Source organism: Saimiri boliviensis, chromosome 2, assembly GCF_048565385.1.
Source record: "Saimiri boliviensis isolate mSaiBol1 chromosome 2, mSaiBol1.pri, whole genome shotgun sequence".
Taxonomy (NCBI): Eukaryota; Metazoa; Chordata; class Mammalia; order Primates; family Cebidae; genus Saimiri; species Saimiri boliviensis.
Window position 1 is genome coordinate 65,628,559 of NC_133450.1, and position 576,716 is coordinate 66,205,274.

Here is a 576,716-nt window from a genome sequence, read left to right on the forward strand (position 1 = left end):
CATTTTGCTATGTCAAATAGTTCAATAGCCTCAACTGATACTGAAATAAAAAGACTCAGTGGGAGAGAAAGAAATCCTTTGGGGTTTGTGGTTTGGTATGACACTATCACCGGGAGCGGCACCATTTAATAATCAAGAACCATCCTTGAAACCATGTGGCAAGTGTTGGGTACCAGGTACAAGAACAAAACAAAATCTTTCACTGCTGGATGCAACATCCCCTTCGCCCCAGCATGTGGCCCATCAGTGCCCACTGTCTGTGCCTTTCCTGGGGACTCACAAAGCCTCTCCTGAGGCTCATCTCATTTGAGCCTCTCCACAGCTTTGCAAGGTAGCCAGTGTTGTTACCATTTCCACATGGGGCACAAAGAGATCAACACACTTGCCCAACTTCTCCCACATTGGAACTATCAGGGCTGGTGTTCAAACCCAAGTGTTTTGACACCAAGAACTGTTCTTCACCATGTGGTTGGCCAGACCTCAGAAGCCACGTTTTCTTGGGTATTTTGTTATTTGGATGTTGTTGCCCCAAATGTGGGATGGGTACCAATGATTTGGGTAGAACATGAGATGATTTTAGGGGCCCTCAGGTGTGAAATTAATGAATCACACAGGAAGTTATTGCTTTTCCAAGACTCTTCCAGTCCTTTTGGTTACATCACAGAGAAAATCCCTGCTTGATGCTAGCGTGTCTTTAACACCTTCTTATACTAAACAACTCGCTTATACTTCCTGGGAAGCTGAGGTGACCATCTTTCCTCATCATATCTTGAAACAGAGTCTCGCTCTGTTGCCCAGACTGGAGTGCAGTGGTGTGATCTCGGCTCACTTCAGCCTTCACCTTCCAGGTTCAAGTGATTCTCCTGTCTTAGCCTCCTGAGTAGCTGGGATTACAGGCACGTGCCACCATACCTGGCTAATTTCTGTATTTTTAGTAGAGACAGGGTTTCACCATGTTGGCCAGGCTGATCTCGAACTCCTGACCTCAGGTGATCCACCTGCCTCGGCCTCCCAAAGTGCTGGGATTAAAGGTGTGAGCCACTGTACCCAGCCTTTCCTCATGATTTCTGAAAGCACTGTGTGTGCACCACTCTTATCTTAGAAAAACAACAGCTAGCATTTTTGAACACTGCTGTCATCCCCCCAAATGCATCTATGTATATGAAGGCCAACATGTTTTGTTCCTACTGTGGATGATTTATTTACTTGGAAGGTTATAAAACTAGACTTGTTACAGTCTCAGAAGGCACAAAGGAAAAGCATCAAAGCCAAAAAAAAAAAAAAAAAAAAAAAAGCCAGATTTCATTATCTGGCCTAGAATGTTTCTCCAGTCAAGACACCAAGATGATGCTCATCTCCATGTAGGTCAAGTTCCCATTTCCTTTTTCTCTGAGTCCAGTAAATGCCTGTTTAATTAGGTGTTTGTCCTCTACTGGCCACAATGAGCACTCATGGAATCTTAGTTAATAAAATGAGCCTTTATTAAATTTTCAGTTTTAATAAATAGTCATCATCTTTGCATTGGGCCCCCAAGCCCTGGTAAAAATGAAATGGTCTACATGACCATTCAAAGGGGAAATGTTAAGCTATGCTCTTGAGTTAACAAAAGTGAGTCTCTCCCCCTCCCACACCCCTACGCCACCATCTGGCTGCAGTTTAAAGGCCTGAAGCTGAATTTAGTTTTCTTATTACATTGAGGTCCCACAGATGCCACAGTCAGGCATTAAAGCCTTAAAAATAAAAAGAAGGAGAAAACAAAAGACAGAAGCAGGTGTAAAGAGTAGAACAGATATTTTCCCTATGCAGACACCCCTGGCAGGTCTGCTCTGAAGGAAGCCTGGCAAAGAGAAAGCCCTGACGGATCCCCACACGTTCTCCCCGCTTTTTTGAATTCATCCATTCAGAGTTCTAGGGAAAAATGAGTCTTCAGAATTTTCATTCCCAAATAAAGACCAGAGAGAGCTTCAGGAAATCAAGGCTTAAGTAAAACCAGTCTCCCCGGGCAGCTAACACTCTGAAACAAGATGAAAGAAACAATGCCATGTCTAATCCTGCTTTTGTGATTCATTTTGAAAAGAGTGAATTCAGACTTAAAGAATAAGGATCAGGAGACAAGCACTGAGGCTTCAGACCCCCCCATCCCTGGAAGGTGGCCGTTGGCTGGAGCCGAGATCAGATTTCTAAAGATGGGTGTGCGGAGGCTCCCAGGAACAGCTCCCAGAAGGAACAGAGCCAAGGTGCAGGGCTGAGCTCCGCCCCTGGGTGGCAGCCATCTTCCACTCTCCCCTGGCCTCCTGCCCAGCTTCCACTCCTGGCTTCTACCTGTCCCCGCTAGTCTCTGCCAACCTGTTGTTCATAATTGCGAAGGCTCCCACCCCCGCTGAGAATTCATCGTCCCGGGCCAGCGTGCCGGTCTGGTGGGGGCAGCCGTTGGCCATCTCAGACAGCTGCTTCTGCAGGATGGCCAGCGAGGCCTTGTTGGCTGCCAGCAAGTCCTTCATGGAGATCATCTCCCCCGAGAGCCGGCGCCCATCCGTGTCGCTCTCTGCCACCCCGTCTGTCTCTATGGAGATGTTGCAGCGGTTCCGGACGCTGCCTGGCATCACCACGTTCCTGCGTGATCGCAAGAGTCCTCTCCGGCATTGCGGGCAGCACCCGCTGTCCATTTTCCTCAGAATCCAGTTCAAGAACTGTTTGATGAGGATGGAGATGACATTGAACAAGGAGTAGATGCAGCAGACGCCCATGAGGATGAAGACGAAGTTGGCGAAGCGGTAGAGGCCTTGGCTCTCATACTGGGCGTTTTGGCTGCTGACCAGGTCTCCAAAGCCAATGGTGCTGAAAGCCACAAAACAGAAGTAGAGTGAGTCAAAGTAGCTCCAGCCTTCAATGGGGGTGTACATGGCCGAGGCACAGCAGGAGATGAGGACAGAGGCTGTGCACAGGATCAGCATGACATAGTACACGGAGGGCTTCCAGCCGGCCAGGCTGTCCACCTCGCACTGCCCTGCGTCCTTCAGGCTCTCCTGGGGCAGAGCCCCTCGTCTCCGGAGCTGCCGCTGGTGGCACGACTTCATGATGTAGGCAATGACAGTGATCAGGCGCTCCAGGAAGAGGTTGAAGAACAAGATGGTGCTGGAACACCCAATGAGGCCATAAAAGATCAGAAAGATTTTTCCTCCTACGGTCGCCGGAGTTGTCATCCCAAATCCTGCAGGAGACAAAAATGAGAGAAGAGTACCAGAAATCTTTCTGTGAATGGGGTCTGGGTCTTGGCTTTGATGGCTGGCAAAGGACCTAAAGAGAGAGTTTCATAAAATCACTCGGCCCTAGTCTTTCTAGGAATGAGCAGAATTCTCTTTTGAAGACACGAAGTGTTGCTCAGAGTTAGGCTACTGAAACCCTGTATGGTGCTATTGTGCAAATCAGGAGAATAGCACCTCATGCTCATGATGGACATAGCCAGCAAAAAATGGCTTGGTGATGAGAATGCAGGCTGGATTTCAGCCTCCCTTCCCACCTCTGATAGATGTCCTTGTACAGTCCACAACCTGAACACCCTTACTCAACAGACTACGTTTAGAGAGAGAAGCAAAGGCTCATACAAAAAAAAAAAGGCTTATACAGACTTGCAGGAACTCATTTATTCTACAAGCATTTATTGACCTGGGGATAGAACTGCGGAAAAGACAGATCTGGTCCCTGCCCTCATAGAGCCCTAGTCCAGTGAGATGATTATATTGTGTGATAATTATGGTGCCGAGGGAGTACAGGGTTCTATGGAGCTGCTAAGAGGGGAATCCATCTCAAACATGGGGTTTAGGAAAGATGAGGCAGGGAGACCCAAAAGCTAAGGAGGCGTTAGGCAGGCAAGAAGGCTGTATGTGTGTGGTGGTGCTGGGATGGGGAAGTGGGGATGTTCCAGGCAGAGAAACGGCAGATGCTAGCATATATAGAAATGAGAAATTTGCTCAAGATCTACCCATCTTTTAAATGATATTCTTCAAATACACACTTCATGCTTTTGGAGTGACAACAGAAGTATTGGTTGTTATACTTCAATAAACTGTAAAACATCTGTTTTGCCTTTGCCTCTAACTGTTCACAATTTCCACCCTCCTGACCTTTCTACCTGTGCACAAAGGCATCCTGGTAAGAATGCATATTATAGAACAATGCATTTTACTAAGAAAAACAGAAATAGAAAAGAGAGCAGCAATACACTCAAGATAGCTCATGAAAGGGCAATGAGGGTCAGCCCACTTTCACTGGAGGGGTGAGGAGTCTTTCCAAGCAAATGATTCCGTAAACATGAGGTGGCTGATGGGTTGTAGGGGGTTGGCATCAGAGTCACTCTGACTGCAAACACCATTAAAAAATAAAAAGAGCTGGGTGTGGTGGCTCATGCTTATAATCTCAGCACGTTTGGAGGCTGAGGCAGGTGGATCACAAGGTCAGGAGTTTGAGACCAGCCTGACCAACATAGTGAAATTCAGTCCCTACTAAAAAAAAAATACAAAAATTAGCCAGCTATGGTGGCATGCACCTATAATCCCAGCTATTCAGGAGGCTGAGGCAAGAGAATTGCTTGAACCTGGGAGGCGGAGGTTGCAGTGAGCCAAGATTGTGCCACTGCACTACAGCCTAGGCGACAGAGCCAGATTCCGTCTTGAAAATAAAAAAAATAAATAAAATAAAAAGAATACAGAACATGTCTCCCTGAGTCAATTTCTTATTAAAATCAAACCATCAAATCTCTTTCTCTCTCTCTCTTATTTTTTTTTAAAGAGATGGGACTTGCTGTGTCCCACAGGCTGGAGTGCCATGGTGCGATCATACCTTACCGCAGAGTCGAACTACCAGGCTCAAGTGATCTTCCTGCCTCAGCCTCCCAAGCAGCTGGGACTTCAGCTGTGCACACCATGCCTGGCTAATTTTTAAATTTTTGTAGAGCTGAGGGTCTTGTCTTGTTGCCAGGGCTGGCCTTGAACTCCAGGTCTTAAGTGATCCACCTGCCTCAGCCTCCCAAAGCATTGGGATTATGGGCATGAGCCACTATACTCAGCCCATTTTTTCCTTATTTTCAAGTTCAGATTTCTAACTCGGGTCCCATCATTTGGATCACAGGAGCTCTCTCATGATCCTCCCTCCTGATAATACCCCACCCGTCACCAAGCTAATACAGTTCCTTGTTGCCACAGCTCAGCCAACAACTGAGTGCCAGTGCATCCTGGCAAGTGTTCAGGCCAGACCTTGAAATGTGTGGGCTTTGGGGGTTATGACCTCCTGGTCTACTTAAGTCAAGCCAAGGGGCCGCCTTTCCCAGACACCCAGGTGTGCATACTGTATTGCCATTTAAAACTAAATACAATTTTCCTTTCTCGGCACACAAGGAGCTGCATTTAGGGAAGAAATTAACAGCATGTAACCAAGAAACTAAAGGAAGATACCAAGTGTAGCTTTTGAGCGCGATGGGATGGAGTGGAATTGCCAGGATGATTTGGGAAGGGAGGATCAAGGGACAGGGAATAGTTTCATTGAGAATTACTTAGGGCCCTTCATGGTAGAGAGAAAATCGGACCATTGTCTCTTCTCTGGGAACTCTTCAAAATCAAAGTCCCTCAGCAATTCTTGGCAGTGGAGGCTACAATGTAGACCCCAAAGCTGCAAAACCAGAGGGTACTGCTGCTGTAGTTACTAAACACAGGGAACAGAACACGGTGAACGTGCAGAAAAAGGGGAAACATTTATCTGGGGCCATTTATTCTAGAAACTGGATGAAGTCAATGAAAACAGGGAAGGCATAGAAACAGTAAGAGAGGTGTATGGGCTGGGGGAGGGTCCTTTCAGGCAATTAGAGGAGAACATTCTCAGGTGATCCTTGCCTGTTTTTGAGGTGATTTCGTCATTCTACTCTCAGAAAGCTGAGCAACAGGTGTTGCTATGGATTTGCTGCCAGCCACAGCGATAGCAATAATTTACTGAGCACCTGTTAAGTTCAAGGCCCTGCACTACATGTCTGGGCCTCTGCCATGGTCTGAGTGTTTATGTGCCCACCAAATTCATATGTTGATATCCATCACCCATAAGGTGATGATATTAGGAGGTGAGTATGTCATGAGGGTGGTGCTCTCATGAATGGGATTAGTGCTCTTATAGAAGAGGTGACTCATTCATTCCTTCCTCTGTGGGAGGACACAAGAAGTTGCCATATATAAGGAAGCAGGGCTCTCGCAAGATTCTCAACCTGCTGATTCCTTGGTCTTGGACTTCCAGTCTGTAGAATCATGAGAAATAAACCTCAACTGTTGATAAGCCTCCCAGCCTTTGGTATTCTGTCATAGCAGCCTATGCGGACCAAGACAGCCAAACAAGATGACATGGACATAGTCCTTGACCCCAGCATCCAAGGCTGAGACCAACTATCTACAAACAAGCCACAGTGAGTCAAGGGCCAACACGGAAGCACCATGGAGTTATCTGGGTTTCAGGGTCCGGAATACAGCCTCACGTGGGCAGACAGTGAAGTGCTGAAGCCAGCAGACACACTTGACAAGCTGACTTTTCCAGTGAATGAGGTTTCTAGTGATTCTGTGACATGTTCCAGAGATTTAACATTTCTAGATTCCATCTTATTTATTTGGTTTTAGCATACTCAATTTTGTTAAAGGAGGGATAATCGTGACTTTTGGTTATCTACTGTTTGATGGATGACTGCAATCTCTTCAATCGGCAAAAATAACAGAAAATGGCACACATGTGCTACTCATGGAAGCAATGGGAGACAGCTTCTTCACGTCTGCAGTTAGAGGTGTGAGAGGTGGTTTTACTATCCTCAGTGCTGTGAGTGTGGAAATAAGCTAATAATGCAGGCGTTTCCACAGAAAGCCTCCCCTTTTTTGAGTCCCATAATGCTGAGAGTTGAGGATGGCTTAGATGGTGAATACTAACTCTCAGGGTCCTGTCTGATGGAGGAAAAGGGCTCAGGGATTATTCTAAAAGGCCTTTCCTCTGCCAGCCTGTGTGCTTGTCAGCAACTCCTCACACCCACACTGGGGAGCTGGGTATTATTAGTCTACTAGTGGCATTTGACAAAAGAGAAAAAGACTACAGAAGCTGATTGGTTTGTCTAAAGTCATAAAACCGAATCAGAACCTAGATTATCTCGTCTCCCAGGCCTGTGCTTTTTTCCACCTGACTATGCTAACTTAGTGCAGGTCTCTGTTGTCACTGTCAAGGGTACAAGCCACGGGCAGAATGGAGGGAAGGAAATTAACCAAGCGTCCATAGTTCTATGCTTTATACAGACACCTAGACTGCAGTGGCTGCCAAACCTGGTAGCAAAACCAGGGGCGTTTTGGCTGGCACCAGAAGCTAAAACTTTACCATTTCACTTACTAAAGCATATATTTCTGAATGTATGTAAGTCTCTTCTAACAAATGATATAATTACATCAGTTTAAAAACCTGTTATGCCCCATGCATTTCAGTCTCCCCATATTTTGTAGGCATACAAATGAAACTGACAGTCGCAGGCGGTACTTTTCAATACGTAATATATTCCCTGTGCTTCAAGCCTGACGTCATCGATTTGTGTTCAGCCCCTGAATCTGGGAGCGATCGAAAACCAAGGGCTCATGAGGTTGGCTTGGAGGCCAGTGAAACTCACAGCTGATTTGGTCTAGTTCCCTTAAATCATTTCAGACCTATGTTAATGTGCTTGCAATTTCTAGTGCAGATTCTGGGATCAGTCCAGGCTGTCCCTGGGGCTAGGAATAAAGCTACCAGGGACTGCTAAGGTCCCAGTCAACCCCCATGGAACACTTCACTGAGCCCATGGAGAGCAACCCCAAAGTCTTCCAGCCTTTTATGTATACACTGTCAACTACATATACTTTTTCAAAATTCAATTAAGGTAAAACATGTAAAACCTTTGTATTATGATATTTTTCAAACAGGCAAAAAGTATAATAATCTCTTATTTTCCAAATTATCAACATTCTGCCAACCATGCTTCTCCCATCTCACCCCACCCCAACCGCTTTATTTGCCAGAGTATTGTAAAGTTAATCCCAGACAGCATACCATTTCATTGATTAATAAAGACACATACTTAACGCTAAGGGCTTTATTTTTCCAACATAACCACTGTGCCATTACCATACCTAATAACATAAATACGCATCACATAATACCCAGTACATATTCAGGTTTCTCAAAATTATCTTTTTACAGATGATTTGTATGAATCAGGATCCTAACAGGGTGCGCCCAGATTGACTCTCCAGTCTCGTTCCTTCAGTAACAATCTCCCCGCTCATTTTGTATGCCCTTGATTTGTTGTGTCCTGTAGACTTTAATCAGATTTTTTTTCTGGAAATAATTGAGGGTGGAAAAAACCGTTGTGTATTTCAGGAGGCAACTCTCAAATGCTACACGGGGACATAAAAATTGGTACAAACTGGAAAGCAATTTGGGAATATGTGTCAGACACTTTTTTTTCTGTTTTTATTTATATATTTATATTTATTTTTCATTTTCATGGGTACAGAGTAGGTGTATCATGAGATATTTTGAGACAGGCACATAATGCATAATAACCACAGCAGGGCATCCTTTTTTTCTTTTCTTTTTTTTTTTGTGAATATATTTTATTTCTCCAATTATGACTAATGTGATTAATTTTGCACTTGGATGTTCACCACGTCTTTACTTTTAATAATGAAAGTCCTCAGCAACTTAAGTATCAGATAATGGGGAAATGACTAAATAAAGTAGCCATTAAAATTGCATATCTAAAGAGTTCTCAATGACTGGTGAAAATGTTAAGTGGAAAAAAGCAAAGCCAAAGTGTGTCTGCAGCATGAGTCATGCCTGACATATGGGGCATCCTCATTAAATATTTGTTGGATGAAAGAATAAACTTGGTAAAATATATTTACGTAGCTATATACTGCAGCAATTAAAATGCTTTTGGCTGCCAGGAGCAGCAAATCATAAATAGAGGTGGCTGTAACATGCAGGGGCTAGCTCCTGGAACATGAAATTGAGAGAGAGGCCAGCTCCAGGGATGGTTAATTTGGTGGCTTTAGAATATGATGCCTGAATCAAGACCAACTCCTTTTCCCAGCTCTGGCCCCACCAAGTCAGCTGGCTCCCTTCATGCCAACAGCTCCAGGAATCACTCCTTCACACACCAGTGTTCAGAGTCAGAAAAATGGTTTCCTACTTTGTGTATCCTTTCCAGAAATCCTCAGGCAAAATTGCCATTACATACCACTGATCAGCCCAAGTTGCATGTCCACTCCTAAAACCAACGATCTATAAGAGGAAGGATTCCTCTGGTCATGATTCATCAGATCCCCTTGGGGGAAGAGATGGACCCCAGAACTGACAATGTCTGCCACAAACATACACAGAAAAGGGGGAAAAGGGGGAAATACACAAAATTATCAATCGGGTTATTTTGACATCATTATAACACAAGCGATTTAATTATTTTCTAATGTTTTATCTTTCATTACTTTTTTTTTAAAGACTAGCTAAGTGCAGTAGTGAAAAGGGGGAAGGAGAAGAAGAGTGCTGTCTGTAACTGTGAACAATCAATTGAAATAATTTACAACCTTCAGATCAGCCTCTTTCATTACTGCTTTTTTTTTTTTTTTTTTTTTGAGAGACACTCTTACTCTGCCGCTCAGGCTGGAGTGCAGTTTCATGATCTCAGCTCATGGCAACCTCCACCTCCTAGGTTCAAGTGATTCTCCTGCCACAGCCTCCCAAGTAGCTGGGATTACAGCTGGATTACCGGAGGATGAAGCGGGCAGATCACTTGAGGCTAATTTTTGTATTTTTGTTAGAGACAGGGTTTCACCATGTTGGCCAGGCTGGTCTCAAACTCCAGACCTCAGGTGATCTGCCCGCCTCAGCCTCCCAAAGTGCTGGGATTACAGGTGTAAGCCATTGAGCTGGGTCTCTTTCATTATTTTTAAACTGAGAAAAATGTTTCTCAGTAGGTTTTCTCAAGTTGCAGTCAAACACCTGCCCAGACACCTGCAGCATACCTCTGGATTCATTCTTCTCAATACTCTGAGGAACCAAAGCCTGACTTGTATATATTTTCCCACAACCTTTTTGATGCTAACATGTTAAGCCTCCTCATGTAGGGTGAAATGACATAAGAATTGGCAGACTATTTTTTTTTTTTTTTTGTAAAAAGCCCCTCCAAGGCTATGCACAATGGCTCATGCCTATAATTCCAGCACTTTGGGAGGCCAAGGAGGGGCAGATCATGGATCATGAGGTCAAGGGACTGAGACCATCCTGGCCAACATGGTGAAACCTCGTCTCTACTAAAAATACAAAAATTAGCCAGGCATGGTGGCACGTGCTCATAGTCCCACCTACTAGGGAGCCTGAGCCAGGAGAATCGCTTGAACCTGGGAGGCAGAGGTTGCAGTGAGCCGATATCGTGCCACTGCACTTCAGCTTGGTGACAGAGCGAGACTCTGTCTCAAAAAGCCCCTCCAATTTCAACTGGGATGAAGAAAGGAGGTAAGAACAGACTCCTGTGAATTATTCTTGAAGGGTGAGGTGGGGGATGGGAAGTGGGTTCAACGATGGAAGACTTAGAGGATCAGCAGGAGGCCCTGAGTCTTCACTGGGCCTACTGTATTTAGGTGAATTATGAAACCACAACTCTCAAAGTTGGACGGACTTCAGACTTCATGGCCTTCTAGTCCAAGCTTTTCAAGTTACTGGTGAGGAAACTGAGGCATCAATAAGCCAGGTAATCTCCACAAGTTGTGTTGGCTTGGCCTCCCCTCTTGTTGCCTGTGATACAGTTTCCAAAGATGATTTCCAACAAATTGCTCCCATCCTTGTAAACCCTTGCTGTTCCTCCTATTCAGAAGATGAAGCCTATTTCCTCTCTCCTTGAAGCTTGGATGACCCTGAGACTTGCTCTCACCAGTAGAATATGGTGGGAGTGATGCTATACTAGTTACAGGCTTAGGCTGTCAGAAACTTAGGAACTTCAGCTTCCTCCCTCTGGACTCCTGGACACCACGTAAGAAGGATGACGGCTCAGCTGGAGAGAGAGGTCCAGCCATTCCCAAATGAATTGCCAGGTACCGAGTAAAGGCCAAAGCTACAGCTGGATTCAGTCACAGGAGTCAGCAGTTGACACTGAGTGGAGCCACAGAACTGCCAGCTGAGCCCAAGAAATTCACGGAGCTGTGAGAAACATCCATGGTTGGTTAAACCACTCCTCTGGGGAGGTTTGCTACTTCGCCATGGATAATGAAATATCTTCTGTCTGGGACTTTCAGTTTTTTCAACAGGCACATCTTTCCCTCTATCTTTCTCTTTTCCTTCAGCTCCCTGCTCCATTCTCCACTGAAAATTCGGTGCGAGGGACTTAAAGGAGCTTCAAGAGGAGGCCTGCAAGGGATGTGGAATTTAACGGAAGTTCAACCTGTAAATCAAGCAGGCTGCTGAACCTGTTTGCTTTTAATAAACAGCCTCCACCTGAGGGCAGGGATAGGCGGAAGACGCATTCTACTGTTGATAAATATTTGGCTGCTTCCTAAATAGTGTTTCCACAAACTTTTTATACGTGCTTTTTTTTCCGATGAAGCAGGGACCCCTCTTAGGAGCCTGCCGACCCACTCCTAAAGCCACAAGCATGAAAATAAAAGAAAATCTTGAGTTCCTTCAGGGGAAATTCCAGGTACCTAGGTACCCTTGAGAAGTAAATGAGCAACTTGATAACCAGGAAGGTCGTAGTAGCTTAAAACCATAGCTAAGGAAGCTAAAGTCACAGGACGTTTGAAATTAAAGATAACGTCTTAATATAGGTCCTGAGTTGTTTTTCAGAAACCTGGACCCTCCCAAATGGATCCAGGGGCATGTAGATCTCAGATAAGGGGGAACTGAGGCTCAACTCTGACTGCTCTCCTTTGTTCTAAAGTTCTTCCCGAGCAGACTGGAGGGGACCATTCCCATTAGCAAGAACTAACATTCTTTTCTGCTGACCCCAAATTTTTATTTTATTTTATTTATTATTTATTTTCTTCTTTTGAGTCAGAGTCTTGCTCTGTTGACCAGCCTGGAGTACAGTGGCATGACCACAGCTCACTGCAGCCTTGACCTGCTAGGCTCAAGCAATCCTCCTGCCTCAGCCTCCTCTGTAGCTGGGACTATAGGTGGACAATACCAAACAAAACTAATTTTTTTTTTTTTTTTTTTTTTTTTTTTTTTTTTTTTTGTAGAGACGCAGTCTCACTATGTTGCTCAGACTGGTCTCGAAATTCTGGGCTCAAGCAATCTGCCTGTCTCAGCCTCCCAAACTGCTGGGATTACAGGTGTGAGCCACCACGCCCAGCCTGACCCCCAATTTTTAAACAAAGCTTCTTTTTGTTAACTGATTGCAAATCAGAAAATCTTTGAATCTACCTGATATGGTTTGGCTCTGTGTCCCCATCCAAATCTCACCTCGTATTGTAATACCCAAGGAAGGGAACTAGTGGGAGGTGGCTGGATCATGGGGGCACTTTCCCTCATGCTGTTCTCATGGTAGTGAAGAGTTCTCATGAGAGCCGATGGATTTGTAAGGGGCTCTTCCCCCTTTGTGTTTTCTCTTGCCTGCTGCCATGTAAGATGTGCCTGCTTCCCCTTCTGCCATAATTATAAGTTCCCTGAGGCCTCCTCAGCCATACAGAACTGTGAGTAATTTAAACCTCTTTTCTTTATAAATTACCCAGTTTCAGGTTTTTCTTTATAGCAGTAGGAAAACGGACTAATACACTACCTATGATCTGCAAGCCCCTGCTTCAGGAGATCCTGCCCTTTTAGGCCAAACCAATGTATAATCTTCATGTATTGACTTATACTTCTGCTTGTTACCTCTACTTTCCTGAAATTTTCCCTTGCTTGCAAGCCATTGGGAAGTTCCAGTCTTAAGCATGAGCTGCCTGATTCTCCTCGTTTAGCGCCCTGCCAATAAACACCCTCCTTTCTCCCCTTTTCAAACCTTGCTGTGGATGTGTGGCCTTACTGCACCAGGCAAGCGGACCTCAGTTCAGTTCAATAACATTTTGGTGACCATACATCCATATCTCTCTTGGATACATATGAATGAAATTGATGACTCATATCATATGATTATGTTCAGCAAAGTGGATGTACAGATTTACCCTTCCATCATCAATGTTTGAGCTGCAGTTCATATTCTTCGTATTCTTTTTGAATTTTTAGAGGTAGGGTCTCACTCCATACCCAGGCTGGACTGTAGTGGTGCAATCATAGCTCACTGCAGCCTCCAATTCCTGGGCTCAGGCGATCCTACTGCCTCAGCCTCCCAAGTAGCTGGGACTACAGGCATGAGCAACCACACCCGGTATATTCTTCATATTCTTGCTGGTATTCATTGTAACCATTCTGGTGGATACCTAGTGGTTTTCATTCACATTTCCTTGATGTCTAATCAAGTTGAACATCAGGCTTCATAGTCATTTGGATATTCTCTTTAGCACCTGCTCACTTATTTTGGCCATTTCTCTTTTTTATTATTGATTTCTAGGTGACATAGAAACGATGAAGCTCTAGGCTTTGAGTGAGGCTTGGAAGGGGGCAGGTTTGCTGGGTGAATTTACTGCCTCATTTCATTCATGCAAGGGCAGTGGTTTTCACACAATCTGCTTGGCACAATCTTCACACGATTTTGTCTCTTTTGAAACACTCATTTCTCTGATTGAAAATTATTCCTAGGCCGGGCGCGGTGGCTCAAGCCTGTAATCTCAGCACTTTGGGAGGCCGAGGCGGGTGGATCACAAGGTCAAGAGATCGAGACCATCCTGGTCAACATGGTGAAACCCCGTCTCTACTAAAAATACAAAAAAGTAGCTGGGCATGGTGGCGCGTGCCTGTAATCCCAGCTACTCGGGAGGCTGAGGCAGGAGAATTGCCTGAACCCAGGAGGCGGAGGTTGAGGTGAGCCGAGATCGTGCCATTGTACTCCAGCCTGGGTAACAAGAGCGGAACTCCATCTCAAAAAAAAAAAAAAAAAAAAAAAAGAAAAAAAAAAAAGAAAACTATTCCTAGTAATTTTAACCCTAACACTAGCCAATTCACTCTGTGGTGTAGATTCTGATTACAATGTTGATCGTGCTTAATAGTAACCTCTTTAGAATGGATTTCAGTATAGACACTTAAATGGCCAAATGCCTCTCAGGTGTAAATTGCAGTGAACTTATGCAAACCCACACACACTTATAACACTTTATGCTGAAGTGTTTTATGGTAAGTGACAACTCAGATAATATAATAACACCAGAAAAATACAATAAAACCAGTATAACACATTATACTGAAGTGTTTTATGGTTAAGTTACCACTCAGACAATACAATAACATCAGAACATGCTCATGTTAACACTGTAGGATTTAAATTTACAAGCCACGGTTTGAATCCTATAATTGGAGACTATAGTTGTTCACCAAAGGCTTACATGCTTTGCAGGAAATTAACAATTTCCAGTCACCTCACACTCAAAGGAACCCCTGTACACCTATAAATCTAAGGCAAGGGTACAAGCTGGTGACTCAAAATCCTTTTCCAAGCTCTTCTATAACTTTTTTTTTAAAGACAGAGCCTGGCTCCATCACCCAGGATAGAGTGCAGAGGCTCACTGCAACCTCTACCTTCCAGGTTCAAGTGATTCTCCTGCCTCGGCCTCTTGTGTAGCTGGGATTACAGGCACCTGCCAACACACCTGGCTATTTTTTGTATTTTTAGTACAGACAGGGTTTCGTTATGTTGGCCAGGCTGGTCTGTAACTCCTGATCTCAGGTGATCTGTCCTCCTCGGCCTTCCAAAATGGTGGGATTACACCTGTGAGCCACTGCCCCTTTTATAACTTTTAAAAGTCAATGTTTTTCCATCAAGAGCACTGCCCACTGAGTTCTGCAAGATAGAATGATGCCAGCAGACAGAACTTAGCTTTGTCTCTGTAAAACTTCACATTGCTCCATGCTGGCATTCATCGCCATGTGAAAGGAAAATAAATCTTGGGTCTCCCAAATCACTAAGCTAAAGGGAAAAGTCAAGCTGAGAACTACTTAGGGCAAACCTGCCTCATTCTGTTAAAAGTCACGCCTCTGCTCACTGACATAGATGCATATCTGATTGCTTCCTTTGGAGGACAGGCTAATCAGAAACTCAAAAGAGCCGGGCCGGCGTGGTGGCTCACGCCTGTAATCTCAGCAATTTGGGAGGCCAAGGCAGGCGGATCACCTGAGGTTAGGAGTTCAAGACCAGCCTGGCCAACATGGTGAAACCCTGACTTTAAAAAAAATAAAAAATAAAAATAAATAAATAAATAAAAGAAACTCAAAAGAATGCAACCACTTGTCTCTCACCCATCTGTGACCTGGAAGCCCCCTCCCACTTATTCTTCCTGCCTTTGCTTAAGTTGTCCTGCCTTTCCAGAACAAACCAATGTTCTTCTTACATATATTAATTGATGTCTCCGTGTCTCCCTAAAATGTGTAAAACTAAGTTGTTCCCCAACCATCTCAGGCACATGTTGCCAGGACTTCCTGAGGCTGCGTCACCGGCACGTGTCCTCAACCTTTGCGAAATAAACTTTATAAATTAACTGAGACATGTCTCAGATTTTCGGGGTTCACAATCATAATTTGCCTTATACAAATCAAAAAAGCAGTGTTTATGAATTATGAAAATCTAGGTAAGGATGTCTCTCCTCTGGCATCGTTTTTTCTTCACAAACACCACTGGAAACTTACCAATAAGGAGCAATAGGACGTGAAACTGGCCTTCCCTGGCCTCTATGAGTTTTCCTTCGCAGTCTACCCACGTGCCTTGTGGCTCCTGCATGCAGAATACATCTGGGTGGCTTAGCACAGCCTCAGCCCTACAGAGAAGAGCTGCCCCAAGGAGGGGCTCAGCGGCCCTGTCCCCTCCCTCACCTACCTGGAAATGAGCTGGAGGGATTGGTGACATGATTAGGCAAGTGAACCGGTATTTTCCAGGAGATCATGTGAAAGGAAATTAAAGTTTGGGACCCCAAACTCATTTAGCCAAAGGGAAAAGTCAAGCTGGGCACTGGGTCAGGCAAACCTGACTCCCCCTTTTGGTTCCTAAATAAGACAGCTACAAGATGAAAAGCTACAGGCCTCTCCCATATTCTGCCCACAAGGAAATTCCTAGTGAGCTGTTAAAATGTCATCATGGCAATGCAAATTGATAGCTTATCTTTACAGGTGCAGTCAATCCCATCTACAAGATACAAATGCATATCTGATTGTTCCCCTGCACCATTTTGTCTGTTGTCTTATATAAAATGCAGATTCCCTGCATTTTTCCTTGGCCCCATTTGTTTATGTCATCTTAAGTAAAACATGCAGATTCACCGAGCCAGACAAGGGCATGAATGTCTATTTTTCCCTACCCCCTCTTACATGAAAATTGTATACTTTTCAATATACAATTTCCCCTTTAGATTTGGAGCCCTTGAAATCATCTTCAGAGAAAGGCATAGACCTGTCCCCTGGCATGCGCCCTTAAGTTTGGCAAATAAATCTCCTGAAATGATTGAGGCCAGGCGTGGTGGCGACTGCCTGTAATCCCAGCACTTTGGGAGGCTGAGGCAGGTGGATTATTCGAAGTAAGGAGTTGGAGACCAGCCTGGCAAACATGAAGAAACCCCATCTTTACTAAAAATAGAAAAATTAGCCGGGCATGGTGGTGACTGCCTATAATCTCAGCTTCTTCAGAGGCTGAGGCAGGAGAGTCGCTTGAACCTGGGAGGTGAAGGCTACAGTGAGCCAGGATTGCGCCACTGCAATCTGGCCTGGGCAACAGAGTGGGACTCTGTCTCTAAATAAATAAATAAATAAATAAATAGGATGGTGCAGTGGCTCATGCCTATAACCCCAGCACTTTGGGAGGCCAAGGCGACAAGGTAAACAGATGAAGGCCATCCTGGCCAACATGCTGAAACCCGTCTCTACTAAAAATACAAAAGTTAGCTGGGCATGTTGGCTCATGCCTGTAGTACCATGTACTAGGCAGGCTGAGGCAAGAGAATTGCTTGAACCCAGGAGGTGGAGGTTGCAGTGAGCTGAAACTGTGCCACTGCACTCCAGCCTGGCAACAAAGCAAGACTCCTTCTCAAAATCAATCAATCAATCAATAATATAAAATATAAAATGATTGAGACTTGTCTCGTCATTTTTCTTGATTGACAATCATATGGGTAAAACCTTCTCTTAGTTAAATGCTTGTATGATAGGATGCTGCTCCCAGCAGAGAAAGAAACTACAGAGTATTAGAAATTTAAAAAAAACCTAATTTTTGGGAGTGCCAGAGTGGTGATGAGAGTCCCTTAAAGAAACTTAAGGTAAGGAGAGACTGGGACAAGTAAGTACGTTGGGATATGTGTGCTAGGAGCTGTGTGGAGAGGGAGGAGGCACATGGAGAGATCCAGAGGGCATCTGTACTTCACAGGTTACCGGGAGCCCATCTGCAGATAAAGTTCTATGAGTCACTGAAAGAAAATGCTTACAGATAAAAGTTTACCATACAAGGGACAGGGGTCCCCCATCAAAGCTCACTTCCTTCTGGGAAATCCTCGGTTCTCACGTGGAGAGAGGCATGGAAGGCCTGCCATGACAGTCAAATAAGGCAGCATTGAGTATTCCTTAGGTTTCAAACACTGTGTTGAGAGCAAGGAAAGGAGGTAGTGGTGAAAAGATAGTTTCTGCCCTCCAGGAGTTTCAAATCTGATCCAGAAAATAAAGTATTAGAAATAACACACAAGAAGGCGACCTGCACAAGGCAGTGTACGAAATCAAGTCAACTCCTTTTCAGAGTCACCTGCAGATGACATCAAAGACATCTGCCCAACCTAAAATTTCTTAAAACTTTCTAAGGCCGGGCTTGGTGGCTCACACCTGTAATTCCAGCACTTTGGGAGGTTGAGGAGGATGGATCACCTGAGGTCGGGAGTTTGAGATCAACCTGACCAATATGGAGAAACTCCATCTCTACTAAAAATACAAAATTAGCCAGGCATGGTGGCGTATGCCTGTAATCCCAGCTACTCAGGAGGCTGAGGCAGGAGAATTGCTTGAACCCAGGAGGCGGATGTTGCTGTGAGCCAAGGTCACGCCATTGCACTCCAGCCTGGGCAACAAGAGCAAAACTCCATCTCAAAAAAACAGACAAACAAACAAACAAAAACTTCCTAAAAATTTCCGCCAAGCTTCAGAGAGGATGGAAGGTCTAATTACACCTTTATTTGTGGTATTTACAAATTAACTTTTTAATTTATAAAAATTAAATTTTATACTGTAAATAAAAGGTGAATGTAGTAGTCTGTTCTCATGCTGCTAACAAACACATACCTGAGACTGGGTAATTTATAAATGAAAGAAATTTAATTGACTCACAGTTCCACATGGCTGGGGAAGCCTCACAATCATGGTGGTAGGGGAATGAGGAACAAAGTCACATCTTACATGGTGGCAGACAAGAGAGCTTGTGCAGGGGAAATGCCCTTTATAAAACCATCAGATCTCATGAGACTTCTTCACTACTGTGAGAACAGTATGGGGGAAACCACCCTCATGATTCAATTATCTCCACCTGGCCCCACCCTTAACATGTGGGGATTATTACAATTCAAGGTGAGATTTGGGTGGGGACACAGCCAAACCATGTCAGTGAATAAGGTAGAAGAAAACTTAGATCACCTGGGACAAAGGTCCTAAACTTTACTATGGCAAGAAATCCCCTGAGGGGCTTGTTAAAGACCAGGATTACTAGGCCTTATCACCAGATACTCTGATTCAGAGGCTCAGTGAGACCAGAAAACCTGCATTTTAAACCAGTGCCTAATACTGATTCTGATGCAAGGGCCACAGACCCTGCTCAGGGAAACACCCACGAGTTAGGGTCACAGCACTGGGGTAGACAGGGTTGGTCTGTGGAAGGCAACAAACAAAACCCAGTGAAGGAAACCATTATCTCTGGGGTCCTGGAAGCAAAAACAACCCCCCCCCTCCTTTTTTTTGAGACAGGGTCTTATTCTGTCATCCAGGCTGGAGAGTAGTGTTGTGATCTTGGCTCACTGCAGCCTCAATCTCCTGGGCACAGCAATCCTCCCACCTCAGCCTCCTCAGTAGCTGAGACCACAGGCACACAGCACCATGCCTGGCTAATTTTTGTATCTTTTGTAGAGATGGGGTCTTGCCATGTTGCCCAGGCTGGCCTCAACCTCCTGGCTTCAAGCAATCTGCCTGCCTCAGACTCCCAAAGTTCTGGGATTACAGATGTGAGCCACCACACTAGGCCCCTCACTTCTTTTGTATGTTAGTATGTGAAGTACACAGAGGTTAAGTAACTTGCTCAAAGTAATGCAGCCAGCTAATTAGGGCCTGGGTGCAGACCCAGTTAATATTCTGTGTCATGCCCACAACTTTTCTGGTTGTCCCTTTAGTAAAATGAGGGTAGGGTGTCTTGAGCTCTAAGAACCTTCCAAGGCCAATATTCTGTGACTTGGGTGTGCAGGGCATGAATTGGAGTTCATTCTGCTCATGCCATCATTCCAGGATTCTGGGGAGGACTCACGCTGCCTCTGCAGCTCTCCTCCCATAGGCCAGGCAGGTAGATCCACAGTCTACCCAAAGAAAATTTCTTCTTCTTCTTCTTATTATTTTTTTTTGAGATGAAATCTTTCTCTGTTGCCCAGACTGGAGTGCAGTGGTACGATCTTGGCTCACTGCAACATTCAGCTCCTGGGTTCAAGTGATTCTCCTGTCTCAGCCTCCGAAGTAGCTGGGATTACAGGTGCCTGCCAACACACTTGGCTAATTTTTGTATTTTTAGTACAGACAGGGTTTCTTCATGTTGGCCAGGCTGGTCTTGAACTCCTGACCTCAGGTGATCCACCCACCTTAGCACCCTAAAGTGCTGGGGATTGTAGGTATGAGCCACTGCACCTGGCAACCCAGAGAAAATTTCTATCTGTAACACTTCTCAACTAAAAAATACATTACAGCCTGATTTAAAGCATATTAAAAGTTGCCAGGTAAGCCAAAGGGAGCGTATTTCCACTCTATGCCTGAGCTATCATTTTGCAGCAGTTACTGCTATCAGTACAGAGATTACCAGTTCTTCCCAAAGTTAAGGATATTTTTGGAATTTGATATTTTTAGGATGATGACTCCTCTCTCATTTCCATAACAGTAAGCATCTTTGAATAAAGATTATGAGTGTAGCACAGATTAAACTGTTTTCCAAGTAACTTCTGAACTATGGAGATGTTTCTAGACTCTTCAGCAACAAGTCGTTTATAAGTGAAAAATAAATTACAGCTATGGTAACTGCATAAGTTGAAAACTAGGGTACGACAAATGGAGATTCTTTAAGTCATCTGAATTACTACAAATCACAGTAGTTCCTGCACTCAGAAGTAACAAAAATCAGCTGCATGGGAATCAGAGTGCATCAGCTCCCGAAGAGGAGTTTAAAGCATTTCATTTCCCTGAGAGAGTTACTGCATCATGTGGGCATTTAGTGCTGTGTTTTCTGCTTTCACAAGCTTTCCCTCCTCACAGTCAGCCATGATGATGGTTGGAATGAATGCTAGAAACAGTAAATGCTGCCATTATTTCTGATTTTACCCTCATTTAAGGTGAAAAACAACGTGATTTACTCATCTCAAGGAGGTGTCCCAATTCGAGCGCTTCTTAACTTCTAAAATTGTGAAACTACTCCTTAAAAGCAAGCAGATATAATTATGTTCTCTCTTGAACTAAATTGCCCTCCCTCAGACTGAGAAGAAATGGTTCAGTTAAGTAGAATGTTACCAACGCAGGGCATGTAACCGATGAAAGGTGCCTTTACAACTTTTCTTTAACATGAGTGAGAAATCTGGCTCTAAGACATTTTGAGGGACACTGACAATGATATCTTTATTTTGATGGACTTCTAGGTCAGGTATAAGCGAATCTGCCTGCCTTTTCGAATTTCTTGCTGCCGAGAAGAGGTATGCAAGGCACCTCTGGAGAGGTGGCAATTGGTGTAAAAAGTAGAAGAGGATGAACTATTCTTCTTGGCCTAGGGTGGGTCCCAGCCCCACCCTGATCAGCACCCTCCATCTCTCCATGGCAGCTTCTTGGGCCCTGATAAGGTTTGGCTGTTTCCCCACCTACATCTCATCTTGAATTCCCATGTCTTGTGGGAAGGACCCAGTGGTAGTTAATTTAATCATGGGAGTGGGTCCTTCCTGTGCTGTTCTCATGATACTGAATAAGTCCCATGAGATCTGATGGTTTTAAAAATGGGAGTTTCCCTGCACAAGCTCTCTCTTTGCCTGCTGCCATCCATGTAGGATGTGACTTGCTCCTCCTTGCCTTCCACCATGATTGTGAAGCTTCCCCAGCCACGGGGAACTATAAGTCCATTAAACCCTTTTTTATGTACAAATTACCCATGGGTAATGGGCATGTGAAATGAACAGTGTGAAATGAACTAATACACTGTGAACTGAACAAGCAGCGTGAAAACAAACTAATACAGGCCTCTTTGTGGGACTCTCAAGCTTCCAGAAACCCCATTTGAAAGTCAAAGACCTACAAAGATTAGTGGCACTCTCACCTTTCATGGTTTTACTTAAGTGTCAAGAATAAAGCATGGCCCAAGGATACAAAATGACAGAATCATAAAGACTTGAAATAAATGTGTTATTTACAATATGTGTTCTTTCAGTCTGTAGCTCTTTCCTACAAAGTCATGAAATTTCCTATGGTACTACTGTATCACTAGGTATATTGCATTACCTACAATTTCCAAGAAATGTTTGGCAAACACCTCACATTTGCTATGACAGTAGCTCTAGGGAACCAACCTCAGCAGAAAATGTAGTTTTTCTTCTTTCTTCTCCATTCTCTCTTTTTCTTGTCTTTCTTCCCTTCCTCCTTCCTTCCATTTCTTTAAGAGTCTTTAAAGAGATACAACTAAACCCTTATTCTTTTTGGAGGCACCTTTTGGGCATAGCTAAATGAATCACTGTTCTGTAAGAAACAGTTCTGGTTGGGGGGGGTTCTTTTGAGGCCTTTCTTTAAAGATGTTTAATTTTAGTATTGTTAGTGTCAGAAAGAAGTTGTAACTTTCCTTTGCCCAAACCCAGTATAGATCCATTCTTTAAAGCATTGTGACATTTGTGGCACACATGGGATTGGTATAATAACTGAACTGCCAGAGGATAAGTTCAAAGTATTGTAATGCAATGGCATTTTAGCTAGTCATGGGGAAAGAATGGGCTGATTCATTAGGATCTTTTTTTCCACAAAGGGAACAGAGACTGAAGACAGATACCTCCCTTGAACTCTAGGCTGCTACCCCAAATGCCGGGGTCTTTGGTAAGTAATTTTTAAAAGTAGAAATGTGGGCTGAGCACAGTGGCTCATGCCAGTAATCCCAGCACTTTGGGAGGCTGAGGCAGGAGGATTGCTTGAGGTCGGGAGTTTGAGACCACCCTGGCCAACGTGGTGAAACCCCATCTCTATTAAAAAAAATACAAATATTAGCTGGGCTTGGTGGCAACTGTCTGTACTCCCAGCTGCTTAGGAGGCTGTGGCAGGAGAATCACTTGAACTCAGGAAGCGGAGGCTGCAGTGAGCCGATATTGCACTACTGAACTCTGGCCTGTGCTACAGAGCCAGAGCGAGATTCCATCTAAAAAAAAAAAAAAAAAAAGTAGAAATGTGAAGTTAGATGGAACTGCCAACTCAGTTAGCAAGTGTGAAGCATCCAGCACACACCACAAAGTTCATCCTGCCCCCAATGCGCTTTGTGTCATACCGTTACACTCAGTGAGGTCTAACTGGGTGGCTCAAGCTTGTGGCTAGGAAAGGGCAAAGTCATTGCTCTCCACTGGGCAAAAGAAAGAGGAATGAGCAGCTGCAGATGCAGACAGAAGGCACTGAAGAGAACGATTTAAACCCTGAACCATATCTCAGAGGCTCTCCTGTCTGACTGTCTTTTCACAGGAGGCTTCTGGGAGTTGAGACAAAGGAGTTTTCTTCTGATGACATAATTTCTAGTTTTACTGAGTTCACCTAACTTGCGTTTTTCTTCCTTAATAATTGTTTTGTGCCTCTACTTTTCTCTCCTAGCTGCATCTAAAATTTTCCTTCTCTTTGACAAGCCATTTGTGTTCTTCATTTCTATTCATTCATTCAACAAACGTTAGTAAAGCATCTAGTACATGCCAGATGCAGAGTTCATTGTTATCAGCAAATAAAACATCACCTCTCAGCTTCCTTAAACTATATTTCTTCCAGAATTTGCACATTCTTTCTCCAGCAGTTTCTGCGTCTTTGCCTATATTTTTCACATGTCTTCTGGCTTTGTATTTCTTCTTCTGTGAATTGCCTACTTGTTTTTAGCCCAGTTTCCTATTAGGGTATTTATGATTTTTCTTATTGGTTGGTAAGAGCTCTTTACATATTTTTAAGAAAATTAACTCTTTGTCTTCTATATATGTTGCCAATATTTTCCCCAATTTGTGTTTGTCTTTTATTTGTGTATAACTGTTTTGTTGCTATGCTAAAGTTTAATTTTCATTTAGGCAAATAAATTTCTTTTATTGTGGCTCTTGGCTTTTGGGGTCACAGAAACTGAAGTCCGTCCTTCCTTATTCTAGGAATATGGCAGTACTCACTTATGGCTGTACTTTTCAAAAACAATGTAATATTTGATTCCTTGTTAATTGCAGGCATCTAACATTTAAAAAATAGTCTATTTTTCTTATCACTATGTTAAGTTGAAATTTCTACTGAGATAATTGCAGACTGACAAGCAGTTGTAAGAAATAATACAGAAAGACTCTGTATATAGTTTACCCAGTTTTCCCTAACGGGAATGTTTTGCAAAACTACAGCATGATATCACTACCAGGATATCGACATTGATAGAATCCAATTATCCTTTTCCTTTTCCCCTGGTTGACTTGTGCTAATGTGTGTGTGTGTCTTTAATTTTCTATAATTTTGCCACATGTGTAGGCTCTTCAGCACCATTTTTGAATAGTCCATTCTTTCTCTACTCTCCTAAAATGTCACTTATCAGAGAAAAAATTCTTATATCTGTTTCTGGATTTTTTTTTTTTTTTTTTTTGAGACGGAGTTTTGCTCTTGTTACCCAGGCTGGAGTACAATGACGCGATCTTGGCTCACCGCAACCTCCGCCTCCTGAGTTCAGGCAATTCTCCTGCCTCAGCTTCCTTAGTAGCTGGGATTACAGGCATGCGCCACCATGCCCAGCTAATTTTTTGTATTTTTAGTAGAGACGGGGTTTCACCGTGTTGACCAGGATGGTCTCGATCTCTTGACCTCGTGATCCACCCGCCACGGCCTCCCAAAGTGCAGGAATTACAGGCTTGAGCCACCGTGCCCGGCCCTGGATTTTATATTTTGTTTCATTGATCCATTGTCTGTCCTGCGGCTGGTACCAAAATCAGACTGTTTTCTTTTTCTTTTCTTTTTCTGAGTCAGGGTCTCACTCTGTTGTCCAGGGTGGAATGCAGTGGTAAAATTACAGCTCACTGCAGCTTCACCCTCCCAGGCTCATGTGATTCTCCCACCTTAGCCTCCCAAGTAGCTGGCACCGCCACCACCAAGCCTGGCTATGTTTTTTGATGTTGTGTAGAGATGGGGTCCTGTTATATTGCCCAGGCTGGTCTTGAACTCCTGGGCTCACATGATCCTCCTTCCTGGGCCTCTTGTAGTGTTGAGATTCCCGGTGTGAGTCACCAGGTCCAGTCAAGTTCTCCTTTTCTTAATGTTTGTGAAGGCTCTTCCCTCACCCCTCTTCTTTTCCTCCCCTTTTCCCTTTTTTTTTTTTTAAAGCTGCCCTTGCTTATTTCATGTTAAATTTTCTTGATGAGCTTTGGAATCATTTGGTTAAGTTCCAGAAAAAGATATTTGGATTGTGATTGGGGTTGCCTTATATTTAGAGATTCATTTGTGGAGAAATGACATCCTTACCACACTGAGTTTTTCCACCAGGAACACAGTCTCTCTCTCTCTCTCTCTCTCTCTCTGTCTCTCTCTGTCTCTCTCTCTCTCTCTCTCTCTGTCTCTCTCTGTCTCTCTCTCTCTCTCTCTCTCTCTCTCTCTCTCTTTCCCTCCCCATTTATAGAAACCTTTTAAACATGAGCCTTAGTAGAATCTTCTAATTATTTCATATGAATTCTGCACAAATCTTGTCACACTGATTCCTATTTCATAGCTTTTGTAGCTACGGCGGATGGAATCTTTTCTCCCACCATACATATTTTTTGGTTGTTTGTTTTCTTATTATTTTTAGTGTGGTAAAATATACATAAAATTTACCATTTTCACAATTTTAAAGTGTACAGTTCAGTAGCAGTAAGTACATGCACAATATGTACAATCACCGCCAGCCAGCTCCAGAACTTTCTCATTATCCCAAAGAGAGTCTCTGTGCCTATAAACAACAACTCCCTGTTCCCTCACCTCCACCCCCGGCAGCCTCTATTCTACTGTCTGTCTATACATTTGCTTATTTTGTGTACCTCATATAAGTGGGCTCATGTAATGTCGGTCCTCGTGTGTCTGGGTTCTTCCATTTAGCATGATGTTTTTAGGGTTGATCCATGTTATAGTATGGATCAGAATTTCAGTCCTTTTACGGCTGAATAACATCTACCTTATGTATAGACCACATTTTGTTTATCCATTTATCCATCCGTGGACACTTGGGTTCTTTCCTCCTTTTGGCTATTGTGAATATTAGGAACATGGGTGTGAAAATACCTGTTTGAGTCTCTGCTTTTAATTCTTTTGGGTACATATTTAAAAAGAATATTTAATATTTTTTCACAACTGATTATTAGTGGCATGGGGGAAAGGTATTAAATTTCTTTTTTTCTTTTCTTTCCTTTTTTTTTTTTTTTTGAAACAGAGTTTCATTCTTGTTGCCCAGGCTGGAGTGCAGTGGTGCAATCTTAGTGCACTGCAACATGCACCTCCCAGGTTCAAGCAATTCTCCTGCCTCAGCCTTCCGTGTAGCTGGGATTACAGGCACCCACCACCACGCATGGCTAATTTTTGTATTTTTAGTAGAGATGGGATTTCACCATATTAACCAGGCTGATCTTGAACTCCTGACCTCAGGTGATCTGCCTGCCTTGGCCTCCCAAAGTGCTGGCATTACAGGCATGGGTATCACATTTCTAATTAGAAAAAAATATTAACATTTCCATCTACCCAAACACAAAAATAAAAAGTCACCCGAAATACATGTACTCATCTTTCAAGGCCCTTGCTACATGCCCTTTCTGCTTCCACAGGCCCTGACCTCACAGGGACAGTCATTCACGAACTCTTAGCTGTGAGCTCAGCACATACCAGATACCCCAAATTATTACATGTAATTGTTCATGAAAAGTTGGTTCTCACTTTGTGCTTTTGGGTCTTCTAGACGAGTTTATTCACAAAGGCAAAAGGGAATTAGGGCAGGTGCAACAGAAAGACTCCATTAACTTTGCAGAAGTGGTTTTGAGGACACAAAAGCCGGTGAATTTATCTAAAGTACCAGGTTGTTCCATCAACGTCTAGTTATTTACCGTAGACTGGTAATACACTTGAATGCATCTCTCTTCCACTTTCCTCACAAGAAAAGTAATTTCTCTTTCTAAATTGGGTACATTTTTATTTTGCTGTAGCCTGAAGGCCTGAATTGAGTTCCTCATCAGTAAATCTTTGTATTTTCTGTTAAGTTTTAAGCTCCTCAAAAGCAGAGGCTTGACCCACGGCCCCCTCCAAATGCACACGCACACACGCACACAAGCACACGCACATGCATACCTCTACACACAATTATCAAGAATACCAAGTCTGGAGTCAGGTTATCTGGGTTCAGATCTCAGCCCCATCACTCACCCGAGGACACCCATCTGAAAGGGATACAGGGGGAATTTAAACCCCAGCAGTTTGGGGTCATTATTCTAACCTTAAGCAAATTATTTAACCTCTTCTGTCTCTCAATTTCTTCATCTATAAAATATGATACTAACAGTAACACCCTCATAGGACTTTTGTGAGAAATAAATAACCTAATATAGATAAAGCACTAGACATGTGCCTTAGAGTTTTAAGAGTTTGCCCTTCTGAGGGGAGGCTGTGATTGACAGTTTGCTGAGTATCACTTTCTGTGAATTGGGTCTTCCATTGTGCACCTTGGGAGATTCCTTATCTAATCACACCTTTGCCCTCCTACAGCTGGAATCGCATTTCCAGCTGACAAGAACTAGTTATCAAGAACAGACAGACTCAGGCCATCTGCCTGATCGGTTGTGCTTATGGCCCCGAGGGCAGCAGACTCCTGGAAAGAAAGGACAGGCAGGCCCTGAGTCCTGGCTCATTTCTGATGTCTAATCAGGGCAGAAAGGTCATAGCTATTGTCATGGTTTGAATAGGTTCCTGGAAAAACATGTGTTGGAAACTTAGTCCCCAATGCACCAGTGTTGGGAGGTAGAGCCGAATGGGAAGTGTTTAGGTCATCAGGGCTCCACTTTCAGTGGATTAATGCTGATTATAAAAGAGCCTGAGGTTGTGAGTTTGATCTCTTGCTCTCTGTCACCCTGCCTTTGCTCTTCCATCATGGGATAACACAACAAGAAGGCTTTTGCCAGATGCCAGCCACACAACCTTGGACTTTCCAGCTCCAGAACCGCAAGCCAACCCATTTCTGTTCATTATAAACTTCCCAGTCTAGGGCATTCTGTTAAAGCAACACAAATGGACTAAGACAGTGTGCTGGTTGAGGTTCTGGAGCTCTCAAGTGTGGACTCTTCCAACTGGGGGCCCACAGACTCCCAGGAGCAGGGCCGATCAACTCTACTCAACTCTGATCCAGTTGAGTATATTGCCCAGGCTGGTCTCGAACTTCTAGACTCAAGCAATTCTCCTACCTTGGCCTTCCAAAGTGCTGGGATTACAGGTGTGGGCCACCAAACCTGGCTTGGCATTCACTTTTTCTTTTTTTTTTCCTACTCAACTCTGATCCAGTTCTAAGAAGGTCTTCCTCTTACAGCCTTGTCCCAGGCTGTGGCTGCATGGCTTGTCACATTGTTTGCATGTCTCCCTCAATGGTACATACAGCATGAGGGCGGAGACCTTGACTTGAGGGCAACGTTTGTCAAATATTTGGGAAGAAGGAAGGCAGGCAAGCAGGAAGAGAGGAAGAGCACCATCTCCCTCTTCTACCCCACCTACTCACTTCTCAAACACTGCACTCCAGGAGGCCTTCTTTGCCATATATTTTTTTCTCCAGTTTTTGGGAGCCAAGAGAAGGAAACATGAAAACAAGGCTGTAAACTATTCAAAAGTAGGACTGTGCCCATCCTGGTGTTTTTCCCCTTCCCTTCTGACCCTCAATGCTTAGCCAAGAGCTGGCCACATTTATAGGTCAAGGCCTGGGTCAAGTCATGAATGCTTCCTTTTAGGAACTTTGACTTAGCCCACGTTGTTTTCTCTCTCTTATCAGAGACAGATAACAAATGAATAATATTTGTTCTCCCACCTCGTTTCCTGACGGACACCAGCTGGGAGGGCATCTGCGTGTGGGCATTTCCCGAAGTCTAACTGTGGTCCCTGGGGCCATGTCTTGTCAGCGCAGATGGAACACTTCAGGCCAGCCCTGGTATCTTCACCAGCTTCTCACAGGAGGCCCTGGTGCTCTGGGCAACCATGGCTCTGGGTCACTGGTAGGTCTGTTTCTGTTGTGGTCACCTCCCTTCTGACCTGCAATCAGCCTCAAGGTTTGTTCAGCTCAGTCCAGGGCATGGGACCAAGCACCACCAGCAGGAGTTCCCAAGGTCGGGGGCTCACTGCCACTGCCATCTGATACTTCAAAAAAACAAATGCTACCCGGGCACAGTGGCTCATGCCTATAATCCCAGCGCTTTGGGAAGCTGAGGTGGGTGGATCACTTGAGGTCAGGAGTTAGAGACCAGCCTGGTCAACATGGCGAAACCCTGTCTCTACTAAAAATGCAAAAATTAGCTGGGCGTGGTGGCACGGGCCTGTAATCCCAGCTGCTTGGGAGGCTGAGGCAGGAGAATGACTGGAACCTGGGAGGCAGAGATTGCAGTGAGCTGAGATCGTGCCATTGCACTCCAGCCTAGGCAACAGAGCAAGACTTTGTCTAAAAAAAAAAAAAAAGAAAAGAAAAGAAAAGAAAAAAAATCAATGCCAAGCCAAGTATGGTGGCCTACGCCTATAATCCCAGCACTTTGGGAGGCCAAGATAGGAGGATCGCTTAAGTCTAGGAGTCTGAGACCAGCTTGGGCAACATATCAAGACCTTGTCTCTACAAAAAAATTTTTAAAAAATTAGCTGGGTGTGGTGCCACATGCCTGTAGTCTCAGCTACTCAGGAGGCTGAAGTGAGAGGATTGCTTGAGCCCAGGAGTTCAAGGCTGCAGTGAGCTATGACTGTACCACTGAACTCCAGCCTGGGTGACACAGCGAGACTCCATCTCTAAAAAACTAGAAGTTACATAAATGCCGACACTTTTTTTTTCTTGGTTACAATGTGCTTGACTACTAAGACTGGATGACTTTAATGGGATGGAAAGGGCCTGCACAAGTATGGTGGATTGTTTATCCAGAATGTTTTGGTTCAATTAAAACTCTGGTTAACTGAGGATTACAATAGATAGTAGATACAAATGTGCAATTATCAGTGCATCAGAATGTGCTCGTCACACAAATTCTACCAGATTTTATTTAAAACTCTCTTTGATGGTCCAGATGGCATTTCAGATTCTTGCAGTACATCAGAATTATCAAAATAAGCACAAATTATTTTGAAATAGCACTGATGGGAGTGTCTGATTATATGAGATTCCTTGCTGGCACTTTCTACATTGATTTGTACATAGAATAAACTCTGGTTTATCCAGAATCTGAACCTATGCATTTACGCAACATGAGGAAGTATGCCACTGCACTGGACCCCAATACAGCGAACTGGAAAGATACCCTCAAGACAGACATTGTCAGGGCTGGAAAGCTCCAGCTTGGAGAAAGGAGCAGGTGGCTCCTGCATGTGAAGCAGGAGACCACCAAGAGCATGGACTCACATCCTGCTTTTGCCACTCATGCACCTTGGATGTGGTATTTAACCTCCCCTGTGCCTTATCTGTGAAATGGGATGATTGTAATACCCCACAGGAGCATGGGTCAGATTCAGTGAAATGAAGTATCTAACGTGGCTGCTGCTCCTCCTTGTTTCTACCCTCCTTCCTTGAATATTTCGGTCCCTGGCTCAGAGTTGTCCTTCTCATCAACACTATTCCTGTCACAATTCTGTGCGGCTTCAGTATTCACAGAGAATCAATTGCTCCTTGCAAAACCCTGGCCTGGCCTCTCAATTCTCGGGCCTTCTCCTTTGGCATGCTAAATTACTTCTCCCATTTGGTTTCCAAGACACAAATCTCTGGTTTTCTTCCTAACTCGCTGCCTTCTCCTTCTTAGTCTTCTTTGCTAGCTCATCTTCATCTTTCTAAGTATTGGGGTGCCCCATCGCTCAGTCCTGGGGCTTCTTCTCCACTCTCTTTCTTCATTCCCTTGATGACATCATGTGGTGTCATGATTTTAAATAGAATCTCTATGCTGATGTCTTTTAGGTTTTTTTTTTTTTTTTTTTTTTTTTTTTTTTTTTTTTTACAGACTCTTACTTTGTCACCTAGGCTGGAATGCAGTGCCACAAAAGTGGCTCACTGCAGCCTCGACCTTCCAGGCTCAAGTGATCCTCCCACCTCAAGCTCTCCAAGTAGCTGGGATTACAAGTGCATGCTACCATGCCTGGCTAATATTCATATCTTTTTGGTAGAGATGGCCATGCTGCCCAGGCTTGTCTCCAACTCCTGACCTCAAGTGATCTGTCCACCTCAGCCTCCCACAATACTGAGATTATAAGCGTGAGCCACCATGTCTGGCCTGTCTTCCAGTTTTTATATCTAGTTTGAACTCATTCCGCTGAACTCCATCCTCGTGTATCCAGCTGACTGCTTTACTTTTCCACTTGGCTATGTAATAGTGATTCTCAAATTAACAGGTCCAAAATGGAATTCCTTTCTTTCCCCTCCAATCTGATCCACCCACAGTCTTTCCTTTTTTGGTAAATAGCAACTTTCCCCGTCCAGTTGTTGAGGCCTAAAACAGTCATCTTGTACTCCTCTTTTTCTCTGACACATCCAATCCATCAAGCAATCCTGTTTGTTCTACCTACCAAAATATATTCAGAACTCAACCACTTCTCATCACCTTTCCTGCCACCTCCACGGTCCAAAACATTCTGTCTTCCCTGAATCGTCCCCCTGCAGCCATCCTCCCCAGCCTGCAGCAGCCAGAGCCATCCCTCAGAAACAAGTCAGATCATGCACCCTGCAGCCCCAAACTCTCCACTGGCCCCCATTCACCTGGTGTAAAAACCAAAGTCTTCACAAGAGACTACAGAGCTGCCGCAATCTTCTCCCCAATTCTACCTCTAACTTCTTCTCCAGTCCCTCCACTGTTCACTAAGTCTCTTTGGCTACGTGGGCTCCTTGCTGTTCCTCCTCCATCCCAGGCACCCTCTGCACCTCTTGCTTTCTCTGCATTTCCCCCAGATAGCTACAAGGCTCATCCTTTCACCTCTTCATGTGTTTGCTCAAATGCCACCTTCTCAGTGAAGCCTTCCCCAACCACCCTAAAGAAAACTGGAGGGGCCGGGCGCAGCGGCTCATGCCTGTAATCCCAGCACTTTGGGAGGCTGAGGCAGGCAGATCACCTGAGATCAGGAGTTTGAGACCAGCTGACCAACATGAAGAAACCCTGTCTCTACTAAAAACACAAAATTAGCCGGGCGTGGTGGCACATGCCTGTAATCCCAGCTACTCAGGAGGCTGAGGTAGGAGAATCGCTTGAACCCAGGAGGCAGAGGTTGCAGTGAGTGGAGGTCACGCCATTGCACTCCAGCCTGGGCAACAAGAGCGAAACTCCATCTTGGGGAAGGGGAGATGGTGGGAAGAAAGAAAAAAAAGAAAACTGAACTCCCGTCCCTCTTTTCTGCTTTATTGTAAATTTTTTTCTTACACATATCACCAGTATGATACACCGTATATTTTAGATATTTACATGTTTCTTGTCTCTCCTATTACAGTGTATGTTTCACTAGGACAGAGATTCACTGCTGTACCGTCAGAGCCTTGGATGATGCCTGAAACAGAATAAGGGCTCAACAAATATTATTTTCACTTGTACATAGTCGGATTAACTTCCCCTCTTCCTCTACAGCTTTTGCAATCATTCCCACCTAAGTTTTCCAATGCAATATCTCATACGGGAAGTGCTAGCTAATTAAATTAATAAAATTAATAGAATAAGCAAGTATTCAAGGGAAAATTATAAAATTACCTAGAGAATAAGTGATTTACAAATGTCCTTAACCCAGAAGCAACCATTTATGTGAACAAATTGATTAGTTTTTTATAACCCATTATGGATACCTCTGGTAGTTCTGTGTATGTCTGAATGGTCCTGTTTATTCTCTCTTGTTATTGTAACCAGTCACACAGTGGCAGCTGGACAGGGCTGACCAGGAAATAGACTGCAGGATGGGCGAGGCTAGTAGAATACATGCTTGGTAGAGAGCATGGCATTGTGGGTAAGAGAGTAGGCACTGTGGGTAGGAGAGCAGGCATTGTGGGTAGGAGAGCATGGCATTGTGGGCAGAAGAACAGGCATTGTGGGTAGGAGAGCAGGCATTGTGGGTAAGAGAGCATGGCATTGTGGGTAGTAGAAGTGGTGCTGTGGTAGGAAAGCCCACATTCAGTGTTGGTAGAGATCATTCAGGATTGTTGGCAAGGGCAGAACATTCTCATGGTTTCAGAGCAAACCAAATAGAACACATGCTGCCTAATTAGGGTCAGGCAGAAGCAAAGGATAAAATCCTGACTGAAGTCAGAGGATAGATGCAGACCAGATAAGAGCCTGGGGCCAAATGAAACTAACCACATCAGGTGGCAAGATCCATGCCAAGACCCACCCACCACCACCTGGTGACCCCAGGACAGAGGTTGGGTGGCCCACTCTAAGCACATTCTTTGGTGGGCAGACGAGGGCTGCCAGGTGTCACTGCTCTTGGGAGAAAGGCTGGACACACAGGGCATGGAAATGTGGCTTCCACACCTGAAGACAGCTCCCTGTCTCTAAGTTGAGGCAGATCTAAGCTCATCTTCACAGCTCAGTGGCCTTCAGACTCCAGCCCATGTTTCTTCTCATGATTCCCCTTTCAATACTCCTGATGACATCAGATGGAGGGCTTTCCATAAACAGAAACTTTATTCATACCACAATATTCACTGCATGCCCAGTACATGCCAGGTTATGTGCTATGTACTTAGATCATGACAAAAAAGTAAACATAGTTCCTGTCTGCAAGTGCAATAGTGAAAATAGACTCACAAACAAGGATAAGTAAACTACGGTGATGATAATAACAGCAACAGTTAGTATTTATCCAGGACTTACAAAGTTCCAGGCTCTGTGCTATAAACTTTACATGGATCATTTTATTCAGGAGCCTGTGATTTAGGTAATACTGGTATTAAGTTTCTATTTTACAGAGACTTATAGAGGTCAAAGAAATTGCCCATGGTCACACAGCTAGAAAGAAGCAGAGCCAGTATGAGAATTACAGTCTTTCTGACTCCAAAGCCAGTGCCTTAGTCACTAAGCCCTACTGATTCTTGGGGCTTTATGGAGTACAGTGGCAGGGACACCTAATTTTGACTGGGGTCTGGCAAGGCCAGGGGAAGGAGGGTCAGATAACTCAGAGAAGGTTTCCCCTCGGAGGTGGGCGATGTCTGAGCTGAGGCCAGAAGAATCATGTGGTCTAGGTAAAGTAGCAGGAGAAACGCTGCAGGTTCAGGAACTTCTAGTGCACAGGAAGAGCACAGTGTGCTCAGGCAAGTACCAGCAGGGTAGTAATGGGGATGAGCAGAGTTGGGTTTCAGAGAGGGAAAGCTGGGGAGATGTCAAGGCCCAGACCAGGCCCTTACTACAATGCAGTCCAGCATGACCCGGTGCTACATATCTCCTAGGCCTCAGAAACCCATGGAATAAAACCTCCTTGAACAGGGAGACTGTATGTCAATTAAAATAGGTTACTTATGAAACAATCCTAAAATTCATATGGAATAACAAAAGACTCCAAATAGTCAAAGCAATCTTGAGCAAAAAGAATAAACCTGGAGGCATCATGCTACCTGATTTCAAAATAGACTATGAAGGTACTGTATTAGACCATTCTCACGCTGCTAATGACATAACGGAGACTGGTTAATTTATAAAGAAAAAGAGGTTTAATGGACTCATAGCTCCACATGGCTGGAGAGACCTCACAGTCATGGTGGAAGGCAAAGGAAGAACAAAGGCATGTCTTACATGGTGGCAGACAAGAGAATGTGTGCAGGGTAACTGCCTTTTATAAAGCCACCAGATCTTGTGAGATTCACTATCATGAGAACAGCATGGGAAAATCTGCCCCCATGATTCAATTACCTCCCATTTGGTCCCTCCCACAACATGTGAGGATTGTGGGAGCTACAATTCAAGACGAAATTTGGTTGGGGACACAGCCAAACCATGTCAGCTACTGTAACCAAAACAGCACAGTATTGACGTAAAAACAGATACATAGGCCAATGGAATAAAATAGAGCCGAGAAACAAATCCACACATTTGCAGTCAATTGATCTTTGACAAAAGTTCCAAGAATGCACAATGGGAAAAGGACAGTCTCTTTGATAAACGATATTGGGAAAACTGGATATCCATATGCAGAAGAATGAAACTAAACCCTTATCTCATACCGTATACAAACATCAATGCAAAATGGGTTAAAGACTTAAACATAAGACCTGAAACTGTTAAACTACTAGAAGAAAACATAGAAGGGGGTCGTGACATGGATGTTGGCAATGACATTTTGCATTTGACCCCAAAAGCACAGGTAACAGAAAGCAAAAATAAACAAATGGGGTTGCATCAAACTAAAAGCTTCTGCACAGCAAAGAAAACAATCAGAGTGAAAAGATAACCTATAGAATGAGAGAAAATATTTCTATCCCACACATCTGATATAGGGCCAATACCCAAAATATATAAGGAACTCAAACAAGTCAACAGTAAGAAAACAGATAATTTAATAATGGTCAAAGGACCTGAACAGACATTTCTCAAAAGAAGACATAGAAATGGCCAAAAGTTACATGAAAAAATGTTCAACATCACTAATCATCAGGGAAATGCCAATTAAAACAACAGTGAGATATACCTCACACCTGTTAGGATGTCTATCCCCGCCAAAAAGGTTAAGTGTTGTTGATGATGTGGTAAAAGAGAATCCTTGTACACTGTTGGTGGGAATGTAAAAAAATAAAATAGGTTACTTTTAAGGCTCTGTGTATTAGGCTGTTCTTGCATTGCTAGAAAGAAGTACCTGAGACTGGGTAATTTATAAAGAAAAGAGGTTTAATTGGTTCATGGTTCCACAGCTGTACAGGAAGTAGGGAGGCATTTGTTCAGCTTCTGGGGAGGCCTCAGGAAACTTACAATCATGGTGGAAGGTGAAGGGGAAGCAGGCACATCTTTTTTTTTTTTTTTTTTTTTTTTTTTTTGAGACGGAGTTTCACTCTTGTTATTCAGGCTGGAGTGCAATGGCGCAATCTCGGCTCACCGCAACCTCCGCCTCCTGGGTTCAAGCAATTCTCCTGCCTCAGCCTCCTGAGTAGCTGAGATTACAGGCATGTGCCACCATGCCCAGCTAATTTTTTATATTTTTAGTAGAGATGGGGTTTCACCATGTTGACCAGGATGGTCTTGATCTCCTGACCTTGTGATCCACCCGCCTCAGCCTCCCAAAGTGCTGGGATTACAGGCTTGAGCCACTGCGCCCGGCCTGGGAAGCAGGCACATCTTAAAGTGTGAGCAGAAGGAAGAATGGAGGAGGTGCCACACACTTTTAATTTTTTCTTTTTGAAACAAGGTCTTGCTCTATCACCCAGGCTGGAGTAGAGTGGCATGATCTTGGCTCACTGCAACCTCTGCCTCTGGGGCTGAAGTGATCCTCCCATGTCAGCCTCCCCAGTAGCTGGAACTACAGGCAGGCACCACCACATCTGGCTCATGCCACACACTTTTAAGCAACCAGGTCTCATGAGAACTCTGTCATAAGAACAGCATCAAAGGGGGAAATCTGCTCCCATGATCCAGTCACCTCCCACCAGGCCCCACCTCCAACACTGGGGCTTATAATTTGGCATGAGATTTGGGCAGAGACACAAATTCAAACCCTATCACTCTACTAACCATGGGCTTCGTTGAAGAAGTTCCACTTGAAACTGGAAACCTGCCTTCCTGTCCATCAGACAGACCTTCTCTGATGTGGCTGGTTCTGGATTTTGTAGGTTGGAGGGTCTCATTCATGAAGACCTTTGAGAGATGGATTGAAAATCTTACCTTTATTGCATTTATTATTTTTATTTCTTGTATAGACAGGGTCTCGCTATGGTGCCTAGGCTTGTCTTGAACTCCTGGCCTCAAACATTCCTTTGTCCTTAGTCTCCCAAAATGTGCGGATTACAGGGGTGAGCCAGTACACCTGGCCCAGATCTTACCTTTAACAGGAGAGCATAGCAGTTAAGTACCTGGGCTGTATAACCGGACCTCCCAGGTTCAAAACCAGCCATACTGAACTATCATCCCCAAACAAGTCACGTTCCTTCCAGCTTCTGTGCCTCAGCCTGGGACCCTGTTTCACTTTTCCACTCCCTTCTTTGGCTAGGGAATTTTGACAGTGTATTTCAAGTCGGTTTAAACATTACAATTCCATGAAATCTCTGAAGACTAGGTTATGGGTCCCTCTTGTGAGCTCTTATATATCTTTATGTGAGCAATGTGTACATATCCCTCTGGTAGCCATAGCTCTGTATTGTAATTGCTGGTTTACTTGTCTGTCTCACCTACCAGATGCTAAACAGTTGGAGGGTTGTGGATTACTTGATTGCTGTTATGTCTTCAGTGCCTAGCACAAAGCCTGGACATAATAAGTGCTCTATTTGCATTTGTGGAATCCAGTTAGAAACTGCAATCATCTTTTGCCCTCTCCCATGTCTATGAATTCAGTCTGTACTCAAGTTCCTTCTCAAAAATGCCTCCTGAATTTTTCTCTCCATCACCATGACCCAAGCACCTTGGTGTAAGCCTTCTTCACATCTCACCATGCCTATGATGATCTCATTGCTTATCCCCAGCCACAGCAATAGGCAAACCCTGTGATACTGTTTGGCTGTGTCCCCACCCAAATCTCATTTTAAATTGTAGCTCCTATAATCCCCATATGTCGTGGGAGGGACCTGGTGGGAGGTAATTGAATCATGGGGGCAGGTTTTTTCCATGCTGTTCTTGTGACAGTGAATCTCATGAGATCTGATGGTTTTATAAGGGGCAGTTTCCCTGCACACACTCTCTTGCCTGCAGCCATGTGCCTTTGCTCCTCCTTTGCCTTCTGCCATGATTGTGAGCCCTCCCCAGCTGCATGGAACTGTGACTCCATTAAACCTCTTTTTCTTTATAAATTTTCTTTATAAAATACCCAGGCTTGGGTATTTTTTCATAGCAGTATGAAAATGGACTAATACACCATGCAATATATAAACCTTTCCTGACCTTATTCATCTCTCAGGGAGGCACAACTGGATTTTACCACCAAAATAGCACTTTTACAGCATCTTTCCAGTTCAGCGCAAAATGTTGACCTCCTGTATTTGACTGGGAGCTGCTGGATAGCAAGGATGGTGTGTTGTTATTCATTCTGTCCAGCATCTTACAAGTTGAGTGATGATTACTAGAGTGAATCTCATTTATTACCTTCTTTCCTAAAGTTCTCTATTAGCACTCTGTTGCTCATAGGATAAAATAGGTGTTCCTTAGCAGGGTCCTATAATCAGGAACAAGTGTAGGATATCCACTCTCACCATTTTTATTCAACATTGTGCTGGAGGTTTTAGTGCAATCAGGCAAGCAAAAGAGATAAAAAGCAGATTGTAGAGAAAGTAAAACAGAGGCCAGACATGGTGGTTCAAGTCTGTAATCCCAGCACTCTGTGAGGCTGAGGTGGGTGGATCACTTGAGGTCAAGAGTGAAACCAACTGGCCAATATGGAGAAATCCCATCTCTGCTAAAAATACAAAAATTAGCAGGGTATAGTGGCAGACTACTCATGAGGCTTGAACCCAGGTGGCGGAGATTGCAATGAGCCGAGATCACCCCACTACACTCCAGCCTGGGTGATAGAGTGAGACTCTGCCTCAAAAAAAGGAAGTAAAACAGTCTCATTCACAGTAGACATAATTGTCTATGTAGACAATCCAGTGGAATCTAGCAGAGAATCAAGACTAATATGTAAGTTTGGCAAAGTTGCAGGAGACAAAATATAACAATTCTATTTCTATATACTAGTGATGGACAATAAAAAATGGAACTAAGATATGTGCAATAGCATCAAAAATATAAAATACTTAGGGAAATTTGACAAAAGATGTACAAGATCTGTACACTAAAAACTACAAAAGATTACTGAGAGAAACTTAAAAAAGACCTAAATAAGTAGAGATAGATGTCATGTTTATGGATCAGAATACAATATTTTGTTAGAATGTCAGTTCTCCCAGATTGATCCAATACAACTCTAATCAAAATTCCAGCAGCATTTTTATAGCAACTGACCAGTTAACTTTGAAATGCACATGGAAATACAAGGAACCTGGAATGCCAAAGCAACTTTGAAAGTGAACAACGTTAGAGACTGTTTAATGAAATTTGGGCTTTAGAGGCCTCCGTCCAAGTCCTACATAATGAACTGCAACCTAACTTAGTACATACACCATTTGAAAAGCAAATAGGAATTTGCCTTTGCTGAGTCTCAGTCTGGTATCAGTTGCCAGCAGCCAACTGTTCAAATCGTGTTCAGTAAGGCAAATGCTATGCTGGAGCCAATTGGGCTCTTTTTCTCTGCCTCACTTCTGTTTTCTGTACCTCTCTTCCATTTTTCTGTTTAAAATGTTAACAATGCACATAGTAGTCCCAAAGTCTCACTGAATTTGCCCTGGTTCTAGGATCTGCCTGATTCGTGAATTGTTCTTTGCTCAATTAACGCTACTAAATTTAATTTGCCTAAAGTTTTTCTTTTAACAAGACTTACACTACTTGATTTCAAGTCCTCTTATAAAGGTGCAATAATCTAGATAATGTGATTGTGTAAAGACAGAGACGTACATCAGTGGAACGCAAAAGAGTCTAGAAATAAACCCACACATACATGATCAACTTATTTTTTTACAAAGGTGCTGAAGGATAGCAGAATATGCCACCTTAAATGTGCTGCTTTTGTATAAGGATTATTCTGAGCTGAAGGCAATTGAGAAGAAGCAGATATTTAAAAAGCTGTGAATCCCAGCACTTTGGGAGGCTGATGTGAGCCCAGGAGGCAGAGGTTGCAGTCAGCCAAGATCACACCATTGCATTACAGCCCTAGAGACAGAGAGAGACCCTGTCGAGAGAGAGGTAGAGAGAAAGAGAGAGAGAGAGAGAGAGAGAGAGAGAGAGAGAAACAAAGAAGTTTCTGCTCTTTTAATAAAATAGGGAAATAAATTTGTAAAAATGTCCCCACCTTTTTTTCTTTACTAGGAAGGACAGACATTAATCTCAGGAGACAACTCTAGATCTTTATCAACCCAGCAAATTCGCCCGGAGGAATCTATGTAACAAACCTTGTTAACTAGCCCTTATCTTCCACTAGTTCCCCCATACAGTTACCTTCCCATAATTTGTTCCCCTAGAAACTTGTAGCCGTTTTCCTTTGTCTTGTCACTTCTTTAAAAATATATTGTTCTTTTGTTAAGGTGCTATGTAAGCCCAGTTCCTAACCAACCTTGTTGTTACTCATGTAAGCACATGTTAATTGAAGAGGGAGACTTAAGCATCTCAGACCACCTTCCCCTGACTTTCACATTTCATTTCAATAGAAGTAAAGGCTGGCAGACCGGAACCACCTTAATCGCCCTCTTGTAGGTCATAGGCATGGTATGGAGGAATCTTTCCAGAAGGCATTGTTTTTACTTAAACAGGATCAAACCCCTACCTCATGCCTACTCCATGGACCAAGACCCTTTCACATGTAATTTCTAAAGTTATAAACCCAAGACCCTTTCAGGCGTGATCTTTAGAGTTGTAAGCCTTTATAAGGGCAGGGTCTTTCTTTGTTGGATGAGCTTGGCTGCTAGGCAGCTATGATGCCTTGCTCCTGGCTGAATAAATCACCCCTTCCTTCCCAGTTCGGTGTTTGAGAGATTTGTTTCTTGGCCGTTCCAGCTTTATTTGGTTCCCTGACATGTTAATAACCCTGTTTGTTTAATCTGTCTTTCATCAGCTTAATTTACAAGGCCAACTTAAGAACCTAGGAGGGTACAGGAAAAATGTATTTTTCCTCCCTTACAGTGCCAAGGCAATACACTTGGAAATGAAACATGTTTTTAACAAATGACGCTTAAAAAATTGGACAGCCAAAGCAAGAAAACAAATTATTGATGCATGTAACAATATAAATAAATCTCAAAATGATTATGCTGAGTGAAAGAAGCCAATCAAAAAAGAACATATATTGTGCAATTCCAATTCTGTATAATTCCAGAAAATGCAAGGTAAGTCTCAGTGACAGAGAGCAGATTTCTAGTTACCTGGGAATGGGGAAGGGAGAGCTGAGTTACAAGAGGGCATAAGGCCAGACGTGGTGGCTCACACCTGTAATCCCAGCACTTTGGGAGGTAAGGCTGGTGGATCACTTGAGGTCAGGAGTTTGAGACCAGCCTGACCAACATGGTGAAACCCTGTCTCTACTAAAAATACCAAAATTAGACAGACATGGTGGCACACACCTGTAATCCCAGCTGCTTGGGAGGCTGAGGCAGGAGAATTGCTTGAACCCAGGAGGCTGAGGTTGCAGTAAGCCAAGATTTCGCCATTGCACTGCAGCCTGGGCAACGAGAGCAAAACTCCATCTCGAAAACAAAACAAAACAAAACAAAACAAGAGGGCATAAGGATGCTTGGGCATGATGCATCTGTTCCTTACCTAAATCGCATAGGTGGTTTCAGGAGTGCATGTATGCGTATGCATTTGTGTATTCATTAAATTGTCAAATACGTGCAGACTACCGTATGTCAATTATAGTTCAATAAAGCTGCAAGAAATAAAAGCTCTGGTTTGAAACAAATCGCTCTGGTTATACTATGAAGCTTAAGTGTGACGCCACTTTCTTGTGTGTGTTTGCATTGAAGAAAAACCCTCCTGAGAATGCAGTCAACTTTAGAGTCACTTCCTGGGGGATGGACAAGGAAAGGAGGAGGAGGGGCTGCTGGCAGGGTCTCCTGGTTTTGACCTGGAGAAGCTAGAGTGTCCAGGAGGACCCCTATTTCCAGGGGATGGGGTGGCAGGTGGTGGAGTGATGCCCTTCCTTCTCATTCGCTATGGGTAGGAGCTTAAATTGGTCAGTTGAGAAATAACACGCCTTCCTCTACTGTGAGAGCTGGGTGGCTGAGAGCTGCGGGAGGCTCAAGACCCCTCTACCACACATTGTCTCAAAGTTGCCGTCATTTACTTACTTACTCTGAACTCTGCCAAAAGTAGCCAGAGGAATGATCATTAAAACATCCACTGCCCCAGGGAGAGAATGACCTTTGCTGATTTATTTCTCATCACGGAACTTAAAACGTACAGAAGTCACAAGCACATTTATCCTGTTCCCAACCAAATCCTTAACCCACAAACTCTACCGGGCATGATTAATCTTCCTCAGATAATTCAGAGGGTACAGCAGGATTTTAGAGGGAATCCTGTGGGATTTTCAAGGGCGCGACATTAAAATGAAATGAGCTTCAATTTATTTCTGTGCTTCTCCAGTTTTAGTACCAGATTTCTCTCTTTAGAGAGAGGGACTCATCTGGGAGGGATGACAACTTACAGTCCCCAGCCCTGCACCAATGTTTAACAGTTAATGGCACCCCTCCTTTGTTCCCTCTTCCCCCAATATCTAAATTCCTGCTTTGCAGTATGGTGCGTTGCTTCTCAATGGGCCTTCAAGGACTAGAATCTGCTTGATGGGTAGTAGGACTTCAAGAACCAGAAGAAAGGAACAAGTCTCTTAAGTCTTTTACTCTATAGGTGAGGACAGGCACTGAGGGAATCTACTTCTTGAATTTAAGGAGCCTTGCATGATGGCTCAGAGGCTCTGAGGTGTGGGTTTTCTCTTTGTTCTTATAACCACCCTCCAACCTCAAACCCCAAAGTCAAGGGGCCTGTTTTAACCCTTATTTCTCCAGTCTCTTTCATGATAATTTGCCTGCTTCCCCAGAGACGGTGAATCCTGCATCCCAACACCTCAACTCTGACTATCCGCCATCTGCACGGTCACCCCACAGTCAAAGATCACACTGCTGGGCTGGACCACTTCGCATGTTTCTAGTGGTTTTTTGTGTTTCTTTTTTTGAGATGTAGTCTTGCTCTGTCACCCAGGCTGGAGGGCAGAGGTGTGACTGAACTCCCAGGTTCCGGCGATCCTCGTGCTTCAGCCTCCCAAGCAGGTGCGACTACAGGCATGTGCCATCACGCCCAGCTAATTTTTGTATTCTTAGCGGAGATGGGGTTTCGCCATGTTGCGCAAGCTGGTCTTGAACTCCTGGGCTCAAGTGATCCACCTGCCTCGGCTCCCCAAAGTGCTGCAATTACAGGCGTGAGCCACCGCCCCAGCCCCTAGCGGGCCTTTCTGCTTCTTTTCTTGCCACGTACAACACTGTTTCCTCTCAGCTTCGGAATAAATCGTTAATGTTTTATTATGAGCGTGATCATTAAAAAATATAAACTGTATCTCATCATCCCTTGCTTAGAATCCTTCAATGACACTGCGCTATACAAAAGGAAAGAACTCCAGCTCCTCGCTGCCTTACAGGGCCCTGCATGCTTGAACTCTTGCCTCATCTCGTCACGCTCTCCCCCTCGCTCACTGTGCCTCAGCTACACTGGCCCACCGCAGGGCCTTGGCACCTGCTCTTCCCTCTGCCTGGAATGCTCTTTCCCAGGTCCTCATTCACACTGCTGGTTGCAGGTCTCAGCTTCAATATCATTTCCCCAGACCCTTGGCCACCTAAAGAGCAGCCTGCCCCGCTCCCCAGCCGCATTCGCTCATCACAGTCTGGTTTTGTTTGTTTTGACAGTGCTTGCCTCACCTTAAGTTACTTCTCATGTATTTATGCACTTCTTACGAGAAAGCGGAAGCTCTGTGAGAGGACGGACCTCACCTGCCTCTGCTACATGTCCAGTGCCAACTGGACGCCTGAACCACACTGGTCCCATGTGATTCTATCCTTCCAGAGCCTTCTTGGCTCCACTGTGCCTGATTAATGGAAGCAAACCCTCTGTGCCTTGCTGACTTCCCTGGAGCCCCACCGTTGCCTTCTAGACACTGCCTGGGTTTCTTTCTGGCCTTACTCTTCCCCTGGCTGTTTCTTCTGGGCCATAAAACAGAAAATTAAGCTGTTGTTGTTGTTGTGAGACAGAGTCTCGCACTGTGGTCCAGGCTGGAGTGCAATGGCTCACCGCAATCTCCGCCTCCTGGGTTCAAGCAATTCTCCTGCCTCAGCCTCCCAAGTAGCTGGGACTACAGGCATGCGCCACCATACCCAGCTAATTTTTTTGTATTTTTAGCAGAGATGGGGTTTCACCATGTTGGCCCAGCTGGTCTTATCTCCTGACCTCGTGATCTGCCTGCCTTGGCCTCCCAAAGTGCTGGAATTACAGGCGTGAGCCACTGTGCCGGCCTAGAAAATTAAGCCCATTTTTAAATGAGCACAGAAGCAACCTCTTACTAGTAGTCAAAGAGATGTCACTAGCGAAAATAGCACCAATCTGTGCAAATTAGAAAGAGACTCCCCTCTGAGAAATAAAGCCCCCATGGGTGCAGGCTATGGAGTGCATGCAGGGCGGATTTACCCCTCAGCTGGGGGCCTTTGTGCAGTGTGCTCATCACACAGCTGTACATGGCATCTTTGAGATCTCAGCGATTCCATGTCAAGTACACACTGTCATATTTTATCAACCATATGACATCAGCACATTGGGAAAAAGAAACGTTACAGAATTCCATAAATAATATGATCCCATGTGGAAATCAAAATGGTAACATATGTTTCAGTCATGGACAGAAAGAGCTGTATGGATAGAGGGAAAACTCCTAATAGTAGTTATTTTGGGGGAGTCAATAGGACTTTATACTTGAGACATTTCTGAATTGTGTGTGTATATATATATATATATGTGTGTGTGTGTGTGTGTGTGTGTGTGTGTGTGTGTGTATTTTTCTTTTTTTGAGAGAGGGTCTGGCTCTGTCACCCCGGCTGGAGTGCAGTGGTGCAGTCTTGGCTCACTGCAACCTCTTCCTCCTGGGTTCAAGCAATTCTCCTGCCTCAGCCTCCTGAGTAGATGGGATTACAGGCACGCACCATCACACTGGCTGATGTTTGTATTTTTAGTAGAGACAGGGTTTCACTATGTTGGTCAGGCTGGTCTTCAACACCTGACCTTGTGATCCACCTCCCTTGGCCTCCCAAAGTGCCGGGATTACAGGTGTGAGCCACTGCACCTGGCTCTGTGTGTGTGTGTGTGTGTATACATATACATATATATATATACACATATATATATTTACAATGAGCACATATTACTTCAACAAACAAAATAATAATAAAGCTATTTACGTTTTGAAAAAAATAGCATGAAATAAAAAGCTGTAAGTAAAAAGTCAAATTAATTGCTTTGAATTTCTTAGCTTCTTCGACCCTACATTTTTTTTCTCTGCTATGGGTACTGATAAGCAGGGGAATGATCAACATGCCTCAAGTCAGAGGAGGAGATATTGCCAATGGTTGGATAATCAGCCCTAGAAAATCTCCCTACTCCACCACAGATGACAGCAACTCCTCAGAGAACCAATCCTGTCTTCACACTAAAAGCTGGCCCACTTGCCAGCCTAACAGTGGAATCAATCTCTAATTATAAGAAGCCACAGCTTCTTAAACACACAATTGTGTGTATAAGACTTATTACCACTGTGTCAAACCACTGAGTGGGAAAATATATTCTGACACTGGCAGTTCTAATGTAATAAACACACAGCTGGGAGTCAATTACACTGTTCACAATTTTACAACTCATTTATTTCCTCCATTTTTAGAAATAACTTTACAACTAAGAGCCTTCTTTCATTTGTTCTCAGCGTATCATTTAAAAAAAAAAGAAGGGCCAGGCACAGTGACTCACGCCTGTAATCCTAGCATGTTGGGATGCTGAGACAGGTGTATCACCTGAGGTCAGGAGTTCGAGACCAGCCTGGCCAACATGGTGAAACCACTTTTCTATGAAAAATATAAAAATTAGCCATCCATGGTGGCATGCACCTGTAATCCCAGCTACTTGGGAGGCTGAAGAAGGAGAATCACTTGAATCCAGGAGGTAGAAGTAGAAGTGAGCCGAGATCATGTCACTGCACTCCAGCCAGGACGACAAAACGAGACTCCATCTCAAAAATAAATAAATAAAATAAAATAAAACAAGAGTGGAAACATTGGCTAAAGACAGAAAAGTTGAAAAAAGAAAAAGGCTGCCAAGTTCATTGGGTACCTTGTTACGAGCAGGAAACGCAGCGGGGTGCAGTAGGCAGAGGCCCCTGCCATGGTTGGGAGAAAGGAAACTGAAGGCCATGAAGGCAGAAGCTTTACTACTTTTCTGTGTGGACTTTGGCTCTTTTTAAATGAGCACAAACATGAAAAGAAGAAACATGAATCAGAACAACTTGGTGAACTGCTCCATGACCTGTGGGTAATTCCTTCTAGAAACTACACTTTCACTGCCTGTTTTGTGATTTAGTGACCCTTGCTTTGTTCTTCCTTCCATTTCTTTCATTATCTATCTTGGCCAGAGAAATACACATGAAGATGCTAATGAGCATCCCCTTGAAACTTTAAAGACCTTTGTGGGGGTAGCCTTTCACCATCCAAAGTGCTATTTTCTTCAACAATTTTTTTCTTTTTGAGATGGAATCTCACTTTGTCACCCAGGCTGGAATGCAGAGGTACGATCTTGGCTCACTGCAACCTCCGCCTCCCAGGTTCATGCGATTCTCCTGTCTCAGCCTCCCAAGTAGCTGCGACTACAAGCACCAGCCATCACTTCTGCCCACCTTTTTTGTATTTGTAGTAGAGACAGAGTTTCGCTGTGTTAGCCAGGATGGTCTCGATCTCCTGACCTTGTGATCTGCCGCCTTGGCCTCCCAAAGTGCTGGGATTATAGGCATGAGCCACCATGTTCGGCCCCAAAGTGCCATTGTCAAATACTGGGTCTGTAGATTCCTCCCAGTTCAGCCTGGAATGAGGGGTGGGAGGAATGCAGTTCCTTCCCTCTTTTGCCAGGCTTTCTCCATTCAGTGTGTCCTGGGGCTTCATTTAATGTCTATTCCAGCCAGACAACAAGACACAGATGAAGGATTACTTGCTCTCAAACAGCTCAAAATTCAGTTGGCAAGAAAGCCAGTCAATAACTATTTTACTACACAATGCTGTGTGCTGTCTGTGTGATAATAACTATCAAGGGTATTGATTATTTTGCTTTCAATAAAATCTTAGGCAGTTCAGGTTTTGCTAAGATTTTTTTAAAAATTTTCTCCTCCTTAAATCAATTCACTTGTATCCCTACTCTGAGGCAGAGACTTCTGATCTGCCTTCCTTGGGGTCCTTATTAAAGGAGTCTCTTTTCTCACCTGGACTTAAGATTTATTTGCCAAGAGTCTCCAGATTCCTCATCCACGGGCACCTGAACTCGATCAGCAGCCACCTGTTCCCGTCTGCCTGTTCCCATTTAGAAGTGACCAGGATCAAACATGGAGACCTGCAAAACAGATCGGGGACCATCTACTCCATCCATTTCATCTACAGGAAATGTGGAAACAGCAGGCCAGAGGTGTGAAATGTGAGCTCAATGTGCATAAACTTCCTCCATGTTCAACCTTCTGCTTGTCCCTTCTGATGTCATCCACATTCTGGCTACTTTTCATGACCCGCAGACCAACCTCCCTCCTGGTGGCATGTTTCTATTTCTGGATGCCATCCCCCAGTCTGTCCACCACATTGCTTCCCAGGCCAGGTGTGTGTGTCTTGCAGATGTTGTGTTGTGACGCGGGGTGTCCGCTGGTGCTCCCAGCACCCGTGAAGTGGGTTTCCTTTATGCCTGAGAAGTGATGACAGCTGAATGCATGTTCTCATCTGTTCGGGGGAAGAAAAAGCAGCTAACAGACATCCCAGCTGTCACCACGAAGGTGGACTCTTCTGATAGATCCCCTTTGGAAAGCTTCTTTAATACTCTACAAACAATGCCCGATCCCTATGCTCAACCAGAAATGAAAACTTAAACACAGAGCGAAAAAGATTTCTTTTCTTGAAGAGGGGACCAGCATGACTTAAAGTTTGAAAGCAAGAAAAAGGCCTTCCAACCTCCCTCCAACAAGGCCAGACCCTTCTCATGCTGAACCCTGACATGGGAGCCACATCCTATCCGTGACATTTCAGGCCATCTTCTCTCTAACGCCTGTCCACAGGCCTGTGAAAATCATCTGCCATATGGTGAGGAAGGCAGAAAAGCTCCTTTCGAGACCCAGCACTGGGCAGTGGCCGCCAAATAGAAAACAATGGAACCTCAGCGTCTTGATGTTTTAGAAATCTGAAAAATCACTTAGGCAGCATCCTTTATCAGCCTTGAAACAGTTTGAGATGTCGGTGAACCTCAGCACCTCCCTTCCCTTGGTCCTCAGTGAGATCAATGTTGACCTCATGCCATGGCGGGCGGGCTGGGTCCCGATGTGGCCCAAGGAGACGCCTGACGGCAACACACTTCCCCTTTCCTCTGCCAAGAAATCATCAAGCACATAAAGAGGTTTCTTTCATGAAACCTACTTCATCCTTATCTCTGTTTTCTTTTCGAATGAGTCTCAGTTGCAGGATTCAGTAGAGATGTGAATGTTTTTATTAGAAGACCTGGGTCAGCGGTGTGGAGGTGTGAGTTCCCCGAGTGAGCCACTAGGCCCCATTCTCTGCAACTTAACAACGTGCAGTGTATCTCTTGATAATTTTGAAAGTAAGATGAATTTAGTAAACCTTGGAGGCAGGGTAAAACTCTCAAATCAGTCACGTCTATGATGAGTAGGCTACTGTGAGCTCCACAATTCCCAATTCAGGGCAGCCTTATCGTCAAGGAAAGTGTTTTCTTCCCAGCAGTTCCTGTTTCTTATGGTTTGTTTTTAATAATGTTTGATTATAATAACATTCTGTATTTGTTATTCACAATAATATATCTTCATTATAGGAAATTCAGAAAATGCGAAACACTATTCATAATCCTGCTGTTCAGAAAAGGGATCAAACACGTCTCTCTGCAGTTCAGTTTCTCTGTCAGTAAAGAGGGAGGTGGAGAATAGCATAATAGTATGAGGACTAAATGAGACTATAACGTAATCTATTATGCTATTATCCTAGACTAACGTAAAACACTTAGCACATAAGCGTTCAATAATGTGAACTGCTGTTACTGTGAACACCTTGATGTATTCCCATTCAGTCTTTGTGTGTGTGTGTGTGTGTGTGTGTGTGTGTGTGTGTGTGTCTACAAACATCAACATTTCATAAGCGCTGGATCTTTCTTATGGAGAGTTAATTTTTCTGAAAATTCCTACCTATGTCCAATTTCAGCTCAGTTCTGACTAATCATCTGAGGCCTAAATTTCATAAACTACAATGAGAAGAAAGACAGTAAAAAACAAGAAAAGTTAAGAAGTGTTACCTCTATGTACAAGGAAGTAGTGTTTATTTCTCCCACTTGGACATGAACTTGCAGATGTTTTTCTAGAGGCAGCAATGCATTTCCCTCAAATTATATACATGCTGACTTAGTCTCCCATCTTATCAACTGCACAGGCTTTACAAGATGGAGACGGGGTCTCACTCTGTTGCCCAAGCTGCAGTGCAGTGGCACAGTCACAGCCCACTGCAGCCTCGAACTCCTGGGCCCAAGAGATCCTCCTATCTCAGCCTCCTGAGAAGCTGGGACCACAAGCAGGAGTCTTCTTTGACTCTGGTGCCAAAGGATGCTTTGTAGAAGGGTCTGGCCTATGTCCCATGGTTTCAGTCACATTGCTGGGACTTGATACATGTAATTGGTGCCAACACGAGGTAGGCTCTGAGAATGTAGATGGGAAGCACCCATGGAGTTATATCAAGAAAGCAAATGGGTAGGCTGCCTCACAGTGCACTGTGAAAAGCTCTCTAGAGCAGCTGCTTTTTGGACAGCGTGGCCTCAGGAGAGGGATCATCGGGGAAGCTGCCTGGAAATCAGAGAAGTCTTGCAGAAGAGTAGAGCTGGGCAGTGTCTCAAAGGCGCAGGAAGAGTTTCTCAGGCAGACAAAGGGAAGAGGGAAAGCCAGAAGTGTGGATTCGGGACTCAACTTGTCTGGTTCAAATCCGAGCCCTGTTACTTGGTAGCTCTGCAACACTGGGCAATTTCTTAACTGTTTTTTGCCTGTTTTATTTTTGTTCTAAATAAGATTTGAAACCCCAGATTTATTGAGATACAATCCGCACCATACAGTTTATGTATTTAAAGTACACATTTCAATGTCTTCAGATATTCACAGAGCTGTGCAACCATCTCTACAGCCTCCACAGTGAACGTTGGCATCACCCCCAAAAGAAACCTCATTCTCACTAGCAGTCACTCCCCGCTTCCACTTAAACTCTCATCCTGTAGGCAACCACTAATCTACTTTCCGTCTCTAGAGATTTACCTGTTGTGGCCATTTCATATAGATGGGATCACACAGTATATGGTCTTTTGCAACTGGTTTCTTCCACTCAGCATGTTTTTGAGGTCTGTGTCTGATTTGTCATGTATTAAATGAGACTAATAATTGAATCTACCTCAGAGATAGATTAGTTTGGTGAAGTTTAAATATCATCAAGCTTTTCAAGTGTCTGGCCCATAGCAAGTTCTCAATAATGTAAACTTTCTTCCTGCTGACGTTTCTTCACAGTGTCAAGGAAGAGAACAGGTCACATGTCTCCTGTCTATAACGATCCTGTCGTCCATACGTTAAATGAGCCATGGAGCTGTGACTCAAGCACACAGCTGTTCTAGCATGAAAATGGTGTACAGTGAGAAAGGCAGAACACATACAAATGCCAGCGAGGAAGGCAGGATCCTCCTCTGGTAGGAGGATCACCTGAGGTCAGGAGTTCAAGATCAGTCTGGCCAACATGGTGAAACCCCATTTCTACTAAAAATGAGGATCACCGAAGTAGTGTTTCTTGGGGTGTTACGAGAATTAGACATGGAACAGGGCTTTGTAAACAGTAAACTGATGTACAAATGGTAATAATAATTATTCTTTTTGTTTTTATTGTTGTAAAATACACGTAACATGAAACTACTTTTAATGGACAGTTCAGTGGCATTAAGTAAATCCACATTGTACAACCACCACCACCATCTGCAGAGCTCATTTCATCTTGCAAGATGGAAACTAGAGGCTCACTAAACAATAATTCCCTATTCCCTCCTCCTCTCAATCCCAGGCAAACTCCATTCTACTTTCTTTTTTGCTTTGTTTTGTTTTTTTTTTTTTGCAACAGAGTCTCACTCTGTCGACCAGGATGGAGTGCAGAGGCATAATCTTGGCTCACTGCAACCTCCACCTCCCAGGTTCAAGTAATTCTCCTGCCTCAGCTTCCCTAGTAGCTGGGATTACAGGTGCATGCCATTATGCCCACCTAATTTTTGGTATTTTTAGTAGAGATGAGGTTTTGCCATGTTGGCCAGGCTGGTCTCAAACTCCTGACCTCGGGTGATCCACCCACATCAGCCTCCCAAAGTGCTGGGATTACAGGCATGACCAGCATGCCTGGCCTCCATTCTACTTTCTGTCTCTGGATTTGACTTTCTGTCCTCTACGGTCTAGCATATCAGTGGAATTATACACTCTGTTCTTTCGTGACTGGCTTATTTCACATAGCATAATGTCCTCAAAGTTCATTCTTGTTAGCATGTGCCTGAGTTTCTTTTCTTTTTTTTTTTAAGGCCAAATGATATTCCATTGTATGTATAGACCACATTTTGTTTTCCATTCACCCATCACCAGACAGTTGGGTTGCTTCCACCTCTTGGCCACTGTGAATAATGCTGCTGTGAACATGGATGCATAAATATCTCTTCAAGATCCTACTTTCAATTCTTTTGGGTATATTCAGAAGTGGGATTGCTGGACCATATGGTAATTTTGTTTAATTTTTTGGGGACCCACCATTTGACATTCCCACTAGCAATGCACAAGGGTTCCAGTTTCTCTACCTCCTCACCAACAACATTTGCTATTTTCCTTTTTGTTGTTGTCGTTGTTGTTTTTAATAAGTAGAAGTGAGATATCCTCAGCCTGGGCAACATGATGAAACCCCACTTCTACAAAATCTGCAAAAAATTAGCACGGTACAATGGCTTATGACTATAGTCTTAGCTACTTGGGAGTCTGAGGTGGGAGGATCACCTGAGCTCAGGAGGTCAAGGCTGCAGTGAGCCACGATCATGCCACTGCACTCCTGCCTGGATGACAGAGTGAGACTCTGTCTCAAAAAAATAAATAATAACAGGCATCCTAATGGGTATGAAGCAGAATAGTCCTTGTTCTTATACAACCTGTTTGAGTGGAAAAAGAGGAGGCATGACATGTACTTAGTGCCCTACTGTGTGCCGGGCCCTTTCCGTAGGTTCTTTCGTGGAAACTCAACAGCCCAGTGAGGCACACAGGAGTAATCCAAATTCACAGATGAAGAAACTGAAGCTAAGGAGAGACCAGGCAACTTGTGCCTGTTCACATACTTGGGCTTTTCTAGAGGAGCTGGGATTCAAACTTGGGTCTGTCTGGCTGATGAAAGCTGACATGCTTCCCATCATGCTCGACTTTGCTACCACATGAGCCAACAAATTGTACCATTTCCTGCATAAAGAAATCTGCATTCCTATTTGTCGATTTATTTATTTTTTGCGATAGAGTTTCACTCTTGTTGCCCAGGCTGGAGTGCAGTCGCACAATCTCGGCTCACTGCAACCTCTGCTTTCCTTGTTTAAGTGATTCTCCTGCCTCAGCCTTGCGAGTAGCTGGGATCATAGGCACCTGCCACCACACTCAGCTAATTTTTTGTATTTTGAGTAGAGATGGGGTTTCGTCATGTTGGCCAGGCTGGTCTCGAACTCCTGACCTCAGATGATCTGCCTGCTTTGGCCTCCCAAAGTGCTGGGATTACAGGTGTGAGCCACTGCGCACACCTAAACTCCTATTTATTTAAATGTCCTTCTCTGGCTGGACGCAGTGGCTCATGCCTGTAATTCCAGCACTTTGGGAGGCTGAGGCAGGCAGATCATTTGAGGTCAGGAGTTCAAGACCAGCCTGACCATCTTGGCAAAACCCCATCTCTACTAAAAATACAAAAATTAGCCAGGTGTGGTGTTGCACACCTGTAATTCCAGCTAGTTGGAAGGCCGAGGCAGGAGAATTGCTTGAGCCTGGGAGGTGGAGGTTGTCGTGAACCGAGATGGCGCCATTGCACTCCAGCCTGGGCGAGAGAGCGAGACCTGTCTGATAAAAATAAAAATAAATGTTCTTCTCAATCTTCTTCCAGTTCTGGCATGTGATAAATCAATCTAGGATCATCTTATCTGTCACAAGCAATTTCAATCCCATCTCCTCTGAGTATTCATCTTTTCAAAAATGAAGTGCCTTTTGATTAAACAACATTATATTCCAATGAAAGAATAGACAAAAACAGCTTCATTGATGGTCTCAGCTACCATGTTAGGAACCACCTCTGGTTTTCTAATGACTATCTAAAATGGACCTAAATGACACCATTGGGCTATCCCTGACTCTGCTAAAAGATAATGTGTTAAAGTTATATTAATTGTTACATTGTTTACTTTCCTTGGAAAACCTGTTAGAGCCCATTCTTCTCTTGTTAAGCCCAAGGAAGAACACGCCCAAATGATGTGAAGTCCTCTATCTTCTTTAAATAAAATGTCAAACATACTTGCTTCAGTATCTAAGTTTCAGTCACACTGAATACAGAGAAAGGGGATGAATAACATTAAGGGTTGGTAAAAATGTGGTCAGTGGAACTTTTTGTACTGTCATAGGAAAATAAAATGTCACAGGGGCATCGTAAAACAATTGGGCATTATTTTCTAACGTGGAGCGAGCACACACCCTGCAGCCCAGCCATTCTACTCCTAGATATTTACTCTAGACCATGGTTCCCAAAGTGGAGCCTGGAGCAGCAGCTTCAACGTCACCTGGAAACTTATGCGAAATGCAACATCTCTGGCCTCACCCTAGGCCCTCTGAATCAGACGTTCTGGGGAGGGGGCCCAGCAATATGTGTTCCCTCCAAGCAATTCTGATGCCACCTCACACTTGAGAGCGATTGCACTGGAGATGCCCACACATGTGCCTCCAGCAGACATCTGCCAAGAATGGCCATTATGGCATTGACCACAATGGCAAAAACCCAGAAAAAAGCCCCAATGCTCCAAACCAGGAGAATGAATGAGTAAACCGTGGAATATTCATATGATAGCATATTATATAGAAGCAAAAATAAATAGGTTCTAGTCTAGACACAATGTAGATGAATCTTGGAAACCTAAGATTGAGACTGAAAAGAAAGCTGCAGTTGACTACAGTGGTATGCTGTTTCTTTTGTCATCTCAAAGTCAAAGTGAAGCAATATATTGCTTAGAGTGACCTACTTATGTGATACAAGCATAAATTTTGAAAAAACAAAAGAATGATAATTACACAGTTTAGGATAGCGGTCTCTCGGGGGCGGGGGGTGGTGAGGAAGATGCAGCACGGGATAGTATTGAGAATGCTTCCGTCCTCGGGTCAGGGGCTGGGGTTCAAGGTGTCCATGTTATTAGCAGGAGGCATACCTTACATTTATGTTACACATATTCTTCTGGAGGTATCAAGTATCAAGTTTAAAAAAGGGGAATGGGGATGAATTCTGCCAAGTATCACACTATTTCTTGCTCACTTCGGCGAATGATGCTCAGAAAAAGCATCCAGTGAGAGACAGAATGTTCGAGAAAATTCTCCAGAGGGGAGCCAGCTTGGAAGGGTTTGTGGCCTCAGAGGAAAAGGTGAGCGATGAAGGCCGAAACGCACAGAGGATTCCTCGTCTCACCTCCGTGTCCGCCTCCATCTCCAGGAGGGTACCGCGCTGAGGGCCGGCCCTTTGTTTCTGCCACCGGCTTGTTTGGGATGTGCATTCACCCAGCACCCGAGAGCCCGCACGCTGCACAGTGAGAGGTCAGCGCAGGGAATGAGCTGAAGCGAAGGGAGGAGAGCAACGAAAGGGAGCCCCTGGCCGAGGGGATCCCCAGGCCTGGATAGAGGCCCCTGAAAAACGCCTAACAGCTCTTCTACAGGAGGCCTACGCGCCGTGGCTTTCGCTGCCGCCATGTCCCTAGGGGTCCCTGGAAAGTTCCAGCATATTTTGCGAGTACTCAACACCGACATCGGTGGGCGGCGGCGAACAGCCTTTGCCGTCACCGCCGTTAAGGGTGTGGTGTTGAGGAAAGCAGACACTGACCTCATCAAGAAGGAGGGAGAACTCGCTGAGCACGAGGTGGAACGTGTGGTCACCATTATGCAGAAGCCACGCCAGTACAGGATCCCAGGCTGGTTCTTGAACAGTCGTAAGGATGTAAAGATTGGCAGACATAGCCAGGTTCCAGAATGGTCTGGACAATAAGCTCCATGAAGACCTGGAGCGACTGAAGAAGATTCGGGCTCACAGAGGGGCTGAGCCACTTCTGGGGCCTTCGTGTCACAGGCCAGCACACCAAGACCACTGGCCACCCTGGCCACACCATGGATGTGTCCAAGAAGAAATAAGTCTGTAGGCCTTGTCTGTTAATAGTTTATATACCAAAAAAAAAAAAAAAAAAAAAAAAAAAAAAAAAAAAAAAAAAAAAAAAAAAAGAAAACACCACCTAAATACATACAGGCGTTTTTACTACTCAAACATTTTGATTGGTTTGTTTTCACTACCCACTGAACCCTCCCTGGGACTGGAAGTAAATTGCTGCTTAGAAAATTGTAAATCTTTCCCAGAACGAAAGAATACGTTTCAATTGAAGACGGAGTACATACCTGCTACACAAAGTACTTAAATGTTTGCACCATCAATCTATTTAAGACAAGATACACGATTCCTGCCTTCCTCCATAGGCTAGAGGGTCCATATTTTTTCTTTCCATGTGCAGACTGATTTAAAATTGCCTCCAAATCCAGCCATACAGATCTAACTGCTGTATGTGTAAGACACCACCTGTAGGGGCGGGAAGGTATCAGTGCTTCTCATACCGTAAAGCATTGGACTAGGAAGGCAAACAGTTGTCTTTTTGAAGGATTTTTTTTTCTGCTGGTTCTTTGGGTTTTGATTTGATATTTTTATGCTCCCTGGTTTCGTGTGTTGTCTTCATTTTTGAGATCTACTGTATATGTTGAATAACAAGCTATTTTCGTTGTACTGTGCATTTTCTCATTAAATCGTTTGCTTTTAATATTTAAAAAAATCACCTCTGATCCTATTATGGAAAGCTATTCTAAATGGTAGTATTTAACACAGGGACAAGAATTGGATTCCCATAGGTCTGGGGTCAAGCCAGGTCTGCCTTCAACCTGGGCAACTACCAAATCTCCATCTGTTTTCTACAATAAATATTTTTATTTCCCAAAAGTATACTCAGAATGGTCACAGAATGTACCCTGTTAGATGAAACATACTCTTGGAACATTAAATAGCTTTTTAAAAAAAATTTTAGATAGCATCTTTCTTGCTTTGTCTACCAGGCTGGAATGCAGTGGCACAATCATGGCTCACTGCAGCCTCAAACTCCTGGGCTCAAGGGATCCTCCCACCTCAGCCTTATGAGTAGTTGGGATTACAGGTGCACATTACTGCCCCCTGCTAATTTTTTTTTAAGAGTTGGGGGTCTTGAGATGTTGTCCAGGCTGATCTCGAACTCCTAGATTCAAGCAATCCTCCTGCCTCAGCCTCCCAAAGTATGGGGATTAGAGGCATGAGCCACCACATCTGGCCATGAATAGGTCTAATATGCTATGATGAGTGAGCTGTATGTGAGGCAGAGAAACTAGTGTATAAAAAAAATAATTATGGTGAGCACTTTTACCTTTAAATTACCCAAAGAACACATTTCCTGTCTCCAAAATAGGACAAAAACCGGCTAGCCCAGATCCATACATATGTTTTATTCCCTTCAGAAAATGCAGAAAGGCTGTTCCTATGCTACAGACCATATAGGGTGCCAGGCATGGAAGAAACATTTTAAGGTGCATCAATTTTTTTTTCATTTTTCAAAAATAAACTTTTTTTTGAATAATTTGAGATTCATAGAAAAGTTGTGACGATAATACAGAGCTCCCATATCATACCCTGCATTCAGTTTCCCCTGTTACTAACATCTTCCATGAATATGGTACATGCATTGCAATGATCAACATTGATCTATTACTAATTAAATTCCATACTTTATTCAGACTTCCTTTATTTTTCCAGAATGTCTTTTTTTCTGTTCTAGGATCTTACCCAGGATACTACAGTACATTTACCAGTCATGTCTCCTTAGGCTCTGCTGGTCTGACACTTTCTTAGACTTTCCTTGTTTTTGACAACCTTGACAGTCTTGAGGTACACGGGTTAGGTATTTCGTAGAATGTCCCTTAATTGGAATTTGTCTGATGTTTTTTCATGGTTACACTGGAGGCAGAGTGCAGTGGCTCACACCTGTAATCCTAGCACTTTGGGAGGCTGAGATGGGCGGATCACTTGAGGTCAGGAATTTGAGACCCGCCAGCCTAGCAAACATGGCGAAACCCAGTCTCTACTAAAAGTACAAAAATTAGCTGGGGATGGTGGCATGTGCCTGTAGTCCTAGCTACTTTGGAGGCTGAGGCAGGAGAATAGCTTGAACCTGGGAAGTGGAGGTTGTGGTGAACAGAGATTGGGCCAGTACACTCCAGCCTGGGTGACAGAGTGAGACTCCATCTCAGGAAAAAAAACAAACAAAAAAACTGGAGTCATGGGTTTTGGAGAAGAAGACCAGAGAGGCGAAGTGATATTCTCATCGCATCACATCCAGGAGATTCACTATCAGCATAACTTACCACTAATGATGCTAAAACCTTGAGCTCTAGCTGAGGCCGTGTTTGGCAGGTTTTTCCACTGCAAAGTTAGACATTCCTTGGCCCATCCTATTTCCATACTGTGCTTTTTGGAAAGAAGTCACTATGCATAGCCCACACTTAGGAGTGGGGAATTCATGGCCCATTTCTGTGAGGGTGAAATCATTTATTAAAAATTATATTAAATTTTTCTTCAGAGGATATTTGCTTCTGTTCCACCATTTATTCATTGAATCATTTGCTTATATCAGTGTGGACTTAGGGATATTTGCTTTATATTTAAGTTATTATCCAATTCCAATTCTACCTTTTTTGAAATAGGGTCTCACTGTGTTGCCCAGGCTAGAGTGCAGGGGCATAGCTCACTGCAACCTCAACCCGGGCTCAGATAATCCTCCCACCTCAGCCTCCCGAGTAGCTGGGACTATAGGTGCATGCTGCCGTGCCTAGCTAATTTTTGTATTTTTCTGTAGAGATGAGGTTTCACCATGTTGCCTAGGATGGTTTCAAACTACTGAGCACAAGCCATCTACCTGCCTCGACCTCCCAAAGTGCTGGGATTACAGGTGTGAGTCCCTGTGTCTGGCCCAACTTTACTAATTTTGTTGTTCAAATCCTTCCAGCTTTGGTCACTGAGAGTGCTTTCACTTGACTCCTGTGTCTCTTTGACATACTCCATCATTGCGTGTGTGTGTGTGCGTGTGTGTGTGTGTGTGTTTGTGTGCTTAAGCACTTCCTTACTTGGTACATATGATTTTACCATGAGCTTTCATATTAAAATTAAGTAGATCTAGGTGCTGGGGAAGGATAAGAACTCCTTTGAAGTCTGAGGAGCTGTTATTACTATTATTTTGACATAAGCCTATCCTTCCTAAATGATCATTTCTTTCTACATTTGAATGACAAAAACATCCCCTTTCCTTCAATCTACAGTAAAAGATTCCTCATTCTCCTTTTAGCTGGAACTTCCATCAGAAAGCGTGGAACTTGGACCTAACACCCAGGGACCCTCTATTCAATAACTTCTTCAGCCTAAGACTTGAGTTACTTGTTTCTCCTTTTACACATTTTGCAAATGTGAGTTGCTAAGCTCCATGACAACAGGGAGATTGTCTTCTTACTGGATTTTTTCAGAGTTTAGCCGCATTCATTTTCTCTTGCTGCTGTAACAAGTGACCACAATTTCAGTGGCTTAAAACCACATACATTTATAATCTCACACTCCTGCAGGTCAGAAGTCTGACCTGGGTCTAAGCAGGCTAAAATCAAGCTGTCTGGAGGGGTGCATTCTTACTGGAGACCTTAGGCGAGAATCATTTCCTTGCTCATTCATGTTGCCCACAGAATTGAGTTCCTTGTGGTTGCAGGACTGAGGTCTCCGTTTCCTTGCAGGCTCTCAGCTGAAGGCTGTTGCCAGCTTCAGTTCCTGGCTTATTGAGGCTGCCCACATGCCCTGGCTGGGGATCCCCTTTCTCCATCTAATATGGTGGGTGTGATCCATTTAATGTTTTGAATCTCTTCTGCTGTTCTTACTTTTCTCTGACCTCTGCTGGGAAAGAGCCTCTGCTTTTAAGACCTCATGTGATTAAACTGGGCATATCTGGAGAATCCAGGATAATTTCCCTATTCGCAGGTTCCAGGAAATGGAACCTATCTTGGGGCTGGGGTCATGATTTGGTCAATTCCATCAGCGTAGTGTCTACATATCACAGGCATTCAACAAATGAGGAACAACTTTAATGAATGAAAGAGCTAAAGAACACTGCGAGCTGAGTACACATCAACTGGATGATGCACAATTCTGCTGCTGTGCTAATATTTTGCTGATTAAAAAGTATCCTATCTATGAAAAACTAATTGTTTGCTGGGCAGAAAGCATGACAGTGTAGGATAATGAAAGCAGCTCAGGTTCCTCTTTGGCATTTCAGTGAAACAAGGTTCTTGGTCCTGGGTACACATTAGTATCACCAAGGGACTTTTACAAAATATCTATGTCAAGGCCCCTCAGAGACCAATTAAGTCAGCATCTCTGGAGGCATTGCTATCTGTTAAAAACTCCCCAAGTGATTTAAAAGTGCAGGTGGGGTTGACTCACTGGCTTAGAATTAGCCATACCTCAGCCTGGACAACATAGTGAGACCCCATCTCTCAGTAATTTCTTTTAATTAGCCAGGTGTGGTGTTGCATGGTATAGTCCCAGCTACATAGGAGGCCGAGTCAGGAGGAACACTTGAGCTTGGGAGTTTGAGGCTGCAGTGAGCCATGATCACACCACTGCACTCCAGGCTGAGCAACAGAGACCCTGTCTCAAAATAATAAATAATAATAATAATAATGGCCATATCTCATAACTGAGGACTTGCAACTTTTCTCATTCTATTGCCTTTTCTTATGGACTGAATTGTGTCCACCCCAAATTCCTGTGTCAAAGTCCTAACCTGTCAGTACCTCAGAATGTGACTGTATTTGGAGACAGGGTCTTTAAGGAGGCTCTTAAATGAAAACAAGATCCTTAGCATGGGCCCTAATCCAATCTGGCTGCTGTCCTTATAGGAAAAGGAGATCAGGACCCAGACCCACAAGGAGAGGAAGACCGTGTGGAGACACAGGCAGTAGGCAGTCATCTGCAAGCCAAGGAGAGAGGTCTCAGAAGAGACCAATCCTGCTGATGCCTTGATTTCAAACGTCCAGCCTTCAGAATTGTGAGAAAATACACTTCTGTTGTTAAAGCACTTAGTGGCTTGGTTATGGCTGCCCTAGCAGACTGATACAGATTTGAAGTGCTGGGTGCCTTTGAGCTTCCTCAGTAAGTACAAGTTTCTGGGTGTGGGACTTGCTTTCTCCCCTGATGCTTATCAGGCTGTTTGAGTATAGCTGTAGTTGATTAAAGCAGCTGTGCCCCTGGGTTTATGTCCCAGCTCCACCACTAATTAGCCATGTGATCTTGGCTAAGTTAACAAGATTCAGAGTCTTCATCTGAAAAACGCCACTCGATGAGAGTGCTGAGACAGTATGTGATGGAACTGTGCTGGGAAATCTTACCGAGATCTTTCCACAGTCTGCCTGATTTTGATTTGGATAAAGGCTTATTATGCATGTTTCGAATGAATGAACAGTGTTGCAGAGCAAACCATGCAAACTTTTTCTTCTATCAGCTCAGCTATATTTTAAAAATTAGTTTTATAATACCTTTGGTCTCCTCCAAGTTACAGTTCCACCCTTTTTTTTTTATGTTGAGTTTCTTGGGCCAGTTTGTGAGTATCATGTTGCAAACAAAACCCAAGAATTTCACACTCAATCCTTAAACAATAAGTGAGTACAACCCTTTTCCAAAGCAATGTCAAATTATGGGTGAACTGAGGTCAGCAGTTTGAGGCCACCCTAGCCAACATAGTGAAACCCCATCTCTACTAAAAATACAAAAAAAATTTAGCCAGGTGTGGTGGTGGGCACCTATAGTCCCAGCTTCTTGGGAGGCTGAGGCTGAGGCAGGAGAATTGCTTGAACCCAGGAGGTGGAGGTTGCAGTGAGCTGAGATCGCACCACTACACTCCAGCCTGGGTGACAGAGTAAGACTCTGTCTCAAAAAAAAAAATTATGGATGAAAAGTCTTTAAAATATTCATACCTTATTTTTCAGAAATTTCACTTCTGTTACTCACTTCTGAGGAAAAGATGCTAAATACAGAAATGGCTTTATTCATAAGTAGATTATTTATAGCATTATATGTAACTGAAAAATCAGTGAAAATCTAAATGTCCAGTAAGAGAGGATAAATATAGTACATGTCCATCATAGACTATAATGAAGCTATTAAAATTATGGAAAATGTTTATATAATGGCAGTTCCTTAAGAAAAAAAATATATATAGGTTAAAAATGCATATGCTGGACATGATGGCTCACACCTGTAATCTCAGCACTTTGGGAGGCTGAAGTCAGCAGATCACTTGAGGTCAGGGGTTTTGAGGCCTGGCCTGGTCTGGCCAACATGGTGAAACTCCATTTCTACTAAAAATACAAAAATTAGCCAGGCATGGTGGTACATGCCGGTAATCCCAGCTACTTGGGAGGCTGAGGCAGGAGAATCGCTTGAATCTGTGAGGCAGAGGTTGCAGCAAACTGAGATTGCACCACGGCACTCCAGCCTGGGCAACAGAGCGAGACTCCTCAAAAACTAAAAAAGGCATAAAGGTAAGGCTAAAAGGCAATCCAACAAGGTACTAATAAAGTGGGTGCCTTAACAGTGGCCTTGAGTTATCTCCCTCCTGACATTTGCTGCTCTGAGCTGATTTTTTCTATAATGAGCATACACTACATTTATCATGGGAAAAAACAGAATTAATATAAAACAGCCAACAAAAAAGAACAGAAATAGGACCCAGGAGACACATTTTGCTTAGGAATTCAGCTGTCCCATTACAATGCATGGGAATAATCAAACACCATTTAGCTAATGACATGGCGGTGGCATTGTGGCATAACGACAGCCCTCCCCAGAAGGTTTTCCTGATGTGGGTGTAAAACACATCCTAAGGAAGCCACGGTGCTTACAGAGGGGCAAAGGACAGGGGCTGCCAAGTGCTGCTTCAGCAGCTTCTCTCCTATCCCTTTTACAAACACTCTCTTTAATTAATTTAACAGAAACCTGTCAATGAAAGTCAATATTTACATAAACGGGCAATTCTGATAAGGCACATATATTATTCTTACTCTTTGCAGCATGCTCTTCATAGAGGTTCCTACCTTGGTAGTGAGCCAGAAATCTAGACATCAGCTGGTTGCCTCCCTTACCCTCATTGTCACATCCAGTCCTTCAAGTCCTAGTGACGAGGGACTCCAAGCCACCCTCCAGTCAGTCCATTTCTCCTATGGCCAATGCCATCTCCATCTCTCCCTCAACAATTGCAATAACCTCTCAAGCCACAGACTGGAATGAGTGTATTTACCCAATGTCTGTATCCCCATTGTATCTAGGAAGTGCCTAACTTGCTTTTGATTGTACAGGCTCCTAGGCTGAAGGGACTTGCCTTGTCTCAGATAAGTCTCTGGACTTGGACTTTTGGGTTAATGCTGGAATGAGTTAAGACTTTCAGGAACTGTTTGAAGGGCATGATTGTGTTTTAAATGTGAGGACATGAAATTGGGGAGGAGCCAGGGATGGAATGATGTGATTTGGCTTTGTATCCCCACCCAAATCTCATCTTGAATTTTAATCCCATAATCCCACAGATCGTGGGAGGGATCAATTGGGATGTAACTGAATCATGGTAGGGGGGAGTTTGCCCCATGCTGTTCTCATGATAGTGAGTTCTCATGAGATCTGATGGTTTTATAAGTGTCTAACATTTTCCCTGCTGGCACTCACTTCTCTGTCCTACCGCCATGTGAAGAAGGATGTGTTTGCTTCCCCTTCTACCATGATTGTAAGTTTCCTGAGGCATCCCTAGTCATGCAGAACTGTGAGTCAGTTACACTTCTTTCCTTTACAAATTACCCAATCTTGGGCAGTTCTTTATAGCCGCATGAGAACGGACTAATACAGTAGATCTAACTCAAAGTAAACTCTTGTGGGGTGACTTGGTCATCCTCACTGGAAGAGTGCACAGACACACACATCACACACCATAAAATACCATGCAGACATAAAAAGAATAAGATCATGTCTTTTGTGGGAACATAGATGGCGTGGGAGGCCTATCCTTAGTAAACTAATGCAGCAACAGAAAACCAAATACTGCATGTTCCCAGCATTTTGGGATATCAAGGTGGGCAGATCACTTGAGGTCAGGAGTTCGAGACCAGTGTGGCCAACATGGTGAAATCTTGTCTCTACTAAAAATACAGATATCAGCTGGGCGTGGTGGTGGGCACCTGTAATCCCAGCTACTCAGAAGGCTAAGGCAGGAGAATTGCTTACACTCAGAAGGCAGAGCTTACAGTGAGCTGAGATCGTGCCACTGCACACCAGCCTGGGCAAGAGTGAGACTTGGTCTCAAAAAAAAATAAGAATAAAGAGAAAATGACAGCCATTCTAGTGGATATGAACTGGTATATCTCTGTGGTTTTAATTTACATTTTTCTAGTAACTAGTTCTGTTTATTGATTTCCATATGCTGAACCAACCTTGCAACGTGGAAATGAAGCCTACTTGATCATGGTGGATTCGTTTTTGAGATACCGCTGGATTCAGTTTACAGGTATTTTATTAAGGATTTTTGCATCAATGTTAATAAAGGATATTAACCTGAAGTTTTCTCTCTCTTTTTTTTTTTTGTTGCATCTCTACCAGGTTTTGGTAACAGAATGATGCTGGCCTCATAGAATGAGTTGGGGAGGAGTCCCTCCTCCTCCATTTTTTGGAACAGTTTCACAGGGAATGTTACCAGCTCTTCTTTGTACATCTGGTAGAATTCAGCTGTGAATCCATCTGGTCCTGGGCTTTTTTTTTTTTTTTTCTTTTTTTCCTGTTGGTAGGCTATTTATCATGGATTCAGTTTTGGAGCTTGTTATTAGTCTGTACAGGGAATCCGTTTCTTCCTGGTTCAGTCTTGGGAGGGTGTATGTGTCCAGGAAATTATCCATCTCCTTTAGGTTTCCTAGTTTGTGTGCATACAGGTGTTCAAAGCAGTTTCTGAGGGTTATTTTTATTTCTGTGGGGTCAGTGGATGTTCTCTTTTCTTCTTTATTAGTCTAGCTAGTGGACTATCTATCTTAGTAAGTTTTTCAAAAAACCAACACTTGGATTTGTGGATCTTTCAAATTGTTTCTCACGTCTTGATTTCCTTCAGTAGAGCTCTGATTTTGGTTATTTTTAAAAATGAAAATAACAAGTGTTGGCCGGGATGCAGGGAACCTGGAGCGAGCTCTTGTGCATTCCAGTGGGGATGTAAGATGTTGCAGTTGTTGTGGACAACAGCATGGCAGTGCCTCAAAAAGTTACACAGGATGATCATCTAACCCAGCAATTCTACTCTTAAATAGCCAAACACATTGAAAACAAGTACTCAAACAAATACGTGTATACGAATGTCCATAGCAGCACTATTCATAATAGCCAAAATGTGGAAACCCACATGTCCATAAATTATAAAGCACTGGATCATGCTACAATGTGGATAAACCTTGAAAACATTAAGCTAAGTGAAAGTGTAACCCAGGATCCTGGAATTTGGTGTATGCGCTGGGAAAAAGCACCCACTTGTAACTGTTGCATCTTAAGTTCTTGATGTTTCAAAAAAGTTCCAGGAAGAAACTCAGCCCTAGGAAACAAAAACTGAGTTGGATCTAGAGATGCCTGAGTTGGTAAGGAACTTTGCCCAACTCACCTCATGATCATACTAAACTCTCCTCCCAGGGAGGAGCTTGCTTATTCACCATTTCCTACACACATAGGCAGAAGCATGATCAGTGGCTGTGCCTTCACTACATTTACTTTTAGATACAATGGCTCAGATACCAGCCCAATAAAAGCCCTGTTTTCACCATTACTTGTGGAGGCACTGCTTTGGGAACTATCCTGGTGTTCTCCTTACTTTCTGCAAGTAATAAAGTCTCTTCGTTAAGTCCTCCTTGGTTATAGTCATTGAACTGTCACTAGCCAAGCAATCGAGCCCACCTGTTGTGTGGGTAAGAAAAGAAGCCAGACACAAAAGGTCACATGTTGAAGGACTCCATTTTGTAAGAACTGTCTAGGATAGGTAAATCCAGACAGAAAGAAAACAAGTTGGTGGTTGCCGGGGGCTGAAGGAAAGAGCAAATGAGGAGTAACCATTCACATGGGGTCCTGGGCTATTTTCTCTAAAGAGGGGAATTACTGTATTTTGACAGGGTTAATTTATGTGTATGCATTTCACCTCAATTTAAAAAATAAGAGTAATAAAAAAAAAAAATAAGAGTACTATCTCCCAGTGGAAGAAAAGGTGTGCACATTTGCTTACAACCCCTTATAAGACTGGGGATTCCCTGAGCAGTTGTGACACAGACCCTTGAGGTACGCAGCATTGCCCTGGTTTGCTGTGTGTGGCCTCCGTGGGAATTGTGGGGCAAGGGGAACTTTCGCAAACCTGAAGTTCATGCTGCCTGCTGTGTGGGTAATGAGCAGTCTAAATCCACTGGAGCTTTCTTCCTTTCCCAAAGCCTCCATGGAGGTTTAGGAGCTGACCTAGCTGGGCGGGGCCTGCTGCTTAGAGGCTGCTTGCTGCTTGACAGGCCTCGTTGTCCCCTGAAGTACATGGGCCCACAAGACACACAGAGCTTCCTGCCTTAGCAACTGAAAATGGCTGTAACTGTGCAATAGTTTATAACTAAACTGTGCAACAGAAAATCTCAACCACAGCCATGCTTGGTTTTGCCCCCATAATGCCAAGAATATTTATGGGCAAATTGCCAAATACTTGGTGACTCAGTGACATCCATTCAGAGAGAAGACAGATTTAAAGGCAGGTTGCAGACATCTTCAGGAGACTACTGCCTGGGAAGAGAGAAAAGGACTCCTTTGAGTGTTCTTATGTTTCGATCTGTGTGACTACATGGCTATGATATATGTGAAGAAGACTGCAAACAATAAATGTAAAAATTCATCAAGCTGTACACTTAGGATTTATACCCTTGACTGTATATGGGTCAAATCTCAATAAATTTTTTTTTGGCAGGCAGGCCTAGAACAATATGCTTCAAATCATTCCATTTAATGAGAACAAAGCAAGCAAACAAACATACAAAGAAACACAGAACCTTCTGGAGCAGTTTAAATGCTGCATAAGAGCAAGAGGCTGCTCTTGAGAATGAGCAGTGCAATGGCCATGCATCGCAGCCGTGGCTCTTAATCCTGGCTGATTCAGAAATCACCTGAAGAATTTTTAATGAATACCAATGCTTGGACACCACCCACAGAGATTCTTATTTAATTGGCCTGGGCATAGCAGAACACTTTATAGCTCCCCAGGTGGTTTTATCAGGGTGGACAAACTATGGCCCACAATCTTGATTGGCCCATTTCCTGTTTTTTGTTTTTTTGTTTGTTGTTGTTGTTGTTGTTTTAAAAGAACATGTTATTGGAACCCAGCCATGCATATTCATTGATGTAAACTTATGGCTGCTTTCTGGCTACAGCTGAAAAGTTGAGCAGTTGCAACAGAGACCATATAGTCTTCAAAAGCCTAAAATATTTGCTGGCTGGCCCTTTACAGAAAGGGCCCCTGGGGCAGACATCTGAATTGACTGTGGAGTTTATAAAACACACAAATAAATGTTTAGCACCACCTGAAACCTTCTGATTCCAAATCTCCAGAATGAGGCTTGGGTATGACTTGTCAATTTCACAGGAGATTCTTTTCTTGAGGATCTCCTGGTTCTGAATCAGGGCCCTTGGTGCTTTGCGGTGATGCAGTTCCCAGTGGAGCCCAGTGACCAGCAGCAGCGGGCTGGCTCTTCCAGAATCATCAGAGGAACGTTTAAAACTCAGATCCCCAGTAATTACCCTTCAGAGATTCACACTCAGTCGTTCTCGGGTAGGGCCTATCTACTGCTGTTGTAAACAAAAAAACCATCAAAACCCCAAAACAATGTAACCCCAAAACTCCTTTCTGTTTGGAACCATTTATATCAGAAGCTGAAATGAGACCAGGTCCCAGTACCCAAATTTTGAAGGTGCAATTCCTTCTGGATGCCAGAATCTGCATTGGATTGGTAGAAGTCAAGTGATTTGGATCAGACTTTGGATTTAAGTGCAAACAAGAGAGTCGGTTCGGCCCAGGCCACACTTGGAGGGCACTCCAAAGTCTCTGCTCTGCAAAAGAAGTGAGGTGAACCTGCACCTGCAGGCAGAAAGCAGGGTTACCTAGCAGAATGGGAAACCCGCACTGCAATGCTGCTACCTGGTGAGCACCGCTGATGCTCAACTAGCAGTGAAATCCCTCAGGACAGCCACTGCCGTCTGTTTTCAGGAGAGAAACTAACAATTTAGGTCTCACTCTCAAGGATGATGCACGGGAACACCCCGAGGACCAGGAGTGCGCATCTCCTGGTGGTGGACACCCAAAGATGCATGGAACAAAATCCCTGCCCAGAGGCTGTAATTAGCATACATGAAAAACCAGTGGGAGCAATACACATGTGCAGGCATCTACCTTAGAACGCAGGTGACCTCCATGTTCCTGAGAATGAGGAAGGTCTGGCTTTTCCAGGACTAACAGAAGTTCTAGTTAGGTTGACACCATTTTCTCAAACGTGGCTGCCCCTTAGAATCACCTGGGGAGATTTTTAAAATCCCAAAGCCCAGGTCATGCCCCAGACCACTTAAATCAGAATGTCCACGGGCAGCAACCAGATGTCAGTAGTTGTTAAAGCTCTTCAGGTGATTCCAATGTGCAGCCAAGTTTGAGTGCCCTGGTCTACACTCAGGGAAGTCCAAGGGGGTCTGGGTGCGGGGAGAACAGGAAACTGTCTGGAGCCTGAGGATGGATACGTGGTGAGAGGCTGGTGGCTGGAAGTACACACAAGTCCACAAAGGATGGTGAAGGGAAGGGTGGCAACAACGATGATGCTCTAGCTAGAAATTGGAAATAAATTGGCACAGCCAAGGGCAGCCACTGGAAGTGAGCCAAGGTACTCAAGGAAGAGCTGCAGTGAAAATTTGCATCTGCTTTTTTCTTTGGTCTAGGGCATTTTGACTCCACTGTATTTTGGGGAATAATTTTAGACTTACAGAAAAGTTGCAAAGATAATACAGAAAGTCCTTCCATCCTTCCTTCCTTCCTTCCCTCCCTCCCTCCCTCCCCCTCCCTCCCTCCCTTCTTTCCTTCCTTCCTTCCTTCCTTCCTCCCTTCCTGCCTCCCTCCCTCCCTTCCTTCCTTCCTTCCTTCCTTCCTTCCGAGATGGAGTCTCACTCTGTTGCCCAGGCTGGTGTGCAGTGGTGTGATCTTGGCTCACTGCAATCTCTGCCTTCTGGGTTCAAGCAATTCTTCTGCCTCAGCCTCACAAGTAGCTAGGTTTACAGGCACATGCCACCACACCTGGCTGATTTTTGTATTTTTAGTAGAGACGGGGTTTCACCATGTTGTTCAGGCTGGTCTCAAATACCTAACCTCAGGTGACCAGCCCACCTTGTCCTTCCAAAGTGCTGGGATTACAGGTGTGAGCCACCACGGATGGCCCCTCTTGGTTTCTTCTAATGTTAAGGTCTTACATTACCACAGCACATGGGTCAAAACTCAGAACACCACCATTAGTACATTACCACCCAATGAACTCCTGACTTCATTTGGATTTCACCAATTGTTTCATCAGCATCTTTTTTCTGCTCCAGGATCCAGTCAAAGATGGTGTATTGATTTAGTCATCAGAGTTCATTTGTATCCCACCATGTTCAAACACCCTATTTGATTCAGTTGGTGCTTTAAACTTAAAAACATTTTTGTTTTGTCTTTATGAATATGAGTATGTATTTTTGTTTAAATTTTACCACTGAAGAATTTTTGAGACAGTATTTTCCTCAGTGAATTCCATTACAAGCCACTTTAATTCTTTGAATGTTTTTTCCATGTAAGTAAGCCAGTATCATGTTTTTCCATTAAAAAACAAACAAAAAACCAAAAACCTTTTCAACCAGGTGCAGTAGCTCACACCTGTAATCCTAGCACTTTGGGAGGCTGAGGAGCGAAGATTGCTTGAGCTCGAGAGTTCAAGACTAGCCTAGCCTACAAAAAATACAAAAAATTAGCAGAGCATGGTGGCATACATCTGTGGTGCCAGCTACTTGGGAGGCTGGGGTGAAAGGATTGCTTGAGCTAGAAGGATGAAGCTGCAATGAGCTGTGTGTGATAGCACAACTGCCCTCTACCTTGGGCAACAGAGCAAAAATAAAACAAATCTTTTCAACAGAATTTTTTTTTACAGTAAATTTTACCAAAAATATTTTGTTCATCAATTACGTTTTGTCTATATGAATGCTGTCCATCGCGGTGTTTGACAATCTGAGTTTCCTTTGATGATCACATTTCACCAAGATCAATTTTCCTGAGTTAAATTCTGCATATCCGGATTTTGCCAAGATCTGATTCTTCTATTGATTTAAAAAAATCAGTTTTACCATGTTCATTTTTCCTTCCGTGGCTTTTATTTCATCTGATTTTTCTGACACATTTAATTTTTCGCAGTTCAATTGCTGCGCTTTTCAACTTTCCCAGTTTACTTTCTGTAGTGTCTCCTTTGCAACAAATTTATCACTTGCAATTTTAACTTTTGTGTTTCCTTTTGCGTTATTTCTGCCAATAATATTTGCAGTGACGACTACAAGATTGATGATTTGCATTGTTTTTAGTTGAGCCATGGAGAACTGAATGGCTCTTCTCAGATACTCTAGAGATGCTCTACTGGCCGGGATGAATTGACTGCATTGCTCATCCAGTTCTTCTGGATGTTTGTGTTCACAAATGAACCAGCAGAGCAAGAATAGATGATGAGTCAAGTGAGTGAAATGATCTGTTTCATTAAAAAAAAAAAAAAAAAAAAAAACTTTTTAAAAGCTTCGCTTGGTGGGTGGTAGTCCCCACGTGTCAGTAGCACTGCCTTACCCACAGAACACAACGTAAATGACATCCCCAGAGATATGCAGGACAGTGCAGGAATGTGAGCCAGAGGGAAGAAGGGCCAAGGAGAACAAGCGGAACAGGATGTCTGGCTGAATTCCAAGCAAAGACACGGGACCAGACATGGCGCTGAGGCAGAGGCTTGGTCTAAGAGAAGATGTACTAGCTCCCAGAACTGGGATCTAAGGTCAGGGTGGGGCCAGCCCCAAGGCTGATTTTCTGCTGAACCACTAGCCTAGGATCCTTAGACTCCCCAGGAGGAGTGTACTCTCTCTTGTCAGTTGCTGCTAAATCCCCATTATCTTATTTTCCAGCTGTGAGGGATGTGTGGAAGGATTGAGGCCAGAAAATTACCAGAGAAGATGATTCACCTGAAGAAATGGGCCACCTTATGTATTTAGGTAAAAAATAGTCACAAGAGAATGTTGAGCTGTAATACTTTATGGTAAGCAACTGCCTGCACAGAGGGCAAGAAGTTTTATTGTTGTGGCCAAGCCATCTGGGGCAGTGATGCCACAAGGGACATCCTGCATCCAGAGACGGAAGGGCTCAGCCCCTTCTCCAGATGCCCCAGATAACCTTCTCCAAAGAAGTGCAGGTCAACATCTCTCTGCTTGGTCTCAAGACAACAAAAGGAAACATTTCACCATCTTCCCTGCCGTCCTCTCTCACTGCCAGACTAGAATCAATGAAATTCACAGAAAAAGGGCACAGCTGGGAAATAAGATAATGGGGACTCAGCAGCAACTAACAATTCCCCTCATTCTTTCCCTGAGCTAATCAACACATCTCCTAAAGCTAGTAAGGAGAGGTCCCCTTCTCTGTGTATATGTGAAATGTAGCATACATTTGGGAAAAAGTGAATAATGTATAAATGGCTTGAGCACCTTTGTAACCAATACCCAGTCAAGAAATAGAAAATTTCCAGAACCTCAGTGGGTAGCCAACACTCCAACCTCTATCTGACACCCCAGGACAGTTTCTCGACTGGCACAGAATCTGAGATTCGGATGGAGAACGAGCTTTGTCTTGTAAAAATCCACAGGATCTAGAGATGTCTACAAATTTCATAATAGTATCATATATTTTTTTGAGACAGAGTCTGGCTAATTTTTGTATTTTTAGTAGAGACAGGTTTCTACTAAAGGTCACAGGAGTAACTCGAATTCCTGATCTCAGGTGATCCACCCACCTCAGCCTGCCAAAGTGCTGGGATTATAAGTGTGAGCCACTGAACCTGACTAGGGATGTGCATTTTTGACAAGCACCCCAGGAGATTCAATAGTATGTGGCTCTCAAAGACACCCAACTTTCAAAACACATGCCCTGAATCCACAGACGCTTAGCTCAGGAGGCGCTATGTGACTTATGTCCTTGCTACTCAAAGTGTGGCCCCAGACCAGCAGCAGTGGCATCACCTGGAATGCAAAATCCTGGGTCCCACTCCAGAGCAGGCGGAGGTTGCAATGAGCTGAGATCATGCCACTAGTGTCAGAAGAAGCAGACACCCAAGAATTCAGACCCAACCAGGACTTGGCCTCCTGCCACCAGCACTGCCGGCTTAGCCTGCCTGGGTCTCTGCAGATCTCCTTGGCTCCATAGAAAACCTCCTTCTGGCTGGGTGTGGTGGCTGTAATCCCAGCACTTTGGGAGGCCAAGGTGGGTGGATAACAAGGTCAGGAGTTCGAGACCAGCCTGGCCAACATAGTGAAACCCTGTCTCTGCTAAATATACAAAAAGATTAGCTGGACGTGATGGCAGACACCTGTAATCTCAGCTACTTGAGAGGCTAAGGCAGGATAATCACTTGAACCTGGGAGGCAGAGGTTGCAGTGAGCTGAGATTGTGCCATTGCACTCCAGCTGGGGTGACAATGCAAGACTCAATCTCAAAAAAAAAAAAAAAGAAAAGAAAATAAAGTAGCTGATCCCCACGTTCAAGACAATAACACCTCACAAGGAAAGGGACTTCCTGAGACTCTTCCACCTTCCTTGCCCAACCTGGGTAGGGTGGCATCTACTTTAGGCTTAATCTCACCATCCCTGGAGGACATGTGGCCCAGGATAGAAACAGAATGTACATCACCCTTGTGAGACAATTCTGGCAGGATCAAGTGATCACAAAGGCTTCAAAGACATAAAAAAGATACTATTATCAAGCAAATTCCAAGAGTCCCCAAAGATAGGAATGCATGTGTAGCAGGGACAGGGTGTCTTATTGCCATCTGGGTGCTGCCATGCCAAGAAAGAAAACCATCTCTAGAGGCTGTGTGTTTTCAGTGAAGTTTCCAGAAACTCACCAGAGTGGCCTATATGATCACAGATTTCAGAGAGTCTCTGTGAAAATAATAAATGTGACTGTTTTAAGCGGAGAGAAAGGGTCTGAAGAGAAAGCCCAGAAATCACTCAGTTCCTGACACCCAGCAAGAATGCAGAGAGGGGCCCAAAGGCCTGCACAGAAGGAAGAGGCATTCAGGGCCATGCCAGGCTTTTATTCCAAAGTGTCCCTGAGGAAGAACAAGATGAGCAGCTTGGCTGAGAAGAGAAAAATTCAGGTCAAAGGAAAATTGGGTGGAGGAGTGAGATGAGTGAGTTGTCAGAAAAGGGGAAAGATTGGGAGAGAAAAAGAGACAAGAGAGGCTGACTCCTGCCCGACAGGAATGTGAAGAGGCAAAGATGGGGTCTTCAGGAATCTAGAGGCTGAGCTTACACATCGGGGTATGGCCTGTGCTTCACTGAGCTGCTGAGAGTGAAAGAAAAGGCAAAGTCTTTAGAGGCAGGAGAGGCACTTAGAGATCTCTCTGGTCCATGAAGGAGAGAAAAAAGAACCTGTCTGGGTCTGGTGTAGTGACTCATGCCTATAATCCCAGCACTTTGGGAGGCTGAGGCGGGCAGATCATTTGAGATCAGGGGTTCAAGACCAGCCTGTTCAACATAGTGAAATCTGTCTCTACTACAAATATAAAAATTAGCCAGCATGATAGTGGGAGCCTATAATCCCAGCTACTCGGGAGGCTGAGGCAGGAGAATCGCTTGAACTTGGGAGGTGAAGGTTGTAGTGAGCCAAGATCACGCCACTGCATTCCAGCCTGGGGAACAAGAGCGAAACTCTATCCCTCAAGGAAAAAAAAACCTGTCTGTCTCTCTGGGGTGGACAGGATGCTCTAGTTTTCATGTGTGTTTCAATCTCCAAAAATACCTGCATTATTTTTCATGGGAAAAGGTCCTGGATAAAATAACTCAGATTGCCCTTAAAATCCCCCAGAGGCTGGCAAGGCTGCAGAGAAAAGGGAACACTTCTACGCTGTTGGTGGGAATGTAAATTAGATCAGCCACCATGGAAAGCAGTGTGGAGATTCCTCAAAGAACTTAGAGTTACCATTCCACCCAGCAATCCTATTTCTAGGTATATACCCAAAGGAAAACAGATCATTTTCCAAAGAGATACATGCACTTGTATGTTCCTCAACTTGTCAGTCATAACAACAAAGACATGGGATCAATCTAGGTGCTCATCAACAGTGATCGGATAAAGAAAATGTGGCATCATACATATACACCATGGAATACTACACAGCCTTAAAAAAGGACAAAATCATGTTGTTTGCAGCAATGTGAATGGAAGTATATAGACTACACACAGGAAAACCAAATACTGCATGTTCTCACTTATAAGTGGGAGCTAAACATTGAGCACCCACAGACATAAACATGGGAATAACAGATAAAATAGTCTGCAGTATCTATTATTCCCATGTTTATGTCTGTTATTAGAGTGGGAGGGAGGCATGGGTTGAAAAACTACCTATTAGGTACCACGCTTACTACCTGAGTACAATATACCCATGTAACAAACCTGCACATGCACCTCCTGTATCTAAAATAAAAGTTGGGAGAAAAAAATCCCAGAATGTTAACAGAACTAAAATTCCCCCAAATCTAATGTCTAACACCTTAGATGAAATGTTGGCAACTCAACTGAAAGACAGCAACCACCCAGGGAGATAGAAAGTCAGTGTTGGCTGGGTGCAGTGGTTCATGCCTGTAATCTCAGCACTTTGGAAGGCCAAGGCAGGCAGATCACAACGTCAGGAGATCAAGACCATCCTGGCTAACATAGTGAAACCCTGTCTCAATTAAAGATACAAAAAATTGGGCTGGGAGCGGTGGCTCAAGCCTGTAATCCCAGCACTTTGGGAAGCTGAGGCAGGTGGATCACAAGGTTAAGAGATCGAGACCATCCTGGTCAACATGGTGAAACCCCGTCTCTACTAAAAACACAAAAAATTAGCTGGGCATGGTGGTGCGTGCCTGTAATCCCAGCTACTCAGGAGGCTGAGGCAGGAGAATTGCCTGAACCCAAGAGGCGGAGGTTGCAGTGAGCCAAGATCACGCCATTGCACTCCAGCCTGGGTAACAAGAGCAAAACTCCGTCTCAAAAAAAAAAAAGGGGGGGATACAAAAAATTAGCCGAGTGTGGTGGCACACACCTGTAGTCTCAGCTACCCAGGAGGCTGAGGCAGGAGAATCGCTTGAACCCAATCTCTTGAGGTTGCAGTGAGCTGAGATCACACCACTGCACTCCCACCCAGGCAACAGGGCAAGACTCCATCTCAAAAAAAAAAAAAAAAAAAAAAAAAAGAACGAAAGTCAGTGTTAATGTCTAAAACAGAACAGCCACACTGATTGAGAAGCTCTGTGGAAAAGCACCACTTCCAAAGGCTATGAGGAATAACGGGAGGAATTTCATAGGGGGTCATGGGAGAGACTCTACTGTCCATGTCATTGACTCCCAATAACCAGGAAGGGGACAGGAGAGAAGACAACATTCTGAAAGTGGCTGTATAGGGTAGGGATGGAGATGATGGGTTCTGGAGTCCTATCGTCCAGGATCGAATCCTGCCTTTGCCACCTGGCATCGCAGCACAGGCAAGATTCTTACTTGAGTCTTCTAAGCTTCCATTTTACATCAATTAATGAAGATGCTCTAGTTGATGGGAGAGTTATGAGCTGAGCCTGCAGCCGCTGAGCTTTCTGTATGCTGGCTGGTGGTGTTATCAGCTCTATATCACAGCTGTACGTTCTGCCTTAAAGGAAATTCCTGGAGCCCCTATAGATCTGGAGGAGTCCATTTCAATGGGGGGGACTTCTTTTTAAAAATTTTTTATTTCCATAGATTTTCAGGGGAACAGGTAGTATTGGTCACACGAGAACGTTCTTTAGTGGTGACTTGCGAGGTTGTTTTTTGTTTTGTTTTGTTTTGGAGAAGGAGTCTTGCTTTCTCCCCCAGGCTGGACTGCAGTGGCACGATCTTGGCTCACTGCAACCTCTGCCTCCCAGGTTCAAATGGTTCTCCTGCCTCAACCTCCTGAGTAGCTAGGATTATAGGTGCCTGCCACCATGCCTGGTTATTATTATTATTATTATTAATATTATTATTCATTTTAGAAGAGATGGGGTTTCACCATGTTGCCTAGGGTGGTTTCAAACTCCTAAGCTCAGGCAATCCATCTGCCTCAGCCTTGCAAAGTGCTGGGATTACAGATGTGAGCCACCATGCCCAGACAGCTTGTGAGAGTTTGGTGCACCCATTACCAGAGCAGTATACACTGAACCCAACCTGCAGTCTTGTATGCCTCTCCAGTGTCTCACCCAGTAGGAGAATTTCTGAATGTGATGCCCCTCATCTAAGTATTGGTTTTGCCATACAAGGACAACACACTGGTCTGGGACAGGGTATAAGAGTGGAGACGTACTGGGACTTCAGATCAAGATTTCAGAGAATCAAATCTCCTGTCCATTTGTTGTTGGAAGCAATTTGAGAGGGGCAAAAATGTATTTCGTGCCCACTGTGAGGCAGACATGGTTCCAAACACCTGCCTATGTCACCTGCTCCACTCCTCAGAACAACTCTGTGAGGTGTGATTATCACCCCATATCATAGACGGAGAAACTGAACAGGGGATTAAAGCACATCAAATGACGGAATTCTGTTATAGACTGCAGCCTCCTTAGTTGTAAAGAATGCGGAAGCATGTGCTTGACTCAAATATCTAGTGCTGGCCAGGCACAGTGGCTCGCCTTCTAATCCCAGCACTTTGGGAGGCTGAGGTGGGAGAATTACTTGAGCCTAAGAGCTCAAGACCAGCCTGGGCAACATAGTGAAACCCTGCCTCTACAAAAAAATAAAACAATTGGCCAGGCATGGTGGCACATACCTGTGGTCTCAGCTGCTCAAGAAGCTGAGGCGGGAGGATCATTGAACCCAAGAGTTCGAGGCTGCAGTAAGATGTCACCATGCCCCTGAACTCCAGCCCGGGTGACAAAGCAAGGCCCTGTCTCAAAAAACAAAAACAAAAACAAAAAAACACAAACGAACCTAGGGCTGAAATGCAAATACAATTTTAAAATTGGCAGCTCTTCAGACTATTTTAAAAAATCATTCCACTGTTTTATGTGGACAAATCAAAGCTATAAACATAACCACTACTAATCTGATGAAATTACTGTTTTCCTTTGTTCAATTCACTGCTTCACACCTAACATCCTTGGGACTGATTAGGCCTTCCTCTGCTATTAGGTAGGCAATGTTCTCTCCAGCAAACAGAAGAAGGCCTTATGTCCCTGAGGTCACTAGTACCAGCCAGAAAGTGGTTTGTTGAATATAATTTCATGCAGAATCAGCTTCTAGTTTAGATTTCATTAGGGCCAACGTTGCTGAGGTTTGAGAATTGGCCAGTGATAAACAAGTCACTAAAATGCAGCCACGGTACCTACTACGGAGTTTCTTGGGTGGAAACAGGGACTCGATTGTTTACATCAAGGTTCCTAAATGAAGATATTTTTAGTTTCATTTATTTATATTTTACTGTGGCCAAACCTAATCACCCAAGTGTAGATTATCTATGCTATTAACTCCAAAGTGGGATGGACTCCAAAAAGCCTTTATTCTGGCCCCAGGTACTTCCTAACACAGAACATGCAATTAATTTTAATATTGGCTTGTGAAGGGAAGGTCAGGAACAAGCTGAGCCTTAGGTCATGTGCAAATAGAACAGCAGCTTGAGAAGAAGCCAGAGCTGTGTGGTTAGCCGCGTTCTTAGTCTCCATCAGGAAAGATGTGAGTCTTGTGTGTATGTCAAAGTCAAATATGCACAACTTTGAAACTGTCTGTACTGCTTGCTCTGGAAGAAAAAATCATGTTAGTTTGGTATGAGAAAGGATGTGGCTTTGGGACCCTCCCCCTCAAGCAGAGTTCCCAGATCCCTGTGAAGAATTCTGTGAACATCTCAACCACTGATTGTCTATTTCTCTGCTGTGTGGTTAAGGTGGTTGCTGCTGGCTTGCTACTTCAATTATGCAGGGTTTTACTTTGCTGTGGAATAGCAATGACTTTCATCTAGAGCCCTCGACATTTGTCTAAATAATCAACAATTTTCTCCTTAGTTGTCCCAAATGGGAAACTTGATGCTATAGATACAGCCAATTGTTGAGCCAGAAATACCTTTCTAATAACTCAATCTAGGGACAAATCAACCCTCAGTCTCCTGGCACCAAATCCACTAACATTCTATTTTTCTTGGAATTTTCATATACTCAACTTGCAGATCAAAGAGGCCATTAACAAGAAACAAGATGCAGCAGAGTTGATTTAGGACATTTACAAAGCCACCAAGGGGTATCTTGAATAAGGGTGAAGAGGTCCATGACTGATAGCCTCTACACCTGCAGCTGCTCATGAACAATGTCAGAGGCAACACACAATCCTGAACATCCCTCATGTGAAAATTCAACTGCACTGAGAAGACACAACTTACTGAGAAAGTAGAGTGGACTAACAGATTTAAAAATGTCTCATCTCAGCTGTATTAACAACCAAACACACAGTGTATGGGAAGAATCACACAAAAACATAAGTGGTTACTCTAACAGGTGATTTTGTTTTTTAATTTCAAAGGTAAATACAAAATTATTTTCTAAAGATTTGGAGTAGAGTCCTAGTACTCCTTGGGAATGAGAGAGAAAGCAATAAAGGGGGACAATTCCATCCCAAATGCAATACAGATGGAGTTTTCTTTTCTTTTTTCTTGTTGAGATGGAGTCTCACTCTGTGGCCCAGGATAGAGTGCAATGGCGCAATCTTGGCTCATTGCAACGTCCGTCTCCCGAGTTCAAGCAATTCTCCTGCCTCAGCCTCCCAAGTAGCTGGGATTACAGGTGCCTGCCACCAAGCCCAGCTAATTTTTGTATTCTTAGTAGAGATGGGGTTTCACCATGTTGGCTAAGCTGGTTTTGGACTCCTGACCTCAGATGATCCACCTGCCTTGGCCTCCCAGGTGTGAGCCACCACACCCAGCTATAGATGGGGTTTTCACAGTCTCCAGAAGGGCTTTCTCTGTGATGTAGCCACACAGATCTTCAGCATGGGTGGTCATGTGCTTAATATTGTTAGATAAATTACAGCACTTCAAAACTTTAACTTAACTTCACCCTAAGCAATGAGAGTCAAGAAATCAGAGTATTTTTGTGCGCCGTTTAAATAAATAAAACTTGAAATAAATAATGCCCATGAAATAGCCATTAAGACAATAACACTGCCTTCTATGTGTTATCTAAAATGACGATGGCCATACTGCCCAAAGTAATTTACAGATTCAACGCTATTCCCATCAAGCTACCAATGACCTTCTTCACAGAACTGGAAAAAAACACCTTAAACTTCATATGGAACCAAAAGAGAGCCCGCATAGCCAAGTCAACTCTAAGCAAAAAGAACAAAGCAGGAGGCATCACACTACCAGACTTCAAACTATACTACAAGGCTACAGTAATCAAAACAGCATGGTACTGGTACCGAAACAGAGATATAGACCAATGGAACAGAACAGAGGCCTCACAGGAAAAACAACATACCCACAACCATCTGATCTTTGACAAACCTGACAAAAACAAGCAATGGGGAAAGGACTCCCTGTTTAATAAATGGTGTTGGGAAAACTGGCTAGCCATGTGCAGAAAGCAGAAACAGGACCCCTTCCTGACACCTTACACCAAAATTAACTCCAGATGGATTAAAGACTTAAACATCAGACCTAACACCATAAAAACCTTAGAGGAAAATCTAGGCAAAACCATTCAGGACATAGGTGTAGGCAAGGACTTCATGACCAAAACGCCAAAAGCAATGGCAACAAAAGCTAAAATGACGTGTGACCCCAGTGGTATGTGGTAACATCCAGGTTTTCTGAATTCGCATTTTAAAGTCTATGAGGAACCCATAGATGAGTGTGTGGCCCATGGAGCACAGAGAGAAACACGTGAGGCAGATGCCTGAGATGCAGGCCCAGAGAGAGGCACACAGAGTCATCCCCTCCCCAGAAGGGAAGTTCCTGCCCTGGAACACTGAGAGACAGAGAGAGAGCGGGGCCCTTGTGATGAATTCTTGTTTGCTTATGTTAGTTTGAGTAGGTCTGGATTTAAAGAGCCCCATTTCCTCTTCCTCTGCCCCTCATTATATGCTCATTACTAATAGCTAATAACTAGATGAGAGATGCACGGGGGTTTCTCTACCCCATTTCTTTTTCTAAAGAGGAAAGGTTTTGTGCGACTGTCTTGGTTTTTTTCCAGTATTATATACTGGACGTGTTGTGCATGGTCTAATCTGATTGCTTAGTCCACAAACGGCAGCTGGTGGGCATTCACATCTGGGGAACATGGGCCTCTCCGTGCTGCTCAACAGGACTTTGACTGTTCTCCCATAAGGGATGGGGAATACGGTTTGTGGCAGTCAATGAGATGGCTGCTGCTATTGTTTGGCTATGGTTTGAGTATGTTCCCACCAAAATCCATGCTGAAATTTGATCCCCAGTGTGGTAGTGGTAGAAGGCAGGGCCTAGAGGGAGGCGTCTGGGTCATGGGGGCAGATCCCTCGTGAATGGCCTGGTGCCATTCCTGTGGCATTGAGTTCTCGCTTTGGTGAGACTGGACTAGTTTCCATGGGAAAGGATTAGTTCCCTTGACAGTGGGTTGTTATAAAGCCAGAATGCTCCTGGGGTTCATGCCTGTCTGCTTCCCCTTTTGACCTTCTCCACCATGTTAAGATGCAGCACTGAAGCCCTTGCCAGAAGCCAGGGTCATGCCCTTGAACTTCCAGCCCGCAGATCTATGAACTAAAGAAACCTCTTTCCTTTATCAATTACCCAGTCTCAGGTATTCTGTTATAGCAACACAAGATGAACTAACAAGATAAACCAAGACAGCTGGTTTTACTGGGCAGAGGCATCTCTGGGTGTATGGGAAGGAGGGTTAATGCTAGGAGGTAGAATAAAATATCCCCCACTCCCTTTCCCTGAGTACTTTGTGGGGCAGCCATGTTTGTGCTGCTGGATCCAAGCCCCCAAGATTCACCTGACTGGACAAGGGATAGACACCTGACCCCCACATTGAGCCAATCAGATTCTCTGGGGAATGCAACTTGGGATTAAGAAACAGTGGGCAGTCATCGTTAGTTGTTTCAACTGACGGAACAAAAACTCAGGGGCTGAGGGGTGGCCATGAGCAGCCAAGAAAGGGGAGAAGCAGAAAGCCTAAGTCAAAAGCTAAAGGAAGCAGCAAAGGCAAGAGCCCAAAAAAATGGCTGCCAATTCCTTCTGATTTTCTACTTTCTGGTTTAGAACTCTTGTGAATTTCAAATTTGCTTCCTGCCCTGCAGTTCCATGAACTACCGGAGTATGTACCCTGATAATACAATCTACAGTTTGTCTTGACCTAATTCAAGTGAGTTCCTGAAATTTGCAAGCAAAGGGCTATGACTAAGATCATACAGAAAACATGGTCATACATACTGCTAATAAAATTGTTCCTAGTTTTTACAAGAGAATAATTTGTCATGTTTCACTGTATTTTGCAAGGAGGACTAAGAATTCAGGCATCTCACCAAATGTATTATAAAACACATATTTGGCCTTTGGTTCCTGATTTATAACTCCTAAAATCTGTAGAATCTCTAATGTGATGTCTTTTTGATGTTAGAGTTGACTGTTGACTGGTAGCCCCTATTTAGTTTCAGAATGGGGCTGGTCACTAGAAAGACCAAGGCAGGACTACAGAGTTGGGACTTATAGTCCCATACCTCAACCTCCAGGGAGGGGAAAGGGGCTGAAGGCTGAGTTGCTCACCAATGGCCAACGGTTTAATCAGTCATGTCTGTATAATAAAGTCTCCATAAAAATCCAAAAGGACACGGTTTGGAGAGCTTCCAGATAGCTGAACGCATATACATTCCTGGAGGGTGGCTCACCCCGGAAAGGGTTTGGAAGCTCCACACCTCTTCCTAGAGGTGTTATCCTATGCATCTTTTCATCTGTATCCTTTGTAATATCCTTCACAGTAAATCGGTAAACCCAAGTGTTTCCCTGAGTTCTGTGAGGCACTCTAGCAAAGTAATCAAACCCAAGGAGGCATCCAATTTATAGCTAGTCAGTCAGAAGCACGGGTCAAACACGGAGCTTGCAATTGGCACTTGAAGGTGGGGGCGCAGGTTAGGGACTGAGCCCTTGACCTGTGAGATCTGACACTATCTCCAGATAGATGGTGTCAGAACTGAACTGAACTGGAAGACATCCAGCTGGTGTCTGCTGCAGAGGACACCAGCTCGCTTGGTATGTGGGATAACACCCTCACACATCTGGTCACAGAAACCTTCTGTGTTGATTGTTGTAGAGTGAGAGAATAGAAAAAAATCCAGCTTTAGTTTTTCTACTTTTAGACCATCTGAACAAGTTTGAGAATAACTGCTCTAACTTACTAGGAATAAAAGAGGCCCTTCTTGGGTTTTCACCCAAATATCTGAAAAAATAAAATAAAATAAAATAAAATAGCTGATTAGAAGAAGCAGAAGATATGTTGACTATAACACTGACTCCCAAGGAAGAGCAAACATCAGGATCACATCAGGAAATTTTGGTGTTTGTTTCAAATGGCGCTACCGAGGCTCTACCTCAGATCTACTGAATAAAAAGCTCAGTCAAGTAGTTGAGGCACTTATACATTTTTTTAGTTTCCTAGATCTTGCTGTGCACCCCTGTTAGAAAGAGCCCCTTGATCTCAGCACAAAGGGACATCTGAGAAAAGAAAGGACTCTGGATATCACAGATTCATATAGGGACAAATAAAGCTAGCCACAGTGGTTCCTTGATGCTGTTGCCTTTTTGATAGAAACACTGTGATTCTCTGCCCACAAAGATGAACCTCAAACATCCAAAAGGGCTTAAATTCTATTTGGCACACATTTTTTTGAAGAGGTGGGGTAACACGTCATCCATTTATTTTAAATGCTTTCACCAAAATGGTTAAGTTAAAAACAAAGTGGGATAAACACAATCCTAGACAAAACTTTAATTCTTAGAAAAGTCCCTGATAATGAAGCCCATCATCCCCCAGCAGCCAAATAAACCTAGTGGTGCTGTGCTGCCCTGAAGTGTGAGCTGAGTCTTGCTTCCTTTGAGTTGACTTGAGCTAGGACTTGGTCTGGCTTAGACACAAGATGAGGAAGCAAGTTCAGCAAGCATTCCATACTCTGATGTTGACTCATAGCTTATAAGAAATAGAATCAGTTTTACGAAATTCAAGCCCTTTGTACTTGCCTTACTGGTGAAAAATCAATTGCACAATAACTAGACAAGTGTTATGACTAGCTCATAGTACTCTCTGGCTGTCAGAAGAAACAATTATTTTGGGAGGTCATGTGAATACCTGGTTCTCATTCAGTGTAGACAAAGAAAGGGCCCGGGGACATTATAGACAAAGCATATGGGATGTAGTTTCCATTGACTCATCCACTCTGGAAACATTTACTGGAGGCCTAAGGCATGCCAGCCCTGTGCAAGGTGCAAACACACGCAAGTGAATGAGATAGAGACAGACAAGGAGCTCCTGGTTCCATGCAGACAGCGTGACCTCAGAGAGGTCTGGGAGATTCCTCACCCTTCTCCATGGAGTGAAAGCTCAAGCAGAAGTTAAGAGATCTGATGTCATGAGAGAAAGAGGCCAGAGGTGGAAAATGACACCCTCCAAATCCCATTAAAACAAATCCCAATACAGCAAGTCAATTATATAATAAATCAGTATTACCAAATGCCAAGCACTTATTCAGTTACAGAATAAGTATATTCAAGGCAATCCAAGTATCAAGAAAGACTTAGGACTGTATCCCAGAGTTCCAGGCACGAGGATTTGATGTAAATCTCCACCCATAAACAAGGAAACTTTAGAACGCTGTGAGAGGAGGGCTGGGAGGGATCTCGCCTGATAGAACTGAGACAGCCCATAATGTTCTCTGCAAGTGAATGGGAGACAGAGAATATCCACAGGAAACCTCAAATAACCCCAGCTACCATCTGCTCTCCATGGGGACCCCTTTAGCCCTTTTGCAACAATTCCACTTCATCTAATTTAGGCTGGGCACACTGGGGAGGACCAGGGGTGCCTCGGAATATAGCATCAAAAGCATCCATCCTGCTTCCTGACTTGCCCTAGATTTGTTTAAAATGTAGAGGTGGCAAAGAGAAATCAGGGCAATAGTAACAGGCTTTTATTCAGAAAACTATCAAGGAAGGATAAAATCAAGTGGAAATGGAACTGACTCCATCTTCAATTGATACTGTTGAGAGTTAATTTTCTTCATCAGTGCTAGGAGGACAATAGCAATTCCATACCATGTGTCCCAGGAACATTCTGCTCAACTAGTTAATTAGTTCACAATACAATCTGAGGCTTTGAGGGTGATAGAAACATCTAGAAGAAGTGGGGGCCCTGGAGCCAGGTGGACCTGCCTCTCTTTCTGCTGGCTGTGCAGTAAGGAGCAAATTTCTTGTCTCGGTTTCCTCATCTTGCCTGGAGTGTTGTTGTGAGGATCCAATGAGACGATGCAGATACATTAACACTTAGTGTAGTGCCTGGCTCAACACATTTAATTACTGGAATTGGGGCCCCTAATTGGAGTGTCTGCCCCATACCCAGAGGAAGCTTAGCATCCAGCACAAATTAGGGGTCTAATAAATGGTGGGTGTTTAGTCTCCCTTGTCTGTTTCTGAGTATCATGATGTGCTTTTTTTTTTTTTTTTTTTTTTTTTTTTTTTTTTTTTTTTTTTAAGACGGGGTTTCACCAAGATGGCCAGGCTGGTCTTGAACTCCTGACCTCAGGTGATCCACCCACCTCAGCCTCCCAAAGTGCTAGGATTATAGGTGTGAGCCACTGTGCCCAGCGCTTTTTTTTTTTTTTTTTTTTTTTTTGAGACAGGGTCTCACTCTGTCACCCAGGCTGGAGTGCAGTAGCACAATCATGGCTCACTGCAGCCTTGACCTCCTGGGCTCAGGCAAACCTCCCACTTCAGCCTCCTGAGTAGCTGGGACTACAGGCATGCACTATCATACCCAGCTAATTTTTTAATTTTTTGCAGAGATAGGGGTCTCGCTATGTTGTCCAGGCGGGTTTCCTCCCACCTCAGCCTCCTAAAGTGTTGGGATTACAGGCATGAGCTATCAACCCTGGCCTTGCGATGCTTCTTTAAAAGCCGAGAAATGAAAACACTCAATTCTGAAAAGCTGGTCTTCTGTATCTTTTGATCCCACCCATCCTCTTAATCACTAGAGGGTTTTCCTGCTCCTCCAAAATGCACCCTTTGACCTCTGTTCTCCATGTTCCCTTATCTCTTGTCTGCAAGCTCAGTATTGTTCCTTCTTTTAACTGTGCCCTTACTGCATCTGTGTTTAATAAACTACATTTACCCCATGACAAACCCTCTTCTCCTTTCATTCAGTATCCATTATTAGAAAGAAAAACCTGCATGGAAGAATGCGGTTTAGCAGTGGGTTTCTCTCTCCCTCCCAAACAACATGGAATTGTTCACAGAGGAGTCACTAAAAATGTCTTGCCAGGGTAATGTTTGCAAAGAGTGTCTTTAAAAATGGAGCCCCCTTTCTCAAAATGAAATTGATAATTCATAAATAACAGCATTCTTGCCAACGTTTAGATAAATACATAATAATGCAATTCTTAACATACCGACCACTGCTTTTCGGATGGTCTTCTCCTTCTCCCCTGGCAGCACTGGTATCTCCAGGGCTCTCCCCACAGACTCTTGTTTCAAACTGCACATTCCTAAATCAACTGCAGGAGCACTCTAACCCACCGAAAAGAGGGTACTGAAATGTCTTATACCCTCCGTGCATCACTATCTGCATGGAACTCATAAATAATGAGGCATCTGGCATGTCCAGTGTTCTGCATTCCAGGTTTAAGAGCAGTCTTTCTCCCAGAAACAGACATTTGGGCGTTATCCAAAATCAACATGGACGGTATCCAACAAGACCTTAGAGATGCTATTTTTCTTTGACTGTGCTACGTCAACTGCTTACTGTATAGGACTTGATACATTTTTAATGACTATACTGAGTTTCCTCTGAACTTGTCACTTTTCACCATTTCCAGTTAGTGGGTCTTAATTTCCCATAGGAAAACCTTTAGCTAGCCACAGAGTTCATTCTTTACCAGTTCCATCCTCATTAATTAAATATCCTAAGTGGAAAAGCTCTTGCGCCTACTGATTTGGGACACCCAGAGGGAAATCAACAAGAATGGAATAGAATCTCCATGTACCCCATCAGGAAAACCATGACTGCCCCATGATCAAACTGGAAGCAATTAAAAAATACATATTATGTGGGGCCATCTGACTCTTGAGTTTCTGATAAAAAATCTAGGTGATAAGATCACTTGGTTTTTACATCTCAGAGACAAGGGGAATCTCAGCACTTAAGCCAAGGGACAGGAAGAGATCAAACACAGAGATGAATGGCAGATAACACTGAGCTTAGGTGGGTGGGACCAAAGTAAGCACAGAGCTCCCCATATTAGTCTGTTTTCATGGTGCTGATAAAGACATATTTGAGACTCGGAAAAAAAAAAAAAAAAAGAGGTTTAATAGACTTACAGTTCCACATGGCTGGGGAGGCCTCACAATCACGGAAGAAGGCAAGGAGAAGCAAGTCACACCTTACATGGATAGTGGCAGGCAAAGAGAGCTTGTGCAGGGAAACTCCTGTTTCTCATGAGACTCATTCACTATCAGAAAAACAGCATGGAAAAACCCACCCCCATGATTCAATTACCTCCCACTGCATTCCTCCCATGACACATGGGAACTGTGGGAGTTACAATTCAAGATGAGATCTGAGTGAGGACCCAGAGCCAAACCATACCATTCTGCTCTGGCCCCTCCCAAATGTCATATCCTCACATTTCAAAACCAATCATGCCTTCCCAACAGTCCCCCCAAATCTTAACTCATTCCAACATTAACTCAAAAGTCCACAGTCCAATGTCTCATCTGAGACAAGGCAAGTCCCTTCTGCCTATAAGCCTGTAAAATCAAAAGCAAGTTAGTTCTTCCTAAATACAGTGTAGGTTCAGGCATGCATATACCCACTCCAAATGGGAGAAATTGGCCAAAACAAAGGTGTTACAGGCCCCATGCCAAGTCTGACAGCCTGCAGGGCAATCAAGTCTTAGATAGAGCTCCAAAATGATCTCCTGTGACTCCAGGTCTCGCATCCAGGTCATGCTGATGCAAGAGGTGGGTTCCCATGGTCTTGGGAAGCTCCGCCTCTGCGGCTTTGCAGGACACAGCCTCCTTCCTGGCTACTTTCATGGATGGCATTGAGTGTCTGTGACTTTTCCAGGTAGATGGTACAAGCTGTCAGTGGATTGACCATTCTGGGGTCTGGAGGACAGCAGCTTCCTTCTCACAGCTCCATTAGGTGGTGCCTGAATACGGACTCTGTATGGAGGCTCCAACCCCACATTTCCCTTCTGTATTGCCCTAGCAGAGGTTCTGCATGAGAGCCCTTCCCTTACAGCAGACTTCTGCCTCGACATCCAGGCATTGCCATACATCCTCTGAAATCTAGGCAGAGGTTCCCAAACTTCAATTCTTGACCTCTGTGCACTTGAAGTCTCAACACCACATGGAAACTGCCAAGGCTTGAAGCTTGTACCCTCTGAAGCCATGGCCTAAGCTGTACCTTGGCCCCTTTTAGTCATGGCTGGATTGGCTGGGAAGCAGGAAAACAAATCTCTGGACTGCGCACAGCACAGGGACCTTGGGCCTGGCCCATAAAACCATTATTTTTCTAGGCCTCAAGGCCTGTGATGGGAGGGGCTGCTGTGAGGACCTCTGACATGCCCTGTAGACATTTTCCCCATTGTCTTGGGGATTAATATAGAGCTCCTTGTTACTTATACAAATTTCTGCAGTCAGCTTGAATTTCTCCTCAGAAGATGGGATTTTCTTTTCTATCAAATTGTCAGGCTGCAAATTTTCCAAACTTTTATGCTCTGTTTCCCTTATAAAACTGAATGCCTTTAACACCACCTAAGTCAACTCCTGAATGCCTCGCTGCTTAGAGATTTCTTTGGTCAAATACCCTAAATAGTCTCTCTCACGTTCAAAGTTCCACAAATCTCTAGGGCAGGGGCAAAGTGCCTTGAGTCTCTTTGCCTAAACATAAGAAGAGTCACCCTTGCTCCAGTTCCCAAGTCCCTCATCTCTATCTGAGACCACCTCAGCCTGGACCTTATTGCTCATATCACCATCAGCATTTTTGGCAAACCCATTTAACAAGTCTCTAAGAAGTTCCAAACTTTCCCACATTTTCCTGTCTTTTTTCTGATCCCTCCAAACTGTTCTAACCTTTGCCTGTTACCCAGTTTCAAGGTTGTTTCCACATTTTCAAGTATCTTTTCAGCAATGTCCCACTCTACTGGTATCAATTTACTCTATTAATCTGCTTTCACACTGCTGATAAAGACATACCCAAGACTGGGAAGAAAAAGAGGCTTAATGGACTTGCAGTTCCACATAGCTGAAGAGGCCTTACAATCATGGCAGAAGGCAAGGAGGAGCAAGTCGTATCTTACATGGATGGAAGCAGGCAAAGAGAGTGTGTGCAGGGAAACTCCTGTTTTTAAAACTATCGGATCTCATGAGACTCATTCTCTATCACAAGAACAGCACAGGAAAGACTCAACCCCATAATTAAATCATCTCCCACCAGGTTCTTCCCATGATGCTTGAGAATTGTGGGAGTTACAGTTAAAGATAAGATTTGGGCAGGGACACAAGCAAACCATATCCCTCCTCAAAGGGATCATCGTATCTCCTCTTCAGTGAATGGCTGGCATGGAGGAATGTGGGCCTAACACTGCCAAATTTTCCATTTTCCCAAGAGAAATCAGGAATCTAGATTTTGACTGGGAAATCTGACATTTAAAAGTTTACAATGGGGCTGGGCACGGTGGCTCATGGCTGTAATCCCAGCACTTTGGGAGGCCAAGGCAGGCAGATCACGAGGTCAAGAAATCGACAACATCTTGGCCAACTCGGTGAAACTAAAAATACAAAAACACATGGGTGTGGTGGCACATGCCTCTAGTCCCAGCTACTTGGGAGGCTGAAGCAGGAGAATCCCTTGAACCCTGGAGGCGGAGGTTGCAGTGAGCTGAGATCGCGTCACTGCACTCCAGCCTGGAGACAGAGTAAAACTCTTTCTCAAAAAAAAAAAAAAAAAAAAAGTTGACAATGAATTCATATTTTCTCAAGCACTCTGAGGTTCACAGCAGTGAGCTGGAGCTGGCTGGGAAAGTCCCTTGAGAGCTGACTGTGCACATCTCTATTCTGCCTTCTGCCTTTAGCGACTTCACTTTTGTGGATGAAATCAGTCAGTGTGGGAATATTTACACCACAGAAATAGGAAAATGCTATGAATCAGAGCTTGCTTTCCTTTTTTTTTTTTTTTTTAAGCTTGTCGTTAAACATCTACCAACTCATCAACATCTGTGGACCTAATAAAACATGTTGCCTTTGGTCCAAGGCCAATGGCAATTTCTAATTTAAACTTAAGCAAGAAGCCGGCATAGGCAACATGGTGAAACCCCATCTCTACTAAAAATACAAAAATTAGCCAGGCATGGTGGCACACACTTGTAATCCCATTTATTCAGGAGGCTGAGGTGAGAATCACTTGAACCCAGGAGGTAGAGATTGTAGTGAGCTGAGATTGCACCACTGCGCTCCAGCCTGGGTGATAGAGTAAGACTCTGTCTCAAAAAATTTAAAAATAAAAATAAATAAACTTAAGCAAGAAGTAGCATTAAATCACCATGAAGTAATATTATATATTCAAAAATCGGCATTTACAGCCAAGTGTTCATGGCATGCTGAAACCACAGGGTAGATGGTGAGCTAAGAGCCAGAAGGACGTCATCGCTAGCTGAGAAGGACATCATCACTAGCTGAGAAGGCAGAGACAAGGGAGCAGCATGGGAACTTTGAACAAAGTCCCCTACACTATACAAAGGGTACTCTATAAATAGGACATTTCCATATGCTCGTGTCTTCCCCCACTGCTCTAAGGAACTATGGTAAATCATGCTGCTAATCATGACCCTCAGCACCTGGCAACATCCTGAAACAGCTTCTGAATCATCGCAAAGAGCTGAGATTACGCATAGTGATTGAGCAATGATGTGTTTCAAGTCTGTTTTTGAAACAACCACAAGTGGATGAATGCCCTATCAAGAGAAAGAGGGATGGAGGCAGTGGCAGGTTCCCTTTTTCACTTCAAAACCAGCCTAACTTTGGTCTGGTTCTCAATTCCTGTTTTCTGCTACGTGGAGCCTTCAGCAGTCTGGGAAAGCGTATTGGTCCCTTCTTAGAATAATTTATTTTTCATGAATGAAATAAAATACATAAAATTACAAAAGCAGCCGTATTAAAACACAGTTACTAAACAATGAAACAAATGTGTGACACATTAAATGTGCTTTATTATTAAATCATGAAATAACAGCCTGGGTGAGGTGGCTTATGGCTGTAATCCCAGTGCTTTGGGAGGCCAAGGCAGGCAGATTGTTTGAGTGCAGGAGTTTGAAACCAGCCTGGGCAACATAGTGAGACCCCATCTCAAGTTAAAAAATATCTATGTATTTATACACAGATATGTTTATAAAACAAAATAACAAGATTAGGGCTAATCAACACCATGATTTGAAGGTAGTGGTCACGGTGAAGGATAAGGTATCTGCTGTGACTGTCAAGTGGAGACAGTGGATGTGTGATTTCACTGGTGCCAAAGCTACAAGCCCTGCTCATCCTGTGTCGGAATTCATTCATCATTCATCGTTGGAGGACATGCTCAAGGTCAGTCAGTCAGGGGTTAGTTGGACGCTAGTAATATAAAGATGATGCCATCCACATTTACAGATGCTCTGAATTCTATACATGGGCCCAGCTTAAGAACTCCTGTAGTCAGGTTGGGCCAATAGTAAGAACTCCATACATTCTGACTGAACCAAACTGAACTTTACATTTGATACGGGATGAGTGCTTGGTATGGTTCTAAGGAGATAAGAAGGGAGGAAACACACCGTTCAAACCTAGCATGGGACACCCAGACATCTTCCTTAGTATATAACCTGGCAGCCCCATGTCTTCAGAACAATAGCCTGCAACATATATTCATCAGTAACATCAAATAAAACACAGAAACATCCACTGATGGCAAAAAGAAATACTGAACCAGATATAGACCAATGGAACAGAACAGAGGCCTCGGAAGTAATGCCACACACCTACAACCATCTGATCTTTGACAAACCTGACAAAAACAAGCAATGGGGAAAAGATTCCCTGTTTAATAAACGCTGTTGGGAAAACTGGCTAACCATGTGCAGAAAGCTGAAATTGGATCGCTTCCTTACACCTTATATAAAAATTAACTCCAAATGGATTAAGATTTAAATATAAAGATCTAACACCATAAAAACTCTAGAAGAAAACATAGGCAATATCACTCAGGACATAGGCATTGGCAAAGACTTCATATCTAAAACACCAAAGACAATGGCAACAAAAGCCAAAATAGACAAATGGGATCTAATTAAACTTAAGAACTTCTGAACAGCAAAAGAAACAATCATTAGAGTGAACCGGCAACCAACAGAACGGGAAAATTTTTGCAAGCTACCCATTTGACAAAGGGCTAATATCCAGAATCTACAAAGAACTAAACCAAATTTACCAGAAAAAAACAACCCCATCAAAAAGTGGGCAAAAGATATGAAGAGACACTTTTCAAAAAAGGACATTTGTGCAGCCAACAAAACATATGAAAAAATGCTTATCATCACTGGTAATTAGAGAAATGCAAACCAAAACCACACTGAGATACCATCTCATGCCAGTTAGAATGGTGATCATTAAAAAATCTGGAGACAACAGGTACTGGAGAGAATGGGGAGAAATAGGAACGCTTTTACACTGTTGGTGGGAGTGTAAATTAGTTCAACCATTGTGGAAGACAGTGTGGTGATTCCTCAAGGATCTAGAAATAGAAATACAATTTGACCTCGCAATCCCATTACTGGGTATATACTCAAAGGATTATAAATCATTCTATTATAAAGACACATGCACGTGTATGCTCATTGCGGCACTGTTTACAATAGCAAAGACTTGGAACCAGCCCAAATGCCCATCAAGGATTGACTGGATAAAGAAAATGTGGCACATATACACCATGGAATACTATGCAACCATAAAAAAGGATGAGTTCATGTCCTTTGCAGGGACATAGATGAATCTGGAAACCATCATTCTCAGCAAACTGACACAAGAAGAGAAAATCAAACACCACATGTTCTCACTCATAGGTGGGTGTTGAACAATGAGAACACATGAACACAGGGAGGGGAATATCACGCACTGGGGCCTGTTGCAGGGTGGGGAGGCTAGTGGAGAGAGAGCAGTGGGTGGGGAGGTTGGGGAGGGATAGCATTAGGAGAAATACCTAATGTAGGTGGTGGGGGGATGGAGTCAGCAAACCACCATGGCATGTGTATACCTGTGTAACAATCCTGCAAGATCTGCACATGTACCCCAGAACTTAGAATATAATTTAAAAAAAAAAGAAAAGAAAAGAAATACTGAACTGGGGCCATAAGTTTTATTTCAGTTTTCACTAGAATTTTGACCATCTTGGAGGATACCCAGCACTTCTCCCAATTTAAATCATGGCTGAACAAAGTCTAAATCAAATTTTACCACCCACTAGCCGTGTGACTTTGGGCAAGCTATGTAACTTCTGTGCTTCAGTTTTCTCACCTATAGAATGGGGGAAAATAATAACAAATGTGTGACACATTAAATGTGCTTTATTATTAAACATGAAATAACAGCCTGGGCAAGGTGTTTGAGACCAGCCTGGGCAGCACAGTGAGACCTCGCCTCAATTTAAAATATATAAATACATATATATATTTATAAAATGAAATAACAACCTCACAGGATGAAAGCTTATGTAGAGCTCTTAGTGTAGTATCACAGGAGAGAAAAAATATAATATATGTTAGCTGTGAGAATAAGGTTCTAGCAAATTAACTAATGATATTTAAATTTAAAAATTCTCCAAAACTTGGCAGTACCTATACATATTTACAATTTAAATATTACAATGAAAATATGGTTTATAAAGCAGTTGTGCTAGAAAATAATGAGAAACAACCTATGTCTTACAATAGGAGGAATGGTTAAATTGATGAACATCCATACCATGCCTATGTACCCTGGGCAACCTCAGAAAGATACAAGAAGTATGAATGAACATGTTCCAACTAATTCTACAGATCTATAGTATTATCTTGATATCAAAACAAGACAAAGGGCACAAAAAAAGAAAAAAGGTAGATGAATATACATATATATACACACATACGTATATATACACATACATATATACATACATATATGTATGTACATTAAAATATTGTTTAATGTGTGTGTATATATATATATACTTATATATACACATACACACACACGATTTTTTTTTCCAGACAGAGTCTCACTCTGTCACCCAGGCTGGAGTACAATGGTGCAATCTCCACTCACTGCAACCTCCACGTTCCGGGTTCCAGAGATTCTTCTGCCTCAGCCTCCTGAGTAGCTGGGAGTATAGGCACATGCCACCATGCCTGGCTAATTTTTGCATTTTTAGTAGAGATGGTGTTTTGCCATGTGGGCCAGGGTGGTCTCGAACTCCTGGCCTCAGGAAACCCACCTGCCTCGGCCTCCCAAAGTGCTAGGATAACAGGAGTAAGCCACTGTGCCTGGTCTACTTCTTCTGAACGCTGACGCAATCCTAAACAAATCCTAAACAAAATACTAGTAAACCAAATACAACAACATATTAAAAAATTATACACCGCCGGGCGTGTTGGCTCACACCTGTAATCCCAGCACTTTGGGAGGCCGAGGCGGGTGGATCACGAGGTCAAGAGATCGAGACCATCCTGGTCAACATGGTGAAACCCCGTCTCTACTAAAAAATACAAAAAATTAGCTGGGCATGGTGGTGCGTGCCTGTAATCCCAGCTACTCAGGAGGCTGAGGCAGGAGAATTGCCTGAATCCAGGAGACGGAGGTTGCGGTGAGCTGAGATAGTGCCATTGCACTCCAGCCTGGGTAACAAGAGCAAAACTCCGTCTCAAAAAAAAAAAATATATATATATATATATATATATATATATATATATATATATATATACACACACACACACACACACACCATAATCATGTAGGATTTATTCCAGACGTTTGAGATTGATTTAATATCTAAAAATCAGGCTGGGCACAGTGGTTCACACCTGTAATCCCAGCACTTTGGGAGGCTGAGATGGTTGGATCGCCTGAGGCCAGGGGTTTGAGACCAGCCTGCCCAACATGGCGAAACTCTGTCTCTACTAAAAATAGAAAAAATGAGCTGGGTGTGGTGCAACATGCCTGTAATCCTGGCTACTCTGGAGGCTGAGGAAAAAGAATCACTTGAACCTGGGAGGGAGAAGTTGCAGTGAGCCAAGATTGCACCACTGCACTCCAGCCTGGGATACACAGTGAAACTCCGTCTCAGAATAAATAAGTAAACAAAAATCAATTAACGCAAAACATTATATAAATAGTATACAAAAATAAAACCACATGATCATCTCAATGGATGCGGAAAAAGAATTTGGCAAAAATCTAACAGCTCTTTGTGATAAAAACATTCAACAATCTAGAAACAGAAGGGATCTTTCTTGACCTGATAAAGGCCATCTACAAAACCAATTTCATACTCAATAGTGAAAGTCTGAAACTTTCCTCAAGATCCGGGATAAGATAAGGAGGTCCACTCTTATCCTCTCTTTTCAACATTGCAGTGGAGGTTCTAGTCAAGCATGAAATAAAGGAAATAAAAGAAATCCAGATTGGAAAGAAGGAATTAAAACTCTCTATTCATAGATGACATATCCATATATATAGAAACTCCTAAGGAATTGACTGAAAATTATTAGAACTAATACATTAGTGTAGCAAGGCCACAGAATACAAGATCAACATGCAAAAATTAATTCCATTTCTACACACTTGCAATAAACAGTTCAAAATAAAATTAAGAAAACCATTTCATTTGCAACAGCACTAAAATAATGAATTACTTAAGAAATTTTTTTAGAAGTCAAAACTTATGCTCCAAAAAACTGTAAAACATTGTTTAAAGAAGTTGAAGAATCAAATTAAATGGAAAGACATCTCATGTTCATAGACTGGAACACTTAATGTTGTTAAGATGGCAAAATTCCCCAAATTGATTCAATGTAAGTCTTCTTTGTAGTAATTGATAAACTGATGTTAAAAGTCACATAAAGCCCAAGGGACTCAGAATAGCCAAAACAATCTTGAGGGAAAACAACAACAACATTGGAGGACTCACATTTCCTGATTTCAAAATTTTCTACAAAGCCACAGTAATCAAGGTACCAGAATAAGGATAGACAGGGCAATGGAATAGAATTGAGAGTCCAGAAATCAATTTCATGTTTATGGTTAATTGACTTTTGTCAAGTGTGCTAAAGCATAGTCTTTTCGACAAATGATCCTGGAACAATTGGATATTCATATACAAAAGAATTAAGTTGGATCCTGTCTTAGCCCATTCTGTGGTGTTATAACAAGATACTACAGACTGGGTAATTTGCAAAGAAGAAAAACTTATTCCTTAGAATTTTGAGGCTTGGTAGTCTAAAATCAAGATACTGACAGCTTGAAAGGGCCTTCTTGCTTTTGTCACATGAGGGAATACATCACATCGTGGAAGGGCAAGGAGAGAGAGGAGGAGGGAAAACGTGCCCTTTTATAACACAATTAATCCCATCCATGTGGACAGAGCCCTCATCACCTAATCACTTCTTTTATTTATTTATTTATTTTTTTTTTTGAGACAGAGTTTTGCTCTTATTACCCAGGCTGGAGTGCAATGGTGCGATCTCGGCTCACCGCAACCTCCACCTCCTGGGTTCAAGCAATTCTCCTGCCTCAGCCTCCTGTGTAGCTGGGACTACCGACTTGTGCCACCATGTCCAGTTAATTCTTGTATTTTTAGTAGAGGTGGGGTTTCACCATGTTGACCAGGATGGTCATGATCTCTTGACCTGGTGATCCACCCGCCTTGGCCTCCCAAAGTGCTGGGATTATAGGCGTGAGCCACCTCACCTGGCCCACCTAATCACCTCTTAAAGATGCCACTTCTTTATATTGCTACAATTGCAATTAAATTTCCATGTGAGTTTTGGAAGAAACAAACACTGAAACCACAGCAGACTCATATTTCACACCATGTATAAACATTAACTCAAAATGGATCAATAACTTGAATGTAAGAGCAAAACCATAAAACTCTTAGAAGAAAACATAAGTATAAATCTTTGTGATCTTGGATTAGGTAATGGTTTCTTATAATATGACACTAAAAGCATAAGCAACAAAAGAGAAAATAGAACTTTATCTAATAAATTGGACTTCATCAACATTTAAAACTTTGGTGCTTCAATGAATATCAAAAAGATAGTGAAAAGACAACCCACAGGAGGGGGGAAATATTGGCAAATCATGTATCTGTTAATGGACCTGAGTCTAGAATACATAAAGCACTTTTATAACTCAGTAATAAAAGGACAAATAACCCAATTAAAAGATGGGCAAAGAATCTGAACAGCCCTTTCTTTAAAGATAGTATACAAATGGCCAGTAAACACACAAAAAGATGCTCAATATCATTTGTTATTACAGAAATGCAAATCGAAGCCACAATATGATACTATTTCACATCCAAAGACAGATAGTAAAAGTGTTGGAGAGGGTGTGGAGAAACTGGAACCCTTGCACCCTGTTAGTGGGAACATAAAATGTTATAGCCATTTTGGAAGTTAATACATGCTACAACATGGCTCAATCGAAAATATGCTAAGTGAAAAAAGTCACAAAAGACCACATGTTGTATGATTCCATTTATATGAAATGTCCAGAAAAGACAGATCTATAGAAACAGAAAGTAGAATAGTGGATGCCTAAGGCTGGAGGGGATAGAGAGTGTCTTAGTTCATTTTGTGTTGCTATAACACAATACCTGAGACCAGATAATTAACAATGAAAGGAGGGGGCCAGGCATGCTGGCTCATGCCTATAATCCCAGCACTTTGGGAGGCCGACACAGGCAGATCATCTCAGGAGTTTGAGACCAGCCTGGCCAACATGACAAAACTCTCTCTCTCAAAAAAAAAAAAAAATTAGCTGGGCATGGTGGCACATGTCTATAGTGCTAGCTTCTGGGGAGGCTGAGGCAGGAAAATCACTTAAACTCAGGAGACAGAGGTTGCAGTGAGCTGAGATCATGCTACTGCACTCCAGCCCAGGCAACAAAGCAAGACTCTGTCTTGAAAAAGAAAACAGGTTTTACAGGCTGAGAAGTTCAAGATTGAGCAACTGAATCTAGTGGCTTCCGGTGAGAGCTTCACGCTGCATCAAAATATGGTGGAGAAATGGAAAGCGAACCAGGAAAATATGAGAGGCAACCTCCCTTTACAACAATCCACTCTCACTGGAAGGAATCCATTCCTGAGAGAACTAACTCAGTCTAGAGAGAAAGACATTAATCCATCTTAACGACCTAATCATCCCTTCAAGGTGCCCCTGGCCCCCAACACTGCCAAGCTCAACAGGCTTATAGTGGGGACAAATCATATTAAACCATAACTGGGCAAATGCTAAAGGGTCTGAGGGTTTTTTTTTTTTGGAACTTGAAATTCCTAAAATTGATGGTAGTGATGGCTGCAAAACTCTAAATATACTTTAAAAACCCACTGAATTGTACACCTTAAATAGATGAATTTTATGGTATATGAATTATACATTGATAAAGCTATTAAAAAAGAGCCATCAGTAGGTATAAACAATGAATTTGTTAAAAAAAAATACATGAAGAAGCCCATATATGTGTGAAGGAACTCATGTGTGTATGCTTGAACTTACGTGTCTGTAGATGAAAAAACAATTCTGGAAGGATCCACAGCCAACTCTTGAAGTTAGTTATTTCTGGAGAGGATGGGGGAGCGAAAGGAGACTGGTTTTTTACTTTCAGTACTTTGAAATGATTTGAAAATGCATCCAAATGCCTACATATTAAGGACTTTTTAATGGAAAACATATTTTTAAAAAGAAAAATCCACCTTGCAGTTAATAATTCAAATTAAAGTTTGGGGAGAGAGGACCACACACTCAAAATCCTGTGTTTCAAAATTTTGCCTAGAACTTCTCAACTAATGAAAATCACTACATACTTTCACTTTCTGAAACCTGGACTTGGCTCATTCCTCTCTTTGGTCTTGAAGCCTGAAAGGTTTGTCAGAAAAAAGAGAACCAAAAAGACTCTTTCCTCCGGCAGATTCTCGTCCTTGTGTTCCCTTTAGGGCTGTCATTCTCCCCCAGGGGGCATGTGGAGAGAGTTTTGGTTGAAACAAGTAGGGGCACACTACAACACTGGCAGGGATGGTGCTAAACACCCAGTACAGCACTGCCCCACCACAGAGGAGGCTCTGGTCCAAAATGCCAGTTGTGTTGAAGTGGAGAAACCTGGCTCCAGGGTCACAGATTGTTTTAAAGTTAGTGGACATGGGCGGTTTAGTTACTCAGGGTTTCTCTTAGCCCTGGGGAATCCAAAGCAGGTGATCCCAGGCACTCTGGGTGAGGAGTATCCTAACGGGAAACCCTGGGGCTGAGGATACAAAGAAAGAGAAAAACCAATGCTGAGTTTTATTACTGTTGCTGTTGTTAAAAGGATGATGGCTGCAAATATCAAAGCAAGTCTGAGAACCTGTTATTCCTGATTCCACCCTCCTAACATATTACCAATCAAAACAATTTCTTGACATCTGGAACCTCCAGTCCTAACATCTCTCCTGAGCTTCAGACTCTTTTCTCCCTAGGGGTTGGTTGGTTGGTTTGTTTGAAATGGAGCCTCACTCTGCCACCCAGTCTGGAGTGCAATGGTGCGATCTCAGCTCACTGCAACCTCCATCTCCAGGGTTCAGGCAATTCTCCTGCCTCAGCCACCCAAGTAGCTGGGATGACAGGCACCCACCACTATGCCAGTCTAATTTTTTAAAAATATTTTAATAGAAATGCGTTTTCACCATTTTGGCCAGGCTGGTCTTGAACCCCTGACCTCAGGTGATCCTCCCTCCTCAGCGTCCCAAAGTGCTGAGATTACAGGTGTGAGCCACCACACCTGGCCTCCAGTTGTTTATGGAATGTCTCCATTCCAAGGTCCTAAAGGCTCCTTAAATTCAGTACCTTCAAAACTCAACTCGGGATCCCTCCAGCCATGCTTACTTTGGTATCCCATTTTGACGACAGGAGCACTGTCCAGCAGGTGACCCTCACTAGTGTGTGTCCAGGAACAACCCTTCCTCCTCTCTCTCATCTACGAAGAGTCTTCTGCTTTGAAACCTGTTTCGTTCTCTACCTTCTGTTGTGTTCCTCCCAACACACCCGCTCCCTGCTCACACCAGAGGTGGACATTGACCTTGATCTCACTCGTTAAGAGTTTGTCATGAAAACGTGACTTAGGCAGGGCCTGCAGAGCTCTTCTCAGGGGCTTCAGGAGCCAGGATCTTTTTCTTTCTGAGTTCCCAGGTGCTGTCTTCTGACACATTACTGGCTGGAATAAAGACTTCATTTCTTAGCCATTCTTGCAGCCATGTGACAAAGTTCTGATCAATGAAATGTAAGGGGAAGTAACTGGAATTTCCAAGTCCCTTACACACCGTGCCCCATCCAGATTCCTCTAAGCCCCTCCAGCCTTGGGAGTCCAGCTCCCAGCTGTTGCAGGCTCTGCTGCTAATGGCTTACACCTGTGACTGCACACAGCCAAGACCTGGTGGTGTAGCCCCATCAACCCCACCAACCACAGCCAATGGTTGGCTAGTGTGGGAGTATAAAAACACAGTTCTGGCCAGGCGTGGTAGCTCATGCGCTTTGGGAAGCCGAGGCGGACAGATCATGAGGTCAGGAGTTCGAGACCAGCTGGCCATTTTTACTGAAAATACAAAAGTAGCCAGGTGTGGTGTTGGGCGCCTGTAATCCCGGAGGCTGAGGAAGGAAAATCGCTAGAACCAGGGAGGCAGAGGTTGCAGTGAGCCGAGACCAAGGCATTGCACTCCAGCCTGGGTGACAGACTAAGAATCCATCTCAAAAATGAATAAACAAATAAACCCAGTTCCTTTGCCTCAAGGAGGGCCAAATTCTAAGGTGTCATTTATGCTCCATAAAATAACCGCGTGTTTGGCTTTTCCCATTTCTCATCAATCTCACATTCCTGCTAGTGTTTTCTGGGAGCACTTCCTTGGTAAATCATTTCCTACCAAATCCTTAGCCCAGAGTCTGTTTTCTTAGAGAAACTGACCAAAGACAGTGCCTCAAAAGGAAAGGGACACCCCCTCCCTCTCCCTTTCCTCCATCCTACTACCTAGCACGTGGATGTGACAGCCAGCACACCAGCACCACGCTGAACCTGAGAATAGGGCTACACCACTGAGCTGAAGAGGCCTGGCTCCCAGCTGCCTCTATGCAGCCCCCACAGCAACCCTGAATTGCCTCCATGCAGCGCGTGCAGGGCAGACCTCTTCTATAAGATAGAGTAAAACCTTGCGTGCTTTCCCTACTTTTCAGGGCTTTGTAACATTGAAGGCCAACAAAATTCCCGATTAACACGCTTCCTTAACAGCTGTGAGGACTTGGGAACGTTACCTATTCTTTTTGGCCTTGCTTTCTGTAACTCATAGGACTGTTGAGAGAATGAGCAGGTCATCATCTCTTTCCAAACAGCACCCCCCCACCACCATTTCCTCCAGGAAAAATTTTCTTTCTTAATTGAAAAAGGAGTGATGATTGTTACTTTATCAGCTTTGGGAGCTCAGTCTTCATCCATCAGCCTGTGAAATCGACTCAGCCTTTGCTGAGTACTTACCACAACTACATGCCTATGTGTTCAAAACATGCCTTTTATGCATTTTTCTTTTTTTTTGAGATGAAGTCTTGCTCTGTCACCCAGGCTAGAGTGCAGTGGCATGGCCTTGGTTCACCGAAACCTCCGCCTCCCGGTGGCATGACCTTGGCCCACTGAAACCTCTGCCTCCTGTGTTCAAGCGATTCTCCTGCCTCAGCCTCCCGAGTATCTGGGATTACAGGTGCTCACCGCCATGCCCGGCTAATTTTTGTATGTTTAGTGGAGATGGGGTTTTGCCATGCTGGCCAGGCTGGTCTCGAACTCCTGACCTTAGGTAACCCACCTATCTAGGCCTCCCAAAGTGCTGGGATTACAGGCTTGAGCCACTGTGCCCAGCCCTTTTATACATTTTTTTATACAGCTGCAGTTACTGGGTCACAGTCTGTTAAGGAAACTCAGTCCTCTCAAAATATGATCAGTTGAGAAAAAGTATAGCATGTCTCTATTCCAAATATCAAATATATAACATCTGGAGCCAAAAGGATCAGCAGCTATAAGGAATAAGACAGGCCTTACTGAGGAAAATTATAAATGTAGCCTAAGTTCAGTTTTTAGATTTCGAGCCCTGAAGAAAGGTTTCATGATTCTGTTGGGAATGCGAGTGGCTTACACTAAACAGGCAGAGAATGAAAAGGGGAGGAACCCCAGAAGTGAGCAAGATTTCATGAGGAAAATCCATGTTCAGAGAGAAGAGAGAGAGAACAATAAGGAACTATGAGGAACTATCACATGATAATAAAAAGGATGGCAGCAGGAGAGCAGCAAGAGGAGCTCCAGGCCGGAGCCGGACACACAGCGGGCTGCTGAAATAACATCCGCTAAAAGCACTGTCAGCGGACAGCCAGCAGACAAGGGAGAAGAGTCAGTGAGCTGGGAGATACATGGAGAATCAAACCCACAATATCAAAGCAAGCAAGTATATGAAAACAAAGCAGAAGTACCTAGTAGACTTTAAACAACATGAATACCCAACTTGAGAATAGTTAAGTGTGACAAGATAAAAATGCAGGGATTCTCTGAACTATCATTAAGGAAGTATTTGAAGAAAACTTTCCAGGATTGGCTGGGCATGGTGGCTCACACCTGTAATCCCAGCACTTTGGGAGACCGAAGCAGGCAGATCACCTGAGGCCAGGAGTTCGAGATCAGCCTGGCCAACATGGTGAAACCCAGTCTCTACTAAAAATACAAAAAATTAGCCAGGCACAGTAGTGGGTACCTGTAATCCCAGCTACTCAGGAGACTGAGGCAGGAGAATTGCTTGAATCCAGGAGGTGGAGGCTGCAGTGAGCCAAGATGGCGCCACTGCACTTCAGCCTGGACAAGGAGAGAAATGTCGTCTCCAAAAAAAAAAAAAAAAAAAAATTCCCAGGATTGGAAAACAATTGATCAAGACATTAACTGCTCACAGAGTACTTTCCAAAACAATTCCAGAAAGATTCTCAGACAAGATTTTCTTCTTCCAGGAGGTGTACTGTTAGTTGCCTACACAATACTGTTGCTACACAATATTGACTTCCCTTCTGCCTCAATAAATAAATCCTAGCTGCTTTGAGATAGCAATGAGCTCACTTGCAGATAGGGGGTTGGGGGACAATCTGACATGGTTTGCACCAATGAGTTGGAATTTTCCCAGAAAGTTCTTTTCAGCTGGCACATACCTTTTGCCTCTTTCCTTCCCTCTTCCTGTCTTGATAGTGATTACAATTTCTGTTTTATGAGCAAAAGAGAGACAGAGCTACCATCTAAGCCTGGCAGAACAGAAAGACGAAGGTTCTGGGACTTTGGTGGCCTTGTGGGACTATTATATCAGCCCTGGACCACAGACCTCTGAATTTCTTAGCATGAGAAAAATAAATTTCTATGTGTTTAAATCATTGGTGTTGGTATTTCATGCAGGCCAATACAACCTGCAGTCGATATGCTTGTCATTTTGAAGAAGCACTACTACAGGCAACAAAAAGGAACAGTGCTACCTTGAGACCTAAGTACCAATAAAAGTGGCTGCCGGGTTAGAGTAAGAAAAGCACCAGACAGAAAGCACAAAAGAAACAGGTAACAAATGTGGTTATTTCCTCTTTCCTCCAACTCCGCAAGTGTTAAATGGGGTACCATTTTCAGACCACATAGGAAAAGTCATTCTCTCAAAGGTTAATTCTTTGGCCTTTACTTTTTGCCTGAAGGCACAAGCAAAGCTTGAGAATATCCAATGAGGTTTAAGAGAATGCTCAGCCAAAGCATAAAGGTCCAGAGGCATGAGAAGAATGAAACTAGAAAGAAAGATGCGAGATCAAAAAAGAGAAGTCCAGGCTGGATGTGGTGGCTCATGCCTGTAGTCTCATCATTTTGGGAGGCCGAAGTGGGTAGATCACCTAACATCAGGAGTTCAAGACCAGCCTGGTCAACATGGGGAAACTCTATCTCTACTAAAAAACTAAACAAAACAAAACAAAAATTAGCCAGGCATGGTGGTACGTACCTGTAATCCCAGCTATTCGGGAGGCTGAGGCAGGAGAATCACCTCTGGGAGGCAGAGGCTGCAGTGAGCAGATATTATGCCACTGCACTCCAGCCTGGGCGACACAGCAAGTATCCATCCCCCCCAAAAATAATAATAAAAATAAGAAAGTAAAGTCCAAGGCCGGGCACGGTAGCTCAAGCCTGTTATCCCAGCACTTTGGGAGGCTGAGGCAGGTGGATCACGAGGTTAAGAGATCGAGACCATCCTGGTCAACATGGTGAAACCCCGTCTCTACTAAAAATACAAAAAAATTAGCTGGGCATGGTGGCGCGTGCCTGTAATCCCAGCTACTCAGGAGGCTGAGGCAGGAGAATTGCCTGAACCCGGGAGGCGGAGGTTGTGGTGAGCCGAGATTGTGCCATTGCAGTCCAGCCTGGGTAACAAGAGTGAAACTCTGTATCAAAAAAAAAAAAAAAAAAAAGAAGAAAGTAAAGTCCATAAACCACTAGAGAGGTTAAAGAGGCAATGGGCTCTCAGTTAAAAGATGTGATGATACAAGGTAGATTCCAAGATGTAAAAATGTCATTTAAAAAAGCATTTCCAGAGAACAAGATACAACAAGGACTTGGGAGGCAAGAAGGCTGGAGGAAATGGGTTGAACCCCAAGCTGAAAGATTTGGTATCATCAAGAAACAGAGGTCTCAGTTTTGTTTATAAACATAAAAAATGGTGTTAGAATTGATTTTTATCTTCAGATAGTTTAGATATGAATTCATTCTGATCCCATTTTAAATGACAAAAAGAACACATAAGCCATCATAATAAAAATATAGAATTGAAGTACAGGATGAAGGAGGAAAATACCAATGAAACCTAACATTAAGTGCATTAGTAGGCTGGGCACGGTGGCTCACGCCTGTAATCCCAGCACTTTGGGAGGCCAAAGTGGGTGGATCACGAAGTCAAGAGACCGAGACCATCCTGGCCAACATGGTGAAACCCCGTCTCTACTAACAATACAAAAATTAGCCGGGCATGGTGGCACATGCCTGTGGTCCCAGCTACTCGGGAGGCTGAGGTAGAAGAATCACTTGAACCCAGGAGGTGGAGGTTGCAGTGAGCCGAGATCACGCCACTGCACTCCAGCCTGGCGACAGAGCAAGACTCTGCCTCAAAAAAAAGAAAAAAAATTAAGTGCATTAGATTTCCCTACAAAGATAAAATAAAGGCCAGGCACAGTGGCTCACGCCTGTAATCCCAGCACTTTGGGAGGCCCAGGTGGGCGGATCCCCAGAGGTCAGGATTTCAAAACCAGCCTGGTCAACATTGGGAAACCCTGTCTCTACTAAAAACACAAAATTGGCCAGGCATGGTGGTGCATGCCTGTAATCCTAGCTACTCAGGAGGCTGAGGCACGAGAATTGCTTGAACATAGGAGGTAGAGGTTGTGGTGAGCAGTAACACGCCATTGCACTCCAGCCTGGGCAACAAGAGTGAAACTCCATCTCAAAAAAAAAAAAAAAAAGATAAAATAAAATTTAAAAAATAAAATAAAATAAACAATAAAAATATAAAAATGTGTTAAGTGGTTAACTTAAAACAAAAATGACTAAAGATGACAACTAAAGAGATGTTCTAAAAGTCAGCAAGTATCTGCTAATATGATGCAGAACTTTAATCATTTCTGAGTTTTAAAATAGGTATTAGTTTATAAAGCATTCAGAGGTAAATAAAGGCAATACTATTATAATAAAATAGTAATAAAAGTTATGAAAGTGATAAAAGCAATAGCACTGAATTGATATGCCCAAAACATACAATGAAATGTTATTTTGGGTGTGTTTTCTGTTTGGAGTGGGCTGTGATAACATTTCCTCCAGGTCTAAAATTCAGAAGCACAGGAGAAAAACCAGCTGAAATATATGCAGACCCCAGGATATATAGAAACAATAAAAAGGAGAATTCTGCAAAATGCATATTCTCAAATCACTATGTGATAATTTTAGAAATAAGTCAAAACATCATTGTATAGTCAACCTCATAAAACCTTTTTAAAAGCAATCATTTAAAATAACATTTGAGATGAGTTAAAGAGCTAAACAGAGAATGGATAAGAATCTTTATCTCAACCATGGAGGGGACCTGAATTTATAAAAAGCTATAGAAAAAACCCTGTCAGTCAAAATGAGTGTATTTGGCTCTATAAAAATCTTCTCTACATTTCAAAAAATTTAAGCCAATAAAAAAATGGCTGAACAGGATAAATATTTTAGACATCTATTTATATCAAGTTCTTCTGCTCTGAAACAATCAAGTGTGTGTGTGTGTGTGTGTGTGTGTGTGTGTGTGTGTTCATGTATATAAACAATAGAGATCAAAACTTGAGCCCAGGCACAGTGGCTCATGCCTGTGATCTCAGCACTTTGGAGAGCCGAAGTAGGTGGATCACCTGAGGTCAGGAGTTCAAGACCAGCCTGGCCAATATAGTGAAACCCTGTCTCTACTAAAAATACAAAAATTAGCCAGGCGTGGTGGCATGCACCTGTAGTCCTGGCTACTCGGGAGGCTGAGGCAGAAGAATAACTTGAACCCGGGAGGCAAAGGTTGCAGTGAGCGAAGATCATGCCACTGAATTCCAGCCTGGGTGAAAGAGCAAGACTTCATCTCAAAAAAACAAAAACAAACTTGAGGGATCCTCTTGACCCTTGAGGCAGCCCTTAAAATACCACAAACCCCATGGGCTCCTTGGGGTGCAGTTTGAAAAACACAGCCCTGGTTGATCCACATGGTCAATTTATTGTGAACTTCATCAGCTGCTTAAAAGGAGGGAAGACCCAAGACACAGAGAACCTTAGTGCCAACATGCCAAGTACTAACAGGCAAAGTTAGGAGTTGACTTCCAGGATCAAACATGACTGAATTAGAGGTGAAAGTCCTGGGGCAGGCACCCTTCACCATGGTGATGGCAGAGAGTTTGCAGCTTTGAGAGGACTCCTGGATGGTAGGCAGCACACTGCCCAAACCTTGCACCCATGGTGACACAGACATCATCAACCTCTGCAGTTCTGCTAACCAGATCATTTCTGTCTTCTTAGACTATCCCAGGTCGCCTAAGGGCCACCACACTATAAAGGGGTCATGATTGGCTGGGCGTGGTGGCTCACACATGTAATCCCAGCACTTTAGGAAGCAAAGGAGAGCAGATCACGAGGTCAGGAGTTCAAGACCAGACTGGCCAACATGGTGAAACTATGTCTCTACTAAAGAATAAAAAAATTAGCTGGGCATGGTGGCTCGTGCCTGTAATCCCAGCTACTTGGGAGGCTGAGGTAGGAGAACTGCTTAAACTGGGACCCAGGAGGCGGAGGTTGCAGTGAGCTGAGATTGCGCCACGGCACTCCAGACTGGGCTACAGAACAAGACTCCATCTCAAAAAAAAAGGAGGGGAGGTCATGATCTCTTTAACTAGCAATTCTTCCCACAACAAGGACCCCAACAGAAGAAAAGGCAAAGAAGTGGTGGTTCAAAGTGTAAAGTCTGAAGGGAAATGCCACACTGCTTCCAGCTAGCAGCTTCACACAGAGCACAGAAGCTCTCGATGCCTTGGGATCCTTGTCTGCAACACGAGAATATTAATAGTACTGACCTTATGGGGTTGCTGTTAGAACTAAATGTACACAGGGATGTGCACTATGTTTAACCATGGTGAAATCCAAAATTTCATGCTTTTTATTATAATCAACAGTAAAAAAAAAAATCACATATAATCCCCAAGTCCAACTATTTGAGGATAGTTAAACCATTCCACATTCATATAAACATGTGGAATTCTTGAGAAAGTATATAGGAAATAATGTGAAAAAGCTAATAGTACATACTTATAGATTTCGATACCTATGTGTAGTTGCAGAAATCGGAAGGGTTTAAGAGAATCTAACTGCCCGTAGTTCCTTTTAGAAATAAGAGCATGCAAGGTTCACCCTCGGTGAACAAGCATCCTTTAAGTGAACTATAAAAAGTAAGCTCTGGCCGGGCACGGTGGCTCATGCCTATAATCCCAGCACTTTGGGAGGCCGAGGTGGGTGGATCACGAGATCAAGAGATCGAGACCATCCTGGTCAACATGGTGAAACCCCGTCTCTACTAAAAATACAAAAATTAGCTGGGCATGGTGGCACATGCCTATAATCCCAGCTACTCGGGAGGCTGAAGCAGGAGGATTGCTTGAACCCAGGAGGCGGAGGTTGCAGTGAGCTGAGATCATGCCATTGCACTCCAGCCTGGGTAACAAGAGTGAAACTCCATCTCAAAAAACAAAAAACAAAACAAAACAAAAAAGTAAGCTCTGCTACTGCTCAAGAAGAGTGAAGCGCTCCCTGTCCTTCTCCCTCCCAAAGAAAAAGAAGCCCAGAGCTCACCATCATCAAAGCTTCAACCGGGGGACTCAACCCGGTTGAACTCAGACCCATCTAGCCAGCGCAATGCTATTTCAAAGTTAGAATCTGAATGCCTGTGTTGGGGTTGCTCTCCCCAGGGCACAAGGCCCTGCTGCTCCCTGATGTCCTACACCCCAAGTTATACTCATTTACATTCACAGTCTGACCCCTGAGGTCACAGATTATAGTGTTTCCCTTTCAAGGAGAGGGGATCAGTTGAGAGACACAGGAGAGCTGATTAGAGAATGGGGAAAATAAACCCTGAGTACCTAATTAGGCTTACAAAGATGACTCTCTGGCCAAGGGAAGACACAGTAGGTGTGCTGAAGGTCCCGGTAAAATGTCTGGCAATTCACATCAGCTGAACCGAAAGAGGCAGAAGGCTGGGGGATGAAGGGAGGGCCATGTTGTGACAGAGATGCCTTCTGATGAGGCGGTTTTCTCCACTGTCCTTGGCAGGACCACGTGCTTCTGGGTCTGAACATGGAAATGTCCTCCTCTAATGGCTGAGATGTTTCCCAGGTGTATAGTCATTAATGTATGCGTGATCATCATCTTCCCCCACTGTTCTCTCCTTGCTTCTAAGGGGAAAAGATTGTTGCTTTGCTGGGTCAACTACCAGGACTGTCCTTTCCTATAGGGAACTCAGGAAACAGGCTGAGAGAAAACTAAATGATGCTGCAGAAGCGAAGTCAATTCTGATAATAAGGAGCAGAGGGAGGTGTGGGGAGAAGGGACCAGGAGGGACAGGAAGACAGAGGGCTGATGGTTGGGAGAAACCTGGGGAGGAGTTTAGGGATAAGAGTTTCCAGAACTCCTTTAGGATATGAGAGACTGGGAGAATCCCATGCGGGCCTTGTGGAGTGCAGCCATGCAGAGCCAATCATGGGCCACACCCAGGGCCACAACAGGGCACCTGCATGATTATTTCTGTTTACTACAAATGAATAAAAACTGTTGTTGAGAATCTAGTCACATAGGAGGCAGGCTGAGCCTCTCTGTCTGAGCATCTCAGGTCCTCACGAGCCAGATCCCCTTCTCAGTCTGAGCCCGACACATCCCTGCATCTGGATGCTATGCAATGAACCTGCCCTCAGCGCACTTGACTTCCAGCTGGTGAGGAGGTCATAAGACAACAGGTGAGCTCACCTCTGTGCCATACCTGCCTGGCCATCGGTTTGTCCTCTAGACTCTGGATTTCTCAGACTTTAACGTGCCCAGGGCTTACCTGGGTGTTTTGTCAAAGTGTAGACTTGGATTCTGTTGGTCTGGGGTTGACCGGGACTCTGCATTTCTTGTCTTTTTTTTTTTTTTTTTTGTCTGAGACACGGTCTTGTCCTGTTGCCCAGGCTGGAGTGCAGTGGCATAATCGTGTCTCACTGCAGTCTCAACCTCAACCTCCTGGGCTCAACAGGTCCTCCCTCCCCCAAAGTAGCTGGGACTACAGGCCTATACCACCACACCTGGCTAATTTTTTCTATTTCTTTGTAGAGACGAGGTTTTTGTCATGTTGGCCAGGCTGGTCTTGAACTCCTGACCTCAAGCAATCTACCCACTTCCACCTTCCGAAGTGCTGGGATTATAGGCATGAGCCACCGCACCTGGACCAACACATGATTTTTTTTTTTTTTTAAGACTGGAAGAAGCATTTCTTCTGCAGCTTGCCACAAAAGGGATGAGGTAATGTTTCCCTGACCCCTTAAAGTAGGGTGTGGTCGTTCTGTGAGTTGATTTGGCCAATGACATGGGAATGGAGCGGACCTGTGCTACTTCCGGGTGATGGCTGTCATTTAATCACTGGTGCTCAACTCTTCAGCCCCTTCTTCCCCTTCCAGAGCAATCCTGGAAGCACGTGCTGAGGAAGAGGAGCTAAGAGACAGAAGAGGCCTGGAGCTCTGGGGCGACACAGAGGCAACTGCCCTCCAGCATCACCCACACCCACAGTGAACTCGTTGTAAGAAGTACACATTTACTGCATTTTACTGAGATTTTGGAGGTAGCTTGTTACTGCAGCAAAACCTAACCCTCCCCTGACTCTGTCAAATGCAGATGATCTCGAATGCTCTGGGGACAGAAGCTAGCTATAGATATACTGGCAAACATGGGGACAAACTCCTAACAAAAGCTGGTTTCAGAGAAAAGATACTCACAGAAGATCATTTACAAGACATACTGCCAATCTACATCTCAGAGTACTTTAAATTTATTCCTGTTTCATGTCTGATCGCCAGCCTTTTTCAGAATCAACATTTCTGAAATGTGTTTTAATACTCTGCCCTGAGATTTTCTTTACTGCAGTCAAATATACTTAACACATTTATTATTTTAACGATTTAAAAGCATACAATAGCATGAAATATATTTGCAATGTCATGTAACAATCACCACTATCTATACCTAAAATGTTTTCAGCACCCCAAACTGAAAGTACTCATTAAGCAATAACTCCCGCTTATAGCCTTCCCTCAGCCCCTGGTAACCTCTATTTTAATTTGTTTCTATGAATCTGCCTATTCTAGGTACCTCCTGTAAGTGGAATCATATGATAGTTGTCCTTCTGTGTCTGGCTTATTTTACTAAGCATAATTATTTTCAAGGTCCATCTATTTACAGCATATATCAAAATTTCCCTCCTTTTTTTGGCTGAATCATATTCCATTATATGTAGCCCACATTTGGTTTATTCATTCATCCATTGATGGACACATGGGCTGTTTGGATATTGCAAATAATGCTGTTATAAACACTGATATACAAATATCGGTTTGAATCCCTACTTTTGATTTTTTTGGATATATACCTAGAAATGGAATTGCTGGGTCATAAAGTGGTTCTATGTTTAACCTTTAGAGAAACTGGCAAACTGGTTTCCACTCTAAGCTTTGACTTCTAAGTCAAAGATCTCAATTAGATAAGGGCTACATGAAATCATCAATTGCATTTTCCAGAAAAATATTGTTTGTGAATATCATCTGTTGTCCTATACAATGTCTCCTACATATAATCTCAAGGAGAAAACACTTTTGAGAATTAGGTACTGGGGCCAGGCGTGGTGGCTCATGCCTGTAACCCCAGCACTTTGGGAGGCTGAGGCAGGCAGATCACTTGAGGTCAGGATTTCAAGCCCAGCCTGGCCAACATGGTGAAGTCATTTCTCTATTAAAAATACAAAAATTAGCTGGGTGTGGTGGCTTGTACCTTGTGAGGCCGAGGCAGGAGAACTGTTTCAACTGGGAAGCATGGATGTTGCAGTGAGCCAGGTTTGTGCCACTGCATTCCAGCCTGGGCAACAGAGTGAGACTCCCAAAAAAAAAAAAAAAAAAAAAAAAGTGGCTCACACCTGTAATCCCAGCACTTTGGAAGGCTGAGGCAGGAGGATCACTTGAGGCCAAAAGTTTGAGACCAGCCTGGCCAACATGCCAAAACTCTGTCTCTACTAAAACAGAAAACGAAAAACAAAAATTAACTGGGCATGGTGGCGCACACCTGTAATCCCAGCTATTTGGGAGGCTGAGGCAGGAGAATCACTTGAACCCAGGAGGCAGGGGTTGCAGTGAGCCAAGATGGTGCCACTGTACTCCAGCTGGGTGACAAAGCAAGACTCTGTCTCAAAAAAAAAGGAGAATTAGGTACTGGGAAAGGTTTATTTTTCCTCCTTTCTGATACTAAGAATTCCAGTACGGGTCATGACTCTGCTATGAAGCCTGAAACCAAATCTGAAGCTTGAACAGTCACTGCTGGTTCTCTCCCTTCTATGGGATTCCCATCACTCCTTGGGATGGTTTTATCATTTCCTGGCACACTGGCCTGATTTCCAACATTAGAGCCTATATCTTTCCCTGAGGGCTACCCTTGGGCTGCCCACAGAAGAAAATAAGGCCAGAAGTACCTGGGAATTACATCCCTGTGCGCCTTCCTCATCCTCCCCAGACAGCTTCTTAACCAATTCCTGACAGGTGTGGGTGTGTAAATATCCCACCTTTCCTGCATGGCATATCTGGGTCAGGAGCTTTGCATTCATCGCTTGCAAGCTTCCCCTTGGGATTAGGTACCAGTCGCCCACGGTGGCGCCTGCCTTAATAGCATACCCTTGATTAACTTATTTTCCTTCCCTGATTCAAGTCCTCTTGCACCTACTGGTATCCCTTGCTCCTCCCAATAAACTGCTTGCACTCCAATTTTTGGTTCAAGGTCCACTTTTAAGGGAACCCAAACTAAGACAAAGTTCCTCTCTAGCAACTTCATAGCTCCACTTGCTTTCCATATTTCTGTTCTTGTTTTCTCTGGTTCTGAAGCTTTATTTATATCTTATAATTATTTTACTGTATACTTTGTTAAAAGTCTTTGCAGAATAAAGCATGGTGGAATTGATTTTTAGAAGAAAAATACCATCATGTAAGGTTATCAATAAAAATGCAAGATATCAGCGGTTTATAGAATATAATTCTAATTTTTATTTTTTTGAGACCAAGTCTTGCTCTGTTGCCCAGGCTGGAGTACAATGGTACGATCTCAGATCACAGCAACCTCCGCCTCCTGAGCTCAAGCAATTCTCCTGCCTCAGCCTCTCCAGTCGCTGGGATTACAGGCATGAGCCACCATGCCTGGCTAATTTTGTATTTTTAGTAGAGACAGGGTTTCTCCATGTTGGTCAGGCTAGTCTTGAACTCTCCACCTCAGGTGATCTGCCTGCCTGGGTCTCCCAAACTGTTGGGATTACAGGCATGAGCCACTGTACCCGGCTATAATTCTAATTTTAAAAAACACACATACATACATGCATATGCAGAGGGAAAAGACTAGAAGAAAATGGATCAAAACATTAACAGTGGTTAATTTGGATGATACTACTGCATGTAACTTGATTTTTTTCTTCTTTATACTTTATTTTACAAAAAACCTGAAGCTTCAGTTTTTTCATCTGTAACGGGGGATTATTATGCCTACCTCATGGAGTTGTGCTGGCTGAAATGAAGTGTAAATGTAACAGCAATGAGCTGCATTGCATATTCACATAATAATCACACAGTAGGTGCCTAATATGGGCCTGATAAGGGTAGCCAGTGCCATGATTACAACAATTAATCAAACAATTCAAAAGGAAATATTATAAATGAGAAATGAAAATCAGCCCACACGTACATAATGTTTTTTGCCTTTTAACAGGCACGCACTTACATGAGCTCCTTGTTCCTCACAAGAACACTCTAACAACGGCAGGCTTAGGCAGAGGGAGGGAGCAGAGGAGCAGGACCAATATTTACCAAATAGCTGATGTGCCAGATACCAAGGTGGGCACTCTGTAGATCGCTCAGATGAGAAAAGGATGGGGCTCAGAATAGTCAAGAGGCTTGCCCAGGGTATAGCGGCAGAACCAAAAGCTCCCACTCCAGACTCTTTGTCCAGGTTTCTTTTCACTCCACTATGCCACGTGTCATATTCATATCCCCGAAGCTCATGTTCCTACATGGCCAACTACCCATGCCATTCCCAGTTCCTGCGACGTGATGCGGGCACTACGTGCTCCTTCCTGCCTCTGTGCCCACCGGGAGCACCGAGAGATGGTTTTTGATGGTGGCAAGGAGGACTCAGTCCTCAAAGTTCCCATCAAAACCATCCCAAGTAGCCATTCAATCTAAAACAATCCTGTACTGGCTATGCGAACACAATGGATTCAAGGTCACTTCCAAAGTTGCACCTCCTAATCAGTTTGTTCACCCCAAGTCTTGCCTCTGTGGAGATTCTGGAACTGTCTTCTGAGACGTGGGAGGTGATGTGATGAGGGGTTTGTGGAACATGGCTAAGAGTCCAGCAGAGAATGTGGGCTTTGGGGAGAATGTGGGGTTTTATTCCTCCTCCACCCATCTTGGGCCCATTCTGGTCTGCTGTGGGAGATTTCCTGCCTGATACCCAGTTATAGTGGTGCCATCATGGCCTGCTGATGGGCAGTGCAATCTGGGATGGGATGGGGGCTGGGAGCCAGGCACTTCAGATACAGCCGTTGTGTCCCTAATCATGCTGGTCCTCTGCCTCGCCTCCCATGCACCAGCCAAAGCCCTTGATTCCTGGACTAGCCATGGGAAGTGTTTCTTGACACCAATCTCTTCTTTTGGGCTGCTTCTCCCGGCAGAATGCCTATGTAGCACAGCCATGTGTGGGAGCCTCAACTTGTCACCCTACCTGACCAGGGAGCTCTTCTAGAGCGCACAGGGGCCTTAACTACAGACCGCTTGGCATATGCACCACCCTGGGCTGTTTGCAACTGGGAGCCTTTCTTGCAATTTGGATGCCACTTCCTTTCTGCGTGGCTTTTCCAAGCTCCCTCCCCTGCTCCAGCTCTCTTTTTCCCTCCCCTCAAAATTTATTTCTACAGCATCTTCCCCAGCCCCCACGAATCACTTGATTATTCTTCAGGGATGAACAATTTTTGGGGATGTGGTGTAAAGACCCACCCCGCCCCCAATCATTTTCCTTCTGCTGGGAAATAAACACAACTGATTGTAGCTGTGCTACATCCTTGCTAAAAAATTCTCAATGGCTCCCAGGTGCCTCTAGATAAGTTCCAGCTGCTTAGTCTGTCAGCGAAGGTCCTCCCCCTCCATCCCATTAACCAGCAAACCTTCCTAGTCTTCCTTCCACCCCTCCAGCCAGCTCAGGGGGCCCCTGAATGCGATTCTCTCCTACTCCAAAGGTCAACGTGCTTCCAGTTCTCAAACCCAAGTTATGCCTAACACGAATTACTTCAGCCGAAAGGTCACTTCCCTGGTTGTTCCTGGTGGGAAATTTTCCATCCTTTGAACTCTCATTGACACTTTTGCTTCCTCACTTCCAATCTGTTCTTATTTTTTCTCACTAAGTGTGAAGTCAAGGGCAGAATCTTTTCAAATCTGCACTTCCCCTCCAACTGACTCATTAATGTTCAGTTTCCTTTCCCTATCATCTGTAAAAGCTTTCCTCCCCATGAACTCAAGCCGGTCTCCTTCATTGGACTGAAAATCTCCCAGAGCAGAGCGTCTCCAATTTAAGGATCATTCCAATTCTTTGGGGACCTTGTTAACATGCAGATTCTGACTCTGCAGGTCTGGAGAGGGGTCTGAGACTGCATTTCTAACAAGCTGCCCGGTGACGCTGAGGCTGCCTGAGCGTGGACCACATTTGAGCAGCGGGGAGGCAATACCACCTGTTGATCAGGCGACAGCGCACGTCGGTGGAGTCGGGCTGGGCGCCCAGATGGATGAAAGGCTGAGAGGGTCGCTCCTACCCCCCAGAGGAAGTGGAGGCCGCCCGGGGGTTGTCAGCGAGTCCCGCCAGGACACTTACCTATGGTGGACACGACGGTGCCCACGAAGTAGAAGGCGCCGGCGAAGTCCCAGCGCGGGCGGGCGTTGTCCACGCGGATGCCGGCCCGAGTGGCCTCCTCGTAGTGGCGGAGGAAACCGCGCAGCTCGTCGCGGCTCAGGTTGTGGCCGCGGCTGAAGTTGGCCAGGCGCTCCTCCCAGCGCTGCTTGGCCTGGCGCTCGTGCGCCAGCTCCAGCGCGGAGAAGACGGCGGCGCCGCCCAGCAGGTAGAGCACGATGAGCGCGGCCAGCAGCAGGAAACGAGCGTTGTCCTCGTTCAGGTGGCCTGAGCCCCAGCTGAAACCCCGGCTGGCCATGGTCGGGCCCCCAGGGGCAGCACCCAGCCCCACGTTCCCGGGAAATAAGGGCCCGGCGCTCAGCCGGCTCCTGGGAGCCCCACCGCCGGCTCGCCCATGACCGCCAGGCGCTCCCGCAGGCCGCGAGGCTTCCCCGGCCGCCGCGTAGGTCGCTTCTGAGGCTCCAGCTCCCCACGTCCGCCCTGACTCCTAGTTTCAAATCCGCTTTGTCGCCGCCGTTCCCCGCCACTCCCCACGCTCTCCTCGGAGTTCTTAACGCTGAAGGTCCCGGGGAGCGCGCGCAGAGTCCACGCCTGCTTGGCTCTGGGATGCGGGCGCCGTTTCCACCCGGGCTTCCAGTCCGGCTCAGATAGGGGAGGGGGCGTGGCGCGTCTTCGGGCCAAGCTGGCGCGAACTCGAGTTTCCCCGAAGAGAAGGTCGAGGGGGTCCGGAAGTCGGCCGGTAAGCGGAGCCCCGCGATATTGGTTCCCTTGACTGTCGTTTCTCAGGCCGCCGACGGCTAGGACACGGGTGTCAGTCGGCTGGCCTTGTAGCTGCCTCCCCAGGTAGATCCACAGTGGTGCGTCCTAGTTGTGGTCGTGGTGTCGCGCTGAGCCTGGGGCTTCCCCAGTAACCGAATCTGCTGCCAGGGCTTAGGGGTGGAGCGGGTCCAGGGCAGGCGCACGGAGAGAGGGGCTCTGCCGAGCTTCGTCCGAGGGCTCCGACCTCCCGCCGGGCCCCAACGTTGCGCATCCATTGGGCAGACGGGCTGGAGAGGGGAGACCAGAAAGGGAGGTTGGAACAGGAGCGAAGGAAGTTAGGGGCATCTCCCCCTGGCAGCCTCCCTCGCCTTGCCCATGCCAGAGCGCCCTCGGTCTCTGGGTCCTGCGCAGGGGCGTCCTCTGCAGGTACTAGTAGGCTCCTCCCGGACCAAGCACGCACCGCGGGCCAGCCCCGCTTCAGGAGAGGAAGCCAAAGACTCGGGGCTGGAAGGGCCCCGAGGCCAGGAGACCTTGACCTTGGAGAGTTCTATCTCTTCCACCCAGGCTTGGCTGCCTAGTGCGTTCCAGAGTTTTGCCCGGACGCGGGCTCCGCGAAGAAGGCATCCCCCACCTCATGCAGACCAGCAGCAAGGCTCTCCAGCAAACCGCCAGCCCCCCTCCCCGAGAGCCCACCTTGTAGGGGACGCTGGCGCCGCTGCCGCAGTCAGATCTCACCTTCCGGGGAGCGCCCTCTCCGCGCCGCTCCTTCGGGACTGTTCCCGGCCCTCCTTGCAGCCGCGGCCCTGCCCTGCCGGCCGGCGCGGGGAGCACAGGTCCGCGCCGCGCTCTGCCTTAGGCGGGCGCGCTCCAACGCTGCAACAGGTGGAGCTGTGGGGCTGCCAGCTGCGGCGACTCCACCCCGTCGCCCGCCTCCTTGCATGCGGGCCCGCCTCCAGCGCTGCTCTCCGCCGGCAGATGCCCAGCGCTCAGCGATGGGAGGGCCAACCCCGGGGCTGTGGTGCTCCCACCACGACGCGCAGATCAGGGGAGCGGATGCAGAATCGGCTGGCGGGACGCTCCGCCGGTCCGCGTGGGCCCTCCGGGACCGGGAGAGGGCGCTCCGCCCCCTCCAGACACATCTCGCCCCCGCCCGCGCACACAGCCCCGCGCGGCCCTCCGGAATCACCCGCCCCGGCGTGTGGAAGCCAATCTGCTCCCACAGAGGAATGGATCCGGGGCCATCTTCCCACCTTCCGAGAGAGCGGTCCTAGGCTCAGAGCCCCACACACCACCCTTACCCACCACGAGCAGAGACAGAAGGGCTCAAAGCCCTGTTGAGTAAAACCGTATGATTTCGAATAAAGAAACACAGCTCCAGCGAGTCCATTTTCTTCAGAAACGCTGGTGCTGTTAGTCCTCTCGGCTCTGTTCCTCACTCCCCGAAGCCCCTCTTTCCTCGAGCCTTCTGAGGGGCAACAACTTTAGGGGCCTCTCGAGAATAGGTGCATGTGTAAACACCCAGGGTGGGCGCTGCAATCACCTTTTAAATCATTTTATTATGAAAAAACTTCAAACATTCTAAAAAGTTGAAAGAACTTTACAGTGAACACTCATATACCCACCACCTAGATTCTACAATTAACATGCCACTGTACTTGATTTATTAGGTAGCTACCTGTCCCTCTGTCCATCCATCAGCTCATCGTGTTTCAAAGTAAGTTGCAGAGCTCGGTATTCTTCCGCCTTCATCCCCAGTGCTTCTGCCTGCATATCACTACGTAGGCTTCAATATTTACTTACAGATTTTTTTTTTTCTTTTTGGATAAAATTCACATACAATGAAATGCACAAATCTTAAGTGTATCATGAGGTGAGTTCTGACGAATGCGTACACCGCTGCAAATCACCTATCCAACCTATCAACCAAACATCACCAACAGGTCGGAGTTCTCCTAAGTCCCTTCCCAGTAACTCCCCATGCACATTCCTCCAGAGGAAACCGGTGTTCAGAATTCTTCTACCATCAGTTACTCCCGCTTTTATAGAACTTAGTTTTTTTTGTTGTTGTTCTAAATCTCCATATAAATGGAATCATGCAGGTATGTATTTTTTTGTGGAAAACGTCATGTTTTTGAGATTTACCAATGTTAATATGTCTTAGTAATTCGTTCCTCTTTATTGCTAGTTTTTCATTGTTTGGATATACCGTAGTTTATTCATTCTCCTCCTATTGATAGAAAGCAGGACTGTTAGAAAATTTTGGTTATTATAAGTAAAACTGTTAGGAACATTCTCGTACAACAATGTAGACATGTTTTCATATCTCTTGCATAAAGACCTAGGAGTGGAATTGCTGGGTCATAGGGCAGGTATACATTTCATTTTATGAGAAACTGCCTGACATTTCCCCAAAGTAGCTGTACTGACAGTGTACAATAGTTCCAGATTCTCCATTTCTTTGTCAACATTTGGCAGTATCAGTCATTTTAATTTTAAAAATCCAGGTGAATGTAGCAATATCTCACTGTGGTTTTAATTTGCATTTCTCTTATGTCTAATAAGCTTGCTGGCCACTTGTATACTTCCTTTGTAAATTTTCTATTGAAATATTTTGTCCACTTAAAAAATTAGTTTATCTGTTACTGAGCTATAGCTATCCTTTATATATGCAGAATACCAGTCCTTTCTCAGATACATATCTTGCAAATATTTCCACCTCTGACTTGCCTATTTATTTTCTTAAATATATTTTCTGCATGTTTGGTGCCCTTTGAGAAATCATTACCTCCCTCAGGGTTGCATAGGTTTTCTGTCTCCCCATACTCCTCATCCCCAGAAGTTTCGTGGTTTCAGTTTTTATGTTTGGGTCTATGATCCTTTTGTTTCCCTATGGCATGAGGGAAGAGTTAAAGCTCATTTTGTCCAGGTAGATTTCCAGTTATTCCAATGCTATTTGTTGAAAAGATAAATATGCCTGTGTTTCAGGAATTTATTTTATTATTTGTCCACCCTTATGCTAATACCACAGGATTTACATTACTTATATATAGCTTTATAGTAGGTCTTTAGTGGGACTATAATTGTGTCCTCTAAGTTTGCTCCTCTTTTTCAAGATTTCTTTGGATGTTATAAAACATTTACACTTCCACTAAAAAATCATGGAATCTGCTTAATTTCATTAAAAAAAAAAAAAGCCTTGTGGGATTTTGATTTCTGAGATTGTGTTGGATCTATTTTGGGAAGAACATATTGACAATTCATGAAAGAAATATATCCCTCTATTTATTGTGTGTTTCTTAACCAAGTTTTCATATGGAGAGTTTGCACATCTTTTGTAAATTCATTCTAAAGTATTTTTTGTTCTTTTGATGTTATTGTAAATGGAATTTCAAAATTTTACTTTTCAATTTTTTGCTCTAGTCCATAAAAATACACGATTGTTGCAAAACTACTTGAATTCTTCAACCTTGCTAAATTTAGTCATCAGGTGTTGATGTTTTGTTGATTCCTTTAGGAGTTTCTATGTAAATAATCATTTCATCTACAAGTTTTGCTTCTTTCTTCGTGATCCTTATCATCTTTTCTGTAATGGCTAGAACCTCAGTACATTATTCAATAGAAGTGGAAGCAGATACCCTTATGGTCTTAAGGGAAAGCCTTCCTTTTATCATCGTTTATATAATGTTAGCTGTGGGGTTTTCATCAAAACAGTCGGATTAAGGAAGTTTCCTTTTATTGTTGCTTCTAGTTTTCTGAGTTTTTTGTTTTTAATTAAGCAGGAATCAGTGAATTTTATTAAATGCTTTATCTGCATCTATTGTGATGATCATGTAAGTTTTCTCCTTTATTTTAATATGTTGAATTTCATTGATTGCTTTTTAAATGTTAAGCCAATCTTGTATTTCTGGGATAAGTTGCACTTGGGGTTTCCACTCTATTCTTTTTATTCTTCTACTTCTGAGTTTACTCTGCTTCATTTTCTAGCTTCTTATGGTGGATGTTTAGATCACCGATTTTAGACCTTTCTTCTTTGCTAATGTTAAGTGTTGCAGGACTTTTCCTTAGCTCAGCTAAAGATGGGGTTCTTGTCCGTCCTACAGCCATGAAAATTTAGGTTCGCAAAGGGTTAGAAAAGTGAGTAAAGCAGGGCTTTATTGGGTGAAAAGGAAGAAAAGGGAGAATGAGGGGCTCTCCCTACGCCAGAGTCCCTGCTAAAGCGCTTCCCGCTGGCAGCTTGAATCCCAGGTTACACACAGGAAGAGGAGGGGCCCGGCTCCTCCGTGGGGCGAAGGTCGTGAAGTTCCCCGGGCCCCAGCTCCACCTCAATGGGCAGGCTGGTTGGAGTTTCTCCAGGGACTCCTCTCCCAACTGGCTGTCTCATTAGTATTTAAAAACTATACCTTTCCCTGTTAGCCTGGTGGTAGCTGCATCCTAAAAATTTTGGTGTGTTGTATTTTCGTATCATTTTATTAAAAATATTTTCTGATTTCTTTTTTGGCACATGAATTATTTAGAAGTGTGTTGCTTAATTGCCAAGTATCCGGCGTTTAAAAAAGACACATTATCTATTTCTAACTTATTTCCAGTGTGTTCAGAGAACCATATTCAGTATGTTTTCAATCTTCCAAAATTTGTTGAGACTTATTTTATGGTCCAACCAGATGGTCTATTTTAGTGAATGCACTATGTGCATTTGAAAAGAATGTGTATTCTGCAGTTGTTGGCTGTAGTGTTCTATAAAAGACAGTTAAAGTAATTGATGGTGTTTTTAAGACCCATCTTTACTGACATTTGCTTTATTTATTCTATTGATTGGTGAGAGGAATATTTAAAATCACCAGCTGTAATGTGTAATTGTCTATTTCTACTTTTAATTATGTCACTTTTTGTTTATGTACTTTTAAGTTGTTATTAAGCATCTTTAAGGGTCTTCCTGGTGTAGTGACCCTTTTATTAACATGAAATGTCCCTCTTTATCTCTGGCAATACCCTTTGCCTTTAAGTTTATGATATTAATCCAGTCACCACATCCTTTTGCTTGACATTTGCATGGTATCTTTCTCCATCCATTTAGTTGTGTACTTTATGTATTTAAAGTGGACTTGCTGTGAACAGTATGCAGTTGGGTCTTTTTGGGGGGATTTGTGTCAGTTCTGATAATCTCCATGATTGACCAGACCAATGCTGGTCAACAGAATTTATGTGATAATGGAAATATTTTGTATCTGTGCTGTATAATATACTAGTGAAATATGGGAATCACTACTGACCACCTGAAATGTGGCTAGTGCAATGAAGAGACTTTTAAATTTAATGCCAATTAACAAGTATCACACGTGGCTTGTGGCTGCCATCTAAGTACAGATATAGACCATTTGCATTAAATGTAGTTGTTACACAACTGGACTTAATTCTGCCATTTTACTGTCTTGTTTGTCCCCACTATTTTTGGCTCCTCTGTTCCACCTTTCCTGTCTTTTGGATTAACTGCATCTTTTCAGTTAATAGTTTTCAGAGCAGTTTTAAGTTCACAGCAAAACTGAGAGAAAGTTACACATTTCCCAAATACCCCTGCTCCCACACACACATAGCCTCCCGCACTATCTCAAACTATAACAAATGTACCATTCTCCCAAAAGAATGGTACATTTGTTATAATTGATGAATCTACATTGACACATTATCAAAGTCCATAGTTTGTATTAGGGTTCACTTTTGGTACTGCACATTGTGTGGGTTTGGACAAATGTATCATGACATGTATCCACCAACACTATCATACAGAGCAGCTTCACTGCCCTAATAATCCTCTGGGCTCTGCCTATTCATCCTGCCACCCCAACTCCTGCAACCTCTGGTCTTTTAACTGTCTGCAAAGTTCTGCCTTTTCCAGAAAGTCACATAGGTGTGATCATACGGTATGTAGTCTTTTCATATTGGCTTCTCTTGCTTACCAATGTGCATCTCCATTTCCTCTGTCTTTCCATGGCTTGATAGCTCATTTGAAGAGCACTAGATAATATTCAGTTATCTGGATGTGCCACAGCTTATTTGTCCATTCACCTATTAAAGGACATCTTCGTTGCTTCCAAGTTTTGGTAGTTATGGATAAAACTGGTATAAACATCTGTGTGCAGGTTTTTATGTGGACCTGTTTTCAACTCTTCTGGGTAAATATTAAGGAGTGCAATTGCTGGATCATATGGTAACTACATTTAGTTTTATAAGAAGCTGTCAAACTGTCTTCCAAAGTGGCTGGACCATTTTGCATTCCCATGAGCAATAAATGACAGTTGCTGTTGCTCAATATCCTTGCCAGTATTTAGTGATGTCAGCGTTCTGGATTTTGGCCATTCTAATAAATGTGTAGTGGTATCTCATTGTCTTAATTTATACTTCCCTGATGACATATGATGTGTGGAGCATCTTTTCCTATGCATATTTGCCATGACTATATTTTGGTGAGGTTCCCTAGCCCACTTCTTCTTCTTCTTTTTTTTTTTTTTTGAGACGGAGTTTCTCTCGTTACCCAGGCTGGAGTGAAATGGCGTGATCTCGGCTCACCGCAACCTCCGCCTCCTGGGCTCAGGCAATTCTCCTGCCTCAGCCTCCTGTGTAGCTGGGATTACAGGCCACCATGCCCAGCTAATGTTTTGTATTTTTAGTAGAGATGGGGTTTCACCATGTTGACCAGGATGGTCTCAATCTCTTGACCTCGTGATCCACCCACCTCGGCCTCGCAAAGTGCTGGGATTACAGGCTTGAGCCACCACTCCCGGTCTAGCCTACTTCTTTTTAAGGGACAGAGTCTAGCTCTGTTGCCTAGGCTGCAATTCAGTGGCATGATTATAGCTCACTACAGCCTTGCACTCCTAGGCTCGTGATCCTCCTGCCTCAGCTTCTCAGGTAGCTGGGACTACAGGCATAAACCACCGTGCCCAGATAGACAGACATTTTTTTCTTCCTTGTTGCCCAGACTGCTCTCAAACTCCTGGTTTGGCCCATCTTTTAATCACATTGTTCTCTTATTGTTGAGTTATAAAAATTCTTTGTATCTTTTGGTTAACAGGGCTTTATCAGGTAACTGTTTTGCAAATATTTTCTCCCAGTCTGTGGCTGGTCTTTTTATTTTGATGTCTTTCTCAGAGCAGACCTTAAAAAAAAAAAAAAAATCTATTTTTAGCTTTACCGCTACATTATTAAGAGGTTGCTCTAGGGATAAATTTTTTACAACTAAAAGCTAACTAACATTGCATCACTTTGGATGAAATATAGCTTACTGTATAGGGTCATCCTATTCCCTTCCCTGCATCTATTATGCTGTGATTGTCAAATTATCTACATATGCTAAAATCCCAATGTTTATTGTTTAAACAGTAATATACAGTTTAAGGAGGAGAAAGAAGACATCCTTTGTATTTACTTGAATGTTTACTATTTTCAGTGGCTTTTTTTTTTTTTTGAGACAGAGTTTCACTCTTGTTACCCAGGCTGGAGTGCAATGGCACGATCTTGGCTCACTGCAACCTCCGCCTCCTGGGTTCAGGCAATTCTCCTGCCTCCGCCTCCTGAATAGCTGGGATTACAGGCACGCACCACCATGCCCAGCTAATTTTTTGTATTTTTAGTAGAGACGGGGTTTCACCATGTTGACCAGGATGGTCTCGATCTCTCGACCTCGTGATCCACCCGCCTCGGCCTCCCAAAGTGCCGGGATTACAGGCTTGAGCCACCGCGCCCGGCTTCAGTGGCTTTTAATCCTTCCTAAAGATTTGAGTTTCCCTCTGATAAAATCTCCCTTTAGCCTGAAGAAGTTCCTCTAGCATTTCTTCTAATTCAGATCTGCGAATTCTTAGTTTCCTTTTATCTGAAAATACGAGTTCTTTGTCTTCCTTCTTGAAGGATATTTTTGCTAGATACAGATTTCTGGGGTGACTTTTTTTTTTTTTTTTTTTTTTTTTGCTTTTCAGCGTGTTAAAGATGATGTTGCACTGTCTTCTGGCCTCCGATGTTTCTGAAGAAAGGTCTGGAGTTTTTCAGCCATTACTATGAGAACTTTTTTTTTTTTTTTTTTTTTACATTCTTGCACAGTTTTAATAGCTGCTTTAATAGCTTTGACTAGAACTTCTTGGGGTTGATCTCCTTTATCTTTTCTCTTGAGAACGAGGCATAACTTTTTGTAGTAAATAATTTTGGATTGTATCCTAGACATTGTGTTTAGTGTGTAATTTATGTTGTATTGTAGAAATTCCGGATTCTCTTATGTTCCTCTGAAAAGAATTATTATTTCAAAACAGGTAGTCAAAGCAGGTAGTTAACTGGTTGAACTCAGTGACAAAACTGTCTTCTCTGAAGTGGGATGTAGTTCAACTTTTAGTTTAGCTCTTTTAGCCTTAGCTCTGCATGCATAGTTCAATGGTTGGCTAGAGATTTGAGTTTATATACAGAATTTAGGAATCCCCTCTCTGGCCCGCTTTTGTTTTTTCCCCCAAGAGGCTGTGGTGCTCTGAACTCTCTACTCTGGTTCTTCAAGCCAGTGAGACTGCAGATTGTACACTGGAGGCTCACCTGTCTTGCATGATGCATGGACACATGACCTCAGGCTAACAGTGGTCAAACACAGGAAACTCACAGAGTCCTGTGCCCTTCCTCCAGTTACTGACTCCTCTCCAGTATCTGCCTACTTTTGGTCTATTTCAGTATCTTTAGGAAGTCAGTTTTTAAATAAGTTTTTTTTCCCCAGAGCTTATACTTTTTATTTGCTAAAGAAATGGTCCAATAGGAACTGTTTGGCTCTGCTAAAACCCTGAAGTCACCTGGTTTCCCCCCAAATTTTATCATGACATTTTCGAAAACATCAAAGTTGGAAGAATTTTACAATGGCAACTTGTAAATCGACCACCAAGATTGGAGAATTAAATTTTTCTTTACTTGCTTATGTATCTATTTGTCCATTAATATATCTTACATTTTATGCATTTCAAAGTAAACTGCAGATATCTATATACTTGCCCCTAAATACTTCAGTGTGTATATATTAACTGGAATTCAACCATTTAGTTTTTTCCTTTCTGATGTAGAATTTACGTACAGTGAATGCACATATCAGGACTTACGTTGTTTTAAAAATCAGTTTTATTGAGCTATAAATTACATACAATTAAAATGAAGAATTTGGTATATAATTCAAGGAGTTTTGTTAAATGTTACCAATGCCACAATTATAAGAGAAACATTTCTATAACCTCTAAAGTTCCTTCATGGAGTCAAGTCCTTCTCCCCACCCTTGCACTTACTTTTAAGCCACTCAATTCTACTTTGAGCACAAGTGGATGCCACTCCCCAAAACAGGAATTGGAGCCGATTCACTGCCAGATGTGTCCTGGGAGTGGGGGTTGGGGACCAAGACACGGAAGAAAGAAATGAAAAGTAAAACCAGGGCTCAGATTGGGCTCTTCAGAAGCATTTCCGGGTTGTCTCTAGAAAGCAGTTAAGTGGCCCATTAAGGCCACTAGATCGGCTCCCTTACATAAAGGCAGATTCTGCCAATCCAAGCACAATTAAAGATGCTCATTTCTTGAGTGTGCTATGGTATTGGAGGAGATCATGAAGCAGAAGTTTGCTCTCATCTTTAAGAAGACTGAAACCTTAGACAGGTCACATACTTCTTTGAGCCTCAGTTTCTTCATTTATAAAATGGGCTTCTTCCTGTGTGTCAAGTGGGACATGCCAAGCACATAACAGACACCCAAATATTTACTGCATGGCTGCATCTGGTAAATGGTAAGGCTCTTGACCAAGTAATTATTTTTAATCCCCAGCACATTGTTTCTGATTATCGAAGGAAGGTGGCTCCATATCCTTTCCTTGCAAACTTAGGAGTGTCTCGTGTCAAACTTAGACATTCTCATAACATCTAAAAACACTTGTCTGACCCCTCCTACCACACGGGTGACCCCCTCTCCAGCAACTCTGCCCCAAGCCATTTGGAGGTCAGCTACCACCCCATTTTCCACACCCTCACCCGTGGTACACACTGCCCAGGCCCTTCTCCCTTGGACCTCCCCGGTAGCACAAAGCCTTAGAATCTATCTGTCCTAGCAACTTTCCCTGCTTCCTCCCTACCCATTCAGATCCTCCCTTCCCATATCAGTGAGTTTATATCAGGCATCTGAGCCAAAAGGTCAGTGGTTTCCAGCTGCAGATGAGTGGCTCTGCCGGAGGGGGCTTTACTGACTGCGAGGCAAGCCCTGCTGGCCAACCTCTACGTTCTCCCTCTTCACCAGCTATCAACTCACTCTTGGGGATCACATTAACATGCATTCCCCGATTCCCCCAACCCCACCCAATCAGATGCTGCCACTTCTTTCTGGGACACAGCAGGTATCACTAACAGTACTTGCAGGACAAAGTATGGTGGTCAGCTCTGCGGAGTTGTTCAGGGTGTGCTTCTGGGAGGCTCAGCCTAGGGATGAAGACAGGGGCTCTACGGCCAAGATTCTTAAATCTATCCATTTTCCAGAAACAACTTCCATTTCGGAGTCTGGAAGCAATATTTGTGGAAGAATGCTAGGTTCCAAGAGGCATGGGTTTTATTTTCTATACTGTCCCAGAGGCTGCTAGTTCCAAGCACTTTTATTTACTAACAAATACAAATCATTACAACTCACATTTCTGAAGTTCTTGCCACTGGTCAAGAGCACCACTTCAATTGATCCTTGTAATAATCCCATGAGGCAGGAAGGACAGGTATTAGTCCTGTCCTTAAAATGAGAAAAGGAAGACTTAGATGCGTTACTATGCCTCAAGGTCTCACAGCTTGGAGGAAGCAGAGCTGGGACCAGACAATTCTAATGAACCCTGAGTGTCTTGGGGCTGAGTCACCTCTCAGGCTTCAATCAAATCTCAGGCCATTACCAGGTGAGTATCTGTCTTCATTCAGGGTGAATCAACAAGGGAATCTGGAAAGAAACATACTCATACATATGTAAATCGAAGCAAAAATAAGTCTACTGTGTGCTACACACAGATATTTTAATTAAAAAATGCTGGTCGGGGCTGGCAAGATGGTTGAATAGGGAAAGCTCCAGTCTGCAGCTCCCAGCAAGATCAATGCAGATGGTGGGTGATTTCTGCATTTCCAACTGAAGTGCCCACCTCATCTTACCGGGACTGGTTAGACAGTGGGTGCAGCCCACAGAGGGTGAGCCAAAGCAGGGTGAGGTCTTGCCATGTCAAGAATCCTGCTGTGAGGAACAGTGTACTCCGGCCCAGATATGCTTTTCCCATGGTCTTTGCAACCTGCAGACTCGGAGATTCTCTTGGGTGCCATACCACCAGGGCCCTGGGTTTCAAGCACAAAACTGGGTGGCTGTTTGGGAAGACACTGAGCCAGCTGGAGTTTTTTTTTTTTTTTTTTCATACTCCAGTGGCACCTGGAACACCAGCAAGACAGAACTGTTCACTCTCCTGGAAAGGGGGCTGAAGCCAAGGAGCCAAGAGGTCTAGCTCAGTGGATCCCACCCTCATGAAGCCTAGCAAGCTAAGACCGACTGGCTTGAAATTCTCGCTGCCAGCACAGCAGTCTGAAGTTGACTTGGGACTTGAGCTTGGTGGGGGGAGGGGCGTTCATCATCACTGAGGCTTGAGTAGGCAGTTTTCCTCTCACTGTAAACAAAGCCAGCTTGGAAGCTGGGACTGGGTGGAGCCCACCACAGCGTGACAAAGCCCCTGTAGCCAGACTGCCTTTCTATATTCCTCCTCCCTGGGCAGGGCATCTCTGAAAACAAGGCAGTAACCCGAGTCAGGGACTTACAGATACAACTCCCATCTCCCTTGGACAGAGCACCTGGGGGAAGGGCGGCTGTGGGTGCAGATTCAGCAGACTTAAACGTTTTTGCCTGCTGACTCTGGAGAGCAGTGGATCTCCCACACAGCACTTGAACTCTGCTAAGGGACAGACTGCCTCCTCAAGGGGGTCCCTGATCCCCATGCCTCCTGACTGGAAGACAACTCCCAGCAGAGGTCAACAGACACCTTGTACAGGAGAGCTCTGGCTGGCATCTGGCAGGTGCCGCTCTGAGATGAAGATTCCAGAGGAAGGAGCAGGCAGCAATCTTTGCTGTTCTGCAGCCTCCACTGGTGAAACCCAGGCAAACAGGATCTGGAGTGGACCTCCAGCAAATTCCAGTGGATCTGCAGCAGAGAGTCCTGTTAGAAGGAAAACTAACAAACTGAAAATAGCATCAACATCAACAAAAAGGATGTCCACACAGAAACTCCGTCCAAAGGTCATCAACATCAAAGACCAAAGGTAGACAAATCCACAAACATGAGGAAAAACCAGCGCAAACAGGTTAAAAATCCCAAAAAACAAAACCCCTCTTCTCCAAAGGATCACAACTCACCAGCAAGGGAACAAAACTAGACGGAGAATGAGTTTGATGAATTGACAGAAGTAGGCTTTTGTAATAACAAACTCCTCCAAGCTAAAGGAGCATGTTCTAATGGAATGCAAGGAAGTTAAGAGCCTTGAAGGAAGGTTAGAGGAATTGCTAACTAGAATAACCAGTTTAGAGAAGAACATAAATGACCTGATGGAGCTGAGAAACACAGCACAAGAACTTCGTGAAGCATACACAAGCATCAATAGCAGAACTGATCAAGCAGAAGAAACGATATCAGAGACTGAAGATCAACTTGATGAAATAAAGCATGAAGACAAGATTAGAGAAAAAAGAATAAAAAGGAACGAACAAAGCCTCCAAGAAATATGGTACTATGTGAAAAGACCAAACCTACATTTCATTGGTGTACCTAAAAGTGACGGGGAGAATGGAACCAAATTGGAAAATGTTCTTCAGGATGTTATACAGGAGAACTTCCCCAACCTAGCAAGATAGGCCAACATTCAAATTCAGAAAATAAAGAGAACACCACAAAGATATTCCTTGAGAAGAGCAACCCCAAGAGACATAATTGTCAGATTCTCCAAGGTTGAAATGAAGGAAAAAATGTTAAGGGCAGCTAGGGAGAAAAGTTGGATTACCCACAAAGAGAAGCCCAACAGACTCAAGTCAGATCTCTCTGCAGAAACCCTACAAGCCAGAAGACAGTGGGGGCCAATATTCAACATTCTTGAAGAATTTTTAACCCGAATTTCATATCCAGCCAGACTAAGCTTCATAAGCGAAGGAGAAATAAAATCCTTTACAGACAAGCAAATGCCAAGAGATTTTGTTACTACCAGGCCTGCCTTACAAGAGCTTCTGAAGGAAGTACTAAATATGGAAAGGAAAAACCGGTATCAGCCACTGCAAAAACATACCAAATTGTAAAGACTATGGATACTATGAAGAAACTGCATCAACTAGTGCTCAAAATAACCAGCTAGCATCATAATGACAGGATCAAATTCACACATAAAAATATTAACCTTAAATATAAATAGGCTAAATGCCCCAATTAAAAGACACAGACTGACAAATGGGATAAAGAGTCAAGACCCATCAGTGTGCTGCATTCAGGAGACCCATCTCACATGCAAAGACACACACAGGCTCAAAATAAAGGGAAGGAGGAATATTTACCAAGCAAATAGAAAGCAACAACAACAACAAAAAAAAGCAGGGGTTGCAAACCTAGTCTCTGATAAAACAGACTTTAAACCAACAAAGATGAAAAAAGACAAAGAAGAGCATTACATAATGATAAAGGGATCAATGCAACAAGAGCAACTATCCTAAACATATATGCATCCAATACAGGAGCACCCAGATTCATGAAGGAGGTTCTCAGAGACCTACAAAGAGATTTAGACTCCCACACAATAATAGTGGGAAACTTTAACATCCCACTGTCAATATCAGACAGATCGACGAGACAGAAAATTAACAAGGATATTCAGGACTTGAACTCAGCTGTGGACCAAGTAGACCTCATAGACATCGACAGAACTCTCTACCCCAAATCAACAGAATATACATTCTTTTCAGCACCATATCACACTTATTCTAAAATTGACCACATAATTGGAAATAAAACACTCCTCAGCAAATGCAAAAGAACAGAAATTACAAACAGTCTTTTAGACCACAGTGCAATTAAAACTCAGGATTAAGAAACTCACTCAAAACTGCACACCTATGTGGAAACTGAACAACCTGCTCCTGAATGACTACTGGGTAAATAACAAAATTAAGGCAGAAATAAATAAATTCTTTGAAACCAATCAGAACAAAGACACAATGTGCCAGAATTTCTGGGACACAGCTAAAGCAGTGTTTAGAGGGAAATTTATAGCACTAAACGCCCACAGGAAAAAGCAGAAAAAATCTAAAATCAACACCCTAACATCACAATGAAAAGAACTAGAGAAGTCAAGAGCAAACAAATTCAAAAGCTAGCAGAAGACAAGAAATAACTATAATTGAAGCAGAACTGAAGGAGACAAAGATGAAAAACCCTTAAAAAACCAATGAATCCAGGGGCTGTTTTTTTGAAAATGATAGACTGCTAGCCAGACTACTAAACAAGAAGAGAGAAGAATCAAATAGATAAAATAAAAAATGACAAAGGAGAGATCACCACTGATCCCACAGAAATACAAACTACCATTAGAGAATACTATAAATACCTCTATGCAAGTAAACTAGAAAATCTAGAAGAAATTATTGGTCTATTCGGGGATTTGACTTCTTCCTGAGCTTTGGGAGGGTGTATGTGTCCAGGAATGTATCCATTTCTTCTAGGGTTAAGGTCTCTTTCATTGTACAAATCTAATTAACTCGGTTTCTTGTAACTATAAAAGAAATCTAATGTATTATTTCGTAAGAATACTGATAAAATATTGAATAGCAAACATTTGAGGCTTTTAAATTTAATAATGTCAATTATATGATGAGAGCAAAATCAACATTCAGTTGTCATGTTAATTTCTAAAGAACCTATGAGCCAACAGCCATCCAGAATGGCATCATCTATGTCCTCAGGTCCAGAAAGGGACAGCACTGGCTAAGCTAGGACAGACTTAGCACCTCAGATGGAGCACAGATCTCATTCATTAACCAGCTGTGTAACCCTGAACCTTATTTTTCCCTCTGTATCATAAAATGAAGACAGCATCACCTGCCCCATGGTATGAAGATGTATATATAATTACCTATCATCAAAAATTACGATTTGAGTTACCCATAATAAATGCTCCATGGATATAATTTCCCCTTTGCCTTTCCCTTCTAAGCTTCTCTTTATTCGTGTGCATTGAAAAAGGAGACAGGTCCAGATGCCTTCCAGTTCTTAATAAATGACACCAGGTGTGGACACCAGGTGTGGTGGCTTATGCCTGTAATCTCAGCTACTAGGGAGGCTCAGGAAGGAGGACTGCTTGAGGCTATAGTGAGTTATGATCATGCTACAGCACTCCGACCTGGGTGACAGAGCAAGACTCCCATCTCTTAAAAATAAATGCAAGTGGCCCTTTGAAAATCTTGCTACAAAGGGAACAGGAGACACTGAAACATGCACCTTAGATACACGAACCACAAAGTAGGTCAGACTGTAGAGCTTCTTACAGGCCTACCATGAATAACATATAATTTATATACATCAATTGAATTCTGCTTTAAAACAGACTTGATTGGAACTCTTGTGAAATATGGGACAGGAGTTGCACCAAGACTTGTATGCTTTGCCCTGTGTCTGCACGCCACCTGCCACTTGCTACTGTGGGCCGCTTCTTGCCCACCCCCGTCTCCAGTATCTCCCATGTTGCCTTCTCTTCTGACATCAGACTCATTGTGCTTTAGGCCTAGTGAGTCAACAAAGATGGTAGGTTTCAGAAAATTTAACAGATCATATTTAACAGTGCAAAGTGTTCAGCCCTCGATGCTCTTACCTGAAAGGAACCCACTCCACTTGCAGGTCTGGCTTTAGTAATTTAGTGGCTCAGTCCTGCATACTGATGTGACATTTAGTGGGTGACTACGTGCTGCTAGTTGGTTCTGCCACATCAACCATGATTTGCTATTACAGTGGATGAAACTGTACCCAATCTCGTATTTATAGTTATATATCATGTATGCCAAGTGTATTAGTCCATTTTCATGCTGCTATGAAGAAATACCCAAGACTGGGTAATTTACAAAGAAAAAGAGTTCCACGTGGCTGGTGAGGCCTCACAATCATGGTAGGTGGCAAAGCAAAAGCACGCCTTACATGGCAGCAGGCAAGAGAGAAAGTGCAGGGGAACTGCCCTTATATAAAACCACTGTTGTCTTGAGACTTACTATTATGAGAACAGCATGGGAAAAACCCACCCCCATGATTCAATTACCTTCCATCAGGTCCCTCCTATGACATGTAGGGATCATGGGAGCTACAATTCAAGTTTAGACTTGGGTGGGGACACAGCCAAACCATATCTCAAAGCCTACGTCTTGGCTGGACCTTGGGAACACCTACTGCCTGGATCCTCACAGCAGTACAGCATGACTCTGGAGCTAACATGCCTGGGTTCAAAGTCCAGCTCTGCCACTTACCAGCTCTGTGACTTTTCAAAAATGTGATTTCTCTATCTGTAAATGGGGATAATCATAGTACATCTTGGATAGGGTCATGAAAATTAAATAAACAGAAAACACATAGAAGATTTCCTGGCACAAAGCACTCAGTGCTTGCTGGCCAATGTTAATGCTCAAGGACCAGTGGACACAGACCAGGCTCAGAGTTGATCACCAGCCTCCAGGTGGGCCTTGGTCATGTCACTGCTGACATTCCCAGGAGCATATAGCCACAGACAACCTTTGATCTTTCATTTTTTGGATGTGTGAATCCTATTATATAAGCAGTGGCCACCTAAGCTATAACTTAACTAGTTGATAGAAACGCAAGAAATTGTACACTTCATGGTATTCTTTTGTCCTGGATTTGCTTGGAATAGGTGGGCTATTAAAATTGGAAAAATTGTCAAATATTTTATAAGATGATCTGACCTAAGCATAATATGGAGTTAGTACCACAGTCACACTGGAAGTCATGTAATATTGTATTAGCAATTTCTATTAGGGATAACTATGTAACTTCCACTAAAGAATCCAGGAAAATGAAGCTTGACTTGTGTAGTGTGGTGCAGGAAGGTGTGCACTTTCGAGGCAGCAGAGTCTTGATTCCACTGCTTACTGTGGACCTAAGTTATTTAATTCCCTTGAACCTCAGTTTCCTCATCTGTAAAACAGGACTAATAAGGCCGGGTCTGGTGGCTCATGCTTATAGTCCCAGCACTTTGGGAGGCCAAGGCAGGTGGATGGCTTGAGCTCAGAAGTTCAGACCAGCCTGGCCAACATGGCAAAAGTCTGCCTCTACTAAAAATACAAAAATTAGCCAGGCATGGTGACAGGCACCTGTAGTCCCAGCTACTTGGGAGAATCACTTCAATCTGAGGGGCAGAGGTTGCAGTGAGCCGAGATCGTGCCACTGCACTCCAGCATGGGCAACAGAGCAGGATTCCATCTAAAAAAAAAAAAAAAAAAAAAAAAAAAAAAAAAAAAAAAAAAGGTCTAATAATGGTACATTCTTCAGGAGGTTGATTTGAGGATTAAGTGTAAAGCACTTAGGCCAGGCACTGAAATACAGGAAGAACTCAGGAAACATTAGCTGTTACTGTCAGGTGGAAAATGCAGCCTCCCAAATCAGGGGCATATGGCTTCATGCCAACAGAGGGGAGGTGAGGGTTTCTTCAGTTAGGGAGAAGTAACTGTTAAACCCCAGTGGGAGAATGATGAAAGCAGTTTTCTCAAAAACATTAGCAGGCATGTTTTCCTCAGTCCCATTAATAAAAAAAAAAAAAAAAAGGATCAATGGGTAGAGCAGCTTGTTTTTGGTGTTCCCATGCGTTCTTGATTATTCTTGTGGAGTTACTTTACTTCCCATGTGTGCTATCAGCTGTGCCAGAAAGCACAGGGTAGTGACCCTACTCACACTGGCCTGGCTCGGCCCTGCCCTTCCCTAAGTTCCTCACCTTGAAAAGGGGCACAGCACTCCTGTCAGGTAGGTTGGGCCTGGACACCTGCTGAGTACAAACTCTTTGATCACAGGCTTCCCCTAACGTGACTTCAATGTTCTTTATCCATCCCATTCTGCAGAACTTCTGTCTACATTTCCAGGTGGGCCCCTTGCCCTTCTCCAGGGCCTAGAGAAATATTACTCCAAGTGTGAGTACTACTGCCTGACTTGGAATACTTACTACACCTCTAGGCCTGGGGGAGCCCATCTGGAAATGGAGACAGCATGGCTGGCTGGTGCTGAGTTCAGAAAGTCAAAGCAAGCATTCAGAGACTTTCATCGCAATTTGACAGTGTTGAGACAATCCAAGCACCTGACTTTGTATTCGAAAAATGTATCTGTTCACAATAGATTGTGGGGATAAAAACAGTCCATCTCCTTAGATACAGCCTACCACACTATGCTGGAGCTCTGGCTGTGTAGTCTAGCAGTTAACAGAAGAGGCTTTGGATGCTGTCTGACCTGAGTTCAGGTACTGCTGAAGAGCACTTTGTAGGAGCATGACCTTGGACAAGCATTTTACCTGTCGAGTTTCTTTCTGGAAAATACATATAATCCTAATGACCTACCTGTAACAATGACAGCAGCAAGCACTTATACTATTCTCATTCTGTGCAAGTATGGGTTAACACTTTACATGTACTAAGTCTCCAGACACATCAGCCCTTGGCAAAGGGTAATATTACCACCACCTTTGTTTTATAGTTGGGGGACCATGGCACAGAGAAGTTACATAACCTCGTCTAGGCTGCACAGACAGTAAGTGGCAGAGCTGAGATTCAAACCCTGGCCACCTGACTCCAGCTCTGAGCTCTGACCCACTTTGCTGATCCACCTCCTTGTGCTGTTATGTGGATCAGATAAGCAACGTACCCATGTGACCCCACACAGCCATCGTCTAGATGTCAATCTGCTACCATCATCTTGATTGGCTGGGTCCTGCTGCAGAGCAGGCCAACTGACTGCAGCTTTATGAGGATGCCCTGCTGACCATGAGGCTTGCCTGGCACTACCCAGAAGCCTATGCTGCCCCTGCCCCAACCTGGGTAGGACCAGTGCATGGTGAGAATTACAATCTTTGCCATAGTCCTTTGGACACTCGGATTAAACTGCTAGGCCAGCCCACTATGATGTCAGCTTCCACTACCAGCCCCCGGGCTCTCCGTGTTTCCTTTCTTGGCTGTTGGGCTCATCTGATGTCAGGTTTGAATGTTTTCGTACATCGAGGGTAGCATCAGAAAAGGCTGAAGCCTTAGTTTTCTTAACTGCAAAATAAATTGGTTTAATTAATTCTGTACCTTTTCAAGTTTATTTTAAAAAAGCAGAACACATACAAATACACTCAAAACCCCAGAAGAGATCCTTTAAAGAATCCCAATATGTAAAATAGATGAAGCAGAGCTTATCTGCTACAAGGTGGGAGGCCCTGCAGCCCTGTCTCCCTGCCTCCTCCTTTATCGCCACACCCCCACCGCAGCCTACAAGGTTTCTAAGGTACTTTTGGAAAATCCTAGGCCTCTGAGGAACAGTTTGAAAGATGACTTTAGGAAATCTTTCAAGACTAACATTTAACTATATCCTAAGTTATAAGATAAATAGGTTGACGACAAACTGGAAATCAGCCTCATGCAGAAGAAAACAAACAGGATCTAAAGCACCCTTTGGGGAGAGAACACAATGCACACAAAACACAAAGACACTCACAGCTCAGAGCCCAGCTAGCTGTGTGACCCTGGGGATATCCTTAACCTTCTAGGCCTTACTTTCCTTACTTGGGAATTTAAGGCACCACATTAAGTCACCTTTTAGGATTTTCCCCAAAATCTTTGTGTGCTTTTATATAATTCCATGAGCTGTTTTCTCTGGAAATTTCTGGGGATAGAAGAGATACTCATTTACTCTGGGCAGGCATTTGGGTCCTGTGGGGGCCTGTCTGTAAGCAATGAGGCAGGCAGCAGGGTGCCCGGGAGGGAGGAAAAGCCTTGTAAAGGTGAGGCTGAAAGCTATGAAAACCTGCCGTGAGGACAATCAATACAATTCTTGGTTGCAGGGGGCTGAAACAGCACCTTGGCCTCAGATACAGATCACATCCAGCAACCCCATGAGACATACTCAGAAAGCGGAGAGAGGGCACAGGTGAAAAGGAAACCATCGCGTTCTTCCTGGGAAAAGTTCTGGTGGAATGAGGGGTGCTTTTCTGGACGGAGAGTGGAAGCAGAAAGTCAATCTTCCATTCCCAACAGCTGACAGCACCAAGAGATTCTATGACACTGTGAGGAGAATTTTATATCTATACAGGTTGAATATCCCTAATCTGAAAATCTGAAATGCTCCAAGATTCAAAACTTTCTGAGTGCTGATATGATGCCCCAAATGAAAACTTCCATACCTGACCTCAGGTCAGTCAAAGGGCTGTCAAAACTTTGTTTCATGAATAAAATTACTTAAAATATCATAAAAAATCACCTTTACGTTACTGTATATAAGGTGTATATGAAACATAAATGAATTTTGTGTTTGGACTTGGGTCTCATCCCCAAGATATCTCATTATGCATATGCAAATATTCCAAAATTCAAAAAAAATCCAAAATCTGAAACACGTCTGGTCCCAAGCACTTCAGAGAGGGGATACTGAATCAGTATATATTGCTAACATTGAGAAGGTCCCTAGTTTCCTTCCCAAAACATATAAAAAATGAATTAAGAAAATAACTTTATTTTAGAGAGAATGTTAATGTCCATTAAAAACATAACCAACAGCCATTTATAAGAGTGACCTTTGCCAAGATTTTATAGGGGTGCAAATAATACTTTAAGGGAAGTGAACATCCAGTACAAGTAAGAGATTCCATGTTTGGGGCTCAATGTCTTACACTTAAAACAGTGCCTCAGGATTCTCAGGAGGGCACCCACATGTTCCCATGTGTGTCCGGTGCTTTGACATAAGGAATGTTCCATATCCATGGCCGATCTGGGGGAAAAACACAGTATATATTTATTTGAATAGGATGATAGAAAAGGCAACTCACCTGATGGTATAAAAGCACTTACGTGCTTGACTCTAAACTGTGATAGAATAGTTTCTGAACCAAGCCCAGACGATTCTCCCCCTTCAGACAACAGCTTTTGGCAAAGGTTCCTATTAGGACACCAAGGTGAATGAATATGGGGAATGATATGGTTTGGCTGTGTCCCCACCCGAATCTCATCTTGAATTGCAGCTCTAATAATTCCCACTTGTCATGGGAGGGACTCGATGGGAGGTAACTGAATCATGGGGGTGGAGCTTTCCTATGCGGTTCTCATGATAGTGAACAAGTCTCACAAGATCTGATTGCTTTATAAAGGGGAATTCCCCTACACAAGCTCTCTCTTGCCTGCTGCCATGTAAGATGTGTCTTGCTTCCCTTTCACCTTCTACTATGATTGTGAGGTCTCCCCAGCCATGTGGAACTGTGAGTCAATTAAACTTCTTTCTTTTGTTAAGTTACCCAGTCTCAGGTATGTCTTTATTAGCAGCATGAGGACAGACTAATACAGAGAGGCAGGCAGAGATGCAGGGGCGAACCTAGTGCTGCCACTTAATAGCTGTGTCAGACTGGCAAGTCACTTTAACCAGAACCCCAGGTTCCTTACCTGTACCTATGTTGTGGAGCTGTCACGAGGATTAAGTGAGAAAAATCCACATAGCATGTAAGATATTGTATCTAGCAGACAGAAAAGGCCTAACAAAGGGCAGCAATTCCCTTTTTCTTTTAGGAAGCTGAAGAAAGCAACAGTAATAGTTGGTACAGCCACAGGTGCTGCTCTTAGCTGGTGACATGTAACCAAGAGGCCCAGAGTCAAATTCATGAAATGTTTCTGTTCTATTGTTAAGGGTTAATAATTGATGAAACATGAAGATCTCTGTATAAATAACTGTAGACCAATGCTGAAGAAAGCAACATGCCTGGGTATAGTACAATGGAAAGAATACCAAGGACCATGTCAAATCCCACTTCTGTCCCTCTTAGTACCCTAGGGAAGGCATGTGGGTTATGGCATCAAGTTCCTCCTCTATGAAATGGGAATTACATTAGCAACTGCCAGGGATTACTGTGGAGCACAAATGAGAGAACATCTGTGAAAGCTCCTGTTGTAGGTGCTCAATAAATGTGAACTTTTCCTTCATTTATGTTTCAGAAATTGAAAACATTTCAACAAATCACTTTCACTACACATTGCCACTGCTAGAGTCAAACTATTTCAAAATAACTATAATATGGTTACTCATCACTCCTGGAAATCAGCATTAATACTCACTGGCTGAGAGGAAAACCTGGTTTAAGCAATCCTCCTAAATTGTCCCATGGCAGAACAACTTGCCTTGTAATAATTCATGCATGTATTCAAAACATTTGTTACATGCTGGCTAGATGCCAGAGATTTGCTAGGTGCTATGGATAGAGAGGAGAATAAATCAGGCATAAAACCTCACAGGGATTCTAGTCCAGTGGGGCAGACAGACAAACAGGCATGCCATGGAGGTGAAGTTCTGACCTTTTTCATTTCTGTACTACAGTCCCCTAACCTGGCTAACATGAGAAATACTGGGCAACCTGTTAGGGTACATTTTCCAAGGATACATGCACAGAGATCTTGTTTCAGTAGGTCTGGTTGTGGCCTGGCAATATGCATTTTTATCAAATTCTACAGATGATCGTGATGCAGTCAGAGTTTGGGACTCAAGGCTAAGGCGGACGGGAAGCTGTCTTTTTTCGGGACTATAGTGGAAGAATTTAAAAGAAGGGAGGGTCATGACCAGATGTGCATGGTAGCACTATAGAGGATGGCTTCCAGTGGGAGGAGACCAGAACTGGGAAGATGAACAAGTAAGTAAGGCTGGGTGAGAAAGGAGGAGGTCTACATTAAGACCATGGCTGGAAGGATGAAAACGACAGCCTATGGGGTTTTGATCTCTTTATGTACATAGTCTCTGTCCCATCCCTCCCTGTGGTCATACCGTGTGCCTCTTCTGCCTCTCTGTTAACTCTAGAACTTAGATGTCCACAGGGAGGTAGTACGGTGTAACAGGAAAGGGGGTATGGGCACTGAGCCAGACTGCCAGTGGGGCCCTGACCAACTTACTCTGAGTGTCCTAGATTCCTTATCTGGAAATTGGGGGTTGTACTACTATACTTGCATCATGGGGTTGTGAGGATACAATGAATTAATTCATGTCAAGTGCTCATATCAGTTCCTGGTACATAAAAGTACTTAATGAATGCTAGCTGCTACTGCAATTGCTCACCTCCCTCAACTCAGAGGATAAGGACTATCATCCTATGTACTACGTAGGTCTTAAAGAATTTTTTTTTTTTTTTGAATAATCAGATAAATCCAAGTAAAGTACGAAATCCTGTTTAGCCAGGTAATAAGGTCTTTCCTCCAACCCCCTAAGAAATAGCCATGGGTTAAGGACTTATGACTCTGCTCTCACCCCGAGGCCCAAACACCCACACATACATCTTTCACTGTCATCTCTATGCGAAACTTGATGTACGACCTCCAGATGCCACTATTTGTCACCTGAACAGTCACTTTTAATTCTTATACCAGGAATAAGCAAAGTGGGGTGTGAGGGCGGGGTGGAATGCCAAAGATGTGAACCAATTATCCTAAAAGTTCCAATGCCATTTTACATTAGCCTACTCTGAAATTAAGGAATGTACAACATATGCCAGCTAGAAATGCCAAAGAGAGCTCTGAAGTGTTTTGCACCGATTTACCAAGTTAGTAGAAATGCAATTATTTGTAATTGCAGTATCAGTATTATCTAAAACCCATTAACACCTTTCTCTGTGAACTGCACATGTTAATGTGTGACTGTATAGAGCAGAACACAACCATCTAACTGATGAATTCGACTTGCTGAAAATTCAGTACTTATTTATTTCAAAACAATCAATTTTAATTCTGATTTAAGCTTCCTGATTACAAAGTAATTTTAAAAGCTGAACTCATAGTTTACTTTCAGCCTTCTGTTTGTGCTACGAAACAAAAATAGATTTTATTAAAGGAGATGGCTAAAATCATTCTAAAAATGATTTTGGCTACTTCATCTTAAAAAAAGCTTAATTTCTGAAGCTCTTTCAAAAACAGGTCCTTAAAAATAAAACATACCAACAGTTTTGCTTTTTGTTTTTAGACAGAATCTTGCTCTATCACCCACACGGAAGTGCAGTGGCACGATCTCAGCTCACTGCAACCTCCACCTACTGGGTTCAAGTGATTCTCCTGTCTCAGCCTTCCAAGTAGTTGGGATTATAGGCACATCCCACCACACCCAGCTAATTTTTTTATTTTTAGTAGAGACAGGATTTCACCATGTTGGTCAAGCTGGTCTTGAATTCCTGACCTCAAGTGATCTGCCCACCTCTACCTCCCAAAGTGCTGGGATTACAGGTGTGAGCCACCATACCCAGCCACACCAACAGCTTACAGCAATACACCTTCTGTGCATTTTATTTGGAAAGGATAATCCAATCAACTTTGTTTCCCTTAGAAAAATACTTTATGATTTTGGACTCTAGCAATAACTATAAAAGGTTTAGACTGATGTTTATTTTGCTATTATCTGAATGCAGGGAGCTATTTAAAATTAATAAGACAGTAGAAGAATGGTTAGACCATTTAGGAACCAATGGTTTTAAAATCTTTTGGATGATTATGTGTATTATGTATGTGTTAAATCTACATTATGCATAACTTATGTGCCAACCAGCTTTTAAGGACCTCTTCTATTAAACAACTACATTTGCAGCTTATTAGTTTAGTTTCAGCCACTTAAATATTTTTTAAAAAATTGAAATATATACTTGTCAATGATTATGTACAACCTAGGAGACACCAACTTAACCAATCAATCAGTTAACATTGGATACATCAATAGGATGGGCTTCCTGATACGATGCACCAGGAAGAACACATTACTTCTTTCGTATTCTTGGTAAAAGTGCATAACTGGGTTTAATTATAAAGAAACAGTGAGTAGAAAACCCAAAGTAGAATGTTCCTCACAGTTTATAAAGTAACTGGTCCATGCTATGCAATGTGTCAATGTCACGAAACAAAAAACTGTGGAACTGTTCCAAATTAATGGAGACGAAAGAGACATGACAACTCAATTCATGAACTTTCTCTTTTGCTATAAAGAACATTACTGAGGAAACTGATGAAATCTGAATACAGTTTTGAATCAATGTTAATTGCTTATATTGATCAGTGTACTGTAGTTATGTAAGAGAATGCCTGTCTCTTTAGAAAATATACAATGAAGTATTTAGGGATAAAAGGACATCACATTTGCTACTTTCTCTCAAAAAGATAAGTTAATATGAGAGAGGACGTAAATGTGATAAAATATTGACATTTGGGGAACCTGGGTAAAGAATATATGTGAATTCTTTGTATTCTTCTTGTAACTTTTCTATAAATTTGGAATTACGTCAAAATTTTAAAAGAAAAAAATACTATCTAAGTACTCCACCTGTATTTTTTAAAAATAAAATTAAAAAAATGAAACAACCTTAATAGACTATAACACCTCTGAAGCTTTTCATGTTCAGTTACTTCTTCAGGGATTCATATGATTTATTAAATTCAAGTAAGAGAGTCTTTACTTCACCCTTAGCTCATCTCTTTCTCACCCTTTACTCTCTCAATAGCATGTAAGATAACAAAGTGAATATAAGCTAAGAAGGGAGTGCAAAGCAGATGCCCTTGGAACAAAGGTTAAGATTACACACTGATCTATTTTACTTCCTCTTCCAAATCAGGGTCACACAGCAAGTGGAACATATGGAAATAATCTGTGTTAGATTTACTAACAGAAAGGTGATTTTGCTTTATAAAAGCCTTCTTTGGGCCAGGTATGGTGGCTCACACCTGTAATCTCAACACTCTGGAAGGCTGAGGCAGGAGGACTACTTGAGCTCAGGAATTCAAGACCAGCCTGGGCAACACAGTGAGACCCCATCTCTACAAAGCATTTAAAAAAAATTTAGCTGGGCATGATGGCATGCACTTAGGAGGCTGAGGTAGGAGTATTACTTGAGCCCAGGAGTTTGAGGCTGCAGTAAGCTGAGACCATGCCACTGCACTCCAGCCTAAGTGACAGAGCAAGCCCTTCTTTAAAAAGCAAAAGAGGGGGCGGGGAAGGCCTCTTTTAAATTTACTATTAGTAAAATGGGTTTAGTTAAGTATGATTTTTCAGGAGAAGGGAAACATAAGTGTGATGAGTAAGGATTTGTGCCTGTCTTGTTTGCCAACATATTCCAAGTACCTAGATGGTGTCTGCACACGGTGGGCTATCAATATAGATCTGTGGAAAGAATGAATAAACAGCAACTACTACACAAAGCAAGGTATACTGGTAGCTCAGTCTTGGCTTTTGCTTTACTTTGATCATTTTCTTGGTTTCAAGATATCTGGCAGCCTCTTGCATTGAGCTTTACTTCATTCATAGCAGTATATTCCTTTGCTAAGCTTTTTGTACAGTCTTCTGACTTTAAAAAACACAAAACAAGATCTCAGAGGTGTTACAATGGCTTGAAAATCACTTCTCTGAAAATGAAGTGCTTTTCAAATGTTCTTAACCACTGACTTTTCTCAATCTTGGTAAATGTCTTTCTATAGTCCATGTGGCTCCCCAGGAATGCTGGTTACATATGAACTGGTGATACTGAATTACCAGCATTACCCTACATGCAACTGAGGCAGTGTAGAGGACAAAGTAGTACCAATATGAAAGAAAATGCTCCAGTCTCTTGTATGTATCTTTATTATTTATTTTTTGAGATGGAGTCTCGCTCTGTTGCCCAGGCTAGAGTGCAGTGGCGCAATCTCGGCTCACTGCAACCTCCGCCTCCCGGGTTCAAGCGATTCTTCCTGCCTCAGCCTCCCGAGTAGCTGGGACTACAAACATGTGCCACTATGCCCAGCTAATTTTTGTATTTTTAGTAGAGATAGAGTTTCACCATGTTGGCGAGGTTGGCCTTGAACTCCTGACCTCAGGTGATCTGCCTGCCTTGGTCTCCCAAAGTACTGGGATTATAGATGTGAGCCACCATGCCCAGCTGTATCTTTTCTTAAAAAAATTTATTATGATTATGTTAGCTTAAGCATACCCTCAGATTATAAGTATCTTTCAAAAGAAATGCTGAAGGAAAAAAAATCCATTTAAACATTATAAAGCATTCTGCTTGCCGGCCAAATGAAAGATTTATCATTCCACCATTTAAGATACGATACCTGCTTATTAACTTCTAAGTTCTTGGGAGTGCTTACTTTACTGGAAGGAAAGGGACCTTGAGACATTTTTAAGAGTCTTCTAGAGCTTCCATTTTTGCTTTCTTAGTCCTTTGAAGATTAGGACTAAAGAAATAAAGAGGGTGGAATCCAGCCAGCGTGCAGAGGTGGGAGTGGGAAGTGCAGGCCCAAGGCCAGACCCCAGCAGATACAGCCTAATCACAGTCAGTCCCCACTTCTTACAGGGAGGAGGAGGACTTGGTTTTTTTTTTTTTTTTTTTTTTTTTTTTAAAAAAAGGAAGAAAAGGAATCTGAAGAACAGAGAAAGAGAGAAAAGACAAAAGTGTAACACAGAGCCGAAAGAGGGAAGAAGAGATACACAGGTTTAGGGACAAACTTGCACGAGCTTTAGATTTTTAAAAATCATGAGCTCACCAAGGAAAAGGGGAGGGAATTCACACTAATTCAACATCTATTACTGCCAGGCACTGAAGTATGCATTTTAACAACAACAATTATGATAAAAGCAGCTAATATTTATTGATTGCTAACTCTGAGATAAGTACTTTGTAGATAATCCCAGTTAATCTTTTCAAAAACCCTATAAAATAGGTACTTACTCATGGTTCCTCACTGTGTAGACAGAGACACTAAAACCTGGAGAAAGTAACTAAATGCCCAAGTCTATTTAGTAAGTTATGGAGTTGGCACATAAACATGGCCTGATTTTAAAAAGGGTTTTCCTGCCTTTTTTTTTTGGTGGCCAGTAAGGTGCTGACCGACTCCTTTAAATTCTGATAAAAATCTATATAACCTTGCCACAGAAAACGAAATATACATGCATATGCAAGAAATTTAGAGGACTCAACAGAGAGGCATAAAGGACTTTCACGCTTTAGAAACAAGAAAAAGAATGCCTCCTTAAACTTAGTGTCAAACTATTGATTAGAGAAATACAAAGTCATCAGCAAGAGGCAGGTTGGCACACTGAACAGCATGAGATAGCATTAACTTTGTTAGATGTGGCAGCACATCCAAGAAATGGGCCCATCTGACGAAGGAGGCTTGGTTCACTATGAAAGCTGAGAAGGATTAGTGGGTGGGGAAGTTGTTAGTCCCGTGAAACACTGTTGAGGGAACAAAGGAAACTACTGGGCAAGGCTGAGCTTGGTAAGAGATTTTGGGGTATCAATGAATGATGGCATTAAAATCTGCCAATTAAAAAAAAAAGTATTTTCTCTATTCAGATTTAACACTGGCTCAGAAACCTGTACATTATAATTTGGCTACTCATGTAGGTTTCTCCCTTCCAGTGGAGAATATACTGATTGATGATATAATTTGCCATTTAAATTAAGTGTGTCTTGATTATATACCTCATCCTGTATGAGTTTGCTAAGTGTGGACCCACCTTAAAGACAGATATTCTCAGGGCTGATAAAAGCAGCAGAGTAGCCTGTGAGGCTGGGGTCTCAGGTCTGTCACTCAGGCTGGAGTACAGGGGCTTGATCATAGCTCACTGCAACCTCAAACTCCTAGGCTTAAGCGATTTTTCTGCCTCAGCCATTCAAGCAGTTGGGACTAAAGGCACAATCCACCATACCCAGCCATTTAAAACATTTTTTTTTTTTTTTTACATACTGGGTCTCGCTATGTTGGGCAAGGTGGTCTTGAACTCCTGGCCTCAAGCAATATTCCCACCTTGGCCTCCCAAGGTGCTGAGATTACAGGTGTGGGCCACTGTGCCTGGCATAAATGTAAGTTACAACAGGTTTATTACTGTTACATTTCTTGGTTTTAATTTCTAAGGTTTTTTGACCTTTACGATGGTGTCAAAGTGGTATGCATTCAATAGAAGCAGTACTTTAGTAGAGTCTTCAATAAATTCCATGAGATAGTCAACAACTTATTATAAAACAGTCTTTGTATTAGATTATTTTGCCCAAGTGTAGATTAATTTAAGTGGTTTGGGCACGTTTAAGGTAGGCTAGGCTAAGCTATGATGTTCAGTAGCTTTGGTGCATTAAATGCATTTTTGACTTAGGATATTTTCAATTTATGAGGGGCTTATCATCATGTAGCCCCACTGTAAGTCAGGAAGGATCTGCATAGTAATTATAGGAGTGCAAAGGGATTCTAAGACCAACCAGTGGTTACATGGCCCCAGACAGGGTGGCAAAGGGCCCTCTTCAAACCTGAGCTTCCAGAGGGTTCCATAAACCAGGATCCCACCGAGACCAAAGGCTTCTCCTGGGCTCTGTTTGTTTTTCTTATGCATATCCACCCATGGTTTTCCTTCATCTGCGTCTCACCTTTACTTCCATACAGTTCTGGAGGCAAATCATATGGCACAGGAAATGGCATTGGCTCCTGGCTGCCAGCGAAGAACTTCTGTTTTACTTTGAAACTGTCTAGACCCTGCAGATACACACAGAGGAAAGCTATGATTGCACCCATTTTCTTGGTTAAAAAAAAAAGCCACCCAGGAGACCCCAAGAAGCAATCATATCTTTATGGTACCCAAATAAAATTTAAAAAATTCTTTCAGAGCTATTTTCAATCTTTACAGGCAAATATATTTACAACCCTCCCCCAGATTATTTTCTTTTCTAAACATAAGAGCTTTCATTTTCGGGAATGAAGTTATAGCAAAGTTTGCAAAAGTTTAACAAAGGATACAAAGAAACAAGAGAGACAATTTTGGCTATGATAGCCCATTTCAACCAAACATTATGTACAGTTTGCAGGGAGTTTGTAGAACTCACTGTATAAAAATACCTCAAAATACTTCCAACATTGCTATAGTAACAGGCTGCCTGGAGTAAGAAGAAATAAAAGCTGCTTTCATGTATAATGAAAGTGTTCCAATATGTGACAGAAGTATAAAAATGAAAATTCTTTAAGACCTATCAAAATGGAAGGTTTATTCCAAGAACTCTAGAATAGGGTATTAATTTTAGATCTTAATCAGGGGGGAAGTGGAGGTTCTATATCTAGGCTGATGTTCACACTGCCACTTCCTTCCAACACAGGGCCTGCCGCAGCGCAGGTGCTGACCACATGACCAGTGTAACCCCTCACGAGTCCATACATTGACCACCTCCTGCCCCTTCCTGATCCTGGCATTCTGCTTGTCCGTTTGCCTCTCATTCCTTCTGTCCACCAATCCACACACATATCCACCCTTCGAATCCTCAATATGAACATACCCAACAGTGCTGATGTCTTAGGAACCCATAAAGAACAAAGACTGAGGTTCTTAGTCCCTATAACTGTGCAACTTAGTAAGTGGAGGCTAGTCATGAGCGGTGTCAGAGGACACGGTGAGGTCCGTCTTAACTAGGGCTTCAGACAATCTGGGTTCTAGCCCTTCCTCTGGCATTTACTAAGCTGCCTGAATGGCTGATGTCCGCACATTCATTCATTCAACGCTTTATTTCTCGAGTCCCTCTTCCGGGTCAGGCATGGTGCCAGGCACTGAGTGTACAGGAGTTAATATAAACATCAGTATCTGCTGGGTGTGGTGGCTAACACCTATAATCCTAGCACTTTGGGAGGCCGAGGCGGGCGGATCACCTGAGGTCAGGAGTTTAAGACCAGCCTGACCAACATGAAGAAACTCCGTCTCTACCAAAAATACAAAATTAGCCAGGCGCCTGTAAACCCAGCTACTCAGGAAGCTGAGGCAGGAAAATCACTTAAACCCAAGAGGTGGAAGTTGCAGTAAGCCAAGATCGCGCCATTGCTCTCCAGCCTAGCAACAAGAGCGAAACTTCATCTCAAAACAGACAAAATCAATATCCTTGTCCTCATGGTGGCGGGATATCAAATACACCTATAAAAGTAAAATTAAAAACTACTATTTGTGCTAAGTGCTGTGAGGAAAATGAAAGGAGTGTCATAAGAGACTAGCAGGCCTATTTCAGACTTGACAGGAGGGGGTGATCAGTGGAAGCCTCCCTAAAGAAGGCAACACTTTTACTAAACTTTGAAAGATGAGTAGAGTTTGGTCAGTAGGAGTGGAAATAATTATGTTGCAGGTGGAGGGAACAGCATCTGCAAAGGCCCAGAAGTGGCAAAGAGCCTGGCAAGTCCCAGGGACTAAAATAGATGTTCAGTGGGACTGTTGGCCGCTTTTATTAGGGCTTTTTTTTTTTTTGAGACAAAGTCTCACTCTGTCACCCAGGCTAGAGTGCAGTGGTGCAATCTCAGCTCACTGCAACCTCCAACACCTGGGTTCAAGCGTTCTTATGTCTCAGCCTCCTGAGTAGCTGGGATTACAGGTATGTGCCATCATGCCTGGATGATTTTTCTATTTTTATTAGATACGGAGTTTCACCATGTTGTCCAGGCTGGTCTTGAATTCCTGGCCTCAAGTGATCCACCCACCTCAGCCTCCCAAAGTGCTGGAATTACAGGTGTGAGCCACTGCGCCTGGCCTAGGTTTCAATTCCTATGCTTGTAAAAGTGGGATAGGCTGGGTGCAGTGGCTCACGCCTGTAATCCCAGCACTTTGGGAGGCCGAGGTGGGCAGATCACTTGAGGTCAGGAGTTCAAGACCAGCCTGGACAACATCGTGAAACCCCATCTCTAATACACACACACACACACACACACACACACACTCTTAGCTGGGAGTTGTGGCGTGCTCTTGTAATCTCAGTTACTTGGGAGGCTGAGGCATGCGAACAGCCTAAACCAAGGAGTCAGAGGTTGCAATGAGCCAAAATCATGCCACTGCACTCCAGACTAGGCAACAGAGTGAGACTCCATAAAAAACAACAACAACAACAACAACAATAAAACAACGGTGGCTTTGGGAGGCTTTATCCCAAGCACTTTGGGAGGCCGAGGTGGGTGGATCATGAGGTCAAGAGATCAAGACCATCCTGGTCAACATGGTGAAACTCTGTCGCTACTAAAAATACAAAAAATCAGCTGGGCATGGTGGCGTGTGCCTGTAATCCCAGCTAGTCAGGAGGCTGAGGCAGGAGAATTGCCTGAACCCAGGAGACGGAGGTTGCAGTAAGCCGAGATTGTGCCATTGCACTCCAGCCTGGGTAACAAGAGCAAAACTCCATCTCAAAAAAAAAAAAAAAAAAAAAAGAAAGAAAAGAAAGAAAATGCGGGATAATCAAGCTTCTGGAGATACCACCATTTCTAACTTTAGCACCTAGCACAAATCCCGGCACATAGTAGGTGTTCAAGAAATACTGATCTGTAGAAATGGGAGTAAATTTCCTTCCTTGCTTATAAGCTTCTGCGTAAGAGCAAATGACACAATCTGTGTGAAAGTGTCTTGTGAGCGTATCAAGACCTACAGAAAGGTAAGGGGTTACAGCACTGATGAAGATGGTGATAAATAATACAGTGAAAGGCAGGAGATCCCAGATGCCAGGCACAAACTCTAGACAAGATAGGAAGAAATGCCCTTCTTTCTTCCGGTCATTTTCTTTATCTAAGAAGGATAAGGAAAGGCTTTGAGGAGGATATTTTACCTAGGCCTGGAAAAATTGGTGTAATTTTAATAAACAGAAAGATGATAGGGAAGAATACCAAGTGTAAGAACAGCATAATCAAAGGCAGGGTCAGCAAAAGCAGGGTCAGGAGTTGGAGACCAGCCTGACCAACATGGTGAAACCTATCTCTACTAAAAATATAAAAATTAGCCTGGCGTGGTGGTGCATGACTGTAATTTCAGTTACCTGGAAGGCTGGGACAAGAGAATCACCTGAACCTGGGAGGTGGAGATTGCAGTGGGCTGAGATCGAGCCACTGTACTCCAGCCTGGGTGACAGAGACAAGACTCCATTTCAAAAAAAAAAAAAAAAAAAAAATAGTGGCAGGGTTGGAAATCATATCCTGTCATCCTGTCTTTCTGATTCTTGGTCTGATATTCCTTCCACCAAGCAAACAAATGATCTCAGATTCACCATCAGGAACTGTGACAAAGGAAGAATTCCTTGAAAATTTAAGGCAGGCAGGGTCAAGACAAGCCAAATTCTAGAAACACTGGTATTTGGATATTTTACAAAATACAGAGGCCAGTGGTTGGGAAGTGATGCCGAGTTAATGATTATTAAATACTTTTCTGGAGTTTCAGGTAAAACATGACTTCTCTCTCCTTTAGCTCCTATTAGTCCTGATATTTTCAAATGTATCATGGCTAGAGATTATGGTTATTTATAGCCTGGGCCCAGATCTGAGGCTGTGTACTTGGCCCACGATTCCATCTCGTGATATCTGACTTCAGATATGAGAAGGTCTGAACTATCCCTGTCTGACAGGAACCAATATGCTTTTATTTTGAATGCCATTTCTGATCCAAGTTCTAGGTTACTACAAAAAAAAAAGTACTACTTTTCCCTTCAATCTGAATGTCAAATAATTTGAGGCTGTCTTCTAATTATCATTATTTATATATCACAGTGGTATCACTTGGCATTTTACAAAACAGAGGAAGGCACCCTCCCAGGCACAGATACTTAGAAGACAGCTAAGACAGTATGTTTATAAAACACCAGGTGAGAGGGTGGACATATATTACACATGAGAAATTGCTGGCTTTTTCCTTCTTCAGCTTTGGGAGTGAAAGAGCTGATTATTGCTGTGATGATTTATGTTTAGCAGCTTAGCTCAATCATGGGGAAAAAGAGGCATGCTTCAGTTTGAGTTAGAGATGTAAATTTGCATCTATTTGAGTAGCAACCTCAAGTGGTAAAACCTACACAAGGCATCAGGCTTTCCTAGATAAAACAGTGATAGCAGCTGAACTTCCCAGAAGGAGCATACTTAGTCAAAGACCAACTAATTGGCAAGGAAGTAAATTATAGGAACGTGGTGGCATCTTTTGTGCAAGGCAGTGTATGATCAATGACCAGAAATCTTTCCAGCTAGGGGGTTAGGAAAAGCTTTGTGGAGAAGTATAAACCTGGGGTTTTTGATAATCAAAGGGCTGTTTGTGTGAGGCTGGGGGAATGCAGTTCAGAAGGAAAGAAAAGAGTGCAACATCATCACAGAAGTGACATCAAGATTCTGATTTGACTGAAAACCCATGGGGTATCAGCCCCTGCTTTCAATCTCCTGTTGAACTAGTGGCTTATATGCTATTGCTGCTACTGCTAATATCAACTGCAACCTTTACTGAGCACTTGCTAAGTACCAGGCACTGTTGTAAACACTTTATGGGTTGTAACTCTTGATCTCACATGAGATCCTGTGAGTTAGTTACATTGTCGCCAGTGTACAATGAGAAAAAAGGGCTTATAGAAGAAGAATAAGGAGGCCAAGTCTAATACAGCTTGTAAGCAGGATCCCAGCTCCTCTGTCTTACTTCAAAGTTTATTCTCTTTCTCTCATTTTGGCTCCTAGAGATCTGAGGTCTCGAAGGGGTCTCTCCAATGTGTTCTCCCATATTCTTTTTCCAAGTTACTTTAGAGTCTCTGAGGCAAAGCGCAGCAGTCCCCAGGACTTCACTACTAGTAAGAAGGGGCCAGCCTCCATGCATTAATATGCAGACAAATACTTGTGGGTGGCTGGAGCCCGAGGGGCATGCTGTTCTAGCTCACAGTGGACCTTGATGTCACGCAAAGGAGTCTGGACATCATCTGATGGGCCAAAGATTGCTGCTGAAGGTTTAAGGGCAGAGGAACACAGACCCTAACATGTGGGTAGAAACCCATCTCCAGGCTTTCTGGAGTAGGTGGTAGAAACCTACTCCAGGATAGCAGTAGGCCGAGATGGGGAAAACAGGGAGGGAAGGGTCAAGTTCTTCCAGGGGAGAGAGAATGATGACTAGTAGGAACAGGTAGAGAAGTGCTTGCCAAGACAGATGGTATAGGATGTGGGCAGGTGAGAGGAAGGAGAACACAAGGACCGTGACTTTATTAGCTAGATGGGAGAACATGAGCAGGATGCAAGATACGCCATGTCAAGCTGTTGCCCGGCCATGGCCTCCCGGGAAACCCTGGGGGCTCACAACAGATGGGCTAGCCCCAAGGCAGGTAGGCAGGGTTGGTGCTGGGAGGGAAGACAAGAAGAGGGTTAAGGTGGTGGCTTTTATAAACGGTATTAGTTCTTCCAGCCAGAGCCACATCATAAGACTGCATGTGCCTGTGGTATACACCATGTTTGACATGACAAAGTTGAAACAGAACCGAGAAAAGACAAAGTAGAGACTTGAACTTTTTGGAACCTACTAGCACAGGACCAAGTGACCCTGGGGCTCAGAAGAGGCTGAGACCAGCACAGGGCCACTTGGGCTACATTCATCCGGAAGAAGCAGTACTGGATCCTAATCCAGGCTTCTCTAGCCACAGTGCGCTATGCAGGCTCCAGTCCGGGGCCTACTCAGTGCCTGACACAGTATGTGCTCAATGAACACCACAGGAATGAGGTTCAAAGACAGAAGTACTTGTACCTCCTTGATATATGCACAGAGGCATATATCAGATTTGGAATACAGCTACTGATCTTTGAAATAATCACGTCTTTCCTATAATGAGACTTTCTGAACCATAGTGTAACTTAAACGTAGTCTAACTTAAACGTTAAATGCACTTAAAGGGACAACCCAGGCCGGGAGCGGTGGCTCAAGCCTGTAATCCTAGCACTTTGGGAGGCTGAGGCGGGTGGATCACGAGGTCAAGAGATCGAGACCATCCTGGTCAACATGGTGAAACCCCGTCTCTACTAAAAATACAAAAAACTAGCTGGGCATGGTGGCGCGTGCCTGTAATCCCAGCTACTTAGGAGGCTGAGGCAGGAGAATTGCTGAACCCAGGAGGCAGAGGTTGCAGTGAGCCGAGATCGCGCCATTGCACTCCAGCCTGGGTAACAAGAGCGAAACTCCGTCTCAAAAAAAAAAAAAAAAAAAAAAAGGGACAACCCAGAAAACATCATATAATTAATTAATTGATTTTAGACCTGAAAAGAATGAAGTCTTTGATTTAAATGAACAAACTTTTATCAGGTGACTACTATACACCAAGCATCACTAAGTGCTGGGCATACAAATTAAATGTACCTTGACTTTACTCTCCAAAGCTCTTGAAAATGTTCTTGGTCAAAGGGGAGGCTATTGACAACATACTGTACAAGTTAGATTGCTCTCAAAAGGATGTATTTCCAGATTTATTCATTTAAAAAACAAGAAAAAGAATAGGAACAGGTGGTACCAGTTATCAGCCTCCAGATCAATCCCAGGGTTGAAATGGTATCTTTATCGTGAATGGGAAACGCTGGTTCTCTGCCTGCTGTATTTTTAGTTGACAGGAGTGTCATATCACATGGCTACTTGGTTCCAGAGTGACAGCTCCTTATGGCTGCGGGGAAGAAGAGGACTGCAGGGTTCCTTTCCTAGGTGAGGCCTCGGCAGTGCATGACACCGTGCCATTCTGGGCATGAAGTCTGACTGTCTGCAACAGTGGCTCCAAATGAGCCTCCCAGAACACAGCAGGTAACACGACCTACTGATGAAGGACAAAAGTGGCAACTCTGGCTGCTGATAACTCAGACATGTGGGTGGTGTGGACACAGAGTTCTACCCAAGAGATATGAAGCAGGGCTGAATTCTGGATGACGTCCAGTCTGAAGGATGTCTAAAAAAGTTCTGTATTAAGTAAGTCTATTTGACAAACATGAAGCCAAAAACATTAAAAGGCATGTCTTGCTGGTACTAAACAGAAACCTAAAAAAAGATATTACCAACTGGCCTTATTTGAAGACAAACTGCATTCTTGTCAGTAAACATTTTAGGATTATGATTGATACAGAAGTCTTTAAGATATTTATTAAGTGAATACACAGGGATTGGCACTTATAAGCATTGTAGTGGACTCCTAAGTGTATGTGTATTTTAATTTCAAGACAGCTACTGATGAGCTATTCCATACTGTAAATTGCTTTACAACACAATTTATGAACATATTTAAACAACTACTGCACACAATACTCACTGGAGCAAAATCAGTCTCCACACTGTTTCACACTCTTTTCCTCACATTGTTCGGTATGGGGTAACTTAAAGGAAACAACTTGAACAGGCACTTACGAAAAGCCTCTCGCATGACCCGTTCAGCTCAGTCTGGTACAGGAGACACGAGTCAATGGTCACAATGCAAGGTGGGATATGTGCTGACCTCCAGGTTCTAGAAAGTTGTGGGATGCAGAGGAGGGGTGCCTGCAAGGGAGACAGGTGCAGCAGGCAGAGGTGGGGCATAAAGGTGTCATTCCCAGTACAGATTATGGCTGGCTAACAGGGTGGACCTGGCTCACAGTGAGAACCATGAGTTGTGCACGGCAGAAACAGTAAGTACCAGGAACGAGAGGTCAGGAACTGGAACATAAAGGAGAAAAGAAGCCCTGCTAAGGAGCCTGGATTCTACCTTACAGGATCTGTAGCAGGTAACACAGCTGGATCTCTGGTCTACAAAGCCCATTACGACAGTGGACTGAGGAGCAGCATGGATGTGGCCCAGCGAGGTGAGGTGGGGGCCATGGCAGTAAGGGCTGACTCACCCAGCAGGTGATGTTGTGGGGGTGTTCAGAGCGAACAGATTATTAAGAAGCATTAAGGAGGGGCCGGGTGCGGTGGCTCAAGCCTGTAATCCCAGCACTTTGGGAGGCCAAGGCGGGTGGATCACGAGGTCGAGAGATCGAAAGCATCCTGGTCAACATGGTGAAACCCCGTCTCTACTAAAAATACAAAAAACTAGCTGGGCGTGGTGGCGCATGCCTGTAATCCCAGCTACTCAGGAGGCTGAGGCAGGAGAATTGCCTGAGCCCAGGAGGCGGAGGTTGCGGTGAGCCGATATCGCGCCATCGCACTCCAGCCTGGGTAACAAGAGCGAAACTCCGTCTCAAAAAAAAAAAAAAAAAAAAAAAAGCATTAAGGAGTGAGAAATGACAAAATCTTTTGAGAGGCTGAGAAGGAAGGGTCACTTGAACCCAGCAGTTCACGACTAGTCTGGGCAACATGGCAAGACTCCATCTCTACAGAAAAATTAACAAGTTAGCCACGTGTAGTATACACACTTGTAGTCCCAGCTACTCAGGAGGCTGAAGTGGGAGGACTGCTTGAGCCTGGGAGGTTGAGACTACAGTGAGCTATAATGGCACCACTGTACTCCAGCCTGGGCGACAGAGCAAGAGCCTGTCTCAATTTAAAAAGAAAAGAAAAGACAGTGGGATAAATGGTAACAGTAACTCATTAATAATCAGGTTTGTTAAACTGTGGTTTATATGGCTAAGATGATGATTTTGATGATACATGCAATGTGCTATAACCTCAAGTACCTTTTAAACAGTATAAATTATAATCCTAATTTCGGAATGTTTTATAAGATTCAAATTCTCTGAAAACTGGCCTGATGAGACCATTAGTCCTGCTTAAGAAACTGATGCCTTTCTACTATCCACGTGGGACCAAGGCCATCAGTGTATTCTGTTCTCCAGTCTCCTTCAGATTGGGATTCCAGCCTCTCATGGCCCACACCCCATCCCCCTTCCAAGCACGCAGAATTGTTTGCTCTTTCCCAAACACAGCCTGCACTATTACCTTTGTCTGGAAGCCTGATCTTCCCTGACAGAGGGTTAAGCTCACACTCCTTTCTCAAGAGTGAGATTGAATGCTACCTCCTTAACAAAGCCTTTCCCAACTCTCCCAGGCAGACTACATGGTCCCTCTTCTCAGAGCCCCGGTATTTTCAATGCCCCACACCCTAGTTCTTGTCACATACTGTCATCACCGGTGTCTGTTTCCTCAACTTATCCACGAGTTTCCCGAAAAGGAAGCCTCCACCTCATCCTTTATTCTCTCTCTGGGAGAGTTCTGCTGTGCAGAACTCCTGGCTTTCATCATGAAGACAGCAGGCACAGGGTATGTGCAGGACCCAAGTGAGCGTGGAGGAGGGCAGTCCCAAGCCACTGGAATGTTCAGGAAGGAGCCTGGGGTATGCTTTGAGGAGGGAACTGCCACGCTGGACAGCCTCTCCTTCACAAGCTACACGTCTCATTCCTGTGCCTGTATAAACTCAGCTAAATGACAAACTACCGCATGGCACAAATCTCTGGGTTATCCTCAAGGTCTAAACCATAAATGTTAGTTTTGTGAAGTCCAAGCAAAGATCTACTTTTTTCCCAGACACTTCAAGTATCAGTGAGCAACACAGATACTGTGATTTACATGCTTAAAGACAAAGTCTCCTGTATCAAAAAACCCAACAACCCTTTTTACAGACTGACAGGACGCACGTCAACTCACTTATGGGTGAAAGCCCCTGATAGTGTCTATCCCTCAGGGTGACTTCCTCACTCACATCTATTCTCCCGTCTCTAGAAACAGGTTTATTCTCTGGGGACAGAACTGGGAGAGTCTTGGGTCATGGAAGGCATATCTAGGCCTGAGGAGTCACTGGAATGTGGAATGTCCAGCACCTGGGCTGCAGAGCCATGCTAGTGGCAGTAACCCAGGGAGAAGGGCCACTGCTGAGTCCCTCAAGAGGACCTGGTTCCGTCCCCCCCAAGTGTCAGCTGCTCAGCAACTCCTGGGATCCCATGACATCCCCCCAGCATCTTCTCAGTAAACTCCCTCCATCTGTGGGCTTCCGTGGACAAAAGTTGGTTTCTGTTATGCACAACAAAGTCCTTTGGCTCTGCTCACTCAGGTAGACACCTCCCTCAGGTCTCAGCACCCAGCTCGCACCAAGGAACGATGTCTGTCTCATTGCTCAGGTGTATCGGGTGCCCATCTGGCTTTATGACTACCTTGCCCAACTAGCCTATGAGCTCTCTGGGAGGGGAAGGCTAAGCCATTCTGTGTACTGTCCACAGTGCCTGATTACAGCACTCTGCCCAGGTCATTTGTGATTCACTGAAGGACACAGACAGCGCAATCAAAGGGCCAATGGCTGATGTCAAGGCAGGTATAGTGAGTGGGGCCTCATCAGGGTCATGATGGAAGCCTGCTGGAATGCACTGTTCCAGGCTCTGTTTTTTGAGATGTGCTAACAAACTCTTGGAAAATCTTTTACCATCTTAGACTGTTGACTACATAGCCACCCTATTTGGGGCCTAGCTCTTGAATCTGCTGGCATAGTCTAGGAGGGGTGGAATCTGTTTAATATTCTTGTCTGATGGTCTTTATAAATAACACAATCTCTGTTTTAAAGATTAGGTAGGCAGTCACCCCTACCTAAAACATCTTGTGTTTGACTGGGCCATTCCTTTGGTGACTTGTCATCTACCACCTTGAGACAAATCTTCACATTGTAGTTCACAATATTTATTTTAAATGTTATTAATTTTGCTGGAAGCACATAGTCAAATCCTAAACAAGTACACAGGCCTTGAGAGCAGGTATCCCACTGCACTCAGGCTGGTGAGTGTTCAGTGAGCTCAGAGGTATAGACCAGTGGTTAAGAGCACAGGCTCTGCGTAAGAATCTCAACTGTTTCCTGCCAACCTTAGGCAGGCTGTTGCGACTAAAGGAAGAGAACACAAAACCCAGTTCATTTCACATGTCACCTACTACGCCATTGGAAGTGTAAACTTACAAATGCTGAAGGGAGGAAGAGGACCCCAAGCTCGTAGGAGCGGATCATCAGCTGGGTGCCATTCTTCTCCAGTGCGCCCCAGGCGGCCTTGGACAGATTCGCGCTGCAGAGACAAGGACACAGAAAGGGCTGACTCAGGAGGCATCTCAGTGTGGGTCAAACTTCCACAGCTGCAAGAGCACCGGTCAAAAAAATATATAGCTGCAATCACATTCATTCATTTTCTAGCAGAGTTGCTGCATTTTTGAAAAGGGAATTTAAATCCTGCTGTTCTCTAATCCTCAAGATTTATCTAATTGCTAATTTGGGATAGCTTCACCCTCATCTGCATTTTCCTGAGGGCAGCTATTAAAATAATTATCTTTCCTGAGATTTTATTTTTTTCTTTCTAAAGTCCCTTTTCTTTTCATGATCCTGGAGTAGCCAGGATTTCTGGCTTTGTATATAACTAGCATTTCAGAATAAAGTTAATATTATCTTACATAGTAGTATTTTAAGCTTCATATTTCCTTTTTTTTTTTTTTGCCAGGTAGTGTTAATTTCTTTCAATGTGAAGAAAACAGCTGTGATGGCAATAGATTGTCATTTGTGTCTAGAAAGAAATGGTACATTCAGCCCAGACATGGTGGCACACACCTGTAATTCCAGCACTTTGGGAGGCTGAGGCAGGCAGATTACGAGATCAGGAGTTCAAGACCAGCCTGGCCAACATGATGAAATCCTGTCTCTACTAAAAAATTAGGTGGGCATGGTGGCACGTTACTATAATCCCAGCTGCTCTGGAGGCTGAGGCGGGAGAATTGCTTGATCTGGGACCTGGGAGGCGGAGGTTGCAGGGAACCAAGATTGCACCACTGCACGCTAGCTTGGGCTACAGAGTGAGACTCCGTCTAATTAATAAAAAAAAAAAAAAAAAAAAAAAAAAAAAAAAAAAAAGAAAAGAAATGGTACATTCAGAATGATGTTTTATATGTTCAAAAATCTGTGGCTAAAAAATCATGGTTCAAGCCAGGCGTGGTGGCTCACTCCTGTCTGTAATCCCAGCATTTTGGGAGGCCGAGGCAGGCAGACCACTTGAACCCAGGACCAGCCTGGGAAAGATGGCAAAATCACATCTCTACAAAAAATCAGCAGACATGGTGTCAAAAATCTACAGTTGTAGCTACTTGAAAGGCTGAGGTGGGAGGATTGCTTGAGCCTGTGAGGTGGAGGTTGCAGTGAGTGGAGATCGCACCACCGCACTCCAGCCTGGATAACAGTTAAGACCTTGTCTCAAGTAGTAAAAAAAAAAAAAAAAAATCAAGGTGCAGCAGGAGGAAGGAGACTGGACACTGATCTTGCAAGAGGTGCCAAGATGCACATCAAGATGCTCAGGAACGGAGACCACTAAGATCTGAGGCATCTTCAGAGACTCTCTTTTATAAGCAAATGTGGCAGAGCTTAACATAAACCCGCCATAAACATTTTTTCATTTTAAAACATATAAACTCCAGCTATTCAGAAAACTCTTTACAGCCTTTGTGGATGACTGAATATTTCAAGATTCATTCACTGGTGCACCAAGTATGTTTTCTAAGCTATGTGCTGAACTATTACTATTGTCTGCTGGAATCAGAGAATCAAACAAAAACAATGATCAAAATCAGATAAAAAGAATAATGTCTGTTAAGGGTTCTATGGGAACAGAGAAAGAAGAATGTGGAAATCAGAGCTAAGAAAAACTCTTGAAGCAATTAAGCTGACTTAAGAAAACAGAGCATTATTTACAAACTTTCCTGGCTTCTTAAATGAACCATACTGAAGACAGGAAACCTTTGCACAAAGACCATGATCATGAGTATCACTGTCTGTGACGTCGTTGAGACATAAAGTGAAGAGGAAGCTGATGTTTATGATAAAGTGGTATTAGGATCCTAGGAAAAACGTGTTTTTTTAAAAGTCCAAAATGAAATCTTGCTTTTAGGTCTTTCACCTGTTAGTAAAAACAGGCGATCTCCTGGACAAGGAGAAAAATCTAACGGCAAAACCAAACAGTGGGTTTGAGGTGTTTTTTTCATTTATTAGATTATCACTTTCTGGGCAACTCTTGACTATCAGTATCATGACAACACAGACAGGAGGTATCTTCTGGAAGGCTGTTCTCATTCTTTCCCCACGAGTTGTGTTTTCTTAGCATTTCAAGATTTGAAGGCTTATTCCAAAGTACAGTTCAATGGAGATCGTAAGGACAGCCTTTCAGGGGGCTTCCTCCAATCCCTCCTTTTATTTGGCTTCTAACAGATTTTGAAACATACGGAACCTTAGAAACCTTACCATAAACACTCAGAGCCTGAAAGTCACTTGCAGGTTTGTAGGTGATAAATAAACATTCCCTGAGATATCATCTTTAATGACTTTTTACATTGAGTAATACTTTGAATCATGGGCACCTGGGGCAGCAAGGAAGATGGGTTATTTCCAAACTCTTGTGGGGTGGAAGGGTGTGTGTGTGTGCGTGCACGTGTGTGTACACACACGCACGCGCATATGTCATGTACAACAAAAGCATCACATCTTTCACGAGGCACGGCAACACCACAGGGCTCCCTTGTGTCCGTAACTCCAAAGGAGTTCTGGCTTCTGTTCTCCACGTGGAATCCATTGTCCACTGCCTGTCCCAGCTTTCATTGAGAACTCGTTTTTTCTTGTATGTTTCCATTTTGTTCCTCCTGCCCATTGTTCTTTTGTCTACTGGACTGGGATGCTTTATCTCCCAAGTGCTATGGTTTTTTGTTGTTGGATACTGAGTGATGCTTCATCACTAAAGACAGATGGGGTATTTAATTTACTTTAGATCCTTAGGGTAGAACTCCAGAGGTCCCATGGTCTACCATCCTCCAGAACTACTACTGAAGCTCTTAATAAAGTAATAATGAGTAAGACAGTAGCTTCTGGGGGTGTATCAGTCAGGGTTCAATCACAGAAACATAACTAGAAATTATATGTGTGTTTGTGTATATTTCTTATAGGAATTTATTATAATTGTAGGAGCTGATTAAAGTCTTTATAAGGCTGTTACCTGCCCTGATGCTGGAACTAGAAATCTACAGAGTAGGAGTAAGCCCGAGGAAGATGGGCATAAAGTAGAGAATAACTAGCTGGAGCCACAGGCAAGAGCTGAAGCCCATGAGGACAGACACCCATGATGATGGATTTTGTGCCTCTGGCACTAGAGGTACGGGTGCCTTGCCAGACAGAGCCTTCATCACAGGAAAAAATACACACCTGGTGAGAGCCAGGAGTTAGAGAAGCTGAAGGAGGACTTGAGAGGGTGTGAGGCCCAGCTTTTGCTGGACACAGTGACCATGCATGAGTTATAAAAATGGCTGCTGTCTCACATTTGTTCTCCAACTGTAAGAATCTCCCTTGGGGCCCACCCGATTGAAAACATACAAGAAAGGGAATTCTGGAAATTGTCGTTGAGGCTAGACAAGTTGACCATTACCAAGTGTTATGGACTGAATTTTCGTGTCCCTCAGAATTCATATGTTGAAATCCTAACCCCCAACGTGACTGTGTCAGGAGCCGGGGCTTTGGCCTAATTATGTCATGAAGATGGAGTCCTCATGAATGAGACTGGTACCCTTATAAAGGAGACCCCGGAGAGCTGCCTTGCCCTCTTTCCACCTTGTGAGGACACAATGAGAAGTCAGCAGGCTGCAACCCAGAAGAGGACCCTCACCGGAGTCTGGCCATGCTGGCACCCAGACATTGAACTTCCATTCTCTAGAACTAAGAGATATATTTATAAGTTGCTCTGTATAGCAGCCTGAACTGAATGAGGCACCAAGCCACCACAGCTAAGCTGACTAATGCTCTGCTGCTCAATTAGGCAGTTTATTGTCACCTTGCCTACAAGAAGTGAAAATGATGGTAGAACACTCTGCCACAGCTTGTAAGATGTGGCTGCTTATTACAGGTTTGACCTCCGTTCCCAATATGAACACTTTGTCCCAAAGATTAAATTTTTAAGAGTAAACTTGATAAGTATGACAAAAAAACTCCTACAGGAAATCTCAGGAGAGCACAGAAATGGCATGTGAGGCAAACAGAGAAGGCAGGCAGGCACATGTTGAGAGAAGAGCCCTGGACCCTGAACCAGGAGCAGACGTTTGTGTCTCAGCTTCCCCACTCAGAGACTCTTTAAACTACTCCTCACCTCCCTGGGCTTTAGGTTCCTGTCTCCAGTATGAGGGCTGTCAGCCTATGAGACCAAAATCCCTTTCCAGGCTACAGTCTACAATAACCAGAGATACCCATCTCACATTAACTAGAGTGTTCCCCTCCAGTGATGTAGTCTCATCCCAAAGTAAAATCTCTTGAGTTTCACTGGAGGTTTACCCCTGGAGAGTACTTGCTGGATGTTCAATGATAACGCATCAGGGAAACAGCTACCTAAGAAAGGAAGTAGGGAGCTATGAAGATGACCTCTGGGCCAAACCTTGCTCCATGCATCTTTCGAAACCTGAACTTTGGTAAAGGGAACTGCTGCCATCACCAGTGCCTGCTTGAGCACCAATTAGAGTGGCTGATTAGATTCACTTGTAAGATTTTTTTTAGAAGATGTACGAGTCCCTAAGGATGACTGCTGTTATGGGAACTTATGTCCACTGATAAAATATTTCTTTTCATTATTAGTTACTTAGCAGTCTAGGCAGCAGCAGCACAAAGAGTACAGAGACAATGAGACAATATACAGACTGAGGCTTTGGCCACCGCACTTCTAGAGGACCAGGGATGAGGGGACAGACACATTCACAGACAGCTGCAATAAAACGAATGTTAACAGTGGTGCTGGAGAAGATGGAGACCAAGCAGCTGTGCTAAAGTGGAGGGGAAACCATGATTCCAGGCAACACTGCTGTTGTCCCTTTCCTAAAACTCCACGGCAATGTATGCTGCAAACGCAGAGACTGTAGGTTTCCTTCCATTTTGCATTCAGTGTAGGTTTTCTTTTATCACTCTTAGGTTCTGTTTTATGAATTAAAAAGATGTTTCGCAGGTGATATGCAAAGATATTCTCACTGTAAAAGATTCAAATTGTATACAGGTATAAACAAGGACATTATCCTTAATTTTGATAGATTCTGTCCAACTTCTGTACCAAGCATCTATTCTATTTAGATTATTAACAACAGTGTATAGAAGTATTATTTTCTTAGACTCTTGAGAACACTGGTAGACAGTATCTATGAAAAGTTTTACAAGTCTAACTGGCAAACTGTATCTCATTTAAATTTGACTTCTCTAATTACTAATGATGTTAAATATTCTATAAATCTGTTCTCATGGAGCTAATAAAGACATACCCAAGACTGGGTAATTTATAAAGGAAAGAGGTTTAATGGACTCACAGTTCCACATGGTTGGGGAGGCCTCACAATCATGGCGGAAGGCAAGGAAGAACATGTCATGTCTTACAAGGATGGTGGCAGACAAAGAGAAAATAAAGGTGTTTCCCCTTTTAAAACCATCAGATCTCGTGAGACTTATTCAGTCCTATGAGAACAGTATGGGGGAAACTGCCACCAAGATTTAATTTTCTCCCACCAGGTCCCCTCACAACATGTGGTAATTATGGGAGCTACAATTCAAAATAAGATTTGGGTGGGGACACAGCCAAAGCATATCAAGTATTTTTAACTGTATCTACTTCTATTAGTCTGTTCTCATGCTGCTAATAAAGACATACTCGAAGCTAGATAATTTACAAAGGAAAGGACGTTTAATGGACTCAAAGTTCCACGTGGCTGGGGAGGCCTCACAATCATGGCATAAGGCAAAGGAAGAGCAAAGGCACATCTTACATGGCAGCAGGCAAGAGAGCGTGTGCAAGGAAACTACCCTTTATAAAACCATCAGATCCTGTGAGACCTATTCACTATCACCAGAACAGCATGGGAAACTCCCCCACCCAATTCAATTACCTCTCACCGGGTCCCTCCCACAACATGTGGGAATTATGGAAGCTACAGTTCAAGATGAGATTTGGGTGAGGACACAGGGCTAAATCACATCATTCCACCTTTGACACCTCCCAAATCTCATGTACTCACATTTCAAAATGCAATCACGCCTTGCCAACAGTCTCCCTAAGTCTTAACTCAATTCAGCATTAACTCAAAAGTCCACAGTCCAAAGACTGATCTTAGACAAGGTAAGTCCCTTCTGCCTATGACCCTGTAAAATCAAAAGCAAGTTAGTTACTTCCTAGTTACAATGTGGGTACAGGCACTGGGTAAATACAACCATTCTAAATGGAAAAAATTGGCCAAAACAAAGGGGCTACAGGCCCTGTGCAAGTCCAAAATCCAGTGGGGCAGTCAAATCTTAAAGCTCCCAAATGATCTCCTTTGACTGCATGTCTCACATCCAGGTCATGCTGATGCAAGAGGCAGGCTTCCATAGCCTTGGGCAGGCTCTGCCCGTTTAGCTTTGCAGGGTATAGCCCCCCATTGGCTGCTTTCATGGGCTGTCATTGACTTTCTGCACCTTTTCCAGGTCCTACACGCAAACTGTTGGTGGATCTACCATTCTGGGGTCTGGAGGATGGTGGCCCTCTTCTCACAGCTCCACTAGGCTGTGCCCCAGTGGGGACTCTGTGTAGGGGCTCCTACCCTACATTTCCCTGCTGCACTACCCTAGCAGAGGTTCTCCATGAGGGCTCTGTCTCTGCAGCGCACTTCTGCCTGGACATCCAGGCATTTCCATACGTCCTCTGAAATGTAGGTAGAGGTTCCCAAACCTCAATTCTTAACTTCTGTGCACTAGCAGGCCCAATACCACATGGGGGCCACCAAGACTTGGGGGCTTGCATCCTCTGAAGCAATGGCCTGAGTTGTATGTTGGCACCTTTTAGCCATTACTAGGAGGCAGGGAACCAAGTCCCAAGACTGCAAAAAGTGGCAAGGCCCTGGGCCTGGCCCACAAAACCATCTTTACCTCCTAGGCCTTCAGGCCTGTGATGGGAGGGTCTGCTGTGAAGACCTCTGACATATCCTGAAGACATTTTCCTCATTGTCTTGGCGATTAACATTTGGCTCCTCCTTTCTTAGGCAAATTTCTGCAGTCCTCAGAACATGGGTTTTTCTTTTCTATTGCATTATCAGTTTGCAGGTTTTCCAAACTTTTATGCTCTGCTTCCCTCTTCTATGGAAATATAAGTTCCAATTCTAAACAATATCTTTGTGAATGAATAAAACTGTATGCTTTTAAGAGCACCGAAAATCACCTCAAACACTTTGCTGCTTAGAAATTTCTTCCACCAGATACCTTAAATCATATCTCTCAAGTTCAAAGTTCCACAGATCTCTAGGGCAGGGGCAGAATGCCACCAGTCTCTTTGCTAAAACATAAGAAGAGTCCCCTATGCTCCATTTCCCAACAAGTTCCTCATCTCCATCTGAGAACACGTCAGCCTGGACTTCACTGTCCACATCATTATCAGCATTTTGGTCAAAGCCAAGTCTCTAGGGAGCTCCAAACTTTCCCACATCTTCCTGTCTTCTGAGCCCTCCAAGTCTCTAGCAAGTTCCCATTTTCCCACATTTTCCTGTCTGTCTTCTTCTGAGCCCTCCAAACTGTTTCGACCTCAGCCTGTTACCCAGTTCCAAAGTTGCTTCCACACTTTTGGGTATCCTCATAGCAGCACCCCACTCTACTAGTATCAATTTACTTTAACAGTCTGTTCTCTCACTGTTAGTGAAGACATACCCAAGACAGGGTAATTTATAAAGGAAAGGAGGTTTAATGGACTCACAGTTTCACATGGCTGGGAATGCTTCACAATTATGGCAGAAGGCAAAGGAGGACCCAAGGAATGCCTTACATGATGCCAGGCAAAAGTGTGTGTGTAGGGAAACTGCCCTTAAAAACCATCAGTAAATAGAGGCATATTCAACATCATGAGAACAGCACAGGAAAACCACCTTCATGATTCAGTTACCTCCCACCAGGTCCCTCCCACGACACATGGGGATTACAGGTGCTACAATTCAAGGTGAGATTTGGGTGGGGATATAGCCAACCCACATCACTACTGAATGCTGATGTTTACTTCTGTGAATTATAAATTTTTAAATTATACTTTTTTTTTCCTCTTAATATGCAGTGCACATTAGTTTCCTGCTGCTGCTCTAACAACATGCCACAAAACAAATTTAATGACTTGAAACCAAGATTCATTATCTTACACAAAGTAAAGTAAAATTAAAGTGTTGGGAGGTTGTGTTTTTTCCAGAGGCTCTCAGGAAGAATTCATTTCCTTGCCTTTTCTAGTTCTAGAGGCTGCCTGCATTCCCCTTGGAATGTGTCTGTTTCATCTTCAAGGCCAATGAGATCAGTTGAGTTCTATTCATGTGGTGTGTGTGTGTGCACACGTGCACGAGCTTTCTCCCCCTGCCCCTGCCTCGACTTGTCTCTCTTCCACTTCCAAAGTACCTTTGTGATTATACTTGAAATCATGTTTAAACAACTTGGGGTTTTACAAATGCAAAATCATCTGCAAATATAGTTTTACTTCTTCCTTAACAATCTTTATGCCTTTTTTTTTTTTTTTTTTTTTTTGCCTTATTGCACTGGCTATAAACTCCAGTCCAGTACAATACTACAGAGAATCCCACTTAACCTTCGATTTATTATGTGCTTTCAGTATAAGACTTTTCTCCAAACCATTATCCTGAATCACTCAAAATCACTGAAAACCTCCACACTGCCACAACCAATGGAAATTTCTTTAATTTTATATTAATCTCTCAGTAGCATGAGACTTCTACTATCAGTGCCTCCTGGCCCTTGGCATAATTGAAACATTAATGTAATATTTTTCCTTGTTTTCGGCTACATTTTGGCTTCCTTTCTGTTTTCAATCTCTCTGGTCACTCCTTTTTTTCTAACTGATTTCTCAAATATTGGAATGCTAGGTATCTGCCCTACCTTATATCAAGATATTAACATACACATTGGTTCCACATTCTTGAAGAGACTGGCAGAAACAAAATCTATCTGGAGGTTCAGGGGTCTGTCCACTCAAGTCACAGATAATTTTTATAGTTAAAGCTTCAGTGAAGATATAAATTGTAAAATAAAAGGGAAAATAATGCGAATCCATCATGAGCAAAAGACAACAGAAAATAGACCTCTAGGAACTTCAGATGATTGGTCTATTAGATGACAAGTTAAAAATAAGTATATGTGCCAGATACAATGGCTCACGCCTGTAATCCCAGCACTTTGGGAGGCTGAGTGGGCAGATCATGAGGTCAAGAGATTGAGACCATCCTGGCCAACATGGTGAAACCCTGTCTCTTCTAAAAAATACAAAAATTAGCTGGGCGTGGTGGTGTGTGCCTGTAGTCCCAGCTACTTGGGAGGATCAGGCAGGAGAATTGCTTGAACCCAGAAGGTGGAGGTTGCCGTGAGCCGAGATCACACCACTGCATTCCAGCTTGGCTCCCGGCGACAGAGCAACACTATGTCTCAAAAATAAATAAATAAATAAATAAAAAGTATCTTTAAAATGATTTGAGCCGGGCATGGTGGCTTATGCCTGTAATCCCAGTGCTTTGAGAGGCCAAGACAGGAGGATCACTTGAGGCCAGGAGTTTGAGAACAGTCCGGGCAACAAAGCAAGATCCCATATCAAAATAAAATGCAAAAATTAGCCAGGCATGGGGGTGCACACCTGCAGTCCCAGCTACTTGAGAGACTGAGATGGGAGAATCACTTGAGTCCAGGAGCTATGATCGTATGCCACTGCACTCTAGCCTAGTTGACATAAGACCCATCTCAAAAAACAAAACAAAAGATTTCAAAGTAAACAACATACAAAAGAAATAATGAAACAAGAAAGAAACAAATTTGCTAATAATGGCAGCTAATACACAGCATCTATTGACTGCCAAATATTATTTTAATACCTTTACATATTCTATTTATTTTCATTCTTAACTATTAGATACCTATTTTATTACTATCCTTATTTAACACATGAGAAAATGAAAGTCATTTGTTCAAGATTTCAACAGGTAGTAAGTGACAGAGTAAGAATTTGAACTCGGGCAGTGAGACTCTGGTCTGAACTCTAAACCATGAAACATATGGTATCTGAGAAGTTCAAAAGTAAAAAATAGTTAATAGAATTAAAATCCCTGATGAACTAAACACATGAGTCACAGATGAAAACAAAACTAATGAACTAGAAGAAAGATCTAAAGAAATCAGGTAGAATGTAACTCAGAGGCAAAGAGGTGAAAAGTAAGAAACTGAAGACAGAATGAGAAGGTCAAACAAGCATCTATTAAGAGTTATAAAATGCAAGTAAGAGAGGGTGAGAGTCAGTATGCTTAACGATAACATCCAATAATTTTACTGAATTGGGAAGAAATACAACAAATCCTTCTCAGAATAAAAATAAATCCATACCTATTTATCCATCGTATCTAAATTGAATACCAAAGGTAAAGAAAATCTTTAAAGTAGCCAAAGAGAAAAAGACAGTCTTTCCACACAAGGAACAATAATTAGATGGCAACTTTTCAATAGCAACAACTGAGCTCAAAACCCAATGGAAAAAAAACATTTAAGGAACTAGGAGGAAGACCAGGCATAGTAAGTGGTTCACACCTGTAATCCCAGTATTTTGGGAGGCTGAGGCGAGAGGACTGCTTGAGCTCAGGAATTTGAGATCAGCAACATAGTGAGACCTCATCTCTAAAAAAAATAAAAAATTAGCCAGGTGTGGTGGTGCATGCCTGTAGTCCCAGCTACTTGGGAGGCTAAGGTGGAAGGATGACTTGAGCCCAGGAAGTAAAGGTTACAGTGAGCCAAGATCACACTACTGCACTCCAGCCTGGATGACAGAGTGAAACTCGGTCTTAAAACGAAAAAAAATAAAATCTTAGTTGGCAGTTACTTTCTCCCAAGTTGGTTTTTTTTTTTTTTGTCCCCTGAGAGAGGGTCTTGTTCTATAACCCAAGTTGGAGTGCAGTGGAGTGATCTCAGCTCACTGCCACCTCTGCCTCCTGGGTTCAAGTGATTTTCATGCCTCAGCCACTTGAGTAGCTGGGATTACAGGTGTGCACCACCATGCCCAGCTAATTTTTGTATTTTTAGCAGAGACAGGGTTTCACCACATTGTCCAGGCTGGTCTTGAACTCCTAGTCTCAAGTGATCCACTGGTATTGGCCTCCTAACGTGCTCGAATTACAGATGTGAGCCACCATTCCCAGCCAAATAATTTTAAATTCAGTTAAATTATCACTTAAAAATGAGAACGAAAATAAAGGCAGTTTTAGAAAAACAAATCAGAGCTTATTGCCAGTAAGAAGGAGTCAACGAAGTACCTATAAAAGATATAGTTCAGGAATAAAACTCAATTTGTTTCAAAGGATAGGACTACTGGGAAGAAAAAGGAACAACGAAATGAGTAAACTTGTGGGTAACTGTAAACAAGAAGTGTCTGTAAAATAATAATGATAATGATTAATTTTGAAAGCCTAAAAAAGGATGGAGTGAAAATACTGATAAAGAGGAAGAGGTCCGGGCATGGTGGCTCACACCTATAATCCCAGCACTTTGGGAGGCCAAGGCAGACAGAAAGCTTTGAGCTCAGGAGTTCAAGACCAACCTGGGCAACCTTGTGAAATCTCATCTCTACAAAAAATACAAAAATTAGCAAGGCATGGGCCAGGCACGGTGGCTCACACCTGTAATCCCAGAACTTTGGGGGGCTGAGGTAGGTGGATCACCTGAGGTCAGGAGTTCGAGATCAGCCTAGCCAACATGGTGAAACTCTGTCTCTACTAAAAACACAAAAAAATTAGCCAGGCCTGGTGGCAGGTGCCTGTAATCCCAGCTACTCGGGAGGCCAAGGCAGGAAAATTGCCTGAACCCTGGAGGCAGAGGTTGCAGTGAGCTGAGATCATGCCATTGCACTCCAGCTTGGGCACACACAGTGAGACTCCATCTAAAAAAAAAAAAAAAAAAGCCAGGCATGGTGGCATACACTTGTAGTCCCAGCTACTACGGAGGCTGAGAAAGGAGGATCACCTAAGCATAGGCAGTCATCACTACAGTGAGCAGTGATCACGCCACTGAACTCCAGCCTGGGTGACAGAGTAAGACCCTGTCTCAAATTTCTGCAAATGATAAGAATCTTGAAAGATTAACTGCTAAGAGGATGCAACACATCAGCGGTGTTTCCAGGATGGATATCAGGTCTTACAGATACAGTGTATTAAAAAAGAAATGCCAGCAGGAAAAGAAAAATGAAAATGATTATGATGCATGTTTTCAAGCAGATAAGAGCAGAACGCTGGAGGAGATTAGATACTTGGGGGTGGGGTTTTGCAAGTACAAAGTCTGACAAACCACCAAATAGATTCGGACAAATCTACTTGCAACCTCACTTTGTTCCTCAGTTACAGGCCTATCATGACCCTCCCCCGACAAGCAGTCTTTCATAGCCACACTGGATTCTAAACGGAGGCTTTGGTGCTCTACAGCTTAGTCCAGGCTAGCTGCTGACCTAGTCTTTAAAGGGATCTATCTATCCTTGATCCTACAGATGGAAGGAATTATAAGGATTTTAGAAGTCATCACATTAACATTAAGAATCCAAAAATGACAAAAATTACTGCTAAGGAGGATAAAAATATTGCTTTTCAAATTTCAGGTCAAAACTGGCATTTAGAATACTATATCAAAGAATTTGAGTATGTATTTGATAATAACCCATGTGATAACCAAAAATTACTATTTATTTTCTAATGAGATGGTCCAATGTTTTCATCTATCTCCTATAGTAGAAAGGCAACAAATACAAGGACTTGAAAAGAGCAGACTAAGATCTGAGTTTGCTTTTGGCTAGCTCTGTAACCTTGTAGTTATGTACTTAGGTTACCAACTTCTTCACCTACAATATGGACTTAACAACCATCTGCTCACTGCACTGAGTTATAATGAGGAATGAATGAAATAATCCAGGTGCAAGTGGAAACTGTTAATGCTTTTAACAGAACTATGAAATGTTTGTTAAGATGGGCCCTGGGAGATGATCTATTAAAAGGATTTTCAAAAATTTTCTTTTTAAACCTGGAGAACCCTTTGTTCAAAGGAAATATTTTAAGCAAACAAGGGCAAGTGTCTCTGGGTCAATCACCTGCACTCGTCTCTCTCTCTGCCCACTGTTGTGGTGGCTTCTAAAAGGGGTTTCCAGAGCCCACAGGACTCCAAGGAACACAGCATAAAATCCACTGATTTAGCCCAACCCTTGGTTTTACAGATGGGGAAATGGGCCTAGAGAGCAGAAGCATATGTCTTAAGCAAGAGTGTGGTTGCAGAGTGGATGGACTGTTCACATGTCCAGTAAGAATGAATAGCCCAATATATGGTCAGCGTTTGGTCAATGTCCTTGGAGACCTTGAAAAGCTCTCTGAAGATGATCCCTCTACAAGGTTTGTGAAGGCTGGCTGGTGCCTTATGTTTGTTTTCCTCAGTCCCACAGTGCACAGTGTCCTAGGAACGATTCTTGTCTTTTTGGAGCCTGAAGCATTGGTGCTGCAAAGCACAAGGAAGGTTTCCACTAAGACCTGAGATAGCTGGAGGCGCAGCCTCCTAGGGGCTGATGATCTGCTCCACAAAGCCTAACAGCATGTGTAACTCTTCTGGAGAACTGTGCTTGCAACCTTATAGGCAACCTACTTCCTCCCTTCTTTCTCTAGGCCTATCACCATCCTGCTGACTCTCCTGTAATAATGTCTCTGTAACAACCCCAAAGCAGAGAGACAACAGGTCTACATCAATCAAGTAGAAGGCAAGTTCCATGGGATTAAATGAGTTAGTATAAAAAAAGCACTTGGCTAGCATATAGTAAGTATCACACAAGTATTTGCTATACTACTTGTGAGAGGTTTTCTATGGAGGTCAGTCCCTGGTGGGAAACTCCAGGTAGCACCTCCTCTCAAGCCAGATGCGCACTTAGTGATTAGCATTGCCAGTGTGCAAAGGGTCTAGAGGCACCAAGTCAGGGGTCTCAAGCTTTTTGTCAAGAGTGATGATGCTCATGAGACTCGCTCACACAAGCGCAGAAAGGGGGTATGCTCTGTCTTCAGTCTACTTGTACCAGAATGCAGGCAGGCAAGGGTAGTAATATGACCTTGAATCATCTCTATTGTATAAAGGAAATCACTTGTAGGCGTTAGTACTGATAACCATCATTTGTAACAAAGTACATGAAGCATGACAGCTAATCCCAGTATCTTAGGGCCACAGGGCCAGGCAACCAAGTCTACCCAATGACGTCTACAAGTATTTTCTTGTGTAATCCAATTTTATTTTCACCAAAAGACTGAGACAAAGGAGAACAAAAAGAAATGATTTGTTTCAGAATCAAAGTAACAGACATTACAGAAGGAGTACTGCATAGTGATACTGAAAAGCACAGGAGAGAGAATGTCTTTTATGTTTCCTCAAAAAGCCGGTAATTTTGCAGTCAAGCACTTGTCTCGTTTTCTCCCGAAGTGGCAGCACCAACATTTCTGCTTATCCCCGACTATCCACATTGCCTGTCAGTTGCTAGGCAACTTTAACAGTGATCCAGCATGTGTTAGGTACCCACCTTGCTTCTGACCACCCACAATGCACAACTTTCATAACTGTTCTCATTGGGTTTGCCAATTATACCTAGGCACTATTCTCTTAACCAAGGCTTCTCTTAAACCTCATCTTCCTGCCTGCTTAGCCCAGTGGTAAAATTTAAACACTACATTTGTTATCATGTCCCAATAATTTCCCTAACAACCAGCTGCCCATCAAACATGGGATGATTTTATGGTAGGATCAAAACAGATAGGGGGAAAATCTTATTAAAACCATAAATACCTCTCTATAAAATCAAGCAACCAAGCAAAAGTGGAAATCGGCCGCTAATATAACATCCTAATCAGTTCAAGTGAACTGTTAATTTTGAGTTTCTCTGAATGTATAAGTCTGGTTGACTGTACTTGGCTTGATTAAACAGAATAAATTGTGACCAGTTTAAAAATGAACCACATATTGAGTATAGAGATGGCTATATATCTATGAAAAAATCTTGTTTTTTTGAGACAGAGTCTCACTGTTTCTCATGCTGGAGTACTGTGGCGTCATCACAAGTCACTGCAGCCTCAATTTCCCAAGCTCAAGTTATCTTCCCACCTCAGGCTCCTGAGTAGCTGGGACTACAGGCACATACCACCATGCCCCAGTTTTTTCTTTTTTTTTTTTTGGTAGAGATGGTGTTTCACCATGTTGCCCAGGCTGATCTCAAATTCCTGAGCTCAAGTGATCCAATTGCCTCGGCCTCCCAAAGTGCTGGGATTACATGTATGAGCCACTGCACCCAGCTTGAATATGTCTTTAGGTCATCTATTTTATATGGATGTGTTACACAGGCAAAAAAGATAAAGGCTTTATAAGGTGCTTTCTAAAATCCTAAGAGGCCTAATGATTATGAGAGACATGAAAAAGCAAGCAGTGAACTGATATTAAACACAACATACTGTTTACTAGAAAACAACCACGTGTTTTGTATCAACATCCTTGGGATTCCAAAAATGAGATAAAAACCAAGGGTATAAATGAGTTTTCTAAAATTTAAGTGTCAAGGCTAGTAAGTGTCAATCTCAAATTAGGACTTGGATCTTTGGACTCTATCTCAGGTTATTTCCTCCATAATATGCTGGATGATTGGGTAATATCACCACCTGTGGACCCGGAGTTTCAAAATATTGATGGGTTAAAGCTATTAAACCAAGTAACTAGCAGCAGTGGTTTCTGGATGAGGAGCAGGGTGGCAGGAGAACAGGAATGGGAAGACATACCTTCTTTAAATACCATTTATATATTGTGTACATTACCTATTTGGAAAAAAAAAAAGTTTTTAAAAGGGCACTGATTCAAATACTTTTTGGTCACTAACCATGTGCCATGCAGTGTTAGATGCAAAGGAGAAAAGGATAAGTAAGATCAGGCACGTTGCTCACCTGCAGCTCATGAGACAGGGAAGCAAAGGGACCCATAAAGAAGCAACCAGGTCGGTGCCTACAAAAGCAGTGAGAAAAGATATTCAAAATTAAAAAAAAAAAGAAAAAGAAAAAAAAAAAAAGAACCAACTAGGAAGATGTAAAAAGGATCCAGCAAAAAATGCCATGAAAACACAAGGGGAAAAATAATTATGTCTGCTGAGCTAGAAAAAGTTTCACTTTCAGGGGAGCATTTGAATTAGAACTTGAAAGAGAAGGTACAGTTATTCTAGACACTACAGAAAAAAATAAAACCTGAGAAGCAGTCTGCTGAAAATGAACTGCAGTTAATTTTCTAACCATTCATTCATTTCTAACCATTCATTCAGTTTTCTGAGCCACTACAGGCCAGGTACTGAACTAGGCACTGTATTAGACAGTCTGCTAGAAAGCATAAACATTAAAGAATAACTATCAAAGATCACAATGAGTATTCTGGTAGGAAATGAAGCATAATTCATTATAACCTCATTTTCTCTAAAGTAAAAGAAAACTTCTAATGTGACAGTTCAACAAAACAGGAACTTCATTAAAAAAAAGGTTTTGGTGCAGATTTTATGATTCTCAGTGATGTGGTAACTATGGCAACTATATACTAAAACATGACTCAGGATCTATCAAAAATGTTTTCAGTCAGAACCTCAAACACAACACATAATGAAAGGAAATGAAAACTGCGATTTATATTTAAAATAATAAAAGGGAAGCTTAAAAACTATATTAAGGCTAGCATTTTAGTAGGATTCCAATTCCCGACCTTCTGTAGACAGTTTTCACATTTGTGAAATGTCAACTGGATGAAACAAAGTCCAAATGATCAGGAAGTCTACATCCTCTACTTATGATGGTTAGAGACATAACAGGCAGTAAGATATTATGTAGACCCAACAGGAACCATATGAAATGTATTTGCTAAGGGGATAAGATTTTTTAAGATTAGGACATCAGAGCTATTCTGATTCTACTAATCTTTTATAGGATTATTATTTTTAACAACTCTACATACTCAAGTAAATATGGTTCTCCAAAGCAGTCATCTGCAGGGTTGTTCCCTTACTCTAGTACAGCTGCCTCTTTTGGCTCCAAAAAAGTACAGAACTTCACTTCTCAAAGACCTTTGGAGCTGGAGGTTCAGTCTTTTGAGTCTGTACAAGGGTAGTTTTGATTAATTATAGAAAGAAACCCCAATTTTGAAAACAGTAAGAAATTATTTCCAGCCAAGATTGAAGAATAAGATGGATCAATCGAACTGGGAAAGAAATATCAGTTAAGTCTGTGGAAAGCAGAATCAAAAGGTGGCACCTTGTGCACATGCCTGTATATCCCTTTTTCTTAAGCATGAGCCAGAATTGTGAATATGATGGGGTTTTCACTTGCACAATTAGGTTATCAATTAATTGACGAAGTTAGTCAAAAGGGAAATAATCTTGGTGGGCTTGGGTTGGGTCCTTCCTGAGATAGATTCTCCTGCGGGTTTCCAAGAAGCACCCCATGAGGAATGTGGCAGAATACCATGGAGAACCTTGGAGCTGAGAACCCCTGGCTGATAGCCAACAAGAAAGCAGGAACCTCAGGCATACAGCCACAAGCAACTGTGAGCTTGAAAGAGGACCCCAAGCATCAGCTGAGATCACAGTTGGGTTGACTCCTTGATTTTAGCTTGCTGACACTGAGCAGAGGGCCCAGCTAACCCACACCCAGACTCCTGGCCCACAGGAACCATGGGATAGTAAATTTGTATTGTTTAAAGCCCCCTTAGTTTGTGATAATGTATAAAATAACAACAGAAAACGAATGCGAGGCTGGAAACAAAGTGTCTCTTAAGAAACAGTACTTGATGTGTCACGTCAACTCATTTTAAAGGAACTTGGAAGAGTGGCAAGAAAACTTGAGCAATGGCAATGTTTTTGTCTGAAGCACCTACTTTCAAAAGGTGATCACCTTGAAGGGCAATGCTTTGTTGGATATGCAGCTCTAGATTATTTTTTAAAGTCTTATTATCATGTCAAAAGTCAAAATTCATATTGCCTATCATTCACTGTGCTTATTGCCCCTGCAATTTTTTTCTGAAGAATTTTAGTGTACTTAATAAAGAGGAGTTGGTTATTCATTCCAAACCCAAACATTAATATAGATTGGTAATAATAAGGTAGAAAAATATCAAAAGTTTAATTTATGTAGCTTTTGATGCATTTACCTTTGGATAAAATCCAATTCTTAAAACCCGGTATGTCTGCTACTTGGTTGACGGAGCACTAGATTTGCTGGGCATTAGCACTTCATTTGGACTAGAATCTACAGTGCTCTCTACAATCCTGCCTCACTACTCTAAAGTAAATAAATACATTAAATGAAAGGATATATCACTTGTTTATATACCTTTGAATTTACTCTCAAGGATGATGGTATTATCTACCAGAACATAAAATCTGGGGAATACTTAGAAATGTGTAAGGCATTTCTTTTCAGCTTTCACCAGGATTTGGCAGTTAATATGTGGGGACCAGGTTATTAAATAACTTATAATGCATGGGACAATCTTGTACAACAAAAAATTATCTTGACCAAAATAACAACAGTGCCCTGTTGAGACACACACTATTTGAATATAAGCTAAAGCTGACTATTTAAAATCACATCTTATTCTAGAAAATCTCAAGGAACAAGCATTTAGAAAAGCACTCAATTATTCCAATCAATTCAAATTATAACATTCATTGAACTGCTTTCCATAGACCCACCTAATATAGCCTCAGGCAACCCGGGAGACATCAAAGAAAGGGTAATATCTAAAAGCAGGTAAAAAGGCAAAGTCTGGTCACCGGCTACTGCTCTGAACTCACCTACCCTCCCATTTCACTGACTCCAGTAACACTCACTTTGCTGTTTTTCAAACACAAGCATATTCCCATTCCCCACCCGCATAGGAATGCTTTCCTTCAGCTACCCATTTACATGGCTCTTCCTTTACTTCTTTCACATCTCTGGATGGATGTTACCACATCAGGAGGCCTTCCCTGGCAGCCTTCTTTAAGGAGCAGTCTCCCCTCCCCAACCCCGGCACTCATACCCTACAGGACAGTGGTCGAGGGTGGAGACGCCAGGTCTTGGGCACCTTGTTTAACCTCTCTGTGCTTCAGTTCTCCCAGCTGAAAAGGGGATTAAGGAATATACTGTAAACCTGCTATGAGGACTGCATGAATTTATACACATACATATATGTAGTGCTTAGAACTGTGCCTGGAACTTCTGATTAAGAACTACATGTTAGCTCTGAAAATTTAAAAACAACCACCTAAACCAAATTGAAATAAAGCTTTTAACTCATTTCATTCTACAGCAAAACTTGATCTTAACTCACTGGGCAACAAAAGTTGAACTAAGACGACATGAGGCTACCTGTGATCATTGCTTCTTGTTTTATTATGGAGTGTTGGTCCAGATACCACTAGGGATATTAACAGACAGTATGAACTACATCTGGTACCAAGAATTTAGAATAAAGGATTGTGCACCTAAATTACCATTCTATTTTTTTCTCTACAGCACTTACCACCATTTGCATATATAAACATACTTCTTTGCTTTTTATGTAACTCCCAGCACCAGAACATAAAGTCAAGATTATACTTTTTGGTTTATTGCATTCTCAGCACCTAGAAAAGTATGTGGTGCACAGTAAGTGCTCAGTAGTTATGAGCTGAATAAATGGTTAAATCTGATACCCAAAATTGAATACATGTAACATTTTTCTTAGGTAAAAGAAAGATTATTTCATGGAAGATGTGTGACCAGTTTCTCTTCAACCCAGGAGAAATGGTTTGAATCCAATTCATTTGTTTGGCAATGGAGTACCTAGTAGGCATGAAAAGCCCATGCGATATGTATTTCCTGTATGTTCCTCAATGCCCAGGCATTGATCTACTATATTCTCTCTTAGAAGTCACAAAGGATTATAGTATCAACAATCAGTACTTGACCAAAACTCCAAAACATATATGTATGCCAAACTTTTAAGTTCCTCTCCAACAAACAATTCCACCCTGAAGTCCCCACCACAATAAACCAATCTGCAATCAAATTCACCATCATTCCACTGTGGTAGGCCAGTTCCATTCCCTGACTTCTATACTGATGTCAGTGACTAATCTCCATCTCCACACCCCAAACTCAGGAATCATCTCTGAGGCCCCTCTCACGTTCCATTATGCAGTCTAGGCAATGCTTTCACAGTTACCACTTCAATCCCAGCCCTCAACAACCTCCACACGTCAGGCCCCTGGCCAGTCGGCAGGGTATGCTGAACAAGACAGGCATGGACTTGGCCTCACAGAGTCTAGAGAGGAAGCCAGGTAATTACACAAGCGACCACAGTGAACGGGAAAATAACGTTGACAGTGCAGGAATCTAGGGCATTATGGAAGCCACCAGGCTCCAGAAGTGATGTTTCAGCCAAAAGATTGAAAATTAAGGTCTTACTGGGTAAAATCCCACCTATGTAGAATAGTCAAAAAGCATTACAAGTGCAATTAACTAATATGTATACAATGAATTCTTTGGTAAATCTCTTTCATGCAAATGTAAATTCCATAAGCACCTCATCTTAATTACTCAAATATGTACTGCCCACTATCCTTGCCACAGTGAGTGATACATATTTGCGGAGTAATGGGTAGAACTGTCTCAACTCTGCTGCCTTATTCTTCATTGAACGGAGAGAGGGGATAACGCCACCTCATAATGTCTTGTGGGGACTGAGACTACTATTCAGGTAAAGCACCAGAACGGTCTGCTACATGGTGCTGTTTAATGCAAGTCAGTTCTCTTTCCTCCCGCTTTCTTCTTACTCCCACATGGCAGAAATGACTTTTTTCCTCTGTGCTGGTGAGGGCCTGACATTTTGACAGAGATCCCCCAGGTGACAGGTTCAAGAGCCTGCTAATGGACTCTGAGGTCACTTACAGGCTGAGCTACTACTGTGAAGTATTATTATCCACACTCATTACAGTAGATGTTATTTCATGTGCTCACAATGAACTATTCAATTTCTAAGTACCATTACTTAATAATTATAATTAATATTCAGAATTAAGCTCCCTTAAGTGGGGAAGAGAAATGTCACTTGATGAACTATTATCACTGCCTGGTGATAGTGCTCTGATCGCAAACCCCTCAACAAAACTTATAATGGGACTTCAGGCAAGGCAAGACTTGTTCAATAGCAGACATGACCATCTCATCTACTTTCACATATAAACAACCTGGGACTAGGCAAGGTTTAAAGATTCACAGATGGCAAGTAGCTAAGTTCAAACTGGGACTTGGGTCTGCCTAACTCCAAACCCATGCTCTTCCCATTTGAGAGAGGTTTTTTGGAGTATGTTGCATACAGATAGTTTCTCCCTCTCTCCACCCACCAGTATAGCCTGTACCCACGAGCTCTTACCCATGAATGCCATTCTCTCCATGCTTTCTTCCTGGGCTGTACATATCTACTCATATTCTCCCAATGATCCACTCTCCGTTCAGTGGCCTGAGCTATCTTCAAAGACACATATCAAATGACGTCACTCCACTTTAAGGCACTGAACAATCCAGCATTCTACCCTCTCTCCAGCTGGGTGCCTTCTACCCACCATTCTCTGCTCCTCATGCTCATCCTTCATATGGCCAGGACCTTCTTGTCACTCACCTCAGCTAAACATTACCTACTGAAGGTGGCTTTCTCTAACCCTTCCAAACACATCCCCCCCATTGACTGTTCATAGTCCTTATCTGATATCTTCATGTTTAGTTACTTCCATCCTGTCTGGTTCTTCTACCCCACTTTCTGTAAAACAAAAGCTCTATGGAATAGATTCTCTGTCTCTCTTTCTCCATGGTATAGACAGTGCCTGACTCAGAGAAAGCAGCTAAGTAACTGCTGACTGGGGAGGAAATGGGTCTTTCTGGGCATTCATCCTTTCCACGAGCAGTTAGTGAAAACACGCAGCATTTTGAGCTTCACAGAGCATTAGTAGTGTCCTTGAGTACACCAGAGACCGTGTCCCACTGAATTCTCAATTCACAGTGTCTCACACAGAATCTGCATCCAGGACTCATTAGACTTCTTAAATGAAGAAATGTGAGCTTGTTTTATCACCCTGTATCCTCTCTGCCCACTATACCATCAGCTTTCAAAAACACAAGTTGACTATTATGGAGTACTAAAGATAACATGCTCCCTGATCTGCACAAGCTTAGGGTTGGTGGGGTCCAGAGGGCTGACACGTAAGTGGGCAATTGGAGAGTAACAGCAAGTATGTGACCCTGCCACACAAAGTAACGGGCACTTCAAAGCAAGGGTAGTATCACTACAGGGAGGCCAGACATTCCTTAATGGCTGTATGTTTTCAACTGGGCCTTTAAGGAAACAGAATTGGGACTCTTGGGGAGAAGAGGGGAGGTATGCCAAGCAGATGATCACCACCAGCAAAGGCACCACATGGGGTGAGCAAGCAGACGCAGGGCACGGGAGAGACAGCCCTGTCTGGAACAGAAGAACTGTGTCTGCAAGAAGCAATGGATGGACTGAGTAGGTAATATGGTATGGTCATACTAGATTATCACTAGTAATCCTTGTACTGGTATCAAGGTTTCACTCTTCCACTTCTAGTTCATTACATTTTATTAGTGAATTTGTCACAATGAACTTATAATTGTACAGACCAACGTTTATCAGTCTCTGGGTCAAGTTACCACAGTTGGCACTTCAAACCTTCACAGTTGCTGTGCAGATGAGTAGTCTGAGGCTCAGACAGGTTAAGATACTCATCCAAGGCAAGACTTGTTCAATAACAGACAAGACCATCTCATCTAGTACTGTTCAACAATGCTAAAGCTCATGCTTATTCTCTAAAAGAAGAGACAAAATACTGAGGTAGGAGCTGTGAGCTCCACTGGTGGCACATGGATCTAAGGATCTGGACATGGTGGGATGAGCAGAGACTGAAAGAGGCTCCAGGAGGAGATAGGACCTGAACGTGACTCTTAAAAGATGAGTAACAACTGGATAGACAGAGAGAAGGGATGAAAAGATCAGGAGAGGAAACTGGCTGCTGGCTGGATGACTTCAGGGGCAAAGGAGGCTAGCCTGGCTTCTTCTCAAAGTTCCTACTGGGATTAATGGATAAAAATGATGAAAATTGTGTGGCTGGGGCATGTTCCAAACTGAGAAATCTGTGTATCAGCCTATAGGACGTGGGGAATTCTTAACATGGGACAATGAGGAAAATCTACGTTTCAGAAAGGTGAATGGGCATGGGCAACCGGGATGAGTGGCCTGTGAAGAACATTCACGTGATGAGACAACAGATAGGAGACCCTTTCAGAACTCCAGGTGATAAGTTTCTGACCTGGTAATTGCAAGGACTGGAAGAGGAAACTTTTGAAACATTTCAAAGATGAATAGGCTTTGATAGCTATTTCCAAAGCATCCATGTGCCTGCCTCAAGTACAGAATTGGTCTCTTCCTATTCTAATTATTTCTGTGTTTGGCTCCTCATATCAGAGACTGTAAGCATCTAAAAATCACCATCCAAATCTTCTGTTTTATCCTGAGTGTCCGGCATACACAGGAGGACCTCAGTAAATGTTTGCCGAACACTTGAAGGCACAGTGAAAGAGGACATTCAGGCTTTAAGCCTGGTAATAAGAGACAGGTGCCACAAGGGCAAAGAAGAATGCTGGGAAATAAATCTCCATCTAGGCTGGGCATGGTGGCTCATGCCTATAACCCCAGCAGTTTGGGAGGCCAAGACAGTTAGATCATGAGGTCAGGAGCTCGAGCCCAGCCTGACCAACATGGTGAAACCCTGTCTCTATCAAAAATACAAAAATTAGCCGGGCATGGTGGCATGCACCTGTAATCTCAGTTACTCAGGAGGCTGAGGCAGGAGAATCCTTGAACCCAGGAGGCAGAGGTTGCAGTGAGCCAAGATCGAGCCACTGCACTCCAGCCTGGGCAAGAGCGAGCTCTGTCTCCAAAAAAAAAAAAAAAAAAAAAAAGATGGGTTCGGTTTGGGAATGTTCCTTCTGACAGGTTCAGAAAAGATGACAGAAAAACAAAATGTCCAAACCTACTCAGGGGAGCTGCTTACTGGTAGATGCCACTGATATTTGGAATCTATACTTTCCTTTGTTATGGAAGGGCTGAAAGAGTGGGCTCTATGTATCTTAAGTCATTTACGTTGCATTGATCAGAAATCCTTCAATCGTATTGGAATGCCCAATGTCCTTTTCCTCTTTTATACAAAAATCAAAGTAAAGCCTGACACAATTTCTTTGGAATTAACTAGTCTTTGTAGAAAACAGGCACACTAAAACTGTATGCTGATGAAGAGGGGCATCAGACAGTAGAGGAGAGGCATGCTCCTGTCTTGGCTCCACCGCTTATTACTGCATAACAGGCAGCTTATTAATCACTCTGTGCCTCCTGGTCCTCATGGAGGTGTTGTGAGAACTAAGTAAGTAAATACACAAGTGCTCACCCAGAACAGTCTGGCATACTGAAATTGTGGAAGGAATGTTGTTGCTATTAATCTTTAAACATTTTGGAAAGTAGATATCGAGTGCAGTGGCTCGATCTCAGCTCACTGCAACCTCCGCCTATTTTAGACTGAAAGCTAGTTATTACAGAACAAAACTAGAAGCTACGAATCCATAATGACAAATTTCAAATTCTTACAATAAATTAACTTCCAATAACTATAATTTGCTTAATTTAGTAACAGCCATTTGGCATTAAAACAGATATTCATAGTACAAAACTGACATATATGAAATGAGTAAACTGACAGTGGATGTTTTTTGACTAAACTTTAGAGAATACATGTTAAAGATATCTCAACCTGTGTTTCCTTTTATGCAGTCTATGGAATCCTTCAGATTTTCCCTGAAAACCCTGTGTTTTTTCCCACCTCCATGGCCTTTATCCTCACTAGTTCCTTCTAATCCATCTGGGCTTTCTCTCAGGCGTATTTCTAGGCCTACTTACAAAAGCACCTCTTTACTTAGTTTAGCTGATCTCTCATTTGATCCTGTCTCTGCCTCAACGATGCAATACATTTCTAACAGTGCGTCCACTATGGTCCTTACAAAGGTAAACAACTAGGATATAGCGTCACTTACATGGCAGGGCTCATGCTTCCTGGCTCTTTGTGTTCCCACAGCCAAGCACACACTGTCATTGAACTGAATTACAAAAACTTTGCCTTTAGAAAAAGATTACTCACAGGGTTACTTTAATCTCCACTTCCCTTAATGCCCTTGAAACAGGATCAATAATACTCATCCAATTTCTGTGAAGCACATCTACCTTTTTATTACACTTTGAGGGAAAACTACACCCAAACAGACATTAAATTAAAATTTTCCAATAAAGTAGAAAGGGACTCAAGATTGCAACATTATGTCTTACTAAATCTCTAACCTGCCGGTTTGCCCCATGGATTTTGGACTTGCCAGCCCCCACAACTGCATCAGCCAATTCCTTAAAATAAATCTTTCTCTCTATCCAAGATGATGTGACTCTTTGGTTTAAAAGTTTGTTCATGAGTGCTGTTCCTTTCTTAAAGAAATAATTCTGCTCTGTGATACTTTAATTAGTTGCTAACGACATTAATTATGTTACTGAATCATGAAGAGATGCCTAATTGTTGGGTTCAACCTGGGAGTCAGGAACTCAAGTTCTAGTTTTCAAAGGACATAGCAATTTATCTTCCTATAAAAATAGACATAAAAATGCCAACAGGTAGGTGGTTTCTTATAGTGGTGATAAAAATATTCTAAATTTAGATTATGGCAATGGTTATATAATTCTATTACTACACTAAAACCATTAAACGGTAGAGACTAAATGGGCAGATTTTATGGTATATAAATTATATCTTAAAGATGTTTCAGAAAAGGGAACAAAAGAGATTTGATGTCTCAGGTTCATTTACCTAAGGAGAAACTAAGGAAAAAAAATTAATTTTAACGTTTCATTATTCTTCTGTATTTACCCATACGTCAGTTTGCATAACCCCTATTATTGAGGTATTAAATAACAGGAGTAAATGTAAACTTTATGCAAATCTTATAAACATGCAGACTTAAAAGCAAAAGTAGGTGATGATCATATATGCTACAAAGGGATGAGTCATGAGATGCCTTTAAATAAGGCTCATATTACACAAACATACTGAAAAGTAATGACAACTCACTAATCACTTTTCAGAAACCCGTTCAACATTCAGAGCAAGAATTATGAACACATTAAAAAAACTTCTCCCATAAGGAATGTAAGGACTATTTACCTTGTGATAAGGAACCAAGCAATTCTACTAAAGTCTGGAGAAGGCCTCATATATGTCTTAATATGCGGCATGGCCCTGCTGCGGCCAGAAGTCTCAGCTGACCATTTGCTAGTGACAGAAAAGACACAAGTCACTCATTACAAAATATTACAAATTGTTCATAATCCTAACATTAGGAAGTAGCATGAAAAGAAAAAGCCTACTATCTAAAAATCAACTGTGGATACATGACTCTGACCTATTGGTATTTTATGAGACTCTGTTCAAATAACGCATGCCCATTTTAGAATTATAAACTTCCCACCTCCCACAAGAAGCACTGTAACCTTTTAGCATATAGCCTTTCCATTTTTGCCATGAACATACATACACGCATATATTATTTCTGTTGTGCTTTTAACAGCATGTATGCACATGTACCCTGGCTTAACTGTGAGCTCCATAAAGGGAATAATCATGCTCCCATGGTATGAGTAGGGGCTCAGCAAAAGCTTGTTGAATGAGACAAAACACAAAATAGGCACAATAAAAACAGTATATGAAGAAAATGAATGTTGAAAAGCAGGGGCAGGAGTCAGGAATACTTTAGTCAAATGCTGACATTCACAAATCTGAGTTTGGTTTCTGTTTCCAATATTGCAGACTATGGTTCTATGGGAACCTATATCATGAGGCAACAAGCCTTACTTATAAGAGGATGGTCCCTCCAGATTAACAGATCATCTGTGAACAGAATCAGCATCACTGCCTTCATTCGAGTGAATCTAATAATATAATACTGAAAGGAATTCAATATAAAGACATGTCCTCTATAAGGAAAAAGCTCTCAAGAAAGCACTAAAGAAAAGCTCCAGCCAGGCACGGTGGCTCACACCTGTAATTCTAACATTTTGTGAGGCTAAGGCAGGAGGATCACCTGAGGTCAGGAGTTCGAGACCAGCCTGACCAACATGGAGAAATCCTGTCTCTACTAAAAATACAAAATTAACTGGGTGTGGTGGTGCATGCCTGTAATCCCAGCTATTCGGGAGGCTAAGGCAGGAGAACTGCCTGAACTCAAGAGGTGGAGGTTGCGGTGAGCCAAGCTTGCAGCACTGCATTCCAGCCTGGGCAACAAGAGCGAAACTCCGGAAGAAGAAAGAAGAAAGAAGAAAGAAGGAAGAAAGAAGAAAGAAGAAAGAAGAGCTCCAGGAAAACACACTGAATTATAGTTGAAAGCTATAATTCAAAGTAATTCTACTTTCATTTCTGGCTAACCAGCTCGCCAAACACCTGTTAAGGCAAGCATGAAACAGACTGGCCTAGCATATGCAGGCTGTAGTATATGAAAAAACAGACTGGCCTAGCATATGCAGGGTGAAGGACATTCCTTTCACTTGTCCACTTCGCATTTATTGAACTCTGACAACATGCCAGATACTGTCCTGTGTCCTCAGGAGACAACAGCATAGGATCTGCCCTCACCAAGCTTGCAGCCACACGTGATGGTATAGACAGAATAATGATCCTTTATATTTTGGAAAAATGGACTAAAATGCTGCTTATGTAAATTCTAAACTACCCAACATGATCTTTTATTTGTCTTTCTTGGCATGCCAATATTTAAATAGAAACCTCACAGCAATAAATTTTCCTCTTTGGTATTAAAAACCTATCCAAAAAAAAATTTCAAAACCTTGTTTTAAATTATTTCCATCACCAACATATGTAGATGAAAGAATATAGCTATATTACATAAAGTTCCTTAAAAAAAAAAAAAAACCAGTGACATAAATAACATTCTAATTCCTAAAGAAGCAATAGCAGCAGTCTAAACCAATTACTTACTGAAAATAGGAATGCAGCCAATTCTGTTTTTCAGCTGTCTGGATGCTATAGGGAAGAGAGCCCCCAGCTTTTAAAAGAAAAATAAAACAATAAAAATTATGAAATAGAATTTGAGGATCCTTCATTAAGAGGAAAATATATAATAAACAGCAAGAAGATAACAGGAAAAAACTACTTCCATTACTTTACTTTATGGAATAGTTACTTGAAAGAAAATGTCTATACTTGCATTAGGTATGTTCTCTTAATGAGTTTCCTTCCTTAGGTATGATAAATGTTTACCAGTAAACTTTGTACTGGCTGAACAGATTCTGACACACAGAAAATAATGGCTAAAAAACAAATTAAAATTCAGTAAACAGTTCAGTTTGAAAAAGAATTTCTAAAAGCCTTATTCTTGCAAAGAGAACAAAGAAAGTTCCAAGTGGAAATGCAACTGAAGTCAATGCTTGCTCATCTTTGAAAGGAAGAAAACTCCATTGTGGATTCATCAGTGACTTTCCAAACACATGCTGGAACTTCACAGTGATCTATATCCAAAGAGATCTATATCCAAACATCACTGACATATCAAATAGGGAATGTCCTGTCTTCAACTGCAAATAACTAAAAACATTCCATTTCAAAGCCAGTTATAAAATACCTTTGTTAAAAGTACCATGTTGTTCCCCATTAAGAGTACACTTTGAATGAATCTAGCCTATTAGAGGCACAAAAAGAGGACCAAAGAAAAATGACCACTGTATCCCAGGGTCTCGGTGAAGTAAGCAACTTTGGTTTTGCCATTCAAAAGCAAATACATCCCAAACTCTATCGAGATTTTTCTGGCAGATGTTTCTTATTGAGCCTGATAAGCAATAAATGAAATAAATTAGTCTAATTCGGTACACTCTGCTTTCAGTCATCAGCAAATGCCAATTACACTTTGCTTTCTCTAGAGGCAACCACTATTTGGGTTTTCAGTTAATACCTCCTGATTACACTATCTACAGTGCTGCTGAATTCCAAATAAAGGTTTAGTGCCTGGTATGGGTATAAGGAAAAGGAAGAACAAGGCTGACAGATACCTACAAAAAATCTTACGCATTTGCAGATGAAGCCCTTGAAAGAACAGACATATCAACAAAGTTATATCAAAGGTAAAAATTTAAAAATTTCAGACCCTAGATATATCTGTATCAGGCATTTAAAAGGACCACGTGCTACCTCAAACACAGGAAGTGGAGAGAGATGAGAGGAAGGTATGTCAGATAAGCTCTGAAAAGGGAAGCTGGCTTTATTTGACTATCTTGTCTGGATGACCAACCTGCTGGTTACTTTACTGGTAAAAATGAGAACCAGTATGTAGAGGGTTTCTGTGAGGATTAATAACACACCCAAACTGAGAGGTATCATCTATGGAACACAGAGCTTGATATACTGCCTATTTTTATGATCCATATATAGTTAAGTGAAAACCATCTCCAAATTTCTAACCAATACTGGTAAAATTTTACCAGGACATTCATGAAATATACATAAAACACATCTGAGACAGTCTCCCCAAGAATTACCAGGATATCCTTCTAAACTGGTCCGCACATTTTCCACAGAAGGATAGATCTAAAAATAGAAGAAAAACAATACAACTTGGAATATACCATGTTGGAGAAAAAGAATGATAATCAGCGTTTAAGAAATTGAAAATCTCAGTTAAAAATACTTTTAAATTTGAAAATATCCTTTAAATTGTAAAATGTTTTCATCTTATAAAAAATAAACTAGTAATTAAACAACAGATATTTGATGAAAAATTGTACTTCAGTTTACATATTTTTTCCTTGAAATATCAAGCTAACATTGAATGAAAAATTAATGATTAATTCACAAGTCTCTAAATAATTACAATGCTCATAATTCTGCTGGCTATGCTACATAAAATATTTTCTTCCTTGGCTCAACAACCTGAAAGAAAGGATAGAAAAATCACAGGCCAATCTGTGTCTGTAATGGAGCTCCTGGACCAATCAGCAAGCTCTTAGCACTAAATGGTATTGAGGCAATTTGATTACAAATGATGATGCTAATGTACCGCTCTTTCCACACCCCTATGCCCCCCAAAAAGAATCACAGAATAAAACATCTCTCCATTACAAAGAGGATCAATTTTCAATTCTTCTGTGTAGAGAATAAATTACCTCAACGAGGACAAGCACTTACCAAGTAAAGAGGAACAGAGCTTTTTCCTGGAGTCTTGCTTTCCTTCCCCAGTGTCAGCATGCTCTCTTTAAACTCAGAACATAACCACTTTGATTCATCAGCTCCCAAAGAGCCAATGCTTGAAAACTGGCCTACTACGGGCCAGGACTCTGCGTTAGGTATGGAGGAGGCATGGTCTTTCAGAAGCTGGGAAAGAATAAAAGTGAATGCTAAAGTGACTCAAATAATCTTAACAGAAATGCTGTAATGCCTGAAAAACAGTTTTCTGCTCTTGGAATGCCTAATTAACAAGAAAAGCTGAAAATACTAGTGATCAATTTCATACCCACATACACACATTTTTCTTCTTTGGGAAAAAATTTTTTAAATACTAAAAACATATTTTTAATGGAGTAGATGGACAGATGTTCTCCTTTTGAAAATTCTTTGATTTGTACTAAAAGTAAAAACAGATTTAAGGAGTTTAAAAGGCCCATTTCAGTAGAAATGTCAGATAAGCCACCGACTTGTCATATGGAATTAGATTTCTTACTTGAAATCATAATTGTTTGATGCACCTTTGATACTGTGAAATATGTATTTGGTCTTCATCCCTGCTTCCTGGCATTCAACTACTAAAATCCTTGGGATCTCCAATGTGTGTCTTTCTGTATGTTAATGAGACTGATGGTTGGCAGACCCTAGGCAACCTCAGGATTGGGGTTGGTCATGAGAAAGACCAAGGCATGACCAAACGTCACAACACCCCAACCTCCAGAGATAGGAGGGGCTAAATGTTGAGTTGATCACCAATGGCCAGTGATGTAGTCAACCATGCCTATGTAATGAAGCCTCTATTAAAAAACCAAAAGGACAGGGTTGAGGGAGCTTCCTGACAGCTAACACCTGCAGGCTCTTGGAGAGTCGTGGTGCACCCAGAGAGGGCATGAAAGCTCTGTGCCCCTTTCCCATACCTTGCTCTATGCATCTCTTCATCTGTATCCTTCATAAGAAACCAGTAAACATTAAGTACGTGTTTCCCCAAGCCCCTCAGTGAGCTGCTGTAGCAAATTAATCAAACCCAAAGAGAGGGTCATGGGAACCTCAACTTGAAGCTGGTCAGTCAGAAGTTCTAGAGGCCCAGACTTGCAACTGGTGTCTCAGGGAGAGGGGCAGTCTTGTGGGACGGAGTCCTCAATCTGTGGGATCTGAGGCTATCTCTGCAACTGAGTACCCCCGTATTTCTTTAAAAAACAGTATTTTTTCAATTATTTTTTTCTTATTTTTCTCTTTCCTCCATTCCCCCCAACTCCGTCCCCACTTTCTAGTTAGCCCTTTAGAAATGCAATTACAACCTTTTATTCTTCCTTCACCAGACACTCCCTACAGGGCAAGTTCATCTAACTATGTGCTTAGAAGCTCCAGAGCAGAACTTTCTCCCACTAGGGGACTGTCTCCAGGGACAGCAGTCAATTTACAACCCAAAGTATGCCCACTACGAAACTCTCCCACCTGGAGAGTTTCCGCCAGCTTTACAACCTAGTTCTGCCCAGAAGAGATCAAATGGATTGCCTGGTAAAGAAGGCAGAAAGTAAGAAAGTATCCACCTGCTTGCTTCCTCCCCTACGTGCCACTCATGCTAGGGCCCCACTTTAAAAGTGTCTACTTTCCGCTCCAAGAGCAAAGCAGTACCCCTTTAGACAAAAAGCCTGTGCTTACTCCTCTAAGCTAGCTTTGGAATAAAAAGTCACTTTCTTTATACCAGACCTTGCACTTGCTAAATTGACTCTACCAGCAGTGACCAAATGAACCTGCGTTTCAGTTACATCTCCAAGAAGATAGCATAAGAACTGAAGTGAATTAGAGGACACCCAGCTGGTGTCCCCTGCTTAGTCTATGAGGAAAGTTCCACACATATTTGGTCACAGAAGTTTTCTGTGCTGACTGTTGTGGTGTCAGAGCAGGGGAAACAAAGTGAGTTTTTGGCTAACAACACTTAAACAATACCTAGAAGGTCAAACTATTACATATTTTGAATCGTATCATGTGAAAGAGGCTTAACATTCATAATTCACAGTTTAACACTTGAGCTCCAGGCAGTTGTGATGGTGTAGATGTAAAAGAAAATAAATTTACGTACATATACAAGCTAAAGCACTGGAGAAGACTGATCTGCATTTCCTGCTTTGACAGTTATGCAAAGCTGCGGAAACAATTCAGAAAATATTTTGAAACTATATCCACTTAAATATGTACTGGAAGCCTACCTAGAGGGTTGGAGAGAACAGAAAAATAAACTGTAGCTCCTGCCCCAGTGGAGCTCATATTCTGACTGATGTTTTGTATAATTAAATATGTATTATTTTCCTTAACACAGCTTAGGCACTAATATTAACACATACACTTCCCAAAAATCCCAAAGTTTCCATTTCCATCTTGGGTGCAGCATAGTGTAGAAAACAGAGCCGGACCGACAACTTATAATACCCAGTTTCTACTGCAGTGCTCAGCCCCTAAAGGGCCATCCTATTCCGGGCAAGTCTCCGGCTTAGATTTACACTTTGGTGGAAACAGGCACCTAATCACTGGCCTGCCTTCCTGGATGAAAGCTGTGGTACAGCATGAGAAACTGTGTAAAAAGTGGATTGAAAACTTCTTACAGTTGAACTTTCGGTATCAGATGGTGATCACACACACAATACGTGCATTATCTAGCCCAGGCGTCCCCAAACTTTTTACACAGGGCGCCAGTTCACTGTCCCTCAGACCACTGGAGGGCCGCCACATACTGTGCTCCTTTCATTGACCACCAATGAAAGAGGTGCCCCTTACTGAAGTGCGGCGGAGGGCCGGATAAATGACCTCAGGGGGCTGCATGCCGCGGGCTGTAGTTTGGGGACGCCTGATCTAGCCTATCGAAACCAGTAGACATTAGTCCACAAACAACTGTGTATGCATACTGAAGTCTTATTACCATGTGCCTTGTACTGTTTTACATTCATCATTTTATTTAATCCTCAAAATCATGGGAGAAAAATACTATTACTGTGTCCACTTTATAGATGACAAGCAACGTAAGTTAAGGAACAAGTCAAGGTCACATGGCTTGTAGATAACAGAGTGGTATTTGAACCTAGCTATGGGTATCTGCCTCCAAGGCTGGGCACAGGCCAATGTGCTCAACTTACTCTCTAGGACAAGACCTAAGATGTCTTCAAGATCTTGCCTGCTTTAAGCTGCGGTTCATTTCATAAAAAGAAATTTAAATAAAAAGTTGCATTAACTAAGGGAAAATTCTTACATACACAGTTTATGGAGCAAGAGGTTAAGATTTTTAAGAAAGCCACTTTAGAGAATTTATTAAGGTCAGGAAACCACCTAAAAAAGATGAAAAAAAACTTTAATCTTGAATTTGTTTTATTTTATGACCTTTCTTTGTTCATTTTCATATCAGCAGCAAGTATCATTTTTGTAATTAGTTTTCTTAAGGGCACTGGTTTAATAATCAAAATATATTGTAGCTCAATTATAGTCTATTCAAAAACATTTTGTTTGAATTTATATCTTAAAACTTGATACGCTAAATAATCAAAAGCTATAATCAAAGCTACAAAATGTGTATAAATAGGAAACCTCTATCTTTCTTGCAATATAAAAACTAGAAAGGGTTTATATATTTATGTCATTTAGAAAAGCCTACAGCTATAAAAGAGAGAAAACACATTAAAGAGCAGTAATTACTAAGAACTATAATTATCAATTTATCAAATCTATTCGCCCAGAATTGTGCAGAAATATTGTGAAGCTGCATCAAAATATAAAATTATTTTAAAATAGAGAATATACATTAAATTTAAAAAAATGTTAAAACAGTAAAAGTTCAGTTACCTTCCTAAGTCTAAAATGTCCCCAATTATCTTTTTGACTTCCTTGAAAGCGTCCAGGGGTTGAACCAATAAGATAAACACTATAAAGATATAAAAACACAAGTTGTAAAATACAGTGATGTGTTTTGGGCATCAAAAAAGGAAAATCACAAAATACACATGGAAAAACTGATATAATGATGAAACAATCTGAGAGCCAATCTATTTTCTTGAATGATTCTCAAACTCATTTTCAAACAAACCAGCTAATGATGGAACATCTACAAGACGTAAAGTACCAGGCAAAGAACTCATTAATTTTAAGAGTACCCCAGTGGGAGGTTTAAGGTAAACATGAAGATCCACTGGTTGCCACCTTAATGCCTGAGAATCACGAGATACAGAAATGACAGAATCTGCTCATCCCCTCATCACGTCCTGAAGCTTGGCTAGATTTCACCCCACCTCTTTCCAAGCCCCTGTATTCCAGACCTCATGAGGCTCTTGGGATATGAGCCTATTATAAACACCCCAAAGTGGTAAGCTGGCACGTACTTTGTTTCAGAGAGATCGTGCTTATGGATGACATCTATCCACTCCTTGAGAGAAGGGGCATTATAAGCCATCAAGTAACTGATGAGATCAGCTTTAAAATGTGTTGTCGATTCTCCAGATTTGTGGGTTCCATCAACAATTCGTGGGTATAAGGGGCTCAACCATATTCTGGAATTAAAAAAAAAAACTTTAACAGTCAGGCACACAACTGATCGCGATGATCTCTGTATTGATTATGCCTTCATCCTAAGAAAGAGGTGAATTCTCAGTATCTCCACATGGTAAGTAATCTTAGGAAACATGAAATATAAATCTGATGTTTGATGAGAACCACTCCAGTGGTTTCCTATCACATTCAGAATTACTTCTGAACACCTCGCCATGAATAAGATTCAGTAAGACCTGGGCTCTGCCCACTTCTTCCAACCCACATCCCTCCATGCTCCCTCTCACTTGCCACACCTTCCTATTCCTCCTACCTCTGCACCTATATATTGTTTTCTAAGACTTGATGACAAGAGTGAAGAATTCTACTCCTAACGGTTAGAGCAAATCCACGCTACTAGTGGTAAGCCCAGCAAGAATTTGCCCGTGTCTGCATCAATGCAGCTTGTTAGCCAAATGTGAAATAAGAATTGTGTTATCTATAGTAAAAGTGTATGTAAAAAATCTATTTTCAATAAACCCATTTTCATAATGTAGGTGCTATAGCAGTGTATTTTTCTGTCTTATATTTTCTGGTGCCTGGAGTAAGTATGTATCACATTCAGTGATATCACAACTACCTCAAACTTTCAAACAATTCAGTGAAGAAACATTACAGACATCTTTCATTTCATTTATTCTTTTTCCCCAGAGGAAAACAATGCTCTTTGCTAAAACGTCTACATTATATCCATAAATAGAAAACAACCATATCTAATTCCAATCCTTCTCTAAACTGCTCCACAGCAGATTACAAAAATGGCTTCAAACCTCTTATGTTTCAGTTTCTTCAAATGCAAAAAAGTGAGGGTAAGGGCTGCCTCACCAGACTGTTGCAAAGCAATGACTTACAGGAGCAGTCAAATTACTTTTTCCCCTTCTGTGGCTACTCCCCTCTCCCCCAACCTGGGTTCTATCTATTAAGCTGAAAGAGAAACTGCTCAATTCCTCTTTCACCTGGCAGCCCCTGAAGGACACTGGCAAGATGCAGGCCACCAGGGCAGAAGGCATCGAGAATTGCAAGGACTCCTGGCAGTGCATCTTCTAAACTCTTCAAGTTTCTAGCAAGTGGCATTTCATACCCCTGATTCCCACCCTGGGGAGACCCTTAGCAGAGGAGTCAGCATGGTGTCACAAGGGCGGGAGCCCAGGTTCTGCACACAGATCTGCTTCTAGCTGACTATGCCATTTTGGGTAAGCTCTGTGACCTCTATAGGCCTTTGCCTCTGTGTGTAAAATGACCAGGTTGGGCTGGATAAACGTGTAGCACCGCTCCTTGCAATGGCAACGCAGAGTTCCCAGGCTGAGTAAGGCTCCCCGCTGGAGCAGAGATTCACTCAGAGGTGTGTTCTGGATGAGGAACAAGACAGATGACTTTCTAAACTAGGATGCTGAGATACGAGGCATTTTTAACACATCACAAAAGGAGATGAGAAAATTAATATAATGAGCCAAATTATTTTATTACTTTTTTTTTTTTTTTTTGAACTGTGAGCTTTGGATGCAACTCTTGTTCTAATTTTAAAAGTGAGAAATCAACAGGTGGACCATGAGGCAGCTGAAGGGGATTTGCAGAACCACAGTAGACCAATTAAGAAGTGAGATTATACACAAAAACTGCTTTCAAAAGTTTTAAAATTACCACAAACAACATGAAATGCAAAGTATTAGAGAGTAGAATATAGACTAAGTATGAAATAATGGGATCCTACACCAGGATGGCTGCCAGAGGCAGATTTCATAGCCTTGGTACTTTCTGAGTTTTGAACCATATGAAGTTCCTACTTAGTCAGTAGTTTTTAAAAACCTTAAATTAAAAAATTATTTTTAAATAAAAGAAACACCCAAGCCTTTACTTCTACCTTTTACCTCCTAGGAAGCACCTCGGAGAAGCCCGAGAAGGTACTACTGCCTGTAAGCTAAGTTTCCAACTTCAGAATGAACTGGAGGCCCAGGGTGGGATTCTTGGAACCACGGGAGACTGATGGTCAACTTGAGAAATCCCTTTAGTAACATTAATTATTGTTTCATTAAGAAAAAGCTACATTAATCTCATTTCCTTTTGATAGGGTTACATGAGTCCCAAAACTCAATCTGGGAGCTCAGGAGAGCTGGCTTAGAGGCTCTTGGGATACCAAAGGCACAGCTGGCCACAAATTCAGTGGATCAAGAAAGTACTACAGCTAAGACTTAAAGATAGAGTAGCTATCCCCTCAACCCTGGACCAGTCAGAGCCACATTTCATTTTGAAAAGCATATTTTAGAGGCCGGGCGCGGTGGCTCAAGCCTGTAATCCCAGCACTTTGGGAGGCCGAGGCGGGTGGATCACAAGGTCGAGAGATCGAGACCAACCTGGTCAACATGGTGAAACCCCGTCTCTACCAAAAATACAAAAAATTAGCTGGGCATGGTGGCGCGTGCCTATAATCCCAGCTACTCGGGAGGCTGAGGCAGGAGAATTGCCTGAACCCAGGAGGCGGAGGTTGCGGTGAGCCGAGATCGCGCCATTGCACTCCAGCCTGGGTAACAAGAGCGAAACTCCGTCTCAAAAAAAAAAAAAAAAAAAAAAAAAAAAAAAAAAAAAAAAAGAAAAGCATATTTTAAGTGGGATACTGAAAAATTAGAACATTTTTATGTTATAAAAATTATGTTATAAAATGTTATTTAAAAATTTGATGTTATAAAAATAAATATTTTTATATTTATAAAAACTACAAGGAATTGGGGATGGGGGCTCAAAGCCACATGCTATGGTTGGGTAGGGGAGTGAGGGGGCAACAAGAGATGTGAAGCTCAGAGACAAGACTCCCTTTCAAACCCTGAAGGACTGCCTTAAGGAAGAGAGGTTACACTTGCCCTGCACAGCATACTGAGGTTGAAGCAAGGCCTGCTGAAGAAAGCTGGAAAGCTATTTCAGCTCAAACTAAGATGTAACTTGGGGCCAGGTGTGGTGATTTCACGCCTGTAATCTAAGCACTTTGGGAGGTTGAGGCAGGTGGATCGCTTGAGCCCGGAAGTTTGAGACCAGCCTGGGTAACTAAGCAAAACCCTGTCTCTACAAAAAATACAGAAGGTGAGTCAGGTGTGGTGGTGTGTGCCTGCAGTCCCAGTTACCCAGAGGCTGAGGTGGGAGGACCACTTGAGCCTGGGAGGTCGAGGTTGCAGTAAGCCGTGATCACATCACAGCACTCTAACCTGGGTAACAGAGCGAGTCCAAAAAAAAAAGATGTAAATTGGGCTCAGCGAGCTTAGTTGGAAGTAATACACTCCAAATTAGGAGTTCTAGACCAAGCAAGGCAATACGGGGCAGGGTGAGGCATAGGAAAATGACAGAGAATATGTGAACCCAGAAATGGCACTAGACAAACATCCGAGTTTCTCCAAACACAGAAGGCTGTTTGTCGACCAGCTCTTCTCTAGGACAGACAGAGATGTGCAAAATGGCTTAAATGAAAAATTAAAGTTAGTCATAATCAAGAACAATAGCCGAACTTGATTTGAGCAAATCCCTAAAAATCCCTTTTAAAAAGCAAACAACTCTTTAAAAGGGGATGAAAACTTGCACCAAGTACAGACGGTTAGTAGTTTAAAAAGTTCAGAACACTTTCATATTCAATTCTTCTCTTGGAGATTCACAATTTTAACACACTAAAGGCTCTAAAAAGACACCAGATTAAATTTGTTTCAAAGAAAATATACTGACTGGGGGGAGTGAGGAAATATTTAGCACACTATTAACATGACCAGGCCCCACCCCAACTTTTCCTTTGATTCCTGTTTGGGAAGTGGCAAGCAAAAATACAGATGGGTACACCAGTAAGGAGAAACCACAAAAGCTATCTGGTAAATACTACTGGGAAATCGATGGGTTCAGATCTTTCATTCTGTAACCCCTTTTCTGCCTCAGATCCTCTGCATGTGCTGTTCCCTCTACTTAGCTGGAGAGTGTATATGATGCCATTTCTTTAAAAACAAGGAAGAGACTACTGTACTACGCGTAAACAGAAATGTATGTTCACATGCATAATAGAGGTAGCTGTGGATGATTATGCTCCTGTTAACACTGGTTACCCCAAGAAGGTAGAATGGGGCAGGTAGGAAAAGTATACTGTAAGTTTTTCTGCATACAACTCTTTTCTAGGCCATGTGTGTCATTTTTACAATTAAAAAAAAAAATAGAAAAAAGAATAAAGTGAACGTTCTGGTTTTTGACCTTTCTCAGCACACACACTGCCAGAAAGTGAGCAGGCCCCTACGAACCCTTGAGTTTTCTGATGCCAGTCAGCGTGGATCAGGTTGGAGGTGTGTATGACAACCCGGAGGCCTTCTTCATAGAGCAGCAGCATCATTTTCCTTTAAAAACAGCAAAGGATCAAAAAGCATTAACAGTACTTTCAAAATACGTAATACCTTTCCAATGAAATGTAACAAATAGCTAAAGGAATTTTTTTAAACTCTCAAATTACCCAAACTTTAAACATTTATAATCTTCCCTTCTACACATTACCATGATGAAAGTCTGCCTAAGTGATAGGTTGAAAATCTTTCAAAAACGTTGAGTATTTGGTAAATGGGGTAATGGAGTAAATGAACTTTTACCCTATTCTGTCTACCTGGCCAGTCCTGGCATTTCACATCCCTCCAGCCTGGCCCCATATTATCTACTCAGCATCACCTGCTACTTCTAGGGACCGTGGGAACCTTCTTGTCTGAGATTCAAAGTATGGTCAACAAGCTATTGTTGCATCATGGCTAGTATTTTTTAAACAACTAAAATAGAATAAGTTGGGATACTATATATTTTTAATTACTGGTTCATGAAATTTTGTTTTGGCACATGAGTATATTAGTGCACAATACACTGAAATATAAAATGTATTTATTATGAGTTAAAATTTTAAAAAGTTTGAAAGATCCTTTATTACCATTAGAGTGGTTTTTGTGTCCACAGATTGCACACTTGTCACCAGTGTGTTATCTTGGCTTGAGGTAAGTCTTGCCTATTCTTCATGAACCCAAATGAGACCTAACTGGGTCCACTCTTTTTTCATGTGGCCACCCCAGACCTCTAGCCAAACACATTTCTCTTATTTTAACTCCAGTGAGAGAGAGGGGCTAGGATACAGACAAGAGCTTTCCATCTGAAGTCTGAAGACCTGAGCCCCAGACTGTGATTTAGAAGCCCTTTGACCCTACGTAAGCCACTGAATGTCCCTGAGCCTCAGTTTTCCACTTTTATCTCTAAGGATCTATCCCACCTCAGGACTGTTGTGAATGAAATGCAAAAATACATTTTGCTGCCGAGTACAATGGCCCATGCCTGTAATCTCAGCACTTTAGGAGGCTGAGGCTGGCAGATCATCTGAGGTTAGGAGTTTGAGACCAGCCTAGCCAACAAGGTCAAGTCCTGTCTCTACTAAAAATACAACAATTAGCTGTGTGTGGTGGTGGACACCTGTAACTGCAGCTACTCAGGAGTCTCAGGCAGGTGAATCACTTGAACCCGGGAGGCGGAGGTTGCAGTGAGCTGAGACTGCCACTGTACTCCAGCCTGGGCAACAGAGTGAAACACTGTCTCAAAAACAAACAAATAAATACATTTTATTAAATGTGAAACACTCTCAGCTGTACATTCCTATTACTCCTTCAGTACATAGGTTTATTTTCTAATCTAATAATGGATGATTTTTATCTCCCTGTTGTTTTCAATAGTATTGTTTCAATATTTCAGAAATCTAAGTTCTCTCTCCAACTAAAGTGTCACTTTTCAAGGCTGTAACTCTGTCTTATTTTATCATTTCCATTGAGGACAAAGTGCTACTTAACACTTACTGATGAAACTCAATTCACACATGGGGGAAAAAGAAAATGAACCACTGGCTCTCTCCAAATAAACAACAACATGAATACAATCTAGGCAGGATGAAATTAGCATAAAAAGATAAGAAAAAGGATGCAAGGACAGAAAAGAGAATGAGAGATTTAGCTCTTGCCAAAACGAGAAATTAACCCAAGCTGGCAAACAGTAAATTAATGCAAAGCCGGAGAAATGACAGCTGCTGAGCCATCTTCTTTCCGTTTGTGAAATGTGCTCCCTGAAATCTGGGCAAATTTACATACACAGTTGCCAAATCAGCAGCTGATTGTAATTAAGTCAGTTATGGATTCATGATAGAAGGTTTACAAATATTTCCATTAGTCAAGACATCGATTACCAGGGAAATCACACACTAACGTCAATGAATCCTACCAAATAGAATTATGAACTTGAGAGTAGCCATATTCATTTTTTTTGTAGACAAAATGGTAGTGTTAATAAGGTCAGAATTAAAAATGGATAGAAAAGGGCAAGGAATGAGATCTCCCTTGAAGAATGCTGACCTGCCATATTGTGTGCTAAGCTGTAGGGCAGCAAAACGGACACAACCCAAATGCACAGCTATTCCTGCAAAGGGGGAAGAGAACTAACATATGCCAAGCACCTCTCTGCCAGGTACCATCCTAGAAGCTCTGTCATATGTTATCACACTAAGTCTTCACAGCAATCCAGAGGAGGGTTTATTCTCATTCTACAGATGTGGAATCTGTGGCTGGATAGTTAACAGGTATTATCCAAGGTCACAAAGTGGAAGAGCATGTTGGGATCACACATGCCAGGTGCCAGAGCACTCCTTTCACCACACATGGCTTCCAAAGGCTGGTCCTTGGAAGGAATCAACAGTGAATCCTTCATGCTCCTAGGGTAGGAGTAGGAGAGGTAGGAGAAGACATGGCATTGGTGTGAAAGAAGACTAAATGATGTATGGTGGGGGGCCGTGGAAAGAGGTATGCCTCGCCCGTCCTGTGGTTTGCCATCGGTTACCACCTGGATCTGGATAGTTGACGTTCAGCTGCTTTGGCTTTCTCTTTCCCCTCTATCAATTCTTGGAGCCATAAGAATTAACCCTGCTCCCAGCTCTGGAGGAAACCAAACAGCTTTACCATTCTAAAACACTGTGAGACACACCACAGGATTGCATGGCATCCAACCAAAACTGGAAGGAGCAGGGCTACTGTACCTAACGACTTATGTGCCAAAGTGTATGCAGTCTCAAAGACTGCTCCGTTCACTCTTTCTAGCTCTACTCTGATAGGTGGGGAAAGCAGCTTACACTCCATCACCATGATCTGGAAGGTGTTTCTCCTTTTCTAATTCACTTTTGTCTTGCTTCTCTCACCAAAGAAACAAAAACTCTATATCCTCTTGAGCTCTGTCAAGAACATAATAGGCATTTAATTCTTAAAACATTTCAAAAATAGGCTGGGATCAGTGGCTCACGCCTGAAATCCCAGCACTTTGGGAGGCTGAGCTGGGTGGATCACAAGGTCAGGAGTTCAAGACCAGCCTGGCCAACATGGTGAAACCCCATCTCTACTAAAAATACAAAAATTAGCCACATGCAGTGGCGCGTGCGCCTAGAGTCCCAGCTACTCAGGAGGCTGAGGCAGGAGAACTGCTTAAACCCGGGAGGCGGAGACTGCAGTGAGCTGAGACTGTGCCATTGCACTCCAGTCTGTGCAACAGAGCGAGACCCTGTCTCAAACAAAAATTAAAAAAATAAGCAATCCAAAGTAATTTTAAGACATGAACTCAGTCTTCTACAAGATACTGTCCTTTCATCAAAATGTAAACTATAGCTACTTAATTGGGAAAAGTGCAATTGTAATTACTTTCCTAGGTACTGTTTTTTTTGTTTGTTTGTTTTTGAGACAGGGTCTCACTCTGTCGCCCGGACTGGAGTATAGTGGTATGATCTTGGCTCACTGCAACCTCCGCCTTGCAGGCTCAAGCAATTCTCCTGCCTCAGCCTTTCATGTAGCTGGGATTACAGGCATGAACCACTACTGCCCGGCTAATTTTTGTAATTTTAGTAGAGATGGGGTTTCACTATGTTGACCAGACAGGTCTCGGAACTCCTGACCTCAAATAATCTACCTGCCTTGGACTTCCAAAATCCTGGGACAGGCATGAAACCACCGTGACCAGCCTCCTAGGCATTTTAAACTCTGAATTAAGAACTCTTAGCCAGGCATGGTGGCTCACGTCTGTAATCCCAATACTTTGGGAGGCTGAGGTGGCTGGATCACTTGAGGTCAGGAGTTTGAGACCAGCCTGGCCAACATGGTGAAATCCTGTCTCTAATGAAAATATAGAAGTTAGCTGGGTGTGGTGGCAGGGGCCTGTAATCCCAGCTACTTGGGAGGCTGAGGCAGGAGAATCGCTTGAACCCAGAAGGTGGAGGTTGCAGTGGGCGCTGAGATCGTGCCACTGCACTCCAGCCTGGACAACAGAGCGAGACTCTGTCTCCAAAAAAAAAAAAAAAAAAGAGCTCTGTTGAGTTTAACCTACAAAGTACGTGTGTAGGGGTGAGGTGGTAGGGGCAGTGGTGGATGGACTAAAGGAAATAATAAGGTAAATTTTAGCCATGAGCAAACAAGAACAAATTAAAAGCTAAAGTGAAGGCCAGCACAGGGGTTCACGCCTGTAATCCCAGCACTTTGAGAATATAAGACAGGAGGTCTGTTTGGAGCCCAGGAGTTCGACACCAGCCTGAGTCACAAAGTGAGACCCTTGTGCCTACAAAAAAATTAGCCGAGCATGGTGGTGTGCGCCTACAGACCCAGCTACTTGGGAGGCTGAGGTGGGAGGATTGCTCAAGCCTGGGAGTTGGAGGCTGCAGTGAGTTGTGATCATGCCACTGCACTCCAGTCTGGGCAACAGAGCAAGACCACGTCTCAAAAAATAATATATTAAAAAAAACCCAAAAAACAAAACAACCCACTAAAGTTAGAATAAATAGGTTCTGTTTCTGTCTCCACTACTGGCCCAAAGAAAAACCACATACCTAAATCTGGGCCTCAGTTTCCTGATCTATAAAATTAAAAGGATGGACCAAATAATTTTTATAAGAGCATTAAATAAAAGAATAGCTCCCCCAGGCTCAGTTGAGCATCACTGTGCTAGATCCTAGGTGGGCCTACCATGCTCAGTTTCTTCTACAAATAACAATGTAACGGACAAATGACAATGCTTGAGGGGTTCCCCCATTTCATAAAAATTGCTTACGTGTGGTGTGTTCCAAATGCAATATCCAACTTTGCCTAGGATGAAAAAGAAGTTGTTTATTAAAAAACCACTAATAGCCGTATCTACTGGAAATTACATTAGGAAGCAATCAGGCCAACTTAAAAAAACAAACAAACTATTTTTACTGACCTCTACTGGACAAGCCCTTGAATAACAAGACAGCTTTTATAATAGCATCTGGAGACGCATATTAAAAAAAAATCATAAAATCATAAATTTTGTGAATCACCTAGAATGATTCAATATACCCTGTATTTTTAATTACAGTAATTAGGAGTGAGAAGCCTAATTTAGTTGTCAAAAAACTAGTAAAACAAATAAGATTATGCACAATTTTAGATATTTGGCTTATATATAAATTAATACTACACAGTTTTCAGAGCATATTTGAAAGAAACACTGAAAGTGGTGACAACATAAAGACTTGGGATGTTAAATTAAAATAGAAGCGTCCTTATATTGAAAGCACAGCAAGTGCTGAAAATAAAAACATATGAAATGGAGGGGATGTATATAGAAAACATTTTATCTAACACCCACTACTGCCAGACCTTGGTTAAGTAGAGTATGTCACAAGATACAGGTTATAAAAGAGTTTAAATAACCAAAAAAGTTTCGCAATTTGGAATGCAGTACATGGGCTCAAATCGTGCCTTCACAACTTTGTACAACTCTGGAAAACACGTCTATCGCTATGCCTCAGCTTTCTCCTTTTTTAAATGGTACCGTTACGAGATCCAGAGTTGTTAGAAATGAGATCACATATGCAAAATGCTGAGGAATGGGGGGCTGCATGCACTAAGCATTCTACAATTGCAGTAATCACTACTGCAACCCCTCCCCACTACCTACCCCACCCTCCCTACCACATGACATGGGTGAAACTTTGCTGGGGGCAGTAATGGGCCACTGGAATACACAGGTGAGTTACAACACAGCCCCTGTCTGGAGTGGAGATGCTCACAGACCAGCATGCATCTGTGCACTCTGGCCACAGAAGAAAGTACAGGGAACTCTATTTCATGCCTTCAAAATTACAAAATGAGAAGGAAGACTGCCACTCTACAAATTGATATTTAGCTGAGAAAGAACGATGGTCAAGAGACCTGGCTTTTGTTTAGCTTGCTTCAAATTACAGGCTCTGGACAAGTCTAAGCACAAAAAATAAGGATAATAGCTTCAACAGATAATGTTTACCAGCTGCTGTTTTTGGGCTAGTGCATCAAATCCTTTAGCAAACTCTAGAATGAACACCATTAGCAATCAATTTCAAAGATGAAGAAATTAGGTGACAAGCCAGTGACAAGCCCAGAATAAGTGTTATAAACACTTGTGTTCCCCCCACCAAATTCATATGTTGAATCCCCAACTTCCAATATGACTATTCAGAGAGGGACTTCATGGAGGTAATTAAGGTTAAATGAGGTCATAAGGGTAGGATCCTGATAAAACAGGACTGGTGTCCTTATAAAAGAGACAGACTGTGTGTCTGCCTTCCTCCCTCTCCCTCATGAGAACATCGTGAGAAGGTGACCATCTACAAGCTGGCAAGAGAGCCCTCACCTGGAACTGAACTGACTGGCACCTTCATCTTGGATTCCCAGGTTCCGGAACTGAGATATAAGTGTCTGTTGTTTCAGCCACCCAAGTCCAAGAAAAGTCACCCAGGTAATTTTGTTATAGCATCCGAGCAGATTAATACACACAAACAGAGCTGGGACTGAGCCCCGGCAACGTGACTCTGACCACCACAAGGTCTCAAAGTCTGCCCTTAGGTCCCACGTTTGCAAAATGGGACAGTGTCAGCAGCCACTGATTCTCTGACTAATGTGTCTCAGTTTAAATGACCCATGCTGCTAGAAAAAGAATTTATATTACAGACAAGGTATAAAGGTGTTTCAAGAGATCAGGAGAGGGACACAATCCTACACCTCAGCTAGAGCTGGGAACTTCTAAACAGTTCTTTCCAAGCGGTTTGGAAGCTACAGCTCACTATGCCCTCTGGTGGCCAGCCTGGAGCACGTTATCAAGCACAGGAACCTCTCTCAACCTTTCAGAACAGGTAAATAATATTTGAAAAACACTTTCTATTTCCACTCATTTAGTCACTGGTTTTCAGGATTTCTGTGTCAGTTTACTTTCTGCCCACCGTAAGACTTGATAGGAGTTATCCTACTGCGGTAGGATAACTAACCTCTTACGTTGCTGGAAACAGAAGCAAAACAATGGAATTTTGGCAACCGCTGAAGCAAAGGCACATCTATGGGCATGTTGAGATGAACCCATGTTGCATAGAAGGTATTTTTAAAATGACAACTCTATAAAGTGAAGTAGGTTACAACACATGGAAAATCTTGTGAGATATGTTTAAAATTAACAAGACTGAGCTCTTGTACTGTACTAATCTTAAAAAAATACAAAGATATCATATATAGTTGGAAAAAGAGTGATACCATGCGAGTTGGAATTCTTAAATCTTTGTGGATGGGGAAAAGAGACACTAGAAGGAAAATGAAAAAAAAAAAAGAAAGAAAATCCAGAAAGCATGTAATTCACTCTTGCCTCTGTACTCTAAGAACAGAAATCTTTCGCCAATTTTGCTAAGCTAATGATAAGGAAAGAAAAGGGCTATAAAAAGAATCTTTCATGTTTTCTCATGAATGGACTGGTAACACAGCTAAACGAAATAGGAAAAGGTGACTATGACACCAGCTACTTCATAACCACCATTTCTACAGGAAGTAGTTACGTAAATGTGAGAAATTCTTCTGTATTCCTTGTTTTCCTTTCTACTTTGCAGGTTTCTTGCTCAAAATGCCACATGTAATAGAAGATCCTTTTGGATGATGAGTCTAAAGAAATGGGTCCTAATGAAAGTCACTGGCCACGTTTTATGCTGGCTGCAAAGTATTAGGACAAAATTATGGGAATACATAAAGAAACCAGGCAATAACTGTTTTTTGGTTTTTCGTATGATTTGGGTCTGTTTCCCCACCCAAATCTCATCTCGAATTTTAATCCCCAATGTTGGAGGAGGGGCCTGAGAGGAGGTGATTGGATCATGGGGTGGGCTTCCCCCTTGCTGTTCTTGTGACAGCGAGTTCTCATGAGATCTGGTTGTTTAATAAAAGTGAGTAGCTCCTCCCCTTTCTCTCTGCCCTCTTGCTCCGGCCAAGTAAGACGTGCCTGCTTCCTCTTTACCTTCTGCCATGACTGAAAGTTTCCTGAGGCCTCCTCAGCCATGCTTCATGTATAGCCTGCAGAACCATGATCCAATTAAATCCCTCTTTTTAAAAAAATTACCCAGTCTCAGGTATTCCTTCATAGCAGTGCAAGAACAAACTAATACAGCTTTCTTTTCTGCTTCGCTTTGGTCCTAGAAAACCAAGTGAATATGCCTGTTATGAGACCATTTAATGTCTCCACACTGGACTTAGATCATTCGCAGCATATGACTCACATAGTTTCCTAACAGTTTTTTTAATCTATGGGTCTCTCCTGTTTAGACCTTAGATGCAACTGATGTGAAAAAAAGAACATGGTTGAAGGGCTACCAATGAAGTGTCAATGGCAGCTAATGTAAGTTACGTAACCCAGGTTTCAACAGGAATACTGACAAGCTACATGCAACCAGGGAGCACTGCGGCAGGTTGTGGCAAGACTCGGAATCCATACTACATTGAGAACAACCAAAGAAGAGAATGTTTGAATCACAGAGAGAAAACTAAGAGAGACAGGACAGATCACTTTAGATATATGAATCACTGACATGTGTAAGATGAAAGACTTTACTTATTTTGTATGGCTCCAGAAGGGGAAAATTAAGACCCAATGAGTCGAAATTAGGAAGACTTCAGGTCCACAAGAAGAAAAACCTTTCCAAGCATAAGGAGTACTATGAATGGGATGCTCTATCTCAGGAAGTGTTTAAGCTGAGGTTAGACAAATATCTGTTGATGACTGATGCTGGAGAGAGGACTTCTGCACTAGGTGGAAGGGTGGTCTAAATGTCTATGTTTCCTTCTAATTCTCAGACTGTACACGCTCTCCAACGGCAGTAAGTGGCTTACCTGGCAGAGAGAGATGTTCTCGTAAGGCTTGGCCTGGGCATGCAGGTGAGCCTTAGCCTCTCGCTTATCACCATGCACAAGCAGGACTGGCTTCTTCCTGAAAAGAGAGCATAAGTATTTAAAATACATCATTCACGGCCGGGCACAGTGGCTCACATCTGTAATCTCAGTACTTTGGGATACTGATGCAGGCAGATTACTTGAGGTCAGGAGTTCGAGACTAGCCTGGCCAACATGGTGAAACTCCACGTCTACTAAAAATACAAAAATTAGCTGGGCATGGTTGTGCGTGCCTTAATCCCAGCTACTTCGGAGCTAAGGCAGGAGAATCGCTTGAACCTGGGAGGCGAAGTTTGCAGTGAGCCGAGATTGCACCACTCCACTCCAGCCTGGGTATCAGAGTGAGACTCTGTCTCAAAAATAAATAAAATAAAATACATCATTCATGAAGCTGGACTCTGGCCTCATTAAGGAATGCTAGCTTCTTTATCACTTGACATTTGTTTCTGGCATTTGTAGTAAGTGAAGTCGGGGCTAACACAGAGCAGTGATCAGCTCATGTTCATTGACCAGATCAGCTCATGTTCGTTTACCGGATGCCTTTATAATGGGGCTACATGGCCTGATCCTGCAGTTCTGCTGTAACACGGAGAGAATTCAAGGACTATATTCAACAAAGTCCTTGAAGAATTATCTTCTTTAGCCCAAAAGGGCACATAAGTAGCTCTGTGTTAAAATACTTAAGTCCAAATAAATTAAAGATAATTATTGTTATATAGTACAATGCTTTTATTTCCTTCTTTTGGACCACACAGTAGATTCATTTCACACCATATCTATATTAGCCAGACTCCTCCTGTGTGCTATGTATTGAGCTAGATCCAGGATACAACAGTGAACAGGCCCAGGCCCACAGCATGACACAGACACACTAATGGGTGGTTAGATTTCAGTGAAACAGAGCCCAAGCTATGCTGAAAATGCTCTATTTTTGAATTCCAAATATAAAAACACTTTTCAAGAATACATTAAAAGGCTTTTGAGAGATTCTTGATCTTTCTGATTAATTCAAAGCAAGATAATCCTTAGAAATAAATATATTTCTATAAGCTCTCCCAACACAACAAAAATTGGATATAACCAATCAAGCAAGTTAAACAACTGAGCCACTTCCAGATTTATCAGTCACACTGCAGAATGATTCTCTACCATACGCAAAGGAAAAACAATCAACTAGACAGAAACATCATCGAAAACGTACTTCTAGTACTAATGCCTCATTACCTCATACCCAATAGCTTTATGCTTACATGACAGGTAAACTATAAAACATGCATTTGTGATTTTTTTTAGAAATTAGGTAAGAAAAACAATATAGAGAATAAAGCAACACTCATGCATCTATCACCTAGAAACAAAATGTTAGATTGAGTCATCTTTAAACAAAAGATTAAACATGACTGATAGAAACTGACGTCCTCATTAATTCTTTCAAACATGTTGGTTCTATGACTTATTACAAAAAAACAGTACCTGAAGAACAGCATAATGAGGTATAAATCCTTATGATCTGAATTTTTCTACATACAAATTCTGGATATTACTTAAACTTGCCATTTAGGCCACTCCTCAACCTTCTAAGGCTCTTAATAGCCTTCCCAAGATGGCAGTTAGGGTGTGCAGGGAGGAGGAGGATACTTTTTCCCTTTAGTTACTGAGAATCCAAATGGACACTGTATTAGCATGCCAGGGCCTCCACAGCGAAGTGCCACAAACTGGGTGGCTTAGAAAATAGAAATATATTGTCTCACAGGTCTGGAGGCCAGACGTCCAAGATCAAGGTGTTGGCAGGATTGGTTCCTGAGGCCGCGAAGCGCATCTGTTCCAAGCCTCTCTCCTAGCTTCTGGGAGCTTGGCTTGTAGATGGCCTTCTGTGTCTTCACAGTCTTATCTCTGATGTCTCTGCACCCAAATTTCTCTTTTTATAAGGAGATCAGTCATACTGGATTAGTAGCCATCCTAATGCCCTAATTTTATCTTGATTACCTTTGTAAAAGCTCTATCTCCAAATAAGATCACATTCTGAGGTACTGGGGATTAGAAGCCCAACAGATTTTTTGGGGGGTGAGAGAATTTAACCCATAACAGATACAAAGGAACGGCAGTCTACATTTTGCCAACACTCTAATGGGGTGATGATTTCAAGGTCTTTAAGAAAAGGGAGGAAGAAGAGAAAATGCCAGTATGATGATACCCAAGGATACTACTGCCAGGATGAGCCAAGGCAGAAACTGCTTGTTGCCTCCAGACAGTCATTCTCTTCTCCTTCTCTAACAAAAGGCTAATTCAGAACAAGGTGTGCTAAGCTAAAAGACATTTCAGCCTGTGCTCAATGAAATAGATGCAGGTACTGTATGGGACTTCCAGGAAGTCTGCTCAGATGGGCATAGCTGGAACGTGGGCCTTTTTCGTCCTCCTCCTCCCTCCCGCTTCCTGCTACCTGGAATAGACAAGTAAGCTGGAGCTCTAGCTGCTATACTGGGCCATGAGGTGACTCTGAAGACTGAATCACACACCAGGATGGTAGAACAGAAAGGGTAGGTGGATAAGTCTCTGAGAACCCTGGCGCCCCCAATCCAGACCATAAATGTTTACCATGTCAACTTGTCAGGCTGGAAACAATTTCTGTCTTATTTAAGCCACTGTTATTTTGAGTATTCTTTTACATGGAGATAAAACTAGGCCGGGCGCGGTGGCTCAAGCCTGTAATCCCAGCACTTTGGGAGGCCGAGGCGGGTGGATCACAAGGTTGAGAGATCGAGACCATCCTGGTCAACATGGTGAAACCCCGTCTCTACTAAAAATACAAAAAATTAGCTGGGCATGGTGGCACATGCCTGTAATCCCAGCTACTCAGGAGGCTGAGGCAGGAGAACTGCCTGAACCCAGGAGGCGGAGGTTGCGGTGAGCCGAGATCGCGCCATTGCACTCCATCCTGGGTAACAAGGGCGAAACTCCGTCTCAAAAAAAAAAAAAAAAAAAAAAAAAAAAAAATCCATTACCTCCAGAGCCTAGGTAAGGGAAGGCTATAGGTACAGCCTCCTTTCCTAATCACAGAAACACAAAGGGATCCTTAAGACAGAACACCATTGATATGCCAAGGAAAGCACAGCACGCTGGCCACATGTTGGTACACTGACAGATCTAGAAGGCATGTGGAGATGGTCTTTTCCTTCATATTAAGACTGGATATAAAGTTCTGTTATTTGAGTTAAAGCCTGACCTTATCTACTTCCTGAAAGAGCACAGAGGAAAATGCTAAAATCTATAAAAAGAATGTGTAGGATTAAATAGATCAAAGAATGGTCTTTTCCCAATATAACTTAACGTCTATATAATTTCAATAGTTTCAAGACAAATATTCAAAAAGAGATCGGTGGCTTTGCCTGAGAAATACAAATCTTAGGTGTCAAAGCCCCCTCACAGTTTATGATGTTGTCTGTCACCCTGCAGAACTCACCTGAACTCTCGTGGATACTGTTTTACAAGCCAGTCCACGTCAAAGCAGTAGTTAAACTAGATGGGAGAAAAGAAGAGTAAGCCATGGGTAATTCTGCCAAACAGTTCAGAAGGAGAATTGTTTAGTTATTATGTCTACTAAGGAAACTCTAAAATAATGATGCACTACATATATTATTTGTAAACCTGGAGGGTTATGCTGCAATAATAATAAATCTATAATTTATCTTAAATAAATGGTTAAAAGAACCTAAATAGAGCCAAGTACATGAGATAACAGGTTGTCAGGAAATTATCTCTGCATGCTTTGGCAGCATCTGTACTTGTCCGCAGGGTGTTATTACATTATGTCTAATGGCCTTGAGATTAATTTAAATAAAGGGGCTTATAATTTTATCCCTTTTCCCCTAGGTGATTATAAAAAGACAGATACTGGAGACAAAGATCCTAGGACTTTCAGAAATGAACATTTCCTTTCAGGCTAACTTATTAGCTAGCTTTGTATACAGCCACCTGGGACCAGACATTTACTAGGCTTATAACAATTAAATCTTAAATGCAAGTTCTGTACTAGTCTCATCCATACAGCTCCTCCCCACACCTGGGTAATTAGTAACTTAGTAACTCAACTGAGCTAACAGGGCATTTGCAAAAGCTCCCCACCTTCCAAATGGACACCAGGACTCTCAATGCCAAACCAAAGATAAAAGAAGCCTGGCTTTCCTCAGGGACAGAGCCATTTGTTCCGACCATTTACTTCAGGGTCTGGAGCATTACATGATTTATCAACACAAAGGGACCAGCTCAGTCAGGAAGGAGCCACTGAACATGAAAATTCACATTTTTCTAACTTAACTTGGCCTTCACTACTCACACCTCACCACTCTATGCACCAGAGTTAATTCAGTCCCATGAATTAATCAGTGTCCCCCAAAGAAGTGTCCTATTCTAGTCTTTCAGGTTGGAATGTCCAAAGAGACTTCTTGGCCAGTGGGACGTGAGTCAAAAGCTCTCCTGATATTGACATCCCCATTCTATGTTGATGGCCATGGATCCCATGACTGTGGCTAGCTTCCAGGTATGTGCCATCTCAGTCTCCACATGGGACTGAGACCCCCAAGATGCACTTTTCATATTTTCTCATGGAGTTGTTTAATTACTTGTCTACTTTCACCCAAAGAAAAAACACCTTAAAGGTATACTCACCTGAGCTGAAGAAACAAGCGTCCCAAATAAAGGAGATAAAATATCTGAGAAGACAAAACATAAATCTAATTCACACTCACAAAAATCCTCTAGTCATAATAATCACTACTAACTTATTCAACAGTCACTGACAATCAAGATTTGACTCAGAACACAGGAAGCTAAAACGTTACTACAAAGTCAGACTTTAATGTTTCATAAAATTAAAAAAATAATTTCCCTATGGTATTTAATATTTATCATATATTTTTATAAGACAATGTAAAACTAAAATCCACAACTTCAGTACTGAATGGCTGATCAATTTTAGAAACAATATGGAAAATAATGATACAAATTCTTTTCAGATCTCTGAACTTCTACCTCCTCCAAATGCCCATTCAAGTTCCTCTCCAGGAAACCTCCCAACTTAAGACTAGAAAGCCTTTCTAGAAAGATTTTATAAACCTTGACAGTTTGGGAAGAATTTCCAGAAAGACTGGAAAGCACTTACTGAGAGCAACTTGCTGCCTGTGAATGAAAGCATAGAGGCACCCACAATTCTAAACTCACATTCCTGGTGTTCCTGGTCATCTCTAGGGAGGTCCCACTTTGTACCCATTCAAGCTTTATGTTAGACTTTGTACCCATTCAAGCTTTGTACCCATTCAAGCTTTATGTTACACTTCTCAAACTATACCATGAGAGGAAGTACAGGATCATCATGACCTTCTATCACAGTAGCCACATGTGTGGAGACGTTAGGTGCCAAGCAGCGTTCTTGGCACTTCCCATGTATTACTTACTCCACATATCCATTTTCCAGGTGGGGTCTGTTATTCCTACTTTATAGAGGAGGAGCCTCTTGAGGAGGCTGCCCACAGACACACAGCTAGGAAGGGGTAGAGTCGGGGTTTGAACCTAGGCTGTCTGGCTCCAGCACCTTCGCTCATACCCACTAAACCGTCTCTGAGAATTAAGACTGGTCTTATTCATCTGAAAAATATTTACTGAGTGCCTCCTATCTTCTGGAGGTTGAGCTAGATGCTGGGGTAGAAAGATTTTCAGAGAATAACAATAACAACAAATCATAAGGAAGTTCCTACCTTATTAGAAGCGTTGCAGAGATAAATTGCAATACATTCTTCCATTTTGCCCCCACCAGCATGTATTTCTACCCTTCTAAATTTTACCCATCTTTCAAGGGTCTTTTAAAGTTTCTCTTCCTCCATGAGATCTTCTAAACCATCTAAAATTATGGCACATGGTAGAGTGCTATAGCAAACAGCATGGATTCTGATGCCAGAATGTCATTACCAGTTCTATGACCTTGGGCACGTCTAAACTGCAGATCCATCACTTATCCAAGGAAGACAATTATAACATCTACTCATAAGACTGTCCTGAGGACTAAAGGAGAAAATATATATAAGCGCTATTATATTACCACAATATCTGGGTGCTAATAGCCAGTTATTTTATTATATAGAGCAAAACTTGGCAAAATTCTTTAAGTATTTGTCAATCTGTCTCAGACAAACAAAAAACTTGACAAATACCAAGAGATTCTCAAAAAGAAAACAACCTGTAGAAGACTCTACAGAATAGAATACTCGACACGTATACATCACACACCATATAGTCATATACTGTATATATATTAAAAAAAATACTGCTGACAGTGAACATTACTATTCTTAAATATGGGACAAGAAAAAAATGTGAAATAAGGATAATAACATTTATTGTGTGTATCTGCCATGTGAATATATTACATTGGTCACTTCATGTATTTGCTCCAATTTTTCTGCATTTCCAGTTTAAAAATGAACAAACTGAAATTCAGAGAATGTTAGGTCCTATGTTAACAATTCATACAGCAAATGAGTGGTGAAGCCAGAAAGCAGATTCTGGAGCTCCTGCTGCTCCCCCTGCAGGTGCTCCCTGAGGAATGAGAGCAAACGAAGACCATCTTTTGATCCACAAATGAAACAACTATTTGTACTCAGGCACTTTTTTTTTTTTTTTCCCCTTCTTCACCGGGAGCCAAAACCAGGCTTTTAAGCAGTGGTTCTCAAACCTGACTGGGCAGTAGAATCCCCTGACGGGCTCGTGAAAACAGACTGCAGGGTCTCACCCTCAGAGTCTGATTTAACAAATCTGGAATGGGGTTCGAGAATTTTCATTTTAACAAGTTCCAGCTGATGCTGAGGCTGCTGCGCCTAGGCCCATGGAGAACTACTGTTGTTAAATATTTGTTACTTTGTTGGTAAAGTGTAATTCATAAAGCTTAATCTTTAACCTCAAAGTTAAATAATGCGCTGGGCACGGTGGCTCACGCCTGTAATCCCAGCACTTTGGGAGGCCGAGGCGGGTGGATCACGAGGTCAGGAGTTCAAGACCAGCCTGACCAACTTGTGAAACCCTGTCTCTAATACAAATTAAAAAAAAAAAATAGCCAGGCATGGTGTCATGCACCTGTAATGCTAGCTACTCAGGAGGCTGAGGCAGGAGAAATGCCTGAATCTGGGAGGCAGATGTTGCAGTAAGCCAAGATCATGCCACGGCACTCTAGCCTGGGTGACAGAGCAAGATTCTGTCTCGGAAAAAAAAAAAATAATGCTAAACATTGTGCTAAGGGATACAAAGGGTTGAGCTACAGGGTTTTGAGAACATATTCTCTGCCCAAGTTGAGTAAACAGTCTGCTGTCAAAATAATGCACTTGCCTGTCAAGAATTTTTTTCCTGAAAGTAGTTAAGAACACAAAGAAGAGTTCTCAGAAATCATTCTAGGCTGCCCTCCTTGTTTCATGGAGGAGACTCTCAAGTGCAATTCAATAACTCCTTGACACCCAGCATCTTCTTACCCTTGATGTGGAGGGCTCCGGAGTTATACTTTGGCTTAATTCCCGAGACTCTAGTGAGGTAAAACTGGTAAGGGTTCCCTTTATCCAGCATGTCCCAAATGTCCTGGCCCTCCCCTGACGTCTCGTATTCATTTTCCTCCTCCTCTTTGAGCCTGTGGCAGGTGGGAGGGCCATGATTTTCAGTTCTTTGGGCAGCGCCATCACTGGGAGCAGAGATGTCCTTCTCCTCTTTGATCACCACTTTCTCAGCCTGCTTCTGAGGCCTTTCTGGATGCAGCTCATCATCACTGCTGGACAGACACCAACCTAGGTCCTCCTGGGAACCGCTTTTCTGCCTTTTGAGAGGTAAAACTGAATCTGTGTTGCTGAATTTCACAGGTGATACGTTCCTCTTGTGTGCAGCTTTCCGGGCCTCGGAACAGGTGTACCTGGGCTCATTTGCTGCTCCTCGCCCAAGAGAAGAGGTAGACGGCTTGTCTGGTTTTGGCTTTTCTTCCTCACTTTCATCACTACTGGATATGGTCCACCTCCCATAATCGCCTTCCTGAGACATTACACTCCTGGAAATGAAAGGCGGAAACATCAGCATTTCCCATTCATTAGGCTACTGGCAAAAACTTTATTGCTCTCAACTTCCCTGTCAGATGAGCTAACACCTTGCAGAGGCTGAACCACTTAACATCAGCTGCTTTTTAGGTGTTTATAGGCACATTACCAGAATCTACTATCAGATTCCCTTTGTCTACCTTCCCCTCCTCCCACTGTTTTTTTTCTTTCTTTTTTGGTAGAGACAGGGTTTCACCATTGTTGCCCAAGCTGGTCTTAAACTCCTGGACTCAAGCGATCCACCCGCCTTGGCCTTCCAAAGTGCTGGGATCATAGGTATGAACCACCAAGCCTGGCCTTGTTTTTCAATCTAAACTTTGTTCTTAGATGTCCTAGGAAAGGGTGTTGAAACCAACCAAACATTCATTCATTCTTGACCCTGAAGCTTCCAACAAGTGTTTGGGGTTAAGGTCAATTTAATCTATATTCAAATGCTCAAGGTCAAATTGGAATTTACAAGCCTAGCCTTTACTGAAGCACAGGCACCCATAGGCTTTCAGTGATTATGTCTTACTTCCCAAAAGACACCCCATTTACCATAAAGCTTAAAGTTTTCAAGAGGAATGCCAAATGACCACTTAGGTGTACACATTATTTATACCACTTTCATGAGAACCCAACTAACTCAAGATATCCCACTGGCCACATCATAAATCTACTAAAACCTACACAGAGATAACTTGTACTAAAGCAACACGTTTTTATTTTTTAAGCCACAAAGTCAAATTCTACTTTCTTGTTCTGAGAAAAGGAAAGTACACGCAAGAGACACTTTTGGTGTTACTACATAATCTCATCAATTCAATGGTTAAGGACTAAGTAGACTTTCCAGATAGCTAAAAACCAGTTCCTCAGTGTGATACTTTTAACATTTTAGCACAAGACCCTGAGGAAAATTACAAAACTCAATAGTCTGTGCTCAGATTAACAGAGCATCTTTTAAGTTTCTGCTGTTTTAAAGAGGCTGAAAAAGATGCATTGAGTGGAGTAAACCAAGATGGTTACACTCCCTTCACAAGACCCACATTCCCCCTAAAAAGGGAATTCTACATTAATTCTACATCAAAAGATTTGCAAATGAATACAGATGCATATGTCTCTACATGAGAAATAAAAGCGTTGGCCAAGGGGACCTCAGAGAGGTAAAACTGCCTTTTAAAACCTTAAAAACCAAGTTCCGCTGGGCATGGTGGTGCGTGCTTGTAATCCCAGCTACGCAGGAGGCTGAGGCAGGAGAAATGCCTGAACCCAGGAGGCGGAGGTTGCGGTGAGCCGAGATCGTGCCATTGCACTCCAGCCTGGGTAACAAGAGCGAAACTCTGTCTCAAAACAAAAACGAAAACAAAAACAAGTTCCAGGCCATGATGGGATGGGAGCTCAGACATGCTGTTATATCCCCTCCCTTTTGCTGTTTAAACACAACTGACCAGAGATCATAAGACTGGCAAAATAGATTCTGTGGCAATACAACATTAAATCATAAATAAGACCTACGGTCATGCCAAGCAAGGGTTAAATCACAAAATGCTACCCTTAAAGAATAAACTATGATCTACCTGCCCCACGGTTCTTTTTTTCTTTAGCAGCTAAACAAGCACTGGCCTGCAGATAGCAATATCTAAACAATTGCAGTTTACCTACTGCCAAATAGATGCCTGACTAACTGACCCCTCTGATTCCACAGGCCATCACCACAGCTGTCATTGGGCAACAGAACAACTTCAGCAACTTTCTCCTGATAAGAAAACACAGACGGGTTCTGATCAGTCCTCAGAGGCTAAGCACTGAGTGAGTGCCTTCAGGTCCCTCCTTCACCTTTTGACAAAAGGGGCCTAATTGTAATTCATTTAAATGTTAAGGCTCCATCCCAAAGTGAACATGAGATGCACAAAACATGAATGTTTGCTCATCACCTGTGCACATGTGCCTCCTTCGCTGAATATTCATAGCTCCTCCCACACCTGTTGAATACGTATACTTGCCAACCCACTCAGCACAAATCCCAGTTCTACCCTCTCCTCCCTGGGATGCTGTTAAAGGTCTCTGCCTGAGGCTGTGCTTCCCAGCCTGTCAGCCACGCTGCAGGCTATAACCCTTTATAAGAAGTTCTCCTTTCTAAACATACAGATTTCATGATTTTTCAGTGGACACAGCTAAACAATCAAACAAACAAACAAACAAACAAAAAACACCTATTTTAAAGGTATTTATCCCTTTTGACAATTTCTCATTTAACCATTTTCAATTAGCTACCAGTCAAGTCAAGCAAGCCTTCTGTAACTTATACATTTCAGGGACTATTATGCAAGAATGCATCAAGACAATAATCTGGCCTGTGTTCTTCATGGCTAATGGTCACTATTACCCCACCAGCCATGAACATTATTATCTCATAGCCAAAGCCTACAGACTGCAGAGAGGGCTGGGGCCACCTGCTCCTGTAATTGTGACCCCAGACTGTCTGGCTCTTTTGAGCCTTCTTCATATCTCCTTAGTTTCCTATTCATTTCTACACCTGTCCAGCCCACTTCTAGGGGTTGTTAAAACTCATAACATAGGAATATTTTCCCTAAACTGTTTCTAATCTGCTAATGATTAAGAAACTGGATAACTGGGGTTGTAGAATTGTATTGTCATGGTTAGAGGGGTCTGAGTGCCCAGTTTCCTCCATGAAAGAGATTAGATTGATTTACTACTGAACACCTACTTAAGCAGCTCAGAGGTGTTTTTTAAAATGTGTTTTTAATCCTTCTGGGTTTAAAAACACACACACGCACAAAACCTTAGGTTCCTCTAGTGTTCTAGAGTCTAGAAGTGGCTGGATAGAGGTATTTAAGCCATTACAATTCACTTTGAAGAAACTATTTCACTGGCTAGGTTTTGTGACTTTAAAGTTATTTAGGAACGAAAGAACCACCCTAGGAAAAACCGCTCTCTGAAAGTCAGCTCTAGCTTCCTTAGAATTCTAAAACAGCTCAAAAGCAAGGTGCTTAGTAATAGAATCTTCAGTTACAGTCCTCAGGCTGTTCTCTATAGATACCTTGCTCATTCTAAACCAAATAGCAGGTCTCAGTTTTTGGTGAGAAAAGATTCAGCTTCCCTCTTAGAAGCAGACTGCAGAATCTTCAGAGGCTACCATCATCTCTTCCCTAGGGGAGTAACAAATATGGTTGACTGTATTACATAAATTTTATATACAATGAATTCTAAATTTCTCTTCAAAGAATCGGTATGTCAGTATGTTCAGTTATTTGTCCTTCATTTTAAAGTTGAACTCCCTTATAGTTTCAGTAAACAACCTTCTCCACCAGTTCTAATCAGTTGTTCACATCTGTTCCCTGGTCCCTAGCTCTGTCCTGACTCATCCTGGTCACCTGCTTTGACCTAGGTCACCCCTGGCTACTTGCTCTGACTTGCCTGTAACAGTCCTTCCCGCCAAACCACCTACCCTGCCACTCTGGCTTGCACTCCTGCTCTCCTAAAAATAGCCAGTCGGGGTTAGTCTAGCCCAGGCGTCCCCAAACTTTTTAAACAGGGGGCCAGTTCACTGTCCCTCAGACCGTTGGAGGGCTGCCACATACTGTGCTCCTCTCACTGACAACCAATGAAAGAGATGCCCCTTCCTTAAGTGCGGAAATGGCCTCAGGGGGCCGCATGCGGCCTGCAGGACGCCTGGTCTAGCCTGTGTGGTCTAACCCTAGCCAACAGGAGAACGAAACACCAGTAGGGGTGACGTCCGTCAGAAATAACTATCCCTTTTTGTCCAGGTGTGTGCTCACCATTGCTCCATCAGTGAGGCACAACCTTCTAAGAGGTAAACTGCCTTGCTGAGAGGATTTATATTTGAGTGCTATTTCTTTCGTGGCATCAAAATATTACTTATACCAGAAATAAAATGGAATTCCCAAACCATTAGAATTCTGTAGGTAAAATCCTTAGCAACTCTGTGAATTAGAGAACTTCAAAGGTTTTTTAGTTTTATCATTATCTACATTTTCTAAAACCACATGGAAGTGGAATTCTCTCCAACAAAGTAGGAAAGCTTTTAAAAAGACATTTTCTAGAGACCAAAGCCTTTCTTGGGGTTCTGCTCTATACATAAAGTTTTGAACTTGCTGACACTAAAAAATATGCCAGAGTTGCTTATTAAAGACAACACAATACAATGTATTGGGTTACAATTTAGTGCAATACACTAATAAAATTGTGTCTTGCAATTAAGTTTAGCAGCGTACCAATCTCTTTATGAAATCAAGGTACGCAGCCAGTTGGAAAAGGACTGCTGGTAAACACTAATATCAAACTTTTACTTTGGATAACTGAATGGTCACCAGTATCAGAATTACTTCCCTCATACAGGATCTGGTGCCCAGGATTCCAGAGTGTTTTGTAATCGAGTCATACAGTTTTTACAAACACAGAACCCAAGAGCTTTCCTTCAATTGTTTATTATCTGTCTTCCCTGCTTGGGCAGTGCTTGATACAGCATAAACCTAAAGTCACACTTTTCGTGAGTGGTACCGAATCAGAGAATGCAATATAGCTATGTTGATTCTGAATCCTGGCACTCAATCAGGACAGCACAGTGTTTCCTAGAGTGGAAGTGACTGGGATCTGACATTATGAAAGAACCTCCCCTTCCATTCCAATCCAAACTCCCTGTTTAAATCAAGAAGAAAGTTGGAGTGTTGTAGAAATGCTTTTAATCTTGATTTTGAACAAATAGCAGGTCTGGGCTCTTCTGTAGGCACCAACAGTTTCGTTTACCATCAACAGAAGGTATCTTATGGCTACGTTATATTTGAAATAGCAAAATACAGTTTATGTAAAAGAATGATTGGATTCAAACAAAAATACTGAGTGTGTGATAGTCTACGTAAGAGCAAAAGGAGGCAGACAAATCCCTAGGCAGAGAGGGGCAGGTCCCCAGAGGAAATCCCACCTGCAAACCAAAGACAGTTTAAAGCCTGAAAGCCAAGCTACAAGTCTCGGACAGATCCACGGACCAGACTGAGAACCTCTCTTACCACTTGGCACACTTTCCTCTGATTAATCCCCACCCTTCACCTACTTTACAGACACCTACTTTTCCCTAATTAGTTTTTTATACTGTCATGCCCACCTTTGAAGTGGTGCCTTTGTTTTAGCCTTTTTTGCATACTCATAAACCAATCAGCATACACTTCCCCATTCTGAGCCCACAAAAGCCCTGGCCTCAGCCACACTGAGGAACTGCTCACCTTTGGGCAGGGGCATACCCGACTTCAGGTAGGGGCCGCCCACTTAGGGTTCTCTCTGCTGAGAACTGGTTCACTGCTCAATAAAACTCATCTCTGCCCTTCTCCCCTTCGGTTGTCAGCCTAACCTCATTATTCCTGAACGTGGGATAAGAAACTGGGACCTGCCAAACAGCGAGTACAGCAAATAGAGATATAACCCTGTAGTACTTGGTTCCACTGGTGGAGCAATGGAAGAGGGAGCTAGCTGCTGGCTGCCACACACCCCCATTCGCTGGGGTGTGGATGGTGGGACTAAAAGAGCTGTTAACACATCCCTATTTGCCTGGCATCTCCAAGTGTTCAGGCATCACTGTGTCCCCCTTGTCTGGACACTGGAGTCTGCTGCTGGGGTTACTTACCATACCCCTAGGCCAGCCACAAGCCTTGCATGGAGCCTATACCTGGGCCAGCACTTGGAGGAGCCAGCTGGGCCTCCAGGCTCACTCACTCACATACCCACTCCTCGCCGGCTGAGCATGCAGTCATGCTGACCGCAGGATGCCGGCCAGGATGAAAGCCAAATGCTGCCTGCCAGGCTGAGTGGGCAGAGCACTTCCTGTGGCCAGCTCAGGGCTGGAGGTCTCCGGCTGGCAAAGCAGCGCTAGAAAAATCCTGCATCGTATGTGTTGAGAAAAAAACAAACTAGGAAAAAGGCAGGTGAGTGACAAATTTGGCAAACACTGCACTAACATGAAAAACAAAGAATATTTCCCGCCAAGTGCTAGCTCAGGGCACTTTTAACGCTTTTATTAAGGACTTTAAAACATGTTGTGGATATGAAAGGGTACTCCATTTACAGCTGCTAGTATTTCCTCCCTCCCCACTATACCAGACCCAGCTGGGGCATTTCTCTTTCACCTCCAGCAGCAACTTCTCATGGAGCTTAAGGACTATCAGTTGGGCCTGGGACCAGGCTCCTCAGATGAGTCCCCTTGTGGCCAGTGATAGGCAAACATGGGCCCTTGTCTCAAACCCAGCCCTCACTAGGGAGTAAATGTGCACTTGGGCAGGTTAGTTAACTGCCAAGCCTCAGTTTTTTAGTTTGTAAAATGGTTATCATGCTTACCCCCCAGACTTCATTCATTCAACAACTTACTGGGCAGCTATTATGTGCCAAAAACTGAGAATGAAGCGTTAATGATATACCGCTTCTACCTTAGCAGAGCATAATTTCAGAGCAGAAGAGACAGACCCACACATACAAACTGTAATAGCCAAGATGACTAGACATTCATTACATTTTATGAGACAAAAAATAGGGGTGGCCTTACTTTGGAACATGCTGAAGAAGTGACATATAAACGAGACCCAGAGGGCCAAAAGGAACCTGCTGTCTAAATGATGGTGTAAAGAGCATTCCAAGCAGAGAGAACCCAGCCTGCAGAGGTAAGAGAGGTCATAAAAAACGACTTAGGCAAGGCAGGCAGTGGTTCAGGATAAAAAGGGTGAGGGGAGAAAACTTGCTAGACATTGGATTTTATGCTAAGAACAATGGGGCCCCATTGAGGGCTTTAAGAAGAAGGGAAGTCCAAGTTGTCCTTTTTTTTGGAGACAGAATCTTACTCTGTCACTGAGGCTGGAGTTCAATGGCTAGATCTTGGCTCACTGCAAACTCTGCCTCCTAGGTTCAAGCAATACTCCCGCCCCAACCTCCCAAGGAGCTGGGATGACAGGCATCCGCCATGATGCTCAGCTACTTTTTGTAGAAATGGGGTTTCATCATGTTGGCCAGGCTGGTCTTGAACTCCTAACCTCAAGTGATCTGCCCCCTCTGCCTCCCGAAGTGCTGGGATTACAGGCGCGAGCCACCGCGCCCGCTGTCGATTTGCCTTTTTAATACAAATGGGTGCTAAAACTCTGTAGGGAATGGTTTGGGGACAAAGAAGTGAGAGGGCTCTTGCTGAAGGCTTGGGGACCGACCGAAGTGGGCCGATTCGGAACGTGAGGAAGTGATGGCTGCAGCTGCTAACCTGACTGCATGCTCACCTGGGGCCAGGCACGATTCGAAGCCCCTCATCGGGTGTCAACTCGCTTCACCCTCAGGACAACTCTGTACTACGGTGACGGTCCCCCTCTACTGGGAAACCGACCACAGAAAGCTTAACCGCCTGGGGCACGCAGTGGGCGCTTTCCTACTCACTTTATGGGACCACGCACCTGTAAGCTTGGGTCAGGGAATAAGAACCTGAGCAGGGGCCCCTCGCGTCGCGCCCGTGCAAGACTCGGGTCCCCGCGGCGCCCGTGCGCGTCCCCTAAAGCGCTGTGATCTGACCCTGTCCCGTCTTCCTGGCCGCGCCATTTCCTCGCGTTCCGTTTCCAGCCTTGCTGGACTCCAGCAGCCCGCGCACCGCGACCGGACCAGGAGCAGGATCCTGGGCCAAACCGCAGCCCGGGAGAAACCGCGCCGAGTCCACGCCCGCGGTCGCACAGCACCTACCTGAGGTGCGCAGAACACACACACGCCTCGGAACCCGCCCCAACGGCGGCTATCGCGCATGCGCGCAGTTCAAACCCTTCGGACAGCGGCGCTTGCCCGAAGCCCGGCCCCTTCCCCTTCCGGGAACCCACTGCTGGGTCCTAAAGCCCGCCGGGTGTTTCCCCAGGACGGGGCGGGGCCTCCCCTAGCTCTCGGCTCACTTTCTGGAGGCTTCTTAAAACGAGAGGGAAACCAGAAAGCCGTCCCCTAACTTCTCTCTAGTTAACTATTAGCAAGACTCACCCTCTTTATAGAATTATCATGGCTCAGACTCCCAGGGCTCCGTGCAGCGGTATTTAAAGTGGAGAGAGGATAAAGGCAGCTGTAAGGAGATCTGTGTCCTGGCAAGGGATGGGTGCAGAGTTTAAAATCGACTATAAAATAAAAAGTTAAATGAGTTCCCATTGGACTCAGAACCTCGAATGTCTGTTCCTACTTAGAAACAGTTGGGTTCTTTAGAAATCTGAGAAACAGAACTCTCCTCACATTCCTTGCCTTTCATAAAGATGTTTGCTATGAAATCTGGGCTTGATGCTGTTTATGGTATTTATTATTGGAATGTTTTTCAACCTAGGCATCACTTCCAGAGGACTGAGTGAAATACATTTGTGTGAACGTAACACCTCGTTTCGTTCATTGAAGACCTACTTTGTGCTAGGCACAGTGCAAGGTGCTGTCGTTGTCTGGAGGGCAGAACACACGTAGTGGCTACCCTGGGTGCTCAGTCCCAATGACTTGCTGATCTGAACGAGAATCCTGGACTTGGCTCTTCGTTTGGTTCTTTTTATGCTTGTGTACACTCTTTTTGTCTGCATATAATGTTTAGCATAGTGCCATAGATCTAAATGATTAAAAGTAACTTACTGCAAGATGGAGGGTGAGAATGAAGGAAATCCCGAACCAGGACACATTGAACCAACACGTAAAAGCGCTTGGATTTACAGTCGCGCGCAAGGAGTGAAGGGGACAGCGCAGCAGGTGGAGCCAAGTGCTGGGGGCAGGCTGGGAGCTTCACCGCCCCGGGCGCCTCCAAGGAAACCTGATTAAACAAAGGCTCTGGCCAATAGCCCTGTGGGATTAATGCGAGTGGCTGGCAGGTTGTCCAATGGGAGGAGACGTTGGAGTTGCGCGGTGAAGTTCGGCTTCCTGAGCCGCGGTGGGCGTGGTCATGGTAGGCTGCAAGCCAGGCTGGGGCAGTTGTGGGTGACTGGGTCGCTCTGGTTCGGTGGTTGCTGTCGCGATGTTCTTCTCCGAGGCTGTGGCCAGGTCGCGGACGTGGGAAACCAGTCCCTCGGAACACAGGATGTGGGTTAAAGTAGGTGTCCAGAGGGCGACTGAGTCTCGGACGTCAGCTTGGCCCGGGCCTCTTGCTGCTTCTTCCCTGCCGGTCTCACTCTGCCCAGTTGTACAGACCAGACCTGGGCTGCCCGTCCAAAGGGTCGTGGTTACGGAGCTACAGGGCTCCTGGCTCCCGGTCCAGGACTACACGGCTACCTCCAACTTGCTTCTCTTTTCCCTCTACATAGTCTATTAATGGTAATCTCGAATCTTCATCTCTCCTCCCGCCTTTCAAAACCAGCGCCTTTGCCTCACCTTCCTAACTCCAGAACTGAATTTTAGGTAGAATTTATCTCAGTGGTCTAAATGAATGGACTTGCGTCAGCCTGGCGGTTAACTCGTTTGCACTTTCTTGAGGGAAATTTCAGCCCATCTTTAAGATTTCTTGAGAGTTAATATTGGCACAAGGAAATTCCGTTTTCAAACTCTATGGCTGGGCCAAGTTTTAGATTTTCGAGGTCCAAACTATATAATCAACTAGTAATAAAAGTAAGAAACCGTTTCTGTCTCATTAACTAAAGCTATTCAATGTTCTTCAGGTATTTAAAGCATGTGATGAAGATCACAAAGGATATCTCAGCAGAGAGGACTTTAAAGTTGCTGTTGTAATGCTGTTTGGGTATAAGCCCTCCAAGGTAGAGCTTTCTTATATATTTGGGATGGGGTAGACGATCGATGGTGAATGGATCCTAAGAAAAGTTCACGGGGCTAGCGTAGGATGTTTATAAAGTCAATCGCTGCTTTATAAGCAATTTCAGAGATATTTCCAGTGCCGAATTTTAGTTTCCTCTTAACATCTCAACCCAGAGATGAAGCAGAAGTCTATATACCACTGGAGCCTACACAGGCCTATCTCACCACCAGGCTGCTAATAACTAATAAATACAAGATGCTAGAGAGGTGCCAAGAGGCAAGGCTGAGGGGGGAAGTGTGGGTAACAGAAGAAATTTACATAGAACATGTCACAGAGTCTCTTAAGCTTTACTTTTGTTGTTTTGTTTGTAAAATATATCCACAGTCAATAAATTAAAACAGTGCAGAAAGGTATAAAGTTGAACATGAAATCCCCTCCCTGCCTACAAGAGGGTCCCATTTGTAGGGGATTACCATTATTAACGGTTTTTTGTGTAGTTGTGAAATTTTCTATCCATGACAAACATGAATGCATAATATTTTATTGAAAACATAAATGGGTAAATATTGTGCCTACTTTAACTTGCTTTTCTCATTTAACAGTGTATCAACCTAAAAGCATGTACCTTAACACATTTTAAAATATAGTTGCATATTCTGTTTACCCAGGTTCCTGTCTCAGGTTATTTAGTTTTTTTTTTTTATTATTATTCCTACAAACATTGCTGCAATGATACACATATTTATGTCCTTGTGGCTGCATATCTGTGGAGTAAGTTCCTCGAAGTATAATTGCTGGGCCATGGGATGCATACATTTAGAATTCTGATATTGCTCTCCAGAAAAGGTTGCACCAATTCACCAATAATGAGAATTGAGCTGAGCCTCCATGAACCTCCTACTTCAGTAGGACAAGTTTTCTGTTCACCCTGTCTTTACGCTTTTCTGCTCTCCTGCTACATGTATTCTAGAGAAAGTGCCCTTCTTGTTAAGCTGGAATTAGAGTCAAGATATTGTCTAGATTCAAGAAACTGAACTGCAACCATCAGGCAAAGGGAGCACTCAGGGCCTAGCCTGGAATGCCAACCCTCACTCTCATTAGACTGGACAGCTTGGCGATTAATTCTGGCCCAGCTGTTCCTCATGAGTGGGCTCTACCTTTCTGCCAGATTGAAAGCCCAGTAAAGCCAGGGACCCTGTGATGTCATGCTTCCCTACCCTATTTGTGTCAACAGAACAAATGTACTGTGAAGTTGTGATGCACAGTAAATCTTAATATATTCTCTTGACCCAGGTCGGTTGAACAACCCAGGTGGGCTCAGAGTGGCTCAACTATGAGGGGATGCTTAGTTACTGTGAAGCTTATTATGGAGCTCAAAGAAGCAGTCAGGGCTGACTCTTACAAATTGCAGCTCTCCTGTTAACCTGCAATCATTTCAGCTGGAAGCAGGTCAGCTAAATAGAATCAGTCTGTGAAGCATTGTATTTAACTTGGATTCACCTGAAATGATAACTTGTCTCATTTTGTCTTTATCACCCTTGAGTCTATATGGTTTCAGTTTTAGAATGAGGAATTTAATGACAGTTACAGTGATGTAACTTATTGTACCTATGCTCCATGAAATTTAACAGATTTTACTTTTCATACTGGGGTGAAGTTTTCTATTTTATTTTTTAAGCAAATGAACTATTTACTAACCACAGGTCACTAATCAGTATTTATTTATAGTATATCACCTAAATGCTTTGTCATTTGTACAATGAAATTTTCTTACACAAGTGATAATGTGTAATTTCCGTGAAATTCAACAGATTTTTATACTAGTTTGAGGTTTGGGGTTAATTTTTGAATATCGCTTTTGAGCACATGAAATATTTGCTGACTGCTGATCATGAAGAAGTAAAATGCTTACATAATAAATCACTTATACATTCATGTAGTTGTTTACATAATGAAATTTATTTATTTATTATTTGAGATAGAGTCTTGCTCTGTCACCCAGGCTGGAGTGCAATGGCGGGATCTAGGCTCACTGCAGCCTCCACCTTCCAGGTTCAAGCAATTCTGCCTCAGCCTCCTGAGTAGCTGGGACTACAGATGCACGCCACCACACCTGGTTATTATTATTATTATTATTATTATTTGTATTTTTAGTATAGTCGGGGTTTCACCATGTTGGCCAGGCTGGTCTCCAACTCCTGACCTCAAGTGATCCACCCACGTCAGCCTCCCAAAGTGCTAGGATTACAGGCGTGAGCCACCATGCCCACCCATACATAGTGAAATTTATTAAGTGTTCCTCTTTAATAAAAGGAACACTTGCTAGTTGCTAGTGATATAAAGATGAATGAAGCACAGTCTCTACTTCAAAGCAGTTGAGTTTAATGTGGAGAGACATACAACTGTGTCAGATGCCAAGAAAGAGAAGAGATTGAAAAACAAAGTGAAGGGAACAAAGAAGCAAGGTCTAATTCTAGTAGAGACTAATAACAGTCCGGGTGGTCATTTAGACTAGAGAAGATAGACTACTCTGATAAGTATCTAGGAGCACTTTGTGAGTGGTGGGACAAGTTAGGCCTGGATGATTGACTGGATGCAGTGGTGGTAAGAGTGACATGACCACCAGCAGTGAAGGGATGGCGATGCCACCAACTAAGAGAAAATTTAAGAGTAGATTCAGAGGAAGTTAGTGAGTTTCGATTGGAATACATTGAGTTTGAGGCAGCTATGGGCATTCCAGGTGCATTTACTTGTTAAATACTGTGCTGGCTAATCAGGTTATGTTGGTGAGAATCTGCTGTTAGATCTGCCTCCCTGAGATGTAGGAATCTGAAATTAGGTGGAGAGGGTAGGGCTGGAGATAGTCTTGGGGCCCCTTGGTTTCCAGGTGGCTGCTCAAAACATGAGGCTGGATGGCATTGCCCAAGAAGAGTATGCAGAACAAGAAGAGTCATGGTCTGAGGATAGAACGTCAGGAAATACCAACATTTAAGGGGAGGCAGGGGACTTGAAGAAAATGGCATGGGAATCATTTGGCAGGGACAAGAGGAACCAGGAAAATGCAGGGGATCCAAGACTGGCAAGAGTTTGAGACTAGAAGTGGAGAAATTATGTCAGATGCCACCAAGGCTCTAATACTCCCATGTTTATAATGCCCTGGTAACATCGTGGTAAAGGGCTTCTATTTTAACATTTAATGAAAGCAGGTACTCATGCTTTCTATACAGTGTTTAAAGTCTCAAATGTTTAAAAATGCATAGAGGAGAAAAGCTGATTACTCTAAAATAACAGTGGTTTTCATTGGATGGCTGATTTTTCAATTTTCTTCATAATTTTTTGTGTTTTCTACATCAATTATGTGGTACTTTTATAATCAGGAAAAAAAATTTTAAATAGAGCCACCAAGCCCATTATAACAATTGTTTGTATTTGTCTAAAGTAGAAAGGCTGCCTGTTAGATTATATTATATATGGGACAACCAAATTGATTTTCTGTGCTTAAACTCTTTTGGTCAATGGAATAAAGTTTTGGGGGCCATTAGAGGCTAGCAGATTAGTGTCTGCTATTTTATAGATGTTGATGGAAAAGCAAAATGACTGTTATAGCTGTTGTGTATCATCACTTGTCTGCTTGGTTCAACAAACTTGGTTTCTCTTAAAAATAGATCCTTATTCCCACACAGAGATTTAAGAACTTGTGCTGTGAAAACATTTGATAAAATTACATGTTCTGTTATTTTTTCCTCTTTTCTAGATAGAAGTGGATTCTGTGATGTCTTCAATAAATCCAAATACTTCTGGTAATATGAAAGTTAATGTTCATTTTTAGTACCTTATTTAGACACTGATATGGCTTGGCTGTTTCCCCATTCCAATCTCATCTTGAATTCCCATGTGTTGTGGGAGGGACCTGGTGGAAAGCAATCGCATCATGGGGGTGGGTTTTTCCCATGCTGTTCTTGTGATACCGAATACGTTTCATGAGATCTGATGGCGTTATAAGTGGGGGGGGGGGCGGGGGGTTCCCTGCGTAAGCACTCTCTCTGCCGGCTGCCATCCATGTAAGATGTGACTTGCTTTTCCTTGCCTTCTACCATGATTGTGAGGCTTCCCCAGCCAGTGGAACTGAAGTCTGTTAAACCTTTTTCTTTTGTAAATTGCCCAGCCTCGGATATGTCTTTATCAGTAGCATGAAAATGGAACAATACAGACACTCACAAAATGACAATTAAAAACAGAAACTGTATAGCATTATATTTAAGCACATCTTTGTTTTGTTTTTCATCCAAAGGAAAGGTTTTGGTTGTTTTTTTTTTAATTTTTAATTTTTGTAGGTGTATATATATATATATATATAGAGAGAGAGAGAGAGAGAGAGAAAGAAAGAGAGAGAGAGAGAGAGAGAGGGGCAGTACATGACATGTTTTGATATAGGCATGTAATGTGTAATAATCACATCATGGGAAATGAGATAACTATTCCCTTGAACATTTATCCTTTGTGTTACAAACCAGTTACACTCTTTAGTTATTTTAAAATGTATGACTATTTTGACTATAGTCACCCTGTTGTGCTATCAAATACTGGTATTAATAATCAAATCATGGAGAATGGAGTATCCATCCTATCAGGCATTTATCTTTCATGTTATCGAGAATCCAATTATACTCTTTTGGTTATTTTTTAATGTACAAATAAGTTATTATAGTTACCATTGCTGTACTATCAAATACTAGGTCTTATTCCTTTTTTTTTTTTTTTTTTTCATCCATTAACCATCCACACCTCTCCCCAACATTCCTACTACCCTTCCCTGCCTCTGGTAACCATCCTTCTACTTTTATGTCCATGAGTGCAGTTGTCTTGATTTTTAGATCCCGTAAGTGAGAACACGCAGTGTTTGACTTCTGTGCCTTATTTCACTTAACATAATGACCTCCCATTTCCATCTATGTTGCTGCAAATGACAGGATCTATTTCTTTTTTATTGCTGAATAGTACTCCATTGAGTATATGTACCACATTTTCTTTATCCATTCATCTGTTGATGGACACCAAGGCTTCCAAATCTTTCCTATTGTGAACAGTGCCGCAACAAACAGTAATGGAGAGTAGAGATATCTCTTCTATATGCTAATTTCCTTTCTTTTGGTTATATACTCAGCAGTGGGATTACTGGATTATATGGTATCTCTTTTTTTTAGTTTTTTGAGGAATCTCCAAGTGGTTCTCCATAGTGATTGTACTAATTTGCATGCCCACCAGCAGTTTATGAGGACTCTCTCTTCTCCACATCCTTGCCAGCATTTGTTATTGCCTGTCTTTTGGATAAAAGCCATTTTAACTGGGGTGTGATGATGATATTGTAGTTTTGATTGCATTTCTCTGATCAGTGATACTGAGTGCCTTTTCATATGCCTGTTTGCCATTTGTATGTCTTCTTTAAATTTTGGTTATTTATAAATAGGCTTATCACAGGGAAATTTTAAACTGTTGAAGTGCATAAAGAAAAAATATCACTCATAATTCTAACATTCAGAAAATGATACGAGGTTTTCTGACTTGTGCAGCTGGATGAATGGACATGGCACCTACTGAAAAGGGAAGATGGCAGGCAGGTGTGGGGGGGTGGGGATGGAGGTGGGGGCAGGCAATACTTGAGGGTCAGGGAGACTGAGTTCAATTTTGAATATGTTTGAGAAGTGTCAGCCTACTATGTCAAAGCAGTCGGACTGTGTGAATTCAGAAGTAAGTTCTGGGCTGAAGATATGTGGGAGTCATCAATCTGTAGATAGATTTTAAAATCATGAGAATGGATGAGAACACCTAGAGAGAGAGAGTAGACTGAAAATGTTAAGAACTCTAGCCAGCGGAAGTCAGATGGAAGATGAAGAAATGGTGAAGGAGACTTAGGAGTGACAGAGGGGCAAGAGGAAAATCGAGTGTTTGATCAGAAGCCAAGAGAAGTAGATATTTTAATGAGGAAGGTATGGTCAGCACTATCAAATGGTCCTGAGTGGTGAGGTAGCCTGATGAGTATACTTTGCCACCTGGAGGTGTTTGGTGACTTTAGCAAGAGGTGTTTCAAAGTGTGGTGAGGGCAGAGTGGGTTGAAGGTAAGTGGAAAGTGATGATAAAGTGTGACAATGTGAGTAGATGAGTCTTTAATTATGTCCAGAGTGGCTGTGGATCAAGAGACGTTTTGTTTGCTTATTATTATTACTATTTAAATGGAAGAATGTTTTTCCAAGCTTAGCGGAATGATCTAGTGAAGAGGAGGAAAGAAGATTAGAAAGAGGGAGGGAAAGAGACCTATTGCATAAGGTAATAGGATCCAGAGCGTGTTGGATTAGCTTTTTCAAGATTGCCTTTTCCTGAATAATTTAAAGCTTATAAAAGTTCAAAATAAAATAGTATAGAGAATAGCTTACTCTCTGTATAAGGTATACCTTTTACCTGGATTGACATTGTTAACATTTTACCCCATCTTCCTTCTCCTTTGCACTTTCTGCCACCATGCCCTTCTCTTCTGTACTGAACATAACTACAGTATGCTTGTCATGTTCATAAATTATATGTTGATAACTGTATTTCATCTGATTTACCATCTATATTTCAATTTTGTCAGTTAATCTAATAACATCTTTAATAGTATCCTTCCTTTTTTAGTATGTTAGAAAATTACACATGTATCTAGGAGAAAAAGACACATATGAATAGGAACAAAGATAAGAAGGATGGCAGGCGGCTGGTGGTGGTGACTATCACCTGTAGTCCCAGCACTTTGGGAGGCCGAGGCAGGAGGAATGCTAGATACCAGGATTTCAAAACCAGCCTGGTCAACATAGTATGAGACGCTGTCTCTACAAAAAAAAAAAAAAAAATTAGCAAGGCGTGATGGCACGTGCCTATAATCCTAGCTACCTGGGAGGCTGAGGCAGGAGGATCCCTTGAGCAGAGGAGTTTGAGGCTGCACTTAGCCATTATCATACCACCCCAGCCTGGGCAACAGAGTGAGATCTCATCTCTTAAAAAAAAAATTCAAAAGAAGGAAAAAAATGGGAACAAAAGATAGATGGAAAGAGACAAATAGAAAACAAGTAACAAGATGGTAGAATTAAATCCAATCATTAATGTTTTAGTTATGTAAATGATCTCAACATCCCCATTGAAAGGCAGATACTGTTATTAAATAACAGAAACTGTGTATTGCCTAGAAGCCCATTTTAAATATAAAGGCACAAAAAGATTAGAAATATATACTGTACTGAACACTAACCAAAGAATGCCAGAGTGAGCATATAAATATCAGATGAAGTAAACATCAGAAGAAGGAATATTACCAGGATAAAAAGAGTCAGTTTATTAAGGGAATTAAACATTTATGCCCCTGGCCAGGTGCCATGACTCAAGTCTATTAATTCTAGCACTTTGAGATGCCAAAGCAGGTGGATCACTTGAGGCCAGGAGTTTGAGACCAACCATGGTGAAACCCCATCTTTATGAAAAAAATACAAAAAATTAGCCAGATATGGTGGCACATGCTGGTAATCCCAGCTACTCAGGGGCCTGAGGCACAAGAATAATTTGAACCCAGAAGGTGGAGGCTGCTGTGAGCCCATATTGCACCATGGCACTCCAGCCTGGGTAACAGAGCAAGACTCTGTCTCAAAAAAAAAGAAAAGAAAAGAAAAGAAAAAATCCCCTAACAATGGAAATTCAAAGTACACGAAGCGAAAAACTAATAAAACTGTAAACAAAAATGGACAAAATGAATAAAGCAAATAGAAATAAAATCAATAAGGATATTGGAGACGTGAACAACATTGTCAACCAATGTGACCTAATTGTCATCTATAAAATGTTCTACCCAACAACAGCAGAATACACATTCTTTTCAAGTCTACAAAGTGTATTTAATATTGGTCATACTCTGGGCCATTAAACATATCCATACATTTAAAGTGCAAAGTATGTTCTTTGTGATGGAATTATATTAGAAATCAATAGCAGAGCTGCCTGAAAAAGTTCCCAGTAGTTGTTCCAAATAAAAGTTCCGAATAAATAGCACACTTCTAAATAACTCATAAGTCAAAGAAAAAAATCAAAAGAGATAAATGAGGAAGTATTTTGAATTGAATGAGAAGACCGCATTTCAAATGTTGTAAGATGGATTGAAAGCAGTACTTGGAAATAAGTAGCGCTCACTTTCTGTGTTTAGGAAAGAATAAAGGTCTCAACTGATGACCTCAGCTTCTACCTTTAATTAACTTGCACCTTTAACCACAAAAAAAAGAACGAATATGGCCCAAAATAAGTGGAGGAAAGGAAATAGGAAATATTGGAATGAAAATTGATGAAATTGAAAAGAGGACAAACAAAAAATTGAAAGCTGATTTTGTTGAGGTAGTCAGTAAAAATGAAAAACGATTACCTACACTGAGAAGGGGAAAAAGGACAGGGATTACCAACGTTGAGGTTTAAAATCTGCTACTCTTTATAGACAAGGTTTAGAATCGCATATGAAATACGACTTTCAAGATGATTGCTAGGAGAACATGTTCTTGATGTAATCCCTCACTTGATAGAATTGCTCCAGGTTTTAAATTTCTTGTTGAAAATTTTCACACTTTAAAAATATTCAAAGTAATGTTTGATGTTCCATTAGTTACAACTTCTTGATAAAGCCTTTTCTACATTTTTTTTTTCCTTAGGGTTTTTTGTGACTGTTCCAATCTACAGAGAGCTTTGTTTTCTGGCAAAAGGATTTTTCCACATTCTCTGCATTGATAGGATTTCTCTTTCTTAGGAGTTCCCTGATAATCTGTGAATTATTCTTTCTGGATGAAGATCTTCCCCTACTCATTATGTAGTGTTTCTCTATTATGTGACTGATATGCATTGGCCTGTCCACACCCAGATCTCATCTTGTAGCTCCCATAATTGCTGTGTGTTGTGGGAGGGACCTGGTGGGAGATCACCGAATCATGGGGGCAGGTCTTTCCCGTGCTGTTCTTGTGATAGTGAATAAGTCTCACGACATTTGATGGTTTTAAAAAGAGGCCTTCCCTTGCACAAACTTTCTCTTGTCTCCTGCCATTCACGTAAGATGTGCCTTGCCTTCCACTATGATCGTGGGGCCTCCCCAGCCATGTGGAACTGTAAGTCCATTAAACTCCTTCTTTTGTAAATTGTCCAGTCTTAGGTATGTCTTTATCAGCAGCATGAAAAAAGATTAATACAGTGACTTTTCTTTTTTTTTTTTTTTGAGATGGAGTTTCGCTCTTGTTACCCAGGCTGGAGTGCAATGGCATAATCTCGGCTCACCGCAACCTCCGCCTCCTGGGTTCGGGCAATTCTCCTGCCTCAGCCTCCTGAGTAGCTGGGATTACAGGCACGTGCCACCACGCCCAGCTAATTTTTTGTATTTTTAGTAGACACGGGGTTTCACTATGGTGATCAGGATGGTCTCGATCTCTTGCCCTTGTGATCCACCCGCCTTGGCCTCCCAAAGTGCTGGGATTACAGGCTTGAGCCACCGCGCCTGGCCTACAGTGACTTTTCTAATACATCAAGTGTGACTATTGCTGAAGGTACTTTAACATTCTTTATTCTCATAGACCTTCTTTCTTCTGTAGGTCCTCTTATTTTGAGTTAAGGATTTGACTTCACACTGAATATTTTCTTTCCTTAACTAATTCTCTGATGTACAGAGAGGTGTGGATTCTGGAAGAAAAAATACAGTTCCCACCTATATTCTCCCAACTGTACTCGTGTGTGTGTAGAAACTCAAGACCACAGACATTCAAGAAAAGAAGGAAAATAGCTTAGCAAGAAATCACTGCTGAGCTCTGCTTGCTGCTAACATGCAATTTTTGTATTAGAACTGCTCAATACTGAACCAATTTCAAACTATCCAGTTTTTCTTCTTTTCCTGTTATTGATATGAGTCAATTTTACATGGTATTACTCTTGAAGGAAGAGGGCTCATGCACAGATTAAATGTTTTTCCACGTGTATTATTTCTCTCCTTAATGTTATGGATCTTGAAGAACTGAAATGGGCCGGACATGGTAGCTCACACCTGTAGTCCCAGCAGTTTGGGAGGACAAGGTGGGTGAATCAGTTGAGCCTAGGAGTTCGAGACCAGCCAGGGCAACATGGCGAAACCGCATCTCTACAAAAAAATAGAAAAATTAGCCAGGCATGATGGCACATGCTAGTCCCAGCTACCCTGGGGGCTGAGGTAGGAGGATTGCTTGAGCCCAGGAAGTTGAGACCGCAGTGTGCCATGATCACGCCACTGCACTCCAGCCTGAGTGACAGAGTGAGACCCTGTCTCAAAGAAAGAAAGAAAAGTCTGAAATGCTGGCCTTGGCCTCCTGGGATCTATTTATTCAGATAATCAACTTTCAAAAGTTGTCCTGTATAATATAGCTGTGACTTGAGAATTCTCCTCTGCCACCCATTGCACTTCTTACTTCAGAACAGGGCTCTGGCATGCCATCCACAGGATTCTTTGTGCAGGGCCCAGTTGCTGCCCAGCTTGCAGGGTAAGGTCAGAGGCACATTCTAGATTGGCCTCGACTCAGCTGCTTTTAGGAAGGGGCAGAGTCCTGAAGCTAGACACCCTACACTTTGAGTTTGGGATTATACCTAAACCTGGATGCCCAGGTCCTGCTTCCCAAGGGCTTCTAATCCTCTTGAAAAGTGGGTCATTTCTGTAGAGATTTCCTTGTGAAAATTAAGAAGAGTGAAAAGTTAAGTCAGAGCTGCTAGAAATAAAAGTAGAGTGTCTGGAAGAAGTGTACATGCTGGGAGAACTTGAGGGCAGCCAGTGTGAGTAGCAGAAAGGTGCTAATGATGTTTTTATTGCCTGTAGCCTAAAAAGCATGTGAATATTAGCAAAAACTGTTGTGGCTGCTTGGAACAAGGGAATATGTGAGTGGGAGAAAAAAAATCAAGGCGTTTGTTAAAGGAAGCAGCAGATCACAGTTGAGGTCGGTTCTGATTTACAGTGTTGCTATCTCTTTCAGAGGGTTTCATTATAACCCTCATTCTTGGTGATGTACTTTATAACTTCTCTAAGCATATAGAATTGAAGAAGTTTGCAACTAGAAGATACCTGGAAAACAGTCATCTGTCCTTATTTTAAAATGAGAAATGGGCTTCAGAGAATAATCACAGAACAATACAGAGGAATAATAAAATAATAAATACTTGGCATTTGTATGACTCTTTTGTTTATAAAATCCTTTTACAGTATTTATTATTATTGTAGATAATTGCAGTGATCATTTCCTGAAAAGTTATCATGTGCAGATCTGTGATGAGCACATTCATCTGTGATGATTGTTATATTTAATACAACTCTATGAGATTATGATTATCCTCTGTATTCATCCATTTTCACACTGTTATAAAGAATGACCTGAGACTGAGTAATTTATAGAGAAGAGATTTGACTCACAGTTTACAGACTTAACAGGAAACATGACTGGGGAGGCCTCAGGAAAGTTACAATCAAGTCAGAAAGCAAAGGTGAAGCAAAGACATTCTTCACATGACGGCAGGAGAGAAAGAATGAACAGGGAATTGACACACACTTTCAAAAAACCAGATCTGGTGAGAACAAGGGGGAAGTCAGCCCCCATGATTCAATCACCTCCCACTTGGCCCCTGCCCTGACAGCGATTATAATTCCAGATGAGATTTGGATAGGGTAGGGATACAGAGCCAAACCGTATCATCCTCATTATATATATTTTTTTATTATTTTAAGTTATTATTTTTTGAGACAGGATCTCTAACTCCTGGGCTCAAGTGATCCTCCCGCCTCAGCCTCCCAAAGTACTAAGATTATATAGGCATGAGCCACTATGCCTGTCTGATTATCCCCATTTTATAAGTTAAAAAATTCTGGCCATTCATGGTGGTATGCACCTGTATTCCCAGCTGCTTGGGAGGCTGAGGTGGGACGATCGCTTGAGCCCAGGAGTTTTGAGACCAGCCTGGGCAATGTAGCAGGACCATCTCTCTTAAAGTATTAAAAAGTTTAAAAATTTAAAAAAAAGTAAATTCAGAAGGCTAGAGAGGTTAAGTAATTTGCCCAGAGTGGCACCGCTAGCTAGTAAGTAGCATACCAACGTGGTCTGACCTCCAGCTCACCCTGTTAACCAATTGATAAGCCTTTCCTTTGCTTCTTAATAGTGCCATGGGTCATATTCCTAATTGTGACAAAATAGAGGCCAGTATTCATTCTCCTAAGGAACTTTATGAATCAATTAGTTGAAGTCAGAAGTGGAATTAATATACAAAACACAAATCACCATGTTCTCTCTCTGTAGTTGTTCGATGTTAATTTCACATTTGGTTCAGGGCTTCCTAGCATCCAGAGCAAATAGGAAAACACGAGCAAGTGCAGCCGCAGTCAGGGTCCATGCAACAAAACGTTTTTCTAGAAAGGCATAAGTCCTCCTGCCGTGGGATAGTTCTTCTGTGATGGCTCATGGAGGAGAGACTGATGAGTGGATGTCAGTGTCCACGAGCTGTTCAATAAATGCACGAGTGAATTTCGTAAGGCTGTTGCTTCATCTTTTCTCAATGTAGACCAGTGTTTAATGTCAGGGCAGTTCTTTGAAGGGCAAAGGCTGTGTGTTTCAAGTATACAGATCTCAGATGGTCTGACTTTATTCCAGAATAAGTTGTAGAGCATTCTATATAAATAAGAACAGCTAAGATTTACAGGGCTTTTCTATACTGTATGCTAAAAGCTATAAATAAGAACTGAATGGGCATTGTCCCACTGAATCCTCATACACTTGTCTCTGTGTTATTATCTCAGCTCTCTATAAAATATACCTAAAGTTAAAAACCAGAAAAAAGGACTTCAGAATTTTGTTTTCACTAGGTGATTAGATTGAGTGTCTTTTCTGTTTCCTTATACTATTGCTCTTTTAAGTGAATGAACATATTTTACTTTCATACTTGAAAAAGCTTTCCAGGAATTTACTGTTAACCTTCAACTTTGAATGATGGAAAAATCAAAGAGATTGACTCATCATAACTGTAATTATGGACAGTTTGTTATCCAATGTAAGGTCCAATTGAAAAATAATGTGTGGATGATTAGGTTAATGGTCTGTTGACTTGCATGCTTTTATTTATTAATATCTTGTCTGGCTTGTTCTAAACCAGACAGTTGTCTATTAAAGGTATTATTTTTCTAAATTTATCCTTTTTCTAGTCTTAGATTCTGTCATAAAACACTTGCTGTTGTGTATTGTTTCTTATTTTGGCTCCTATTGAACAAAGGCCAAGGTATAGCAGGGATGAAGGTTTTGATTAATTTCACATTTCAACTGGCCTCTTAGTTCTTTTCTATAATCAGGAAACTGCATACAAATTAAGGTTACCTTATCTTGAAATCATAATCATAGGACCATTTTGTGGTATCTCCTGCAGATATTGACCCATCCATGTATTTATTTAATTACCCATTTAGAGAATGATGAATATGTTTCACTATAGAGATGGGGAAGAATTAGGAGACACACTGATCTGAAGATTTTTTTTAAAAAAAACATGTGGTCTGGGCACAGTGGCTCATATCTGTAATCCTAGCACTTTGGGGGGCTGAGGCAGGCAGATCATGAGGTCAGGAGTTCAAGACCAGCCTGGCCAACATGGTGAAACTCTGTCTCTACTAAAAATATATAAATTAGCTGGGCGTGTTGGCGAGTGCTTGTAATCCCAGCTACTGGAGAGGCTGAGGCAGGAGAATCACTTGAACCTGGGAGGCAGAGGTTGCAGTGAGCTGAGATCATGCCACTGTACTCCAGCCTGGACAACAGAGCAAGACTCCATCTCAAAATTTTATGTGGTAGGGAAGATGAAAGAAATATTGCCACTTCTTTTCCGGCCAGATGTTAGATGAATAGTATAGGCAAGAAAACCTCTTAAGCATTCAGGAGGGCAGCACTGCCCCCTAGCGGAAGTGTGGGCCGGGAGCTGGACGTGTTGAAGAATGGGTAGGATTTGAAAACAGTGATGGAGCAAAGAGGCGGTAAATGAACGCAATGCAGGTGCCAGCCATGTGCCCCGCCTCCTGCTCCTTTTGCTGGCACTGTGCTCTCTATGTGGAGTTCTTTCAGAGACCCTCTTCTGTGGTGTCCACCTCAGTGTCTGAAATCTCTTCCTTCTAGATCCCTGTTCTCTTACAAATCTCTCTCCCTGCTCAGATTTGCATACCTAAATATATCAGCTATCATGCTGTTAATGCAGTCCTCCCATTAACAGAATCCACTCACCTTGGATTTTTACCTTTTTTTTTTTAACCTCTACAACAGCAAGGAGTATAGTACATAACTATAAATGAATTGTGTCCAGCTGAGTCAGCTGACATGATGAGAGTTGGGAAGGATTAAGGATGGGTTTGCATGGAAGGAAGGATGAAGCTTTAAAGTCCAGAATAAGGTATTAGGACTTCGTGCTGTTTAATACCAAGGAGGCTTTGAAGCTTTATGAGCAAGAGATGTGCATAACAAAAAAGTAACAGTTCCTACCTGGGTTTGATAGAACTAAGATATTATTTGTTCTGATTTCTCTATTCTGTAACTGTTTGTCGTCGTTGTTGTTTTGCTCTGTTTTGTTTTTTGAAACGGAGTTTTGCTGTTGTTGCCCAGGCTGGAGTGCTGTGACATGGTCTTGGCTCACTGCAACCTCTGCCTCCCAGGTTCCAGCCTGGAGGTGAACATGTGGTTCTCCTGCTTCAGCTTCCGAAGTAGGTGGGATTACAGGTGCCTACCACCATGCCCGGATAATTTTTGTATTTTTAGTAGAGACAGGGTTTCACCATGTTGGCCAGGCTGGTCTTAACTCCTGGCCTCAGGTGATCTGCCTGACTCAGCCTCCCAAAGTGATGGGATTACAGGTGTGAGCCACCATGTCTGGATTGTAACTGGGGTTTTTACTCATTTTCCCTCCATTTATGTAGTAAAACTTGATTTCTTCCATTAAGGTGGATTATTTTCTCTTTATTTTCCAACATTTCTAGAGTAAACTGGAAGAAAATATTATCCTCTGAATTCACTTATGAGAGATGACAGCTTACTATTTTTGAGGTCACTTAAACCTACCGTCCTTACAGTCTTTCTATGCAAACACATTGTATCCCTCCCCCACCCCTTCACTGTCATGGCCTCCAAAAGTCATAATCTGAATTTTGTGTCTCAAACTAGAGAAGGCTTGTATGATCCCTTTCAAAAGACTGCTTCATCCTTTTAAACCCTAATTTTTAAACATTTTTTAACTCCTGGAAAAATCAATATGTGGCACAATGAATATGAACCCTTCCTTTCTACTAAATCTGGGACCAGGCTTACAGTCCAAATAACTTGCCATTTTTATTGTTTTCTCTTTCACTCTCCCCAGGTTTATTGCAGTTTCTAATTTGAGCTCACTGTGATAGCCAGACACTAGACTCCTTCATTTTCAAGAGGATTTCTCTGTGTGCACTGACCCCGAAGCTTAGAACTGTGAACCGCAAAAAACTATACATAATGGAACTTCCAAGGAAAAAATTTATATAGTTTTGTTGGACCTTTTGAATATATCTTCCCCTGTGGTGAAAGATGATTACCCTCCTAGGAAACTGCTTATGAACAAACAAGTAGGAAAAAATAACATTTCTAGTCTCTCTCTATGACATATAGACATCACATGTATTAAGTAGTTTGGAAACTAAAAAAAATATATATGTTATGGAACATGAAGAAAGTCCATTTTGCCAAGGATTGTTTATAAAGTGGAAGATGTTTTTCAGTTGTATGTACAAAAATATAAATAAATAAATGCATGGGACTGGCACAGTCAGGAAGGATTTGTAAAGATCGTTGGTCCAGTGGTCTTTAAACCATGATCCTCAATCCTGGATCCTTTGGGGACACATTCAAAGACACTGCTAGATAGGGAAGAATGGGAAGCCCTTCAAACCAAATAGTTCTGTCTTCATCTCCTCTGTACATGAGGCTTTCCATTCTCATATAAAGAAGAACCTTTCCTACAGCTAAAAAATTAGTTTGCCAACTGTTGATAGAGTCCAATGACCCAGGCAATTTCTGAATACATTCTGCAGACTATTAACAATAAGCACAGATAAACACATAGATCTATGTGGTTCCTAATGTTGTGATCCTAATTTGTAACCACAGTAAAGTATGTTTAGGTAACTACTATTAGCGGAACAGTGTACACAAAAGATTCAACGTCATATTTGAAATTAGAATTTTCTGAACATATTCTTCCTCTGGAGGTGGGGTGGGAGGGGACACATTTTTTCTTGGGTATGAAATCTGGTATCAGTAGAATTACTGAAAGCCTTTGTGAAGTGGTAATTTTAGGTTTGCATGTTGTGACAGCAGGTGGAGCTAGTAGTAGGAACTTTATTTCTAAACTATTGAAAGAGCTAGATGTATACAGCTTACGTTAATGTGTTTTCATTGTAGAGCTTCCGGAATAGCATGTTATTATGTATTGGCTTTGGAAAGTGATTGTATTACTACAACATGAGAGCTGAGCTGAATGGAAACTTCTCTGCATTTTAGAAAAGGGGCTTGTGTTTGGATAAGGGTTGTCTTGGAAGACTAAGACAAAGACATAGAAGGGAGGGGATATGTTCACACAATATGTACTTGATGAGTTTAACCTCTAGTCTGTGGACTTTAAGAAATAAAGTATATGATTGTGTGGGAAAATAGTATGAAAGAAATTGATTGTACATACAGAGTAATTTGTGTTACTGGATGTCTTTTAAGTGATAATAGGCATTCAGTTTAAATCTACACACATTTTCTAGTAAAAGCTAAAGAACATTTGTTTTTATCCTGCAATAGTGTGAAATAAAGACCCGAATACTTCATAGCTGCAAATACTCATGAGTTACCTGAACGTGTAATTTAAAAGATGTCACCACTCATGTACTTTTCTTTTCCTGTGAGTTAACACAACGAACCATAGAATTGTGCTTTTTTCCCTTTATCATTTCTCTAAGTCAAATGCAATGATAAGAGAAAATATTCTGGATGTAGTTCTCTCTGAATTTTGGTTGGTTTTTACTACATCGTGTTTTAAGAATTTGGGTTTCTGAAGTGATTATTTTGCTGGCTATGTGAATAGAAAGTGACCTACTTTTTGGCATTCATATACAGAATAATAAGATCATTTAAAACATTTTTTTTCTTTTTTTTGAGGCAGAGTCTTGTTCTGTCACCCAGGCTGGAGTGCAGTGGCACGATCTCGGCTCACTGCAACCTCCACCTCCTAGGTTCAGGTGATTCTTGTGCTTCAGCCTCCCAAGTAGTTGGGATTACAGGTACATGCTGCCACACCTGGCTAATGTTTGTATTTTTAGTAGCGACAGGTTTTGCCATGTTGGCCAGGCTGGTCTCAAACTCCTGACCTCAGGTGATCCACCTACCTCAGCCTCCCAAAGTGCTGGGATTACAGGCATGAGCCACCATACCTGGCTAATTTTTATATTTTTAGTAGAGACAGATTTTGCCATGTTGGCCGTGCTGGTCTGGATCTCCTGACCTCAATCGATCTGCCCACCCTGGCCTCCCAAAGTGTTGGGATTACAGGCATGAGCCACCACGCCTGGTCTAAAATACACATTTTAAGCCTGGTGTGGTGGCATATGCCTTTAGTTCCAGTTAATGGGGAGATTGAGGTGGACGATCACTTGAGGCTAGGATTTTGAGGCTGCAGTGCGTAGTGGTCATGCCTGTTACTAGCCCCTGCACTCCAGCCGGGGCCACAGAGGGAGACCTTGTCTCTGGGAGAACCCTCCCCCACAATCATATACACATTTTAATGTTTTTTTACTAAAAACTAGAAATAACATCTTATTTGTTATTCATTGACTGTTACTCAGCAAACACGTAATGCATGCCTACTGTCTACCAGGCATCATGCTAGTCGTGAGATAAAATTTTGAACACTGTACACGGCTTTCCCTCAGCATGTCTCAGGCAGACATGGGGCCAAATAATTACCGTAGATCCTAATCACTTCTGTGATTGTATCATCAACAAAGGGCTGTCGGGTCACAGAAAAAGGACTCAGCTGAGAGAAATCAGAGACATATTCAAATAGGAGATGTTGCCTGGGTTGCATCTGGAAGGAGATGTAAACATTCACTAGGAGAAAAAAAGGAGGAAGTGCATGATTCCAGGCAGCGTGCTTTATACAGGCAAAGGTGTGGAGTATAAAAGCGCCGCTTGTCTTGGGAAAGCACCAGGAAGTTGACTAGGAAGCCTTGAGAGATAGACTGGGGTATGTTTCTGAAGGCCCTCATAGTACATGCCATTATCAGTGAATGAATTATTCAAGAATTTCAGCTACTCTAGATGCTACTTAATTGACTAGCTTTTGGTGTTCATGAAAGTAATGGATATGACCTTATGGGAACATGACATGGCTAGACTTCAATTTTAACCTCAGCAATTTTGCATATGTTCTTTGCCACAACAGTGATTAGATAAGAATGGAGCTGCATCAATTTTTTTTTTTCTATTTTCTTGAGATGGAGTCTTGCTCTGTCACCCAGACTGGAGTGCAGTGGCGCGATCTCGGCTCACTACAACCTCCGCCTCCTGGTTTTAAGTGATTCCCCTGCCTCAGCCTCCCGAGTAGCTGGGACTACAGGCACGCACCACCACACCCAGCTAATTTTTGTATTTTTAGTGGAACCAGGGTTTCACCACATGGGCCAGGATGGTCTCGATCTTCTGACCTTTGACCTCATAATTTACCCACCTTGGCCTCCTAAAGTGCTGGGATTACAGGGGTGAGCCACTATGCCTAGCATGGAACTGCATCAGTGTGTATCTCCACAACTATGGAAAAAATGCTACATGTGCTAATTTACTACAGTACATATGGTTGAGCACCTGTCAGGCACTTGGGTAGGTGAGGGAGCTATGTCTTGTTGTCCAGAGGACAGCTGGCCACCTCCTGAACTTCTCTTGCTTGTCTCTGGAGCACTTCACACATCTGAATGGCAACTCTTCATCTCGCTCCAATTTTGCTTTTCCCCTAGATGTTCTCCTCTCTTTAAGTAGCTCTTCCAGCCAGAATCTACGGGATATTCTTGACATCTCCTTCTTTCTCACCCGTCACATCTAGTTCTTCATCAAGCTATGTCATTTAGATTCTAAAATATATCTGGAAACCTTCCACTCCCTCATCCCCACTGCCAGCAACCTGGCAACCACATCTCTTGCCAGTAGGCTCCTAGCTGGTCTCTCTTTTTACGTTTTTTGCTCGCCCACCCCAATCCTTCTTTCAAGATAATAGCCAGAAAGATCTTTCAAAAATCAGGTGAGATAACTTCCCAGTTCAGACCTTCTGTTGACTTCCTATTGCACTTAAAACCCAAATTATTTACCGTGACCCACAGGAGCCTGTGAGTGGTGGCCCCTGCCTCCCTCTCCAGCCTCATCTTGTATCACTTCTCTCTGGCTCACTTCGTTCCAACCACAGAAGCCTTTTTTCATTTTCCCGGCCTGCCACCCCACAGCCTTGGCACGGGCTGTTTCTACTGCCAGCAATGCTCTTCTTTGCAACATTAGCCAGTTAGTATTGTCTCAAGGTTTATATCTTGGCTTAAATATTTCCTCCTTGAAGGGATCTCTCCTTCACCAGAGTCTACTCTACATGAGGATTCCTGGGAATTTTTTTCACAACCTCATGTCTTTCCCCTCATTGCCCATGCCACAGTTTGCACCGAGGTGTGCGTTTGCATTCGAACCTGTGTAATGACTGCCTTCCCCACCAGACAGGTCGCTCCCTTGGGAGCATGTGTGTGCTCTTTTCCCATCTATTTCCAAAGCTTAATACAGTGCCTGGCCCACAGTAGGTCCTAAAACATTATAAAGGACTCATTTGAAAACAGAAAGACAGATCTTTGTTTTAAGTTGATAAATCTTTAAGTATAAATAAAGATGTAGGAAATTAAGAAAATCATTTCTACATTTTTTAAATGATTGGAACTATTTTAGAAAAGTATACAGCTTAGTATTACCTCACTAAAAGAAAAAATGTGCATGTGGTTATTGTATGGTTAGAGGCTATTTTTAAAACGGAGCGATGATGTTTTTTATGGAAATCCTGAGTTATATAAATGAACCGCTCTTTTTATATATTTAGAGCTCAGTTCACCAAAATGTTTAAATTCTTGGCTTCGCTCTTTAAACCTACTACAAAGATCACATTAGAATTCATTTTAATAGACATTGTAAGCACAGTATCCAATCTCATTTTATCACGCTGGGCTCTTTTATTATCAGAGTCGCAGGAAGCTGAGCCTGAGGCTGCTCCACACGTTGTGGGGTGTATCCAGGGCTGGGGTTGGTGCCAGCTCTATTGTTTATGTAATATTCTCTCCACCTTCATCTGTGGTATGCAATTGGTATTGACTTTTAAGAAACTACTTCTCTGACCCGATCTCCCAGTTGGAAAAAAAAAAAAACCTGCCGTTGTGACATCTGGCTAGGAAAAAAGGGATCAAAGAAGCATAAGGAAAGAAATTAGGAGACCTTATTTAATAAGTAGTTTCATGCCTATTCGAGCTGTTAGAGGGAAGAGTGACTTCTTCAAGTTCACCATTCCTTTACCCCTGGAAAAAGCTCAATGAACCCTAAAAGTCTCTTGCATTTTCACTATTGATTTCTAATGTTGTGTCTGTTAAATGTAAGCTTCTAGCAAAATGCCTTTTTAGGTCTTTAGGAAACTTTACAGATCATGAGTAAATACTGTTCACCAAAATTAAGATAAAATTTGATTACTGGTAATGTTTCTGTTCATTTCTGTTTAATTTTTTCTTAAAGAGTAAGACAGTAATCTTTGACAATTTTTTTTCCCCCACTTTTAGGTATATTACTTGAGGAGTTTTTAAATATTGTAAGGAAGAAGAAGGAAGCTCAACGATATCGGAATGAAGTAAGACACATCTTCACAGCCTTTGACACGTACTGTAAGTGTCTCTGAAATGTTTTGATATAAAAAATTGCTATTAAGGGATTGCAAATAGGAATGTATACCCAGTAAATCAAGCATATAATATACTTGGAAGATTAGATTACTGTATTCATTAGCTGTTACCTTAGGTATTGGTGCATGTTTTTTTCTGCATCGTGATCTTAAATTCTTAACATTTATCATGGATGAAATAGTATTTACAGGCTGGATGTGGTGGCTCACACCTGTAATCCCAGCACTTTGGGAGGCCGAGGCAGGCAGATCACCTGAGATCAGGAGTTCAAGACTAGCCTGACCCACATGGAGAAACCCCGTCTCTACTAAAAATACAAAAATTAGCTGGGCATGGTGGTGCATGCCTGTAATCCCAACTACTTGGGAGGCTGAGGCAGGAGAATCACTTAAACCCAGGAGGCAGAGGTTGTGGTGAGCTGAGATTGTGCCATTGCACTCCAGTCTAGACAACAAGAGCGAAACTCTGCCTCAAAAAAAAAAAAGTATTTACAGTTATATAGTTGTATTAATATATTATACCTTGATGGTCATGGAGACAGCAAAAGGACTGGCCATGGGGGATACAGGACATGAACCACCTGTGGAGGTGTGGGAGACTGTGTGGCTTCTTCGTCAACTCTTGCTCTGACCTACATATGATTGGTGGAATTATTTTCCCACATAGGGTGTGGCTAAGAGGAGTGGCTGCAGATCCCCTAAGCCCCATAGATCATACACAGAATGAAAAGACTGGTGGAGACTAGGTTCAATGTCTTGGCTGCCGTTATGGTTTCCTTCTAAATATTAACATTTCGTGATTCTAATACCAGGCAAGGGAAAAGACGTGAATTTTGAAGACTGCATTGTTTTGGCAACTCACAAAGACTCAAAGTCTAACACCATTGTTACAGTGCACGTCTCATATATGAATCCCTGGGACTGAGAGAATAAGCAAAATGATAGGGTCACAAGTGACCTTCAGGATCAGCTGGGGCTACACTGAAGTAAAGTATGATTAGATTCTTAAATTCTTCAGATGAGGCAACCTCAGATTACCTTATGTGTAAAATGAATCATAAATTACTGCTTTTCTCCTAGCGATATATTAACATAAGTTTTGCACCAATGTTACAGCTAAAGTAACATTTCAAAGGGCTCATCAAAGTAAGTGAATATTTTTTATTATTTTCAAATAGATCGTGGATTTTTAACTTTGGAAGATTTCAAAAAAGCATTTAGGCAGGTGGCTCCCAAATTACCGGAAAGGACTGTTCTCGAGGTATTCAGGTAAGGCATCAAAATCTTTCTGTACACCCATCTTTTGATGTACCATTTGCTTTTACACATTTTTGACTTTATGGGAAACACTTATTTATTCTGATTTTTCAGCCAAGAACATTTTTGTCTTGCAGCCTAGTGTCATGATCCAGAAGGGAAATCTATAGTTAGCTGTGACTCCTTCCATCCCCTTGACAGTGGACTGTAAAGGGAGGGGGGCTTGTACACCAGCCAGGTGCATACAAACACTTGTGAGTTAGGGGCAGGAGAGGAACAGGCAGAAAATGGAACTTCTTCAGATACTTCTGTATGAACCAAGGGAAAATGAAGCTTTATTAATATTTAGCATGGATGCTGGTGTCCTCACACGGTCTGTATTTCAGACAAACACAGGTTACATGTAGCTCTTGAGTTGTCTGGAAAAAATAGTTGGAGTTGCCTAACGGTAGCCTCCTCCTTCACTTGCTTTCAAAGCTACTGACATACTGCAGGTCACACGGACCTGATAAAGTGGATTTAAAGATTACATTATGTGGTTCTTTTTTTTTTTTTTTTGAGACGGAGTTTCGCTTGTTACCCAGGCTGGAGTGCAATGGCGCGATCTCAGCTCACCGCAACCTCCGCCTCCCGGGTTCAGGCAATTCTCCTGCCTCAGCCTCCTGAGTAGCTGGGATTACAGGCATGTGCCACCATTCCCTGCTAATTTTTTTGGATTTTTTAGTAGAGACGGGGTTTCACCATGTTGACCAGGATGGTCTCGATCTCTTGACCTTGTGATCCACCCGCCTCGGCCTCCCAAAGTGCTGGGATTACAGGCTTGAGCCACCGCGCCCGGCCATTTATGTGGTTCTTATGAACGAATCCTGACAAAATGGACAAGTGGCTTAAAAGCAGTTTCTGATCGGAAACTGCAGATTGAAGGTAGTATGAATAGTGCAAATGCATGCTGATGGGAGAACACAGCAGAGCTGTCTCTTCTGTGACTCCCAGCATGAGCTCTTCATCAACCCTGTTACCAGGTGCATTCATTAGGGTTTGGCACACCAGCAAGAGCCAGAAAACCCAAAAGAACGGAAACTCAAAAAAGATAGAAATTCATTTCTCTGTCACGGAAACATAGGCAAACCCGGGCTTAATGTCGACCACACAGTCGGGAAGGATCCAGATTGCCCCTTTTCTTGTTACTTTGGCTGCATCAACACCTGGCTTCTCCCTCTTACTTCAAGATGGTGGCTTAAGTTTCAGCAGTCAAATCTGAATTCCAGCTGGTAGGAGGAAAAGAAAGCAGGAAGGTATTCCTCTCCTTTTCAGGGTATATATGTTTTCTACTTACAACCCAGCGACCAAAACTTGGTTCCAAGTTCATGCATAGCTGCAAGGGGGAAAGGGTTCTGGAAAACGTAGTCTTTGCTCTGGGCAATGATGAGGCCAGAATAGAGGTTCTGATGCTAAGGAAGAGGGAGGGAGAATGGGTATTAGGGAACATCGGGAACATCGGGCAGATGTTCCCATTTGGGATAAAAGTTAATTTAATGAGATATGACCAGAACCAGCCCTTGTCAATAGAAATTATTAAGCAGGTTACTTGAATAAGGATTTGCAGTCATTATCATTAAAATATATGAAATTCATTTGCTGCAACGTTGACAAGCTACTGAGCAAGCTACTGGAGAAGAGCAAAGAAGTTAAAGCCAGATGCATACAAAGTGCTTTTAGGAAAATATTACTTAGTTGATTTTGTAAAAGCAAGTTCTTTAAAATGTAGCATCTTTGTATTTTGTGATGAGATAGGTAATATCAATGTCCTTCTACCACGCAAAAGTTGTTTTCAACAAAGGAACTAAAACTTGATAGTCATTTTCTTTTTACAAAAAGACAAGTTTTCCAAATTTGTTGAACTTTATGTGTTAATTGGTTTTAGTAGATACTACCTTGTAGAGATTTTTGAAAAATATATTTAAATATGGCCATTCAAGATACAGGCAATGTTTTAACAACAAATGAGAAAGTAACACCTTCTTAGAAGAAAAGCTGTGTTACAGGGAGAAGATTTTTGGAATACACATTTGAAATTGTTATTTTAAAACATAATATATGTCACCTGTTAAAACTCTTCATATCTGCATGTTTGATACATTTAAAATGGAATGTCCTGGCTGGACATGGTGGCTCGCACCTGTAATCCCAGCACTTTGGGAGGCCAAGGTGGGTGAATCACCTGAGGTGAGGAATTTGAGACCAGCCTGGCCAATATGGTGAAACCCCATCTCTACTAAAAAGACAAAAATTAGCTGGGCATAGTAGCATGCGCCTGTAGTCCCAGCGACTCGGGAAGCTGAGGCAGGAGAATCGCTTGAAAACCTGGGATGCAGAGGTTGCAGTGAGTTGAGATCACACCATTGCACTCCAGCCTGGGTGATAGAGTGAGACTCTGTCTGAAAAAAAAAAAAAAAAAAAGAATGTCCTAACCTAGCTAAAAATATCTACAAAGTTGTGGTGATTTTAGCATACGATTTTTAAAAACAGAAATTTGGCCTGGTGTGGTGGTTCATACTAGTAATTCTAACACTTCAGGAGGCCAAGGCAGGAGGATTGCTTGAGGCCAAGAGTTCAAGACCAGCCTGGGCAACATAGATCCTATCTCTACACAAAATACAGAAATTAGCCAGGTGTAGTGGCATATACCTGTAGTCCTAAGCTACTATCTACTTGGGAGGTTGAGATGGGAGGATCTCTTGAGCCCAGAAGTTCAACGCTGCAGTGAATCATGGTTGTACCACTGCACCCCAGCCCAGGCAACAAAGCAAGACCCTATCTCTTTAAAAAAAAAAAAAAAAAAAATATATATATATATATATATATATGTGTGTGTGTGTGTGTGTGTGTGTGTGTGTGTATGTGTGTGTATTTTTATATGTCCATCTTTCTGTGGGTTAGGGTATATCTTGAAAATGTATTAAAGTATTAGAGCAATTGAATTATATATATAATTACATGTACTATATAATTGTAATATTAATGTGTATAATGTATATATGTAATATATAACATAATTATAGATATTTAAGTATATATGTAGTATACAATATATAATTAATTGCACATAATTATATTTATATATGCAATAAATATTAATATGATTGTATATAATTATATATGATCGTATAGCATATAATTAATTATATTTTATTAGTAATTTCATATATAATTACATATGGTTAACAGATATATAATTATATATATAAAATTCATTAGCAAAATATCAGGAAAGATAGACATTTGCTAGCTGAATTTTCGTTGGCATTAGCAACAAAATAATAATTTAAGAAAACAAAACAAATTTTAAAACCTCTAAACCTTTGTATTATCAGAGGATAGAGTCAGTGGCAGGATGACCTTTTCCCATTTAGATCTCTGTATTTTTATGTGGTACCTATATTATCCATTAAAACTAAGTATCAAAACAAATTGAGCTTTAAATTGCTTGGATATAAAATATTAAGCCAAAATGTTCAGAAATAAGAAATATATTAAAGTACATTGTTCTTGTTAAATATTATAATTTCTAGTGGCAGCAAAAAGTTACTTGCCATTAATAAAATATTTTTTATCTTTAATTCTTCAGAAATTTCTGTATTTTAACCATGTACATGGTATGTTAATATAGTAACACATGTGCTTATCTATAAATAAGTATATTCATGTTGTGGAGTATATGCCCAGAAATCTGGTACTTACTAGGGTTGTGAGACTAAAACAGTTTGGAAACCACTGCAACATCCAGCCAAAGTAGATACTTCATTGATTGAATATGGGCTATTTAAACTCTCAATTGTATTTTTATAATACCACAACCCCCATATTAGACTAAATAATGAATAACACATAGGAAAGGAAATTGCGAACTCAAAAAATATTTCCTGTTTGTGTAAATTGAAGTAGGCCAAACAGAGATGTCTGACCTAACACACATACCCTTATTTCGGTCAATAATAAAAAAATCAGCTGCTGAGGCTGTTAGTGATGCAAAATTATGTAATGTTTCTAAGGTTAGATGTTCACTTTTTGAGATGCTTGAGTAGTTTTTGACTGAATTAACCAGCATGTATGGGTTTTACTACCCAGGTCCACAATTCACTGCACAAGTCCAGAAGAAAAGCTGATCTCTGAAAAGCACTAGAAGAAGGTAGCTAAAGAGGGAGAATTCTAATTAGGCCAGGGTCCTCTGTGGCTTGAATGACTGAAGACGTTTTTATAATCTTCAATTCAGTGACTGCCAGATTCTTTCCAAAGAAATTTCTAGAGATGAAGGGTAGGTTATTTCAGAAGTACTTGCCTATGTTACACTTTAATTTTATAAACAATTCAACCAAACAAACAGAAACAAACAATCCAAAGAAAGAGACTTGGACATAGGCATCAAGGAATCATTTCACTTTACAATTTGATAGAAACACTGGTTTATCATTCATTAATTCTGAAAGCTTTAGGAGTACTAAATTTAAAATACTTTTGTAAGGTTTGTGAATTGCTGCCTTCTGGTGACATTTACTTTAGTGATTTTTATCATTAATGAAAGCGATGTGTTTTTTTAGAAAACATTATTAGGGTTCATAACATTCACATGCTGTTGTGCAACCATAATCTCTTTTGTTCTAGTCATAGTTCTACAGTTGAATGAATTCAAAGCTCACCTCCAGGCCTTTTGCTATGGTTTCTGCTTAGCTGAAGTTTGTCCTGAGCTAGGGGGTCATAAGAATTATATTCTCCACTGTCCTTCATGTTCAAAAAATGCTTATCTGGGTCATTGTACTTGAATAAAAATATGTAATGGATTGAATGCTAACATTTTTTTACTCACATTCTTTTTCTTTGAGAATATTGGTTATGCTTATATTGGAAGTCCTTTTAAGTTTTTTGCTAATTTCTATTTTAATTGCTTGCTTTTCTCTTAGTATATTACCATGTATCAATGTATTTTCAACAATATCTATTCTCCTTTGTGCTGCACCCAATGTGGCATTTGTCTTTTTCTGTTTTGGTTTTACCTTTCTCTTACATTTCTTTCTTGAGCTATATCTGCTGCTGTCTCATATCTTTTTGTTATTTTGCTATATCTTGTTATTTTGTAGTATCCCCCTATCTACTTTCAGCTCTTGTTTTATAGGGGTGTTTGCTTTATTAGGGGAAACTGATTTTTTTCAGATTTTATTTTTAAATGAGTGATAGCTTAGGGGAAGCTAATTATAACTTTTTCCACATAAATTAATGAAAGCAAGTTTTCTACCAAGAGAAAAGTTGTGAGGAACAAATTACTTTGATAAACCAATTGATATCTCATATAAAAACCAAAATTAAAATTGCTACTCATTTGTATGTCTAAAGATATTATAAAATCTTTAATACTTGGATTTCAAAATCTGAGGCTTTTTTTCCAGTGTTTGAAACTTAAAACCTTCAGCTGGTGTGGTGGATTACACCTGTAATCCAACACTTTGGGAGGCTGAGGGGGCGGATCACTTGAGACCAGCCTGGTTAACATGGCAAAACCCTGTCTCTACTAAATATACAAAAATTAGCCCAGCATGGTGGTGCACACCTGTAATCCCAGATACTCAGGAGACTGAGGCACAAGAATTGCTTGAATCTTGGAGGCAGAGGTTGCAGTGAGCCGAGATGGAGCCACTGCACTTCCAGCCTGGGCGACAGAGCAAGACTGTCTCAAAAAAAAATTTTTTTGCTTTCCTCTTAGTGCTGGTAGTCACAGTTTGTGTATTTGTGTGCTAAAATAGCAGAGGCTGTATCAAAGATGATGTTCAATTATTAATCAGAATTTCTACCCACTAAAAATGGCAGACATTCACTAAGAGCTGTTTGTATTATAGTATTGTTTGTACTATAGAATTAATGTTAGATCTAATAGTCTGTTTCTAGCAATTAAAAATTAAATAAGAAATGTCTTTTCTCTTTAACACTAATAAAACTTGTTGAAAATTTTGTAGCACTATTTTTTGTTTTTAATGTTCAGAAATCATCAGTGACTCTAAGGAGTAAAGTTGAAACTCTTTAACCTGGCTTTCCAACATCTGGTGTCTTTTCCAACATCTGGTTCCCTTTTCAAATTCATCTTTCATCATTCCCAAATTCCTGTGTTTCCCTTGGCATGGTCCTTGTTCCTTTGATTATGTGATGTGCATTTATACTTCATTCTGTTTCTCTTGCCTAGCAGTGCCTTTCCCTACTCCTTACCTGTCTAAATACCCAGTGACAGTAAAATTCTGTTTTCTTTGTGGTTTAATTTATTTCTCATAAACTAGGAATGTGTACTTTCAAATACAGTCAGGAGCTTCATGGCCACATATGGCTTTGCTTTCCATTTTTCTCTGACTACATGTGATTTTCATGGATTAATCTCTGATGGTCTCTTTTTGCTTTATTTTCGAGGCATTTTCAGTTCATGATTTAGCTTCGGCTGTCATCGGGAAGCTGGCTTAATGTTCTTTCTTGACTTTGCCCACCATCAACACCCTGTGGTATTTCTGGCTGGCATTTTTCTCTGCATGTGTATGTTTACTTCTCCATGCCTAGGAGCCTTCTCCGTTTCATTGTAAGCACTGCGATTTGTACATTCCCACCACCTGGCAGTTGGCAAAAAGCTCTGGGAAGCTGCTTTTGCTTCCCAGTCATGAGATGAAATGTGAATGTGCATAAGGTCCATGCCCTGACCCAACATCCAAGATTCTGAGTGCGTAGGCGGATTGCCATGTGCTAAGGTAAAGCAGAAATATTAAACCACCAAATGCTCCCGTTATGACCGGAGACATTTAAAGTTACATCCTGATATTTTTGGTGGAAGAATCCCATTCTTCATATTACACAAGGGAAGGTCAAAGGATATAGGACATATAACTCTCCTTTTTTGAATATTAGAAATTGGGTGAAAATAAGAATGTCATTGCTTGTTGAATAGATACTTTCAAAGTCAGAGTATTAGTGGGGGCTGGGGCTTAGGAATGCAATTGTAAACGAGAGTGATGGATATTCTCTTGGCAGAAAAATTATATAGACCTCATATCACAGCCGTTATAGAGTTAAGGATTGTCATTAGCTTGGGTAAAACAAACTAACAGTCTCTTCTGTTAGGCTGATTGGAAGAGTCTTACAGAGCTGAGAGCCTGAAGGAAAGTGATTTCAGAAAGCATTTAGTTTTTCAAGCCATTTGCATCTCTTTTGAAATGTTAGTTCTCACTATAGTTTTTAGCTTCCTGTAATTCCTTTCTGCCAGTAGCCAGCTAGTTGAGTATCATTTTCTTGGTCCATCCCTAGCAAGAGAAAGTTTCCCAGTCATTATTTTGTGCTTCAGAATGATTCTGTGTGTAATCATGCAATTCAGTAAGATCGCAGTTATTAAAGTGAGCACCTACTTTAGTGACTATGACTATTGATCTTTGACTATCTGCCTGCTTCTGGGTATAGAAAAATACGAGACTAGAAATTGTACCCCATTCTTTGTAACCATACATAGATGACTGTTAAGTCATCAGCTATACCTTCTGTGTGAGTGGCATGACCAAAAAAGTAGACTTCCTGAGGTCCCTTTTTTTTTTGGATACCGAGTCTTGCTCTTTCGCCCAGGCTAAAGTACAGTGGTGCAATCTTGGCTCACTGGTCTCCACCTCCCAGGTTCAAGCAATACTCTGCCTCAGCCTCTTGAGTAGCTGGGATTACTGGCGCCCACCACCATGCCCAGCTAATTTTTGTTGTATCTTTAGTAGAGACGGGGTTTCACCATCTTGGCCAGGCTGGTCTTAAACTCCTGACCTCATGATCCACCTGCTTTGGCCTCCCAAAGTGCTGGATTTACAGACATAAGCCACCGTGTCTAGCCCCCAATTTTTATTTCATGAAATTTTGTGTCTTCTCTGCATTGGAAATGCCTTAGTTTTTATTTCAATGTTTTTGTTTCAAAATTATATTGTGAGATTCCCTTTTCTGATTATTCTCTTGCACATGCTTACAAGATTGGGAGTATGACAGTGTGTAGGCTTTTCAAGGTGACCTCAGAGTGTTCTCTCTGAGGGACCTCTAGGGTCTTCACATGTAGTATATTGAATCAAACGGTACTTTAAAAATCCAGCTATAGAAATAATTATATTCTAGTCATTTTAAGAAAATACCAATTTTCAGAGGGTTCTTAATGGATTTTGATGGTGGTTGTTGTTTTTCTTTAATCAGTATAAACTTTAGTAATGGAGGAATTGAAACTCAGGAACTGGACCAGGAAACAAGCAGAGAAGAGTAATGACTCCATTACATGGATTTTCGAATAGATTATGTCATTTTGGGTTCCTCAGTTATGCTAACTTATAAAGGATATATTATTAGATTGGAAGGAATATTTAGTCTCTTCACATTTAGAGAGCTCAGACTGTGAAGTCCTCTCTTAAACCCCTCCGGATACAAATTCTACTCATTTGTATCAAGGCACAGCTGTTAAGATAGTTCTTATCTTGAAAGCTGGCCCTACCCTGCACCCTACTCATCCACCTTGCCACCCCCAAAAAGGAAATTGTCTTCACCTCCTGCTTAAATCTGTCATAAATATCTTTCTTCTTCACCCTTTTTCATAGTCATTTGTACCCATATGTATTTCCAGTGTCAGAATGGGAGCTAAATGTGAGAAGGCATAGTAGGATATTCATCATCACACTCCCCACACTCACAGCACAGTTTTGTAGGTCTTGAATAGATGACTTCATCTTATGTAAATGGATGGCTTATTTCATTGAAAAAAAAAAACAGGCTTTTTATTACTATTATTTGTTTTACTCTTTAAATACCACACTGGTACCATGTTAAGGTCAGGGGTCTAATCAAGCTCCAGGATGGAAATCAGGAGACTTGAGGTCTAGGCCCAGCACTGCCTCTGACCCATTTTCCCACAAATCAGTGAACCTCTCTGGACTGCACTCTCATCTGAGAAAAGAGGGTGTTGTGTTATAGGATCTGGCAGGTTCTCCAGCTCTGAAATTCACTGGTGGCGTCATCTATCATGGAGAATGGCATGGCCGTCTCCTTTATTTTCTCTGCGTACCGTAGATATTATTCAGAATCCACCACAGCATGAATATAGATGTGGTCTGTCAGTGTGACAAAGGCTGTTCTCAAGAGGAAATTACTGGGTTTGACAGCCACCCAACCCTGGGTTTAGTTTTTGGGATGTCACTATAGCAAGTGTTGTGGCCAGCGTATCCAATTCCTCATCTACATATATGGCTGAATATGCTGTTCTTGCTGTAATAGCATGAGGGCTATTTTTCTTTTAATTCAGCTGTCACGTAGGAAACTGCTGCCATGGTTTCTTTCTATGACCAAATGTTGCTAACCCTTTCAGTCATCCTTGAAGTTATTAATAGCCACACATCATGAATGTATTCATGCCATTTCCTTTATAGAAAAAGGAATCAATTTCTCGTGTTTTTCTTTTGTAGTAGATAGCTAACTTCTAATGGGAATTTTTGATAATATTGAATGTCATATTTATAAACTAAGAGAAATCTCTATTTAATAAAACACATTTTATGAGATGTTTAACATTGTTTTAAAGTGCTATGGAAAAGAAGGCCAGGAATTAAGAATTACATCAAAGTTTTGATTGTCCACCTTATATATAGACTAAAATCAAAACCAAAGATTTCCAGTACTACATTTTTATCTATGACAGCAGCCTGTGTGCCTTATGTCTGACTATATTGTCCACCTACCTCCTACCCCATCATTCTCCTCCATAAGGCTACCTTACATAGAGGCATCCTTGACATTCAAAGAGTTCTCCAAAGACCAGTGGCATCAGCATCAGGGTGCTTATTAGCAGTGCCTAATCTCAGGCCCCACTCCAAAGGTACTGAGTCAGACATGTTTACTTTAATATTCCTAGGTGATTTATATGCACATTAAAGTTTGAAAATCACTGGCCTACCCTAGTTACATTTTGGATAATTAGAGTAAATTACCATTTCTGTTACTGCCTAACTTCGATAGCTTTTTTTTGCCTACCAGATAATGTCTAGATTCCTTAGCCGGACATACAAGGCCCAATAGCCAGAAATATACAAGGCCCCTATAGCCAGAAACATACAAGGCCCTAGAGACAGAAACTACTGTGCCTTTTTTGCATGCCCTCCAGTATTTCCCAAATCAAACATTGTACTCCGCCATTCTGATCTTCTTGCCATATACCGTCTCATTTCTCTTCTGGCATTTTTGTTCATGCCAGGTTCAGTGCTGTCTTTCCTCCTCCTCCCACTTCCCCATCCACATATCTGAATGGTATCCATTCCTTAGCTGAATATTCTTCTATGTAACCTTTCTTTCTTTTGAGACAGAGTCTTGCTTTGTCACTCTGTCACCCAGACTAGAGTGTAGTGGCATGATCTCAGCTCACTGCAACCTCTGCCTGCTAGGTTCAAGTGATTCTCCTGCCTCAGCCTCCCAAGTAGCTGGGATTACAGACACCTGCCACCATGCCCAGCTGATTTTTGTATTTTTAGTAGAGACGGAGTTTCACCACGTTGGCCAGGCTGGTCTCAAACTCCTGACCTCAGGTGATCTGCCAGCCTTGGACCCCCAGAGTGCTGGGATTACAGGCATGAGCCACCACACCTGGCCCTATGTAGCCTTTCTTTGTCACTCTAGCCCACAGAATATCTTTCCTCTTCCTTAGAACTCCTATAACATTTGCCATATTGACATATCTAATAGTGGCAACCGCAACACCACTGGCAACTAATATTTACTGAGTGTTTTCCATGTGCTAAGCACTGTGCTGAACGAATCCTCTCAGGAATCTCTTGGGTTGGGCTCTGTCTGTCCCCATTTTACACATGAGGAAAAAGCTAAGAGAAGTCTAAGAACTTGCTCAAGGCCACCAGCTGGTGACTGATAGAACCAAGATTCAAACCCAAGGAGGCTGCCTTTCCAGCTTAATCACTGTTATATTCCTTGATCACTGTTATATTCCTTTGTCTCTTAATCACTGTTATATTCCTTTGTCGCTTCTTTTGACAGTGTAAAGACCCTGAAGGTAGGAACCACGCTTTTGTATCCCTCCATTGCCTAGCATAAACATGAGGAAGCAAGGCCTATTCACTCTGCCCTAAGAGCATTCTTGATGCACTGGTTGCATGATTATATGGGTTTTCCCTGTTCCTATGAAGTGGTTTGGTTTGGATTGTTATACTTGAGATTTCATTTGAAAAAATATACAAAAGGAAGCTGATGCAACATTTTATTCATCAAACTGTAGAAGGCATTCCAGTTCAGATTGCTCTGATAGGAACCCATGTGTTATGCATCTTGCCTATGGAATTGTATCACAAGACCAAAGTATTTGCCAAATAAATTATAAGAGCAAAATATATTGAAAATTGCTGAATGAAGTTTAAACATAATTTTAACTGGAGTCGGAGTGCTAAATGAAATTCATGATTTTCTCTTCATAAGGCAGGATTATACTTTGATTCACTTGGAAGACTCTTTAATCAGTTACTGTGAGTTTAGCATTGTATTTTATAAATTCCAGCTGGGCCACATTATCTGCTCTTCTCTCCTTGGTTGCAACCTGCTGCTGGAGAAAATCAGGGCAAAGCAGTGATTAAATCCACTGCAGACTTAGTGTGAAGCCTTGGAGCTCCTGCGCTTGCTCTTGCCTCTGCCTATCCCAGCCCTCGAAACTACTGATGATGGCTCCTTTGGTAGACTCCGGCTCGCGCATTTCCTAAGCCAGCCCCAGGAAAGGCAGAACAAGTACTAACACGAGTAACCTTTACTTTCCCCCGCTGCTCTTCCTGTTTATCACTCACTTCTACCTGCCTCCCACTCATGGAATTTTTAGAATCTTACAATCCCAGGACTGACTACTGGTGCCTAGACATGGATACTGGACTCTCGTCATCATTCCCTACCCTCCTCCCTTCTCCCAGTGCCATGTCCTCCACATGCCACACTTCTAGTCTCCTTCGTTGCCAAACGCCCAAGAATCAATGTTGACCCCACTTTTTCTTCCTTATCTTCGCTTAGAACCCAGATCTCTGTCCAAGGCCCTTTGTTTTGACCCATACTGCAGGACCTGCACTGTTAAATGGGCTCTGGAGCTTGGGCCTGCTCTTGGCTGATCTGAGATCCAAAGCTTACTTACCACTTGCCTTCTTTCTTTAATGCATCTGCCTCCCCATCATACATTCCGCAGTGAATTAGTTTCTCCCTCTCTCTCTCTCTCTCATCAAGTGCAATGTCTGAGAAATCGCTAAACTCTGCTATCCACCTTCCTGGATCTCTTGCTTAGATCCCTTGGTGCTGGCCTTGATCCCAGAATGGGACCATGTCACCATGTTGGCCAGGATGGTCTCAATCTCTTGACCTCATTATCCGCCTGCCTCAGCCTCCCAAAGTGCTGGGATTACAAAGTGTTCGGATCACCAGAATCTGTCTTCTGTACTCAGTTCCCTCACCCTGGTCTTGAGTCATTCCAGAATGCCTTCCATTTCACGCAGAGATCTGGTATGCCTGTCACTCAGGTCATCAATACCTCTGTTACTATCCAGGAGAAATGTAACTCAGCTGGCTACAGTTCCCCATTAGAGGGATGGCAAATAGTTGACATGCCTGCCACTGACCTCTCCTCTACCTGTGGCTTCCCACTTCTGCAGAACTCAGAGTTCTTCTCGGTATAATTCCCCAAGCCAACTCATTAGAGTTGTCATATGAGATGAAATCTCTTCTTTTCTCTGTAAGGATTTATTCTCTGTGATAGTTGTACCAAACCTTTTCCTCCACTGTGCTTTGCAGATGATCTTGCCTTTTTCTTCATGGAGAGAATCATGGCCTCTTGTTGGGTTTACTGCTTTTCTTCACCTCTCAAGTTTTCTATATGTAAAAGAGATAATTTTATTTCTAAGGAAAAGGGTTCTCTTCTTTTTTTCCTAATTCCTCTCTTTTGTTCTGGTCTCATCTCTTCCCCCCACGTTCCCCTTTTTGTCTTTGGAGACGGAGTCTTGTCTATCGCCAGGCCGGAGTGCAGTGGCACAATCTTGGCTCGCTCCAACCTCCACCTCCCAGGTTCAAGATTTTCTCCTGCCTCAGCCTCTCAAGTAGCTGGGACTACAGGCGCCTGCCACCATGCCCAGCTAATGTTTTGTATTTTTAGTAGAGACAGGTTTCACCATGTTGGCCAGGATGGGCTCAATCTCTTGACCTCATGATCCACCCACCTTAGCCTCCCAAATTGCTGGGATTATAAGCATGAGCCACCATGCCCAGCCCTCTTTCCCCTTTTCTTAATCTAAGACATTTCTCCATCAGTCATTCTCATTTTTGTTTATAATGCCCATCCCTGCCTGAAGATATACTCACATCCATCCTAGAAAGCTGCTGTCCCCAACTAAGTGCCTTCACTTGCTCCTGTCCTTTTTCGCCGGGTTCATTGTTGCCAGCTTCTCACAGCTGAGATATGGAAACAATGTAAGTGCCTGCCATTGGATGACTGGATAAAAAAGTGTGGTATACGTGTACAACAGAATATTATTCAGCCTTAAAGGAAATCCTGCCATTTTTGACAGCATGGGGGAATTTGGGGACATTATGCTAAGTGAAAGAAGCCAGACACAGAAAGACAAATATTGCATGATATTCTTTTATGTGAAATTTTGGATAGTCAAACTTAGCAAAACAGAGTAGAATGGTAGTTGCTAGGGGTTGCAGAGTGGGGAAGGTGGGGAGATGTTGGTCAAAGGATACAAACTTTCAGTTGTAAGATGAATAAATTCTAGTGATCTAATGTACAGCATGGTAACTGTAGTTAATGTGTTATGTACTTTAGATTTGCCAAGGACGTAGACCTTAAGTGTTTTCAACACACACGCGTGCACGCGCGAACCATGTCAGGTGTTGGATATGCTAATTAGCTTGACTGAGTCATTACACAAAGTATACTTTTATCAAAATATTATCTTGTATACCTTAAATATACACAATTTTTTTCAGTCGTACCTCAAAATATGTCTACACAGACTTAGTATCATTCATGAGTCATGTTAAAGGATATATTTAGAAACAAAAATAAATAAAAGTTAAAAAATGCTTTTCTTAACCCAAGTCTTACTGTTAAGATTCCTCATAATCCATTCGTGACTTTAGGTATAAATCCTTGCTTTGGTATATCAAGACTCGTCCAAGAAGAGGAAGGGGCAGGAGGGTCTCACTCTTGTTCTCTCCTTGTAAAAATTTAACTGTGTTTGCGGGAGAGAGTATTTGGCGAATACATGAACAAATGAATGAATGAAATGAGCAAAGAAATGGAATTAATCTGATCGAAGTTTGCATGTTCAAATTATGCGTTAGGTTGGATAGAGCAGCTGCTGGTCTTTACTTTTTTCTGGGCCTATTTCAAATGGTCTTCTTTACTAGGCTTTAAATTGCAGATTTAGACTTGGAGGCTTTAACAAATATAAATTGGGTACACATTTGTATAGAGATTTAAACTGCTATTCTCACAAAATTGTCACAGTAGTTTTAAATTCCGTCATAAGGCTTTTAACCAAACCCCATCGGAGTCAAATTTGATTCTTTGGATGGTACTTTCTTTTTCCTTCTCTCTTTTGCATTGTCTAGTAAAGCAGTTTCTTCAATGACCAGTTTTGTCATAGAGTCGGTGCCATTTATTCTGTAAGTTACAAATTTATCATCACAGGTAGCTAGATGTACTTCTCATAGACAGCTTGTATCCACACATTGGTTGTTTTTTTTCTTTTTTTTTCTTGAACCATTCTCCCCAGAAAACACAAATTGGTTGTTTTGGGAGGAAAAATTAGACTGTTCTTTCAGGGATATTTATTTTCATATGATTCATTGTGCAGAGAATGGAGTTGTGCCCTAAGGGCTCAATTCTGCTCTCTTTATGCTGGTATCCATTGCTAGGTATGGCTCAATTTAACGGGAAGGACAGCTAGATGGTGTATATATCCACATGTCAGGTGGCAGCATCCATCTTTGAAACAGGAATCTTGGTGGGAAAAGTTCAATTTTTTAACAAATGTGAAATCACCTCCTCAATCATTTTTATTTCCAATTAAATTAATGTCTGATATAAATACTGTAGGCTAGCATAGTGTTTGATACCATTTAGTTTGCTCTCTCTTTTAGTTTCTAATTTTCATTGTAGTTCTTAGTGTTTGCTTTTTGAGTGTGAGTTTGTGGCAGAGTGAATCAAATTAGCTTTGGTGGGTAGATTGAGTTTTCTCTAATGACCTTTACTAACCAACACATATTTTCTTCTTAGGCAAAAAAGCCAGAGTGGATTATTATTTATTTGACTGACAAAGAAAGGCATTTCTAATTTTATTTAGTGACTGAAATAAGTTGTTTCACCATAAATTAAATGTGAAATAAATGTATGATCCTCTCAATGAACCAGATCGAGAGCCAAGCACCTTTGTAGTAGATGTCTTTCACCAGTTGGTGGTGCCAAAAACTCTGCTAAGACCCTGATTAAAAGAAGAGAAGGTTAACCAGGAGCCTTTCTTAATAAGCATTATTTTTGTAGTTTTTGAAAAATCTGTACTAAAAACATATGCCCAAATTATCGCATTTTTGAAGGTTAGGAAGCAAACCTAATCCCTCTGGTGACCAGCAGAATGCATTTCTAGTAAGCTTCTGTAATGATGTCATTGGCCCATGTTAATACGCACATGCTGGAAATTGCAAGGTTGTCTAACATATGACTCCATCTGACTCCATCCTAGAAATAGCCTTTAGTCTGCTTGCCTGGAGAATGGAGGCAATAATGTATACAGAGTAGAGTGATGTTCCTGGCTATATTTATTGCCAAATTTAGGTCTTTAAGAATATTGACTTGTGTTATTGTTATTTAACATTAATGTATTCCTGTGATGGCAGGAACATTGCTTTTTTTTTTTTTTTTTTTTTTTTTTTGACCAGGGTCTTGCTCTGTTGCCGAGACTGGAGTGCAGTGGCACAATCTTGGCTCACTGCAACCTCCGCCTCCCTGGTTCAAGTGGTTCTCAAGCCTAAGCCTCCCAAGTAGCTGAGACTACAGGTATGCACCACCACGCCTGGCTAATTTTTGTATTTTTAGTAGAGACAGGGTTTCATCACATTGGCCAGGCTGGTCTCCAACTCCTGGCCTCAAGTGATCTTGCCTGCCTCAGCCTCCCAAAGTGCTGGGATTACAGGTGTGAGCCACTGTGCCCAGCCTTTCATAACTGTTAATTACTTATATAGATTATCTACTGCTCAGTTTTTCCAATTTGTAAAATGGAGATAATAGCATCTTTCCCTCAGAGCTGGCGTAAACATCACCTGAGATCACAGATGTGCCGATCAGATGCTCCTTACCTTGTTCTTTTCTGGTTTGAAGCTCAGACTCAGTTCTTTCTGAACCTCCACCACATCTCCTGCTCTTAGCCAGGGCCTAAGGACAGGAGTCCCTCCTTGTGTCTGATGATGCCTCCTGCTGCATTAATGAGAAGATTTTTCCAGGTTGTGAAGTTCCACAAGGATTTTGTAAAGACTCACAAAAGAGATACTCATATTATTAGGTATATGTAGTGTTCAGATGTTTGCCCATCTACCCTGGGATGTTTACATGTTGATCTGAATTTCCTTAAATGTTTAAGATTGGAAAAGGGAGCACAAGATTGCTGACAGGTGTAGCAGTGGTGTCCCCAACAGTTCGTTCATCCATTTATTCCACAGACTTTTACTGAACATTATTATTGCTGGGTCTCTGGCCTACAAAGATGAATTCCCACAGAGCATGAAGATGCTTCTGAGAACTGCAGACTCAAGAAGCAGGATTCTTTCTGCTTGGCAGGAATTGATAGGCAGCCCTTTTCTATGGAAGAGCAAGAAAGATGCATTTAAATATTTTAAAAATATTATTTTAAAAAGTTATAAGATTATAATAGAAATTTTTTAACTTTGTTAAACTGTGATGGTTGTATTAAGCTTTTGATAGCATCGTGTTTAGAAGAATGAACAAATCAGAAGAAGGTTTCAGTGTGGTTAGTAAAATCATAAAACACTATTAATTAGGAGCTTTAGCCAGTAGAGAATTTTAAAATAGAACTGTGTAAGGTATATATATATTTTTCGGACTAGCACAACTAACATCTTTGATTAGATTCATTTGAAAGATTCAGACCTTTAAGATTTAGAGATTACAGAATCATAGAATTGGATGGTGGCAGGGACTTTAGGAGTCACATATGCTGTCTCTCTTATTTTCTAGCTAAGAAAATGGAAGTCAAACAAACATATATGGCTCACCCAAGGTTACATGGACCTGGATCAACACTCAGGTCCCCTGACTTTCAGTTCCATGCCAAGGCATTATTCTTCCATCCTAACTCCTATACAATGAGCCATTTTCAGTAGATAAATATACACTTGTTCCATCTCAATTAACTTTCATGCTAAATATGGAGTATTATGTCTGCCCAGTTATCAGAATGAAAACTTTGGCTGTACCTTCGGCAGTTAATGAAGGTGCTCCTACTTCCATCTCAGAGCTGAGCTGAGGGGAGGCAGGGCACACCAGGCCTGTCATGTTCAGTTCTCAGCCAGAGCCAACGGGTTCCCCACAGAAGCAGGCAGCGTTTTCATTCACGCCTGCCTTGCCTGCGTCTCGCTTCTTGCTAGATGAATGGCATCATATGCCGCAGGTGTATTAGTAATTTCTGAGTTTGTTCTCCACTAGAAATGACCTCATTGTTTTGTGCTTCTTTTCCATAATTATACAGTAACAGGAAAATAAACCAGCTCTGAGTACAGCCCACAGCAGAAATCTTGTGCTCTTTATGCAAGTTTGATTTATAGACGTGTACTGCAGAGCAGAGTGACTATGAAACATTCATCTTCCCATTGCTAGTTGCCATGGAAATCGAGTACACAGAGCAGAGTCATTCCAGTCCTGGTGATGCCTGCAGTAGTTTATTCCTTTGTTGTTCCCGTTTCTTAAGCAACTGCCTAGCATTCTTTCATCGTTACAATTAATCATGCACGCAAGGTTTTATCTTTCGTCGCACATAGAAAGTACTAAAAATGTATGACAAAAAATAGGGAGAATTTAAATATTTCTATGGCTTTAAATATGCATTTGTAATTTTCACCCTCAGTCCCATTGGAAAAGTAGGTCATGTAAAAGGGAAAAGCATGTATTAATGTACAGATAGTTCAGTAAAGAGCACAGTATAGAAATTTCAAGGAAAAACAATGCTAAGCCCAGAAAGCCCAAGAAAGCTTAAGGAACTTCAGATTCTGAGGCTCCCCCAGGATTTAGATCTAAATAAGCCCGGGCAATGCCAACCGGAAAAAAAAAAAAAGCCCCTAAACTATGTATAATCAACTCCTGTTTTGTTTTGTTAGTCTCCTTAATGGTTTCAACAATCTAAATATTTGCTGGATAGACATAGTAGATGTTAGAAAACAGATCCTTTTTTTTCTTTAAAGGCCAATAAAGTTCAGGATTTTTTTTTAAGTGGAAGTAAAAGGAATTCTAGTTATTTTTCTTTTTTCAGTGAAATCACTTTACCTCAGTTTTATCCCACACAGTTCATAGTATATACCATACCAACAATGAATAAATGCTTGCTGATTAGCCACTGTCTTCTTTGGTGGACTTCTGGCCTTTCCGTTGTCTAAGAATAATTGTCTGGATCTAAATCCCTGCTACATTGCTTATCAGCTGTGAGACCTTTGAAAAGTATCTCAGCTTGCCTTAGTTTCCCCATCTGTAGAGGGAGCAGCTATAAAATTAAGATAATGATGGGTTGTTAAGAGGCTTAATAGGGATAATTCGTGCAAATGGCTCAGCCCTGTGCCTGGCACAGGACACGTGCTCTGTCAGTGGGGACTGCTGCTGTGGCAGTGGTGATTTCTATTGCCATGACTACTACAGGCCACAACTGAGTGGAGAACTGTGCTTTGACCTAGAGAGTAATACACAGTTGATCTACAGCAATTCCAGCCCCAAAGCCACAGGACTCTGTTCCCAGCATCTAAGCTCACAGGATGATTGCTGGTGCTTTGTTTTGCTTGGGCTACTTGTTTCATCTCAGTACTTTGGATGCTAGAATGGTGTCTGAGAAGTGTTTACAAGGGTCTTTTTATCTGCGAATTGAGAAGAGAAGGCTGCTACAGGCAGTCCTTGAAGATGCAAATTTCTCATCTTTGACCTGGATTTGTTTCTTACAAGGAGCTGTGTGTGGAGCATGTTGGGAGGGAGTGGGCTGCCTTTATATGTCTTGAGGAAGGTTCTTGTGTTTGTCTACAGAGTCTGAAATAACATCTGACCTGCTGCCTCTCACTCCCAAGCCCCACCTTGTCACTCGGCAGTGGCTGCAGCATTCCCTCAGCCTTTCTGGAATTGAAGTTTTCCTAACTGGTGGCAGAAGCATTCTTTGTTGAAATTCAGTCTCCTTGGCAGTTCTCCAGGGCACACGGCAATGCCTATTTATTTGATTTAGCTTTTGTTTGGCTAGCCTTGTATTTTGTCTGTTTTGCTTTGTGAAGTTCTTTTTTCCCCACATTTTCATGTTTAAATCCCATGGACTTCACTTTTATTTATTTTACTAGCTTGCTTTAAAATACTGCTAAAAAGTTGTTTGCTTTAAGCTATCACAAAATGAGTGGTTTTGGATTCATTTGTCTTTTTCCCCCAAGCCTGATCCATAGTATGTATACTAGGTGCACCTTTGTTAATTATTAAAAGAAAATAGCCTTTATAGATTGCCCTTTGTACATCCTACTATTATACCACATTGTCTCCAGTTCTCTTTATTGAGCTGTTTGTTTTTTCCCTGTCCTCCAGTCATTAGGCTCATGTTAATTTTAATTCTAAAGGGATAGAAGTAGCTTAACTTTTCTGAATTTTTTTCTTCGTTCACCTCTGCTCTTCTTCCTGTTTCTCCCCACGAGATAAAAACCTATCCGACTCTCCTGTCTTCCAAGCAAAGCTGGCAACACTCTAAGTGACATGAGTGCCCTAAGACACCCATTTTTTTTTTTTTTTTTTTTTTTTTTGTAACTAAGCATTCAGTGGCTGAAACTTAGACCTTCTCTAGACATTTTTATTTTATTTATTTATTTATTTATTTATTTTGAAACAGATTCTCACTCTTGCCCAGGCTGGAGTGTAGTGACACAATCTCAGCTCATTGCAGTCTCTACCTCTCGGTTCAAGTGATTCTCATGCCTAAGCTTCCCAAGTGGGATTACAGGCGCCCACCACCATGCCCAGCAAATTTTTGTTTTTAGTAGAGATGGGGTTTCACCATGTTGGCCAGGCTGGTCTTGAACTCCTGGCCTCGAATGATCTGCCCGCCTTGGCCTCCCAAAGTGCTGGGATTACAGGCGTGAGCCACTGCACCCAGCCACTAGACACTTTAAATCCTCTCGAGACCCCTGATTGTATGTGTGGCCTTCACTTCACACCCAATGTGGCCACTGTGCACTCTTGCCTTCTTTCTGTCCCCTAATCACTGTAAGAGAGATCTTTGTCCTTGCTCGTTTACTCTCAGGCTTTTATCTTGCTTTGTTTTGCAAACGAATATTTGTTAGAATCTTCTGCATTGCAGACACTGGGATTATATGAAAATGAACAAGATAGACACAGCTCTGCCCTCTAGGAGCTTAGAGTCTAGTTGAGGAGATAGGTGGTTAGAATCCAAGATGGTTAATCCTGAAAGATGACTACAAAATGCTACGGACAAGAAGAATGCTTAATGCAGACTGGGGAGGGGGCACCAAGGCTGACTTCAGAGGAGGTGACGGTCAGCATAAGACCTGGAGGATGGTCTCCATTTGCCTGACTTTGCCTTAGCCAGGCAAGGAGGGAGAGCATATCCTGGACAGTACGCATCTGCAGAGGTCAGTGGGAGAACATGAATAACTGAGAGTTATTACACATAGTTAGCCAACTATCAAGTACCTATTTTTTCTATTTTTGGTGAGTGGATGGAACCAGAAGGATGAATGCGGAGTCATAAGACTGAAGAGATAGGCAGGGCAAGGTGATAAGGGTCTCGTAAGATTTGTCGAAGAGTTCAGGCTTTATCCTGAGGATATCAGGAAGCCTTCGAAATGTTTTATGTAGGGAAGTGACATGATCAGACTTTTTTTTTTTTTGAGATGGAGTCCCACTCTGTTGCCCAGGCTGGAGTGCAATGGCAGGATCTCAGCTCACTGCAACCTCCTGGGTTCAAGTGATTCTCCTGCCTCAGCCTCCCGATAGCTGGGATTACAGGTACCCACCACCACGCCCGGCTAATTTTTTGTAGTTTTAGTTGAGAGGGAGTTTTACCATGTTGGCCAGGCTTGTCTCAAACTCCTGTCTTCAGATGATCCGGCCCACCTTGGCCTCCCAAAGTGCTGGGACTTCAGATGTGAGTCCCCATGCCCAGCCAATGTGATCAGACTTACAGTTTACATGATCTCTCATAGTGTAGTTTGGAGAATGGATTAAAATGTGGCAAGAATAGCCTCTATTTGGGCTGATCCTAGGGACCACTTTCCCAACTTAGCCTTCTCTTGAGCCCCACTGTGCTTGTTCAGCCCAGCATGCATTTTTCTGATTAGCAGAAGGGCTCATCTCAAACATCAGCTCCCTTTCTCTGGCTTCCTGCCTTAAAGGCCAGGACTGTGTCTTCTCCCTCGCTTTGGGCTGGCTCTTGCTCTACACTAAATGTGTCATCTGGAGCACCAACTAGATCCCGGTTTTACTGTTGGCCGGAGAGTCTGTTTTGCGTACTATCGCGGCTCCCCTAGGGTTTGGGTGCCAGTATAGATGTAGCCTGAGTTCAGTGATCTCCTTTGACCCCTGAAATTCATTACCATTTACACAGTTGGCTCTTTCTGCTCAGCCAGTCTGGAACAAACCTGCTGCCGAGGAAATCCCCCTAGCCCTCTCTTTCCCACTAGTAGTAGAGTATCCTAGATACTTCACAATTGATTTCCATTGTATACCTATATAGAACAATACACTGGATAAGATGGATTGAGGTAAGGTGAGGGGAACTAGCCTACAGGTTCAGTATCTCTTATCCAAAGTGCTTGGGACTAGAAATGTTACCAATTTTTTATTTTTTGAGAATTTGGAACATTTGCATATGCATAATGAGATGTCATAAGAATGAGACCCAAGTCTAAACACAAAATTCATTTGTTTCATACATACCTTATGCACAAAGCCTGAAAGTAATTTTATATAATATCTTTCATAATTTTTTACACACACAGTTTGTCTTAAGTACTTATGTGTGGAATTTTCCACTTGTGGTGTCATATTGGTGCTCAGAAAGTTTGAGATTTTGGAGCATTTTGGATTTCCAGAGCAAGTTACTTCTCTGTGCCGCAGTTTCTTCATTTATAAAACAGGTGTTAAGAGAACCTACATCAGAGTTGTTTGGAGGATTAAGTGAGCAAATGCCTATAGAAACACTGTGCCTGGCCCATAATTTGCTCTCGCTACGTATTCATGTTGTTATTATGGTGTCTAGACTTAACCCTAGGGAGAGTGGGAAAACATAAAAGGTTTTTGACTTCAGGAATATTTGACAGCAGCTAAATGGGTATTAATCTTGAAAGGTCCACCCCTCTTCTTCACTATGAATAATTGAGAGATGACAGTGGTATCACATCCTGCCCAGCTGGGGGGCTGTTCCAGTAAGTAGATGTGAGGGAGAGAGAAAAATTGCTCGCTGATATCTAGTGCTCGCTGTGCGCCAAGCCCTGTTCTAAATGTGTTACTTGCATTAACTCATTTGATCCTCACAATGACCTCATGAGGTGGCGACTGTGATTATTCCCATTTTACTGATGAGGCAACAGGTACAAAGCAGCTGAGTGACTTAGCTAAGATTCCACTAACTGCTGGAATTTGGCTTTAACCAGACAGTCTGGCTCCAGATTGGAAACACAAATAGATCCAACCACCATGTAAAGGAGGGTCTTTGCCTTTCCTTTTTCTGTCTCCCCACAGGTGTACCTTTAAAAAGGGATTTTGAATCTCTTTATCAATCAGATCTATTACAGTCTGTAGATTTTGAAGGAACCATTTTATTTAAGGGCCTTTCCAGTTCAATTTCAATAGAATAAAGATCTAGACAGTATATAAATTTTCATAGTAAAAAATAGAGCTATATAATCTATGGCCATAACCCTTTTCATAGCCCCAAGGTTGGGGATATATGAAAACGCTTTAGCTGAATTGTGCATTCTTTTTATAAAATCCCTGATTTCTGGCAATTTGGTCATACAGTCTTTTGATAAAAATATCAAAAACCTCATACTGCAATACTATGAAATGTGACCATGTTAATGGCCAAAAACATCTGTATTTTAGACTGTCATGAACTATTTAAACATCATATAATAGGAGACATTTATGGCTTAAATAATTGAAGTCTACATTTCTCAGAATTCATCTGCTCATCTCACCCTTTTGTTAGACCTTCAAAGAAATCACAGAATTGACTGACTTGAGTTTCTCTGTAAGCCTTTCTTCTCCATCATGGGGTGGTGGGACGTACAGGGGGCTGTTGGTCAGTTCTTCCAAGTTTGGATATCATAGTCATGGGAAACTGAGGTAAGCAAGTCTGTTAACCTCCCTGGACTTCAGTTTCTACTTCAGAAGGACTTCTAGCTTTAAAATACCTTCTCTCTTTCTTTTTATTTTTTATTTTATTTTTTTTTATTTTTTTGAGACACAGTCTTACTCTGTCACCCAGGCTGGAGTGCAGTGGTGTGATCTTGGCTCACTGCAACCTCCAGCTCCCAGGTTCAAGCAATTCTCCTGCCTCAGCCTTCCGAAGAGCTGGAACTTCAGGCGTGTACCACCATGCCCAGCTAATTTTTGTATTTTTAGTAGAGTCGGGGTTTCACCATGTTGGCCAGCATGGTCTTGATCTCTTGACCTCGTGATCCACCCACCTCAGCCTCCCAAAGCACTGGGATTACAGGCTTGAGCCGGCACGCCTGCCACGATTCTCTCTTTCTAAACCTTTTGTTTACTTACTCTTTAAAGAATATTATAATTAATAGTACCATGATCTAATGGTAAGAAATAGAGAAGAAAATAAAATAAGTTAGTTTCACTAGTTTCATTGAACATTGTTTCACAAAAGTTCATTAAGCACCCACTATGTACATGATAAACACTTGTTTCACTGTCCAGTATACTAATAATATTAAATTCCCAGACTGACTTGGGATTTTCCTTCCCTCAATTCTCCCATTGCTAATGTTCCCCTCCTGGCTACAACATTACAATAAAATTTTACACTCTTTAATCTTATTTTCATATTCCCCAAACAAAGCAAAACAAAATCTTTCATCTCAAAGGGATTTTTAACATGCTGCAAATTATCATTAAGTCACACACAATATTTTGTTTTCAATTTTCCAATGTAAAGAAACACATTTCACAACCTACTAGGTTATGTTTCTTAGGAAAAACCATAGCCATCAAATGTTCACTTCTAATATAGATGGGTCAGCTGACATACTAGTTTTAATGAGTTGCAGTAATGAATTTGTCATAGAATTCAAGCCTTTTTCTGGCTATAAATCGCCCAAACCCAAATGCTGCAGGAAATTTATAAGAACTGCCATTAGAATAGGATGCTTTAAATTATCTCAGTTGTATTGAAACAAAACCAAACCTGGTAACAAATATATCAGGTAGTCATAAGTTGATGGGACAGAAAAGAGTTATTGGGCTATTTGTCAAATGATAAAGTGGATGATGATGATGGAGAAAGTTACCTTTTTTTTTTTTTTTTTTTTTTTTTTTTTAGTGCTCTGAGTGCCAGACATTGTCAATATTTCACGTAGGCCTTATGATAACCTAATGAGCTATAGAATATTATTATTACTTCTATTTTACAGATAAGAAAACTGAGCTTGGAGAGGATAGATAATGTTTCCAAAGTCCCACACTTTAAATAGCTGAAAATGTTTCACATTGCTTGTGGGCACCTTGAGTTCACCATATTTAAAGTGAAACTCATCGTCCTCATCCCCTGTTGTTCTTTCTGTTTCTGCCAGTGATACTGTGATTTTCTGTTCATTTTTGCAGTCATTGATTTTTCCTTTTCTGACTGTGCTCTAAATCCAATTACCAAGTCCCTTTCCTCATTCCGTGTCTTTCTGCTATCAGCCCTCTTCTTGTTACTTAGTGTCTAGGCCTCCCACCTAAATGTACAGGCTAGCGGCCAAACTCCACAACTCAGTCTTCAAGGCTGGCTACTCTCTGGCTCCTCCTCTTCTTTTAGGCTCTTTTTCCTGTTACTTCTCTCCAGATGAACTAGGTACCTAAATACGTTGTGCCCATTTTCTGCATCCCCTTTGCACACGATAACTCTTTTGAGATGACCTCTCCCCTGCTCCCTGCTCCGTGAGCCCTGCCCCTTCCTCAGCATGAGACTGGGTCCTCTCCTGAAAGACGTGTTTTGATCAGCCCATTACTCAGTGAGTATCCCTTCTTTTCAGTGCTTGTGACGGTAGTTTCTATACCTGTCATTTTGCACTAAGCACATGCCACCTGACTAGCACTGCTATACAACTCTTCATTTATGTTATCTCCCTCTCTCTTAGTGGTGGTTAGGGCTGGGTCTAAATCTCTCCCTAACATCCGGAACATTGTTCTGTACCTAGAAAGTACAAGTCTTCATGCCTTGTGTACATGGGTAAGAAGAGGAATTTTTATGGTAACTGTAGTAAATATCTCACATATTGACCTCATTGAGTTAAGAGATCTCCTGTGAATTCCCCAAGACTTATTATTCAGAGACCCATTGCACTAGAAAGGGACCATATGTATTCATAGGATACAGTAGTAGATTGTTTGCAGAGATGGTCACAGCTCCTTCCATCCCTGTGCATGCACCTGTGTAAGGTAACTTGGCTCTCTTCCTATCAGGAGGAAGAATTTGTTTCTCCACTCCCCGAACCAGAGCTGACTTGTGACTGACTTTGACTAAAGAGCATAGCACAAAGTAACAAATCTCAAAACCTGAGGGGTGGTCTAGGGGACCACCCCCAACAAAGGATCCCATCTGAAGGCATGCCTTTTGCCACATTAGCCCCTGCATTTTTGTTCCATTGTGTACATATGATAGATGTGGTTTGAGATACTTTTTTAACCAAAGTTTTAATGCATTTCAAAGTTCTACACTTCTAAGAAGTGATCTTAAAGGTAGATAATAAATTGTGGTTATTCACATGTCCTGATACCATAGTTCTGTTTTATCTCTTGTAGTTTCTTGAACACAGTCCAAAATTAATATTAATTTAAAATGCTAATATCTTCTCAAATGTGTTTTTAAAACCTTGCTTTCTTGTGTTCTTCGTTTGCAAATACCCAGAATTGCCCCTCCTCTTCTCTTTTATCCATTTTATGGAAACAATTTTTCTATTCGCCGAATAGCAAAACAACCTTTGCTTAACAGTGTATATTTCACTTTTGTGCTAAAACTGTATCCCCGTAACATTTTCTTTCATGGAAAATGACCATTTCTTCCAGGAGTATATAATTTTTTTCAAATGCATGAAGTTCTAAAAATGAAACCGTATCAGACAGAATGATCTTTGGCTTTATGAAAGTGGAATATTTTTTTATAACTCTGTAGCTGTTCATTATTTTAAAACCTTTTAGTTATAACAGGTTAGCTTGAAAAATGAGGAGATTTAAATCTGAGACAAAATATCTCACTATAGTTAGGTTCTGAAACTGTGCCAGCAAAATTGTGTTTGAATGATTCTTGAATTTGTTTTGTAAGGGGTAGCTTTCTGCTTTGAATGTGTATTCAGTAAAACACAGTTATTCAAATTCTAGCAGACATGTAGGAGAGCCAGATTCATGTGTAACGCAGATGCGGCATTGTTCACGGTGGGGCTTTTTACTCCTAATGACAGACCTAATATGTTGTGTCTCCTTTTTCTGGCTGAGAGAAGGAATCACATTTTAGAAGCATTTTATTCAGTAATATGTTCACATTGTGTTTCACCTCTTGCTATTTCTTATACTACAAGAATACCTGTGACGTATAGAGATAGCTAATATCATTACTAGAAAAGTACAAGGTAATTTGGATAGAAAATAATGTAATAGCTTTAGTAACAGAATATAATTAAATTAGTGCCTAGAGTAAAAATAGTGAAAGGATTTATTTTTAGTCTTTAATGGCTGAGATCAGTATGATTAAAATACATAAATTAAATGACAGCATTTGGTTCAGTGGTGTTCTGAGTGGTGTCAACTCTAATATCTAATCTTAAGTGTGAATAATCTAAGTATTCTATTTTCCTCTACCCTCCCCCATTTTTAAGTAAACCCAATATGAATTAGATAAAATAGGGAACACATTTGTTATATTCTTGGAAGCCTTGCGATTAAGGATTTTAAACTGGGCAGGCATTTTTTTATTAATCTACTAGAAAGTGGTTAAGGGAGCACCTTCTGTGTACCAGGGGCCATTCTGGGTGCTGGGAGTAGAGCTACCAACACAGCAAACAAGGTCTCTGCTGTCAGGGGGTTCACAGTTTCCTTGTGAGAAGATAGATAATAACCGAGTAAACAAGCAAGTTAATTTCAGATAGAGGTAAAACACTGTAAGGAAAGTAAAACAGAATAAATTATAGAAAATGGTTGAATGGGAAATGGGTTGCTTAAAATTGGGACATTAGGGAAGAATTTTTTGGGGGCTGACATTTGAACTGAGCTCTAACTGATGAAAAGCCATCCAGAAAGAGGAAAAGCAGTTGCAAAGGGTCGGACGTTGTTATAAGCCTAGCGAGACTGCGAGAACTAAAAGAAAACCACAATGGCTGGATTGCAGGGAACCAGAGGCAGCAAGGTCTGAGTGAAATTTGAGATGTAGGCAGGGCAAGATGCTGCATTAGTCGTGGGTGCTACCTCTTTCTTTTCTTTTATATTACAGCGTGAGTATCCCTTATCTGAAATGCATCGGACCAGAAGTATTTTGGATTTGGGATTTTTTAAGATTTTTGTAATATCTGCATTATGCCTACTGGTTGTGCATGCCCAATCTGAAAATTTGAAATCTGATACGTTCGAATCAGCGTTGTCTTTGAGTATCATGTATAATATCAAAAAGTTTCAGATTTTGGAGCTCTCAGATTTCGAATTCTGGATTACGAATAACTCAACCCATATTATATTCTGTATTGTGTTACATTCCATTATGTCATATCATGTCTCATACCATATTGTATATTTGTATTGTACATACCATATTGTATATTTATATTACATTTATACATTTATGTTCCTATGCCTTACAAACAGGAAAATGAAGGGTTGAAGAAAGACCTTAGATTTCTCAATATGTGTAGGTTTTCTGGCATTTCCAGTATACAAAGTAATGCTAGTGGGTTGCCGTATCCTGGCTTGCAGTCCCCAGCTTCTTTTCATGCTTCTTTCCCATTATCAGTTAAATTCAATTCAACAGATACTTTCTTGGTATGCAGTGGGCCCAAGAAACTGATGAGTCCACGTGGGTCATTATAGATGAATGCAGAAGAAACTGTGATAGGCTTTCATTATAGAGTAACTCTTCCAGATTATGTCTGTTATTTCAATTAGTGAGCACCTGCCTTTTCTGCCATCTTATTTATCCTTAGGTTACAAGCAGTAAAATGATCATAAGGGCCAAATATCTAATCTAAATGGCAGTGATAGTTAATGTTAACATAGTCATCATTTGTTTCTCTCCACTGGTGATACAAGACACAAAAAAAATGATTTCAAGGCCAGCTTATGCATCAGACCAAGAAGTGTTTATCATCTGAATACCTCTCTTCTGGGAAGAATAAGGGAAGTTCTTAGGGACATGGATGAACCTGGAAACCATCATTCTTAGCTAACTGACACAAGAGCAGAAAATCAAACACCACATGTTCTCACTCATAGGTGGGTGTTGAACAATGAGAACACATGTACACGGGGGGGGAGCACTACACACTGGGGTCTGTTGGAGGGAAATAGGGGAGGGACAGCGGGAGGTGCAGAGTTGGGGAGAGAGAGCATGGGGAGAAATGCCAGATATAGGTGATGGGGAGGAAGGCAGCAAATCACATTGCCACGTGTGTACCTATGCAACAATCTTGCATGTTCTTCACATGTACCCCAAAACCTAAAATGCAATAAAAAAAGAAGAAAAAAAATAACAGTTTAATAAAATATGTGAACGTTTAAAAACACATATTCTTTTAAATGAGGCAACATAGATCTGTAGACTCTTCTATTATGATGGTTATGATTTAGGGTATCTACTTTATACTAGAGGATCAGGAATAATGTCCAGGCGTCCCCAAACTTTTTACACAGGGGGCCAGTTCACTGTCCCTCAGACAGTTGGAGGGCCACCACATACTGTGCTCCTCTCACTGACCACCAATGAAAGAGGTGCCCCTTCCTGAATTGCAGCGGGGGGCCGGATAAATGGCCTCAGGGGGCCACATGCGGCCTGCGGGCCGTAGTTTGGGGACACCTGATGTAGACGATTTCCTTTCTGCGTATCTTCAGACCATATGTAGTCATAATATACTGGCTTAAAATTTCCACCAAATTAAACTTTCCAGTGATTTATAAGACATTGAAATGCATTACCAAGAGCAGTTATTGAATCTTCCTTCAGAGATAATTAACAAAAAAGACTTTGTTATTAAAAAAGAAGAAAGGCAATAATTTAGGTTTCATGATGGCAAAGGTAAGTTCTAGAAGTCTTTCTGTGATTTGCTGATGGTAATTATACTCTCTGGGTGCTTGTTTTGCTTTATTCTATCTAACTCTTCCTGGTTTTGTGGCTTAATAGATTTCCCCCCTGTTAAGAATAAAACTGTAGAAATCAGTAGCACATTTAGTCTCTGTCTCCAGGCCTGGCCAATCCTCTTCCCACTGGCTGCATTCCAGAATGTTCTAGAAAACAGCTGACAAAGCCTGAATGTGACAGAGCAAGACATTTTAGGCAGCCCTCAGGCTTTTTCAGCTGGGCTTCGTATTTTCTCATAGATGTATGTGTGATATATAAGTGTGTATGATGCATATGTGAAATATTCAAGGCAGAAAATTTGTCCATTTATGTTCCTCCCGGGTTACAAAACAAAATATTCCATTCTAGTCATGGTTAAAGCCCCTGGGTAGCCCTACTTGATTGAGCTAGAGATCATCACTGTCCTGATTTTTTTAAAATCATTTGTATATGTCTTTATATTTTATGACATAGATTTATGTATCTTAAATAATACAGGGTATTGTTTTGCTTATTTTTTTACCTTACATAAATGCATATTGCTTTTTCTCTTATCATTATATTCTTAGGAATTATCCACGTTGATACATGTATCTTTCATTTATTCTCCCTGCATTATAGTATTCTGTTGGGGCACCAGGGTGCCCCAATAACTAACACCTTCTTTTACCATCCAGAATCAATTGAAAAATTGACTTAGAAATGTTAGCTTTCTTAGTGACATAGCTCTGTTGGAGGAATTGGTTTGCTAAAATGCAGCCCACATTAAGCAGGTTTACCCTTTAGAGTGGAGTGGCAGGGTCTTTAGCATATTCATATCAGCAGTTGACTTGTTTCCCTAGTGGTTGGGCCAGCTCACAGTATCACCCTCAGTGTACCAGAATTCCTTTCTATCCATATGCTCACCAGCACTTGTTACTGAACTCTAGTTTTTGCCAACTTCGTGGGTAGGAAATGGCATCTTACTGTGATTTTTAGTTTTTCTCATTACTTATAAAGTTCGTCATGTCTCCTAGCACTTTGGCTTTCCTGTTCAATGTCAATTTCCCATTTATGTGATTAGCCCACATAAAAAATATTGGGTAGTCTATTTTAAAATGATTTCTAGGGGTTCTTTATGTATTCTGGGTACTAATTCTTTCTTACTTATGAGTCACAGAGGAGGCAGAGGTTACAGTGAGCTGAGATCATGCTACTGCATTCCAGCCTGTTCAACAGAGCAAGACCCTGTCTCAAAAAAAAGAAAAAGAAAAAGAAAAAAAATTCATTATGATATTGCTAATTCTTCATAAGAATAGTTTCTTACAGGGTCACACAGAGATTTTCACTATAAAAAAAGCCCAAAGAGCATATGAGACAGTCTCTTTTTTTACACATACTAGGTTAAATGACCCATGCAAGGTCATACACCTTGGTGGGGGTGAATGTGGGTATACAATAGGATTAGGACCCAGGGTTCTTGGCCCCAGGCACAGTGTGTTTTCATTGTAATGGATGATTCATAATGTTATTCTTTATTTTTATAAAGTTGTTGTGTATTTCTACAGCTAGATTTCCTTAGGTTTCACTGAATCATAAGTTTCAGTGCTTTTAAGCTTTTTGTCGATAACATCTTTTTAGTTTCTTAGTACTGTAGGAACTGTTTATTATACTTGCTTAAATTAGCTTTATGGAAATAATGTGTACTGTTTTCCTTCCTTATTTTCAACCATATTTACATGCTAGTCTTTCCAACAGGTTGTATAAATAAGTTAAATATTATGGTAAATTATTCCAAAATGGCATATTAAGTTTACATAAATTAAAACTATGGTGCAATCCTATGAATCAGATTGTAACTAGATGTAAATTCATAAATGTGTACAGTTAATTTTTTAAATATAATTTTTCCATTCATGACTGCTTTATTTATTTAAGTTAGTGTGTTTAACAATAAAATTAGTACATTCAACCCAAGAACTACAATGTTACCATTAACTCATGTATACCCAAGTACTCCTCCATCCTATTTTCCTGCCTTTTTCCATAGGAACCAGTATCCTGAAATGAGTGTTTATTATTCCCATGCTTTAAAAATACATGCACATATACATATACCGATATGTTTCTCTAACATTTACTCTTCCTTGTTTTTAAACTTTGTAAAAAAGAATGTCAAATGTATGTAGTCTTTGTGACTTGCTTTTTTTCACTCAATAGTGTTTCTAATATTTATCCTTGTTTTATGTATAATTACAATTCACTCATTTAAAATGTGTTTAGTGACTGGGCACAGTGGCTCATGCCTGTAATCCCAGCACTTTGAGAGGCCAAGGTGGGAGGACCTCTCAAGGCCAAGAGTTCAAGACTAGCTGTGGCAGTAAGCAAGACCCCGTCTCTATAAAAAAATACAAAATAAAAATTAGCCAGGTGTGATGGCACATACCTATAGCCCTAGCTACTGGGGAGGCTGAGGTGGGAGGATTGCTTGGGCCCAGGAATTCAAAGCTGCAGGATTTTGAGGCTGCAGGAGTTTGAGGCTGCAGTAAGCTATAATCATGCCACTGCTCTCCAGCCTGAGTGACAGAGGAAGATCCTGTCTCTAAAAAAATAAAATAGTATAGCATTCCATTGTATGGATTTACCACAGTTTATCTAGGTGATAAGCATTTAGTTTTCTTTCCCCCAATTTTGTTTGCTTTTTCTCTTACTAATACTGTATGAACACTTTTGTATCATAACACTTCTAGTGCCCATGTGCAAATGCTTCTCTGGATATGTACTTAAGAGTGAAATTGCTAGGTTGTAAGGTACACAAATGTTTACTTAGATATTGCTGGAATATCATAATGCCAGATGGTATTTTAAATAAGTCATATCAACTTACATTCCCACCAACAGTATATTCTGTTGGTGGACATCCTCTCCAACTCTTGCCAGACTTCTTAATCTTTTCCATTTTAGTGGGTATAGTATCTCACTGTCAGCTTGATTTTATTACCCTGATTAGTAATGAGTTATCTCTCTTATCTCTTCATGTTTACTAGTCTCCTCTTTGACATACCTGTTCATGGTTTTTACCCATTTTTCAATTGCATTTTCTTTTTTTTTTCTTTTTGAGATAGAGTCTCACTCTGTTGCCCAGACTGGAGTGCAATGATGTGATCTCAGCTCTCTGCAACCACCTCTCCCAGGTTCAAGTGATTCTTCTGCCTCAGCCTCCCAAGTAGCTGGGATTACAGGTGCCTGCCACCATGCACAGCTAATTTTTGTATTTTTAATAGAGACAGGGTTTCACCCTGTTGGTCAGGCTGGTCTTGAACTCCTGACCTCTTGATCTGCCCACCTTCACCTCCCAAAGTGCTGGGATTACAGGTGTGAGCCACCGTGCCCAGCCTCAATTGCATTTTGTACTGATTTGAATGTGTTCTTTATATATGTTCTCAGTACAAATATTCGATCTAATTAACAAATATCTTCTCCCAGTTTGTAGCTTTTCACTTTCTTCAGGTATCTTTTGAGACATAAGTAAAATTCAGTTGGGTAAAATTTATGAATCTTTGTCATAGAGTGTGTCCTATTTAAGAAGCCCTTCATTACCTCCAAAGTCAGAGACCTATTGCCTATATTTTCTTCACAAAATTTAAAGTTTTGCTCTTGAAAATTAAATCCATAATTCTTCTAGAATTGATTTATGAGTATGGCGTGTGTGAGAACCCAGCTTCACCTTTTCCATATGGACAATCAGTGTTTTCATCTCTGTGTATTGAATGTGCCCTGTTTTCTCTACTTTTCTGCTATGCCGCCTCTGCTCCTGTGTTTTCTATTCTGTTTCACTGGTCACTTAATCTGTCTCTGCACCAATTCCTCACTGTCCTCATAAAATCTTAATACCAGCAGGGCAAGTCTCCTTCCTTACTTTTCATCTTAGCAGTGTATTGATTCTTTCCAGCTCTTTGTTTTTTCATAATAATTCCAGAACTGGCTTGTTAAGAACCAAAAATTCAGTTCACATTTTGATTAACATTGACATTACAGATGAATTTCTGGAGAGTTGACATCTTAATAATATTATCTTCCTATCCATAAATATGATATATTTTTCATTAGGTATTCTTGAAAGCCTTTCAGAAAATTCTTAAAATTGTCTGTACCATCACGCTACTATCACCATCATGATCATAATGGTTTTCATTTATACCGTATTTCTTATATGCCAACCCCCATTCTATTTGTATCTAGTCTTTACAGCAGTCTTTTGAGGTAGATTCTATTATTATGAGATATTTCACATAGGAAACCGAGGCACAGAGAGGTTAATCAACTCACTGTAGATCACACAGCTAGTAAATGGCAGAGGCAAGATTCTAACCCAAGTGCCTGGATATAAAGTTTATACTTTTAATTACTATTCTATATTGCACACAGCTTTTTTCCTTCTCTTTTTGGATTTCTTCCTACATTTTTATAGTTTTTGTTGCTATTATAAATGGTGGCTTTTGAAAATTATGTGTTTTTAATTACTTGTAGAAACACAATAGAAACAAAATTGCTTTTTGAATATTGATCTTCTAGCTAATAAACTTGCTAACTTTGTGGACTTTTAAGGATCCACAAAGATAATGATATCAGTGGAAAATAGTAATTATTTCTTCCTTTCCAATTCTTATATATATTTTTTGCTGACATATGCACTGGTTAGGACATACAGGGGTGATAGTGTCTTGTTCTGAAACTCAAAGGGAAACATTTCAATATTTTATCACTTAATTTGATCATAGCTGTAGGGTTTAGATCCTTTCTCAGATTAAAGAATTTCTCATCTGGTCTAGTTTATCATGAGTTTTTTAAAAATCAAGAATTGGTGAGAACACATGGACACAGGGAGGAAAACGCTACATACTAGGGACTGTTGAGGGGTGGGGGGCAAGGGGAGGGAGAGCATTAGGACAAATAACTAATGCATGTGGGGCTTAAAACCTAGATGGTGGGTTGATGGGTGCAGCAAACCACCATGGCACATGTATACCTATGTAACAAACCTGTGCTTTCTGCACATGTATCCCAGAACTTAAATTAAAAAAAAAAAAGAATTGGCATTAAATTTTACTGTATGCCTTTTCTCTATCTATTGAGACGTTCATTAATGTGGTGAATAACATGTATGTGTATATATGTGTATAGTTTTAGTGTCAATTCATCTTTTATATTTTTTATATAAACCAAATTGTATTATCCTGTTATCTTTTTAATGCGCGGTTGGGTTCAGTTTGCTAATAGGGTGGTGTGTGTGTGTGTGTGTGTGTGTGCGCGCGTGCATGCATGTGTGTGTGTTGTGTGTCTAAAATGGAGCTGTAATTTTCCTTTCTTTTGTTTCATTTCAAGGTTATACTGGCCTCATACAGTGAATTAGGGAGAATTTCCTCTTTTTATATTTGGTACAAGATTTTGCTATTTTAATATAAATAAAATATTGCCTTGGAAAATTTATAACTGTTTAATTATAAACATTTATATTCAGAAACTTCTTGCTTTTGACAATACATTGTTTTCTGCTACTTTGGAAAACTCTAATTTCTACCATGGTATCTCAAACTCTTAAGTATTTTAAATGAATTAAATGTATAAGATATTAAAAAGTTATAACCAAACATTTATTAAAGTCCCCTATATTACATTTTATAGTTTTCTATTCCTTGAAGACACTTCAAGTTATTTACTTTTAAGCATAGAACCTCTAGTTGAAGTCTATTTATGTCTGCTCCTGCTGGTTCTTGTTCATGGTGACTAGTTTCCTTGCAAACTTGTTTGCATTTGACTTTCTGGAGCTCACCAATCTTAAAAAATAATTCATGGGGAATTCCACGAGCCCAGGATGAAATCAGAATGGTTTACGTGTTTCTTCCAGGCTCCTTGGAGCACAATCAGTATAGGACTATATTTAAACAAATTCACAGAAGGAAGTTTCTGTACTCACTCATGGTATGTTTAGATCCAGTGACCCAGGGACCCTCCCAGTGAGGGTCAGTCCACACTCATAACTTCTCAGGGGTATATTATCATTTTTTATTTTATTTTTCTCTTATTACTTTGCTCAACAACAGAGAAACTTTTGTGTAGTCCTTTGGATTCAGCTTAATGTGGGAAAGTTATCCTGTGAGATTATCCACATTAGCAGAGTCCTTCTGGCCTCATCCCCCCATGAGGCTACCAAACTGAAGCCCCAGTGCACGATGGGAGTGAATCCCTTCAGGGCAAAGGTGGTTTTGTGGTGCTGACTTTCTTTCCACTAACCTCTTTGGGTTCAAGCTACCTCCAAGAATTTGGCCTGGCAACTCTTTTTAGCTCTTCAGTCCTTTTAAGGTGGGTTTTTTTTTTTTTTTAATGTCTTATCCAGCATCTTTAGTTATTATCAGTGGGGAATTGATCTGAGTATCCAAAAACAGAAACACATGAATTCCTAAATACTTTGTCTCCCCAAATTTTCCTTCTAAATTCTGTTTTCCAAATATTGATTTATTAGGTGGACCATAAGATTTATTAAGTATTAGAAAAGAGTATCCACTTAATTGTAAGAGATATAGAAAATATATAAAATTAGTAATGCATTTCTAAAGCTTAGTAATTCTGGCATTTTAGCTTTATCTTCTATTGCTATTTAAAGAACATGACCAATTTTTTTGGAGGGGCGTGGGGAATGGAGTCTCCCTCTGTCGCCTAGGCTAGAGTGCAGTGGTGCAAGACTCTGTCAGCTCACTGTAACCTCCGCCTCCCAGGTTCAAGCAATTCTCTGCCTCAGCCTCCCTGAGTAGCTGGATTACAGGTGCCCGCCACAACGTCCATCTAATTTTTTTGTATTTTCAGTGGAGATGGGGTTTCACCATCTTGGCCAGGCTGGTCTTTAACTCCTAACTTTGTGATCCACCCGCCTCGGCCTCCTAAAGTGCTGAGATTACAGGCATGAGCTACCATACCTGGCCAGAATATGACCAAGTATTTCTGACCTTTTATTGCTCTTATATTGAATATCATTTAGAAGTTGTAAGCTAAGTATTTATTTTCATATGACCTAAAACCATAGTATTAGGAAATACTGATATAATTTAGTGATGTCATTGAAGCTCAACATTTCATTGCATTCACTATTTATGAGAAGAAATCATGCAGTGTTTCTGTTTTCATCAAGTTAGTATGTCTAAAAATCACTTTGCTTGAACTTGAATTCAATATTTATTGAAGTGCATTTTATCGTACTCGTACCTACAATAAAATAGTTGATTAACTGTGTCCAAGTGTATTGATAGGGCTCCAAGGCCAACACTAGACTTGATGATTCACTAGGGCTTCCAAGATTCAGCCTGCAGTCATATTCATGGCTACGATTTATTACAATGAAAGGATTCTATGCAAAACCAGCACAGGGGAGGGTACATGGGGTGAAGTTCAGGGGAAACCAGGTGCAAGTTTTCCTTTGTCCCCTCCAGTGAAGTCACAGAGAACACAATCCCCCAGCAGTACATTGTGACCACACATGTGAACTGTGCCAACAGGGAAGTTCAGTAGAGACTCAGTGCCCAGGGTTTAAATGTGGGCTGATCACATTGGCATTGTCTTCCTGGCATGTGCCAAATTGTAGACTCGCAGAAGGAAAGCAGGTATTCAGTATATGCCATATTGTTTGCACAAACAGTTTTAAGCACTGTGGTTAGCTCTTATCAGTTAATGGTGGTTGGAATCTTCCTGAAATCTAAGTTCCCAGATGCCAGTTGAGGACCAGCCTTGTAAGCAAAATTGCATTCAGGTCTGCTGTGTTAACTTTCTTCTACACGTGGAACTATGGCTAAAGTTTTTTTAAGCACTTACCATTTGGCAAGCTCTGTTCTAAGCCCTTTACTCATTTCATCCTCACAATCCCCATTTCATAGATGGAGAACTGAGGGAGAGAGAAGTTAAAAAAAAAAATGGTCTCAGATTGCACAGCTAATAAGTAGTAAAACAGGATTCAAAGTAAGGCTTCAGAATCCATGATTTTATCAAATACTTTATTTGGGTTTTTTTGAAAATTACTTTTGTCTTACCTCATGAATAAGATGTTCCATACATTTCCTTAAAATGGTGATTAACAGAAATTGTCAAAAAAAAGAGAAGAAATTGTGTTCATACAACCCCTTTTAATCTTCCATGTTGTTTCATGGCTATTCATTTTCAGATTTGAAAAAATATTCTAATTATCATTTGCAAACCCTTCCTGATCTCACAGGCTTTTCTCTGCCTCTGTTTCTTCTGGATTGGAGAACTGGAATTCTTTTTTTCCATTCTCCTTCAGAAGGTTTGTCTGGTCCTTGACCACTAATTTACTGCCATGGTTCTTTCTGTATTTTTCTTTGGTATTTTCTGAAATTTAGCAATTAGAACTGCAAACAGAGAAAGTATCATAGCACTGCAGTTTTTTAAACAAAGACAGGACAGCTGTCTTAGTCCATTTGGGCTGCTATAATAAAAATACCATAAATTGGGTGGCTTGTAAACAACAGAAATTTTTTTCTGACACTTCCGTAGGCTGGGAAATCCAAGAGCAAGGAGCTGGCAAATCTGGAGTCTGGGGAGGGCCCACTTTATGTTTCGCAGATGGTACCTTCTAGATGTGTCTTTGATATAGTTTGGACATTTGTTCCCACCCAAATCTCATGTTGAATTGTAATCCTCAGTGCTGGAGGTGGGACCTCGTGGGAGGTGTCTGGATCATGGGGGCATATCCCTCAAGGCTTGGTGCTGTCATGATAGTGACTTCTTGCAAGATTTGGTCATTTAAAATCATTTGGCACCTCTTCTACTCTTGATCCTGCTCTGGCTGTGTGACATGGCTGCTCCCCCTTTTCCTTCTGCCATGATTGTAAGCATCCTGAGCTTCCCCAGGAGCCAAGCAGATGCCAAAACCATGCTTCCTGTAAAGCCTGCAGAACCATAAGCCAACTAAACAAGCTCAGGTATTTATAGCAATACAAGAAGAGTCTACTACAGTCCTCACATAGTGAAAGGAGAGAACTCTAGTCCCTTCAGCCCCTTATAAGGGCACTAATCCCATTCATGGGGGTTCTGCCTTTATGGCCCCACCTCCAGCCATGGCATTGGCGATTAGGTTTTAACATATGCATTTGGGGCAGGCACAAACATTCAGACCTTAGCAACAGCATTTTCTGTTTTACTTCTTTCATTGTAATTCTTACCATTGTATTGGCAATATTTTCTACCTCAGTATGTTGGACAATGACTTCAGGGAGTGGTCTTTAAGTGCTCCTAGAGGGCTGTCTGGGATATAGCTGATAACTAAGAGCTTGCCTCTCTACAAGTATGCTTTAGATTATTTTTTTTAGAATTGAAATGAGAAGATTCACTATTTGCTATATCCATTCCCAAGAAAATATATTATAGCTTCAAGAAAAATGTGAGTGTTAACACATGTGCTAAAATATGATCCAGATGTTTAATGTCTTACTGTAATATCATTTTACTGTTCAGAGTCACCTGCCTTTTTGATCCCTAAGTTTGCTTTCTTTATGCCATAACACCTGTTCCCAGGAATATATTTACAGTCTGTTGTCTTTTCTAAATGGTTGGTACATATGTAAGAAAAAGGTTGACTTTTACTGGTTTCTTTCAGTAAATACTTCAAGGATTCCTTGTTATTTTATTTTCAGTGTTACTTTATTTCAATAGAATAATACTGTTTTTACTTAAATACCATATAAGCAGTCATGCTATATGACCCAGGCATGACATTTACTGAAATGTTCATGGACAGAAAACAAATTATTCCTAGTTTTACTTTTTAAAAAGAATTCCAAAACTTCAAACTCCCACATGATAAGTGGCCCTGTATTTCCATAGGCTTAGAAAGTATATGTCTAATTTATTATGTGCATGTGATCATGTGTATCTAGTTGTTTGCTACCTTCATTTTCATATCTTTGTGTTTATAGTTCCCTATTTAAACATCGCATCATCATAGAGGCCTTTCCTATCCAAAGTTACTTACTTCATCTCCCATCTGCAGTAAATCTCTGCTGCCTGGTTTTATGTCATTTATAGCACTTAGCAAATCTCAGGGAAGACCTTTTGTTTTTGTTTGCTTATTGTCTATCATGCTTAACTATAAAGCTTCATGAGAATAGTGATGTTGTCTATTCTGTCTTGAATACCTCTGGATGTTCAGGTTAGTCCAGAGCACATGTTGAATGAAATCAATGAATTTATTAAAGATGTAGAAAAATAATCTGTTTATATTAGATATGATATTTGATCTTTGTTAATTCAAGAGATTTTCATTGGGTTATTTAGGAGCTGAAGAAGGTATCCAGACTGACCTTAGGTTTAGGTTATAATAATTAGCTAACTAGAAAGTTAACAATGGATATATTTAATCTGTAAGCCTAATTCAATTTTCTGATTCTTTGGGCTGTCTCTGAGGATTGTGTATCTGCTGTAAATCATCAAAACTGCAATAAACCAGGAGTCTTGCCAAATTTCAAGATACTAAATACATACCTTGATCTCTTTGTGTCTATTGGAAATATTTTCAACACAGAAAAGTATAGAGAATAATATAGTGTAACACTTGCATTTCAGCCACCTCACTTTATCTAGTCTTAATATTTGTCATATTTGCCTCAGTGTGGTCAAAGACCAGTCTTGATATTTTTAAGATATGATTAATACTTAAATCAGTAGACCTCTAGTAAAGCAGATCTCTTTCTATAATGTGAGAGGACCTCATCTAATCATTTGAATGCCTTCAGAGAAAACATGTAGGTCCCCTGGGGAATAAGGAATTCTGCCCACAGGCTGTCTTCAGATTTGAGGCTGCAACGTTAACTCTTCCCTTGACTCTCTGTTATGTTGCATTTGTCTGTTTGTCCATCTTTGTGCCAACATCACACTCTCTTTATTATATAACTTTGTAATCTTGACGTCTGGCGGTGGAGGTCCTAGAGCTTTGTGTTTTTTTCAGAATTGTCTTGGCTATTTTTAGCCCAAAATTTGTTTTAAAATAAATTTTAGAGTCAGTTTTTCAATTTCCACCAAAAAAAAAAAAAAAACAAAGAAAAAGAAAAAAATAAGAAGCCAGCTTCAAATCCAAAAGTTGCTGGGTTTTTAATTGAATTTATATTGCATCTTTAGCCTAGATCAATTTGGAGAGAATTGACAGTGCCAAAATGTTTAAGTCTTCCAGTGCATGAATAAAGTCTATCCTTTTGTTTTTAAATGTATTCTGTGATTTTTCTTACTGTTTTGCAGTTTTCATGTAAAAGTTTTTTTTACATATTTTGTCAGATAATTCTGAGATACTTGGTTTTTATGGAGTTACATGATATAGATTTTTGAATTTAATTTTCTACTTATTTAGACATACAGTTGATTTTTATATGCTGGTCTTATACCAGCAGCATGACTGAATGTCTTAGTCTAGTCTCTCTTTTATAACAGAATACCATACGGTGGGCGGCTTCAACGACAGAAATTTATTTTCTCACAGTTCTTAAGACTGGGAAATCTGTGGTCAGGTGCTGGCACGGTCTGGTTCTGGTGAGGATGCTCTTCCTGGTCTGGTGAGGGCACTCTTCCTGGCTTGCAGATGGCCGCCTTCCTGGATGTGTGCTTCCGCGTACTTTCCTGGACATGTGCATAGAATGGAGGCTCTCTTGCTCTTCTTATAAGGGCTCTAATCCCTTATGATGTCCTCACTCTCATGACGTAATTACTTCCCAATGGCACCACCTTCAAATACTGTCACATTGTAGGTGAAGGATTCAACACAGAATTCAAAGCAGGAGTGGGCACACACATTCAGTACATAATACTAAGTTAACTTATTAATTCTAATACTTTGTCTTAGTAATTGTAATAGTATATATTCTTTTGTATTTTCTAAGCATGCAATCATGCCATCTTCAAATAATAGTAGTTTTATTCTTTTCCAATTCTTATGTCATTGATTTCTTTTTCTTTTCTTACTATATCAGCTCGGGTCTCCCACATGGTGACAAATAAAAGTTATGTGAGCCGGTATCCTGTTTCTTCTTCATTTTGGTGAGGGAGGGGAAAACTTTAGTATTTCACGTTAAGTATTGACTACACAATAGGTTTTTGTGTTCTGTTATGTTTTTAGGGGATAAACAACCTTTATTAGATTAAGGGAGCTCCTGCTTTGCTAAGAAATTTCATCATGAATAGATATTGACTTTTATTAAATGCTTTTTCTGCTTATATTGCCATGATCATATTTTTCTCCTCTACCCTGTTAATGTGATGATGTTATGCAGTAGACTATTAGTAAAAATAGAACTATTGTACCATTAGTAAATGTAAGGCTTAGAGCATTTACAATTGTATATATTATTTTGTTAAGGGCATTAAAAATTTTTTTTTCTTATTATTTTTTAGAGACAGAGTATTCCTCTGTTGCCCAGGCTGGAGTGCAGTGGTGAGATCATGGCTCACTGTAGCCTCAAACTCCTGGGCTCAAGCAATCTTTCCACCTCAGCCTCTGGAGTAACTGGGACTACAGGCATGTGCCACTATGCCCAGCTAATTTTTAAAAACTTTTTTAGAGATGAGGCCTCACTATGTTGCTCAGGCTGGTCTTGAACTCCTGGCCTCAAGCAATCTCCCACCTCAGTCTCCTAAGTAGCTGGATTGCAGATTCAAGCTATTGTACCTGACTATATGGACATTATTTGTAATAGATTCTACTATGCTATTAAATTTGTCTATATCTAACAGGTACTTGGGAAGAATAATTAAGTGAACAGAGGAGTGGTTTAGAAGTGACAGGCGACTTGGTGTTTGTGTCCAAATAAAAAGTAAATGTACATTTGGCCATCTATATCAATAAGTTCCATATTTGTGTATTCAACCAACCAAAGACAAATATTTTTTAAGTTGCATCTATACTGAACATATACAGACTTTTTTTCCTTGTCTTTATTTCCTAAACAATATGGTATTAATGACTGTTTACATGGCATTTACAATGTATTAGGCATTGTGAGTAATGTTAGGACTCATGGGAGGTCCTGGAACCAGTCCTTCATGGATACCAAGGGACGACTGTATTTATATATTAAATCACCTTTTGACAAAGTTTAATGAAATGTTTCTCTTGTGAATCTGAATAAAGTTTCAAGAAACTATGAAACATTCATCTAATATCAGTTTCTTTTATTCATAGATGTACTAGAATATTATTATGTTAAGGTTAACTATCTTAGTCCATTTGCGTTGCTTTAAATGGACTGAAGCTTGATAATTTATAATGTAAAAAGGCTTATCTGGCTCAAAATTCTAATGGCTGGAAAGTCCAAGATTGGGCATTTTGCATCTGGTAAGGCCTCAGCCTTCTTCCAATTGTGGTGGAAGGCAAAGGGGAGCCGGCTTGTGCAGAGGTGACATGGCAGGAGAGGAAGTAAAAGGAAGAGTGGACAGGTGCCAGGCTCTTCTTAACAACCACCTCTGGTGGGAACTAATAGAGTAAGAACTCACTTTACCCTACCGACAAAGAGAACATTCATCTGTTCATGAGGGTTCCACCCCCAGGACCCAGACACCTCCCATTAGGTCCCACCTTTAACATTGGAAATCAAATTTCAGCCTGAGGTTTGAGGGGACAAACATCCAAACTATAGCGGTAGCTGTAGGACTTTCTACCTCTGCCTTCTTTAAATCATACATTATATGTAACTGAGCCACAGACTGAGAAGTGGGTAGAACATTCACCAAGCCTTTTCTCATTCCTAAGAGCAGTGAAAATTCCAAGATACACTCTGTAGGAAAGTGGTATTTCCTGCCATTGCTTATGTAAATCTTAACCTCATTTAAAGGTGGGTAGATGAGTGAATGGATAGAGAGACAGAGGAAGGAGAAGTCATGGAAACTTGCTGTAGGTTTTTCACCTGGATGAAATGAAACATCACAAAGGTTTCTTATAGATGATCTCTTTGGCTTCCTTTTGTAGGACTTTCTCCCAGGGCAGTGCATTCTTTGTCAATGGTAGGGAAAGAGTCAAAATCACTATATCAAAATAATTAGTATTCTATAACATATTTGAATTTAGGCCATCTCAGCATATACCCCACATACATTTCCCATTGTGCTTCACCCTTAAGAGAAACAAATAATAAGACAAGGTAGTATTTGAACCTCTCAAAGAAGAGTTTATAATGCCTTGAATAAAGGCTTCACAGATACCAATATTTTATTCCTCCCTCTGGCATCCGGGAAGTTGTTCAACACTCGGGCAATGGGTGATTGTAAGATTCATGTTAGCTAAGAAATGTGCCTTTCTTTTGTAAAGTAGAAAAAAGGGGCCAGGCACAGTCGCTCGCACCTGTAATCCCAGCACTTTGAGAGGCTGAAGCGGGTGGATCATGGGGTCAAGAGATTGAGACAATCCTGGGCAACATGGTGAAACCCTGTTTCTACTAAAAAAATACATATATACACAAAAATTAGCTGGGCATGGTGGCGCCTGCATGTAGTCCCAGCTACTGAGGAGGCTGAGGCAGGAAACTCACTTGAACCCAGGAAGTGGAGGTTGCAGTAAGCCGAGATCATGTCACTGCAGTCCAGCATGTCAACAGAACGAGATTCCGTCTCAAAAGAAAAAAGAAAAGAAAAAGAAAAAGAAAAAGAAAAAAGGTGTTTGAAAGGGGAAGTGAGATTAGAAAACTAGTATCACTCCACACACGTGCTCTTGAGCAAACCAGTTTTTGTAAGGATTATAAATAGAAGTTGAAGCTCTGGTAATTGATTATAGTAATACTACCATGTTTGTGTAACCCTAGGCATACATGTTCCTAAGTTTAATGCTACTGATCTCCATTGTAGATGTAGGTTTCAAATCATTTTTGTCCCAGTGCATGCACGCCTTCAGCTTCATTCCTTTATTCTTTAATTAAGGAAAATTTAAGACAAGTAATGCTTAGATTTTTTATAGTTGGTAGTAGAATTCAAAAATATATTAGTTCTAGGCTGGGCATGGTGGCTGATGCCTATCCAGCACTTTGGGAGGCCGAGGTGGGCAGATCACCTGAGGTCAGGAGTTTGAGACCAGCCTGGCCAACATAGTGAAACCCCGCCTCTACTAAAAATACAAAAATTAGCTGGGCAGGATGGTACACGTCTGTAATCCCAGCTACTCAGGGGGCTGAGGCAGGAGAATTGCTTGAACCTGGGAGGCAGAGGTTGCAGTGAGCTGAGATCACACCACTGCACTCCAGCCTAGGTGACAGACAAAAAAATATATATTCCAAGTCATAAAGTAGACCAAAAATATAAGTAGCTTTAAAAATAATTTAGATAAAACATTTTATTGAAAGGTAGAGAGTGGATTTTGGAGAAACTGAGATTTTTGTGTACTTCTAAATATTGAGGTTGATGAAGAGCACAGTTATTCAGCCTTTCACTTCTTTTAACAAGGATTTATTGAGGCACCCGTTACTTGCTTATATTGAGCTAGGCATTGGGGATTTGGTGTGAAGTAGACAGTTTTGTTCTATAACATTAAATGATGAAACAATAACAAATTAAACTAAGGATAACAACCATATAATTACCAGTTGTTTTAAATGCCAAATAAACAAATAGAGTGGTAAGAATGTGGAGTAATTGGGATAATCACTTTAGGGCGCTTGTGGAGACCACAGGAGAGGGTGACATGCGTGTTTGTGATTTCTGTGGAACCACCCATCAGTGGACCTGCTGGACCATGGTTCTGACTTCTGTCCTTTCCCCATTTTATAGATGGGGAAGGTGAGATGCGGAAGTACAGTAACTTTCCATGTGCCTGTAAGCTTCTATGTAAGTGGTTAAGTGAGAATTCAAACCCAGGTGGTCTGACCCCAAAGCTTGTGTTTTTAACCACTATGCTATCCTGTCTCACAAGTAATATTAGTTTCATTTTAGTGAAATAGCCAAGATAAGAACCAAGCAGGCTGGGCACAGTGGCTCACACCTGTAATTCCATCACTTTGGGAGGCTGAGGTGGTTAGATCACTTGAGGTCAGCAGTTTGAGACCAGCCTGGCCAATGTGGTGAAACCCGATCTCTACTAAAAATACAAAAATTAGCCAGGTGTGGTAGTGAGCACCTGTAATCCTGACTACTCAGGAAGCTGAGGCAGGTGAATTGTTTAAATCTGGGGGGTAGAGATTGCAGTGAGCCAAGACTGCGCCATTGCACTCCAGCCTGGGCAACAGGAGCAAAAACTCTGTCTTAAAAAAAAAAAAAAAACAAACAAAACAAAACAAAACAAAAACCCAAGCAGACTAATCCCAAAGCCTGCTCTTAACAGCTACACTAACTGCCTCTCAAGAAGCTGTAGAGCTTATAGACTGACACAGCTGGTGTGCTGTTATCATTTTTTTTCCTGTAATGAGTATTTATTTTTCCATTTTATTTAGATTTCATTTTTTTCAACTAATTGTAAACCACCTTCAAAAGAAAAGAAAAATGGAAGTGAAGTCTCAGTTTAGGATCAATTTGAAATATTCTTTCAAAGAATATGACATTCGTTAACTTGAGCCCCTTCATCTGCCTATGCATTCCAGTATTCAAGAGAAAGGAGTTCATCTTAGTCTGTTTGAACTGCTATAATGAAACATCATAGACTGGGTAGCTTATAAACAACAGAACTGTATTTCTTACACTTCTGAAGGCTGGGAAGCCCAAGATCAGGGCACTGGCAGATTCAGTGTCTCCTTAGGGCCTGTTCCCTGGATCATAGAATTGTGCCTCACATGGCAGCAAGGAGCAAGGGGGTGCTCTGGGACCTCTTGGGCACCAATCCCATTCATGAGGGCTCTTCCCCATGACCTACATCTATGAAGGCGCCACCTGCTAATACGATCACATTGATGATTAGGTTTCAACCTATGAATTTTAGGGGGACACAGATGTTCAGAACATAGCAGAATCATACAATAAATACCAAGAAAGGTATACTCGCAGTGTTTAGAATGAATGGAAACTGAACTATTAATAGGCCAAATCTTAAAAAAGAGGATATACTAATACTAACATGTGTACCCACACAGATATCTGGCATTTCTGGTAGAACAGGTTTGTTCTGGAGAGTTTATACATAATGAATTTTGCTTTTAGTTTTTTGTAACATCCCTGTGTTGCAATAGGGGAAGAAGCATCACTTCTCTCTGTTTATAATTAGAAAATGCAGGCTTATAAGGTTATACTCAGAGTGAGTCAAGCTGAATATCAGGCAATCTTGAATCATAAACCCTCTAAACCCTTCTTAAAAAATTATTGTCTCCATGAATAATAATAGGAACCAAGAGTCTATATGAGCCCAGCAGCGCAAATTAGCCTACAAATTAACTTGGTTTGGCAAAAGTAAAGCGTGTTCTTAGTCTTCTTCAAAAATACTTATTCAGACATATGTAAAAGAAAATTATGGTATGTTTGTAAGTAATTGAAGTGTTTGGGGTTTTTTTGTTTGTTTGTTTCTTGTTTTGGGGGGTTGTGTGTGGCATGTTTATGGTTTTTTGTGCAGCTTACCATAGCCAGATAAATTAAATGCATTGTAACTCATTGAAAAATAGAACAAATTTAAACTGAATAAGGAATGTGGTTTTATAGGATTATAGCATAGTTAATATCACTAACGTAAAGAAGAAGTGTCAGGAAGAGAACAATAACACAGGCTATGATACTGAAAGGAACCAACATTTGGAATAGCAAAAGTGATAAAAAGAAAATAATAGGAAATGACCTAAATTTTATGAAAGGTGTCTTTCTAATGTCTTTAAATGCAAAAGAAGGAAGTAAGTCAGCAGAGTAAAAAGAAAAGTAGTCATATGATGTAAGGGTCCGTCTACCGGAGCTTAACAAGTACAGTGGAGAACAAAAAATGGGGCTAAATGTTGAATACAATAGCTGTTTAGTAACGATCGGAGGACAGGGAGATGGGGGGATCAATGTCTTCGCAAAAGAAAGGTCAGAAGAAGGCAGAGAGTACTTTTTGGGTCAATTCAAACAAGATAAAGTAACAAAGAAAATAATACCAAGTAGACAATGTTTTAAGGTAATGAATGTATGGTCTGATGTTATTCACATTGCTTAGCAACAAGCAGTTTTTAAAAACGAATGAAAAAGGAACTGTGGAAAAGAAGAAAGAGACATGTGTCTTGTAAAGTAATCAGATACAAGGTGAAAATGAGAAGAGTCAAGATAGAAAGTGAATTTAGACCTCAAAGAAGTTTGAGATAAATAACCCACATTTGTTATTGTCTCTTAGGTCAGTTTTTTAAAAAGTTAGATATTGAATTATAATAATCATTAAAATAACTGCCCAAAGTAGAGTATTGATTGCTAAGTAAAATATACTCCATATTCTTTGTATCTAAAGCTGTGAAGATGTATTTAGACATTCATATAATTTAATATTTTGAGAAAATATATTTTGATACAGTGTGATAAATCAAATCTACAAAAATGATTTAAAATGTGATTTAGAAGGGCATTTGGAGATGATTTTCATCTTATATTTTCTTATTTTGGATATGGATTGTTGCTTTATACATCTCTAATACTTTATTTTAAATATTTAGATAGTGGGTAGCATCTGACCTGTTTGTAAAGTTCAGAAGTACCTTTATGTAAATAATAGCTTCTAAAGGCCAGTAGACACATTTAAAAATAAGCAAGTGAATTAATTCATCCCATACCTGGCAGTTAAAATAGAATACATTTCCATTATATGGATTTAGATTTGACCTTGTAAAAACTGAAAGCAATACAAACCCCGCATATCACAACCACCACAGGGTTCATCTGATGAAAGGATTATGTCTCAAAACATAGCTCAGAACATCTTTTAGTAGGTTCCGTCAGCAAGCTAGAATTTTTCTCCTAGTCATCTGTCTTTCGAAATCAGAGAGTCTCAAGCCTTTTTTACCCCCATCCATTTGAGAAAATGACGAACGTTCTGTAGTGTTGGAAAGAAGACACATATTTAATAACAAACACGGAAGCAATTGAATGAAAGTACTAATAATCAGGCTTTTATTGAGTTTTGGGACTTACATGTCATTACTCATGATAAAGCTTCACAGTGCTTCTGCCAATCAGAGTTCTTACTGCACAGTGTTTTGAGGTTGAGAGTGGTAAACTGCAGTGGCTCTCAAAGTAGTTATCCTATGTCTTAATATATGAAGGGGTGCCTTTTGAGATACTCTTGATTTGTATTTAGGATTTACCCATTGCTAAAGCTGAATGCTTTTAAAACAGTAGATCAAAACAACTGCCAAACCCTTTTATGCAGTAAAATAATCATATTTCAGTATATCTGGGACACATTCATTCTGGGGGCACCATCATATTATGTACTACTGATGACAGAAAATGTTCTGCCCATTAAACTATGACACACTGCTAAGATACCATTGATTGTAAGATGCCTTGCAAATTTAGAAATTTTAAATTGTGGAAAATGGTGTTAGAGAAGCGGTGAAATAAGATCATGTGCACCTTTGCCACCTTGTTCTGAATTCTCTTTGGATTTCTTATACCCAATACTAATCCTATCCAGTGTACTTTATTCTGCCTTCTTAGAACCTCTTCTTGGCCCCATTACCCTATTTCACTGCTGGTAACCTTGACTTCACTCAAAAATACTTTTGGTCATCTACTCAGAGTAGATAGTGCTTTATCACAGTCAAACATCCCTCTCTCACCTATCCTAGCCTTATGAGAGCAGGTAGACATCAATTGTAGATAGTCAGTAGGCTCATTCTTGCCTTGTAAGCTGGATGTAGGCATCACTTCACGAACACCTGGTTTTACAGCTGTTGTAGAGCTTCCCCATTCAGTATTGGTTGGGCTCCTACTAGGTGCCTGGCTTTGTGCAGGTACTCTAGGTTACAGCACCAAACGAGACATGTCCTGCAGTCAAAGAACTTGCATTCTGGTGGGAGAGTAGATGCATAAACAGGGATTGGAATTCACTTAACTTTAGCTGTGACAGGCAGCGCTGCCAGGAGCTAAAGTTTCTCTTCACCTCTTCCTTGATTTACTGTCCCCCTCTTTTTTTCCCGTGACCCCCAACTTAATCCTTCATAATATCAAACACATGTAACCTGTCTCGCATTGCATGGAAGCCTATCAAGAATTCTCTACAAATGGACTATCTGAACCCACGCACATGTTGTTTGGTTTTTACTTTTTTTTTTTTTTTGGAGATGGAGTCTCGTTCTTTCACCAGGCTGGAGTGCAGTGGCGCGATCTCAGCTCACCACAACCTCCATGTCCTGGGTTCAAGCGATTCTCCTGCCTTAGCCTCCCGAGTAGCTGGGATTACAGGCATGCACCATCATGCCCAGCTAATTTTTTTGTGTTTTTAGTAGAGAAGGGGTTTCACCATGTTGGCCAGGATGGTTTCGATCTCTTGACCTCGTGATCCACCCACCTCGGCCTCCCAAAGTGCTGGGATTACAGGCATGAGCCACTGCACCCTGTTGCTTTTACTTTTTAAAAAGCACATCTTACATGCATAATCATGTGCATATTTGGAATAGAAATTGCCCCAATCCTAATCAGCTACCCAAGCGGGAGTAGGAATAATTCATTGTACGTAATTATGATTTTGACCCTGTCTTGGAGATAGCATGGCCAAGCGGCCCAGCATCCTCTGACCTTAGGAAATGACCTAAATATGGCCTCATCTGTTTAATGGAACCATCTCCTCCTCCTCCTCTTTTCCTTCTTCCTCCTTCACCACTCCCACCACTGATGCTATTAATAGAACCCATTCTGGGCCCTGCCTTCCCTCTAGCTCTATTTCAGCCAAGCTTCTGGGAGAAGTAGTCTGCCTGTTGTTTTCATTTCCCCACAGTCTCTACCTCCGAACTCAGCACAGGGTGGCTGTCACTTGTACCAGCTCCACTGAAACAATTTTGTTGTGCTCACAAATTCCCAGTTCCAAATGTAACCTTCACCCTTCAGTCTTTGAACCCTTTTTAACATTCCACACTAATGACCTCCTTGACACACCGTTTTCCATTGGCATCTGACACTGCTGTCTCCTGGGTTGGTCTGGCCTTTAACAACCAATGCTTCCACTCTCCTTTGGTGAATGGCACTCTACCTGCATGCCCCTTCCGATTTTCTCTTCCTTACCAGTATACCTTCTCTAGGAGATTTCACTCACAGGCTCCACTCCCATGTGGAGGATTCCCAGTTCCATTCCTTTAGCTCAGCCTGGTTTTCTCAGCATCTCACCCCATCTTCAACTCCTACTGAACCTCTTTGTCTGAGTGTCCCCACTGACCCCTCAAACTCTGCATATTCTAAGTGGTTTATATTATCTTTTACCTGCTGATCCTTCTCCTTTTTGGGGAACTTTTATTGGTTCATGATATCAACATTTACCCAATTACCCATAATCAGGAACCTCTAAATCAACCTCTTTTTCTTGACCACTTATAACCAACTGGTCACCAAATTCTGTCTCATCTACCACTTAGATCTGCCTCTATTTTTTTCCACCTCAACATTCTTAACCCATGCTGTCTTAGTTAGCTGTAACAAAGTACCTCACACTGTGGCTATATGGTTTGGCTGTGTCCACACCCAAATCTCATCTTGAATTGTAAGTCCATAATCCACATGTGTCATAGGAGGGACCCAGTGGGAGGTAATTGAATCATGGGGATGGATTTTTCCAGTGCTGTTCTCATGATAGTGAATAAGTCTCACGAAATCTGATGGTCTTATAAAGGGCAGTTCCCCTGCATGGCCATTCTTAGTTGGTAGAGTAATTTATCTGGTTACTTCGGTTAACAGACGAGACTCTGGCATGTTAACTGGTTACACGACCCCTGAGCAATCAGCATCCCCAACTTTAGAGGGAAAAGTGGCATCCAGCCACCCAAGATTGAGCAATAACAGGTCTGTGATACCCTTAGATGTCCAAGGCTGCATGTGTGCTATACTCACTGGTGGTATTTTGCCCCAGTCCTAGAGATCTGTGGAACTTTGAACTTGAGAGAGATGATTTAGGGTATCTAGTGGAAGAAATTTCTAAGCAGCGAAGCATTCAATAAGTGACTTGGGAGCTCTTAAAAACATTCAGTTTAATTCATTCACAAAGATATGGTTTGGAATTGAAATTTATATTTAAAAGGGAAGTAGAGAATAAAAACTTGAAAATTTGCAGCCTGATAATGCAATAAAAAAGAAAAATTCGTTTTCTGGGGAGAAATTCAAGCTGGTTGCATAAATTTGCATAAATAACAAGGGACCAAATGTTAATCACCAAGACAATGGGAAAAATGTTTTCAGAGCATGTCAGAGAACATGGCAGCCCCTCCCATCACAGGTCCATCAACCTAGGAGGTAAAAATGGTTTCATGGGCTGGCACCAGGACCTTGCTGCTTTGTGCAGTCTCAGGACTTAGTGCCCTGCATCCTAGCCATGGCTAAAAGGGGCCAATATACAGCTCAAATCATTGCTTCAGAGGGTGTAAACCCCAAGCATTGGAGGCTTCCATGTGGTGTTGGACCTGTGGGTACACAGAAGTCAAGAACTGAGGTTTGGAAACCTCCCCCTAGATTTCAGAGGATGTATAGAATTGCTTGGGTATCCAGGCAGAAGTGTGCTCCAGGGGTGGAGCCCTCGTGGAGAGCCTCTGTTAGGGCCATGCAGAAGGGAAATGTGGGGTTGGAACCCCCACATAGAGTAGTCCCCACTGGGACTAATGGAGCTATGAGAAGAGGGCCACCATCCTCCAGACCCCAGAATGGCAGACCCACTAGCAACTTGGACCGTGTATCTGGAAAAGCCACAAACACTCAATGCAAGCCTGTGAAAGCAGCCAGGAGCGGAGCTGTACCCTGCAAAACCACAGGGACAGAGCTTCCCAAGGCTGTAGGAACCCACTTCTTGCATCAGCATGTCCTGGATGTGAGACATGGAGTCAAAGGAAATAATTTTGGAGCCTTAAGATTTGGCTGCCCCACTGGATTTCAGACTTGCACAGAGCCTGTAGCTGCTTTGTTTTGACCAATTTTCCCCGTTTGGAATGGGTGTATTTACCCAATACCTGTACCCCCATTATATCTAGAAAGTTACTAACTTGCTTTTGATTTTACAGGCTCATAGGTGGAAGGGACTTTCCTTGTCTCAGATGAGACTTTGGACTGTGGACTTTTGAGTTAATGCTGAAATTAGTTAAGACTTTGGGGGACTGCTGGGAAGGCATGTTTGTTTGTGAAATTTGAGGACATTAGATTTGGGAGTGGCCAAGGGCAAAATGATATGGTTTGACTGTCTCCCCACCCAAATTCCATCTTGAATTGTAGCTCCCATGCCCCCGTCATATCGTGGGAGTAACCTGATGGGAGGTAATTGGATCATGGGGCGGGTTTTTCCCTTGCTGTTCTCGTGATAGTGAATAAGTCTCAAGAGATCTATGGATTTATAAAGGGGAGTTCCCCTGCACAAGTTCTCTTGCCTACTGCCATGTAATAAGATGTGGCTTGCTCCTTCTTCACCTTCCACCATGATTATGAGGCCTCCCCCACCATGTGGAACTGTGAGTCAATTAAACCTCCTTTATAAAATATCCAGTCTTGGGTATGCCTGTCTGTGTGACATAGACTAATGCTAATCCTAGAGTGAGAATAGACTAATACAGTGGCTTAAACAACAGAAATTTATTTTCTTACCATCTAGAAGTTTGAAATCTGAGAAAGCAACAGCGTTGGTCTCTGCTGAGCTCTCTCTCCTTGGCTTGCAGATGGCCACCTTCTCTCTGTGTCTTCACATATTCTTCCCTGTGTGTGTGTGTGTGTGTGTGTCTGTATCCAAATCTCTTCTTATAAGGATACAGTGATATTGGATTAGGGCCCACCTGCATGACTTCACTTAAATGTAATCGCCTTTTTAATGACCCTATCTCTAATTACAGTCACATTCTGACGTGCTGGGGGGTTAGGACTTCAGCATATGAGTTTTCAGGGGACACAATGCAGCCCATGCTACCTGCCTTCATCTTCTTATGAGCTTACAGCTCACTCTTCCACTTTATTTCCATACCTCCAGTATCATCTGTATTCTGATATATCTTCCATGTCACCATTGGAGAGGTTATTCTAAATGCAAATAGGAGCACGGTACTCTCCCCGCTTAAAGCCTTGGGTCAGTGGACTATCTACCCAGATCCCTGCACAAGGCACTCTTTCCTACTTGCACTGTGCTCCAGCCACACGGAAGTTTTTCAGCTTCCCTAAAGGCTTAGACCCACACCTCTGAGTCTTTGTGCATGTGACTTTCTGGGTCTGGAATGTTCTTAACCCTTAACCCTGACTCTCTTTGACTCACCAACTGTGAATTGTTTAAGACCCAAAGTAGGCGGCCAGGAGGAACCATGGCAAATAGCAATAGAACAAATAGAGAGAAATTAATATATGAGAAGGCATCTTGTTCATAAGAACACAAAGGAAAAGAACATGGTAATGTAAATGAGGCTACTATAGACTTTTGTCATTTTGTGGAGCCCCTGAAGCTTTCCTAAAGGGACGGAAGGTAAAATTTACATCTTACTTTTCATCATTTACTTAGCCATCAGTTCAGGGCCAGTCTCACTATATGTAATCACTGCCTAGCTTCTTAAATCGGAGCCCCTTCATAGGGCTGCGGTGGGATCCAGGGAACCCACTCTCAACAGTCTCTGTTCTTTAACCCTAGACACAGGAACAATGCAGCTCTTCCCCAGCCTTTTCTGAAAAATGAGTACAAATTGCAAGAAATGCATCACAGATTGTACGATGTCAGTACATTAGCAGTGACACAGGAAACCTGATGGAGTCAGGGGGAAAAGGTGTAAATTGCGGGATAATACCAAGGGGAGGTCAGTATGTTAGTAATGCAGGGAATATGGTGGACTTAAAGAAAAGGTATAAATTACCGAGTAATAGAAAGGAGAGGTCAGTACATTAGTAACATGGGGAAACTAGCAGATTTGGGAGGAAAAGGTGCAAATTGTAGGATAATGTAAAGTAGGGGCATCACTGTAAAGATGAGCTTACCTCATACCAGGAGACTGGCTGCCCATACAGACTCTGGTTACAACTTTCAGTATTTTTCTAGTTCTGTCTCACAGCAGATCTTTAAGTATTTTACAATCATTAATTAAATTTCTTTAAGAGCTCTTTAAGTCTCCTTAAGTCATTAATTAAATTTCAAGCTAATATTACAAAGAAAAATCATTGTCCCTGCTCAATGGAAAAAAAAAAAAAAGGTCAGAAAGAGTCCCTCAAAACTTCTGAATGCCTAAACCTATCAACTTCATATGTGCCAACTAAAAACACTCATCTTTTTAAGAATCTTTTGCTGCACAGAGGCACACATTCCTCCGAGAGGCTCTGTAAACATGACTGATGTTTCTGTGTTCAAGACAAAATTAAAGCAGCCATATAATAAAATGTTTTAAAATAAATGTTTTATTGACATATAACAGATGATGGGAACCTATTCTGCACAGGCCTTTCTCATTTCCACATGGTTTATGAGTGAGGCACTCGCTGCCCTTTTCCCAGAATATCTTTTCAAGGATGCTTTTATAGACAACAGCCTTTGGAGGCAGAGATAGTGTCTCCTTCTAGAGCAAAGGAAAGGCCTGCTTACTGACCATTTAAAAAGAGCTGAGGCTGGGTGCAGTGGCTCATACCTGTAATCCCAGCACTTTGGGGGGCCCAGGTGGGTGGATCACCTGAGGTCAGGAGTTCAAGACCAGCCTGGCCAACATGGCACAACTGTGTCTCCAGTCGAAATACAAAAAAATTAGCCAGGCATGATGGCATGTGCCCGTAATTCCAGCTACTCAGTAGGCTGAGGCAGGAGAATCGCTTGAACCCAGGAGGCATAGGTTGCAGTGAGCCAAGATCACTGCACTCCAGCCTGGATGACAGAGGGAGACTCTGACTCAAAAAGCTTCCTTTAAAAATTTTTTTAAAAAGATCCTGGTTTCTTAAACTCAAGGTTCTTCTGTGATGCAGCCTATTGCACATGCAGGCATTCCTCTGGGCCCAGTTGCATCAGCCCAGAGAATTTGGGGCAAGGACCGACACAAACGTGCTGATGCTCTTGCTGCTTGCTGGGCCCGGAGTAATGAAGTCCTTTGTTTCTGACCCAGTTGTCCTGGGTCTTCTGCCAGCATCTGTGAGCCTGTGGCATGTGGCAGCTACCAAGGAGACTACATCTTCAGATCCTTCACAGTTTTTAATAGTTTCTTCAACAAGGATGGGATGCTGCCAGAGACATGGTTTTCTGGAGGAAGGATGAGGAAATCATGCTCCTTAACAGGACTTGAGGGAAGTGTATAGGAATTAGTAGTGAATGTGTTGATGGAACCGTATGGTCAGCCAGACAGTCATGATCCGCTTCATTACCTGTTTAGGAAGGGGAATTGGGGACTGGGCGCGGTGGCTCACACTTGTAATCCTAGCACTGGGAGGCCAAGGCAGGTGGATTGCCTGAGCTCAGGAATTCGAGACCAGCCTGGGCAACACGGTGAAATCCCATCTCTACTAAAATATAAAAAATTAGCTGGGCGTGGCAGCATGTGCCTATAATCCCAGCTACTCAGGAGGCTGAGGCAGGAGAATTGCTAGAACCCAGGAGGTGGAGGTTACAGTGAGCTGAGATTACGCCACTGCATTCCTGCCTGGGTGACAGAGCTAGACTCTTTAAAAAAAAAAAAAAAGGATTTGGGGAGACTCTTGCAGTGGATTCACAGATAAGTGTCTAGAAAGCATCCAGGTTGTTGCTACCTTTCTTCCAGGGAGGAAGACTTCCTCACCAACGAGGTGGTCAGCCGCAGGTCCGCCATTGCAACAACTGTACAGAGATTCATCCCGGGTTGGCAGAAGGCTCTGTCCCCTTTCAGACAACACTTATATAGACGAAAACCAGAGAGTTACTAGAAGCTTGTCTTGGGAGATGGGTGGTGGGGCGTGTCATGCTTGTTAGCGAAGAATGGCGACAGCTGAGCCATGTCAGCCCAGTCTCTCCTGCACTCTACCAACTTTAGACCCACATGGACATAAAGGTCTCAAAGATTTTCTCAGCGTTTAACCAAACTAAAAAATAGACAATTTCAAGATCCACATTTGGAAGAAAAATATTTTGAAAAGCAAGAGAAAGAGAAATGAAAAGTTCAGGAAAGTGATTACTTAAGAAGACATGGCACAGGGCTCAGATCAAGAAGGAACACAGAGGCAGCTGTGGTAATTTTGTTAATTTTCTAGTTCTGACGTTGGGGGTGAGTTCACAAGATTTGGTTTTGTTATACTTCATAATACACCTATTTGTCACCTATGTTCTTTTGTGTGTATTAACTGTTACCTAATACATTTTTTGTGATCAGCTTAGGGAAATTTATAATTGGAATTATTGAATTGCCGTGAGTAATATAACATCTGTTAGATTCTTATATGGCTTTAGTAGAGCGGAGGATAGTGTCTTTCTGTAAAAGCCCTGCAATATCAAACAAGAATGTTCAACAGGAAAATGGTGTATCTACCTACCTTCCCCGGAGAAATACTGGAGATGTTCAAGGTTTTACCTTTCTTAGATCGTGTATATGTCATGAAATTATTGCAGATGAAGCGCTCTGGTATTTTCCTAATCTAAGATTAATTTAAAATTATTTTAGCTTAATGTCTAATTCTAGATATAGTTAATTTTCATCAGTTCTGAAACCAGATGCTAAACTGCTATGTTTATAATGCTGAGGGTGCGTTACCTGGGAATTGGAGACATTTGGGAAGGTATTATATGTACTCTGCCACCCTCACTTTTGATGAAGAATGGAGAAGCCATCCCCTTCTAATTCTGCCTTCCATCTGGTAAAAAGAAGGAAGGATTCTTCAAGCCTTTCTCAGGTAGCAAAACTCTTAAGGAGAACTGTGTGCTTTTTTGTGTCCCCTGAGAATGACTGCAGCTCCTTGCTGACAGCTTAGCCCAAAACAAGGCCTCTGGGAACTCACCAGCCCTCATCACACTTGGAAAGAGAGCTTGATCTGTGGTCTAGCTGTTGTTGGGAGTTAGGACACTAGATTCTTTGCGAGATCTCTTAAGATGTTGTCATCATAAATAATATTCTCTCAAGGTTTTTAACCACCTGCTGTGAACCAAGTGCTTTCTGTGCTTTGCTTTATTTTCTCTTCACAGCAACCCAGGGTAGCTACTGTCACCATCCCCATCTTGTGCTGAGGCAGCAGGGACCTGGAATGAGGTGAAATAACTTTTTGTGGCCTCTTAGCCAGCATGCAAACTCAGTTCTGTGGATTCTATAGCTCATGCTTTTAACAGTGGCAGATCCTTGTCATTTAATCCTTTAATTCTGGTAACATCACATGAGTGTATAGAATTTTTTGACCTCATGGAAGTGAGAATGTCTTACAGTCGTGATCAGATGTTATGTAATAAGGACAAGTGAGTCAAGCTCTGTGACCTCCAGGCAGGAGCCCTCAATACATTAGAGATTGCTGAGATTTGATTACCCCTTTTTAAAATGAATTCCATACTGCTACTTTTCAGCAAAACTGTATCATTGATACCAAGATGGTTAATATTTTCTAATAAGCTGGATTTAACATTTTTAAAGTATGAGGGGAAGGGAACAAGTACATTAGATATTTTTTATTTTTGTTTTTGTTTTTTTGAGACAGGGTCTCACCGTCACCCAGGCTGGACTGCAGTGGCATGAACATGCATCACTGCAGCCTTGAGCGCCTCAGCTCAAGTGATCTTCCTGCCTCACCCTCCCAAGTAGCTGGGAACACAGGTGTGTACTAACACATCCAGTTAATTTTTTTAAAAAATTACAAAATATTATGCAAACCTACTTTGTTACAGAAACAAATATGCACACACTAGGTCTTATCCTAGTATGTTCAAGAATTTTTTTTTTTTTTTTTTTTTTTGGGTAGAGATGAGGTATCACTATATTACTCAGGCTGATCTCATACTCCTAGGCTCAAGTGATCCTTTGCAGCCTCCCAAAGTGCTGGAATTACAGATGTGAGCTATATTTCTTTTTTCTCTTTTCTTTTCTTTCTCTTTTTTTTTTTTTTGAGATAGTTTTGCTCTTGTTGCTCAGACTGGAGTGTAATGACGTGATCTTAGCTCACCACTGCAACCTCTGCTTCCCAGGTTCAAGCGATTCTCCTGCCTCAGCCTCCTGAGTAGCTGGGATTACAGGCATGCACTACCATGCCTGGGTAATTTTGTATTTTTAGTAGAGACAGGATTTCTCCATGTTGGTAAGGCTGGTCTCAAACTCCCAGCCTCAGCCTCCCAAAGTGCTGGGATTATAGGCATGAACCACTGCGCCTGGCCTATTTCTTTAACACACTAGGATGAGACCTGGTGTGCACATATTTGTTTCTGTAAGAAAGCAGTTTTGCATAGTATTTTGGTGTCTGTTATACTCACGAAGGGTATGTCATTTTCCTTTTGAATTTGTAATTGGTCCCTATGAGGGAAGTCACAGTACTTAAAGTGAAATGAGCTTCGAAGGAGGAATATGAAGTGTCTTTATCCTTAGCTTGCTGATTTGTCTTTATTCTGCTATAGAAAATATAAATACTTTAATCTGGCATACTTAAAACAAGGAACTACAGCGTAAAGGTAGCCAGAGCTGGCCCCCCTCAGGTCCAGAGGCTGGCCCCATCCCTAAAGACAGGTACTCACTTGGTGCTCCAGAGACCCGAGATCCCCAGTGGCAGTCTTTTCAGGAGAGCATTTTACAGTTTCTCTGCTTAACCCTATGGAGTATTTTATCTTGGTGTATTCTTGTAAATGCCTTAATTTGATGGAATTGGATACAAAATTGATGTATCTTTTAATAGGAATGTTTGTATCTTTATAGATTCTTTCTGAGGACCACATAGTCCTGTGCATAATAGTGATTTAAGTAGACATAATCTGAAGTGCAAGTCACTCCAACTTCCAAACCAGATAATAGCAAGAAAAACCTTTATTTTAGCTTAGTCCTATCAGTCTTGCCAGTGTCTCTTCAGAGACCATATTCACTTGACTTGATGATGAGATTACACACTGTTAATTTATTTGGTAAACAGGTGTTTACTGCACACTTGTTATGGGCTTAATTCAAGGTTTTTCCCTGTGGAATAGACAAAGGAAGTACAGCCCTCAATTAAAAATAGATTGATTTCAAAATAAGTGGGAAGCTGAATCTGGAACCTGGAATGTAGCACCCAACAATGTAATGAATGGCGCTTAATTTTCCAAGTTAGCCCGTGAGGCATCATCAATTCCTAGTGTGGTTCATCCATATCCTGATGTCTAAGGCTCCTATTAGGGTTGAGATACAAAAGAAAAGCAGGGGAAACTTTCTTCTGTTGGGAAAAGCAGCAAAGAGGAAAGGACTTAGAGAGTGCCTACATAAACTGGTTATGAGTAACACAGAAACAAGGAACAATAAATTGTGGAAGGCTGCAGCAGGCCTCCGAGGAGGAAGGCTTCCTCATGCCTCATGTTCCAGTGCAGGGTGACCTAGGCTCTGACCATAAACATTGTGCCTAAGGATGTAAAATGCCTTCGTAGCACTATGACATAGCCAGACTTGTAGGCTTCTTATAAGGCCTGCATTCCATCAGCTGCGCATAGATAATTGGCTAAAGATAACCACATGTTCTTGTTCTGTGAAACTCTGAAACCACCACTGTTATCAATCCTTAGAATGACACATCAGTTCTGGCTCGCTGATTCACTCCACCATCACGTCACCCACTCCCCACCATTACTCTACCCCTACCCTGTAGATCAAAGTGATTATAATCAATAGCGTGGATGATCAGAGCTTAGGGCCTTCACTGCCTCCTTCAGAGTAATAAGTGATGGCCCCCTGGTCCCACTGTCTCTCTTAATCTGCCTTTTTTTCATGCCCTTGTTGCCACCAAACTCAGAGTAGCCATGGGTGGTGGAGGGCTGGCTCCCTACATTCTGGTGCCCAACGTGGGGCTCATGGATCTCTACACTTCTGCCTTTCTGGATAAGCTCACCCCTTCTTCAGTGCCTTCCTGCTGGGGTTCCCAGTGTCCTCCAGAGGCACCAGCTGCTTCCTCCCTGCTTCCCCAACTCAGCAAAACTCTCCTTGCCTCTGCATAGCAGATCTCAGTTAGATGTTAGTATGTAATTATTGTGATTTAACTAATTCATACTAACATGTGCATAACTGATAATTTCCTTAGTCTTCCCAGAGGCATTTGCATTATTAAAATAGTTATTCAATGCATATTAAGTCAAGCAAGGGTAAATTATTTAGGACATAGGATAACGTAAAATAAAAGACCATGCAGGGGCAGTTGTGTTGGGACTGTAGGATCACCCTGGAGGCAGAACAGCCCTAGGAGGACCTTGTTCCCTGGGGCTGGCTCTCCAAAGACCACCCTACTTCTCATCACTTCTTTCCTCGTACTGTTTTTAAACTTGTGAGTTCTGTGTTAACATGGTGATGGCAGCAGCAGAAGCTCCATTGGTTGAGGTGAGGTTTGGGGAGGACCAGGGATTGGCTGAAGTCATCCACCACTGATTTTAGGTTTGAGATACGCCAGATAGTAATAAACATAGGAACTGCCTATATAAGGCAGGATCACTGACTAACGAACAAAACAAAGGCATAGCAACAGTAGTGACCAGAAATCATGGAATCATTCAGCAATTCAGATCCTATTTGTTAGTGGTGAAGCAGGATATCTGGTTCCTGGCTTCATACTCGGTTTATGGTTTAGTCAGGTAAATAGATCTTAAGTAAATAATTACACTAAAAACAAGATCAGGCCAGGTATGGTGGCTCATGTCTGTAATCCCAGCACTTGGGAGGCCGAAGCGGATAGATCACTTGAGGTCAAGAGTTCAAGACCAGCCTGGCCAACATGGCGAAACTCTCATCTCCACTAAAAATACAAAAATTAGCTGGGCTTGGCAGCTACTCATGAGGTTGAGGTTGCAGTGGGCCAGGATAGTGCCACTCTAGCCTGGGCAACAGAGCGAGACTCTGTCTCAAAAAACATTTAAAAAAATAGATAAATAAAACATTAAAAAAAAAAAAAGATCATTACACTGTGGTAGTTCATACCACTGCTGTGGTAGAAAAGCAAAGAACATCATGAATGATTATAGCCTGCGGCCTAATTGATCTGAGTGGCTTCTCTGAGGGAGACACTTTCAGCCTAGACAAGATCAAGGTTGAGTCAGCTAAGCGACCCAGGGCATGGGAGAGCATTTCAGCAAGATATGTGGTGTGCAAGGCCCTGGGGAGGAAACACTCTCGGTGCCTTTGAGAAGTTGCTGGTAAGTCTTGAAGAGGGAGAACCTTTAGGTGCTGGAGGGGGGCCTTGGAGAGGCTGGGAGGCAACTTTGTCCGACAGGCTTCGAAGGCCACGTTGCTGGGGTGGAACCTGAACGGTGTGAGGTCTGACTTTAGGAATTTTAAGCAGGGGAGAAACAGGTTCTACTGTGTGGCCCTGACGGCGTATAATTGGGACTTGGAGAAAGGAATCTATTACTGGCGAGGGCAGTTGAGATCTGAAGGGAGCAGAAGGGGCAGTTGCCACACAGCATCATTTTAGGGGTGCCCAGAAGGGCCCCTGCCCCAAAATGTCTTTCCAGTCATCCCTAACAGTATCTAAAATGCTATCATTGAACTTCACGTCCTTTAAAACATGGATCCTCTGACAGCCAAGCAGGATCAGACAAAATTACCGCATAATATTTAAAAATTTTGTCAGGCCAGGCACGGTGACTCAGGCCTGTAATCCCAGCAGTTTGGAAGGCTAAGGCAGGGCAGATCGTTTGAGCTCAGGAGTTTGAGACCAGCCTGGGCAACATGGCAAAACCCTATCTCAGGCCGGACGCTGTGGCTCACGCATGTAATCCCAACACTTTGGGAGGCTGAGGCAGGCAGATCATTTGAGGTCAAGAGTTTGAGACCAGCTTGGCCAACATGGTGAAACCCCATCTCTACTTTAAAAAAAATTACAAAATTTAGCTGGCCATGGTGGTGGGAACCTGTAATCCCATCTACTTGGGTGTCAAGGCAGGAGAATCACATGGACCTGGGGGCTGGAGGCCACTGAGAGCCAAGATTGCACCAGTGCACTCCAGACTGGGCAACAGAGCAAAAATCCATCTCAAAAAAAAAAAAAAAAAAAAAAAAAAAGCCAGACATGGTGGCATATATCTGTTCCAGCTACTCTGGAAGCCAAGATGGGAGGATCACTTGAGCTTGGGAGGTTGAGGCTACAATGAACTGTGATTGTGCCACTGCACTCCAGCCTGGGCATTGGACCCTATCTCAAAAATAAAAATAAAAATAAAATTTTTTTAGACCTCCAGCCATCCTTTTCAAATAAAGTATCTCTCCTCTCCCCCAGCATCTCTTCCATCTTCAGATGCCCAGGACTCTAAATGCCCAGATGTCAATCTCTAAATCAACACCTGATTTCAAGGGAGGCTCTGTCAGATACGACTTACATGAACCTTATGATGCAATCTTGAATCAGTCTGTTGCCTTCTCCCAGGATATAACACGTGGCTGATTGTAACTCTAGGTGCTTATTATGGTAAAAAGGAATTTGTTGACTCTCGCAACAGAGCCATGTGGAAGTGGGATTGGCTTGGTATAATTTGATCAGCCCCTGGCCGCAGGTCTCTGGTGCTCTCTCAGCCTGCCACCTGACAGTTGTAATCTTGGACTGACTCCCCTCAAGGATGCCGCACGGACTGCAGTGGCTCCCACCTCACAGCCGTAACCTCACCAACCTGAGCTGGAAGTGCTGCTCTGATCAGGATGGCCACAAGCCCTTGGCTTCTCTCGAAGGTTGTGGGATACCCCTGAGCCAATAATTAGGGCCAGGAGTATCTAATAATCTGAGAACTAGTCACTGGGGGCATCCTGCTGATTGGCAGAGCGTAAACTCTGGAGCTGTGGGTAGGATCCTTGCCTCCCAAATCCCAGGGACCCTGGAGACCAAGAATGGGCACAAGGTCGAGTCAGCTCTAGGGAAGCACCAAACAGCACTGATAGCATAGGAATATCTGTAATTTAAGCCTATGTCTGTTTAATATTAAAGAAATGTGGCTGGACACGGTGGCTCATGCCTGTAATCCCAGCACTTTGGGAGGCCAAGGCAGGCAGATCACTGGAGGCCAGGAGTTTGAGACCAGCCTGGACAGTATGGAAAAACCCTGTCTCTACCAAAAAAAAACCCAAAAAACAAAAACAAAAATTATCTGGGCATGTTGATGTGCACCTGTAGTCCCAGCTACTACTTGGAAGGCTGAGGTGGGAGGATCAATTGAGCCCAGGAGGTCAAGGCTACAGCGAGCCATCATTGTACCACTGTACTCCAGCCTGAGTAACAGGGTGAGACTCCATCTGAGAAAAAGAAAGGAATGGGAAGGGAAAGTAAAGGGAAAAGGGAAAAGGAGAAAGAAACGTGGGCGTCAGCAAACAGATGGGAGAGGAATTGTTTTTAGGGCAGACTGTCAGGCCATCCAACAGTTCCTGAACCTTGTGCTTCCTGTGCTAGTCTTGCCCATGACACCCATTCATACAATCACTAATTTGTTAGTATGGCTTGGTTATGCAGTTATTTTTGCCTCTGACATACTTCTGTGTTAAAGGGTGTACATTGGAGCTTGGTAGTCTGGGATATTTAAAATAGGCCAAGTGTGTGGGTGTTGGGGATGGAATTCAATAAAGATGTAGATTCTATTTGTTTAGAACAATTATGCATTATTTAGAACTAGTTATTTAAAAATTGAATAGTGTTCCTCTTTGGTTATATTAGAATAATTTTATAAACAAGCTTGAGAGAAGTGGAAGAAGATGCATTTGAGGGTTACTGGTTAAATAAATGTTTGGTGATCTTTTGTTCTCTGTCTTATCTAAGTTTAAAGAGTTTTAAAAATTCCTAATACATGAATTTTCAGTTTTAAAAATATTAGAATTTTTTTTAGCATTTACTTAAGTAGTATAGGGTGTTTTGAATTCTTCAGAAATATTTCAAAATCAGACAAAATGTGTAGCATGTCCAATTTTTTATTCTAGGTCTTTTTTTCCTCCATCAGCTGTATTCATTAATATTCACAGACATATGAACATAAAATGAGCATATGCGTTCCCATCAACAAACATTCATTATGCGCAAGGTGCATCCCCATTGCTGTGGATACAGAGAAGGAGAAGGCACAGCATATGATCTCTTTGGGAAGAAAAGCAAATACATGGAAAATAAAAAGTGGCTGTTCATTCACTGCCTAGTGGCAGCAGGCAAACCAACAGTGAGTTCAGAAAAGGGGGAGCAATTGCTGGGGTGAGAGGAGAACACCTGCAGAGGATAGGGGAGGCTCCGATGTTGGCAAGGAAGGGGAAAACACCCCAGGTGGTCAAACAAGGTTGCTTTTGCAATTGCATTTCATTTTATTTTTCTTGAAATTACAGAGCATGTTGCATAATTCCAAGAGTTTCTTTATTGTATAATACTTCCTGTAGAATTTTTATGAGTTGGTCATATAGATCACTTCTGACCACTTGTGTATTGTCCAAAGTTTCTGTAATGATTTCCTATTATTTCAGAATTGTTTTATAATGATATAATGTAATTCTAAATTTCTTTTGTAATGTTGAAAGCATTAGATTATACTTAAGGTATTAGGAAAGTATCAGTAATTATATAGCTTCAGAAATATTGGGACAACTTCTTATTTAGCTAAATAGCTTAAAGTTGTTACATCTACATCAAATTTATCCAACCGGCATCTTCGGTGACCAGGACAGCCTTGAGTGTGGTCCAACATAGATTTGTAAACTTTTTAACATTATGAGATGTTTTTTAAGCTCGTCAGCAATTGTTAGCGTGTTTTCTGTGCGGCCCAAGACAATTCTTCTTCCAGTGTTACTCGGAAGCCAAAAGATTGTTCTACATAGTGATTATTTTCAGCATCTTAGTATGTTCAGATCTATTACCCGCTGTTGTCTTTTAGCTTGACCCATTCAGACATGAGAATTTCAGAAAACGGAATCCAACTGTCATCAAGCTGGCAGAGTTCTTAGCTGGCTTTCTTTAACATTGAGTTGTTGGATTATTCTTAGTTTAATAAATTTAGGATTAAACCTAAAATTTTCCATTTCATATGATTCCTTCCCTTTTAGCTATTTCCTGTCCTTTACTCTTCATTTGTTTTTCCCACCAAACCTGTGAACTCCCCTAGTTGGCTGTGAATTCCTTTTAGACGGAGATTATTAGCTCTCTGGAGCTTTGGATGGTGCTTGGCACAGGGAAGATGCACATTAAATGCTCAGTAAATGTACGGAGACATTTTACATATAAGTAGAAGGAGATAATGCAGAGGAAATTAGATGTTAGTACTTAGATATAATTTTAATTTTACATATGATTTTGAACAATATCTTCTTATAGCAGCTTCCTGCTAGTTTTACCTAGCCCAGAGCTAACTTTGTCTTACCTCCTCCAGGAGGTAAGATTTAGAAAGCTACTAAAGTGCTCTCGGACATCAGTTATTTTGTAAGACAGACTTGTTATCTATCATACATTAACATGTTTGATGATGCGAATGCTCAAATTTTATAAGATTGTTTGTTCCTCTTCTGCATAATTAAGTTCTTTTCAGGACAACTTATGTATTGTAATTCCATGAGTGTATTTCAGACTAGGCAACACAACTCAAATTTGATCATGATTACTAGCTTTTGAAAGTCATCCTTCATTTCCCACCAGGTAGCTTCCTGTCAGAATTCATTTCCCATTTGGAAAATATCTCTCTGACCCACAGTTTTTTGGACACAATTCATCCTTCACATGTGTGAGACTGCCCATTGTCATCAATCCTCAGCTCCTCAGATGCCAAAAAACTCTTCTATATTCAGAGTGATAAAATCTATCAAAAGTGTTGGAGGCGAGAAAACTAACAGAAATGTTTAAAAGATTTTGTTCCAGTTATTTTTCTAATTTAAAAATGCTCTTAGTATCTGTTTCTGTTATTACTGTTGAAGAAATTAAAGTAATAACTGTTACAGTTGAAACAGGATGTGCTTTCTATTTTCTTTCTATAATTAAAAGTGAACTTTGGCAGAGCTGCAATATAATTCAATTCAATTTAGCAGACATTTATGGAGACCCTTCTGCTGGTCCTGCAATACCATGGTTTCTGTAAGAACTGGCTTTTAGTTGCAGCAAGTGTGAGAGAGTGTGATACAGATGTGACCGCTGAGGAAACTAGAATTCACTGTGGGAGGAGATGAGGTCAGGAAAGATTCATCCAAAAAGGAATTTCATGTTGAATTTTGGACAAAGACTTCAGTTTGGTTTGTGACTTAGTCTGTTTTTTGTTGCTATAACTGAATACCTGAGACTTGGCAATTTATAAAGAAAAGAAATTTATTTCTTACAGTTCTAGAGGCTGGGTAGTCCAAGAACATGGCACCAGCATCTGGGGAGGACCATCTTGCTGCATCATAACATGGCAGAAGGCATCACATGGAGAGATGGCAAGAGTGTGTATGTCAGCTCATGTCTCTCTTCCTCTTTTTATAAAGCCACCAGCCCTCTCATGGAGTCCCCACCCTGATGATCTTATGGAATCCTAATTACCTCCCAAAGACCCCCATTTCTAGTCAGTTTATGAATTTGGGGATTCAGTTTCTAACACATGAAATTTAGGGGACACAAACCACAGCAACCTGCAAAAGGGAATGGCATTGTAGGTAAGGGCCATTGGGATTGGGTTCAGCAGGGCATGTACTGATTCTTGGGCAAAGAAGGGACATGATGAGAAAGGTCTTCATCTGTCTGCAGGCTGCAGCAGATACCAGAGAACTAAGTAACTGACCAAGGCTTACTTGATGAGGTCTTATTTCTGGGGTAAAAAGGAGGTAGACATGTGAGGGCAAAGTCAAATCTTAGAAAGGGAAGATCAGATCTTAACACAGAATCAGGTAGCCTCCGTAGCTTATTGGATATTGGGAAGCAATGTGAAGAGAATTGTCAAGGTTAGTTCCAAGGTGCCTAGGTGAGTAGGGAATCATGATGTCATATTAGTATAAATGGATGATCAGAAACAGAATTGTAATAGGTGGAGGAGGCTTTAGAGGATGTCACTGGTTAGGAGGAAAGCCAGAAAAGCAATGGCAAAGGAGAACTGGGAACTTAGTTTCATGGAAACAAAGAGAAGACAGTGTTTTAAGATGACAAGAACAGAAAAGCCAAGAAATGAGTGGTCTGAGTTTGATTTTGTTTAGGAGAAGGACAAAATGTTGACCTTTAAGTAACTTCAGAAAAGTGGTGAAAGTAGGTACCAGATGGCAAAGACCCTGAAAAGGGAAGAGTTTGTGTTACTGGGGAGACTGTAAAACAAGATCCTTCAGTCACTTCGAGTAATAAAACCCTTTGAAGGAAATTCACTCTTTAACTGACTAGCATTATGTTACAGAATGCCAGTATATTATTAATACCTGGAGATTTAAAATGTACCTGTTTTCACATTGTAACCCAGAAACATTATTTTTACAAACCATTTGGAAATAATAGTTTGATATTCTTTGATTCCACTCTTTTAGAATTTCACTTATCCCTCTCCAAGATTTATTTCTGGGTCATTGATTCAGATTCCAAAACTGGTATTTTCTATAAGCTTATTTTATGCCTAGTAGAATTTAAATTCAAACATTTTCTAACAGTAGCAACTGAAATAGCTTCAAAGACATTTTTCACATCTACCTTACTTTTTCTTGGTTGATTATATCTTTTTGAAAACACCCCGGACTGAAAGCATGTGAGGTAGTATGCCTATAGTAACAACACACGCTTTTTAGAATAGTTTGGCCTTGTTCTGGTTCCTGAAGCCATCTTTTTTTTTTTTTTTTTTTTTTTTTTTTAAGATGAAGTTTTCACTCTTGTCACCCAGGCCAGAGTGCAATGGTGTGATCTCGGCTCACTGCAACCTCTACCTTCTTGGTTCAACAGATTCTCCTGCCTCAGCTTCCCAAGTAGCTCGTATTACAGGTGCCCGTCACCATGCCCAGCTAATTTTTATATTTTTAGTAGAGACGGAGTTTCACCATGTTGGCCAGGCTGGTCTCAAACTCCTGACCTCAGGTGATCCACCCTCTTTGGCCTCCCAGAGTGCTGGGATTATAGGCTTGAGCCACCATGTCCAGCTCTGTCAGACATCTTTTAGTCGTAAGAGGAGCCAATAAAGGAAAAAGTACCTTAGAGCTAGAGTCATAGGACCTAGGTTTTGTTCTCTCCTTTGGGGCCTGACTGTGAGGAGGTCAACATCTAGAGTTTCTCAGCAATGAAATGAGAAGACTGTATCAGAGGGCCAGTTTGGTCTCGTTCAAATAAGCAAGCTCAGAACACATGGCTATACTATATATTCTGTCTTTCAGTAATCAAGCCTACTGCATGGTGTGACTCCACATTTGCAGACGTGATCAGGTTGTTCCTCATGCGCTCTCCTCTCCCTGTATTCTCTGCCTATGATGGAACAGCCTTACCTCCCCCTTCATGGGCCCGACTCTCTTATCCTTCTAACCTCAGGTTACCTGCTTTTTGGCATACAGTGGCATCCCTGGCACCTAGCACCTCCGGCACAGCTCAGGTGCTCCGTAAATATTTGATGACGAAGTGAATGGACTGTGTTATTGTCCACCCTGGTGGTTCTCCACACTGACTGAGCATCAGAAACAGAGATCTCCAGGCCCCACCCCACTGCCTTTGGCCTTTGAGTTTCTAGAAATGGACCTATGCATTCCTATTGTAAAATCCCCCCACAGGTCATGCTTGTGTGAGAAACACTAGTCTACCCTCTGCGAGTTCCTTGAAGATGCAGACTGTAGTTTCTGTCATTTCATTCCCATTCTCATTCTGGCAGAAATTTGATATAAAAGAAATATTTGTGAATAGGAGAATTTAACTCTAGAGAAAAGTAATAAATAATAAATGAGAGGAAAATGCCCTTTCTTCTGTTTGCAGATATAACACATTGGACCTTTAAAGACTAATTCATATTACCCATACCAAGTTATATTTTTAAATAAGTGAAATTATGTAAGTACCCAAACCACCGGATCTGATAAAATTCAGAACTCATTGTTATCTAATAATTTTGGCTGGGACTGCTCTAACTTTATTTGCCTGATTTTTACAGTTTTGTGATATTTGCTTTCATTATTACTGCCCTACCATAGGTCTTATTTTAAAAAAAATTTTTTTTTTTTTTTGAGACTGAGTCTCACTCTGTTGCCAGGCTGGAGTGCAATGGCATGATCTCGGCTCACTGCAACCTCTGCCTCTCGGGTTGAAGCGATTCTTCTGCGTCAGCCTCCCAAGTAGCTGGGACTACAGGCATGCACCACCACACCTGGCTAAATTTTGTATTTTTAGTAGAGACGGGGTTTCACCATGTTGACCAGTCTGGTCTCGGTCTCCTGCCTCATGATCCGCCCGCTCCAGCCTCTCAAAATGCTGGGATCACAGGGGTGAGCCACTGTGCCTGGCCTAAATTGTTTCTTAATAAGTCACAACCTGTCACTCTTTTTTGAGTCACAGAATTCTAGTATTTTAAACTATGGTTTCTTTCTTTGGGCAGAGGGATGTGACGTGTTTAAATTAAGGATAACTAGTGGGAACTTTTGGTGTTGTCTTACCACCCAGCCTTGTGTATATCGTATTTCTGTGCTCCAGTGAAAGTGATTACAATAATTGTTTTTTAACTAAGAAAACTATGCCATCCTGAATACAAAAACCTCATCACTGGCCAGGCACAGTGGCTCAAGTGGGAGGCCAAGGCGGGCAGATTGCTTGAGGCCAGAAGTTGGAGACCAGCCTGGGCAACATAGAGAGACCCTGACTCTACACACACACACACACACACACACAAGTTAGCTGGATGTGGTGGTACACACCTATAGTCCCAGCTACCTGGGAGGCTAGGGCGGGAGGATTATCTGAGCCCAGGAGGTGGAGACTGCAGTGAGCCATGATCACGCCACTACTCTCCAGCCTGGGGGACAGAGTGAGACCTTGTCTAAAAACAAAACAGAAAACTCTTCATCATAAATAGCCTATTGGCCTGTTGACCTGCATTTTAATTATCTGTGGTGAGTAACACATTTCCCTGAAACTCAGCTGATTAAAACAATAAACATATAGTATCTTTCCAGTATCAGGAATCTGGGAGAGGCTTTGCCGGGTAGTCCTAGTTCATGTCCTCTCATGAAGTTACAGTCAAGGCATTGATCATCCGAAGGCTTTCAAGGTGGCTCAGATACCTGGCAAGTTAGTGCCTGTCTGCAGGAGATGTCAGTTTCTCACCACATGGCCCTGTCATCAGGGCAGCTTGAGTGTCTTCACCACATGGCAAGAGAGCCAGGAGAGGGAGAGCCAGGGGGAAGCCCTAGTGCCCACGCTTAGGGGAAAGGCTGTCAGGCTTCACTCTTGAAGGGAGGAACACCAAAGCATTTGTGGACATAGTTTAAAACTGCCACAGCCTGTACCATTAGATTCTGTTTGCTACCTTGGATGTTCTGTTGAGGGTTTGAAAGCATCTGTGATCCAAGTTATTTATTTCGTTTCTTCTCCACAAGTAGAAGCTGGGTATCAGAATTTCTGGTTTCCACTTTATTATTTCTAGGGTCTACTTCCTTTTTATTCTATTGTATAAGATAATGAGATACAGTAGTAAAACATCATGAAGTCTTAGAATAAAAAGATACCCTTTTCTCTCTGCATGCCAGACTACAGACTTTCCTGTCTAGACTATAATTCAGAGCTTACTGTTTCTGAGAAGCCTTCTTATTGAAGGTGGGAAGAAATTTAAGAAAGTTGCCCAGCTTCTAGATGAACTGATGAGTGCCAATTCCACAGCATTCACATAGGATTAGAGGAGCAGGTGCCAGGGATTATAGATGTTCAGAGAAGGCATCTTACAGTTACCCAGGAGCTTCTTCAAAGATGGAACCAATGACCAGCAAGCATTTTACTGGTGATTTTTTTTCCAGGATGGAGTCTTGCTCTGTCGCTGGGCCTGGAGGGCAGTGGCCTGATCTCGGATCACTGCAACCTCTGCCTCCTGGGTTCAAGCAATTCTCTGCCTCAGCCTCCCAAGTAGCTGGGATTAAAGGCACCAGCCACTACGCTCAGCAAATTTTTGTATTTTTAGTAGAGATGGGGTTTAACCATCTTGGCCAGGCTGGTCTTGAACTCCTGACCTTGTGATCCATCCATTTTGGCCTCCCAAAGTGCTGAGATTACAGGGGTAAGCTACTGAGCTGGTGATTTTTTTATATGAACTTTCAGGAAGAAAATAGAAAGACCAAGTCAGAAGCCCAAATAGGGGGTTAAAAAAATCAACCCAAAGGCATTTATCAAGTGAGCCAGGCATCGGGAACAGTGTTTTAACATAATTATCTCTTTCAAGTAAGTTCTCTTTCGATTCTTCACCCTCCAACCAGTCTTTCCTCCTTTGTGCATCATGATTATAGCACTCTTTAGTCTGTATCTGTTTTTCACTTGACTGGGAGTGCCCAAAGGGCAAAGCTGTGAAATGCATCTTTGAATCCAGATGAGCAAGGCCCTTAGTTGATTTTTATTGTTTGTTGTTGAATTTAATAGGCCTATAAGTAAATACCATTATCTTCTTTTTCTCTGTAAGAAAGATAACGCTCAGAGGATTGGGAAACTTGACTGCAAGCCCATAGTAAGTGGCAGAGTTTGAGATTCAAAGTCAGGTCTGTATTTTCTGCTTCAGTTCAGATGCTCTCAGGAGAACTCCAGGAGGGAACTCTGTTGGGAGCCCCAAGTAGTATCCTTGCAGTTCTCAGCTAGGAAAAATTACTTAGGAGGCACTTCTGTGTTTGCCCAGAATGAATCACTGTATTTTAAGAGACTGCCAAAAGGAAATGGTCTGTTGATTGATCAAAGGGTCTGGAAAATAAGCTGGCTTTTGCAAACCACATATCCGATAAACGTTAATATCTAAAATTTATAAAGAACTCATACAACTCAATAGTAGAAAAACAAATAGCCCAATTTAAAAATGGGCATAGGTCCTAAATGGACATTTCTCCAAAGAAGACATAAAAATGGCCAAGAGGTATATGAAAAGGTGCCGAGTATCATTAATCATTGCGGAAATGCAAATCGAAATCACTGTGAGATGTCACCTCACACGTGTTAGGATGGCTATTATCAAAAAGTGAAAAGATAACAAATATTTGCAGAGGTGTGGAGGAAAGGGAACTCTAGTAGACTGTTGGGAATGTACTTTGCTACTGCCATTATGGAAATCAGTATGGAGATTTCTAAAGAAATTCAAAATAGGGCACGGTGGCTCACACCTATAATCCCAGCACTATGGGAAGTCAAAGAGGGCAGATTGCTTGAGCTCAGGAGTTTAAGATCAGCCTGAGCAACATGGTGAATCTCCGTCTCTACAGAAAAAATACAAAAATTAGGCAGGTGCGGTGGCACGTGCCTGCAGTCCCAGTTATTTGGGGGACTGAGGCAGGATGATCGCTCCAACCGGGGAGGCGGGGGTTGCAGTGAGCCAAGATTGCGCCGCTGCACTCCAGCCTGGGTGACAAAGCAAGACCTTGTCTCAAAAAAAAAAAAAAAAGAGAGAGACAGGAATTAAAAATAGAACTACCATGTGACTCAGGAATTCCTCTTCTGGGAATATACCCAAAGGAAATAAAATCACCATTTTGTGAAGATATCTGCTGATTATTGCAGCATTATTCACAATAGCCAACATATAGAAACAACTTGAGTGTCCGTTGCTGGACAAATGGATAAAGAAAGTGTACAGTGGAATGTTATTCAGCCTTAAAAGTGATCCTGCCAGTTGTCACCACATGGATGAACCTGGAGGGCTTTACACCAGGTGACATAAGCCAGACACAGAGAGCCGAATATTGCATGATCTCACTTATAGGTGGAATCTAAAAAACCAACAAAAGCCCAATCAAATATACAGAGAGAATAAAACAGTGATTACCAGGGCTGTGGGGACATGATACGAAATGGCGAGATACACGTCAGAGGATACAAAGTAGTAGATGTGTAGGATGAACAAGCCCAGAGGCCTCATGTACAACATGAGCACTACGGGTAATAAAGTTGTGTTGTATTTGGGATTCATGTGAAATGAGTAGATTTTAGCTGCTTTTGCTACAAAAACAAGAAAATGGGTAACTGTGCAATAGTTAGTTGGGATATGTTAATTTGCTTCCTTATAGTAATCATTTTGCTATCAATATGTATCCCATAATATCATGTTATACACCTTAAACATACACAGTACAGTGTATTCATTTATTGTTTGTGACAATCTAACTCTGTTACCCAGGCTGGAGTGCAGAGGCATGATCATGGCTCACTGCAGCCTCAACTTCCCAGACTCAAGCAATCCTCCTACCTCAGCCTCCCGAGTAGCTGGGACTGCAGGTACACACCACCCTGCCCAGTCAATTTGTGTATTTTTTGTAGAGATGAGGTTTCACCATGTTGCCCAGGCTGGTCTTAGACTTCTGGGCTCAAGTTATTCTCCTGCCTCTGCCTCCCAAAGTGCTGGGATTATAGGCATGAGCCACCATACCTGGACTAACATTTATTAAAAAAAGAAAAGAAAAGAAAAGAAGCTGTTCTATTCAGGCTACAAAAGAATTTTTGGTATTACCCGATGTTCTTCATTCTGTAACTGGGACACTAAAAATTCCTCATGCCTAAAGTACTAAGGGAAAGTCCGCTTTTTTCTTTCTCATTTTTCCAGGGAGTCTGACCTGCATGATGCAGGAATTGAACATGGTATTTAGATAGGAAGTTGGAGCTCAGTAAATGAGGAGATTGTGTATCAACCCCCAACCAAGCTACTGAGACTTCCTGATCACTCTTAAGAGGCCCTATTGCAAGAGTCGAGGCCCTAAGCTAAGGCAGTATAAGAGCAGGTGCATTCAAATGATATTTAATGTCTAAATCCACAGGATCATGGTGATAAGATGCACGGTGGAGGGACATGGAGAAGTTGAGGAGGCCTGGGAGCCCGAGTGAACAGTGGCTTCATTCAGTAAGGCGGGGGACAGGGGCGGAGGAGCAGGTGTGGGGTTCACTATGGTGGCAATTTGGGCTGTGTTTTCAAGTATTTAAGGCATCTTTTGGACAATCAGGGAAGGTGTTTTATCAAGAAATGTGCATTGAGATTAGACTGCTCCATGAAAGAGGAGTTGTTTCAGGACATCTGGGAGACAGCTGGTTCGTAGGGATGTGTCTGATGATGTCCAGCTCATGGATTGCTGGTACTGAAAAGAGCCAACTGCTGCCGAGGCCTTTCTCAGCTGTGTGCAACTTTGTTGGGAATCTCTGCTGCTGTTTTTATAGCTCAGTGTCCTGGATGAGGAGGGGAGCAATGGGCAGCCTCTTGCCAGTGGAGGTGGAGAGGAGCTACCACATTGCCCTGTAGGATGCGGGCTCCTCTGTCTGCCCAGCTATCCTATGGGCCAGTACATGGAGCTCGCTTCTACTAATTATGATTTGGCAATCTTAAATGCCTCTTTTAAAAAATATATGTCTGTATCTGCTTTGAGATGTCATTCATTTTTTATTTTTATTTTTTGAAAGAGACAGCCACAAATTCTTGCTTTATCTTCTTGGGAGAAATACCTCTAGTAAAACTATAGCTTGGCTTTTTCCATATGAGTGTTGACACAGATGGTTGTAATGAGACCTCTCCAATTAAGCACTTGCTATCTGACTCTGAATCATTTTAGATGTGCTGGCACTCTCGCTCTCTCTCTCTCTTTTTGATTCAAAGAGTTGTCCTGAGATGTAACACATTTAGCTATTATTATAGTGTATAAACTTTCCATTTTTTTTTCATTCGTAGCTTTTTCTTTTTTTGTGCTAATCTAAGAGCATAATTAAGATGTCTGACTTCAGTTCTTTCCTTCAAATATTGCCTAACTCTTCTGTCTTTAATTAACTGAAATCATTCCTATGTAAACAAATAACAATTGCAGATTGCACTACCTACATTCTTTTGTTGTGAGGATGTAAGTACACCCTTGTTTGTTAAATGACAGTCTTTTACAGAAATTAGATGTGACATATTTTGTCATTTTGTATGATGCCATAGAAAACAAAGGATTACTTCTGTATTTTTATTCTTGGTATCCCTTTCATTTAATACTCATTTTAAGAGCCAGCATGACAGATGAAGTAAGGACTAGCTTTGGAGTCACACTGCCTTGAAAATCTCAGCCTTGCCACTTCCTAGTAGTGTGACTTTGGATAAATTGCTTAGGTACCTCTCTGTGCCTAGGCTTCTTGGTGTGTGAAGGGAGAATGATGGTAATATTCACCTTACAGGATTATGGGCGTTAAGTGATGTAATGCAGCTTACATCCTTAGCACAATGCCTGGCACATAGTAAGTACTCATTAAATGCAAACAATATATATATTTTTATATAGTAGAAGAAGCTTTCTTAACCAATTCACCCTATTAAAGGAAGGTTCCAGGCCCTACGCCGAGCAGTCCAATAGATGGCCATAACGTGAACTGTAACGAGCTTCTCTTTAGTACACTCACACACTTCTACTCCAACTAGCTGAGATTATTTGCTGCCAACCCTGTTCATGTTATTTGTTGTTTGTGTTCATTCCCAAACCTATTTGTGCCAGTTGAACTTGTTATTGTAATTATGTAATTTAATTAAATATCAGGCAAACAGATAGAATATAGAAGTACAAAAAGAAAGCAGCTTTTTCCTGAAAATGCTGAAAATGAACTTTGAATGCTATGGAAAGACTTAATAAACTATTACCCACTAAGGTACCTATAGTAGTCAAATTTGTAGAGACAGAAAGGAGAATGGTGGGGCCAGGGTTTAGAGAGAAGGCAGGAATAGCAAGTTAGGGTTTAATGGGTACAGACTTTCCGTTTTCTAAGATGAGGAGAGTTCTGGAACGGGGACAGAGGACAGGAGATGAGGAGGTAGTCCACTCACCACCGTGGTTGCACAACAAGGTGAATGCACTTAAAAATGGCTAAGGTGAGTCTGGGCACGGTGGCTCACACCTGTAATCCCAGCACTTGGGGAGGCCAGGGTGGGTGGATTATCTGAGATCAAGAGTTTGATACCAGCCTAACACGGAGAAACCCCGTTTCTACTAAAGACACACACACACACACACACACACACACACACACACACAAATAGCTGGATGTGATAGTGCATGCTTGTAATCCCAGATACTCAGGAGGTTGAGGCAGGGAACCCGGGAACCTTGAACCCGGGAGGCGGAGGTTGCAGTGAGCCAAGATGGCGCCATTGCACTCCAGTCTAGGCAACAAGAGTGAGATTCCATCTCCAAAAAAGAAAAAAAAAAAGCTACGGTGGCAAATTTTATGTTATGTGTATTTTAATACAGTTAAAACTTTAAAAAAATATGTCACATTATCTGCACATAAAATAGCTGTTAAAGATTGAGGTGTGGGAGGAATAAAAAATCTAGAGAGAGTCCACATCTAGAGTGTTTCCCAGTAGTCATTAAGTTTTCATGCTTTCAGGAAACCAAGATAGGAAACTTATTTTAAGTTTACAATTAAACGCTTAAGTTATGTATGTGTCTTAGGCCGGGCTCCTGGGAAACAGACTCACAGATGGAGATTGAGGCCATTGGAACTTGTCCTCCTGTGTTGATCAGACCTTGGATGTGGGCTGCTCCCCAGGGGAGGGGCATAACCTCCAACAAGGCAACTTCCTTGGCTGAGGGTGAGTCTCAGGAGGTTCTCAGCTGAGAACAGTCAGCAGATAACACTTCCGGCAGCTGGGGGAGCTCAGTGGTACCCCACAGCATCCACAACAGTGTGTCTCCATTTCGTGTGGTGTTTTCCCTTTATAACACACTTGTAAAGATTAACTGATTGACTTTTGGTCCAGATTGCTTCAAATAAGAGTATCTTCACTGCTTATACATAATCTTCTGAAGGTCTCATTGTGTTTGATTTTCTTGGCATGTAACAGTTGTCCCATTTATGATATAACAAGACTGTGTTCTTATGAATCCTGTAAACTTCATCACAACTAATAAACATGTGTGATGTGTTGGAAGCACAACTGATGTTAGCACCTCTGTCCACTCCTAAATAGTTTCCAGTATTTATTTTGAGATTCATGGAACCAACTTCAGGTTTTCTTTTTAAAAAATTTCCGAAAACTCTTTTGGCATTTGATAGCATCCTTTGGCACACTCTCCATTTTTGTACTAGATGTCATCTTCCTTCCATTCCCTATGACCTGTAGGTCTCTCTGCATGTTCTTCAGTGACTCTTCCATCTGCTGCAAATAACTGCCATCCGTCTTCCTGTTTAGCCTTTTGCCTTAGACTCATGTCTCTTTATGATGATCCCAAGGCTTCTGACTTGAATGATGGCCAATCTCCAGGATGTCTGAATTTCATTTTGGGATATAGTCTTCTAATTCTTAAAACAGGAGCCCTGTTGATATGGTTGTTTTGTTTATTGTTAAATCCAGATTTGTTTTTCGTTTCTCTCAGCTTTCTTTGCCCCAGATTGTCAATGCTGAAGGGGAAGTCTGAATCCCTTTGCTAGTGTGCTACATAAATGTAGCACAGAGATCCTATGATTACCCTATAGTGTCTGTTTTCCTTGAGCATTTTAGCATGTGCTGACCTTTTAGTAAGAATACTATTCAGTCTCATTTATGCTTAGCCCTTCATTTAGCCAAGTTTTGTTGTTTCCTTGGTTTCAAATTTTATCTCTTTATGTGAACTGGGAGCTGAAGCCTTTCATTTGACTTGTGATCTTATACATTCTGGAAGCTCATACATGTAATCGTGGAACAAATAAAGCAGCTGGAGGAAATCTTTTCTGAACAAAACCCAAGTGGGGCATTTGGGTGCAGGCCAAGATTTCAGCAGCTACAGAGAGAGATGTACAAAGGCTGCCTATATTACAAAGCCAACAAATCACTTCTGGCCAAATAGGAATGTCCTATAGGTAATGGCTGGATAGAGGGTAAGGGACCTTTACACATTTAATTACCTGACCACAAAATAAAGTGTTTACTGTAACCTTCCAAGGGCTCTCCACTAAGTTAATTCCTATACTATAACTAAAGGTAGAGGAACACTGTAACTCAGTAGATGAGCAACAAATTGGAATTGGAGTCTGCTCAGCCTAGGCCTCCCACTAAATTGCTGTGTGGTCCTAGGCAAGATACTGAGTGTTTAACTTTCTAGGGTTCAGTTTCTCCATCCAAAATTAGGAGTTGGAATACAAATTTAACTTACAGAATCCCAAGAAGCCACTAAACAGCTAATAGCAAATGAACTCCTGCAGAACGAAATCCCGTATTCACTTCCTCTGTTCCCCTTTTTAGAGGAGAAAGTTTCATGTCTTGCAGTGATCAAATAATTAAGTAAAATTTCGCTGGACATTTTTGACAGGATTGGTTGTTTATTCGTTAATTCATATGCACACACATACATACATCTCTGGACTTACACATACCAAAGCAAGGACTTAGAATGGAAGTAGGTTTAAAACAAATGTAAAGGAGTTTCCTAAGTTTTTAATCATTTATTGGTTCGTGCAGGCAATGTTAACAATTATGCAGAGCAGCGCCTCTAACTTTATGTGCATAAGAATAAACTGGAAGCCCTTTAAAATGTTCTTCCTGGGCTTCATCCTCAGAGTTTCTGATTCGGTAGATATTGTGATGGGGCCTAAAATTAACATCTAACAAGTTCCCGTGTGATACTGCTGGTGTGCAGACCACACTTTGGGTCGCACAGTCTAGAAACATTCAGGATGCCAAGGTGAGGAAGTCACATGGTGTCGATAAGGCAGGTAGGATTAATAGTAATACTCCACAGTGTGCTAATATTCATTATACTGTATCACAGTGTGTGTATGCACAGGACCATGTGTTTTGAAATCATTTCAGAGAATATAGAATATGCAGAGGCTTAGAGAACTGAAACCACATGACACATTCAGGAACGTGAAACTTGCATTACTGCAGCAAAGGGCATGTGGCTGGGCGGGAGGCAGGGGGTAGTGGCAGAGGGGTGGGGAGGAGAAGAACATGTGGCAGAGGAGATGCCAAGATCTAGGTAGCACTCTGATGGTAATGAGGGGGCTTGTGTGCCCTTAAAGACTTGATTGCTTTCCTAACCTGATAACAAAAGGAATGGAACAGAGAAAATAAAAGATTCACTAGAGTTCTCAAGGTGGTAGAGTTAATGATAGCATAGAATTTAGCTAAATATAATCTAGTTAACCCAATAATCCTGCTGAAATTATACTTCAGTTGAAAGTTAATCTCTTGAGTATCTGGTTTCTTCATTTCTGGTAATTTTGGTGTACCATATGGTGACTTATGTGTTCTTAAGTATTACTTGTTTTCTATTATTTTCTATCCAATGAATAGTCAGCCAGTAATCCTTGTCTAAAATTGATTATAATAATGAACAAGTTGAATACCAAAATCTTAGCAATAAAGGTATCTTACAAAAAAAACACAGATTTTCTTATTACAGAAGCAATGCATGCTTATTACAGAAGCTACATATGAGCAAAGAAAACTCACACAATCCCACTCACGTTTATAAAACCACTACAAAACCCCAGACACTAACTTCTTAGAGTCTCTTCCATGTATGTGTGCCTTCTTCCCTACCGAAATAGTTTACACCATGTACATTTTGAAAACCAGCACAGTTCATTTACACAATCGGCCAAGTTTTGGACATTTGTACTCTTCCAATCTAATTCCCATTGTTTCACATTTAGTCTGTTCCAAGTAATTTCCCATGGCTGATGCCTAACCTGAAAATTAACGGCCAGGAGTCAGCCAGGCAAAGATGGTGGAGTGGAGGGATAGACATTCTAGGCCTAAGTACTGCCTGCACACAGGCCTAGAAGTGAAGCAACCATAGCATTTGTGAGAACAGAAGGATGTGCAGTAAGGCTGGACCATGGAGGGTGATGGGTAATGGGAGTGGAGCATCACAAGATTAAAACCTTACAACTAATAGCCTACAGTTGGATATCCAAGGGACTAATTGACCAAAATTTATTTAGGGAAAAGGTAGAGGAAAAAAAAAGATGAAAAGAGAAAAAATCTGCAACCTGTCAATAAACATTATTCCTTTTCAACCAAAATGTTTTATTTTTATTTATTTTTTTCTCGAGACAGAGTCTGACTCTGTCACCCAGGCTGGAATGCAATGGTGCCATCTCGACTCATTGCAACCCCCGCCTGCCAGGTTCAAGCGATCCTCCTGCCTGAGCCTCCCGAGTAGCTGGGACTACAGGCACTTGCTGCCATGCCCAGGTAATTTTTGTATTTTTAGTAGAAATGGGGTTTCACCATGTTGGCCAGGCTAGTCTCCAACTCCTGATGTCAAGTGATCTACCCACCTTGGCCTCCCAAAGTGCTGGGATTAACAGGCATGAGCAAGTGTGCCCGGCTTCACCAGATTGTTTTAACACAGTGTTGTTTTCACCAATTGATTTGGATGAAGTTGGTTTTGGCAAATGGCTTTCAACCAAATTATCTATATCCAAATTAAGAGGATTTGGGGGCTTCTTGGATCCAGTGCTGTGCTGGAGCTGACCTGTGCAAACTCTTAAGACATTTCTGCCCATCTTTTCAGTAATGTCACCTTCACAGCTTGAAATCAGCAAATGCTACAAATCAGGGACTTTTTTTCATTAGAGCTAGTTCTCCAGCACACCACTAGATGTAGCTGAGTGAGAGTGAAGAAGTCCAAAATAAATATCCTGGGTTTTGGCTTGGGAATTGAACACTGAAGTCGTATTTTGATATCAAGCATCATAAACTTTGGAGTCAGAGGACCAAGATGTGAACTGTAACTGCATTTTTCTGCCATTTCAAGCAAAGTAATTGACTTCTCTAAGCCTCAGTTTTCTCATATGTAAAATGGGGTCACTAATATTTAACTTATGGGATGGTGATGGGAATTAATCCTTGAGAGAAATATTATGATTATTACTGTAATAAAAGGAGAAGCATGAGGGCATTACGTTGATGTTTTAATACGCGAAGTTTGAGTTACTTTGGGGAGCTTAGGTAGAGAATCTGTAATCATAACAATAACATTATTGTTAACTACATGCTTTACATGCGTTATTTTGTTTAATCCTCCAAAGAAGTATATAGGTGGGTATTAGTGATATGATTGCTCTCATTCTGAAGCTGAGGAGACTGAGTTTTAAGTATCTTTCTCAAGGCCACATAGCTGGTAAACATAGAGACAGTCTGAAAGGCTAGTCTGTCTGAATTCAGAGTCTGCATTTTTTTTTTTTTTTTTTTAGAGAGAGTTTCGCTCTTGTTGCCCAGCTGGAGTGCAATGGCACAATCTCAGCTCACTGCAACCTCCACCTCCCGGTTCAAGCGATTCTCCTGCCTCAGACTCCTGAGTAGCAGGGATTACAGGCATGCGCCACCACACTCAGCTAATTTTGTAATTTTAGTAGAGATGGGGTTTTTCCATGTTGATCAGGCTGGTCTTGAACTCCTGACCTCAGGTCATCCGCCCACCTCAGCCTCCCAAAGTGCTGGGATTATAGGCGTGAACCATCGTCCCCGACCTAGAGTCTGCATATGGGCCTTCACTCAGCAGACACATCTGACTACATGGTGTCAGTTTGTGAATGTTCTGAGTGGTTCAAGTCTTAGATTTGAATGAGATTGCACTGGAGGAGTCTGTAGCATAAGAAAAGCAGAAGGCAAGGATGCAACTCTGGGCAACACTGAATTTGAAGGTGAGATAAGAGTTTAGAGAAAGAAGGGATGATCAGCAGTTTTGGATGCCACCAGAAGATCAAAAAGGGTAAGAATTAAATGAGATTATTTGGAGCTGGCAATATGAAAAGTATTGATAATTTTAACAAAAGCAGTTGAGTAAGATAAGGAAGACAAAGGCCAGATTGCTTTGGGTTGAGAAGTAGAATGGTAATGAGGAAGTAGAGAGAACTGGTATAAATTCCTTTTAAGACTAAGATGCTAAGTAAGCTACTTGGAATCTAGGGAGATATTTAAGAACGTAGATGTGTTGGGCAGAAATAGTAGAAGTGAAGGAATGTGATTGTAGAAACCAAGAGTCTTCCTTAAGAGATAGGAGAGATGGGGTCCAAAGCCTGGTAGAAGAATTATGACCGGATTGACGCCAGGATTGAGCTTTTTAGGTTGGGTGTGATAGAAGAACAAGGAGTCAGAGAATTAAAGATAATCATCAGTATGACCAAAGGCATGGCATTGTAGGCAGCAGGCTAGGAAGAGAATAAGTGAGACCAGGAGACCATTCATAGACTTCGAGAATGTGGAGTGGCCAAGGTCCTGGGAGTCTTAAAACTGCTGAAGAAAAGTTGGGAATAAGGCCGGGCGCGGTGGCTCAAGCCTGTAATCCCAGCACTTTGGGAGGCCGAGGCGGGTGGATCACGAGGTCAAGCGATCGAGACCATCCTGGTCAACATGGTGAAACCCCGTCTCTACTAAAAATACAAAAAATTAGCTGGGCATGGTGGCACGTGCCTGTAATCCCAGCTACTCAGGAGGCTGAGGCAGGAGAATTGCCTGAACCCAGGAGGCGGAGGTTGCGGTGAGCCGAGATCGCGCCATTGCACTCCAGCCGGGGTAACAAGAGCGAAACTCCGTCTCAAAAAAAAAAAAAAAAAGTTGGGAATAAATGAATAATTGAGTTGTGAGTACAGGGAGTTGTGCGCGGTACTCTTGATATTGATCAATTCATGTTCAGAGAAGCCTGGGTAGCTGATAATGTCCCTGGCCATGCCATTAGAGATCCATTTTTTAAGCAGAGTAAAGGTGAATTCATCAGAATTGAGGAGATGAAGAAGGGACTAAGCATGGAATCATGGTGGAGACATCGCACTGGTATCCTTTTGAGTAGTTCCTAACTAATAAGATGACATCTTTTTAATAATACTTTGTTAATAATCTAAATGTTACGTCTTAAGAGGTTCTTTCTCATTATGATGGAAACATTCCTCATGGTTAGTATCATTCTTTCGTTGGGGCCCAAGAAATCTGAAAAATCTTCAACTTTTTCTCAGTATGCTCATCCTGAGATTGGTAGGGGAAGTGTCCTAGGTTCATTTCTTCTCCTTCCAGAGGATGTAGAGCTTACACTTGCGGAAGTATGATGCCGATACTACTAATAGCTATCATTTGTTAAGCACTTACTACATGCTAGCCACTGTGCTAAGCACTTTATGTGGATTATCTATACACTTAGAACTCTGCAAGATGGGTGCACTTTCTGTGTCTCTTTTATGGATGAGGACTCTGAAGATTACAGAGGTTAAGGCCCTTGCCCAAGGTCACTAAGCTTGTAAATGATGGAGCCAATATTCAAATGCGGGCAATTTGCATCTAGAACTTGAGATACTAACTCTGTAAAACTGCCTGTCAATGCTGGGGTGACCTAAGTCGGCCTCACTTTGGAGGTTAGTGTATTCCTGTTTGTGAAGGAAGAGGAAAGCAGCCACCCTGGGGACCCCTGTCCAGAGACTCACCACTGGACTCCTGACTGCGCCTCCGTCTCCCCATTATCCGTCTTCAGCCTGCCTCTCCCTAAAGCCCAGAATCACAGTGCTCTTTGAGCATTCCATCACCTCATACAGTACTGCTTGCCTAAGACAGTGTCCTTCGCTGCCAGGGGCAGCGTGAGATGTCTTCCCAAAGCCCCCCAGAAGTTAATCCTCTGGGCTCTCCTTGCAAGAGCGCTGAAGAATGGCATGAGAGCCATTTCACTGCACTAATAACTCTTGGAAATTCCAGAGGGTTGTTTCACATAGACACGCCACTGTGACGGTGCTTGGCGATTCAGAGTGCAAGGAGGTTGTCATGCTGATGTCAAAATCTTACTTCGAAACCTTTTTTGAGAATGCTCAGAAAAAATATGAGAAGTCTTCAAGGAAAAGAAAGCACTTCTTTTATAATGATAAAATGAATAATTCCATAGGAAAGATCTTCTTGAAAAGCATATTAATTTGTTTCTAAATTAATTTGCTATTTGCTGAAAACTTTCAGAAAATGGTACATTGTCCTGAGATATGCCTAACTCTAACTTTTATATTTAAGTGATCCATTTACTTGGATGAACTTACACATATTCAGAAAGTACCGATGGAAGAGAAATAGATGAGCACACATTTTAAAAACTGCAATACGTTAGGTTTTTCTTTAACTTAGGTTCCCCAACCAAATGAAGACTTTTTAAAACTTGTTTGTAAAAGAATATTTTACTTCATCATGTAAAATGTAAAACAACAAAGCAGGTTTGTTTTATTTTTAATGTTAGGAATATTCCTAAACAGTATCAATTTATACCAAATCTCTAATCCGTATAACCCCCCTCTCCTCACTGCCTTTCTAACACACACACGGTGTTAGATACAGAGCTCAGATCAGAGCTGGAAATCCCCCTGGCAGTCTACCTCACAGTGTTCCAGAAGCAACACCAAGGAGTGGTTACCTTACTCCTGATCATGGGGCCTGAGGCCAGAGGGCTGATACCCAAAGCCAAGTCCCAGAAAGAATTACAAAAATGAGGCCAGGAATTTGAGTTCCAACCAGGACTTTGTTAAGGCCTAGGTGTTGATACCCAGGGGTTAAGCCAAAACCAGTTATTGAGTGTGGGGGTGTGGCTGGGAGGAAGTCACTGGGAAGGCTGAGAGTGAAGAAAATTGGGAGAAGTGTTAGCCACATGGAAGGTGCTTAGCATGGATTTCAGACAGAGGGCCAGTGCCCCCGGCAGCATTGTCACAGGCCTCTAAGCTGGGTGATGATGGCCTTATATTCATTCATCAGCCCAGCAGTTCTCTGCATGTGATCCAGGGCCCTGAGGGGTCTGTGAGGTCAAAACTATTTTCACAGTATTAAGGCACCATTGACATTTGCATTTATGGTACAAAAGCAATGGTAGGTAAAATTGTGTGAATCACTTCATTGGATCTTAGCGTGAATGAAGACAGTAGTGAAAACCATAGTCATAATCATTGTATTCATCACCACCTTGCCCTCACAGTTTAAAACAATTGTCAGTTTCACTTAAGAATATTTTGGATGAAATATTAAAAATTATTAAAGATATTGTCTCAACCCCCAAACGCACATCTTTTTAATATTCTGGGAAATATCCATACAGTATTTCTGTTATATGCCGAAGCACAAAGATCGTCTCCAGGAAAAGGATTTCTTGATTGTTTAAGCTGAAATCAGAACTGGCCACTGTTTTACTGGAACACCATTTTTATTTGAAAGAGTGTCTGGCAGACAAACTACTGTTATTCAGCCTTTAGCATTTGGTCGACATTTTCTCAAAACTGAACGGAGTGAGCCTGTCATTTCAAGGAAAACAACTGACAGTATTTGTTGCCAATGATAAAAATCAAGCTTTCAAGTGAAATTTAGAATTTCAGAAACTTGTATTCACCACTGTGAGCTTGACAGTTTCTCAATACATAAAGCCTTTTCTGATGAGTTCAGTAGTGATATTAAATATGGTTTTTGTAGTATATAATGAAATGTGCTAACATTTAGAAGATCTGTTTAAGTCAGTGAATAAATATTTTTTGATGACCAGTGTAAGATGTTACAAAATCATGAATTTTGCTTGGATAAAAGATCCTTTGCAAGTATCAGATCCCCCAATATATTTTAACATAATAAACTATGAAAAGTTAATTGATACGTTTTCAGATTCTGCACTGCAGCTAGTCTTTAAGAAAATACCACTTACTGAGTTACAGTGTAGCCTTTAACAAGAGTGTCTACTTTCATCTAAAAAGACTATTAAAGTACTCCTTCCCTTTTTAACTACATATCTATGTGAGACCGTATTTTTCTTTATATACTACAGCCATATCTCTACAAAGGAAATTTGGAAGCAGATGAGAATCTCTCCATAATTTATTAGGAAATACACTTAAAAGTCTTACAAAAATGTAAAATCATAATATTCCTCTTTTGTTTTGGGAAACGAATTTTCATAAAAATATGTTTATGTTAAAATGCAAATAACTTATTTTAAAATGAATATATTAAATTTTCCTTAGTTTTAATATTCATTTCTAGTATAGTAAATATTGATAAATATAACCCACATGAACAGAAGATTTTAGAGTTCTCAGGGTTTTTTTTGTTTTGCTTTTTTATTTATTGAGACGGAGTCTTGCTATGTTGTCAGGTTAGAGTGCAGTGGCACGATCTCAGCTTACTGCAATCTCTACCTCCCAGGTTCAAGCAATTCTCCTGCCTCAGCCTCCTATGTAACTGGGACTACAGGCATGCACCACCACACCCAGCTAATTTTTGTATTTTTAGTAGAGACAGGGTTCACCATGTCAGCCTGGATGGTCTTGATCTCCTGACCTCATGATCTGCCCGCCTCAGCCTTCCAAAGTGCTGGGATTACAAGCATGAGCCACTGTGCCTGACCGAGTTCTCAGTTTTTAAGAGCATAAAGGAATTCTGAATCCGAAATATTTGATAACCACTGTTCTGGTACGTAGAGAATACTATATAGTGGGCTTGGCTGGTGCAGAGATAGCATTGTGTACTAGACAGGGGCGGACCTTGCTCATGGAACTAAGTCCCATGAAGTGTGGTAAGAGCTGTGATAGGAAAAGCACAGGGTGATATGGGAGCACCTGGCCCTATTTAGAAACTTCCCAGGATGAATTAATCTCTCTCTGCTGATTCTTAAAGGATGAATAAGAGTTCACCAGGCAAAAAGAGGGTGATTCCTCTGGCTATATGAAAAATCATGTGCAGAGGGCTCCATGGAAGATATCGTGGCTCCACTGCAGAAATAAGGGGAGTGTAACCGGAGCACAGGGCCAAGGGAATGGTGTGACAGAAGCTAAACTAGAGGACAGCAGCCACATCGCAAAGGACTGTGTGAGTTCAGGAGCCAGGACCTTCTCCAAGGGGAACTGGAGGATACTGGAGGGTTGTAAGGCAAGAGAGGGACATCAGATTGCATTTTATTTTATTCCATTTTATTTTGTTTTGGTTTTTTTATTCATTCATTTATTTTGCAATGGTCTCTCACTCTGTCGCCCAGGCTAGAGTGCAGTGGCACGATCTCAGCTCACTGCAGCCTCCGCCACCTGGGTTCAAGCGATTCTCCCACCTTAGCCTCCCGAGTAGCTGGGATTGCAGGGGTGCACCACCATACCTGGCTAATTTTTGCATTTTTAGTAGAGACGGAGTTTCACCACATCGTCTAGGCTGGTCTTGAACTCCTGACCTCAGGTTATCTACCTGCCTCAGCCTCCCAAAGTACCAGGATTGCAGGTATCTAGACGCAAGGGAAACCCACTAGGGGTCATGTGGCATTCGGAGAGCTGATGGAACCTGGACTAGGATATAAAAGTGTTGGAAAGACGTGCATACCCTTCATAGAGTGAGAGATGTGTGGAGAAGTTTACAGAACTAGGTAAATGGTTGGCTGTTGCTAGAGAGGGAAGGATACACATCCAGACTGAACCTAGATTTCAGGTTCAGCACCTGGCAGTAATGATTCTGTTCACCAGCAGAGGGAACACAGGCAGCGCGGGTGTGGAGAGGAGAAGGAATCCCACTTGGGTTCCTGTGGGGTACCCAGGAGGAGCTGCCTGGTCAGCACTCGGATATGTGACTCTGAAGCTCAGGAAGAGCACCTGGACTCCAGGCACAGAGGAGAGAGCTATCAACACACAATTGTAACTGAAGCAGAGGCTGAGTGAGAACACTCAGAGGATTGGGATAAGAAGGGAAGACTGCCTAAGAGACAACCCTGGGGGTACCAACATCTAAGGGATAAGCAAAGAAAGGAGGGCATGCAACTGTCGCTGAAAAACAGTGCCCCGAGAAGTAACAGAATCCAGACCGTGTGGGCACTGAGGCAAGGGGAATAGAGTCAAGAAGAAAGGAGGGGGAGGGGTCAGCAGTGGCAAGTACTGGCAAGAAGTCAGTACAGGGAGGATTAACAGAGTTTTTTGACTTAGTAATGAGGAGGTAGTTACTGAGTCATTCATTGACTTTTTCCAGAACAGTATCAGTAGAATGGTATGTTCCAGTAGGTTAAAGAGTGAGGGAGAGAGGATAGCAGGTGGGGGAAGGGGAAGAAGATGGCAGTTGGAGCGGGGAGGGGAGATGAAGGAGGTAGGGGACAGAGAAAGGATGAGGAGAGAGGAAGGTTGAGATTACTTTCACTCAATGGGAAGGAGGCAGTAGAGAGAGAAAGCTGAAGATGTAAGAGAGAAGGGGAAATCATTAGAATGGGGTGTTCCAGCAGAGTCAGGCAGCAAAGGGATTGGGAAAATGCGGAGGGAAGCCATGTCTCCAACAAAGAATCAAGTTCCAGTCAAGGCATGAGGTGAAATGAGCATTCCCTGAGGAAGGTGAGGAAGGAGAAAAAGCACAAGGCAGTGTGAGGAAGAAGACACGGAAGACTGGAAGGCCAGAGGGGCTCCCCAGAGTGCCCGAGCATGGCAGCTTTGTGAGGAGACAAGGCGTGGTGTACAGAGAACTGTCTCTTATTTGAGGTATTGGTAACTTAATTACAGCAGTCTTATCTTTTTACACAATAATGCATTTATGTCACAACCTAAAATTTATTCTCAACAATAATATTCTTTTTAACCAAAACATCATTTTCTGACCAATTCAAATTATCCTTATGTTTCTGTTGTTTACTTTTATGTTCACCAGGTTAAATCTTCAGTTATGCCACTGCCATTAAGAGATCCCTATGTCGAAAAATCTGTTCATTATGAACACATTTATTGCTTCATTGAGTTGCCTGTTTAAAATGCAGAGAACCACAAATTAAATGTAGTGCTTTTCCATTTTGAGAAAAGCGGATGAATGGGTACTATTTTCTTGAATACATCATGTTTGTCTTACATAATTAACATTCCAGATTCATAGGCCGACAGATGCCAATCCTTGCTTGTTTTGATATTTGTTCCTCAGTGGTCATTACTGAAAGAGATGCCTCCTAAGACTTGAACATGCTGCATTCTGCATCAGAGGAAATGATAAGACAAATGTAATGGAGATGATTGCCTTTGGGGGTCAGTTAAGTGATGTCCAAACTCTATTTCTCTAAGGTTAATTATGCAAAATACAAAACAATTCCTTCATTGCAATTATAAGATAAAATATCTCAAGTATCTTTAGTAGAAGCCTAGTCTATAAAATACTTCTAGATTCCAAGTTTGTAGTCCTCTACTAAATATTTATTGTTTTGAAGACATGGGTGTTTGTTCTGAAAACATGCTTTAATGTCATATTACAGTTCTTCTAGATTTCTAATATTGAGAAATTTGAATGTATTTGTGTTGAACATGTGTAAGCATAGACTGCAGTGTAGTACAGGGGCGCTTTTAAATGGAAAATCTGTGGGGAATGCCTAGTGGATCTCATCTGGAGGTCAGACTTGACTTTGTTGCCTTTTGAGCTGAACCAGGCATTTGAACTGGGATAGGGTTTGGATCCGCCTAATTCTCATATCCCGCCCAAATCGCATATCCAATTGTAATCCCCAGTGTTGGAGGTGGGGCCTGGTGGGAGATGATGGATCACAGGGGCAGTTTCTAATGATTTAGCACCAGTCCCGCTTGGTACTGTATAGTGAGTGAGTTCTCATGAGATCTGGTTTTTAAAGAATGTGAGGCACGTCTCCCCTCCCTCTCTCTCCCCGCTGCTCCAGCCATATGAAGTTCTGGCTCCCCTTTCACCTTCCACCATGATTATAAGTCTCCTGAGGCCTCCCCAGAAGCAGAAGCTGCCATGCTTCTTGTATAGGCTGTGGAACCATAAGTTGATTAAACCTATTTTCTTTATAAATCACCCAGTCTCAAGTATTTCTTTGTAGCAGTATGAGAATGGACTAATACAAGCTACCTGCTGAACCACCTCCCTTCTTGTTTCCCTCTTGTTTTTATTCTTCCCATTGTGACCCCAGAAAGGCCTCATGTTCCATTTCTTAGCACATATAATGGATCCTCCTGTAACTTTGTAGGCTGTAGCAGACTAACAGAGAGACCTCCGTCCTCCACACTGGCTAATGCCCCAGGCTCACAGTCCAACCACTCTTAGAAGCCCCCATTCTCTCTGGTTGTCCCATCCCATTCTGTTTTACTATCTATTTGTTCTGACTCAACCTCCACCCTTCTCCTCTATCAGACTTTTGAAAGATATCCCTGGAATCCTTTTTTCATAGTAAACACACTTTCCCACCTCCTTAACTGGAGGATAGAACACTGTACCTGCCTTCTTGCTTTAACTGAAATTTGATTCTTCCCTGAGAGTTTTTCCCAGTTGAAAGAACCCTGCTCCAGAAGCACAGTGCAGTTCGGAGCTCGTCATTTCCTACTCTGTTGTAGACCTTACTCTTTTGATCATCCTGCTATCAGACTGATTTGTCCTCCATCCATAACAGTATCATCCACTAACTTCCTAGTCACCTATGTCATATATAGCCTCCCCCAAAACTCAAAGCCATGCCATCATCAAAGCTACTCAGTCTTTTAAATTTTCAGTTCTTTCACATCATCAATTCTAGTGAATTTATCGGTGTTACTTTAGTTGCCTGCTCCCTTAGCTATACCCTGGATCATTACCAGGAAACGCATCATTGCTAAAATACCACGTTCAAATAACTCTTTTTTATGAATCAGGATCTCTGATACAATGTTGGGTAGTAGAAATGATTGTAGACATCCTTATGTGCTTCTGGCCTTTTAAAAGAAATGCTTCTAAAGTCACACCATTTAGTATGATGTTGCTATAGGGTTTTGGAAGCAAAATGCTTTTTTATTCCCAATCTGCTCAATTTTTCCATTACTAATAGGTGTTGGGTTTCTTTGAATATTTTTCTACATATGTGAAATGATCTTATTTTCTCCCTTAATGTGATATTTGTAGCATTAAATATTTTCTCTCCTTCTGAAATTTCTTTTAGTTTAATGTTAGCACTATCCCTTGTGTCTTCTGTGTCTTTGTTACTTTCAGGTTTTTTTCTCCTTCTTATCTGTCTCCGCTGCATATTGGGAGATTTCCTCAGTTCTGCCTTCCAATTCATTAAATTTCTTTTCAGCCCTGTCAGTCATGCTAATTATATATTTTTTCATTCTAAGACTTTCAGTTGTTTCCTTTTCATTTCTACCTCTTCTTAATTTACAACCTTCTGGTTTTACAGTCCTGCTAGTAATCTATTATGACTGAGGATTTTTAAAGTCTTCATTCAGAGTGTTCTGTAGTACATATTTCCTCAGATATGAATTGTCCCTTTCATTGGACTGCTTTTAATCATGATGCATATCCTTTTATATTTTGTAATTTTATTTAATTAGGAGCTTAACTTCCCTACAGATTTGCCCTACAAAAGTTCTCTTTGGGGATTGTCTCAACCCCAGGCCTATGAATTCCTCAGCTCTGAAACAATTCATAATTTAGGCATAGCTTGGGAATCCTACTGCAGGGAAGTGACTTCTATGCCCATGTGAAATGCAGACTCAGAGGCTAGTTATATATAGGTATCTTATCTTCATCTCTAATCACAGGTAATTTGGGACTCTGACCCTCACTGAAAGAAATGAAACTAATATCACCCCCACAGCTCCCCCACTCCACCCCTGATTTATGTGGAGTCATGCTCAGTGTTCATATTCTTTTTGCTTTGCAGATGTAGAAACGTCAGACCCCACATCTTTTCAGCACCTCCTACTACCTCCATTCTCACAATGGCCATAGTCTTAGACATCACTACCATCATGGGTTTATTATCCTTTTTTATTCATAGAGACTTTTCTTTCTTGTTTTTAAAAAATGGTTCTATCAGTCAGGGCTCCAGCAGAAAATAATATTGTTCAGATACTTAAATTCAAGAGATTTGAATGAAGGGACTATTTACAGTTATAAAGGCAGGAATAAAGCATACAATGAGGTCATTTGAGGTGCCCAGAGACTAAGAACAGCAGGTTCTAAAAGGGCAAGGGAGGAAATGTTATCATAGGAGCCCAGGCAGAGCAGGAGCTATTGAGAAGGGGCTGCCTGGTAGAAGCATTGTCTGGAGGAAAGTAGCCATTACCAGAAGGAAGGCCTGAAGCAGGGAGGGAGTAGGAAAGAAATATCCTATCCCCTCTTCTCCCACACTCCAGTCTCTTGCTGGAACTTCTGTTGGCCAACCCCAACCGGAAGGGAGCCTAGGTAATGTGGCCCAGAAGGGCACAGGGCAAGGCAGAAAATTGATTGGTTGGATATGCAAATAGAGAATAAATAGTATAAGGCTTATGTGGTTTAAATAGATATTGTATCTTTTATTTCTGTGTGTTGCAGAAGCCTAAGGATTTTCATCAAGTGTTCACTCTGCCATATTGACCAGAAATCTAACAATCTCTCCTCCAGCCTCTTACCAGCTGACTCCATCATTCAGACATACCGCTCACCTGTGCAGGGTCTTGGGCAAGTGTACCTCTCTGTCACCCAGGCCGGAGTGCAGTGGCACGATCTTGCCTCACTGCAGCCTCCACCTCCTGGGTTCAAGCAATTCTCCTGCCTCAGCCTCCCACGTAGATGGGATTATAGACATGTGCCATTGCGCCGGCTAATTTTTGTATTTTTAGTAGAGACGAGGTTTTACCATGTTGGCCAGGCTGGTCTCAAACTCCTAGCCTCAAGTGATCTGCCCACCTCAACCTCCTAAAGTGCTGGGATTATAGGTGTGAGCCAGTGTGCCCAGTCATGTCTATATATTTAAACATTATAAATTAAGGTAAACTATTAAATAAAGCCTCTTTTTTCTTTTTACCCTGACAGCTCTACATTGATAATGAGCTAGAGGGCAGGGGTTTTATTTGGGATTCATCAGTTTCCTGGAGGTTCGTGTAGAGCATCTGTGGCACAGGGGAGTGCTGGCGTCTGGTCCCTAGCCCTGCTCCCGTGGTGAAGAGCCTCACATGCTCTGTGGACACCCCACCTGCCACATCCATGCTTAATCCACATCCCCTTCAAACAGCCACTCTGGGCAGACCCTCAGGAAGATGCCTGCAAAGGCTGTATGGGAAGGAAGTTCTAGGGTCCCAGGTACCTGGAATGTGGTGCAAACGGTAAGGGGTGTGAGCTTTGGTGGGCATATCCCCTGGTCCAATAGAGTCCTTGCTCCATGGAAGGAGTCTAGAGCAAAGATGAGACTGAGCCTAGCCCTCTAAAATGCAGGGCCCAGGGCAGGGTCTAATGCTGGGTCTAATGCAGGGTCTAATGACTCAGGCCCCTGTTCTGAGTCTAATGCTGGGTCCATTACACTTGATCTTCATCAAGACCTGTAGTCCCTTGACCATCTGTGTTTTCCTCAAACTGTTAAGCTCTTGTGGCACTCCCTTCTTTCCCTATGGCCCCCCATACTCATAGCAATGCCCTCAACTTCCTAGCACCCGCGTTTTCCATCACTCCTGCCTAGCAAAATCTTAACCCTGGGCCAACCCAACTCTGCATCTTCTTGCTTTACACTTAGGTTGTTGAGTGTCTGCAATAAAAACACACAGGTTAGACTGGGTGCAGTGGTTCACGCCTAGAATCCTAGCACTTTGGGAGGCTGAGGCAGGCAGATTGCCTGAGGTCAGGAGTTCGAGACCTGCCTGGCCAACACGGTGAAATACTGTCTCTACTAAAAATACAAAAACTAGCTGGGTGTGGTGGCGGGCACTTGTAATCCCAGCTACTCAGGAGGCTGAAGCAGGAGAATTGCTTGAACTCTAGAGGCAGAGGTTGTGGTGAGTCAAGATCATGCCACTGCACTCCAGCCTGGGCAACAGAGCAAGACTCTGTAAAAAAAAAAAAAAAAAAAAAAAAAAACAACTTGAGAATCCCTAATCTGAAATCCAAAACGCTCCAAAAATCTGAAACTTTATGAGAGCCGATGTGATGACACAAGTGGAAAATTCCACACCTGACCTCATGTGACTGGTAGCAGTCAAAATTTTGTTTCATAAACGAAATTATTGAAAATATTGTATAAAATTACCTTCAGGTTATACACACGTTTATAAAATATCAATGAATTTTGTCTTTTTATATGAGTGGCATCCCAAGACATCTCATTATGTACATGTACATATTCCAAAATCTGAAAAAAAATCAGAAACCTGAAACTCTTCTGATCCCAGGCATTTCCGATCAGGGACCTTAACCCGTATCAGCAGTGTAAACATGTCATCCCAGCTGGGTCTCTGCCGCGAGGCCTCCTGCTGTGTTCTCTCAGGCAGCTCTTTCTGGTTTCCACAGAAGCACTTTCAAACCTTTGCCACTTTTCTCAGGCTCTTGCCCCATTTTCCCTGTCACTCTCAGCAAATGGCCTTGCCTCCTATTTCTCCGAGAAAATAGAAGTCATCAAAGCGTAATGTCTTTTACTTTCTGCTTCCCTCTACAGTTACTATAAACTGTTGGTAAGGATGAGTTTGATGGAGGATGATGGCTAACTTTCTTCAGCACTGACTACTGACCACTGCATTCTGATCACAATGGCAGAGGTAGTATTTCCCCTACCCCCTAGACCCAGACAAATCCTTCCACCATAGCTTTGGATTCCTTCCCATTCTACTTCTTCTGGACCTAACTGCATCAGTTATATTCTCTGTCTGGAGCTCTGCATTAAGCTGCAGTCACTTCTCTTCTTCTCATATCCACATCTCTTTCAATCCTCTGTGATTTTATTTCTACCCAGTAACTCTGCTGAAACTGCCCTGATTGGGTTCAGCAGGAACCTGTTTGTTGCTGCCTGTGGGTACTTCAGTCCTTACAGTATTGGGCACGATTGAGCCCACCTTCTAAACATGCTCTTTTCCCTGACATCCATGCACCATCCTATTTTCTGGAACAGCTTTCCAAGTCTCCTTCCCTCAAATGTTGCCTTCACAGAGTTCTGCTGGAGAGGACTTCCCTTCTAATTCCTTGTACTCCCAGTACCTTGCCTGGAGAAGGTGCATAGTCAATATCAAATTATATATGCAGATCCAAATGCCAGTTTCAGATTCAAGCAGTAGAATCACAAGTCTTTAAAAGTTTAAGCAAAAAGGAGCAAACTTTTTTTTTTTTTTTTTTTTGAGATGGAGTCTCACTCCGTCACCAGGCTAGAGGGCAGTGGCTCGATCTTGGCTCACCGCAACCTCTGACTCCCTGGTTTATGTAGTTCTCCTGCCTTAGCCTCTCAAGTAGCTAGGATGACAGGCATGCCCCACCACACCCAGCTAATTTTTTATATTTTTAGTAGAGACGGGGTTTCACCCTGTTGGCCAGGATGGTCTTAATATCCTAACCTTGCGATCCGCGCGCCTTGGCCTCCCAAAGTGCTGGGATTACAGGCATGAGCCACTGTGCCCAGCCACAAACTTTAAGGGATACACATTTCCAATTATAAATGATCTATTACTTATTGCAACTGGAGTCCACTGAGGGGAAAAAACCATAATAGCTTATTTCAGAACTAATATGGCTATATGTTAGCAACAGAAATGGTGCAGCTATCTTATTAGAAATACAGTAAAGAGATTACTTAGCGGCTGTCTTCCCACACCTTCATTTCATTTTGCTCTATAGTTCTTGGCAGAGAGTCTAGAAAGAAAAAGAAAATTTAAACCACACAGTGTTCTCCTAGACTAAATGATTTCTGCAGTTCTGAGAAACTAATCTTAGAAGACAATGGATATTCCATGATTATTGAAAAGAACATTTTCAAAATTTTTTCCCTGGATTTTTTCCTCTTTATTAAACATTATGCCTTTTCCCTTTCATATCTTGTAATAAAGCTTCTCTTAGCTCCGTGTTCCATACTTAGAACTTGAGTGCCACACACCAGCCTGTGAGCCATATTAGATCTTGAAACTGAAAGAATTCAACGAGAAATATTTAAGGCTCTCTTTTCCTTGAAATAAAGAAATGTCACATATAGAACATCCATTTGTTTATTCATTCATCTTTCACCCAACAAATAATTATGTGAACAGTCATGTAAGGAAATCTTAGAGTGGATATTATTTAATGTGTGAAAAGATGCCTGCCAAAAGATATGCTGAGTTTATGACTTTATTTTGCCTTTACCTGCCAGCATTTCTTTTCCTAACCTTCAGACTGTGTTAGTCAGAAGTACCTACTGTTTGTAGTCACAGATTCCCACAATTATATCATTTTGATTCCATCTGTTCCTGCCACAGTCACTTTAATAACAATATTCATCATGTTACCTTTATGTGCTACTCTGTACTTAAATGGGGAAAACCCTTATCAATCCTGGAGAAGAAAGAATTGCTAAAATTAAGTAAGTCAAGATTCCGTTACCTGCTGATTTGTCTATTTCACATTGTTGGCAGCGTAAGTAGGAACTTTAAAAATGATATGGTAACGATTTTAATTTTTATTCTTATGCAAGAAAATGGATATGACTCAAAGGGAGATCAATGAGACATGCAAATTTTGTGGGGGAAATTCTGTTAATGCTCTTAATCTTTTGGCGTTACCTATGTGACCAAGACAGTACAAGCCAGTATTTCATACAAATCGTCCCTGACTTAGGAGGGTTCGATGTTACAGTGGTGTGAACAAGACAGGCATTGAGTAGAAACTGTACTTTGAGTTCCCGCAAAGCCTTTCTGTTTTTCATTTTCAGTACAGTATTCAATAAGGTACATGAAATTCAATACTTTATTATAAAAAAGGCTTTGTGTTAAATGATTTTGCTCAACTATAGTCTAATGTAAGTGTTCTAAGCACATTTAAGTAGGCTAGGCTTAGCTGTGATGTTCAGTAGGTTGAGTGGATTAAATACATTTTTAACTTACGATATTTACAACTTACGATGGTAAGTCAAGGAGCATGTGTATAGTGCCAGGCCAAAGTAAGAATTGTGCCTGCGGGGCTGTAAGCGCCGTTGCCTACAGAAACATACCTGTGTGACTCAGGCTTTGTGCCAAATCATGAGGCGTGTAGGGCTTATGGCAAACTAGAGAGCCCTGAAGTTGCCTAAATTGGACATCCACATTAAAACATTTAAAAAATAAATGTTTTTTGTGCTAGCCAAGCAGAAACATGGCTAGGGATCCTATACTGCCCCTAGCTTGAGTTATTTATTTATTTATTTATTTATTTATCTATCGAAACAGAGCCTCGCTTTGTTGCCCAGGCTGGAGTGCTGGAGTGCAGTGGTGCCATCTTGACTCCCTGCAACCCCTGCCTCCCGGATTCAAGCAGTTCTCCTGCCTCAGCCTCTCAAGTGGCTGGGATTACAGGTACCCGCCACCCACCGCACCTGGCTAACTTTTATATTTTTAGCAGAGATAAGGTTTCACTGTGTTGGCTAGGCTGGTCTCGAACTCCTGACCTCTAATGATCCTCCCACCTCAGCCTCCCAAAGTGCTGGGATTACAGGCGTGAGCCACCACACCCAGCCCGTAGCTTGGGTTTCAGATCTCTAAGTTATGCCTGCCCCTTGCCTTGTCTCTGCCATTCCCCTTTCTGCATGCCTTCTTTCTCTCTTCTAACCTTCACCATCACCCACTCCATGTCTTAGACCGCTTGCTGCCTCTGACGAAAGCTACAATCAAAAATTCCTACTTCATTTCAAACAGCTTTAACAAAATGTGCTTGTATCTGAGAAAGTTGGCTTACATATGAAGCATTTCAAACACTTTTAAAAACTTTTCAAGCCTTTCAATCTTTGTCAGTTTTTATGAACTTGTAATACATGCTCTTTCTGTGAGACTTCTAACAATCTAGAAATCAATAAAAATTTTTCCTTCCATTCTTCCCTTCACCACTCTCATTCTCTGGATAAACACTGCTAAATTATTTGGTGTCTATAGATCCACATTTTTCTGAGTATGTAAACTAATATATACATGCACATACATACATAGTTTATATAAAGGTATCTTATTAAAACGCTGTCATACCATTCTGCAACTTGCTTTTTCATATAGACAGAATTTCATATTATTATAGTGATAGCACATTCTTTGTAACTCCTATTCTTTCAGCAGTCATATCAGTGTGCCGTAATTCAGCCAGTCCCTATTAGTGACATTGAAATTGTTTTTATCTTTTCTGTGAGTAGTCTACTCTTAACTCTGTGTGTGGATGTGAGATAGACATCTCCATGTTCAAACCTACACTCCTAATCTTCTCCTCAAAACCTGCTTTTCTCACAGTTTTCTCCCATCTTAATTAATGATAACTCCATCTTTTGTGTTGCTTTTGCCAAAAACCTGGAAGTCATCCCAAGTTCCTTTTTCTTACCCTCCACATCCAAGCTGTCAGCAAATCTCAACTCTGACCACTTCTCAGCACCTCCACTGTGTCACCCTCTGCCACCATCTCGGCCTTTTGCCCAGCTCCAGGATTCTGCCTTTGCCCCCAGCAGTCTCCTTCAGGTCTCTTCTCCACCCAATAAACACATCCAGCAATGATCCTTGTGAAATGTACATCAGGAGGGGCCTCCTCATCTCACCTATGATAAGTATGGAGTTTTTTTCCTTCTTTCCATTTAACCTGTGATGTATATTTGTGACCTCCAATATGTAACCACTTAGTGTATTGCTTTTAAACTGATTTTTAAGTTTGTTTACAACCATAGCCACTGCTTGCAATTATGAGTGTCTAACTTTTATAATAACTTTTATACTTTTAGCAGAGATAAGGTTTCACTATGTTGGCCAACCTTGTCTCGAACTCCTGACCTCTAATGATCCTCCCACCTCAGCTTCCCAAAGTGCTGGGATTACAGGCGTGAGCCACCGCACCCAGCCCCTAGCTTGGGTTTCAGATCTCTAAGTTATGCCTGCCCCTTGAGAACTAGATGTGTTCAATTTTTTCCTCCATTTTTTTTTCTTTTTTTCTGCCAGTTTCTTTAAGTGACCTCTTTAAGCATCAAAAGCTGGCACTGATTGAGCTTGTTTCAGGCTCAATTAGTATTGCTCAAAATAAAGTAACTGTCTGGTGGTAGGAGGTACCTTATAAGCTAACACGGTTCAGAGGGATATGTACTGAAGGAAAGGCTCGATTTATATTACGTCCTATAAGGCAGTGCTTCTTAAACTCTCTGTGGAAAAAGGACCACTTTTTATAAATTTCCAGTCTGTTGCAAACTGATGCTTTGTAAAAATTAATAAAAGGGAATTACTAGAAAAGTGAAATTTTTAAGAAGAGACATATAAAATAAAAGTTGCAATTTTTAGCGAACAGCAAATTATATGGCAATAAATATTACTAGGGTATAGGGGAAGAAAGATACAAAAATTTTTCATGTTTATTCATTGAAAGTATGCATGTAGGTAATTAATAGAAAGGCTATTACACTTGTAAGTTTTCTTCATTTTGAGGGGAAAATGGAATCCACATATTAAATGTCTGTATGTACACTTTGAACACAATGTGGATAAATATGTTAAGTTCTTTTTTTTTTTTTTTTTTTTTGAGACAGAGTTTCGCTCTTGTTACCCAGGCTGGAGTGCAATAGCGCGATCTCAGCTCACCGCAACCTCCGCCTCCTGGGTTCAGGCAATTCTCCTGCCTCAGCCTCCTGAGTAGCTGGGATTACAGGCACGCGCCACCATGCCCAGCTAGTTTGGTTGTTTTTTTTTTGTTTTTTTTTTTTGTACTTTTAGTAGAGACGGGGTTTCACCATGTTGACCAGGATGGTCTCAATCTCTTGACCTCGTGATCCACCCGCCTCGGCCTTCCAAAGTGCTGGGATTACAGGCGTGAGCCACCGCGCCTGGCCTATTTTAAGTTCTTAATGTGACAAACTGGCTTGCTTCCTGCTTCATACTTTACCTGATCTAGGTAAAGTTGCTAATAAGGCTACTTGTAGGGAATAAGGTATATCTAAACAGTTTCTATGCTTTATTTTAATAATAATACAAAAAGAAACCAGTCTCACAGAATGGAATGGAGGGAGGGATTTTTTAGAAATTTTCAGTGAGCTCAAAAATCATTTTTATTCATTTAAAAATTTTATCTAAGGTGGAGCTAGTGCCGCTCTGCTTTCAAAGTCTTTCAGTCTCTCAACAGACATGAGTGCCAGCAATATATCCTGTAAATTATAATTAAATATAATTATCTTTTGATGAAATAAATGGATCCAAATCCATGAATTTTTAGACATAGATCTTCTTTTGCTGGAAAATAAAATTCAAAATACTTTATCACATTTAAGGTCTTTGGAGGTGGCTCTTCATTGATGTGTATCAGAATCATCACTGTGTCATGGAAAATTGTTAAATTTTGGAACATGTGTCATAGCAATTTGTAGAAACTTTTCTTCCAAGCTCTGAACTTTCATTTTTGCCATTTAATCTTACCTGTCATTGAAAAACATGTAACATCAAATCCTTGCATGGAAGTATTAAGATCATTAAAAGTACTGAAGAGATCAGATGCATAAACAATCCTATTTGTCCAATTCCTGTCTTCAGTAAGTTGGGGCCAAATTGTCTTATTTTTGCAGAAACATTAAGAGTTGTTCTGTAGTTCAAACTTTCTCACACACAGCCTATTGGTCCTCATCATACCCCAGCATGCAGCAACAGCTAGTTATGACCTGCTGCCATAGTATCATACAACACAAGAGAATAATCTAGGATTTAACACAGTAGCCTTTACCTAATTCACAATTTTTAGTACAACATTAAGCTCACTGTGTAGTTCCACCAACATTTCTTTTCATAGCAGGACTTTCTCATGAGAGACACAAAACATAGATTTACTTTCTGGTACAAGCTACTTAATCAGGATAACTCCTCCAGAATCTTTTCTGCACCGTCAGAACATACCCTACACAAAATTTCAACTCCAAATCACATTGGTTGACAATGGAATCTTTCATAATTTTATACAGTTCAGACTTAGTTATGTATGTCAGCAACAAAATTGAAAAAAAGATCTCTTCCTTCATCTCGCCATCATGTTCAAATTGCACATAAACAGGAACGTGAGTGCAATGATCATGCTGTACTGAGAAATACGTCACCAGCTTTCATTGCTTCACAGCTTAGCCTTCCATGTCGCTAGCCAGTGCCTAGATATGCTGAGCTATGGTGGCACTGAAAAGCAGTGTTTGAACTACCTTCTTTACTGCAGAGTCACCCAACATTTCCAAGTAGATACCTTTGATACAGTCTTTTCACTCATCTCCACAACTGTATACGGCTTTTCATTTTGGCAAGCTGACCTGTTTCTTGTTAAGCCCATAAAGCCCTAATGTTTATATGTAAAATACTGAACATCTGCTTCATAAGCCATTTAATCCAATATTCTTTCTTTCAAAAAATTCTTGTGGTTTTTAACTGAATTTTTGTAAGTAAACACCCCGTAAGTTCTGATGGTTTCATTGCTTCATAGCCAGTACATACAAAAAAGCGAACACTACATTTTTAGCATGTCAACATCAATTACGGCTTTAAAGTGAACTCAGCATATTAGGAATCATAGTTCTGGGGAAAAGCAATATGAACTCTTCGGGTCTTGGTTTCTTCAGAATCACTTCTATGTCACCATTTGGTTTCTACCCCTGTCATACTCAGAAAAGTATTTTCTCACTTTTGAATGGGCTTGTTTTTTTCTTGTAAATCTGTTTTAGTTCTTTGTAAATTCTAGATATCAGCCCTTTGTCAGATGGGTAAACTGCAAAATTTTTTTCCCATTCTGTTGGTTGCCGATTCACTCTAATGCCTGTTTCTTTTGCTGTGCAGAAGCTGCGGAGTTTGATTAGGTCCCATTTGTCTATTTTGGCTTTTGTTGCCAATGCTTTTGGTGTTTTGGTCATGAAGTCCTTGCCGATGCCTATGTCCTGAATGGTTTTGCCTAGATTTTCTTCTAAGGTTTTTATGGTGTTAGGTCTTATGTTTAAGTCTTTAATCCATCTGGAGTTAATTTTATGCCTACGCCTATGTCCTGAATGGTTTTGCCTAGATTTTCTTCTAGGGTTTTTATGGTGTTAGGTCTTATGTTTAAGTCTTTAATCCATCTGGAGTTAATTTTCGTTTAAGGTGTCAGGAAGGGGTCAAGTTTCTGCTTTCTGCAGATACTTTACAAAAGAAGACGTACATGAGGCCAACAAACATATGAAAAAATGCTCATCATCACTGGTCATTAGAGAAATGCAAATCAAAACTACATTGAGATACCATCTCATGCCAGTTAGAATGGCGATCATTAAAAAATCTGGAGACAACAGATGCTGGAGAGGATGTGGAGAAATAGGAACACTTTTACACTGTTGGTGGGAGTATAAATTAGTTCAACCATTGTGGAAGACAGTGTGGCGATTCCTCAAGGACCTAGAAATAGAAATTCCATTTGACCCAGCAATCCCATTACTGGGTATATATCCAAAGGATTATAAATCGTTCTACTATAAGGACACATGCACACGAATGTTCATTGCAGCAGTTTACAACAGCAAAGACCTGGAACCAACCCAAATGCCCAGCGATGATAGACCAGACAGGGAAAATGTGACACATATACACCATGGAATATTACGCAGCCATCAAAAACGATGAGTTCGTGTCCTTTGTAGGGACATGGATGAACCTGGAAGCCATCATTCTCAGCAAACTGACACAGGAGCAGAAAATCAAACACCGCATGTTCTCACTCATAGGTGGGTGTTGAACAATGAGAACACATGGACACAGGGAGGGAAGCATCACACACCGGGTTCTGTCATGGGGAAATAGGGAAGGGACAGCAGGGGGTGGGGAGTTGGGGAGAGATAGCATGGGGAGAAATGCCAGATATAGGTGATGGGGAGGAAGGCAGCAAATCACACTGCCACGTGTGTACCTATGCAAGAATCTTGCATGTTCTTCACATGTACCCCAAAACCTAAAATGCAATAAAGAAAAAAGTATTTTCTCACCCAAAAAGTCCAGTGAAGCTTGTTTTATCTTCATAAATTAAGGGTGAAAATAACAAATTTTATTTCTCTAATCAGTTTATAATGTTAAACCACAAAGTTAAAACTTCTGATTAAAAATTAAAACTTGGCCGGGCGCGGTGGCTCAAGCCTGTAATCCCAGCACTTTGGGAGGCTGAGGCGGGTGGATCACGAGGTCAAGAGATCAAGACCATCCTGGTCAACAAGGTGAAACCCCGTCTCTACTAAAAATACAAAAAGTTAGCTGGGCATGGTGGTGCGTACCTGTAATCCCAGCTACTCAGGAGGCTGAGACAGGAGAATTGCCTGAACCCAGGAGGCGGAGGTTGCGGTGAGCCGAGATCGCGCCATTGCACTCCAGCCTGGGTAACAAGAGCGAAACTCCGTCTCAAAATAAATAAATAAATAAATAAAATAAAAATTAAAACTGACTAAAAGTCAGACATAAAAATAAATGCTTACATGCTCACAGGTTTTTATACACTTTGAGAGTACAGTTGACAGGCCAGTCATATCAATACAGTAAGTGGTTATATATTAATCAGAGATCACAAACATGCATCTCAGGTTGAATGAAAAAACACACCTATTATAATGTTATGCAAATGGCTACTAAATGGCTTTAGGTAAAAATTTCTATTGTCGGTACTAGGCATGGAATCAAAGTCCTATATTCCAGATCACTTTCCAGATGTGCCCGGGAAGAGTTTATGTCTCAAAAAGTGGCTCTGGTGTTCATGAAAACGTTTATATGAAGATGCTCTCAAGAGTGAATAAAATTGCTTCATGAAGCCTGGTTGTGGAAAAAGCAGTGCATGATGGTTCTTCAGCTGCCTCTTGGCTCCAGACTCACCCTTCTATATTCTGCGTGGTGGAGGCCAGACCCGACTGACAACATCTCTGTTTCCCAGCTGCTTCCCTTCGGTGCTGTCCTCCTGAGGTGCAGAGGCTACAGGGCGACCAGAGAAGGGAGAAGCGAGTGTCCTTCCTATCCACTTGCAGTTTTTGTGAGGCTCACTCCTGTAACAGTTCCTCACTCTAGTTACTGGCAGTTCTAGTTTTGTACATTTCCCTATGGTTTCCTCCCTCAGCGACACCAGCTTCAGCCTCCAGCACCTTCTCCAGGGGTCTGGGTTCCAGCTCCACAGGACTCTCCTGCAGCCTCCTAGGTTCTAATAAGCTCAGTCTCATCCCTTTGTTTCTTCAGCCCTAAGGATGGTAGAGGCTTCATGTGTTTTAATGGTTACTACCTTTTAGTTGCAGAATTCCTCTTTTGCCTTTTTTGTTCTTTAATACCTGTCTAACCCATTTCTTTTCTATTAAATTCTCTCTTTAAAAATAACTACTGTGGTTTCTGATTTCCTGACCAAATCCCAGCTGATATAATAAATGGCACCAGGAGTGGTCCCAGGTGGTCTAGGAATGGTTTGATTGTGTCTTTGGCTCCAAATGCAGTGCTGAGCAGCTCGTCAATGTGAAATGGAATGTTAGTAATCGGGTCATGCCGTGGCATCATGATTAATCAAACTATCCCCTGTGGTTGATTGTGAAGAAGTGCCTGAAGCTACTAACTTAAGGGACCAAGTGGCGGCTGCACTTAGCCATTATAGTAGTAATGATGATGTCAGAAGTCTGGGATGGGAGGCTATTTCTACCTTTAGTGGCATTCTTATGGGGAAAAAATGACCAGCTCAAGTCTTTAAAACACTCAGCTCAAGTCATATCTGGCAAATCTCAAATGACTTCACTTCTTTTTATCTCCACCACTACCATCCTACTACAAGCCATATTCTTTTCTCACCTGAAGTTTTACATCAGCTTCTGCCCTCCCTGCTTACAATCCATTTCTTAGACAGTGACCAAGATACCATAAAGCCAATCCTCTGCCTGAAACCTCCAATGATATTCTATTGCATTTAAAAACAACAGCAACAAAACTAACCTCTTCAACTTTGTCTCAAACAATTTTCCTTCTCTCTGTGTTCCAGTCTTTCTAGCTGTCTCTGGGGTTCCATATTTATCTTCTTATAATTCAATTTCCTTGGCATGTATGACTGCTATGCATCTTTCATATTTCATATTCCCTAGGTCCCCAGCCCTCCCTATTTAAAGAAAACCTTCAACCCTTTCTCCTAGTGAATATGTTATCATGCATTCATTTCTTACATAGCACTTGCCACTATATATCTCTCTCTCATGTATATGTATAAATATAAGATATTTCATAAATATAACAGGGTCAATTAATCAAGAAGACATGGCAACGGAGCTTATACATATGAGAGAGAGAGATCTTGAGAGAGAGAGAGAGAGAGAGAGAGAGAGAGAGAATATATCAAGATCTTGTTTTGTCTCCCCCACCACCCTGCTCTCCATTGGGACAGAGACCCGTCAGTCTTATTGGCTACCATATTCTCAGGACCCTGCTCCAATACCTATCACATAGTAGATGATCAATAAGTGTTTGTTGATCGAATGATCGTGAGAAGTAATTTTCTTTCAATTAACCTATTGTTTTAGTTATAAATATTGCAAGCATACAGAAAATATCATAACTAACATCCAGGTACCTGCCAACAAAATTTAACAGACTTTGACATGCTGCCATACTTACTTCAGATCCCACACTTGCACTCACTCTCTTTCTCTCTCTCTTTTTTTAAGAAATGAAATGTAAAAGAAAACTTTTCATTTCATCTAAGTTCAAAATTATCAGCACAAATTGTATATATTATTTCCTTATTTTATATATATATATGTGTGTGTGTGTGTGTGTATTTATTTATTTATTTATTTATTTATTTATTTATTTATTTATTTTTAGACGGAGTCTTGCTCTGTTGCCGGGGTGGAGTATAGTGGCACAATCTTGGCTCACTGCAACCTCCGCTTCCCGGGTTCAAGTGATTCCCCTGCCTCAGCCTCCCAAGTAGCTGGGTCTATAGGCATGTGTCACCATGCCCAGCTAATTTTGTGTGTGTGTGTATTTTAGTAGAGACGGGTTTTCACCGTGTTGGCCAGGTTGGTTTCGATCTCCTGATCTTGTGATCCGCTTGACTTGGCCTCCCAAAGTGCTGGGATTACAGGCATGAGCCACCACGCCTGACTCCTTATGATATTTTTAATGACTCTAGGATCTAACTTTCAGTTGTGATATAGGTGATTTGTGGGTTTTCTTCTCCCCTTCCCCATCAGTCCAGCTCAGGGGTATCAACTTTATTTATCTTTTTAAAGAAGCATCTTTTAGTTCCATGTGTTTTATCTATTATTTTTTCATTTTCTAGCTAATTGACTTTGCCATTGTTATTTATTATTTCTTGTAGTTATTTAGTTTACTTGCTCTTTTTCTGTCTTCTTAAGGTGGATGTTTGATCACTGATTCTAGTCTTTTAAAATGTAAGCATTTAAAACTACACATTTCCATTTAAGGACTGCTTTAACTGCATGCCACAATTTTGATTATGTTGGGTTTTCACTGTCATTTAATTCCAAATACTTTCTAATTTTTCTTGAATTTTCTTCTTTGATCCATGAGTTATTATAAAATGTACTGTTTAATTTCCAAATATTTGAAAGTTCTCCTAGCTTTTTGGTTATTGATCTCTAATTTCATTCTGTTATTCAATTTCAGTCTTTTTAAATGTGATGCAACTTTTTTTTTTTTTGTCCCAGCATCTATCTTGGTAAACATTCTGTGAACACTTGCATGGAATGAATATTCTCTAGGTGTCAGGAGTGGGGCTCTATCAATGTCAGTTAGGTCAGGTAGGTTGAGGGTGCACGTCATATTATTTTTACTGGTTTCTTGTCTCTGTGCTCTCTCACTTACTGAGAGAGGAATGTTAAAATACAACCAGTTGTAATAATGGACTTGTCTGTTTCTCCTTTTAGTTCTCTCGATGTTTTGCTTCATGTATTTTTAAGCTCTGTTATTAGGTATGTATACATTTATAATTATTGTGTCTTCTTAATTAATTGACTCTGTTATAATTATGAAATACCTCTGTCTCCAGCAGTATTTTTTGCTCAGCAGTGATATTGATGTGGCTATTCTTCCTTTGCTATGATTATCTTTTTTTATTCTTTTACTATTAACCTGTGTCTTTATATTTAAAGTGAATTTCCTGAGGAAAGCATATAGTTGAGTCTGCTTTTTCATCTTTTCTGGCAATTCTGATTTTTAATTAGTGTTTAACATATTTACATTTAATATAATTACTTATATGGTTGGATTTAAGTCTACATCTTCACATTTCCTATTTATTTTATTTTATTTGTCATTTGTTTTCCCCTTTTTCTACTTTTATTTCCAGTACTTTTCTTTTGTAGATCCAGTTTTTCATTTCATATTATTTTCCAAAAGCCTAAAAAACGTCCTTAAAATTACTGTCTTCTGGACACAAATTTTTCTCAGTTTCTGTTTGTCTGAAAATGTTTTTATTTAACTTTTGTTTTTGAAATATGTATTTCAGCACTTTAACATTGTAATTCTAACTGGTTCTCATTGTTTCTGATGAGAAATCAGTGGTAGTTTTTGTAGTTTTTGTGTATTTTTTTCTCGGAACAAATATGTCTTTTTCTCGGGCTGCTGTTAACATACTGTCTTTATTGCTAGTTTTCAGCAATTTGATTATGGTGATGCTGTTTTTTTTTTTTTTTTTTTTTTTTTTGAGACAGAGTTTTGCTCCGTTGCCCAGGCTGGTGCACAATGGCTCGATCTCGGCTCACTGCAACTTCTGACTCCCGGGTTCAAGCAATTCTCCTACCTCAGCCTCCCGAGTAGCTGGGATTTCAGGCATGCACCACCATACCCACCTAATTTTTTTGTATTTTTAGTAGAGACGGGTTTCGCCATATTGGCCAGGCTGGTCTCGAACTCCTGACCTTGTGATCTGCCCGCGTCGGCCTCCCAAAGTCCTGGGATACAGGTGTGAGCCACCGTGCCCGGTCGGTGATTCTTTTTATAGTGTTCTTCCTTATCTTTGAGTTCATTGAGCTTCTTGGATCTGTAGAATTTTAGTTTTCATCACAATTGCACAATGTTTAGCCATCATTCTTTTGAATATTTTTTTCTTCTTCCCTGACCTCCTGGTGCTCTAATTATACATATGTTAGACCACTTAATATTGCCCCCCAAGTCACTGACGCCCTTTGCATTCCTCTGTTCTTTTTCTCTCAGGTTGAGTTTGGAAATTTTCTATTTCTATGTCTTTACATTCACGGAAGTTTTTCTTCTGCAATATTTAATGTGACATTGATCCCATTTCATGAATTATTAACTTCAGATATTATGTTTTTCATCTCTAGAAGTTCCATTGGGTTTTGTTTAACTCTTTCCATTTCTGTCTTTACTAGAAATTCTAGAGCATACTTATAATTAAAAGTTCCTGTCAACTAATTCTATTATCTTTGTTGTTTCTGGTTCTGTTTTCATTGACTGACTTTTTATGGGTCACATTTTCCTGCTTCTTAGCATGTAATGTCTTGATTGGATTCTGAGTATTATTATATTAGTTTTCTATTGCTGCATGACAAACTGCCATAACCTTAACAGCTTAAAACAATACCCATTTACTTTTCACTTATGTTAGGACTCATTGTTTTTGCTTAGGGTCTCAGGAAGTCAAAATCAAGGCGTTGGCTGGGATGGGCTTTTACCTGGAAGTTCGTGGGAAGAGTCTACTTCCAAGTTCACTCAGGTTGTTGGTAGTGTCCAGTTCCTTGTGGCTGTGGATTTGAGATACTCATTTTCTTACAGGCTGTTGGCCAGGGTCTACTCTCTGGCCCTGGTGGTTGCCCATATTCCTTTTCATGTGATCTTCTGCATCTTCAAGCAACAGTGGTATGTCAGATTCTTCTTGAACCTTGAGTCTCTTCGACCTCCTCCTTTACTACACACTGGAGAAAGTTCTGTGCTCATGTGATTAGATTAGATCCACCTAGATAATATGACAATCACAGGAGTGATATCTCATCACCTTCACATATGATCAGAGATGTAATCTTTGGGGTTATTTCTAGAGATTCTGCCTATCACAATTACAACCGTTATGATGACCAAGTAGCAGGATTTTGATGTCTTCTTTTAAAGAGTATTGAGATTTCTTCTGGCAGGTTCTAAATTTGCTTGCAAATCAACTTGTATTTTCAGGCTGGTTTATAAACTTTGTTAGGATAGTTCTAGAATAGCCTTTACTCTGTGACTGATTTAGCCCTATTCTGAGGTATGGCCTTTCTGGTATCTATTGAACAACGTAGGTATTGAGGTCTCCACTCTCACTAACCAGAACCTTAATATGGACAAGCCCTCTGTGAAGTCCTGTGGCCGTCCAGCTGATCTGTACCTGTAAGTTCTTCCCCATGGTTTTGGATTCTCACACTCTGTGTGTCCACAGGATATTTGGCCAGACTCAAGTGATACCCAGGCAGATTTCTGGAGCTTTTTTTCTACATAGCTCCTCTTGTACTCTGCCCTACAAATTATAGACCCTCAGCCTCTCCCAGCCAGCGGCATGCCAAGGGTGGGCTGGGAGGACCAATCCAATCTAGGTGCTGAAAATTTAGGAGTATTTGTCTGAAGAGAATTTTAAAACAGTGACTAAAAGTCTATCTTCTTTTACCACCGTGTTTCTAAATACCTACTCCTTCCAGGGGGAGAAAACAAGCAAACTCATATGCCCATCTTCTAAGTAATTGCTGAGGTTTCTGAGTTTTAATAATATATATTTTAAATATAAACTTTAAATCGCACATTTTTATTTCTTAGTTTTAATAAACAACTACACTTGCTCATTTTGAGAATACATTTATAACAGTTCAGAATCATTTGAACTGGCTTCAAGTGCAGTTAGTGTTTTCATCTCTGGTGGCACTAGAAACTCCAGTGTTTTAACAATAGATTCAGTGTAAACAATGATAACACAGTGGTTGTAAACATTTAAAAAAACTTGAGATATTAAATTTTATCTATATGACTACTTAAGAGTTTTAATTTGTATTTAAAATGGAAAATAGTGAAAAAGTGGAAAATGTGAGGTGTAGTGTTTATGTTTGTTACATGTAAATTTTAGTTTACACCTGAATGATTTCACTAAATTTGAATGGTATTTTGTAAAGTGGTATTTATTCTCCTTTTTGCATTGTTAATGTTTGTTTTAAAGCCAGATAGTAAATCAAGAAAATCATGATTATTGCTGATTATTACATGAGTGTTTCTGAAAATAGTGTGCTCCTGGTGTGAAATAGATTAGGGTCTCTGTGCTCAAGTTTCCCTCCCCTGCACCTCCATCCAAATGGTGCCTCTAGGCAGAAAGCTGGGACCATCTTAGGGCTCACTTCATTTGTTTTCTTTTCAGGGACCACAGGCCTTACTCTCTGTTGTCCAATCTCCAGAAGTGATTTTTTAAAATATATTTTTCATTCTTTATGGTAGAAGGGCTAGTGTGGTACCCTCCACTTTGGGTTTTTAAAAATTGTTTATATTTCTATTTCCTAGATGCCTGAGTTTTGTAAGCATAGGAGTCATATGGTATTAGAGCTCTCCAGAGAAACAGATACAATGGGACTTATATACAGAAGGGGAGAGAGACTGGTTTTAAGGAATTGGCTTGCATGGTTGCAGGGGCTGGCAAGTCCAAAGTTCATAGGGAAGGCTGCAGGCTGGAGACTCAAGTAAGAGTTGTTATTGCAGTCTTGAGGCAGAATTGCCTCTTCTTTGGGAGATCTCAATATTTCCCCTTAAGACCTTCAACTAATTGGATGACTCCAGTTACATTATGGAGAGCAATCTGCTTTACTCAAAGTCTACTGATTTAAATGTTAATCACAGCCCAGTGCAGTGGGTCACAGTTGTAATCCCAGCACTTTGAGAGGCCAAGGCAGGAAGATTGCTCAAGCCCAGGAGTTGGAGACCAGCCTGGGCAAGATAGTGAGACCCCTACTCTGCAAAAAATAAAAAGTTAGCCAGATGCTTGATCCCAGGAGTTCAAGGTGGCAGTGAGCTGAAACGACACTACTACATTCCAGCCAGTGTAACAAAGAGAAACCATATATACTCTAAAAATTACCTTCACAGCAATGTCCAGACTGGTATTTTACCAAACAACTGGGTATCGTAACCTAGCCAAGGTAACACATAAAATTAACCATCATGCATTTATTACTCATTTTTATACCCCTAGAACTTTGAGTAGTGCATAGGAATTAAGGAAAAGCAAATAAGAGGCTGGAGTTTGGGAATAAGGAAATAACGTTTAAGTAAGGCTGCACGTAGAGGTTACTGGAGCTCCTGAGAGACTATGGTAAGGAGTTAACTGTATTACACGGGCCGAGTGGGAGTCTTCTAATGTTTTGATGAGGGAAATATGTAACGTAGCCTGTCTAGATGGCAGTGTAGGTACTGAAATCTAGTGTCCAGCATCGCTGTAGTAGCTAGGGGAGGAATGAGAAGGACCTGAGTGAGGCCATGTCCAGGGGAGGCCAGCAGTGAGAGCGGTGGGAGCCGTGGAATGGAGAAGAGTGGACGGAGAGAGAAAAAGGCAAACGATGAATATTTTGCTGGGGAAATTCAGCATTTAAATGTCCTAAGTTTCTTTGTCTCTTTGGTGCCAGGACTTCCCAACTTTTTTGGAGAGAGCTTTAGAAAGATGTTACTAAACCTCTAAAAAAAGACAAGCATGCTATTCTTTGTGAATAAAGAAAAAAAAAATTCCACAGCTCTACACTTAAACACCTGTAATCCTTTCCTTTACTCTGACAAGTGTCAGGTTTTAATATGGCCTCTTCCAGTCTTTAGCCTTATGGAAGCCTATGCTTTTGTATAGCTGTAATAATATTGTATATGTGGTTTAGTGTCCTACTATGAGGAAGTTTATGTCTGCGTGGTCTTTACATGTATTACGTTTAATAACAGAAAAGCTTTATGGTAAATTGATGGGCCACCGTTAACTAAGTCATATTCCTGTTGCTGGATTGGGATTTCCTAACAGATTTGTACCATGGTAAAAGATGATGGTATAAATGATTTTCTAGCTAAAATATTTTTTTACGTTTGTATGTGATAATAACCAATGTGTAATAAACTACATATATTTAAAGTATGTACTTTAATAATTTTTGGTATGTATACACATGAAATATCACTACCGTGCATTAGCCATCACCATTAAAAGTTTCTTTGGGGCTGGGCACAGTGGCTCATACCTATAATTTCAGCACTTTGGGAGACCAAGGCAGAAGGATTGCTTGAGACCAGGACTTGAAGACCAACCTGGGCAACATAGCAAGACCCCATCTCTAAAAAAAATTTTTTTATAATTAGCTGGACATGGTGGCATGCCCCTGTAGTCCCAGCTACTTTGGAGAATGACAAGGGAGGATTGCTTGAACCCAGGAGTTTGAGGCTGTAGTGAGCTATGGTCATGCCATGCACTCCAGCCTGGGTGACAAAGTGAGACCCTGTCTCAAGGAAGAAAAAAAAGAACGTTTCTTTGTATCCCTTTGCAGTTGTTCCCACCCTCGTGCCGCTTCCCTCCTCCTTCCCCCTTCTCAGGTAACCACTGAACTGCTTTCTGACGCTGCAAATTAGTTTTCATTTTCTACAATATTGTGTAAGTGGAATGACATGTATTTGTTTTGATCTAGCTTCTTTGACTCTGTATAATTATTTTGAGATTTATCCATGCGATACCATGTGTATCAATAGTTCATTCCTTTTTCATTGCTGAGTACATCGTAACAATGTGCCATGTTGATGGACATTTGGTTTGTTTCCAGTTTGGGACCATTACAAATAAAGCAGCTGTGAACATTGGTGTGCAAGTCTGAATGGATATGTGCTTTCTTTTCCCTTGGGTATGTACCTAGTGGTAGAATGACTGGACTGTATGGCAGATGTATTATATATCGTTTTTTGTTTTTTTTTACAAAACTGCCAAATTTTTCCTAAGTGGCTGTACCTGCTTTCATTTCTACCAGCAGTGAACGAGAATTCCAGGTGCTCTACATCCTCACTAATGCTTGATCTTTGTAAATTTAGCCGTCCTCGTAGGCGTGTAGTGGTATCTCTCACAGTGGTTTTAGTCAGTATTTTTGTAATGATTAATGATGTTGAATATCTTGTCGTGTGCTTATTTTCCCTCATATCTTCTTTAGTGAAGCATCTCTGGCCTGTTTTTTTACTGTGGTGTTCGCTTTATTATTGAGTTTTGAGAGTTCTTTACATATTGCTTTATCAGGTATGTACTTTGCAAAGATTTTTCTTCTAGGCTTTAGCTTGTCTATTCATCGTCTTACCTGTGTTTGTTGAAGAGCAGAGAATTTTAAAGTATATTTATTTGAATACATTTTCAGAAATAAGATTAATGGGTCAAAAATGTAATCTTTCCTTCCTTCCTTCCCTTTTTCTTCCCTTCCTCTCCCTACTTCCTCTTTCCTTCTTGTTCCTTTCTTTTGTAGTTCTAGTTACTTGTTGTCTGTCTTCCAAAGAATTCGAAATGCTCACTGAATCATAGCATGTTGTTCCCTGGAGGCTTGCCAACTCTGGTCTTTCTCATTTGTCTTTACTTGCCATTGTGGTGAGTGTAAAGTGTTACATTACAGTTATATTTCACTTCACTTACCTGGCAACTTGAACATTTACTTAAATTTTATATTTAAAATATGTTTCCTTTTGTAACTGTTAACCATTTGTCATTAGTAATTTTGAATTATTCTTATAGGTTTATAAAAGCTTTTCATATATTTTAGATGTCAACATTTACATGTAATATTTATCACAAATACTTTCATATCCATAATTACCTTTTATCTTGGTTTACTCTCTACTCCAACTGCAACTTTTGTGTGTGTGTGTGAAACAGAATCTTGCTGTCACCTAGGCAGCAGTGGTGAGATTTTGCTTCACTACAACCTCTGCCTTTAGGTTCAAGCGATTCTCCTGCCACAGCCTCCTGAGTAGCTGGGACTATAGGCGCCTGCCACAACACCTGGCTAATTTTTGTGTTTTTAGTAGAGACAGGTTTTCACGTTTTCACCAGGTTGGCCAGGCTGGTCTCGAACTCCTGACCTCAAGTGATCCACCCGCCTAGCCTCCGAAAGTGCTGGGATTACAGGTGTGAACCACCATGCCTGGCCTTCCAACTGCGATTTACTTGTAATTTGTTCCTGTGTTTGAAATCGTGAATCTAAATATCTACCTGGGATAAATATATTACTTTTTTAGTCTATATTTAGGAAATTATATGTTAAATTTTTTTTAATCATGGTTTTATTCTGTTTCATGGTATAAAGTAAGGGTCTAAGTTTATATTTCTAATTTTTTTAAAAAAAGAAAGAGTCTCAGCTCTGTCACCCAGCCTGGAATGCAATCGTACGATCATAGCTCACTGTTACCCAGAACTCCTGGTCTCAAGTGATCCTCCCACCTCAGCCTTCTGAGTAGCTAGGACTACAAGCACATACCCGGCTAATTTTTTTATTTTTATTTTTTTGTAGAGATGGGGTCTCACTATGTTGCCTAGTTTTTGGCTGGTCTCGAACTCCTGGCCTAAAGCGATCCTCCCACCTTGGCCTCCCAAAACACTGGGATTACAGATGTTAGCCACTGCTCCTTTTTCTTTTAATGTGGGTTGCTTTTTGATTCATTCTGATCTCTCTTAAGCTGCCCTTTATTGTCCTAGTTAATCTCTGGTAGGAACTTTAGAATTTTTATGTAACAAAATATTCCATTATTATTTTATTTAGAAATTTATTAAATCTATAAATTACCTTGAAGTATTCCCTATTTTTATTTTTTCTTTTATACAATATTTATAGTTTTATTACTGGTCTGCTATATTCCACCTTAGTTTAATTACCAAGTAGGTACTCAATAAATGTGTATTAAATACAGGTATATTTTTTCCTTGTTATAAGAGAAATCTAATTTTGAAAGAAAAATTTGATAGTTGTTATTGTTGAAAAGGAATGTTATTTTTAGAGCATGTTTTATATGATAATTATCCTTGCATTATTTTACTTATAAAATTCCTAGTAGATTCCTTTGAGTTTTCTGGGTTATATAATCACAACTGCAGCATTAAGGATGTTTCTTTCCTATTAATTTTTCTTCTTTTTCTTGCCTTTTCACCATGCCAAGACCCTCTACTAGTTGATTAAATAAAATGTAAGATAAAGAGTATCTCTGTTTTGAGTTTGCTTTACGAAATATGTCACTAATGTCTGTATCTCCACTAAGAGTTTCATTTGGTCTGGTTTTCAGAAGTTCAAGATTAGGAATGTATGGTTTATTTTATAAAATTCTCTTTTAAGCCTTTTAACATACAACTAATTGTGAGGGCCAGGAAAGTGTGCTAGGAGTGAATTAACAGTATTATGAAAAGAACATATTTCTTTTATGGTTACTTTTCATTTTAGTTCACAAATTTTTTATCTTTTGCTTTAATGTTTCAAAGATAAGGAGCTTTTGGCACTCTGTCATGTTCCCAAAGGAAGAAGTCAAATTATCCTTGTTTGCTGATGACATATTTAGAACAACCTAAAGACTCCACCAAAAAACTGTTAGAATTGATAATGAATTAAGTAAAGTCACAGGGTACAAAATCAACTTACGGAAATCTGTACCATTTATATTTGTAAACAGTGAAGAAACTGAAAGGAAATCAAGAAAGCAATTCCACTTACAATAGCTACATTTAAAACACCTAGGAAGAAATTTTACCAAAGAAATAAAAAATCTCTACAAGGAAAACTATAAAACGCAATGAAAGAAATTGAAGAGAATACACAAAAAAAATAGATATCCCATGCTCATGGATTGGAAGAATTAATATTGTGAAAATTTCAGTATTACCAAAGCTATCTATAGATTCAGTGCAGTTGCCACCAGAATACGAATGACATTCTTCACAATACTTTTCTTCTTGATTTTTATTTTTCCAATTGAACCTGACAAATGAGTCAAAACGCTAATCTTTAGCATGTTCCAGAAATACTCACTTTCTTCCATCAGTTTATTTCCTCAGCATTACCCCAAACTCAAATTTACAGCCATCTATGCAGTACTAATTAAAAAGGATTTTGTACGGGTGTGGTGGCTCACGCCTGTAATCCCAGCACTTTGGGAGACAGAGACGGGTGTATCATGAGGTCAGGAGTTGGAAACCAGTTTGCCAACATGGTGAAACCCCATCTCTACTAAAAATACAAAAATTAGCCAGGCATGGTGGCAGGCATCTGTAGAGCTGAGGCAGGAGAATTGCTTGAACCCAGGAGGCAGAGGTTGCAGTGTGCCAAAATCACACCACCACACTCCAGACTGCGAGACAGAACAGGGCTCTGTCTTGGGGGTGGAGGGGGAAAGGATTTCATAATGAAATTCTTCCAATTATGATACAAGTGCTCCTATTACACTCAGGTTTTGTGAAGGACTCTATTCTTACACCTAACCCAGCATCTATGGGGGAAGAAACCTAATTAAGAACTTAAACAAAACTTCAGATGTATACTTATGACATCATTTTTGAAACCCTAGTATATTGGAATATTTTTGTGCCTTCTTTTCCCACCCCCAAATCTTGGGCTACTCAGTGAGGCTCTGGGGAGGCTGTTTATTGTGATGTCATGATTGCCACATATTCTGGGGACAAATCTTCATGTCTTGTTCAACCCCCAATTCTCCGTGGCTATGAAAAGCTTTAGGTTAACTGCACACCAAAGTCATCCTAATCCTAGAGTTTATCCCATATTCCCACATAAGCTGGAAATGATTAAGCAGTTGGATATGGGGAATCCTAAGTCTTGTTCCTGGTACTGCTTGCAACGCGTACACAGCTTTGAGATGGCAGTATATTACAACCTGGCTTTTCTTTCTGTGTCCAATGGGGCCAACCTAGGTTTTTGGCAAAGACTCTCAAAATCTCCAAAGGCCCAGCAGGGAATGGTGGCTCATGCCTGTAATCTCAGCACTTTGAAGGCCAAGGCAGGTGGATCACCTGAGTTCAGGAATTCAAGACCAACCTGGCCAACATGGTGAAACCCCATCTCTACTAAAAACATAAAAATTATCTGGGCGTGGTGGCGGACGCCTGCAATCCCAGCTATTCGGGAGGCTGAGACAGAAGAATCACTTAAACCTAGGAAGCGGAGGTTGCAGTGAGCTGAGATTGTACCACTGCACTCCAGCCTGGGTGACAAAGTAAAACTCTGTCTCAAAATAAATAAATAAATAAAAATAAATAAATAAAAAATAAAAAAAAAACTCCAAAAGCCCAGAGTTATCATTAGCTAGGCATAGGACTATGCCATGAATCCAGAGACCTGCTCTGCTAAGAAAGCAACTTCATGCATCTGAGCCACTATTTCCCCAGCTGTAAAATAAAAGAGTGGGACTGGGTGATTTTTAAAGTCCCTTAAAGGAAGGAAAAAGGACTACGTGGTTGTTGTTCTGGGGAGAGGCTTGGGCTCTGGAAGCATGGTGGGCAGGTGGCAGAGCCCTTTCTCGCAGTGGATCAGACCACTTTGGGAGGCTGAGGTGGACAGACAGCAGGTCTGAAGCCCTCAGCACAGCTCACTTCAGCGAGGGACAGAAAAGCAAAGGGGGAAGAAAAGAAGACATGAAAAGTTCTCACTTCAGGGCCTTTGTTCTGTACAGTACTCCAGAGGTTGTATAAGTTCGGACTTGTAACACCAAGTTCAGAGTTATTTTATACCTGTGGTTCGATTCAAAGTGGAAAAAAAAAAAAAAAGTTGGTTTTTTTTCCTCCCCCCGGGGAGCTGTTTTCAGTAAAACTTCCATATGGGGATATATTTATTACTAAAGAGTGTCAAATGAGTCAAATAGTCAGACCATGCAGTCACTGAAAAGAGCGGCCGCCGAGGAATGTGCGCAGACACCAGGCACCCTGGAACTGCATTCCTGCTCCGCAGAGCCAAACACGGTTGTTTCTCTAAAAGTTCTGCCCGTAGCATCTTTTCTTTCCTTCCTTTCTTATAAACTCACATTCTGGAAGCCCTCTAAGTGCTAAATGGTTTTCCTTGGTTGGCCGTCACTCGTAGGATGATTTTATCAAACATGAATTTTCCCTGGTTATCAGCTGCACGCAATGGCAAACGCACAAAATAGAGAAATGGTCGTGTGTGTGCTGAGGACTTAGGCATTTTGCCGGGTGGAGGGTAGAAGGTGGGGCAGCGGGCGGGAGGTGGACAGTTGGAAGGAGATCTGGCTGAAGTAACAAATGCTTGTCATAGAATATGTTGGCAATAGAGACAAGTCTGAAGAAGGGGGGAAAAAACATATACCAAACCAAAGATAATTATCATTAGTATTTTGGTATTGATCCTTCCCTCTTTCTGTTTTTGTTAAGAAGAGTGTGAGGGTTTTTTGTTGTTGTTTTGTTTTGTTTTGTTTTTGAGACCAAGTCTCGCTCTGTTGCTAGGGTTGGAGTGCAATGGTGCGACCTCAGCTCGCTGCAACCTCCACCTCTCGGGTTCAAGCAGTTCTCCTGTCTCAGCCTCTCAAGAAGCTGGGATTACAGGTGCATATCAACACATGCAGCTAATTTTTTGTATTTAGTTGAGACGGGGTTTCACTATGTTGGCCAGACTGGTCTCGAATTCCTGACCTCATGATCTGCCCACCTCAGCCTCCCAAAGTGCTGGGATTACAGGCATGAGCCACCGTGTCTGGCCCAAGTGTGTTTTATATCCCATGCTTTTCAATCATTTTGCCATTTTATTTTATAAATAACCCTACAATAAACAAATTTGTCTCCACTTTTTTTTCCCTTCGGAGATGTTCCTAGATATGAAGGTATCGTATCAGAGAGTATGAAGTTATTTTATCATTTCTATAGCTCCTGTTTCTTCTTACCCAATTGCCTAATAAACAAATTCTACCGCCCCTCACGGCATACGCCCTTCTTACCCTGTCCTCACCAATGACCCAATGTTATTTTTCAAATCTTTACGAAACTAATAGGTGGAAAGAGTATCTCACTGTTTTGTTTTATTTCTCCAATTGCTAATAACTTTGAACATTTTCACATGTTTTTTAGCCCTTTCTGTTCTCTTTTCTGTGAATTATCTATTCATGCCATTTGCCCATTTTCTCTCCTATACTGAAAATATTTACCTGTTTCTATTACAACTGTTTTTCCAGCTTACTGTTTTCCTTTTATTATAATGTGCAGAGAATTTAAGTTTTCATGTATTCAAATCTGTAATCTTTTCCTTCACAATTTCTTTAATTGCTTTTGTACTTAGAAAATTTTCCTTGTCTATAGACTAGATTAATATCTGCTTCCATATTCTTGGTTGGTTTGAATTTTAGGACTATCTAGCACATTAATGCATTTGGAATTTATTTTGATATATAGCATTGGGTGATGATCTAAGCATTTTTGTTTCCAAATAGCCAGTTTTTTCCATGATCCTTTGTTAAATAATCCCCATTTATATTTAATGTCTTCATCATCTTGTGCAGTACTGATTCCTTTTACATACGAGGGGACCTTTCCAGGACATCTATCTTATTCCCTTGGCCATTTTATTCTTACTCTTGGGACACACCTTTTCCCCCCTAGTTCTTACAATATGTTCTAAAACCTGGTGTTTTTTGTTGTCAAATTTGTTCTCAGCTCTTCTTGCCTGTTTATTTTCCAGATGAATGGTAAAATCATTTTTGTGAAGTTCCAAGAACTCCCTTTGGGGTTTTGATGAAAATTGCATTCAACCTATAAATTAATTGGGAAGGATTTGGCATCTTTACAATGTTCAGTCTTCCCATCCAGGAATACACACGTGGCTCGCCCCTGCACATTTTCAAATCTCCTTTTATATGTCTCAGAGGAATTCTGTAGTTTTCTTTATATAAATTCAACACATTTTTTATTAAGGTATTTCTAGTTATTTCATATTTTGGCTACTTTTGAAAAATGGAATCTTTTCCCCCTTTAGATCGCTATTTTTAATATCACTTTTTCCCCAGTGATTGCCAAATTCTGACAGGAATCTAAGTGAAAAACATATTTGTTCCTTTCTAGGCTTATAAGCTCAGAGATTTAGAACTGGAAACAACCTTAAATCTATTTTCTTTTTATATGTGATAACATTGAAGTCATGAAAGGTACAATAATTTAATAAAGATCATATTACTAGGAGAATGGCTATAGATGAATAATACTTCCAAATGTCCATGTTCTTTGTGTCAAAGACTTATAAAACTTAAATATCCAAAACTAAATTCCTGATCATCTCCTTTGTATTAGATTCCTATTGCTGCTATAACAAGTTACAACTAATTTGGTGGCTTTAAATAACACAAATTTATCATCTTACATTTCTGGAGGCCAGAATCCAAAATGGCCATCACTGGGCTAAAATCCAGGTGTCAGCAGGGCTGTATTCCTGCTGGAGGCTCAAGGGGAGAACCCACGTCTTCACTGTTTCCAGCTTCCAGAGACCCCCACCCCCTCCTTTCTTGTCTCATGGCTTTTTCTCCATCAACAAAGCTGGCAGTTTAGCATCTTCACGTCTCTCTGGTTCCTCTGATTCTTGTACACCCTCTCCTGCTTTTAAAGTCCCCTACGAGGCCGGGTGTGGTGGCTCACACCTATAATCCCAGCACTTTGGGAGGCCAAGGCAGGTGGATCACAAGGTCAGGAGTTTGAGACCAGCCTGACCAACATGGTGAAACCCCATCTCTACTAAAAATACAAAAAAAAAAAAAAAAAAAAAATTAGCTGGGTGTGGTGGTGTGCACCTGTAACCCCAGCTACTCAGGAGGCTGAGGCAGGAGAATCACTTGAACCCAGGAGGCAGAGGTTGCAGTGAGCTAAGATCGCGCCACTGCACTTCAGCCTGGGCGACAGAGCAAGACTCTGTCTCAAAAAAAAAAGAAAGTCTCCTAAGATTACATTGGCCCCACCTAGATAATCTAGGATAATCTCTCCCAATTTTAAAGTCAGCAACCTTAATTCTGTCTGCAACCCTAAATTTTCTTTCCCACATAATACAACATATTCACAGGTGCTGGGGATAGGACAGGGATACCTTTGGGGCACGGTGTTATTAAGCAAAGATAAACCTGCAACATTTATATCAAGCATGTCAGCCCCCTCCGTGAAGCACTTTGATGGCTTTCCATCACTCTTTGGATCACGACCAAAGTCCTTATATAGACTTTCAGGTCTCGAATAGTTGCAGCCCGTGCCCCCCGCAGCTTCATTTGGCTGCCTGCTCATCCTCTCTCTGTGCTTGGTCACATTTGCCTTCTTTGAGTTCCTTGAATGTGCCTTGCTCTGTCCTGCCACAAGGACCTTGTACATGCTGTTCCCTCTGCTTGGAGAGCTCTTCCCCACCTGCACCTCCTTTATTAGCTCCCTGCTTTTCAGGTTTCAGCCAGGTCCTGCTCTCCCAGCCTGCTGCCCAATTCACACCCCAGTATCCCACCCACTCCTAGAACCTTCTGTCACTCCTTCAGGGCATTCAGTACACTGGTAATATTATTTTGCTTACATTAATGGAATTATGTAATTCACTTTCAGAAATTCTCTCCCAGGATTGGATAAAAGCTCAAAGGGACTCTTGTCTTTTCTGCTCACCCATGTATCTTCCGGACCTACTGTGTCCGGACCATCGTGGGCTCTTAGTATTTGCCTGGTAAATGAGTAAACTCAGGAATCCACTTGTTTTCTTTCTTTCTTTCTTCCTTTTTTTCCCTGAGATGGAGTCTCTCTCTGTTGCCCAGGCTGGAATGCAGTGGCATGATCTCAGCTCACTGCAACCTCCGCCTCCCAGATTCAAGAGATTCTTCTGCCTCAGCTTCCCAAGTAGCTGGGATTCCAGGCACCCTCCACCAGGCCTGGTTAATTTTTGCATTTTTAGTAGAGATAGGATTTCACCATGTTGGCCAGGCTGGTCTCAAACTCCTGACCTCAGGTGATCTGCCTTCCTCTGCACGGTCACTCAATGTGTTCAGTGATACATTTATAAAAATGAAAAGACTGGATTGGGCCAAAAGCTCAACAAAAAATAATTTAGTATAAATCCATTTGATAAAATTGCATATGGCCATTAAAGATGAAAATCGTAAAAACTGTAACAACGGGGAGAAACATCTGTCTTACGTTAAAAATAGCAGGATCCAAATGTTCTTATGCTTATCGGAAGGAAAAGCACCAACACTTTCATAGCAATTGAGGTAAGGTCATGGGATGGTGAGTTAGAGTTCTTCTTCTCATCTCCAAACTCCTGCTCACATGCTCATATATTTAGCAGATACTTATTGAACACCACTGTGTGCCAGACACCATGCTCAAATACTGGGAACCGCACAGTGGACACAATATAGGCGTCCTCTGGTGAGGAGGAACCTAATAACAGTCACATCGATGGTCCAGCACTCATGAACTGCCACTGTATTCAAGAAAACATGGGTTCGTTTACCATAGTGCATACCATAGGCTAAAGACAGTACTTCTAAAATCAGGGTCATCATTATTAGGGTCCTAACATTTTAAATTGTGGGGGGAAATTGTAGGGCTGATATACCTGTTTCCTTTAGTCTTTAGGTCTTGAAGGAGAGTTTCTTTTTTTTATTGTTATACTTTAAGTTCAGGGGTACACGTGCAGGTCGTGCAGGATTGTTACACAGGTATACACATGCCATGGTGGTTTGCTGCCTCCATCCCCCCATCATCTACATTAGGTATTTCTCCTAATGCTATCCCTCCCCAATCCCCTCACCCCCTGCTATCCCTCTCTTAGCCCCCATCCCCTGACAGGCCCCAGTGTGTGATATTCCCCTCCCTGTTGCCATGTGTTTTCATTGTTCAACACCCACTTATGAGTGAGAACATGTGGTGTTTGGTTTTCTGTTCTTGTGTCAGTTTGCTGAGAATGATGGCTTCTAGGTTCATCCATGTCCTTGCAAAGGACATGAACTCATCCTTTTTTATGGCTGCATAGTATTCCATGGTGTATATGTATCACATTTTCTTTATCCAGTCTATCATTGATGAGCATTTGGGTTGGTTCTAAGTCTTTGCTATTGTAAACAGTGCTGCAGTAAACATACGTGTGCATGTGTCTTTATAATGGAATGTTTTATAATCCTTTGGGTATATACCCGGTAATGGGATTGCTGGGTAAAATGGAATTTCTGTTTCTAGATCCTTGAGGAATCACCACACTGTCTTCCACAATGATTGAACCAATTTATACTCCCACTAACAGTGTAAAAGCGTTCCTATTTCTCCACATCCTCACCAGCATCTGTTGTCTCCTGATTTTTTAATGGTCGCCATTTTAACTGGTGTGAGATGGTATCTCAATGTGGTTTTGATCTGCATTTCTCTAATGACCAGTGATGATGAGCACTTTTTTTCATGTTTGTTGGCGGCATAAATGTCTTCTTTTGAGAATTGTCTGTTCATATCCTTGTCTCTGCCATCTTTAATCACTGTTTATTCCCTTTTTAAGGAGGTGGTCATTAGGACGCCATTTTCAGGAGGAGAGTGGCAGAATACTTTCCCTGCCCAATTCAGACTCTTTCTCAAACATCTGGAGGTTCCTCAGCCCCTGCTTCTAAGAACTGAAAATGCCACATTCTCTCCACCATAAATTCTCTTGGTTTTGTCTTCTCACACTTCTGTACTCGGTGACTGTGCCTCTGTGCTTGAGCATAATGTAAATACTTAATTTGTTTAATAAATATCCTCAAATAGCCTCTTAGAGTTGTTACTAGAAGGGCACGAACCTTTTAAGTCACTTAGCCAGCACAGATCAACACTTAATGTCTTTAATGATGAGCGTGATCTTTTTTAGTAGCTGAAATGCTCCGTAATCAATGATGTGGCCCTGCCTGGAGGCAGGAGAAACTAGATAATGGGCAGAAAATGTCTTGGTGGATTGGGCCAGTCATTTGAATCCCTGAAATTGTATTAGTGTGGCAATTTATGGGAGGGCAGTCTCTTCCCAAGGGTAGGAAGAGGTCCCCAATATATAATGTCCCTTAATGATTTACCCATTACTAAAATCCCTCATGAGCCATGGTCTGTTTCTGGCCTGAAACCTCTGAGGACTCTTTGACTCCCCCAGTCACTACGGCAAATTCCACATCAGTTTCAGCACCACAGTCACCCACCTTGGGAGTAACGCTTAGCGCTGGGCAGGGGGAAAGAGGCTGGACAAGGTCGGGGAATGAGGATGTCATACACAGTTTATAAGACCTCCGCCACAGTATGCTCCTTTTTCTTATCCCATCTCCATACCAACTTTGAGAGTGATTACAGGGATAGAAAACACATTCTGTTTTCTAACTGTTTGATGAAGAAACACTTCCAGGTTTGAGTCCTCAAATGTCCCCTCTGAACTTTCACTTGGAGTCCCTTTGTTTTCATTCCAGGATTTGATTGATTTGGCCATATACACACTCCACGTGCATTTCATCATTTTCTTCTAAATGGTTGTGTATGGCCCTCTGAACCTTCAGCTCTTTAGACTGAAATTCTCTTGTTAAAAGCTCTTCTGGTCATTCCATTTGGTGTGACTTTTTTATTGTGAGTGGACTCCATTAATAAAGTGCTTTTGATAATTTGAGGGAATTGTTTCATTATGAAATGTTATTTGTTTTTTATGTCATATATTCTTGTCCACAGACCCAGAGGTTTTAAATGCTAGGAGCATGTTGTAAATGAAAACATAAATAATTTATTGCAGTCATGCTGAACTAAGGCCAAATTTCCTATGGGTTCGGTGATGCACGTCGCATCAGTGAGAAATGGGCTGAGATGTAAAATCTTATTTTCCCAAATGGATTATTGAAAACCAAAGTATAAGCTGTTAAAAAAAAATCTTCATTTGTATATAAATTCCTGCCCTCTCATTTAATGGGGGAAAAAAATCTATCTTCGCAAAATCTGAAAATAGTTTTCCTATAACCAAGATATATAGAGTAAATTACTTACTGGTAAGTGTTTGCTAACACCATATGAGAGTATCTTTCAGGATCTGGCCATGTCACAACCCCTAGGGTGATTGTAAGGTCCTATACAGGCCTTTGAAATATCACGCTTTTAATTAGATGGAGCAATGGCTAGTCTTTGTTCTTATGTCATTATGTTATTAACATTCCATCGCCAGGACTCCCAGTTGCGTCTCATTGCAAGGGAGGCTGGGAAATGTAGTGCAGCTACATTCCCCGAAGAGAGGGAAGTAAATTTTGTTGAACACAAAGCAGGCTCTGCCATGGAGTCAAACTCCACCCATCCCCAAATGGGTAGACAATTATCCCAGCTCCTTTTCCTGCCAACCTATTTCATCCCCACTCATCTGAATTGCCTTGTTTGATTTTTGCAGAATTCCTATATATACATATTTCTGGACATTATTCTTATTCATTGATTCCTGAGTAACAAATCACACTGTTTTAATTACTGAATTGAGGATTTATTTTTTGTTTTGATAACATTATTATTTTTTAAAATATTCTGAATTTTATGACTTATTTTTCCAGAAAACTTTGATTTATCAAATTTCCCAAAGGAAGTAAACAAAAATCTCTGCAGTCCTTCTAGCACATATTATTTTTAAAAATCCCACTGAAAAACATTATACTATTAAAGAAAATAAGCATTATTTGACAATTGGTATTTTCTGACTCTGAGGAAGTATGCGTTTTAAAAGGCAAGCTTCCATCTAAACAATGGCTAACAATGTAATTAGGAGGGCATTTACAAATGGCTTGATATTTATAGTTCACATTTCAACTTCAACTCTATTTGTTGCATTAGCAAAATGAAACTCATTAAGCCTTATCCTTTTAGTCTATCTCTCCAAGCCTCTGAACCCACTAATACTCAGCTTTCTTGTATGGAAGTATGTAATCTTTCCTACATTACACTTGAAAGTTCAGCTCATTCCTAAACCTCCAGTCAAGGAGATGAACTTGTTGCTTTCAGAGAGGCCACATCTGTGCACTGAACCATTATGCCATCTGTTAAAGTGGTCAGAGTTCATTTTATTGCCTCCTTTGTGGAAGGACTTGTACTGTAAAAAGCCTGTGTTATTGAAAACATAATTTTCTTCATCATTATGCTTTCTTTCTAGCCAGATCATAACCTGCTAGAAATCTATTGAGCATAGAGTGAAAAGCTCTTCAGAATAGCTGTTCTTAAGAGATTAAATGATTGCCATCTCTGTCCCATTTCTTTTATCTCATAATCAAGTTCAAGATGATACTGGGTTTCTCGGCTGAAGTGATTATATATTTGAAATAGAAATGGCTTTATCTCCATTCATATTTCACATTGTTGATGGCAGGGTCTTTTATCTTTACATTTATATATGCTTATGGTTCCTTATAACTGTCCACAGAGTCAAAGGTTCAAACTAGTTTGTTTGTTTGTTTTTAAGGCTAAAAATGGCTAATAGACGTTGGGTTGCATTTTCCATTTTTCTGCACACAAAGATACTAGTTGTAGAACCAAGATCCAGCTTAGATTCATCAAAATTGAGAACTGGACCAAATCTTAGCAATCATCTGGCCTAGCCATTCATCCTGTCAAGTGAGGAGCTTCCAAGTCAGAGCAGTTGAGAAACTTGCCCAAGGCTCAGCAGCAGTCTGGCTGAGCAGAGAGCTCCATCCTGGGAGGTTTCTGCTGGACCACACTGTCTCCCCGCCATATTCAGAGTGGGCTTGTAGTACCTGCACATTTACCACATGGCGGGGAAGAGTGGAAGATCTTAGCAACTCAGAAGTGTAGGAAACAGATGTGTTACGATTAATTCAAAGATGTTCACTTTGACTTTTGCTCTTTATCCTGAAAGCTGTTTAATCTGTGCTGTTTTCTTACATTGCCATTTCTCTTCCAGAGAATCAAAGTTAGAAACACAATTCTATCCCTGTTTATTAGCAGCTCTGTTAAAACACTTGATAGAGAAGGAATATCAAATTATTTCCTGGAAATATAGTCCAAGACATTGGGCTATATGTTGATTGCATTTATCCACATGTCTACAAATAGTCAATAATCTGAAATGACATACTGGAATTTTATTTTCTTCCTTTTAAAATATTTCTAGCTGTCAATGAGATTCCTCATAAAAGTGAGTCATTATTTATGATTAATCACTTTGGCAAGCTGTGACTGCATTTCACATCCATTTTCCTTTTTTTCTTGGACTAGAGAATTCATTCCATCACTTGTTAGGGAAAATATATATTAGTCCTCTCAACAACCTCTTCAGCATATTGAGAATCACAATTAAGGCACCATAAACAGAACTTTTTGTTGGATACAGCAAGCAAGTAACTTAGAATGCCGAGCTGAGGAGAATAACCCAAAATCTTGAGCTAGCATCCAAGGAGAAATCTAAATTATTTAGGGTTTCTTTAAAATGGAATAATCATTTCAAAAATACTATGTTCATTGAGTATCTGCTGTCTGTCCACCAAGTTCCAGATATTGCAAGATTTGGAAAACATTTCAGATAGGATACTTTGTATGTCAGGATGCTTTCATTTGCAAGTAGCAGGAAATCCATTTCAGACTGCCTTAAACAACACAGGGAATGTATTGGGTCAGTGACTAAGAGTCTTGACATAGGGGAGGCTTCAGGCATGGTTTGTTTAGGCTCCAGCTCACTGTGCTGTTGTCTCACTCTTTCCCTCATTGTATATAGCTCCAGTCTCAAGCCAGTAATTAACACTTAAAAGCCTGTGCTCAAATTATTGAATCAGTGTACCACTGGAGACTAGAACTGTTGTGGAAATCGCACCCTTATGGTAGGAAAAGGCTGTTGGAATAGCAAGCCTCACCTCTGCATCTCAGATGTCCACATTGAAAGAGCTGCCGGGTGTGGTGGCTCATGCCTGTAATCCAAACACTTTGGAGGCCAAGGCGGGCGGATCACCCGAGGTTGGGAGTTCAAGACCAGCCCGACCAACATGGTGAAACCCCGTCTTAAAAAAAAAAAAAAAAAAAACAGAAAGAAAGAGCTTCTCTTTTCTCAACTTGCAAACAAAATTCCTAGACTTCATTATGTTTGTACCAATTCTTTACCAATCATTAGTGGCCAGGGGAGGAATGATGTGTATTATTAACTGGCGGAAGCTAATCAATCCTAGAGCCTGTCACTGTGGTGAGGAGAGTAGGGTTACAGTCATTGGTTAAGGCCAGTGAGATCCCATTTCTAGAGCTTGGGGTGGGGATGTGTTCCCCCACAATCACACAGCTCCTTCATGGCACAGAGCAGGTAGGATGGATGTTGGGGAAGAAACCAACAATGTCCATGGAATTGTTAGGCTAGTAAACTAAGCCAAGAGCTAATCAGGCCAGTGTTTTGCCTGGCTTGTGTCATTCTTTATTCCTGGCCTGATCTGGACCTCTTCTTACCCTTCACAATTCATCCTAAACAGCCAAGTCTGCCACTTGCTTATAGTCAGATCATAACTATACCTCTGCATCCAGAAGGGCCCTATGAGAATCTTATATTCAGGAATACATTGTCCTCACTCTGAAGGAATACTTAAAGTCCAATAATACTACTATTAATAAGACATGTATATTAAAGAGTAAAAAGAAGACGGCTGTGGTGTTTTCTTCTGGTTAACTCTGGCATTTCAAATGCTTGAAACTTCAAACTTCAGAGCTCTTCTTAAAGGCAATATTTAATTTCCTCCCAAAAGGTATTTTGCAAATAGAGGAATACTCTGATCTCTTTCAAGTAGTGAGATATCTTCTGCTTGAATAAGTGACATGCTATTGCTGATGGCAATTTAAATGCTCTGTGTGAAGTTTCATCTCTCAAAATAAACTTTCTATTGTGTCTTAACCTGGGTTCTTCTTGAAAGCAGAGCCTGATGAGGGCTTGTGTGTGAGTTGTTGTGAAACACATTGAGGGAATGCAAGTATCTGTCACCAAGTTCATTACTGCTATGAGTGATAGGAGCGTGATCCCCCCAGAACCTCCAATGAGTCAAGAGAATGACCTCAGAGTTGTCTACATGAAGCACAGAGGCAGAGAGCCATTATCCCCTGGACCTCATGCCTCATTGGTCAAAGGGTGCTTGATCGGTGCTCTGTGCGTGTTCATTGGTCAAGGGGTGCTAAGTGCTGTGCTCTACCCACATGTGGACTAGGATGCAGAGGTGAGGCTTGGTATTGCAACAGCCTTTTCCTACCATGACGGTGCAGTCTCTACAAGAGTCCTGTGCTCCTCTGGTACATTGATTAAATAATTTGTGCACAAGCTTGTAAGTGTTAATTACCAGCCTGAAACTGGGGCCTTGCACAATGAAGGAAAGAGTCAGAGAACAACAGAGTGAGCTGGAGTGTAGACTGGTCAAGGGCTGCTACCTGCTACCCGCTCTGTGCGTCCTGAAGAAGGCCTTAACTTCTTCTTTTTCTTTTCTTTTCTTTCTTTTTTATTTTTTCTGGGGAGAAGGAGTTTCACTCTGTCACTCAGGCTGGAGTGCAGTGGTGTGATGTCTACTCACTGCAACCTCCACCTCCCAGCTTCAAGCAATTCTTCTGCGTCAGCATCCCGAGTAGCTGGGACTACAGGTACACGCTACCACGCCCACCTAATTTTTGTATTTTTAGTAGAGACAAAATTTCACCATATTGGCCAGGGTGGTCTTGAACTCCTGACCTTGTGATCTGCCCACCTCAGCCTCCAAAAGTGCTGGGATTACAGGTTTGAGCTACCACACCCAACCAATGCTTTCTTTTTCATGCTTCCACGTTGGGAGTGGGAGTTGCCACCCGAGGTGTCAGAGCAGTCCCAAACAGCAACAGATACTGGGGCTGGCTCTGGTGAGGCTCTCCCAGCAATGGCTAGAGTCAAAAAAGGTTGCACAGTGTGTGGGGAGGGCACAAAGGGAGCCCAGTACACATCCAAGGGAATGCAGCGCGTCTGCCAAAGTCACATAGGAGCCTAGAAGAGACCAGAAATCATCTGCATATCTCTTTAGTCTTTCCTGCGTATCCAAACGGCTTTTCTTAACACATGTCTTTAAAAAGGTAAAATTAATAAACACATTACCAGCTGAACTGCTATAGAGCCCTGCAGGACTCTCATCAACAAAGAGGCAAGCACGCCAGTGGGAAGAACCAGCGGGCTCCTCAGAAGAGAAGGCTGCTTGCGGGAGAGGCTGTCATCATTACATCTTCAATTGGCGGGTCCTCTCATCCCCAGCAGGGGCTCCTCGCTTGGAGGGTAATTTTTACTCTCACTGTTCAGTCAGTATGACAGCTTTGTCCCTAATGTAATGGCAGTTTTGACTTGGTTTAAATCATTCCATAAAGAATCAAAGAGAAAAAGATGCTTCCTCCCTTTTCCCCCAACCCAAAAATTCCACTAAGAAAACTTTTCTCACTTAAATCTTGGCCTCTACATTAAATTGTTCATTCACGTTTCAGGTGGATCAAATCCGGCATCAACTTTCAAAATCTCATGTGATTATCACAGTGATTCAAAATAATTCCTATCTGTCAGTGCTTTTGTTGGGAACACAGATATGTCTGGCACCGGCCCCGTTAACCACCACCAAGAGTTTGCCTCTCCAGTGGGGTCTTCTCTGGGCTCATTTCAAAACCTTTGAGTGTTGGGACAATCATCTGCATGATCTGCCTTAGAAACATGTGCCTCGGCTGACCCTGAAATCACTTGTTTAGAAAAAAAAAAAAAAAAAAAAAAAGAGTCTTTAAAGCTAAAGCAATTATGTTACTAAGTGTAGATTAGCTGGAATGTTCCAAAGGATTGCCTTAAACTGTGATTCCTCTGGCTCAGTGGTTCTCAACTGGGGATGACTGTGCCCCCCAAAGGGACATGGCAATTTCTGGAGACGTTTTTGGCTGTCACAATTGGGCTTGAGGGGTGAGAGAGGGTCCTATGAACATCTAGCAGGTAGAGGCCAGGGATGCTGCTAAACGTCCTCAATGCCCACCACAGCCCCCTCCCTCTCTGCTATATCAGAGCATTGTCTGGTCCAAGATATCGATTGTGCTGACGTTGAGAAGCCCAGCTCTAGCTGTTGTGGATTTATACCATTTGAAATAAGGCCAATTGTTTGGGAAATTCAGACTAAAAAGAAAAAGTATTCTTTCAGTTGAAAAAGACATAAGTAATATTAAAGAATATCTCTTTTTTTGAGACAGAGTCTCACTCTGTTACCCAGGCTGGAGTGCAGTGGTGTGATCTCGACTCACTGCAACCTCCACCTCCTGGGTTCAAACGATCCTCCTGCCTCAGCCTCCCGAGTAGCTGGGACTACAGGCACGTGCCACCATTCCCAACTAATATTTTGCATTTTTAGTAGAGACAGGGTTTCACAGTGTTGGCCAGGATGGTCTCGATCTCCTGACTTTGTGATCCACCCATCTTGGCCTCCCAAAGTGCTATGATTACAGGCAGGAGCCACTGCACCTGGTCAAGAATATCTTAAGACAGAATTACCTACAACCCTATCATCTTTATAAGACAGGTTTCTGTATAGATATAACCTTCAGCTTCTGCCCAAAAGAATATACATGTTTATAAAATTGCAATTGTGGGGCCGAGCAGGGTGGCTCACGCCTGTAATCCCAACACTGTGGGAGGCTGAGGCAGGTGGATCATGAGGTTAGGAGTTCGAGACCAGCCTGGCCAATATGGCAAAACCCCATCTCTACTGAAAATACAAAAAATTAGCCGGATGTGGTGGTGCATGCCTGTAATTCCAGCTACTCGGGAGGCTGAGGCAGGAGAATTGCTTGAACCTGGGAGGCAGAGGTTGCAATTAACTGAGATCATGCCACTGCCCTCCAGCCTGGATGACAGAGCAGGACTCCATCTCTAAATTAATTAATTAAAATGAAAAAATAACATTACAATTATGATGCATATACCATTCCATATTCTCATTCCCACTTAAAAATATCACTTTCATAGTCTTTGTGTCATTTTAATAGGGAAGAGTCCATTGTTTTGATGTAATAAAATTTATTTAAACCATTCCTTTTTCTTTCTTTCCTTCATTTTTTTTCTTTAAGTAACTTGGGTAAAAGCTAGTACTCTGCTTTGAAATCTGGCTTTGGAGACTTGGACATGGAGTACTCTTGAATGATTTTACAAGAAAAATGATTTTCCAGGAAATAACCACTTTCAGAACAAAATTATTATGATGTCAGCATTTTCATATAAGAAACATTTACTGCTTGTGAGACACATTGAGTATTTACATTTTTTAAATTTAAAAAACCCTAGGTTTTCCTTTAGAATGTATTAGAGCAACGTTCCCACCCTTTTATTAATGATCTTAATAAAAGATTCCCGGTGTAAAACCCTGGCTCCTTCAGGATCCAGACGTCTTGACCCTGGGTCAGGAAAGCATCCAGACTGGGCTATTGAAGCCCACACAGCACCACCAGAAAGAGAGATTAGAATCTCATGTAACAAATCTGGATATGAGAGAGAAAAATGCTAAAGCTTGTGCTGATTTAAAAAACCCCATAGGCACTATGGGGTTCTTTTGTGGGTTTTTGGTGTTTGTTTGTTTGTTTGTTTGTTTTTGAGACAGAGTCTTGCTCTGTCTCCAGGCTGGGGTGCAGTGGTGCGATCTCTGCTCACTGCAGCCTCCACCTCCTGGGTTCAATTGATTCTCATGCCTCAGCCTCTCAGGTAGCTGGGATTACAGGTGTACATCACCACACCCAGCTCATTTTTGTATTTTTAGTAGAGACGGGATTTCACCATGTTGGCCGGGCTGGTCCCAAACTCCTGACCTCCAGTAATCTACCCACCTCAGCCTCCCAAAGTGCTAGGATTACAGATGTAAGCCGCCACACCCAACCTATAACCACTTTTTAATACAATGAATCAAAATATTTGTACTTTAACATATTTTAAAACTGTTGGAATTCATCTGAATGGACTGAGTCTAGTTCTGCAAATTTGGAATGTATCCTGGTGTCATCTGAGGTCTTCCGGTACTTTAAAGTCGATATAGTATTGCCTGGAACTTCCATTCTACACCTGGGGGGTTATGAAGCACTTCCCAAGATTCTTGCAAATTCTTGGAAGGCTTACGGCTCTGAGTTCTCATTTCTCTGAAAGATTCAGTGGGTGGATCATCCTGCCATTCCCCGCTTGCTTTTCCTGCTCTCTGCTGCACCTTCAGACACAGCTCATCACCTAACTTAGTCTTCAACCCCTGACTCAACACAGACACCCCAAAGTCACCATCCCCCCAGTGTTTGTGTGCCTAGCACACCCCTGATAGAGGAGAGGTTAGAACAAGTAATACAAACGATTTGGAAGCACATAGGAAACACAACAGTTAATTGAAGGACTTTTGATCACCACCTCATTGGGAAATTTCATGACTGTTCTCATATGGCATCCCCCTGTGCCTGTACCCTCACTTGTCTCGGCTTGTCATCTCCTTCCAGATGGCTCTAAATTGTTCCTACCAAGTAATATAGAGCAATTCTGCTTTGTTTTTTTTGGTTGTGGTTTTGGTTTTTTTTTGAGATGGGATCTGGCTCTGTCACCCAGGCTGGAGTGTAGTGGCACAATCTTGGCTCACTGTAGCCTCTGTCTCCGAGGCTCAAACGATTCTCCTGCCTCAGCCTCTCGAGTACGTGGGATTACAGGCACATGCCACCATGCCTGGCTAATTTTTGTATTTTTAATAGCGATGGGGTTTCACCATGTTGGCCAGGATGGTCTCAAACTCCTGACATCAAGTGATCTGCCCACCTCAGCCTCCTAAAGTGCTGGGATTACAGGCAAGAGCCACTGTGCCCACCCCAGTTCTGCTCTCTTGAGTCCCTACTCCCAAAATCAATTCTAGATCTTCCTTTTGCATCTCAAAAACAAACCAAAAAAGCCTTTAATTTCACTGGACCTACATTTCTAGAAGCTGTTATTATTAATAGCAATTAATTCTCCTCTTACATCTGCATAAACTTTAATTCCTTTGAAAAGCCATTTCTGAGATAAAAGCCTGTATCTGTGTCTGTACCTACATCCCTGTGTCTGGTAAAAGGGCAGCTGCTTGTCTGGATTGAAGTGCGTGGTCTTTGACTCTGGGGTGGGTCACACTCACGTGTACCCAGTGTTCTGCAGTGGTTCTCAATTTCCGGCTTCTTAACTCTTAAACTGTTCAACCTGACATTCAAGGGGTTCCTTCCCTCCACTGCCCCATGTTTTGAACCTCATTTTCCAAAGCTTTTCTCTCATGTGGTCTCGTCTGTACCTAGACTGTGTTTTGCAAAATGTGGTTGAGCATAGAAACCATAATCGACTGACTTATGGGTCCCTGAAAGATGGGTCTGAGGTGTTTCTCAGACATTTTTATTTGTTTATTTTTATGTATTTGTTTGTTTATTTATGAGACTGAGTTTCACTCTTTTCGCCCAGGCTGCAGTGCAGTGGCACAATCTTGGCTCATTGCAACCTCCACCTCCCCAGTTCAAGCGATTCTCTTGTCTCAGCCTCCCAAGTACCTGGGATTACAGGCACCCGCCACCACACCTGACTAATTATTGTATTTTTAGTAGAGACGGGGTTTCACCATGTTAGCCCGGCTGGTCTCGAACTCCTGACCTCAGTTGATCCTGCCTGGGCCTCCCAAAGTGCTGGGATTACAGGTGTGAGCTACCACGCCCGGCCTCAGGCACTTTTAGACTCAGTAAAGACAGTGAGGTGATAGTTTCTTTGTTTGCTCCCCTAGTACCTCCCAGGATGTAATAGATTTTCTATACCATTATCAACGATTTCCTCGGATTCATTTATTCCACAAATTCATTCATTCAACATTCATCCTCTGCTGTGGGCTAAGACTTGGTGCTACAGCAGCAAACAAGACAGGGGTCTTGCCCTCCTAAAGTTTCTTTCTAGTCAGGATGAGGGGTGGCTGAATTTTTTAGTGCCAAAGGTATGTCGTTGACACCAAAACAACTGCATTCTAGTCTCAAAACTAGAGCAAACTCATGTTAGGATTGAATGCTGTAGCAGAAACAAGGAGGCCTTTTACCTACTGACATTTCCTTCATCTCCGCAGCCAGTCACCCATTCTACCCACCACACACCTGTTCTCTGTCACAGTGATTTGAGTGTGGGTGCTATGAGACCTTTCTTCTTCAGAACAATTCTGTCTGCAAGGAAAAATAGTGTTCTTAGACTTTAAAATGATAGCCCTAACTTGAATTTCCTCTGCACTCCTCATGAGGTGACCAGACCGGCTTACATATATGTGATGAGGACAAAAGTCAAAAGACAAAGTATTTCAGCGTGTCTCATTTGAAATATAAATGTAAAAATGTAGGCCAAGCATGGTGGCTCACACCTGTAATCCTAGCACTTTGGGAGGCTGAGGTGGGTGAGGTAAGAGTTCAAGAGCAGCCTAGCCAACGTGGAGAAACCTCTTCTCTACTAAAAATATAAAATTAGCTGGGCATGGTGACACATGCCTGTAATTCCAGCTACTCGGGAGGCTGAGGCAGGAGAATCGCTAGAACCTGGGAGGCAGAGGTTGCAGTGAGCCAAGATCACACCATTGCACTCTAGCCTAGGCAACAAGAGGGAAACTCCATCTCAAAAAAAAAAAAAAAGATAAATGATGCCTCACCATTCATTATTTGAGTAAAATGCCACCCCAAATGTTGTGACTAAACTTTCCAGTTGTAACAGTTCTTGGCTATAATATGCTCATTTTGTGATGGAAAGCTCCAGCAAAAGCAGCAAGAAAAATAGAGTTAATACAATGACAGGCAGGGCACAGTGGCTCGTTTGTGCCTATAGTCTCAGCACTTTGGGAGGCCGAGGCAAGGGGGTGGCTTGAGCTCAAGAGTTTGAGACCAGCCTGGTCAACGTGAAACCCTACCTCTTCTTTAAAAATAAAAATAAAAAAATTGACTGGATATGGTGGTATGTGCCTGTAGTCTTAGCTACTTGGGAGGCTGAGGTGGGAGGATTGCTTGAGCCAAGGAGGCAGAGGTTGCAGTAAGCCGAGATTGCCCCACTGCACTCCAGGCTGGGTGGCAGAGGGAGGCTCCGTCTAAAAAAATAAAAACAGTTAATATCGTAACAATGAAGGTCATTTACTGAGAAACTCAAGCAAAGGGATTCACTTCTCTACAAGCATTCAGCATCTCAATAAGTGAATAAACACTCTCGCGTGCGCACAAACACACACAATATTATCAGAAGCAGTTTATTCTAAACATTATTTTTCTAGGTTATTCACTTAACTCACCTCTGAGATTTATAGTTCAACAGTACCAGCTCAGAGTGGAAAGAAAAAAAAGGCCTTTTATCTAATCCAATTCCTTAGGAAAAAATACTTAGGCAATATTAAGAATCTTCAATTATCTAATTTAATAAAAGGGATGATTTATATTCTGTAGTTAGTAACATGATACTGATGATTTCTAATCCCTTAGAAGAGATCTGACACTACGCTTTTGGTCCTGTGTAGCATGAAATCATCATGTATATTTTACCAAAAGAAGTAACAAGAATAATGGCCTCTGCAGTCTGAAATCATTTTATATGAACACACTGCAACATGGTTTTGCCCTGGGGCAGAGAAGTAGAGATTTTTCTCTACTTCAAAAGAATGAAAAATTATCATCACTCTATCCAGAACCATTATAGACTTCAGAGACTTTGGCATGAAATATTCAGAAAGTTTATTTTAGAATTCAATATTTTAAAAGCCTGCTTTAAAACTATTACAGTGATTAGTGACTCTCTTGCTTGGGCCAGTCTTTGCTTTAAAAAGTCCTATGTCATGGTTGATATGAATTTGATGTTTGAACAAAATATAATGGGCATCACCCGCAGAAGCTATGTGTAAGGCCTTGTTTTAGAATGCCCCCCAAAGAGGAGTTGAGACCACTTTTCATCAGTTATGCCTTCAAACACACTTTTTTTTTTTTTTTTAATTGAGATGGAGTCTCTCTGTTGCTCAGGCTGGAGTGCAATGGTGTGATCTTGGCTAACTGCAACCTCTGCCTCCCGGTTTAAGCGGTTCTCCTGCTTCAGCCTCCCAAGTAGCTGGGATTACAGGCACCCGCCACCACATCTGGCTAATTTTTGTATTTTTAGTAGAGGCGGGGTTTCCCCATATTGGCCAGGCTGTCTGGAACTCTTTACCTCAGGTGATCCGCCCGCCTCAGCCTCGCAAAGTGCTGTGATTACAGGAGTGAGCCACCATATCTGGCCTGCATATGTTTTTGATATATCACAGAAAGATATATGTAGGATAACTAGAAAGAGCTGTTTCTTTTTTTTCTTATATAATCTGTGCATTTGGCTTCATCCCTTTAAATATGCAGAATATATTATTTCTGTAGGTTTTAATAAATGCCCTTTCTTTCCTGCAAACCTTTATTATCAATGAAAAAAAGTAGGCATCAATCTCAGCCTTCAAGTAGATAAAATAGGTTCCTCTCTCACACAGCCATACAAAGAAATAAAGATCCTAATGTGCTCTTGATACACAGGTGTTAACAAGAGTAATGTATAAATGACTTTTTGTTTTATTTTCCAGGGAAGTAGATCGAGACTCAGATGGTCACGTCAGCTTTAGAGACTTTGAATATGCCATGAACTATGGCCAGAAGGAAGCCTAACTTTTGTGAACTACTTTTGGCAACTCTGGGGAGATCAATAGATTATAATGTCAGGAGACTCTGCTCTACTCTGCTAATGATGTCATGCTACAGACTTGTAATTCGACTTCAAAAAATTTTTTAATTTTGTGGGTATGTAGTAGGTGTATATGTGTGCACACACACACACATACGGGTTACAGGAGATACTTTGGCACAGGCATGTAATAAGTAATGGACTAAACTTTTAATCATCATTTTTGGATGTTGATGATGGACTTGTATCTCAGAATCCTGGAGGTGGTTGCTGCCAGGGTCGTCTTCTGTGTGGCCAACAGCCCTGAGTCAGGTGTCTGTTGCAAGAGCTGGGGCTGGTGCTGGCACTGGTGGTCCCCTTCCTCTTCACTCTTCTCTCCCGCAGCCTCTCCACGCTGCAGGCCAGGGTGCCCCATTCACTTACCTCATTGTCCTCACCATCCCACCTTGGGTCCCTGAATCTCATCAGCTCCTGATATCTGCAGAGGGGCTGCCTTTCCTGCCAGTGGCGCCAGTTTCCTTCATTGGCTCAACATTGGTTGAACAAATAATAGCACCTACACATACTGAGTACTTACTATGTTCCAAGCAGTGAGCCAGGCCTTGGGAAGCACAGGCTTAAGACTTCTCTAAAATAGGCTCATGCCTATAATCTCAGCGCTTCGGGAGGCCAAAGCAGGAGGATCACTTGAGCCTAGGAATTGGAGACCAGCCTGGGCAATATACCAAGACCCCATCTCTACCAAAAAAAAAGAAGTTATCTGGATTTGGTGGTGTACACCTATAGTCCCAGCTACTTGGGAGGCTGAGGTGGGAAGTTCACTTGAGCTGAGGGGTTTGAAGCTTCCGTGAGCCATGATTACACTATTGCACTCCAGCCTGGGTGACAGAGCAAGACCCTGTCTCTTAAAAACAACTTTCAATTAAAAAATAATAAAGACTTCTCTAAGATAATGTCCCTGAGTCCAAATCATCACTGTAAAGTGGCTCCAGGGTCCTGTGTGTGCAAGACAAAGAAACTGGATTGGGCTAACACAAGCAAGCCATCTCGGGCTGTATACAGAGGAAGAACAGAGTGGTAAGAGTACTGGGGGCAAGAGACGTGTTTGCAGAACCCTTTAGGATGGCTTAGGCTCGGGAGTCTCACTGCAGAGGAGCAAGCCTTGAGCTGCTCGGCTGCCCTCTACTGCACACGCCCTGGTTCCCAGCAGTCGTGTCCTGCATTCGGAGCCTCAGCCATGTGTATTCACATTCCCCGTGCCTTGCCTGTCCTGCTGGGCTCCAGTAACTGCTATACTGGAGCAATGAATAACAGTGCTGGACATTCAGCATTTACTTAAGGCAATTCCAAAATACTGGTATCAATACTCTTATTTATAAGTGTTCAGAATGCATAACATGAACATTAGTCAAACAACTTTTAATATAATTCACTTTTTAAGTATTAACATTTAAAAGTCAAGTAAAATTGTATTTGTAATATACAAATATTAAGCATCATTATCAAATTATTAGCAGATAACCTCAATAAAAATAAATGTTTGTGGGGTTTCATTTTTTTTTTTTGAGACAGAGTCTCACTCTGTCACCCAGGCTAGAGTACAGTGGTGTGATCTTAGCTCACTGCAACCTCCGCCTCCCGGGTTCAAGTGATTCTCCTGCCTCAGCGTCCCAAGTAGCTGGGACCACAGGCACACGCTACCACGCCCGCCTAATTTTTGTATTTTTTGTAGAGATGGGGTGTCACCATGTTGGCCAGGCTGGTCTTGAACTCTTGACCTCAAGTGATTCATCCACCTTGGCCCCTCAAAGTGCTGGGATTACAGGCATGAGCCACCACATCTGGCCAATAAAAATAAAGTTTTACACTGTCAAATAAGACGAGCCTAAGAAGATGTGACAACTAAATATCATTTGGTATCCTGGATGAGATCATGGAATAAAAAATAGACATTAAGTAGAAACAAATTAAGTATGGACTTTAATAATAATAATAATGTATCACTATTGGTTCATTAATTGGGATAATGTATTATACTCATATATAATGTCAGTAGTTGAGGAAATTGGGTGAGGTATATGGGACCCCACTACTATTTTCACAATTTTTCTATAAATCTAAAACTGTTCCAAAATTTAAAGTTTGTTTAAAAACTAAAGTCTTATTCAAAACCTAAAAAACTAAACTTTATCTAAAATGAAGCAAACAGTGAAAATCAAGTAAAAGTACAATCTTATTCTAAAAACAAAGTGGGTCGATGGGATCATTGAGTAGCTTTTGCGTTTGTGTACGAATTGTTCTAGTTGATGAAAAGCCCTTTCTGATTTTGGGTAGAGTTTTGTTCAGCAAGCATGTTCATCATAAGTTGAATAATTGGGTCATTGATCCTGATCTCAGAGCATAAATGATGCATACTTCAGATTTTTTAAAATATCAAAATTAGAGTAATACATGAGCAAAGCAGCATTATTCAGTAATTTCCAGAATGCCAAACCCTCTTATTGCAGTCACTGTTTGGACCTCATTTCTCCCGGGAAACATGACAAGGGAAAGGGAGGGACTGTTTCCTACAGTTGATGTGGCAGCCAAGAGGCCAAGCTGGGGATAGCTCTTGGGCAACACCCTTGACCCTCAACTAGTCAGGGCTCTTGTTTGTCTCAATGACAAAACCACCCAAACTAGCTTAGCTGACAAGAGAATGTACTGGAAAACACTGGGCTGTCTGAGAGAACTAACATAGAGACAGCAGTGGTGCAGTGGGGTTTCCAGGATAACCAATAATACCAGCACCTTCAGACTCTGCCTGTCTCCCGTAGTCACGGACAGCCTCACAGCATCCTGAAAAGGAATCGGCTCATGATCCATCCAGTTCCAAGTCTAGAGACCCCACGTAGAGGTTCTGGTTGGCACACTGGAGCAGTCAACTCTGGTTCACCCAGTGTGTATGGACATGGCCACGGGGGACTCGCTCAGGTGTACCCAGGGCTGGTCGCAGAGAGGGGAAGTTTATAAGATCTGGGCAGCCATCCCATTTTCTTTCTTAGAAGAAAACCGTATGCCTGTCTAGGTGCAAACTACAGGAGGGAGAGTGTGCCTCAGATTTGCTACTGAGGAGGATCCAGGCTCTGAGCGACTAGAGAGAAAATGAGAAACCACTCCTGTCACCTTCTCCTTCTTTTCACTTGCCGTGGGCCCAAGCCAAATCCTCATCCCATGAGCTTTTTCCCCAGCTTCTCTCTTCCAGGTCGTAGTCCTCGTCCTTGTCCCCAAACCACATGCTACTGTCTGTGCAGAGTGATTTTGTTGATCTGATTTCAGTTGAGTGGCCCAAGGGTGGCCATCTATCGACCCACTCGATCTCGTCCCTTGGAGAACATCAAGAGTGGGCATGAGCAAGAGACAGCAGTGCTCCTCTGAGGGGCTGAGTGTGTCTGACTCAGGGGTAAGTGGCAGACATGTTTCCTACCACGTGGCCTGGAAACCCAAGGCAGCTAGCTGGCATTGAGAGCAGAGAAAAAAGAAAAAGACACCAGGAGGGGAACAAGGAAGGAGACAAGAAGCCCAGTGGTGCTTGACTTCTGGTTAAAGCTTGTGTACAAAGCCCAGTCGTCGTCCTCTGGGTCCTGTGAGGTAACCCTGTATCCTCCCAATAAATCTTTCTGCTCAAGCCAGCTGGAGTTGCTTTCCGTTATTTGAAACCAAGAGAACCCTGTTGTAAGCACTGAGCCAAGGACAGAGTCTTGGGCAACATTAACATTTACTAGGACAGCGGAGAAAAGTCTTCTAACGAGACTAAGAAGCAGTTGAAGGTGGAAGCACAGGCTGTTGTCCCTTCTCTCTACGATTCCCCTGCCCCCACTTGCCCTTTCCCTGTAACCCAGCTCCGTCTTCCCTGTGGCAGCAGCTCTCAGAGGTCACCAGTGAGGTGCTAATGAATGGCCAAACCCACCAGCCCGTCTCAAGCCTCATCGTGTTTGTCCTTTCTCCTGATTCTGCCCTGACAGCTGCACCTTTGAAATCCTTCCCTTTCAGTTTCCATGACATGGGTCTCTCCTGGCATTTCTGTGCCCATTTTTTCCCCCCTTCTGTCTTTTCCTGCTTCCTCCCCTACAACCACCCCGTGAGTATTAGCATTTTCCAAGGCCCTGTATTTGGCCGATCTTCTTGATCCACACATTCTCCAAGGATGAGTTCATCACCACCAAGATTTCAGCTATCATCTTTATGGGTATGACTCTACAAACAAATCTTTATCTTGACCTCATCTCAACTCCAGACGTGCGTTTTCATTTGCCTTTCGGACTGCCATGCACACTCATTGCATTAAAATCAGACTCATTGTTCCCCTCATTTTCAAAACCGTTTTCCCATTCTGCATTTCTATTTGTTTTTCCTAGCCACCGCCCCATCCCCCACCCAGAGCTGTCATCCAAGCCAGCTGCCACGGAATTCTTTACAAGTCTTCCCCCATCTTCCTTAGCTCCTCATCCACACACTTGCCGAATCCTTTTGAGCCTGGCTCTGTAAGCCTTTCACAGCATTCTCTTCCATTCCCTCCTGATCATTCTGCCCTTGTCCATATTCCCCCTTCAATCCTTCCACCAAGTCATTTGCTCTTCGACTCATTCCTATAAAGATGAGTAAAAGATGTGTGAGTAGGAGGCAAACCCTACCATCAACAAATTTTAGTCTAGCATATCAGTTATCTTCCCAAAGCACAGACAAGATTACTTTGTCTCTGCTCAAAAGCCTTCAGTACCCTTCTTTTCTATTGGATAATAGCTAAACCTGTCATATGCCATTTAAAGCCCTCCATAATCGGCTAGCAATTTATATTTCAGTCCCATTGTTCACAACTACCTCTACCATACCACCCCACAACCAGGTAAACTCACACGCACAATCCCCTCTCCTAAATACACCAAAAACAAGACATCTTTGCCCAAAATAGAAGAGTAACAAATACTCTTGGAATTAATATCTGACAAGATAATAGGAAAATGCAACCATAATAAAAGTCATTTTGAAAAATATCCAGGACCATCTTCATCATAATGAGTATTTTTTCCTTTATCACCTTGGGAAGGGGGACTAGTTATGCTAGGTATTTTGTATATTTGTTTTATTTTTAAAATTATCGAGATCGATTATTAGTCATCCTATTTTCTTCATTTTATAAATGACGAGACAGTTCCAGAAAGTCTAAGTAACTTGATTCCAGCTAAGTAATGGTGATGGGGGAAGAGCGTTGGGGTGTTCATTCAAACATGTCAGCCTGATGGAAAACATATACCTTTCCTACGACGCTACATTATTACCTCCAGCGGGAAAACAATCTATGACACTGATTCATATTCTATGGTCATACTTCATTTTCAACCTCAGATGAATTTACCCAGATTCACTGGACAATGCAAGTCAAGCCTCTAGCACATAGTATGTATTGAAATTTAATTTCCAGGCTGGGGGCAGTGGCTCACACCTGTAATCCCAGCACTTTGGGAGGCTGAGGTGGGTGGATCACCAGAGGTCAGGAGTTCAAGACAAGTTTGGCCAACATGGTAAAACCTAATCTCTATTAAAAATATAAAAATTAGGGGCCAGGTGCGGTGGCTCAAGCCTGTAATCCCAGCACTTTGGGAGGCCGAGGCGGGTGGATCACAAGGTCAAGAGATCGAGACCATCCTGGTCAACATGGTGAAACCCCGTCTCTACTAAAAATACAAAAAATTAGCTGGGCATGGTGGCACGTGCCTGTAATCCCAGCTACTCAGGAGGCTGAGGCAGGAGAATTGCCTGAATCCAGGAGGCGGAGGTTGCGGTGAGCCGAGATCGTGCCATTGCGCTCCAGCTTGGGTAACAAGAGCGAAACTCCATCTCAAAAAAAAAAAAAAAAAAAATTAGCCAGGTGTGGTGGTGCATGCATGTAATCCCAGCTACTCGGGAGGCTGAGGCAAGAGAATCACTTGAACCCAGGAGACGGAGATTGCAGTGAGCCCAGATCACACAACTGCACTCCAGCCTGGGCAACCGAGTGAGACTCCGTCTCAAAAAAAAGATTTTTTCCCCCATCTTCTGCATCACCAAACTTAACCAAACTTACTTTGGGTTATGAAACCTACTTTCAAAAGACAAAGATTAAAATGTGCTGCAAGATCTAAAGGCAGTATTCAAAGAGGAGTTTCAGAAATGCTGTGAACAATTGAAGCATCTTTGAAACAGGTGTGCGTTCCCACTGGGCACTGCTCATTTATGTATATAAATTCTAAACAGTGTATACCAAATACTTGGTATTCACACTTCACTTACAGAATTGTAATTCAGGATTAATAAAAATGAACTGTTGGCTACTTTCCTTTTTGTAGCTTATAACTTTTGAGAAATTTGTTTGGAACTGCAGAACTAGGCAGTTAAAAAATTCATATACACACACAAATTGAAATTCAATGACATTAGGAATAGCAGCTCACAAAGTAACCTTTCTTCCAAAACAGACTTAAATTGGATTGGCCACATGGATTGAAAAGTAGCTTAAAACAATTTAACATAATAAAATATAGAGTGTCCAATAGAAATGTTTATTGGATTATTAAGCTGATGAAATACTCAGAAATGTGAATAAAAAAGAAATTATTCTAACTTCAGAGAAAATGCAGATTAATTTATGTGAAAACATAGACTGAAATCCAAATACACTCCCTGTTTTGTGCTTTACTGATCCTTGAAAAAAATTTTCAGCAGAGAGCAAAACAGTTAAGTTGGGTAAAGTATGTGACTTCAGAAGGAGCAATTCCAATAATAATGAATGTATAGAAAAAGCTGTTGACCAAGGGGCTGGAAATATATTGCATGTATTGTCATAGCAACAGTCATTTTAAGGTAGAAGTCAGGTTTGAACATCTTTGTAATTTTAAAGAAGGAAGCCAAGTTTCATTTTAAATAACTTTTCTAAGGTCAAATGTGTCGGAGATAATGCTTGAATCCATTTCCTTACCAAGCTTTCACTATTGCTCCTTGTCTCGGATGGCCCATGGGACAGGGTTGGCTCATTTCTTTCTTTTTTTCCTTGTTCCCTTTCTTCTTTCCTTCCTTATTTCCTAGAATTGCATACATTGGACCATCTAAGGTTCATTCAGTCTGATCTGCTCCTTGGCTGATATCTAAACTTCCGTGAACAATTTTTTTCTCCCTTACTACACACTGAACCCAAAATTCCAGAACACTTTATTTCTTTCATCAGACATAGCACTCTCTTGCCATTATTTCTTCAAATACTCCATTTACCACATTCTTGAAGAGAATGGTCTTCTCAGACTCCGGTTGTACATATTTTATATCAATAATATTATCTGACACATCTCTTACTCTCTGCTCTTCTCCACCACCTCTTCATGCTCTTCCTCCTCTTCCTCCTTTCTCTCCCAGTTTCAGTTGCATAATTTCTACTCTCATTTGTTTCTAGGGGCAGTGTAAAATGGTACAGACACTTTGGAAGACAGTTTGGCAGTTTCTTACAAAGCTAAACATGGTCTTACCACGCGATCCAGCAATCAAGCTCCTAGGTATTTACCCAACCGATTTGAAAATTCCATCCACACAAAAACTTGCATATGAATGTTTGTAGCAGCTTTCTTCTTCTTCACCAAAAACTGGAAGCAACCAAGATATGTTCTTGAGAGGTGAATGGATACTCTGCAAAATATCTGACCAATCCTCCTCAAAGCTGTCCAGGCCATCAAAACCAAAGAAAGCCTAAGAAACTCTGAGAGGAACCTCTGGAGCCATCATGACTAAATGTAATGTAATAGGGTAGATGGGATCCTAGAACAGGCAGAGGACATTATGGGAAACCCAGGAAATCTGAATAAAGTATGAACTTTAACAATGTACCAATATTAGCTCGTTAATTGTAGCAAATGTATCATACGCATACAGTGTTCATAATAGGGAAACCTGAGTATGTGGTATATAGTAATTTCTATACAATCTTAATTTTTCTGCAAACCTAAAACTGTTCTGAAATAAGTTTGCCTTTAAAAAAAATTCAGATCTGGCCAGGGGTGATGGCTCACACACGTAATCCCAGCACTTGGGGAGGCTGAGGCAGGTGGATCACCTGAGGTAAGGTGTTCAAGATCAGCCTGACCAACATGGAGAAACTCCGTCTCTACTGAAAATACAAAAAATTAGCCGGGTGTGGTGGCACATACCTGTAATTCCAGCTACTCAGGAGGCTGAGGTAGGAGAATCTCTTGAACCCGGGAGGTGGAGGTTGCGGTGAGCTGAGATTGTTCCATTGCACTCCAGCCTGGGCAACAAGAGTGAAACTCAGTCTCAAAAAAAAAAAAAAATCAGATCTTACTTTATGGTGGAATTTCTAACTCTTCCCACTATTTAAATTTATAATAAAAGTTTAAGATGTTAATTAAAAATATGCAAAAAGGGGAACATAATTTTTCGGAATAATGTTATGGCATACTTAGCAAAAATCCTATGTACGTACTTACGGCATGTTTACAGCACCCTCTGCACCCTCACCGATGGCCTCCCTAATGGGGTCAGGCCTTTGCTGTAGGAAACTGTGTTCACGGCCTCTTCTATGACTTGGATTGGTTTCTGACAAAGAAGAGACCTCATATAGTTTAAAATATTTTTGAATTGCATTTTGAAAATATTCAAAAAAAAGAAGAAAGTCTCCACTTTTCTATTATACTGCTTTCAATATACATTTCAAGGAAAGAAATCCCTTAGTTTTGGACCTATTGAAAAGAAAGCCTTTCTACTTCCTTTGAACTTGGTAATTTCTCACGGTGCTGAGAAAGCTGTAAGATGCCATCCGCCTATAAGGTGTAGTTCCTAGATTCGCCCTGCGGCATGTCTCAAAAGGCCTGCTAATGAGTGGCAGGCACCTGCATACGGGGTGGAGCCCTCTCCTGCTCTCTCTGCAGTCCTGGTGGCTTGGCCTCAGCTTGGCACTGAGTCATAGCCTTGGAAAACCAGCATGGTCATCATAAGATTACTTAGGGACTAGTTTGATTTTACAAAGTTCATGTTTTCTACATTAAAGTTATAATGGTTAACAAGCCTAATTCTTCTCTAAGCTTTTACTTTATAGACAGACCCTATTCTTCTATCTATAAATTCAGAAAATATTAATCACTCTAAGATGGCTTTCATAATTCTGTTACATTTCCATACGTTTTTACCTGCATATAAAATATATATTCAGAGCTGGTCAAGGTGGCTCATGCCTGTTAATCCCAGCACTTTGGGAGGCCAAGGCGGGTGGATCACCTGAGGTCAGGAGTTTGAGACCAGCCTGAACAACATGGAGAAACCCCGTCTCTACTAAAAATACAAAATTGGCCAGGTGTAGTGGCGCATGCCTGTAATCCCAGCTACTCAGGAGGCTAAGACAGGAGAATTGCTTGAACCCAAGAGGCGGGGGTTGCAGTGAGCCAAGATTGTGCCACTGTACTCCAGCCTGGGCAACAAGAGCAAAACTCTGTCTCGAATATATATATATATATATTTGAGAATATATATATATATATTCAGTTATCTTTATCTTTCTGTATTAGTCAGGGTTCATTAGAGGAACAGAACTAATAGGATATATGTATATACGAAAGGGAGTTTATTAAGGAGAATCGATTCACATCATCACAAGGCGAAGTCCCACGGTAGGCTGTCTGCAAGTTAAGGAGCAAGGGAGCTGGTAGTGGCTCAGTCCAAGTCTGGAAACCTCAAAAGTAGGGAAGCCAACAGTGCAGCCTTCAGTTTGTGGCCGAAGGCCCGAGAGCCACTGGTGTAAAAGCTGAAGAACTTGGAGTCTGACGTTCCAAGGAGGGCAGGAAGCATCCAGCATGAGAGAAAGATGAAGGCCAGAAGACTCAGCAAGTCAGCTTCCCCCACCTTCTCCTGACTGCTTTATTCCAGCCGCACTGGCAGTTGATTGGATGGCACTCACCACACTGAGGGCGGGCCTGCCTCTCCCAGTCCACTGACTCAAATGTTAATCTCCTTTGGCAACACCCTCACAGACACACCCAGGAACAAGATTTTGCATACTTCAATCCAATCGAGTTGACACTTAACCATCCCACTTTCTTTGATTGATCTTTTTAGGAATTTATCAATTTTATTAACCTTTTCAAAACGCCAGCTTGTGGCCTTGTTGCTTTTCTTTACTGTTCTCTGTTTCATTATTTCTGCGCTTAATTATTATTATTTCCCTTCTTCTTTTTTGTGCTTTGTTTTTTAGCACTTCAGAAATTAAGATCACAGACTCCCAGCATTTGTTTTCTAATATATGTATATATATATTTAAGGCTATAAATTTCCTGTGAGCACTGCTTCAGCTCCATCTCACTAGTTCTTATACACTTTATCTTCATTATAATTCTCACAAAAATATTTTCTAATTTTTGTTAGAAAATTTTCTTTGACACATGCACTGTTCAGAAATGAAATGTTGAATTTTATTATAATTCTCGCAAAAATATTTTCTAATTTTTGTTAGAAAATTTTCTTTGACACATGCACTGTTCAGAAATGAAATGTTGAATTTTCTTATAATTCTCGCAAAAATATTTTCTAATTTTTGTTAGAAAATTTTCTTTGACACATGCACTGTTCAGAAATGAAATGTTGAATTTTCTTATAATTCTCGCAAAAATATTTTCTAATTTTTGTTAGAAAATTTTCTTTGACACATGCACTGTTCAGAAATGAAACGTTGAATTTTCAAAAACTGTGGGTTTTCTAGTTTTCTTTGGTGATTTCTAGCCAGTTTCATTGTGGCTGGAGAGAGGACTTATTCTGAATCTTTTCAAATCTTTCCATCAATTCTCTTTTAAGGCCTTGGTTTCTCCAGTGAACAAAGACATCTTCCCATGTATTTCAGCAGGAATTTAAGAATAGTAAATTAAACTCTGTAATCGATTGTCTTAGTTCTCTTGAATGTTCCAACCCTATATGTAAATTTGGATTTCAACTTAAAATCATAAATCTAAACCAACTTGTATTTTAAATTGGACTCACCAAGCGAATCTGTTCATCGGTCTGAAGCTGTGCTGTCCAATGCAGTAGCCAACAGCACATGTCATTGTTTAATTTTAATTTTTAACAAAATTAAATCGAACTGAAAATTTCGTTCACCACTGAACAGCCATATCCAGTAGTCATCCTTCAAGCGTCCAATAGCTGCAGGTGGTTAGTGGATGCCATACTGAACAGCACAGAATAGAACATTCTCATCACTGCAGCAAGTTCTGTTGGCCTAGACAGCACTCCCTAGGTGCTCCTGTGCAATGCTAGTCAGGTTTTAGTCGACTGCTCTGAGGTCGGCAGCCCATCCTGGTCCAATCAGCTGACAGAGTCCTGTAGCACTAGCGTGGTGATGTGCGCAAACAGTCCCCCATGTAAGGGAGCCATTGTGGGAACTCCTTAGAAAGGATTGAGGGAGAAACAAACGTAGTGCAGCAAACTGCCTGGAAAATGCCTGTTCATCCTTTGTCTTAGTTCATTTGTGCTGCTATAACAAAATACTTGAGACTGGGTAGTTTATAAGGAACAGAAATTTATTTCTTACAGTTCTGGAGGCTGAGAAGTCCAAGATCAAGATCAAGGGGCGGCATCTGGTGAGGGCCTTCTTGCCTTGTCATTTCATGGCAGAGAAGCAAGAGGATGAGAGAGTGAGAAAAGGGAGTTGAATGTACCTCTTCAATGTACCACACTCATGAACAGACAGTCGCTGATATTTAGGGAGCGGGATAATGAACCCACTCCCTAAATATCAGTGACTGTCTGTTCATGAGGGTGGAGCCCTTGTGGCCGAATCACCTCTTAAAGGTCCCATATCTTCATATTGTTACAATGGCAATTAAATTTCAACATGGGTTTTGGAAGAGACAAACATTCAAACTATAGCATCCTTCAAGGCCCCGCGCCTACACCACCCACCGTACGGCAACTCTCCTAGCTCCTTTAGAGTGTTGTCATACTTCCCTTCTGGACTCTCACAGAAGCCTCTTCTGAGTTCTCCCCATGTTGTGGTATGACTGGCATGTTTCCAGATCTGTCTCTGCCTCTTGATCGTGAACTTCCCAAAGCCTAAAGCTCTGTGTTTTTTGTTTTTTGTTTTATTTTTGAGACAGAGTCTTGCTCTGTCACCCAGGCAGGAGTGCAATGACGTGATCTCGGCTCACTGCAACCTCTGCCTCTCAGGTTCAAGCAATTCTGCCTCAGCCTCCTGAATAGCTGGGATTACAGGCACATGCCACCACGCCTGGCTAATTTCTGTATTTTTAGTAGAGATAGGGTTTCACCATATTGGTCAGGCTGGTCTCGAAGTCCTGACCTTGTGATCTGCCTGCCTCAGCCTCCCAAAGTGCTGGGAATGACAGGCATGGGCCACCGCACCTGGCCATATTTTATCATCTTTGACCAAGTATTTCTCCAGCTTCCCTGGGGATCAGTGTCCTTAGTGCTGGGCACAATGCCTGATAAATGACAGATCTTAGTACATTAATGAATTAAAGGGAAATTTCTCTGCAAGATGGTGCAGTATGGAGCTAAAGCATCAGAGAACCAGAATTCTGTGCTCCACTCAATTCCTGGCTCTTGAACTCTTTGGCACTCAACCACTTTTCTTGGGCTTCAATTTCCTCTTCTTCATTAATTTTGGTGAAGAGGTTGACTTGGATAGGATTGCCCATTGCCTGTTTGTCTGAGTCCATTTGGGTTGCTATACCAAAAATATCATTGACCGGATGGCTTGCTTACACAATAAATATTTATTACAATTCCGGAGGCTGGAGAGTCCAAAGACAAGACACTAGCAGATTGGGTGTCTGGGGAGGGGCTGCTTCCTGGTTAATAGACAGGCTTCTTCTCACTGTGTCTTCACATGTGAGAAGGGGTGAGAGAGCTCTCCGGGGTCCCTTTCATAAGGTCCCTGCTCTCATTCATGAGGACTCCACCTTCATGACTTAATTACCTCCTAAAGGCCCTACTTCCTAATACCATCACACTGAGGGGTAGAATTTCAACATACCAATTTGGGGGAGACACAAATATTTGGTCCACTGCACCATTATACATGAATTAGCATTATATGAGCAGAGAGGGTCATGGCCAGGGAAGCTGGGAGAATACTTGGTCAAAGATGATAAATGGGTATTTTTAAATATAGCGGTTCACGGAACGTTTGAAATGTTGAAGTCCATTATGGCATTTCAAGAACTGGGTAGAATGTGCAGAGTTTCAGACTTAAGTGATGAACCATGGAACCACATTGCCTGTGGGGCCCGGTGTATGTGTGTGCATGTAGACAGTGCCATCACAGAGAACTGATGTTCCACGGATTGTGTCTTGGGAAATTGTTCACTAGCTGACCCCTGCAGAATCTTCCAGTTCTGGATTTTTATGAGGATACCTTCCAGAGTCTTACAGTCCCTGTGCCTGACTTGGACAGTGCCACCACTGAGAACTCACAGAGTCATACACTTCACCTTCCACTCCATCAGCCCCTGCTTCCTCATCTCCCACTCCCTGCCCCACCCAACAGAAGACACTGGAGCAGCTCTATGTAGGGCTGGGACGCATGCACATTCACCTTTGACCTCTGATAGGGAAGCAAAATCGATGCTAATCTGAAAGAGAAGCTGCTTGGAAAATCAAAGTGTAAGACAGGGAGAATGATTTTATTTTAATTCAAATTGATTTTTTCTGTTCTACCACATATACAAGGCTGTCATACATATGAATTTCTTAAAGCTGCAACAGATTAATAATGTTATGTTAATAACAAAGCAATAACAAAATATTCTACAGAGTTCATATTCCATATATTATTAATGAAGATCTTTTGTGTTTTGGTGAGTCTGATACTTTATAACATGGGTGCCAAGTAGATTTTAAAATGTTTTTGCATTCTCAGTAAAAAGATCCCAAATTAGACTATGTGACTAGAGAATATTTGCAACAGGTAATCAGAATGGCCATGAGCCATTGTGGGATAGAAGGTGCTGAATTTATTTTAATCAGAGATGCCAGGAATAGCAACGTTCTTATGGCTAAAGAACAAAACAATCATGTCAGCTGCTTTGGGGATAAAAAGCAGGAAAAACAGGGTTTCCTTGTGGTGTGCTAAATTGCCACATGCACTGGAATTTATTAACCAATGTTTAGGCCGGGCATGGTGGCTCATGCCTATAATCCCAGCACTTTGGGTGGCCGGGGTGGGGGATCACCTGAGGTCAAGAGTTCGAGACCAGCCTGGCCAACATGGTGAAACCCTGTCTCTACTAAAAATACAAAAAATTAACCGGGCGTGGTGGTGGGCGCCTGTAATCACAGCTACTCAGGAGGCTGAGGCAGGAGAATCACTTGAACCTGGGAAGTGGAGTTGCAGTGAGTTGAGATAGTGCCACTGCACTCCAGACTAGGCAACAGAGTGAGACTCTAAAAAAAAAAAAGAAAGCAATGTTTAGGGGTCCCCAGCCCCTGGGGCTGATACCAGTCCATGGCCTGTTAGGAACCAGGTTACACAGCAGGAAGTGAGCAGTGGGCAAACAGGAGCTCCCGCTCCTGTCAGATCAGCAGCGCATTAGATTCTCATAGAAGCGTGAAGACTGTGGTGAACCGCACGTGCAGAGGGAGCCAGCTTGTGTGTTCCTTAAGAGAATCTGTTGCCTGATGATCTGAGATGGAACAGTTTCATCCCAAGACCATCCCTCCATCTCATCTGTGGAAAAATTTTCTTCCATGAAACCGATCCCTGATGCCAAAAAGTTGGGGATTTCTGGTTTATTGCATACCTGCCATTGGTCAACACTGTTCTCAGCATTTTGCATGCATTCAGCACTTTGCATGCGTTATAGAATTTAATTCCTTTTCTGTTTTTTTGAGAGATTGAGTTTCACTCTGTCACCCAGGCTGGAGTTCAGTGACATAATCTCAGCTCATTGCAACCTCTCCCTCCCAGGTTCAAGCGATCCTTGTGCCTCAGCCTCCCTAGTAGTTGGGACCACAGAGGGATGCCAATATGCCTGGCTAACTTTTATATTTTTAGATGGGGTTTTGCCATGTTGCCCAGCCTGGTCTTGAACTCCTGACCTCAAGTCATCAGCCCGCCTCAGCCTCCCAAAATGCATCGCCCCCGGCCATAGCAGTTAATTCTTGTGACAACTGTAAGAGAGAGACACAATTCTGATTCTCAGGAGGAAGGATGAGGACTACTAATGGTAAGTGGGAGACCTGGTGCTTTGAATTTGGACAGTCGGGCCCAGAGTCCACCCTCAGACCCTCAACACTGAGGCTGGAGACCCCTGGCCTTTCAGGTGTGAGCTCTAGGTTTGGGGAGGCACACAGTTCTAGAGGAGTTTCAAGTGTTTCCAGTAGCAGAACCAGTGGCCTGTGTCTCGGGTCCCTGTGGGTCCCATCAGTGCCCCCCACCCCCACTGACAGGAAGACATGTGTGTGGGGGTGGAGCAGTCTAGACATATCTCCCAGGTACAGTGTGACTCTTTATTAGGGACAGCTATCAACACACACTCGTCTAAGAGACCACTTTGTTCTTCACGAAGCCAATGTCACCAGAAGACTGGAGACTTGTACACAATTACACCCACACACACACCCCTCCCCTCCTCCCTACACACCCACATGCGTCCTCCACCCCCAGCTGTCCGCTCTGCACTGCCCTCCATTTTGGGGGTCCTCACTGCCCCTCCCACCACTTCTCACCGTAGGCCTCCTTTACTGGTGGCATTTGGCTTATGCTTCATCAGACTTTGTCCAAAGAGCTCAGGCTGCAGGCTCACCTTCTCAGGATGCCCAGTCACGTGCTCAGGTGAGCAAGATGCATCCATTTCATCCCATCTCAGATCAGTAAGAGGAGGGGCTGTGTAACACGAGAATTCCAAGACCCCAGCAGTAATGTAGCACTACCTGGCTTCTTCCCCACCACCATTAGGCTTTGCCAGACACATCATCAAAAGTTTGAAAAGCAGGATAGCATTTTTTTCCCAATCATCCGATTTAGAAAATGGAAGAACGGATATAAAATCGACTTCACCAGTGCCCTTTCCATACAGATACTATGTTGAACGTAGCTGTAATGTAAATATTAATGATATTTCCGTTTTCGTGTTAAGGTTTGTTTGTTTGTTTCTTTGCAGCAGCAGTCAGGAGAGTGACTAAACGCTTATTCATTTGCAGGGTTTTTCTTTTGGAAATGAACATGCTGGCACAATTTTAATTGGGTTTTAGTTGTTGTTGTTTTAATTCTCACAGTGATGGCTTGGCTATGTCTTTTGGGACTGCGGAGGGAAACTGGCATCTGGTGTTTGAGGATTCTGGGGATTTGCACCATATTTATGTGTAATAACTATACAGTAAATAAACAGAATGAATAATTAAGTGAATAATGAGTTTCTCAGAAAAGAAGGTTCCTCTGAAGACTTCGATAGAAATTCTCGTGTATGTGTTCCGCCTTCCCTCCCGCCTGGTGATTCGGAGTGTTCTCACTGTGTTATTGCCCCCATGGAAACCAGCAAGGACATTTTCCAAGCCAAAGTCAAGCGTGCCATAAATCGACCCGGCTAGATACAAATAAGGACGTTTCTCTCACTTTCGTATTTTCTTCCAGCTGCAAGGATGTTAGACTTATATTTGTTAAAATGATCTTTTTTAACCCTAGAGAGAGAGATTTGCCTCTTTAAAAATAAAATCCATGAGATTAAATTTCATTAAATAGTGTTTCTCTGAGGGGTGAAAGACTTGAAATTCCAGGAATTGGCTGTATCTGGTGAAATTACCTAAATGCATACTAATACCCATATTAGTCAATACAAGGTGCCCTTGCTTCTAGATGCAAGCCAGGCCTAAAGTGAATTTCCCAGAGGTCAAACCCACTAATATCGGTAATTGTCAGTTCTCTCGTGTGTGTGTGTGTGTGTGTGTGTGTGTGTGTGTGTTCAATTCACTCATACGTTTTTACTTGTCCATTCATTCATTCAGTGACTATTCACTCATGTGTATTTGTTTTTGTTTTGCTTTGTTTTTTGAGACAAGAGTCTCACTCTGTCACCCAGGCTGGAGTTCAGTGGCAGAATCTTGGCTCTTGGCAACCTCCGCCTCCCCGGTTCAAGTGATTCTCGTGTCTCAGCCTTCCGAGTAGCTGGGACTACAGGCACGTGCCAGCATGCCCAGCTAATTTCTGTATTTTAATAAAAATGGGGTTTCACCATGTTGGCCAGGCTGACCTCGAACTCCTGGTCTCAAGCAATCTGCCCACTGTCACCTCCCAACGTGCTGAGATTACAGTGTGAACCCCTGCACCCCGCCCACTCACAGATTTTAATTTGTCCATTCATTCATTCAGTGAGACAGACCAAAGCAGGAAGCAATTATTCATTGAGCACCCACTACATGCCAGGCACCTTGCCAGGCTCTGGGGACAGCTGACCGAGCAAAACAAGACCCAGTTCCTATCCTCACAGAGCTGGCATTCTTATCAAGATGACAATAAGATAATAAAGCAGCTTACAACTGTGACCGGCTCTGTGGAAGAGAATATGTCAGTTCCCTTGGGCAGGCTGAGTGGCTTAGACACAGAAACTTATATTCTTACCTAGAAAAGAAAGAGCCTAGAACAGCCTAGAAGACTAAGATCACTGAGCAGGCAGGGCTGGCATCTCCCGAGGCCTCTCTCGTTGGCCGTCAGATGGCTGCCTTCTTGTGGTGCCCTCACGTGGCCTTTCCTCTCTGTGCACCCATCCCTAGGGTCTCTTATTGAGTCCACATGTCCTCTTCTTATCAAGACACATGCACGTGCATGTTTACTGTGGCACTCTTTACGATAGCGAAGACTGGAACCAACCCAAATGCCCATCGATGATAGACCAGACAAGGAAAATGTGGCACACACACACCATGGAATACTACGCAGCCATAAAAAATGATGAGTTCGTGTCCTTTGTAGGGACATGGATGAACCTGGAAACCATCATTCTCAGCAAACTGACACGAGAACAGAAAATCAAACATCGCATGTTCTCACTCATAGGCGGGTGTTGAACAATGAGAACACACGGACACAGGGAGGGGAGCATCACACACTGGGGTCTATTGTGGGGGAGATAGTAGAGAGACATTGGGGAAGGGGAGGTTGGGGAGGGATAACATGGGGAGAAATGCCAGATATAGGTGATGGGGGGATGGAGGCAGCAAACCACCTTACCATGTAATGTACCTATGCAACAATCCTGCATGATCTGCACATGTACCCCAGAACCTAAAGTACAAAAACGACACTACTCATTGGATTGGGGCTCACCTTAGCTGACTCATTTCACATTAATTGTCTCTTTAAAGGCTTTACCTCCAAATACAACCACATTCTGAGGTTCTGGGGATTAGGACTTCAACATATGGATTTGGGGGAAACCTAATTCAGCCCATAACGGAGAGGTAGCTGGACAAAGATTGTAATGGGGACAGCTCAGATAACCAAGCAGCGACGTAGGTAGGCTTCCCTATTTAGCGGGGACCTACAGGATGAGTAAGAGCAAGTTAAACCAAGAAGAGAAAAAGGGTATTCCAGGAAGAGGTGAGAGCACCTGCCACAGCCCTACGGCAGGAGGGGCGGGCAGGTGAGAGAGACCAAAGCAAGAAGGCCACGGCGCTGAGATTCTGTGAGGCAGAACGTGGGGCCCGGGACAGAGCTGACTTTCCAGGTGGGGAACAGGCCCTGCCCAGCCTCATAGACCAAGCTCAGGAGTTTTGCCTTTTTCAAGAGCACTGAAAGACCATTGAGCATTCTAAGTGAGGGGAGAGGTGGAAATATCAGTCTGGCTGAAGGGTGGAGGGCAGACACGTGGGGATCTGGAGGACGTTTTGCAGAGCATCGGATCCAGGAAAAGGCTGCAGATATCCAGCAGGAAGTGAAACTGGCTTGGATTCAGGAGGTGGGACAGGATCAGAAAGAAGCAAGTAGACTCGGTAGATCTATGAGGGGCAACTGATTTGATATGGGGGGAGGACACCAGGAGACAAGAGCTGGCGACTGGTGAGGTATGGTGGGTGCTGGCGAGGAGGGAGATGTCCAGTTATCTCCTGGACTTCTGACTTCCGTCACTGGGTACATAAGGACAGTGGGGTCAAGAACTCCAGGATAGGCCCTCGTTTGCACTGAGTTTTAGTTATACTGACAGCAGTAGACACTAGCGGCCACTTGCCCCCACCCCCCACCCCCTTTTTTTTTTTTTTAAGACAGAGTCTCACTCTGTCACCCAGGCTAAAGTGCAATGACTCGATCTCGACTCACTGCAACCTCCACCTTCCAAGTTCAAGTGATGCTCCTGCCTCAGCCTCCCAAGGAACTGGGACTATAGGTGCCTGCCACCATGCCTGGCTATTTTTTTTTTTGTATGTATTTTTAGTAGAAACAGGGTTTTACCACATTGGCCAGGCTGGTCTTGAACTCCTAACCTTGTGATCCACCCACCTTGGCCTCCCGAAGTGCTGGAATTACAAGCATGAGCCACTGCACCCAGCCATCTTTCACAGACTCTTATAACACCCTGTACGTTTCCTTCAAAGTGATTCTTATGGTTAAAATTACATCATTAGTTGTTTAAATTCTATTTCTCCCACTAGAATGCAAAGTCTATGTTCTGTGACCATATCTGTGTAATTAATACAGCAGACTGGTGGTTCTGGAGCCAGACTGTCTGGCTTCAAATCTCGACTGCCCTGCTTCCTAGTGCTGTAAATATGGGCAAGGTATTTCACCTTGCTGTGCCTCAGTTTGCCTTGTATAGAAAATGTGGATTCTAATTGTACTTCCTTCGTAGAACTTTTAGGATTATTAAATGAGTTAATTATTGTAGAGTGTTTCTTGCAGTCCTTGGCATGTAATAAGCACTCAGTAAATGTTAGCCGTTATGATTCATCACTGTATGTCTTAACTACTTGATGGACAAATGATCAGCTAGATGGACGGACTAATGAATGGATAGGTGGAAGAACGGAAAGATGGGTAAAGTTGGCAGGAAATAAAACGGTCTTTACTAAGTTATATTGACTGAGCATCGTGGAAGTGCAAGGAAGCCCAAACAGGGGATTGTGAGGAGAAGAAGGGCAAGCCCGTACTTTACAACATAATTACATTTCAAGATATTAAGTCCCCTTAAAATAAACCTTGCCTGTGTGGTTACTTTCAGGCAGGGTGTTAAGAAATCTCCATCAAGACTTCTTCAAAGATAAGCCAAGTTATTTGTCACTTGACTTCAATAGAGGGGAGAAAAGTCACCACGGCCCAACCATCCCCTTCTTAAGTAAACCGTACATTTCCTGATTTAACAGATTTTTTAAAGGTATAATCTAAAAGCTCAGTTTAATCTGATTTAAACAATAAATTGATTCATTGGCTTATTTAATCGTGTGTTTCTCTCCCAAACAATAATGGAATTCCCACTGTGTGTCAGGCACTGTGGTAGGTATTGGGTAGTTACAAAGTCGAATTAGACATTGTCAGGCCCGGTGCCACGGCTCATACCTGTAATCCCAACAATTTGGGAGGCTGAGGCGAGAGAATCACTTGAGCCCAGGAGTTCAAGGCCAGCTTGGGCAACAAACGAGACCCCTCCTCTAAGAAAATTTAAGAAAATAAAAAATTAGCCAGGCATGGTGACATATACCTGTAGTCCTAGCTACTCCGCAGGCTGAGGCGGGAGGATCGCTTGAGCCCAGGAGTTTGAGGTTGCACTAAGCTGTGATCATGCCACTGCACTTCAACCTGGATGACAGGGTCATCCTGCCTCTCCAAAAAAACAAACAAAAAGATACTGTCATTGTCCTCAAGGATCTTAAGAGTCTAAATACACTTTATAAATAAATTTTATATATTAAAAAAAAAAAGCAAATGCTTATGCTAGCTCTACCTGATCCAAATAAAACCAATGCAGAAGCAAAAGCTCTTTTCTGAACAGGAGAACCAGCCAGCGAAGGCTCAACCCCACTCTAATCCCAGCTCTGCCCCAGCTTTGATGGTGGGGCCACTGGGTAGAATGGTCAAAGCTGCTCAGTCCCAGATGGGAGCTATTTCATTACTGACACTACATTTATGAAAGTAACTCATGTCTGGTAGCTCCTTTTGCCCAAAGAATTATCTTTTTGTCCTTTACTACAAAATTCAAGGCCATTTCATGAGGGGGAAATGTGCCGTGTCATTATTACAACAACTCCCCTTATTTTTGCTCAATTTTGAAACTGACACTCCAAAGACTATTTTTAGCTCAGTCATGTGAGATTATTTGTTTCCTTATTATGAGAAGTTTTTCTTTCAGACTAGTTAACATGAATTTTATGCTCACTTATTGTGTCACGTGCTCCAATTCAGTTTATTTTAAAGCAGATTCTCTGGGGAGAATTGTAAAGCTAATTTGAATTGATTCTTTAGAGATTCCATTTTAAATAAAGTGCTATAAAAATTGGCAGACAAAGTGAAAAAATGGAATTGAATTTTCTTCTTCGGCTACTCATTGGATTCAGAAATCTTGCTTTTCGACACTGCCAAAGGTTTTGATATAATGTTTTATGCAATTTTCATAACATTTATATTAAACTCCACTGCCTTTGGTTTGGTTGTTTGACTGCAAAATGGTTTCTTGATATTTCCATATAAAAAAAAATGGAGTTTTTGCTAAAGGAAAACTCTGGTGTCTTGATACAAACTTTTTAACATCCACTATGCTACCCATCCATAAAACATCTGGTGTCAGGCAGATGTTTTAATTCTGGAGGGAATATCCAGTGCTGTGGACACACTCGTGAAGGGGAGTGTGGAATCAAATTGCACACCCAACTTCCTCCCACTTTGTCCAGTTTATATGTCTTTCTTTCAATGTTGATGGATTTCCAACTTGAAGAAAGTGTGGAAATAATAGGCAAGGAGCCTGATGGCTTAATTTCCTGTCCCTCACAGACCCCAAGAAGCACTCATTGTTCCTGAGCGAGTAGGCTCCAAGCTAATCAGAAACAGCCATCATTGCTGGGGACCAGGGCCCCAGGATTGGTCTGTCTGACTCCACTTGATGATTTACATCCTATCATTAAGAATCTAATGAGAAATACATCGAAAACACATGTCTGCCATTTCATTTTGAGACATACTTGTTTTCTTTGATGGGTCTTTAAAAGGGAGTTTTATTTCACACTCATCTTTTCCCTTGAATTCCCGGTACAATCGTTCCTATTGACCCAGCTGGTAAGCTCATCGCCAGCTCTCCAAGGGTCTTCGCTCAATTATGCTCTGCTGCCATTGACTATGGCATCAAGTGTTTGGAGTGACTTCCCCAAACTCAGGGTGGCCTTGAAAGAAACAAATCATTGTTGCATGAGTTTTTGTTCTGATTACAGAGACGATAATCATGTGAAGTGAATACATGTGTCACTAGCGTTTCAGCAAAAGGAGCAGACCCAAGACCAACTCCTCCATCAGACACAAAATGCCTACAGCCCCTGACACTTGTAGGGCCCAATTTTAATTTTAATTTATTTTAAGACTGGAGGAAAATGAGTATAATAGTGAATATATAATAATAAATCCAGCCTAGATGGTATTTGGTATTTGTTTTTATACCAACATAGTTATAAAATATAAGTTTTTTGGGGGAAGGGGAAGGAGTCTTGCTCTGTTGCCCAGGCTGGAGTTCAGTAGCCTCCCGGGTTCAAGCAGTTCTCCTGCCTCAGGCTCCCAAGGAGCTGGGATTACACGCATGTGCCACCACCATTAGGCCCTGGTAATTTCTGTATTTTTAGTAGAGATGGGGTTTCACCAGGTTGGCCAGGCTGGGCTCGAATTCCTGACCTCAGGTGATCCACCCACCTTGGCCTCCCAACGTGCTGGGATTACAGGCATGAGCCACCACACCTGACCTAAGCTATAATTTTTTTTTTAATGTTTTAATAGTAAAAGAAGGTCCATGAAGGCAAAGTGGCTCAGCCGCTGGAAGTCATGCTTCATCTTTGAGCAGAACTGCTGTGAGTAGCATGGAATAAGGGACTGAGTCTAAGGACTGGCTTTCCTGGGCCTGTAATAGCTGATGGAGAGGTCTCAGCAGAGCTGGTGGACTCTGCGTCTGGAGATGGGCTTGAGGTTAGCCTAGGTCACAAAGCCAGTAGTTGAGGGAAAAAAGCCAGAGGTAAATGCAGTGGTTCTCAAACTGGGGAGATTTTGTCTCCCAGAAGACATTTGGAAATGATATCTGGAGACAGTTTGGGTTGGGACAACTTGGGTGAGACCGACTACTGGTATCTAGCGAGAAGAGGCCAGGGACGCTGCTAACACTGCAGTGCACAAGGAGCCTCTGACCACAGAGTTATCTGGCTTGAAAGAGCAATAGTACTGAGGATGAGAGACCCTTACGTGAAGAAAGGCCACCACCTACCAGCCATGTCTGCCTCTTGCAGCCTCCCTCAGTGATGGGATAACCCAAAGCAGGAGATACTATCCCTTGTCATTGAGCGGCAGTTGTACCTGGGCAGATTTGGAGATGCCGAAGAGGGAGATGGGGCAGCTGCTGAGGAACTGCAGGCCTGGCTGCCTCAAGCCACCAGGTGAGTCCGCAGGTCAGCGGCAATGCACAGGATCCCACACCAACCTGCAGAGTGTGAGGGCTGCTGCTTCACGTCCACCTTCCGTGTCTCATGCACATTTCTGCCCCGGTCAGCTCCAACTTGGAACCCTGCAGGGAAGGAACTCTAGAAAATGTAGTTCCAGGTTTGCTAAGTTGCCATAGTCCCAGTCCTCCGCAGTAGACCAGACCCTGAGGGGCTGTGCTCACCAGCACGTCACACCTGTGAAGCCACACGTTCTTCACCCCACTCCAGATTTTGCATGTATGGAAATTGGATGTGCTATTGCGATTGTTTCAATCACTAACACCTGGTGTGATTTACACTGCTGGTTGTGCATCCACATCTTTCTTTCAGAAATAGATTTGTGGCTGGACACACAGCTGCCCAGACAGAGCCATGTCCCAGGCTCCCATGCAGTCAGGGGTGGCCATGTCACTGCTACTTACCACATGCATGTTGGGGCGACTGGGTGTGCTGGCTCCAGAGCTGCACCTGCGGGCTCCAGCTGCATGCTCCTCCACATGCTCTTTCCCCTTCCCATCAGCTGGAACCCAGATCTGAGGCACTCAGCTTCAACCACACGATGATAAGAGCAGAGCAGCAGGATGGAGACATCTGGGAGTTTTTATACCCTGAAGCACCCACATCATACTCATCTTTTTCCCTAAGGAGTTCTGAGTGAGCTCATTATTCACTTAGGCCATGAATAATGAAAACCAACTGAGTCCTGAAGCAGTGGCTCATGCCTGTAATCCCAGCACTTTGGCAGGCCCAGGCAGGAGGATGGCTTTGAGTTCAGGAGTTCGAGACCCGTCTGACCAACATAGCAAGACCCTCTTCCCAAAAAAGGAAGGAAGGAAGAAGGAGGGAAAAGGAAAAAAAAAAAAAAGCCACTGAAATTGACCAGGCACAGTGGTTCATATCTGTAATCCCAGCACTTTGGGAGGCTGAGGCAGGTGGATAACTTAAGCCCAGGAGTTTGAGACCAGCCTAAGCAACGTAGTAAAACCCTGCCTCGACAAAAAATACAAAAATTAGCCATGTATGGTGATGTGCACCTATGGTCCCAGCTACTCAAAAGGCTGAGGCAGGAGGATTGCTTGAGCCCAGGAGTTTGAGGCTGCAGCGGGCTATGATGGTGGCATCACAAACTCTAGCCTGTCTCCTTTTAGAGACACCAAGACCCTGTCGAAAAAGAAAGAAAGAAAGAAAGAAAGAAAGACAGAGAGACAGAGAGAAAAGAAAGAAAGAAGAAAGGAAGAAGAAAGAATGAAAGAAAAGAAAAAGAAAGACTGAAATTCACTTAAGCAGAAAAGGCAGTGTATTTGTTCCTGTAATTGGGAAGTTCAGGGTAAGAGTTTTAGGCATAACTGGATCTAGGGGATTCAAAAGATGTCATTAGGATTCTCCATCTCCCAAGGCTGGCTTCCTGCAGAAGTCCAGGGAAGATGGCTTTGAGAAGTTCCAGGCTCACGATTTCCTTCTAGCTCCTGACCCAGGAGAAAACAGGAGCTTCTGTCTCTCGAGGCATACTTAACTATGAAGAGGAAATGCTGAACGGTCCGACTGGGGTTGCAGGCTCACCCTGAACCAGTCACTGCAAATCCCAGAAGAAGGGAGATTAGAATGAACCTTTAAAATCAGTAGCTGCTCCAGCCCACTTGGGAAGTTAACCGACATGATGAGGCAGTGAAGAGTAAGATCAGGAAGGCAAGACCAGGAAGCTGCAATTGGAGTTGAGGGGAAGGCAAACCATTCTCAGCTGAGGTCATTAGGACTGTCTTCATAGCAGAGGTAGGATTTGAGCCGGGCGTTGGGAGACCTGGAGTTTAAAAATGGATAAAGAAGAAAATACCAGGCCAGGCGTGGTGGCTCACACCTGTAATCACAGCACTTTGGGAGGCCGAGGCGGGTGAATCACGAAGTCAGGAGATTGAGACCATCCTGGCCAACATGGTGAAACCCCGTCACTACTAAAACCACAAAAATTAGCTGGGCGTGGTGGCGCATGTCTGTAATCCCAGCTACTTGGGAGGCTGAGGAAGGAGACTCACTTGAACCGGGGAGTCGGAGGGAGGTGGTAGTGAGCCGAGATTGTGCCATTGCACTCCAGCCTGGTGACAGAGGGAGAATCCGTCTCAAAACCAACCAAACGAAAAATAACAAAAAAGAAAGATAAAGAAAAGACCGTACTTTCGTTCCTGACCATTTTCTAAGGCTCAAGGAAGTTCAGCAGCCCAGGGAGACGTAAAGGATCGCGTTGGTTTTCTTCCCTTTGCCACCGGTTCAGCATCGAGCCCTTCCAGAGACTGACAGAAAGAGGGAGAATTTGGATATGAGCACAAGAATCTCCAGCACCGGCGCTCGGCACTCCCACGTAAAGCAGGAGGAAAACGCCGCCGCCTCGCTTCTCCCCAACCTGAGGAACGGCTGGTAAGTGTAACTGGCAGTTTCCTTAATCAGTCCAGAAAGGCTTGTTATATAAATAAATGATTCAAATAGGAAGTGACTTACCTTAGGAAACATGCCTCGCTCTTTTTTGTTTTTCATATTCCTAGACTGGTTTCTTTCAGGTTTGGGGTAGACTAGCTTGTAATTTTAATATGCATTCATTAATTCTAAAACTGTCTAGTGTTAGGATTTTAGGAATACATTTTTATGAGGATTCAAGTAGCATAATAATTTTCCAGCCAGCCAGGCTAGCAGAGCCAAGGGCTCAATTCTTTAGGGCAGGGGTCGGTCCTTTAGTCTGTAAACGTCTCTATGCCAACCAGGGTGCTGTTGGCTGGGTTCAGGGGTATGGTAGCTGGCTTGACCTTAAAAGGTGCTGGATTGGCTGGGTGCGGTGGCTCATGCCTATAATTCCAGCACTTTGGGAGGCTGAGGCAGGTGGATTGCCTGAGGTCAGGAGTTTGAGACCAGTCTGGCCAGCATGGTGAAACCCCATCTCTACTAATACTACAAAAAAAATTAGCCAGGCGTGGTGGTGTGCACCTGTAATCCCAGCTACTAAGGAGGCTGAAGCAGGAGAATTGCTTGAACCTGGAAGGTGGAGGTTGCAATGAGCCTAGATTGCGCCACTGTACTCCAGCCTGGGCGATAAGAGTAAAACTTCATCTCGAAAATAAATAAATAAGAAAATTAAAATTTTAAAAAGAGCAGTTTAGCGAAAAATGCAGTGTAGACCTGCATTGTCTAATACAGTAGCCACCATCCACATGAGCACTTAAAATGTGATTAGTCTGAACTGAGAAGTGCTGTAAGTGAAGACTTAGTATGGAAATAAAAGGATATAAAAATATGTCATTAATAATTTTTATATTGATTGCAAGGTTGAAATGATAATATTTAGGGCATATTATTAACATTAATTTCCCTGCTTTTTTTGTACTTAAAACAATGTGGCTACTAGAAAAACTTAAAATTTCATATATGCCTCCTATTTATTTTAGGCCTCGTGATGACAGTTTGTTACAACTGCCCATTGGCCTTGTAAGTCAAAGCAGCCATAGGTGATGTAGAAATGAATGAACATCACTGTGTTCTAATAAAACTTTATTTATAAAAACAGGCAGCCAACCAGGAGGGCTACAGTTTGCTTAACCCTGATCTAGACTAGAGTTTCCTAGCCTTGGCCCTTTGGACATCTGGGGTTAGGTAATTTGTTGTTGAGGGCTGGCCAGTGTATTTTGGGATGTTTAGCAGTATCTCTGGCCTCTACCACTAGATGCCAGTATCACCACCTGCCCCGGCTTTGACAACCTAAAACGTCTGCTGAATATCTTCTGTAGGGGAAAACATCACCCTGATTGAGAACCACTGGTCTAGCTCATATGATTTAGCTTCTGAGAAAATAAAAATTGTGTGCATGTGTAGCGTTCTGGAAGGGCGCACACCAAGGTGGAGGGGTTACATGTTTGGCTTCTCCCCATCTTTTCATTTTTCTGCATGTTCTAAATTAAGCATAGGCTACTTGCTTAATATGTAAAAAAGAACAATTGTGGAGCCCGGTGTGGTAGCTCAGGCCTGTAGCTACTCAGGAAGCTGAGATGGGAGGATTGGTTGAGCCCAGGTGTCCCAGATGAGCCTGGGCAACACAGAGAGACCCCATTGCAAAAAAAAAAGAAGGCGGGGCAGGGGCAAATAAATAAATAAAACAATTGTGTAGAAAAAGAGAGCAAAAGAGACAAAGCTAAAATGAGACTACAGAAAGAAATCCACGTGTAGAAAGAAAGTGAGAGTTGGGGGAGAGAACGCTAATTCATCCTCCAAAGACAAGTTCTCTACTTGGTCAGGCCCTCAGCTGCCACCCCAAGAGGTAATCAAGGGCAGCAGGTGTGGCTGAGCCAATAAACCGATCTCTGAGTTGATGGGTTTGGAAAAATACATCTGTCACACTGGGGTAGGCAGGCCTTGGCCAGGTGTGGTGGAACTATTGACCAATAGGAAGCAGGCTTGATACTGATGTACGCTCACACCTCCTCGGGGGTAAGGCGTGCTGGGACGTCCGCCGTGGAGTCCGCCAGGGAAAGGAGGAAGCGAGGAGTCAGACGAGATTTCAGAATGAAAAATGAGCACGCCGACCCCACGGAACTACCGCTCACAAAAGCCCGGTCAGTAGCATTTTAGCAGCTAAAAAATCAGTGCCAATTTACTGATATTTAAAATTCATGTTATTATAAAGCAGTTATTATGATGAGTAACAGTGTGCGCTCACCATGTGCCGGAAGAGTGCCCCATTTAATATTCCGTAATCTTCCTCGTGGTGCTGAAAGGTAGGTGCTGTGCTTAGGACAGCTTTACAGTTGTGGAAGCTGAAGCTGGGCCATGGTGAGTTATGTGCCTCAGTCTCACAGCTGGCAAGAGATGGAACCAAGGCTATAGGCCACTCTGAGTTGACAAGTCACGCCCCTGTGATCTAAACTAGAAGGGTGTACGTTTTCTCTTGGGATTCAATTCTTATTTTGAATGAAAAAATATATAGCTCCTAAGAATTACGGGTTTTTTTGGAATTAGTCCTTTCCAGGAAAAACATATTTTACTCCACTGTCACTGGTGAGAAGCTCATAAGCATGTCAAGTTCAGGTGTAAGTTTGAGCAACTTAATGAAGAGGTGAAGAGAGGCGAGGCAAGGTCTTGGCAGGAAGCGACCCTGAAAGCTGGGTGGCCTGCTACTGGGATCTGGGTGGTGGGTCCATCAGAAAAGGGCCCCAGCCAGTGTCTGGAGAGATTGAGGGCATGGCAGAGAGAGACTAGACTCCATAGAGAAGGCACTAGCAAGAGCTGGACAGGCCGCCATCATGGAAGAGGGGTACTGGCAGGGCAACTGATTCAGAAGTGCAAATCTCTGGTGTGCAGGCACAAAAGTGCCAGGCAGCAGCCCCACAGCATGACGGTGATATTAACACATTGACTGCTCTATGTGGGAGTCAGTCAGCCCCACAGTGGGCTGAGCTGGCAGATGAAAGTGATGCCAGGTGTCTGGAATAAGGAAGGCAGGTGTGGGAGTCGGTCAGCCCCAGAGTGGGCTGAGCTGGCAGATGAAAGTGATGCCAGGTGTCTGGAATAGGTAAGACAGGTGTGGTAGAAGTGGAGGATGGCCCCCAATGCCTGCTCTTCCCTTCTGCCCTGGTATTAGAGCTCCCAAGTTTTATTAATAACTAGGCACATGGTCATCAACCTCCCTTGCAGCTCAGTGTGATCATGACCTTCTTCTCCTGCTATCCTTCCTCTGGTGGACATGCAATGGCCAGAACTCCAGCAGCCATTTGAGACCATAAGGTGGGTTTGGCATGGTGGCTCATGCCTGTAATATCAGCGCTTCGGGACACCAAGGTGAGGGGATCACTTGAGGCCAGGAGTTGACACCAGCCTGGGCAACCAAAGTATAAGTGCATCTATACAAACTGTTGGTCCACAAAATGCAACAAGAATTTTGAAGGCGGGGTGTGATGGCTCATGCTTGTAAGCCCAGCAGTTTGGGAGGCTGAGACGGGAGGATCACTTGAGCCCAGGAGTTTGAGAATAACCTGAGCAACATAGCGAGATCCCTACTCTACAAAAAATATATAAATAAATAAATAAACTAGGTATGGGGGTGTGTTCCTGTAGTCCTAGCTACATGGGAGGCTGAGGTGGGAGGATTGCTTGAGCCAGGAGGTTGAAGCCGCAGTGAAGTGAGCTATAATCAAGCCTGGGTGGCAGAGTGAAATCCTGTCTTAAAAAAATTAAAAAGACCACAACTTGGATACTCTTGCTGCAATTTATGGAGCAGGAACATGGAGGCTTCCTGGCGTTTGCAAAACCGCCAGGTACCAGAACAGTCTCCCCTCTGCTCACTTCCAGACTTGGTTTCTATTAGACAATTACATGCGTATCTTGCTACATTTATTAGTATTCGAGGTTCTTTATCATTTCAAATTAAGCTGAAGTTAATTTTAACTAACTTGGCAAGGACTGACATTTTCTTGTTTTTATTTTACTTTAATTTTCTAAGATGAGTTTCACTTTTTGTTGCCCAGGCTGGCGTGCAGTGGCGTGATCTCAGCTCACTGCAACCTCCACCTCCTGGGTTCAAGCGATTCTCCTGTCTCAGCCTCCTGAGCCTCCTGAGTAGCTGGTATTACAGGTACATGCCACCATACCTGGCTGATTTTTGTATTTTTGTAGAGATGGGGTTTCACCACATTGGCCAGGCTGGTCTCGAACTCCTGACCTCAGGTTATCTGCTCACCTTGGCCTCCCAAAGTGCTGGGATTACAGGCATGAGCCACCACACCTGGCCTGTTTTTATTTTTGATTCAGCAGGTACATGTGCAGGTTTGTTACAGGGTATATTGCATCACACTGAGGTTTGGGTTTTGCTTGATCCCATCACTGAAATAGTGAACATAGTACCCAACAGGAGGTCTTCCCAGCCATTTCTACCTCCCTCCCGCCCCTCTTTTGGAGTCTCAGTGTCTGTTATTGCCATCTTTATGTCTGTGGGTCCCCATGTTTAACTCTCACAGGTGAGACCATGCAGTATTTGGGTTTCTGTTTCGCATCAATAGGACTGACATTCTCTAATTCTGGCTCCCCCTCCCAACTCCCTTCCTATAGCACAGATTCTATATAAACTCATTCTAGTTTGAATTGATAGGAACTTAAAGTTACTTTAAGTGAGCACAAACACGTTCACCAACCTGAATGTTCCAGAACATGTTGTAATTGCTGCAGCTGTTTCAGTCCACTCCCGTCCCTTCCACCCTGCCACCCCCCCCCCCACCAGGGTCTCAAGGTACCTAGGCAGTAGAAGGAAAAACTGAATTTACAAGCAGAGTGCTCTTCTCCCCAAGAAAATTCAGAGCCACAACCATCATTACCACTTTCTCAACTTCCTACCCCATTCTAATACCGGCCATGCTGGCCTGCGTCTCACTCTCTGTCTTCCATTCCTATCTCTGACAGAGCTTCGTTCCTGCTCCCCTCCCTTGGTGCCCTGGATCCCAGCCTCTCCTGCCTCCGCTAGGACTGTAACCCAAACCTCATCTCATTGCCTCATTTCCTGTAAAACAACCGCCTCCCACAGTAATTCATCATCCCCATCGGCAATGGACCTTTTATTGCGTGTCTGTTGATATTACAGTTCTGGGTATGAGATAAAGGTGTGGTTGTAGGAATGGATCCTCAGGAAACAGACTTCGAGACAGATGTTTCTGGGGGAGCACTTAGGGGGAAACCTGTATGAGAATGAAGGAAGAAGGATTGGACAAAGAAGTTAAACTTCTTGGCAATGATGAGAGAGGGCTCAGCTCACTCCGTGGGGACCTCTGAAGATGGCTGGCCCTTCCAAGGTGTCTGGGATGGAGGCGGGGGACTGAGTACCTTAGTCCTTTGAGTGCTTTGTGTCTCCAGGCAGCACATCCGGGTTCCCACTACAGAAGCATTGAAGGATTTTGGCTGGTTATGGTGAAACTTCTCAGGGTAGTGGGTTGGCTACCTCCAGTGTCTCATACTTAATCTCTGAGGCCCAGAACATGAATCTTCTTTTCCATTCTTCTTTCTTTCTTTCTTTCTTCTTTTCAAACAGAGTTTCGCTCTGTCGCTCAGGCTGGAGTACAGTAACTCAATCTTGGCTCACTGCAACCTCCGCCTCCCAGGTTCAAGTGATTCTCCTACCTCAGCCTCCCAAGTAGCTGGGACTACAGGCACATGCCACCACACCCGGCTAATTTTTGTATTTTTAGTAGAGACAGGGTTTCACCATATTGGCCAGGCTGGTCTTGAACTCCTGACCTCCTGATCTGCCTACCTTGGCCTCACAAAGAGCTGGGATTACAGGTGTGATCCACGGAGACTGGCCCACAGTTTGTTTTTTTTTATATGTCCATAGCTGATTAGTCTTTCTGTGACAAGTCACACTAATTAAATTTAGACAAGACAAATGAATACATGACAAATGGATTTGTTTAGAATGAGATGGTCCCTTTGCAGCAATCAAAATGCCTGTGTTCCTGCATGTTCTCACTTGTTAGTAGGCGTTGAACGATGAGAACACATGGGCGCATGGTGGGGAACAACACACACTGGAGCCTGAGGGGGGAAGGTGGGGGGAGGGAGAGCATCAGGAAGAATAGCTAATGGATGCTGGCCTTAATACCTGTGTGATGAGTTGCTCTATGCAGGAACCCACCATGGCACACGTTTACCTATGAAACCTGCACATCCTGCACATGTACCCCAGAACTTAAAAGTTGATAGAATAAAAATGTCTGTGTTCTTTATATCTAACATCCATTTCCCAGTGTCAACACAGGGGAAAGATGATAGCTGTGGAGAGGTCTAGAAATCATTAAGTCCAAGTTAAAGCAGGAAGTCAGCATGGTCCAGGAAATCTGTCTGCGAGAAGGAAAATCAAAGGTATTTGATGCCTCAGATGGAATGAGTAAGAATTGGCTGGGCGCAGGGTCTCATGCCTGTAATCCCAGTACTTTGGGAGGCTGAGGTCGGGAGATCACCTGAGGTCAGGAGTTTGAAACCAGCCTGGCCAACATGGTGAGATTCTGTTTCTACTCTAAGTACAGAAATTAACCGGGCGTGGTGGCGCATATCTGTAATCCCAGCTACTCAGGAGGCTGAGGCAGGAGAATCATTTGAACCCGGGAGGTGGAGGATACAGTGAGCCGAGATGGTGCCACTACACTTTAGCCTGGGCAGCAAGAGTGAGACTCTGTCTCAAAAAAAAAATTTAAAAGGCTAGAAAATATTCATGATGCAGTAAAGACAATATGTTTCTTCTCTCTATTAAAAAAAAAAAAAAAAAAGGAAAGTCTAGGAAAAACTCAAAAAGGTACAAGAAAATCGTGGTCCAAATAGAGGAAAAATAAAATGAATCATAATTTTGAGTAACTGCAGGGATGTAATAAAAGAGAATCCATTAGGCTGTGCTCCCAAGAACATGCTCCTTTGAGTCACCAAAAAGGTGGTGACATTGAACCCAAGAGGAAGAAATGTGGTCCTAACGCAGTCTGTGACTCTCCAGGGAACAGTATTTACCTGCTCACGATAATGTGAATGCAGCTCATTGGCTTTCAACTAGGAGAATTAACCCACAGACCAAGCACAGAGGATTCATCATGGTTGCAGAACCAAGCGTACTGTTACCAGTCAGAACAATGGAAAGACCAAGAGCACGCTGGCAGAAATTGAAAGGAGAAAGTAGGGGAGCGGGTGTCTCCGTCTCATACTGTGAAGTTAAGAAATACTGTTTTAAGTTCGTGGAATGAGGCCATGCGTGGTAGATCATGCCTGAAATCCCAGCACTTTGGGAGGCTGGGGCAAGAGAATCACTTGAGGCCAAGAGTTTGAGAATAGCCTGGGTAACATAGCAAGACCCTATCTCTATAAAATATAAAAATAAAAATTATTAACCAGGTGTGTTGACATGTGCCCGTAATCCCAGCTAGTTGGGAGGCTGAGACAGGAGGATGGCATGTGCCCAGGAGTTCAAGGCTGTTGTGATCCATTTTCATGCCATTGTACTCTAGCCTGAGTGACAGAATGAGGTCCTGTCTCTAAATAAATAAATAAATAAAGTTCATGAAGTGAGAACTGGAATTTTAAGTACATTACTTAAAATATAGCCGGGCGCAGTGGCTCAAGCCTGTAATCCCAGCACTTTGGGAGGCCGAGGCGGGTGAATCACGAGGTCAAGAGATCGAGACCATCCTGGTCAACATGGTGAAACCCCGTCTCTACTAAAAATACAAAAAGTTAGCTGGGCATGGTGGTGCGTGCCTGTAATCCCAGCTACTCAGGAGGCTGAGACAGGAGAATTGCCTGAACCCAGGAGGCGGAGGTTGCGGTGAGCCGAGATCACGCCATTGCACTCCAGCCTGGGTAACAAGAGCGAAACTCCGTCACAAAAAAAAAAAAAAAAAAAAAAAATTATATAAGTAGCCAATGGAAGGATTAAAAATACTATTAAAACCACCAAACTTTACACCGGAGAAGGGAAAGTGGAGGCAGAGTTAGTGGACATTCATCTTTCAAGATGGGTCGATCATATATATGATCGGTAAATTATGAAGGAGAAGCGTAAGCCTGTGAGTTAAGGTTATGGAGGTAACCACCAGAAAAACAGAAACAGTCAGGCGTTGTTTTTGGGGAACAGCTGCCGGTGGAGGCGATGTGGGAGGTAGAAGGTTACTTCTGCTGCATTTTTATTTTTCTTATCCTATGCATTTATTTCTTGTAAATTATGGAAAACAGGTATGGTTTTAAAAATCACCAGGCAGAGTTTAATTACTAATCAAAAAGAGGTTTGGCAAGGATAGACTCAGAATGGTTTGGGGGACAGGTCTCTTATGTTCTAGAAAAGCCCAGTGAAATCCTCCTCCCAGTAATGGAGAACACGTTTTTGGTGTTCTCCCTAATGTCTCTACTGAAAAGAAGCGGGTCCCACAGACACATTTAAATGTGCCAGACTCTTTCTTTCACAAACCTCTCCTTTGTGTCCCGACAAGACAGAGGACCACCTCTGACTTCTCCCCAATAAGCTCATTCAATCCTTTGTTGCTCAAAATAGGAAATAACCAGAGCCATGGTCCTAATGGTGGCAGCACATTAGACTTTCTTGTGGAGTTTTAAAAATATACCCTTGCCCAGGCCCCACCCCAGACCAATGAAATCTGCAGCCCCGGCTTTGGTACTTTTTTATTTAAAAAAAAAATAGTGTGCTTCTATTGTGCTTCTATTGTGCGGTTGGAATGGAGAGGCGTGGGGCCAGTCACTGTGTGCTGCTCATCAGAGGACTGAAACAGGCCCACCTCAAGGTAGCTCGCACTTCCTTCATCATCGCCGTCCTTGGAGCGTAGTCATACCCTGCTTTCCCCACCCCCGCTTCTCACTGCCCGTTCACTCCCCAGGCCCTGCTGTATGGCTTCCCTGCTGCCCGTGCCTCTGGGGAACTGCCCCTCCTCATTCTCCCCAGTGAACGGCTAGTTGCTATGTCCGATGAGTTCTTCAGTGCCTACGCTTCTTCTCTGTGCAGTGTTTGAGCCTGCTGACAATTCCTCCTATCCTCACATTCCTTCCTTGTTTTCTTTGACCCCCCGCTCTCCCTGACTCTCTTCCTTCCTCCCTGCTCAGCCATCTCAGTGGTTTCATGAGAACCTTCTCCTGCTTGCCTGGGCCTCTTCTCTCCATCCCAAATCTCTCTGCCTGCGTGGACCGCCCCGCCGCCTTGGCTCACATTCTCGCAGGGGTTTCAAGTACCTTCCTGACTACTATTATCAGCTCACTGAGGATGGCCTCAGGCCTTCACTCCATCCCAGACGGGCTATCTGATTGTCTGCTGGACATTTCCACCTGATGTCTTACAGATACTTCAATCAAAACTTTCCCCCAAATGAAACTCATCATCTATTGCCCAAACCCCTTCTCCCATCTTCCTTGCTTTGTGGAATGGCCCTAGTTATCCAACCCCACTCAGTTATACAGCCCAAACTCCAGAAATGTCCTAGACACATCCCTTTTCTGCCACCCACGAACATCCAGTTAGTTCCATCTTAGTTACTCCCTCTGCTCCGTCTCTGCCAGGCCTTCAAGTCTGTCCATCATCATCTCCTCCCTGGGTGGCTGCAGTGGCTCACTTAGGTCAGGGAACAATCATTCCAACCCACAAATCTGACGATGTCAATCTCCTGTCTAAGACCGTTCAATCGCTTCCTCATGGCCTTCCAAGTCCAAACTTAGAAAGATCCACCAGGCAATAATAACTTACTGCTCCCTGCCTCTCCAGTTTCAGCACCTGCTAGGCTCAACACATGCCCGGTGCGTCTGTGCACACTGATGGTACCCACCCCCACCTTCCCAATCTGCCAGGCTGCTTCCTCCCAGCTTTCCAGCTTTCCCCTGAAGTCTCCGGGGCCTGAGAATACCCTCTCGTTGTTTTCTATTCACACTTCAGACTTTTGCTCAGACCTTACGACATTTAACTCACCTCCTCCTCCTATCTATTTTAGGGTCTGGCAAACAGTAGGTGCTCAAGCAACGTTTACAGCATGAACAAATACACAGTGCTGTAAATTTTAAAGTGGGGTGTAGTATTACTACATGAAGAAGGTACAAAAGATAATGGTAACATATATCTAACTCTCAAATACATTGACTTTAAAGGAAGGTTCTCAGTGTGCTCGGAAGAGCCCTGGGGACCCCCAGGGAGCTGCCTGAAAGGCCCCTGATGGGGATCTCCATTTTTAAGCAGGAATACTTTCATCTATTTTACATGTTAGTCTTTGAGAAAGATCTAGCTTGAACAGGGTGTCTTGTGAGTAAGGAAAATATGAAAAACAATGCTCTAAATTATTCAAACAAGGTGAAACATAATTTCCAGGTTAATTATCCCCACACAAAAAAGTTCTCATATATCTATTTGGGTTTTTTTTTTTCCAAACTGCCACAAGAATGTATTTTTCTTGATTTTCCTTACTGTCTTAGTGACATGAGCATTTTTTTTTTGGCTTTTAAAAAACTTATTCTTTTGAATCAACTGTATATGCATATGGTCAAAAGCTAAGAGAGATAGAAAAGGAATTCAGTGAACAATTAGCCTCCTCACAAACACCCTGTTTCCATCCTCTGGAGACAGTGCTGTGGCTGGCTTCAGCACACACACAATTCCAGAGATTTCTGTTTGGGGACCACTGCTCTGCTGGGCAGGAAGCACATTTCCTTGGTGGGGACAAAGGAAGGACAAGTCTTCTAAATGTCGTGGACATGGTTTAATCCTTACAAACTCAGAGTGGCCTCAAAAGACACCTGGCCCACTATCCAATGACCGTCAGGAAGAAGGGCTTAACATCAACTTTCCCAATATCAAACCGTTTTTTGGCACACAACCTCTAGCATTTGCTTGGCTCACAGCCAAATACCCATTTAGATCAGCTTATTTACTTATCTAGGGGTACATTTTTCTCCTAATACATTATGGAGGATTTATCAGGAAATTACACTACTCAAAATGAGATGTCTGTGGGTGCTTTGTTGAATATATGTATTTTAATGATAGAGTAAGCATTTGATATTTTAGTAAGTGGTGTTGGGACAATTCACTCAAATGAGAGAAAAGAAAAACTTCATAAAGAAAATAAAATTTCTACCTATTGCTACCACCAAAATACATTAAAGATGTACTGAAGACTGGAACAAGGGGAAAATACACTAAAACTGTCAGAAAAAATTATGATACCTTTTTGGATTTTGGAGAGAAAATGTTTTTTCCTTTCTATTATTTTGAGACAGAGTCTCGCTTTGTCACCTAGGATAGAGTGCAATAGTGTCGTCTCGGCTCACTAGAATCTCCGAATCCTGGGTTCAAGCAATTCTCATGCCTCAGCCTCCCAAGTAGTGGGGATTACAGGCATATGCCACCATGCGCGGCTGTTTTTTTCTTTTTTAAAGGAGATGGGTTTTCACCATGTTGGCCAGGCTGGTCTCAAACTCTTGGCCTCAAGTGATTCACTGCCTCAGCCTCTGGCGATTACCGGTATGAGCCACCTCACCTAGCCAGAAAATACTTTCTTTAAGACAATACCAAAAAATACAAACTATAAACAGAGGCCCATCTAATTATACCTGATTTAAAACCTTTTGTCCAAAGAACACCATGAACTAGATTAAAAGACAGTGGGAGCTTCGGAGAAAGTTATCTGCAGAAGATGTAACAGACAGAGGATTGTGAGCTAGAATGTATGGGATCCAAAAAAGAAAAAAGAATGTACATGATCCCTACAAATCAGGTAGAAAAAGACATACAACCCAAAGGAAAAACAGACCAAAAATATGAACTGAAAATGTATAGGAGAGGAAATAGGAAAAGGCAATGTATATATTTAAAAATTGATTCAACTTCATGCGAACAGGAAAGTGCCGTTAGAACTTTATGTTTTTTTTTGGCCTATCACATTGCCAGAAATCTTGAGTCTGAGAATATCAAATGTTGATTAAGCTGCGAGGGAAATGGTGCCCTCATTCACTGTTGTTGGGAGTGTAAATCAATGGAAATATTTGAGAGAACAATTTAGCAGCATTTTGTAAATTTGAAAACATATGTCCCCTGTAATAGCACTTTCATTTCTACATATTCACCCCCTCAGGTGCTCACAAAAGCCCTGTGCAAGGATGTGTATTTGTGTTTCGTTTCCGTCTAAATATCCACCATTAAGACTGGCTAAAATACTATGGTGCCGGTGGTCTGCGGAACACTCTGCTGCCTGTGTTAATTTTTTCGGGCTGCTGTAACCAACTACCACAGGCTGAATGGCTCAGACAACAGAAGTTGATTTTCTCACCATTCTGGAGTCTAGCAGTCTGTGGTCAAGGTGTGAGCAGGGCTGGTTTCCTCGGAGTCCCCTCTCCTTGGGGCTAGAGACGGCTGTTTTCTCCCTGTGTCTTCACATGGCCTTTAAAAAAAATTTCAACTCTTAATTTAGATACGGAGGCATACGTGCAGCTTTGTTACTTGGGAATATTGCGTGATGCTGAGATTTAGGGCACAGATCCCCTCACCCAGGTAGTGAGCACAGGAGCTGATAGGTAGTTTTTCAATTCCTGGCCCCTCTCTCCCTGCCCCCTCTGGTAGCCCACAGTGTCTGTTCTTCCCATATTTACGTCCATGTGTGCTCACTGTTTAGCATCCACTTGTAAGTGAGAACATGTAGTATTTGGTTTTCTGTTCCTGTGTTCATTCCCTTAGGATTATGGCCTTCAAGTGCATCCGTGTGGCTGCAAAGGACATGATTTCATTCTTTTTTATGGCTGCATAGTATTCCATGGCATATACATATACCACATTTTCTTTATCCAGTCTACCACTGATGGGCACTGGGTTGATTCCATGTCTTTGCAATTGTGAATAGAACAGTGAGGAACATACAAGTGCATGTGTCTTTTTGGTAGAATGATTTATTTTCCTTTGGGTATATACCCAGTACATAATGGGATTGCTGGGTTAAATGGCAGCTCTGTTTTAAGTTATTTGAGAAATCTCCAGAGTGCTGTGCACAGTGGCTGGACTAATTTGCAGTTTCACTAACAGTGTATAAATGTTTCTTTTTCTCTGCAGCCTTGCCAACATCTGTTGTTTTTTGACTTTCTAATAATAGGCATTCTGACTAGTGTGAGATGGCATCTTATTTTGGTTTTGACTTGCATTTCTCTGATAATTGGTGATACTGAGTAAATTGGTAACACTCTCTGTGTTACCAATTCACTTATGCAAATTAAAATTTAAAAATGGGCAAAGGACATGAACAGACACTTCTCAAAAGAAGACATACAGTTGGCCAACAAGCATATGAAACATCACTAATCAGGGACTTGGTGGGAGGTAATTGAATCATGGGGGCAGATACCCACATGCTGTTCTTGTGATAGTGAGTTCTCACGAGATCTAATGGTTTTATAAGGGCCTTTCCCCACTTTTGCTTGGCACTTCTTGATGCTGCCATGTGAAGGACATGTTTGCTTCCCCTTCTGCCATGATTGTAAGTTTCCTGAGGCCTCCCCAGCCATGTGAATCTGGGTGTCAATTAAACTGCTTTCCTTTATAAATTACCTACTCTTGGGTACTTCTTCATAGCAGCATGAAAATGGACTAATACATGGGGTTATTTATTTTCCCCTCTACATTGATTCGTTTAAGTTCCCTATAGATTCTGGATATTAGGCCTTTGTTAGATGCATAGTTTGCAAACATCTTCCCCCATTTTATAGCTTGTCTGTTTACTCTGTCGATAGTTTCTTTTGCTGTGCAGAAGTGCTTTAATTTAATTGGGTTCCACTTGTCTATTTTTGGTTTTGTTGCAATTACTTTTGGGGAATTCACCAAAAATTATTTGCCAAGGCTGATATCAAGAAGAGTATTTTCTAGGTTGTCTTCTAGGGTTTTCATAGTTTGAGGTCTTATATTTAAATCTTTGGTCCAGTTTGAATTATGGTGAAAGGTAAGGGTCCAACTTCAATCTTCTGCATATGGCTAGCCAGTTATCCCGGCATCATTTATTGAATAGAGAGTGCTTTCCCTGTTGCTTGTGTTTCTTAGCCTTCACATGGCTTTTCCTTGTGTCTGTATCCTAGTATCCCCTTGTCATAAGGACACCAGTCATGTTGGATTACCGCCCACCCTAGTGATCTCATTTTAACCTAATTGTCTATGTAAAGACACTGTCTCCAAATACAGTCACATTCTGAGGAACTAGGAGATTAAGACTTCAACAAACAAATTTTGAGGTGGACACAATTTGGCCTATAACCCTGCCCCTACGAAGAATGAGTGAGATCCATGCATAACAACGTGTCTCCATCTGAGAAAGCAATGTTGCGCTGAATGTGCATGAGGCATAATGGTCATATTATATGATACCACCTACCACTTAGAGGCATGGAACATACCCACAGACCTACAGAAAACCCTTCTATATGTGTATAAACATTTAAATGCTCTGGAATTGGCTGAGCATGGGGGCTAACACCTGTAATCCCAGCACTTTGGGCAGCCAAAGTGGGTGGATCCCTTGAGCCCAAGAGTTCAAGATCAGCCTGGGCAACATGGAAAAACCACATCTCTACAAAAAAAATACAAAGATTAGTTGGGCATGGTGGCATGCGCCTATAATCCCAGCTACTTGGGAGGCTGAAATGGGAGGATCACCTGACCCTGGGGAGGTTGAGGCTGCAGTGAGCCATAATTATGACCCTGCACTCCAGTCTGGGTGACAGAGGAACACCCTGTTTCTAAAAACATAAAATGAAGGGCCGGGTGCAGTGGCTTACACCTGTAATCCCAGCTCTTTGGGAGGCCGAGGCAGTTGGATCACGAGGTCAGGAGATCAAGACCATCCTGGCCAACATGGCAAAACCCCATCTCTACTAAAAATACAAAAATTAGCCAGATGTGGTGGCACATGCCTGTAATCCTGGCTACTCAGGAGGCTGAGGCAAGAGAATCATTTGAACCAGGGAGTCGGAGATTGCAGTGAACTGAGATTGTGCCACTGCACTCCAGCCTGGCCACAGAGCGAGACTCCATCTCAACGAAATTTAAAAAAGAACAAAATGAGTCAGCTTATGTATTTTCCATGGAATCTCCTTATCTTGAATGTCTCCTCTCATTCTAGAAATAGACCTACCTAATATATTCATCTATTATGTCACCTTGAGCAAATATATATTATATATGAACACATATTTTTAATATATACATATAACATATTTATACATTTGTATATTCCTCTGGGCTTTAGTTTTCTGAATTAGTATAAAAAATACTTGGTTCACTGGAAGTAGATTCTCAACAAATTCACGCAAACTTTTTTCCTTTCCCTCTGCCATTCTCTGTATAATCATAAAATACTGTGGTTTTCTGGTTTGGTCATTTATAATGTGACTTTGGACAAGTTACCTACACTTTATCATGACCTGCTTCATAAGATTGTGAAAATTCAAATTCAGCAGACAGTTGTTTAAAGCCTCTAGCAGAAGGTGTGGCCCATGGTGGGAGTTCAGTAAAAGTTGCTTTCATCCTTTTAGAGGCATGAGCCTGTGATCTACCAGCAGAGAGATGTTTATTGCATTTCATATAATAATCATGTGTTATTTATGCTCCTTCTTATTCTAAAAGGCTTTTTGTCTGCTTATAAAAATATCTTCTGAATAATGAGGACTAGTAAGGGAGAAATTGTATGAAGTAGTAGACAAGATCATTGACCATCTTCCTCTAACGAATGTAAAGGGGCCTCATAGAGGTGATCCCTAAAGCACCCCACAGTCGGGTGAACTCAAATACAGCAAGAAGGAGCAAGGCCTTTCTAGGGAATTCAAGTTGAAATAAAGTCCCACTGTGCAGCTCCTTCATTCACGGTTTGACTTCACTCAAAAGTAAATTTAAATAAAATATCTCCAGGAATGGATGAATTGGCCATTCTTTTTGCTTTTAGAAACTCCTTTACAAACTTAAGATAGACAAAAAGAAAAATACACAGAATATTATACAGGTGTGAGCACTATGCTTGACCTGGCTCTATTTCTTTTTTATCTTTCTGAGACAGAGTCTTGCTCTGTTGCCCAGGCAGGAGTGCAGTGGCACAATCTCAGCTTACTGCAACCTCTGCCCCGCCAGGTTCAAATGATTCTCCTGCCTCAGGCTCCCACGTAGCTGAGATTACAAGTGTGTACCACCATGCCTGGCTAACTTTTTGTATTTTCAGTAGAGAGGGGGGTGGGTCTCACCATATTGGTCAGGCTGGTCTTGAACTCCTGACCTCAGGTCATCTGCCCACCTCAGCCTCCCAAAGTGCTGGGATTATAGGCATGAGCTACCATGCCCAGCTCTGACTCTATTTCGTCTGCCCCATCATATTCGTTTTCTGAGGCGACCATAACAAAGCACCGCAGATTAAGTGGCTTCGACAACAAAAATTTACTTTCTCAAAATTTTGTAGGATGGAAGTCTAAGTTCAAGATGTTGGCAGGATTGACTTCTTCTGAGACCTCCCTCTTTGGCTTGTAGATGGCCATGATTTCATGGGGTCTGCACATGGTCCTTCTTTTTCTGTGCCTATCTGTTCTAATTTCCTCTTCTTAGACAGACAGCACCCATATTGCATTAGGATCCACCCTTATGACCCCATTTAAACTTAATTGCCTCTCTAATGACACTATCTCCAAATACAGTCACCTTCTGAGGCACTGGGTGTTATAATTTCAACACATGATTTTTGGGAGGGATACAATTTAAACCCACAACGCCCATCATTTATGGTTAGGCTCACTCCCTGCTGAGCTCAAGCTACTGAATAACTTGATATTTTTAGAAAGCTTCCATGATTTGGAAAGGTAGCTGGTAGTCAAAAATAAAAAGGGCCCTAAGTCATAGATCAATAGAGGAACAATTAGGACAAGAGCCGCCCTTTTTATCGTGAATACGTCCTTGTGGGCAAGCCTCCATTTCATGTGATTCAAGTTGCATCTTATTTCACTTATCCCATTGTTAAAGTGTTCAAACACAGCTAAGAATAAAGAACCTATTTCTGCACTGCATGAATGAAATTATCAAGCATGCAGATAAAAGCAACTTGTGTTTCCTGCCCAAATTTAACACCAGACTTGAGAAGGACAATCCAGCATCAGCTTGAATTGGTGGTCCTCTTAGATATTATTTACTAAAGTGATCTATTTTAACGGGGTAGGGAGGTCTTCCCCAAACTAAATGGAATGATTTCTTCCTTGCAGTATAGATCTCACAGAAGAGCCCCTCTACTTTGCTCAGTGTTCAAGTAATTCGGTGACTCTCTGTAGGGGAAGTGAGTCTTCCTTGCAAGTGATCTGTATCTGCTTTTGAGATCATGCAGTAGGAAAGAACAGCTCGCCCCCACCACCTTAAAAAGAATGAATCTCCGTTTTAGAAGTAACGCGTGGTTTAGGACCCTGTTGTTCTTCATTTTTATTGACTTTCTCTCTTGGCACGTGTCGAGTTGCACAGCTTTAATTATCACTTATATACAGATGATATTCAAATTTACACTTTATTTCCAGCCCTTTCAGATGATGTCAGCCCTTGCCCCAAATTTTGGCTCACGTCTTGTCTTGGATGAGCCACAACTCTCTCTAATTGAATATGGATGAGTTGAGGCTTTGCAGTTTAGTTGTAAATAAACTCTAAATGCATTGGCGTTCACTTACCTCGTTGATACCCTGCCCCTCCAGTTAAGAGCAAGGGTGTTCAGTGACTGAAATATTCTCCTTCATTCATCAGAGACTGCACAGCCAAAGGATTAATCTCCACAAAAGATCCAAAGACATTTGACAGTTTCTCTCACTCCCAATTTTGGCTGGAATTCTGGTTATCTCACGGCTGAAATTTGGCCACGTTCTTTGGAAAGGCCTCCAATAAACCTCCTGTTTACGGTCTACTTGGAATATGGCTGCCCTTTGGCCTTGCACTGTATACACAATCCCAGGACATATTTTCCTTCAGGCAGCTGTGCTAATTTCTTGTGCACTGAATAAAATGTAATTTGTTAAGATCTTGGCCAGAGTCTCCGTCTTCACATAAACTAGCTTTGGAAATGACTTAAAATGATGGTCTCTTCCTTTCAAGAGTCGCTTGCTGTTTTGTTTCATCATGTGGTCGGAGACATACTTTACCCAGCACCCTGATACTCATAAAACATGCTATCTTAAACAAAAATGTATATCTGGAAACAGGATGATTTCATCATAGGCATTAGCCCATGAGCACCTGGCACCTAATAAGCAATAAGCACTCAATAAATTGTTTTGGAATAAAGACTAAGAAAATGACTTTGTAATCCTTTGACCCACTTGTGGTTTTTGCTGCTGTAGTTATTTATATTTTTATCTGCCCCTTAGATTATTATGTAACTGCGTTTGTGGAATGATTATTTCAGCTAGAACATATTGGAAACCTCCATTAACATAACTGAAGGGTATAAAATAGAATGTTTGGAGTTGTCAATTAGCCGATTTGTCTTATGTTGCTTTTCTTCATTATTTCAGTGCTGCTAACATTTCATTCAGCACATTTTAATTAAAAACAAACATATGTGGGTCTGCTAAGAACTCTAGTGTCTACTCGTGTAGTTAGACAGGGATGGCAAATATTTCTAGCAATGACCATATGATATCTTCTATTCCATAATCCTCCAAGTCTAATTATTGGGAGGATGGCAGCTGTACTCGGTTAGGCTTTTCTTTATTTTTGCAGAGATGTGTTTTTTTCAGCCCGTTATATTGTAGAAAATCAGCTGTGGCCAGGGGACTTTCCAAGGCTGAAGTCCCAGCATCTACAGGACTTCCCCCCAGTTGTTTTCCATTTTTCCACTCCGCATTTGGTCCTGCCCATGCGCTTCTGGCCCAAAGATGTTCTAAGGAAATGCATAGTCTTCTGACAAGATCTCTTTTTCTGTTCGTACAAATGTGTTAGGTATATTCTTGTGACTTACGGGGACAACCATGGAGCAGGTGCCAGCAGGGATGCTTTGTTGATGGGTATGGCATTACCTGCACGAAGTCACGGTGCATCAGAATCTGGTCTTTAGCTCTGTAGACCCAGAAGTATGATTCTACCAGTGTAGTGAGTGTAGCGTAGTCTCTTACTGACTGAGGACACAGAGGAGAATGTTTTCCTTTAAAATGAAAATTAGAACTATTGAAAAATATTCATGTACACTGAGTGGCCCTATAGGGTACTATTCGAGGATGGGGACTCCGGAGTGAGAACGTGTGGGGTCAAGTCCTGTTTGTGCTGCTCACTAGCTATGTGACCTGGAGCAACATTGCTGAATTTTACTAAGTAGGGCAGACAGGCTTCAAGGTGGCTGCCATGATCCCTGCCTCTTAGTATTCACTGTTTGTGTCATGCCCTTCCCCACCAGTGTGGGCGGGGCCTGTGACTTGCCTCTAATCATCGGTAGGCAGCAAAGTGGGAAGCACGTGGTTATGTTAGAGCACAGCACCCATCTTGTTAGACCCCGTCTAACTGAAACCCCGTCTCTACTAAAAATACAATTAGCCAGGCGTGGTGGCACATGCCTGTGATCCCAGCAACTCAGGAGGCTGAGACAGGAGAATCACTTGAACCTGGGAGGTGGAGGTTGCAGTGAGCCAAGATCGCACCACTGCATTCCAGCCTGGGCAACAAGAGTAAAAGTCCATCTCAAAAACAACAACAACAACAACAACAACAAAAACGATTCTAGCTCTGCCTATATGTTGGTTGACTGCAACCGTGGCCAGTCCCAGAGCGAGAACCACCTAGGTGATCTCAGTCAACTCCTAGAACCGTGCAATACAAGAAGAAATTATTATTGTTGTTTTAAGCCACTGTTTTGAGATAGCGTCTTAGGTGGCCGTAGAGAACATAAGAATATATACATCTCCAGACTCACATTTGTATGCATATGTATTCATGCAGACATGTATTGCGTTTCAGGCTTGGCAACTAGGGAGGTCAATGCTATTGTCACATTTACCTATTATATTATAAACGCTTGCCTTCCCCATACTCAGCATGTATGGTGTTGATTGTTTATAAATCCCAGATCCATGATATACAGTCATTTGTAATTTTGCTGAGCCATGAATTTGAGTCACAGGCTTGTGGGCAGAAGTGAATTTCTTAGCTAGTGAGTGATCCTAGCTGACTGTCAGATAAACAGAGTTCTGTTCTCTCCGTGTAGTTCCTTATGCAGTATGTTTTATGATGTGATTTTTTTTTAAAAGAGATGTGGTCTTGCTATGTTACCTGAACTCCTGGCTCAAGTGATCCTTCCACCTCAGCCTCCCAAGTAGCTGGGACTACAGGTGCACGCTGTCACACCTGACTTAATGTGATTATTTTTCTTAATGCTTTGTTCCTCTGTCAAAAAACCAGTTCTGCTAGTCCTAGTATTCAACATAAAGAGAAAATAAAGAGTCCTGAGAAAGACATTCCTAGCCCAATAATAGAAATTTCAAAGAACAGAATGTGAAATGTGATGATGGCTTGGCTTTATGATATGCAAACATTGGAGGATGCGCCTTCAAAACAAGAAAGCATAATTCATTAAGCCATTTTGCTAAGAACTCTGATCAGAACGTGGTAGCTTGTGAAGTCATTAGAAGCTTCAAGATATCACTCACATTTTTCAGTTAAAATATACCAGATTTTGGGAGGAAGTGATATGCTATAGCTACATTCAATGATTTGTAGGGTGTCTGAAGGTATAAGGATATACACCTCTTGAATGTCAACAGAATGTAGTCCTTAAATGTTACATATGAGGTCCTGTCCCAGGCTTTTGCAGCGTTGAGAAAAACATAAGTCCTTGTTCTTGCCGTTGAGATGCATGTGGTTTATCCAGGTGATGGATGTGGGGCGAGAAAGGAAATAAACAAAGTGCAAGTGAAAAATGACCACTAGACGTGGTGGTGAATGTAGCCTGTGATTTGTTGGTGTAGGGCAAAAGGGCAGTTAGTTGGGGAGAGAAAGAGAAAGAACCTGAGATCTCTCACAGGATAAGGTTTAAACCCTTTGGCCTAGGATTTCAAGGCCTTCCACAATGGCCTCAACTTCGTTTCCAATCTTCTCTCTCAGTATCCTCGATGTACAACAGCTCTTCCAGTCAATTTGGTTGATTCCTGAAGAAATACACCTGCCTCTCTGTCTGTACCCTGTTAATTTAAGGAGTTTGAAATAAAATGAAGGAGAAATTGGAAACTTTGCACACAAACCTACACATACACACAAAATAATTTCAGAAAAAACTAAACTGGCTTCCTTTTAAAAGAAACAAGCAGGGGAGAGAGATCCAAGATGGCTGATCACTAACAGCTCGGGATTGTAGCTCCCACTGAAAGCGCGAAGAATGAGAGGACGCCACACCTTCACATGAATTCTTGTTGCTCACGCACCAGGAGATTCCCAGCGGAGGAGCCCCACGGGTCGCCAGCGCGACTCTTGTGACCGGCGAGGCGGTTTTGCCGGCGCCTTGGAGCAACGGTTCTTGGTGCAGAGTCGGAAAAGCACCATCAATCTTAACGCCGCTGATTTGGTCGGTGCAGTGGGTTGCTCAGATTTCGGCGCTGAGAATCAGTAAGTTGGACGTCCACTCAGAAACCTAATTACAAAGACGGTGAATTCAAAGACCACAGATGGATAAATTTATAACGAAGGGAGGAAAGCGGCCAAAAAAGGCTGAGAATGCCCAAGATCAGAACGCCTCTCCCTCAGCGGGGGATCACAGTTCCTCATCAGCAACGGAACAAGGCTTGATGGAGAACGAGTGTGTTCCAATTACAGAAGCAGGCTTCAAAATGTGGATAATAAGAAACTTCTGTGAATTAAAAGAACTTGTTCTAACCCAATCCAAAGAAACTAAGAACTTTGAAAAAAGGTTTGACGAAATGTTAACAAGAATACACAATTTAGAGAGGAATATAAGTGAATTGATGGAGCTGAAAAACACAATAGGAGAACTTCGTGAAGTATGCACAAGTTTTAACAGCCGAATTGATCAAGCAGAAGAAAGCATATCAGAGGTCGAAGACCAACTCAATGAAATAAAACAAGAAGACAAGATTAGAGAAAAAAGGATACAAAGGAACGAGCAAAGTCTCCAAGAAATATGGGACTATGTGAAAAGACCTAATCTACGCTTGATAGGTGTACCTGAATGTGACGAAGAGAATGAATCCAAGCTGGAAAATACGCTTCAGGACATTATTCAGGAAAATTTTCCCAGCCTAGTAAGGCAGGATAATATTCAACTCCAGGTAATACAGAGAACACCACAGAGATATTCCTCAAGAAGAGCAACTCCAAGGCACATAATCGTCAGATTCACCAGGGTTGAAATGAAGGAGAAAATACTAAGGGCAGCCAGAGAGAAAGGTCAGGTTACCCACAAAGGGAAGCCTATCAGACTTACAGCAGATCTCTCAGCAGAAACCCTACAAGCCAGAAGAGAGTGGGGGCCAATATTCAACATCCTTAAAGAAAAGAACTTTCAACCCAGAATTTCACATCCAGCCAAACTAACCTTCACATGTGAAGGAAAAATAAAGTTTTTTGTGAATAAGCAAGCACTCAGAGATTTCATCACCACCAGGCCTGCTTTACAAGAGCTTCTGAAAGAACCACTACACATATGAAAGGAACAAACAGTATCAGCCTTTCTAAAAAAATTATCAAAAAGAGCATCAATATAATGAAGAATTTACATCAACTAATGGACAAAATAGCCAGCTAATGGCAGTATTAAACTCACATATATTATTATTAATTCTAAATTTAAATTGACTAAATCCCCCAATCCAAAGACAGGCAATTTGAATAAAAAACTAAAACCCATCAGTATGCTGCATCCAGATCCATCTCACATTCGAGGATACACAAAGACTCCAAACAAGGGATGGAGAAAGATTTACCAACCAAACAGAGAGCTAAAATAAATAAATAAAAAGCAGAAGTTACAATTAAGCAACAAAGATCAAAAGAAGCAAAGAAGGACATTATATAATGATAAAAGGATCAATGCAACAACAAGAAGAGCTAAAGATCCTAAATATATACGCACCCAATACAGGAATACGCAGACATACAAGACTTATAAAGAGACTTAGACTCCCACATAATAATAGTGGGAGACTTCAACATTAATATTAGACAGATCAATGAGACAGAAAATTAACAACGATATTCAGGACTTGAACTCAGATCTGGAACAAGTAAATGTAATTAACATTTATAGAACTCTGCACTTTAAATATACAAAATATACACTCTTATCAGTACCACATCATATCAACTTAGAAGTTTAAAAGAAATCTTGGTTGGCTCCTTGTTTGCTATTCTCTTCCCTCATTTTCTTTCATGTCTCCATTATTAAGGACAATTATAGGCATACCCATATTTAGACTGCATTCTAGCCCGGGCAATAAAGCAATACCCCCATCCTCTCTCCTTCTTCCTCTTTCTCTTTCTTCCTCTTCTTTATTCTTTAAAAAAAAAAAAAAACCATAGACAAGGTACAATAAAAATATGGAATTATAATCTTACGGGACCACCGTTCATGTGCAGTCTGTTGTTGACTGAAATGTCACTATTGGGCACATGACTGTATTGTCTAATTTGTATATTGTTCATAGCCCGTGCCTCCCCTCCAGGGTGTAGGTCTCTGAGGGCAGTCACCTGTCTCAGTCACTGCTGTATCCACGCATGGAGCACAACATCAGGCACACAGAGGTAAGCATGCATCTCTCACACGAACGACGCAGGAATGTGTCCTGCCACCCCAGGCAGCTGCTGTGTGTTCTTGGGCTGGGCACTTAACGTGCAGGAGCCTCAGTAGCCTCATTGGTCAAATGAGGAAAAAAAAAAAAAAAAGATAGTCATTTGTGAATAACAAGGCTCAGCATCAGGGCATTGCAGAAGAGATCTGGTGGTAGCACATAAACATTTTTCTCAGTATGACGTTTAGGATACTTGCTTCAAGTTGTCCTAAGAATGGTCATGGGCTTTCTACCTGTTTTTAAATTTAAAGGTGAAATCTTTAGTTTTGTTTAATTTTGTTATGATTTTAAAGAAAGGCGCTCTAAATCTCTGGTGATTAGTGCCGTAGTCAGCTTGATAGATGTTGAATTTAATTGAGGAGGCCTCCAACAGCACTTAAAGACTCTATTCTTCCCTAATCCTGTTCCAAAAAAAAAAGAAACAAGCAAACAAATTCCTTAGCAGTAGTAAATGTAAAAACTTTCCATGCCTAATCTACCATTCTCCTTTCACCTTCTGGCTGGCTGGAGTGGAATCAAAGCCAAGGGTGATCTTAGAAGCTACATGTTGAAGAGGGCAGAACCTATAGGAATCTGAGTCCCTGAATGACTGTGTGGTGGAAATAGCCTAGCAACCAGGATCACCTCTATCTGATGCATATGTAAGAAGTAAGCTTCTATTGTGATTGACATTTGGGGTTTTTTATTCTAATAGCTAGCTTCTTAGCCACTTGGAATCACCTTAACCAATATGGTCAGTTAATAGGAAGACATGGGAAAAAGCTATCACTATTGGCCTCAAATGGACATTACCTATTACAATGATAGAAGGTAACAGAATGGTATACATCAAGAGTGTGAATTCTGGCACCAAACTGCAGGATTTAAAGCCAGTTCCACTGTTTACCATCTATAGAATCTTAGGCAAGTGTTAGACAGGGTTCTCCAGAGACACGGAAGCAAAAGGATTCACACACATACACACACAAGAGAATGACGGGCTCACATCACGGTGGAGGCTTGATACATCTAAAATCTACATAATCTGATGGAGGAGGTCCAGGAGAGAGTCACAGTTCAAGTCCAAAGGCTGTCCGCTGGGGAACCAGGAAGAGCAGTGCTGCAGAGGAGTTCAAAGGCTATCTGCAGGTGGAATTTCTCTTGCTCAGGGGGGTCATCTTTGTGTTCTGTTCAGGCCTTCCACTGACTATAGGAACCTCGTCCACATTATGGAGGGCAATATGCTTCACTCAAAGTCCACTGATTTAATAGAAAAGCTCATCCAAAAACACTCTCACAGAAACATCCAGAATAATGTTTGAACAAATATCCGGGCATCACAGACCACCAAATTGACCCATAAAATTAACCATCCCAAGTCCACCCCTGTCCCCTGGGCCCTCATACACATCTCCCTCAATTGTGCTTAATCTTCAAGTAAAGACAATCATAAGACTATAGTTCTGCCTAACATGATAGAACTATCCCATGTCCAGCCAAAAACTCACCTACCCTTTCCCCAGAAGAGGAGGCAAAATCCATGAATGATCTTTCTTCTTCACCTTGATATTCTGTAGCTTAAGTATGTGATGTAAAGGTCACAATACTTAAATATTTTGATACAAAGTCAGTACGGCTTATGTTACATGATAAGGGGCTAAGGGAAGAACACACACACACACACACACACACATTCACAACATCAGGAAGAAATACTCAGGACAATTATAGTCCCTGTGTCTATAACTGGTCACTTGACTGTGGCTGGTATCTGTGGCTACCTATATTCCCTTTTCCCTCAGCAAGGACCTCAGCTTGTTGTGGTTCTTTGCCTGGTAGGATGAGTTAAATCTTCATTCCTGAAGGGTCTAGGCCATTCGTGGTCCTGCTTGGAGTGGGCTGTTATAGTTTTCCATTGACTTTGATCACAGGGCATAGTGGTACTAAGAGATGCCTAAAGGGATCTCTTGCATTCCAGACATACTGTTCCTTACAGCCATTGTGGAACGGCAGTCCAAAGTCACCTTGGCAGCCAGAATCAATCATCCCAGCCAGCACAGTCCCTCCCTTCTTGCCTAATGTGTGGAGGCCTGAGGAGCCCAAAATAGCTGAGTGGCCCAGTCTTAACTTCCAGATCAATGAAATCATTATCATGTTTCCTGGCGGAAGCATTCCTGCCTTTGGAACTGAGACCTCTATGCCAACAGAGTATAAGGTTGTGGGGACAGGAAAGAAAATGTGCTGGTGGGTGATGTGGGTAGTAGTGAGTGGCACCACTCTTCTTTCAACTCCCTGGTTTCTGGACACATGAATCCCAGGAATGGGGAGAAGAGCACTGTACCTTGATTCAGAGCATACACAGCCTTCTAGAGCACCTTGTCCCAGCCCTGCAAGGTACTGCCACCTGTCTGGTGCTGTAAGTCTTCAGAAGGCCATTTCACCCTCTATCAAGCCAGCTGCTTCAGGATGGTGGGGAACATGGCAAGACCTTCCAATTCCATGGGCATGGGCCCACTGCCACATTTCGTTTTCTGTGAAGCAAGCTCCTTGGTCAGAAGCAGTGCTGTGTGGAATACGACGATGGTGGAGACAGCTTTCTGTAAATCTGTGGAATGTAGGTTTTGCAGAAGCCCTCCATGAGTGGAGGACAGATCTCTATCCAGAGTGTCGGTTCTAGTAACGACAAAACGCTGCTCCTTTCAGGGTAGAAGAGGTCTAATGTAATCAACCTGCCACCAGGTAGCTGGCCGATCACCTGGAAAACTGGTGGCATAGCAGGGACTCAATGTTGGTTCCTACTGCTGGCAGGTTGGTCATTAAGCCATGGTAATAGCCAGGATGGACTTGGGGAGTGGAAGTTCATGCTACTGAGCCCATGCATAACCTCCATCCCTGTCACCATGGCCACTTTGTTCATGAGCCCACTGGGTGATGACAGGTATGGCTGGGGAAAGAGGCTGCCTGGTATCCACAGAACAGGTCAGCCTATCCACTTGATTATTAAAGTTCTCCTCTGCTGAAACCATCCTTTAGTGAGCATTCACATGGGACACAAATACCTTCATGTTTTTTTGCCCCTTGAGAAGTCTATCCACATATCTATTTCCTAGACTTCTTTCCTATCAATTTCTTAATCATTTTCCTTCCAAGCCTCTGACCATCCAACCAAACCATTGACCACCCTCTACTCTCAGTACCAAAATCTGTATTAATCAGGGTTCCCCAGAGAAACAAAACCAATAGTGTGTGCCTGCATGTGTGTGTGTGTGTGTGTGTGTGTGTGTGTGTGTGTGTGTAGGAAGAAATTTATTTTAAGTAATTGGCTCACATCACAGTGGAGGTTTGGCATGTCTAGAATCTCCACAATCTGATGAGGGAAGCTGCCAGGCTGGAGGCCCAGGAAAGAGATACACTTCAAATCCAAAGGCTGTCTGCTGGTAAACCAGGAAGAGCTGGTGCTACAGAGGAAGTTCAAAGGCTGTCTGTGGGTGGAATTTCTCCTGCTCAGGGAAGGTCATCTTTATATTCTATTCAGGCCTTTCACTGACTGCAGGAGCCTCCCCCATATTATGGAGAGTAATTTTCCTTACTGAAAGCATACCAATTTAAATGTAAATCTCATCTAAAATCACCCTCACAGAAACATCCAGAATATCTGGACATCTGGCCCAACTAAGCTGACACATAAAAGTAACCATCACAGGAAGTTACTCAGTCTCTTAGCGCCTTAGTTCCCTCGCCAGTAAAATGGAGATAATAACAGAACCTTCCTATTGGGCGAACGTGAAGATGCAATGGGTTCATGCGTGTGTTTAGAGCAGTGCCTTCACTCAGCACTCAGGACTTGGTCTTTCTTGTTACCATCACAGGATTTGGCCCTAGGCTTCACCCACGTGACAATACTAAAAACAGGTTTAAGTAAGGCCACCAGGAATAATAGGGGTGTCTGGTTGGGAACACCACTAATATGTTGAGAGACTCCATATGTTAGAATCTGATAACGTAGCAAGTGCAGACTTGTATACTACTGTTTGTGGGCCATCCTGGCCAGAATGCCATCAGTCAGTGGCTGTGTTTTTCTTGTTGTTATTCCACGAATAAATTTTAACGTATTCCATTTCCTCCCATAAACTGCTTATTTCCCGCTCATATTAATGCGATATTGCAAAACCATTTCCATGACTGGAGTCTTTTGCAACCAACTAGAACATTTCTCCTGCTTTGCTGTCCCTTCGTTTCTTGTGAGAAAATTCATTTTTGGTCTACATGTTTTTGAATTAACTGGCATGTCTCAAGAAAGTAAGAGGAGCATAAATTCAGAGGCTGATGGAGAGCAGAGAGATTAAAAATCTGGCTGGGTTTGGCCAAAATTGGGTGTGAACCTTTTCAGGACCTGGCTCCTTGGCATGGGGTTATTGAGAGGCTTGAATGGGGAACCCTAGCACATTGCCTGCTACAGAGGAAGTGTTCAGGGAATATGAGCTAGGATGATTCCTTTCATAGCAATGCCTTATAACAGGGGACCCCAACCCCCAGGCCATGACCAGCACTGGTCCATGGCCTGCTAGGAACTGGGCCACACAGCAGGAGGTGAGCCGTGGGCAAGCAAACAAGCTTCATCTGTATTTGCTTCATCATAATTGCTCACGTTACCACCTGAGTTCCGCCTGCTCATGTTGCCACCTGAGTTCTACCTCCTGCTGATCCGCAGCAGCATTAGATTCTCATAGGAAAGCAAACTCTATTGTGAACTGCACATGGAGGGATCTAGGTTGCATGCTCCTTATGAAAAAAACACCGCATGTTCTCACTCATAGGCGGGTGTTGAACAATGAGAACACATGGACACAGGGAGGGGAGCACTACACACTGGGGTCTGTTGGAGGGAAATAGGGGAGGGACAGCGGGGGTGGGGAGGTGGGGGAGGAATGGCATGGGGAGAAATGCCAGATATAGGTGAGGGGGAGGAAGGCAGCAAATCACACTGCCACGTGTGTACCTATGCAACAGCCTTGCATGTTCCTCAGATGTACCCCAAAACCTAAAATGCAATTAAAAAAAAAAGAAAATCTAATGCCTGATGATCTGTCATTATCTTTCACCACCCCCAGATGGGACTGTCTAGTTGTAGGAAAACAAGCTCAGTGCTCCCACTGATTCTGTGTTATGGTGAATTGTATAATTATTTTATTATATATTACAATGTAATAATCATAGAAATAAAGTGCACAATAAATGTAATGTGCTTGAATCATCCCGAAACCATCCCCTGATCTCAGTCCATGGAAATATTATCTTCCATAAAACCAATTCCTGGTGCCAAAAAGCTTGGGAACCGCTGTGCTATAGCATTGTTAAAGTGTTCCCCTTGCCGTGGGGAGACCTAGCCGCCTAGTTCCCTGAATGACTGTGTGGAGGAAGCCATGTAGCAACCAGGGTTGCCTCCGTCAAACTGTTACATGTGCAAGAAATAAACTTCTTTTGTTGTTAGCCTTTGACATTTGAGCTTTGTTCTAGCAGCTAGCTTCTGAGATACTTTGCATCAGCCTAACCAATCTAGTCAGTTAATGTTGTAAGAAGGTCACTCATATTCTCAATGTCCTCTCCATCTCGACAGGCTTTGATCTCCTGTAGAAAGTGTCTCCTACACAACTTATTTACCCTCAGCATCTAAAAGCCAAGTCAATGCTTCTCTTTTTATGGAAATGTCCTACCTCCCCAGTTAGACAATACCGTGGGTATGAATTTTAGGGTGCAAGAAATAAATTTCTTTACTGAATTTCTTACTTGAGTTTCCATGCCACAAGGATAGCAGAAAAGAAATTCTAGTTAGTTTGGGGGTTTTCTAATGTTTTTTATTTGAACCCAAGTTCTGGTTTGTGGAGGGGTAGCTGGTCTTTAATGTCATCATCTGATGGAGACGTCCTCATTGCTTTGACATTTCGTTGTCAGTTAACTGTGAGATTTTTACTCATTTTTGAAGGCCTTTCCATTGGTTCAGGACTGAGCTTCCCCATTCCCTTTATAGGTATGTAAAGATAAAGAAGCTTGTGTGAGAGTCCAGGGTATATGAGAATCTGTGGGCCAATGGGTAGAAGAAGTACTAAGGACAGCAACAACAAAAAACAGCCATTTTTTTTTTTCACTGTATTAACCAGGCTGGTCTCGAAATCCTGACCTTGTGATCCGCCCGCCTTGGCCTCCCAAAGTGCTGGGATTACAGGTGTGAGCTACCGCACCCAGCCCAAGTTTTTCTTATTCAATATTTGCTGCTGCTCTTAAATGAGAAAGAACAGTCAATGGGCCACAGGAACAGAAGAAAAGATTCCCAGTCTTCTTAAAATAGTAACTTTAGGCCAGGCGCGGTGGCTCAAGCCTGTAATTCCAGCACTTTGGGAGGCCAAGGTGGGTGGATGACGAGGTCAAGAGATTGAGACCATCCTGGTCAACATGGTGAAACCCCGTCTCTACTAAAAATACAAAAAATTAGCTGGGCATGGTGGCGTGTGCCTGTAATCCCAGCTACTTAGGAGGCTGAGGCAGGAGAGTTGCCTGAACCCAGGAGGCGGAGGTTGCGGTGAGCCGAGATCGCGCCATTGCACTCCAGCCTGGGTAAAAAGAGCGAAACTCCATCTCAAAAACAAAAACAAAAACAAAAAAAAACCCAGTAACTTTAGGCATGGAAGGGGGCTGTTAGGGGCTGAATTATGTCCCTCTAAAATTCAGGTATTCAGAGACCCCAGATACCTCAAAATGTGACTATATTTGGAGACAGAATTTTTTAAAGCGGTAATTAAGCTTAAATGAGGTCACCAGGAGTGTGCCCTAAACCAGTATAACTGGTGTCCTTAAAAGAAGAGATCAACACCCAGACACACTAGGCGAGAAGGTCGCTGTGAAGACACAGGGAATTCCTTTTTTCAGTGGTGGCTGCGAAGACCAAAAGAAGGCACCGCTATAATTGAGGAGGGTGGAACTGAGTTGAGACTTTGGTTCCATGTTGAAGGAAATTTTTAAAAAGTCATACTATATAAATTTGTTTCTCACTATGCAAAGCTGAACATATTATTTCTGCCTCTAGCAATGTTGGAATAACCAGTTCAACTTGTTTCCTTCCTAGCTGTAAACAACCAGACAACTGGAAAAATATATGATACAATTGCTTTCAGATATTGGACAGCCCAAGTATAATCCCTGATAGTAAGGAAACAAAACAGAGTGAAAGAACCACCGGGGACCTATAAACTGGAACATTCTCAGCATTCGTGATTATCTGGGAGACAACCCAGTCAGTGTGGAGAAATCTCACTGAATCACTCTATTAGTTTTCTATGGCTACTGTAATACATTACCGTAAATATGGTGGTTTAAAACAACAGAAAGTTATTATCTTACAGTTCTGTAGATCAGAAGTCTGGGGCCAGGCATGGGGGCTCACGCCTGGAATCCCAGCACTTTGGGAGGCCAAAGTGGGTGGATCATGAGGTCATGAGATCGAGACCATCCTGGCCAACATGGTGAAATCCCGTCTCTACCAAAAATACAAAAGTTAGCTGTCCTTTTTGAAGGATGTACGGAATAATCCATTTCTTTGCCTTTTTCACCTTCCAGAGGCCACCTACTTTCCTAAACTCATGGCTTCCTTCCTCCGTCTTCAAAACCAGCAGTATTGAGCCAGGTCCTTCTCATGCTGCTGTCTCTCTGGTTCTTTCTTCAGCATTCCTATTCTGCTTTTAAGGACCCTGGAACCCATCTTGATAACCCCGAATAAGTTTCCTATTTTAAGGCATGCTGATTAGCAACATTAATTCCAGTGGCTACCTTAATTTTCCTTTGTCATATAGCTTAGCATCTTCCCGGGTTCTGGGGGTTTGGATGTGCACACCTTTGGTGGAATCATTTTACTTACTTTCACCACTGAGGCATTTATTCGAGACCTCAGAACAGACATACTATCGTAGTAATGATAAACTAGTCCTAAAGTCATGGCTACTCTAGACCCAACCTAACAAAGCCTAAAGACAAGCTTGAAAGGATGAAGCTGATCCACAAGTAAATGAATGCTTACCAAAATAAACTTCAATACTCTTTAAAGAAAGACAACGAAATCCAGACACAAATGTGACAAAACAATGTGACATTAATAATCACAATCAGAAGTTACTGGACATTCAAAGAAGCAGGAAAATAGGATTCATAACCAGAAGAAAAATTAATTGATAGAAGTAGTCCCATTGTGACTGATAACAGAATGATCAAATGAGGAGTTTAGTTCTTATGAATGTGCTCAAGAATTTACATGAAAACATGACCATATGAGGAGAGAAATGTAAACCATCAAACAAACAAATATAATACCAGCTACTCGGGAGGCTGAGGCAAGAGAATTGCTTGAATCCAGGAGGGTTCAAGTCAAGGGAATTTCAAACTCCTGCCCTCCAGTGATCCACCCGCCTCAGTCTCTCAAAGTGCTGAGATTACAGGCATGAGCCACCATACCCAGCCAAGTCAATGGAATTTCAATGGAACCAAAAGAAATGAAAAATTCACTGGAAACTTTAATTAGATATTGGACACTGAGGAACAAAAGCTCAGTGAATCAGAAGAAACAATGATAGAAACTATCTAGACTGAAGGACACAGAGAAAAAGTCTGAATAAAAAAGAAAGAGCGGTCGTTTCTGGAAGCTAGCAGCCACCTCAGTCGTCAGATGGGTGCTAGTGACCAGGGAGTGGCTAACACGTCCTCTTGCCGTTTCCAGTGTTTGGGCCATACCTATGATGGTGGGAAAAGAAAATGGCCTTGCTGGCTGGGCACACTGGCTCACACTTGTAATCCCTGCACTTTGGGAGACCGAGGTGGGTGGATCACAAGGTCAGGAGTTCCAGACCAGCCTGGCCAAGATGGTGAAACCCCATCTCTACTAAAAATACAAGAATTAGCTAGGCATGGTGGTGTGCGCCTGTAATCCCAGTTACTTGGGAGGCTGCGGCAGGGAATTAATTGCTTGAACCCAGGAGGCGGAGATTGCAATGAGCCATGATTGTACCACTGCACTCCAGCCTGGGCAACAGATCGCAACTCCATCTCAAAAAAGAAAAAAAGAAAATGGCCTTGTTGTGCTACAATTGGGGCTCTGGTAAGCGCTTCGATCCTGAGACCAATTCCAATGATGTTTGCACATACCACCCAGGTGTTCCAGTCTTTCACAATGCATTAAACGGTTGGTCTTGCTGTAAGAGAAGAACAACTGATTTTTCTGTTTCTTAAGCATCGTAGGCTCTACAAAATGTAGACATGATAGTGAGAAGCCACCTGAGCCAGTCAAACCTGAAGTCAAGACTGCCAAGAAGAAGAAACTGTCTGAATTGAAACCCAAATTTCAGGAACACGTTCAAGCCGCGAAGCCAGTAGAAGCAATAAAAAGGCCAAGTCTGGATGAACTAATAGCAAATTTGGAATTAAAAATATCTGCCTCCCTAAAACAAGCACTTGATAAAACTTAAACTGTTGTCAGGGAATGAAGAAAATAAGAAAGAAGAAGACGATGAAATTAAGATTGGGACCTCATGTAAGAATGGAGGGTGTTCAAAGACATATCGGGCTCTAGAGAGTCTAGAAGAAGCCTGTGTGTATCACCCTGGAGTACCTGTTTTCCATGAAGGGCTGAAATACTGTAGCTGTTGTAGAAGAAAAACGTCTAATTTTAATACATTCTTAGCCCAAGAGGGCTGTACAACAGGAAAACACACGTGGACTGAAAAGGATGCCGGGGAAAAAAGTTGTTCCCTATAGATATGACTGGCATCAGACTGGAGGTGAAGTCATCACTTCAGTATATGCTAAAAATTCACTTCCAGAACTTAGTCAAGTAGAAGCAAATGGCGCGTTGTTAAATGTGCGCATTGTATTTGAAGGAGAGAAGGAATTTGATCAAAACGTGAAATTACGGGGTGTGACTGATTTAACGCTAAGTTACAGAACTGTGACTGCAACCAAGACTGAGGTCACTAGGAGAAAAGCTGAACCCATGCAGTGGGCAAGACTTGAACCGGCTGCAGCCGCAGAGCAGGACAAACAAAAAGATGACACAACAGATTGAGTGTGGGACGGGAGGAAGGTTATGACGCATTTCAGAATTCTCGATACTGTGTGAAGGTGTGGCTTGCTCTGTCTCTTTTGTTTTGTTGTTGTATTGCTGAATCTGACATTTCAGGGTTAACATTAGGTTCTTAAAAGCCAAAGTCAGTTTGTCTTTTGTGCCTCTCCTCTTTCTTTTGTGTTAGGTAAGATTGATTATTCATTTCTCCTTACTGGCAGGAACCATCCTTGTATCCTGCACTTGAAGAATACTGGCAGTATGTCTTTGTATTTCTCTGTTAAGCAGAGAAATATTGAGGAGCATGTTTTTTACGTCTTTCTATTATTCCATAATTAGTAAAGCAAGATGAAATGTCACATTTTAATCAGTTTGTCATGGATTTGTGCTCTTACAGTATTTGAAAATATTTAAGGAAGAGATGAAGCCCTGCAGTTTTTGTGTATGTGGGATGATTACTTTTTAATTTTTTAATTTTTTTTTTTTTTTTTTTTTTTTTTGAGATGGAGTCTCGCTCTGTCACCCAAGCTGGAGTGCAATGGCAAGATCCTGGCTCACTACAATTTCTGCCTCCTGGGTTCGAGTGATTCTCCTGCCTCAGCCTCCTGAGTAGTTGGAATTACAGGCACCCACCACCACACCTGGCTAATTTTTGTCTTTTTAATAGAGACAGAGTTTCTCCATGTTGGTCAGGCTGGTCTTGAACTCCTGACCTCAGGTGATCTGACTGCCTTAGCCTCCTCCCAAAGAGCTGGGATTACAGGCATGACCCACCACGCCCAGCAATGATTACTTTTTTAAGGAGGACTAATCCTGAGGTGGTGTAGTAAGTAAAGGAGAATATATGAATTGTTCAACAAATTAGAATTTGTTTACAACTACTTAAATTTTAAAATTACGTCAAAACTTAAGTGACTTGCCAAGCAGTATGATGTCAGAGTATAGGAAACATAAATAAGAACACAGAAGTATCAATTGGGTTAAAATTCACCATTTTATGAGACTAAGCAATAATCTTAAAAACCTCTTTCCTGAATATTTAAATGGGTTTGTATGGTGTTACAAATAAATTGTTACTGATTTGGAGACTAACCCTCTTAAAACCTTTAATTAGTTAAATATAAAAAGAAATTTTATATATCTATATATCTATATATCTATATCTATATCTATATCTATATCTATATCTATATCTTGCTTTCCTGATGGAAGACTACACAAAATTGTAGGCTTAAAAGGTTTGTGGAAATGCATTAGGATGTCAGGAAACTAAATATATGACTTGCTTTATGACTATTACATGTCAAATAAAATAGCTTAATTCTTTTGGAGTTTTTTTAAAAGTAATTCATGAAGAGTTTCACAATTCTAGTGACACAATGTTGACTACACATTGTACTTTATATTAAATACAGGTAACACAGAATTAGATTGTTTGGATAGGTTTTGAGGCAGTGCCAAGCTCAAGAAGAAAAAAGAAAATATGAAGGCCAGAACTCTGGAAGATCTTAGAAAGTTTGGGAATAAATTAAACGTACATAGATTTAAAATGAAAATAAAAGGCACTTATTTCCCAAACTCCTTGAGTCTTTTCTTTTCCTTGGTATTTATAGAATTCTTACAAAGAAAAATTTGCAGAAGTACTATTTCCATTAATAAAGCATATGTATCATTCTACTACCATTAGCAAATAACTTAGATATAGTTAATATAATTGTTAATAGGTGTAGCTCTGTCACAAATAAAAATAAGAGATCTGGCAACCAGACTTTCATGACGTTACACTGCCATGACAAGAAGCTCTGGGCAGTAAACTTTGGACCCACATAGAGTGCATAAGAATCTAATACCTTGAGATCTATTTAAAATTTTTTCAAGTTGTCTTTCATGATTTAGGAACCATTTAGAAACATGAAGTCTTTATGGGTTGGGGAAAAGATTGATACTTAGTTCGATTAAAGCTAATGATTAATATACCTTTTTTTTAAAAAAAAAATACTTCCTCCTGAAGCTGTTTTTCTCTAAACAGTATCTTAATCTGTTATATGTGATTGAAATATTATTTACAGTAGTGAGTTATTGTAACCTCAGATTAGTTACATTGATTAAAACATTGATTTTTTAAAAAATACACACACACACACACACTATATATATATATATATATATATATATATATATATATATATATATATCTTTTATATTTAGTCTGGTTGCATTAGTGACCGTGGTATTTTGTTTCTTATTTCTTTTTTTTTTTTTTTTTTTGAGACGGAGTTTCACTCTTGTTACCCAGGCTGGAGTGCAATGGCACGATCTTGGCTCACCGCAACCTCTGTCTCCTGGGTTCAAGCAATTCTCCTGCTTCAGTCTCCTGAGTAGCTGGTACTACAGGCGTGCACCACCATGCCCAGCTAATTTTTGTGTTTTTAGTAGAGATGAGGTTTCACCATGTTGACCAGGATGGTCGCGATCTCTTGACCACATGATCCACCCGCTTTGGCCTCCCAAAGCGCTGGGATTATAGGCGTGAGCCACTGTACCCAGCCTGTTTCTTATTTCTTAAGGAAACTTTGAATTTGTTGTCCAGATAAAAATCTAAATGATATTTGTCTTAGACTCATACATAAAGGGACACAGTTATTGTTAAGTAGCATGTGTTTTACTATCAGTTTGTCCAAAAAGTTAATAAATAATGCTTTATTGATTTGTTTCTCTTAAAAAAAAAAAAGAAAGAAAGAAAGACCATTAATGACCCTTGGGAAAATATTAAGTGGTCTAACATATAAAAAATGGAAGTCCCAGGAAAGGGAGAACAAAACATTTATTTGAAGACATAATGGCCAAAAATTTCCCCAAATTTAATGAAAACCATAAACATATAGGTCTGAGGCTCAATGAACCCCAAGCAGAAAATATATAAACAAAACACATCATATTGGGAGGCTGAGGCAGGCGGCTCACGAGGTCAGGAGTTCCAGACCATCCTGGCCAATATGGTGAAACCCCATCTCTACGAAAAATATCAAATTAACTGGGTGTGGTGGCACATACCTGTAATCCCAGCTACTCAGGAGGCTGAGGCAGGAGAATTTTTTGAACCGGGAGGCAGAGGTTGCAGTGAGCCAAGACTGTGCTACTGCACTCCAACCTGGGCGACGGAGTGAGAGTCCATCTCAAAAAAAAAAAAAAAAAAAGAAAAGAAAAAGAAATGTGAAAGGATTGCACAAAGGCCATCACAACCTTACACATGAAAAAACTCTTCTGCAGGGACATCTGTCCAATAACAGTCTGTCCACCGTCAGATGAGTTGACCTTATTATTGATCTTTATAGCCAAGGATAAATATTTTCAAACAACTATGCAATTCTCCTCATTTTGTCTTTAAATACTTTTGTCTTTCTTTACCTCCCTGAATATGCATATAGTTTATCATGGCATACATATTCCATTGCAGTGGCTTTCCTTGGAATAAACATAATTTTCTTTAAAAAAAAATTAAAGGAAGCTTTTCTCACTGAAGGAAAATAATACCAAGTGGAAACTTGGATTTACATAAAGGAAAGAAAGCACACTGGAAGTGGTAAATATGTGTGCAAATGTAAAATATATTTCCTCCTATTTAAAAATTTCTTTTAAAATGAGTTGACTGTTTAAAGCCAAAACAATAATATATTATGGATTATCTATGTGGAGTAAAATATATGAAAACAATTGCATAAAGGACCCAGAAGGAGGAACGAAAATATGCTATTGTAAGATTCTTGGTTATATAGTAAGGGATATATTATAATTTGGAAGCAGGCTGTAGTAAGTTAAAGATGCATGTTGTAAACTCTATGCTGTACTCCACTAAAAAACAAAACAGAGATAGGTAATAAGACAACAGAGAGAAAATGGAACCTAAAAATGCTCAATCCAAAAGAAAGCAGGGAAAAAGTGGAAAATAATAACAGATAACCAGTAGAAATAAAATAGTAAGGTGGTAGACTTAAATCCAACCCTATCACTAGCTACATTAGATGAAAGCACTTAAATTAAAAGCCAAAGATTATGAGACTGGATAAGAATGCAAGACTCAGTTAAGAGTTGTCTAAAAAGAAACCCAATATAATAGACCAAAAAAATGGATGAAAATAAAGGAAGGGAAAAAGATAGACTATATAAACACTAATAATAGAAAAATAGAGGTGACTATATTAATGTCAGACTGAGTGGACTTCAGGATAAACAATATCACCATGGATTAAAAAGGCAATTCACAATGATAAAAGAGTCAATTCATTAAGAAAACACAACAGTCCTAAATGTATATGCACCCATTCACAGAGCTTCAAAATACATAAAGCAAACACTGAAAGAATTGAGAAGAGAAAAAATTTTTAATTCATAATTATGGATGATTTCCAAACTGAATGATTTTTTTCCCCAACAAATGATGTTGGGAAAGCTGGATCTCCACATCATAAGAATAAAGTTGGACCCTTACCTTAATCATATATTAAAATTAACTCAAAGTATATCAGGGACTTTAAGGACTAAAATGATAAAACTCTTAGAAGAAAACATAGAGAAAATGTTTCATGACATTGGATTTGACAAGAATTTCTTGGATATTACATCAAAAGCATAGGCAACAAAAGAAAAAATGGATAAACTGGACTACATCAAAATTTAAAAATTTGTGCATAAATGGACACTCACTATCAACAGAGTGAAAAGCCAGCCCATGGAATGGGAGAAAATATTTGTAAATCATGTATTTGATAAGGGATTAGTATGAAGACTATATAAAGAACTCCTACAAGTCAATGATAAAAAACCAAATAACCCAACTAAAATATGAGCAAAGGGCTTGGATATAGGCGTTTCTCCAAAAAGATATACAAATGGTCAAGAAGCACATAAAAAGATGCTCAACACCACTAATCGTTAGGGAAATGCAAATCAAAACCACGATAAGAAACCACTTCACACCCATTTAGATGGCCATCATTTAAAAAAAATCAGAAAATAACAGGCATTGGTAAAAATGTGGAGAAGCTGGAATTATTATGCATGGCTGGTGGGAATGTAAAATGGAGCTGCTGCTGTGGAAACTATTTGAGTGGTTCCTCAAATAATTAAACATGGAATTACCATATGATCCAGCAATTCCACTTCTGGGTGGCAACCCAAAAGAATTGAAAGCCGAGACTCAAACATATATTTGTACACCCATTCATAGAGGCATTATTAACAGTAGCCAGAAGGTGGACAACCTCTGTCAATGAACAGATACATGGATAAACCAGAGTTGGTACGGAATGTTAATTCTTCAGCCTTAAAAAAGAAGGAGATGTTAACAAAGCTATACAACACAGAATAACCTTGAAGACATTATGCTAAATTAAATCATCCCCTCACAAGAGAACAAATGCTGTATGATTCTTCTTATATGAGTTTCCTAGAGTAGTCAAATTCATAGAAACAGAAAGTAGAATGGTGGTTGCCAGGGACCTTGGAGTGGAAGGAATGGGGAGATAATTATGTTTAATGGGTACAGAGTTTCAGCTGGAGAAGGGGGAAAAAGTTCTGGAGATAGTTGGTGGTGATGGTTGCATAATAACATATATGCATTCAATACCAATGAAATGTACACTTAAAAATGGCTACAATGGTAAATTTTATGTTACGTATATTTTACCTGTTAAAAAAGAGAGAGAGTGTGTGCAGTGGCTTTCACCTGTAATCCCAGCACTTTGGGAGGCCAGGGTGGGTGGATCACTTGAGGCCAGGAGTTGGGGACCAGCCTGGCCAACATAGCAAAACCCCTCTCTACTACAAATAGAAAAATCAGCCAGATGTGGTGTTGCCTGCCTGTAGTGCCAGCTACTCGGGAGGCTGAGGCAGGAGAATCACTTGAACCTGGGAGGTGAAGATTACAGTGAGCCGAGATCAGTCACACCACTGTACAACAGCCTGGCTGACAGAGCAGGACTCTGTCTAAAACGAGAGAGAGAGAGAGAGAGAGAGAGAGAGAGAGAGAGAAACGAGAAGAAATAATAAAAAGGGTTTGGGGAAGGGGACATTAACATGTCTTCGGAATGATTAAATTTCTTTTTTGTTTTCCACATCAGAGAGAAACTCTTATATTGCAGTCTGGCCCAGTTCCCCAGTTACTCTAAGAGAACTCCTGTGTGCTAGAAACCTGTGGCCAAGTGGGCCTGTGGGTCTGTAAGCTGGCATGGGAACTAGGTTTTTCTTACTTCCCAGTTTAGTTTAAGGGAAGGCACTTTACTGAAGTGCTTAAACAGGAAGGAGGAATTACCAGCACTGTTATTTTCTCTTGCGACAGCTTCAGGATTCAAGCTAAAGCTACCATTATCCTTTCCCTCAGTTCCTCTGAAAATACTCATCTCCCTATTGGATTCCACAGAGCTGGGAAATTTGGCTGGTTCCACAGGTGCAGATGGAGCCACAGGTCCCTGGTCCTTAAAGACTCTGTGCAGTGATTAGGGACCCTGTCCTTCAGGGGCCTCTTGTTTATCCATGGGTGCTCCCTGTGGATTCGGGTGTCAGGCCAGATCCCAGACTCAGATATGGACTTCCTTTTTGAAAGAATGAATAATCAATGTATCCAGTAATGAAGATATCTCATGGATCATTATTTCAACTTGGTGCTAATTCATATCTGATCCCAAAACAGTACCCTCACATAGAACAATAGAACTCTGAATGGACATAATTTTTTAAATGTTGTTATAAACAATAACAATATTGGCTAACATTGGTAGTATTTTGATATATTGATTTATTTACTCCTTCACAAGGCAGGTTTTATTATTATCCCCATTTCACAGATGAGGAATAGAGAGACCAAAGGTAACTAATCAGTTATAGGTTTGTTGGAAATAGATGCTTGGTGCTGCAAAGAAAAATTAGCGCTGAGACAAAGGCTCTTTCAGCAACGCAATTTTTACTTCCTGGAGTGCAGGAAGGGTACCCTTATTAGCCATCGTGCCACAAGAGTACAATGAGCGAAGGAAAAGACACAAATTTCTCTCTTTCGCATTTGGGGTTGTCCTTACTGCTGTGTCTGATCTTCGTTGGTTGGAGCCAGACCTCACAATCTAAACTAAAGCCCAATTGGCTAATAACTTAAAATTTTTCTAAACAGGTAAAAACAATGGAGAGCTAGGACATGCCTGTGAGCACGTCCAGCACAGGTATTTTGGTTAAAGTACAAGGACGTAGAATGTACTACGTGCCTATAAGCATGGCATGTCTAACAGCTACACAGGATAGGGCTTAACAAAGTTATTAGCACACCTATTCTTTAACATGAAAGGAAACTTTAAAAAGGAACTTTTCTACTTCCCACAAGGTTCATCTATAATTTTTTTTTTTTTGAGACAAGGTCTTGCTCTGTTGCCCAGGATGAAATGCAGTGGCATAATCACAGCTCATTGCAGCTTTGACTTCCCATGCTCAAGTGATCCTCCTGCCTCAGCCTCCTGAGTAGCTGGGACCACAGGTGCACGTTACTACACCTGGGTAACCTTTTAGTTTTGGTGGAGACGAAGTCTCACTCTTGTCAGGCTGGTTTCAAACTCCTGGGCTCGAGAAATCCTCCCCCACGGCCTTCCAACATGCTGGGATTACAAGCATGAGACACCATACCTGGCCTGTCCATAAATTTCTACCTCTTTTTCTGACAACTATTTTCACCGTGCAATGATCCACTGAGAAGCAGACTAATTTGAGGCTTGCCCTGTGTTGCTGTTTTGTTCGAATCATTTTACTGGCAAGCTGTGGGAAGCCAACTCAAATTTGCTGAAGTGAGTATGGGAAGGAAATTGGTGGTGGTGTAACCAGGATCACTGGGAATCTCCAGTTTCAGGCACAGCTGTATGTAAGTGACAAGGTGATGGTTCTCTCATTCATTCTCCTCTCTCTCTCTCTTTCACACACCCACACACACACATTCTCTATCTACAGAGTCTGTTCACATCTCTGCTGACATGGTTAAACTGAGTAGCATCAGGCCTATATCCAAAAGTTTAAAGTTTGGTAGAAAGAGAGGGCTTTTTCCCCCTAGAAGTCCCAGTGTGAATCCTGGGATTGAGTCTTATGGACCCGCCTTGGGCCTCTTAACCTCCCTAAGCCAGGAAGGCCCCTGTGGTCAAGTGGCAGGAACTGTCGAGGTGGCCCAGCCTGTGCCAGGTGATCATCTTCATGCCCGGGATTGGAGGAGGGGTTTGACTCCACTCAAACGGTGTGAACCAAGACTGTGGCAAGAGAAATCGAGGTGCTGTTTCCATGCCTCAATTTGAAGGCCAGAACACATACAAGACAGACTAAAGTAACAGACCATTTCCTGTCCCTGCCAGGGGAGCCATCCATGGTAGACACTGGATATTATCTGATCTCAAGGTTGCAGGGAATCTACATCATTGAATTGCATGACCAGTAGCCTGGTTTGGTTTGTTTTTTTGTTTCTTCAACAGCTTTGAATTCATTACTCAAAAAACGGAGCCCTTGCTGTTACATTTCTGAAGTGCAGACATATGTTTACTTTTATTTTGATACTCATTTTATTCATTCAAAAAATATGAATGGGCCCTAATTATGTGTAATGATCTTGAAATACACAGGTGAGTCAGTATCATGACCCTAGCTTATATTCCAGCAAGAGGCTTAATGCCAAGTGCCATTCAGTGTAGGTTTCCTTGACTATGTAAATTGCGTGAAGCTTCTGAATATAATAGTGGCTTTTCCTATAAGACCGTGGATAGAATTTCACATAGAAGCAGGTAGTCAATACCAATTTGCTGATTTGTTACACCACGGTAAAGATTCATCCTTCTGTATCATTCTTTTCCTCTATTGTTTATGTGCTCCTAGACAATTCAGATTCCAGGTGGTGGAATTTAACAGCTGTATTTCCAAGAACAGTGATGCAACATTATTCCTTAGGGATGTTGGAAATGGAATTATTTGCTGTGGGAACCCCATGCTCTATTCATCATTTGCATAGTGTTAAACATGTGTGGGAATGGGAAGTCTCACAACTACCTTTCTTCTCTTTATTTTTGCTAGCTTTGATCTGGAATTTTAATCTTACTTGGTTAAATTATTTCTAGTGAGGTGTTCAAAGACTTTCAAGTATCTCTGCCTTTTGAACATCAGCTTCTTTGTGGCGTGTTTTTTCCTAATTATTCCAAATATAGTATAATGACCATGAAAGCAGCAACAACAAAAAAAAAAATATGTTCTTGAATTTGATTTCATATTCACAGCTTCCTCTTAGTGCCTTTCTAGTTATTAGGTCTGTTTCAATGTCATTTACAAGGTGCCTGCCAAGATTATAGTCATTTCAATACAAGTTACTATACATTTAAGGAATAAGTTGGTTCATTTGATTTAAACACAAGACCTCAGTATCTGTGTATACACTCCTCAAAGCTCCTATTAGAGTTATTGTGAAGTTGGCCACTGTGCATTATTAAATATATGTTTAGTAATTTGTTAATCAAATATTTATTGAATGCCTACTATATGTCAGGCACTACTTTAGATGCTGGAAATATAGCAGAGAACAAGACCAAATGCTTGCTGTCAAGGAGCTTTCATTGTAGGCAGGGAGAGAGATGATAATGCATAAGCAAATAGAAACATATTACCATGTGCTATGAGGACACATACAGCAGGATACAGGGTAGAGTCAGGGAAGCAGCTCTCAGGTTGAGGGGTGCATTTGTTTGTTAGAGCTGCCATAACAAAGTACCAGAGACCGTGTGTCTTAGAAGACAGAAATTTATTCTCATGCAGTTCTGGAGTCTAGAAGTCTAAGGTCCGGGTGTCGGCGGGTTTGGTTCTTTCTGAGACTCTCTTTAGCGTACAGCTGCCTTTTGTCATGTGTTCACTTGGTTGTCTCTGTGCGTACACGCGTCTGGTGTACATCAGTGTCTGTGTCCGAACCTCCTTTTCTTAAAAGGGCACCAGTTCTGTTGGATTAGGGTGCACCCAAAGGAACTCAACTTAATCGCCTCTTTACAGACCCTGTCTCCAAATACGGTCACATTCCGAGGTAGGGTGGGCCAGGACGTCAACATAGGAATCTGGGGAGAACATAAGTCAGCCCCTAGCGAGGGCATCAGGGAAGACCTCTCTGAGGAAGGCAGGCATCAGAGCGGCCCCCTGAATAACGGAGCAAGTCGTGGCTGTAGGTGAGTCAGCTGTGGAAGCGTGCTCCCGGCAGGGGCACGGTAAGTACGTGGGCTCCAGACTGGAGTCTGAGAGAGGCCATGGTGGCCACAGCCCAGAGAGGGAGTGCAAGCATGCTCCCCGTGAAGGCAGAGCCAGCCCACGAGGAACTTGGAGGCGTGGTGAGGAGCAAATTTTCTTCCAGTTGTCATAGGAAGTCGTAGAGTGTTTTGAGCATGGCAGGGACATAATCTAACATATCTTTTTTAAGGGATACTTTTAAAATTTATGACAGATTTTCTGTAGATTCCCAAGAATTTGGCAGGCAAGGCCATATTGATCATGAAACCCAGAAAAGTTTCTTAGAATAAGATGCTCTATTGGATTTCTAAGAATTCCTTCCCTTGAAGATTAAGAGATCAGCTAACAATTACCTGGAATAGTGGGAAGTTTCTCCCACTACGTTCGGTGATGCTGGGTTTATGACAAGAGAAATACCTGTGTTTATATATTCCTATGGAAGAACATCCTTTTCTTGAAGAATATTTTTGGTTAGAATGGTCTGGTATGTGGTAACTTATTTATAAGAAGTAGTGATAAACTGACATCACTTTGGGACAACTTAGGGCAAACTCTGAGGCATCTTTTCCACCTTTGACAAAGGCCATCTCTCGATTCACATGAAGTAATGAGAGGGTAAATGACAATTACTTTGGAAGTGTTGAGCAATTTGTTGCCAAAAGATAAAGGATCTCTGCAAAGCAGTTCATACACATTATACCTAGACCCTATTCAGAATTAACCAAAGACTTGGCATTTTTGGGTCGGGCGCAGTAGCTCATGCCTGTAATGCCACCATTTTGGGAGGCCGAGGTGGGTGGATCACCTGAGGTCAGGAGTTCAAGACCAGCCTGACCAACATGGTGAAACCCCATGTCTACCAAAAATACAAAAATTAGCCAGGCATTCTTGTCTATGCCTGTAATTCCAGCTACTCCAGAAGCTGAGGCATGAGAATCACATCAACCCGGAAGGCAGAGGTTTCAGTGAGCTGAGATCACGCCACTGCACTACAGCCTGGGTGACAGAGACACTGTCACACACACACACAAAAAATAACCAAAGACTTGGCATTCTAAAGCCCCACATACAGGAAACCTGCATCACATGAACCATCAGTGTGCTTTTCCAAGTTGCTTAAAATGATTGTGTCCATGTTTACAGGATATATATGTTGTATTCAGTTACAAGTACTATACATAAAACATAGTCACTGAATAGATTGGTAGTCATTTTCATGGGAACTTGTAAATACATTCGGGTCTTCAATTTCCTTGCGTGTCTCCATTAAACTTTGTTACTGAGGGCTGCCTTTCAAGATCTGCAAAAAAAATTCATCATATAGAAGAGTCTAACAATATTAGACCCACAGACACAGGGAAATTTCAACTGTAATGTCTTTATTAGAGTTAGTCATATTTTAGGTGAGATCAGTTACATTTCAGAAATAAAAATAGGTCACCTCCTTAGTCTTGCTTATTTTTTGAACATAGTATCTATTTTTATGAATGGGGAAATATAAATAGAAAAAAATTTTAACTAGTATATGCCATAGAAATCATTCAGAGATCATCAGAAACAGGTTACATTTGAATATGAAAGCTTCCCTCACCCCCACAGGAAAAGAAAATGGACTAACCCATTCTGGCCAAAAATTAGCCTTATCTATGTGTAAATAAGGCCCTTAGAAATATAGATAATCTAACCTGGATTTTGGATACCTGTACCTAAGACGTATTTAGAACATTCCTCTAAAACACCTAAAGAAACGAAAAGCCCAACCTTGTGGGTGGCTCATGCTTGTAATTCCAGCACTTCGGGAGGCCAAGGCAGGCAGCTCACCTGAGGTCAGGGGTTCAAGACCAGTCTGGCCAAGGTGGTGAAACCCTGTCTCTACTAAAAATACAGAAATTAGCCTGGCATAGTGATGTGTGCCTGTAATCCCAGCTACTCGGGAGGCTGAGGCAGGAGAATCACATCAACCCGGAAGGCAGAGGTTGCAGTGAGCTGAGATCATGCCCCTGCGCTACAGCCTGGGTGACAGAGACACTGTCACACACACACACACACACAAAATAACCAAAGACTTGGCATTCTAAAGCCCCACATACAGGAAGCGAGATCATGCCATTGCACTCCAGCATGTGCGAAAGAGCAAAACTCTGTTTTGAAAGAAAGAGAGAGAGAGAGAAAGAAAGAGAAAGAGAAAAAGAAAGAGAAAGAAAGAAAGAAAAAGAAAGAAAGAAAGAAAGAAAAAGAAAAACTAAAAGTCCACAAGACATTTTCGTAGTATCTCAGAAGGAGATACATTTTCTCTCTCAGAAGGAGAGAAGGCAGAGCATAACTCAGAAGGTCTCAGTCAGGTTTTTGTTATTTTGAGGCTATCTTTGGTGACCGAATTCGAAGGATAGTGTGGTGCCAAAGTAACACTGCTGCATGTGCTTTAATAAGCAAAGCTGGAGATTATTGATGACAACACAGTCATCTGTGGGATGCATTCCTGTGCATTCTAAAACATGAAGCCTCACTTCGAGTCTTACCATTAACTCCTTGCTCTGAAGGGGTGGCAAGTGTTACTGAGTTGTTAGATTAGCAAGGTTCTACGGCATTTTCGCTTTAAGCCAGAGTGCTTTCACAGCTGAGCTGTAATGCTCCGAAAATGCCTACATAACAAGATCCAGACGTGGAGCTGAATCCCAAATGGTAAGCGGCCAACGGCATTTATACGCTATTACCTTGCCGAAACTGTAAAAAGCCAGCGCATCTGAAAATACACTGTGCCTAAATCTGAAAGCAGAGAGGAAGCCAACGCAGGAAATAGGTGGCTCTTTCAATCATAACATACTTCTACAGGGTGGAAAGATAGTTCCGTTTTCTAGAGAATACCAGCATGAACTCCAAACCCTTCTTCAGGAGGCAAGTAGAAAGAATGAGCCTAAATTATCCTATTGATGACTAAATGTTCCATTTAGCTCCCCCGAGTCCATGCCTGGAACAGAATTTCAAGGAATCACATTTAGCTTGCTGGCCAACCGGGACCTGCTGCAAACTTGAGTAAACACAAGGTTTCCTAATAACCTGCCTTTCTTAGAAATCTAAAGTATTGAAAACCTTAAGTTCAGGAAAACTGGAATTTCTCAGAGAGGCAGGAAAAGGGATCAAGTTGCAGAACAACAGAGCTAGAAAGAAAAACCAAGTGCACCTGAGGGCAGATGGTTAGAGGAGTTGGAGAAATCACATTTCAGGAAAATATGTTTCCGTGGCCAGTTCGGTCTCTGTCTTGCAAAGGTACTTGTTCCCGTAATTCGGTTGACTCTTCCATAAACCGTATTTGCCTGATTTGGTTCAAAGTTGTCTGTGACTTTTGTTTCCCGTGTGATTGATGAATTTGACAAGTTTGCCCCTGGCCCTGTGCTGAGCACTATGAAGGGGCAAAGAATTCTAAGACCTGGTTTGGGGTTTGGGAGGTGGGGAATGGGAGTTTGAGGAGAATATGCACAGTGGGAGCAAAGGTAGCAGTGTGCTGGGGTGTTTAGAGAAAGTTTTTTTTTTCTTTTTTTTTTTTTTTTTTTTTTTTTTGAGACAGAGTCTTGCTCTGTCACCCAGACTGGAGTGCCATGGTGCGATCTCCATCTTGGCTCACTGCAACCTCAACCTCTTGGGTTCAAGCAATTCTCCTGCCTCAGCCTCCAAAGTAGCTGGGATTACAGGTGCCCGCCACCACTCTCAGTCAATTTTTGTATTTTTAATAGAGATGGGGTTTTACCATGTTGGCCAGGCTAGTCTCGAATTCCTGACCCCAAGTGATCCACCTGCCTCCGTCTCCCAAAGTGCTGGGATTATAGGTATGAACCACTGAGCCCAGTCTAGAGAAAGATTTTAATAAACGGAGAGTTTAGTGATCTTTGTGGCCGGGGACAGAAGTCATTTCCTCCTTTGGTTACTCAGAGTCACCTATCAGGGGGCTTTGGGGCAGGGCCAGTGGTGCAGAAGCATTCTGGAGCTACAAATATCAAGAATATAGGATCTAGAAAGATGAATGAAATCTATTCCCGACTACCTTGGCAGCATCCAAAGTCACAGAGGGGAAGATGCTATTGTGCTAGGAGGATGTATGATGATTTTAGTTTGTAGCCCACATAAATAAAAATAAGTTTCTGACTAGGTGTCTATCATCACATCACCTGAGAATGACTGGATGGATTTTCACTGTGTTGGAGGGAACATCTGAACTTTAAAAATGGGCTTAAAATATGGGTGATGGCAGGATGACTACCACTGAAGAAATGTGCCATATGCATTATCACAGGTCAGGTTCTCACAGAGACAGTCTCAGAGATGGGGATTAGTATGCCAGGGTTTATAAAGGAAGTGGTTTAGGGGAAATGAGTCGGGGGAGGAGGAACAGGCAGGATGGGGAAGGGGAAGGAGTCCAGCGAGAGAGCCACTTCAGGCCGAGTCCCAGCCTCAGCACAACCCCACAAAAAGCAGTGCAGTGTAAGTGACACTTCCGATTGCATCCTAACCCCAGCTGCTCCAGACCTGAGCTTTCATATTCTGCACCAATCAGCCATTGACCAATGGCCCCTCAGGGAGGACCCAGATTTCCAGGTACATCTGTCTCCAGTCTTCAGAAGAGAGTCACTGGAAGCAGGCATAGAAGCCAAGGGAATGGGCCGGGCTTGGTGGCTCATGCTTGTAATCCTAGCACTTTGGGAGGCTGAGGCCTGTGGACCACCTGAGGTCAGGAGTTTGAGACCAGCCTTGGCAACATGGAGAAACCCCATCTCTACTAACAATACAGAAATTAGCTGGGCGTGGTGGTGCACGCCTATAATCTCAGCTACTCAGGAGGCTGAGGCAGAATTGCTTGAACCTGAAAGGCGGAGGTTACAGTGAGCGGAAATCGCCACACTACACTCCAGCCTGGGAGACAGAGCAAGAAGACTCTGTCTCAAAAAAAAAAAAAAATAAAAGAGAGAAGCCAAGGGAAGGACACTCAGAAATGGACAAAAGATTTCGAGGGAAGGCACAGAGCCCCTCAGTACAGTGTTCCCCATCCGTATTAAGACCTGTGGGCAGAACAAGGAATAGATGTTTCAGATATGAGTCCAACATCAAAGGACGTGCTCTTCAACTTGCAGACGCTGGTTTCCAGTTGAGCTGCTGCTCACATGGGCAACTCTAGCCAGCTGGTAGCAGCAGAGATTTGTGTACTTGGTAATGTTTTTAAAAAACAGCTGGGGATTGTCCTGGGTGATGCTGGAGGCTGGCTTCTGTGCAATCACACAGGCCTGCTGGGCTTGTCCCATTCCTTCTCCTGTCCCTGGAGGAGCAAACAAGCCTCTTTCTTATTCAACCTGTGTCTTCCTGAACACTGTTTCTCTCTGATGGGTGACTGGAGAGACTGAGACAGTTCTAATCAAGAAGACTACGTAATCAGCCGGGTATGGTGGCTCAAGCCTGTAATCCCAGCACTTTGGAAGGCCGAGACAGGTGGATCATGAGGTCAGGAGATCGAGACCATCCTGGCTAACATAGTGAAACCCCGTCCACACTAAAAATAGAAAAAATTAGCTGGGCATGTTGGTGCATGCCTTAACCCCACCTATTCAGGAAGCTGAGGCAGGAGAATCACTTGAACCCGGGAGACAGAGGTTGCACTGAGCCAAGATTGCACCACTGCCCTCCAGCCAGGATGACCGAGTGAGACTCCATTTAAAAAAAAAAAAAAAAAAAAAAAGACTACATAATCCAGGCCTAAATTCTGTGCTACAAATCCTATAAGAGTGTCATGAAAATAGAGTTTGCTTAGGGCTGGAGAAGCCGCGGAAGGCTTTTTGGGGGAGATGGGACTTCATTTTGGCCTTGAAAAGCAGTAGAGCTTAGTAGGTAGAAAAGAGTAGATAGAAGAGTACCATCCTGGCAGGGGGCTACACACTGAGCAAAAGGCACAGAGATGAGACCTGACATGCACTCTTACAGCACAAAGTGAAGACTGTCTTAGCTGAAGGGAAGAATCCCAGCCCAGAAGACTGACGGTCGGTCACCTTTGGTCTGAAAACTGGGTCATGGTCTTAAGCCATCTTCCCCTCTGCTGCTTGGTTCAGCTTCTTTCTGATTCTCTGCCCAGTTCCCCACTCAGACTGGCTTTCCATCAAGCTGTGTTGGGCTCCAGACCATCCTCCTAATTAATACATGCCAGGTCCCATGAGTTGACAAGCTTTCAATACAAAGAAATAAATGATATAAGCCAGGACAGAAAGCAGAACAAAATAAAGATAGCAGGGGGTGTTTGGAGTGAACAACATCATGGAACGGGCCAATTTCAGAGACTTTTTGGAAAAGCAGAAACCTGATGTGTTAATTAGGAGTCTATTTCCATAATAAGTTTGCTCAGAGGAAGGTAATAGAAGAAACAAAAGGGGCAGTGGTGGGGTCTGTTCAGGCAGAATGGAAGTTGCAGCTTAAGGAGAGGGGAGAGGGCTTATTATTATCTGTTGTCTTCTGTATCTCTGCGGTCTGCTGGCTCCATAAGACAGGGGGCTGCCCCTTCCGTGTTTTGTAAGGCACCATGAATAAAGAGCTTCGGATATAAATAACACTGTGGTTTCTGGCCCCAGGACCTGATTCAACAGGAAGTACTGCAGCCTTACCAGCTCCAGCTGGTGGTAGATTTTGACTTTTCAGGGCATATTCTATTCAGAGGAGCTGTCTGCTGCTGAGATGAGCCAATATAGTGGTTCAAAACAAGAGGAAGTACGGCAAGGAAGTGAGGGGCCAGCGCGCCCCCCGTGAAGGAAGGGCACTGTGGAGCCGAGAGCCTTCATCTGGCTTCAGGCAGCTAGGCTTGGGGGCTTTGAACATGGGCACTGGAATCAGGTAGACGTGGGTTCTAACCCCAGCTCTGCCACCTGCCGGCTCTGTGGTTAGGCCTTCCAACTGGTAATGCTGAGCTGAGAAAAGACAGTCTATCTTCTCCACTACTGCCAGATTGATTTTCCAAAAGCACAGCTTGGAGCATCTCTTCCTGCTGTTTGGAGATGGCAATGGTTCCCAACTGCCTAGCAGCAGCCCGCCCACCGTGGGGTTGGCCAAGCTCTGCACTGCACTTCAGGGATGTTGGCTGAGCCGGTTCACCCTCCTAAACCTTGCTTTCTTCTTCATGAAGCAAGGATGATGCTTGTTGTTGGGCCACTGTGAAAGTTAAAGGAGATAATTCATGTAGAACGCAGGGCACATCATAAGAATTTTCACCAGCCGGGCGCGGTGGCTCACGCCTATAATCCCAGTACTTTGGGAGGCCGAGGCTGGCGGATCACGAGGTCAAGAGATTGAGACCATACTGGTCAACATGGTGAAACCCCGTCTCTACTAAAAATACAAAAAAAAAAATTAGCTGGGCATGGTGGCGCACGCCTGTAGTCCCAGCTACTTGGGAGGCTGAGGCAGGAGAATTGCCTGAATCCAGGAGGCGGAGGTTGTGGTGAGCTGAGATCGCACCATTGCACTCCAGCCTGGGTAACAAGAGCGAAACTCCGTCTCCAAAAAAAAAAAGAAAGAAAAAAAATTTTTTTCACCATTGGTTAAGAAACTGTTTGAGTGCAAAGCCCTGTTCTTCTTTCACTAGATGTAACCTTGGGCACTTTTCTTAATTTCCCCATTGTATTAGTCCATTCTCACCATGCTGCAAAGATACTACCCCAGACTGAGTAATTTATAAAGGAAAGAGATTTAATTGACTCAAGTTCAGTGCGGCTAGAGAGGCCTCAGGAAACTCACAATCATGGCAGAAGGGGAAGCAAACAGGCCAGGAAGGAGAATGAAAGCCAAGCAAAAGGCGTTTCCCTTATCAAACCATCAGATCTCATGACACTTACTCTCTACCACGAGAACGGTTGGGGGAAAACACCCCCATGATTCAGTTATCTCCTACCGGGTCCCTCCCACAACCCATGGGAATTATGGGAGCTATAATTCAAGATGAGATTTGAGTGGGGACACAGCCAAACCATATCACCCATCCTCAAATGCTCACCTGTAAAACAAGGTTTTTGAGAAGATTCGATGAACTGTTTCTAAAGCATCTTGACCAGTACTCTGTGCTTAATAATTTTAGTTTTATGACATCATCATCCTCATCATCACTGTTTCCACCATCACCATCATCATGATCATTTAGATCTGGGAGAAAAAAAGAAATAAATTGGGAATATACTTGTTGAGATGAGTCCCTGAAGTTGCTCTGGGGGTCTAGGAATGGAGAAAGGGACTGGACACCCTGCATACCACCTCTCCACAGATACTTCTGGCAGGGCCTGGGGTGGTTGGGGCCAGTTGGCTGTTGGGTGCTCCTGTTGCATCTAGCTGTTTTCTCCTGGCTTCTGGATCTAATGCTGAGCATTAGACAACCAATGACTCAATTCCAAAAAGTAAGATATCTGTTCAGCCCTGGCCAACTGGAAGGTGGGGGTCAAGCTTGCCGAATGAGCCTATGGTGGTCATGGTGGTTAGACACACGCTCCCTCTTTCTGCTGTCATGAGAGTCCCTCAGGGAAAGCTCATGGTGAGGTAGAATGCAACTCTGTCTCCTGGTTTTCTATCTGAAGGTAATGACTCTTCACCCATTTTGTGCAATGTTGGCAAGGCTGTCAACAGTGTGACCCCACACCATTGCTCGGGGATAATGCAACCCAAGTGAAGTGAATCAAAATCATTATAGGGAGTTTGCATGAGACCTGGGGGTAGTGGTTGAGGTAGAGGGAAGTGTTCTTTCCTTTGTCCTAGGATGCAGAGATCTAAAGAACATAGGAGTCTGAAGATGCCAGATGGGAGTCCTTGCAGCTGTGTTGGAGAGATTCTACTTGAGAGTGAAGTCAATCCAAGTCAAAAGATAGAGCACTCCTGTCATTGTTTGAGCCACTTGATATAGCTATGCCTGAAGGTGGTCATCCCCCACCCCCCGACTTCCCAGATACACGAGCCAATTAACTCCTTAAAGCTGATTGAGTTGGATTTTTGACACTTGTACTAACGAGTATAGTCCGTTTATATGCAACTGTGAGAAATTTGCTCCATATACATTAAACTCATTTGTGTTGGGAATAATTAGATTTTTTTAATTGGTGGGGGATACCTAGGAGTGCAGAATAGAAAACTGAGCTGCAACAGACAGCAGAGAAGAAGCAGATGCTTTGCACTGAAGGCTTGGAAAAGATCAAGGAAGCTGAGAGCTGGTAGCCAAGGGCCAGAGAACAGCCAGCTGTGTTGATAGAAGGGAAGAAACAGGGTCCCCTAAGGGAGGAGCAGACAGCACAAGCAATGACATTAGGCTATGGTGCTTATGAATAAGGACCTATATAACCTTCTATATAGTGGCACAAATTTGGCAAGTCACTACTCAGCTATATTAATCCAATTAGATAAAAATTACTCAAAGCATCTTGATCAAAAAGGCAATGTCGATTTGGAGTCGCACAGCCCTGGGCTTAGGGCCAATTTTGACAGTCTAGTTGATTGACATTAACAGAATGATTTGAGCCGGGCGCGGTGGCTCAAGCCTGTAATCCCAGCACTTTGGGAGGCTGAGGCGGGTGGGTCACGAGGTCGAGAGATCGAGACCATCCTGGTCAACATGGTGAAACCCCGTCTCTACTAAAGATACAAAAAATTAGCTGGGCATGGTGGCACAAGCCTGTAATCCCAGCTATTCAGGAGGCTGAGGCAGGAGAATTGCCTGAGCCCAGGAGGCGGAGGTTGCGGTGAGCCGAGATCGCGCCATTGCACTCCAGCCTGGGTAACAAGAGCGAAACTCCGTCTCAAAAAAAAAAAAAAAAAAAAAAGAGAGAATGATTTGACATCTCTGAGCCTCAGTTTCCATTTCTGCACCATAGGAATAATAATGCCTTCTTCACATAATAGGTGATGATGGTACTGTTTTATTCAAGCAATCCCACACCTCTGGGATCACAATAGAAAAATGAGAAGCAAGACAACCAACACCTCCATTCCAGGAAGTACCAAACACATGCAATATGTGCAGGAAGAATCAGACACAGAAGAAAAAACTGGGCTAGGCACGGGGGCTCACACCTGTAATCCCAACACTTTGGGAAGCTGAGGTGGGTGGATCACTTGAGTCCAGGAGTTCAAGACCAGTTTGGGCAACATAGGGAGACCCCATCTCTACAAAAAAATTCAAAAAAAATTAGCTGGGCATGGTGGCACATGCCAGTAGTCCCAGCTTCTATGGTGATTGAGGCAGGAGGATTGCTTGAGCCTGGGAGGTGGAGGCTGCAGTGAGCTGCTATTGGGCCACTGCATGCCAACCTGGGTGACAGAGCAAGACACTGTCCCCTCCCTTCAAAGAAGAAGAAAAAATGTTTTAGCATGTGTATTATCTATGACTGACAAGCACATTACTGAAACTATTGGGAAGGCAAATCCTGAAAACTGTTCAGATAGTAAAAGTTGGGAAATGGAAAAACATGCAGTACTATGTATTACTAATTTTCAGTCCATAAGTATTGTTAGTATTATTTTTATTTAGTCTGCTATCTTTGTGCTTTTAGCTTAGTAAAAAATGTCTTTATGAGTTCTTTTTTTCATAGGCATTATTGTTGTTTATCCTCTATTAGCTGCTTCAGGGCTCTAGCTAGCAAGTTTTTTGTTGCTATTGTTGTTGTTTTGAGACAGAGTCCTGCTCTGTCGCCCAGGCTGGAGCGCAGTGGTGTGTTCTTGGCTCACTGCAACCTCTGCCTCCCAGGTTCAAATGATCCTTGTGCCTCAGCCTCCCGAGTAGCTAGGATTACAGGCATGTGCTACCATGCCCGGTTACTTTTTGTACTTATTTATTTATTTTTGTAGCGACAGGGTTTCACCATTTTGGCCAGTCTAGTCTTGAACTCCTGGCCTCAAGTGATCTGCCTGCCTTGGCCTCCCAAAGTGCTGGGATTACAGGCATGAGCCACTGCACCCACCCTCTAGCTAGCAAGTTTGACACAGAGTTGAGGACGGTAGTCTCCTCATTTCCTTCTCAGAACAAATAGCAGGTCTGGTGGGGGTTATGAAGAAGTCACACAGTTTTGGTGACTAGAATGTCAAGGAAACAGGGTTCTCGAGGTTGGCACTAACAGCAGTGGTTAAATCTTCTGCATTAGCCAGGGTTTTCCAGAGAGACAGAACCAATGAGATGTGTACAGGCCAGGCATGGTAGCTCGCACCTGTTATCCTAGCACTTTATGAGGCTGCGGCAGGAAAGAGAATCATTTGAGCCCTGGAGTTCGATATCATCAAGGGCAAATAGCCAGACCCCATCTCTATTTTTATTTTTTTAATTGTTTTTTTAATCGTATTTATTTTTTTTTTTTGTTTATAGAAAGTGATTTATTTACAGAGAGAAAAAGGAGAAAGAAAGAGAAACAGCTACCTCTCACACTAAATGAGAGAATCCAGACAGATGGAAAATAGGAGAGGAAAGCAGCTTCCACACTGAGTGGAAGGGAATAGAGATGGCGTTTAGGAGGAGAAGACAGGCTTCCATAAAGGAAGTGTTCATGTCCAGAGGGAAAATCCAGGATAGAGAAAAACAGCTTCCACAAGTACAAGAGTGTTCGTGGAAGGGGATCCAAACATGGAGTCCCCCATCGCTATTTAAAAAAATGTGTATAGATGTGAGAAAGACGGACTGATTTTAAGGAATTAGTCCTTAAAATGACTACAGAGGCTGGCAAGTCCAAACTCTGTAGAGTAGGCCAGCAAGGGTGGAGACCCAGGGAGGTACTGCAGTTAAGAGTCCAAAGGCCAAGTCTACTAGCTGAACTCCCTCTTCCTCCAGAGAAGTCACTATTTTTTTCTATGAAGGCCTTCAACTGATGGGATGAGGCCCATTCACGTTATGGAAGGTCATCTGCTTTACTCAAAGTCTATTGATTTCAATGTTAATCTGGTCTCAATATTTTTTTTTTTTTTTTGAGACAAGATTGACTCTATTGACCAGGCTAGACCACAGTGGCACAATCTCGGCTCACTGTAACCTTCATCTTCTGGGCTTAAGCCATTCCCCCACCTCAGCCTCCCAAGTTGCTGGGACTATAGCCACATACCACCATGCCCGACTAATTTTTTTTTTTAGATAGGGGGGTTCACCATGTTGCCCAGGCTAGTCTTGAACTCGTGGACACAAGCAATCCACCTGCCTCGGCCTCCCAAAATGCTAGGAATACAGGTGTGATCTACCACACCCCATGCTTTCAAGGTTAATCTTATCTTTTAGAAAAATCTTCACAGAAACATCTAGAACTGTTGGACCAAATATCTGAGTACCATGACGTAGCCATGTTGACACCTAAAATCAACAAACATATCTCCTCAAATAGTTTTTGGACCATTGACTTCCCAGATGAGGCCCTGAGAGGGTCATGAGCAGAGCTGCTGCTGAGTGTCTGTGAGACACCACTAGCAAACCCCAAACCTTTACATCCCTATGACCTGAGACTCCCTAAAATAACCAGAGTGGGGATTTGCCAGAGTGTTGAAATTCCAAGACAGCAGCTAGGAACTCCGGTCAGAGAGAGTTATGTCTTTATATTAAAACGGTCTCATTTGTACTCACAACCTGGTGAGTACCGGGACATTTAGGGTAAAGTTTCTTGTTAACTAGGTAGCATCCTGAAGATGTGCCTACCTGTCTTTATTATGCAGTGACTGGCATAATGCCTGGGATGGGATACAGGTAGTTGGTCATAGTTTTATGAATAAGTCTTAACAACTGTTGTCCACCGGGTAGTGGTATAGATATATGGTGTGTTCATTAGAGTTTGAAATGCACATGGACACTATGATTTAATGTTCATTCATTGATTCATGCACGAGACCTTGACAGCAGCTACCTGCATTTACTAGAAGAAGCTCCACTTGGGAAATGCAATTCTTAGGGTTTGGTCTCAGCTCTACATCTGTCCATGGGGCCTTGGGAGAGCCTTCTACCTTCTCTAGGATTCTCTTTCATGGTCTATAAAATAAGGAGGTTTATCTGTGAGGTTTCTTCCAGCTCTCACATGTACAGTTCAGTAAGATAATCTAGATAGTGGCCAAACCCCAGGATATGATGTATGGAAGTTATAAAGGGATATTCAGAGAAAGGTGCCAGCTGACTCCGGTCCCACCTTCTCTACTTGACTCAGAGTAATTGCCTCATGGAAAGACAGACCAGGTGAATAATCCTCTGCTGTCTTGGGTGTTGTGGTCTGAATGTGTCCTCCCAAAACTCATATGTTGAAATCTAATCAATAACATGATGGCATTAGAAGGAGGGGCTGTTGGGAGAGGTTAGATCATGAGGACAGAGTACTCATGAATGGGATGAGTGTCCTTACTGAAGAGGCACCAGGGAGCTGCCTTGCTCCTTCCACCGCATGAGGCCACAGCAAGAGAAGCCATCTATGAAGTTGAGAATGAGCTTTCACCAGGTGTCAAATCTGCTGGTGCCTTGATCTTGGACTTCCAGCCTCTAGAACTGTGAGAATAAGTTTTTCTTGCTTCAAAGCCACCCAGTTTGTAGTATTTTGTTATAGCAGCCTAAATAGACTAAGATACTAGAATTTCATTATCTTTTCTTTTTTCTTTAAAGAGTCAGGCAGGGTCTCATTCTGTTGCCCAGGCTGGAGTGCAGTGGTACAACTATAGCTCACTGCAGCCTCAAGCTCCTGGACTCAAGCAGTCCTCCCATCTGGGCCTCCCAAATAGCTGGAACTGCAGGTGCATGCCACCACGCCCAGCTGAGTTTTTTAATGTTTTTATAGATGGTGTCTTGTGATGTTGCCAAGTCTGGTCTCAAACTCCTGGCCTCTAGCGATCCTCCTGTCAGCCTCCTGAGTCACTGGGATTACAAGTATGAGCCACGAGACCCAGCAGATTTCATATCTTTTAATAAACAATTAATTCTTGTGTTTAAAAAAAGTTTTTAAATTACATAAAGTTATAGAATATTAATATGCATAAAGAAGGAATTTAAGATTCTGTACTCCTGAAACCCAGTGAGTCCCTGTGTACTTTGGCACATATCCTTTTAGCATATATGCAATTATTTTTTGTCAAAAAAAAAAAGAGATCATGTTCTATATCACTGGTTCTAAATTTGGATCTTTTAGGATTTTAAAGCCAGTCTTCCTTCCTTGCTTCTTGGTTACTTTTCTCTTTTTCAGTCTCGAAGCTCTCCTCACAATGATATGTCATATTCTGGTTTTACTGTAAACACTGTGGAAAAGAGGCAGGGATTAGCCTCAGTGGCTGGAGGAGAAAATTCAGAAGGTCAAAATATAGACAGCTCTTGAGAGGGTCAAAGCAGCAAAGGTTTTTGTTTCGTTTTGTTTTGTTTTGTTGTTGTTGTTTTACCTAGATGAATTTTCCTTCTCTAGGGTGGGTTGAATTATATCCCCCAATTAGCTACGTCTATGTCATAGCCTCTGGTACTGGTGAATTTCTTATAAATTTCTGAATTGATAAGAAAATGTAGTACATATATACCATGGAATACTATACAGCCATAAAAAGGAATGAGATCATGTCCTTTGCAAGGACATGGATGAAGCTGGAAGCCATTATCCTCAGCAAACTAACACAGGAACAGAAAACCGAACACCACCTATTTTCACTCACATGTGGGAGCTAAACAATAAGAACACATGGACATAGGGAGGGAAACAACACACATCAGGGCCTTTCATGGGGTTGTGGGGAGGGAAAACATTAAGATCAATAGCTAATGCATTTGGGGCTGAATACTAGATGATCTGTTGACAGGTGCAGCAAACCACCATGGCACACATTTACCTATGTAACAAACCTGCATGTCCTGCACATGTCCCCAGAACTTAAAAAAAATAGGGTCCTTGTACCCTATTTGTGATGAAAGATCTTTCAGTAGAGTCATCTTGGATTTAGGATGGATCTACATTCAATGACTAGGTTCCTTCTAAGAGAAAGGAGGGGAAGATGTGGGACACAGATACAAAGACACAAAGTGGGAAGAACTGTGATGACGGAGGCAGAGATGAGAATCATGCTTCTAGAAGGCAAAGGACACCAAGGGTTGCTGACAACCGCCAGGAGCTAGGAAAGAGGTATGGGATGGATTCTTCCTCATAGCCACCAGAAGGAACTAGTTCTGCCAATACCTTGATCCTGGACTTCTGGTCTCCAGATCTATGAGAGAATAGGTACTTGTTTTTGTAAACCATCAAGCTATGGCAATTTGTTACAGCAGCCCTAAGACACAAACACACCCTCTGCTATGGTCTGAATTTTTGTGTCCCCCTAAAATTCACATTGAAACCTAATCCCCACAGTAATGGTATTAAGAGGTGGGGGAGGTGATTAGGTCATGAGGATGCTGCCCTCATGAAGGGAATTAGTGCCCTTAGAATACAGGCCCGGGAAGCTTGTTTGTCCCCTCCCCCATGTGTGTACACATAGAAGGCGCCATCTGTGAGGAATGAGCCCTCACAAGAAACTAGATCTGTTGGTGCCTTGACCTTGGACTTCCCAGCCTCCAGAACTGTGGGCAGTAAATTTCTGTTGTTTATAAATTACCCATTCTGTGGTATTTTGTTATAGCAGACCAAACAGATGGAGACACCCCCTTTATCTTATGCTCTCTTTTGGTGGTGCTGTCATTTCTTGACTTGCCTGGTGAGCCACTGAATGTCTTTTCTGCAAACCTAAGAAGTCAGTCTTGATAAATAGGGACAGGCTTACTTCCCTTTCCTGAATAAGAATGTAGTTGGAGTTTTTTCCTATAATAAGAGCTACATGATGTACATGAATAGGAAATTCAGCCACTGGCTGTAAACATTCAAACCGATAAAGGCAGTTTCAGACCCTAAACAAAATTCTAATGGTGATTTATAGTTTACAAAGAGTTTATAACAAGGCCCATCAGAATCTTTACAGTAAAAATAAAGCTTTGACTTTATCAACTTTCAGCACCAGTTTTAAAGGCAATTCCATCTAGGAGAGCATTGGGGCCTGATTGAGAACACGCCTCAATTATCAAAGTTACATCCCTTCTCTTTGGTGAAACTGCTATTACTGCCAGTGATACCAGGGAGATACCGAAGGCAACAACGGTCTGCATGGCACGGAAAGAATTCTCTTCTAAATAAAAATCAATTTGGTTCATAAACACTGTATTTTAGGGCAGCTCTTTAGACCTGCTTATCTATTTTTATGTCCTATAGCAGTACATGAAGCAAAATCTTACTATATTTACCCTTCCTTTCATTATTATGCCAGCAGGAAAAAAAAACTGCGTGTCACGCTTTCTAAGAAAAGTTGCGAGGGAGGGTGAGAGGCAGCATCGCCTTTATGGGCGTATTCTCATACAGTGATGGGGGTCTGTGAGCATTGAAAATAGATTGAGTTAGAAGCAGTGCTTGAGTCTAAGATTTGAGAAGCTGCTTTTCAAAGTTGAGCTTTAAATTATATAAATTAATTTCATGTGATTGAAATTTCCAAATTTAATTTTGCTTTCAAAAAAATTTTCTATTGTGCTAACAGCTTTTATTTTACTTAAACTGTCATTCAATTGAAATGAAATTTACAAACTCTACTAACTGTGCTAATTGCAATTTAGATTCCCCCAAAGTGGCAAAACAAAAGTTACTAAAGAGTATGGAGGACATTCGTTAGCAGATTTTTTTCCTTTTATGTTTTTAAAATTTCTTCCATGACTCAGGCCCCTGTGCAGGTACTGAGGCAAATACTACAGGGTCCCGGTCCTCTAGGAGCTCATGGGCCAGCAGGGAGTTGGACATTATGAATGAAGTGGGCCCTCAGCAGAGTGTCTTCCGGGATCCACAGGAACCCTGAGGAAGGCACCTGATATGGGTGTGTCCAAGATGAGATTTGGGTAGGGACATACCCAAATCCCAAGATGTGATTTGGGTGTGTCCCCACCCAAATCTCATCTTGAATTGTGTCTCCCATAATTCCCACATGTTGCGGGAGGGACCCAGTGGGAGATAATTGAATCATGGGGGTGGTTTCCCCCATACTGTCCTCATGGCAGTGAATAAGTCTCAGGAAATCTGATGGTTTTCAAGGGGAAAGCCCTTTCACCTTCCACCATGATTGTGAGGCCTTCCAGCCACTTGGAACTATGAGTCCATTAAACCTCTTTTTTTTGTAAATTGCTCAGTCTCGGGTATGTCTTTATCAGACTAATGCAGCACTCAACCTCAGCAGAGGGAGTGCTTCAATGGTGCTGACATCTTAGCAGGGAGCCCAAGAGTCAGTCAGGACCTGGGGAGTGAGGAAGAAAGGCAAACAAGACAGAGGAAATCATGTGTGCAAAGGCCTAATTGCTTTGAAAATCAGAGAAAATTTGAGAAACTGAAAATAGAGAAGAAAGATGGAGGCTGGAGAATGCGAGAAACCTCTGAGAGATGAAGTCATTGATAGGAGTAGGGGCTGGATGCCAAAAGCCAGGAAGGTTGGGCCAAGGACTGTGCCCTTTATTTTGAGGAGACCAGGAGAGTCAGTCAAAGGTGTGAACCAGGGCTTGGTGTGACCAGCTTTGTGTGCCACAGTCAGGATGACAATCAAAGAACAGAGAAAGGCAAAAGAAAGCCCAAGAAAATGCACCTCAGTTAGGTGTACCTAGTTTTCTTAGAGAGCAGAATGTACCACCTGAAACAGCAGAGTCTGGGAAACCAAGGTGGGCAGATCACCTAAGGTCAGGAGTTTGACACAAGCCTGGTCAACATGGTGGAACCCCGTCTCTACTAAAAATACAAAAATTAGCTGGTCATGGTGGCATGCGCCTGTAATCCCAGCTACTTGGGAGGCTGAGGCAGGAAAATCACTTGAACCTGGAGGAGGAGGTTACCATGAGCCAAGACCATGCCACTGCACTCCAGCTTGGGTGACAGAGTGAGACTCTGTCTCAAATAAATAAAATAAAATAAATAAAAACAGCACTTCTACTAAATAGAGGATGACCATATAGTTAGTGGAACTCTATCATACATTTTGTGTCTGTGTTAAGAAACCAAAGCAGCCTAATCATAAAATTTTTTTGTTTTTGTTTTTGTTTTGTTTTGTTTTGTTTTTTAGACAAGAGTCTCTGTTACCAGGAGTGCAATAGCACGATCTTGGCTCACTGCAACCTCTGCCTCCCAAGTTAAAGTGAGTCTCATGCCTCAGCCTCTCAAATAGCTGGGATTACAGGTGTACACCATCACACCCAGCTGAGTTTTTGTATTTTTAGTAGAGATGGGGTTTCACCATGGTGGCCAGGTGAGTTTCAAACTCCTGACCAGGTGATCCACCTGCTTTGGCTTCCCAAAGTGCTGGGATTACAGGCATGAGCCACTGTGCCCAGCCAAAAATTGTTAACAAATAAAATTATTATCTTGAATCAGGTACTTAAAATATAAATGAAATATGAGAAAAGACTTTTAACTTCTTCCTTTACTCTAAAGCCATGATGTGGCTAAGGAACTTGGCATTGAAAGGAACCATTTTTCATTTCATATATTTGTAGTAGGCAGGCTGAATGAGGGGTGACGTCTAAACATTTCAAACCAAATTCCCCCAGTTTAGGGTGTTAAGAAACTTGTTATTTTAAACAATTTAGACAGATATTTGCATATATAAGGAAGCACATTCTTTGAACTAGTCCATTATATAACCTCACTTATCCCTGCAGGTAACAGACTACTATGAATGCAGAATGAGATCTATCCAGGGCTCTCTGTGTGTGCACACATGTATAGACCAATAAGAAATAGACACATTTGTTAGGGACAGTAACCACCTTCCACTTACTTCTTATGAATTATTTCTGCTCTCAATTTCAAATCAAGAAAAATGCACCATATTTCCTGACTCATGCTATCAGATAAGTACTGCGTGAGCTAATATTGATAACAACTGTACAGAAATGTGTTGGAGTGAGCCATGTGATTCTGCTACTGCAATATCTAGGAAAAGAACATTCTGTATGTTCTCTTTTCTTTCCACTCCACATCCTACTCAAGACGCCGCATTCATTCATTCATTTATTCACTCATTCAGTTGATTTTTAAAGGCTCCTACTGCATTTGTGTTTTAAACATTCATGGTGGAATTTCATGTCAAACAAGGTACAATCCTGCCCTTCAACAGCTGACAGGTAGCTGAGGAGTTGAAATGTTTAATGGTGCTTCAGAAACGGACAATGTTTATGTGGCTGTGATCTCCATCTCTTCTCAATTCTAACAGGCAGCACAGACTCTGAAACCAGGCCAGCCAGCCCTCACCTCCCAGCTCACCCAGTCGCAAGTGTCAGACTTTGGCAAGTTCTTTCTTTACTATGAACCTCTTGTTTCTCATAAAAATGGAAGTCCTGGCTGGGCCCAATGGCTCATACCTGTAATCCTAGCACTTTGAAAAGTGGAGATGGATAGATCGCTTGAGCTTAGAAGTTTGAGACCAGGTTGGGCAACATGCTGAAACACTGTCTTTACCAAAAAGCAGCCAGGTGTGGTGGCTCACACCTGTACTCCCAGCTACTTGTGGGGCTGAGGCAGGAGGATCACTTGAGCCCAGGAGGCAGAGGTTACAATGAGCCGAGATCACATTACTGCACTCTAGCCTAGGTGACACAGTGAGACCCTGTCTCAAAAAAAAAAAAAAAAAAAAAAAAAAAAAAAAAAAAAAAGAGAGAGAGAAATGGAAGTCCTAATAGAACCTACTAAATATGATGATTCTGAGGATTAAATAATGTAAAAATGTGGCTGGATACAGTGACTCATGTCTGTAATTCCAGCACTTTGGGAGGCTGAGGCAGGAGAATTGCTTGAAACCAACCTGGGCAATATGGCAAGACCCATCTCTACAAAAAATTAAAAATTTAGCCCAGTGTTTGGTACGTGCCTGTAGTCCTAGTTACTCAGAAGCTTGGGCAGGAAGACCACTTAAGCCCAGGAGTTTCAGGCTGCAGTAAGCTATGTTCTTGCACTCTCACCTCACCCTATGTTTAAAGAGAGAAAGACCCTATCTTTAAAATAATTTTTTAGGCTGGGTGCAGTGGCTCACGCCTGTAATCCCAGCACTCTGGGAAGCTGAGGCAGGTGGATCACAAGGTCAAGAGATCGAGACCATCCTGGCCAACATAGTGAAACCCCATCTCTACTAAAAATACAAAAATTAGTTGGGTGTGGTGGTGTGTGCCTGTATTCCCAGCTGTTTGGGAGGCTGAGGCAGGAGAATCACCTGAACCTGGGAGGCAGACGTTGCAGTAAACCATCGCACCACTGCACTCCAGCCTGGAGACAGAGCAAGACTCCATCTCAAATAATAATGATAATAATATTTTTTAATTAGTTAATGATGATTTATAGATGGCCTAGAACAAGATCTGGCAGGCAGTAAGTCATTTCTTGTTATTATCGTTATTATAAATGCCTGGTATTTAGGCCTGGAGTTTCTGTGTAGAAATCATTTACTGTGTGCCTACGATGTGCAGGGCAAGACCCTAGCTGCTGCAGGGAGACCCAAAGTTGGGCATTAGATTCTAGCAGGCAGAGAAGACCTGGACACTGATAACCATACACGGGATGGGTGTGTTCAAGCCTAAAGACCAGCTGCAAAAAGCTTGTATTCATTATCTATTGCTGTGTAACAAATTGCCACAACTTAGTGGCTTAAAGCATCATACAGGTATTATCTTACAGTTCCTGTGGCTCGCAGATCTGAGCATGATTTAGTTAGATGTTCCGCTTCAGGGTCTCTGATGGACCACAGTCAAGTTATTGACCAGGACTGTGTTATCATTTGAAGGCTCATCTGGAAAAGGATCCTCTTCCTAATTCATGTTGGCAGAATTCGGTTTCCTGAGAGTTGTTGGGCTGAGGGGGGCAGTTCTTTGCTGGCTGTTGGCTGGAGGCTTCCTGCATTGCCTTGCCATGTGGGCCTCGGCAGCATTGTGTTCTGGGGCTGTATGCTTTGGTGAAGCTGCTCACAATATCAAAGCATGCAAGCCAAAAACACAGTAGAGCAACATGAAAGTCACAGTCTTCTATAACCCAGTCACAAAAGGTAATGGCCTACTCAGAATCTTTCCATTGCAACTGTTTTTGTGATGCTCAGAGCTGTCATGCACAGTGCCCTCACCAACCCACACATGGGGACCCAACATCTTTATGTCTCCCCAGTGGTTTCTTCAGAGCTAGGTTCTGGGGAGGTAGGGGAAGTCAGAAACCCAGGTTAGTTTACCATTTTGTCAGCTGTAAGAAGCTCTGTCAGTTACCTATATATTACTCTTAGCTTCTTTACTATATATTACTCTTAGCTTCTTTAGTAGTTGTGGTATTTTGTCTGGATCCCCTAAAGTCTCCTAACTGGTTCAGTATACCCATCTCGCAGTTTCTACAGGCTTTACTCCCAAGAGTTAATATCTGCAGTTCTCTTCAGAGGACTCCTCTTGGTATCCTGGAACCTCTTCACTCAGATGCTTCCAGAACCAAAAATGTCTGGGAACTCACAAACCCCCGTGGTGGCCTATATATTCTTTACTGATATGGGAGTATAAAAGCCTAGCCCCTTCGCTTTCAGGTAGGACAAACTCCTAGGTAATTTGTTCTCAAAAGCTCCTAAGGGGTCAAGTTGAGGCTGGAACTTCACTTTAATTCACAACCTTGCTTGGTGCTATAGACTAAATGTTTATGTCCCTGCCAAATTCGTATGTTGACATCCCAGTACCAAGATGGGAGGTGCTTGGGTTATGAGGGCTCCCCCTTCATGGCTAGGCTTAGTACCCTTATAAAAGAAGCCCCAGAGAGTTAGCTAGTCCTTTCTAACACGTGAGGTTATAGAGAGACGATGGCTGTCTATAAAGCAGGCCCTCAGATTAGGTGCTGAATCTGCCTGCACCTCAGGCTGATCTTGAACTTCCCAGTTGATATGGTTTGGCTGTGTCCCCACCCAAATCTCATGTTGAATTGTGATCCCCAGTATTGAAGGTGAGACCGGGTGGGAGGTGATTGGATCATGGGAGTGGTTTCTCACGGTTTAGCACCATCTCCCTGGTGCTGTCTCGTGAGAAGAGTTCTCATGAGATCGGGTTGTTTGAAAGTGTGCAGCACCGCCCACTTCACTCACTTTTCCTCCTGTTCCCAGCACGTAAGACATACTGGCTTCCCCTTCAACCTTCCGCCAGGATTGTCAGTTTCCTGAGGCCTCCTCAGCCATGCCTTCTGTACAGCCTGTGGAACTGTGAGTCAAGTAAACCTCTTTTCTTTATAAATTACCCAGTCTCAGGTAGTTCTTTATAGCACTGTGAGAATGGACTAATGTACCATTCTCCAGAACTGTGAGCAATACATTTCTTTCGTCTGTAAGCCACCTTGTCTATGATATTTTGTTACAGCAGCCCAAATGGACTAAGACACTTAGGTTATTTTTGTTCTCTCTTCTGCTCTTCCTACTCCCTTACCAATTTCTCCTGGGGTAACTTGCTTAATAAACTATTTGTACACACTTCCTGTCCTCAGGATCTGCTGCTGGGGAATCTGCTCAAGAGAGCTGATGCCACAAGTTGTGTAACTGCATCAGACCAATCCGGTTGTGCTTTTGTGTAACAAAGTTGGGAGTTGTTTTTCAGTTGCTATGGAACCCCAGGTTGAAGGTCATGTCATGCCCAGATCAAAGAGTGCAACCACAGAGGGAACCTAAGTGCTTGGATGGAGGGGCAGTGATTGAGATGTGCATGCCACACAACAGGATCCAATCAGATCAAGCCCTGGGGTCACTCCATGACAGAATCCAGTCCGATCATGCCTAGTGAGGCATCACCTCATTGCAAGATCCAATCAGATCACACCTTATTAACCTATTCTTATGAAACCCGAACCACCCCCAGCTCAGGGAGACAAGATTAAAGCATTTCCTTTTCTCTCCTTGCCAGTTGACTTGCAATAAACCTTTCTGCAAAAACCCAGTGCTTTGGTGCTTGGCTTTCCAAGCCGTTTGCACCTAGGCAAACGGACTCAGTTTGATTTGGTGACAGCAGTCTTAGGAAGCTCAGCTTAAGAATGAGATTCTAGGCCGGGCACAGTGGCTCACACCTGTAATCCAAGCATTTTGGGAGGCAGAGGTGGGTGGATCACCTGAGGTCAGGAGTTCGAGACCAGCCTGACTGATATGATGAAACCCTGCCTCTACTAAAACTACAAAAAATTAGCTGGATATGGTGGTACGCACCTGTAGTCCCAGCTACTAGGGAGGCTGAGGCAGGAGAATCACTTGAACCTGGGAGGCAGAGGTTGCAGTAAGCCGAGATCATGCCACTGCACTCCAGCTTGGATGACAGAGAGATACTCTGTCTTAAAAAAAAAAAAAAAAAAAAAAAAGAATGGGATTCTAGTTCCACTCATTCACACTCATTCATAAGCAAGATAAAAATGGGAACTCCATCCCTGGCAGTAGATGTTGTTTTATGGCTTTTTGGGGGGTATTTATTGGAAATGTGTCATATCTTCTCAATATATAAAAGACAATTACATATAGTAATAAATCATTTATGGACATATGTAAAAATAACCCTTTAATTAGTACTATATGATGACGCATCAAAAAAGCAGAATTTCTTATGTAGCTGTCATTAATTGCGGCATTCTGATTTTTGGCTCATTGCAGTTCCTAAGACTTTCACCCTTAGTAGATCATGATGGGATACAGACGGCAGGGGATGCACTGGCTGTACAATATCCCTAGCTTTGAGAAATGCGGAGGATGTTGCAATTGTAAGGACCAGGGAATTAAGTGGAATTGGGCTTGTGCAGGTCCACAGCATGTAAATAAGCTGCATGAAGCAGAGGCCCACACCCCTTTGCCATCCATCAACCAATGCATCTCCACCTGCTCATATTTATGGTCTCACAGGGAGTCCCCTATGACCAGCTGATAGAGGAAACCTCCCAAGTTTGGGTCACAGTTGGGGTGGCTTAGTATATTGGTGCAAACTGAAAATGAACTGCTGCTACTTTATAGCCCCATTAACGGTAAGATAACATCTGTGCGTTGTTTTATGCCACTAAGTTGTGGCAATTTGTTACACAGCAATAGATAGCAAATACAAGCTTTCCACAGCTGGTCTTTAGGCTTGAGCATACCCACCCTGTGTATAGTTATCAGTGTGCAGGTCTTCTCTACCTGCTGGAATCTAATGCCCAACTTTGGGTCTCCCTGCAGCAGCTAGGGTCTAAGGAGATCAGTGAGGATAAATCACTGTGCTGGCAGAACTTCGGACATTGCATGCGGTCATCCACTTTGTGTGGAGAGAAAAGTGGCCCAAAGTCAGGATATATATAGACTCATGGGCAGTAGTAAATGACTCCACTGACTGGTCATGGGTCTGGAAGGTGCACAATTAGAAAATGGGGGCAGGGAGTTTTGGGGGAAGATCCATAGGACTGGGCATGATGGGGATAAAGATTCTTGCATTGCACATTAATGCCTACCAGAGAGCATTCACTGTAGAAGAGGCATTATGTGGCCAGGTAGACATGGTGACTAACCCAGAAGGTATCAGCCAGTATTTGTCTTTAGCTGCCACTCTAGTTCTTGCCCAATAGGTTCATGAACGTAGTAGCTATGGTGACAGAAATGAAAGCTATGCATGAGTCCAAAAGCATGAACTTCTCACCATAGCTGATGTAGCCACTGCCACTGCTGAATGTCTCATCTGGCCAGACATGGGGGCTCAAGCCTGTAATCCCAACACTTTGGGAGGCCAAGACAGGTGGATTGCTTGAGGTCAGGAGTTTGAGACCAGCCTGGCCAACATGGTGAAACCCTGTCTCTACTAAAAATAGAAAAATTATCCGGGCGTGGTGGTGTACAACTGTAGTCCCAGCTATTCTGAAGGCTGAGGCATGAGAATTGCTTAAGCCCAGAAGGTGGAGGTTGTAGCAAGCCAAGATGGCACCACTGCACTCCAGCCTGGATGACAGAGCAAGACTCAGTTCCCTCCCCCCAAAATGTTCTGATCTATCAATAATACAGACTGACTCTGAGTCCCCAGTATGGGACCATTCCTTAATGATACCAACCAGACAGAGACTTGGTGGCAAGTTAATTAAGTAGGACTTCTTTCTTTCTTCTTTTTTTTAATTTTATTTTAGACGAAGTTTTGCTCTTGTTGCCCAGGCTGGAGTGCAATGGCACGATCTTGGCTCACCACAACCTCCGCCTTCCTAGTTTAAGCAATTCTCCTTCCTCAGTCTCCCGAATAGCTGGGATTACAGGCATGCATCACCACGCCCGGCTAATTTTTTGTATTTTTAGTAGAGACAGGGTTTCTCCATGTTGGTCAGTCTGGTCTCGAACTCCTGACCTCAGGAGATCTGCCTGCTTCATCCAGCCTCCCAAAGTGCTGGGATTACAGGTGTGAGTCACAACACCCGACCCAGTAGAACTTCTTTCATCCTGGAAAGAATGGACAGCATTTTGTTCTGACTGGAATTATTGCCGATTCTGTGCATAGACTTGCCCTTCCTGCTTGCAGTGCTTTGACAGAATCTACTAATCTAGGACTCAGAATGTCTGATTTACTAACATAGGATCCACAAAGCATTTTTTCCTTTTTGGTAAAGGAAGTATGTCGGTAGTCACATAACTGAGATCCACTGGTCCCATAACATATCCCACCATTGAGAAACAGCTAACCTGATAATATCATAACTGTTTTTTGAAGGCATAGCTAGGCACTAACTTAGAAATGATACTGTATGAGGCTGGGGCACTATGCTTCAGGATGCAGTATGTGACTTAAACCAATAACTATGATACTATATTGTAACTCTAGTGAGTTGAGGGCATGGGTCTGGGAAGCAAAGGGTGGAAATAGGAGTAGCCTGGCTCACCATCACTCTGAGAGACCTTCTTGGGGGAATGTATGCTTCCTGTCCTCAGAATTGTAGAGCATTGGGTCTAGAGGTTCTAGTTCCTAGGGGGAAAATGTTTTGTACTAGTGGACACAAGAAGAGTCCCACCAAACAAAACTATAGCTGTTGTCCTATTTTGGACTCCACGAAGGTGGGAAAAACAAAAACAACAACAAACGCAAAAAAGCAGTTACATAAAGGCAGGGGTAACTGACCTTTATTATAAGGAGGCAGGGCTGCTGCTACATAATGGGACAGAGAGGAATATTTTTGCACTTAAAAACCATTACCTAATGAAGACATGGTAGTACAGAGTTCAGATCCCTCAGAGACGAAGATTTGGGTCACTTCACTGGGCAAGCCACCTACACTGACGGAAGGGCTATTTGAGGCCCGGGCATAGTGGCTCACACCTGTAATCCCAGCACTTTGGGAGGTCGAGACAGGTGGATCATGAGGTCAGGAGATTGAGACCATCCTGACCAACATGGTGAAACCCTAATTCTACTAAAAATACCCCAAAAATTAGCTGGGTGCAGTGGCACGTGCCCGTAGTCCCAGCTACTTGGGAGGCTGAGGCAGGAGAATCACTTGAACCCGGGAGGCAGAGGTTGCAGTGAGCCGAGATGGAGCCACTGCACTCCAGCCTGGCAAAAGAACAAGATTCCATCTCAAAAAACAAAAAATAAAAAAACAAGTGCTAGTTGAAGTTAAGGAGAATCTAGAATGGATGGTAGGGAAGAAAGATGATGGTAGGGTTTGACTGGGTCCCCACCCAAATCTTATCTTGAATTGTAGTTCCCATATCCCTAGGTATCATGGGAGGGACCCTGTGGGAGGTAATTGAATCATGGCGGTGGTTTCCCCCATGCTATTCAAGTGATAGTGAGTTCTCATGAGATCTGATGATTTTATAAGGTGCTTCCCCCTTTGCTCAGCTCTCATTCTTCTCCTTTAGGATGTCTTTGCTTCCCCTTCCACCATGATTCTAAGTTTCCTGAGGCCGTCTCAGCCATGTTGAACCGTGAGTCAATTAAACCTCTTTCCTTTATAAATTACCCAGTCTGAGGTTAGCACAGACGATGATTATGTTATTGCCTTAGGACTAGCTGCAGCAGCAGGGGCTATCTATGGTCTGTCTTACTATATCTGTAATCAATTACAATTTTGAATAAGCTGTGACATGGTGAAGTGGAATTAACGTGAGAAGCGTGTTGATATGGTCTGGATTTGTGTCCACGCCCAAATCTCATGTGGATTTGTAATCCCCAATGTTGAAGGTGGGGGCTTGGTGGGAGGTGATTGGATCATGGAGATAGATTTCCCCTTTGGCGCTGGTCTTTGAGTGAGTTATGGTGAGATCTGGTTGCTTAAAAGTGTGTAGCATCCGCCTGCAGTCCCAGCTACTCGGGAGGCTGAGGCAGGAGAATTGCTTGAACCCGGGAGGCGGTGGTTGCAGTGAGCCAAGGTCGTGCCACTGCACTCCAGCCTGGCGCCTGGTGAAGGAGTAAGACTCTGTCTCAAAAAAAAAAAAAAAAAAAAGTGTGTAGCATCTCCTCCTTCTCTCCCTTGGTCCTGCTCTGGCCATGTAGGATGTACCTACTTCCCTTTGACCTCCCGCCATGATTGAGTTTCCTGAGATCTTCTCAGAAGCTGAGCAGAAGCCACTATGCTTCCTGTACAGTCTGCAGAACCATAAGCCAATTAAAACTTTTCTCGTTATCATTTTGCAGTCTCACGTGTTTCTTTATAGCAGCCTGAGAACAAACTAATGCACATGTAGATCTAAGTGGTGCAAGGGGTGGACTGTCATGGACATTGTTGGTGCTCTGCCCAGAACCCTTTGTACCCCCCTTTCCAGTTCATTGTTGCCCCTAGTCCCCAGCTTCTAAGTGGTTTACTCCTAAAGGTTTACACCCCTAACTCCCTTCAGAGAACTTCCTTCCCTTAATCTACAGAAGCCACTTCACTGCAGAAGAGGTATTAAGTACCTAGATTCACTTAATGCGTCTAAATTAAGTGACTAGTCTCGCCCAAACTCACCCCAGAACCAGAAGAGCTAGGTATTTTTGCCCCCTCCCCCTTTCCAGGAAAGACGATAGACAGTGACTACTAACTGATGCAGAATTCTGACAACCCCAGCTCCCTTGCCTCGAGTTGGGATAACTCATTCTAATTTATGCTCCAGAACTAGCTGGGAATCTCGCTGGGCCTGGAACTTCACCTTAAATTGCTCCCTTATTTGACTTCTTCTTTCCTATTCTGCTTCTCTTTCTAGTTTCTCCAGGAAGCACTTCCTTAATAAATTGCTTGCACACAAATCCTTGGCAACCCAAGACAGTTCCCTAGTAGAAAATATGCTCTTGAGCTTCAAGTCAGTGACAAGGAAATAAAGAGAAAAAAAGGAAAAAAATAAACACTTAGTGAATAGCAATGGTTCACGAGGGGGGAAAAAAAGAAAAAAAAAAAAAAAAAAAAAAAAAAGCCCAGAATGGAGTATCTACCATGAGTCATTGTCTTTGGTTTAGATTTTCTTCTTAAGAATTTGATGATGGTAAGTGGTTATTCTGGTAGTACATTACAGAGTGGGACATCTGTAAATTATCAATGATACATCCACATAAACCGTATGCCCCAGATTTTTTGGACAACCTTGATTTCAAATTTTTAATCCCCTTGTCAGACCACGTTCCAGACAGTGTGTCCCAGCTGGTGTGGGCGTTTGGACAGCAAAGGGGGATGCTGGGCTGGCCAAGAGGCAGCTGAGAGGAGGAACTTGAGCATTATAAAAAGGCAGAGACCTTGAAGTCAAGCACGACCGGACCTCAAGTCCTGGCTCCACCCCAACCAGCTGTAGGCCACATTTTATTCATGTGAAAACGGAGTTCCCAGCTCCCACCTCACAGGATTGAAAATGAGGTGATGTATACAAAAGGTTTAGCATTGCTTTTGAACTTCGTGAAGTTCAAGAGATGGTTCGTCCGGAGGGGGAAGAACGGTGGGTAAAGAGGCCTCCGTGGAGTTTGGAGACTTGACTATCCTAACGGATCAGGCAGGGAATGGGGTCCAGAGGCGGAAAGCCCATGTTGAAGTGCTTCGTTCATCCAAATTTGCTGAGCGCCGCCGTTTCCCTCCCAGGGCGCGGGACTCAATACTTGTACCTCGAGGGGGAAAGGCCGTCACTCGACCCGGAAGGGACGGCGCGACGGCGAAGGAGCCCCGAGGCCCCCGGCCACCACGTGGCTTGCCGACGGCCTCCCCCGACCCTCCCCCACCCGTCCCCGCAGGGGAAGTGGGTGAAGGGTGGAAGCCGGGAGTCCGCGCCGCGGAGGCGGCCCGCCGCCCGTTCCCTAGCAACGCCCGCCCCGCCCCGCCCCGCTGGCGCCGGGAAGCGGGGGGCGGACCGCCGTTGCCATGGCAGCCCGGCTGCCGCGCCCGACGCCGCCGGCGCCTGCGGGAAACGCGGGCCTGGGGCCCAGAGTGGGCGGCCGGTCGCTCCCGCTGGGACCCAGGCCACACCTCGTGCCCGGTGGTATCGTGGAGAAACCGAGTCGCCCCCAAACGCGGCCGAGTCGCGAGGCCGATCGGCCCCATTCGGTCCCCCGCCGACTGGGGCCGGCTGAGGGCTGGCAGACTTTCCGGTTTGTCTCGTCCGGTCAGCGTTGCTCGTCGGGGCCGGGGGTTAGGCCGAGGGAATTTTTTTGGTTTTGGAATCTCTTCGGACCTTTTTGCCACACCTACGTAGGCCTGCACGCGCGTGCACACACACACACGCACGTCTGGGGCCCGCGGTCCCGTCCTTTCACCCCAAGGGTCGGCACCTGAAGGTTCTTTAATCTTGGAAATTTAGTAGGCAGAAGACGGAGCTGCTCCCAAAATCTGTCTTTTTAAACGTCAGTGAAAATCAGAATATTTCCCGAGGGCCATATTAAACAGAAAACCTCCGTGCCTGGAAGGGTGTTCTAGATTCTGGACTCGAATTTGATTTCTCCTAAATTCCTTTTTGCAATGAGCTGCGATTGGAGAAATCAGTTGTGGGGTATTACATTTAACCGTACACCCTTTTAGCTAGTGTAGTGATCGCTTGGCCAAAAGACCCACTCACGAAGACAAAGCCACAGGCTTCTCAGTTGTTCTCTGGCTTGAGTGTTTTTAACAGAGGCGGAGTCAGTCACAGGTTTGTGAGTTTAATCAAATTGACAAGGGCTCTGAGCGAGAAAAGCTTACTATCTAATTCGAGACAACATTAGGTACATAGAGATGCATTCTCTTTGGACTTATTTGAATCAGAGCTTTTCAAATGGAATCCTCTCCTGCATATATTTTTCTCGATCTGCTGCAGCTAGAAAATTTAAAGCAAAATCCTATTTCTTATATTCATTTTTATGGTAAATGTGCTGGTAAATGTGTCTGGGCTGGGATGATGCATTTTCTTGATCAACAAGGAAATGCACAGCAATCACTGTGAATTGAGCACCTTGCTGATTGAGCAACACTTAAACCTAGAGGCATGAACAACCATAATCTTAGGACGAGAATCCTCCATAGTGTATTTCAAAAACATATTCACAGCTAACCTTTTTCCACTCCAAAGGATCATTCACTTGGAACCTTTTATTCTTCATTTTGCCAGACTATTAAATTTCTTCTAAAACCACTTGGACACACTTCGTAGTTTGAAAACGTGATTGTGATTGGACAAGTGATCATATAAAATTAATTTATGCGCGTGCGCGTGCACGCACACGCGCACACACACACGCACACAATGTCCTCTTAATCTTAGATCATGTTTTCCCAGTATCAAAACAGAACCTTTAATTGCATGGTGGTGAGTACAGGATAAATTCAGAAAGCTAAACCAAAAGTCTGAACAGAATAGTTTTATGTTTCGCACTAGGAGGGAAAAAAACGATGAAACTATATATACCTAATGACTTCTGTGCAAAGGGCAAATAACTAAATTCATTTGCTTTACATTTGGTAATTAAAATGTTATAATGCATCTGGGCACAGTGGCTCATTCCTGTAATCTGAGCATTTTGGGAGGCTGAGGCAGGCAGATTGCTTGAGCTAAGGGGTTCGAGACCAGCCTAAACAACATGGTGAAACCCTGTCTCTACAAAAAATACAAAAAGTAGCCAGGTGTGGTGGCATGTGCCTGTAGTCTCAGCTACTTGGGCGACTGAGGTGGGAGAATCCATTGAGCCCGGAAGTTGAGGCTGCAGTGAGCTGTGATCATCCCACTGTACTCCAGCCTGGGAAACAGAGCAAGACCCTGTCTCAAAAAAATATTTTTTAAAAGGTTAGAATAGCAAAAACAATAAAAGTGAATTTTACAGTAAAATATGGGCATTTGCATACATGAATTTTTATTTGGAAACTTTTGTAGCCTCTCTGGTTATTCATTTATTATATCCTAAAGTTCTTTCCACAGAGGTTATTGTCAGATTGAGCCCAGAACAACTTGGCCACAGATTATTGGTAAGGGTCCTTAAGCTTCTGCAAATAGAATTGCCCAGATCAGCTATTTAACTGGTTGGTCTCTCTAGACAGAGGTTTAGTTACACACGTGAGTTAGCCCAGCCTTCACTCCCTATACTTCAGTGACCACTTTGGAGAGTTAAATAGACACCAGAGAAGCCCACAGGATTTATGCATGCCCTACTTTATTAATAATATTGGAATGTTGACAACCTCACTAGATTTTCCACATAATTTCCTAATGTGGAAATGATCTCCATACAGCCGTTCCAGTTAGCTGCCAGATCGCAAGGCTTCTGCTTTATCATTTATGGTTATTGTTACCTCGGGAACCTAATATTTATCAAACACGAGATCCATTTTGCATGCTCACCTTTTCCTCGTTTTCAAATAATCAGTGACCTTAAGCTTTAAGCATCTTATCGTTATTACAGACGACCAGCCTCTTATCTAATCCTGCATTAAACTCGATTTACTGCTTTATCTATATCACTTTAATCTTTTAGAAGCTTATCATAATATGGACTCTTTAATGAAATATTTTTATCATAAGAATAAACTAACCTTTCTCAATTTTCCCAGATCTCTCTACTTTTGCTCATTTACCTATATGCCTTTATCCTTCTTTAAATATTTATGTTTCCTAGTTTCATTCCTTATATACAATGATATAAGCCCAAATGCTTATCTTGTTACCACAGAAATGGTTGTGTTCCCACAAAATATGGACTCTTCTTGTTTAGCTCTTACTGTCTTATGTTTAGCTCTCCTGATCTCAGTAAAATACAAATGCTTCTGTTGGTAGAAGACTCCATCATCCTAAAATCCTAAAATAATTTTTTCCCATCAAATTGCAAGGCCACCTAAAATTCTTAAAGCACTCCTTCGCATTTGAAGGGGAAATGCCGTGTGGCAGTTAAGAGAAGAGACTCTGGACTCAACCAGGGATTTGAGTCCTGCTTCTAACACTTACTAGCTTTGCGACTTTGATCGTGTTTTTTTTTTTAACTTCTCTAGGCCTCAGGCTCCTCATCTGTAAAATGGGGATAATAGGACTTAGCTCATTAAGTTTGGGTATTTGTAAGAGGTAAATCAGATAATTTTTGAAAAGTACTTGGCACACAGTCAACACGAAATATCAGCAGTGGCTGTGATTATTATTATTATCATCATCAATATTAGAACGTTGTATTCATGGTCCCCCACTTATCTCAGCCTGAATTCATTTATTAGATTACCCACAGAGGAACAGGATTCTGACAGGACATAAAACAGACATTTTGACCAGGGAGGAGAGGGGTTCAAGGAGAAGGGCACAGTTTGGAGCATGGGCCAGCAGCTATAAGGAAGTGTATATGGGTATCCCAGGAAGCTCATGCACAGCATGGGTCATTAGGCACCTAAGATGATGAAGTGGAAGAAAAAATAGTCAAAGCTGACCGTAGAATAATGTTCCTAAAATTAGTCATGACATAGTCAGACAAAGCCATGAGAGATAAGATGTTTAAATGCATGTAAGACTGTGAAACCTGCCATACAGGAAAAATATTTTAAAAGGGATAATTCTGATGAATTCAAAAGACATAGACCTAGGTGGGAAGACCTTTTTAATCAATTGGTGTTTCCTGACACAGGTCCGAATCTTAGTTCGTTTTCACGCTGCTAATAAAGACATACTGAGACTGGGTAATTTATACAGGAAAAAGGTTTAATGGACTTACAGTTCCAGATGTCTGGGGAGGTCTCATAATCATGGTGGAAGGCAAGAAGGAACAAGTCACATCTTACATGGATGGCAGCAGGCAGAGAAGAGAGCTTGTGCAGGGAAACTCTACTCTATAAAACCATCAGATCTCGTGAGACTTATTCACTATCATGAGAACAGCATGGGAAAGACCTGCCCCCATGATTCAGTTGCTTCCCACTGGGTCCCTCCTTTTGTGGGAGCTACAATTCAAGATAAGATTTGGGTGGGGACACAGCCAAACCATATCACTTCTCTAGGGAGTTTAAGCAGAAGGAAATTTGTTATAGGATGGTAAATGGCTTTCAGACTTGTTTTTAGGGTTGAGGAAAACAACCCTTGTAGGCTGAACCTTGAAAATGACTGTCCAAACCACCATGCAGAACCAGATTGGGGCCTTTGTGTAACAGAAAACTGCCTGCCACGTTATGAAGCTGTTACCACAGTTGCTGGCTTGGGAGCCACACTGCCACAGCCATGATCAGAAATCCACCACCACTAGGAAAGCACTACCATTAGGAAGGCCCTATGATCCTACAGCTGCCAGCGCCGGAGTCATGGCAACCTCATGAAATCTACACCAGTGAAATGGATGCCCCGTATCCTCTCTGGAAACCTACAAGGCTAGTGACAGCACACTGGGACATTTGTTAACCCTATTGAAGAAACACTCAATGAGTCCTTGACCAAGCTTGCCAGTAGAAATAGCAGAAGCAGCAGAAAGTGAAGCTGGAACCAAGCTAGCACATCGTGAGCACCTAAATTATATTCAGAACCTCTCTTCAAGGAAGTGTGAAAGGGAATATATGGTGTTCCACCTCTGCAGTAGTGGAAGACACACCAAATGTGTCAGAATGGCTGTTGAGCACTAATCCACCTTGTTCACTGCAGACCACATCTTTGGCTAAGTGTTCATATACCCTTTTTCCCCTAAATTTAAGCTTGCAAGTAATAGCAATAACAATAGATCCTCAGTAACATTAGAATGCACTTGTCCTCTCCCCACAGGGAGATCAACACTTCTCCATCTAGGTAATGTTTATTTGTTTTCTTTAGCCCAATCACAACCCAGTCTTGATGTTCCACAGCCTGTGGTCTAAATGATCAAGGAAATCATGACCAAAAACCACTGTATGAAATATTAGGGGCCAGGGGAAAGAAATAAAAAGGAAAGTAGTTCATATATATATATATATATATATATATATATATATATATATATGGTGCAGCCAGCCACAGTGGCTCAGGCCTGTAATCCCAGCACTTTGAGAGGCTGAGGCAGGCAGATCTCTTGAGCCTGGGAGTTTGAGACCAGCCTGGGCCATAGAGCGAGACCCCCATATCTACAAAAAATTCAAAAAAATTGGCCAGACATGGTGGTGTGTGCCTGTTATCCCAGCTGCTCGGGAGGCTGAGATGGGAGGATCACCTAAGCCTGGGGAGGTTGAGGCTGCAGTGAGCTGTGATCACTCCACTGCATTCCAGCCTGGGCAACAGAGCAAAACCCTGTCTCAAAAAAAACCAAACCAAACCAAACAAACAACAACAACAACAAAATATATGTATACACACACACACACACACACACACACACACACACACAGTGTTTATATATATAGTCACACACATGTATATATGTGTGTGTGTGTGTGTATATATATATGTAGAGAGAGAGAGATATACTTCTATATATAGAGATACTTGACTGTTGATAGGTAGATAGATATTCATATACCTATATAAATAGAGATATGTGAGTGGCTACCACAGTCCTCATTTTTGCTATTGATCAGAACTCAAAGTTGGTTTTTATAACTTTCTTCTTCTATGACTCATTCAGTGTAGTCTTTGCTCCCAGCCAGTTACTCAGTGGGCCAGACTTCTTTGCCTGGGGACATGGCCTAAACCTTTATTCCTGAGGTATCTAAGTGTCTAAGTTCTAGGGGTGATGGTCTTTTCTAACTTTGGCCACTGGATGTGGCAGTACCAAGAGGCACTCCAGAGAATCTGCTGGCCTTTGCTGTGAAGCAGCAACTTTAATTCTCCCTGATACTCAGGAGCAACCATGAGAAGCCCAATGATCAGATGGCAGGCTCAGCTCCCAGCCTGTGGCACCCATGTGTTCCCTGATGGAAACACGCCTCCCTTGAGGCCACAAAGCTCTAAGTCAACCCAAACCCAAAGTACTGAGGTGGTTTAAACTTAAGCACATAAACATTTAAGAAGATCAAACCTTTAATATTTATATTTTATGTCAAGAAGGAATCTGTTTATATTTGTGACTTTTGTTTAAGAGAATTTCACATCTTGATTAAACAAGTCAGTCTAGTTATTCTAAATAAAAATCATAATTGATTTAGGCTGGTGATTTATAGATAGAAATATTTCCACATTCATACAAAGTATTGAAACACTTAAGAGAATTTAAGACAACATAGTTATACATTTATAGTAACAAATTTTATTTTGTTTTTTATTTTTATTTTTTTGGGATGGAGTCTCAGTCCGTCACCCAGGCAGGAGTGTAGTGGCATAATCTAGGCTCACTGCAACCTCTGCCTCCCGGGTTCAAGCAATTCTCCCTGCAATTCTCCCTGCCTCAGCCTCCTATGTAGCTGGGTTTACAGGCACCCACCACCATGCCCTGCTAATTTTTTGTCTTTTTAGTAGAGACGCTGTTTCGCCATGTTGGCCAGGGTGGTCCTGAACCTCTGACCTCAGGTGATCTGCCTGCCTCCGCCTCCCAAAGTGCTGGGATTACAGGCATGCCTTGCCTATAGTAACAAATTATATAATATATATATAATATATAATATATTATATATTATATATAATATAATGTATATAATATTATTATATAATACATATTATATGTATATATTATTATATATAATATATATTATATAATATATGTAATATATATAATATATATCATATATATATAATATATGTTTTATTAGATTTGTGAGAATACAAAATACTTGGGAAAGTTTTGAAATTGTTGTTAAGATAGACACCTGAGTTATGTTAAAAGGAAAGCTAATACTTCAAATACATAAACATAGTTAAAAATGTTTAAAGGAGTTTTAACTGAACTTATAAAACTCTCCTTAAAAATGATGTTGGCTTATGCCTGTAGTGCTAGCACTTTGGGAGGCCGAAGTGGGTGGGTCACTTGAGCTCAGGAGTTTGAGACCAGCCTGAGCAACATGGTGAACCCTCATGTCTACAAAAAATACAAAAACTAGCCAAGCCTGGTGACATGAATGCAGGCCCGTAGTCCCAGCTACTCAGGAGGCTGAGGTAGGAGGATCGCTTGAGCCCAGGAGGCAGAGGTAGCAGTGAGCTGTAATTTTACCACTACACTCCAACCTGGGAGACAGAGAAAGACCCTGTCTCAAAGCCAAACAAAAACAAAACAAAAAAAATGCAACCACTGAATAATCTTGGTTGTGCCCAAAAGCCACCTGCAAAGATATTTAAAAACTTGCTTTTAAATGAACTTTATGGCCTTGGAGGCAATGTGATGTAGCAGAAACCAAAGGGGTTTTAGAGGTTGAGATCCAGTGTTCAGTCCCGGCTCTCCTACTCAAGTAAGTACACTACTTGAGGAAAATAGTTTATCATTACAAAAATAGTTGATTTTTATAAATAAAAAAATAAACACATTCATACATTTGTTATGATATTCGCATGAGACATTACATAAAAATGTACATTGAAACTAGAAAACATCTTTCAAAACTAGAGTATTATTATCCAGACCAAAGTATAAAGGCACTTATGCAAATTGTTGGTCCATAAAATGTAACAAGGATTTTGAAGGCCAGATGTGGTGGCTCGTGCCCGTGATCCCAGCACTTTGGGAGGCCAAGACAGGAAGATGCTTGAGCCCAGAAGTTCGAGACCAGTCTGGGCAATACAGTAAGAGGACACTGTCTGTACAAAAAATTAAAAACTTAGCTGGGCATGATGGTGTGAACCTATAGTCCCAGCTACTTGGGAGGCTGAGGTGGGAGGATTGCTTGAGCCCGGGAGACTGAGGCTGCAGTGAGCCATGACTGCCCCCACCACTGCACTCCAGCCTGGGTGACAGAGCAAGGCCCTGTCTCAAAACAAATTTTTTTAAAATAATTTCCTATCATACTTATCACTTGAATAATTTATGTCTTGGTTGTAACTAATCTCTGGTGTTCTGGTAATCAGATTTAAAATTACTATAATATTCAGAAATTTGTCTCTTTAACATTGAAAATACTAACATAGACATTTTATAATTTCTACAGTTTCAACATGAATTTTTAATAAGGCCAACCTCTTTCTCAGGGGAAGCACGGTTTTTAAAATTTAATTTAATTTTGTGCCGTAATTTGCTGTGTAGTTTGAGTTGGAAGTAATCTTAAAAATCATTGTATTCAATACTATATGTTTATGAATGAAAACACTGAGGATTTGAAAAGTTAAGTGACTTGTCCAAAGGCATGTTATTAAGAACACATTTATAATTGAATCATATTATAAATTAAAGCACACACACACACACACACACAAAATTAGCCAGGGATGGTGGCATGAACCTGTAGTCCCAGCTACTCAGGAGACTGAGACAGGAGGATTGCTTGAGCTAGGAAGGAGGAGGTTGCAGTCAGCCTTGATTGTGCCACTGTACTCCAGTCTGGGTGATAGAGCAAGACGGTGTTTCAAAATAAATAAATGAATAAGTAACCGCAAAACACAAGAATGTTGGATTCTTTATATTTGTAAGACCTGTTTGACGTGTACATTCCAAACCTTACACAAATAATGAACAGCTAGAAAGAGCAGATAATTGATTTAGAGCTGAGAATGCATACTACTCTTTTCAAAGCCTATTAGAGTGAACTACTTGGACTCATACAGGTGGAAAAATGATCATTTATTCCTTTGTGTTCTTTATTTTTCTCATTTGTACTATAATTCGTCTGTAGGTTTCCTAAGATATACTGATGGAAGCAAATAGTAAAGAAATCAACTCTAACATTCTTTTTCAGTGTTTCTCCACAGTGGTTTGCCTGTTCAGTTTGCTACGTTATTTTATTTAGTCTAATCAGCTTCCCATAAGAAATACCAGTGAGGACGATTGTCTAAGGTACATGTTTTCATGCTGGCATTGAAAAGTGTTAATAGAAGTTAAATATAGAAATCTCAACATGCTGAGATACATTTTCAACTGTAAAATATAATTTCCTTTCAGGTCTTTTCAAACCCAAAAGGTGGAGAATGACTTGTTAAACTCAAATATGTCTATAGTTTTGATAGTATCCGAAAAAGGAACTGACTTTTATTATTTTTTAAATCTTAATCTTGTTAACAGAGTTTACAACACAATCCACTGAACTAGGGTTTCCTCAATTCAGGGAGCAGGGGTATCCTACAGACATGCATTTGTATGAGCAGCATGGATTTATGTCAGGACTCTTTCCTTCCACCAAGTTGCCTTCCACTATTTTCTCTGTGGGTAGAATACATGCATGTTTATATGTTTTATTATAAAATTGGCATTATGCTTATGTCATGCTGTATAACCCGCTTTTGTCGCTTGATATGGATGCTTTCTCAGATGATTAAGTGTTCTTTTACAGTATGACATTTAATGGCTACATGGTATTCCATCAACCAGATGAACCATCATTTATTTACCCACTCTATTGTTGGGCATTTGTGCTTACAATTTTTCACTATTATAAATAATGTTGTGATGAATGTCCATGTACATAAATCTCTGTGCTCGGTTCTGATGGTTTCTGTAAGATAAATTCCAAGATATGAAATTGCTGGACCCATGAATGTGAATATTTCTACAACATTTTATAAATAATGATCTTGAGGATACCATTTATTAGATTTTTTCTATTCTAGGCATTGTGATGAATGCTTTCTAAAAATAATCTCATTTAATCTTCACAACAAATTTATGAAATAAGTACTATTAATATACACAGTTTCCAGTGGAAACTGAGGCTTATACCTAGAAAATGGTTAATAAGTGAGAGTAATCGGCAGACCTAGCTTTGAGCCTAACTGTCTGACTTCAAGGCTGATATTCTTAATCACTATATTATGTTGCCACTTCCGTATTGCCAGAATATCCACAAAAGATTATTACGATTTAATTTCTGCTAGCAATACACAAGTGTGTTTGTTTCCCAATACCATTGTGGATTCTTTGATCATGAGAGAAGTCAAACCATTTTTTTTCGTGTTTATTGGCTGTTTGTATGTCCTTTGTGGATTGTCTGTTCATGTCCTTTGCATAGAATATATGTCAGAAATGTTTCCTTTTAAGCTAGAGTCAGATTATCTGAATTCTGATCATAACTGTATTCTTAGTTAGCTATGCAATGTTAGGAAAACCATCATAGAGTTTTCATTTCCTCTTGTGGAAAATTAGATGGCTACATCAGATGATCCCAAGGCCCATCTCTACAATTGTGTGATTCTATCCAGCAGCCAGTTCACCCGTGGTCAATCCTTTCTTTTCTTTTCTTTTTTTTCTTTTTTTTTTTTTTGAGACTGAGTCTTGCTTTGTCACCAAGCTGGAGTGCAGTGGCGCGATCTCCGCTCACTGCAACCTCTAACTCCCTGATTCAAGTGATTCTCCTGCCTCCGCCTTCCAAGTAGCTGGGTTTGCAGGCACACACCACCACACCCAGCTAATTTTTTTTTTGTATTTTTAGTAGAGATAGGATTTCACCATGTTGGCCAGGATGGTCTCAATCTCTTGACCTCATGATCCACCCACCTCTGCCTCCCAAAGTGCTGGGATTGCAGGCATGAGCCACCGTGCCCAGCCAGTCAATCCTTTCATTGGGTTATGTGGGAGAAACAGATGGTGACCTATGCAGTGTATCTTTACGTAAGTTGCTAAAAGATGCTCTAAAACATCTCTTCTGGACCTTGGAATTTATGTGCCTGAAATCCCACCCTTCACTCCCCTACGGCTCGAAGGCTTTCCTTCCTCATTCTGCTAAGTCTCTCCTTCCTGCTTCCTCCTCTTTGCCGTTTTATGCTAAAATGTTGGGATTCTCCAGGCTTACCTTCGACCTGTTGCTCGGTTCCTTAGATCGCTCTCAACCATATGATCTAGATGGGGTTCTTTGAACTTGCCATGACTCTTACCTCTGGACCCTCAAACGTGCTATTCCTTCCACCTGGAACGTGCCTCCCTTTTTTCACTGAACTGACTTTGAATGCGTCTTCTGCTAGACATAGGGAAACAGCCTGGCTAAAGCTTGATACATGGATTTGGAGTTAGCCAGGTGAAGATTTAAGTCAAGTTCTAGCAGGTACTAACCATGTGACCTTGGGCAACCTATGTATCCTCCCTAACTTTCATTTTCTCCTCTGTATAATGACGGTAATGATACTATCTGCCTCTAGGATGGTTGGGAGAAGGAAATGAGACAATGCACACAAACTTGGCACAAAATGCTTGATTGTTTTGTTTTTTTTTTTTTTTTAGCTTGCCTGGCATCTCATGCAGTCTATCGTAGCATTAACATACTGCGTTCTGAACATTCATTGTTTCATCTTCATTAATTAGCACCATGTCTGGCATGCCATGGGTACTCAGCAGCCATCTGTGGAGGGAATGAATGAATCACGTTGCAGATACCTTTAGGAGACTTTTTGTGGCAATGATTTTGATTTTTGTACTTACTGTGGTTTATTTGTTTGTTTTATTAACATCTTATCAGGAATTGCTTTCCAACCTGATATGTAAGGAAACAAGATTAGTCTCTGAAATGGTTTAGATGTTTAGGGTTGGGGAACAAGAATGCCTAATCCAGGCTGGGTGCGGTGGCTCACGCCTGCGATCTTAGCACTTTGGGAGGCTGAGGCAGGTAGATCACTTGATCTCAGGAGTTTGAGACCACCCTGGCCGACATGGTGAAACCCCATTTTTAGTCTCTACTAAAAATGCAAAAATTAGCCGGGTGTGGTGGTGCATGTCTGTAATCCCAGCTACTCAAGAGGCTGAGGCAGGAGAATTGCTGGAACCCGGGAGGCGGAGATTGCCATGAGCCAAGAACGTGCCACTGCACTCTAGCCTGGGTGACAGTGCCAGACGCCATCTTAAAAAAAAAAAAAAGAAAAAGAAATGCCTCATCCAGAGAGACAGAATGACACCAAGTAGGGAGAGGAGAAGGTATTGAAGACAAATTTTACTGTTTGTGCTCTCACTGGGGACATTCTAAGAAGACACCCCAATTCCCCTGCTTTTCTCCCTAATTCTAGCAGAACATTGGGCCACATTAGTTAGTCATCGTGGGCAGGCTCAGGTATATTCATATACAGAGATGGCTAACGTTGCCTGTTTATCCCCAAATATCTGCAACACAACCCCACAGAGGAACTGAGCAATAAAATATCTCAAACAGTTATCGTCCCTAAAATAACATACATGTTTGGAAAATGGACTGTCTGGGAAGGTGGCCAGAGGGCAGAGAGCTGAGGAAGCAGGGAGCAGATTGTATGGGAAGAGAGCGGCCTCAAGGCTTATTGAAAATTGAGATGTCTTTGGGGGAAGAAAAATCAATGTGGGCTATGAATCTTTTAGTATAGGCTGATGGTGAAAAGCATCACAACTGGATTTTTTTAAGCATTTAAAAATAATTATCTATGTATATCAGTTGGTGTTTCTTTAAAGAAAATACCTAAGAAGTAGTGCATTAAAAAAAATTAAATAGCAAAGTTGCCTCACTGATGCTTGCTTCATGTATGCAGATTTATGGCTGGTCCCCCTCTAAAGTGCTGTGTGGTTTATCATCAGTTCTAAGAGGCTTAGACGCAGGGTTATCATCAGGATCAATTCTGGAACTCACTAACAGTAAATGCCTTGCCCATTTTACAAAAATAACATCACCTTCCCTCCACACCTTCCCCCAACGCCAGCTGATGTTTCTAATGCCTTTAGAGCACGTGTGTGTTGTTGAATTATGCTGAGAAATGCAGCGCCATTTTCTTTTCTGCGGCCTGCCCATCTCCCTTACGGTTTCCGTTAGGTCTTCACCGTCACATTGACAATACCTTGAATGGTAAATCAAAGCATTCATGGAAGACGTAGAACAAAGAATATATGACTGCCGAGGCAGGTTATCGACTGGACACACATACAAAATTTCTGGTTTGAGAAATGAAAACTCATGGCAGGTCCAAGAATTCCTCATGAAATGGAAAGACAAAGCTCAACCTTCCACCCACTTACGGTCTTTATGGGTGCACAGAGAGTTACATATTCTCTCAGCATTTGACAAAAGCATGTTCAAAAATATTTTTCTTTTGCTACTTTCTAGTGTTTTCGTCCACCATCTTTATCCACTTTGGGTGATTGGTTTTTAAAAAGATAAATATAATTTATAGATGTGGACAGATAAGAGGCTGAAAGAGACGAGAAGAAATGCATCTCCTTGCCCCTGCCTGGAATTTCCTCTTCCTCTTGACATCCCAAGCTTCTACTCATCTTTAAGACCCAGCTCAATGCCATTTCCTCGGAAAACTGCCCCCACCCTGATTCCTCTGAGCTTTGGCAGCCTCTCCGTGGCTCCTTCACATCCTCTCCCCTATGAGATGGCACAGCTCTTGATGACAGGTACTGGCCCTTCCCTTCCTGATATGGTTTGGCTGTATCCCCACCCAAATCTCATCTTGAATTGTAGCTTCCATAGTTCCCATGTGTTGTGGGAAGGACACGGTGGGAAATAATTTAATAGTGGGGGCAGTTTCCCCCATATAGTTCTCATAGTACTGAATAAGTCTCATGAGACCTGATGGCTTTATAAAGGGTTTCCCTTTTTGCTTGGTTCTCATTTCTTTCGCTTGCCTGCTGTGTAAGATGTTCCTTTCACCTTCTGCTATGATTGTGAGGCTTCCCAGCCACATAGAACTGTGAGTTTATTAAACCTCTTTCCTTTATAAATTACCCCCAGTCTCAGGTATGTCACTATCAGCAGCGTGAAAACAGACTAATACACTATCTCTGTCCTTAGGACAGTACCTGGCATATGGTATATATCAGTCAATATTTGCTAAATGAACAACTGAATGAAAGAATGAAATGGATATTCAAAGAATGAAAGTAAAAAAGGTAGCAGGTGGTAAGCAGGTTTCACAAAGTAAGAAACAAGAAAAGGCAGCACTCCAAACAATTTAAACAGGGAGAAGCCTTGAAGTGAAATCTATTTTTCACCCTTCACTGAGAGAGCTGCTATACAGATTCTTGCTCAAAGTATATGTCAGTGCTGAGTGGTCACAGTCCCAGTTAAAACTGTGAAATGTGGAAGTGTTGAGAGCCACATCTAAGCATTCAGTTATAGCAACTTGATTTAAATACAGGAAAAGCCGTGTTTTCCAGAAACTTAACCCAGAAAAAGTTCTAGGAAAAATCTATTTTGTTTTTAAATGGAAATTTTCAAGTGAACACACTATCCCCTACAGAAGCCAATCTATCTGAGGGATCTGTAGCTGTGGAAAAGCACGTGGATGGCAAGAGCAAAGACTGACTGACTGGGTGGTGGCTTTGGCTCCAAATGTTTTCCTTCCCCCAAAATGGTTTCTCCTCTTTCCCTTCTCCTAGAACTTGAAATACCCTCCATAAGAAAGCCAGCTTTGGCCCAGGTGTGGTGGCTCACACTTGTAATTCCAACACTTTGGGAGGTTGAGGTGGGAAGATCACTTGAAGCCAGGAGTTCAAGACCAGCTTGGACAACATAGTGAGACCCCATCTCTACCAAAAAAACAAAAAAACAAAATTAGTCTGGTGTGGTGGCACATGCGCATAGTCCCAGCAGCTCAGGAGACTAATATAAGAGGATCACTTGTGCCCAAGAGTTCAAGGCTGCAGTGAGCTATGATCATGCCACTGAACTCCAACCTGAGCAACAGAGCAAGACCCCATCTCTAAAATAAAGCCAGGTGTTTTTTTGGAGGGTTGTCATTCCATTTATAGGAACTGTTCACATTCAACTAAAGTTCATTAAATTAACTTTTATTAGTGACTAGGTATAAGTAACTAAGATAGCTATTATATTATAATATGTATCACCCTTGTACTAATTAAAGGAAAGCAGGTAAGTTTTCATGAAATAACATATATGAATGGTCTAAACCTTCCTTCATATTGCTATTGAAATTCTCCTAGAATACAGAGCTGATCATATCATACCCCAGCCCAAATGCTTTTGATAACTCTTTATCTTCTACAGAATAAATATCAAATTCCTTAATGTAAGGGATATTTATTTGGCTTATCCAAACAGGAATGCTCTATGCCCTATCTCACCTCACTCCAACCATCTGCTTAGAAAGAAAATTCTCTCAAGCATTTTTACCAGGACAAGAGGAAAAAGACTATGCTGGTTTATTCGATGTCTTCTTTAAAAATCTGAAAGAAGGGGCTGGGTGCGGTGGTTCAAGCCTGTAATCCCAGCACTTTGGGAGGCCGAGGTGGGTGGATCATGAGGTCAAGAGATCGAGACCATCCTGGTCAACATGGTGAAACCCCGTCTCTACTAAAAATACAAAAAATTAGTTGGGCATGGTGGCGCGTGCCTGTAATCCCAGCTACTCAGGAGGCTGAGGCAGGAGAATTGCCTGAACCCAGGAGGCGGAGATTGCGGTGAGCCGAGATCACACCATTGCACTCCAGCCTGGTTAACAAGAGCGAAACTCCTTCCCCCCCCCCAAAAAAAAAAAATCTGAAAGAATTCATAGAATCATAGAGACCAGAAAAAAAGGGTCACTCTTGTTGCCATCTTGGTTTTGGTGGGTTTTAGCTGGCTTCTTGACTGCAACCTGTTTTTATCAGCAAGGTCTTTATGACCTGTATCTTGTGCTGACCTATCTCATTTTGTGACTTAGAATGCCATAACCTACTGGGAATCCAGCCCAGTAGGTCTCAGCCTCATTTTACCCAGCCCCTATTCAAGTTGGAGCTGCTCAGTTCAAATGCCTCTGACCTTTCCCCCCTCACTTTTATAAGAGAATCCTTAATCCTAAGGGTTGCAGAGGGATGAAGATCTGTTTTCTATAACTTCTTCAGGCTGATAGGGGCAGTGATATTCCTGCCTAATTGTTGGATCTTTTGTATTCAGGGTAGAGTGGAGCTCAGTCGCAAAGCATCAGTATGTTAAGGGCCATTCATAACTTTGAGTTCCAACCAAAGGTGATATCTGGAAGATTGATAAATGTTAAATTTAAGAAAACATTTGGTAGATGTATCCTTCATTCCTACACAGAAAGTACAACAGCAATGTATTCCACAACAGTAAAACAAAATAAGTAATACTATCCCAAGCAAACTAAGAAGGCTTTTCATGAACTGGGCAACTGTTGGAACCGAGATGACATGGAGTCACTAGCTGATTCTAATATGTGCCAAGATTAGAATACTGATCCCATTTTGTTTTTGTTTTTTTACATTACACATCCCCCTTGCTTCTTCTAGGCTGCAATCACAGATCACTGAGGGGTTCACATGATAAGCAGGGTCAGTCTAAATAGCAGGAAAAAAACCTCAAAAACAACTGACGAGACTGGAATCTAATAACAAACGTACCTGCTCTTGAAACATAATTTTTCTCTCTCTAGTTTCCCATTTTTATTAAAGACAAATTGTGATAAGACAGATTTGCTTTATTATACTTGGCCTGATTATTTGTATAAAATGCAACAAGAATAATTATTTTTCATATAGGCTTTTTAAATTGGCTTTGATGGAACTCTGTTCCATAAGGTATCTTAGATAAGACTTCTTAAAAAAAAAAGTTGAGCCCAGTCATAGGTTTATACCCTTAAATACTTATGAGTTGAGTAAATTCCTCTCCTCTTGAGGTCTTAAGATAACTTGGGGCTCCTAACCCTGTGGTAATTCTTTATTTACCACAGGTCAGGAACCTTGTACAGGGCCTGTATAGACAAAGTATGAGGCCAGTTTTTCCAAGGGGCTTTTATTGGCTCTATAAGTCAAATTTGATTCCTTAAAGGAAAGCACACCATTCTAGTTAAAGCCTTGGTAAAATAACCAGTTTCTCCAATTCCGTCCTGTTGCAAAAGAAAACAGATTCTTATTGCACTTATGCAAATAACTGTTTCCATAAGTTAAGAATACTCACAAGCAGTTTTCAATTCTGGAGAAATCAGGTAGAGGGAAACAAATACGCTTCAAATTTTGACAGAATTGTACTTTACTCAATTGTTGAATGCTGTCAACGCTCAAAAGAAAAGTCTCCTCAACTCCAAAGTTGGCCAGTCAGTGCTATTTCCTTTGGGTTGGGAGTCTCGTCAGTATCATCTCTTTGGAGTTTGCCAGAAAGATGTTACCAGAAAGGGATCCCGATCCAGACTCCAAAAGAGGGTTCTTGGAACTTGCACAAGAAAGAACTTGAGGTGAATCCAGAGTAAAACAAAAGCAAGTTTATTTTAAAAAGGAGGCCAAGTGTGGTGGCTCATGCCTGTAATCTCAGCACTTTGGGAGACCGAGGTAGGCAGATCACTTGAAGTTAGGAGTTCAAGACCAGCATGGACAACATGGTGAAACCCCATCTCTACTAAAAATCCAAAAATTAGCCAGGCATGGTGGTGCGCACCTATAATCCCAGCTACTTGGGAAGCTATGGCGTGAGAATCACTTGATCCTGGCAGGCGGAGGCTGCAGTGAGCCGAGATGGCACCACCGCACTTCAGCCTAGGCCAAAGAGCAAGACTCTGTCTCAAAAAAAAAAAAAAAAAGTAAGTAAGGGAGTAAAGAATCCCTACTTATATTTCAAAGCCCAATTACAAAGTCACCAAATATTTTCCTTGCCCCAAAACAAACCTGAGGCACCTCACGAAGCCTGTGTTCATGAATGCCCCAGTGTTTATTGAGCTTCACCTATGTGCTGGGCACTGGGCCTTCCCAGGTCTTGAAAGTCAATTTCTCATCAGTTCCCAGAGCTGTGTATTTATATATTTTGTAACCTAGGTTTTCCAGGGCATGCAGACTTGGAGTAAAAACAGAGCCATAAAAGCTGTCACAACCAGCTTTTCTCTAGTCCTGTCCATACCTGCAATTGTAAGAACATTTCCATCCAGTTCCCTTTGCCCAGGGAAGCATTTTATAACTCCTCAGACTACCTTAACAGCTGTTTATGCTTTCTCAATCCTGTACTTTTCCTTCATAGGACTTACCCAATGAAGTCATCACTGATATAAGTATGAGTTAACCTCTGTTTGCCCCAAGCAGAGCAAAGACATTTGGGGCAGGGGCCAGTGTCTGACTGGTTGGTCATTGTACATCTGGCATCTAGCCCAGTGCCAGCACATAGGTAGGTAATGTTCAGTAAACATTGGGAGCATAAATGAACACAGGCCCCATGAAACAACTCAGATTTGTTGATCTGCATAAACTCTGCCTTCAGTGTCTCTCATTTTCCTCCCTCTTGGTCAGCAACCTGTGATGCCCTCATTACTGTGAAGATGAGATTGCCTACATCTACTGAAGAGAAGCCATTCAAAGGAGCTTCTAACTTCTTAGGCCACCAGGATGGTGCTGATGGTCACAGTGGCAGACATACATTGTCCTCTCCTATGTCTTCTTTGATCTGACTTCTAGTTGGACTGTCCAGCTGCATACAACACTATATTAGTGCCATGTCCATATGGACTCCAAAAATAACCCAAAGAGAGAAGGAACCCATTCCACCAGCCAGGGAACCATGAGACCTTGGGTACTGGATACCCAGTGGACTGGCTATTGATGGAAAGATTTTGTCCATTTGGGCCTCTTCCCTTAAGACTCAGGGACGTGGCCGAAAGCCAGGCAGTGCTCAGCCTGTCTCATCTACTCTGACCTGAAGTACTGAATTGGCAATGATCTTATGTATCTCACTTCCCTCACAAAGCGGGGGAAGTATCTCACTTCCTAAAAGGCACATAGACTTCTACCAGGTGTACTCCACAGAAGCCTCCAGACATTCCAAGACAAGGCCTCTCCTAAGGGCATTTTTGAGGCTTCATACCACACCAACGTAACACTTAATACATTCAGTGTCTCAACACTAGATTTTATTTTATTATTTATTAATTTTTAGAGACAGAGTTTTACTCTGACCCCCAGGCTGCAGTGCAGTGGCATGATCACAGATCACTGCAACCTCAAATTCCTGGACTCAAGCCTTCCTCCTGCCCCAGCCTTCCGAGTAGCTGGGACTATAGGTGTGCAGCGCCATGCCCAGCTAATTTAAAAAAAAAAAAACCTGTTTTTAGAGACAAAGTCTCACTATGTTGTCCAGGCTGGTCTCAAACTCCTGGCCTCAAGCCATCCTCTCACCTTGGCCTCCCAAAGTCCTGGGATTATAGTCATGAGCCACCAGGCCCAGCTTGCTTGCTGGATTTCAAATTCCTTTAAGAAAGTTCTCATGTCTTACTTATCATTGCATCGCTCTCTCTCACTTGCCATGGTCTCCCATCCCCCAGGACCTAGCCCAGGCTTGCACATTCTAGTTGCTTAATAAATATTTGTTGTATGGATTGGCAAATCCACAGCTGAAAAGTTATTAAGGGAGAACAGGTTCCGCAGAGATCCAGAGGCCCTGTGGAAGTGCAAGAGGAAGAGTGGGAAAAGGGGAGGGCAGGGAGCAAAGGCGAGGGCTGAGGAGATGCCTCCTCTTCTACTTGACAGCTGTGCCTGTCTGAATGTTTTTCTCATTCTTCTTGTTCCCAGGGATGAAAAGGAAGGAAGTGGTAGATTTGTGCCTTACAGGGCTTCTGCAAAAGTCAATACTTTCTGTTTCCAAATTATTTCCTTTCCATTTTTGTATAGGTCTTACAAAGAGAAAAGGAAGTACAGAGGAGAGAAATAACCTGAAACTTACAGCGGAGGAGAGGTCAGTGTGAATCAGCCTGATATGTTGGCCAGATTTTTGGTCTATCTGATGTCACTCTGTTTTCCCAATGTCAGGGAGCAAAGCTTTTACTCCACTCATAGAGCCACGTATTTTTCTTTAGGCCAAATATTTAAAAAAATAAATTTGTCTGGAATGGTAGCTATTTTTTGAGTTTTATGTTTGCATGCACAGTCATTCTGTTCTAGTAGACACAGTTTACCACCATTATGCAATAAGTCTTTCACTTCTTCAGAAACATATAGTCTATTTTTACAGTTCCCACTCTCTGCGGTGAATGCTAAAGTCCCAGAAGGAGCGTGCAGAGAAAGCAAGGATTTATGTACCAGCCACGCTCCCTCTCAGGGGTTCACAGTGTGCTTCCTACGTGGTGGTTTTGCAGGTGACGTGGGCGGCCAAAACTTCCTTCACTTATGCTTGAACTGAGTTTTCTCATCAGATCAGGACCTTTGTCTCCTTAACCCAGAGGATGCCAATAACGTGGATATCCTCCAGGTGACGACTTGGAGATTTGGAAGAAAAAATGAATTTCTTCCTCCGCTCCTTTTTTTTTTTTTTTTCAGTGTGGAAATCAAACGCTTTTTTTTTCCTCCACTGGCTACAGCAGTTGCCCTCAATGAGACGCCTTGATGACAGCTTCAGAAGCCAAGCCTACTTCTGAGAAATGGGGGGAAAAAAAACAAAAAAACATTTTCAACATCGAGTATATTTGAATTATTGTGTTGCATTTTTTAAAGCTCCTTGAGAAACTGAAGACCAGAAATTACAATAATGAAACCTGAGTCCTGTCCAGGCTTGGCCATCCTTCCGATTTACAGGGGGTGCTTACACTTTAATCTATGCCTTATGGCTCTCCATCTGAAAAAATGTGCCGGGTTTCAAGGTGGGTAGTGATCTGACGTAAATTTTCAAGCACAATAGTGTTCTTTTTCTGGCTGAGGCTGGAAGGAGGACATATATATTGGAAGCAGGACTAAAAATTTGACCCGAGTTTCTCACAGAATTCCAGAGCACCTTCTCAACCATGTCATAATCCTGTCCACCAAAGGGAGAAGGTTTGGGGGAAATTTAGACTGTGCTTGAGATTCGGATTTACAGCCCACAGTTTCAAATATTTGGGTGTGTTGTCCTCTCTGCCTGTACAACATGTTGGCGTTTGTTAGGCATTTTCCTGGCATTCGAACCCTCCATGTAGATGAGGAGATTGCATTACAAAATGTGTCTTATGAGCTGTGTAAAAATTGAGCTGCGTTTGTAGCTTGCCTATCTCTTTTGATTCCCTATACTCTTCTGATTTCTCCGGCACCTGATTCAGAAGGCAGTCCTCCCACCTCAACCTCCCAAGTAGCTGTATTTTACCTTACAGCACATCTCAATTCAGACTATGGCATTTCAAGGGTTAAATAGCAGCATTTGTCTAGCGGCTACCTTGTTGAACAGCATAAAGAACGTTTTGATCACTATGGAAAGTTCTATTGGACAGCACCTATCTAGCCCATTCATGAGAATTTTTATGTAGAAATCTGTCTTTCTGAAGAAGGTATCACCTGCCATCTTAACTTTCTGAAGAGCCTTAGGCAGTATCTTTCTAGTCAGCAGTATAACAAGAAAGCCCATTTCTGACTATTTGGACCTGTTTTTCCTTAAGGCTCAAACTGTACTAAAGTCCCTGGTAAGCAAAGAAAACAGAGCCAAATGCTTTCTGCATTCCATGGCTTATCTGCTCCCTAGAACCTCTGGGATGCCTCTCTGTAATCCTTGGGAAGCTTTCTTCTGGTATCAAAATTAATTTTCATATTATTCCCTAAAGTTCCCAAGCCTCATTTAAAAAGGGCTTCCCTTCTCTCCACCCTCAAAACAGCTCATAGCAGTGGTGTGCTGGTAAAGTGTTTAGTAATCAGCTCTATGGAGGAAGAAGCCCTGATTTGTACCATTTGCCTATTTCTGTGGTGTAAGTACTCCTGCCACAGCCAGTGATTTCAAATTACCAAGGAGAAGTCACTAAACAAGGCGGTAGGAAGAGCAGCTTGTAATCTGCTGGGTGATGGCTCCCTCACATTACTGGGGCATAGGGAGTATATGTGGACTTTTGTTTTCTATTTCCAGGAATCTATAGAACAAGCTTGTCAACCCACAGCCCACATGCCGCATGTGGCCCAGGATGGATTTGACTGTGACCCAACACAAATTGGTAAACTTTCTCAGATTTTTTGCAATTTTTTTTTTTAAGCTCGCCAGCTCTCATTAGTGTTGGTGTTTTTTATGTGTGGCCTAAGACAATTCTTCTTCTTCCAATGTGGTCCAGCATATTAGTCTGCTCTCAGGCTGCTAATAAAGACATACTCGAGACTGGGCAATTTATAAAGAAAAAGAGGTTTAATGGACTCACAGTTGCACATGGCTGAGGAGGCCTCACGATCATGGCAGAAGGTGAAGGACAAGCAAAGTCATGTCCTACATGGCGACAGGCAAGAGAGCCTGTGCAGAAGAACTGCCCTTTATAAAACCATCATATCTCATGAGACATTCACTATCATGAGAACAGCATGGGAAAAACTGCCCTCATGGTTCAATTACCTCCCACTGGGTCACCCCCATAACACAGAGGGATTATGGGAGCTAAAATTCAAAATGAGATTTGGGTGGGGACACAGCCAAACCATATCACCCATGGTAGCCAAAAGATCGGATACCTCTGCTATAGAATATATTATAGACTATCTGTCACATAAAAAGCAAAAATGTCCAAAGGTCTCAGTGTGTTGGATAAAAGTGTCATTTTAAGCGTAGATGCATTTACTAAGAAGGTGCAGAAGTTAGCTTAACAAAATATAAAGATTATGAATTTATCATTTTTCTATTTCACATCTATACCTATAATTAACAATACAGGTCTAATCAATATTACTCTGTTTAAACACAGCTGAACATGAGATCAGCTTTCATTAGCACCTTTTTATTCTGGCCAAATGACAACTATACCACCATTGTTCCAAAAAAAGAAACAACGGCAAATACACAAATAGCTTGAGAATTTATCTGAACTTCTCATTGACCTATGTGTCTAGAAAAAAGCCCATATACTTTGTGAGTCAGAAATAGTCTAAATAGAATGTGGAACAATCAGTTATAGAGTCTGTTCTACCACTGACAAGCCATAGGATTTTGGGTAAACCTTTGAAACCACTCAGGGCTCCATTTTTCTCACCTATAAAATTAGGGTCAGTGTTGTCCAAATTTTAATTATTCTGTGACCATCACAGTTTTTGTTATTTGCATATGCTACCTGCCCTATTATTTTCTTTTTTTTTTTTTTTTTTTTGAGACGGAATTTTGCTCTTGTTACCCAGGCTGGAGTGCAATGGCACAATCTCGGCTCACTGCAACCTCCGCCTCCTGGGTTCAGGCAATTCTCCTGCCTCAGCCTCCTGAGTAGCTGGAATTACAGGCACAAGCCACTATGCCCAGCTAATTTTTAGTATTTTTAGTAGAGACGGGGTTTCACCTTGTTGACCAGGATGGTCTCGATCTCTCGACCTCGTGATCCACCCGCCTCGGCCTCCCAAAGTGCTGGGATTACAGGCTTGAGCCACCGCGCCCGGCTATTTTCTTAATATTTTTCTTTAATCAACTCACCTCCTTTTACTTAACTACTAGTAACATCCGTAAAATCCTAGGTTGCTTCTTTGACTCTCTATTGCCCAGGCTGGAGCACAGAGGCCCGATCATGGCTCACTGCAGCCTCAGCCTCCCAGGATCAAGCGATCCTCTCACCTCACCCTCCTGAGTAGCTGAAACTACAGGTACACACCATCATGTCCAGCTAGGTTTTTTGTTTGTTTGTTTTTGTTTTTTTTTTAAGATACGAGGTTTTGCCATGTTGCTCAGACTTCTGGGCTGAAGTGATCCATCTGCCTCGGCCATCCAAAGTGCTGGAATTATAGGCATGAACCACTATACCCAGCCTCAATCATAGTCTCAGTGTTTGTTGTTTGTTCTAATGCATGTTGATATACAAACAGAACTGTAAATTTAACCAGTGTGTGTGCTTCCTAAAGTTATCTTGCATACCACACGTGGCTAGCATCCTGCCTTTTCAGAAACACAGAGCAAGGTGATCCCTGTGGGTCCCACAGCACTGTTGGTCTGAGAGCTGTCATTAGCTCAGCTACTTTAGTACTTCCTGTAGAAATTTCAGGGTTGATTCACATTTCAGTGATACTTGTCAGTCAAGAGGAGTGAAACTAATGGATTATCTAGCCATACTGTTGTCCAGGTCTCTCACTACAGATGAACTTGGCTTGAGACTTCTATTCTGAAATGTGCTTGCTCCTATACCAATATAACTTGCTTGCTCCATCAAGCAGCAGAAAGATCTGATCAAAAATTTAAATGAACGCATTTTGCATATAATATTTTGTCTCTTACTATTAAGCTCGGTAAATAGGTTGAAATCTGCATATAAATCACTTATATTTGCCTAGTTGTCTCTACGGGGTTGCAGCGATGGTGCTTTAAATATCATGTGAAATTTTTAAGAGATTGCTGGGCATGGGAGAGAATATGGAATTATTTTTCTAAAAAAAGAATTAGGAGTTAGAAAGCAGGACTTTCTTTAGAGTTGATATGGCTTAAATAATTTCAACCAGATGAACCATTGTCAACAATTTGCATTTAAAATATAATTAATTATGTTAGTCAGCTTGCTATTATACTAGGAAATTAAGATACCATACATGTTTATAATAGGAAATTTCTCAATTGTCTTTTTTAATCCACTATAAAGCTGCACATTTATTTCCACCAGAGGAAAGAAAAACAGATTATGCTGCTAAAGTAATATCAGTCTTTTCTAGGATTAGGAATCAGTGGATGGTTTGTGGGATTTGTGATTTCTATTCTCAAATAAAAACCAGATGGGCTAAACCAACGGCATAAACAGTTGAGGGAAAAAAAATTGGCAGAAAAAGTCACATTGATAATTAAATTTGTTGTTACACCTTCTCGTACTTAATGAGACAGTCAGAAACTTCGTTTGCAAGATAATGTAACTCCCGAGCTCTGATTCAACCCAATAAAAGTCCAGACTTTATTTTGTTCGGGTCATAATTAGGTAACAATATGATAATCAAGTGGGTCTTTTTTATTTTCTATTTTTATTTTTTTGAGACAGGGTCTTGCTCTGTCACTCAGGCAGGAGTGCAGGGATGCGATCACAGTTCACTGCAGCCTCTGCCTCCCGGGTTCAAGCCATTTGCCCACCTCAGCCTCCTGAGTAGCTGGGACCACAGATGTGCCCCACCATTCCTGGCTAATTTTTGTATTTTTTGTAGAAACAGGGTTTCACCGTGTTGTCCAGACTGGTCTCAAACTCCTGGGCTCAAGGGATCCACCTGCCTCAGACTCCCAAAGTACTGGATTTATAGGCGTGAGCCACCACACTTGACCAAGTCTTTTTGTTATAATAGAAACAGAAAATTCTTGCCCAAAGCAAACTTTCAGGAAATGTTCATACTGTTGTTCGTTTAAATGTAGACATATTCAGTTTATGTACATATTTATACATAGAAAAAAGATAAACAGATTTAGTATATGCCCTTTATTGTACATGCATTAGCAATATCAATGCAATTACTAACTGTACCTTTTATTAATATTTGGTATTCTAGCACAAATGCAAGGAACTAATTTACATCTACTTTATGAACTAGACAGTAGAAACAGTTAGGTTAACCATTCAATATTTTAGAGAATATGATACCAAAGAAATAATGCACATTTTGCCATTTAATCTAGGCAATTTGTCTAGAATCCTAGATTCTCTGGCTCATACATTTATGCACGTTCCATGAGAGCTGATTGTGAGTCAGACTGTGCCCAGCTCTTTGCAAGCATTATCTCACCATCTTCACTTTTCGGAGGAGGAAACTGAGGCTTTGAGGGATTAAAGCAATTTCCAGTTTGTACAGCCAAAACAGTGCATAGCTGGTTTGAATGTAGACAGCCCACAGCAGGGCTCTGCTCTTGAGTTCCTGCTGCATGCCAGACCTGGGCTGGTTCTGGGGGTGCAAAGTTGAGTAAGAGGTGGGTGCTTATGCAGCCCATCACATAGGACCCCAGAAATAGAGTTGAAAGAGACCATCCCCTGCCCACATTTTTTTTTTAAAGAGACAGGTCTTGCTATGTTGCCTGGGCTAACCTTGACTTCTGGCCTCATGCAATCTTCCCACTTTAACCTCCGGACTGGCTGGGACTACAGGTGCATGCCACCACACCCAGCTCCAAACTCCCTTTTATTACAGATAAGAAAACGGTGTTCTAAAGAGGTATGCGCCTTATGCTTGGTGTACAGGGTAGATAAGTATATAGGTGAAAGTGTAAAGATAAAAATGGTGAAATCGTTACTTTAAATAGTAATAATGTCATTTACTAAATAGTGCAATATCTTTGTGCTGGAATACATATAAATTATTACTTAGGCCTCAACTTTGCTCAAATATGTGGTAAGAATATGTATGGATGTGAATGAATATTATAACTATGGCTGAAATAGAGATTAAGAAAATAAAGTAACAATTCTGGTTAATGCAGCTCAGCAAATATTAATTGTGTGCCCATGTGCTGGGCAAAGATAAAGCATTGGGTACGTAATGAAGCATATGACATGGAGGATCCTTGTCCTCCTCATATAGACCATGGAGAGTTATGGTCGTAGTCCCGATGCTGGATTGAGAGATGCCTGGTAAGGCCATGAGAAATGGTTAGATCCTGGATGTGTTGTGAAGGTCCAGCCAACAGGGCACACCTTTAGATCAAATGTGGCATTGAGTGCTGGGGATATAGCAACCTAAAGAAGACATCATTGTTGCCTTTCTGGAATGTTTATTATGGTCTGGGCCATAGTCAAATAATCACTCACAGAAATGCAAAATTCAAACAGTTGAAGTGCTCTGAAGACAAACATGCCCGGGGTATGTGAGGGGATCTAATGTGGTCAGGGGGTGAGGATGTCCAGGAAAACTTCCCCGTGGACCCAAAGGGTCCATATGCCTGCCGGGGTGGGAGGCGGGTGTGGAGTGGAGATAGTACATGCAAGTCTTCTGGGGAAGCGGGAGGATGTCTAGGAGCCTCTGGCAGAGGGCCAGGGAGGTCAGGCGGGGGGAGCCTGGGGGAGATAAGCTGTGAGAAAGAGAGTGAAACTCCTGGGCAGGGCGCCTGGGAAATGGAAGTCATAATGAAAATCAGATGACAGGTCCTACTCTCCAAATCATTCATAGTATTGCGAACACAAGGACTGGGACTGGGACATGGGGCAGGAGGGGTGAGACTCTGATTTTACTGTTGATGAAGTGTTGATACCGTTATATCAAATCTGTATGGAGACTTTTTTCAGTGAGCATGCTTTACCTGTTGAAAAAGAACAGTTAAAGAAAAACTGATGTAAAAGTGAAGAAGTTAGGCAGGGCGAGATGGCGCACACCTCTAACCCCAGCACTTTGAGAGGTGGAGGTGGGAGGATCATTTGAGCCCAGGAGTTCAAGACCAGCCCAGGCAACATAGCAAGAGCCCATCTTTACAAATATGTTTGTTTGCCTGTTTGTTTTAAAGTCATCTCCAGAAGACACAGACTGGAGGGTGCATGAGGTTCACATTGAGATCCTACTTTCTGCTCGTGGGTTGGTGCTGTGGGCTGCCTTGAATTCTTGTTGCTCACCTCTCTATCTCTGAGCTCTTTTATTTCTTTGCTTATAAAAATTATTAATTAGGGTCTAAGCGCAATGGCTCACACCTGTAATCCTAGCACTTTGGAAAGCCAACCCGGGCGGATCACTTGAGGTCAGGAGTTCAAAACCAGCCTGGCCAGCATGGTGAAACCCCATCTCTACTAAAAACACACAAAAAATTAGTCGGGCATGGTGGCAGGTGCCTGTAATCCCAGCTACTTGGGAGGCTGAGGCAGGAGAATTGTTTGAACCTAGGAGGCGGAAGTTGCAGCAAGCCAAGATTACGCCACTGCACTCCAGCCTGGGCAACACAGCGAGACTCCATGTTAAAAAAATAATAATTAATTGTCATTATTATTATGGTAAAATACACATTACATAAAATTAATCATTTTTTAAATGAACGATTAATGACAGGTGTGAGCCTCCATGCCGGGCTGGGTCTTTTTATTAGAAACAGAAAATTCTTGCCCACAACAAACTTTCAGGAAATGTTCATACTGTTCATTTAAATATAGACATAATCAGTTTATGTACACATTTAGACATAAAAATAAGATAAACAGATTCAGCAAATACTCTTTATTGTACATGCATTAGCAATATTTGTGCAATTACTAAACTGTACATTTTATTTATTTATTTTATTTTATTTTTTGAGACAGAGTTTCACTCTTATTGCCCAGGCTGGAGTACAATGGCATGATCTCAGCTCATCCCAACCGCCGCCTCCCAAGTTAAAGCGATTCTCCTGCCTCAGCCTCCTAAGTAGCTGGGATTACAGGTATATGCCACCACGCCCAGCTAATTTTTTGTATTTGTCGTAGAGACGAGGTTTCACCATATTAGCCAAGATGGTCTCAATCTCTCGAACTCAGGTGATCCGTCTGCCTCGGCCTTCCAAAGTGCTGGGATTACAGGCATGAGGCACCATGCGCAGACCGATACATTTTATTAATATGTGGTATTTTGGCAGAAATGCCAGTAACTAATTGACATGAACTTTATGAACTAGAGGCATGGGGCATTTAGTACATTCACAATATTGTGCATCCACTCTATCTAGTTCCAAAACATTTTTCATCACCCAAAAGACGTAATTCCCATACCCATTAAGCAGCTACCCCACCTCTCCTTCTCCACGGAGCCCTTGGCAACCACGAATCTGCTTTCTCTATATATAGATTTACCTATTTTGGATAGTTCATATAAACCAAATCGTACGATGTGTGGCCTTTTGTGCCTGGCTTCTTTCGCTTAGCATCAAGTTTGGGAGGTTCACCCGTACGGTAGCAGATGTCAGTACTTTACCCCTTTTTACGGCTGAATATTCCATTGTGTGGATATTATTACATTTGGTTTCTACCTTCATCTGTCAATGGACTCTTGGATTGTTCCACCTTTTGGCTGTTGCAAATAATGGTGCAATGCACATTTGAACATTGGTGTACAAGTATCTGTTTGAGTTCCTCTTTTCAATTATTTTGGGTATATAAGTAGGAGTACAACTCCTGGGTCATATGATTATTTTAAATTTCAACTTAATTTTATTATTTTTTATTTTTAGAGACAGGGTCTTGCTTTGTCAGGCTGGAGTGCAGTGGTACAATAACAGCTCACTGCAGCCTCAAACTTCTGGGCTTAAGCAATCCTCTGGCCTCAGCCTCCCAAGTAGCTGGAAGTACTGGTGCACACCACCAAGCCCAGGTCTTCATATGATAATTCTGTGTTTAACTTTTTGAGGAGCCTATCTGAGCCTTTGTCGTCTTCTTTTTTCGTTTTATTGTGGGTTGTCGTTGTTGAGATGCAGTCTTGCTGTGATGCCCAGGCTGAAGTGCAATGGGGCAATCTTGGCTCACTGCAACCTCTGCTTCCTGGGTTCAAGCAACTCTGCTGCCTCAACTTCCCGAGTAGCTGGGACTGCAGGTGTGCACCACCACACCTGGCTAATTTTTGAATTTTTAGTAGAGACAGGTTTTCACCGTATTGGCCAGGCTAGTCTCAAACTTCTGACCTCAAGTGATCCACCCACCTTGGCCTTCCAAAGTGCTGGGGTTACAGACATGAGCCACTGCGCCCCGCCCATCTGAGCTTTCTGATTGCCTCTTACTTCAGATAAAGTTGAGGGACTGTAGGCCTGACTGCCCCACTCCAATGGACACTTAACCCCGCCGTGGTGGCTGGTTATTGACTGCAATCCTGCATGTTTCCTGGAAGGCCCCAGCATGTTCCCGAAGGTTCACATCCCTCTTGCGTATATGACAATATTTTACACCACTGGTAAGAGTTGGTTGAACTATTGCTGTCGTGTTTTGTTCCCACATAATTTATTTAACAAAATGACATATTAAAAATGAGCCTTCCACCTGCAAGGATCCTACTGACCATCAGCATGTCGGATGCTGGGAGAGGCCCTGACAGCAGAAGACACTGAGCTTCCTCTCTGTGACAAGGTTGCTCAGTGCAGTTGTGCTCTTGGTGTTCAGCCACATTCATCTTCCGGCCTCTGTACCCCCTTGCTTGAGGGCTTCCTTTGGCCACAAGAGCCCACTCTCGCTCAGGAGGCAGGCTGGAATGACTGGAGGCCCCGTGTGGATGTGGTTTTCCAATGAGCCCCTCATGTGCCCCAGCTGTCCACAGTGGTAACTGCTTGGTGAAGTTCCCTCCATGGCGTCCTTCCCTTCCTGCACCACCTCCCGCACCCCTACCTTGGCCTCCTGCAGTTCTGTGTCAACCACTTGCCCCTGAATCATTGTCTCAGCTTCTGCCCAAATGAAGGCAACATTATGGCTAATTTCACGTGCCAACCTGTCTGGGCCACAGGGTTCACATATTTGGTCAAACATTATTCTTGGTGTTTCTGTGAATTTTTTTTTTTTTTTTCACGAGATTAACATTCAAGTCAGTGAGTTTTGAGTAAAGCAGATGACCTTCCATAATGTGGATGGGCCTCATCCAACCAGTTGGCAGCCTTAATAGAACGAAGACTGACTTGCCCGCAGCAAGAAGGGATTCTACCAGTAGACAGCCTCTGGACTGAAACGCTTCCCTGGGTCTCCAGCCTGTCCGCCTACCCTGCAGATTTTGGACTTATCAAACCTTCACAATCACATGAGCCAATTCCTTAAAATAAATCTCTCTCTTTCTGTAGGGGGGTGTATGTGTGTGTTAGTGGAATGAATAGGGTAGGATGGTAAGTTTAAAATTGGGCCTGTGGAGTTTGCAGTGTTTATAGGAAATCTAAATGAATCTATACAAGGTAATTCCAAATTAAGATACAGGCTCGAAATAGAGATGCTAAGAAAAGCAGCTAACATTTGAACATGTTACACCATGTGCCAGAAGCTGTACTAAGTATGTTATATGTATTATTTCATTTAATCATTAAATAGCCAGTCCTGTGAGATTAGTCTTTCATTATACTCTTTTCCAAGACTCCACAGCTAGAATGTGGCTAATTTGGGATGTCAACCCAAACAGTCTGACTGGAAGCTTTCGGCTTATAGGTAACAAATAAAGCAACAGGGATAAGTAAGTTTGCTTAGGCAGAGGATGTGGTTTAAGCAGAGGGCAGACAGTGAAACTTTAAAGAACAGGAACATTTATCTATCATTCATGAGCAGAGATTTCCTTGATAAAGATTAAGAAGGGGGAGTTCAGAGAGAGGAAAGGAAAATGGTGCAGAAGTTGGGTTAGTCATTCCAAGGGAGGAGCATGTTTCTAGTGGAGGGGCATGAGAGGTCAAGTGCAGGAGGGATATTAAAAGTCTTTTGGATTTAGCATCAGGGATGGGGGTTGGCAGCAAAAGGAGTATCTGTGAATATGTAGCTGTGGAAGGGATTTGGGCCCAGGAGGAGAAATGGGCTTAAACCCAGCCAGGGTCACCAGGACTCTGCCATGCTGAGGGTGGTTGATATCACACCATATCCACTGATTTCTTTGTTAAAGGACTTTTGCCACTAGAACATTCTTTGTTGTGTTCCTGAGCAATTTATTTTTTGCTTAATTTGATTTTTTTTTTTTTTTGAGACAGAGTCTTGCTCTGTTGCCCAAGCTGGAGTGCAATGGCATAATCTCAGCTCACTGCAACCTCTGCCTCCAGGGTTCAAGCGATTCTCCTGCCTCAGCCTCCCAAGTAGCTGGGATTATAGGCATGCACCACCACGCCCCACTAATTTGTGTATTTTTAGTAGAGATGGAGTTTCATCATGTTGGCCAGGCTGGTCTTGAACTCCTGACCTCAGGTAATACACCTGCCTTGGCCTCCCAAAGTGCTGGGATTACAGGCATGAGCCACCACTCCCAGCTGCTTAATTTGACATTACCAGCTTCCCAGTTACTGTGCAATAATGTGACTGGGATCTATCCCTGCTACGTGTGTGCAACTTTGATTTTTATTTTTTATTTTCTTGAGACAGAGTCTCGTACTGTCACCCAAACTGGAGTGCAGTGGTACAGTCTCGGCTCACTGCAGCCTCGGCCTCCTGGGCTCAAGTGATTCTCCTGCCTCAGCCTCCCAAGTAGCTGGGACCACAGGTGTGTGGCACCACACTGGCTAGTTTTATATTTTTTGTAGAGACGGGGTTGTATTATGTTGCCCAGGCAGGTCTTGACTCAGGCTCCTAGACTCAAGCAATCCTCCCACCTCGGCCTCCCAAAATCTGAGATTACAGGTGTGAGCCACTGTGCCCAGCCACATTGTGTGCAACTTTGAACGATGCTTCTGTATTTTCATTTTCTACCTTTGATAACTTTCATCTGATGCTAGAGAGAAGTTGTGATGCAGATAAACTGAAGAGTGGAGATTGGGAAATTGAGGCAGTTCTCACCCTGTTTATCTTTGGAAATCATATAGTGGAAAAGTTTTTCACTGTGGTTGCTGCATACACCCAGATATAATGCAAAGTCTCTCCCAATACCCCCACCCCAATATAGTCTCTCAGAAAAGTTGTCGACATAAGTTAAAATCTTTACAAAGTCACTCATATTACAGGATGCCCTCTTACTTTATTTTGAACAATAAATTCTACTGGGAGAAGACAGTGCTAGTTTTATATTACCTTAGTAAGCTATGGCATTAGTTTAAAGAAAAACGAAATTATAGGCAAGGCGCAGTGGCTCACACCTGTAATCCTAGCATATTGGGAGGCTGAGACCAAAGGATTGCTTGAGGCCAGGAGTTCAAGACCAACCTGGCTAACATAGCAAGACCCCATGTCTATAAAAGAAAAGAAACTTTTAACAGAGATATAGTAATTATTAATGGTAAAATGACCTCTCAATTACAAGTGTCGGGAATTGTTGAGAACAAGTCTTCTGAAAACACTTTAAGGTGCAATAAAATAAGTGATTATATTGTGGCGTTCCCAAGTAGCTTAGGGTACAGTTTTCAAGGTCAGTATTTTTTATTTTTTCTTATTGACTGAGAATCAAGGGTCATTATTATATAAAGATTTCAAAGGTGCTATATCTGAAACAACTTAGATAGAAATAAGTTCTGAGTAAGTTAAATGTGTTCTGAAAAACTCCAGAAAACTTACAAAGTGAGGCCAGCTGCAGTGGCTCATGCCTGTAATCCCAGCACTTTGGGAGGCCAAGATGAGCAGATCACTTGAGGTCAGGAGTTTGAGACCAGTTTGGCCAACATGGTGAAACCCCAGCTCTACTAAAAATACAAAAAGTACCCGGGTGTGGTGGCGTGTGCCGGTAATCCCAGCTACTAGGGAGGTTAAGGCATGAGAATCACTTGAACCTAGGAAACAGAGGTTGCAGTGAGCCGAGATGGTGCCACTGCACTCCAGCCTGGGTGATAGAGTAAAACTGTGTCCCAAAAAAGGAAAAAAAGAAGAAAACTTATAAAGTGTCTCTAATAATGACATATGACAAAGTACATGAGAACAATAAAATTGTTGCCTGAAGTCTGAGTTTATAACATGAGATTTTAAATATCATAATATTATATGGCTAAGTAAATATTATAAGTAGACGTATGGCTCTTTCATTTACATTCTCTTATATAAATTGGCCAGACATGGTGGCTCGTGTCTGTAATCTCAGTATGTTGGGAGGCAGAGGCAGAAGGGCAGCTTGAGCCCAGGAGTTCGAGACCATCTTGGGCAACATATCTAGACCCTGTGTCTACCAAAAAAAAAAAAAAAAAAAAATTAGCCAGATGTGGTGGTGTGTGCCTGTGGTCCCACCTACTTGGGAGGCTGAGGTGGGAAGATCACTTGAGTCTAGGAGGTTGAGGCTGCATGAGTCATGATCATACCACTGCACTCTAACCTGGGCAATAGAGTGAAACCCTGTCTCTAAATACACACACATTTATACATATATGCTGTATTGGTTCATTTTCATGCTACTGTTAAAGACCTACCTGAGTCTGAGCAATTTACAAAAGAAAGAGGTTTAATGGACTTACAGTTCCACATGGCTGGGGAAGCCTTACAATCATGGTGGAAAGCAAGAAGGAGCAAGTCACGTCCTACATGGATGGCAGCAGGCAAAGAGAGAGCTTATTCAGGGAAACTCCCATTTTTAAAACCATCAGATCCCGTGAGACTTATTCACTATCACGAGAACAGCACAGGAAAGACCCGCTGCCGTGATTCAATTATTTCCACTGGGCCCTCCCACAACATGTGGGAATTATGAGAGTTACAAGGTGGGATTTGGATGAGGACACAGAGCCAAACCATATCATATACATATATATTCAGATGGTCCGAAAGGCTTTTGTTTTGTATTTTCTCATGGGGCTAGCGTCTTATGCACATTACTGCCTTATCTTTGGTCAGATAAGACACTCCATAAGCCCTGATGTATACTGGCAAATATTTGCACTCAACATTAATGGATCACCACCTGTAATCACAGCAAGGAAAGGGCTGGGCTAGTCAGATGAAAGTCTAGAGGCTGACTTGGCCCTGCTGTATCTACAGAGCACAACAGATGATGAACAGTGTGGCTCCTGAACCTGAGTGAGTGTCTGCTGACGATGTTGAGCTGCATTACCCACATCCCCGGCTTTAAGACTCAGAGATCTTTGCCCCAGGTACTGGGAAGGTTGTAGGATGACAACTCTCAGCTGTCAATCCTCTTTGGGAATAGCCTAGGCTGAAGAAAGCTACCTTGTCCAAGGACATACCCCCTTTCCAGGATAGCCTGCAACCAATGATCAGTTGCCATTGTATGGAGGCTCAATCCCAATGCCCCAGTTCAGACTAATGCTGAAAGAGCTCCCTGAGGGGTTGACTGAGGCCTTGCAGTGACTACACTGCAGCTTAATTCTCCCTTTTCCCAGCGATCTTTCTTTCCCTTCCCCCTACAGATGCTAATCTCAAATGTACTCCTCAAATAAATCCCCTGTCTGCTAATTTCTGCCTCAAAGGAACTCATACAGTTTCAATAATCTTTTAAAAACCAATTTATCTACAGTGGCAAATCCACATGTTCTAAATAGCCATAAAGTTTAGGGATATCAAAATTCAGAGAAACACTGACATAGATGGTTTAATCAGCAGAAAAGTAAAGATCGTCAGAGACTGGTAATGAACTTCAAGAATTTTAAGATTTTTGAGTGACTATAGGGCTGTAGATGACGTGGAACTCGGTACACTCATGAATGTGGAGGCAACAGCCACTGGAATAGAGGTGTGAGAAAAAGAGTGAGGCAAGGATTTAAACAAGTTCGAAGACCCTGGAAATGACTCAGGGACCTGTCAGAGAAGGGAAGGCTGAGACATTTTTGATGAATATAGAAAATGAGCAGGAATTATATGCATTATTTCATGAATTCCTTGACTATTCATGAAGCACTTCTCCCATGTTAGCCTCTGTCCCAGCAGATGACAACCATGAGGAGCTGTAAGATGCTACGTAGTTGGATAATGTAAGGGTAAGCCGAAAGAGATGTCTACGTGAAGGTAAATATGATAGTTTGGCAGCTGTGATGAGACGATAAGAGAACACGATGCTCAGTGGCTCATGCCTGTAACCCCAGCACTTTGGGAGGCCAAAGAGGGCAGATCATGAGGTCAGGAGATCCAGACCATCCTGGCCAACATGGTGAAACCCCATCTGTACTAAAATACAAAAAATTAGCCAGGTGTAGTGGCGCGTGCCTGTAGTCCCAGCTACTCGGAGGCTGAGGCAGGGAAATGGCTTGAACTGGGAGGCAGAGGTTGCAGTGAGCTGAGATTGTGCCACTGTACTCCAGCCTGGTGACAGAGCAAGACTCCATCTCAAAAAAAAAAAAAAGAGAGAATACAGAGCTCTTCTTGCTCTCACTCCAACTCCAGCTCCCGGCACGTCCTCAAGGGAGACCAGGCTTCAGCTATAATTAGGGAGCAGGGGGAACATTCGGTAAAGCCATGGAATATGTGAGAAAATTTACTTAGCATTTCATAGGGATTCCAGAGGATGAAATGGAGGGGTTTGGGAGAGAAAAGAGTGCCCGTAAAACCACTTCCATGCCATTTAAAGAGTGTGATGATGAAGTTAGGGCTGAGGCATTCTAGCAATCAATACTGAGACCAGTGATGTTTATTCATGATGGTGTGAGGGTAAACCAGATAACTGAGAGCCAAGGAGATCTACAGATGGACCTAACCCAATTAGGAAAATGAGTAACGCAATAGCAGGCCTAGTTTTTATAAACTATGCACACTGACAGGAATAACTTAAGAGTGTAATGATTTACTTATTCAACTTAAATTGCTATGAGAATGACCCCTTAAAGAAAAAGATGGCATTATAACATTTAGCATGATGCAACACTACGGCGTTATGAGGCATAGTTATTAAAGGCAGTAACAGACCAAGCTAAAAAGCGAGGCTACGGTATTAAAATCATTCTGAACTCCATTAGACAAATGGATGACTTTTCCATCTCCAGAAAGTAACAAATAGGAGAAACAAGAAGGACAGACAAGACAATCAAGAGATTAAGGCACCGGGCGCGGTGGCTCAAGCCTGTAATCCCAGCACGTTGGGAGGCCAAGGCGGGCGGATCACAAGGTCAAGAGATCGAGACCATCCTGGTCAACATGGTGAAACCCCGTCTCTACTAAAAATACAAAAAATTAGCTGGGCATGGTGGCGCGTGCCTGTAATCCCAGCTACTCAGGAGGCTGAGGCAGGAGAATTGCCTGAGCCCAGGAGGCGGAGATTGCGGTGAGCCGAGATCGCGCCATTGTACTCCAGCCTGGGTAACAAGAGCGAAACTCCGTCTCACAAAAAAAAAAAAAAAAAAAAAAAGAGAGAGAGAGATTAAGGCAACGTAGGGTCAAGAGAGAGCTTCCCCTTCACCCTTTGAAGATTTCCTTGAAAAATCAACTCACAAACGGCAGATGAATGGGAGAAAAGGCATACAGTTTATTTAACACGTACACACAGAGAGAGCCACACAGGGATGATCCACCCCGAGACGGAGTTTGCAAGCTTATATGCCATCCTGGCTAAACGGGTGATGGGAAGGGAGTGACGAGGAAGTCAGCTGAGGGGATTACTAGGAAGAAGGAATGGATCAGGGAACAGAGATTGACTTGTGCATTTTCTTGTGAAAGGGTCTTTTTAGGTGTGGTTACCTTCTTGGCCTTACAGGGAGGAGAAGAAGGAACTCTTCCTTTTGGTGGGTCTGGATCTTACACAGATAAAGATTTTGGGAGAGACAATGGGGTGAAGAAGGTCAGAGAGAACCTGAGGCTTCATCAGTTCAGTATGTCAGACCACCATATTTTAGGGTGTCGATTTCTGAGCCCCAACAGTAACATTAAGAGAAGGAAGGATTTAAAAAAATAAAAATAACTGTTGTAAAACAAAAAAATTAAAAAAAAAAAAAAAAAACCACTAGGAAAAGAAAATGTAGCATAGAGCAAGAGGCATGTTTGGAATAAGTGACCACCTTTTAGGAAGTTGCTAATGGATGTGATCCTACGTCAGCAGACATTCCCAGGGCTGGGACCATCACTTTGCCTTTGAGATGCCAGGGCTTAAACTGGCATCTCAAAGGCAAATGTGTCAAGTGTGATACATGAAGGCAAAAAATATAGAAAAGGTAGGGCATTGTTACATTCCCCCCCAACTCATGGTAATAAATTCACGGTTGAGAGCTGGCACAGAGTGGCCATGGAAAAGCTGTTTCAGTAGCATTTTACAAGCAGTATGTTCTCTGATTTTTAAAAAATTTTTTATTTTTCAGGCTATGCTTCAACTTTTCTTACTAGGATTTTTTGTTTGTTTGTTTGTTTGGTTGATTTGGTTTGGTTTTTCCTCTGTGCAAGTTATCTTTAAAAAATAAAATCCCTTTCCTTCCTAGTATGCAATGCTTGTAACGACTTCAATGAAACATTTAGGTCCTTTGGAGCCCAGGACTGTTTTGTGATTCACATCATTACAAAATACGTCCCATTAAGATGATGCACAAGCTGAACAGGAGTTAATGAACCTGCATTCTTGCAGGATAATTCAAACTTTAAGGGTGATATTAACTTAAATAAAATAAGAAAGGGAAGAAAAATCCGGTTCATTGTACACCGGAGATCATGATCTTTATCCTCTCAGTTCATAAAAGCTTATCTATTGCTCAGTTACTCTCATACCATTATTAGAGTGGTTGTAGAGCACATATATGTATATAATTAAGTGCCCCTCTGTGGCCATTAAAGGCTGCCTGTGTTTCCACAGGGAGCACACGTGGAACTTGATTCACAAGCTTGTAAGAGTGTGTCAGTACCTTTCACCTTTATGGCATGCTACGTGGAAATATGTAGCATCTGCCACTTATGATCCAAAGCAATGGTGGGAAAACTATAGCTCATGGCCAGATCTGGCCCATCACCTGTTTTGTAAATAAAGTTTTATCAGAACATACCCACGCCCGTGTATTTATATATGATCTATGCCTATTTCAGTCCTGCCACAGCAGAACTGAATAATTACAATGGAGGTTGTAAATGGCCCACAAAGCCTACAATATTTACTATCTGGCTTTTTAAGGAAAAGTTTTCGCTGGGTGTGGTGGCCCATGCCTATAATCCCAACACTTTGGGAGGCCAAAGTGGCAGGATCTCTTGAGTTCAAGGCCAGCCCGGGCAACTTAGTGAGACCTCATCTCCACCAAAAAATTTTAAAAATTAACCAGCGTGGTGGTGCCATCCTGTGGTATCAGCTACTCAGGAGGCTGAGGGAGGAGGATCCCTTAAGTCAGAGAGATTGAGCAATGAGCTGTGATTGTGCCACTGTACTCTAGCCTGGATTACAGAGCAAGACTCATCTCAAACAAACAAATAAACAAAAAACAGAACAAAACAAAATGGCCAGGCATGGTGGCTCATGCCTATAATTCCACCACTTTGGGAGGCCAAGGCAGGAGAATCATTTGAGATTAGGAGTTTGAGATCAGCCTGGCCAACATGATGAAACCCCGTTTCATCAGGTTAAAAATATAAAAATTAGCCAGGCATAATGGTACATGTCTGTAATCCCAGCTACTCACGAGGCCGAGGCACAAGAATTGAACCCAGGAGGCAGAGATTGCAGGGAGCCGAGATCATGCCACTGCACTCCTGCCTGGGCGACAGAGAGAGACTTCATCTCAAAAAAACAAACAAGCAAAAAAGATAAGGTTTCACCATCTCTTTTGGTCTAAAGGCAGACCTTTGTTCTATACCTGTTGACCAAATACATGATTGTAAAATGAGTAAAAAACTATATTAAATTAGTCATATATTTAGTTCGGAACACAATATGTATATTGCCTGTGACATCAAGGTCCTAAGAGTCACTTGACCTATGGAGGAATATAAGTCTTTTTTTTTTTAAAGCCAACACTTGGTATTTTAAGCTCTTCTTTCGTTGTCAAGAAATTAAATAAATGAATAAAAACAATAGCCATGAGTTTTTGTGAACCCTCCTGAAACACAATGTCTCGTGTTCCCCTTCTGGCTCAGTGGCAGCTGTTAACTATCAAATACTATTTCTAGAACTGTGCTGACATCAGTCGATGATGATACACAAAGCTGTTTGGCATGACACACACTGTGCAAGTCGAGGCTGTTAAAATGAAACAGCTCTGTTAAAATTAACTCTATTCACATCGCAGGGAAAATATCTAAGTTTGCCAAATCAATTCCTTCTTATATCAGTGGGGGAGAACCATTTTCCAACATCTAAAAAGGTGATTCAGACACAGGAGTGCAAAATAATAATAATAATAATAATAAAACCCTCCAAAATTAAAATGATAAAACAAAAATTTGCTTGACAGCAAAAGTACTTCCAAATGGATGAAACTGAATCCAAAACTGTGCCTGCAACAAATTTAACTGACAAGAAAGTCTGCATAATGGACTTGGTTTTATTATTAATGCTAATATGGGTACATTTTTGTTCCATTGTGCTGATGGCAAGAAGATAAATGCCCACTGAAGGCACTAAAATATCTCCACTCGGCTGAAATACTGATCGTAGTTAGAATGCAAACACTTATTCTTCACTTGTGAGAAGGAACCATTTTTCTTGAAAAAAGAAAGTGCTACTATAGAGGCCATTTCAGAATCAGGTATAGCTTTGAAATATAATTTCTTAAAATAATGCCATGCAACACTTAATGAAGAGTTTCTTCGTAAAATTTTAAATGATGTAGATATCACTTTATCAAAATGATAAATATATTCCTTGCATGATTTCTAATTAGCACTTCTTTAAAATTAATACTTAGCTTCACAGAGTTCTTATAATTAGGGGTTGAAGTTCCCATTCAGGACAACTAAGTCTAATGGTATAAATGATTTTTTTTTTTTTTACCCGCTCACCTCCCCCTGAAAATCAGTACTTCAGATCCTCTCCTTCCCTGAACCCCAAGTCACAGGGGCAGCCAAACAGGGATTATGAGGCATGTGGACTGTGCCCAGGAGTATCTGGCCGAGGGTTGAAGCTCCACAGCTGTTTGCAGTCGGGAGGGCCAAGGATCTGGCAGCCAGGGAGTTCAGGCCAAAGCCAGGGTGTGTCAAGCCAGTAAACTGGTTCATCTGAGAAGCAGTGATTGGGTCTTGGAGATCAGGACTAATATAATAAGGTTAGAAACTCCAGGAGGTAAGTAACAGCAAGGAAATAGAATGTAGGAGTGTCAGCCCTGAAGGTAATATCTATTTGTGTTTGCTTTTCGGGGTTCTGTTTACGCTCCCCATGGCACCATGCAGGGTCCTGGTTATGGCTGCTTTAAGAGTGAAACTGCTGTAGATAAACCTTGATCCTAGCTGAAGCTAGCCTTCAATGACAAGAATGCTGTTACAGACCTCGGTAATGTAGAGATTATTTAAATGGCAATTGCCCCTGTACTCTAAGCCTGTACTAATCATTCTAAATTCTCCCACTACTTGTCCTTCCTCCTTCCCATTGATTCATTTAGTTAGCCTTTCTCTACTTTCTAGGTCACAGATGTTATTGTGGACAGAATGCTAGGTGGCCACCAAGATTTTTGGTCCCCCTGGTAGACAGACCCCCTAGAGCTCCCTCCCCTTGAGTGTGGAAGGATCAGGGAATGGAGTTAGATGCCACTCCCTTGACTAGGCTACTCACCAGTTGACTTGGAGTAAACCAAAAGGGAGCTCTTTCCTGGGTAGGCCTGATCTAATCATGTGAGCCCTTTACAAGAAACGGAAAGTCAGACAGAATACATGCTGCTAGCCTCTGGAAAAAAGAAGCCAGCCTTCATGTTATGAGAAGAGGAGGTCACATGGTAAGGACCTGAGAGTGGACTCTGGGGGTGGTAAGCTGTCCCTTGGTCACACAGATGCAAGGAAATGAATTCTGCCAACAATTCCTGAGCTTACAAGAGAACTCTGAGCCTCAGAGGGGATGCCAGTTCATACCTCAATTTCAGCCTGGTGAGACCCTGAGTAGAGGGCCTCGGTAATCCGTACCCAGATTCCTGACCTATGGAAACTATGAGATCATAACTTTACGTTGCTTTAAGATGCTACCTTTGTAGTAATTCATGCGGCAGCAATAAGAAACAAATGCCTTCTCCAACAAAACTTTCTGTGATAATGAAAACGTTCTATATTTGCTTTGCCAATATGGTGGCCACTAGCCACATAGGGCTACTGAGCATTCGAAATGAGGCTAGTGTAGGTGAGGAACTGAAGTTTTCATCTTATTTAATAATTGTCAGGCGCAGTGGCTTACGCCCGTAATCCCAGCACTTTGGGAGGCCGAGGCAGGCAGATTGCCTGAGGTCAGGAGTTTGAGACCAGCCTGGTCAACATGGTGAAACTCCATCTCTACTAAAAATACAAAAATTCACTGGGCATGGTGGTAGGCACCTCTAATCTCAGCTACTCAGGAGTCTGAGGCAGGAGAATTGTTTGAACCTGGCAAGCAGAGGTTGCAGTGAGCTGAGATGGTGCCACTGCACTCCAGCCTGGGTGACAGAGTGAGACTCCGTCTTAAAAAAAAAGTTTAAAAATAATAATTTTAATTAATTTAAGCTGAGGTACTTACAGTGGCTGGTGGCTACCCTACTAGACAGCACAGTTCTAGATTAATTATAATGAAAATCACAATCCTTTGAGTTTAATGTTTTTGATCATAAATAGCTCTCTTCTGAGTTCAATTTTTGAAGCTTTATCTTAAAGTCTCTAAGAAGACTATATGAGAAGCCACGCATGATCCAGCCCTGCTCCCTCCCTCTCTGGCTGCAGCTCATTCCCTTCTCCAAGCCACAGAGTTGCTTCCAGTCACTTGCGTGCACTAAGCTCTTTCTCACCTGAAGTCTTTCATGCATGCCTCTCCCTCCATCAGGACACTCTGCCCTGCATTCTTCATCTGTCTAACACCTATTGAACATTTGAGGCTCAGTCCAAATATCACTTTCTTGTAGAAGAACTCCTTGGTGTCCTGCATCAGCTATTGCTGTGTAACAAACTATGCCAAAACTCGGTGGCTCAAAACATGTGTTATTGGAGTTCTTGCATTTAAACCTGTTTCACACATGTGCCTGTGAAATGGCTGGAGGTGCTGCTTATTTTTTTTTCTGGGACAGGTTCCACTATATTGCCCAAGCTAGACTCAAACTCCTGGGCTCAAGTGATCCTCCTACCTCAGCCTCTAGAGTAGATGGACTACAGGTGCTTTAACGCAGGATTTGCTAGAGTACATTAGCAGGAACAGGTTGGTTCTATGTGTGTCTCATCCTCCCACTAAGACCAGCAGGCTAATCTGGTGTATGAGGTCATTCCCCCATTGCTGTAAAGAAATACCTGAGACTGGGTAATTTATGAAGAAAAGAGTTCCACAGATTTTCCAGAAAGCGTAATACTGATATCTGCTTGGCGTCTATGGAGGCCACAGAAAACCTCAGTCATGGTGAAAGAGGAAGCTGGCATGTCACATGGCTGGAGCAGCAAGAGAGGGAAAAGGGAGAGGTGCCACACACTTTTAAATGACGAGATCTCACAAAAGTGTACTCATGATTGAGAGGACAGTGCCAAGAGGATGGTGCTAAACCATTCGTGCAAAATCCACCACCATGATCCGGTCACCTCCCACCAGGCCCCACCTCCAACACTGGAGATTACAATTCAACATGAGTTTTGGTGGGGACACAGATCCAAACCCTGTCACCTGGATGTGTCTTTCTTATGGCTATGGCAGAAGCCAAAGCCAGAGTTAGAAAGGAAGGACACTACTTCTGTGGGAGGGGCTGCACATCACATGGCAAAGGGCTTGGATGCAGGGAAAAGGGAAGAATTGGGGTCAGTGATGAAATTTTCCAAATCTCCTTCATTCAGATTAGATCCCACACTCAATATCTCTTAGGAAAGTACCAGGCACTGGTACTTGGTAATTGTATATTTACTTGTGAGATTACTTGTTTACTGTATTCGTCCATTTTCATGCTGCTGATAAAGACGTACCAGAGACTAGGAAGAAAAAAGAGGTTTAATTGGACTTACAGTTCCACATGGCTGGGGGGGCCTAAGAATCATGGCGGGAGGTGAAAGGCACTTCTTACATGGTGGTGGCAAGAGAAAACGAGAGAGATGCAAAAGCAGAAATCCCCATTAAAACCATCAGATCTCGTGAGGCTTGTTCACCACTGTGAGAACAGTATAAGGGAAACCACCCCCATGATTCAAATTATCTGCCACAGGATCCCTACCACAATGCATGGGAATTATGGGAGTACAATTCAAGATGAGATTTGGGTGGGGACACAGAGCCAAACCATATCATTTACCTACTGTTCTCCCCACAAGGCTGTGAGGTCACAATTTATATTTATTTTGTTCATATATAAAGGTACTTATATAAAGGTACTGCTGTGTCACAGTACCTTTGACCCTTAATTACGGAATAAATGAATGAATAAAATGTTTGAAGAGCATCTTTTAAAGCTGAATATGTTCTGATGAACAGGATCCAATGACAGATCATTAAAAGTTACGCAAGAGTTGGTAGCTGTTATCAGAGCATGAGGAAGTATCCTTTAACAAACTAATTTGTGAAAGTCATGAGAATTGAAGAACGGAGGGTGTTTGTGTACACATACATTTAACAATTTATATGTATATATGAATACAGAAGGGTCAGAGGAAGGGGGAGAGAGAGAGAAGGGAGGAAGGGAAGGAGGAAGGAAGGGAGAGAGGGAAAGAGAATTGACAGGTTATGGCGGGTAGAGATCAGGTATCCTAAGACTGATCCTTGGAACTATAATACAAACTCTTCTACTAGTCAATGTGTGATTAACCAGAATGTGCCTCATGTAGGAGCCAGTAATAGAATGATAGACTCTGTATACATAACAGCGTTGTTTACCTTGGAAGGTGCTTCTTTCCAATTGTGCAGCTATCTCTCCAGAGGCAACTGTACAAATAGTCTTAAGACACAGTACACATAACATCCACTTTGTATTTGCAGCCATGTCGGATGTTCTTATAAGCTCTCTCTTTTCTCTTTACCTCATGGACCATGCATAATCTCAAACATTTAACCGACCCCCGACCATCTCTCATGACCATCCTCCAGATATTGTGTTGTCGGGGAGTCCTCAGCAGCGTTTGTAAAAGGCCTATGGAAATGGTCACTGACATACTGTTGCAGCCCTTTAGTGCTATGTTGCTGGGGTGAAGGTGAAACCATCTCTGATTCTCATTGAACCATACAGAATTTCAGAGATAAACACAAGTGTTTGGTCTGTTGTCAGTCTAGTTAGTCTTGGATTCCAATAAAGATTTCATTTGTTTCTTAATTTTATTTGCATGCCTGACATATATGTGTATATGTGTCCCTTTCTATTTTTAATTTTGGAGACAGAATCTCGCTGTGTCACCCAGGCTGGAGTGCAATGGTGCGATCTTGGCTCACTTCAACCTCTGCCTCTCGGTTCAAGCAATTCTTGTGCCTCAGCCTCCCAAGTACCTAGCATTATAGGCATGCACCACCACATGCAGCTAATTTTTTGTATTTTTAATAGAGATGGGGTTTCCTCATGTTGCCGTGGGGAAGCTGCACTGCTCTCCACACTCTGTCTCCATGGAGCCCAGACCTCCATGGAAGCTGAACTTGAACTCCGGAGCTCAGGCAATCCACCTGCCTTGGCCTTCCAAAGTGCTGGGATTACAGGTGTGAGCCACTGCGCTTGACCACATGTGTCCTTTTAAATCAGGATCACAAATAGCTACAGGGTGTTAGCATATTACTGTCTTTGCTGTAAGCAGCATTTGAACTCTGAGTCTTGAACTCTGCCAACAGTCTAATCTAAGGATGTGAACCAAGAGGGTGCATGGTTTCTAACTGCCCTAGAGAACGTGTCTTCAAAAAGTTTTGTGTTTGCTATTTGTACTGTTTCAAAAGCATGCAGAAATGATTATTAAACACCTACTGTGTTCTAGTGTTGGGAACGCTAAGACGGACACTAGATCCTTGTCTTCACGGAGCCCTCAATCTGCAGGGTGAGGCAGACGTGTGCAGGCTCATAATTACAAAGAGGTGTGATGCATGCTACAAGACGAAGCTGTGAACCAAGTCAATGGGAACATGAAAGATGAATCCATTAATTTTGGGGCCCTCTGAGAGAAAGATCATGCTTAAGCTTAAGAGGTGTAGAGATTGATAAGTGGATAAGGGGTAAAGAGAAAACCAGGCAGGAGACAAAATTTGAGAGATGTCAGGGTCCAGACCAGGAAGGACATACTTCATTATACTAAGAAGTCTGGGTTTTTTGGCCTCCTGTATGTCTTCTTTTGTAAAGTATCTGTTCATATCCTTCACCCATTTTTGAATGGGCTTGTTTGTTTTTTTTCTTGTAGATCTGCTTTAGTTCTTTGTAAATTCTGGATTATCAGCCCCTTGTCAGATGGGTAGACTGCAAAAATTTTTTCCCATTCTGTTGGTTGCCGATTCACTCTACTGACTGTTTCTTTTGCCGTGCAGAAGCTGTGGAGTTTGATTAGGTCCCATTTGTCTATTTTGGCTTTTGTTGCCATTGCTTTTGGCGTTTTGGTCATGAAGTCCTTGCCTACACCTATGTCCTGAATGGTCTTGCCTAGATTTTCTTCTAGGGTTTTTATGGTGTTAGGTCTGATGTTTAAGTCTTTAATCCATCTGGAGTTAATTTTGGTGTAAGGTGTCAGGAAGGGGTCCTGTTTCTGCTTTCTGCACATGGCTAGCCAGTTTTCCCAACACCATTTATTAAACAGGGAGTCCTTTCCCCATCGCTTGTTTTTGTCAGGTTTGTCGAAGATCAGATGGTTGTGGGTATGTTGTATTTCCTCTGAGGCCTCTGTTCTGTTCCATTGGTCTATATCTCTGTTTTGGTACCAGTACCATGCTATTTTGATTACTGTAGCCTTGTAGTATAGTTTGAAGTCTGGTAGTGTGATGCCTCCTGCTTTGTTCTTTTTGCTTAGAATTGACTTGGCTATGCGGGCTCTCTTTTGGTTCCATAGGAAGTTTAAGGTGTTTTTTTCCAGTTCTGTGAAGAAGGTCATTGGCAGCTTGATGGGAATAGCGTTGAATCTGTAAATTACTTTGGGCAGTATGGCCATTTTCACAATGTTGATTCTTCCTAACCATGAACATGGAATGTTTCTCCATCTGTTTGTATCCTCTTTTATTTCGTTGAGCAATGGCTTGTAGTTCTCCTTGAAGAGGTCCTTTACGTTCCTTGTTAGTTGTATTCCTAGGTACTTTATTCTCTTTGTAGCAATTGTGAATGGCAGTTCATTCTTGATTTGGCTCTCTTGAAGTCTATTACTGGTGTATAGGAATGCTTGTGATTTTTGCACGTTGATTTTGTATCCTGAGACTTTGCTGAAGTTGTTTATCAGTTTCAGGAGATTTGGGGCTGAGATGATGGGGTCTTCCAGATATACAATCATGTCATCTGCAAATAGAGACAATTTGATTTCCTCCTTTCCAATTTGGATACCCTTTATTTCTTTTTCTTGCCTGATTGCTCTGGCTAGAACTTCCAGTACTATATTGAATAGGAGTGGTGAGAGAGGGCATCCTTGTCTAGTGCCAGATTTCAAAGGGAATGCTTCCAGTTTTTGCCCATTCAGTATGATATTGGCTGTTGGTTTGTCGTAAATAGCTTTTATTGTTTTGAGATACGTTCCGTCAATACCTAGTTTATTGAGGGTTTTTAGCATAAAGGGTTGTTGAATTTTGTCAAAAGCCTTCTCTGCATCAATTGAGATAATCATGTAGTTTTTGTCTTTGGTTCTGTTTATGTGGTGAATTACGTTTATGGACTTGCGTATGTTGAACCAGCCTTGCATCCCCGGGATGAATCCTACTTGATCATGGTGGATGAGCTTTTTGATATGCTGTTGCAATCGGTTTGCCAGTATGAAAAAATGCTCATCATCACTGGTCATCAGAGAAATGCAAATCAAAACCACATTGAGATACCATCTCACACCAGTTAGAATGGCGATCATTAAAAAATCTGGTGACAACAGATGCTGGAGAGGATGTGGAGAAATAGGAACACTTTTACACTGTTGGTGGGAATGTAAATTAATTCAACCATTGTGGAAGACAGTGTGGCGATTCCTCAAGGACCTAAAAATAGAAATCCCATTTGACCCAGCAATCCCATTACTGGGTATATATCCAAAGGATTATAAATCATTCTACTACAAGGACACGTGCACACGAATGTTCATTGCAGCACTGTTTACAATAGCAAAGACCTGGAACCAACCCAAATGCCCAAAGATGATAGACTGGATAGGGAAAATGTGGTACATATACACCATGGAATATTACGCAGCCATCAAAAACAATGAGTTCACGTCCTTTGTAGGGACATGGATGAACCTGGAAACCATCATTCTCAGCAAACTGACACAAGAGCAGAAAATCAAACACCATATATTCTCACTCATAGGCGGGTGTTGAACAATGAGAACACATGGACACAGGGAGGGGAGCACTACACACTGGGGTCCGTTGGGGGGAAATGGGGGAGGGGCGGGGGGGTGGGGAGGTGGGAAGAGATAGCATGGGGAGAAATGACAGATACAGGTGAGGGGACGGAAGGCAGCAAACCACACTGCCATGTGTGTACCTATGCAACAATCTTGCATGTTCTTCACATGTACCCCAAAACCTAAAATGCAATTAAAAAACTTGAAAAAAAAAAAAAAGAAGTCTGGGTTTTGTACCGTAGGGCAGTGGTTCTCAAAGTGGGGCCCCTAAACCAGCACAACCACCGTTACCTGCAAACTTGTTGGAAAGGCAGATCATTAGCTCTAACCTCACACCTACTGAGTCAGAAGCCCTAGGAATGGAGCCCTATCATGTGCGTCTTAATAGTCTTCCAAAGGAGTCTGATGCATGCTCAAATCTGAGAAGGCTGCTCTTGGTGTTGAAGAGCCATGAATAGGTTTGAGTGCGGAAGTGGCGGGAGCACATCTGGATGTTTAGAAAGGAGGCTCTGGCTGTGATATGGAGGGTGAATTAGAATTGGGAGACAGAGTGGAGGTGAGCAGAGGCAGCAAGACAGTTAGGAAGCTACTGTGTCAGTGGGGGCCACGATAAGTCGTGATCAATCATGATAAAGTATGAGGCATTGCCTAGCCATGGCATCCAGATGGAGGACCTTGCGCTTGCTCTAACATGCAGGGTCCTTAAAGACATTTAGGCTGTTGAGAGGCTTCACACCCCATTTTCTAAACCAGTGGCTAAAGAAGCTGCCAAGGAATTATGCAAAGGACTTAGGAATCCATTTACACACCTAGACTAAATAAATCATAGAGCTCATATACATGCGAACTACTGTTCTCAACATATACATTTTTTATGAGTAATATTTTACACATTCATTTAAAATAATAACTTCCTTTTTTTTTTTTTTTTTGAGACAGTGTTTTGCTGTGTCACCCAGGCTGAAGTGCACTGGCATGATCTCAGCTTACTGCAACCTTCACCTCCCAGGCTCAAGTGATTCTCTTGTCTCAGCCTCCAGAACAGCTGGGGCTACAGATGCCCACCACCATGCCCCACTAATTTTTGTATTTTTAGTAGAGATGGGCTATTGCCACATTGGCCAGGCTGATCTCCAATTCCTGGCCTCAAGTGATCAACCCACCTCGGCCTCCCAAAGTGCTGTGAGCCACTGCGCTTGGCCATAACTTCCGAATTCTTAACACTGTCTCATTATTTTTGCATCAGATACTAAAATACAACTACCACTCTGAAGGGGATACTGGAAGTTTTGAAAATACCATAAGGGAGTTCTCATCTTGAAAAAGTTCAAAACCATTGATTGGGTGCCTAGAATGCCACTTTGTTAAAATTATTATTGATGTTTGACAGTCTCAGGAGACTTCGTACTGCATTTGAGGTTCACACACACATGGAAATTTTAATATTGTTTTGGTCCTCTGATATTTTTTTCTCTTTATTGGCATTGAGTTTGTAAGCTCAGCACTCAAGAGATTGTTTAGTTCCTCTTAGTATTTGCATATGATTAGGGTAGTGGCCCCCAAGTAAGTGACGATTCTTACATTAGAGCTTTACAGTCTAAAACACCCAGATCTCCCAAAGGTATGATAAGCCGAAAGATTAATTTATTTTACAACCTAATTATAATTTCCTTTACAAAGGAGAGATCTCTTTATTAAAACAGATAACAAACATTAAAAAGCAAAGAAGATAGCTCCACTGAGCAAATTACTAAAGAAAACATACGCCTAAGTACATTTGCTACGTTTTCACCCATCCTTAAATCTTATCAGTCATTGTTTAATCTTTGTTTTTGTCTTAAAGCTTTGTAGAAAAAATTGTTTTCAGCATTGAAATCATTATACTTCTAATCACAGCCCCTGATTGCTCTCTCTGGCTAGAGCTGTAACTTTCCCCAAAGCTCCTGGCTTTCAGAGCCACTAGAATTAGATCTGCTTGTATGGCTGGTGAGATTCATCAAACAAATGGACTTCCCAGGACAGTTGGCTCCTCTGCTCTCACCTACCCACTGCAAGACTATCAGCCTTATCTCCCCTTTGCTTAAAAATCAAAGACCCAGCTGGGTATGGTGGCTCATGCCTGTAATCCCAGCACTTTGGGAGCCCAAGGCAGGTGGATCATCTAAGGTTGACAGTTCGAGACTAGCCTGACCAACATGGAGAAACCCCTTCTCTACTAAAAATACAAAATTAGCCAGGCGTGGTGGTGCATGCCTGTAATCCCAGCTACTTGGGAGGCTGAGGCAGGAGAATCGAACCCAGCAGGTGGAGGTTGCGGCAAGCTGAGATCATGCCACGGCACTCCAGCCTGGGCCAACAAGAGCGAAACTCAGTCTCAAAACAACAACAACAAAATTGAAGAGCCACCCTGATTTTCTTCAGTGGGAGGTTGGAATGCTCTTATCAGGAGAGCCTCACCTCTGACTGTTTACTGTTATGTTCACCAGGAACCTCGCTTGTCTTCCAGCCTAGTGTCACATCATCTATCTTTCTATGTGACAGCAATCATTACAGAAAGCTCTTGTAGACATATAGGATGAGTTTATATCAGCACCACAATGTGACTTTATATTATGCTTGAGCTAGGGTTCTCCAGAGAAAGAGAACTACTGCATGTGTGTACACACACACACACACACACATGCACACACACACACACGAGATAGAGAGATTGAGATTTTAAGGAATTGGATCAAGTGATTGTGAAGGCTGTCAGATTCAGAATCTGCTGGGTATACCTGCATGCTACAGACCCAGGGAAGAGTCCACATTGTAGTTTGAGTCCAAAAACAGTCTGGAGACACAATTTCCTCTTTCTTGGAAGATCTCAGTCTTTTATAGAATTTAATTTTTTATTTTTGAGACAGTCTCACTTTGTCACCCCAATTGGAGTGCAGTGGCATGATGACAGTTCATTGCAACCTCAAATTTCTGGGCTCAAGTGATCCTCCCAACTCAGCCTCCCAACTAGCTAGGACTACAGGGTACTAGCTGTGGCCACTTTGTTCGTGAGCCCATTGGGCAATAACACAGGTGGCTGGGGAAAGAGGCTGACTGGTATTCACAACATGGGTCCTCCTAGCTGGTCCAAAGATAGTGAGTTATCTCAATGGATTGTGCAGTTACAGATAGAACTCCTTGTTCTAATTTTTCCCTGCTTCTCACTACTGCATTTGACTAGTTTTTTAAAAAATTAAAAACTAAACTAAAATGGGTCATCTTATCCACTTGACTACCTAAGTTCTCCTCTGCTGAGGTCACCCTTTAGTGAGAATTCACACAAGACAAAAATATCTTCACATATTTCGTCCATCTGGAGAGGTCTCTCCACGTATCTCTTCCCCAGACTTCCTTGCCATTGATTTTCCAAACATGCTCCTTCCAAGTCCCTGACCGTCCAACCAAACCACTGACTATAGCTCACGAGCTGGTGTATAACTGCGTATGTGGTCATTTCTCCTTCTAGGCACAATGACTGACCAGGTGCACTGCTCAAAGTCCTGCCCACAGTGGGAGATTTCCCTTCACCACTGTCCTGCAGGGATGCCCCCAAAAGGGCCTGTCATGCTGAAGCTGTCTAATTTCGGTGGCACCTGCATATCTCACAGAACGATTATAATCCAGGTTTCAGTTTTCCCTTCCTCTAATTAATCACAGGGAATGCCCCGTGAGGCCAAAGGTGCAGACTGGAAAGAAGGTTGTGTAGCAGCAGTGAGGGTCCAGGAAAGCACTGTTGCTGCAGCTGGACTCCAAAAGCAGTCTGCTTGCAGAATGCCGTCTTCTTAAGTCTACCGATTTAAATGTTAATTTTATCTTTAAAAATGCTACCTTCACAGAAACATCTAGAATAATTTTGACCAAATACCTTGGTACTGTGGTCTAGCCAAGTTCATACATAAAATTAACCATCAGGGTGTTGTTTTCTAGTAGGAGAAGGCCTGGCCTCCCTCCCTTCCTTCCATTCTTCCTTTTCTCTTTCTCTCCTTCTTTTTCTTTCTACAAATATTTCCTGAGAGCCCACTAGATTCCCAATCCTAGAAGCCTACTGATGAAGTTGAGCGGTCTCCTTGGTAACCATCTCTAACCCAGAATGGAATACAAACTGCTTTCTGAAGCAGACTATCTTCTTTAAAGGAATCATATATCCCTTTCCAATTTTAAACCCGAACTTACAAGCACAATTTTAATATCTCTTTTTTGAACAGAAAAATAAGTTTACAAAGAGATTAATGACAGACGCTGCTGTTTAGCTGGTGGGTGCTCTAATTTAGATGGTACCGATTTAGAATTTGTGATGATATGGTCAGAGATAGGCTCAGAGATTACTTTTGTATCACAGGGCTTGTCATGGAAATTAATGGTTTAAACATATTTGGAGGGAAATATAATGGTATAAAAATACTTGAAAAATAAACTGTTTTCAAGATATTTACATGATTGATATATAATGAATGAAGTATGTAAGTTACATTACATTTCAAAATACTTATTAAAGCAGGTCCAAAGATACCTTATTTGTCAAAACTAACTGGAAAAAATGTAGTTTGAATTATTATATTGCACATAAACTTATTTACTGGGGGACATGCATTTCCAGAAATGGGACCCCCTACTCAAACCAGTACTGTAGGAGCCTATTAAAGCCCTGTCCCTGTGGGGTTGTGTGCCCACCATCCCACATTGCTGTATTACCAATCTGATGTCTATTTCCAAATCCCCAGAAAGGGCAGAGGCTTCCCACTAAGGTTTCTCCCCATGCGGGGCTGCACAGGGTATTCATGATGCCCTTCCCGGCATCCAACGACTCCTACCAATCCCAAGCATTTGCTGATTTTCACTCTTGTTTCACAACGATGTCCAGGCCGTCCATGACAGCGCCTCAAGCGATCATAAAACGTTTTATTCTTTTATGTATCTGTGTATTTTAATAGAAAGGGGGGGGTCTCACCGTGTTGCCCAGGCTCGTCTCAAACTCCTGGGTTCAGGCAATCCTCTTGCCTCCGCCTCCCAAAGGGCTAGGATTATGGGCTCCAGCCACCACGCCTAGCCATAAAACTTACTTTTCAAATCCCTCGTGCTACTCCTCCTTTGAAATCACATCTAGTCTTATCACATGTGTACTTTTGTTAGTCATTAATGGGTCAAAACTACTAACCAGAGCACAAGATAAGTGGCTAAAAGAGAGGTCACCGCAGGCTAAACAGCATGTTACAAAACTGACTTAAGTAACACAGCAAAGGACTGATTGGTGGTTGAGAGTATATGCCGTAGAGTAGTACAGTAATACTCATTGGATAGGAGCATAGAGCATAGTCTGTGATATTCTCTCTCATTGGCCGAGAGCTCATGATCGCCTCAGACCCTGGGAGAAACAGACATTAGGATAGATTGCAATGGATTGTGTATGAACATACTTGTTTTTCCTTTAAAATTACAAATATTAAATCATTTTAGAGACAAATAGCTTTATAATGAATTAGTATAGGGGGCAGTACATTAAATGCAGTATGCATAAACTTAAAAATTATTTTCTTTGAAAGTTATTTTTAATGCATACTTTCGTGATTTGAGGCTGTGTCTCCCTTATGCCAAATTAGTCCTATAATTGGTAAATATGACAATGTGCGTTTTTGAACAGGATTTGACCCCTTGTGTCAAATCCTCTTATCTTTTCGTGTATTTCTGTCCTGCCAGTATAATTATGTGCTGAGAAACTCCTAGTGACTAATTTGCAAGGCTGCCTGATTTTATAGCGTTTGATTGGAACACAGCCATACTCTTAGGTGTTGGCAGGTGGCTGCTTTCATGCTATATGAACAGAGTTGAATAGTTGCAAGAGAGGCCATTTAATCCCCAAAACCTAAAATACTTACTATCTGTCCCTGCAGAGGAAAAGTTTGTGATCTGCCTGCTATAAACACTCATGACATTTTTGTTCTTTCAGATAGATAGAGGAATAATTTTCTGGACTCAAAGAATAAATTAACATCAACTATTTACCGGTCTCTGAATCTTTACAAATAAACTACACCACCATCTATCTTGAATTATTTAAGGAAAGAATTGCCTAGAGCAGCAATATTTTATATAAACATGGAAAGTGAGACAGGGTCTCACTTTCACTGCAGCTGGTATGCAGTGGCCTGACCACAGATCACTGTAATCTCCAGTTCCTGGACTCAAGTGATCCTCCTGCCTCAGCCTCCCAAGTGGCTGGGACTACAGGTTTGTGCCACTATGCCTGGCTAATTTAAAAATTGGTTTTCGTAGAGGCAATGTCTAGCTAGGTTGCCCAGTAAAGGCTGGTCTTGAACTCTTGGGCTCAAGCAATCCTTCTACCTCAGCCCCCCAAAGTGCTTGGATTACAAGCGTGAGCCAACACACCTGGCCAAGAAAACTGAGGGCACACAATTTTAAGTTTTCTAGAAGCCACACTAAAAAAGTAAAAAGAAACAGGTGAAATTAATTTTAGTAAGATCTCTTATTTAACACAATGTATCAAAAATATTATCATTTCAACATGGAATCAGTAGATAAAATTAGTAATGGTATATTTTATGTTCTCTTTTTATTGTAAGTCTTCAAAATCCAGGGTGCATTTTATATTTGCAGCACATCTTGATTCAGACTAGCCACATTTCCAGCGTTCAATAGACGCAAGTAGCTAGTGGCTATTGTACTGGACAATGCAGACCGAAAGTTAAGAGAAACATGATGGTTTTCTACATTTTTAAAATTTGTTTTCATTTCCTCATTCAACTATCATTCCACTTTAGTCATTGCATAGGTCGTACAAAGGTAAGTTAGAGAGAGACCCTGTTCTGACGTATTTAATTTGCTTAAATACTTACACACTTTATGTAGTTATTCTGCAGTTTTTTGATTTTCGAAAGATGCCATGATAGTAGATATTAAGAATAGGCTGCTAGGATTCTGGAGGACCTTCTGCTTACTAGAGGATATTTGACATCATGGTATATGCCTGATCTTTTTAGTTTTCTTACCAGCAAAAAAGCATCCACTAGCTGGTAGTTCTCCAGACACGTGGCATAGGTACATGTATGCACCAATCTAAATTAGACTGTAAGCTCCTTGAGGGCAGGAGCCCAACATTCCTTGAATGACTGAATATCTGAATGTAACATTGCTTCTTCCTTTTCTTTTCTTCCTCTTAACGATTTCTTCTAAAGAGCTGCCCTCCTTCCATTTACTTCTCAGTCAAAAGTATATTCAAGTTTATAGAATTATATAATTTGCTGCTATGACATTAATCATAACATTTCCTGTTGATCAATATTGTTAATCTTTTTCCTTCTATAATCTGATTAAAAACTTACTCTCTTTGATTTAATTTTTAAAAAAATGTTCACGAGAAAGGGATTCTGACTCTATCAAGGAGCTAGGTTGAGAAATTGAGAAAACCTTTATTGAGACCTTGTTTTTTGTTCTTTCATAGTGTGTGTTTGTGATGGTCACATTGAAAGCATATTTTTGTTAAAACCTCTTCAACTACCTTAAATTACTTCCATAATTTGTATAATCTACCCACCACATAGCCAACAAATAAATCCATATATATTTCATACTCTTTCAAGGCAGAAACAAAACACTTGGATTTTCCACAAGTAGGAATTGGATAAAAGGAGATGAGCCAGTGCCAAAGAAGGAATTCAGTAGGAACCAGGTGTCTCTCAGCTCACCGTAGGCAGGATCTGGGATAGGGATGGTAATTTTTTGGCATACATATTTCCATCATTTCTATCTTGCCCATGGCAGACATCATCAATCAACCACTACATTTCTTCCTGCTGAGGACAAATGTGAGTTCAGAAACTTTCGCATCATAACACTCTAGGAAGCCACAGTCAAATGATAGGAGCTAGCACCCAAGATAAAACCGCCTTAGCATCTCTGGTACACAGACTAGGGTTAGAGTCCAAGATAGTGGTTAAAATATCAAAGGTGTTTATAATCATCAATAAAACATTCTTAGCCGGGCGCGGTGGCTCAAGCCTGTAATCCTAGCACTTTGGGAGGCTGAGGCGGGTGGATCACGAGGTCAAGAGATCGAGACCATCCTGGTCAACATGGTGAAACCCCGTCTCTACTAAAAAAATACAAAAAATTAGCTGGGCATGGTGGCGCGTGCCTGTAATCCCAGCTACTCAGGAGGCTGAGGCAGGAGAATTGCCTGAACCCAGGAGGCGGAGGATGCGGTGAGCCGAGATCGCGCCATTGCACTCCAGCCTGGGTAACAAGAGCGAAACTCCGTCTCACAAAAAAAAAAAAAAAAATTCTTTATCCTTCATGGCTGCCTGAAGATAGTCTTAAGAAACTCTGAAGGCAAGGGTAAAGGAGATGTATTTGTCATGAGGCAGGTGAAGAATGGGCAGTGTTAGAACCAGATAAGGCCATTAAATATTTATTGAACAATTATCAAGAGCATACGAGGTGTTTTGGTTTTTTTTTTGTAGTTTAGTTTTTTTGTTTTTTTTTTTGTTTTTGTTTTTGTTTTTGTTTTTGCCATGTTGGTGTTCTAAATATTTTTACCGGCCGTTTCCATTTCAAATTCCTTACTATAATTTAAACTGCAGATCCACTCTGAATAAAGTAACCCCTCCCCTATCCTTTTCATTAATAAGCTATTGATGTCTCATGAATAAGTTTTACAAATGTGTTTGTACAACGATTTGCTCACCTGCAGGTGGGACCCCAGTAGGCGTTGGCGTTTACTGCTGTTGCTTTGTTTTGTTTGGGCGTTGTTTTTTAATTACGAAGGACATCTAAACGAGTATCGGCCTGGCTGCTCCAAAGTTCATTTGCTGCTTATTGACTTTTCAGTGTTATAAGCAAAACAACATTTATTTTCCTATCAACCTACCTATTCATATAATGTGACTCACTTTAGGTCTTTTTTCCTAGAGTATATTGCTCTATCTTTTTTTATTGTTGGTCTTTTGGTTCTCTTATTTTTAAACAAAGAACTCATTCTACAAAGAAAACAGAATACAGTATTAGCTGCCAGTCTTATTCATTTGAAAGGAAACAATGTCTTTTTGCAGTAATAACTCACCTACCCAGAGGTCACTTTTCTAATAATCTCAGCCAAAGAGAACACAGTTGAAAGAAAAAGGCCTCTGAGAAGTAAGAATAAATGCCATAGACCTCATGCACTAAGCTCTTTATTCATGTACTTTATTTCCATCATCTTACTTTGTCATTCGGCAACTGTCTTCTCCCATTTTAGCCATGAGCCTAATAAATCTGGTTAGCTGGTTTCTTGGCCCACAGATTAGAAACGACTAATTCAAAGGAGATCAGTAACTTTCTAGAAATTGACAGGATGGCTGGCAATGAAGGAGACAATCAAAAAAGAAAAAAGAGCCAGACACAAAGATTCAAAAATTATAGCATCTAGGGACTTTTGTGTTTGGTCAACCAGTCCTACGTACTGTAGTGATCTCCGTTACCCTGGAAATCATGTTTCTCACAATATCTTTGAGTCATCAAGGCTGTTCCATGTTTAGTAGTTTCCATCCGAGAAGAGGTGAGGATGTAATTTACTTTAGGTGGCTTCTGGATAATGGAGGTGATAAGGTGAAATGGACAGAAGACAGGCTTTGGAGCAAAACTGATCTTTTTGCTTTCTACTCTTTGATCTTAATTTATTTACTTACCTAGAGACAGGGTATAGCTTTGTCACCCACACTGGAGTTCAGTGGTGTGATCCTAGCTGGGGTCAAGCAATCCTCTAGTCTCAGGCTCCTGAGTAGCTGGGACTACAGGCATGTACCTCTGTGCCTGGCTAATTTTGCTTTGTTTTGTTTTGTTGTAGAGAGACCGTCTAGCTATATTTTCCAGGCTGGTCAACCAGTCCTCCCACCTTGGCCTCCCAAAGAGTTAGAATTACAGGCATCTGCCACTGCACAGCCACTTCCTACTCTTTTCTACTCCCTGTGGGACATCTCACAGTCTAATTTTGTTTACTTATAAAATGGAGAAAATAATTAACGAGATAACGTTCATAAAATAGCTGCTTACATGAAAGTGGGCTCTGGAATCCCCCCAACAGTTTGAAGTACCAAGTCTAAAGCTGTGAGCAGAAAGAAAAGAGCAGAGTTAAAAGAAAGATTGTGACAAAGAAAAGGTAAAATAAAGAGGTAGCTTTAGAGCAGGCGTCCCCAAACTTTTTACACAGGGGGCCAGTTCACTGTCCCTCAGACCGTTGGAGGGCCGCCACATACTGTGCTCCTCTCACTGACCACCAATGAAAGAGGTGCCCCTTCCTGAAGTGTGGCGGGGGGCCGGATAAATGGCCTCAGGGGGCCGCATGTGGCCCGTGGGCCGTAGTTTGGGGATGCCTGCTTTAGAGGGTCAACTATGAGAAGATTTTTTTTTTTTTTTTTTTTTTTTTTGAGATGGAGCTTCACTCTTGTTGCCCAGGCTGGAGTGCTATGGTGCGATCTTGGCTCACCACAACCTCCGCCTCCGGGATTCAAGTGATTCTCCTGCCTCAGCCTGGGCAGTAGCTGGGATTACAGGTGTGCACCACCAAGCCCGGCTAATTTTGTATTTTTAGTAGAGACAGCGTTTCTCCATGTTGGTCAGGCTGGTCTCAAACTCCTACCTCAGGTGATCCACCCACCTTGGTCTCCCAAAGTGCTGGGATTATAGGTGTGAGCCACCGCACCAGGCCAAGAAGATTTTTAAAGGCCCCAAAACAAAAGAGAAAGAAGAGAAGTACCTAGGACCTACCTTGTGTTGGAGAGGGAACCATTTTAATAATAAGAGCACCTACCAGTGGGGAAATTTTTAAGTGAACTATAAATGTAGTTCTCTCCACCTTCAAGTCTCACAAAGTTTCTCACCAGACTGTAAAGAGATCTGTTCATTCATTCATTTGCTCAGCTTTCAGCAAAGACTGTGCTTACTACCTATCAGGCACTGTGCTAGGTGCTGGGGATACAATAATAAAGTAACTACAGTTGTTAAAGAAAAAGTGATAGTAATACGAGGACTGTTTCCTGTTCTACCACCAGAATCCTAAAATCCTGGAACATACAGAAGCCCCTTACCATAACATGTGTCCTACTTGAGTTGACTTTAAATGGGGTCAACATTTATTGGCAATAGAGGGAATCAAGGTTGATGTTGAGTTGATTTTTTTTTCCCCCAAATGTAGAGAATTTGCTAAACTAAGGAAGATGCAGGAAGAGAGGCTTTGGTCTTGAGTGGGCTACCAGCAAGCTGTAGACTTTTTCCACTCATCTGCTGACATTCATTGGTAAGGCATGAGCTCCTGCAAAGACCTCACAAACTGGTTTTAGACCAACAGGAGACAAAGTTCCCCTAACCAAAAGGGTACAGCCCTTGGTGTTCACAGGTGGTCTTTTGTCTACTGACCTAGCACTACATTGGGTCTTCACATTAGGCTACTTATCTACCATCTCTTCTTAATACACTGAAGAAAAAAATCATTTCTATTTGCATTGCAGAATTCATCTGAGATCGTGTCTGAAAGATAGATTTATATTTTGTAGTTACCAGATGAGTTACCGCCACTGCATTTTTGACTGTCTCTATAGTTTTTGCCTTTTCCAGAATGTCATACAGCTGGAATCATACAGCATGTAGTCTTTTTAGATTGGCTTCTTTCAGTTAGTGATAGGCATTTAAGTTTCCTCCATGTTTTTTCATGGCCTGATAGCTCATTTCTTTTTAGCAATGAGTAATATTACAAAATGATGTTTACTATTGACTACTTTAAAGAGTCAAAAAAACACCAAAGAAAAGGCACTTTAATTTGGGGCAGAAAGAAAGGGAGTCAAAATCCAATATGATACTCCAGGTGGCTGATCACAGCTCTGCCAAAACATAGAAAAAAATAAAGCTAGTCTTACGCTCTCTTAGAACTTATTTTCTTTTTTTTATTGATTTTGGCTTTGACAAAGCTTAGAATTATGATTTCAAAGACTCCAGAGGATTCCCAAGTGATCTCCTGCTTCATTTTACTGATCAGGAAATAGAGGCTCAAAGAGGTTAAATAGTGCTAAATGGTTGTCTGTAATATTGTTGCCAAGAGTTTACTGGACACGGTCCCTGGAGAAAGGTACAGCTGTTGCTTCTTTTTCAGAAAAGACAGGTGGGACAGTATCGGTGATATGATATTTGGAGTATTTTTTAAAGCTACTGAGGGTTTCACAAACAACTCAGTGGTACTTTCATAAAAGGAATGGTCGATCAGTTATTGGCATATTATTTTATCTGCAGTACCTAGATTAGCTCTTCTCTGCTAAATCTGATAGTGGTCTTAGTATTGGTTTCAACCTTTGACTCTTTCACTTTTCTCTGTGTCAGCACACATGTACAGGGTTTTCCTTTGACTCTCACAGCTTCCTTTCGTACTGCTTTGGTAACAGCAAGACACATACTTGCTGCTTATGCAATAAAATTATAAATGTGTCTGCGTGTGTGTGTGTGTGTGTGTGTGTGTGTGTGTGTGTGTGTAAACCCAGGTCTGAGGAATTTTACTATCCTATCTAACAACTCAGTAAATGGGATTTTACATTACAAGTTTCTTCCCCCTCTGGATGATGAATAAACGATTGGTCTTTTAATTTAAAACACTCTTTTAAAAATAAGGTTGCATCAGCTACAATAATTTGGATAAAAATGTTTCTGCTAATTCATTTCTCACTGAGCCAACTAGTCTGCCAATGAAGCTGCTCTATTTGAATTCAAATTGATAGTGACATATTTTTGCAATACATTTGTGGTTTCTTTTTAAAAAAAAAACTTTTTTGATCATTTAAAATCCAATATTGCACAGAGTATAATTATTTCTTTCAACAAATATTTACCATAACTTTAAAGCTAAGTTGTACTTTTTCAGAAGCAGAAGGTAATGAAAATGCACTGAACTAAGTAAGGAAATCCTAGCTTCTGATGAACTATTTGACTATGAAGAAAGCACTTAACCTCACTAGGCTTCAATTCCCCTACTTATAAAACAATGGGATGGCCTAAAGGATCTTTAATGTCTCTTTCGGTACCAGGATGTCATGTTTCCATATACTTAACTTGGCTAAGAAATACAGGAGTTTCATTTAGTCCTAAGGCATCTACAAATAGCATCTACATGCAAATGATTTTCAAATCTAGGTATTCATCTTTGCTGATTGGATGAAGATAACTTTATCTAAGCCCTCACCATTCTTCTCCTGGACCAGTACAATTGGCACCTAACTTATCTCTCAATTTCCAGTCTTGCTCTTCTGAAAACTACTTTTTTTCAAAATAAAAAGCAAATCCTGTTGCCCTCCTGTTTAAATTCCTTCAGTGGGTTGTTGTTTTTTTTGTTTTGTTTTTTTTTGTTTTTTTTTTTTCGCGGAGGTGGGGCAGGGACCAACTCTCACTCTGTCACCCAGGCTGGAGTGCAGTGGCGTGACATTGGCTCACTGCAATCTCCACCTCCTGGGTTGAAGCGATTCTCCTGCCTCAGCCTCCTGAGTAGCTGGGACTACAGGCGTACACCACCATACCTGGCTAATTGTATTTTCAGTAGAGAAAGGGTTTTGCCATGTTGGCTAGGCTGCTCTTGAACTCCTGACCTCAGGTGATCCACCCACCTTGGTTTCCCAAAGTGCTGGGATTATAGGCTTGAGCCACTGCGCCCAGCCCCTTCAGTGGCTTCTTATCACACTTAGGATAAATCTGACCTTACTCTGACATATAAAGCTCTAAATGATGGGATTCCTGTCTATTGACTCAATTCTTTGACTTTCAACCTTTTTACTCCTGTAACTCTGACCTTCTTTCTTTTCCTTGAATGTGCCGACCTCATTCCTCTCTTAGGGACTTGCACTAGTTCTTTCTTTTGCCTTAACTGCTTTTTCAATAATCACTTGGCTGGTTCCTTTTTGTCATTAAATTACCATCTTTGGAGTCACCTTCCCTGAAATAATCCTTCCCTAACTATTCAATGTGAAGAAGTCATCACATTACTCTTTATCATGTCATTCTATTTTAATTATCAGCCCAGCACTGATGATTAATCTGCTTATTTAATCTGCTTATTAATCTTGCTATTTATTTATTTATTGTGTCTTTCCTCAATGAAATGCAAATTGCAGTTAACAGAGACCTTAATTGATCACCAAACATCCCTAGCACTAGAACAGTGATGGCACAAAATAGGATCTCAAGTACTCATTGAATGAATGTTGAATGCTCGAAATTCCTGAATCTCAAGAACCCCAAGGCCGGGCTCGGTGGCTCAAGCCTGTAATCCCAGCACTTTAGGAGGCCGAGGCGGGTGGATCACGAGGTCGAGAGATCGAGACCCTCTTGGTCAACATAGTGAAACCCCGTCTCTACTAAAAATACAAAAAACTAGCTGGGCGTGGTGGCGGGTGCCTGTAATCCCAGCTACTTAGGAGGCTGAGGCAGGAGAATTGCCTGAGCCCAGGAGGCAGAGGTTGCGGTGAGCTGAGATCGCGCCATTGCACTCCAGCCTGGGTAACGAGAGCGAAACTCCGTCTCAAAAAAAAAAAAAAAAAAAAAAAAGAACCCCAAATGGCGTAAACCATATAGTGATGTTCGTCTCTTTAGGTATTTGTTTATAAGTAGATATCTTTGTGATTTGTGGAAGAAGCATCTGCCTTATGAACATATTATAACTATCTGGAGCTCATTTAAGGATTTATATAATAGGATTGATCTCATAAAATGACATGGCTATTATAAGCCCCATATGAGTACCATATGATTGAAAACTAAGAGATAAATAGGCAATAGAAACAGACCTACAGGTAATCCAGACATTGGACGTAAAAGACAAGAGCTCTAAAATAACTATGATTAACATGTTCAAGAAAATAGAAAAAAGATTAGGTATTTTTACTAAAGACTTCAAATTTACAAAAGAGAATAATATAAAAATCATTGAGTGGAAAAATCTGCTCTTACCCATTAAATGAGTTTAATAGCAGATTAGACACAGAAGAAAAGTTTGTGACTAGAAGACAAGTTAATTGAAAATGATCAACTGAAGCCCAAGTAAAAGAAGAATAGGGAAAAATAGACAAAAGGACAAAAGATATAAGACAGTGAAAAGGTCTAACACATAGGCAAGTAGATACTTGGAAAGGAGAGAGAATAAGACAGAAGAAATATTTGAGGAGCAATGACTGGTGTTTTCCAAAACTGATGAATAACATCAACCCACAGATTCATGAAGTTCAGGGAACCCCTGTATGATAAATACAGAGAAACCACACATAGGAACATTATATTACACTGCTGAAAACTGAAAATAAAAGACGAAGGGAAATAATACTAGAATCAGAGTTGTGGAGCTGGAGATAAAGCTATAGAAAACCCAGATAACCCAGAAAGTGGGGAGTTTGTCCTTGAATAACCTGGAACACAATATGACTGCATTTTAGTTATAGCTATAGCTATCATTTGATTTTTTGAATAAAAATTGTTGTACATTAGGGTTCACTCTTAGTAATATTCATCATTATAGTAGCTCACACAGTACTGTCACTTTCCTGAAAATTTTCTGTGCTCTGCCTATTTATCCCTCTCTATTCCTTAACCCCCAGTGGCCACTGAACTTTTTTTTTTTTCAGAGTCTCGCTGTGCCCCCCAGGCTGGAGTGTAGTGGCATAATCTTGGCTCACTGCAACTTTCGTCTCCTGGGTTCAAAAGATTCTCATGCTTCAGCCTCCTGAGTAGCTAGGACTACAGGCACCTGCCACCATGCCCAGCTAATTTTTTGTATTTTTAGTAAAGACAGGGTTTCACCATGTTGGCCAGGCTGGTCTCGAACTCCTGACCTCAGGGGATCTGCCCGCCTTGGCCTCTCAAAGTGCTGGGATTATAGGCATGAGCCACTGCACCCAACCGCCACTGAATTTTTGACTGTCTCCATAGTTTTGCCCTTTCCAGAATGTCATGTAGTTGGAATCATACAGCATGTAATCTTTTTAGATTGGCTTCTTTCACTTAGTAATAGGCATTTAAGTTTCCTCCATGTTTTTTCATGGCCTAGCTCATTTCCTTTTAGCAATGAGTACTATTACATTGTCTAGATGCACAAAATATTTTCTCCTGGTCGATAGCTTATCTTTGCATTCTGTTGATATAATTTGCTTTTATAAACAATATATCTGAACAAAGAAATTATATATTGCCACACATCCTTCCATTGTACAACAGTTTATCATTCACCTACTGAAGGACAGCTTAGTTACTTCTCAAGTTTTAGCAATTATGTATAAAGCTGCTATAAACATTTGTGTGCATGTTTTTGTGTGGACGTAAGTTTTCAACTTTTTTGGATAAATAATAAGGAGCGTGATTACTGATTATACTGCAAGAGTATGTTAGTTTCATAAAAATTAAAAAGATATCTGCCAAAGTATTTTCCAAAATAACTCTACCATTTTGTATTCCCACCAGCAATAAATGAGGGATTCTGTTCCTCCACATCCTCACCAGCATTTGGTGTTGTCTGCGTTCTGGATTTTAGCAATTTGGACAGGTGTGTAGTGGGATCTCATTGTTATTTTAACTTGTGTTTCCCTGGTGACATACCATGTGGAAAATCTTTTCGGATGCTTATTTCCATTTGCGTATCTTCTTTGGTGAGGTGTATGGTAAAGTCTTTGCTCCATTCTTTAAGTGGTTGTTTGTTTTCTTATGATTGAATTTTAAGAGGTCTCTGTATATTTTGGACAACAGTCCCTTAACAGATATGTGTTTTGTGATTATTGTCTCCTGGTCCATGGCTTAGCCTTTTATTTTCTTGATAGAATTTGATTTTATCACAATATATTTGAAAGAAGAAATTATATATTGCCACACATCAGATTCATCATTGTTGCTTACTCCTCAACATATTTTTTTATTCGTTGACTCATTGACTCATTCACTCATTCATTCAACCCCTCTTACAGATATTTGTCAAGCACCTTCTATGTGTCAGCCCCTGGGTAACATTTTTTTGGATAAATACTAAGGAGCTTGAGTACTGATTATACCGATTATACTCTTGAGTGGTGTTACTGAGCAAGAAAGACGTTTTTGCTTTCTTCGCCCTTTCTCAGGTACTTTTACAAAATTATCTAATTGATTACTCCCATCCATTCTTTAAAAATGCCCATTTTGCAGATAAAGAATCTAAGATTCAGGGATATTAAATAACTTTAGCACAGTTATAGAGCCTATGAGGGACAGAGGGTGATTCAAAGCTAGATGTGCCACATGTCAAAACCCATATTCTCTCCCCTGAGCTACATTGTCTCCATGGAATGTTACCGCATGTCTCTTCTGTTTAAGCCCTAGAGATTCTTTCAAGTACAAATGAAATCCTTTTATGAAATTTTCTTTGACTACACTATTGACTCCCCTTTCCTGAGAGCCTGCAGCACTCTTCACCCATATCACACAATTTAGTGCTAAACACTACTGTACACTGTCTTGTTTAAAGATAGCCCACGTGAGTTTGTGCAGTCTTCCCAAAGCGCTGGAAGGCAGGGATGAGCTCTTACAATGTTTCTGGGTTCTTTCATACCTAGCACAACACTAAGCATAATTAAGTTGACCCTTGAAGGATGTGGGAGTTAGGAGTACAGACCCCCCCTGACACGTAATCAAAAATTTCCATATAACTTTCGATTCCTCCAAAACTGCTAATAGCTTTCTGTTGATGGAAAGCCTTATTGATAATATATAGAGTTGATTAACATATTTTATAACTTATGTTTTATAATCATAAAGAAGGGAAAATAGATTTACTATTCACTAAGTAGAAGTGGATCCCCATAAATATCTTCATCCTTGTTGTCTTCACCTTGAGTATCCGGAGGAGGAGGAGGAGGAGGAGGAGAGGGGGGAGGGGGAGGAGGAGGAGGGGGAGGGGGAGGGGAGGGGGGAGGGGGAAGGATTGGTCTTGTTGTCTCAGCAGTGGAAAGATGGAAGAAAATCCATGTAAAAGTGGACCCATGTAGTTCGAACCTATGTTGTTTAACAGTCAATTGTGTATATTCATTGCTTGATTGAAATCTAAATTTCATCCATTTATTCTAACTTCTGGGTTAAAGTTGAACCCAAAGGATAGAGGAAACATTTTGATGACCCCACAATGATTTTCTTTTTCTTTCTTTCTTTTTTTTTTTAGATGCAGTTTCACTCTTGTCACCAAGGCTGGAGTGCAATGGTGCAATCTTGGCTCACTGCAACCTCCACCTCCTGGGTTGAAGCAATTCTCCTGCTTCAGCCCACCAAGTAGCTGGGATTACAGGTGCCCACCACCACACCCAGCTAATTTTTGTATTTTAGTAGAGACGGGGTTTCACCCTGTTGGCCAGGCTGGTCTTGAACTCCCGATCTCAGGAGATCCGCCCACCTTAGCTTCCCAAAGTGCTGGGATTACAGGCAGGAGCCATCACGCCCAGTCAAGGATTTTCTTTAATCTGAGAGCCATGGAGTCCACAGTTCCTTTGAAATCACTGCCATGTTTTGTATGTCTTTGTGCACATACGTGTTTGCCTCAAGTTTTGAACACAGTATGAGACCTATCAGAAGTTGAAAAACATTCGAAGCAGATCTGGTGGTCCGCTCACTGATACTTCCTCTTGCTTTGTGCTACGTCTTCCTTTCTATCCAGAAAATTAGAATTTATGTTTTATACGGTATCACAGGACATTTCCCCTTCAACACCCATCCTTGTGATCTGGCAGAGAAAAACGGCCCTTTTTTCACTCTGAAACAACAACAACGATGACAACAAAGTCCAATCCTAATCATTCCCAGGCAATTATGAGAAGTAAGACATGCACCACTACATTTCTGACAGGCTTTTACAGGCTAGTTTTATTATTCAGCGCTTACTAAAATGCTAATCCCCTGAGAGAGAGAGAGGAAAAAATCTCTGTATGAGTTCTTCAGCATAAACAAACATCTTAAAGGAAATGGAATGTAAAAACCACATTGATAGAATTTTAAAGATACAGTTAGGAAAAGGAATGACCAGAAACTCTCTATGGCCATTGAATAGGGAAGGGGTGAGGGGAGTAAGTGGCTTATATAAAGCAGAGTGAGTGGCCGGGCATGGTGGCTCTCACCTGTCATCCCAGCACTTTGGGAGGCCGAGATGGGCAGATCACAAGGTCAAGAGATTGAGACCATCCTGGCCAACATGGTGATACCCCATTTCTACTAAAAATACAATAATTAGCTGGGCATGGTGGTGCATGCTTGTAGTCCCAGCTACTTGGGAGGCTGAGGCAGGAGAATCACTTGAACCTGGGAGGCAGAGAGTGCAGTGGGTTGAGATCACACCACTGCACTCCATCCTGGCAACAGAGCAAGGCTCTGTCTCAAAAAAAAAAAAGAAAAAAAAGGTATAGTGAGCAAAAATGGACAGTGGGAAAATAGGTGGGTGTAGCTTTCTGAATCCGTGAGTCCCATGACCACAGAGTGAGCCACCAAGGACAGTGAGGCTGGGCTTTTCTGGTGACAGTGATCCTAGTATGATCCTAGTATGCCCAGCAATAATTTTTAGATCAATGTTAGAACACATCCATGCAAACAAATTAGCTAGCATTCCTCTCCTGATGTTAACAAAAGCAAATCCCACCACATGATCTAGCCTCTATGACCACTTGCCAATAAAAAACATAAAGCATATCATGAGGTTTCCACAAATGTCTGCCAAGAAGTGATAAGCATTTCATTTTTAAAATTTCCTTGGCAATATCAATAGATCCGCCCCTGAAATTCTTCTCTAGAAATTAATAAAATGGACTTTACAGAATCCTCGCTTACATCAGTAGGTTAGAATAGATGGAAGGTCTAAAGATTCTCACTTCCACGGAGTTCCTATAAAAAGGAAAGATACAGCCAGGTGCAGTGGCTCATGCCTGTAATCCTAGCACTTTGGGAGGCCAAGGTGGGTCGATCACAAGGCCAGGAGATTGAGATCATCCTGGCCAACATGGTGAAACCCCATCTCTACTAAAAATGCAAAAATTAGCTGGGTGTGGTGGTGGCAAGCGCCTGCAGTCCCAGCTACTCCAGAAGCTGAGGCAGGGGACTTGCCTGAACCTGGGAGGTGGAGGTTGCAGGGAGCCAAGATCACTGCACTTCAGCCTGGTGACAGAGTAAGACTCTATCTCAAAAAAAAAAAAAAAAAAAAAAGATACTAACTTTTGTTTCTAATCCTGCTGCCGTGGTTTGTGTGTATCAGATATTCTGAAGAGGTACACATGTGGGAAACTTTCCTCACAAAGTGGGGAAATAGGATTAGAATGGGGGTCTCACTGTTGCACAAGCTGGAGTGTGGGAGCATGATCATGACTGGCTGTAGCCTTGAATCCCTTGGTTCAAGGGATCCTCCCACCTCAGCCTCCCCAGTAGCTGGGACTACAGGTCAATTCTAATTTTTAGATAGCATAAACCACGACATGTGAGCATGAAGGATACCACGTGTATAGTAAAGAAATGTTGCAGTGTTGAAGGCCAAGGCTGGCCTTTGAACCCAGGAGAGTACTGGGTTGCCTGGGTTACCCTCTCTGCATTCTATGTCAGTCCTAGCATGCGGCATTGTTTACTCCTCTGAATCCTATAAGGAGAATCACAGGCAGGCATGATTCCTGAAACCTATCTCCAAACCTCCGCCTAGTTTTGTTGAAATACCAAAACTAGTTTTGCTCAGAAGTCGTAGTATGTTCCTTGACTCACAGATCTGATAGCTGGATTCGTGTGTCGCTTCCCTATTTTGCTAAATTACTTGGCAGTGCAGCCCCCCCTAAAAAAAGGTCCTCAAACTCAGCCCAGGAATTAGGAACCCTTTATCCACCAGTAGTCAAAGAGCTTACTTCTATTTGACTGTATCTCCAGGTCCCAGTTGCTTTGCTCCCTTTGTCCCTGAGCATGGACTAGGTAGGGCATGTGAGTATGCCCAATGATGGCACGACTGCAGCAGATGCCATCAGAGCGCCTGGGACTAGTTGGGCTCCATCCTGGTCTAGTTCTGGGTCCGATTCTAATTACTCTTCCCTGTTTTGCTACAGCTACTAGGCTGCATCCCACTGGATCCTGAGCTCCAAAATATGTTATTCAATATGCGGACTTGTTCTGGACTCTAGAACAAGAACTTTCTAGAAAGACTGAAGTAGGGCTAATGCTATATGGGGTGGGGGAGAGGGGTTGGTAGTTTCAGTTGTGAAGAGAGGCCAGCTGCAGAGGCTGGGGAAGAAGAGCTCACAGTGAGTGGTGAATAAGAAAGAACAGTAATCCCAGCGTAATCCTCTTATTTCTCTTCCAGTGATTTCCAGGCCCAACTAGGGCTCAGGGTTCACTGTCTGGGATGCTGCTGAGTGGGTGATCCAGGAAACACAACTGTGGAGGTTGCAACAACCCCCGGCCCAGGGCAAGTGGCATCACAGGGGAAGTTATGTTTATGTCTAGAGAGAGATCTAGTCCGAGCATGGAGAGGGCAGAACCGTACCCACATGGCTGAGACCCACATCTCAGCACAGCAGCACCAGAGGTCCTGCAAGCCCTAGAGCCTTTGCAGGCAAGTGTGGCCAGGCACGGTGCCTTGATGGAGGCCACAAGCAAAGGCAGAGCAGCCTCCAGCTAGACCAGGAATCTGGGGCTTCACGGGCTTCTCTCTGCATTTTCTTGAAAATGCCACTGGAAGCATCGTTTGAAAGAATGGTTTGTCACAACTGTGGGATGTGGTAGGAGATCAGATTTGACATTTTATTTTCTTTTACTTTGAGACAGAGTCTCATCTCACTCCTGTCACCCAGGCTGGAGTACAGGGGCGCAATCTTGGCTCACTGCTACCTCTGCCTCCCAGGTTCAAGAGATTCTTGGGCCTCAGCCTCTTGAGTAGCTGAGATTACAGGTGTGTGCCACCACACACAGCTAATTTCTGTATTTTTAGTAGAGATGGAGTCTCTCCATGATGGCCAGATTGGTCTTGAACTCCTGGCGTCAAGTTATTCATCCACCTCCGCCCGCCAGTGCTGGGATTACAGGCTCAAGCCACCATGCCCAGCCTCAGATTTGACTTTAAAGAACATACCCTCTAGGTTGGGCATGGTGACTCACACCTGTAATGCCAGTGCTTTGGGAGGCGGAGGCAGGAGGATGGCTTGAGCCCAGGAGTTCAAGACCAGCTTGGGCAACATAGTGAGACCCTGTCTCTACAAAAATTAATAAAAGAGAAAAGAACACCACTCACGAAGGCCCAATGGCACCTTTCTGAGACATCCTCTCGGCATCATGTTCATGTGGCCTGGGCCTCCCTGAGCTGGTCTGTGTAGGGGGCGTCCTGTTTCATCACCCCCAGCTGAGTGTGTGGGCCTCTGGAGCGCAGCACCTCCCACACCCACCCCACCTCGTCACTAGCACCTCTCAGCCCCTCAGCAGCAACACATCCTCACATCAATCTTTTTAAAAATATATTTTAAACTCTGAAATCAATATCTAGTTATAAAAATTGAAACACAAAATATGACTTTCCTCAAATTGTTAAGCATTTATGAAGTACAAAAGATATGCAATTACTCATGTACTATTCTTATGCCATGAAGAGTATAAAGACGTATAAGAAGGCTGGGTGCCGTGGCTCACGCCTGTCACCCCAACACTTTGGGAGGCTAAGGCGAGAGGATCGCCTGAGCTCAGGAGTTCAAGATCAGCCTGGGCAACATAGTGAGATCTTGTCTCTATTAAAACTTTAAAAAATTAGCCAGGCATGGTGGCACATGCCTGTAGTCCCAGCTACTTGAGGGGCTATAGTGGCATGATTGCTTGGGCCCAGGAGTTCAAGGATGCAACCAGCCGCAGTCACGCCACTGCCCTCCATCCTGGGCAACAGAGCAAGCCCCTGTCTCAAAACAAAAAGAGATGTAAAAGTAAAAGATTCTGCTTTTAAAGACCTATTATTTAGCAAACTAGAGAAGCCATTCATGTAAGCACATAGACTACAGGAAAGTATCTGGTATGGTATGTGAATTGCAAAAACAAATGCATTAGCAATGTTGTGCTAAGTGTGACCGGTGGCCTCACCTATACTAAAATCACTGAGGAGTTTATTAAAAATGTTTATTCCTAGGCCCAATCTCAGGTCTACTGAATCGGAATTTCTGAAAGTGCGGCTTTGGAAAATGCGTAACATTAAAAGCGCCCCAGATGAATGTTTGTACAACAAAGTTGAGAATCATAGCCCCAGAGTTCAAAAGACAGGAAATGGGTTTTCTGTAAGTTAATGTGAATATCTCTGTGGTGATGAGATTCGAGAGATTCCCGGAAAGGTTTTCCCCGGACATCATATGGCAACACCGCTATGGAATTTATCACATTGTATTGCAAATTCCTTTTCCTTGTCCACATTTCCAAGTGGACTAAGTGTTCCTGGAGGGGAGAGATCTAGTCTTCTTTGCTAGAATTGGTGAGGCCCCTAGTTGGATCTAAATACATGTTGGTTTAACAAGTGAAAAACCACAGAAGACCTAAACAAACAGGTTTGAGGACTTACAGGACAGGGTTCTAGGAGGAGAAAAGGCATAGGCAAATTTGAGAGGTTGGAAAATCAAAGTCAATTGTTAAGTGTGAGAGAGGGGAATGGTTGACTCAGGCGAGCAATTGACACACTGAACAGCAAAGCTGCATGAGCAATTATGGGATCCTGGAGTACTTGATGGGGAATGGAAAGTGTACTTTGTGGATTCTGTGGATGATGAGGAGTCATCAAAAACTGGGGACTGAGAAGCAATGGAATTGAGGTGATATTTTAGGGTAATGAGTTCTATGGCCATGGGCAGCCTTCCTGGGAGTAAGAAGGGGTGGAGGTAGGCGGCCCCATCCTCAGGAGTCAGGGATCAGCTTGGTCACTGCTGGAGGCAGGACTTGCTGCAATTGCAGAACTATAGCTTCCATTCAAGCCTCAGGATCCCCCAGGGTCCTGACCCTGTGAATAACCTTTGTTCCTTTGCTGGCTCCCATCTGCTCAGGCCTGCCAGGTCAGCTTGAGCTCTCCTCCCTTGGCTGCCCAAGCAGTCTGTCTCATCTGGCACAAGATAACTTGGAAGCAGTGTGGGGATGCTTGGGGGACGGAAGCCATAGATGGGGGAAGGGGCTTCACCGAGGCAGAGGCCAGAGGGATGGAGAGGAGGGCCAGGTGTAAGACAGAATTTGCTGAATGAGTGTGGAACAGGAGAGAGGGGCATATTAGGATAATTTTGAGCCTTCTGGGCAATAAATATAGGAATGCAAGAAGTGAAGGTTTGGCTGGATGCAGTGGCTAACGCCTGTAATCGCAGTGCTTTGGGAGGCCAAGGAGGGTGGATCACTTGAGCCCAGGAGTTCTAGGCCAGTCTGGGCAATGTGGAGAAATCCCGTCTCTACAAAAACCACAAAAAATTAGCTGAGCATGGTGGTCTGTGCCTGTAGTCCCAGCTACTCAGGAGGCTGAGGTAGGAGGATCACCTGAGCCCAGGAGGTCAAGGCTGTGGTGAGCCATGATCACACCACTGCATTTCAGCCTGGGGGACAGAGCAAGACCCTGTCTCAAAAAAAAAAAGAGAGAGAGAAAAAAGTGGAGTTTTGGAGCAGAACGATAAATAGTCCAGATTGACACATTGAATTTGAATTTGAGGTGACAGCAAAATATCCAGGTGGAGGGGTCCAGGAGCTTATTGGAGACAGGGATTTGGAATTCAGGAAGTATGTGGGTACTGGTCATTGGTTACTGGTGATTGTCAGAGGCATGAAAACGGACCTGATCACCAAGAGAAAGCACGTGGAATGGAACAGCAAAGAAACCATGAGAGAACCGCAGCCTTGGGAGGCGGAGAAAGGAGGATGAGCCAGTGGGAGAGATGGAGAAGGACTGGCCAGAAAGGGAGAAGGAAAACAGGAAGAATGCAGAGCTCAGTAAAAGCAAGAGTTGCGAGAAAATCAAAGTAGCAGTGTGACACAGCATAGATAGGTAGATTAAGCTGTTGGGGATTTATTAGTGCATTAGTGAAAGTGATTTCAGTGGAAGCCAGATTGACAGAGGCGTGGGAGGAAAAGAGGTGGAAACCATGGCCCCCACCCTTTCCAGCTGCACAGGGATGACCACCCTCCCTCTTGGAGTCACGGTCTCTGGACAACTGAACACACAAAACATTCAGAAAGAAAGGCAAAGGGCTTTTCATTGTGCCCTGCGCTCCAATTCTCTTAAATCCACTCTGCTTTCATTTAAGACCCTGAGTATTTGTTGCCAGGCTTATTTTTACGGCTGCTAAAAGTAATGCAATTGAAAGGATTAACGATATCTTTGTCTTCTTGTTTTGGAAGAAATTATTCTACGTCCACGTTTAACTTGCTTGGAGAATATGAAAAAGCTGTATTCCTGGTTTTTATCAATGGAAGCTCATGTTCTCTCAATCTTCTCAGGGATCAGTTGGTTGCATTTTGCAACAAGACAATCCATCTCACACTGAAAGTTTCCTATCGTGAAGTTCAGGGTCATCTAGAAGAGTCAATGGATGAAGTATAAGTGTTCACAATGGGATTTCTACAACACAAAAAGAAGAGGCTGGATAAAGAAGATAAACGGAATATTGGAACTGTTCCTTTTCTACCAAAAAATAGCAAAAAATGTTTTCCCTGTAATTATGGAGGGTTTTGTAATTATTGGAGCTGCTGTTGTTGTAATTGCCATTTCTTTCTTTTGGCCAAAACTCCAGTGTATTAGGTTATCCTAGTATCATAAGAAAGACTCCTATCAGTGTTACCAGAAACATGTCTCAACATGCGCCCCATCTTACCCATGCAGAAAAGTATTTGAGATTAAATCTGCTTACATTTCTGACTGATTCACTTAGCACCAACCACCAAGGTGCTAGTGAAATGTCATGCCGTGGCCACAGATGCCCCATCCCTAAGTGTATGTTGTCATGACAGGAGGAGTCTGATGAGGGAGGGATCAGCAGGAACACCAGACCACTGCTAGAAGAATAATGGCTTGCTGGTACAACTGATATCTAAGATAGAGACTCTGAGAGGGGACTCCTGTGTCAGTCAATAGAAGCTGAACATGGCTGATCTGAGCAGGAAGGACCTTTGTTTACAGGATGGTGGGTGGCTCCCAAGGATCCCTAAGAGAGCTAGGGAATCAGCTCCAAGAGGCTGCAGCCTGGATCAAGGCCTAAATTAAATTCATGCCGCGGATGGAGCAGGTGATGGCCCTGCTGTGGACACCAACGCTGCTGCGCTCTGTCGTAGAAGCTGCTGCCACTCCTCCGGCTGCTGGATGAAGCACTGCTCCCCCATCCCCAGCTGCTGGGGGAACCTAGGTTATGCCCCTTGTACCCTCAACTGCAAGAAAGCATAGGCATGTGGTTGGTGCCATTTCCAGTTTTAGCGGGGGTGGCTTTGCATCCTGACATGGGGGATTCCCCGGGTACAGGAAGAGGTCACATGCTGGGCAACTAAAAAGAGTGACAAATGTCATTCTCATACTTGAGAACTGGGGCTATCCCCTAACCTTCGTCACAGGCCCGGATCCGTTAATGCCCTGCAGGTAGCAGATGCCAACCCAACTTTTGATTATGAATGCTCAGCTAGCAGGCACAACCAAATGTCCAGGTGTAGCTCCTCTGCGTTCAGGAGTTACACATCACAGATCGCTAATCACCTGGAAAGCTGAGCAACTTGACAAGAGAGACGGTTTGCTTTTCAAAGCTGTGACGCTCACAGAACTCACTTAATGTAGCCATATCCTATTCATATTCTTTAATGAGAGGGATGCGTGTTGAGGCTCTTAATAAAACTCACCATTTACTCAATGAAAGTCTCCTTCTGGGCTGAGTCTAGTGGCTCATGCTTGTAATCCCAGCACTTTGAGAGGCCGAAGCCGGAGGATCGTTTAAGTCCAGGAAAGCAGACTGGGCAATTCGGCAAGACCCCTGTCTCTACAAAAGATGAGGAAAAGTAGCTGGGTGTAGTGGCACACACCAGCAGTCCTAGCTACTCTGGAGAATGAGGCAGGAGAACCCAGGGAATTTGAGATTGCGATAAGCCATGATCAAGCCACTGTTCTCCAGCCTCAGAGCAACAGGGCAAGACCCTGTTGGAAGAAAGGAAGAAAGAAAGAAGGATCTCCTTCTGACCCCTCCATGAGTACAGTTTTCATGGTATTAAAAAAAAAAAAATGAGGACATACAGTAACAGCATTTAAATCATCTGGTCCCTATTAAGTTAGGAAGAGAAAAGATATCCTCAGCATTTTAAGACAAACCTCTCAAAAACTACTCAGAGTGGCAAGTGGATATAATCTACAGTGTTATTTGACAAGATTGCTCTTCCCAGTCACCACCCACCAAAAGAGAAAACTTGGAGCTGATTGACTGGCAAGCCATTCATTTTCTGTGAAATAAGGAAAGCACAAGTATCTCACATCCAAACAGCTACTTTAAAATGACTACCACACAGGTGATGGTTTTATCCAGATAGTAATATTTGCTATTTTAAGGTTCAATATGGTACCTTGTAGACACTGAAAACTCGAGGGATTTTTCTTGGCGGTGATAACAGCTAGAGATAACAATAAATTGCCTCTTATTTTGGTAACAAAGGCTTGACATAGTTTTGGTCACCATTGAGGTATCTTAATATAATACCCTAAAAATATAGGTAATATATTATTCCATTTTCCTACTGTTATAAAGAACTGCCCGAGACTGAATAATTTATAAAGGAGAAAGGTTGGATTGACTCACAGTTCAGCATGGCTGGGGAGGCCTCAGGAAACTTACAATCATGGTAGAAGGCAAAGAGGAAGCAAGGCCCCCCCACCCTCCGTTTTTTTTTTTTTTTTTTTACAAGGTAGCAGGAAGGAGAAGTGTTGAGTGAAGGCAGAAGAGCCCCTCAAAAAACCATCAAATCTTCTAAGAACTCACTCATGATGACATAAATACAATGGGGGAAACCACTCATGATTCAATTACCTCCACCACCTGGTCTCTACGTTGACATGTGGGATTGTGAGAATTATGGGGATTACAATTCAAGATGAGATTTGGGTGGGGACACAAAGCCTAACCATATCAGGTAAAGTATGACACTCACCGTGTAGCCATTACTAATTTTCATGTATTTTCATAATATTATCATTAGATGAACATTTGTTGCAAAAACAGAGAGTTCCTGCAGGCCACTCACCCAACTTCCTGTAATATTAATATCTCAAGTAACCATGACACAGTTACCAAAACTAAAAAATTATCACTGGTACAGACTATTAACTAAACTACAGGCTTCATTTGGGTTTCCCCACCATTTCTTGTGAATGAGAGACATTAGCACGGACTTGAGCTAGAGGGTCCCAACTGCCATAGCAGAACCACATTATTCAGACTGGCTGGGACTAAACACAGATATGGCTCAAAAAGGCTCTAACATCTACCGCTTTGTGTGCCAGTACTTCCTCATGCATGATCTAATTTCATCCTCCACAGAAATCCAGGTAGGGGAGGGTAGTGGATACTATCAGATCTGCTTTGAAGATAAGACCTTGGGACCTAGGATACCAAGGAATATGTGGAAGACAGCTGAGCTAGGAGGCAACAGAGCCCAGATGTGAACTAAGACATCTCTGATTCAAAAACCCACGACCACGACCACAGCAGTACAGACTGAAGTGTGCCTAGCCCAGGTGTGATGCAGAGACCGCCTCTCTCCACCAGCACTCGCCCAGGACCCAGCTTCCAAGGGTCATCTGGATCCACTGTGGCAGGTGATCGCTACGCGGGAGGTTGTCCCTAACACTGACACGTGCCTCTCAATGAAACAGGGTGTTCTGTGATGTGTGGAGTCAGTTTCCACCCTTGACACCCCAACCCTGCATGTTGCAGGGGAAGCCCTCCTGGTCTCCAGCAGCCTCAGCGGCTCTCCTTCTCCTGGGGTGGGTGTGGGGCAGCCCGCGGCTGGCCTGCTCCTGAGCCGGAGCAGCTGGGAGGAGCGCAGTGCAAACATCCCCACGCGCCTTTTGCTTTTCTTTCCTGAGTGGTTTAAGGCTTAATTAATGTGTGTAAAGTGATCTGAAATGCGGGAATAGAAAGAGCTGGGGAAGCGCAGAGTGTGGATGATTACCTGAGGCGAGACAGCTGAGAAAGGGAGGCCGAGGGAGACAAAGAGAAGGCTGGAGAGGCTGGGAGAGGCCTTTGCGCAGCAGCCAGCTGGTTGGCCGAGAGCCAGACTGGGCCGTGTTTTTGGCAGCCTTCTGCCCCACGCTTCCCTCTCAAGGCCTACTTCGTAGCCCTGCTTGGGAGTCAGACCCCAGAATAAATGATTCCTAAAGGGCCTGAGAAACACAAACGGTGGCCAGTTCCATGACCGGCTCTGTAAGATCAGGGGTTGAGATGCCCCCCATTCGCCACTATTGCCAAAGCAAGCCCAGGGGCAGAGGACTGGGTTTGGCCAATGAAGAAATAAATGTGATAGATATCAGAGAGACAAATGAATCAAAGTGAGTTTTGTCCATTCCTCTTGACAAGCATAGATTCATAGGACTGATTTAGTGCTGTCACCGCTAAGAGGCAATAAATCTCTTATAAAATGGTGGGTAAAAATAATGACATCCAAGTCACGTGCGATCTCACCGTCTCCTAAGCCTGCATTAGTAAAAGGATGAGGCTATCGGTTTCATGGGGAATGTCAAGGCTTGTGACTTCATACGGTGAAGGCGGGTGGCATTTTGTTGCCATTGGAAGCATACAAAGAAGCAAGTAGAAAATCTTTCTTTCAGTATAACCCAATCCCACCTATATCTAGAAAGCTATCGCGTGTTCTGGGGACCTTCCCAATACAGTGAGGATTTCCGTGCATCCTGTGTGTATGCCAGCCTATTCTAAACTGTTAATGATGATGGAGGGGAAAAAAGTTTGTTTGGATAATCCAAAGTTTATACTGGGCTTTGGTTGTGTTTTAACGTCCTGCTGTGGCTAATAGTTGTGCAGTTATCCGTCTTCTGAGCCTGCAAACTGAGGATGGGGCTACTGGTGGCACCCAAGCGTGGCAATTCAAGTGAAGAGAGGTATCCTTGCTTCCTCTGGGGTTGGTTAGAGAACTTCAGAGGACTCTAATCATCCTGGCATGGGGTCAAGTGCCCACCCTGGACCTGATCCTATGGTCATGCTGTAAGATGCCTCTTCCCACTCAATACCAGGACCATTATGTGGAATAAGAAATCTCCCCCTCAGAGGAGCCAGGTGGCCACCCTGCTTTGTGTCTGCTTCAGCTGAGCAGTTTAAGTGGCCAGGAGACATTGTTGTCCTCAGCCTGTTGCAGGGGCAGCCAGGACCCCCCCCCCCACCCCGCCCCGGTTACTCACCGTGTCCTTTTCTGGGCATTGCACTTCGGATGGATTCCTCCTAGAGTTGTGTCTGTGTGATGCCGTTGGTGTGTATAACATCACACATCACCCATGGGTCACTGAAGGGTCATCTGAAGCCACCAACAATGAATTTCTTCAGGTCTGCATCTGAACGAGGATAATAATTACCTCCTAATAAGTCACCCTGCCTTCTGATATCTGAAACGTTTTGGATCTAAAGACACTTTCCAGAGTGATCCTGATAAGACACAGACCCTTTTACAATGTGATGGTTAATTTTACATGTCGACTTGACTGGGCCACAGAGTGTCCACATATTTGGGCAACCATTATTCTGGGTGTGTCCATGAGGGTGTTTTTGGATAGGGTTAACATGTGTGGCCAGGTGCAGTGGCTCATGCCTATAATCCCAGCACTTTAGGAGGCCGAGGCGGCCAGGAGTTCAAGACCTGGCCAATGTGGTGTAACCCCATCTCTACTAAAAATACAAAAATAAGCCAGGCATGAGGGTGCATGTCTCTAATCCCAGCTACTTGGGAGGCTGAGGCAAGAGAATCGATGGAACTTGGGAGGTGGAAGTTGCAGTGAGCCAAGATCGCACCACTGTACTCCAGCCTGGGTGACAGAGCGAGACAGTCTCAATAATAGTAATAACAACAATAATAAATTAACATTTGAATAGGTAGACTAAGAAAGCAGACACCCACCCTAATGTGAGTGGGCCTCATTCAATCAGTTCAAGGCCCAACTAGAACAAAAGGCTGGCCCTCCCTCTAGTAAGAGGGACCACCTCCACCTGCCTGACTGCCTTGAGCTGGGACATTGTTTTTTTTTCCTGCCTTCAAACATGAATTGAAACATCAGGTCTTCCTGGGTCTCGAGCTTGCTGGCCTTTGGATTGGAACTACACCATTGGCTTTCCTCCGTCTGCAGTTTGCCAGGTGCAAGTTGTGGGACTTATCAGCCACCTTAATCACATGACCCAAAGCCTTATAATAAATCCCTTTTCTCTCTCCCTCTCTCTAATAAATACATCCTACTGGTTCTGTTTCTCTGGAGAACTCTACTACAAATAACTTTTTATTTACTAACTTTATTTGTTCATTGACAAAATTTACTGAGCCCTTACTATGTACCAATCACCATTTTATGTTCTTGTAAATTATCATTGAATAGAGCAAAGATTCCTGGCCCTGTAGAACTTTTATTCCTTCCTCTGCGTGTGTGTGTGTGTGTGTGTGTGTGTGTGTGTGTGTGTGTGTGTGTGTTGGAACAGATAATGAATAACAAAAATGACAAGTAAATAGTGATGTATTAGAAAGCGGTAAGGGAAAAGGAAGAAGGAGAAAAGCAGGATGAGGAGGAGCAAGAGCCACTGAGAAGAGAACATGTAAGCAAAGGCTAAAGGGAGATAAAGGGGTTTGCCATGTAGAAATCACAATCACGTCCAGACCCCAGTGGACTCTGGATCCTGCTGGCCTCTCCGGCAGAATCCGTGGACACCCTCTCATCTGAAACCTTCACTTTAGCCTCGCTGCTACAGTGCCCTGGCCTGCGATCTTCATCCCCCGACGGCTTTGCCAGTTCCTAGGGTATCCTCTCAGTGGGGACTTCCTTCTCCCCACTCTCACATGTATCTCAATGAAGTCACCCAGAAATTAATCCCAGCAGAGAGCCAAGAATGTCCCCATGGTGGACAGTTAACAGGAAGTGGCAGTGTTACCTGAGGCCAGGGCCTAGAGTTACCTGAAAGAAGCCTCAGCCTGATGCAGCCACTGCTAGAGATGCCATCAGAGGCAGGAGCGACACACCAATGTCTCCTGGCTTCTTCTTATCATCCTCCACTCCTCCAGTGCCCCTCCTTGGCCATATCCAGCCACTGACCAACTGACCCAAGAGTCTGTGAAACTCAGCCTGCCAGAGACAGCTCCTAGCAATACAGAGCAAGGGGCAGGCCTGGAATGGCTTAGAAGACAGCTGGCCCAGGACCCGGACAGTTGGCGTTTGAATACAGAGCACCAGTGATTTGAGAGCTTGTTTGGAGGTTATAGCAGGGGGGCACAGCTACTTGTATACCTTTGACCAGAGACTGGTCCTCTGCTATCAGGGATAGTCATCCTCTTGGATGGAGCACTCAGCTTCAAGAGGGATGTAGATGGAGCAGTGAAGGAGAAAGGGGACACCTGCCTAGCCAGCCAGATCAGCTGAATCAACCCTAGAGATCAATGGGGTGACAGATGTCACAGCCAGATTGCCCTCCTATCCCCAGTGTCATGGTTTTACTGCTCTGCTGATACCACTGCACTACAATCGTTTGCCTGTCTGTGGGCTCCATATGATGAGGAGTGCCTGAGCACTTCAGTTTTTCTACCCAGAGCCTAGAACAGTACGTTGCTCAACATTTGATACATAAACAATTGGATGAATGGATGAATGAATGAATGAATGAATGACAGTTTTTCCCGACCGGTACCTCTTCTGGTGTGCTCTAGCTTTGAGCTGGAGGTGAACTGAGCTCACCACCAGCATTTATTCTCATCATTTGCTCCTGCTGCTAAGATTGCTCTGAGCCTAGCATTTGCAACATTTGCCAGCCACATGGATGGTGTGACTATAAAGTAATTAGACCAGTTTTCAACAAAGGGATCAAATGAATTCATCAAGTAAGTCTTGCATTAATCCTGCCAATCCTTCTAGGGAAGTCATATGCATTTTCCAATGATACGGCCATGCCTAGCCCTGTCCTTGTGAATGCACAAGAAAAGGAATGAATCACTTTGCAGAATGAAATGTTTTGTTTATTTATCTTATTTTTTCAGTTAAATGTCACCCAGCCCGTGACCTGGCTGGTATTTAGGGACACATCATCAAACAAGTTCCATTTCCTTTTGGCACAGAGGAGGAGGAAGGGGATGGCCACACACAGAATTGGGTGGTAACTTCACCAGGGGTGCAGGAGGGCTGAGAAGGGATGTCCTGGAGACCCATCAGAGTTCCAGGGGTCACCAGGTCTGGACAGAGACACGTGGATCCCACGTGTATCTGAATTTCCAGAGTTTTGGAGGCCTTTTGGTGCAGGCACTGCTCATAGAAACCCAAGTTCACTTTGAGAAAAACTTCTCCATGTGCCAAATGGAGTCAGTTCTTAATTTCTGATAAACAGCAAAAGACGTATGGGGGAATGAGGCATTGCTCAGCCTCAGAGTTTGAAGTTTTCTGTCTGCCAGGTTGTCCTGGGCAGCTCCAGGACAGAAATCTGACCACTGTGGGTGGGTCTTCCTAGCCATCTTTCTCATTTTAGTAGAGACTAATGTATTTCCAACAAGCCTCCTATTTCCTTGCTGGTCAATTGTTGCTCTGAGACAGGTAAGAAATGATGGCTAAAGAAACCTACCTGCGTTTTTTTTTGTTTCGGATACTTCATTTTCTGCAGTAGTTACAGAGAAATAGTTAGGAGGCCAAGTGATGCACTCGAAAAACAGGGCTTGTTGGAAACGGAGATAGGATGGGATTCTAGCTGCTCTGCTCACCAGCCATGTGATTTTTGGACAACTCACTTTACCTTTTGGGACCCCCACTTCCTCATTTGAAAATTGCAGATTATTGTATCTGATTTCTCCCAGAGGTGTGGTAAAGATCACAGGAGATGTATGTGTGAGTAATTTAAGATTGACAAGTGTAACATACAACTAGTTCTTTGCGTGGATATAAGGCATTAGAGAAAGTGACTTTGATGTTTAATTAATACTAAAAATCTTCCATTACACTTGCTTAGCTAAAATTGGAAAGGGGGAGGGCAAGAGTACTTTTCAAAGGGACTTTTTCTGCTTCAAAAATAGAAATCAGAAAGCACATATTTGATTTTCCTTATGGTGTAAACCACAGTGCCATTGTTATTAGCAGTTCTACAGAATTGTGACCTTCAAACTTGGTGATATCAAAGACTGAAAGAAAACTCCCAGTCTTGAAGCCTTTCAAATAGGCTTTTCAAACTAAAGCACTTTTATTTTGAATTAAGGGCTAATAGAATTGTCCTCTTAAATGAGCACTTGCAAGATTAAAAGTTACTTTCCAGGTGGGCTGCAGTAAATGAATGTGCCAAGAGGTTGCTGAAAGCCCTTTTGGGGGCAAAGGAGGGGAATCTGATTTTCCCCTTTGTGAAAGAGAAACCTGGAATTTACAGTCTTCCTAATTGTACAGGAGCTGATTTGTGTACACATCTAGGATCATCATTTACTTTCAGTTTACTGAATTTGTGAATTTTCACATTTGTTTTAATTTGTAATTAAGTTTTCTCTATGAGGCACACCATATGCCACCATTAATTCTTTCTCGTTGATTTCTTAGGAGATACATGAGTGCATATTTTGATGCAATTTTTGAGGCCTTTTGAAAATCAAATGACTACATGTTTAGCCATATGGGGCTTTGTTATTTAAAAGAGCATATTATAAAGTAAAAAAAAGCAAAATGCAAAAGGGCCTGTCAACAGGGGAAAAATATTGGAAAAAAACAGTTTAAAACATTGTTTTAAATACACACATTTTCAACCTTTTTTCTTTTTAGCGTTTTATTTTTGAAACCTATCTTTATCGATCCCGTACCGTTCTCGCCGTCTGTGAACCGCCAATGTCACCAGAGCACCGGGCAAGCCCCTCTCTGCCAGGTCCTGCCCTGCTCTTACCCTGGGGCTGCAGATCCTGGCATCTGCCTTCTAAGAGTTCAGTGGGAGCCAAGGTCTTTCTTTTGAACATCGTGTGCCAGGATTTGACATTAAGCTCCAGTTCATCCGCACGCCCCGCGGCCGCTTTCGCAAGGGACCGAGGGGGTGGCGGCCCGGCCCGGGGACTCGCGGCGCTGGGAGCCGCCTGCCCTCGCTGCGGGCTGCAGACCGGGCCGCGAGGCGGGCGCGCGGCGCGCACTAGGACCCAGCAGGGCTCCGGGCCCGGGTGGGAGCCGCGCCGCCGACCCCGGGCGGGTTCCGGCCGCGATCGGCTGCAGCTCGGCCGGGAGACGGCGCGACCCGGCGGCGGGGCCACCCGCGAGTCCAGCGTCGCCGCAGCCCCCCAATGCGGCCGCGAGAAGCAGCTGGGGGGGCAGGCGATCGAAGGTAACGAAAATGGGGCTCATTTCCTGCCTCCTGATCTGCTCGGGTTTAGCATTGTCACGAGAAGCCCTCCGTGTTCAGGCTGCTGCATTTTGGGGCACCCTTTGATTTTTTTTTTAAGGTGTCCGCCCCCCTATTTCCACCTGGTTTCAGATTGATTTATAGCTTGCAGCCCATATGGGAAAGATCCAGCCATGGCGAGTTGCTTATTTTCATTAGTTTTGTCTCAAAAGTAAGTTCATTTAAAAAAAAAAAAAAAAAAAAAAAGTTTCTCAGGAATGTGTGGATAGTCGTTTTTAAATTTTTTTTTAAAAAAATTGCAGACAGATGGATATTTATAAAAATAATCAAATAATTGATGCAATTCTGTTAATTATTTCTAGGGAAGCCCACTTGTGTGGGCTCCCCGGGCGTTACTTTTATTTTCAAGGAAGGAACGTGTTAAATGTGGAGTTTGTTTGGCTGGGCAGAGTTTACAGCATTGCTGTCGCAACTGTTTTGCTATCAATTATAAGCAGTGTCAAATCTATGGGCAGTTTCAGCTTCTTTTCAAATACTGTAACTGGTTATCCTGATATGACATCTACAGATGAGTTCCCACTGAGGGCAAGAAGAAGGTTTCTCTTTTTGGAGAAACATTGTTTTGAGGGGAAAACCATGATTGCCGGCTGGGAAGGCTGAAAGACTATTTTTCATGCTTTGTTTATACTCCCGGGATGACATTTGGGGAAGAGAAATGCAGTCTTTTCTCGAGAGCTGTTAATTGTGGGATTATTAATTTATTTAATTTATTAGTTTCAATTGGTTGGACTCCGTCACAGGCTGTGCTTAAGGTGACACATTTGCTAGCAGTTGGGACACATGATTGCAAATGTAAAATGTGTCTCACCCGAAAGGACTGGTCTGCTGGAAGCTCCCATGTGGAGCTGTCGTAGGCAGGGTGCGACTGGCTCATTGAGGAAAAAGGGAATCGTTTTCCTTAGCTAAGGAAGACATCCTGTTATATTCCTTTTGTTCCCTGTTTCTCATTGATCGCCGGCTCTGCCGTGGAGAGGAGAGCAGCTCGGAGGGTGCAGAGCTCTGAAGGCTGCACGAATGACTGGAGCCCACTTTAACTCTCACCCTGATTGGTCAGTTAGATTGAGACTTAGGAAAACAGTCACCCAAAACCTTCTTTTAAAATCGTGCTGTAATTTCAGCTTCGCCCTCTTGTGCACAGATTTCTGCAGGGTCGGTTTTTCATTCGGGTGCAGTTTGCTCGAGATACCTTTATGTTTAATTTTTTGTTGTTGTTTCTATCCAGATAAAGTAGGCCATTTTGGTGACAAATTTCTTTGCAGACGTCAGCTACTAGCTTACATGTATAGATATAGGACTTTACAATACCTTCTCAGTGATTTCTGCTCGTAAGTTGTAGAATGCAAAGTTGTTCAACTTAGAATAATGATTCCTAACCGGTTTTGGATCTAGGTCGTTAAAAAGCACCATCAGTAGATGGATGCTTAACTGTATCATTACTTGGATAATTTAAGTGCTTGGTGCATTAGCAGGTTTCATGCACTATGTCTAGAACTGTGACAGTGAAAGGAAAAGACGACGAAAAGCAAACAATCAAAAGCAGCCTGCACACCATTCTAAGAGGTTGTGGTGTCTGCTTTGAGGAGAATGCATTTCACATCCAAGAAGAAGGGCACTGTGCACCACATAGGAATATGAATTAGTAAACACTGTGAAATATTGTATCTGTAAGACAAACTGCGAAGCCCATGCACGTCTTCACTTGAGCCTTTAAAGCGATTTCATTAAAGAAGCACTGTCCCAGAAGTTGTTAAACGTATAAACACTTTTCTGATTGGCTTAAAAATTTAGACACAGGAAGTGGATTGTATCTAATGACCGATGAGTGGAGACATGGTTGTCATGGAAACCGAGAAGAGTAACCCCACCCCACCCCCACTACACATACATACTCTACCATGACCACCACTTAAAAAGAAACAAAAACAAAAACAAAACCTGCATGTCATCACAGATGCCTGGAGAACATGCTGGCTTCTGTGAGCTTTCCCACAGCATCTGCTGAAACCTGAGATCATGCCTGTCAAATCAAGGTCATTTTACAACAACAACCAAAAATGTGATCTCCGAGATTTCATAACCGTATTTTTATTAGAAATATTTGAGGAAAGAGCCTTACACCAAGAATGAGCCCTCAGGCTTACCTTGCATTTTGCTACCTCTGAGCTGTGCCAGGGAAGGCTACGAAAATGTATTTGAACACTTAATTGTGGAATCAAACTGATCTGTGTGTCTACTGTTAGAACAAGACTCTTTTGAGAGCCAGAAAGATTAGAATATTACTTGTGGATGACGAGTTATCTGGGGAAGTTATAATGAGGTGTTTGTGTTTATAAGAGGGTTCAAAGTTGAACTCAAGCAGTTGAACTTATAGACTGGTGGCATTTTAGAACCCTACTCTAAGGCTGCATTTGTGTGTTGGGGGGTTGGGGGCTATCGGGTTGGGGCTGAAGGGGAGGGATGAATATTGCCTGGTACTTTGGGAAATATGAAAGAGGGTGTTCTCTGAAGCCAACCAGGGGAAGGAAAATTCCTAAATGAAAATAAGAACTGTTTCAAAACTGCAATTATTATTATCTAGTTGACCTGTAATAGAAAAGTTTCCTCTTTTGTGGATGGGGAAGAGTGCTTTTGTTTTTAGGATAACTGACACATTCCCAATATCAAAATTGCAAATATTTTCAGTATCTTGGTAATGATTTCCATGAGAACTATAAAGAAAAAAGTTTGGAGACCTCCCCTCCCCTTCCCCTCCACCCCCAATCCAGTTCCTTTTGCTAAGCAAAAAATAACCAAAGAGGCCCAGTCATTGAACTTTATATAATAATAAAGCAAATGCATTTCTTATATTTTTCTAATCTTGTTAATGGCAGTCTTCAAATTTTACGTTCTTGATATACACTTAGAAATGTCTTCCTTCCAGTCATGACCATTTAAAGCATTAAACAACTTTATCTTAATTGATAACGGCCAGTTTTAAAACTTACTCAATTAGCAGTTTGATCTTATTTTAAAAAGCAGCAGATTTCCTTTGTTTTCATCAACTAATTTCGTGGGGAGTGGGGAGGAGAAGAGTCCTAACTCTATTTTAATGTTTTTTTTTAATATCCTGCATGTATGTCATAGAAATAAATACTTTAGAAGTTAAATATTTGACAACATGGGATTATGAAATGTATGCTAAATCACCCAGATATTTAACTGATTGGGACTTGGTAAAGAAGATTAAGTTTAATGGCACAACTGGTCTCTTTTAGCAAGGATTTCCTGTAGGAGCTTTCTTATCTGCAAGTATGTTCATTGGCAGGAAACATGTCAGTTGCTTGTTTTTACAAACTGAAGGAAATGAATGGGATTTGTTGGTTTCTCGAATCTACCTTCATTCTCTATTGTCTTTCAAATAGTTGGCTCAGAACACTTCATTTCTAAAGTGGCTTTGGAGGGGTACAATAAATTCTCTACAAACCTGTAGCATTTAGATTTCTTTCTTTCTGGTTTTGGAATTAGGAGAATCGATCATGGTATGATCATTTGCAACTTATTTTACTAATACAAATGAACAGGATGTTCAATAAAATTCCAATTCATTTTCAGTTGTCAGCTAGTTGCTCACATACTCACTGAAGCTGCTGTTTTTGGATGGCTATGCCAAATTTCTAATCATTATTCGAGAATACCAACCAAATGCCGGTGTTGATTTTGGATTAGTGTAGAGAGGTAAAGAGAAAGAGGCAGCTTCATTCTTCTCATTGCTTATAACAAAAGGTCCATAAAGAATACATAATACATGTCAGCTATATGCCAACCTTGCTGATAGCAAAAAAAAAAAAAAAAAAAAAAAAAAAAAAATCGAAATTGAGGATGGATAGGCTAAATCCAGTATATAGTACACATGAGAAAAACAAATTTTAACTTTGAAAGGATTTACTGTGCAGAAGTCTGGATTAGTTTTTGAATGTTGAAAATAAGTGTATTTAATTGCTTCAATTCCTAGATGTTTCAAATTCGGGAAGAGGAGAAAAGGGAAAGCTTCTTTAAAGGAAAATAAGTGCTTCCACCTCCATTTGCAGAGAGCAGCGTGGTGAGGGAGGGCAAGAGTGCCTGAGGGAGACAGAACCATTTATTGCAATGGTTTTCGCACATTTTTGTAGAAATCATTTTTGTTTTATACTTAGCACCAAATAGAATCTTATGCAAGACCCTAATATATAAGTCAAATAAAAACAGAGCTACTCTGAGGGAACCAGGAGCCCAGAGCCTGCTATTGTCACCTGGGCTGTGCCCAGGGAACACTCTAGAACCCAGTGCTGCTGTGTACACGGTTTGAAAAGCACTGCTTCTAAAATATTCTCTGAAGAAGACCTTGGGGAGTGGCTTGCAGGGCCCTGGAACCTCTTAGCAAAACAGAGTCTCACTCTGTCTCCAGGCTGGAGTGTGTGGTGTGATCTTGGCTCACTGCAACCTCCACCTCCCGTGTGCAAGCGATTCTCCTGCCTCAGCCTCCCGAGTAGCTGGGATTGCAGGTGTGTGCCACCGTGCCTGGCTGTTTTGTATTTTTAGCGGAGACAGGGTTTCACCATGTTGGCCAGGCTAGTCTCAAACTCCTGACCTTGTGATCTGCCCGCCTCGGTCTTCCAAAGTGCTTGACAATTTAAGAGGCCGCTTGAGGAGGAAAAAGGTAGCAATCAGCGGTGTAACACAGTGTACCTTAGGAAGCCTACATACATATAGAAAAAGATGACTGACCACAAGCATGAAAGAGCCCTGGCCCAGTCTATAATGAGAGAGAGGGAAAGAATATTTTTAGGGGCTACTTATAAACCAGCGCTCCCTTTCCTTGCAAATAATAGGAACATCACATGGGGGCGTTTGAGATTAGTTGGTTATAATTTTGCCAGAATGCATGGTTTATTCTATTACCACCTCAAGATCTCCGTTCTATCACTGTTATTTTATTAGTCAGTGAGAATAATTTCATATGAAGTGTCATTCATGAAATGAAAATTTGCCAAGCTATATAAATCTGCTTGGCAGACTCAGTGGTGTTTTGAGTGTTGAGTACAATGATAACACACAGATGATATTTGCATATCATCAAATATATTCACATTATCTCCTCAATTATGAGATTGTTCTGAAATGGCAGTATTGAGATCAGGCTCAGTTTTCTCCCTTACATCACAGAAGCTATCAGTATTGAGGATTTCTAGGGGTGGCAGACAGAGGAATCCCCTTCAGTTCCGCTCTTGATTTTCACAGTCACTAGATTCACCTGTGCCTGGTATGGAGGTGAGAGGTCAGTAGACTCTTCATTCAGGCAAACCATAGCAGAACTGTGCTGCTCCTGGCCACGGCCAACCCCTCTGCATCGTTTCCCAGAGGTGCTCAGTAGAGGAGTCTGTGGAAGTAGAAAGGACAGACCCTTCTGTACCTTTTCCTGTTACTTTCATTGTGCTTGCCATGTTTCTACTACCTGCATGGGGTTAGAAATGACGATTAAAATAATAAGATTTCCAGGAAGCCACACATCTTCCAACAATTATAAATAAATAAATAAATATAAAATTTCCTTTACAAAGATGAAACTGGCATAAGGACCAAATAGTTCGCTGTGATAATGGTGAAATGATCGTGGTTAACTATTGAGTCGTGTTAACTGACGCTTTTCACGCTGAGGCTGTTTAAAGCTATCTCCTTCCTCCTCCCACCTGCATTTCAAAAAAGAATGAGTATGTAATCAACAGAACCATCCCAGGGTGTATTTATGATAACAGAGCAGGGTTTCTTTGGGACTGAGCATTAAGCGCCAGGTTTTGGGGGAACTTCCTTTTTGAATTGAAGGATACATGCCAGTTACCAGGACCTTGCTAAAGTTGCTAACAGACGGCTTCTCCAAATGTGCGCCTACTACCTTTGCAGATGCCACTTTCTTAAGGTTCAGAGAGTGGCAGGTCCCACTTGGAGAGGGATTTCAGTATATTATACGAGCTTAGATTTTAGATAATGTAAGAGTTTGTTTCTCATTTTTTGTTTTTTTGAGACAGAGTCTTGCTCTGTCTGAAAAAAAAAAAAAAAAAGGGCAGTGGCAGGATCTCAGCTCAGTGCAACCTCCACCTCCCGGGTTCAGGCAATTCTCCTCAGCCTCCCAAGTAGGTGGGTCCACAGGTGCACACCACTATACCCAGCTAATTTTTTGTAGTTTTTGTAGAGATGGGGTTTCCCCATGCTGGCCAGGCTGGTCTCAAACTCCTGACCTCATGACCCCACCGGCCTCGGCCTCCCAAAGTGCTGGGATTACAGGCATGAGCCACTGCGCTCGGCCTTTTCTTTAATTTTTTTTTCAAGGCAGGGTTTCATTCTGTCCTGTCACCCAGGTTGATTGCAGTGGTGCAGTCATGGCTCACTGCAGCCTTGAATTCCTGGGCTCAAGCAGTCTTTCCACCTCAACCTCCCGAGTGGCTAGGACCACAGGTGTGTGTCACCACACCGGACTGATTTGTTAATTTTGTAAAGATGGGGTCTCCCTGTGCTCCCCAGGCTGGTCTCAAGCTCCTGAGCTTAAGCAATCCTCCTACCTTGGCCTCCCAAAGTGCTGGGATTACAGGTGTGAGCCACCGCACCCAGCCAGTTTAAGAGATCTCATTGCACTCTGAAATTTCCTAATCAGCAAACTGAACACTTTTGCAGGCTTTAAAATAAAACAATGACTCTATAATGACTATTTAATAAATGTCTCTAAATTAAGACCATGATGTTATTTCTTGTGACTAGATTTAGCATTTAGAATGGCCTCTTGACACTTTTGAGGAAGTGTGGCGGTATTGGGTGATACAGAAAAATCACATCACACTGGCGAGGGGCCTTCATTTATCAGATGCTGCTCTCTACAGTATTTTATTTGCGTCTCATATTAACTTAGTAGTAATACTGCTACTAATATCTAATGATAATATGCATTAATGTCCCATTCTACAGATGAAGAAACCAAGGCAACTGTGTGCCCAGAGTCACACGTTCTTTGGTACCTGACTACTAGTAATGTTCACCATCAAGTTTCCTGACTCCAAATCCCAGGCTTTCCGCTGAGACTGACCATCTCACAACTGTTCCTCTGACTGTTTCTATCCCAGGGTTGAAGACTGCCCCTTCCACACTTAAAATGGAGTTCCCTTTGGGGGAAAAATGCAGGGTGGGTTGGGGAATATCTGCTGTAATTCTCGCTGGAAATAGGATTTTGCGTCTTGACATTCTGTGTTCTTACATATGACCATTAGTGATGGCAGGGGGCTTTTTGGGTCCCTTGTCAGTGATTATTTTTCTTTATTTGTCTTCACCTTTTGGCTTTCTCTTCATCTACCCCTGAGCACATTTACCTACTTGGTAAATGCAAAGTCCTAATTCCAGAATTACTCAAAGATTATACCCAGTCTAACTGCTGGCATTATGTCTAACTCACAAAACAGATTTCCTAGACAACACTTACGTTTACACTTGGTCTTAAAGGCTCAACAAACTCAGGTGTGCAGATACCCTGACATGTCCTTGATTTCTTTCAGAATAAGAAAGAACTGGCTTATGTCAGCAGATCAGCAAGCTATTCAGTGTTTTCTTTTTGGGGCTCCCCTATGCCCCTAAATCATACAAAGTCTACAGAGACCAAGTTAGGGTGGGGTTCAACTTGATTTTTTCATCTAAGCAGGAGCTTTGCTCTTGCAAGAATGTAGGGGGCACTTGAAAATTAAATCATCAGCTGGGCACGCCACTGTGCCTAGTATATGTGTGACCAGCTAGAACTAGCAACAGAACAGATGTAGACATTCTCAGTCAAACATGTGTTCGCTACTTTTCTAATTCTCTTAAAGAGTTCAGGTGACTGATCAGAACTTGATGGAACTAATTAATATTTCACAAGCCTGATTTCACTTATTTCACATGTATGAAATCATTTTAAAGAATTAATCAAGGGAAATGCCAAAGACAATACGCACAAATTGGGGAAACAAATCATCTGCACGTTCATTCAGTAAGCAGTTATTGGGCACCTACTGCATACCAGGAACTGTGCCCTGTGACAGGGATATGAGGGTGAAAAAATCCCTCCCAGACAGACTATAACCTATTTTATAACTCTAATAGGCTTCTTGACTGGAAATATCCCCAAATGTGGCTCTTTTGAAGTTCATCTTCTGAGCAGATATAGACAGATTGAAGTACCACCCTCCTGAGCTGGTTCCTGGAGATATTAAGCCTTTGGTTTTAATTTAGAAACAGACCCTGCAAGGAGGATTGAAGGGTGGAGAGTTTACTTGGGAGACCGTCCCAGGAAGATACCAGTAGGTACAGGAGAGGGAAATGAGGAAGGGAAGGTAGCCAATAGTGAGTTATCCCATCAGACCCCATTGTGGGTGGTGGAGCTCAGCCACACTCGGGCACACGGGGCACCTTTGCCAGCCATGCTGCTTTCGGTTATGGGTTGAAGACCACTCTCAGGGGGTGTTGATACCAGTACTTGAGATCTATGAAAGCTGTCAGAGTAGTCTTCAGCCAGAGAAGGTTCTCAGGGACTTCTTGATGCCATTGGTAGCAGCTGGTGGTTGGGCTGGCATGCCTGAAATGGTAAGGCCTGAAAGCCATGTGGCCAGGCCATCCGCAGCTTCTGTTACCACTCTTTACTCTTCAGCTCTTTCTACAGTCTTGGAACTACACATGTTTTAGAATAATCTTTTTTTTTTTTTTTTGAGACTTGAGTCTCACACTGTCGCCAGGCTGGAGTGCAGTGGTACGATCTTGGCTCACCGCAACCTTTGCCTCCCAGGTTCAAGCAAGTCTCCTGCCTTAGCCTCCGCAGTAGCTGGGACTACAGGCATGTGCCACTGCACCCCGCTAATTTTTTTTTTTTTTTTTGAGGCAGAGTCTCGCTCTGTCACCCAGGCTGAAGTGCAGTGACGAGATCTCGGCTCACTGCAACCTCCACCTCCTGGGTTCAAGCGCCCCGAGTAGCTGGGACTATGGGCGTACGCCACTATGCCCGGCTAAATTTTGTATTTTTAGTAGAGAGGGGTTGCACTATATTGGTCAGGCTGGTCTCGGACTCCTGACCTCAGGTGATCCACCCACCTCGGCCTCCCAAAGTGCTGAGATTACAGGCGTGAGCCCCTGTGCCCGGCCAGAATAATGATTTTTAATAGTTCCTTTACATCAACATGAAGATCCTGGCAGAGTGGGTTTTTAGTCTGAACAATGGGAACAAGAGGAGTGCCATAAGTTCAGAGGTTAAAGATTTAGGCAGAAACTATCCTTAAGGGCCCTCATCTTTTCTCTCTCGGTTGCAACCATTATCCTTACTTCCAGGCTAGAAAACTTGGACACCCCACCGCCTTGTTTTACATCCCATATATCTAATTTATCACCAGGGCTTCTTGTTACTTTCTTTGAAATCTACCCCCTGTTCATCTCCACAACTTTTATGGATGCTTCACTCCAAAAAAACTACAGGTAACCTTGACCATGCTCTGGAAGACTTCTGTCCCTAAAACCGTCTTGAAATACGGGCTTTGAAGCTAGACTTTGTGTCCTCAGACCGCCCCCCCGCCCGCCACCTAACAGCTGTGTGACTTTAGACGAGTTACTTATCCTAAGACCCAAGTCTTAAGTAATATTTCCATAAGTAATATGGAAATAAAACTCAGTAATGTGGAAATCCTGAAAGGATTATTAGGAGGGCTAAATCATGAGTCTCTGCAAAGCACTCGGCACAGAGCCTGGCACAACTCAAATGTTTGTAGTTATTTTTATTGTTACGTTGTCAATGTTGCTGTCTGTGTTCCTTGTCTACAAAGAACCTTGATGTCAGCCTGGGCAACATGGCAAAACCCCATCTCTACAAAAAATAGAAAAATTAGCTG

The 576,716-nt window shown here is 42.1% G+C and overlaps 4 protein-coding genes and 2 pseudogenes across 19 annotated transcripts in view; 4 read left to right on the forward strand and 2 right to left on the reverse strand.

The window, feature by feature from the left end:
- Positions 1-1,481: 1,481 nt before the first annotated feature.
- On the reverse strand, positions 1,482-115,285 carry KCNK13 (potassium two pore domain channel subfamily K member 13). Its single transcript, XM_003939867.4, has 2 exons — positions 114,872-115,285; positions 1,482-3,211 (listed from the first exon to the last, which is right to left on the reverse strand). The coding sequence occupies exons 1-2, from the start codon at positions 115,203-115,205 to the stop codon at positions 2,319-2,321; spliced, it is 1,227 nt and encodes a 408-aa protein (XP_003939916.1). The 5' UTR covers positions 115,206-115,285; the 3' UTR covers positions 1,482-2,318.
- LOC104653193 (small ribosomal subunit protein uS13-like) lies at positions 54,801-55,349 on the forward strand (annotated as a pseudogene).
- Positions 115,286-123,306: 8,021 nt separating the features above from the next.
- Positions 123,307-220,797, reverse strand: TDP1 (tyrosyl-DNA phosphodiesterase 1). 4 transcript variants are annotated; one of them, XM_010350583.3, is made up of 17 exons: positions 220,727-220,797; positions 212,405-212,964; positions 209,559-209,602; positions 208,354-208,409; positions 204,834-204,930; positions 200,743-200,777; positions 195,897-195,989; positions 191,433-191,600; positions 190,900-190,978; positions 187,033-187,218; positions 186,387-186,435; positions 184,834-184,900; positions 183,007-183,114; positions 156,570-156,672; positions 145,329-145,434; positions 136,602-136,699; positions 123,307-134,991 (listed from the first exon to the last, which is right to left on the reverse strand). In XM_010350583.3, exons 2-16 carry the CDS (start codon positions 212,955-212,957, stop codon positions 136,626-136,628), a joined length of 1,818 nt encoding a protein of 605 aa, XP_010348885.3. In that variant the 5' UTR covers positions 212,958-212,964; positions 220,727-220,797; the 3' UTR covers positions 123,307-134,991; positions 136,602-136,625. The 4 variants fall into 4 exon arrangements, with proteins under 4 accessions (XP_010348885.3, XP_003939918.3, XP_074249580.1 ...); XM_003939869.4 differs by having other exon boundaries at positions 123,307-136,699; XM_074393479.1 differs by lacking the exon at positions 220,727-220,797 and adding an exon at positions 220,447-220,705 and having other exon boundaries at positions 123,307-136,699.
- A 1,135-nt stretch (positions 220,798-221,932) lies between these two features.
- EFCAB11 (EF-hand calcium binding domain 11) lies at positions 221,933-391,880 on the forward strand. Of its 3 annotated transcripts, none has more exons than XM_074393481.1 (6): positions 221,933-222,080; positions 222,643-222,738; positions 226,492-226,537; positions 243,670-243,771; positions 244,967-245,057; positions 391,088-391,880. In XM_074393481.1, exons 1-6 carry the CDS (start codon positions 222,006-222,008, stop codon positions 391,146-391,148), a joined length of 471 nt encoding a protein of 156 aa, XP_074249582.1. In that variant the 5' UTR covers positions 221,933-222,005; the 3' UTR covers positions 391,149-391,880. The 3 variants fall into 3 exon arrangements, with proteins under 3 accessions (XP_074249582.1, XP_010348886.1, XP_074249583.1); XM_010350584.3 differs by lacking the exon at positions 391,088-391,880 and adding an exon at positions 383,528-387,410; XM_074393482.1 differs by lacking the exon at positions 391,088-391,880 and adding an exon at positions 249,174-260,931.
- Positions 391,881-442,695: 50,815 nt separating this feature from the next.
- Positions 442,696-443,797, forward strand: LOC101052953 (cysteine and histidine-rich domain-containing protein 1-like; annotated as a pseudogene).
- Positions 443,798-566,612: 122,815 nt separating this feature from the next.
- The window catches only part of FOXN3 (forkhead box N3), a 470,182-nt gene continuing 460,078 nt past the window's right edge, over positions 566,613-576,716 (forward strand). For 9 of the 11 annotated variants that reach the window (XM_074393488.1, XM_074393486.1, XM_074393483.1 and 6 more), the window contains exon 1: positions 566,613-566,736. The gene's annotated coding sequence lies outside the window, so the exon portion shown is untranslated. The other 2 variants (XM_039469468.2, XM_074393490.1) reach the window with 2 other exon arrangements.

What these genes read in the sequence shown, in the direction of transcription:
- EFCAB11 (XM_010350584.3), top strand. Translation starts at nt 222,006, where the DNA reads ATGTTCTTCTCCGAGGCTGTGGCCAGGTCGCGGACGTGGGAAACCAGT. An exon ending in AATAAATCCAAATACTTCTG is followed by an intron (nt 226,538 to 243,669) that starts GTAATATGAAAG and finishes CCCCACTTTTAG; the next exon opens with GTATATTACTTGAGGAGTTT. An exon ending in CACAGCCTTTGACACGTACT is followed by an intron (nt 243,772 to 244,966) that starts GTAAGTGTCTCT and finishes ATTTTCAAATAG; the next exon opens with ATCGTGGATTTTTAACTTTG.
- TDP1 (XM_010350583.3), bottom strand. Translation starts at nt 212,957, where the DNA reads ATGTCTCAGGAAGGCGATTATGGGAGGTGGACCATATCCAGTAGTGAT. An exon ending in GACATTTTAGACTTAGGAAG is followed by an intron (nt 187,219 to 190,899) that starts GTAACTGAACTT and finishes ATTCTTTCCCAG; the next exon opens with CTTCTGAAAGACCATGCCTC. An exon ending in AGAACTGTATGGAAGTAAAG is followed by an intron (nt 136,700 to 145,328) that starts GTGAGACGCAGA and finishes TTTTTCCCCCAG; the next exon opens with ATCGGCCATGGATATGGAAC.
- KCNK13 (XM_003939867.4), bottom strand. Translation starts at nt 115,205, where the DNA reads ATGGCCAGCCGGGGTTTCAGCTGGGGCTCAGGCCACCTGAACGAGGAC. An exon ending in CACCGTCGTGTCCACCATAG is followed by an intron (nt 3,212 to 114,871) that starts GTAAGTGTCCTG and finishes TGTCTCCTGCAG; the next exon opens with GATTTGGGATGACAACTCCG.